The sequence below is a fragment of the Prinia subflava genome, chromosome 1 (assembly GCF_021018805.1).
Source record: "Prinia subflava isolate CZ2003 ecotype Zambia chromosome 1, Cam_Psub_1.2, whole genome shotgun sequence".
NCBI classification, from domain to species: domain Eukaryota; kingdom Metazoa; phylum Chordata; class Aves; order Passeriformes; family Cisticolidae; genus Prinia; species Prinia subflava.
The window spans coordinates 21,445,608-21,964,290 of NC_086247.1; the positions used below are offsets into that span (position 1 = coordinate 21,445,608).

The 518,683-nt window shown below is 38.0% G+C and overlaps 3 protein-coding genes across 12 annotated transcripts; 1 reads left to right on the top strand and 2 right to left on the bottom strand.

The window, feature by feature from the left end:
* Window positions 1-582: 582 nt before the first annotated feature.
* On the top strand, window positions 583-6,005 carry LOC134546920 (cytochrome c oxidase subunit 6C). Its single transcript, XM_063390249.1, has 4 exons — window positions 583-740; window positions 1,333-1,460; window positions 3,049-3,170; window positions 5,884-6,005. The coding sequence occupies exons 2-3, from the start codon at window positions 1,347-1,349 to the stop codon at window positions 3,166-3,168; spliced, it is 234 nt and encodes a 77-aa protein (XP_063246319.1). The 5' UTR covers window positions 583-740; window positions 1,333-1,346; the 3' UTR covers window positions 3,169-3,170; window positions 5,884-6,005.
* A 2,831-nt stretch (window positions 6,006-8,836) lies between these two features.
* VPS13B (vacuolar protein sorting 13 homolog B) lies at window positions 8,837-431,295 on the bottom strand. 6 transcript variants are annotated; one of them, XM_063390273.1, is made up of 62 exons: window positions 431,164-431,295; window positions 430,217-430,394; window positions 422,605-422,748; window positions 384,653-384,776; window positions 380,384-380,551; window positions 379,066-379,247; window positions 376,906-377,080; window positions 375,136-375,401; window positions 372,449-372,544; window positions 371,983-372,105; window positions 369,728-369,865; window positions 368,258-368,345; window positions 363,531-363,722; window positions 362,785-362,954; window positions 359,709-359,903; window positions 358,109-358,233; window positions 338,579-338,763; window positions 297,065-297,199; window positions 296,070-296,243; window positions 239,641-239,750; window positions 233,071-233,218; window positions 221,775-221,902; window positions 213,134-213,368; window positions 204,170-204,390; window positions 200,349-200,561; window positions 191,744-191,915; window positions 190,687-190,801; window positions 187,931-188,072; window positions 185,776-186,184; window positions 180,176-180,287; window positions 159,518-159,721; window positions 150,715-150,841; window positions 148,912-149,055; window positions 123,427-124,129; window positions 114,237-114,374; window positions 103,326-103,733; window positions 91,247-91,446; window positions 88,523-88,730; window positions 87,992-88,176; window positions 72,234-72,430; window positions 64,321-64,502; window positions 62,186-62,535; window positions 55,848-56,009; window positions 45,994-46,149; window positions 44,413-44,676; window positions 44,178-44,261; window positions 43,835-44,010; window positions 43,182-43,352; window positions 42,298-42,499; window positions 41,115-41,303; window positions 40,546-40,692; window positions 39,089-39,339; window positions 37,451-37,578; window positions 36,662-36,855; window positions 34,020-34,138; window positions 32,033-32,847; window positions 27,591-27,767; window positions 26,455-26,625; window positions 19,699-19,875; window positions 17,164-17,266; window positions 16,254-16,503; window positions 8,837-10,824 (listed from the first exon to the last, which is right to left on the bottom strand). In XM_063390273.1, exons 2-62 carry the CDS (start codon window positions 430,361-430,363, stop codon window positions 10,579-10,581), a joined length of 12,060 nt encoding a protein of 4,019 aa, XP_063246343.1. In that variant the 5' UTR covers window positions 430,364-430,394; window positions 431,164-431,295; the 3' UTR covers window positions 8,837-10,578. The 6 variants fall into 6 exon arrangements, with proteins under 6 accessions (XP_063246343.1, XP_063246351.1, XP_063246372.1 ...); XM_063390281.1 differs by having other exon boundaries at window positions 384,653-384,773; window positions 431,103-431,277; XM_063390302.1 differs by lacking the exon at window positions 187,931-188,072 and adding an exon at window positions 188,621-188,687 and having other exon boundaries at window positions 384,653-384,773; window positions 431,103-431,277.
* A 61,290-nt stretch (window positions 431,296-492,585) lies between these two features.
* OSR2 (odd-skipped related transciption factor 2) lies at window positions 492,586-502,216 on the bottom strand. Of its 5 annotated transcripts, none has more exons than XM_063390336.1 (4): window positions 501,144-502,216; window positions 494,785-495,511; window positions 494,026-494,125; window positions 492,586-493,266 (listed from the first exon to the last, which is right to left on the bottom strand). In XM_063390336.1, exons 2-4 carry the CDS (start codon window positions 495,438-495,440, stop codon window positions 493,084-493,086), a joined length of 939 nt encoding a protein of 312 aa, XP_063246406.1. In that variant the 5' UTR covers window positions 495,441-495,511; window positions 501,144-502,216; the 3' UTR covers window positions 492,586-493,083. The 5 variants fall into 5 exon arrangements, with proteins under 5 accessions (XP_063246406.1, XP_063246397.1, XP_063246388.1 ...); XM_063390327.1 differs by lacking the exon at window positions 501,144-502,216 and adding an exon at window positions 498,375-498,643; XM_063390318.1 differs by lacking the exon at window positions 501,144-502,216 and adding an exon at window positions 498,371-498,642.
* Window positions 502,217-518,683: the final 16,467 nt, after the last annotated feature.

A 518,683-nucleotide genomic window follows, 5' to 3' on the forward strand; every position in this document is an offset into this window, starting at 1 on the left:
AGTGCTGTGTCCAGTTCTGGGCCCCTCAGTTAGGGAAGGACATTCACGGGCTGGTGAAGGGTGCAGAGAAGGGCTCTGGGCTGGTAAAGGGTGCAGAGAAGGGCTCTGGGCTGGTGAAGGGTGCAGAGAAGGGCTCTGGGCTGCTGAAGGGTGCAGAGAAGGGCTCTGGGCTGGTGAAGGGTCCGCAGCACGGGCGCTGTGCGGAGCAGCTGGTGGGGCTGGGGGGGCTCAGCCTGGAGCGAAGGAGGCTCCGCTGTGCCCCCATCGCTCCCTGCAGCTACCTGAGGGGAGGCTGCGGCCAGCTGGGGGTCGGCTTCTCCCGGGTAACAAGTGACAACTCAAGAACATACCGCCTCAAGTTGTGGCAGGGGTAGTTGGGGCTGGACCTTAGGAGGAATTTCTTCACAGCAAAGATGATTAAACAAACCCTGGAATGTGCTGCCTAGGGAGGTGATGTTGTCGTCGTTCCTGGGGCTGTTTACGGAAAGACTGCACTTGGCGCTCAGTGCCAGGGTGCGTTTGACGCGGTGCTGTTCGGTGCCACGCTGCACTCGATGACCTCAGAGGCCTTTTCCAGCCTCATCGGGTCTGCAGTTCGCTCCCACACGGGCGGGGCGCTGCGCCCGGCGGGGTTTGACCCGCGCCGCCCGCCGTAGCCGCCTGCGCCCCGCGCATGCGGAGTAGCGGGGCCGCAGCGGGAGCGCGGCCGGCGGCGCAGAAGGACCTTGGTGGGAGCTGAGGTGAGGCCGCTCCGCGCTCCTGCCGCGGCTCCCGCTGTTTCCTCTTCCTCCCCTCATTCCCTCTAACTTCCCTTATCATCCCCATCCTTAGGGCCGCCAGCCGCCGCTCCCTGCTCGGCCACAGCCCCGTGACCTCTGCGCGTCCCTGAGGGTGGCGGAGCCGGGCCCAGCGGCGGCGGCTGCAGCGCGGGGCTGGGGTGCCCTGGGTGCGGGGAACGGCGCGGGCTGGTCCCAGCCTGGCCCCCGTACTGCTCACAATGTCTTCTGACGTAAACACCAGGACAGCAGGCCTGGGAGGGAAGACCCTGCGAGGAGCGCAGGATTTAGTGTGGGCAACGAAGGCCAGCCTTGATTCCACAAATACTGGGTGTAAGGAGTGTAAGAACTTAAACTAGAATTGTGTCATAGCTAGATTGTCCTTGAATTTTGTCCCTTAAATATTCTCACTGGAAGGTCAAACACACAGGACCACTGCTGCTTATATGGCGAGGACGATGATTGCACAGAACAAAAAGAATGATCCTTCCGTAGAACAGAAGATTGTTTTTGGTAGCGGTTATCCCACAGTTCTCCTACTTCGTTCTTCTTTCAGGAAACCCCGTCACCATGTCGGCTGCGCTGTTGCCAAAGCCGCAGATGCGGGGCCTCTTGGCCAGGCGGATGAAGTTTCACCTCCTGGGGGCGTTTTTGGTATCCATGGGATCCGCAGTTCTGTTCAAGGTGGGCTCTGCAGTCTTGGGTTATAAACTGGGTTCACTGGAATGGTTAAAGAACTCATAATATTTTTCTGTTGAGATTGGGTTGAGCTGTTCATCAGAAAGGTTTAGTAATGTATTTTTGTAAGCATGTTTCCAGAGCACAAATAAATCCTCCTAATCTTCATTGAGGAAAGGGTATGAATAATCTGATGTTCATTCTGTGTGTTCAAGATCACGCAATGTGTGACAATTTGACCTTGAGTCTCCTGGTCCCAGAATGCCCTTGGCCATTCACAGCTGATGCACATTCACTCTGGATAGTTTGTGCTTTGGTCTGCCGCAGGTTCGGAGACTTGGGAGAGTTGTCCAGGTCTTACTTTATCTCCTGTCTGATTTCAGGAAACTTGCTCTTAAGCAATTTGGAAAACTCATTCTTCACACTGAAGATGTCAGTGTGGGAAAACCTAAAGTGGTTTTTGTGTCCTTGCTTTTGAAATTCATGTGGAAATGGAGCATTGTGTTTCCACAAAAACACTCTTACAGGTTTGAATTCTGGTAAAGATAAGAGCAGTACTTGTTCTTGAGTACTCTTATTAAATAATTTTTGGATCTCGTACACAAAGCAAACAACACAGTGGGAATTCTTGTGGAAGAACTGGATCTTGGTTTTCCCATTGAAATTGTGCATGTACTGCATGTGCTGGCAGCATTTGAGTGCTCAGGAAGCTGTTGATAAAAGTGATGAGGAACAAAGTAATTTTCAGTTTTTTCTCAACTTCTTACAAATGTCTATTAAACAATAAGCTCACACATGTACTTGATACATCTTTTGAGAGATAGACAAGCTTATTTGTGGTCAGCCTTAGTTATAATTTTTTAATAGTCTTGTTTTTCACCCCCGTGTTAATACACTGGTAAGGTGGCAGACCAGATGCAGAACAGGTAACGTGGATCTCAGCAGCCACTTTGTTTACCAAAGTAAACCATTTGTTTTGTTCCATGTAAGATGTACAAACCCACCTCAGAAATTTTTCCACATTTTTGGGAGCTTTTTGGGTATATCCCTGTGCTTCAGGTGAATGGGTGTCCAAGGAATGAGGATTGTGTTGTTTTATGTTGGTGACCTGTAAGAGTTGCTCTGCAATCTTGTGAAATTTTACCAGATGTAGTTGACTTACAGTGCAGCTCAAATGTAGTCCTCCAGTGTATGATGCCAGTTTATCCAGAGTTCGACTTCTGCAGCTGCCCACAGGCACAAAACTTGCCATAATGACAATGTATATAACGTATATGTATATGTATATGTATAGTTATAGTGTTTTACGTATAAAACTATTAGCAGTGAGGGTGTTGGACACTCAGATATCTTGAAAGTGTGATGTAACCTTGTAACAGACTTCCTTTTTAAGGTTGTACTGCAGACATTTGTTCTCCTGACCAATGATCAGGTAGTCTGACCTGTGGGCTTTAACAGGAACAAAGGAATGTTTAATAATTTGAGCCAAAGGCCTTTTAGATGAATATCCACTGGTAGAAATTACGGAACTAACAGAAAAAAACCCTGTTCATAAAGCTTTGCAAACGTTAATTTTGTGTGTGTTACTTTTCAGATTTTAGTTGCTGAGCCCAGAAAACGAGCTTATGCAGACTTCTATAGAAACTATGATCCCAGGAAGGACTTTGCAGCCATGAAGGCAGCTGGTGTGCTCGAGAGCGCGCCGCCCAAGTGACGGTGAGCGCACTGCAGCGGGGCAGGAGGAACGGGACCTCAGTCAGATATGGGGGTCTTCCTTTTCTTTTAATGGAAAGGGGGTTCCAAAGAGAAAGGATACAAATTGCACTCGAGAGACCTCTGGGTAATAAAAATGTGAAGAAACAGGAGAACTGGGGAGTAAAGGCGGGATAGAAGCTCCTGAATGCCTTTTGGGTAATTTGTTTAGCTTGTGTGGTACAGGAGGATGCCAGGCCTTTGCCCTCCTCTCATAACCAAGGAGAGGAGACAAAGCTCTAATGTTAAACTCCAGGACTTGCCTGATTCCACAGTTATGTCGATGCTGTTGTCTCTTAACTGCTAAATTTGGGGCTGTGTGTATCTTACACATACTTGTGGTGGTACAGCGAGTGAGAAAATGGAGAGGCTCATTTTACTCTCTCATAGCATGCATCTTAATGGAAGAAACAGCTTCTGCATATCATTTTGTATTTTGAAGTTGGTGAGAAGGGGGAGATAACCAGCCATGAGGGGAAATACATCTATATACACACACACATATAGATATTAAAAAATCACAGTGGCATACAGCTCTGTGTGCTATATCACATTTTTGCCATATTGTATGAAGCTGGAATAGAACTCTGTTCACAATACTCTTTTTTTAGCACTTGACGCTGCCTTTTCTAGGAAAACCACCCTGCTTTGTTCTCCCTTGCTGGTAACACCAGGAAAAAATTACTGATTCTAACTGAGTTGTAGTTATTAATAACTGCACTCACTAAGCTGCACGAACTGATGTGACAACTCAATAAAGAGCTCCTCTCCCTTTCTTGGTGCAAATTTTTTACATTGAGTTCTCTGCTTCTCCTAAAATGACTTCAGACTAATCTAGAATGATAGTTTTTCATTCTTTTGGAATGTTTTCATTTTGTGATCATTACGTGATAATCTGTGGCTTTAATTATCATGGCCAGCTGGATTTTCTCAGCTTGTTTGCATGAAGAAGCAAGATTGAAGAAGAGATTTGTACTTAACACTGTGAATACTGAATGCTGTTCTATGACAATCTGCAATTATCTGGTTTCTGCTTAACACAATTATGTAAAGATAAAACTCAGAGCTTCATCTCTTCTAAATTTTTTAGAAAAAGGTGAAAAATCCTTGTGTCAGTACCAGCTTTTGGTAATTTTTTTTTTTTTAATTTTGTGAGGGTAGGATACTGCTGTTATTCAGCTGCAACTGCCAACAAATATAAATAATGAATTTACAAATTTACCTGGTTTAAATCTTGGTACTTCTGCCTCTGGTTCAGTCCTCTGGCTGATATATAGTCACTTTTAAACTTCTTCAGACACTGCAATTGCATTCTTTAGTCAGGTGGCCTTCATCAGTGTATTCTGAAGGGCCATCTTGTGGTAAAATCATTTGAAACAAACACTGTCAACAAGGATGCATGTTGAATATTTAATTCAAATCACCAGCAGGATTTATTTCAATACAAATAGAGCTCCCCTCTCAGCCTGTGTTCCCATTGGCAGCTTAAAAAAAATTGCACATTGTGTGCACCTGTTAAAATTAAATGTTTCCTAAACAATTTTTCCATTTCTTAATTGCACTGGCTCAAAAGAAAATGTGGAAGACAAATCATCTTTTGTGATTTTGTTTGAATTGCTAATGCTTCTTGTTCCTTAGCCTATTTATGTAAGAATAGATATTATTTCACTCCTTCATAGTAGAAAGAGGTTGTTTTTTTTTGTTGTGCCTGCATATGAATACTAAAGTAGAAGGGGAAAACAGTGCAAGTATTTCAAATGTTCTGTGAAGGCTGTAAAAAACGAACAAGTACCCAGAACAGGTGGAAGACATTTTAGTTTTCCTCAGAAGTTTAAATCTTAGCCCTTTTGAATTTTAAGCCCTTTTTGGTGTAGTTCCCTAAAAGATGCAGTGATCATACACACTCTCCATCTCCCAGTTCACTGGAGGATGTGCTGTATGTGGCATAAATGCAGTTAAGGCTTGACCTCACTGAGTGCTCTCTGTGGAGCCAGTGCTTAGCCCCAGAACTGGGGAAGGGCTCGGGTGGGCAGGAAGGAGTTCATCAGTTACTGTGGGAGTCTGTTCCTGCTGGGGCTGGGGGCACCCCGGCACCTGCTGTGGATCCACACAGGGTCACCTGCTTGGTGGTGACAGTGACACTGGAAATTCAGTGCAGGTACAAATGTGAGCAGTGTCTGGCGTCTGCTGTGTGCTCAGCAGTGGAATAAAGGGGGAAGCTCAGGGTTTGGTGCTAACCACTTTCATGACTCTTGTCATGGAGCACAGCTGGTCTTGGATTGTGTTCAGTATAATGGGGAGAAGCAATTCGAAGTTGGTTTCTTCCTTCCTTGGTAGGCTGCCTGCACCACTTGTTTCCTCTCTGGCTCCTATCTGAAAGCTGCATTCCTTTCTCCTGCAGGCCCTCAGCAAGACTGATTCAGTTACCAGTGCAGCATATAGAGTGAATCTGATGTGCTGTGCAGTGTTGTTCAGCTCTTGATTTGTTCCATGTTTCACTTCTGTTTGCCACATGAAGGGTGTGTGAAGCTTCAAGCATTAGGAAATAACGGGGAATTGCTCTAGACTGAACTACCACATAAACATTTGTCTCTGCTGCTTTGCATTCATACATACTGACATGTTTAGAGCATGAAGTTTGTCCATCATAACTTAATCAGCTTTTTTTATCTTGCAGATCCCCATTCAGTTCATGGAGATTTGATGACTGAACCTGATTTGTTCACTGAAGTGTAAAGTGCAGTGCACTTCAATGCATGCTCTAATGCAACTCAATAAATAAAATACATATGTCAGTGACATTTAGTTGTCTTCATTAATGTAGAAATACTTAAAGGCTCAGGTGCTGGGTGGAAAGAGCACTGTAAAGTCTTCAGAACTTGCCTGAGATGACTAAGGGTGTCTTTCCTCCAGGAATTACTTGCATCTCTGTTTTGGCCAAATTCCACATTTGATAGCACAGTATATCCCTGAGCAGTGACAGCTCGTTTGTCCCAGCTGCTTATGGGAATGTGCAAGAGGACAGATGTTGCAGGAAGGGAGAGGATGAGTTTCTGGAGGGGTCTGTGTTACCTCTGGCTTCACAAGGTGAGCTGACCTTGACAAGAAAGAATTTGGCTAGAAATACACCAGCCAACCTTTTTGTCATTTTCTGTCATCACTGTGTTGTCTTCCTTAGATCAGCAAACTGTTACAGCAAGGCTGACAGCCTCTGGAAATGCCCATTCTTACACATGGTACATTAGTTACTCTAATTGGAAAATGATTCCAGACTGCAGGCATGTTCCCATATAATTGATGTACAAGAGGAAAGGGGGTACAGGCAGACAAAGTAAATGTCGTAGTATGGTAATAAAAATCTTGGCATGCTGCTTTTAGATGTGTATCACCTTTTTAATACCTGGAAGCAGTCAGCTGGGCAGAGTTTGGGTCTCTGCTGTGCACCTGAGGCGCAGTGCGCTGTCTTGGCCATGGTAACCTCGGTGAGAAGAGCTTTGTCATTGCCTGCTGCTCAGGACTGCAGCTTTTGTTTGCTGAATGAGCATGCTTAGCAGAGCAGGCAAGAGCTGACTGCATGAAAGGAAGGAAGTCTTTGTATGAAGCAGCATGACAAATTAGGCCATCTGTGTTGTATTTGAAGGTCTTCAGTTCAAATCCTGTTTGGAGTGACTCTTATTATTTTACATGGATCATTAACTACTTAACACTTAATAGGTATCCTTGAACAACATTTGGACTAATGAAAGCACATAAGTAATGTATGTGATCCAGAACATTTTATAAAGCAACATGGGATTTTCTTTAAACTTCCATGCAGACAGTGCTTCCTTTAAGCAAAGAAGGAATTTGACATTAGTGATGCAGGGGAAATCATCTAGTAATCAAAATACCCCAGCTCCTATAAATGTAAACCAGAGCTTAACAATAGCAAATGATACCCATTTATCTTCCCAATATACAGTATAAACAGTGGATGCCATTAAGTACTGACTAACATTTTCTCAGGCCTGTCTGCAAGTTTAAATAGCCAGGGGTCTTCAGTCTTACTGACAACTTCAGAGGCAAAGAAACTTGCTACTGCCAGGTGTGCAGGCTGATAGACACGACTTCCCTTGTTGGTCTAGGCCCTGTATTCTTCACAGTCGTTATGAATTAATTAACTGTTAAATTTTTAGTTTCTTCTAAACTGTTGTAGCCATCAGCACTTGGTCTGCACTCCTTTGGCTAGCACCTCCTGTGATTTAAAGAAATGAGTTTTGTGACTGAAGGCAATTTTTGACATATACAGCAAGCTCAGGAATGTCTCTGGATGAATGTATTTAACATAGAAAGGTGAATTCCAACTTCTGTGGCTGTGCTTTGAGAGTCTGCAGGCTGCAATTGCTGCTTTCCGGATGCAGTCGGGTTTCACACTGGATGCAAGGCAAGTACTTCCCTTAAGCAGGCAATGCAAACCAACCCACAGCTTGCTTTCCTCTGGAGAAGAAAGGGAGTGCAAAGCTGGGTACCTAACCTGCTTTTCTGAAATCAGCACCAACCCACCAGTTTTCCTTCATCTTTTTTTCTTCCTTGTTTTTTTCCTTTGCCAGCAAGAGTTCAGCTAATTCTATCATACAAAGAACTGGAGAGGGACATAACCAGTACAAGCCCTGTGAGTTAGATCCTGATCAGATGCTTGTTACGGGGTCTGGCATTCTGTTTCCAGGAGATGCAAAGCTGAAAAACATGCTTGGCTGCTCTTGGAGACCATCCCAAGTGTCTGAAGGTTTTTTCTATATTTATGTATGAAATGATATATAAAAAGGAATTATTTGACCTGAACTGCTTTGGGAAAGGTCTTGCCTGACTATGCCTCCAAATTTTTTGACTAGCTTACTTTATTCTCGAGTGTTTGAGGAGTGATTGATTGTTCTGGAAGCAAACTGAAAAGATAGATTTGAAGTTGTGAGCTCTCCAGGTCTAAAGAGTGTTATGAGAGTAGGCATGTTTTAAGAGTACACATTGCACTGCTTTAGCAGCTAAGTACAGGCAGCTGCTCTTTGGACAACTTTGTTTTCATAGTTCACACAGCTCATATGTAGGAGAGGTTGATTTATGTGCCGTCCCCGCTCGTTTCCATACATGTGGTCAGAAGGGGGAGAAAGAACCTGCATAATGTAGTAAAGATGCAGCTCAATTCACTGAAGAAAAGTGTAATTTAAGCAAGTGTTTATTCCAGGAGAATGTAATTCAGGAAAAACACAAATGTATCTTAAAACAATGGCTGAAATCTACAAACTCTTAGAAATGAAACTGCTGTTGCTCATTTTTTACAGGTGTGTTTGCATCCCCTTGGCTTGTCTGTGTACTCCATAAATAAGGAACAGATTAGTCTAATTGAAATGGTGACTACAGTGCTGTTTTGATTCAGTTAGTCACAAAAGCATAAAACTTTTCAGCACACGTTTTTGGCAAGCTAGTCACCAGTTTTTACTTCCAAAGTATTGTCATGATCTATTGCATTTTCTGTACTACACAGTCCAGTGACCAAAACTGGGAAATAATGGGGCCCTCATGAAGCTTGTACATCAGTCTTGTCATTGTCCTACACCTTGTAGCTGAATGAATAAACAGCTCACGAGAACAAGAAATATTACAGGAATAGCTTTATTATCTTTAAACAATTTAATTATATTACAGTTTATCCATCAATATGCAAAATTAGAAGTATTAAACAACTTCCATAAAATATTCGGGAATGAAGCACATACATGTATATACATACACATTTTTAAACAGTGTTATTTAAACAATGACTAAGTCAGTAAATCATTCTATGAAATGATGACAATGGATGGGCTTATTTCACATTCAGAAAAGGACAATGCAGACCTCAGCCTCCTTTATTCTCAGTAGATGAGAGACACAGCTTTTGGAAATACCTTTTAACAAAACAGAACTCAAAAGAAAAATATCGCAGTTACTACATTCTTATTTGTGCAAGTATGCATAGAAGTTATTGACTATAAAGCATATGCTCCAAATGGTGATCAGATTTTATTCCAGTTTTTGACTCAAATTCCAGCCATGTTCAGGAATCTCCACACAAAATTAATTTTGGTAAGCATATAGAAAAGGAGAGAAAAGTTAACACGCATAGTTGGGAACCAAGTAAGCTTTTGGTTTTAAAATGAAACTGCCATAGCCAGGTTTGGTTTATAAAGTCATCTAACTGTGACCAGAGCCTGATTTCTTGTCTACTAGAAGAAATACGGGTGTTTAACATATATTCGTAAGTGTACTGTGATGGCATCATTAACTATTAATGTAATTGCTGCCTGTGGGTCTATAGTTTTCAGTCAACTTTAAAAAAATCTCACTTTGCTTAGTACATACTTGGAAGGTCACATTTCTGAATATCCCTGTTTTTATCAGTTTGAGGATGACAAGCATAAAATGAATTGGGGCTGAAGGGAGCACATACAGTGTAGTGGTGGCAGATCAGGAATAAGCGAGACCCCACAAGCTGTACTTAGCACCTGCACATCTGGGTTACACTGAGCTTGGAGATTTTAAGGAGAAAGCTCCGTTTCTTAATTTTTTTGAACTGCATGTTACTGGCTTCCAGCTAATGAACAGACAATGCACAGTCATACATACATTGAAAGTACTTCTGAAAATTTGATGGTGGATAAAATAAAGTTTCTGTATACAGAGAGTTTTAAAAATAAAGTCATGTTGTAGTTCATGTTTTGTTCTCCAAACCACACAAAGGCACTAGTTTACATTATGGACTAATGTCCTGCAAAACCTCAGTCAAATAAAGGAAGCTATTTTAAGGTTAAAGTGGTGCTAAAACCCAGCTGTCACTAGTAACTTAAACCAGCCACACTGGGTTTTTCAGATTTAGTGGGGGAAAATGTTCTGCCTCAGGACGCACATGTTGGGGGAGTGTGGCTGTGGGGGGAAAGGCTCAGCCTTGAGCAAATTTTTACAGCTGAGTTATAAACCTGCTTTATAACAGAAACTGGCAGACCCTAAAATATGATCTAGAGGTATTGATACACATTTCTGTGTGTGGTAAGAACGTCTGTACTCATGTAATTTTTCCTTATGCTCTGATTTTTGGTTATCGGAAAGAAAAAGGATTTTGATTAAGCTGTAGTCCAAGGCTGTTCCTTCTCACTTTATTCGTTTGCCAGAACACTTTCCTTCCAGCACCAGTATTTTGGCGAGGAGCAGGAATGTTGTCAAGATTAGAAAAGCTATTGGGCTTTGTTATCAATTTCTACCTCCTCAAAAATTATATGCATCTCTACTTGATGTAGGTTACTGCAGAGAAAGCACTGCCTTCAAACTGGTACGGTATCACTACATGCACCAGAAATAACTATTAATTAAATCCTTTCCTCAAGGCTTTATTTTTCACCATGGTGAATTTGCTAATGAACACTTGGGCAAAGTTTGGGTCCACGACATACTGGTATGTTTTAGTGATGGTCAGGGGCTGCTCGGAGGCCAAGGTCTGCGGGGCGGGCGCGGTGGCGGCGCCGGGAGCGAGGTGGTGAGAGGTCTTTGTGATGTACTCCACGAGGCGGCTGTACTGCTGCTCCGACAGCCTCTCCCTGCCTCCCTCCGCCTGCAATCAGGGAACATACAAGAGTTACCCAGTGACAGTCACTCAGCTGAGCAGCAACGACAGGAACTTCCACATTTCTCTGATAAAAAAATCTGCCTGCCTGCAATCTTACAATAGTTCAAAGGATTTTTAAAATCATGAACGTTCTCCCACAGTCGAGTCCTTGGTGAATTAGTCCTCTGCTGTTTTGGACTTCTGAGAAGCCCTAACTGCCACAGAAAATTCAAGTAGTATCTTTTGAGAATTGGTCAAGAGTAGAACTTTATGACAGATCAACTCCTTGTATACAGCAAAGGCATTGAAACCCCTTTTAGAAAAATGTCAGGAGCTCTTGGCAAGACTTATCATACAGAAATTCTATTTAGCTAAAATAGTTTAGTCTTTAACTTACTTAATTTAAAATGACGACTAGAAGCTACCTTCCAGGTGAATGTTCTGTGCCAGGATATATCCATCTGCTCCTGGCAACAAAACCCCCATTCACACAAGGTCATTTTTCTAAACAAAAGGCTTTTACTAAAGATGATTTGGGCATTTTGTTTCTGGAGAAGACATTAAGTAATCTGTGTTTTGCAGGCTGAAATAGGTAGAGGTTGTTTAAGGTCCTAACAAGAAGAAGGCAAGCAACCTACCCTAGTGGGAAAAAATACAGTAAACCAAACACTGTCATCTATCATATGGTTCAAACCAGATAAACTATTATCCAGAAAAACTATGGGCAACCCTGGCTTTGGAAGATCCAGCTGCTGTGCCCGTATTTTTGAAGAAGTTGAAGATGACTATGACTAGCTTGAGCAGGGAAGGCAAACAAGCAGGCATCAAGCTGGTTGCATGGTTTCAAAAAACCTGTATTTCAGAAATCTCACCATGGACACTACAGTAGTATGACAAGCTAAGCCATTCAGAAGAGAAGTTACTTCCAAAATATGACAATGAAGAAAAAGGCAGAAGCTATAATAGGGCTAGGGTAAAGACTGCTATATTCTGCCTGTTTTTCAGGGAGTTTTACAGGTCTTGCTAGATAGAATGATATTTTCAAGCACTACCATTAGATTCAATTTAACATCCACTATCAGTATCTTGTCATGTCTGGACTGCAAGACCCTTTTAAATACTCTGTTGCTTATTTGAAGAAAGAATTAATATGATTGATAGCTAGTGACAGGTGTCACAGTCACATGAAAAAAGTTCCCTCTGATTTTTTTTACTATGCCTTTGGAGATGGATTTGCTGCTCAGTGAGTAGAAACACTCCTGTTTTCAATCATCATCACAAAATTGCTAAAGGAAGCAGGCTCACGAACAAGCTCAGAAGTTTAAGGTTGAAGCCCATGCCTGGAAACAGTGGAAATGATGAACTGGGCAGAGGAAAGGGTTGTTTCCATGAACGACCTTAAGGGAGGGAAAAATCAGAAGGCAGACTGCTGCAGCAGCCTCACAGCTAGCAGTGGAGAACGGTGTGTGAGCCACGTCTTGGGTCTGGTGGCTCAGTAAAAGTACCCCAGCAGTCAGTCTGTTCCAGCAGTTGAAAGGAGAAAAACATGCTGAGGTGCCACCTATGTAAACTGGATTTTAAGGTATGGGGTAAATCTTGCATGTAGGTGGCTTCACACTTTTTCCTGACTTCTCCTAGGGAGGTAAGCCCAGGGACAGCTGGGTTCTGCCTCCACACTGACCAGAAGGTCCTGCTTACCAAAGGAGATGGAAATGGTGCTGATATCCCACTCACCTCCTTTTGTGAACCCATTCATTCAGCCCCAGGCTATTTTCCACAGATACAGCATTCAGGAGGAAATATTAACTATGGTTGAATGGTCTTCCAAAGTAACTGAGATCCTGCTTGCTTTTAGATGACTTCATCTGTAACTGAGTGTCTGCTTCTGCAGCCAGTTTCAGTTTGGCTTATATTTTCAATACAAGAAAAATTTGGAATTGGTGTTATTCTACATTTTTTCCTAAATGGGACCTAAGATTGCCACTAAGTGCCCTCACTTGCTGCTTTGAACATTTATTATGTTAGTATCCAGATCACTCAAGAATTCAAAACTTGATCAAGGCTTGCTTAATGCACCTCCTAGAGGAATATTACAGATATCATGTCCCTTTCTACTACAAGGCCATACTTTTGGGTTAAGAACTCCAGTATTTTTCTAAAATTCCTCCCATTATGGTTTATAATGAATAAACCTTCAGCAGTTCTAACTCCACAGTAGCTACAACACCTGTGCTGTGCAGTCCAGGCAGGTGTAGCACTTATCTACTCCTCTATGCACACTTACTAAGGAGATCCAGCTCTTTAGGATTTTTTTCCATTGCTTGAGAAATGCAAAGCTTGGTTTTCAGCTCCAAGGATGATAACACATAGGAATATCACCAAAAAAAAAAAAAAAAAATCTGGAATATCTGAAATTCCAGGGCCCTTCAATTTTTTGTTGTCTTCTTGCTGTTATGAGCTATACCAAGAGCAGCTGGAGGAGCAGACCTTTTGAGTTTGACATCTGTCTGGAAACATGCAGTGTCTCAATTACTTTGGAAGACAATCCAAATACAATTAATGCTTCCCTTTCAATAACAAACTTGTCAGTGCCAGAGATTTTAAGAATCCATCCAGGCTATTCCTATCCAGATGGATTAAGTTATATATTGTGAAGGCATCAGGCAAACCTATTGCTGAAGGAGTCAAAATATGCTCTATAACATCTCTGGTGATTACAGCTGTAGAATAACTCATGTTTTGTTTCTTAACTGTTCCAAGAAATTGAGGAGAGAGAGGGAATGAGAGAAACTGTTTTGGGCAGAGCTGAAACAAAACTTTTGGCAATTGTTTTTGTGAGCAGTAATGCAAAAAAGTGGACTTTTATAGCCGTGAAATGAAATGTTTCAATTTGTTATATTATTTCTAGCATCTTTGCCTAAATTAATCAGAAAAACAGAGATAGCTTACATTTGATAACATTAGCTCTGTTTTGCTAAACTCAAAATAACACTTTGGTTGACGTGACTGGGCATTTTCCAGCTAGAAATTGAGGCCATCTTTGCAAGTGTCATTATGCACAGACATGTCTGCACTTCAGCTGAAGACACCTTCAGTGCAACACAATTAATTCTGAGGACTTGTGACTATTTAAGCCTCGCGCTGTGGCTTAGAGGCTGCTCATCTGCAAGTCACAACTTGTTCCTCCTAAGGTTCCCCTTCCTAATCACGTCTGAAGACTTTGTTGAGGCTCTTGTCAGGAAGCTGAAGGGAAGCTCTGGCTCCCTCAGCACCAGTGCTGCATGTGACACCCAAACCACAGATTCAGCTGCAGAGAAAAAATCACCAAGCATGAGATCTCCCAATGCACTAAAAAAACATAGTAAATATTAACTACAAAACACTCAGTTTGGTAATTACTTAATTACTAAAACTATATATGAAGCTTTTGGAATCTTTTATTGTATAGCTGCCTTAACATAAAAAAACTCAAAATTTTTTATTCTCTGTTTCTTTTAACTGCACCTCCTCACAGCACATTTATTTAAACTTTCACAAGAATTTCAGTCTCAGTGTTTGCATTCTGAAGGAGTATTTTGCCAAGTCTGTTTTTGTACAGCATCACTCAACTTCTGCTGTCTTGCCATCCCTGACTTGGCTCCACCTGGGACAGGGGCACTTTTCCCAGCTTTTCCCATGCCCTACGTTTTCACTGCGTTCTCGAGAGCCTGTGTCAGCAAAAGGGATGCTGTATTCAGGCTAGGGGCTCAAGGCTTACAGCTCCTAGAGCTGCATGGCTGCACCACTTGAGTAGGACTTCCATATTTCCATCCAGAACTTCAGAAAAAATGACATATTCGGTCCAGTACCTCCAAAGGAGGGTGTTATGAGCGTGTGTGAGGGAATGTTGGACTCACCACACCAGTCAGGGTTGCTCTGTGCGTTCAGGGGCCCCACTTGCCCACAAATCCTTCACATTCCCAGCTGTAGCAGCTGTGGGGACTAGAATTAGGCTTCCTGCCCCTCATCTTCCCTTCTCCCAAACAGGCAGATCCTCTGCACCCTTCATCACCCACTTGCACCCACCTTTGGGCAAGCTGCCCTTCCCCCACAGCAGCAGCCCACTCCTCACCCCTTGGAAAACCAGATGCAAAGACAACACTCCAATCCAATCTAAAAAATGTCTGGGCTGGTGCTAAAATTAGGGTTAGGATAGGTTGAGTGCATCCAGTGCCTTAGTGAGAACAACTTTTTCTTCTTCTCCCCTGCAGGACAGCAGCTCTGGACTGAGCAGGACAGTCTGGACTCTGATGTGTGCCTCCCCCAACCACTCAGCACTCAGTGACAAAAAAAGCTGAGCTTTGCCCACTTGCTTCACAATTTAAGTAATCCCTCATGTAGCTTTGTGGTGAGAGAAGGCAACTTCAGTCAACAGTTCTCTGTGAGACTGAGGTTAGTAAAAGACAATAAATATAAATTAAGAATTCAGCACAAAAGAAAGCTTTCACAAAAATATTCAAGTGCTGTCACGACACAGATGAAGTCCTTGCTGAAATCAACAGCAAAACTCTTCACTGACTTCAGCAAAGTTAGGATTTGACCGAAGGTGCTCCTATGTTTTGTCACACCTCATACTTCAGGGCCTTTCTATGTTCTTCTCTTATATTTGAAATTGAAGTTTCTGGTATAGCAGTCTATAAACTACCTGGCACACTTTTATAAAAACTGGGACATGCATGTTCGTTTTTGAAATGCTCTCTCATATGATTCTACTTGAGAATTTCATACAATAAACATTGTTTCCCAAAAGAGTAAAAATATAACATTCTTCAGCCATTAAAATAAGATAATTAATCCAAAACCTCTCAGTATTCAAATGACTTAGACATCTTTAAACATGAATGGTTTGTGCTCTTACTGGCAAACACTTGGTGCATCCAATCTCAGAGGAGGACTAATCCAGTTTAAAGCTAGCATTTGCAGAAGTAGGAACATCTAAGGAAGTAAATACAGCCAAACAAGACTACTGTGCTAGAAGAGAAAGGATAAAAGCACGCTGAAAGGAGCATCAGCACCACTGAACTGTTAACAGGAGAATAAAAGGAACTGCCTTTGCTGGGACTTTGTAGCCACAGGGCGCAAAGCTGACTTGCCAAACAATGAACACCTCGTGCTTATGCAGCCATGAGAACCTAGTCAGAAAAGAGGTGGTGCTTAGCAAGAACTCAGACTTCCTCCACTTTTTCCTTCAGAAAATTGCTGTCACAGATATGGTACGATCAATAGGAGGGAGGACACACATTTCCTTCATCCAAAGGGCAACACAGCCAACTATGAGGCACAGATCTCTTGTTTGGCACTTCAGCCTCTGGCCTCCCAGCCCAAAGGTGAGTATTCCCACTGCTGAAAGCACCAGCATCAGTTACTTTAAATGAAAAAAGTACTCAAGCCTTTACCTCCAGGTCAGAAGGAACTCTCTGTTGTTTTAGCTGCACCTTCAGCAGATCTTTTTGCTGATCATCTTCCAGACAATCGATTTCAGTCACGGGGAATGCCTGCTGCTGTGTGTCTTCACTGATGCTGACGACAAAGAGCACCTCCGAGGTGAGCAGCAAGCAGCCCTCATGCTGCTGCCCTGATCCACTCACAATCATGACATCTAAGGCCATATGAACCTCTGGCCTTCCCAGAGACTGCAGCATTTTCCTGCATTAAAAAAAGACAAAGAAGACAAAAAAGAACTAGTCAGTGTAGTGCACAGGATCCTCCAGGGCTTATTTTGATTACTGTGTTTTTACTTAAGCCTGTAGCTATCACCTACAAATGTAAAATAAGCCAGGGAGTGTACACCAAAACTTCATTACTGAAAGATGTCAGACTTCAGATTTAAAGAATGAACGTGAAATTGTTACTTATCAAAACCCCTTAATCACTCACCACAAAATTGGCCAAAAATCTGTGCTAGGTTAACCTATTTCCCATCCTATTTCCTTGGTAATAGAAAAATTACCCTGAGAAGTGGCTTAGAAATTCAGTGCAGAAAATACAGCTATCTTCACTAACAGCTGTTTCTGGAGATGTGCAGTATTTTTCTTGGGCTCAGTGCAATCAATGATAAATAACTAAGAACTCACTGAATACCATTAAATAAAGATCAGCTCTGTAGTTTCAAAGCTGGATGCAGATCAGCAGCCCATCATTTGCAGATTGGGTTTCTATGCACTACCTTTGTGTTTAATGTTCCTAAACAAACTGCCATAACTCAGCTTTTCCTAGGAAAGCCTTTCCTGTTAACTTGACCAGAGGCCAGAGCCTATTAATAAACAACGTGGATGTAAAAATGAGCAATTGTCTAAATAATGTTACCAGACGTATTTGACGTGGCTGTTTGGAGCCTGCTCAACATGTTGATCATTTGGATGAGAGCGCTGCTTGGGAAGCTGAGAAAGTCCAGCTCCGTGCAAAATACCTGTGGTAAGAGAATTCAGGTTTTTTAGTAGTTGCTTTCTACAACGCAGTTACGTGTTGCAGTGATGTCATCTGTTTAAAGCAGTTCATAAAATAGTGCAGATCCAAAATGATGTCACACCTCTGGAAGCTGTAGTCAAGATAATTCATTAAATATTACAACGAAAGAGCTGTGCACTTAACCCCCATGATCTTGCTTTAGCAAGAAACAAAAAAAAGCCCCACTGTGTGTTCTATGAATCAGCTCCACACTTGCAATCAAGAGAAACATAACACTCCTGAGAGCCATCACTTCAGAGCAGCATTGGACACATCACTTAGGATTTATGTAGAAAAAATCAAGACCATTATTAACTTTCTTGCTTAATATTAAAATACTTTCACATACGTGTCACAATTGGTACAAATTACAAGTTTGCCTAGATACTGCATTTACATGTTCAGTTACTTAATCCAGCTGTTAAACACAGATCCATGTACATTTATGAGATCTCCTGGGGCATCTGGTTTATTGTGAATTCTTCCTAGTGCCAGCACAGAATGGAGACTACAAGCAGCACTTAAACAGGTTTCTAAAGAGACTCTCCAAAGCTGAAGATGATACAGTATGTATGATTTTAGATGGCCTGTAAACATTCAATGATGAGGTATGGTCACCAGAAAGAATGAGTGGGTTGCAAAAACATGCACAAATTAGGTAGTTTTAAAAATTTTTACATGACAGACATGGAGTAGGTTATGCAGCAAGCACTAGTGTTATATAGTTTGGTGCAAAGTTACTCTCTTACAAATATACTTCTTTACAAATAAATGAAGATATTTCCTTTTGTCTAAGCATCCAAAGGCATTTTTGCATAAGGGTGTCAATAACTTAGATTCCCACTTACACAATAGATAATAATTTAAACAAAACATTAGCAATGAAAAAAACCCTTTAATTTTTAGCACACATGTTGATGGTTATACTTAAAAACAGCATCCCAGTTGTAACAGTTGGCTTTCCGAGGTTCTCAGCATTATGTGAGTGAAAATGTTATTTACAGATGGAGACAGAGGGAACATGTGTTTATTTCTGTGTGGTCCTCCACCCCTTGGTCCCCCCCAAGAGGCACAGTCCCACTTCCAATCCAGTTGTGGGTAAGAGTTACTTGAACTCTTGTGTATTTTCCGCTCACACACTGTCAGCTATTACTGATACAGTTTTATGTTTTTTCCTGGCTAACTCTTTTTGTCACATGGTCATGGAAAACATGATGTCCTACATACCATATCTGCAACGAAAAGTGAGCCTCTACAACTATGAGTTTCTTGATAAAGACAGCAGCAGAATTAAATCTAGAAATAATAATGTCCTGGGTAGCAAAGCCAACAGAGACAGCCAACAACAGAAAAAACCTTCTGATTTTGCTGAAATTGGTGTTAAACCTATGGGGCGTATAATTCAGGATACAGTTATTATTTATGCTCATACAAACAAGATAAAGTTGATTTGAAAGAATTGTAAAAATTCTTTCATTATTTCTTTTACAAGATGGAATGAGCTGTGAATGTTGTGGGAAGCATCCTAAACTTAAGTTCTATGAGAACTGATCATAGTCTAGTCAACATAGCACAAGCATAAATATTGCTAGTGATTAAAGGCTTAAATATTCAAGGTTTTTCTGATATAATTAGTGACATGGAATTATTGCCACACTGTCCTTCTATCAATTTCCTGCTTCTCTTCCTTGACTCCCTCCAACCGCCATTTCTTCTTAAATATTAAAACTGAAAGTGACTTATTAATACTGGAAACAAATGAGTGTATTTTGATATTTTATCTTTTACACTTTTTGTTTGTCCAGAATTGTTCCCATCAATTTGAAAGGATTTAGTACCAGTGCCATTAGGTGCTAAGTCTAGCTGGAAACCCCACCTCTGGTTGCTCTAAGGTTGCCCAAGTAACTGGAAACACGACTGGCTTCTCGTGACGCTCCAGTTTAAAGGGGATGCTCCTGCTACATGACTCACTTCTTTCTCCCGGGAACCTAACTCACTCTTTGTGCAGAGACAGCCCAACTCCTTCCCTGCCATAACAAAGCGATCTCAAAATAACGCTCTAATTGGACATAGTGTTGCTCTAATCCTTTTATGTCAAAAACTATTTTGCAAGCACATATGTTTCTGTAACTAATTCTACTGTATTCCAAGAATTACTTCATGCTTTCTGCATTCTGTGTTTCTGTGGCTGTACATGGCTGATCAGTAACACAAGAGAGAGGCACAACACGATGGCGTTTCAGAAAAGCAGCAGAGCATTTGTCAGTATTTAGGGTGGCATTTCTAAACCTTTCTCTAAATCACACAATACTGAGCTGGACAAGTAAGACACAGCAGGTTGTATCTGAATAAATTTTAAAATTTAAATGGAGGCGTTGGAAATGTGAAACTCACCGTAACCTGTCTGGGAGACGAGCTCGGCTGCCCCTCCAATGGGCTTTGTGAAGACGCCCATGATTCCCTTCCCCACACCCGAGATGACCCCCCTGGCTTTATGCCCAGCAGAGGCTTGGGCCTCAGACACTCGCTGAAAATTCTGCATTGGCTGGTCCACAATCCCAGCAATTGCACCTGAAAAAACAAGAGTCTCCAGTAAGTAGTGAAGATAAATATTCCGGAATAAGAGGAAATCTTACTACTGGACCTGAATGTTGTTTGGATTAGAGACCGTACCCCATTCCTATACAGCTATTTAGCATGTGACCAATTAGCTAAACACTGTCTTAGCTTCAGTGAAGTTAGATCTTAACCCTTTTTTTTTTCTTAAGCATTTAGATCACCTAACCTTACAGTATGTTTTCCTCTTCCAACTACTTATGCTAAATGCTTTTGCTGAGTTAATTTAATTTGGCTCATTTTGTGTCACAATTCTGAAAATGTTGGGTTAGGAATAAAATCCTCCAGTTTCAGACAACATGAGCTGCTATGGAAATGAGATTTTCACTTAAGTGCGAGATTGACTTCATGAGAATAAAAACTGCTTGTATTCAATACATCATTTTTATATCCTCTTCCACTGCCAGAAATGTTCATAAGCTAATGCAACTTTTGATATATTACTAAGATTAGCAGAATTAGTCTTTGAGACTTTATGTTACTTTTTTTCTGAAAACCATCATATTTTACTTTAATGTGCACGGGTCAAACTTTTACAAGTGACATAGTGACCTTCCCAGCTTTTAGTATCAACAGAGAACTTCAACTTAAATCTTCCTAAATGTAAACAGGTATGTGGGGTGGTACATTTCTTTGATCTTGAGTTTATGCTAGCCACTTAACCACAGACATGTCTCTAGTTGTTGTAATTTTGATAGATAAGCTATTTGGAGATTGCTAAGGGTACAAGGATTGGACAAAGCGACACCGGCCTGCCTGACTCGAGGTGCTTTGCTCAGTGAAAAGCAGGCCTGCATGCTTCTTGGTCAGGTCTCATTGCACCTGCAGCTGCAAATATGGAGATAAAACGATTATTTAAGCAGTAGGACTGAGTGTCACCCTGGTTACTAGGCATTTTCACCGCAGCCTAGACACCTTTGAAAGGTCTGCTTTGTATGTGGAAGGAAATCCAGGCATGACTCCGCAGACTTGGACAATGGCAACCGAGGTATTTGGCGCCGTGTGTTTACCAGCGTGACGTGCACTAGGCAGTGAGCTGCCAACTGGTTTTCAGTGTTACTGTCACTGGGTAAATGAAGAAAATGCTGACTTTGAACAACAAGAACTAATACGCATTTGTGCACAGTCGCTGTCCAGAGAAAAGACGAGAATGAGAAGCAGCACACATTTCCCTAGATCCTTGTCCCTGGGATACTGTATAGAAATTTAAGAAACTTGCATGCCCCATAAATGCCTTCCTCTCCTCTTAGAAAAAATTCCTCCAAATTCCATGGGACTAGCCTTTTGACAAATGTATAGTATTTCCACAGAAAATGCTGGTCTATCTTTGAAGTGATGCTTGGTTTTAATTGAGGTCACTCACTGAAGCTGAGTGTGCAGCTGACCATTCACCTTTTGTAACATAAAGGCCACGAAGCTTTTTTCTTAATGCCATGCCATTGAAATGATACAATTTTCAATTCATTAGTACTTACCAGCTGCTCCTGCTGCTTGACTAAAGTAATATCCCAACACCACATTACACAATTGGGATTGTTTGTCCAGTCTTTTCTTTCGTGCAATTGGGATGCATTTGAAGGCATCAAACAATACTTGGTGTTCTGCTAAGTTACAATATTATACTATCCTGTGACCCCCTTCACCCTATCTATTGAGGTCATCCACAACAACTGCACTTTCAGAACAGAAGTTATTGCCTTATAAAATGTAATCCACCTAAGTCCTAGCACTAGTAAATTATTTACTGCAAATACACTTGAGCAAAGTTATAAGGTAATAATAAATAAGAGCCTATTCCAAAGGACCTGTGGTATGCTTCAGGCACTGCTCAGCTGGAATTAGGCTCCAAGGACAAGGAACAGAATGGAAACTGCTGTGACTGTGTTATATAAGAATATGTATATAATGCACCAAACCATCTATAGCTTAATTAGCCATTTCTAGTAATCCCACACTTTCTGTTACTCTGGCATTTTAGGCATGCTCTGAACTTGTTTGTGAAGACATTGCCCTTTTGTACCTCAAATCCTTTTGCAAGTCTTGTTGTTCTGCCTGCAAAAAATATAACCAATGATCTTCTCTTCCTCTGTAATTCGTTATCTTGAATTGCAACTCATTGCCATAACTCATTTCTGTGCTGTGGCCATGCCCACAAATCACAAAATAAACTATAACTTTACTTCTTTCATTGAGGAGGGGCTGGTCCTACCCCCCTTGCATGGGGAATCCACATCTGTGCAGCTCCTTTCCCGTGTGCAGCACGTGTGAGCAGAGGAAAAAGACAGGGCAAAGCCTGAGCAACCTCAAAACCCAGCAACAGTGAGAGCGTGGTGACACACACGGGAGGTCAGGGCACTCCTCACTCCAGAGACTGTGCAAAGCACATCTTCCCTGTGCCTCTGTGGCTTTTTCCATTCTAACAGAGCTCTTGGCAGGGGCACCATGACGCACGGAGTCACCACAGAAGTCTTTCTCTGTTAGGTTTCAGTAGGGTATCAGGAAAGCAGAGCATGGGACCACATGTAGAGGTTCCTCCCTTCCTACCCTCATTCTCTCTCACACGGTGACCTACTGCTGTCCCTGTCCTTTCCCTGTAATGTCCCTTAACTAGTACTTCTTTATTACATGAAACCATTCTTCATTTTTCTTTTTTCTTTTCTTACCCTAGGCATTTGATTTTATATGCATGTCCACATATGTACACACAGATTATGCATGTATAAGGAAAACCTCAATAAAATTAAACACCAAAGCAACAAAACAAAAACATATTCTTCCATTACTGGACCAAAGAGGTTCCAGCAACAACATAACATCTGCTAAACATCAGATGGGGTGCACTCTGGTTAATACATGTTGCTCAGTAACAATAAAAAAGTTACTTTGATAGCTACAAAATTCAGATAGTTCAGAGTACATCACTGGATTACTTCAAGAAGAATTTGATTACGGACAGCAACTGGTTCGTGCGCAGACTGACAAAGTTTGGTGAGCACAGCACAGCTCACAGACCTTGGCAAAGCTTGGACTGCTTGTGACAAACTCTTTCAGAGCAAGACATAATTGGAAAAAATCCCCCACTAAGAGAAACTGGCCATGCTTCGCCATGAGGCTGGAAGCTGGCCAAGCTGAAGCCATTTTGCTTCCTTTTCTCTGTCTTCAGGACTGCCACAAGTTTCACACACTGCCTGGTTTTCACACCAAAACCAGGGCTGAAGCATAATCTCATCACAGCAAACATTACATAAAAATACAGCTCAAAGAAAAGAGCACCTGTTGCCATGCATTAATGTAGTTGCACAATTAGTGTGTGGAGTAGCACACAATTTCAGGATTAGCTCTGGCTTGTGGTATCTCGTGTTATAGATCGGCAAACATAGAGTGGCCCTGATTCAGTGATAGTGTACAGCAAGAACTGCCACCACCACCTGTAATAACAAAAATCTGAGCTTCTCAAGCCCAGGCTTTGCCTTCTTTACCAGGACAGTTACACTGTCAGGCAATCTGACTCAATTCACTTCCCCAAAAGCAGGAAGGGGTAACTGAAATGTTGAGCACTGCTGCCTCTGTAAAAAATAGCTTTCTGAATAGTTGTCAGCTTTTTGGTTCTTCAGATATGCTCAGCTTTCTGAAGGCAGCCACTTCAGTATAGCATTTTTCACTAGGATCAGCAGTTGATAATACAGCCTATAGTTTCAATAATCTCTTTTACATGTTTTAAGTTATTTTAAGTTTGACTCTGTCATGCAAAATGCAAAAGATAGTTCCTCGGTGAGGAGTCAATCATCTAAATATTTTACAAATAATTTCATTTTTGCCTAAACATAAAGAAAAAAACACACCTATCATAAACTGTTGCTTCTTTTCATGCGCAAGTGTTACTAAAACGACCCAGAAATGTCCCCCAAATTAGAAAAGAAGACAACAGCTGGCCAAAGATAACAATCAAATCAAACAACACCCTGACAGTGCTTGAGTCATTTAAAATGAGACAGGACAAAGCACTTAAGAATGTACCACAGGGAACAACTTGCTCTGAGGAGGAGACGAGAGTACATGATTTTGGCCCCGATTCAGCAAAGCTCTTAAGCACATGCTTAAGTGCTCTGCTGAATCAGGGCCACCGTGAGCCAGATTTTCAGAAAAATCAAAAAGGCAACTCTGCTTTCTGGGTAGGTATCACAACGTATCAGTGAACTGAGGGCTCTTACAGGACTTCACCTGGGCACAAAATCTACATTGTGTTAGCTGCCTGCATGGGTCAGATGGCTTTTATGAACATGAGAGTACAGTGACCATCGTAGAAATCACCTTCACTTTTCCATTTTACAGATAGAAAGTCATAGAAATTATGGCTTCAAATAGTCATGCTCTCTGCATTTCTGTGCTCATCAAACTTCATCCTTGTGAAGGAAAATAAATGCAGCTTCACTTCACTTTGTTAGGCATGAAGAACCTGAAGTGTTTTTAGAGTAAGCATGGTCATGTTTATTCTGAATGCGCTGGGGAAAAAATGCAACACTGTGATGCCACTCTTTCAACTACGACTTTTTTTTTGGGAAGCCACAATACTCTTTAAACTAAATAGTCAGGACAGCAGCAGCTTTCTGACGTGTTTGTAAAAATTGAAACATAGGTCTATTAATAATTTAGGTCTTGATAGAATTTATATGAATGCTGATGCCTGGGTTACAGAGGAAACATGCCTTCTTAAAAATCAGGTTTAATTAAAAAACTGATACAAAGTAAGTGGAATTTATGATTTCTCCCTTAGTGAGAGTTCCACACTTGTCACATCCAGCTATACAGTAACTGTAGCTATTTATCTGCTTGCTTCACTGACTCTACTGCTAAGAAAAGATGTATTTAGCAGGGAGCAATCTCTAAATAATAACAGCGGGAATAAAAACAAGACCCTAGCTTGTGGAGGAGCACTGTTTAAATGCCAATATAAAGCTCTAAGTTTCTAACATGAAGTCTGATTTCTTAAGAAATCAGGGACACTGGAATTCTAGTTCTATGTTTTTGTTTTGCTTTTAAGTCGGGTGTACTGCCGCGAACCACGGAATCCTTGTGTGCAGGAGGTGCAGGAATGGTGCATTTGTGCATGTGTGTGAGGAGTTCCCAGCTTACCAGAACAGCAGAAACTTTGCCTTGTCACAGCCAAAGTGACAAAGTTTTCCTCTACTTCAGGCTGTACAGCTGATGTTTTTAGCTGGGAAGGGCTCTGGTGTGTCAGTGAAGGGGATATAGACACCATGTTACCTCGATGTTTATTAATAACTGAGCCAAAATCACCAAACCATTTCACCAGCACATACACACCAGGCTGACACAGTGCTTCTAGAAGTATAATCTTTCATCCAGCAACTCAATCTGACTGCCCTTAGCCCAATAAAACAAGAGAGAAAAATAAAACCTCCTCCAAACTGCCTTTGATTTGCAACACCAGTAACAGCTTACTATTGGGACAGTGGCTACTAATATATGGAATTTCTCCTTTATGCACATTTCTCCCAGGACACTTGCTTGCCATTTTACAGGCATTATCAAATGACAATGCTTCACATCATCTAATGTTATTGCTTAAAATAATTCCCAGCAACTTAACCCAAACTTGTAACATTTTTACCACTTCCTCTTTGGGGCTTTCAGGGTTGTGGTTGCAAATTTAGGAGTTGTGTACACTACTGAAGATTAGGAAACAGGACAAATCCTTTCAAGCTTCAGCTCTTCTAACCTTTTGCACTGGACTGCTTTTGGTCACTTTGATCTCTAAGAGATTCATACTGTTTAATTCATACTGAGGAACTCTGCCAAACAATACAGTTCTGCATTCCTTTGCTGTGTGACAAGTCGAAGTAACCTAGAAAATCCAGCCCCTGACTGCAAAACTTCTCGTAGAGGCTTCTTCCACTGTGGATTAGTTTTCAAATTTTTAGGTACTATTTTGAAATGGAGAGAGTAATAATTACTTCCAAACCACCTGGCTGCTTGATGAATAAAATTACACTGAATCAGGATGATCTGGGTCTCTTTGTAAAAGCAGAATCCCTCATCAAAGCTTACTGAACATCTGCACTAAGTTGAAGTGGTTTTCAAACAAACCCAAGAATCTCTGATATCTACAGTGCTGCAAAAACAAGCAGGTTCAGAAGGCATTCCTATAATTTGCTGGAAAGCAAACATCAGCATGATGACGTCTTCATGTTGAATTAGTTACAAGTCACGCTGCCCGATGCAGAATTATTCTTTTTTTTCCTACTCAGATCTACATCATGTACGAGTGAAAATATTATTGCATAAAGAAAGTGCAAACCCATTCTATATCTGCAATTATTTTATCAGCAAAAATCATACACAAAAGTCACTAAATCTTGATAAACAGTATCTAATATACATACTGTGAGGCTTTTTCACAAGAAGACAGCAACCCCCTCCCGAATTTGAAATTATAACTCACAGTTAGAAAAGGCTAGTGAGCAGATTAGAAAACAGTATTATCACTTAAGTTGATATTTAATAGTACATTACCTAGAAGGCTAATGCCTAAACGAGAGAGCCCCTGTCTCAGTCCTTCTCCCAGGCTCTCTGGAAGCTGCCTTCTCCATTCTTCTTGTCTGTTGTAATGCTCCTCATCCAGTGACAGCCTATCCATATTCCGAGCAAGACTTGTTGCCAGATTGGTAATTGACGTCAGTGTACCTAAATGCACGGAGATATACATTTGAGTCCGGATCAAAATGCTTTAATTTAAACCACGGAGACATTGTATGCCTCACTGCACTACCGAGCTTATGAGCAGAACAGCAAGTGAAGTGAACAGTCCCCCATGTGTAACACGCTTTACTGTTTGTCAAGCATCCCCACGCCGCTGCCACGGTCCGCGTCACGCCTTCTACATGAGCCTGCCCCAGGTTTGCCTGGTCAGTGGGAACAGAAGCTCATCTGAACATCCTTCTCCAGTTCCCTGACTTGTGTAAGGCTAATCTACGTGGAGAGGGGGGTGATGGAAAGGTAAACAAATATTTACAGAGGGAGCCGCGAGGCCGCGTCCTGCGGGAGGCTGGAGGGGAGGCTTGGAGCAGCAGCCACGGTGCCTGTGCGGCGGCTGGAGCCACGCGATGGCACTGTTTGTACAGGCTTGGAAAGAAAACCTCCTCCTGCTCCCGGGGCAGGCCAGCCCCACTGCCAAACCCCATCCACGTACTCACACAGTTACGACAACTGTATCTACTTCTTCTTCTTTTTTTTTTTAATAATAAATACAATGAGGTGACCGAGTGTAGAATTTCTGATGGCTAACAGAAGTGCAGAACACCTTTAATACTTCTGCAGTTATCACATGAAATACTTGCTGAGTGAATATCTATTTCCCACTGGGAGGTTTAAAATTCTGAAGTTTCTGAAACATTCTCATGCACTGCAGTTAAGTGGTGATCTGTTTAATACATGAGACATTGCATGTGAGCTTGTTACCCTCTTAGCTTAGTTTAACAGGCACTGTTTCGTTTTTGAGCCCTGGTACCAGGAATGTCACCTGGCACTGTCAGAGCAGTGCAAGACATGGCAGGGCCTGAAGACTGAAGGACAGACAGATTTCATCGCTTAAAACTTTAACAATGCGTGACAACAAAGCAGTAGTTGGAGTAATAAAGCAAAAGCTCTACCTTTGGAAATGTGTTTTACAAATGATGTTGTTCCTCTGGAGACTCCACTGACAAATGCTCCTGGGCCTCTGGTCAGCCCTTCATAGGGGAGCCTAAAGAAATCAGCTATGCCATTCCCTATGCTTCTCACCAGACTAGCCGGGCTTCCAAGAATTTCCAATGATCCAACAACCCAGCCTGTGTGGAGAAACCAGACACATGTTACAGCTGCAAAAACTGCAGAAGCAGCAGTTGTGAAAAGGTTATTCCTTAATTATCTTTTTCACACTAGAATTCATTGCATTATGAACTTCCTTTGAGCAAAACACAGGAAATAACTCATCCACTATGAATTCAGAAATGGCAATCTTTCATACTTCGTAAATCAAAGAAATCCTTTTGGCAAACTCACAAATAGCTTTAGAATTACTTCCTTCCAGGAGCTTCCCGTATTTCTGCTAGAAGTGTGCGAGGGAGGCGGATGCGAGAGCCTCGCAGCTACGGAGGAATGGGACTGCAAGCTCACACGGCTGGGCTCGACACTGCAAGGCAGCGCCCTGAGTTCACATCCTCATGTGATAGAATTGTGACAGGGAGTTTACACTCATACAATGTACTGCTTTACGGGAGTGTGCAGGTCAATTGCTTGATGGAGTGTTAGGAAAAGGGATGCAGATTTTTGACAAGTGCTTAAGAAGTTATTTTAAATCCACCCCAACCCTTCTAAGCTGATCATTTTCTTTCAGAGTGCAGTGAAAGCCAGACAAATGTCTTCTGCTCAGTACAGTTGTGTAAACAGCAATGACATCTACATGCTGATTAGGTTACTCATAGGGGAGTATTCCTTATGCATATCCCAGGAGAAGGATCTGCAGATCTGGTTTCCTATATAAACGCAGGGTTGCCAGCAGCTTTCTGGATGGCTGAGCACGCAGCAATCTGTTGCTGGAAAGCTATTTGCAGGTCTTGTCTTTCTCAGGCTGGTAGGCAGCAGATTTATTAGGGAAACAGTGCTGCATAACTCTTTTTTTGGCAGCCCAGAGAGAGCAATTCAGAAATGGCAATAAATGTGAAACAGGAACTGTTTGGTCTTTGAGCCCTGGTACCAGGGATTTCAGCTGGCACTGTGGAGTGGCACAAGGTGTGACAGGGCCAGGAGACTGAAGGATGGACAGACTGGCCTCCTGCTTTCCCATGAGGGCCCTTGATCTGTGCTCTGCCCTCCTCATTCCCATCTCATCACTGAAAACTCCTGCTGTCCAGATGCTTTTCTTGTTTTCTTTTAACCCCTCCCAGTCATTCCTGTGGAAGGCTGAATCATGAAACCAAACAGAAGAGAAAATGTTACTCATATGAAATGAATTAATCTCGTACTATCATTCTAAGCTCCTGGAAAATCTATTTTTCCTGTTGAATCTGTCCCACATTTCAGTTCTGGCTAGTTGAGAACTACAGTACTTGTAATATAAAAATGCAGGAACCAGAGTGGACCTAAGAGAGAGGGTGGGATGGACTACAAAAACAAGACCCAAGTGCTACTGGCAACGCAGTGAACAGAGCAGCAACACACACTGTGGCCCTGCTGTCCTGGAAGGGAGCATCCCCTGGCAGTCCTTTCCTGCCAGGACCAGGGGAAGCCAGAGCTCCAGGCTGGGCCTGCAATTCCCTTGCTGCAGGATTTTTAATAAATTATCTTTGCCACTGTGTGAAGTGCTGAAAAGCTGGAGGGGTGGGGCAGGTGTGTATACATGATGTTCTTTCTGCTTTTTTGGATCAATATTATTGCAATAATTCTTTAGAGCCTTTTTTCCCCCTAAATATTCTTGACATTCCTTGTCCTACGTGGTGGTGTGATGGAAAGTGTCTACAGGACACTGCAGCTTAGTGCCTTGGTGCCCTGCAACACCCCCAGCAGGCATCACCAGCCTGGGACATGGGGGACTCCAACTCCACTGGCCTGCTGGGCCAGCCAGCATTTCAGGAATGAAAAACAGATAAAAACCAGGAATGAAAACAGTTAAACACAAAACTGAGGGGTTGCCTGGTATACCAGGGATTGTTTGTTGTAATCTGTCCCTGCTGTCAGGTTTGGGAAGCTCTGGATGGATTGTGCTCACCCTTGGAGAGCGCATGGGAATAATGTGCAACCTGCAGCAGGGGTGACCCTCCTTGGCCAATGCTCAGAGCAAACCCAGCAGCTCCTCACTGCTAGCTTGGACCACACAATCCAAGGAGGAAGGTGTGGAAGCAAGTCAGGAATAGGGGAATGAGGAACCAGGAATAACCCCTTGATTCACCATCTCTGTGTGGCATTTTATTTTGCAAAAATACAGTATCATGTCAGCTTACCATTTCCCACTTTTGTGTATAATTATATCCACTGACATGAAATAAATATGACTGTATTAGCAGAGAGCTGATTTTCTTCACAGGCAACTATAGGGTCAGATGTGGTACCAGTGATATTTTTGAATAGAATTTTATTAACTTTTACCTAGGGGACAACTTAATCAGAAAAGAATAGGAGAATTCCATTGCAAATTTGTACATTTGTAAAATAGTATAATAGTATAATTGTACTATTTGCAGTACAATTTAGCTGATTTGAGATAAGCAACGCTAATCAGCATACTTGAACAGAGCTCTCCAGCCCCATTCATGGCTTTAATGGATTCTGACCAGTCCTTTGCAATGCACTGGGCAGCCTGATGCACCCCCTTCAGCAAGCTCTGGGGCCAGTCCTGCCCCCTCCACAGGCCAGCAGTGCTCCTGCACACAGCTAAGGGCAAAGGAGTGTCTATCCCTGAGCAGAAGGTATGGATGGCTGTGTGGGAAAGCTCTCTGTGCAGATGCCTCCAATGATTTACCCATGAGATAGTGGTGAGCACAAAGGGGTCAAACAACCCCTATTCCAGATTAATGTAGTTAAAGTGCAGGAGCATGAGGTCCTCTTCCATGAGACCCATTGTGCTAACGGTGAGAAAAATACTCAGGGTTTGTAGATCACATAAAGTTTTTTGCTTGATTTTTTCCTTCCTTTTTTACTTTGTTCACACAGTCAGGTTTTCTGACCAAAGTGTCACAAAGTCTTCAACACAAACCATTTTCTTTGCTAAAGCAAACATTAATCAGTACAATTCACCACTTTAATCATGGTGACACCTTTGAAACAATACATTTTAGTTCTAATGCTTTTAGTGGGAGTTAAGTATGTATGCATATGTATTTTCCTGAAGTTCCACCAAAGCAAACCTCAATTCTTAAATCTGCTTGATTTCAGATAAATCACTGATCCCAGAGCAAGTGATGGGGGAGAAGCATTTACACTGTGGACCATATTTGGCTACAGTTTCACTCTTAATTACCAAGCAACCAGATCTGCCCTTCTGTACTACAAGATTTAACTACAAAACAAATCCAAACAAATAACAAACAGAGAAACCTGCAAATTTTGCAAGACTAATATTGCAAGAGAAGAATGAACTGGTACACTGTTCTGGTGCACAACTGTGCATACAGTTGTCCCAATCAGCAGTGCAAGTCAGGTATGCACACAATGAAAGATAAAGTCAGCAACTATAAATAGAAGAAATACACGTGTACAGTTTTGGAAAGTGTGCACAGAAGTCAGGTTGCAGCTATGCTTCCAGTCCAAATGGATGCATTTGGATCTCAAAAAATCTGACTATTGGTATTGCAGGAAAATAAATCCCATGTTTCAGTGTGGAGTATGTTATTTGTGTGTGATCATGGAGGAGCTTCCTTTTGTCTCAGGCACAAATTCTGTGCTGCACCATGACACACCAGAGACCAGATTTCCTTATTTCTACATTAGCATTTATGGAAAACAAAATGTACCTGATAACTTAAAAAGACTAATTGTTTGCTATTGATCCTATATAGGAAAAAGTTACTGACAGCAAACTTCATGCTTCTTGGATCAAAGGACAACAAACATCTGTGTGCCAGTTCAGATCGAAGGCTGTATGAAGAAAGACAGATTCCTAATCATAAACTGCAGCCAAAAGGAGCTTTAACAACAAAACAACATTCAGGTCTATAATTTACTTCTGAATGCGGAGCAACATGCCGAATAATTTGATTTGTTTTGGAGAGTTTATGTAAGGAATGTGGGTTGATTCTGACCAGTGCTATAACATAAAATGACAAAACCTAAGCCAGCTAGAACACATTTTTATGCTGTGTTCAGGGTTTCAGGTGGCTAAAGCCTTCAGGTGGCAGGCTAACGTTTAGCATAACGTTGCAAATCTTCACTGGTGTCTGCTCAGCTGTTTTACTTCCCTTCTGCTGTATGACAGGACCTGAAAGGTGTCTGAAAGTATCAAACAGTGTCTAAGGAGAACAAAAATGGTACAACTAACATCCAGGGTACTCATCTTGAGTGACAGTCAGAGCATGCTGATCCCCAGAGAAAAGGTTGCTTGTTAAGGAGAAGTACTGACCTGCTCTGAAAAGTGCTCCAGCAGCGTAATGCATGGCCAAGGCGTGGACAAGTTGCCTGGCCGTGGTGAAGATGGGTCCTCGCTCAAACACAGAGAAGGAGAGAGGGGTGTGGTCTGAGGCTATATACAGTTTCAAGGAAGCATGAATACTGACAAGGAGATTAACGGGTTGTATTTTTAATTTTCTTAGCTTCACCGGCTTGACTAAAGCTCTTGCATGCTCTCTCACTTGTTCAGGCACTAGCAGGGCAGTATCTGAAGCACTCATGGATTTACAAGCAGCTTTGTTTTCTGGAAGATATGTATCAAACAAAGTCTTAATGTAGTAAACAAAGGTATCTTCCACATACAGCCTAGCTGGTTTGAGCTCAAAGCTGAGGTCATTCACGTGAAACATGAAATTCTCTTCTTCAGAAAAAGCAATACAGAGTTTTATAAAGCAGTTTTCCTTATAGCTTTCCAAATCTTTGTTACAAACAATGAGATTGTTCATTCTTGACCACTGCGCCGTTTCGTTTTTCTCTTCTTGGCACAGCAGGACTGCAAAATGGAAATTGGATTTGCTGTACAACTGATTGTCCAGTTGCAAGTCTTCACAATACACTTGGAGACTGTGAAACTGTGGGAGGCCTTCCACAGAGTCCTGCTGGAACTCCTGGGACAGGGAGCTGGTGGCTGGGGCCATGTGCAGGAAAACGTTGTCTGCTGTGAGACGCAGGAGCTCCGACGACACTTTGTGGTTTGTGATATCATCAAATGCAGCAAGACTTAACTGACTGATGAACATTTTCAGTGACAGGGTCTGCTCTTGACTTCTAGACAGGAGGGAAAAGAAGTTTTATTACTTCCTGTCTTCTGAGTTCACCTGGCATCTTGCTTGCTCGAAGAGCTCTCAAGAGAGACATTCTCTATAATACGTGGGAAACTCATCGTGCAAGTCCTGCTAACATTACTGGGATTTGGCAACCTTAATCACCACAGAGAGTTCCACCCAGGAGGTCTTCTGAGAAATGAGACAGTATACATCTACACCAGGGTTGTCTGTCTTTTTTAGCAGTCAACAGGATAGTTTGGGCAGGAACATCTCTATCTACATAGTAATTCCCTACTGCATTTGCTACAGAGACAGATACTAAAACACACCACAAACACAATTTTCTGATGATTCATGTACAGCCCCAGATGTTTCACTAAAGGTGACTACTACAGATAATCATTTCACATCACATGCAATGTGATGTCCAATGAAGCCACTGCAGTATTTTTATACTGATGGCATTGAGGGCCTCCCCCCTGCAACCTAAACTTCCCATTGCCAAGTTTAACCAGCAAATGGACTACTAGGTACTGCTGATTACCAGTTGCTTGGGGATTAATACTTAGTTACAATGCAAATGAAAACAGTACACCAAATTCCACTCTAACTGTAACAGGATTGCTGGGGGACAACTATTCTGCAGCTTAGAAATAAGTAGTATTATAATTGCACTTGAATGAAGCTGATGACCAGATACTGGTGTATTATGGAAGTGGGGAAATCTTCTAAAGAAGGGTGTTATAATCAAGCACGATTAATTACAAACAGTAAGGCTATTTCTACAGCTCTTGTATATTAAGTCTTTGGGAGTTTGTAAGATTACAGAGGGCAGAACCCGGCTAAATACATTTTAAATTGATGAACACACGTGAAATTAATTATTATGGAAAATGTCTCTTTTTTTAAATGAACACCTCAGGTCCTCTTTTTGTATGAGTCATCTAATGTTTACCCTAAAGTGACATGACTTTTTATGTTAGATTGTCCTTTTTGACTGTGATATATGAAGCCATATGGTCTAAACTTATGCTACAGAGTATGCAGTAGCATTGAACAAAACAAACAGTTTTACCAAAGCTTCTCAGTCAGTTAACACTTAGAAAGCTGACTGAGCTCTAATGCTTTTAATCATCTTAATGTTTTTAACCATCTTTTATGTGCTTTATGTACCTGTTGAGGTTGATACCAATGGGTCCTGCTCTTCCTTCTGGGGCCAAGGTTATGACTAATGTTCCACAGTGATGGGTGATATCCACATAAACACAGCCAAAGCCAGTTAAGAACACAATCTAGAGGAGAGGGTTAAAAACACATGGAATGTAAGTGAAATCACTATTTTATTGTCATAAATGAAATAATTGCTATCAGTGCCTTCTGGTTGAGATCTTTAACTCCAATCAGGGTACTATTCAGGAAAAAAGTCAGATTTCAATTATTCAGAAAATAACTGCTCTGATACTTTAAGTGTTTCAGTTATACAGGAAAATGAAATTTGTATCTCATCATTCAACGGCATAACTGAATACATTTTAATATGAAACTTTTCCAGAAAAAGCAAGATGTGCTGGGGAGGGTGAAATTTATATGAGAAGAATAAATAGGAAAATTTAATTTGTGATTTTGGATTAGGAAGAAAGGCATTTTCCTGGAGCTCTAAAAAAAAATCCCACTTTCTCCTCTAGAAAACAAACCCTAAACTAAGATTATGTTGCTATGCCCTAGCTCAGAGCTGGGTGGATGAATGGCTGATAGCATGATGCAAAACACATGAATTCTGAAAAGTAACATTTTGGATCCATGAAAACTTGCATTAACAACTCAAGACTGAACACATTATTAAGCCATTTAAACTGGTTTGTAAGAACACTTTCACAGGCAAGGTGTCACCACGAGGAGATGGCAAAAATATTTTGGAAAGCAAAAAAAAGCAGGATGCTTTAGAGGCTTTGGACAGCATCTAAAAAGGCAGGAAAAATGGGAATTTGACAACAGGTTTGAGTCTTGCTAACAGATGTACAAACTTTCATTCCAGATAAGTTGTGTTTAAGAATATCCTACTTAAAGAAGTGCTGAACTGCTTTTGTAGCTCAGTTCTGCAATATTCCCATGCAAGTTTTGTGTTTCCCCAGAATATAAAAGATTAAGGTTTATTAAATGTTTGGAAAATTCACAGCAGTCCTTGTCAGAGCAAGCTGGCTTCTCTTTTCCTGTAAGGTTACCATCAACACAATTGTTTACTAGACCGCAATGACAGAAACTCTAATATGAAGGAATGCAAACTCAAGAAATAACACAAAGATATTGGGCTAGCAGAGGTAATATTTGTCTTGAAGAATCTTTATTGCTCTTTAGAAGTCAACAAGCAAAAACAACTAGAAGTTTTGTAGGATCAGCACTTAAACTGATTCTTGTTAGGCTATTCATAATAACCTTGTACAGATAATTAAATTTCACTAATCAAGTATCTTATTCTTCTGACAATTACATTAAGAGAATTTCTAATTTTGACATGCCAGTTTTAATCCTTTGCTTATCTGGAAGAGATTCACAATCCTACATGGAATTGGAGAAAAAAGCACATTTACAGAATTTACAAAATGTATTATTCTAAATAAATCTCCACTGATCTTGAAGATCGCTCATTTTTAATTCCAATTTCTGATGATTCTGATGATAAACATTTCAGTATTTATCAAGGTATTAGTTTTAAGTAGTTTTAAATTTACTTTCTACTAGGAAAAGAAGTACCTATCTGTGACTACATAGAAGAAATACAAATCACCTAAGTTCCTTCAAATCTGTTATTTCACAACCTGAACTGAATTGTTTGAGACACTGTTAGTATATTCCTTATTCACTTATATTCATAGTTTTCTAAGAGACAGACAGAAATCCTGGGAAAATTTTCAACATGTACATCCTACAACTTCAATAACAGAAGGCTATACTTTTTTTGGAGAGCTGTTCAAGTAGACAATGATCCCCAAATGTTGTCTTAGCATCTAATTCCTTCTAGGAGCCAGATACTTATAAAGAACCCTGGTCTGGCATAACATTAATGACTGAAATTTGAAACCTTGCATTGCTTGAGTGGCTTGCTGAATGGAACTGAACTACTTGCTATATAACATAACACTCAATAATCAAGAGCATTTTGTGATTGGTGCCCAGGGAGAACATCTGAAACTAGTATTTCTTTCAAAGAGCCAAGCAGTTTATGTTGATTCCATGTAAACTAATGACTTCAAAGATGGAAAAAATTCCCATCAAAAAGAACGACTCCAGTCAAGGAAGCTTTCATTTACCTCAAGACCCAGAAAAAAATAACAGAAGGGAAGAAAAGGGAGGGGTTGTTTTGTTTTAGAAAGACATGAGCAGCTTCTGTAAAGACACAGAGGGAGAATGACCATGCTGATTCCTGCAAGATATAAAGATAAAAATTCTGTGATAATTAAGTCATCACATTTTCCTGCATCCTGTGGCATTCTTTTCCTTATAGAGCCCAGATATTTTCAAGACTGATTTTTCCAGGCAACACCAGGTTGATTAAAAAGTGAAAAAAATCAGTGTTATAAAGCTTCTACTTTCAATCTAGCTATTTAAAAAAGAGACAGTAAAGAAGATAGCCTGTGTTCTAAAACTTCCACAGAAGGGTATCAGTTAGGCAGGAGAGTTCCCAGGAGTTAAATAAAACCCCTTAAACCATCAGAAAGGATACACTTATTGCAGAGGAACAATGCACTGTGCAGGTCAGAAAGACAATTAGGAAATAGTTAACTAGGTTAACTAGGAAGTAGTTTATAATGATTTACTTGTGTTCCTTGGTTGTTGATGTCCACAAAATCACTCCATTCATTTACATCAGATGACAGCACTTTCAGGAGAATACTGGGCAATAAATCTCTTGTTTTGCAATCTGGATAGCTGGAGATTTGATGGTAAAGTTCATGATGAACTGAACATTCAGCTGGAATCTTTTTACAGTAAACTTCAAACTTTGGTGTATCTGGAATTTTATAAAATATACAAGATCAGAGCTTTCTAAAACCTGTATGAAATCAAAACTCATCTATGCCTGCACAAATGAGAAACATTCTGTCTGAAATATTCCTAATGAATAAAAACATTGCTTTTCTATTGGTTAGAATATTACATGTCTGGGGTTTTTCCTTTTCTCTTTCTATTTCATAAAGTTTTACAGAAATAATGTTCTACTGATCATGACATTAACTTACTGTAACCAGACTTTTGACAGTATGTTTTTGTTACATTTGCAAGTCTGAGGAAATATAAATGTTCCATGGAATGAAACTGATGTCAACAAAACTGCACTGCCTATGGATTTCCTACAGCTGAGTTACCTTGACAGCCGGAACCAGGGAGACCCCAAAGTCCAGAGACAAATATTTAAATTCACACTCCTGACCTCACACTTAACTCCAATAGCTTCCAGGGTCTCTCACTTTGACACAGACCTTCATGAGAGCATCAAATTCTTGCTATAACCAAAACACACACTGAACTCAATTTTGGACTGGAGATACAGTAAAATAAGTGATACTACAACAGTGCACTGTTTCTGATTATTGCATAGTACCTACCTTTGAAATTCTCTTTTACAAGTAATGGAATGGAGCACCTATTGTGGATAATGATACGAGGACTAGGATCTTCTGTAAGTGTTAGGTATGTCACACCAAGATGCTCTTGATAAGTCAGTGCTATAGCTCTAAAACAGAAGCAGATATATTGGATTATGCCTGCTTTGGATGAAATCCTTTCGTATTATTATCCTGAACAATTAAAAACATTCAAAACTAGCATCTGTAAGATGCTTTATGATCAAGTTCCAAGTCCATAGATATTTATCTACATTTAGGCAAGTACACATCTCCACTTCAACAAATGAACACGTGGAAATAGCCTAAAAAACATGAGAGAAGAAATTGCTTCATGGAGAGTACTCATGAGTTAAACTGAACATGTGTGTCTACAAGATAAGAGCTCTAGCCAGCAGAGATTTATATTAAATTAAAAACAGGAGATTGTAGGCCTAAATTTTCAACATCAATCTTTAAAATTTTCCAGAAGAATTTGCATGGATACTTCTCTGGTACACATGAAAGATATTTGAACAAATATGTAACTCTAACTGACTGCTCCCCTGGAATGATCCACAATGCTATTGCTCTTTTAAATGTTAATGTTATGGATCATCACTACATCAGTTCCCAAAATGAGATTAAATGAATTTACTTCTACTCATTAGCTACATAAAATATTTTCATGCATGAACATAATTTTTTTTTTCTCGTGCATAAATTTATTGGCTATTGCTAAAATCCCTTAACCTCATGGTGATTTAAAAAAATGCAAAGTCTGAAATTTTGATTAGGTACATGAGATTCTCTATGCCTGCGGCAGAATGATAAGGAATCCTTCCCTTATTGTTTCCATTAAATTTTTTTAAAATCTGTGTGAGAATCTTTAGTATCATAAATGACACCTCTTGGACTCTGCAGAGGAACTGTATGAGGGTTTGAATAATATCAAGCCCTCCAGGCAAGAGAAAGATCACATCTCTGGTAATATATACTGATGTAGCTTCTCTAATTTCAGCAGATTGTTTCTTGATCGTACCAGTATAAGCATGAGTAGATTCAGATATCAGGTTCAAGAAATGAAGCTGCTCATCTGACAAGTCACTGGACTGCTATTTTTAACTAGCTGGTTCCATAAGTTTGTAAGGAGAATGCACAACTGCACAGTTCAAGCTTTAAAACTTGAAATCCTTCCTTGCTGTAATCTCAAAAGTTTCATCCCTTTTGTCTTTTCTTCTTCATCCTCTTATTATGCTTACAAAAATGTATGTCCACCTTTTATAAACAAACCCTAAATTTTTGTATTGTATTATTACACACTGTCCTTGAACTCTTAAATTGTCGTTCACAAATTAAAAAAAAACTTAATTCCCCAATATAATATTAATTCCCCTTTTCATGCTCTTATTTGCATGCACGGAAAAAAATAGCAGGCCATACATTCTAAAATGTGGACAACTTGTACATGGTCATGTCACTAAACCATTTATAAAAGCGTCAAGACCATCAGAAGATACCAATTTTTAAACTAAAGTAAGACTTGCATATGGGGGCACGAGTTACTTTGCCTTTTGCATTATTCTCTTACGGTTTCTGGCTAGCTGAGGCTCTGCAGCTCAGGCCCAGCTCGCACAGTACCTGGTGCAGAATCCGCCCTCCGCGCGTGTCGCCGTGGGCACCGCCACGCTCTGCCTGGCCAGCTCCGCGCTCACCACGGCCGGGGGGCTCCAGAGCTGGCGGCTGCCGGTGCTGAAGCTCAGCTCCACGCGCCTGTCCCCACCAGCGGCGCCCGCCCCGCCGCCCGGCTCCCACAGCAGGTCCCAGCAGGGCACCGAGCCCGCCGCGGCTGGGCCCACGCTGAACGCCGCGCCGTCGGCCGCGTGGAGGTCCTGCAAACAAAAAAGGTGTGGTAGCACGGCACGCTGGCTCCTAAAAGAAGGTTTATTCGTGTCGATTTTGGACAGAACGCTCTCAAATAGCAATGACCACAACTACTGAAGGCTGCACTAAGTCCATTGCATTAAAGGCTGTTTGGCCAAATTCTGTCTTTGGTCATAGGTTTGCAGCGCAGCTATCTGGGGGTCCTGAGCAACCAGGTCTAGTGGAAGATGTCTCTGCCCATGCTGAGGGGTTGGGAACTAGATCTTTAAGGTCCCTTTCAACCCAAGCCCTTCTGTAATTCTGTGACTTTGTGATCTAGTCATCCCTCAGTACCACAACAGCTCTACCAAAATCAAGTTACATTCCTGTAACACAACTGCGTGAACAAAATTCACTTAGAGTTACAAAATCAAGAGTCGATTTTAGCCTCAACATTCTCCCAGTTCCCATAAGACTGCCACAAAATGTGTGATACACAACTGTAGATACTGATGTGAAGAAAACTAAAGCAAAAGAAAAACAATACAGAAACAGAAACTTTAAAAATTTCTTGATCCGCCAGCTCTTCAAGTAAGTTTGACCCTGAGAATTCTTTCCACATATTTCATGATAAATGTAATCTTCAATAAATATGTATAAATGGTTGATTAAAATATATTGACCATGCATACATTTTGGTTCCTGCAAGCTAGCCCTTAAATATTCTGTGAGGCTATTAGAAAACTGATATTCACAATTTGATGGAGTTTATGTAATACATAAACTTTGGGCATGTCTCTAGTTCTGCAGCTTTGCTCAGATAACTGGAATCTTCCCAAAAGGATAACAAAACGTTTTCAGCCTGCCAGGCCAATATACCTCTTCTACATGCAAACCCAGTAAAAATTCTGAGAACATTTTCAACAGCTACTATGGATTACACTGCCTATTTTACAGAAATGGCCATTAGTGCCTGAACAGATGGAGAACAGGCAGAACTAATTCTGCAATGTGCAAGAATTTGCTGCTTGCACAGATTTCTGAACACAGTTAATTACTGGAGTTGCATTTACCCAGGATTCAGTATTCTAAATGATATAAATTACTTTATGATTATTATGTCTAAAGATTTCTGTTCCAAGCTCTGCTATACGCAGCTTGTCTAAATACAGATACAGATGTAAACAACCATTTTCCACAGACGACAAACAAAACCACTATCTACAGTGCTTTACCTCTTCTCCCGAGTGGGGTTTGGAAAGAAAAAGTTGTGGCCTATAATAGATTTGATATGACGTATCATTGATTATTGTTGTTTTATCTTCTATCTGTAGAATTTGTATACCTTGTCGAACCATGGAAGAAATGCAGAATTCACACAACTGTAAGATAACGAAAATTGTGATGAAGTCACACAGAACCACAAAAGGTAGTGAAATGTAACTATAGCATTGCTGTTTGCTTTCTAATCAAAGAAATCCTCTCTATATTTATGCACTTTGTAAGTGGAGCCTCATCATGTACTTTTGAAGCTGCATCTGTCAATGTTATCCAAACACAACTGAGAATTCATTAATTCTTTTTCCAGGAGATATTGTATTATCTTTATGGGTTGCACAGGATGTTTTTGGCAATCTAATTCTTTAAATTATATTTCATACATTGTTTATATTCTCTTTATGTTGGACATATATTAACATAATTAGGGAGAAGCTTTCACACTGCATACATTTGATTGTTTTATCTGCTATATGACTTTGTTTTTACATGATAAAGTTACAAATCATTATAATTTTCTTCTAACCTTTTGATGACCTGGAAAAGCACCAAGTTTAATTTCAGCTTCAACAAAACCTTCTTCATCCAACGTTACTACTTCCCCATTATCGGCATCCTTCCATTTTGGGGAGGTCACATTATGAACCAGTTTAATTGCCACTGATTTGTGCACAGTATTAGTGTTTGCCCAGTATATTCCAACCTGGAAAGCTTCCTGCAAGTGAAAAAGTGACTGATTATCAGTTGTTCACAATTTGATACATTTCTACTACTGTTCTAAAGGCAATTTCCAGTAGGCAGTGAGTACAATTTCCTGCCTTTCTCCCTGTGATTTTTCGTGTGGTACAAGGATAGATGAAACCACAAGGTGGATAAGGAACTGATCCTTACAGGAGATCAAGGCCGTGATCTACACTGAGATGTGTTCCTAGGCAGACCTTTTGTTTATTAACATACATACATGAGGGGAAAAAAGATGACAGAATAAACAGGAAGTATCAGATTGCTCAATTGGAATTAACAAGATGCTGTGTCAAATCACCCTAATTATTTCAAAACTAAAGAATATCAGAGTTATAATAAAAAAGAATGTGCATGGCCAAGGTATGTGGGAAGATCCGTTACACTGAATTAGGGAAGGCAGGCATTCTAAAAAAAATCTTCCTCTATTGTAATTCATTCTGTGTCATTATCAACTTTTCTTGGTAACATTAAAAGCCATGAAATAACATAACATAAAGTGCTCTAAAACCAAACATTCCTTTCAGGCTGTCAATTTTGCTACTGTGGTCAACAATTTCCCAAGTGACACGTTGGCACAGCAGAGGCCAAAGTCTTTACTTGGCCTTCATAGCAATTTTTGTGGGCTGCTGCCTTACACCCATGTTGCAGAATCTGGCTGAACTGAGAGGAAGGGGAGAAGGCTGCTGATGGAATGAAGGCCTTCCTCCTATAGCGTCCTGCAGACAATTTTTAACTATGCATCTTTAGGATGCTGTTTTTCAAACACTGCTACCAAGTATGTTGTGCTACCCACACGGTGACCCAGTCAGTGTGGTGAATTCCTATTGTTATTGCTAGTCCTCATCAGATGACTAACAGACTCACACACAGTGACTGGAAAGTGGCAATTATCTGGGGTAATAACCATCCTTCAGAATCAGTGTGCTTAGCAGAACTGTACCTAGTAAAGTGAATGGCAAAGTTACCTCGAAGTTGGGAGGTATAATTACTTTCCCACTAGGTACTTGAAGAAGAATCTTCTCTCCTTCAAACAGCCAGAGGTCCCACTTGGACTGGTTGATAAGCAACGCCCAGGGCAGGAGTTCAATCAGCAGAGTTTTAACACAAGGTTTCCACACTGACAGCTTTACCCGCATTGGACTATCCCACTGGGAGAGCTGTTCATTGCTGCCAGAAACAAATAAGCAAAAACATAAAGTCAAAGGAATAATGAATTCAAGATTACAAATTCCAAGGTGTCATTTTCAGAAATTTGCAAGGCTTTTCTGGTTGTGAAATAGAAAAACTTCTCTTCTTACCTCATCATTCTGGAACACACTGAGGTGCTGTCAGAAAGATCTAGATAGGTGTAGGTTATAAAGGCATATCTTTAACTCCACAAGCTCAATCTAAATCTAATCTAAATTTAATCTCAATTAATAAAAGCCTCAACAGAGTTAGCACGGTCCTTCAGAGCTAAACCTGTGACTTTTGTAGTCATCAAACCACATTTCCTTTTTATTTCCCCAACAACTACTTCTACAGCAACTCCCTGTTTCTCTACTGAAACAAACAGCAGCTGAATAAACAACAGCCTCTAGAGCTGCAGTAAAGACAGTGCATTCACAAAAAATGGTTCCATTTTTAAAAAATCCATACTGATGCAATCTTCTCAGTGTAAACAAGGGCAGCCCTGAGGGTGATCTAATTTTTTTCCCCACCTGCCACATATTCTGCAGTTTACATGCAGGGATTATGTAATTGCTGAAAATATATTCAATGTTCATCACATACAGTCTTCCAGAATGTGATTTCAGTTTATTTGGAAAGGCAATGCAACAGTCATGAAGAAGGTTTAGCAAGTAATTACCTGTCTGAATCCTTTCTATTGTAAGGCCATGCAGGCTGGGCAGGACTAGCACTGCCATAGAACTCAGAGAGCACTTGGCTGACGTTGCCGTCCGGGTGGGATTTAGTTGTTATCTGTTTAATCAGAGTGGTTGAGATAGGGACTGCACACTCTGATGGATCATCTTCTTCCCTGTCATTGAAAACAGACTCAGTCACACAACAAGATCAAGATTAGCATTAACATTTTCTCTAATGAGGCTTCCCAAGTGTGCTCTGCAGCAAGAACATTCTCATGGTATTCGTGGATGAATCAAGTTACGATGTCCAACAAGTTCCTGAGAATTTACTGACATGCATGTGGATTTGTTACAACATTGTAATGACCCTAAAAACTCTTCATAATTCCCAAAAAAACATTTCAAGATAATTCAGGAATTTATTTTTTAAAGCACAACAATATGGACTGCTTAATTAAACAAATGGCAGTGTGCTTAGGATAGTTATACCAAATTTAATATTTCCTCTGGTATCATTTCAGCTACATGTGCTTGTTCTGTCGTATTCCCTCTGGGCATGGCATACTTTTGGAAAAAATGCAGAAGAAGTTGAAGTGCAAATAATTTTTTCTTTTCCATACAAATGAACCATTTTCAAGGAAAATGCGTATTTTACCTGGCTTGAAAAGTCAGGTGGTGTGTAAGATCAGGTTCTATATTTTGCAGCGCTTTCTCTTGTCCTTTCCCTGGAATCACTTGCATTTCATTCAGTCCCAGGCTTCTTTTCTCTATATGTATGATAATAGGGTCTGGAAGATGGCTCCTTACAATGAAAAGAGGGCTGAAAACAATCTACAGAAAGAAAAAAATACATCAGTTTAAAGCCAATTTTATTTCAGTATTACAGCTGTTGAAACAAACTATTGATAAATCTTTACAGTGTGTCATTCTGACCTTAATTTATTATATGACATATAAGGCATAAACATTTAGATTTCAGACACATTAAATGTACTTACTAATCGCTGCTGCACATGTGAATTGGGCTCTAAAGTCAAAACTGTGCACCACACATATGTAATTGAACTCTTTGAAGATGGTACCTGTTTGTAGAAAGATCAGCATTACACCAACATTATTTCAGGATGATAACATTCAGTATTTCATTATATCACATAGAAGGCTAAATGCAAAGTGCTCAGTTCTCTCAGATGTTTTTAACGCTCTATTCCAGATACTCATTTCTAGTCATACCTGAATGACAGTGCTGTGCTCTGTGTGTTTAGAACTTAGACATACATCTTGGGACCAGTCTTCATCTTCTGTAGATTTCACGCTCAACTCCGTGAGCTCATTGTTTTCTAGGATATATGAAGGCAATTTCTGCTTCGCTGCAAGGCAGTTGATGTGTTCTTTAACAACAGCCTGTCCCTCTTGACTAATGTAATGCTGAACCACTTTTAGTTCAATACTTTCAGAAAGGTAACTACAGACTGTCTGTCTTCCACAGATTAGGATCTAAAACACACAAAAAATACAGCTCTTATGTAAACAATTGTGAAAAAAAAAAGAAGTCAAAATTGAATTAGAGAATGAAAACCTGTAGAAGAACAATTTCCCTGCTTTGGATTTTCCCAAGCACTGCTGAAGGCAGTGACTGGTAAAACATTATTTTTATTGGCCAAATGTATGTCCAATAGAAATCTAGGCATTAAAATGCTTGAGATATTGCTAAGGCAGTATCCATGCTTGAAAGAAACACGTAAAGTATCCACTTTCCTTCCCACTGAACTCAGCACTACTGCCCATGGCTGACAGTTCTGGTTTGGTCTGTGATGGTCTCTGAATGTTGAGACATTTCTGAGCAGTCACAGGGATGTACTTCAGAAAGGTTTCTACTGATACCTCACATTCCCATCCCAAGCCAATGATCCAGACCTTTGACAGTATGTCTGCCATTTTAAAGCTTATAATTTCATTAAATGACTGTAGTATGTCTCCGTATTTATATGCACGCACCTAGCAAATAACCAAATTAGACTCGGTGTTGCTGCTGTCCGTCATGCATGAATTGTTTATTGTAGAGATGTATCTGACTTGTTCCAAGCTACAGCAGGGAACACCATCCCTGTCCAGCCTGTCCAACCATCATAATTTCTTTTTTCTTGAAGGAGGGAACACACCACAGCTACAGCCCACCACATGAAAACTCAGCAGGGCTTTCAGTGTCCCCAGGCACTGCTCCTGTCTGGACAGCTGTGCTGTTGTTGTGCAGTACAGCTCTGCCACATCCATGAGCTGAGCATGTTCTGTCCACCACATTCTCTGGCTTCTGCCAAGGCAGGCAGAAGGGCTGCAGTGTTATTACACATCTCTAACAAAAATAGTAAAGGCAAAGTTACTGCACAGCAGCTCATTTTCATATGCTAATTTGGTAATTCCTTCACTTTAAAAAACATGTAGGCCTGAATTACAACTCAGAATGTATTATGAACAGTTTCTTAAAAAAAAATTAAGAGAAAAATCTCTTTCTCAAGAGCTTAAAACATGTAAGAGATTGTGTAGCTTAGTACTGTCAGAACTTATGAACCACGCAAAGGGATGTTTACTGGAGCATATAAAATACATGTTGGTAACTGAGCTTTTAAGTGCTAAGATTGATACCAAAGCAAAGACGAAAGTTGGAAAAATTCCCCAAAATAGCCCCAAAAGACTGCTATACTTGTTTTTTGCAGATCCTAATAGGAGAGGATAAATAACAAAGTGACTAATTCATGAACAGGCAACAGTTTCAATTACTCATGTTATTTTTTCCCAACTGGATCAAATCCTTACTTGCTTCTGCACTCCACTGAGCTGCTGAACCTTGATAATGAGTGCTGCTGTCCGGCCCTTGTACTGAATGGTGCGGATGAAGGTCCCTGCATTGTCCACACTGAACGGCTCCGACCACCGCCAGTTTCCCCAGCCTTCAATGCAGATGTGCAACAGCTGGAAAGAAAGAAATTACTAGTTTAATACATAACTGGAGGGGAAAAGCGCCTTGCAGTAGGATATAAATTCCCATGACAGAGAAATATTCTTGGATTGAAATCTCAGCAATGCTAAGCACACCAGTTGTCTGAATGATCCATTCAGTCTGCAATTCTGCGATTTCAGACACAATGAGAAGAAGCAACAATACCATAAAATGGCTCTGAGTCATGCATTTCTATAAATTACCTGCTTTAACAGTATATTTAACATCCAGGCACACAACTGTTCACAAAAAAAGGGCAAGTAGACTAGAGAGCATAAAACAGGAAATAAGAGATTTTCTTCACTGCCTTTGAAATTGTTCTAGAAACCCCTTCTATTACCAGCAAGGTGATATGGAACGTAGGTCCATGCCATAGTTTTTGCTTTCAGAATAAGACTGAAAATAACAAATACCCTTCTCTTTGAAAATAAAGAAGGACTTGTATAGCTTGCAAGTATGTGTCTGTTAAATGTAGAATGTGGTATATTGCTGAGAGATGGGAAACATTTCATTTCTTACACAAATGTGGTGGTAAGTTCAAGCTTGACTGCATGAGAAGAAATTTAACTGCGTAATTATGCTCCCTATGTGATTTATTCCGGAAAAGGAGTGGCTTTTTTCCAGTTTAACTTAAATCACTTCCAGAGCAATAGAGTCTTTCATCATTTGAAGAGCCTTTCATCCATTTACCCACCATACGCACTTACCTCTGTCCCATGGAGATTCTTTAAGCCAGAGTAGTGAAAATTGGTACTGTTCCATGTAGGTCAATGAAGTTACATAAATTTACACCAGCTGAAGATCTGGCTGTTTAGCTCTGTATAGATCTTTTGTGGCTGTGCAAACTTAAGGATGTGAGTTATATATAAGGGATCAAAGCAATAAGCATTCTGGGTAAAATTTATTCTTTGCAGAGGGCCAGCACAGAGCCTAAGCATCACTTAAGTTCTTTAAAACAGTCATATGAAGGCCTTGTGGGAATTCTTTCTTAAGGGTTGAATTTCACTCTGATTTTGGACATCTGTCATTAATTAATTTAAGTAATTGAGAACAGAATCAGGCCCAAAGATTGATTATTTACACTAGCAAAAACTGAAACTTGTAAATACTGTGTTCTTCTATGATTTGTTTCCAGAAAGAGATAGCATTCACCATGGGTCTGGTCAGTTGGACTTAGTGAAGGGCTGGATGTTGGGGTTTCCTTCATTGTTCTAAGAAACAACCACAGCAATAACTTTCAAAGATATTACAACTCAGTAGCCTGTTTGCAATTTGTGGTATCCTCAGCACAAGTTACACACAGAACAATAACATCCATTCAGTGGGTGGCTTTTGAATTTGCAAGAGTGATGACTGTTGCATTCAGAGTCAAATGAGTTTTATGCTGGAAGCACAAAGGCTGATACGTGCCCCTGTGTCCAAGGACAGGCATCTGGATTTATATTCAAGGTTATGTTCAAGGAGGCTGCACACCAGGATAGTCAAACTCATAAACAAACATGTCACTTCAATTCTGAAGTATTAAAGAAAAGGAAAAAGAAAACAACAGAAAAACCAAATTGCAGTGGCTGGAATCTGTTCAGTTTCTTACAGAGGCAGCTGGGAATAAATCTCATCACATATGAAAATTAGGAGAAACAAGAAAACTGTTTACTTTGGAGAGAATGGTAGCTGGAAATGACAGCCAAATAATGAGCAAAGGTACTTAAGTGGTCAGTCTCAGCCTGTGGGCCAACAAAATACTGTAGGCTCCAAAGATAGATGTCATGTAATGCCATAATTGACGATTAGTAATTGCATGTAGCTACAACATTAGGATGTCTCCCACCCTGTATAAACAGCTTTGCTCACGAGTTGAATGTTCCCAAGGAACATGCTGTCAGCTTTCCCTGAGCAGTCATTAGCTCCCAAATGCTGCCTTAATAATTTTCTTTGTAGTGATTAGTCTGCATTTAACTTCAAGGCTCAGAAAGAAAAATAAAGCGCAATTATCATATATTGACATTTTCTTATTTTAACAAACATACAATTTGCATATTGGTAAACATGAAGGATACAGCCTTCAGAATTTACTTTAAAGATATCTAATATATTTGTATTAATGACTTAGCAGTATAAGAATTGGGTGCTGTATACATTTACTTTTCAGCATTCCATGAAAACAAAAAAAGATCTCTGGATGATTAAGTTATTTAAATGTGAGATTTCTGGAAAAGATGGCTAGAAATAATCAGCAAATGACACAGAGATATATGTGACGCAGAGATATATGGCAGAAAATTAAAACTGCAGTGATTTTAGAGAACTAAGTAATCAGACATTAGCATTATTTTAGCAGAAAGCAGATTTACAGGTTCACAGAATTTTCTAAATTGGAAGGGACTCAAGGATCAAAGTCCAGCTCTGAAGTGAATGGCTCATACAGGGATTGCACCCAGAACCTTGGTATTATTTGCACCTTGCTTTGACCAAACAGATATCAAAGTAAACTGATACTAAAGATTTGCAATAATTGCTGTTAAGTCTTTAATTTATCAAGCTTTATGCTAATTCTAAGAATTTATGAGACACTCGGTTCAAAAAGTTCAACAAATATAGCTAGGTATGGGACATATATTAGGAGAAAAGAGAATTCATTGCATTAAGTTACAAAAAAATGAACTTCAAAGCATTCTAAGACATACAATCCAGTGATAAGTGAAAATCTGTAGCTTAGAGAGAATTTAAACAGACTATCTATTGTATACATGAAGATAGGCACTCATTCATGTAAATATTTGATTTCTGCATTTTCTTTCAGGGAAATATACCAGCAGATAACCCAGAGAGTTTTGTTTTGAATAGACTTGGCTGGGGTTTGGATTTGTAATTCTTAGCCATTATGGATTTCTGTTTTGAGAGGAATAGAAATTACTTCAAGGGAGGCAGATTAGGATGAAGCTGCTCTTACTACTCTTACTCTTACTTACTTTTCTAGCAAATGGCTAGAAAAGCTATATCTTTAAAATAAAGAATATCTTTATCATGCCTCTTCACAGAATGTTTCTATGTGCTCCTCAAAATTTACTTAGGTTTTCAGCTAGATGTGTGAGTGAAGGATATGATCTGAGTAAATAAAGCTGTGTGTCATATGACAAAGCATGAAGACTAAAATGGGGGATTAAAAGTGAGACTAAGAATTAGCCTGTCCAGAAAAGCCATCAATTTCCATCTGTACAAGTAATTTAAAGCTTGAGCCCTCAAAGTGATGCAAATTTGATTTCTACTCTGCTTGTAGATTCACTAGATTTAACTTGGTTTCACCAAGGTTCTTTAGATTGTATTTGTCTTCTAAGTGAAACTAGAAAATGGTTTTTTGGGGGGAACAAGGGTAATTGCTGTGAACTCTGAGAGTTTGGGAAAAATGAAGTGAGGACCCAGTTAATTCTGTGGAAGCCTTTGTTATTTTAAAAGATAGTAAAATAAAAGCTGTGGTAATAAATAAACAAAAGCTGTGATAATGCAGCAACATGGAGGAAATGTAGTTCTGGAGATAGGAGCTGAATTCTAAGACTTGAAGCTAAAGAAATTTTTAACTGAAAAATTAAAGGAGAAGCTTGATTTGTATTTTTTACTGTTTTCACAATACAAGGTGGCTCTTGACTAGGACTAGGACTGACAACAATAAAGACAACTAGTATTTGGAAAAACAGTGAATGAAATATTTATTCTGCACATTGTCAGCTGCAATGGCCACCAGAACAGCTTGAATTTCACTTTGGCTTCATTTTCTCATGTGACCAGGGAGATCTGGCCAGTTCTATACCAGCATTGTAGGACAGAAAGCCAGTACAGAGCATGGAAAAATGCAATTTCCATCACCCTCATGGTGGCCAGTAGAAAAAAGGTCACACTTGGCAGATAAACTCTGACCCTGGGGGCTCCTGGAGATGTTGTGAACCTCAACATTGCAGGTCTGCAAAGCAGACCTGAACCTCACAGGTACAAACTCACCCCACACACTGCAGAAGAGTCTTTTGGTCAAGGAACAGTAACCACATTATGAGTGTTCATGGATAGTACTAATCCTTATCTGCCTCACCTAGGTATTATCTAGAAATTCAATTACATGTAAAACAGTATAAGCATTGATTTAAAATGCAAGACCCCCCCCCAAAAGCAGTAACACTCTTCTCACTACTTGAACAGTATAAAATAGCATACAACTTTTTTTGCCTGATGTTGTTCTCTAATGACCTGGGGAGGACTGCGTAAAGTACAAGAGATTGTTCACAGAACCAGTAACATTCCTAAACAGTAAAATGGGAAAATATCCCAATAACAACTGATATATAAGTTACAGTTTCTAAGTTGGAACCCACAGAGTACTGCATATAATTTTACACATTATATAGCCCAATATCTGAAAGAATTGCAACTTGGAAGTAAATAATTTCCAAGTAAATAACTTGTGCTCCTGCTGCAATATGAATCAAAATTTCGCTTCAGTCTTTTTTTTGGTAGGAGAATGAGGAGGAGATTCTTAAATAGCAAATTTGCTATTTGTAAAACTCCAGTAGCCTTTAAAAAGTAAGCTTACTAAATCCAGAATTTGTGTTGACAGACACACTATTTGAAATAAGAAAAATTTAAACTGTGCTTCAGTGGATGTATCAATAATGTACTAACCAGTACTATTATCTACTCAAGACTTTATAAGTGTATGATCAGAAAAGTGATAGATATATTTTTTCCTCAAATTCTATTTAAGTAGTAATAAAATGGCAGAGTTTCAGGCATATTTACTTACTTTGATAAGAAAGAAATGCATTTTATTTATAACCACATTCTCATTGAAGTCATTGCCCAGTTCAACATTGGAACTGATTTTTATCCATTATATCTGCTGTTTCAAGTTAAAGTTGATGAAAAGTGAAAACAGGTAACTTTTACTGTAACCCTGGAAGGCGACTGTAGAACAGTTTGAGAGCTGCTAATTCTAAAAGCTTCTATTATGCAACATTATGTTTTGCATAGGAAGCACACAAATGAACTTAAATCCCTCAGTCTGTGCTTCCTCAGAGGATTCTGCTTGAGTGTGGGGAAAACAACTAGTAATAATTAGCATGTTATAGACAATTTCTTCTGTCTGTTCATAAGCAAACAATCTCTGCAGAATACATTCAGGGGACTCTCATACGGATATCTGGTTTCTACATTTGCTGTGACCCCTAGTGGGACCCTCCAATTGCCTACTGTCTTGCAAGACAGAATTCCTTAACTCTGAGTAAATTACTAGGAAGATCTGATCTCTTCTAACTTCAGAGTTTCACCCTATGTATCATATGCTCCACTTCATCTAAAAAACACAGCTGTCTTGGAGACAAACATGACTTTTGATGTAACTGGGGCCCATCCCACAAAACAATGTGAAGATCAAGATAAGGACTGCAGACTGGATCCAAAAATAATGTAGGAGCCAGTGTTGTCTGTAGAACACTGGGATGATGTATCTTCTCTTCCCTTTTAATGATATCTAGCAGACCTCTAGCTTTCATTAAAATCTACAAAAGGAACTCACAAAATTTGGCAGCTTTAGATAGAATTGCTTTAAGCCTCAAATACCATCAGTTTTGGACCTACCCCAGCTCGGAAAGGGACTCTCTAGTTGGGGGTGTCTTATCCCTAAGGGGGGCCAAAACCTCATGAAATCTGAGGAAAACGTGGGGGATGAAGCGGTGAAGAAAAGTGAGCATTGGAGCTCAGACTTATTACTGAAATATTAGCCAAGCTAACGAGACTTGCAGGAATCAGAGTGAAAGTTTAAAGGGAAGGGTTAGGTTCCCTGAAATGTAAAGGATCCGGGCAGGGAAAAACGAAGGAAGCAAGGAGCTTTAAGTGAAGCCCAACAGTTGGAGGGACACCATCAAGAGATGATAAATCCACATCCTTGGTGTGCTATAGCTCTTTTTGTAACATAAAAAAATTGAATTTTTAAAAATTTTAGCCTGTAGTTGCATTAATAATAGAATTAACTCTAAATGTAAATAAAACATTATAAAACTATTGCTAAAAATATTTTATGCTTATATATATTAATTGTGTTAAATAATTTAAAAGGGCAATTACTGCATCTCTATGCTTAATTAGCAAAAGAAAAACGGAGAAATTTATTGATGTGAATGTAAAAGAAATACAATCCTTTTAAAACTATTTATTTTCATTTAACTGAACTGCCTTGCCATACTAAAAAAACATTTTGCAGAGGTTAAATAAAGTATTTCATGGCAACCGCTGCTTCTTAGTGCATGTGTAACAAGAAACATGAGCCAGCCAAAGTTGTGCAAGTTGGTTTTCTTTCCCAGTAAGAGAATGTGGTATCTAAGACCTTGTCCTAACTCATTTTATCCCCAAGAGTAAGTCAAGTAAGTCAAGTATGAACTAATGCCTGGAGGGAAGTCCCTGACTCCAGAAGTATGGATTATTTCACATTTATCTTACAATCTGCTCTCAGAGTTCTTAAAATTCACTAACTTGGCAAGTCAGGAATTATCATGAGAAATGAAATAATTTCATAACTATGAAGTCATCTAGCATTCCATGAATATGACACTCAGAGGGTTTGTCCTTGCTTGGGCATTATTCTGACCTTTGGATAACAAGCTGCTAGATAGTTTTGCATGGAAACAATTAGAAAAGTGCCACAGTATAACAGGGACAATCTGATGCCTTGACTGAGTTGTTGTTTTCATTTTAAGGATTTGTACTAATCGTTAAAAAAATGTACATGACAACATTTGTAATAATATTTAAACAAAGCTGTTCTGCATGATTTAAAATGACAAAGGATTGTACTGGTTAGATGAACTGCCAATCTGAATGCTGCATTTACAATGACTCATATTGGCAATAACCAAATGAACAGGCTTACAGGGGAATGCCGAGGTTATCTCTTCACAAGACCTTTGTAAAGAAAATTTGTTTCTATCTCAACAGTGTGTAGAAAGCCTGTGCTTCTATATAGTTTCAGTGAAATGAACTCAGTGCTGTTCTTTAGCCTCTAAATTTCCCAGTAAGGCTGTTCAAAAAATGGTAAGAGATCAAAAACTGTCTTGAAATTCTCCCAAAGGTTGGGACAAAGGAAGTATAACCTCCCTGCTAGAAGAGCCTGCTGGCCAGCAGTGTGGCTGAGTCAGGAGTCAGCTGTTAGCTTTGCCATCTCCTGGGACATGGGAATCCATCATGACACTCCTGACTTTTTATCAGCTCAACTCTTCAGTGAATGTAAATCTGATCAGAGCAAAACAGAATGGGGAAACCCTTTGACATCACCAACTGTTAGATGAAGAATGAATATCTGAAAAATGAATCCAAAACTCCTACTGTCACCTCACCCATTCCCTTATGTGTGACTTGGTTTTCTGATGGACGTTTCCACCTTTCATCCTGCACTTTGTTTTCCATTTAATAAGAAACTTACATAGCAGCCATGAAAACAGGATGTTTTGCACTGCTCAAGTCTGTGACTGTAAGCACAGTTTATGTTTTTCAGGTGTTAGATGTCTAACACCAAATATTCTGATGGTGACTTTTAGCAGTTCAGTTCCAACTGAGATAAATATCAGTAATAAGCTGTCATTTTAACTCTTCAACTTTCCACTTGTTTGAGATAATCTTTAAAACTCTTTCCAGTTTGCATCATTACTAAATAGACACCATATTCAGAACTACACCTTTAGATGTAGATCTATCTCAAATGAGATAGATCTACATCTAAAGGTATTATTCATAACTGAATAATTTTATATAAGTAACCAGAAAATGGATGTAACAAATTTTTAAGAGGAAAGCCTTACTTAACTCTGGGTTTATTTACATTGCTTTAAATATTTCCTTCTTCCATGTATTAATGAAAAGGTTTAAATGTAATTTTGGGTGGTTGCTACAAATGCACGTTATAATTAGTTATGAAATATAGGTTACACTTATCTAGCTTTCTTTCTCCCTCACACAACCAAAGGGAATTACAACAACTGTAGTCCTGTGTCACCTGATGAGTGGGGATCCTGTCCCACACCCTGACACGTGCCCAGCTGCACAGAGCACAGTCACCACTTGGTTTGCTCACCTGTGGGATGGGGCCTCACAGGCATTTTGCGTGTATGAGAAAACATGTCTTTTTTTAAAACATGGAAAGGGACACACAGTACTCCAGAGCCTCCAAGTCTCCAAAGGCCTCTCTGTCACTATTACACCAGCACACACTTTTTATAACAGCTCCTCTGTTGCTGGGCTAAGATGGTCCTTCATTAGCTTGGCTTCCTCTTGACTTACCCTTGACTGACTTCAGTGCCAGCTGCAATTGTTTACTCTGGCAGATTTTGCTCTGCACAGATTACCACATTCATATAAAATTCAGTAGTTTTGCACATCCATCAGCTGACATGTGAATGAAAACCACAGTAAATCTGCCAGCTCTGCCCCCCACTGTCACTTGAAACTTGTCAGCAATGAAAGTGGGCACAACTCCTGTTTAGAATCACCATTCAAAATTTGCCTCATTTCTCACATGTTAAGACTGGTATTTCCTAGGGCTCTAGAGGAGTTAGGAACTTCCATTCACTACATTCCTCCCAGGGTGTGTTAAAATTTTAGTAATTTTTCAGGGCAGGACTACTGCTCAGCTAATGGGGTGGCACAGGTCTGTAGTTTCCTACTCAGCAGGAGCTGGGCATATACTAAGAGAAGAAATGGGTTTGCTGTTTCATAAACACTTTTAAAATTAGATTTAAGTTCTTGTCCTGTCTTGAATTAAGATGAGAAGTCTATTTTTCACCACCACCCAAGCGTTGGTCTTCTCTCCCAAGTAACAAGTAATAGGACAAGAGGAAATGGCCTCAAGTTGTGCCAGGAAGGTTAAATTGGATCTTAGGAAAAGTTGCTTCATGGCAAGGGTTGTCAAGCACTGGAAAAGGCTGTCCAGGGAATGGCTGAGTCACCATCCCTGAAAGTCTTAAAAAGATGCATGGATGTGGCACTTAGGGACATGGTTTAGTGGTAGACTTGGCAGTACTGGGTTGGACTTGATTTTAAAGGCCTTTCCAACTTAAATGATTTTACAGTTTCATTGAAATACTTCCTGTTGATAGTTTAAAAGTATTTTATGTCAGTTTCAGTGTTTATCCTTTAAAAAAACAACAATAACCCAGAAACTGTATTATTTAAACTATATAAGTGGGGTGTTTCTGACAATTTCAAATCTTTTCTAAGGTAAGCACTAAGTTGAGAGCTTTGTCCAGTTTGACCCTGTTCTGCAAACAATTTCAGTGAACAGATCCTTCTGGTAAAAAAAAACTGGCTAAAAAAATTCTCCGAACCTCTAATGTACATCTCAGAAAACACAGATCACTCAGTTATAGAAACATGGCAAGCTTTTTTCAGAAGCTTCACACAAGTGCTTTGTTTTACAAAAAGTGCACATCCAGTTCTACCCTTGAGTAACTTTTAAAGACTTCTGGCTTTGCTCACACGTTGTTTACCTTCTCTCTGTGTTGCAGCCCCAGTGTGCGACTCCTGAAGGACCTGGAGCTTTTAGAGATAGCTGAGACCACAGAGCAAACCGAAGAGTCGGTGCATAAAGCCACCACCAGCTTCAGCAGATGCTGCCCTGGCAGGGCTGATCCTGACATACCTGCGGGGACTTGTGCGAGCGCCAGCTGTACTGGTGACTGTGCAGAGTAGCCAGCAAAATGTTCTCATCAGTGTCCACCTGGCCAAACCTCAGCGTCTCCTGGGTGTCATTACAGATCACGAAATGGCTGAAGACAAACTCCTCTGCCTCAGGGCATCGGTTCTGAAAGCAAAGGGATGTGAAAGGCAGAAGAGTCAATGTCAGTGGCAGGACATTTGGCAGCTGCCTGCCCAGTTACAACACAGAAACACAAGATTTCCTCCCTTGGCTTTGGCCTCATAGTAATCTCTGCAAAATCTAGTTCCTGGGTTGACAAAATATATCCAAATGCAAATCTTAAAGATTTAAAACTACAATAAAACTATTTTCTAATTTGGGTAAAAAACTTCAACAACATTAAATTCTGTGGGAAATGAGAGGCAAGAAGAGGTTTCTCAGTGCTTGACAACTGAGCTCTCAGGCCAACAGGTTTACAGTTCCTCTTCCCCAGCTTCTGCTTCTACTTGGAAATGTTGCTGTGGATCAGGAGAAGACTCCCTCTTTCCTGATACTACAGAACTTGAAAAGACAACTGAAGAAAAGAAAGGAGACATAAGGAGAGTATTTTCACAGCGCCATGAGGCTAGTTTGAAAATGCATCATGCCATTTAATAGGAGAAAAAAACCCCACAGGTTTTAAAAGTATTTTAGATTTTATGGTATTTTTTCTCCAGCATCCTTCCATCCCTCTCTTTCTGCCTTTCATCTGGCTGCTTGTCACTCTGTGGACACAATGGGACTATATGATAGTCATAAAAACTGCCACAGCTACAGGTCTTCTACCCCTGAAGGCATGAACTATAATCCTCTGTATGGGAGAGGTCAAAGTGCGACTGACAATTTGATTTGGAGATCATCGCTCATATATTTCTGTCCTAGTCACAAGTGGGCTGGCACCTTCCACTTCCAAGCAACTATCTAGCAACAATTACTCAAAGAAACCAACACTTGGATAGTCTTTATGCAATTTAATGGTTCTGATACAAAATATTCATCTTCTTGTGGTTTTTGTTACCTCTCATTGACCCGTCCTTCCTAGCACACTGTTATGACAATATTTTTCTGTTGATTGGTTTCTCTCTTCACAATCTAGCTCACCTACTTGTTTCTCATCCTTTCTTCCCATGATGTTTTCTCTACCTTATGGAACCTCCATGGTTTTTGAGAGCGGATTCTGCTTCCCCTCCTTGCTCTCTCAGTGGACCTTTTAAACGGATGTTACAAAGCCACCACCTTCCTTGCCTCTAATCATATGGATCCCTTGGCTCTTTGATAACAATGAGCCTGGAAGCCTGCAGAAATTCAGAGATCAAACAAGAGGGAGAGAAGTATTTCCTCACAGACCCCTATGCAGCCTTAGTTATCCTTGAAAAGGTTTGGTACATTGCCTGCAGCACATTACTGGGTGATGCACATGGAAGTTTTTCTGAGAAGTGAAGTGTGCAAGGCATGTCCAGTTTAGCATCCTTGAACGTCTGATCACTACTGGTTACTCCAGAAGAACTTAAGGTGAATCTACAGGCAGAATCACAGGACGCCTGGGGCTAGATGGGACCTCTGGAGGTCACCTAGCCCAACGCCCCTGCTAAAGCAGGTCCACCTGGAGCAAGCTGCACAGGATCCCATACAGGCAGCTTGCAAATATCTCCAAGAAAGGAGATTCCACAGCTTCTCTGGGCAATCTGTTCCAGTGACTGGTCACCCTCACAGTAAAGATGTTTTCCATGATGCTCAGATGGAACTCCCTCTGTTTCAGTTTGTGTCTGTTGCCTCTTTGTCCTTAATCAAGGCAGGTTGTAATTCTTTCTGTAACTGAATGTCAGAAGGATTTCCTGGAGTGTTTGTGCAAATACTATTCACCCTAGGAATATTTTAGCATGAGAATATTTAGATTAAAGCTTCTTCCCAAATCTCATTACTTCTTCTGCATAAGATCCAGTATCTTTTGTGAAGCAGGGGTCATGGTGAGCATAACCAGAACTGCACTTCTTCCAAGCAGCGAAACTCTTACAGAGCAGTATCTCTGTATCACATTCAGTAGCAGATCTGAGTGTGCTAAAGGCTGACATTTACAGTGGCCCTTCAGAGTGCAGAGTTTATTTTGGCATTTTCTAGTGGAGGATCTATGACTTTTTACTGTCAAACTGCCATACCCACATACCCATAAGTCTACCACAAATATATATATTTTCCTGTTACAGCTTTGCAAAATGTCCTTTTTAAAAGGGAGGATTTACTATCCATGGAGCTCAGCATGTTGTTAAAGTCAAACCTATACACAACCCCAGGGGAATTTAAGAAAAGCTTTTTCTTTTCACTCCAGTACATTTTCTTGCTGATTACGTAGAGACTGAAAGTACAATGCCATAAGATGATGAACTTCCTTCCTTTTACCTTTCTAGTTAACTTAGTTTGAAGTAAGTAAACACAGTCTGTAAGGTTTTGCATTTCCTAGAGGGAAAAGAGACTCCAGTGAGTTTTTGGCATGCATAGAACTTCTAAATTCTGCTTAGGGAGCAGTTATCCTCTCAGGAATTAATAATACACTTGCACACATTTTGGTGCTGATGAATGACTGCCATTAATCATTAGTCTTGAAAGCTAGATTTGCTACTAGAATCCAATGCTTTTAACAACAACAGTTCTCAAAGTTCAGTGAAAGAGGTATTTTAGGCTCCATTTTATAACAGTTCCAAAGTTTTAACCACAGAAACACCAAGATTTGCATAACAGAGCATTGCTCTGTGCTGCCAGGCTTAAGAGAAAGCTGCTGATGCCTCCACTCTTGATAACAACAGATGACTAAAGGAAAATCAAGGAAGCCTGAGGATGTGTTAGCTCAGTGTGCCAACCATGCACTGGACACCCATACTTTTTTGTCCTTGGGGATCTGCAGCAGCACCCTGCACCCATCACAGGGAACTGGATCCCACACTGCTGCTGAAGTCTGACAGTAGAAGCTTCTAGTGTAAGCAGAAAAGAAGAAAAAAACAGTCAGCAAAAGGATGGAGTGAAGAAATCTTGATCGATAAAAGAATGTCTAGAGAAACCAAATACAATAAAACCAAATAGAACCAGACCATTTGTGTGGCAATGATGCTGAAGGGCTGAATGATGACTCCAGGAGCTGAAAACATCTAAGTGTGGATTAGAAAAAAAATCCCTCTCTGAATTAAAACAGAAAATCAAAAGAATCAGCAAAAGATTAACAGCCTGAATCAGATACAGATTAGGCCCAGTTCCTGGGGGACAACTTCCTGCCCCTCTTTAGATCATTTTTCAGCTGTTCTTTTCTCTCAGAGAGGCCTGGAAAGTGTCTCTCCTTTACTGGTCTTTCAAATATTTTGTAAATTGTATTCAGAGAGGGAGAAAAACATCCCACATAATACTAGTCACCAGGCCTTCCCTGTCTCAGGACTTTTTGCTTGTGTCTTAGCTCACAGCTATTTCAAAGCATTTCTGGATCTGGAAAAAACCCACACCATAAAAGTCTAGGCCTCTTTATATGAACAAAGTTATTTTCTTTGTGCTTCACAAGCTACCGAAGACTTGTGCAAGCTGTTTCTCTCCCTCTCATCTACACACAGACACACACACACACTCTATCACCTAGTAACATTTTTTTTTTCGCAGGAAGTCTTCAGCAATTTATCTCCCTCAGAGCCCCTCTAAGAGAAAAGAATATTTTCCTTAGGATTCTTTAAACTTCACTCTCATAGTAATGTCCTGGCATTATCAGCTAGAAACCTTCCATATCTTTTTCCCTTTGTTCTTTGTGCTTATTGTAGAAAAATGGGGAAACTGCTGTGATCACAGATGCCATTTGGACTGATCCCAGCTCATTAAGAAAACTTACGCAACTGCCAACAGAAAGGTTAAGCACCATGCAAACCTTGAGGAAAAGAACTTCTAGCGGTCTAAAATAGGTTAAAACCAGGAGCTTTTCTAACTTCTGAGAAGTTTAGGAGAACAGTTGCAATATGAGACCACAAAGGAAAAGCTTTTTCCCAGAAATAACCATACCTGTACTATACCTGGGGAGCTGCTTTCTCAGCTGACCCTCTATCTCTAGATATCTCAAAGCACAAAGGTTGTAAAATAATTAATGAAGGCTTAAATGTCCAAATAAAGGGAAAAAAATACCACACACTCCACCACTCCACCAATGTATACTCACAGCAGACATGCATTTTCTATCTTGCTTGTCTCCATGTTATTATTAAATAATAAAATGAAATTAATAACAATATTGAAATTCCTTTCCCAGGTCTTTAATTATTACCCATTACTCTAGTTTTGTATTTAGATGTGCATTAGTCAGTTACTGCTTGCATTTGAACAGGGATTTCAGATTAGACGGTGAAATATGTCAAAAGGGGAAACTGTTTTTAGAAAGTGCTAATCCTCTCAGATTTTCAGCATGTGACTTAGAAGTATAAAGCCTGGTATTTTTTAGGCTTAATTTACTTTCAAAATGTTCACCATTACTTAATTGAAAAAACCCAACAACAACAACAACAAAACAACCAAAAAATAATAACAACAACAAAAATCCATCCAACAATAACCAGTCCATACCTAGGAAAAAAAGACACTGACAGAGGCTTCTGTTAATTCTGAACTCCTGACCTAAAGGTGCATGGCCGAATTGTTTCATGCTTCATCTGTCTGTCTGCTGACTCCAACATCACTTGTTGCAGATTTTAAACCAGTAAAAAATATGTGGAGAATTCAAATAACTCTTCCCGGTTATTAAATTCATGCTTCTAGCTGTAGCATTTGTACTGCCTTTTGTGTGAACAGCAAACATCAAACAACACTTATTACTGGGAAATGTATTCCCTTCCCATCCAGGGCATGCCAACCCCCTCAAACTGGAGGTAGAGTCACATAAAAAACATCTTGGCAACAATTAATTTCATAAGCCATTTTGAACCCACTTGCATGTTAACTGCTCCCTAATTTCAAAGCCATGCAAGTTTTTAATCTCAAATACTCTGAGCTAGATACCCACCACATCAGAACATGGTGGCAAGTACCCCTGACACGAGAGGAAACGAGAAAATTACAGCAACAATTACAGAAGTATATCCTCCTGTGGCTCATGTTAACATTGCCAAATCCATGTATAAATCAGTACCAACTATTCATAGAATGTACCTGTCAGCAATATACCATACGACATATGGCTCTACTTAATCAAATATACAATTCCATTTTTTCAACTCAAATATTCCTTCAAGGCACAGAGTAGTCAGTCAGTCATTCACACTGTGATGTGGTTTAAAACATTTAAATATTTATGCACCATATTTTATTTATATGTATAGCTAAGTCTGAGAGATCTTTTTTTCCCTATCCTAAGAGGAAGCTGACCTTTCTGAAGGCCATTTTGCAGTAGTTGCCACACATGTCTTAGATGAGGGACTAGTACTAAGTCAGAAATATTTGGGGTTTAAACAGCCTACCAAGGACTCTCTTATACTTTCTATGTTTGTTTTTTATTAAAAGCATTGTTCAAAATATGACAAAAAACAGAAATTGGAGCTACAAAGATTTTTGTTCACATTGATATTTGAGCCAGCTGTGAAGATTTAAATCACACTAGATCTTGTTTTATGAATGTCCTTTTGCAACAAGAAAACCATGGAATGCCCTTAAAAAAGAATTTTTTGATATAAAACAGATGTTTTATCCTTTTTTGGGGGCTTTGTTATTGTAGTGCCATGATAGGTAATTAATTCCCAGGCTCCACATAGGTCTTCAGGCAGATGAAGAGAATGATTTGATTTCAAGGCTATGGTGGAGTAAGGGAATTACAGGCCTTTGAGGGGTCATTGCAGAAGCAAGTTTCTTATACTGGGGCTGGCTTCAGCCATTAATGCTGCTTGCACAGAATGTAATGTGAAACTAGTGTTGAACTTCAATAAAGATGGAAGTAGTAGCTGGAAACAATATGTGCAGTTGCTCAGAGCTGAGCTGATGTATCATGTGACACTCACCTTTTCATAGATTAATGGAATATTTGCATTTCAAGACCAGGGCTTTGAATATTCTGATAAAAATACATGTAGTTTCACTAAAACTCAGGCTGTTCTGGTTACATTTACCTTTACATACTTTTTTCCTAATTTTCACTGCTATCGCAGAACTAATATTTATTAGGAAAAAACAAATTCAGTATAAGTTTTTAGGGCTTTTATGTCTTGAAATATTTTTAATGAAAGCAGCTGATATTCTAATTTGCTATTAAATTAATCACAATAGCTACATTTTTTCTCATTATTGTGTTTGCATACCTGTTGCCAAGCTTGAATTGCTGTATTTAGAGAATGAAGTGCGTATTGGCCAAAGCTGATGAAAATAGGGTCAACCATTATCGTGCAGTCGAAGAGCCTTCCTGCTGGGCTGCTGGAAACAGCAATCTGCCCCCAGATTTTGAAAGGTTTCACAACATTCTGCATGGTCACATTTCGACACTCCAGAAGTTTACAGTCAGCTCGAGTTGAAAACTGGATCTCCTGGAACACTGACTCGTCGTTCCACTGCCGAAGATATACATGAGGCTCCTCGAAGGAAACGATCATGTACTCTAGTTCAGATGGCACGTTCTTGTCAGATAAAAATGGCTGAAGAAACTTTGGTGGTGCTGAAAAGTAAAAGAACAAACAAGACTAGAACATCACCATTGCTGCATTCTTTATGTTTTTGTAAATTGTGTTTTTACTGCTTGTACGTAAGATGAAAACAAGAAAATTTATCAAAGAGTTGACATTTCTGAAATCTGAAATGAATCCTGTTCACACTGTTTGTTAGATGTAAAACAGTATCATAATTAATAGCAGCTGCAAACAAAAAGTATCTGCAAACCAAAGTCTTTTCATGGTAGATAAACCAGCCAGTGAAACTGCTTTATCTACACAGTGCTCAATGCTTCAGATGGCCACCTATTTGGAACAGGGACCATATTTCTGTGTGATTTTTTGCTACAGTAGGTGTGTATGATATTCCACACATAGCACATTACAAACACAATAAAAATTAGCAATGCAGTATTTGCTGACATGTGACTGTGCAGGCCAACAGGCTCCATGTGGGAAGTTGTCTTTGCTGCAATTACGGACAGCTCAAGACCACAAACCCACTGAAATGTGACATACTACCCCATAATACTAGAAATGAAACAAAGCAGTATCCTGAGACTAAAGCATGAGAAATGTATCACAAAAAGATTTTATCGCGTTTGCTGAAGTCCCAGTCGTGCACAGTGCTGAGCACTGAGGCAGCAGACACTGCAAGGCACGTACACCCCTGTGTAACATTAGGCATGTGAGTATTTCCATTGATGTTATTATTTATGTTGCTGGAACTGCTCACATGCTTAAAATTAGCATATGCTCTAGTGCTCTACAGATTTGGGACCAAAACACTCATCCCTACCCAGGATCAAGCCCTGTTATTCTACAAACTGTAATGGATACAACAAGTTTTGTGCTCCCTTTGTGTATAATGTATAGCACAAAGCAGCCCCAAAAGTTAAGGCCTTTAGATGCTATAACAACAGTAACAACAGCATAAACTCAGTCATTGTTGGGAAATAAAACAGCTGTGTTTGATTTTAATCTGATTTTTGCCTTTCCCGGTATATGTAATTTTAAAGACTGAGCATCTGGAATTGGACTGTAATAGTGAGGAAGATTATGTACTGATAGAGGTAGCTGACAGAGAAGAAATTATTTGCTAGTTATTGAATGTCAGTCTTGGTATGATTTGATTACGAATATATTATAATGCTTGCAGAAACATAAAAACTACACACAAAGAAAGCTGTCCCTGTCAAAATTATCCAAGAAGTTTGCCCATCTTCCACATAAAGCATTCCTGGCATTTGAAAATCAGACAATAATCTAAAGATCTCTTGGAATGTATTTGCCATTAATGCAATGACAGAGAGCATTGAACAAAACCAGATGTAGCTCCAGAAGTGACCATAACTGAAATAACTTAAATCTGCAGTTCTCAGAGCTCTTCCAAGGAATTTTTACTAAGCGGGTTGCAAAATCTTCAAGTATTTTAACAGTGCTGTTAATACAGTGGAAAATGTACAAGATCAAATTCATCCCTAAGATGGCTCAGAAGTGCAGTGGCACCTGCTGTCCCTAATCAGGCTGTGGAAAGCAGGCGGCCCCTACGGTTCCCCCGCGGGGGCAGGAAGGGGCTGCGCTCCCGGCCCCACTGCCAGCCCTGCGGGCGGGCTCGGGGGACACAGGGCATCAGTGTCACCCTGAGCCTGTGCCACCGGCGGCTGCTGGTGATGGCTTGTTTCAAGAACGACTCTTTGAATGAGGAAGTGGGGACTACACACAGCAGGAGAGTGGCTAAGCAGCGTCTGTGAGCTCTACGTTTTTATTATTCCACCTAAAGCAGTGCATACCTGTGCCAAGCTGATCAAGGTGATGGCATAGGTGGACTTCCAAACAGGTAAACTGGATCAGCACACTCAGCGATGGCACGAACCAAGGAGTGAAACAGGAGTCAACCCGGGTACAAGCTGCTAATGCTGTGGGGGTCACCAGCTGATCACACGCGCTTTGGGAGCCAGATTCACTTTCGGAGCTGCAGAAGGAAGATAACAAAGTAGTACTTCAGCACTTCCAGGATTTTGCAGCTTTACAGTAGGAATTGACGATGTTCCATGCTGATTTTCTTACACAGACAACATCATGATTTTAACTGCTCATGCCAGTGTCTGTACTTCTCCAAAGCAGACCGTAACAGACTGCAATCCATCCATGCTTTTATCAAACTACACATTCAATTTACAAATATTTGAACCACAACCCAAAGCCTATTTGCAGAATATAAAACCGAAATATGCCAGGTATCTTTCATAGTTGAAATAGCAAACCAGAATACATTATCATTATTAAAGCCATAAGAATGAGATGGAAGTTCACCCGGCCAAGAGAATGATTTGTTTTTTTGCACTTGATTTTCAGGAAATCAATCTGCAACCATCAAACTACTTCTATGTATATGAACCCCTACTCTTTGTAAGCTTGATTTCCTTTGCCCTTCTCACTCTAAAATCATAATTCAAACACAATCTCCAAGTATTATATGCTCAGTCTAGAGCCCTTTATTAGCATCTATTACAACATATTAACTATACATTTAAAGTGCTACCCCCTGATTTTTTTTTCATAGCTGTTCTCCTAACACCATGAATTTAAAACTATTATCTTTCAGTCTCTTGAGAGAAACTAACACTACACCACAGTCCTGTAAGCTGCTAAGACACCACAGAAGTGCAAATAAACTTTCTAATTTAGCCAAAACTATACTTAATGTTCCTTATTCTCACTCCCTTTGAAGTCTGGCTCTCAAGAGTTTTAGTTTAAAAGTTTAGACTTGATTCAAGAGAATTACAACCACATCCTCAGTCAAATTCTGTCTTTATTTTTAAAATAAAAATGAAAGATGGACTATGGTCAACTTAACATTTTTGTCAGAAAGTCATTAGTTTTTATAAAGCACCATAAATCCACTTTCATTAACATTTTAAAGATACTTTAAATTCAGACATAAATTCAGATTTGAACAATGGCTTTCCAAGCAACATACCTTACGCTTTTAGGACCAGATTTTTCATCATGCAATGTGTTTTACTTCAAAATTATGCACAGGTATAGTAGGTACTCAGGATGTTCAGCTGCAAATCCATGGTATTCCATGGATAGGTAAATTTATCAGTATTATTTAGTGTTGCAGTAGCTATCTAGTATAGTATTTATTTATAGAGCTTAAATCCAACCTAAGACTTGTGGACATAGAATATTTATGTAGCAGTAAAACCCAACTAAGATTAGCTAATTATCAAAGAATCATGACGATATTAAGAACAGGTCAGTAAAGTATGAAAGATAAATAACTTAATCAGAATTTTAGCTGCTTTCCCTGCTTCTTTACTGGTTTAAATTGTTTGTTTACATTCCAAAAACAGTGTTGTAGGCCTTTTGAGAACTGGCACCTTTGGAAATAGGATTATTCTTCGTGTTCACATGATAAAATCTCAATGGGACTGGATAACAGAGAAATAGGATGCTTTGCCATGGACATTTCTTAGATTGCTAGAACAAAGGAACGTAGCAAATCCAGACGGATAAAAATTCATATGCTGATTTAGACAAGGAAGTACTTTTGAATCTGGCAAAACTGGTTAGTTCTCTCAAAGTAACTATTAATATTTTAAGGTTTTTTGCTCATTGCATTTTGATTAGAAACTGAAATTAAGGAACATATGAAATGAAGATAGTTTTCTGTTGGGGTAGATGAGTGCAAACAAAGCAAAACGTTAAAAAAAACTAATTGCACTTTGATAGTCTGAATTAAGACTTAATTTCATGAACAGCTGTAACACTGATCGCAGTAAAGAGGAAGACCATTTATTTCTGATATTTGAAGTTGATTCTGAAAATATATCATTTTTCTCAGAAACCTATTTCTTGACTCATCTATCAGTGACTAAGCATTTTTATTTCTTTTGCTATATTCTGAAGATGCGTATTTTCATAGAACAAAAACCAAAAAAAACGCTTCCAATTTCTATTTGGACAAATTTTAGATATCTGCTTTTTATTCATTGATCATTTTACAATGGTGGAACTTTTGTAATTTCTCACTCATAAACACCATGATGAGAGAGCAACAGGACATGCTTGATGCAGAAGGAAATGTGGCAGGAGCTTCACACCAGGGAGATAATGTAAAGTATTTAGCCATATTTTTCTCCTTTTTTCTGCCCCACAAGCAACAGACCATACAGAGGTAATACTCAGAGATTTAAAATGGTGGGAACAAAAGATTCAAAGCTGCTTTTTGTTTCCTGATGGAGTCACCTTAGAAACAAAAAGGCCCAACACTGAAACCCTGCAAAATTCAGAGTCCAGAGAGAAACAGCAAATGAGGGTGGTTCAATGTTGCCCCATGGGACAGAACTGGCCTTGCATCCCCTCCCCTGCAAGGGAGGGACAAGTGCTGGCAGTGGAGGACTGAGAGGAGCAGGACAGTGCATCCATGGTTTAGAAGGTACAGTCTCTCCAGAGAGAAAATACCCTTCTAGGAACCATGTGGAAAGAAATGCAACAAGAATCTTTCATCACTGTTTTCCCATCTGCCCAGACTTTTTCTGAAGTGTAATTGTTTTATGCGTGAGAGTGTCCATTTGATTTTTACTCAATCAGAAACCATATTCAGAATTATAGCCCCCATGTCATTATGAAAATAAGAAGATAGTAACAGTATAAACCAGCTACAGTACAAAATATACTAAAAGCAGCAATCAAATTATTGCAGTATTTTCTTTAAAAAATCCAACTGTAATAAAAAGTCATAATATAAATGAACAGTTTTTAAAGAGGAGCTGTAGCCACTACCATGACCCTTTGATTTTAAATTGAATCTCATTTAAACTTTTTGCCTAAGTAGACTTCCATCACACCTGTAGCACTGCCACTTTCTCTTTGACTTTGCAGAGAGCACAAAACCAAAAAAACACAGCCTTTTATCACATGCTGTGCCCACAGCAAATAAAGCAGTGTTGACTGAAAATAAGGAAAAGTTCAATTAAGTCTTGATGAACGACAGTAGGAGCATTAATATCAGAAGAAAATGTGACTGTGAAATCAGAATTTGTTCATCAAGTGAATACAATATAAAAACACTCCCACATTTCTTGGCTGCCTTGGAGCTACAAAACAAAGTGTGGACTGTCCACAATTTTTCACCTGCGAAAGAAGAGGAAGAATCAATTTCTACTGCTTTGGGTTTGGCACATCAAGCTAAAGGATGAATGTGGCAAAATCAGAGGAAATTGAAAATAAAACTGACCTGATTTTATTACCAGATTTTTTCCTTTTTTTTTCCCCATTTTTTAAACTGCTGGGAACAGTTTAAATATCAGAATATTTAAAATGGAAAATACCTACATTTGAAGTCATATAAATTATGACATTTCACATAATGGAAAGTAGCTCAAGTTAAACATATGGCAACTGAGAACAATGACTTAGCAGTGACCTGCATTATTCTTGTTATTTTAAGAGAGTAATATTTAAACCAATACTGCTATTTGTGATGAAACTACAACATGGGAAAATATCCACTGGGAAGAAGAAAGAGACCACTTAACTCATTTAATTTATGGCTCAAATGCTGGTCTGAACCCAAATTGTTAGAGGTCAAAATACAGTACATCATTTACTTTGAATTAAAGCTGAAACAATTAGCAAGAAACATGATCATGATTCCTCACTTGAGTTTTTAAAAAGTAGCAATTTAAGGCTTATTTAAAAGTTTTTGTACTCGTTTCATGGTTTGTATCTTAAGGCACTTTCAATTACTATTTTACATTAGTGTGTCATTAATTATAAAAATACTGTTTAAATTACACAGAAGATGCACAAATATATAAAACATCTTGTAATGTAACCCATTTAAACAAAAAAATTATAAATCATTCCCAACCAAACCAGGAAGGGGCTTTAGTGTCTCACCAACCAAACAGAGCTTAAACAGTAATTCCAATTATGATTTGTTAGTCTTGCAACAGGCAAATACAACCTATAAAAATAATTTATTCTGTGATAATTTCCTTGTAATCCCCTGTTTTAAGGCCTTCCATAAACAATCATTTATGCCATATTTGAATTCTTTCATAAACACTGTAGTACATCCCCAAAGAGATGCTAAATTATTTCACTTAGTACTTCCAATTTGTTCATTCATTGAATAAACTTTCATAAATATTCATACAAACCTTACACATACATAGAAATAATGAATAGGATAAAAAATTCTCAAAATTAAACAATTGTATATATTATGCCCTTCACCAGATAGCTCCTTGATTTTTATACTTCCACTTAGTTCCTGATCAATCTCAGAAGAGCTTGCATACCACAGGATTTGAATTATGATGTCTTTGCATATTCCCATATTCACTACTGGTTGCTCTATTTCACCCTGCCTGCTACTGCTCATCGTATCAGCTGAATCCACATCTTCTCACAAACCTTGTTGTTTTCCTGTCACATGAGACAGCTGAATTTCATACCTTATAACCAATGCTAGGAACCAGTAATAAAGTACTAAACCGCAACGGATCAGCTCTCTGCTATTAATAATTAGCATATCACAGAGGTTACAAAAAAAAATCCCTGCAGAATTTTAAGGAAGAAAATATTATCATTGAGCAGCAGCTGCATGCATATGGCAGTGGTTAGTCTGACCCAAAATGCAACATTAAATTGAGAAGATAAACTTCAACAACACCAAGCAGTTTTATACTTTACAATTAATATTGTATTATAATTGCTAATCAATCATACAGTTGCAGCGTGTAATTAATGTCAATTCCTCATGACTGTAAAGGAAAACTGAGGTTCAATTTTTATAGAGCCTTTGTTTCTTACTCTCACAGATCCCCCAGTGTTAGAATTCCCTGGTTTAACACTCAGCACTGGCATTAAGCCTTGAGGCTCTTCCCACAAGTCTGCAAAATTCCATGTTAAATGGTTGTTTAGGAACAAGACTTTGACATTTGCCACATCATGGGCACTGTCTCTCTCTCAAAACCAAGCAAGTTTGGCATTTTTTGTTTAAGTAGAATCTAGAATCTATTTAAGAGTGTTTGGTGAGAAGAAATTATCCATACCAGCAGCAGTGTGTTTGATGAAGCCACAGTTCCAGCAAAGTTACTGCCAACGTGGATTTCCTAGAAGCCACCAGACATCTAGAAAGGTTCATCCTCTCTGCAGGTCCACTTTGTGTCACCACCTGCTACACAAGGCTTCCCTTTAACACAACATGATCCCTTAGGGCTTAACCATCACCTCCAATTTGTCCTGCAGCTGTAACCATATACATTCAGTTCTTGGGCACTGTCTCAAAACCTCCAGGTCAGTGACATGTCGCTGGCATGTTTGCTCTGTCTCCAAGAAAAAGCCACTGTGCCTCCAACACTGCAGGTCAAAGCCTCATATCTGAGGAACAGCACCTCCTGTTTTGACCCATTAAGTTTTTCTGAGAAGGATCACTCCAGACTAGTCTCCAGATCACTCCAGTCAGGACTACTTCTACTCCAGCCCTTCCTGCAGCCATCCTTAAGAAAGCTTTCAGTGCAGCTTTGTTTGAAGTTAGATCAGTTTGAATTTTTATCATAGAACCACAGATTGGTTTGGGTTGGAAGGAACCTTAAAAAGCATAGTTCCAACACCCCTGCCAAGGGCAGTGACAATTTATGCTAGACCAGGATAGTCAAAGTCCCACCCAGCTTGGCCTAGAACAGTTCCAGGGATGAGGCATCCACAGCTTCTCTGGACAACCTATTCCAGTGCCTCACCGCCCTCACAGTGAAGAATTCCTGCCCAATATCCAATCTAAACCTGCCTTCTTTCAGTTTAAATCTATCCCCCTTATCACTACATGTCCTTGCAAAAAGTCTCTCTGCAGCTTTCTTTAGGTTCTGAAAGGCTGCTCTAAAGTCTCCTCAGAGCTGCCTTTTCCTCAGACTGAAAAATTCCAAGTCTCTCAATGTGTCTTTACAGGAGAGATGCTCCAGCCCTCTGATCATCCCTGTGGCTCTTGGCTGGACTCACTCCAGCAGGTTCACATCCTTCTTAAGTTTGGAGCCCCAAGAACTGGACACAGTACTCCAGGTGTGGTTTCATGAGAGCAAACCGGTGCCTCCAAACTAAAAACACTTCTGAGGCAGGGAGTATAATTTTTTCTCTCCTCTGATTGAAATCAGAGGGTTTCCTTGGTTTCCACAGGTTTCTGGCTTCTGGAGTTCACCCTGACCTATACAAATCTTTAAATTTCCAGTCTACTGTTAGTTCATGTAGGTATAAAGCTATTATGAATTCCCCAGGCTAACAAAAGTATCCAGACTCGTGACTCTGCAGCTTCTGGACAGGTAGGTGGCAGTTCAAGGAACTTTCCTTTGACTTCCCTCTTTCTCTTCTGTTTATTTACCTTCAAATGCTTCAGTAGTGAGGTAAATGTTTTTTACTGCCTTCATTCCTCTCCTGCTATCCTTGTGCAATGACCTGCAAATGCTTCAGTTTAATTCCTGTTGTTTCTGAACAATTACAGCTCATTAGCTTATCAGAGCTCCCTGAATGAAACATTGCATATAGTGATAAAACCTATTCGAGCAGAAAACAATAAACATGACTGCAGTGCTAAATGCCTTGATGAAAAAATCTACTAAATTTCACTACATCATTTCCAGTTCCCACCGAGTTCACATTTCTGTGGTGTTAAGCTGACCAGGAAGGCAATTCTGCCAGGGTCCCACATTCAGAGGCATTAACCTTGTCTAAAACACTTAACTTCTCGATGATGAAAATGCATTCTTTCACAATTAACATCAAGAAATCATTTCCAACCTGATACTATTAATGAAAACCAGATGTTCAATTTTTTTCATTGATTTTGTTAGCTATGCTCATATTCCCTGATTTCTCTGAATTCTGTAGCTTCATTCAACACATACATGGATGCTACATACTCATTGAAGCCTGGGTTCATAAACAAGCAGCAAGAATCAGCAAATACTAATGATCCAAGAGAGTAATTTTGGGTTTTCTGCTCTAAATATAAAATGTTAAGCATGTCTTTGAAAGCAATTCCACTGCTGTTTCTGGACAGAACTTGTACTCATTTCTTTTACTCTACATATTAACCAAAATGGAATGAATGCAAACAGACTATCTGTCCCTGCACAGTGTTTCTAGCTGTAAATGTAATGAAAAATGGACCCCCAGTGTTTAAAAACACTAATTATTTTTTTCCTGTTAGCATAGCAAGCAATCTGTGTGAATAATAATGCAATACTATTGAAATAGTAACATTTTGTTCAATATCTTTAAAATAGTCATTGACTTGCATTGAGAAGAGACTAAAGGTGATGTTTAGGTAGTCCATGGAAGAAGAATGTTTACTACTACATCACAGAATGGATTGCACCTAAGCCTTCTTCTGTTAATTAGCCAGTTTTACTGCCTCATGCAGCTAAGTGGTCTCAGGACCTGTCTGTCTGCACTTTGCAGTAAACCTTGTATTCAGAAAATGGCTGGTTATGGTGCTGCCAGGCTGCCTATAACCTCTTTTCATGCACACTCCATGCCTTTGTGTGAAGGTGAGCTAAGGCTGAAGCTCGTGCAGGACGAACTACTCTTATCACATGTAAAAAAAGTATCTCAAATTCTAAGTCTCTTGGAACAGGTTTCTCAGGAGTGTAGCATTGGATGTCCTTTCCTCTCCTCCTCCAAAATCCAAGGTTACCTTTGGTCATCGGCCCCGCTCTGGCTGCTGTTGAGGACAATCCTCCACAGGTCGGAGGCTGTGAGCTCCTTCTGGTCGCTCCCCGGGCTGACGCTGGGCAGCTGCAGCTCACACACTCGGCTTTCCGACAGGCTGAACTCCCGGAACGCAACAAACGACTTCTGAAGCTCGTCCCAGTACTCCAAGCTGCAAGGAATCTGATAAGAGGGAGAAGGCATCATTACTTTATGCTTGACTGGAAATAGAATGCATTTTAATTGAAACGCTAAAAGTGTAAAACTAATTAAACTAAATAAAGTAAATGGTCATATAGACAATCTTAACTGTAACCGTTACTCAGATCTTGTGCTGTCTTGACTTAAATGAAAATGTTTTTAGAACATCATCGCAGATTAACACCTCCAGCTTTCTCTTCCTCTGTATAAATAGCTGCTTGTTCCACAAGAAACCATGAATAACAAAGACAATTAATATAAACATTATTTGTATTATGCAGCCAAAAAAATCCATCAGATGTCTACACATCATGGTATCAGAGACACTCTAGTCATCATTCATTTTTTTGAACTAATTGTTTTAGTTTTATTACACAACAGAATATAGGTTTATTAAAATAATCAATGATGTGGAGAAAAAAATTATAATAGACAACACAACATTTTGTGGTGGGCCAACACATTGCTAAACATTCTGGGTGAAATAATGAAGCATTTGTAAGCATATGATCTTTTCTTTCAAGGACTATTTAGACAAATAAAGGCAAATAAATACATAGTGGCTTCTGTTTAATTATATCCCTAAATTTAAGTCTGTAAATAATCCCCTTGTACAACTGAACTGCAGAGAAAGTTATTACAGACATTTATATAGGTAACAGAAAAATTTTGATAAAAGTATAGATCTTAAAGGGTTGCATCCTAGGTGCTTTTTTTTTTTTTTTTGTAATAGCAAGAAAGTGAATGAGAATATGGATTTGCAGCAAATGCAAACTCAGTCACCTGTGAAGATTTTAGAATTAAGATACAGAAATCCACAGGTATGGCAGTTTTACATGTTCAAGAACTACTTAAAGTCAAGCTCACATAAAGCAAATAGTAAGAAAAAAATGCATATGTATATGTTATTACCTGTTTTATCCCTATATATAGACATATATACATAAACAACCAGGAAAAAAGTAGGAAGCAAGCAAATTTAGAAAAAAGTTTTGTAAGCATTCTTCCTTGCTATTCAGTAAAGATTATAATGCAGATGGAGATGACAGTAAGCTGATTAATTAACAGGAATGAAGGTTAAGAAGGAAAACTCAGGGAGCTCAATGGTTCAAGCTAGGGAGGGCAAAGGAACATAAATAATCACCAAAGAATTCTGGAGGAATTAACATGTGGAACCAAAGAGCCTGATTTTAACTACATATGTCAAGCCACAATGATATGTGAAGACTGAAAAAAACCACCACAGTCACTAATTTTTTTTTAGTTCAAGATGTAGGACAAAGGAAAAAAAATCTGATAAGTGTCAGTAAATCCCTGATGCCAGTAATGTATTTAACACAGAGTACCACAGCAGTGTCAATCAATAGAGCTGATTTAATTTTGAAGATTAAAGTGTGAGAAAAGGGGACTGATTTAACATCAAACCCCACATGTCATATGAGTAAAGATAACAACACATTTGTTTATAAGCTGCATATTCGATTGGAAAGGGTGAAGATCCGTAAATGTCAGCTGGAAAAGTGTGAGGCAGTATGATGAAGCCTGGAAAAAGCAAATACCGTCTTGATAGACATCAGGTGAAATATTTTCAAAAGGGAGGGACAAATATTAATTGATTTGTATAAGACATCAGTGGGGACTCATCTGGAATATGTCACATTTCCAATGCTTCATCTGAAAACTGTATTAACTCCTGCTGTGGAGAGTTGAAGACTAAATGAAATTAAACAACAGGAACATAATTGTTCCATCCAGACACCTTACGAGAGAAACATTAATAGAAAGGTCTATAGAAATTTGGTGTCAAAAATGAGGTTCCCTATGAATAAAGTGTAAGGCTAGAAAAAGATGGGGACATGCAAGGACAGCCTTGGTGCTCACGGGAGCTGCTTCTAAAAGTTTGATTTGTTAATTAGATGGAGAAAATAACAAGCATTGCCCCAATGGGAGAAGGTTGGGCTTGATTGCCAGAAAACATCTTTCTTGGTTCTGTTGCTAACTGTACAATAGTGCTGTGCATAAAAACAGCAATAAGAAATACCACATTAAATTTCTGGCCATATTTCAAAGTCACACTAAAGCAATTCTTTTTGCTCTCAGTGCCACTAGACTTCTAGATTTTTTTCAGAACTTCTCAGTGTTAAATTATTTGAATGTTTAATGCGGACAAACACCCAAGACTGCTACACTACCACAGCAGTGGTGCTACCCTCCAACTATGGATAAATTGGATACATCCAAAGAACTCCCCTATGTTAACTAGGAACACATAGAGAGCACCTTCTATCATCTATAGTCTTTCACTCTACACTGTGGAGCTATTCACATTCACATACTTCTTTTTTTAAACCTTCACAATCTCCGCTGGTGATAAAACATTTGAATTTAGTTAAATATTGCAATACTTGGCATATTTCCTATAGTATGAAGCCTTGCAATTACATCATTATAAAAGGACTTTCATGGTTGCATAGATACTTTACATACAGCACTATTTATTTCTGCATACTTTTAAATCTCAGTCCCTGAAATACCTTGACATTCTTTTAGGAACCTGATTAAATCTATCTGAATACTTGGTTTGGTACTGTGCTTCCTAATGTCTATCAAAATCTGAATGATCTTTTCTTATCGATGTTATTGAGTAACATGTGCAACAAAAGTCTCACAAAACTATCACATGTAGCATATTTATTTCTCTTAGATTACATCTAGAAACAAAACTCTTTCCTTAATGAGAATCTCACAAAATTGGATTAGAATAGAAAGTAATGGGTGTTTTAAAGGAGGGTAAGCAAGGTGATGAATTCTATTCCCATTAAGCTTAATGAGCTGGAAGAACAAGTTCAAGAGTACAGTCAGATAATTTTTTTAAGTGGCACTACAATACAAAAACATAAAACTATCAACAAGGATAGAGGAGAATAATACAGAGAGATGGAAAATAAAGATTCAAAATAAGGGCAGAGCCGAACTTGAAAAAGCACCTAAACGGGATTTCCCCTACAATGTTCAAAAAAAGAAAAAAAAAAAAAAAGGTACTTCATTATTTCCAGGCACTTGGTGGTAGACCTATTGAAATTACTCTTGAGGAAAAGATGGCAAAGTAAAATGATGAAAATATTTATGCCACAAAGAAGTAATAACTTCATAACTTGCCTTCAGGCTGCGGTCTGTGATATAAACTAACAGTGGAAGTTTCATGTGAGTATGAGGAAGAACTTCTTTATTGTGTGGGTGACTCACAGAGATTGTGGAGCCCCCCAGAGATACTCAAGAACCCCCCGGATGCAATCCTGTGCCCTGTGCTCTGGGATGGCCCTTCCTGAATGGGGAGGTTGGACCAGAGGATCCAGAGTGGACCCTTCCAGCCTCAGCCATTCTGTGATTCTGTGAACTGCATGGCAACTGCTAAAGTGACCTATGGAAAATCTGGAAAGGCACAGGAATGATTGCTGAACTCAGCAGAATGAGTAGCCAGAAAAAAACATCACTCAACAGTTAATGCACATTAGTCAGCAAGTAGAAAACAGCATTCCTCTTCATTTTGTTTACAGTTTTTTCTAACTATGTTGTAATATGTCTACCAGAAGTCTACCAGAGCAAGAGATAGTATGTTTCAGTGTCATTTGCACACTAGAGATCAGAAATCAAGGTCACACATTATGAGATTGCCTATACAAAATACAGCTCATGATTTGGAACTACACAAACTGTAAGCTTTCTAGTTTGAAGCTTGCAAAAGACTTAGTTGACCTAGAAACTTTGATTTCTACATATCTAGCTTTATTTTTTCTAGGGGGTTTATTACTAATGCCTGAGCTGGATAAGTTTAAGGAAAGATGGTAGCTCTGGGCAATATCAGCTGCCAAAAATAATAGTTGTGAAAGCCTGGAAAAGGGTTATAATGCCAGAACTGAGTCATTAGCAGTGGGAATAAGTGAAATAGCTGCAAAAAAAAAATTCCCCATATGTTGAATTAAGTATGGTGCTTTTACTTTACAATATTTGAATAAAACCTAAGCTATAATTCATATAATTGATACCTCTTAGAAAGTGTGACCACTAGGGCTGCCTCTATAAAAGCAAACACAAAAAAAGCATATTTAATTTTTTTGCTGAACAACTAGCTTGGTTCTCCAGCAGACACTTCCCTGCAGCTTTCTGTCTTCTTCCATAGCTCTCAAAGACAGTTTTAATTCCAATGATTGTATTCACCTGTCACTTAAGTGTGCATAAAAGTGTTATTTAACCATGAGCTCAGATTTAACCAAGGATCTCCAAGCACTGTTTTGCTAGAAAGCCACACACTGTGGCAAACACACTTATTTAGAAGGATGATTATGGCAATAGGGAGCAAAACCACAGTCAAATGCTTTATTTTTCAGCAGCATCTCTGTTTAACAACAGAGATTAGGAGCAGAAATGAAAGCTGTGTGAAACAGCCTAAACTCAAAGCAGGGAAATGGAAGGCTGCTCCTTTTTCTCTTTACTGCTGTGAACTACAGACACTGCGGATCTGAAAATGGCACAGCAGTGTTTGGAAGAGGGAAATTGGTGTATTGGCAAAGTACATGACACAAACAACTCTTCAGAAATAGTTGCCTTGGAGCAAAAATCTTTTGAATTAGAAGATAGGAGATTCCTTTTTTCTCTGAATCTTGTTTTACCTTACTTTAAGACAAAAATTTTCATGTATATTACACTAATACATATAAAAAACCCTCTGATTTGAGCAGAGCTGAAACCTCCAATATACACATCTCTCTCAAAAAAATTAAAATTACAAACAATAAGAGACCTGAAAATCCTCTTAAAAACCCTGCATCCTTCAAGTAATTTCCTTCACGCTTGTTAACCTATCAGCAAGACAGTTTAATGTTAGTAACCAACATGAAGTACTCCCAATAAAGCACTACAACGTGATTGTTTTTTCTTATTCATCATATATTGTGTCATACATTATCAGTTCCAGAATAACCTAATTCCTGCTTGGAAACTAGGGGTGGTCAAGAAATGCTACACAGTCTGTTAATGCTGTGTTAATTATTTCAGCCTTGTGTTTTACAGATATTCCTTATTCCCACTTGTGGTTATGTGTAATATTAAGACTTGATAGAGAGATGAGTGTTGACCCATAAGTGCTTTTTAAAGAATTTCAATATCACAACATCTTCTATATTTTCCTGTGAGCTGATGTTATCCACCCAGCTTTAGACTACTGGGCTAATTTGGACTTGAAAAGTGCTGGGTGCACACCACTTATGTGTCTACAGACTCATTTCTACAGCTGGGCAGAGCCAACATCAATGGACTGCCACAACCTGCCATGTTACCATAAATGATCATACCTGTTATTCAATACACATCTTGTCCAAATGCTAACAGGTCTCAGACATGTACTAATTTCCAACTAGGAGAAAAATAATTAAAATATCTCCATTTTTTAACCAATCCCATCTTATTCATAAACATATTTTTTGTCTGTAGGAAAAAGCTACAGCCATCAGCCCACTGTTGTTGAATGAAGGCTGTATAAAAGTATTATGCCTTATTACTTAAATACTGAAAGATATGATTTTAAAGCTCAGTACAATCAAATGAACATTAAAACTATCTACACGTAGCTTTCTTAGGCTGCAAAATACGTCTTGTTAAGTTGAGTTGAGTTGAGAAAGAAAGATATTAACAGCTGGATTACAGGATGTGCCTAATGTTTCTTTCAGTGATGCTTCCTTTTAATTGATGTATTTGCTATAAAAGAAGCTTTTACAGAAGATTTATTCATAATCTCAGTCCCTCAGATCGTGGGCGCTTCCTCTTGGAAATTAAACTATTCTTGGTCCAGAAACAACTACTGCACAAAAAGAACGCACACAGAAGACAGGAAATGTGTGTGTGTTTTATCTGCTCCAGGCAGGGCCACCTCAGTGGATGAGGCAGAGCACAAAGCAGCACTCCGAGTCACACACTGACCCACACTGCGATTCCGACTGCAGCTTCCCGAGCACGAATAAACTGAGTGCTCTGTAATAAAGTTATGCTTTTATTAAGATATTTTACTGGTTAAGGGCCAACTGTCTTAAAAACACAATTCTCTCATTAGGTGAACAGAAGTTGCAGTAGCAGGAAATAAAAAGTTTTGTCCAGATTTTTATAAGGAAAAAAGTCTTGGCAATAACTACCAGGGACATTACTTTTAAATTTGATTTTGAAGTATTATTTATATAAAGCTAGGAAAAGAACTCTGCTGAAAAAATATAATATGCAGAAAATATGCCCAAAAGAAAAATAATATTAAATAGTATAGAACTTTGTAATGTGCCTGTTCACACAAGAAACACAATTCAATCTGACCAGTGGAACAGCTACATTTTGAGCAAAGGTAGGAGTATTTAACATACTTCAACATTCCCATTCCTGTGTATCTGGTGTGACTGACAGTGTGGAATCATGCTACAAACCACTTGCCTGTTAGATAACACTTTTTAACCTTCCTCTGAGCTAAGATAGTATCGTATCTGTGCAGAAAACAGACTCTCCTGGCACAGCTACAGACCACCAATATCCCCATTTCACAAAGGAAAAAAACACCAAACCACCAAAAAAAAAAAAAAAGGATGGCTTACAGTGAGTAAAAATACAGCCTTGTGTAAGTAGTTTTAGGATTAGCAGTAGTGCTAGGATTAAAATCATTTAGTTGTACAAAGTATGTGCCATCCCACTCCCCTCAGTATCCTTTGTATTTTCATCACAGTTTTCTGTCCTTTGACAGAAGTTTGAAGTGTTATATACCTGTATATTTCAGGCAGTAAAATTTATTCCACTATGGTACACTCTCATTTTCAACACTCTGGAATAATCAGACACCCCAACTGGATATGTTTTTCAAAATCATGTCATTTAATTTCTTCCCAGAATTCTTATACTTCTCTTTCAATTTTTTTAATATAAATTTGGTCCTAAAGCTAGGACATTTAAATTACAAATACTCACTCTAAAGTTTAATATGGAATATCTGCTTAATTTAATGTTTTTCTTTATCTGCAGTGAGGTCTTTGGCTGACTCATGAAAATAACTACTATTTGGCTATCTGAGTAATAACATATACCATGGCTCTTTCATATTCATTTAACATATATACTAATAATCCTATTAGTATATTTATTTCATTTTATTTAAATTTACATCTGTCCTGCAGTTTATAAAATAAACATCAAATAGAGTTGTAATAAAGAGATGTGAAAGAAATCTCTTGTCTTCTGAGAAAAGTTGTTCTTTAAAAATACATAACTTCGTTTTAGCTGACTTTGGAAGAAAGCTTCTATACATCTTCAACTAATAGAAGCTATAAAAAACCTTTTGTAATATTGGAACCAGTTGAGAAACCACAAGTATTCAAATGCAGGAAATCATGATTTTATAACATTTTAATGTGATCTACTCTTGGGAAACAAAGTTAACCAAGCCCTATTTCTGTACAGGAAATATTCCACTGTACAGTTGTAATACATTGTGGTGAGGGGTACAGCTGCAATTTTTTCACCTGTAATGCCCCACTGGTATTGTGGCTTACTGAATTGCATCAAGATTGCCTTCCTGTCCGGAAAGCCCTCTAAGTACAAACACGACTCTAAGCCCAGGTTTTATTTTCCCCTGGTATCAGAATATGGTAATTTAAGAGCCCTGAGAAATGCTTTTTAACCTTTCAGAAGAAATATGTAGCATTCTTTTATTAGGAACTATGTTCTTTGCCTTTTTAAAACAACATATGACCAGCTTATCAATTTATCAGGCTAGCAGGTTCAGAGCAAATGCAGGTGTGTGCAGTAATGTAATCTGTCACAGATACTGCCTTTTTTCACTACGGAAAAATTACTCTAAACATACTAACAGGTTTTTTTAAGAAAACACAGAATAGCACTGGGCTATAACTGAGTTTTCTGCAGAACTTAAAATATTATGGACTGGAAAATTATGCACTGCTACGCGTCAAACTTTTCTACTAATTGTCATTCACCTTGAGACTGAGTTTATGTGATGATCACTTGCCTTTTGAACAGAAATAGTAACAATATTTCTTTAATTCATTAGATCCTAATGTATTGTTTCAAGTATTGAGAAACAAAAGTGAACAGACTGGAGATTTTACATTAGGGACTCACCCACTTCTTGCACCACCCTTTATTGTCTCTCTCTGATATAGGAACTATCTTCCACATTTCATTTAAGGCTTTTCATTTTCTAGGCTTCATTGTTTATTAATAATATAAGCACTATGATGTTGAAATGTAGTCACCTCTGACCACTGAGGTTAGCAGTCTATTAATATATGAAGTACCTTATAATTTTCATTTTATGAGCTATTTTGACCACACATTCTCACCACAGTAAAGCCTGACTCCTATAAGAAGTACCACAACGTCAATGTACAGCCATAAGGACTTGGGTTTGCAAAGTTTCATAAATCAGAGTCACCAAATCTGAAGAGTACAGAACACAAGGAGAGTGTAAATCTGTCATTAAGATAATCTGATGGTTTCGTCAGTCCTCTGGCACCCGGTAGAATTTTCACTGGCTCAGTAACCCCTAAGGGTAAATTTCACTGTGATGCACAGGCAAATTATGCACAACTTCCATTAACATTCCCAACAAGTTACGCTTAACTCCCTGCAGACTGCACAGAAACTCCAGGACAAACGATACAGTCTCATCTTGATGCAGGGAACACTAAGATCACACAGCAAAATAATTAAGATTATACACACACAAACCAGTAACAAAATAGTAAAGTCAGAGATAATCCTACTCTCAGGCAAGGAAGTTCACAAATAATATTTAAAACTGGAATTCCCTAAGAGAACAGGCTCTCTTTCAACATCTGCTTAAGACTCCAACTTCTTTAGTCCCTATTTCCTTCTTTGCAAGAAAACGAAGACAATACTTATAATTAAGAGCCAGAGTCTTAACTTCAGAGAATATGTGCAAAACTCAGATCAGAGAATTTGCTTCCTTGCAGATCATCTGAAATGTAAATGGCTCAAGCTACAAGCAATCCTCAGGCCTCTTACACAGACCAGCTGCTTACGTGATGACCTGCTCCCATTTTTGTACTCATGCACAAACAGAAACGCTGCTGAGAAACAGGTTCCCTGCATTAGAATAAACGGCATTTGTTACACTTCTAGTTTATGATCAGATATGTTCAATAATAATTCTTTCTTCTTAAGCTTGTTGCAACTCTTCACAAAGTAGAAAATTAATAAAAACAGTGTACAAAATCTTTATATAGTAGTAATATGACTATTACAGTAATTCTGAATAACATCCAAAGGTAGAATTAACAAGAAATGTAAGGTTTAGAAAGCAGACAAAGCACCAAATCTGCCTTTTGAGCAATTCACAACAGCCAGACAAATTATTTCTGCATCCATCTAAAAAGTCTCATTATTTGAAGACAGTACTGAACTGGCAGTAGATTCAATAACTTGAAAACCAACAGGTTTATCAAGAAGCATGGTTGAATTTTACAGCTTTTTATCTAGTAACACCATGAACTTAATCACTAACCTGTCACACACAAATCATCTGGATTTCTAAAATAGTTGTTGCTTTGGGAATATAAGAAATAAATCAAAAATTTGTGGTTTCCCAGAAAGAACTTTTCCCAGACTCTCAAATGCCCAGCTGAATATTGTAGCCCCAACAGGGAACGAAAAGTAAAAAGGAAGCAGAGTCAGCCAAAAATGAGGTATTCTCTGGTAAAAGGAAAAATGAATGTCTTTGACATTGATCATAATTCTTTTCCTGTTGACTGTCATGTCAAATCCTTCCTGGAATAATGACTTACAGTAGGTCTAATGTCAGTCATTCTTAAGCTCATGCTTCCTTAAGCCACTGTTTAAATGGCCACAAGGTGTTAGAAAATGACTATTTACTGGCTGACAGTGTTGAAAAAGATCAGATTCTAGACCAACAAGTTTGCAAACGCTTTTTTTTTAAATACACAAATGCACGTGCATGTGAGACAATGCAACAGACAATTTTTTGAATCTCTAGCTTTTGGAGTTGGAAATATTTTATGTTCTCCTAAAAGAGGTTTCACCACCTTTGGACATGCTCTGTGTAAATTTTACCACAGTTGTTTTATTTACATAGTCTTTCCTTATTAAATCCCAGTTAAGCCCTTGCAACCTCAGACCTATACTCACTGCCCTAAAGTATTCTTCGGTAGACCTTGAGATTTGGTTAATTTAATCACCACTTTTCTAAACTGTGCTCTGTATCTTAGGACTATATAAAGAAGAAAGGCCAGAAAAGGAGACTTCAGCACACATTCATCTTTTCATCAGCTGTTATAATGCTGACTATACTTGCATGCAATAGCAATCCTGGCAGGTACACAAGGGAAACATCCTCAAATACAAAAACCTGCCAGGGTTATAGTTCAGCAGATATTTTATTTTAACTTCATACGGAGAAATGAGCAAATGCTGTAGTTTATCTTTCTTTGGTTTAACAGCTTGCATCTCCCACTGCATGACAATTCAAGAGAAAGAATTTTAAGTCTGTGTTAGTGATGCATCTTAAATAAATCAGATAACTCAGTATTTGGAACACTACACATTGCATGATTACTTTGATTAGATAAATCTGGTTTTCTCCTGCTTTTAAATCCATGCCACCTGGGTAAATGCTCTTGTGACAATACATAGCTTTTGTTTGAGATATGGAGCAGTGCCAGCAACATCCCTCATTGGAAAGATAACTCTACAATGCAATGACAATAAATGAGAATCTCTGTAAAAGGTTCACTAGATAAAACAGGTCTCCAGCTGTACTGGAGATAATTTGTGTGTCTGTTCACCTGCCTGACTGAAAAGCAGAATATTTCCCTGATGGCATATGGACTGTTTTTCTGCCTTGGTGAGCCCCTCCCAATCTTCGCTCTCTCCCCTGCCAACCTAAACCTGTCAACTTTGTTCTTGGTAAAGATAAATGATATAAAAATATAACCCAGATTACATCAGAAAAGTATAACAACATCACAGGCAAAGATAAACATAACTCTGAGATTCTTAAGACTGCAGGAAGACGCACAAAGACTTTGGGGAAACTAGACACACAGTGCAAGTACAGTTCTAAGCCCTGCAGCACAAATATTCAACAGAACTTTCTTTGAGGTTAAATATCTAAATGTAGCTAGCTATTGTATCAGCACAATGTGAAAGTCCCTACGGAATCAGTAACAGATTTTTTCCCCCTGCTTTTTTTCCTGCATTCCCTTTTGAATTTTAAAAATGTCACAGAAATGAAGATGACTTGTCCTTTCTCACATATGGACCTGACAGACCCAAGGAACTGTACAAGCACAGTTGAATTTAGCATCATACAACAGTTTCGAAATATAGCCCTTTGTGATGATGTAGAATATATTGTTCAATTATTCTTTATGTTCTGGGACAGTAGAATAATCTGCATAACAAACTATTGTCTGAAATCAGAAATTGCTCTTACTCCTTTCATCCTAATGCCATACTTTCAAGGCAATCAGAACAATCAGGATGGAGGAAATTGCCACAAATTCTCTTTCAACTGTCCTAGTAGCCAGATCAAGCCAATGTCCTCATCATTTAGGAGATGAAGAGAGACACTATGAAGCCCGTACACTGAAATTTAGATTGTCCAGCCCATTTTTGTTCCTAAAGATGCTCATGTATCTTCTACAATTCCGATATCTCTGCAGGAGATATTGCAACATATAATCTAAACCAAAATCTGCTTGAAGGCTATTACCATGCTCCAAAGTTCTTGGAGAAAGACATTTCATGGTCAGATTTCATGGGAATGAGAATCAGCATTGCCCACAGATTCCAACTTCAATTGCCACACCACAAGACCATCACACCACAGAGCAAATAGAGGCCTTTGCCCAGTAATGATGAGCTGGTTGCCTTGTAGATTATAGTTTAATGTTACACTGGGAAACTGTGGCATGCCTGAAGTCTTCACATGTGAATACTCACTGAGACAAACTTATAAACACCTGCACAGTTTTATTACAGAAATTATCTGCACACGAGAGGGACCTAAATGTAGCGGTAACTAAATTTTTGGACCAAGATCAGTAGGCTTTTTCTCTCTGGTTTTGTATACATAAACAGAAGACATATATGTCTTTCTTTAAGCACAGAATAAAATAGGCTTTTGAAGTTGCTCATCCACCTATCTTTAACTACAATTCTTCCTCTTACCAGCAGTCAACTTGAACGATTTAAGTTTCATTTGTTTTAAAGAAAAAGTCTCAGAGAGCATCCCTTTTTTGACTTATCAATATATCAATCTTCAATATTTTAAAAATAATGGAATTGCTACATCTTGCTTTTTACCTTCTGAACAAATTTTGTGAAAAATTTCCAAGTTTGGACTTTCCTCTAGTCCTGAGGTGGACATATGATTCTTACATCAATATCATTCTACACCTTTGAAAGGTGTTTTCTCAAATACTAGTTATCTGGAAAAATGGTAAATCACACAGAGCCAAAGGACATTTGCAGCATGGGAAAATGGGACAGTAAGGGCTTAAAGATTAAATAGAAAGTGTTTGCCATGTTTGTTAAACAGAAAGAATAATAAACTCAGATACTTTCAAGCTCCACAAAGAAATATTATCCTGATGCAATTTCTTGCAATCAGATCTAGGATTCTCACTTCCTTCTAACAATTAGATCTGAGTTCTATTTCAAATTGCTACAGAAATACTATGTGGTGTACCACAGCAGAGACATCAGTTATTCCTGTTCTCTCCACAGATAAAAGCAACAATGTTTGGACTGTAAAAACAAAGCTCTAGAAACTTGACCAGTGAAACTGCTTACCTTTGCAACAACACAAGGTAAAGCACAAGAAAACGGCTCTTGGGGCAATTTAGAAATAGCTGCAGGGTAATGTTCAACATAAACAATACAGTTCATTTCATATCAACTCTTACAATCTGAAGCTGCTCTCTATCCTTTGGCTGCACCAGATAACACGCACCTTCAATATTTAGAAAAAATTCTCTTTATGGTGAAGCTTTTGCAAGTTCCAGGAATTTGAAGAATAGCTATAAAAGCAGAGAGTTCTAAAACCTACCCATGATTAAAACGTTATGCTGAAAGTTTAACAAAGACAGAAAACTAGATGAAATGTCATAGCAATTTACTCAGAAAGAACGAACATGCAACTGGAAAACTTTGAATTCAAGACAAACTACAGAAGGGCACCTTTGACTGTATCTTTGTGAAGCAGAGGATTAAGGGAGACTGGTAACATAGCTGGGGACATAATGGGTCCTCCTTGCATTTGAACGTATACACAGTCCTGGGAAAGTTTTTAAAGTATATTTTAATATAGCTTGATATCATTATTGTCTTTAAATTTAGGTCCTTTTTTCCAAAGAAGCTGGAGTCTTTGGTTTGCAGATGTTTTTCTAATGTTTCCTTTCAAGAACTGAATAAAATAAATGTTGTTTTTCCTTTTTTCTCTTTATATTTAATGATTTTTCCCTATGCATTATATCCGTAGTATATTACTTAACATGTATCCATACTGGGAAGAAGTAGAGTTGATAAAAGGCCTCATTATTAACTTAAATTAGAATCTGAAATTTGACATGAGTATTTGGTAAATGCAATTTACCCAAAGAAATTAAAAATTGACTGTATTACTTATTCCACTCACATACCTCTTTTAGATTAATAAAAATATGCACGCTGTCCATGTTTGAAATGGCTGTTCATCAGGTGTATGGCCATTCCTGGAAAATGTGATAACTCACCACCTTGAGCCAGGCAACAATTACTGCCATAATTAATGGCCTACAACCAAAGCATGGATCTTCTTCGTAGGCATTTCTGCACATCATGTGTCCAAAGCAGAATTTTTGACTAGACGTCCTCTAATTTGGATGATATATTTACATCCTCTCTAGTGGCAGAAATCTGGAGAATGACATGAACACCAGCAGAAGCTGACAGAACCTGATCCCTGGTAGCTGAATGCTTCTGTCTCTCTGAGGCAATCACAGTGAACTGGACCTCCTCTTCTCCAGACTGTCGCATGGAAGCACAAAGCAGAACTTGTGTGCTACTCAAAGTCCAGCTGTGCCTGCCCACTTGAAGAAGAACCGATATTCCCCTTGGACAGGGTCACATTATTCCACAAGCACACACATACTGGCTCATGATGTCTGTTATCTATAATGGGAGTGTAACGTAATTAAACCAAAACCTTGGTGTGCCGTGCTCCAAAAACACCCGCCCGAAAGAAGGCAAAACGCCGGCTTTCATAGCAACATAATAGGGTCACCAAGACAGCCTGCAATAACACAATTCTGATCTTTGATTCAAACCTCATGCCAAGGGCAGCTGATTTTTTTCCATTTAATTTTAATTTTCATGTAACTGAAAGGAGCTGACATTTGGCTGTCTAGAGGGCAAAGGAATTGGCAGGACACTTACATGATCTCACCAACAGTATGTGCATGGTAATAACATTATACCATTTATCTGAGGAAGATTATCCTACTTATTCATAACTCAAAGCATATTGGTGAATAATTCAATTTTAGAAGCAATTTTTAACATCACAGCAATAATGAAATATAATTCAACAGTTTGGAACAAATAGGAAAAACTGGAAAATATTTCCCTTGACTCACAACATTATTCTGATTAACAAACAGACTGAAATTAAAAAAAAATAATGACAGGTTCAATTTGTAATACAAAAGGGAAACGGAGATTACCAGAAGTAAAATTGAGCTAAAATCAAAATATGTATGCAAGGAATAAGTGAACGTAAAAAGAATTACACTAGACAGAAGAAAATGTAATGACCCAATTGCATACATTAGAAAGCAAGAATTCCAGCACATTAAGGAACAGTGTAATTTTGAGGTATGGTCTCTTTTGGGGCATGGAGACTGCAGCACTCAGCCTTCCTTCAAAAAGAAGTACCATGATCTCACACAGTCAAACTGCAGCATCCACTTCAACCCTGTCAAGGTAAAATGAGAGAAGAAAGAGCCTTTCCCTCTGCCCTGCAGATCCTACTAGAAACAGCACAGCCAGCTGCCATCACAGAAACAGGAGAGAACTGGAGATTTTACATCAATGATTCCACTAGATGTTAGAAATTTCAGACCAGGTCTTTCCTCATATGTTTCAGTTTCAAACCAAATGAACTCTTTAAGTAAAGAGTGATGGGTGAAACCATAAAAAGAAAGAATAAAAACTGTATGCTCACAAATTAAAACTGATAAAATTTGCTATAGCTTATTATGCAGCATAAAAGCTTTAGAGGTAAGTGGGTAAAAGGTTTATACAAGTAGTTTTGAAACTAAAGATATGCTCAAGCTGTGCAATGTACCTCATATTGATTTTATAGACCTCCTGACATTTGTTTTGTGCTCGTTTTTAATAAATCTGAGTTTTCAAGACTTTCACTTTACACCAGTAACATTTTCATTTGTTACTGAAAGTACAAAACTCATTACCCACCTGAAGAACATCTCCAAGGTCAGCAGTACTAATATCTGGGTCTTCAGTGGTATTAAAAGGAACAGGGTTAATTCTTACAAGAGTGAGCACTCTGGGTTCCGGATATCTCCACAGCATCATTCCTGGACTATCCTCAGTTTCATTGTAAAACACAACTTCATAGGCACTGGGCAGCTTTTGTGCTTCTGTCAAATGAAAGAAAGCTATAATCTGTTATACAATTTCTAGAAAGAAACATGCTGGTTTATGAAACAAAAGTGATTAAAAAGAAATCCCTTGGGATCAAAAGGAGAGAAAATAAAAAAGCAATTTCCCCGACTTTTAAAACATTACAGCTTAAAGGAAAGAAATAAAAAAAGTCTTTTAAAGTATTTTTTTAATTCTAGCAGATGTCTTTTCAACTGCTTTTCCAAAAAATATAAAGTTATTCATTGTAAGAGGCAAATAATGTCTAATAGACTACTACTGGTTTTACTTTATAATCTAAAAAAAAGAAAGGAAAAAAGAGAGCCAAAATTATATCCTTCTTACCTGCATCTTGTATATACTGGAAGAGGCCTGTTCTCAGATCATCTGAGGTATGCTCGGTTTTGGAGGCCTGATTCCTTTCTGCAGAGAAACAAGTGGGGTGTGTACGTTCAGTCATCACTGTCTCTGCACCGCCCTTTCCAGTCAGGTACTGCCACAGGAGCTCCTGGAGAAGAACTAAACAGTTCAAATGCTCTTGACCCCAGAAAACCTTTAAAAAGGAGAAAAAAAAAGAGAGAGAGAAAATGCGAAAAAATTACATACATATATTCAGCCATTTTTGAAGGGAAAAACACCTCCCCAAAACAACAGGAACTTTATACAGCTTTGAGTCTGCTCTACTTACACCTTAATTGCTTGCAAGCATTCTTAATGTTAAAATAAAGACCAGAAGCAACAAAATATCTTTACAAAACCATTTGTCAAATTTGTTCTTTTATTAATTCCTACCATTTAACAATTCATAGTGATGCTGCTTGAAAGACCACAGACCTTAAAAGTTATATTCAAGAACTGTATGTAATGCTAGGACTGGTCACAGTTTCTCAGTTTAAGACATGACAAAAACCCCTTAAAGACACAAAAGTTTAAACTCTTCAAAGAGCTTGTTGCTCCAAAACTGGAATTCTGGATACATTCAAAACTAAGTGACACAGCAAAGAATGTGACACAGAAGACATATGAAAGATCACCTGAAGCACAAAATTGAAACATATGAATTGGTAAGTCCACCAAGAGAGGTTAAAAAGTTCAAAGTTTTCTGAAGCTTAAAACAGAAATACAGAAAAAATATCTAATAAAATTGGGCATGCAAAGTCTAGAAGATTCATGCACTTTGTCACAAAATAAAGGACAAGAAGGCATTCCTTTCTCCCAGCTTTGACAAGTGTTGCTGCTTTTTTCAAATCCAGCCCCTGTTTGAGAGAACTGTAGTAATGGGGACAAGTCCTTTAGACTTCATTGCAGAAGCAAGCCTTGAAGCAACGTGGCAGACAAGGAAGCAACTAATAAAGAAATTAGGCTTGGAACCAGTGTGGGGAATCAAAATCCCCAGACAGTAACTTCAAAGTCCATGGTACGGGTGTGAGTAAAGTAAACAAGTCAGGTGTGCACATCAAGAGCAGTGCACATTTTTCAATGGGGTAATACCAATTTTCAAATGTGAAAAAAGATCAAAAGATGCCTAAGATAGTACAGCTGCCAAGAAGGCAGGTTTTTTATTGCTCTGCATCTACAAGTCAGCCCACAGAATGAATCAAGACCCTGTTGAAACACAGCCACAGCCAGTCCTGAGTGAAACCCTCCCAGGCCAGGCAGCTCATCCCCTGAATTTAGCACATCTCCACTCTGGTTTCTAGAGCACCTCTGCTCTCAGGGTCCCACACCTAATCCAGCACCACCTCAAAGGAGCTCTCTGTCACCTTGAGCCAATCTCAGAGGCCTCAGGTCGCCACTGACAGAGGAAGGATGAACCTTCTTCTCCCTCACACTTTTATTCATTTCATTTGTAGGCAGCAGGGAACTCCAGGGCATGGAACTCCTACTACAATACTCAGAGATGAGACACTGATTTTACATAAGCTCTCAAGGTTCTGCTGCAATACAAATTAACAGTGATAGATGAGGTCATGATTAGAGCTGGTAAAATCATTAGCCATAAATGATTTTGCCATCATTCTCAAATCTGTTCTGCCATATCAAACACTTAATTATCTTCTGCAAAAGCTAATTGTCCCTAATTATACTCTAATAATAAATGAGCTTTCTGAGATTTATAGATTTTTTTTTTTTGGTACTTATCAAAATCCAAAATTCTGGAAAAAAGAATAAGCATTTTATTACCAAAGCATAGATGTAGTCAGCCAAGTACCTGTGAAAAACAAATTTAAAAAGGAGCAAAGAAACAAACTGACTTTATTCATTAAAATATATCTTTTTGGATATTTGTCTTATCTGATTAACCCTGTTTCCAGTGCTATGGTTCTAAGACCTTCTAATGCAAATTCTGGGAAAAAACCTAATGACATAATTAAATGTCAAAATTTCCTTTTTTTGTTTTATATACTTGATTTATGTATTTATTTTAAAACATTTGGTGTGTATAGATACTATAATAAAAATAATTAAGACATATCTTAAAGCCCACTTGTTTATGCCCCACAGAATCTATTATTCATTTCAAGAACTCCCATGCTTCCTGGACTGATTTCAAGTTGTGGGCACTTCCAAAAAGGAGAGGACAGCATGGAAAACTGAGTATTAATTGGTACAAACAACAGTTTGCAATTACTCCCCTGAGAAATTTGTCTAAGTTTAAAAAGAAAGGCTATGTATTTCTTAGGGCTACCCCTAGGCATTACAGGCACATGAATCATGGACAGACAGACACACACCCATCAGAACAGGACCCTAGATATTAAGTGTTAGCAATTTGATCCAGTAGTTTTAAGGAACGCACACATACAGCTAAAATATGGGGTTTAAGCAGTATTAAAATAAAAATCAAACCTAAAACACTGTACATAATTTTTCAATCAACAGTTTACATGAAAGAGTAGACACTTACTTTATAAGGTAAAATAAAAACCACTCAAATCAAACACACAAAATCCCCAACCCAGTGACCGGTTGTAGGATGCAAAGGCTTGCATGCAATTTATTTATGAAAACTCAATCATCCAAAGCCAGTCCAGCTCAACAGCACAACCATAAGCATCTTATACAGACCTGAAGCAGTCCTCCTCTCAAATCAATGTAGATTTTTGGAACAGATTGCTCTGGGCCAGGATCACCACTGTGCTTACACCACTTGGCTTCCACGTTAACAGAGCAGCAAAAAGGGCCTATCAGAGATTTGGCTCTTTCTTTGAGACTTGTTTTAAGTAAGAAGTCTTTTATGTCAAGGACTAAAGATGATCCATGGATTCCTAAAAGGAGAGAGAGAAATTTAATCCCACTGGCAGCTATTTTCCCAACATTTTTGTGCTTATTTCCTAAATTCACTTTACCATAAGCCTGGGGATCCCTGCCTGCAAGACATTACTCACGCAAGTAGTCCCACTGACTTTCCTGGAAATACTTGAGTGGACAATCACTCTCCTCTCCAAGCAAGGGCATCACAGCTGGGCAACAAGATCTGTAATTTTTTTTAAATTTCCTGTTTTTCACTTAGCTTGCTGTTCCCACACTATCAACCAGGCTTTATACCATGTTGCAGTTACAGAGCAGGTATGTCTCATCCACATTCCTTACAAAGAACCATTTGCCAAAACATGGCTTTTTGCATTCTGAGTTTTTTAAGGTTTATGAGAAGAGACATTTTTCATTAAACTAGGATTTTTTTTTCAAAAAAGTCTATTAGAACAAGAACATCTGCTTCACTTGATTATATTTCAAACTGTTAGGAAATAGCGATTTTGAACAGTTCTCTCTGCTTTTGTCCAGGTTAATTACTTTAACGTAGCACCTTGCTAGACTTAGGAGTACTTAGCAGAAGAAGGATACTGTTTGAATTCAAATAATTCAAAACAAATGCTTATCTCAAAATATATAATGCACATTTCCTGAGAAGAGAGTTTAAAGTTTTCATATCCTAACCTTTTGAACTTTACATAGCTTCATAAAACCTAAAAATGATAATGGCAGATTACATTTATGACAGAATTTACATACTCTCATTAAAGACACAAAGATTTTGAGGATAGAAACATCATCTAGAAATATCCCAGCTCTTGTGAATTTAACTTACTGCAAATCACTGTTTAATAAAATAAACCATACCTAATATCTCTATTTCTTTTGTATATTTACATGGAAAGTACTACATCTGAAGTTGGCTTAACTTTTATCTCCTTTGGTGCTAATACTTGGACTCAACACCCTGAATGTTGGATGTCACCCTACTTCATAATGCACACAGTTTATTTTTCTAATGAAACTAGACATTTACATAAGGCAAAAGTTAAAAAAAAAACAACCACCTAAGCTTACACACAGGTGTTTCAAGTTTCATTTTATATTTTTATAACTTTGGTGGTAGGAAAATCCCCCCAAAACACAACTCACTGTTTTGCATCCACACAGTAAAACTTCTCCTATGAACCTCTCCTAGCACCCAGGGAAGAAGTGTGTCTGCATCCTGGGGCATCCAGTTTCATAATACTGAGCACTATTTGTTGTAATGGAAGGAAATACATTGCATGTTTTTTTAAAAAAACAGCAAACAATAGGAAGGTGGTCCAACAGTGCCCACAGTAATAATGGTGTTGAATTGTGTCCAAACTGAGTAGGAACCACAAAGCTAAACCATCTCTACCTTAAGCAGCTGGAGTTGAGTAAAAATGATCAAGGGCTCAAACAAACCATTGTCCCATGGCAATCAACAGGACTGTTGTCACCATCTGGGAGAGGAGTTCTAACTTTGGGGTTTTTTGTTTAGGCTGGCTTCTGAAATCCTGCATCTGCTCTCACGGGTAACAGGCTTATGGGACAGATCTGTTCAAGGTGGTTTTTGACACTGGATTTTAGTGATAATCAAGGAAACTAGCACCAACACACACTGACACGCTGCTATGGTTAGTTATTTTAAGAGGCACTACAATATTGGGAAAGGTTTTTTTTTCCATATTTGATATGGAATTTTGATTTTAAGGAGAATAAATTCTTGGTAACTATTGCACAATTCTTCAATATAGATAAATGTTCTTCCTATAGTTTTATTGGAATATGTGCCAAGTTGCAGAAATAACAAAAGGGGAAAAGGAATGCCAGAATACAAGTGGTTTTATTTATGTTTTCTTTCACTGGGATTACACTTGGAAGGATTATGCTTTGCAGACTCTTTGTGTTGTCATTTCAGCTCCACAAAGTACAAAGAAAATGCAATATCCAGCAGCTTAGAAGCAGAACTGAGCATTCAGCACATAAGACTGCTGGTTGAAAATCAGCAGTGCCTTTCTCAAATGCTAAGCAAACAATGAGAAATGAAGAAACAATTAAGAATAAGGAAGTGTTGGTTAGTTTTCAATACATGAAATATTACAAGACACATCCATGGATTGTGTCCTACAAATACCAGGAAAAGCTCAGGAACTCAGTAAGAGGTTTTTTTTTTCCTTGCTGTGACCCAGATTGCTCTTGTGTAGAAAAGAATCACACCCTCATCCCTTTTAGCAGTTGCATCTACATGGCCCTTCAGGGATGAACTGATTCAATATAAAAAACCACTGTTCACTGTTAAAAAAATGCAATGCAGAGAACATTTACACAAACTTGAGTGATGTTTTGAGGAAGCCTAAAGAAAACTAATGAAGAACAAGTATGCACAAACCTTAAAATGCAATAGAGTAAGTAAAGAAATCTGTGTGTCTGAGAGAACTTTCAATAGGGTACTGTTTGTATGGAAGTCCTAAAAGTATATGTTCAGTCAGTGAAGTGCTTTCCCATGACTAAAGCATTCACCTCAGAAAAGTAAAGATGCAAAATAACTTTCCCTTGTTTGTGCCTTCTCACACACTATGTTCAGTCAGTCCTTCAATGCATCTCTCACAAACTTCGATTGTAGAAGTCTACCTTCAGTTTAAATAGATTAAATCTGAGTCTCCATTTGAGATGAACTTGTGATGGCAGCACAAAGAAGCAATATATCTTCATAAATGATTGCTGTGACATGTAGAAGTGAACTTGTGCTGTCTGGATTATGGCTCATGAACACCAATGCACTTTTCAGTACGTGCAATAATTTACTTTTAGGAACAAATAGTTTCATGACTTTTAAAATACTCCTCCTTAAGAGACTAATAAATATGAAGCACTTGCTTTGGACAGTGTTTAAAAAATGCTGCCAGCCCTCCCCTGTCAGACTCCAGCCAGAAACACAATAGCACCACAAAACACATCTACACTAAGGGAGCAAAAGAGAACTTAGAGCAGGCTTCTGTGTGCCATTGGAAGGATTACCTTTACGATGACATATGCTCAAAAGGAATATCCAGGTATTTTTATATGGTTGGAAATAATGTAGGAGGGTTTAAAAATAGCTAGCTTGTCACGTTGAAGAAATTACTTTGCTCCAAAAATAAAGGTGGAGATAATTACAACAGAACAGAGAAAAAAAAATTACCTAAAGACATTTCCTTTGCTATTCTAACATCTTTTTTTAGTCAGTACATATTTGATTTTTGCTAAGATTTACAAAGACATCTCACAGAATCTGAGTTCCCTTATAGGGTTTTACACAGTTGGATTAAGGTTTATAAATAATTACAGTAGAGTTGCATTAGCATTTGTCAATAATAGGAGGCTTCATCCTTGTTAAACTGCCATGTGTGCATAAATCCATTTGTGTGAATAGAAAAAGAAAGAGCTGGCCCATTTTAATAGATGCAGCAAATATATAAAAATAATCCTTGCCTTACAGTAATGATCCCTTAGGGTTTAAGCACTGCAGGTATTAAGAAGGAGCTCTGTTTGTTTTTCCTGGTTATCAGAGGGAAACACAATGTTTTGACATAAACTATGGACTTTCTGTTTTCAAAAACATTTCAGTGCTGATATTTGAATCAACTCCAAATGACATGAGTAGAAACACAGAAGGAGCTTTTTTTCTTCTATTATTCCCTGTGCATTTGCTCTTCCTTAGCTGCAAATGCTGTTTGGTTCACTGCACCATCACCTAATGCAACACAGAGCATGATTTTAACTGACAAACTTCAATAGGGGACAAGAGAATTAGGAAAATGAAAACACATTTATTTTGACAAAGGTAGCAAATGGCACTGAACTGGCACTTGGCTCTCTTTTGAAAAGCCAGTAGCTTTGGTACAAACAATAGCACTATGAAGAAAATTGCTTTTCTGAGTTTGGGGCAGCTCAAAAGCAGAAGTGTGTCCCAGAGCACACAGATCCAGCCATGCTGGTTCAGAGGCATGTGAGCAATGTGGTCTCACTGCCACCAGCAGCCTGTGGAGTGTATTCCCACCCAAGGGACCGTGGCACCCTCTGAAGGAAGAAGTCCAGGCTCCTCCATGGGTCCTGCACGCCTGGGTGGCAGAGATACAATCTTGCTGCTGAAGATCAATTAGCAAGTGGTTTTCCTTACTACCTTCTACTAAAGTGATAATCTGTGATATTTGGTTCTGAACACTCACTCTTCACATTTGTAACTTGAGTAGCTACTTTCAGATTGTCAGTGACATGAAGACAGTTATTAAAATGTAAACATGCCATTATATCTAATATATTGGTACGACTACCTACACAATTCTTTTCTCTTAAGAAAACTGTAGAAGCATCACAAACTGAGTAGTTATACTACAGTTACAATGCTCTGTTGACAACTATCCTTGGCAAACCATCTTCTGAGAAGAAAGAGTAACAAAGCTGTGAAAATAATTCCAGGGAAACACTGCAGTTAATTTAAGAGCCAGCCAATTTACTCAAGTCTGGAAACAGCAGTAGCAAACAAATGGTGAGGCACAGCAAAGAACAATTTTAGGAACAATTTTCCAGAAGAGATTTAGTTAACAATCCACTGACCACACTGGATTTCTCATTAGTATTGAGCTGAATCTTATGATGGTTCATTCTCCCCATGAGAACAATACCTACATGTTACCAATTAGCTATTCCTTAGTGAAAGAGTTTTCCAGCATTGCATTGGGACACATATGGGCTCTGTAAAAACATGAGATGTATAACACACGGTAAACAGAAAGTAATGATCTTAAACAGGCCAAACCCTTGAATTCATCACTAATAAATGTCCCCATGCATTCAGCGGTACTGGCTGCTGGGAGCCTGTTTTCTTCAAGTACTTCAAACACTAAAATCCAGGAACATTTATTATTTTAATCCATTACAGGCAGTGGTTGATTTAACTTTATTGGTTGTGGTGGTGGTAGTAGTTATAGTAGGGGTAAAGCTATGTTCTTTTACACATCATTTCAAAAGGGCTTAATTATATTTTATAGCTCAGGCCAGGAATCCTGCTTGTTTTGTGTCTAACAAGGTTCAAATGGAGTTCAGGTCAGTGATGAATCAGAAGAGAAGTCAAAGATGGTTATCTATTTGAAATGAGCTCATCTCCCTTAAAGAATAACTGGGCAGGTACATCATGTTAATTACACTACTGCATACTAAATAACTGAAAAATCTCAATTCACTTGGTGATTTGGTAATTTCGGATTTTGTGATGCCTGATCACAGAGGGCATATTAAAGTTTAGATCCAAAGGGATTTCAATTTTTGGCCAAGGCTGTCTTGGGAGTACAATAATTTAGAATATATTTGTAAAGCTCCATATTGCCTTATGGTATTCCAATTAGGTAGAGAAAAATACACAGTATAAACCAACAAAAATAGTGTTCATTTTGCATCTGTGAGTCCAGCTTTCAAAAGTGAGTGCTACATTGATATGAGTAGTACTTGGTTCTTTTATCATAAACATTTTATTTTTATATACCACCAGGTTTCAGAAAAGCAGCTAAACATTCTTACTTCAGCTCTACAGATGGACATGGGGATGTTCTTCAATTTAGAAAAAGATCTACACATTTCCAAATCTTAATTTTAGGTGGCTGGTTGAAAACTTTGGCTTATTTTCAGGAGATAGCTGGTACCTACAAATGTCACTGATCTTTAAAGTTATAGATACTTAGCACAAGAGAAAAATCAGACACTGAATTTGTCCTGCAAGAATTACAAAAGAAGAATTAAAAAGTAGTGGATACCACTCAAAATGTATCCCAATATAATCACCACAAAGTTGATTTAGAGTTACAGCTTTGATGTCTTGCTCCTCTGGCTCTACACTTGATTCAGTGAATTTTAACTGCTTTAGTAAACTAAACCGTCCATGAACTAGTGGGTAACTTTTCTTTATAAATAAATCATCCTGAAGACAGTGCCTGGCAGTAGCTAAGCTCTATTTGGGCCTCTATAACCCAGTCAATTATGCTTGTGGAAGTCCAAGACTTGACAAGATACACCCAGGCCACCCAAACCAAACAGGTTTCCCTGCACTCTTGGAATGTGGCTCCTGAGGATCAAGGACAGTCCAGCTCCAGGCTTATTCCAGTCGTCTCCCTTTGTATACATTCTCTGTTTTCTCATTTGTGCCAGCATGGTCATCAAAGTGTACCTGTCCAGTGAGCCAGCTGATGGAGTCAATCTTGTGGCAAAGTTTTCTTTATTATTGGGTTAGTTTTCAGAGAAATGAGCACCCTGACTCAACCCAGTGATCAGATGCCTGAGTAACTGAGCTAGCACCAGGCAGTGTGTGGAATTGTGTGGCTACAATAACCTGAATTTCCTATGAAATTGCACCTTTTGCCTGGGCAGCAAGCTGGTGATTCCACCCCATAAAAATATTCTTGACATGGAAAAAGAAGAAACATGTCAATATGTCAATAATTTAAACAGCTTAAGGAACTGGTCCCAAAGACTGGAAATAATGTCTAACCTTTGTGTTCTATACCTCACACTGAAAAGTGAAGATTGAATTAAGAACCTCTCAGAAAGCATAAAATGTATAAAGAAAACATCCAGCTTTCATTGTTGTATCTGTTTTCTCATGAATTTAAACAGTCTATTAAATTGACTTCCATGTAAATACTGTATCACCTACTGTGGCCCTGGGCTCCCACTATCAAAAGAAATTCCAGTCTCAAAAAATATGTAATTAATTTCACAATAAAAGCTGAAGAGATTAAAACCCCAAACATACTTGTTCTGAATCTAATTTCATCTGAAATACTTTTAAAGCTGAGTTACTCAGATAATAAATGCAGTTCTACAAAATTAGTGCGCACTGTCTTGAATAAACAACCTACAAGGAACTTTTTATTCATTTTTTAAGTCTCTGAAGTTAACGTGCTGGTTCATCAGTAGCAATTCTGAACCCTATTACAAAGTATCAGTAGGGAATCTGACCAGGATTAATAGTGGTACTCAGTCCCGGGATTAGATGGTGTCTTGTTTCATGGATTTTAGGCCATCTGTTCTTCCCTCCTACATTATACTCCTGCAGAACTATAAACGCACCTCCACCTCAGGGACTATAGAAAGGAATTAGAATTCTTCTGCTTTTCATTATCACAAGATTCAGTAACTCATTTCATTGTCAGGATAATCCCCTTTTACTCTTTCTTTTGCGCTTGCAGGATATGCCAAAATGACAAATAAAATCCCAGATGTTACAGACCTGATGAGGTCTCCACCTTTCCTTGAGTGTTGGGTTTAAGCTACTTGGGACACTGTGTCAAATCTGACAGGACCCCGATGCCCACACCCAATATTCATTAAGGTTTGTTAGTGATTTCTATAGCTGTCTACAAGCTGCACTTCCACCTCAGTCCTCAGTGGCCATTTAAATATTTAGTTTGTCCTCTGGCTTTTACTGACAGAGAATTAATTTCCTATTGTTCAAGTGTTGGAAAGAGTTTATATTTCTTTCTAAAAGTAACAAACGCCTTCTGGGTGTTGTAAATGGCTTGTTACTGCTGCATATTATTTTAGGTAGTCATATCTAATTTAAAGTTTTATTTCCCCATGGGCTAACTTGCATATCTGCAGCATCCAAAGGCTATGACAACGCCTTAGCAGAGTTTTCTCCAGGGAGTTAGTTAACTACAAAATGAAGTTTGGTCTTTGTGCTATACCAATTCATATCTGCATTTAATTTCTAAACGTTCTGTAAAGTATCTCAAGTATGTAATTATTTTCAGGTTTAGTAAAAATACTTGCAATTATCATAGGCTGAACTAGTGTTTATTTTTTTCCCCCCTTATTTATATGCTAAAGTAATCATCTCTACATATGGGAGAAAGGGCTGGGGAATTCTGTGTATGATCTTTGGAATATTTTATGTCCGTAACTCTCTCAGTTCAGACGCTGAGCAGCACGACTTCCCTCCCGTGCCCAGCTGGAGTAAAATAAGGCTCCACTGAGAGGCTACAGGCTTCTTGCTGTCTTTCACTTTGGGGAAAGAATGGTCCTCAGCTTCTCTTTAATTTATCTGCTCTTTTGGCAGGTAGGTAGTGCTAATTTCAACTACAAACCTAAACTAATTGAAAGCAATATGCTTAGAATTACATTCTGTTTTCTGGTATTTCTTGCTAAAACCTATTTCAATCCTAATGCCCTGTGACAGTTTAGGAGTGAGTCACACCCCTCAAGCACGGTACCAAGAATCCCAGATCTGACTGGGTACATGGCACTCGAGCTCTAAGCATTTGTAGAAGATGCCACGTACTTCAGGGGACAAAAATCACTGAACCAGGTGTAACAACAGTTCTTGCAGTTGGGCTTTTCATCAACAGTACAAATAAGCTATCAGGCTAAGTGCTTGGTATTTAAAAAATGGGTACAAGTTTTAACTTGTAATTCCAAGCCACATATAATTACTCCAAATATAATTACTAGAGATAATTGTTTTATTGAACATCAATACAACAAAGTCCTACCCTTAAAGGCATCAGGAAAACTATGATGGTAACCTCTTTTAAAGTATTTTTCAAAGGGATTTTGTTTTGTTTTATTATTTTTTCTTTTTGTGCCAGTACACTGCAACAGTCTACAACAGTATTACTTTACGAAATTCAAAATACTGAGTATTTAACCATGAATACAGAGGGGAACATAAGTATTCTAACAGAAATAGTAACCGTGTTGTTATAAGTAACTGTTGTACTAAAACCTGAAAAATGTCCAAAAAATGAAGTCCCTTGACACACTAAAGGCTTGGGGTTGTACAACAGCGCAGCAGGATATATAGAAATAGAGGTGTTTTAGTTTGATCCAATCGCAATGTCAGTGTTCAACACTTAAAATTTATTTTGTTAGAAGTGAAATCATTCAACTAATTAGCTCCTCTGTTTTTCAGAAGCTAAAACTTTTTAGTTTCGTAAGAAATTAAAAAGAAAAATGAAACCAGAATGCCTTTAAGTTTCCATAATTAAACCAGTAAAATCTAGAGGGAAAACTGATAATTAAAAAATAAAAGTTGGATAGCAAGCTTTCTTCTTAATTTCAGCTGAAAAGAAATGAAAGCAATATTCAAGGTCATGCACTTTTATTTTCCCCTATAAGGGAGGAAAAATGCCGACAATATATATTCTTCAGAGGTTTTTTTAACTCAGTAATTCCTAGCAAATAGGACTCCTTTCAAAACAACTTCATCTACTGCATTAGAACTCATCTGGAAAAGGGGTCGTTTACACTGTTTATAAAACACTGCCACATAAAACGTGTAAAAAAACCATATTTCACTAAAAATAGCTTGCGTAAGTAGGGGATTAGAGTAGTTTCTACTGCTATAATTGTTCCTTTGTAGTTTTTTCCATGATGTTTTTGAACAGTGTTTTTAACTATGTTTATTAAAGTCAGCACATCAAAAAGGATCAAAGAGTAAGCTGGTGAGAACCAAAGAAACCCCAAGCGTATTGTGTTGTCTCACTGGGGAGTTATGCAGATTCAAGTAAACAAGTGCAAATTGTTGAGGTTTTAATGAAAATTTTCTACAATTATTGTATCTGAAGTCATTCTATATAATAACATCTGTACAGCAGATGGCCATACTGTACAAAAGGCAAGCAATGCTCCTTTTTCTTCCTCTGTTTTAACAGTACATCTGAGATGACTACTTTTGTCATTGCGCTGAGCTTGGTTCAGCAAATAATTCGTAAAATGCAGCTGCTGCAGATGGTCACAATAGTTATTTGACTGTAAAATCAAAGACACAGTGAAGTATTCACATATTAGTTTCATTCTTTAAAAAAACCTCTGACATTAACCCTGTTCAGCTCAAAAGGTGTATCTATAAAACCTTTTATAAAAAGAACAGTAGTGAAGAACTGAGATATTTAAATGCTCCTTCCTCTCAAGACACAGCTACAAACTTAAAAAAATTGAGTTAGGTTGCATAATTTCTTTGTAACAATAAAACAAATCTAGTTAGCAACTGTGGTATTCTTCTAAAGGATTTTTAACAGTAGATTATAGTACCATTTCCCCCACACTGAGTATTTTATCTCCTCTCCTGAAGTTGTAATTTCCACTTTGGTTTCTATTAGCACTTTAAATTCAGATTAACAATTGTGAAAAAAAAAATCCAAGCAATTTCTTAAAAGGTTTTTTGACAATTTCGATCAGTTTTGTGGAAGTGTGTCTTTTGCTCTAATTAAAACCTAACTTACTGCACCATCACAACAGTATGCAAGACCTCAAGCAGACATACTTTTCTTTTTATAAAGTAGAGATAAAGCATTTTTACCTGGAAAAAATGGGAAAAGCGTCTGTTGATGTCTATTAATTGTCTGGTTATGGAAGTTCTTTATTTAGAATAACTAATGTCCATTTTCATTAGATGTGACATCAGTATTGCTCCACTTCACAACGCCTGCCAGACTATGACCATTCTGAAGATTCATGTATGCCTTATAACACGTAAAATAAAGATTGATGTCCTCAGACTGCCAGAAGAATTAAGAAACAGAACTTCATCGCTGAAAATGTTTCTGAGGCTTCACATGCAAGGCAAGGTACGTCCTCCTTCTGGGAGGATGGAAACCTCCAGGGTAAGTGAAATACAGCGTGGGCCTGCCAAATTGCTCCATGGAACAGTGACAGAGCAGCCTGGCTTTGATGTGTCCAAGCATGCTGTGGACACCATAACGCACCACGGGACAGATAATGCATAAATGATAGAGTGGAACGATAGAAGGGAGGAGGATTATTACACAGAAACAAAACCAAAACTATTTCAAGCACATCAGAAAGGCTTTTGCTCAGTTGCAGTGCCTTCTACGCTAGAGTTGGGATCCGAATGGAAAAGCGTGGGAACGCAGGCACTGTTCCTGCCTGCACTGCTGTTTATTAACGGATAAATCAAAAGTTTCAGGCCCTGGCACTTTCACGGGTCTTCATGTCCTATGAACCTTAAATTTTCATTTTTAACTTTGAAAATAATAAAGAAGAACTGAAACTTGCTGGCCTCAGGAAAATATTTCTGATGAAAAAGAAATCACCACCTCAATTGGCCAACAGGTCGTTCCTCTCAGCTAGAGATTGTTTTACCTCACAAGCTACTCTTCCAACTACCTACATCTGGCTCATCTCCACACCATGGAAATTTACCATCTTATTAATTTTATTGAAATACTAATAAAACAATTTACAATGACACTCAAAATATCTCCATTTTAAATGAGTCTCTGGTATCTGGTTAATTGTACCCGAGGTGTAAAGTTTCCTTGCAGTGCTTCAGTAATGAGGCCAGAGTGCCTGTTTTCCCTGTGTGACTCTCAGGTGTGCAGAGGAAACATGTAAAAATTGAAAACTTCATAAATCTGGAGGAGAATAACAGCATGACCCAATATTTACATAGCAGCACCTGTCAGGGCTCTGAACAATTATTTTTACATTTTTTTAAAGACAGAAACAAAGGTCCTAGCAAGAAAATCTAGTTACAGAGTAAAAACTGTCAAAATTTTGCCCTTTGAATTATGTGCTAAATTATCGGAATACCAGAGGAGTGGTTCTCACAACCACTCTTTCAGCCAGAATTCCATCAATAAATTAGTAATTACAAGCTAGGGGATATTAACTACAGAATTAATCATTCTTGGGTGCTCCCTCACAGAAAGGAAAACTCAGGTAATAGAGCCTATCAGGGATTTGCTATTTTCTGTTTAGGATTTATGGTGTTGGCTGGAGCAGTTCCCTGCACTGCGCCACACTTTGAAACAGCCACTAGACCACCACTTACACAAACCAGTAGCTCTTCCAACTTTAAAAAAAAGCTTCTTACCTGCAGTTTTATGTCCACTTTTAATATTCAGGCTCCCACTGAGGTTTGAGAAAGAGACTAACAAACAAGGTTTACTGGGGTGTGGGATGGTTTCCATCAAAACAACCATTTGAACGGTGTGAATGGAAATTTTCTGGAAGCAGGAAAGGGCTTGCCACAAGTTTTCTTGCATTGAAGCCTTCTGCACAGTGTTGGTGTGCACTGCAGGTGGGAAGTCCTTTGCACTGGGGTGTCTGGATATCACAGTGACATCCTCATCTGGAATAATGCCAGCTGATGAAGAAGCTTCCTTCCTGGGCACATCTTCATTTGTGGTTATGATTTTCTTCAAGAACTGGTTTATTTGGTCAAGTCTGGCAAAACTGAGATTTGCTTTCAAAGGTTTTGATATGTCCACATTTATGTCAGCTGTAGGGGAGAATTGGAGAAAAAGAAAGTGATAAGCTATGGTGCAATTATTCAAGCTGTGTGCAAATATCAGGCATTGAGTGGAAAAAACTTTTCCACCATATTCTCACCATGTTTCATTACGTGGACTGAATCAATATTAAAACATAACAAAACAATGTTTTTAGCAATAAATCTGAATTAAAATAAGGATGAAAAATAATATAAGCAAACACTATTATATAGAGTTTAAAGGAAGAAACATGGCACAATGTGGATTCTATCTAGTTTCTTCCCAGGGATCACCACAGTTATCTGAAAGACACACATTTTATTTGAGTGTGCAGGAGGGTAAATACATTAGTTCTTTTGTGTCAGAATAAAAATATACTTCCCATTCTCTTGAATTTCATGTCCAGAAGAACTATTTGACTAAACTCCAAAGCCAACAGCGAACATTTTCAACACATTTAAATGAGTTAGTAACATGTGTATTGTGTTGTTTCCTACACAGCTCATATGCAGCAGTCTTCAATGTATTTTCAAGATGAAAAGTGAAATAAAAGGCAAACACAAAAACTGAGGTATATTTAGATTTCTTCATTTTCCAGGGAGATTGGAATAATGCATTGTTTTTAAATTTTTAAAAAAATCATTATTATTTTAAAAATATTTTTGTCTCCTCACCAAAAAGGATTTTGGTATTTCTCAGAGTACTAAAAGACTCAGGATTTTTAGGAATCACAATTAATATGAACAACATTATTAATAGTGATATCTTGGTAGCTGAGATGTAGGAACTGGCAAAATTATTTCACAGATAGGAAGCAGGATTTTATGAAGGCTGAAACTTAATTTTGTGCTGCAGTACCAGTATATAACAATTCCTTACAGAAATCCAGATTTTAACTTAGCACTTAGCATTTTTCATTTCAAAATTCAGTTTTTGACCAGTAATTTGAGACAGCTATTCTGGTTAGGGGGAAAAGTGCTTTTCCCTTTGCTGTTTGACTGCCACCACCCCAACCCCATGAACCAAAAGTGATTAAAATTCTGTGCATATATCTAACCTAGATTAAATGTTCAAACAGCACTGCTTAGTTCTGAGTTTCATTATAAATATATACAGGAAACACTGTCTGTTGAGTGTTTTTCACAGACTAATGAATATTTCATCAAAACTAGTTTCAAGGTGTCCAGGATCACATCTTACTCTTAACATTGATGCAAACCAATGAGCTTGATTCTCCCGTTCTTTAGGTAAATTTTTACACCAATGGTAAGGGGCTGTAGGGGCAGAGTTTCAGAGCTGCTTTTAAGCACAGGTTTATATTGACTTCAGAGACTCACAGGCACATGACAAATTACTTTTCTGATCCCCTCCCCCCAAAAATATCTGGCATATTTTCTACAAAGATGAGAGAAATTTATTAATGTCTGTGTAAGATCTGCCATAGCTGAACTAAAAAAACCAAAAAAATCTTGGAAAAATGTCTGCACTGTTCCACAAGCTACAGCTAGCAGAAATTTAAGACTGAAAAGCTATTTTTAACTTAGAATTTCAATTACTGGTTTTCTAGAAATGCTTTCCCTTGCACTGAAAGCCTTCCACACTAAACTAGGAACTGGCAAAACACTAGCTAATATCTGGGCCTAGCAGGAAGGCAAGTACCAAAGCTAGGAAGCTGGGCATTAGAAGAAAACAGGATTGGAAAGGATTGTTAAATACTGGAATTTGCTGCCCAGGAAGGTGATGAAGTCTCCATCCCTGGAAGAGTTCAAGGAGCAACTGGACATGGCACTAAGTGCACTGACATGGTGCTGATCAAAGGTTGGTCTCAATGATCTCAGAGGTCTTTCCCAACCTCAGTAATTCTGTGAAGATTTTCAGGCATCCAAAACCACAAAAGATCAACTTGGAAGCTTTTTCAAAATCCTTACGTACTGACATTTTAATTAAAACCATGGGAAGAAAAGGTCATAACACTTTGGAAAAGCTCCCCACACTTTTGGCACTTGGAATACCCCAAAATCTGCTCACTTTTTATGCAGACATCACTGGGTCTCTTCTTCCTTTGAATAGAGAAGGGAGTTAGGAAGAAAGTAGAGACCCTGTGACATTATGACATTAATTTATTTACAACACTCACATGAAAATGAATGTTTTTAAAATGAAACGTTAAAGAAACGAACCAAACAACTGCCTTGCCAATTTAAATTTCTCCCTTAGTGATGTAGTAAAAAAGCAGTGAAATAGATGTTTATTGCTTTCTGCTAAATAATTAATTTTCTAAGTTAGTAAAGGAGGACCCTTTCTCTTTGGTGTGGCAACTTTCATATCTAATTGCTTTATCTAATACACATCTAATTGCCAGCACCTTCCTATGGTAACGTAGCCCAGAAGATGAAAAAAAACCCAACAAACCTCCCTGACACCCACAAACTACTTAGGCCTAAGTTGACTCAACAGGTGTCAAGGGCTTAACCCAAAGCTTAACACATCCAAACTGAGTGTGAAAGATGGCAAAGGAGATGAACACAGAGGCAGAAGCTCTTTTTGGGGCTTCCTTCAGCCAGGGCAGAGAAGACACAGGGCACTGGTGCAGCTCATTGGTGGAATACACTTGGCACCTGAGCCGGTGCTTTTATCATTGCTCTTGCCACTTTTCCAAGAAGGCAACAAAAAAAAGGGCCACCAGGACACCAGAGAAATGCAAATTACTTCCCTCTTTTCTGTTTGGAAACTGGGCATGTCACACAGAAAAATCTTGTCATGACTGATAACTTGACAAAGTTTTGTATGAAGTTATTATTATCCAGTAAATCAGCCCTGACAGAAATGTGGTGGAAGCCAGAAGCATAATTGCAGAAAATGTAACTTTGGAACCTTCACTGCAAGTATTTTAACTATCTCATAATGATATAGGTTATTTTTACAACTGGATAAAGATTATGTAAAGAGATTCTTTGGTATTTTAAGTAAAACATTCAAAAAGGAAAAAAAACCCACAATTGAGCAATCTTTAGTCTTTGACCTCTTTTGTACTTTATCCTTAGCAATGTAAAAGAAACTTTAACATTCCTTCTAAGGAAAATATATTTAAGTGATGGACAGAACAATGAAAACTGATGAAATATGAAGAGCTATTTATAGGAGTTGATTAAGATAGATATTCAACAGCTTTACCAGACAATGAAAACAAGTTAAAAAGAACTTTAAAATCTATGAGTCACACAGATTCAACTGGAACAGAATTTTTGGGTGCAAAACACCCAAATTTTTGGGTGTAACAGTTTTTTTAGATTCCTTTAAACACCTTGGGAAGAACAGCGGATAAAACCGTGCAGATTCTATACCCATAGGAAAACACAGTCTTCCTGTAACTCAACTAACTCTGAATTGCTCGAAATTACATCAGAATAAAGACAGAGCAAAAGGTAGCTCAAAGTCACCTTTAACTCCTCAATTATATCAGTTTCTCCTTTGCCTGCTAGTGACTGGCTACCAAAATTATAACCCAATGTATTCTTTTACGACGTATTAGCAATAAGTTATTTTGCCAGGTTTTATCTGTTTCCAGGAAAAAAAAAGTGAAGAAATTACTAGGCTTGCAAATAGATTGCATCCAGTGAGTTATTTCTGTTATGCTTAAAGCAAACTGAACTAGATGGTATCAAAGCAATTTTTGATTACAGTACAGCGTTTGAGCCAAGAATTTGAATTGCTCTTTCTTTTCATTAATTTCTTCACTACTTCTCTTTAGATTACCCAGTAAATCCATGAATTTCAATTACTAGTTTCTAATTAGCCTTCACAACTTCCTGAACAGCAACTAGGAAACAGAATGATGAAATAACTAGTGAGTTAAAAGGAGATTAGATAAATATAAATAAATTACATTTATTATATGCTCCCACCACACCAGGAGATGACTTAACAGTGGAGGAAAAAGAAACACTTTGGAATAATGAAATCAGAGAGGGAATTCAGGTCCCAGAGGCGATTCTACGGAGTTTTATGTTAATGTACACCTTGTGGGGGACCAAAAATCAACTGGAATAGTTTCCTGAAAACCGTTTCCAGCTATTTTCTCATTTTAAAAGTTCCAACTTCACTTGACCCATTAGTCATCATATTACTTACATTTATTATGTATTTTGAAATCTATTACAAAAAACCCAATGGATTCAATATGGCCTGTTTGAACTAAATCATAACAACTATAAAAGAAAACCTATGAGCAGCATTCTGAAATTTCTGTCTGAAACAATTTCTTTCTTTGTCATTTTATTACTTAGAGCTTCAGATAAAAAAATTTCAGGGTTATAAGTATTTTACCCTTGTTCTCCATAACATTCAAATTTGTACTGGGAAGATAATTTTCATCTGTGAACTTGGGATAATGATGTTACTCAAAATGACTTTTTATTCAGAGGGCTAAGGATGAATAAGTAACACAAAAACAACAAAAGCTCCTAGCATGTTGTTCCAGATAAATTCCAGCTCTTACTGGAACTGGAAGCTTCAGTGGGCTTATTCTAATATATGCCATAAGTTAATGTATACAATGTTACTACATCTATGACTTAAAAACTATCATAGTATTTTCTCAGTCTTAAATACCAGAAAGTAAATGCCATGAAAATTAGTCGTAAGTTGAACACAGACAGGCTGGATCAATGGGCCAAGTCTATGAGGTTCAGTAAGGAGAAATGTGAGTCCTGCACTTGTGTCACAACAATCCCATAGAGCACTGCAGGCTGGGAAATGTGTCTATTTGAAAAGCTGCTTCTTGGAAAAGGACCCGTGGGTGCTGGTTGACAGGAACTGAACATCAGCCAGAGCATGCCCAGGTGGCCAAGAAGGCCAGTGGCACCTGGCCTGGATCAGCCAGCAGGAGCAGGGCAGGGCACTGCTGAGGGCACACCCTGAGTGCTGTGTCCAGTTCTGGGCTCCTCACTAGACAAAGGACACTGAGGTGCTGGAGAGACTCCAGAGAAGGCCAATGGAGCTGGTGATGGATCTGGAGAGTAAATCTTATGAACAGCAGCTGAGGGAGCTGGGGTTGTTTAGCCTGGAGAAAAGGAGGCTCAGGGGGGACCTTGTTGCTCTCTACAACTTCCTGAAAGGAGACTGGAGCCAGGTGGGGAGTGGCCTCTTCTACCAGGCAACCTGCAACAGGACAAGAGGAAATGGCCTCAAACTGTGCCAGGGGAAGCCTAGTTCAGGAAGAATTTCACTGAAAGGGTGGTCAGGCTTTGGAATGGGCTGCCCAGAGAGGTGGTAGAGTCACCATCGTTTGAAGTATTCAAGAAATGACTGGACATGGCTCTTAGTGCTATGGTTTAGTTGCCATGGTAGTGCTAGGTCAAAGGATGAAATGGATGATCTTGGTCTTGGCCAACCCTAATGATTCTATCAATTCTAAGATTGGGATCTTTTCAAAGACTGAGAAATGTTGAAATGTGACACAGAAAAATATGATTCATTTTCTAAGAATTGATGCATTTTCTATAACCCTGATTCAGCAGTGGATCTTTTACTTCTCACAGCTAATACAGAAAAGGTCAGGTCTTTCTCCTTGAGGCTGGACATGGATCTTACTCTTCCCCTCCCCAAGAAGGCTGTAAAATACTAAACTTCTTCATATATACAGCACTTGTATAGAAAAACCTACTATTTATTTGAAACTCTTAAGATGATTTAATTTCCTAGTCCTAAACAGGAGAGAAGAAGATGATGGCATGAAACATTTTACCACCAGTGATATTCTTTTTCCCTCAGCCGCCCATCCTGATGTAGGGACTTTAAACAGAGGAAATATGAGGAAGGTAAAGGTAATCTTGAGCTCTGATTCTGATTTGGAGTCAGGGTGGCCCTTCAGCAAAAGCCACCCAGTGTAATGGCTGAATTGCAAAAATTAAATTTATAAAAATAGGAAAGAGACATGTAAAGAAAAGACCAGTTGTACTGTTCTCAATTGTCTGGTCAAGCATCAAAAGAGACACAAATTAAGAGAAATTGAAAAGCAAGAAGAATCCAAATGAATTGTTTTTATCCTATAATTCATCATTCCCAATTTGGATCAAGGCAAAACAAGGAAGAAACTTGAGACAAGGCTTCAGAGGCCATCTGCAGTCCATCTTGCATTCTGTCTCTGTGAGACAGATGCCAGTTAGTCCAGAAGAGCCTGGTAGTCACTGCTCAGTGTTTCTACCTGCTGCTGTCTGTGTGCTGCAGCCCCACAGAGGCAGCTCTCCCAGGCCAGCATGGCAAACCAGAGCCTTCAGGGAGCCTCAGCACCCCGAGCCGTGCTGGGTGCTCCCGCAGGAACACACCTGCTTCCGTGACCTAGTGTGTCACTGGCATTACATGGAGGTGTCACTTAGACATTAACAGCTTTGAGATCTCAGACAAGGCTCAAAGTGATGCAATTCTATTAATTTTTTAAAAGTGTCACAAGTAAACCAAGACAAATTGTTGTAGGTCAAGAAGCCTGAAGATACCATTAATAAACAATGGAGGGTTACTGCTATTCAGTAGATGCTGACTGAAATTAAGCAACTGTGCAGCTACCAAATACAGCTCAGAAGTGTGTCAAGGGCTGGGTGGTGAGGCCAAAAACTATAATGGGGGCATCGGGAGGCACTATCATGAAAGAAAAACTCTGGCTAAGGGAAACATTAACTCTCTCAACAGAGTCAGGGAAGATGAAGCACAATACAGTGAGACGAAATAAATTGTTCCAGGTCATGGAGCACATTTGTGGAAAAGAAAAGAATCCATAAATACTAACTCTCTATTTTCTGCTTAGCTGCTGAATAATACATCTCTATTAAGACACATATGGGGAAAAAAAAAGGTTTCAGAAAATGGAGCAAATGTTTGAAATAAGTGTTAAAAGAATGCCAGTACACTGAAAAGTATAAGAAAATATTTTCCAACTTATCCATGTGGCTCCAATGAGCAGTTTTCATTTTCTGTACTTAAGCATATATTAAAGTAAATTTAAAGTTAAGTGTTGTAGACACTGTTTTTAGAGAGGTACTTTGATGATTTTCCTCATTATTACACCGATATTACAGACAATAGATGTGTCAAATCCCAAGCAATACCTACAGGCTGGTACACCTGTTTGGAATATTTCTCTTTGCCCTCTTAATCAAATAAATATAATTTCATGGCTGCAGTGTCAGTGCTTTAAAAACTTGTTTGTAAAAGAGCAAAGGGGAAAAAAAAACCTACTAGAGAGCTCAAAAGTTTTGCAAATGACCCAGAGTTAATTAGAAAAGTCTGCACCCTGGCTAGTTCTCCTTCTCACGTGTCAGCTCTCATTAAATCAAAAAATTCTCCTTTCAAAGTTAACAAACACCATGGTTAACAAAACTGTTAAACTGGGATCAAGTGGGCACATTCCTCAGTTTATATATGATGTCATGCTAAGCAGCCCACAGCTGAACTTGCAAGTAGTATGAATGATTTTTCAATATATTAAGTATCTGATCTAATGCTAATTTTCTCTCTATAGGCTAACTGTGCTGGGAACAGGTGGCCCTGCTTTCAATTACGGAGGGCTAACATGCCAGTGTGAGGCCTGGATTAGTTCACCTTCTCACAGGGAATTTGCCTCGGTTGGGAATGGATTTATTATGGCTTCACACATGGAACGGGGCTCATGTCAGCTGAGGGCAGTGATACATCATATGATTCAAATTAACCTGCTGTGGACTGTTCCGCAGGGCTGGGATTGTGTATTAAAATGACGACATTTTTAAAACAGCTTGAAAGAAACCAGGATTGCTGAAGTGCAATGGTTCCAATTTGTTCCAACTAATCTATCACCTGCTGGAGATATTATTCTAGTGGGTTTCTGGTAGCTGCTATTTTCCAGGTTTCTCCAAACCACTGACCTTGGTAATGGATACAATTGTTGCCTCTGCAAACAATGGGGAAAAAGACTGGAGAGAGTGCCAGGGTGCAGCTCTGATTATTGTTTTTTATACCTAAGCCTAGATCCCCTGCTGTGCCCCTCATGGTCCCCAAATCATGTGTGGAGGGACTGGTATGGAAGAGAAACCCACCAGGTCCCTAGTTCTCACTTTATCTTGCAGTGAGACTATCTTTCTTAGTTTATTTGTATATTGTCTTCTGCAGAAATTATTTATAAAGATGAATTATCAGGACCTCCATTACTTCACATCTAACCCACTGCCTTCCCAAGAAAATACTGCAGAAAGAGGACTCCAGTATAAAGCATCCAAAATTTGTGTGTATAAGTATTTTAAGGCATTTTGTATGAAGCTGTACTTCATAAGCGTTTTTGTATCATTTGCATCCAGAAAGACTACATCAAAGACAGCTTTTATAGGTAAGAAATGTGATTTTAAAAAATCCAGAAGAAGGACTAGAAGGTAAAGATGGTAATTTTTCAAAACCTATTAAAACAAGATAGTCATATTTGTTCCTCACATTATGAATTATATTTAATGCTGAAGCAATAAATAGCTTGCTTCTATGTATTAGACAAAAATTAGATGTACAATCCAGTAATAGACTGAATAAAAAAGATAGAGGGTCATGTAAAGTGATGTAAATGGAATTTTAAAAATTTAAAATAATTAGTTTCTCTAAAAAGAGAAAGAATAGTCCTTTAATACATTTTGGGGTTAAAGCTGAGGTCTGTTCCCACAGGCCTGATGATGAATGCTTATTTCTCCTAGGATCTTATTACTTTAAATCTGGAAGAAATATAGTTTTTCTTTAGTTGCCAAAAATGTACAAAATAATCAACTCATGTGGCAAGAAATGCATTAATGTATCCTGTTATTCTCATTTAATTAGTGGTTTCCAAGTTTAGCTACTTGCTGTAGTTTTTTGATCTTCCAGCTAATACAGACTGACAACCTGGTTTCCTGTGTGGTGAAACCATAGGATTTTTCTGTGGAACACCATCTACTTATCTACTTCAGCTGACAAACTATTTGCAAGGAGTACTGGTTTTATCTAACACAGCAAACATTGGGAACCACTTGCAGATTTTTTTCTGTTAACTGCTCGATAGTATTTTGCATTATAAAATATAGGCATGCTTGGTTCTTATATTTGAAATTTAACCTCAGCACACCAACAATGTATTTTGAAAGAAAAATGGCATTACAATTAAATCACTGAACTCTGAACACTTAAAATCAACACAGAAAACTGTATAGTTATCCCAACTGCTACATATTTTTGTCTGCATAGGCACAGCTTTCAAAATGCGCTGACTTTTCATCTGTAACCAACAGGCAGCACCTACCAGTACATTCAGTGCATTTCAGCAATTTACTTACTCCAGTTATAAACCACATATACATAAATGACTATGAAAACACACACTATGTCATTAGAAAATAGGTCACTTAGTAGCAGCATTCTTCGCCAGATACTCACCAAAAAAGAATAGCCTTCAAGGCCTGCAACATAACTCTATTCCAGCAGTGCCTTTATTTATTCAATTTATTAGCTAAGCTGTCTCCCATTGGTGCCTTTATTTATTCCATTTATTAGCTAGGCTGTCTACCATCACACATACTGTTTGTTGACCTTACAAGAGCTCTTGGGAGTTTTGCTGAGGTTCTCATCCTCAAAGAACAACTGCCAGCTGAGCTAGGATCTGCTGGTGTAACACTTTCTCCAGGCCTGCTGACGGCCAAGCTACCTCACCCTGCAAGAAGCTGTGGTTAGGGGACTTCTTGTCCCGCAGGGGAGTTGGTAACTCATTTTCCAGTAGCCTGCTGAGGAGCTGTCAGGCTCTTGTAACTCTTTGCATGTGCTCTTCTGACGCAATCACACACAGAATGAGCCTTCCATTACTCATCCAATGAAACTTCCATCCCCCAAGGAAGGCTGCTTGGGAAAGGTTAGTTTATTTGAAGAGGATCTCATAGTGGTAACAGCTGAGGTTAGAAAAATCTGCAAGGAACAGTGGATCTGTTTTGTTATAGTACACTGGCAAACACTTCATTAAAATTCAGAGAAATTACTGTTGAGTCATGTGTAATGAAAGTTCCAATTAGCAGCAAAAAGATGATGAAAAAAAGAAAAAAAATCTTTGGCTAAGAATAGATCCTGGAAGAAATCTCTGAAGTTTTAAATGCTTTGCAAGAATAAATAGATTGAAGATTATGATGCATTAATTTATGGTTTTCAAGTTCCCTATTCACTATGGAGGGGAGAGATTTAACACTAATGCAAGATACAACTGAACTGGTGAGACAGAGGTGGACACTCACACTATGTGTGAATATATACTTTGCAAGCTGGTGCCAACTTCCATGTTTGCTAGTTTAGCTAGGAATCTGTCCTACTGGCAGGACAGCATCAGGGAAACTCCCTTAGGTGTATAATAAATGAAATATAGACACCTTCCACTAGATCAGGTTGCTCAGGGCCCCATCCTGTGTCTATATGTGCATTACATTACAAAAGATTACATTAGAACAGATTACATTAGAAAAGAAAGATTAAAGTGCAGCACTTACCTGGTCCATTAAGGAAGTCTTTAATTTGCACAGTGATAAGAGGAGGTGGAATACCACTTTTAGCATCTACCTCTCCTGCTACTGTCTGCAGCCAAATCTTGCAATAATCCAGAGCTTCTGGTAGAGTCTTACCAGGATCTACAGATGATAATCATCATAGTGATTAATTATATTCAAGGAATATGATATATTACAGAATGCTATATACAAAATTAACTAGACCAAAGTGAGGAGTTTTAAATGTAACATGGTAAATATTTTACCTAATATAACTGGTTTACATAGTGTTTGAACCTACAGACAGATGCATGCATAGAATAATGCATGCACTCATGGGCAAAAGTACAAGGCTTTAATTACAAAAAAATTAGAAAACACGCAAAAATGCCAAGTAAAGTATGAGTAAAATACATCAATGAAACAACATGACTGTAAATAGCACACAATTTCAGCTTTAATTAATGATTAAGTAATGACACTTAAGGACTCCATGCAAGAGCATCTGTGCTCAAAATGTGCTACTAGATTGTATTGTCATTGCTTGATAGAGAAAGTTATAATGAAAAGGTAAGTTATAATGGCAAAAAACCCAGAATGCTATAAGAGCTCAGGAAAAGAGCATGACAACAGTGCAGTTGTATCGTTCCCTTCGGAGCTTCATTTAATAGCTAATCAGGAGCTATTCTTGGGTACCACCTTGAGTGGTGTTCCTTTGATCAGTCTGTAACACTACAAAAGAACATTAAAATTAAATCCATCCAAGGGCTATTCTTGTCTTCATTTTCCATGTATCACACATAGTAGAAACAGTTGAGTAAAAAGGCTTTTTAATCTCTAGGGACTCATGACCTTGATTGTGAGCATTCTCAATTCTGGCATTATGGTCTTAAATAATCCATCATTGTTTATTATTGAGTCTATTAATTATTGAATGTCTGTCTCATCCTCAACTTAAGGAGATTTTCTTCAAGCTAGTCCCTCCTTTTCAGTCAATTAAAATCTGCTATATTGCTTTGAGTTTTACTGAACTAATTCCTTTCAGGAATAGGATTTACATACTCAGTGCTATAGTCAACATATGGTACTGTGGTATCACAGTCATATGTGGACTTGGTATATAAAGTCAGCTTTGGAATTTGTATTTCTTGACCTTCTCATGTGATTCATATAAAACTTGGCACATATGAACCCTTATGTGATTTCAAAGAACCTACTGAAACCAATTGATCATGACTTTAGATCTATATGGAAAAGATCAAAAGTTAGCACATTCTTTTGTTTTTATTTGATCAATTTTCAGGCAATGACTTTACAGCACTATTTGTACTGTATGGCATATACATTACAGCCTTTTCTCCCCTCTATTCCTGCTACACATTTATGAAGTCAGCTCTCAACAGTTATTGAAGAGCTGCCACTGCATACAACAGATTTGTATGTTTTCCATGAGAACTTCTACATTTTTATGATTCTTAACCCCTTTCTTTTAATTACAATAAATAGAGTGGTGTGGCACACTGGATGTGCTATAATAACTGTTTTAGGGAATATCTTGTGTTTGGCATTTTTCTAGTATACTGAAAATACTACTACTACCAGTACTATTACAGTTGCTCATCATCATCTTCTTGTGCACCAAAGTATACATTTTTTCCAAAACACAGATTTGTTGCTGTTCTGAGCAAGGATGTTATCTCTGACTTGGATCTATAAAATAGTATCTTATTTTGTGCGGGTAGATCATCATAAACAGCTGACATTGTAATGTTTTTCAGAATATATAGTGTAAAGCATTTCAAAAATGACTGAATGTTGCTCAGTGAACATCACTGAACTGATCAAATTCACCTCTAAATTACTGTTCCTCTCTAAGTATCAATATAAACATTTAGGTGTACCAGTATGGCACAAAACATTGTAAAATGCCACTATTTTGTCTCATTTCTGGAAGACAATCATCACATATGCTATATAGCAACCTATATCTTTCCTGAAAACCTTTTCAGAAAATCCACTACATTTAGCTGAACACTTGGTTTGTAAAATACACTCACAGGTAATCTTGTTATCCTGAGATGTGTTTATGTTACTAAATGGCTAATAATTATTTCAAAGTTGTAGCTCCTTCAAGCTGAAAATATCTCTGATGAAAAGAATTTATACAGCAGAAAATGCTCACATGACATATTTCAGTAACTACACAAACTGCCCTCAGGCCACTGGGAACTGCAGCACTTAAGCACAGAACCAAAAAATAAAGCAACCACGGGACTGCAGGAGACTTTTGCTCTGTCATGTCTCCAGGGTGTGCAGCACTGTCACCTCTTCCTCACCTGGGGCACTGCAGGACTGGGAAATGTGAATAACAAGGACTCCAAAATTTACATATTAGGAACACAACATGAAGAAACCTCAATGCACAAAATTAGCGCAAGTCTAACAAAATACATTACTTGTAACCCAGCACTGGTCTTACTGAGTTCAAGCATTGTTAAGTTCAAGGGAAACTGAGCTGATTTTGGAAGTGGGAGTATTGTACTGATGATTTTGCACCAGAGATAATAATATCAAGGGGCATGCAAAGAGCCAGCTTGAGTTCTTCCAAGCCCATGGCATAGAGTTAATTTGTAACCTGGGTAACAGACCTGACTGTCCAACCAAACACGCCAGTTTTAAGTTTTAGGTAATAATAAGAAAGTTAAAATCCAGAGGTTTCAAAATTGACTATGCTTGTGTATATCAGAAACTTCAGGGAAATTCTAAAGGAAATGTATGAGGGTAAGACAAATGTATATCTTAAGGGTCAAACAACCAAAAGATATTAAAGTATCTTCTACAGTAAATAACAGCACACGCATTTTCATAGGATCAAGAATCAGGAGAAGAATAAAGCAGTATCAGTCAATCAATCCCTATGCCAAAAGCACAGGAAACAGAGAAGCAACTTAAGGAAAAAAAAGAATTTTAGAATGAAAAGTGAGGAATTCATGATGAGAACAGCTATTAGAAAAAGGACTCTTGTCTCTCAAGGAAATGATGGAAGCATTCAAAATGTTTAAAAATACACTTGACAGAACACTATAAAATATACAATTGGGAACAATTATGCATCAGCAGGGAACTGGTTCTGAATAATGTATTATAATAGGTCATTTCCATTTCCATTTTCTATGATTCTCCCAAAAATCAACACTTAAATTTGCAGTTATTTGTATAAAGAAAATGCTGGAGAAAACCCAGGGGATGCATATATGAGTAAAAGGAGAGGCTAGAATTACTCCACAGCAAGCCAAGAGAGAGGAAAGAAAGCACTGAGAAGCGAGGAGCAGTGAAGATGGCCAGAAATTTTATCCTCTACACCATGTGAAAAATTTGTCTGTGGCAGCAAAATAAAAATAGTGAGACAACTATCACAGATTCACAAGACCTTAAATTACAAAGACTGTGATTTAAAATCTGTAAGACTGAAAAGGTGAAGCCTTCAACAGATCCACATTTACGTTCCTCCCTCCCTTCTAAAAAACAAAACAGCAAAAAAACCCCTCTAGCTATTTTTGAATTCATCCAAACATCCAAAGCCACTTTTAACCTTGCTGAGATCTAAACCTCAGTTCTAAACTTCTCTTTATGAAATACCTTCCTAAATTTGATTTGAATTTGCAAGCTTTTGATTTCACTGCTCTCCTCTTGGTCTTCTGTTAACAGCAGACAGCAAACCCCAGACTTGTGAGGAGAGCAGGGAGTAAGGGGAAAGGAAACGAGGAAGGTAGAAGAGATGTCACATTTGAAGATTTCCATTCTCCAAAACGTGTCTTTGTTCCTCTTCGTAGCTGACAGCCAGGCCAGCTAAGGGGGCAGGGAGTGTGGGAGGCTTTAATGGGGAGGGGCTCAGGGGCTCAGAGCCCCGAGAGCCCCAGGCAGGGCCAGGGCTACGGGCGCGTGTGCGGGCGGCTCGGCCTGCTCCGCTGGAACGCCACCCTGCCCAGCCAGCATGCACTGTGCTTTTACTTCAATGGATGAATCACAGTTTGGTCTGCAGTCAATTTTACAAGCCAGTATGATGCTGCAATCATCTCTGCATTTGAAACTCTGAAGTGGAACGTTTGCTCTTGTTTTCAGAACGGTTTCCACTGGAATTTAAAGAACACAAGTGGAAAAACATTTCTGCTCGCGTACTCACAAGTGCTGTGTCAGGAAGCTCAAAAATGAGCACTTAAAGTAACCTGAGGAATGCACATTCCCAGGCCAATTTGGTTTTATGGATGGGGGCTGCACTGCTCCCCCTTCAGCCATGACTGTAGATGTACTGGACAATAAATACACCCAGAGGGGAACAGGTGACACTCCAGCAGAACTCCCTCAATGCTGTGCTAGGAACAGCTTTAAATCCTCTCTCTGCCATGCAGAAAGCACAGGCTGACAGAGGCAGTGAATCAGGCTTCCCGCCAGAGCCAGCCTGTGCTGCTCTTCATGCAGCCTGGAAAAGGCTTTCCATTAGATCAGAGGTTACATGTGGTCTTAGCTACTGCATCTGCTCTTCATGGACCCCCTGCCATCAAAGGCGTGGGTGTCAAATAAAATAAAATCAAATAAAAATCAAGAATAATTCTGGATGGCCTCACAATGACTGTTTTTCGCAAATGAGTCGTTGGCGGAAGTGGAAGAAATTCCACGCATAACAGATATTTACTGAGAAATTTCTCTCCCTTGAAAGAACCAAGTACCACAACCTCCTCTTTGAAAGTAAACAAACAAACAAATAGAAAAAAGATTTTTCAAGAGTGCCCAGAGTACAATGGTCAGGAAATGAGGCAATTTTGTATCTGGATTACATTACCTGAAACAAAACAAATAAAGATTAAAAAAATATTTATAAAAGCAGCTTATGAGATTACATTTGAAACAATTGCACCCACTTTTATTCAAGTAAAAATGGCCGAGACTGTTAGCAAAAACTAACAGTCAGCAGATGCCTTTTTTGTTAAATATAGGAGGAGCATTTAATAAAAATGGGTCATTTTACAGTATCTTTCAGTCTATTTTTACACAAGTAAACTCAAGGAGCAACTAGTCTTTTTAGCACCACTTATTAAGGAGTTAAAATTTATACTATTAATTTATTTGCTTTGATTTCAAGTTCCTGTACCTTGCAGTAGCATAATTGCAACCAAGCTGCGCAATTACAAAACACAAATGAAGAGGTTTAGCACAACCATAGTAAAACTGAGCTAACATTTCAACAATCTAATAAGCCTCCTGCTTCTACAAATTGACTTGCCAGTGGACTTGGCTATAGAGAAGAGTGAGGACACACAACCACTGGCTCTTTATTTCCCAGGCAGGCAAATGCTACCACATACAGAAACTGGTCTGATGGAAATGTGCTGCTATTGACTGCTAATTAATGAAATAAGAATACAGAACTTCTAAATTGCCTATTTCCTCCAATTTAATTCTTATTTCTTTCATGTTTCAGAAATTAAGCTAAAACTGAACAACACAGCTAGTGTCGGGGGAGCCAAGTTCTTTGGATGAAATTTGGTGTTTCAGCCACTGTACAATGCTCTGTCTCACAAAGGGAGCAATAGTTTAATGTGAAAGATTGTGAATTTTATGCTCTATTCAAAACTAATAACAAAATCCTTGTCCCAAATAAAACACATATGGCTTCATAACAGTATAACATCCTCATTTCTACACAATGTTCAAAGCAGTAAACTATCAGGAAGCAGTAACCCTGAATTCTGTCACCAGTCCTAGACTAACTATTATTATCTTTGAAATTCATATTGGTACAATTTAAAGGATAATATCCCTGTTTTATACAAACGTTCATAAAATAGAATGTCATCAAATTACCTGTTAGAAGCATTTCTGAAGAACAGAAAATCTTTGTTGTCTTACAGCTAAACAACATATTCCTTAGAAGTACACTATTGGGAGGTGAGGGATGAAAAGCATAACTAGACCCAGACTATCACCAGGTTTTCTTTACCTTCAAGTTCTTTTGTGGAACTTATGTCAACCAAAAAATAAGACCTTTCTAACTTTCCAACAGACTTCTGTATTTGCTTCTGCTTTGCCAAAATTTGAGGGCTGTTTCAGGACTGTAGATTTTTTACTTTTATGAAAGCTGTAAGAAATGGCACAGCATTTCACAAGACCCGAATCTATGTATTCAAGTCTTCAGAATTTCACACCAAAAGTGATAGAAACAATTTTTCCAAATGTTTTAAAGCATTCCTAAAATACTCTTATGCAGTGTATATGCCGTAGAATGCATAGAATACATAGAATGATTTTAATGGGAGAAATGTTATTAGCATGTTTTGATTGTAATGTAAATATTTCATATATAGCTTAACTACATAAGTTTAACCATATTAGTTTAAGTAATGAGAAAACACCCACACAGGATTACCAACAAAACTTTATAACAATGTAATTTTACTTCTGCTCAGACAAGTCTCAGGTTTTAGGCTGTGATCAAAATTTGCAATGTTCTAGGCCTAAATTTCTGAGCTGCTGCTGTGCTGTTGCCTATCTCCATCATAAGATGGAAAGCACAATATTTTCATTAGGTCTATGATTTGATTGGTTCTTTTTCTGTTTTGTTTTCAAGGGGGAATATGCTCTCTCAGTTCTTATAATCCAGATAAAATATATATTTTTAAATTTAGCTTATGTTCTCTTCCCCATTCTGTGTTAGATAACAAAGTTTTTTGCATGCATATGTATACACACAAGAGCAGTCTTCTCAAGAGGCTAACTGGAAATATGGTTTAGCAACATTCACTGCAATTTAAACATAATTTATGCCTTTTTCCCACTCTCCAGTCCTTGATACACAAAGAAATGTAGGAATACAGTGCATATGTATTGTACAGAAGGAGAGAAACGAACTTGGTTCTTTCAAATAAACTTTGTATTATTCTTCATATGGATGATACATCTCGTTCAGACAAAACTGTCAGGAAATAGTCACAATATCAAGAAAAGTTGGTTGGCACAAAAAATACCAAAAAGAGCTCCCTGTTCTGTACTATAGGATATGCAATATATAGAGTGTGTGTAATATGTACACCTAAACACACACATATACATATAACACACATAGTTCATGGCTATTCTCCCTGTAATACATGTTAGAAATAAAAACCAGAAATTTCCAAAACTAATGTTATTACAGCAGTATGACAACAGTAGTCCTAAATGATGCAATTACCACCACAGCAGGTCTTCCTAAACAAGAGACAATAAAAACTTCATTCTACCTCTTTTGCTGAGTGAATTAGTGTGTAACTTGAAGTGTGCCTTAATTTTATTCACTTATTGATACATCTAGGGTGGTGTTTTTAGGTACTAGCACTTTGGCACCCATCACTCAAACTCTTTTGAAAAGAGCACGACTGCTTTGGCAGCAAGCACAGGATTCTGTGTGATACACAAGGTATTTATCCTCACACATATCCACACAGGCAGCAGGATGAGACCAGGACTTTTGCCTTCACACAATGTCTGAGTCCTACCTACAATCTTTCTCACATTTGCCTGACATGGAGACATAAAGCCACAGAAAAGGGTGGGACCCATTTAAGGCTAATCTTTGGTCTTCCAACTGAGCAACCTGTGGTGACTGAGGAACTCTCAGGCTGCATGTCCCTACTATCTTTATTATTTCGATTTCTTGCCATGCTTCTGTGCTCCCTGATGTATTTTCAATTTATAAGAAGACTTTATTACAGCTTGTGCTTTGAAGAATTGCTGCCATAGACATGAAGATGATGATAGACTTCAGGAGTTAACTGTAGAAGCAGAATGGACAGAACTTTGCCCAGTTCATGGGTGGCAGCAGCTTGTACCAAGGACATGCTTGAATGCCTCAGACATGAGAAATGAAGACGTCCTATCAGATCTTTCTAAAGCTTGTGACTAACTTGATGAAGATGTGATCTTAGACCTACTCCAAGCTTCCTTCAAGCTTTGCTTTGTGAATTTTCTTCACATTAATTGCTGCAATGACCACATTTTCTTAGTATTTAAGAAATACACATGAGAATGAAATGAGTAAATCAATTCATGACACAGAGGTGTTTCATTCAAGGCAGGATAGAATAAGAACAGCAGAGAAAGATGAAAACAGATAAAGGATTAATAAAAAGTAGCAGAAAACAAATCTCCCTGTTTTAAGTATCTTCTCTTCCACTGCCTAATCTTTCTCACTGTTTAATCCCTCTTAAAAGCTCCGCTACAATTCAGATTTTTGGGAACAGTTAAGATTGCATTTTTAGTCTTTTGTATAGGCACATTATTTTAAAGCTAATTTTCAAAAGATACAAAACAAAGATTGAGCGAAGATTTGGTAAAGCTGCACAGAAAAGTGCACTACTTTTCACAACTGCTGTGCTGGGAATATTGTCAAGGAAAAACTAGCAATACCTACAGATCTCATTCAGAAAACAATTTGAAACAGCATATCATTCTGGCTGTATGTTCACCTGGAACTCTGCATACTAATTTACACTTTTTGGGGTAGCACTCCATAATGATATATCTCATGCAATCATTATACCCTGTACTTTGTATGTATTTTGACATCTCTCATTATAAAGTTTGCATATGGAATAAAAAAAAAAGCATTTTTTAAGAGATGGGATTTGCTGCAAAAACCTATTGCTCAGCTGAGTGAAAACTTAAAACACATTACATCACTTGATGCTGTCTGAAAGATCACTTTAATTTTTTTACAGCTTATATCCAAAACACCAGGTGCTTCTACAGTATTTATCTTTACATTTTATTGGTAGGCTAGTATAGGAAAATATTGTGACATTCAGTCATAAAAAATGCTCTTTATGAAATTACCTTGGCTTACAACTTTTACTTCCTTAGAAAACTTTGAGAAGTTACAGCAATGCAACAATCTCTGTCACAATCTGATAACGAGAAAGCAATACTAAGAAACAGGAAGAAGAGGTTGCTAAAAGGCTAGATCTTAATTAATTTCAAACATTTTACACACTTAACTTGATTCAGCTGTGAGATATAATCCTAAAAATATGTATATTTAACGACTGATATTTCAAGGTGTCCTGAAGTTCTCTCAGCTGTTTTCCACCACCCTCTGTCACTTTGAAACATTCAAGCATTTTCACAGTTATAACCAAGACTGAATGTTAAATGCTCTTACCTGTACACTTGTAGTCTGAGGCGACTCCTTTAAGGCTGGCATCAAACACTGAAATTTCTACTTTTTGCTTTCTGTGGTGGCAGCTGAGGAGCACAGAGGGCTGTGACACAACCAGGTAGAGAAAGGGCTGCAGCTCAGTGTCGCCGGTTCCCCTGCGCCCGGGCTGCCGCACAATGGTTATGCCCAGGGCTTGTCGAGCGGAGGATCTTGTGGAAGCGTGCAGACTCTCCAGTGACAAAAGACCTGTTTTCCTGCCAGCAGACAGGGGAGGGTTACTGTTCAAAAGATCATCTGCTGTGACAGAAGAGATGCATGGCTGACTGGGCTTCTTGGTATCATGGCTGCTGCCTGAGACCGTTTCTGGAAGGTTCAAGGAGCTTTTACTTATCTTCTCACCATCTTTGTGATCTTGCCCTGACTTTGGTTTAGGTGAGGCGGTGCACGAGTACGTCATCAATGAGATTCGACTCGCTGTAACAAAAATGTCAAAGGGAATGAAGTTGAGATTCTTGACGATGGAGGAGTGGCGGGAAGGACGGGCAAGGCGGTGCTGGCTGGTGCCACTGTGCTGCTCGATCTGAATGATTCTGATCTTAACACTGTCGCTGCCAATTCCACTGTCCTGTGCCCCGCTGTAACGGGAGGAGGTCTCAACGGCTCCTCCATCAGCCACATCCATCTTCTTCTGTTCTTGCTTGGAAACCTGCAAAGGAAAATGTTATGTTACCTTCTGATATCCATATCCCAACTATTTCCATTTCAGTCACAGCAAAAAATCACTACATAAACATGATGTCAAAAAAGAGAATTATAAAAAAAAAAATCTGCCAAGTTAACTAACACAGTAATAACTCATAAAAACACAGCAGGTGTCTGTTCCAATGAAATGATGACTCACAATAGCTGAAGAGCCAAAAAAATATGTGAAAGAGAAAAAAAATAAAAAGCAAGCAGAAAGGATTTCTAAGCTTAGAAAACATTCTAAAAAATTTAAACTTTTCATTTAAAAAACTCCAAAGAATTTATAAGAAATTTATGGATTAATATAAATCCATATTAATATAAACTCATCTGTGAAACAATGTATTGTAAATAAAAGCCTAGTTAGAATTATTTTCCAGTTTTGAGCACTGATGTTCAAAACTTTGTCACTAAAAGTTTGTATTATGGTTAGATGAAATAGAACATAATATTAATCCACTACACAATCACAAAAAGACTAAATGAAAATTATCAACTGAAATGTATAAAAAAATTTATTGTAGAAAAAATATTTTTCTTAAGAGTCATGGAAGGCAGCTGCCTTATATAAAACACCAAAGTTAAAGGAAACATCAGAACTAACTAAGACTATCTTGGTGATGGGTATGAGTTCTTAGCTTACCACAGCCACATTGGCTGTGACATTCATAGGGTTCCACACGAGAAATCATTGCATATAGAAATATTTCAAAAAGTAAACATGCACCACTGACTAAAAGAGTGCAAGGATGACATAAAAAGTTGCAAGGCTGTGTCTAGAGACCTTATAGACTCAGCTCAAGAGACAGAGATATCCCAAGACAAAGATGAACTTCATGAAAAACCACTTTCAACACTGCTCATGAAACAAGTAGAAATCCTATCAAGACCTTGAGGACAAGGTGGTGAGCATATACCAAAATATGTGGCAAAAAACCAATCTGCAAAAGTTCAATAATAACTGATCTATGACCAGTTCCTCAGATTCATATGAAGGTTAGAGTCATACATTCACCCTGTATAGCTTCCACAGCATAACTAACACTTCCATCTGTGCTGCTGCAGTAGAGTTTCTGCTCTGCTCTGTACAGGAGCTAACATAAGAAATGCCCAACTCGGTCAGATTCATAACCCATCTAGTCCAGTACACTGTTTTCCATAGCACCAGGAGGAAACTCTGTACACTTCCTGCAATCTGCTCCTCTCCTCCTCCCCAGGCATCCACAGCTGCTGCATGTAGGATGCCAGGGGTACATGTTTGTGTGGTCCTTTTAGTAACCATTTCTGGGCTTCTTGTCCATGAATTCATCCACTTCCTTTCTGAACACACTGACAGTGTTCTTCACAGAGACTTCTTTGGAGGCAACGAGTTCCAATTAAAAAAAAAAAAAAAGCTTTAAACCATCTCTTCTTAGTGACATTGCTTTCCCCCAATCCTTTGTAGCGTACGCATTGTTCAGGTCCACATTCAGCTTTATTAGTGTTGTTACGACTTTGTAAACTATGATCACAGCCTGCCTCAGCCTTCTCCTCTTCAGACATGGAAATCCCAGCCTTTCTAGCCTCTTCTCACAAAGAAGTGCTCCAACACCTTCAATCTTTTTAGCCTCCCTTCTCTACTTCTGTAACTCAATTGTGGCCTTCTTGAGTACTCTACAAAGCACCCAAGAAGTAGAACCACTACAGCTCTCTATAAAAGTGAAATGCTGCCTTCTGTCTTGCTCTCTGTCTCCATCCAGATGTCCAGTATTTTGCTGGGTTTTTTTTGGCTGACACTGCATATCGTCTCAATGATTGAATTCCTTCATTGCAGGATCTATTTCAATAATCTCTTCTTATCTTCTCCACCCAAATGAATCTTCAAAAAGTGAAATGCAAACAGTACCTTAAACTTCCTCTTCAAAAGAGAATAATGAATTAAAAATAAATAATTAATCAGCAACTTAATATAGGAATGAATGGCAGTAAATTACTCAATTTCTTCAAATTTCTGCAGTCTTTATGCAGCATTGTATTAGATTCCACATGTACTGAAGAAACTAGGTTATGAGGGAGGTAAAGAAAAGCAGGCTTTTTAAATCTTCCTTTATATTGTGCTTTATGGAACAAAGGGAACATTCCCCTCTCCTTTTCTTTAAAGGAATGAACATACTAGAAAAAGTATTACAGAGGAAATCCTAAAACAGAACCATTAACTAGCTGAGATTTTCTTTGAAAAGGTTCTTGCCAGCTCTGGTTACAATCTTTTCAGATTCACTCATGTACATATTTTTCAAATAACCAATAAAATTCTTTGCGGCTGTTTTCTATGGCAGACTCATATCACTGACTTGTAAATGTGATATCACTTTTAATGCTGCCTCTGTAAAAATAACTAGAGACCATTTTAATGAATCACTGCATTGTAAGCCAAGAAATTCTCATTCCTCCTGATATCCTAGCAAAGTTAGGCTATTTAAACCTCTGCCTGGTAAACTATAAAGTGCTTCAGCCATATCCTGCACTGATGGCACTTTCAAAATTGGTACAGATGGTTTGAGTGCTCATGTATTGAGGACAAGTAGAAAGAAAGGATGGAGCTGTGAAAAATCTTGCCATATTATTTCATGGAAATGCTGCCTGTAGTTAAGTTGAGGGCATATGCTGCTGAACCCAGGAATTTTTAATTGCTACAGAGACATCAGTTGAGTCTGATGAAAAATGTTTTCAGAAAGCATGATTTAGTGGTGAATGACATTCTTATGGTTACTACATGAAATTCTCTTGTTCTCCTCTATGTAGCAGAAATTTCTGCAGCTGACATTTAGGTTATGCATGACTTGGCCAGAGGAAATGAAAATACAGTGAACTAAGTGAAAACCTTCCAGAGAGGAAAGCATCACATGTATATGACAAAGTAGAGGAAGAAATCACAGTACTTCTGGTTTCTGAAAGGACCCTCTTTTCTCACACCTAAACAGATTTGAGTTGAAGCCTAGTTTTTTTCCTCTGCCTCTTTTTATCATTAAGTATTTATTAAATGTTCTGGTCTATGCAAAGCACCTCTAGGAAGGTAAGAAAGTAGCTCTGCCTCCATCCCCAGTCAGACTATAGGTCCTCTGTGCAGACTGCTGCAAGGGTGCTAATTGGTCCCAACTGCTGAGTTTCCTGTTATGAGGACATTCAACTACAGAAACTTTACCGAGACCCCAAATCAATTCATGCAGGCCACTGAACAGCACTCAGAAGGCAATTTCTGCTCAGTATTAAGCAGGATGGAATATGAACCAGCGTCTTAAAGGTGAAAGACACCATATCCTATTACGGTTTTCCACGCCACCCAGTTCCACAATGAAACTTTGACTTATACATGGTCTTACCACATATATTATAAAGGTTGAAACACGTGAATAATGATTTGCAAGACAGCTGTACATAACACAATCAGGCACAAAATAAAAGTGCATAAGTATCACTAGAACTTCTTGCATCGATTTCAGGTCAGTAGAGCATCAAGCCTTGTAACAATGTTTCAAAGTTAACCTGAAGATATGCCTAGTAATAAACTTGGGCAGCATTTAAGTATTCCTCTAATGGGATAAGAAGATGAGAGGGAACAAGTCTCAGTACAACAACTCTAAAAAGATTCTTTGCTGTATTATGGAATAAATGGGCCAATACTTTAAAGAAGTCAAGAACAGCAATATCATCTTGCTGTTAGTAAATGTAATGCTAACATTTATCATTGGGCTGTATAGTATCAATTCTCTTACTCTTTACATAACCCATTTAAAATGAACAATAAAAGTTTTCTTTAATTAGCTACTGGTGTGCATTAACATGATCATGATTAAACCATAAAAACCAACCGTACATTACTCTGGTCCCCTATCGCATGTGTTTTACATTATTTTAGTTGAAAATGTACTTTGAGTCCCTTTTAAAAGTTCGACCTTCTGCTTTCAGAGAATTAAATGCATATTACTATAGTGGAGAAGATAATGTTTCAGACCTCCAGGCATATATTAAACACACTGGCAGCACATTAGACAAAATGCTTTACTTATTAGATACTTCCTATTCTAAACAGTGTCATCAAAGGCTAAAAACAAAATCCATATAAAAGCTGCACAATGCTTCCACACAGAACCTGTGCCAAAATCCCTGTACTTTCCAGCTAATGAGGAAAGGATGTGTACTCTTAACATATGAATGTAAGATTTTCCAAGCATTCACTTTAGGAAACAGGACTATTGATTCCACATGGCATATGTTAAATGAAACTGTATTGGTAAAATAACCTTTAAGATATTTGGCATGATAACTATAATTAAACAGTATTCAAAGGAATAAAACAAAAGGGAATTTGGTTCCACAATAGCTAATTAAAATAAAATGAAAAAACACAGCATGTCATCTATCAAGATAAATTGTTATTGTTTAAGAACTATTTAAATACTGTTAAAATATACTTTTAGATAAAATCTGAAAGGACTGGAAAAATATTTGTGGTTAAGAATGGATAGTTTGGTGAAGAAAAAAGTATAGGACGCTGAAATTTTAAGCTGAGATAATAGCTTTAAAGCTTTGAGCATAACCAGATGGTACTTAAATCAGAGGTACTCTACAGTTTCACTGTCAGAATAAGTTGCAATATGGAAAGGTTTTCAATAGCTAGAAAAAGCACATCAAGATGATAGTTTACTTCTTAGATCACTTCAGTGCATTTTCTTGTCCTTTCACAGTTATATATCCTATAGTTTCACAGTTATATATCCTATAGTTATATAGTCAATACCACACACCATAGAAAAGGTGTTGAAAGCTACACTGGTAGCTGGGGAACTGTGGTTAATTCTTCCTTTTCATGTGTTGCGATAGGTAACTTGACCAGCTTAACCTCTTGAGTTCACTAGGGCACATGGCCCATAAATCTATGAAGAGAAAGGGCATGGAAATGGCATGTCCTGTAGAACACACATAAGATAAGTACATCATAAAACCAAGGATCAGTAAATAGATTTGTTTTTCAACATCAGCAAGTAGTCCCATCTAAGGTCACTGCAATTTTAACCAGGTAAGTCTTATTTATCTTCCATTTCTGATCACAGTACTTAGATGGTAGTGATGTCTTCAAAGTTTTCACTCCATAAAGAGCAAGAATAAAATCATCAAGGTAAACACACAACCCAATATTTTAGACCGACAATCAACACATTTTCCAAATCAAAGAAAAGTGTTTTACAATAAGTGGCAGAATTGCCACATTGTATTTCTTAATCTCTCAAGAATTTTCAGCTATAACAATGTAAGCATCTGCAAATTTCACTATAAATATTTTTGTTTGTTTTCTGGTACTACACAGAATAATTCTTTAATTAATAGAATAACCCTAGGCAATATAATATTTGGAAGTGCAGTCACTCTAGAGGAAAAGCATCTACATCTGCATACTTTTTCCAGCTTCTCATATTAATTATGGTCATATACTGACACTATTGAAGTAAAATTTCCAGTCATTTCTTAACTCTGATCAAAACCTTTCAGCCAATCATGAGCTCATGCTTCACATTACATAAGTTATGGAAAGACTCACAAGTGTGAAACCACAAAATCAAAGTGCCAATCACATCTGCTCCATCACTGTTGTATGTGACCTAGTTTTATTCCATTGGCTAAAAAGTATTAATATTTACACGGAAATAAAAATTTTGCCTACTGGACAAAGCAAGTTACAGAAAAGGAATATACTCCATTTTTGTTTTCTGTTGTGCTTAAACTGGAATTGCAAAGATAACACTGGATAAGTTCTTCCTTTGTACTAAGTACTTCATCTACTGCAAGCAGAAGTTTCCAGCAGTTTAGAAATTGAGTTAATATATCATTGTTATCTAATGGACCTTTGTTTGCCACATTGCTCATTACTGAACACTCCAACTAAAACGATTTTATTAGGTTTTACATAAGAGTTATATGATTGAATTTCATTCTGACCATTACCAAAATTATTTTCAAATTGACATATTAATTTCACATGGAAATATAATTAGACACATATACAAACATATTTGATTTTTACATTTTATTAAATAAATACTAAATGCAAATTAACACTTCATTCCTACTATTAAATCTAGACAGACTGCTTCTACTTGTATCAATCCAACTGCAGACAGAGTCCTTTATAATATGAACCTAAACCTGTCCTCCAAAAGAGAACTGTTAAATCAGGCCAAAATGAGGCAACAAAAATAGCAGAGATGTCTGAAGTAGTTTATTTCACAAAAGTCAAATGGGTTTCTTTCCTCAAAGGAGTTTTATTTTTAAGCAGAATTTGTTGCAAAACAAAATATGCCAATTTGAAGTTTAACTGTGTATATGACCTTCTGGACCTACAGAATTACTTCAGATGGGAATTGTATTTTTCACAATACTGTACGAATTACATGCAAGTTGTGATGGCAAGGAGCAATACAAACTCAGCTCCTTTGTGCAATATTTTCCCAGCACTTCGAAAGTACAGTAAGAGCCTACATTCTGTTAAACACTGATGCAAATATTCATAAATCAAAGCTGTGTTAAATGTTCCAATTGTAACATGGATATCCAAGTGCTAAATCCTTTCTAATGCCAACAAAATTATTTTTTCCTCTTAATACAAACAATATGTTTATTTTGCTACCCTATGAAGGCCAGTAAGAAACTTGTTCAATTTTTTTTTCTTTCCAAATAAAGGCTTTCAATTTAAAAATACCAGGCTGAAATTTGGCAGAGTTCTTTCTTCCACAGCATTTTTCATTAATATTTTTTCTAAAAGCATTTGCCTTTTTGGTGTTATTTTTCAAATTTAAATTCAAAATTTAAGTTCATATCTTTACTTTTGTACCAAAAATATTGGCTTAAGCCACACATTTATTTTAGACATGGTGAGGGTTTGCTCAATTTCACACACTTTTTTCTGATTTTTTTTTTTTTTTAATTTTTGGGTTCTTTTTGGTTTTGTTTTGCTTGTTTTGGTTTTAGTTTTTGGTTTGTGTGTGAGGTTTTTTGGGGGGTGGAGGGGAAGACATTGCTTTGTTGTTTTTTTTCTGTTTAAAGTCAAGAAACAGCATTTTTCCATGAGAGTCTTCTTGCCTATTTTATCTGGACATTTTCAAAAGCAACAGTGGAAACTTCACCTTGATTTTGCACACGTACATAAGGCATGGACAGGACAACCATGGGGTCAGGCCGGGCAGCAGAGGTTTAGGACAGGGAGATCCTGCCTGACCAAGCTGATCTCCTTCTGTGACAAGTGACCTGCTAGTGATGATTGTCGGTGTAGTCTAACTGGGATTCTGCAAGAAGACATTGAGGTGCTGGAGTGTGTCCAGAGAAGGGCAACAGAGCTGGGGAAGGGTCTAGAGAGCAAATCCTACAGGGAGTGACTGAAGGAGGTGGGTTTGTATAGTCTGGGGAAGAGGGGCTCAGGGGAGACCTTATCGCTCTCTACAAATGCCTTAAAGGGATTGCACCAAGGTCAGGGTCAGCCTCTTCTCCCAAGCAAATACTGAAAGTGCAGGAAAACAGTCTCAAGATGTGCCAGAGAAGGTTTGGTTTGGACATCAGGAAGAATTTCTCCACTGAAACTGTGCTTGAGCATTGGAATGGGCTGCCCAGGGAAATGGTGAAGTCACCATCCCAAAGGTGTTCAAGAAACAACTGGACGTGGCACTGAGCACTTTGGGTTAGTTGCTGTGGTGATGCTTTGTCAAAGGTTGGACTTGATGTTGACCTTGGGGGTCTTTTCCTACCTTACTGATTCTACAATTCTATGACATTCTCTAACATTTCAGTATCAGGATTTCAGTATCAGACTAATTTTACCAGTCTCAGTTTTGGGTCACATTTCCATGCAGTTTAAATAATTTAATTATATTAAATATGAAAATATTAGAAATATTCACATTTATGACTTCCAAACATGAGAAATTTAACAAATTATTTACTCCCATTGGAGGAAATTTGAATATTCTCCCACTGACTAATATTTAACACTCTGTAAAATAAATTAAAAGATGCAGAAGGAAAATGTCAAGTACCTAGCAATGACTCAAAGTGGAATTCAACAAAGCCTCAAAAGACAAATTTAGGCATCCTTTTCTAAGGGAGGATGAATGAATGTATGAACAATAAAAAGTCATTTTTGTAATGTGGTAAAGTAACTTGGTACTTGACTTTCATAATACAGACTCTGTCTTCAGCCTTTTAAATTAGTAACTGTGCAACTGTATTATTAATATATATTAGATAATTTATCCATTTTAAGCATTTTAAAAGCAATTAAAATAACTAAATCCACAGCAGATTAGAAGATTTCATATACAGATGTTGCCTAACTAAACAAACTTCATTCTACGTTATTTCCAGTAATAGAAGTCAGATTGAGTCAGACTACATGCCACAAACAGAAAAATCCACAGTGTAGGAGTCTACTGTGAGAAATATTCAACTGCTGGCACATTACTGTTCACTGAACCATGTGCTGGGATCTTGAGTGCCTCGGGTTTTAAAGTTGCTAGATGTCTGGAAAATTATCTATCTGTACCTTACTGCATTTTTTCCCCTGAGTTACTACATCTCACCTATATCAACTTGTACCTAAACTGACCTTTGACTAAACCATGTTTCAATTTGTTCAGAATATTTTAAAGACTATCTGAGGAAGTAAAGCACATGAAATGGTATGTGAACTAAAACCTAGAAAATTAGGAATTCCAGAATATGTTCTTTTGGTAACAAGACCATGACAAAAATATCCCCATTTTTAGCAAGTTGTTTGTCTCAGCCTTGGTGTACAATTCCATGCCAGACTGCATTTGTGTCTTCTCATTTGTGCCTTATATGACAGTAAAACAGCCAGTTTGGGGTCTTGAAGCATCCAAAAAATAATCCCAGGATGAAAAAAACAACAAGCCAACCAACCAAAAAAACCAGAGAAAAAAGTCCTTGTTTTTTTGGCCTGTTCTGTTTCCTTCACTGGTTCACTGTACAATACAAAGCAGCGAAGGAAATGGACAGACCATGGCAGCTCACCTTGGATTAACGTAAGCCTCAAAACTGCATCCTAAATCATGCTTGCTGAGTTTATTTAAAACAGCTAAAAGAAAGAAAAGAATCATGGAATTGGAGCAGGAATGAAAGGTCCACAAGAAGACCTCTGCAAGCTGTCTTCAGGGCGGGTGACACATGGAGCTTCCCTGGCTGACCACGCCTGGCAGTTCTGCAGCCCCCCCAGCCCCAGTGCTGAGAGACTGCTCCAAAGCACCCAGCACTCAAATCATGCTGAGATCTGACTTTATACCTCACTGGAAAATCAATGGAGAACTACTGTGAAACACAGCCTGCAGCAGTCTGACATTTTCAAAGCTTTTATCTGCAGTGCTACCATTCCATTGGAGCCATTCAAATTGTGGGATAGTAGCAACATTGAATTCCATTAGCAGACCCAGATACAAACAGTTTACAAAGTTTACTTCTTAAAGAAAAAAACACTTCTGACCTTTACATGCTTCTGTATGGTATTACTATGATGCACTATAATAAAGATGCAAAAAGACTGCACATATCACTGAATATTGTTTACATATACTCTTTTTCCATAAAAATGTTTTTCCAGTTTTGGGCCAAGAAGTTCCTTTCGGTTCACTAACAACTGCTGCCTTGTGGGTGGTTTTTGTGGCTTTTGTTTTGTTTTTGGTTTTTTAAATTTTTTTTTAATTAAAACACTCATTGAAATACTTTCCTGAGCATTATTCTAAGTCTGATTTTTAACTGGCCATAAATTCATCTGTTGTGATGGGCTTGCTCACAGACATACCTGGGAAATAACCCAATGAACCACTCAACCAAGACCAGTCTACTCAGAATTTACAACAAATTTACAACAATTGTACAACAACGATTTAATCTAAATACAATGGGTAAAACTTCTAGATGTTCAATGTGTAATGAACACTTATCTTGTGTGGAGAAGGCACTACTGCCTTTATAATGAACTTTATAAAAAAATGTAGAACAGTTATGTGCCCATCTCCCACTGAAAAAAATAATAGTTCAGCAGGTAATTTATTTGTGATTCTGAATCTCTCCTGTTCTGTTCCTGTTTTGGAAGGCAAAGAATCAGCCAAAAAGGATGATCTGTAGAGACCAGATAGCTTATCCTAGCAGAAAAGCAAAAAAGACATACAAACTACTGCAAAGAAACAGGTGAACTAATGCAAACATACAAACCTAATTATCCCTGTTACCTCTGTGAAGAAAAAAATTCCCAGCTTTCTAAAATAATGTCTTAAATCACTGATCTTCAGACAAATATCAGTTTTATGAAACTCGTAGACAGGATCCCTACTCAGTAAAGCTAACAGATTTTCTGTTTTAGGGATTCTTTAACTCAAACAGCTCTCCAATAGTCTGAAATAATCGTCACTGCTAATTTCTGAGAATACTTTACTTTACTAAGTCATTATTCCTCCAATGTTTTGATGGAGAAAGTTAAAATTAGTGGAAACCTTTACTTAGGATGAGTCAAGAATGAAGCTTCCAGTCTTGATTCATACAATGAGTCACAGGTAATCTGGGGGGAAGGTACAGTCTCAATGAAAAGAAGATCTGGAAACATTGCCTAGGAGCACGCACTGAGGAAAAAGAGTGCTAATATGCAAGATTATTAAGCAAACCCATTAAGCACAGCAGAAACACTGAAGCTGCATACCATGTATAAACTACTGAGAACTTCAAAATGGCTCCTCTCTAAAAAAGTACTGGCAGCCAATTATCTGCAGAGATAAGTTCAGAGAAACTAGAAATAGCTGCAAATCTGAATTTGATTGAATACATTTCATTAGCATCATACGCATGACTCATATCAATCTTTTATCACAATCACAATCTATGATTTAACCATTTGATATTGCAACCAGTAACTCAATCAGAGGGAAGCTAGATGTAAAAATGGGAGCACTGACCTGCTCTTTAATCTCCTCCATAGTCATGAGAAACACTCTGCAATGTAAATCTGTGTGACAACTATCTCTTTTAGCTAAATGGGAATACCAACAGCACCAGATTGTATCATCCTTATCAAAGCCACAGACCTATGCAGATACTTTGTAGCCCTGCCACCACAGCATGACACTGCACTAAGAATTATTCACTGTAACTTTACTAGATTGGCTTTTGTGATAGGTGGCAGAATACATTGAACATATTAGAAAGAAATTAAATACAGCTAGGCTCTTTATTATCCTTCCACCCTGAACACTGTATGTCCATGAAGAAACACTACTACTTTCTCTGTGCCACTCAACCAAAATTCAGTGCAATATTCAAATGTTCAAAACAAGTAGAAAATTATTATTACTGACATAAGTGAACTTCCCTGCAGGCAAGACACAGAACAAAATGAATTGTTGGGATTCAGAGAAGCTCAGAAACCCACACAATCCCAGAAATTAATGCTGATGACCAGGGGAAGGATATTAACATTCAGACACTATTGTCTACTATGGAATCTTCAACTGAAGTGTAAAGTTTAAATTATACTCTTCCATTCAAAATATCTAATTTTAGTTTAGGTGTCTCAAAATTTTCATAGCACGACTATGGATGCAACTTGTGCAGCATTGCAAGGGCATGAATGAAACTGCAAAGCAATTCACACTGTTAAAACACACCACTTGCTTAGATATGAAGTGTAAAACTGAATAGTGCATTCCTAAAAATTCCAGGCTAACACAGAACGCAGATCTTGTCATGAGAGGTTTTCACTGTGAAACCTCTGTGCTCGTGTGTGCATCCACATACACACGTATGTCCTTTTGAGTAATCCTCACATGTTGTGCCTTCAGGTCTCCAAAATGGACCCTTCCTCAAAAGGCTTCCTACTTTAGTGTGCATTGACTTAATCCTTAAATCTTTTTTTTTAGTTGAAAAGTAAGATTTCTACTTTGAAGATTCTTAGAAAAAATACATCCTTTTTCCCAATATAAGAACAGCATCTAGGTTTCCAGTGCAATGAGAACATTTGCTCATATGAGGTATCATGAAGTACTGCACAATCCTTCAAAAAAGATACCTCACCACTGGTTTTGGCAACAAAATCAAATGATGAGACAAAGCTTCCTAAGAACGGAAACAGGGTATGGCAATGACTCAAGATACTGGCAAGGACTTTATTTTGATAGTGTCCTTGAACTAACCAAAATATCTGTTATTTTCAGGAAAACATCCGACAAGTGGCTGTGTGGGAATGCAAGTACTGGTAAAGCTACCGGGAAAATGATGCAAGTATTATTCAGCTATTCCAGCTAAGGGTTTTTATTGGCACCCTCGAAAAGTTACACTTTTGGAACTCTGACACTACTGAGTTACAAGATCATGTTTAAAACACATGAAGAGCTCAGTGGTAAATATTATCTATCAGAAGACTAATGTCATATACATTTCACAATATTTAGCCATTCTACAAATTTTAACAACTCCATAAAACAATTAAATCTAGTAAGTCTACTTACTATCTAAGTGGATTAGGTTAATCTGTGAAACAATCCTTACTAGGAAAATGAAGTTATGCATTGTGTAAATTTTCTCCATCAACTCTGTGCACATGCATATCTTAAATGTGCTAACTTTTTTTACATGCCTTAGTGTTACTGTATGTTTGAAAAAAACCACACAAATTTATTTGTACATCTTCCTTTGACATGTCAAGGTTCCAGGCCTTTAACATTAGCAGAAACACAAAATGTATGCCACCTTATTAATTAAACATTCACCATCCTACAAAGCTGCTACTATAGAACACAGATTCATAGACTTAGATGAAACTGATTTAGATGCCACTCTTTCACTAAGGTATAATGAATAAAACTACTGATTTTATACTGGTCTTTTTTGTTTAGTTTAAAAATTATAGTTATATAAATTTAGTTATAAAATTGCTAAAGTATAAAATATAGTTAATTCTGCTCAGCATACCACTGTTTGTAAATGGTATGAGGATACTGTTGCAGCTCTGACACATGCAAATTAATTTTACAGGAAACAGGAATTACCTAACTCTGTCAATAACACAGCCTGGACCCTCTGGAAAACTTTGATCCATTTGATGTTATATACATAAAAAAGCAAGACTCTTTTATGTTTAAACTCACTACTAATTAAAAGAAAATTTATTCATGCAGGTATTTTTGTCTCTTTTCAAACAGTATGGAAAACTCACAAATTTCTGACAGAACAGACAAATGAATTTGTGAAAAAATAGCCATATTTGTTTCCTGACAAAATCTCAGGCATGAATAATTGAACATATTATTTTATTAGACAGTCTCAGATGACACAACATTACCTGAATCTGAAAACAGACTATAGATGGCTGGAAAAATTAAAAAAAATAGGATGGAAGCCAATATAATCACCAGCAGTACTCAGAAAATTATGCCTCCTTGCTTAATAAACAGGATAGTACTAAAGTGGAATTCTGTCCTAAAGAAAATCAATATGAAACTAAGCAGCATATTTATCCCTAGGTGATCAGCTGGTCCATCACAAGGGACTGAACAGGGAATACTCCCTACTACTGAATAACAGCTTTCCCTCAGTGGTAATACCTGCTTTGGTTTGTCACCACACATTTTGTGGTTTTTTACAAAACAGATGAAAACATTAATTAATATTGAGACTTCTATTCTGCTTTCTAATTTTGCTGAGAACATGAAATATTACATACTGTTTGAGAAAGACTGGCATAGAGGGTGACTATATTAGCTTTATTTACTTCTAAAGATAGGTTAAAATGCATGAAAAATTAGTTTCTTGTGAGAGAATGCCAGGGGGGAAAAAGTGAGGACTCTTCTCATAAAAATAACCATGGAATTTCAAACCTAAATTGCTCACTGCCCACTGACTATACCTTCAATTAAGCCTTTACTGGCTTCTATTCTTTCCCTTTATATTTCTCAGCTTCCTCTTTAAGGAAAACAAATCTTATTTTGCTTTAAAATGAAGGAAATCACAGAATCCACGTGTTTATAATTCCTGTCAAGGATCAAGTTTTCCACCCTGCCTAGCAGGTGATGTTCCATGCAGGGAAGAACCCCTGACTGGTGCTGTCTGAAGGTGATGTTGCCACAGCATCAAACTCTTCTGTGTACAAGCACAGATGACTCAAAGGAGAAGATTAGTGGAGATCAAAGAGCGCAGGACCCTCAGTCTCACACCCTCCCCTCCCCGCCAGGGCTTTAGCAATCCCCTCTGTGACACGGCCAGTGTCCACACTGTGAGAAAGTCCCAGCACGGGCTCTCTCACACTTCTCCTCAGGGTCAGCCTGAGCCACTGTCCTCCCTTCAGGGATTTTGTCCTGCATATATGCCAACAACCAACTATACGTGCAACTTATAGAAAACTTATAGCAATTCTTACACAGTTCATGGTTTTCTAATTTTTTTTCCCAAAAATGAACCAATATGATTTCTTGCATAATCTAAATTTCTTTCTAATCCAAACAGAAATTTTAATTTTGAACCTTTTTAATGGCAGTATTTTTATTATTTCTGTAATGAACACTTCCGATTATTTTGGTCAACACATTAAATGATCAGAAATGGTGAAGTTTTAAATTAACTTTGTGTACCGTTTGGTTATGATGTTACTTGGATAAGAAAGCATAATGATATTGAAGGTAAAGATAATAAAAATAATTCACAAGTTACCTTCAAAATATTGCTGGCAGGGTATGGAATACAGAGATTGGACAGAATGTTTATGTCTTTTAGACTATTTCACTAAGTAGTATGAGACAATAAATGCAATTCATTGAGCAGACACAAGAAGGGCTGGCTCAGATAATCAAGAACTGTAGGCTAAGAAGAAAAAAGTGGACTGAACCCCCACTTGCACTTAAAACTCATGTAGAAATTATTCTATCCCATTGTGCTCTATTTTAAAACATCTGGAAAAATAGCAAAAGAGAAGACAAAAAGTCCCTAAACTTTGAGTCTTTAACAAGTATTGATGAGAACATAGAGAAAAATCAACACTTTGTTTGCTTTTTTCCTGTCTCACTGTAACATTTTATTTTGCTGTTACAATTTATTTTTCCCAGAAAATAACAACCCTTATGAGATGTTTTCCCATTAGATTTGTTCCAGCATGGGAGTCTTTAAACACTATTTACATGAAGCTTCACAGTATTCTAGCAAAAGTATTTTTCCTTTCATTAACAATAAAAAATATTCTTTTGTATTGAAGCACGGAATATTTGGAAGTATGCTGTTTACGAAGTTCTTTGTCCTCAGCTATATTTTATGTGAAATCTTGATATGCAAGAACATCTTTTCACTTTAATTTAAGTGGTCACAGAAACCACTAAGGAAAATGTCACAGAAACTGGACAAGAATCATGAAGTGCTTAAACAGCTATTGGATACAATTTTCCATATTTTTTTCTCCCATAGTTTGTGTGCTTGTGAACATCAAAAATCAGCAGGAAAAACTGGTTTCTTTCTAGCAAAAAGGAAATCTACTTTGAATCTGTAACTTTAGGTTGGGTTTTACTATACTAAGAATTCTTTACTTTGTCAGTTTAATATCTATCTTATTTAACATGTTTGTTCATCTTTCACAACAACATAAGTCCAAATGCTTATTGAAGAGACACTTCATTTGCAAGATTAGGATTTTCCTACGTATGCCAAAGAGAGACTATGAACACTTTTTTACCCTTTAATTTTGTATTTGCAGAATCTAATCTTGAAGATCTCCTCAAAGAACCATTTTCATTGCAACGATCAGTTTGAAACATTCTTTTTTTCCCTTGTAATTCTAGGAGAGAAGCTAAAGGTCACATCTTTGCAGCAAAATAGATTTTCCTTTGTCTCCTACTTCTTAATTTTCCCTTTTCACATTCTAAGCACATTACACAGATTGACATGAAATGTCAGTTCTTCTTTATCAAAAATTTGTGAGCTTGTAGGTAATGTAAGTTGTTGTCTTTTAAAAATCCATCTGGGATGTACAAGGCACACTCTCAATTTGACGCACACAGAAGTGGCCTCACTGTGCAGGAATGGAAGCATAGGATATTTCCTAACTCCAGTGACACAAATTAGAGCTACTTTGGGGATGTAGTTGCGGTATGTGCTTAGAAACTACAGCTTTCTGCAATCCTTCTCAACTGTGAAAATGCTTCTCTGGATATATTCTATTGTTCCCAAATCCATAAAACCAACACAGTGAGAATAACCAAGCCTAATTTTAAGCTAACCCTTGTCAAGTTGCTTTAGAATCTAAGTATTTCTAATCTAAATAATCCAAATTTTGTTACTTTCTCTTTACTTTGTTACTTTATTTCTGGTATGTGAAACTTTACATTTTATAACCTAGTTAGAAGTTTTGTAGCTTACTCTTTGAAATGTACTATCATTAAAAAAAGGAAGGTACAGTTACTAACTATTCATGCAAAAATGCAGTCCACAAATCCCAGGTCATGAGATTGTTGCTAACAATTTTATCAATAATATAAACATATTAATTCCAAATGCAATAAATTTGTGATTTCTCAATTATTGTGGTAAAGATCCACCAGAAAGCATCTCATAGCCTAGGACATCCAAGTTATGGTACTACATGCTGCAAGACTTGCTATTCCCTGGAATGAAAATTCAAAGCTCTAAAACATGGGCAGAACCGAGCAGGTACATTAGACCTGATCAGTAATTGTGCAAGCTACAAGAAAAACAAAATTCTCTGAGAATTATTTTACTGGTCCACATTTCAATACCTACTGATTTTGGGGCTTTACTAATACCATAGACTAAGTTTGCTCTGTTTTCACTCACCACAACAAATATCAAAGGCATAATGCAAAAAGTTTTGAAACCTTCAGGAAGTTATATTTACACAGCATTAGCTTTTTTAATGTGCCAACACATTTTAGGATATCAAGACATACCTAAATTCAACTGATTTATATAAAATACAAAAACCAAGACTGTTTTGGCTGTTTAACACTGATTACCATAGATTTCAGTAATTAAAAGACAAAAAATAAACAACTTCTTCAAAAGAAACTGGCAAATGGAATGCCAACTTCCCAATGTTTCAGCATACTAAAAATATTTCCAATTACACAAGCTTTCCATAAGAATACTATCCAGTCAGTATAACATCTGTGCAACATGTGGATCTGCCATTTCACACTTTGACTGTCTGGCTTCTTAAGTAGTATTATCTGGAACTTGTTTTACCAGTTTTCTGTTGCCTTTTTTCTAAGCAAAATACAAATGGAAAACAAATTTATGCTTGTTTTCGACAAAAAAAAATTTCCATGTTTCACATAACTAATTAATAGCCTTGACTAAAGTGTAATTAAATTGCTTATCACTCAAAACTTTGCCCTGCTAAAGTATCATCAGCAAGAAAAAATGCTATAAACTCCATTAGCTATCATTCCTTCAAATTTTATGTTGTGCAATTGTAAGAGCATTTTTACATATATCTTGCTGACCATGTTCTTTATCTTAGAGTGAAGTTACATTAACAATGGGTTGATGAGATTGCCATAAACAGAAATAAAGAATATAACAATCCTACTGAGTCAGAACAAAGATCTTCTTAGACTCCTGTTCTCTAAAAGCAGATATAATTGGAAGTTCTAAGAAAAAACCCCATAAAGAAAGCACAGAGAAATACTTCTTCAGCATACTCTTGTAGACTTCCTGAGCCAACATATTATAGGGTTTTAAAACCTATCAAAAAAGCTTTCTGAAGGCTCATCTGCAGCAATAGAGAATGACTTATACCTTCTGCAAATACTACTGCAGTACATCCAATGTGACAAATCAGTACGGTCACATTTAGCCAGGCTGGGAAGGAATCAGCTGCCATAGATGAGTTTCTTATGCCTTCTCCCTTTTGGATGCTTCTCAGCTATTAATTAGTTCACTTTAATGGTGTACTGTTTATTACTCACTCAAGCATTTGCTTGACTTGCTTGGGTTATCTGAGCAGACAGGAGCTGTATTCTCCCAGCCTTGCCCATTCTTGGGATGAACAGAAGTAACATTCTGCTCACTTTGAAATATCCAATATTTATAGTAGTTGGACTCCAAATATAATTTTTGTGGTAAAATAACAAAATGCCAAAGTTGAAACAACTTTTGCTCGGCTCTAGTAGTAATAGATTATTATTCTGGAAGATCATTATTCACTTATCCTGGAAGCTGGTGGGTTGTTGCTGCAGTTTATCAGGACACAGGGGTTTGCCCTATGGAACATGTCGCACCTGCTGGTGGGGTTTACTCAGGGATTGGCCAGGTCTAGAAGCAGAATATCATCGGCCAAGGTGACAAACCCTGCTGCAGCTACTACTTACATAGCCTAGGAAGAGTGCTCAAAGGTCAAATACATAAAAGCAGGCTTTAACAAAGCAGAAAACATTAGCCAGCATGGAATTTCTGAAAGAAAACAAAGATGTGCCCACACCAGGTTTCCCCTGTTTTGCTCAGCACTTCCCCCAGGTGAATGACAGCTTGTGCTCATTGCTTATGGGCTCTGACTGCAAATCATGCTTGACATATGTATCAGCTATGGAGAAAAATCCTAATTAGACACTTCAAGTCCCAGATCATTCTTTGTGGGACTCCTTTGCCAGCACATCTGAGTCCATATTTCATCAACTAAGTTGTTAAATGCAGTAGCTCCTGCACTTTATTAAGAAGATTTTTTTTCTTTTTTTGGGGGGGAAGAAAGTAACTTCTTAAGCATCAAATTTGTGCAGGACCTACTGTATCCTAATGGCTAGCAACATGTAAATATAATAGCAAATACGCTGAAGAACTTAGAAAGGTTGTTCACTGCTTAGGCAAAAATAAAAGAATGCCAGCCAGGGGCAAGGGAGGTGTGAGAGGGATCCAAAATAGGAACAATTTTTTCATTTCTATTTAAACTGTGAGAAAATATTTATGTATTTTCAAAAACTCATTGTTGAATGCTGCATTTTTCTCTGTAATTAAAAACTTGCAAATAAGTATGATTGAATAAAAAGATGATGAGTTTGGCTATTCTTTCAAGAAAGAGCTTATGCTGTTTTTTTTAGTATATTAGATACCAATCTGAATTTCAGGCTGTATAGGATAGCTATGGAGTTGTAGCCTATGGAAACATGCCCTTGGGCTAGCAGAAAATAAATAAGACTATATAACCTCAGAAACAGAGATGAGGCAAAGTGAGCACTGGGTGAATGGCAGGTCTCAGAGGGTTGTGATCAGTGGCACAGGGTCTAGTTGGAGGCCTTTAACTAGAGATGCCTCCCAAGGGTTGGTACTGGATCCAGTCTTGTTTATCACTTCATCAGTGACTTGGATGAAGGGGCAGACGCCTCCTCAGCGAGTTCACTGATGGCACAAAGCTGGGAGCAGCAGCCGATAGCCCAGAGGGCTGTGCAGCCCTTCAGAAGGACCTGGGCAGGCTGCAGAGATGGGCAGAGAAGAACCACCTGAAACTCCAAGGCAAGTGCAGCTCCTGCACCTGCTGAGGAACCCCAGAGACCAGCACAGGATGGGGGCTGACCTGCTGGGAAGCAGCTCTGCAGAGAAGGATCTGAGGGTCCTGGTGGACAACAAAATGGCCTTTGTTGGCCAAAAATGCCAAAGGTACCCTGTGGTGCATTGGAAAGATTATTTTGAGAAGGATGAGGGAGGCGATCCTGCTCCTCTACTCAGCTCTGGTGAGGCCTCACTTGGAGTGCTGTGTCCAGTTCTGGGCTGCTCAGTACATAGAGATGTGGAGCTCCTGGAGGGAATCCAATGGAATGCTATGAAAATGATGAAGGGGACCTCAATTATGAGGAAAGGTTGAGGAGCTGGGCCCATTTAAGAAAAACTTGAGAAGAGATGTCTGAGACGGGAGTTTGTTAACGTCTATCAGTATCTAAAGGGAAGGTTTCAAGAGGATGGAGCCAGGCCTTCCTGGCGCTGTTGCGCAATAGGACAAAAGGCAATGGGCAGAGAGATGCACAGAAAATTCCACCTGTTCATGAGGAAAACCTTCTTTACTGTGTGGGTGACTGAGCACTGGAACAGGCTGCCCAGAGAGGTGAAGTCTCCCTCACTGGAGACAGTCAAGAACTCTCTGGACACAATCCTATGCCATGTGTTCTGGAGGACCCTACTTGAGCAGGAAGGCTGTTCCAACCACAGTCCATTCTGTGACTGATTCTGTGATGGAGGGAATAAGGAGAAATATACCACGGGGAACAGAAAGTGAGTGAATGTTTCAATGGACCTCCTCTGGAAAATATTTCAGCTGTTTCAAGTTGCCTTGAATTTTAAAAGCACTCCTCTTCATCTAGAGCCATAGCCCTCACAGAGATATTGTGAAGAAAAAGTAAACATTTCTAAGTACCTTTTTTGTTTTTCAAGGAAGATACAAAGTAACTGTTCTTTGCATTCAATACCTCCAGTGAAGATAGTTATTAGACAGGAACAATTTTTAGGACAAATTTAAAGAAATTATTTTTTGCATACATCAATTCTTTTTCCAAAAGTATTTAATCTCAAGCTTATTGGAAAGTAAAAGTTGGTAATGACCTCAGTAGCCATATTTGAGGAGTGCAACATTCACTGACTTGCAGTAAGATAAGTTACTCATGCATTCCTACACTGTCAACAGCAGACCAAGATGTGCGTTGGTTTATATTTAATTTCTTTTTCAAAGAGCAGTTCTTGTGTTTTTTGCTTCTAAATGATAGCATGACAAATAAATCTTGCCAAAAATCTCCAGGTGTTAAGTGATGGACACCAGGAAATAAGATTAACCAGATGAAGAAATGAACTCCTTGAAAATTCACCTGTTTTATCACTGATCAGCAGTAAAACTAGTTATCATTTATACTGGAAATACTTTTACCAGAATATTAAAAATTCTTCCAAGAAGGAGGAAATGTGGCCCTTTTATTGATATTTCACCTATAATATTAGATGTATCACTGAACAAAATCATTATGGCATTAATGGCATTTCACTCTCATATGGGCATTTCATTTCCTAGCACTTCTGTTTCTGTTCTCCACGTGTAGGTATTATAAGTTCTTCTTCTAAGAATTTGGCATATATTAATTTTGAAAAAGTGAATAATTACAAAAAGGCAGCAACATTCTTTGCCCCTCAGGTAATCTATCAAATACCACATATGTGTCCTTACTCCAAAGCTGTCAAGTAGATCAAAGCAATATACTTTGCAATAATAGACTATACCTTATGAAGAACTCAGTACAATAGGCCCAACTGTACATCAAAGATTTATAAAACAGTATAAAGCTAGGGCTTATAATAAGTAAAAACACAGCACTGGAGACCTGGCATGAAACCTTTTACAAATATTAAAACACTTCAAGAAAAAAAAAAAGATTTACACATAAATCATCACTTTTTTTGAGGTATTTTTTTGTCTACGCTTATCTTTACAGCATTACCCTGTAAACCACCAAACACAGTCCATTTGGAAATCACACCTTTAAAGTTTAAACAAGGGGTTGCTACTTTGATGACTGTCATGCCTTACCCCAGTGTGACTGCCTCCTTGATGGGATTCTCAGGACAGAGTACCAAATAACATATGCTTTGCCATTAGCAAAGTTGCCAAGTTTAGGCAGTTTTCCACAACTGACTTTTATTCAAGCACTCAAGTGTGGACTGAATGGATGGACTATGAAGAGGGTAAAAACCACACTGGGCCACTAAAATCAGAAAGTAATGGTCAATGTTCCAAAGTATAGCTAAACTCCAGATGGACATTCCTCAAGGTTTGATCATGTTTAATGTTGTTGTTAAAGACCATGGCAATGACACAAAACATATCCAAATAAAAATTACACCAAACTGAGGGGAGCTGTTGATACACTGAGGGGTAGGGGCTGCCATTCAGAGGAACATTGCCAAAATGGAGAAATGGTTTAACAGAAACCTCATGAAGGACAAAGTCCTCATGAAGGACAGAGTCCTGGACCTGGATGTGGCACTTGCTATGGTCTAGATGACAAGGAAATGATCAGTCAAAGTTTGGACTCAATGATCCCAGGGGTCTTCTCCAATCTAAATTATGCTGTGAATCTGTGAGATGGTAAAATCTCAATCAAACACTGGCTGGAGGCCAATGCTGCAGAACAGCTTTACTGAAACAAATCCAAGAGTCCTGGTGGCCAGCAAATTGAACATGTGATAGGAGAATGTCCCTGTAGTGTGGGAGCTGGAGCATTTACTGGGAAGCTTTAGCAGCAGCTCAGCCACTGGATCAGAGGTGAGATGATGAGATACTTGTGGGTCAGCATCTGGAGTACTGTCTTTAGCTTTGAGCTCAACAGCAGAAGAAAAAGATTGACAAACCTGAATGGGCAGGGGATCATCAAGAGGATTAAAGGGTTAAAGCACATAATTTATAAGGAGAGGGTGAGAGAGCTAGGTGTTTTCAGAGAGAAGAAGAGAAGGATAAGGATGATGGAGGGTCATCTAATTACTGTTTCTATTTACTCAAAGCAGGGCTATGAAGAAGATTAAGTCATACTGTTCTTGGAAAGATATTGTGACATGTTGAGAGGCAATGATTTAAAGTTCTGAATGGATATGAAGACAAAAATATGCCAAAGCAAGGGTAATTAAGTACAGGACAACTATCCAGATGGTCATTCCTCTGAGGTAAAGAAAGATTTGACTGAACAATATCCTGAAAAATCTAATCTAGCTTGGACCTTAGTCTTCTCTTGAGCAAAGGAATGGTTTCCAGAAGTGTTTTCAACCTAAATTATGCTTTGAGACTTGCAATGAAATAATATGCAGGTGTGAAAAAGCTATGTGCAGACTCTTGATTTCATTCACTAAGGTCAAAACAGCAGCATATAATCAGTGTATGACATTTCTTTCTGCTGACTAAAGAAGAATCATAAGAATAATAACAAATGTGCATATATTAGAGGGTGAGGTGTCTTCACTTAGGCACATAGAGCTACACAATGCTGAAGAAGAGCTGGACAAAAAGTAACCAACCAATGGATTTATATTTCCAGTATAGTAAATCCAGATGTAGTTCTATGGCTTACTAAAGACAAGGCAAACACCTTGAGCCAGAAATATCCCCATTATTCATTACAGGAAGCCTCAGTGATGCAAGGCAGCAGTGATGCAAGGGAGTTATCACTGAAGAGAAAATAACTATCTCAGGATGTAGTCAACAAAAGACTTTCTAAAATTTTGTAGCAAATTCCTTTAAAGTTTTTACAGTCCAAGTAAGTCATGAAGCACTTCTATACAAAGCCAACTCAAAATTTAAATTCTTGGCACCTATTCAAATCTTCTGATTCTGTCCATTCCACTGACAATGGGAAAACAGTGCTGTGCAAATAATTTATTGAAGATATTTCTATATATAATTTACAGTATTCATCTCCAAAAGAGGCCCTGTGTCTGTGAAGTAAATTCAAAGAAAAGAAAAATACACTGCATTTCTTTGCTACATCTTTCATGTTTCCCAATGTTAATAAAACAATGTCCTTTATTTCTCTCTATCCTTGGGAAGTGATAAAAGAATGGGGGGTGATGTGATGCCTAGATTAGCACAAACAAACAACTTCTGGGGTTTTGACAGGGTGAAAAGAGAGGAATGTAAATAGTTTGGCTGCTCTAGAGCATTCCTCGCTTCCACCCAGACTCACGTGCAATGCTGAAACTGTGAGATTCAGGAAAGGAAGGAGAAAATCTTCTCCAGGTCTCCCATTAGCCAGATTCTTGGAATAGCTGACTGTGTCTTGCTCAGTAACTCTTGCCCTAACTCCTGCTCTTATTTGTGAAAGTACCTCAATAGGTCCAACAGCAATTCCAATGGAATTAGTGCTTTGTCATGTATTAACTCCTACTATCTTAAAGATGCTGTCAGCCTGACTAGATTCCAGGTTTTGAAGATAAGAAATATATTTTTTTTCCTTAGGGCAAAAGTTTTCCCTATCTTTTCTTTTTTCTTTTTTATTTTTTTTTATCAGCCCAGAAGTGTGAATTAAACTTACCAGTCTGTCACAGTGATTGGCTTTCTATGCAAACCGAGGTATTGAGTCCCAGTAATAAAGAATGACAAAATTCAAGAATTGGTTGCTGATCACTAATATTCCAGACAAAAAGGAGAGATTAACTGTTCAGATGAAGGACCCCTCATGATGTACCCATCAACATTCTTGTTAAAGAAGTATGAAAATATTCAGAGGTGAATTGAATCTTAGGGACTTGAGTTCCTAAGACAATTAATGTGAGTAGTGATTACTAGGCACAGAGAAAATGTTATAGTTTACCAGCTTTAGTGAAGGACAGTGCAGCATGTCAACTCCCAAGAAAATACCACAGATTCAATAAAAGTTCAGCACCAAATTATCTCAAAAACCTACTTCCCAAACATTTGTTTCCTTCATCATTTACATAATTCTCCTTGTACATTATGTAAGATAATTCTCCTTGTACATAAGGTGTTGCAGAACCACTATAATGAATAATAGCATTTACTGAATAATATTCTTGTTAACATTCTATTCTTAAATCAACATTAGAATGCATTTTGAAACTGATCATACAACCACAAAACTCACATATTTCCTTTACCTATACATTTTTTTCTAGATGGTACAAACACCTGCTCAGAGCTACAGTGGTTTGCAGATGGACTTTTTCGAAATCCAGGGAAAAACTCACCTCAGTGGTGCTACTGGAAGGTTCCAGTCCAACCATATTAGCTTGTACCAGATGCTGAAGAAGTTGCACTTGAGCCACATTGAGGAAGAAGTCCAAATTCGTTGTCATATTCACTTCCAAAGAATGACCACAGACCAAAATTTCCTGTGAAATTAAGGGAAAATACTAGGTAACAGATATTGGGAAAATAATTTTCAGCTTCTGTATAACTGTATTGTGGTTCCCTGCTGTAGTCAATGCTGAAGATTATATGTAACATTACATAAAGTACAAATGTGGTCTTTCTAGGAGAAACTGGTGTATCATGCTTCTTCTAAAGGATGTGGCTTATTCTTTGCATGGCTTTCAACAGCAGAACTGTTAAGGCAAACTATGCAAGAAAAGCATTTCATGCACAAGGCCTTGTTTCCATCTCTTGCTAGTATCAGTGGGCTGTCAGAGAGTCCTTGGCAATGATTCCAATTCTCCTTTCCTTCCAAGAAAAAGATGTACTTTTATTTTTTTTTTTAATTTAAACACAAACTCTGCTTGATTTATAATGAAATCATGTGTTGGAACTCACTGATAGCAAATCTAATTGATTTCTCTTTGCCTGTAAGCCATTCCTAATACCTTGGCAACACTAGCTGAATAGCCACTGTTTTATTGGTGGTGTCTAGCACAAATAAAGACCTTCACCAGTGTTGTCAAGCCATAAAGAGATGAAAAACAGAACCAGTGCAGAAGGTCTCATGTCTCATGAGAAGTTTGCACAGTGCTCAAGCTCTAATCTAAACTAGACCTCTCCCTTCATGATGGAATGTCATCCAGGGAATAGATAAAAAGAAGAATGTATGTACAGAAAACACTGAAATTCTTGAACATAAGCATTAGCAAAGCTCAAGTTTGTTTCTTTTTTTTTTTTTTTTTTTTTTAACTTGAATAACTTCTATGCATCCTAGCTATACTGGGGCTTTCTATTTCTTTTTTACATTGAATAATTTTCCATCTGCCCCTCTGATGACCCTTTACACAAAATGTGAAACTGTTGATTTCTTCTCTCTATGCCCTCTAGCTTTTACTTTCCAACAAGGTACACTCACTGCACATTGCAATACACATCTAATACCCTTTACACTCCTGTACCAATTTTGTCTTCCCAGGAGGTAGCTTTTGAGGGAAATTATCCTCATGATCTGACAAAAATTTTCTGATATCTTCCCCATAGAAAATGTTCTTGAGCTACAAACTAATACCAAAAAGTAGGCCAATACCTTTTGTGTGTAACTTGCTTCACAGACTTATCGTTAACTAGCTGAAGAAGACACCAGTAAAAGTGATTGTTAAATCTGAGTACCTGGAAGTGCCCATAGCAAAGGTAGGGAAGTGGATGCTTAGTGGCTACTTGGGATCTTGGAAATCAGGCTAAGAGAACTCAGATTAACTTTCTTATTATTGATACTAGACAGATTGCATGTTCAGGTTTCTTCATGAGAAGCTTGTGAATACAATGTTTTGTTAATGTAGCACCTCTTCTTAACACCTTTCCATCACAAAGTTTTAAAAAATATTGCTGGAAATTATTAAAGGATTCCCATTTTTGGAACTGAAAATAGGTTTATCTATCTGTAGTTGGACTGCCTTTAATATCAAATGCTACACAAAAATTCTTTCTCCAGCAGAGAAAGAACATTTCAGCTTCTGACCTTTTTCCAGCTAGCAATTTGGAAACACACCTGAACCCTTCAAATGGTGGAATGGTAAAATATTCAGATCATCCACATATTAAAAGTTGCACTATTTCTGTTGACACTTTGTACTAACCTCCGGGTGTAAATTCTCTGCAGCATCAATTTTTGTAAAAATAATTGCAGGAGCTGCAGTTATGCGAACGGTGAAATCTGTTAAAATTGGAGTTAAAATAGCTCTCCTTTCCTGATGCCGCCTTATGCTAGGAAACAAAGGGAAAGAAAAGTAAAGATTAAATTACGTTATAAATTGTAGAGAGGCAAAACCTTTCCATATAATTCTTTACATCCAGCACATAGCAAAAAATTCTTCAATACCAGTTAGGCATTTGATTGCTACCTTATGATCACTAAATATCATTATTGTAAATCATATTAATTCCAATCCTGAACACAGACTTCTATTTTCATTTCACAGGAAAAGCATTTCTAAATATTTGACTCTTCAACCCATCTCCAGGTAGACAAGTCTGACATTTGACATGGCTTCTTCTCCTGTTTAATGCACCACACACAATAATTTTCAAAAAGATGCAAACTTTACTATCAATATTTTTAAAACTTGCCTTCACTTTATAAATGGCTGTTCTGAAGCCTACATAGGACTTGAATTTGTGCATTAGAGATCTGTGTTGAAGCAATATGCACAAAACTGACACAAAAATGAAATACGTGAAAAATTAAACTAGCAAATCCCATGCAACATTACAACTCCCCCATGAAATTAGTAACTATTGTCCGAGATGTTCAGAACCATTTAAAAAACAGGGATGTCAGTCTTCCTCCACTCCTCGTATCACTGCTTGTTCTTGGTGGTTTTTCAGCTAAATATAAACATTTACTTAGCAAGAATATTTGTGTCATTAAACAGGATAATTGCATTTATTTTCCAGCCAGGTGTACAGCTTTGGGTTTTTTGTTGGTTTTTCCCCCCCCTTTAACCAAGTAGTAAGCCTAGAAGCACAATGTTATATATGGATCACTAATAGCCTCTGACAACACATTCCAAATGGCCAGAATCTTCTGGGTCAGGTCAAATAAACTATTGCCACAAAATGCCATCTGAGAGCCTCTGATGAGAGAAAAAATATGTAATGAGATCAAGATGGTGTTCAGCCTCTAAAAGAGGATACACTTCAAATTCCAGGGAGACTCCTTCCATCAAGATAGTTTTTGATATTCTTTTTACCTATTATTGTTTCTAGCAACATCAAATACCTGCATTTCACCAAGGATAATTCTAAAAATCATCATAAAGTTATAGGTCTGAAGTAAGTTTTGCTATGCTTCCCAAATAGAAAATTGTCAACTCTGAAATGATGCAAGTTTAAAAAACAAACTCCATGGCCTTAGATAAGTAAAAAGATCCATGTAGAACTCTTCACCAGCATTTTAGTTACATTGCACTGTATTACTTCTAATTTTGCCACCTCTAATTCAGACAGGTCAGGCAGGTCAGGCAGGTCAGGCATCAGCGTAAATCACCCAAGTGAGCCAGACACGAATGATGCAATAGAGATTCAGTCCCTACCATCACTGGAGTTATCCACGTGAGTGTTATTAACCAATATGCTCATATGCCTGTCTATGCAGACATTGCTTGACTGCATGAGGAATAGGTATTGAAATCTCTTGATTAAGAAGGGGCATTGAGATGCATAGTGTGGTAATGGTTCTAGAATGGATTCTGTAGAAAAGCAAACAATCTCAAATGCTGATGGTTTGTAAGCCAAGAGTTAGGCTGGATATAAATGAAATAGATATCATATCCTGAGGTGGAATTCAGTCTACTGCAAAAGATACAAAATTCATCCTGCAGAAGATACAGAATTCATTTTACTGCTTCAGCTATTTCAATTTTGATGCTTCAAATTCTACTAATAATTTTTTAAGGGTCCTCAAAACATGTGGAAAGAATGGTGATCTATAAGAGAATATAAATTATACAGGGGAGATAGGCTTTAAAGTTTTTAAATTTATTTAGGACAACAGTATACAGAAGTAAAGAGCAGATGCCACAGAGTTAGTATTGGCAGAGCACAACTCTAATAAACTTTTGCCTCAAATGACCCTCACCGCTGAGGAAGCTCCACACTACCATAAGAAGTGTGCAGTTTGCTTAAGAGCAAGACAATTAGTGAGAGGACAAAACTACCATCTTACCTTAAAATTTTAACATTTTGGTCAGCTATATCTCGATCTCTAATGATGGCTTTCAGAGCAAGGTTAGTCTCATTATATCCTCAAATTAAAAATCAGACTTGTTAGCAAGTAGTGAACATCTTCAACCTGAGAAAATGGTCTTAGATTTTGGAGTTCTAAATTGTTTCTCTCCCTGTCATCACCTTCATTTTAGATTTAAAGCAAATGATTTTCTACACTGTTCCTATTTCCCCTTCTCAATAGGATAAGAAAGAAATGCTTTTTTCTTTTTCAGGACAATGAAAGACCTAAATAGCAGAACAATTCTATGAAAGAACATGCAGCTGTACTGTCTAGCTATATTAGAAAACTTCTAATTGAAGTTCCTTGAAATGTTAGCAAGTGTAATTTTAATATATGAAACTGTAAAAGCAAGTTATTTGTTGAACCTCAAAACCCTCAACTGGCTCTCTTCAATCACTGATCAAATTATTTTTCAGCCTCTGTATACTCCCATTTCTTAATTTTCCTACTTTATACTAGTAGATACCCAGCACACTGCATCTTAAAGGACATTTTTGGTACTATCTATTGATTACTGCCTCATTTTATTTTATTTTTAAAATCATCCTTACAAGCTATCCCTGTCCGGCTCTACTTACTACTTACTGAATTTCTTGTGGGTGAATTTGAACCTCAGCCAAATCAAGTATTAGGAAAATAATTGTAAGTACAAACAGAAGGCAAACAGAGCACAGTAAATAGTGAAGGGAGAGGATATGAGAAAGAGCACAAAAGGAACAAAGAAACAAATTCCACTTTGAATTATTGAGTCTTCCACACTGCACCTAAGTGCAACGTTAACTTAACACAGGTGTACACCACATGAGCTTATGAAAAAACTTGATTGTGAAGAGCGTAATGATGGGTCTATGTCTGCAGCACATTCATTCCGTGGTTCATTTATGCATCTGTTATATATTTGTCTTGGAAAAAAGAAAAGCTAGTATTTTTAGAGATGTTAAAGCAGTTGATCATCTACACTTAAAAGTAAGTGCATTTGAAAGACCATATGCTAACACAAAGGAACAAGGCAGTTAAGCAACTGTGATAAGGTTTGGAGGTGCCTCAGCACAGAATTTGGGCTTTATCTGCACGATAACATAAACTCTGGTTATGGACCACAGATCCACATTGCAAAAACACAGAAGGAAAATGGTCTCTGTCCTCAAAGGCTTACAATTTAAGTGTAGAAAAACACACCCACAAACAAGGAAGTAAAAGGGAACCACTAACAGCAGCATAGGTAACAATATCCACACAGTGGCAACCTGTCATGGTTTTTATATTACAGTATCATAGCAATTAATTTTTTTTGACGATTTGGAATAAAACATTGCAATAACAACGTGTATGTTCACAGAAAGCACTTTTATAACACAGAGGTGTGAGCGAGGAAGTGCCTCTTTGAAACACTGAGTGTGTCAGTCTTGGTGACTGGCATGATGAGGTCTGACAAGCAGACAGTGCAGAGGTGTCAAAGCAGATGAAAGAAGACACAAAAAGGGAAATGGATAGACAGGGGCTCTGGAAGTACCACAAAAGCAAAGACATTAATGATTAATACAACAAAACATGTTCTGGGAAGAGAGAAAAAAATGTGAAAAAGAGAATTTTGCAATGGAAGCAACAACATTTGCTTACATCAAATCAAATCATCAGTATTTGATTATATCCAGTCAGGAGCACAGAGTTTATGCAGAGAGGAAGGAGTGCCAAGAGATGCTGTTGCCCTAATTAGGGAGACACAATGATGAAGACTGGATAAGCTGAGAAAATGCACATGTAAGACTAAGTCCCATTATTATGACTCTAACATAGAAAACACTTATCAAAATAAACAGAAAAAATGGCTGGTAACAGCTAAACATAACCTAGATGTGAAATTTGGAAGTGTTTACCTTATTATTAATAGTATTTTTTTCTTAATAATACCTTATTGAATCTAGACTTTGAGCCCTTATATACTTAAAAATTCATAAGTCAGGGAGAAACTTGTATACATTCAATACATGAATAACAATAAAAGCACACTTGCACCACATAATTTTACTAGCTACAGAAAGATGAGTCCTCATGGACAATTTTGTGATGTGAAAAAGTAAAAAACATATTAGCATGAAATAGGCCACATAGTCAAAGTGTTCTCCAGTACTGTTGAGGCATGCAAAATGTCAAAAGATGTTATTTAAGACAGCATGTTAACTTGAGACTTATGAAAGAATTTTCTCTTGCAGGCTTCCCATGGAGCTGTTTAAATCAGCTAATCCCTGATACACAAATGTATTAGGAATGTATTAGGATATCTAACTACTAATGACTAATTCACATCCTTTCAGCTCTCTGAGGTGTTGCAAAGACATGTCAACAAGGCAGTAAAATAACACAGCAACATTTAGTGGACCATCTAATAACCAAAATTAGAAAATGAACAAGTGTACATTACCTAGCTGTAAAGAATTACTGGTTTTGTACTGTGAGACCTCAGTAAAACTAACTTTTATCTTAGGAAGAAATGTTCTGGATTAGTGAAATGAATTTATTTTTTGCTGTGGATTAATAAAAAAATAAAATACCCCACCTTATTGAGAAAGGCTTGTATGGTATGAATACAAGCACAACTTCAGGTACCACCAAAGACAGGAATTAAAATAAATAACTGAAAGAAAGTGCATTGCATTTTATTCCAAAAGATTTGAGGGGAATGGTCCTACTTTCTTACACAAAGATGTACAAATCAATTTTTTTTCTGGTCTTTCTCATTAGAACTTGGCAAGCTGCCAAGAACTTTCCCCAAAAAGCATGAAAATGAAAACTATTCAAAGAAAAATCTGCAGGAAACCTTTCTGAGGATCCTTGCAGTGGTATTTTGTTCAGTTTTGTACAACAGATCATTGGCTCCCTGATGTACTCCACGAGAGCTGTTCCAGATGGTGGCATGCCAAGGACAAAACTGTAACACAGTATATTGCCACACTCAATTCATTACCACACGGAGAAGTAATGCTTTTAAGCTGAATTATTATTTTTTTTAAACAAAGTTTATTCAGGCTGCAGGAAGCAGAAGTTGCTGCTGAGAGCTGTAGAAGGATTGCACAGGGATGGGGGCGAGGCCTCAAGAGAGGATATATTTCTTTATTTCCTTCAGGGCTGTTGTTTTTTCCATTGAGCGGAGGGAGAGGGAGGAGGAGATCTGCAAGCTGAAAAAGCAGTTTTCAATCAAGAAAACTTCTTTCAGTTAAGTACTCCCAGCTCCCCACATGCTGTTTGGTAAAGGGAATAAATGTGGACAGGTTTCATTTGTACATAACCTTATTAGAACTGTCTGACTGTTTCCAGTATTCTTTTTATATATTACACCATTAGGGAGCTTTTTATAACATCTATGGTGAAGTATAAACATTTCATAGCGGAAAGAGTTATGATCCCTGATCCTCAGTACAGCACAGTATCCAGACAGTTTTTTCTGCAGACTGCATCCACCCTAGCAGAATTCCCCCACTCTCCCTGGGGTGACCTGCAGGGACACAGGAGGGATCACACCAGCATTTCACTATCGCCCCTCTCCACGAATCTCACACTAAACACCTGCAAGTATTCAACAGCTTCGAGGATGACAGCTTGCTTTCCAAACTGCAATGTAAAGGTTGGGGGGTGCGAATCAACCCTTTAACATATTAAGTATTAGAAGAACTGAACTCCAGAAAAAGTGGAGTGAAAATTCAAAGGATTTACTTTCAGAGTAAAGACTGCTAAAGCATTTGAATGATAAATTATGTCCAAAGCCTTCAGATACTTTTTTGTGTGATATCCATAGATCTCTTACTTACAATTGTTTGGTTTCCATGCAAATTTTTAAAACTAGGCCAATTTTCAATTGTAGATTAAATTACAATATAAATTATTTCAAAATTTTGCAATTTTATTTTGAAATAATCCAGTAATGCTTTTACAAATGAGAGTGGAAAAGGAATGGCTGGTATCTATGCTGAAGTTTTCTGTAAAGCAATTACGAAAAACCTGGATATAGGTTGGATTCTATACTGCCCCACATAGCATTAAAGTATTACAAAAATGAGGGAAAGATTTCAAAGTAGAATCTTTAAACCTAGTGATCCTAATATACCATAACACTGGGTAAGAACAAACAGAAGTACATTAAAACCAAACAAAGAAATTAACCCTAAAATAAATCAGCAAAAATCATTCATTATCTCCCAGGTTACACTTGTCTAAGAAACTTAAAGAATTCTAAAAATTAGAATCAAAAAAGATTAAAATTAGATTAAAACATAATAGGTATCAAAATAGGTATCAAAATTATATTAGAGCACAAAGTTTTTGTGATATTTGCAGTTAATATTAGGCTTAACTTAACCCTGGAAACAGTAAGCACCATGTAAAACATCCTGCAGCCACCCTCTTGGCACATGCTGGGAATAGTGCCATGGAGGGCAGAGTTCAGTGCAGGTTCTTCCAGTTCTCAGCACATCACTTCCACAGTGAAAATAAACCTAGATACAGCAAAACTGACTGCTAACTAAAAAGCAAAAATGCAAAGATCCTGGAAAAACTGCAGTAAATACCTAAAATTTAAAACCAAAAGGGTAAGAGAGCATTCATACTTGAAAACAAGCTGGAATTAAAATTCTGTAATTGCACACCAGAAAGGAAAACCTAATTTATTTAATTACAACTGTTCTAAATTAAAATTCAAGTAGAAGATTCATTCAAAAGCAATTTTAAACCAAACATACTTAATTGTATTCTAATAAAGCTTCATTTTGGAAGTCTGCTGAGGAATCATGTCCAAGCTTATAGGAGGAAAAAACAGAGAACTCAAGACTATCTGTAACAGCTGCTTCCCCTGTCCTATTAGCTTTTCAGGAATCCCACCAAATTTCCTATCTGAATGTATAACCATAAAGCTCAGACCCAGAATGTGCTGGCAGAAGGATTTCAGTCAGCAATGGCAAGGAAAAGGAAAGCCAATCTCTCAGTGGCTGGTTTTGCTATGTTAGCTTAAGTTGCAAATTGGCTGCATGTCCTTTAGAGATTAATGTAATCTTATTTTTCAAGATATTCCAGTGGATGTGGAATTCTGTGACAAAGAACCTCACGGGGAACTTGTCCAACATCAAGGCCCAACTAGAAAGTCATATACATTTTTTAAGGCTAGGAATTGAAAAAAAAACCAACTCTATGGAATTATATGAGTTAAATAAATTAATAGTTAAAACACAGGAAAGAACCATGTGATCTTATAAATGAAGACCAGAGTCTATTTCTGTGTTAAAATTTTTATCTGCACTCCTGTGACTCCTTGTCATTTTATCATTTCTTTGGTTAGAACTGCCCTCTATTTTTCAGTGATAAACTGGAATTTATTATTGATCACTGCTTTTTTCCTGCACGCTCTCCTCCAGAGTGAGTTTATCTGCCCTCTTGGCCTTGCACCAATACATCACTTACAAAGCTCAGTCTGTGTGCCATCCTCATGTAGCCTTTGCTACAACTGGCCTTACTTTCAGAAAAACATGACTCCTCATCTCCCATTCTTCTGAAAATTAAACCAAAAGTAGTTATTTCCAGATGATTCTGCCTGTTTTTCTATATCACTTTTAGGAACTCATTTCTAAATTTAGACAGGAATCATATCTTAAGAACCATAAAATTATGCACACATTTCATAAAAATTAGATTGCTTCTGCACGAATTGGATAGAAAGGACTTTTATATGAAAAGAAATAGCTAAAAGTATATGCAAAAGGGCATTTACTACCAGAAATGCTTCTAAATCAAAAAAATTACTTTTGAAAACTTGCTCTGGGCTATCAGACCTTATTCCTGACAGTTTGAAAACTGAAATCTGCTACATAGTCTGTAAGAATTTAGTTTTAAACTACTTATATGAATTTTTAAGTATAAAAAGTATATTAAAACTAAAATAAACATTTAAATTCTTCACAAATAACCAATTAACCCCCCCCCCCCCCCAGTTTTATATTTCAAAACTTCAAAATTTAAAATAGTAGTCAAGTGTATGCATGCTTTGTCTTTCAACCACGTTTAACCAGAGGGTGGGGCTTTGTGTGCACATATACAATACCCAATAAAGGAGACTTAGCTGAAATATCTCATTCTCAAAATCCATCTGGTTTTAGTTATAGAAGTGCAAAAACCAGTTCAGAATCAATAGGAAATGTTCTACTTTACCCCTCTCTAATTTAGAAACGTCTAAACTGGTTTTACTCAAGCTTTGTAAAAATACAAACAAAAGAAGTTTAGAAAAAAATGAAAAAAACACACCACCACCACCAAAAAAACACACCCTGCACAAAAAAACCCCAAAAAACCCCCAAGACAGAACCTCCCATTGCTTATAGAGACTGACAAGGTGAAGTCTTAGCCCTGGAGTTATTTTTATGGACAGGCAGTAGATCACTTGGAAAAGAGCTGATAATGGAAGCACAGGTACACAGTAACTAGACAGTAACTACAGTGTAACAAGAGTAAAACACATTTCAAATGTGTAATCCAAAGCTCCAGGGAAATGTGTTTGTAATGTAAAGCAAAATCAATATGGAATCATTTGATCCAGGTATACTGTGCATGCTCTCTGCAGTGTTTGTGCTATGTAATTGCAGAAAAGAGTAAGTTTTTTAAAAAATCCTTACCTACTGGCCATGTTCCATTCAAGTGCTGGATTTTGAGAATTTCTCTCAGTCTCCGTCAAAACTCCTCCTTTTCCATTTTCCTTCTCTGGTTTCAACTGATTCCAGTAAGCAGTACCAATGTTGATAGATTGAAGATCTATTTGATATTGTCTGTCCTCAACCTCTGATCCAGGGTCTCGAAGAATTCCTAGATTTAGTGCTCTTCTGTAATGTCAAAAAAAGGAAAAGGAATCACTAAAGGTCAAAATCAGACCAATCAGATATTCTTTAAGATCCAAATTAACAAAATGAAGGTATCAATTTTGCCATGTTTGTCTACACTAAGCATTATTTTCATTTCAAATCTTAAGAAACACCCATCTGCCTCTTTCCTATGGAATGCAATGGGAGATCTGCAAATGAATATATTTCTAAATTTAGCCAGATGTACCGAAGTTGATACGAGATCAATGGATTGACTTCACTGCACTTCCAATCAGATCCATACAAGCAGCCTTGTGGGGAAGTAGGACTGATTCATATCTACTGAATGGATAAAGGATGTCATATTTAAGTCCTCAAAAAGAACAGCTACACATCAGTACAACCAACTGTCCCACTGTTCAAATTCATCAAAGAATAAAAGTTAAAAATAACATTCCAAGATGATGGAAAAACAATTCAATCTTTTTACCACTGTATTTCAGCACAGAGCTTTTTAAATAAAGTTCTTCTAACAAGTGAGGAACAAGTATTTTCAAGTGAACTACATGTCTTGTGGATTCCTTTGAAGTCTGCTGCATTAGATTTTACAAAGTATTTCAGTCCTGAGCTGAATTTTGGAAACAGGCAGACTCAACTTTAACACAACCTTCAAGAGCCATTAAATGAGTGGGGGCTGCTGAGATAATTCAGCTTTACCTGTGACAGAGGAGTCTCCTACTGCCATTTGTCTTCTGCTCAAGAGCACTAGGAAATACTAAAAAAATTATCTTGCCCTTTTGATATTGGGAACAATACAGCCTTCTATGCACTGCTTATTTGATTTTATAATAAAAAAATCACCATTATATTGTTTTTCAAATTAAGGGAGCAAGGGGATCTGAACTTTTTTTCCCTTCAAACAATGATCACAAATTATAGTCTATTTTTATTGATTTCATACATCTGCCTTGAAGCTTCTTATTTGCATATGACATTCAATCTACTGTTCTGTTCAAGGTTGTTGTCTTAGGCCAAAATGATTTAGTATATAGCTGCTATCTTCACAGAGAAGTTAATAATTCTGCAATTTGTGTTAATTTGATGCTAATAATCGAAACATAAATAACTATTAAAGTAGCATATCCCAAACTGCAAACTCAAGAGTACAGGTATGGAAACTATAGGTATGCAATCTCTTTCAAAGTGCAACCCCAGTGCTGCCCAAATCCAAATAACAGTTGAAACTGCTAATGCTCTGCCACTGTCCCCAGTGGAGTATGTTAGCAATCAAGAAAATTAAGTAATTAATCATATGTACCCACAGAGGCATGACAGGAAATCCATTCTGATCAAGTCATTCCTGGTGAGCCAGTGTGATGGCATTGTTCAGTAGTCCCTATAACTTTCTTAAGTGCTTAGCAGAAACACTCTGAAAATCTGTTATGTCAGTAGTGGCATTTCAAAATTAAATGTGGTTTCTTAAAACTTAAGAATGTGTTTGTCAACTTTCCACACACAGAGACCTAACCACAACCACTGTGCCTTTTATTATTCTTTCTAAAGCATTATTTCATCAATATGAATGCAGTATTTGGTTTTTTTTAAACCCCACCACAGCAGATTATTGTATGACCCAATGTCTATTTTTGTACTTTGTCTAATACAAGTAAATACTAGATATCTTTTTTGTGAAATACTACTTAAAATAAAGCACCAAATTACATATTTTTGGAAATCTGCTTATGTATATAAAACAGAATAGGATACTAATTTCACATGGGTAATGGATTGCTCTCTCACTGTTCCTCACAGTGAGCATTTCTCATTTCCTCTTTTATGAGCAGCTTGATAACCTGCAATAGGCTCACCTAGATATTCCTTATACTCATTCAGCATAACCATGACCTTGTGAACCAAATTCCTTGAGCACAATGTGTCTGGATGCACTAATCTGAAACTCTCCACTGTGACAATGGTTTTCTTACCCTCACAAATTTACTTATTTAAACCTAAACCACAACAAAATCACTCTTTGGCAAAAAATTTTAGGTGCAGCAAAATTTACAAGGCTATTATTTAAACACAAGGTACTCACGTATTGTGTTGCTGGTATAACATTTGTCCACTACCATCTTTTTTTCAGTGTACTTTGGGATATTATAGCTGAATACTTCCAATATTTTCGTGCTGATATAAAAATTCACATTTGCATTCTGTTCCTCCAGCTAACAATCTCCTATATATAATACAAAACTCTTCCGATCCTTCAGATACACTTTTGAAATGCAAGCAAACTGTTTTATAGATAACTCATTTCAAGAAACACGTATTTTACACATACACGTAAAATACAAATATTAGTAATTAATGGTTTGATGTTTTGATGAAGCTCATGATGGCTTTCAGAAAGTGCATCATGCCAGTTTTATACAAGGATCAAAATGTAGCCTTTTCCCAAGTAAGTAATATATATATAAAAGCATTTACACAAACCCTCACTTCTAATTTCTCATATCAGCCATGTACATACAGGGATTTACATAAGCACTCATTTCTGGTTTTCTGTATCAACAATTTTCCTAAGTATGCCTCCAATTTTTCAGTTGTATACTTCCTAGAAGGATGAAGGTATGTTAAACCACAGCAAAGCTGGCCTGCTCTTAAGTACACATGCTTTGTATGAACCCTGAACCCTTTGAAATCCTTGCAGAAAATAAATTCAGGAAAACAGAGTAAGCCAAATTCAGGACTTCTCTATCTCCAGCATAACTGATGTTTTATGATGTAGAAGTTACAATTTTAATTGCTTCCCTCTTCTGAAAACAACTTCACTATCTCACCTGAATCCTTCAGCAGGTGGTGCAGAATACAGCAGTTGGTCAACAATACAGCAAGATCACAAGCAACCAAAGACAACCATAAGCATGTAACAGGTTTAAAGTATTTCTTTTTTTAAGTTGATTTAGTCTGGATCAGGCTTTTTGTATGTTTTTTTAAAAAGCCGTTCATGTTGAACCAGTTACTACATGCTGCTGAATAAGCATAATTCTGAGACCCACAGTAAAGAAGTTAAATTTATTCACTTATAGCTCATCTGAGACCTACAAAAAGCTAAACAAGCCAGGAAACAGCAGTTAAAGACCATACATTATGCAATAATTAAGAAATATTTGCAGACTTTACACACAACAGCTAATTTTTATTAGTACTTACTGGATCTCTGTGTGCACTGACTTCTGGTTCCAGGTATTGATATAACGAACCTATCTACCCGATTTTCAATTTTTAAAGGTTTTGCCTGGTGCTAAAACATCCTTCCTATCCTAATTTAAAAAGGAAACAGACAGCAAGCTTGGATAAATATATGTCTCTATTTCATAGGGGTAAAACCTGTGGCACATATGTAAAAGGATCCCCTCTCCTTCTGCTTAAGCTTGTGAAGTCCCAGGCTAGATGTAGTCTGAGAGCACCTCCACTGCCTTTTCCCCAATTCAGTTCCATAATGTTTCCTCCTTGACAAAGCCACTGAATCTATTGTACCGGACAGGGAAGTGCAAGCAAGTGTTTCTTAGGGACACAATGGACTCCATCTGGAATGAGGTGCTACAGATGTTAAGAAGGGCACAGAACAAAAACATGGTAAACTGAGAGAATCTCAGTTTATGACAAGAACACTGACCTTTGAGAATGCTAAGCTTCTATAATTAAAACCTCAGACAGGAATCAGCTTTTTAAAGGCAACTACTTTTTCTTTATTTTTTTTTAATTACACCAAATAGATGGTGTAATAGATGTCTTTTTGTCACAGAGAAGTTAACACTTGAGTCCTTGGGAGACAAACAACTTCCCCAACATCACACAACATATAGAGAAATGATCTTAGTACTAGAATAAAAAAAATCCTACAGCATGACTTCTCATGATGGAAGTCCTGGATGTGCCTAAATTTGGAGATATTAAAAACATTTATTTGTGAGGAAGAGGGAAAGAAGAATGTGAAGCAGAAAGATAAGGAGAGAACAACACTGGGCAAGAGGAAAAGTTATGGAATCAGGGCACTAAGGCTGAAATTAAAGAAAAGAAGCAGGTAAGAACATTCTAATGTTGCAAGAAGAGAGAAGGAGACATCCTCAGCCAAGAAGAGGACAAAGGACAAAGTTAATCTCACCTTTGCTTTCCCACCCTGCACTCTGTCCTTAGGGAGACTTCCTTGTGGTGTAACAAATAGTGTTTCATGACTGCCAGGATGTTGGAAACAATTTATTTTAGTTTGGATGAGTAGAGCAGGCTTTCAAATGCCATCAGCAGTAAACTCCAATTCTCACTGTTTCTGCCTCTTTCCCCAGGAATGATGCCACACATGACCGGCTTTATTGGCGGCTGCTCCTTCTCCCCTCGCCAGCTCAGCCTCAGAATAACACAATTACTGTCCCATCTCCACAACTGCTGGCAGCATACTCTGGATTGGGTACCAGCAATGTTTTATTCAATGAAAATATATACTGAGTACAGTAAGGCTTAATGCTTTTCTGATTACCAAGTGATACTGTTGATTACAGGAATCTGTTTAACGATGAAAACTCCATTCTGTCTGATTAGCCCCAGTGTTGTGATCTGCACAGCCCGATACATCAACATTATCTACAGAAGATAACACATGGCAGATGTCCTATAAGTCAGAGTCGTTAAGGTACCTGGGTTCATCTTCATATGTGTAGGACTCTTGCAAAAAGAAAGCATCGGTGATAGCTCTGTGAGCAAAATAAAAATGACCAACCACTTCTTAACATTTACACAGTGGCCAAATACAACACATCCTAATACAAAGAAAAAAGTTGTTAATTGCATTCTAACTTAATATGTCTTGTAGTCAACAATGCTTATAAGTTCTAACTTTATAATGATTTGTAGTGATTATCATTTTTGTACATAGCCATAAATCAGCTGAGAGGTAGATAACTTGTACATTTGTACAAATACATTACTTGTACTTGTTGGGAAAAAAAAGGCTAGTAACTAAAACATATGCAAAATTTCTTCTGATTGCACTAGACTACTTGAAACAATTGCTACAGGGATGCAAAAATACAAGTGTAACAAGTAACTTTCCTCTTTTTCAAATTAATGTTGGATAAATGTCCGACTTCTATCTCTTGGGCACTGGTCCCTTTTCTGCTCTGTATACCTACAGAGATAAGTATCACTGAGTAGAGAGGAACTGGTATAAGTGTTAAAAAAGCTAAAGCAGAGGATAAGACAACAAACAGCTATAAAGATCATTAGGTAACACAATGAATTCCATGTGGAAACTCAGTAATTTCAATTCACAAAAAAGATTATTCAGTTATGGATAAGCGTGTCCTAAACTAGAATTCAATACATGAATGCCAAAGTGCCTGGTGAGAAAAAAAAACAACTGAATGTATAGAACAAATGATCTACACTCAATATGATCTAGAACAGCTAACCACATAAAAGAGCACTAAGATTTTAGTTGCTTGTTAACATGTCTTTTAGTCTCCTCTGTGTCAGAGTCTAGAACAAGGATGTGTTAAATAAATACATGTTTAGAAAATTCAGCCTTGAAAAAGGCATTTGAATTCATGCCAAGCTTTTAGATACTTCAAGCACAGTACAGAATCTACTACTATTGTAGATGACAATTGTGGCTCCTGACAGAGAATGACATTAAGAGGAGGTACTCAGGATCCTCAACAAAGCCTTCCTACACATTTCCCTCAAATAGGTCCAAGCTAGGTATTAAATAGTCACATTTGAGACACGCAGATGGGATAGTTAGAAACACAGAGTTACCTCCTATCTGCTTTTAGATTTCTCTAGTTGTGCAGCAATAACTCTTCTACAGAAAATAATGATAGCAATACCCCAATTTTTTCTAAAATATCCAAATATACTATTTTCTTTTACTAATATTTTTCTGCACAGCTTTTTCTTGCCAAGCAGACAGGTCTTCCCTTACCATTACACTGTAGTTTTTTCTTAAAAACAGACAATACATAAAAAACCCCTCAGTTCTTAAACAAATTGCTCAGAGATGAAAAACTGTAAAATGACAATCACATTTCTCTAACTACTGTGTGTCCTCCATTTGACCAGTTTGATCAACTGTAACTACTGAGTCATACAGGTGTTTAGTGAATCCCAAATCATTTTATAAAGGGACTGACATTCATTGAGCTATCATAATGCAAGAGAAGAGAGAATTGGTTTTGAACACAAAAGAAGATATCTGGCAAATGGAAGTCAATGGTTCGTGCCTATTTTGCATGTGTGGTTGGCACCCTCTGACACTGCCTCAGTCAGAACCTGAGCTGTCAAGTCTAACTGGATGCAGGGATGTGCAGAAGAGCAGAGTCTGCCAGGTCTCCCTGTGCTGAACACAAGGAGGTTTGGGGCTAGGCACAGCCCTCTGGCTGGGCTGCCATGGGCCTGTAGGATGTGCTTCCCTCTTTGCAAGGCCAGAACATGCCAAAGGAAAATAGGAGAGGCAGGCTTCAGTCCTCTTCTCTCTGAACTTGCTTAGAATGTATCTCTAAACAACAAAATAAACCTCTTCAACAGCCTACTAATTTATACTGTGGGCATTAAGCCAAAATGATTTTGTGAATGTAACTAATTGCATAGAAAACATTTTGAGTATTCTGAGAATGCAAAGTTATAAAATATGGATAAAAATTAACGAGTCTAATTTTTTAATTGATATACTATTTATTTATTCTAATTATGTGACTACTTAAATATTTTTAATTTGAAACCCAATAAGTATCTATCTAGAGGGAAAAAACCCAACACCACCCCCTCACACTATTAAATGACAGTGGTGGTGCCAGGTGGGTGCTACCACAATTCCATTTGATACCCATTTAGGAAGGCCAGATTTTAGTGAACTGGGCTGCACCAAGGTCAGGGCTGGTAGCAGTGCACTGATCATATAAAAGCTACTAAACACATGAAAGGAATTACATACATACATACATACATACATACACACATACATACATACGCAGTAGATCACATACATCCAAAAATTTGGCCTTTTGCCTCCTTTCTTAGTCCTATGGGCAGGAAATGCTCTGCAAATCCTGTGAGATGAGCAGACATTTAAAAGTAGTCCCTTGCCACAAGGGCTGTGGTACAGTAATTGCCTGCAAAGAAGCTGAAGGACTTGTGCAGTGCACTTGTCTTGTAGAGTTGTTTCTGGAACACAAAATCCATGACCCTATGAGCACAAGGTACTGTATTAGCAAACCATGAAGTAATTTTGATCTCTCTCAAAAAAAGTGTAAAATGAAACAAAGCTGAATTTGCAGCTGTGCATTTAGATGACATCTGTTTAATTACTTCTATAATTTTATTGTTTAAATTCCTCAACAAAAATAACAGCATGAGCAAGTCTGAACTTTTAAAAATCAGTTTTTCATTTTTATACTGTTTAATGTTTAGACAGTTTGAGGAATCTCTTTATACTTTTGGAACATTCACCCAAATTCAGGGAGCACTGTATAAATATACACTTGACAGACTGTATAAATGATAAGTATGCACAATTCCAATGGAAGGTCTGTAGGATATTTTTGGATGCCAAATGTTCCTTGAAAAAAAACAAGTGGAATATAGTTCTCTAAATAGTGGAAGTTTGAGGAGGGGACTGGCAAAAAAGGCAAAATACAATATAAACCAAAGACTTTAATGCTTTTATTTTGTGGTAGAAATAATTTTATCTCAAAACTTAATGTTGTCTGGCAGTCAAAGGACTTCTCATTTCAAATTTTTAAATATTTTGTGTCTACTTGCTTTATCATATGACTAAGATAAATAATCTTGTGCTTTCCCCATTGTTTCCAGCCTGCATTTCACTTTGGTTTAATTGATTAATCTAGATAAGGGGTACAATATCGCAGTCTTTCCAGATGTTCTATAAATTCACCTGGAAATAGCAAGGTGAACACTGCCTTCATATTTGATGTGTGGAATTTCTCTAGATGGTGCAGCACAACCTGGTGTAAGGAACAGGCTGGAAGGCAAACTGCCCTCAGTGTGTTTCATAAGCTGATGTGGGATTTTTTTTTTTGCTACTGTGTCAGTATATCAAAATCATATCGTGACATCAATCAAATTGTATCTGAAGCAGAAAAGAACATTGCAAATAAGTAAATAGCAGCTTTTCCTTTATACTAAACAATGTGTATTAATGCATACTTTCAGCACGTCTATTGCAATAGATAATGGTTATAGCATGGAAAATATAAAAAATGACTCTAAAACCTGAATATTTAACTTTCCAAGGCAATTCACATTTATCTTTGCCACTGACTACATTAGTTTCTCAAGATGCTACTTCTATTTTCTTCTTCTTCTTATAGACTCATCATATTTATAATGGCAAGCTGGAACTATTTTTGAAATACTGTATATGATACTGTCAAAAATATGTCAATAACACATTATTAAAATAACCTTCCTTTATCTCTTCTTTCCTGACGTCCTGGCACTTCCTTGTCTATTTCAATATCCCTTGAAAACTCTCCTGATATAAAACCTCACTCCATAGGAATTATGAAATATATTAACTGTCGTGTTACAGCCACTTTTTTCTTCCTTAAAACCCCGTTACACTATTGTCAACTTACTATTGGCACTTCCTAAGTCAGTACGAATCTATGCCCAACAAAATATATTGAAGGGAGTTTTACTTCTAAATACACATTTGAAGGAGGGCAAAGAGAGAAACAAGAAAGATGCAAATCTACTCAAAATATCCCTGTGTACTCACAATATTGACGATGAAGACTACATATTCCAGTGTCAGGTAGCTCAGTGTCTCCATGATGCAGCACAAATATTTAAATTGTGGTGGTTATTAAAAAGCTTAAGAGTTTTATTTTTCTGCCTGGAGCTAAGAAAAACAATTGCAAGGACACTGCACAGATACAAACACACTAACAAATACATTGCCCATTTGGGAAACAGCAAATCATCATCTATAGTTTGAGTCAAGTTTAGTAAATATAATTGGATACACTCTTATGAGCTGCAATATGTGAAAAATACAACACGTAGATTTTAAAAATTAGTTTTAGAAAAAGCTTCAATAACATTTGTAGTTACGTAATATATCAGGCATTTTTTACTATGCCAAAAACGTGGAAATGTCACCCAATGAAGCTGACTGAATACAGTGGGTCAAAAAAGATACACCAGAGAATTGCATTCCTCTGTATTTTTCTTGAATACATATATGCACATATTTATACACTTCCAACCTTAAAAGGTTTCGAATTTGCTTCACAGCTGGATTTGCTCATCTACAAATTTATTGCTGTTTCTTGAAAAACTGTCACATAGAAAGATTAAATAATACTGTACAATAGTTACATAATTTTTATGTAACTTATCAGAAAGAGTTCAAACCTCTCCTGTTCCTATCCTGCAAATACAGGGACTATTTGCAGATATCCTATGTTCTATTTGTACCACCCCCACACCCAGTTATTTTTTAGTGCTCAAGAACACACAATACCAAGCCAGAAAACTGGAGTAGCTGTGATTTATGCCAATCATTTACATTGAAGTTAACAGAGATGCCTGATTCTATCTCTGTATTTTATTACTCTCAATGTGCACTTGTGTTAGCCATTAACATACCAGTGCTGGCCATTGCCTTCTCACAGAGAAAACCCGAAACCCTAGCAACAAAATTATCAGTGGGCATGAAAAAATGTTTTGAGAGGCTGAAGAATGGTACATTTATCCTTGTGTCCAACAACTAATAAAGCCCATAAGATAACAAACCAACCTTTAAAAAAAAAAGTAAGGGATTTTTTTTTTCTTAAGCAGAAACGAAAAAAAAGGAAGAATAGCTTCTGAAATGCGACACAAACCCACTGCACATGGCTTTTTTTTTTTTTTTTATTGTAGCATAATCAGGTTTAATAGCACAGTAAGACCTTAAACATAACAAACATTAAGCATGACTTTTGACCGTACTAAAGGTGGTTGAGATAAGTGAAACTATATTGGAAAAGTCAGTTAAGAGCTAGGAACCATGCTCACTTAAACAGTAAAATTTGAGTTACTCAGGATAACAGTAACATGGATTTAATTTTGCCATGGGAGCTTGGAAGAGTATCCCATAGAGAAATATACTAAAATAACATGTTACCATTCTGTATATTTCTGATAATCCTTTTTGTTAAATAATTGAAAACCAAAGTTGAAATACTTACAAGCATTAAATGAAAGACACTGGCAAACAGTTTTGCAAAAGAAAGAAAACCTCTATCCAAAATGCAGTTTAAGAACTGTGGTATGAATTTGTCATAGATAAAACCCTGTGAGGGACATCAGAGAACCCACAAATATTTATGGAATGAACCGCAATCTGTATACAGAAGTTAACAAATGTTTCCTTACAATCGGGATATGCTTTTCTCAGTAACAGAAGCACAAAACTTGCATTATAGTTACCTTGAGATCCTGCTAGAATTAAAAATGCTACAAAGAAAACAAATTTGCTTTATATAATATTGGAAAATACTTTTCACCAAAAAACATTTTTGAAACCAGATCTGATGGAAATTATATTTACTCAAAAACAGGAAGAAAACTGTATAGAAAAGCAAGTTTTGGAAGCTCTCCCCAGTTCTTTTAGAATAAATTATTTACTGCAGCCAAGACTTTAGATGTTAATTTTCAATATATAAGACAGAGAAGCAATCTTGATATATGAATTCAATAATGTATGTTAAGAATCAGCAAAGTAAAGTCTGGGAAGAAACTGTAAGAAGTTTGTGTAAAGCAAAGGAACATTACTTAAGTAATTCAGAAGAACCACTCCAGCTCTTAAGGTGGCATTAATTTCTAAGAACCAGCTGATTATTTTCTCCCATGCTAACAGAAACCCAAACACCTCCCCTCATCCCCCCCTGTATTTTAAAATAACAGGCGCAATATAAAGCTACTTGTCAGGAAAAAGAAAGATTAAAGGAATGTAACTTGAAATGTAAAACCTTCAATAATGTTGCTTTACAGCATAAAACATGAAATACAAAACACAACTCCTATAAAAAAAAAACCTCCATCTTTCAGATTACCTTTTATTTCTCACTTTTATCTGAAAAATTTTTCATTGCATATAAGTCGCTTGGTATGCAAACTGTGAAAGGTATTCTGGGATTTTTAAGTGGTATTTAATGTGTCTTTGCTTTGTCTCTGTGCCTTTTCTTGTTTACCTTTTTAAACTGTTATGGTCTATTTCATAATGTTAATGCTGAATCTGAGAACTATTTAAAAATTCTTACTACACAGCATCAAATTCTGTGCTGTTCCAAAAGCCCAGATCATCCTTGGATCAAGCTGATCCAAGCCCAGGCTGATAAAATTCACCTTTTTGCCAGGGCTAATCTTTGTGTCTCTATACAATGAATAGGCTCAGGATAATAACCTTACTGAAAACAATTGCCTGATGGCCCCAACATTTTTTTATTTCTTTCAGGTCCCTCAGCCTGTTCCTTATACACAAGTATAAACAGAAACACCATGAAGAAGTAGGTCTTAAAAGAGTTCAAATTTAGATTTACAATTTAAATAGGTACAAAACTCACTGCCTAACAACTGTGGATAAAGTAATCTTAAAAAATTAACATTACATTCAGCCCTCTGGGCTGCCCCAGGGAAGCCCATGGCCACACTTTACTCCTTTAGCTCCTTCACTGGGCATGGCTGATCTGCACATCACTTGCTTAGATGGGAGGGTGAGAGACTTCTCAAAGAACTCTCCAAATACCTGACATGTTTTCTCTCCCCTTGTGGTCTTCTGTCTCTTGTGGTAAAACAAGAATTGCTTTAGGGAGGAATTAACAGTTTGGAAAATAGTTTCAAATGGGAGAAAGGGCCATTATTATAGTTAAGGGAAGCAAATAGTTACAGACTTGATCTTGATTTCAGTGCTGATTAAAGAGAAAGAGACATGAGATTTCGGAAGGGTTCATTCAAAATGTGCCAGCCCAGAGGCACACCCCTATGCATAACAAGTATTTTGAATCTTAGGACTAGGAAATATCAAGGCAAGAAGTTCAAGAATGGGGAATTCATGTATACAGGATACAAAGAGAAGTTGAAAAGGATTAGAACTAACCAAAAAAACCAAACAATTTGTCTGATTTTATTTTGATTGGCTTCATCACAGCAGAACTGCCCATTTTTGGGAAAAAATAGAAATTTAAAAAAACCATGTTAACCAGCATTTCAGACCAGCACAAATGAAAGAAATCCTAATCTCTCCTCCACTCAGTCACCCTAAACATATTACAGATTTCAAAATTGAGGTCATACGCATTTCACATGGCAAGCTCTGCATATACCACATAGAAAATACAAATTAACTGTGTTAAAACATTATTTGAGACAGCAAGAAGTATCAGAAGACCAAGGAAACTCGGAGTTCAGGCTGCTGTGTTTCCCCAGCTTAACCTTGACTTTGCAGAAGATACGGCAGTTAAGATCACACACAGCTGAGAAATATTTTTATAGAATGAAGTATAGCTCATGAGCAGATATAGCAATGCACTTGTGGAAGTTTTACTTTAAAACTGCTGTTTACTTCTGACCTTAAGCTGTTTAATGATGGCATCACTGTAAGTCAAAGAAATGGAGTACATGCTACAATAAATCATACAAACTACATAGACTTTGTAGACTCCATTTTGAAGAGATGCATCCCTGATGTCTGGCTCTAAAGTCCACAACTAAACTGTCCAACCTGAGAAATTCCTGATCTGAACACACAATCCAGTTCAAAGGGAGTATGGAAACCCATTCCCAATTTAGTTCTAAATCATGCAGAGGTGATAGAATGGATGATACTTGAATAACGAAACAACCTTAACCACACTAAATTCAAGTGCTTGGTGCATTAACCAGGACAGTTAAGCACTAACCATGACTGGCTTGCACACACACATCTTGTTTGCCAGGGGAGACCACTGCCGTGCCCTGCACTGCTGAAGAATGGGCACCTGCACAAGGTGTCCAAGATCAGAGGTTCGCCTCACTGTGCCTCAACGCCGGAGCCCCTCCCAAACATGTGATCAAGTGTCCAACGTCTCCCAGATCAAGTCTGAACAGATTAATGAAGCTGCTCTTTGAAATCTCCATCTGCCTCTAAAACAGAGCTTTTAGCCACACACAAACACATGTCCATGAATCTCCATGCAAGTAAGTTCATTCCTCCTCCCCACCCCTCCACAGGAAGGACTGGGATGCAGCTAGAGACAAGAACCCACTTGTGCAAACACCTCAGCCAAGGCAGAAGCAGAAAGGAAGCACTTTGCAGATAAAATGCATATTAAGTCCTCAAAACAAAGCTGAAAGTAAGAATAAATCATTGAGGAAGGTCACAGTTGGTTTTTTTTTTTTTTATATTAAAATATTTATAATATATGCACTATTTAAGACTTACTAGACTTCAAAAATACCTTAATCATTTCTATCTGTTTCAATTTTGATCTGTTTAAATTAATTGGTTATTCCTTTGAATTCGTTCTTTATTGATATGTACTTGTTTTTCTTTTCCCCCTAACATATTAAATAAAGTTTCCAAAAATGCAGGCCTGATTAACAACAAATGGATGCTTAAATGACATAATGCCACTGCTCTTTGCTAGGAATGTTTCTATGAAGTATATTTCAATTTCCTTTCTATGAGGAACTGCACAAAGAAATTAAAACTTATTGTACAAATCATGTTCTGTGTTACTAAGTGAAAGAAAAAATGTAAAGTAGGTATGTGTATTGAGAACAGAATGGTTTCACTTATCAATTAAAGAGAAAAGTAATGTTGTAAAAATTATTTTCTTAAAAATGTATTTTATTTTTACTCTTACATTATAAGGAGATGCATTTCAAATATATGTATTTAGGAAAATTAGTTATGTTAAAGATTCCTGTAGAACTCACAAAGAAATTTCAAATAAAAACAAGCTTCATAGTTAAAGCTGAACATTTTTAAAGCCGAATTCCAAATATAAATTTAGCTTTGAACAGCTTTTGGTATTAGATAATTAACAAGCTACATTTCTGAAACTACATGGCCAGTTCCAGCTGTTATTTTACAATTAGTTTCCACTGAGAGCTTTAAATTAATAACTGCTGCAATAGCCTCAAACATGCCAATGCTAATTAGGAGTGGTGTTTGCATGTAATACTATCCATATATATGAATATTTTACTGGGCAAAAGGTCTTAGCAGACCTTTTTTTTTGCCTCCCTGCTAAACACAGAAGAAGAGAGAAATGTAAAGCAGGAAAAGACTTTACTTCCCAGCCCTACTCTAGAGTAGTACTTGATTCTTACAGAAGATAAAGATGATTTTCCTAGGTCTTTAGACAACTTTATGCTAAAACACGTGTTCAAGTATCACAGCAAAGAACAATACTTAGAATTTGCTATTTAGTATGAGTATTTTGATTTACACCCCAATTCAACAATGATTAATTCTAAAGATTATTAAATGCAAAACCAAACAAGATTGCATATTCAAATTATATACAGAGAGAATCCTGTTTAAAAAAAATCTTCAAAAATGAAATCATCCTGGTTTGAAATCTGAAAAAACTCAGTAAATAAATTATTAGAGCAATTTCAAAATCCTTGCTGTTACAATTTTTTTTTTCCTAACAGATAGACGAGAACTTAAAAGGATGTTAATGCAATCCCATTTCACCACTTATATGGAATAAAAGACATACTTTTTAAAATACTAAGAATTTATTTTCTTAAATTTTTTTCCTATATAACACAACCCTGCAGTTATAATAATTTTGAAATTTGTGAAAAATTGCAGTAGAGATTTTACAATAAATGAAAGCTGATACTTTTCCTAATTCCCTGTAGTACATATAGACAACTTAATAAGCAGCTCACATTTCCAAAAAATCTATGTGCATTCATTTTTTTCACTGATTATCTTTGTTGCCTTTATTCAAAGAAGAAGAAATTCTGGTCAGCATTAGCTAGTTCCTTGTTTGCCTACCAGATAAACCTCAGTGAAGTATTAAAAACTAAAATAGGTAACACAGAAAATAAGCCTTAATAGAACCTTTGTAAAATAATCAACTCTTAAAAGAAAATTATGCATATTAGGTCCATATTCTGGGAAACACTTTGTTATCTTAATGCTAATGTTATCTTTGCTTCTGTGCAAAAACAGAAAAGTTTTTAAACTGTTACTTGGTTTGAAAAGGAAAATATTAAAACCTAAACCTTTTACGCATAATAAAGTTATAGAAAATCCAGGCTTTTTGAAGAATAATTTCAAGGTATAGTTTTTCAAATATAAACATGTCAAAATATTTCTGAAGAGAAGATGCTTACAGATGTGGGTGCTGTTGAAAAGTTTTGAAAAGCATTTGATTTTCCAAACCACATTTGAAAGAAAAAACAGATTTCCACAGACTGCTGGCTATGTATGCGCTTCTTTCATAAATTCCTTGAATCATTTTTTCCTTCCTTTCACTCCAGCATTATCAGTACAGACATAGAAAAGTGTTTATTACTCCTTATTTCATTAACTGATTTTTGTTAACCAATCATGGGTGTTACATGATTATTACAGGGATGTTCTAGATGGAGTTCCTTGAAATAAAGATAAACAGCAGCTGTTCTATAAGGAAAATAGCTTTGTTTTGGTATTTGCAAATGTTAGAGAGTTAACAGTGAAAAACAGTAAACTACAAAAAGGAAAAAATTATAATTAGAAAATACTTGTATTAATAAAAAGTTGAATGAAAAAATAATAAAATTTACAGCTACCTTTTCATGAGTAAACTCTTTACATGTAATGATTTTGTGGGGAGGGGCATGTCTAAAGAATTTCCATTTACATTCACAAATTGGAAACAGTCTACGGACAGCTTTATGCTTTGATCTATGAAAGATCTACACATGAAAATGACCATAGAACACTCAGACCTGGGCTATTAAGCTTTGATATATGACATGAATGAAATCCTTGGATCTCAAAAATGATGAATCCAGAGCGTGGACAATAATTGGGTTCTTTATTGGCCAAGCTGAGGAAAGCTTGGGATTCTGCTTACCTAAACTCCCAGAACTTGATAGTTTGGCAGTATTATTCCTGACTTTAGAAGTAAGATCTTTACACAACGGCCTCCAAACAGCCTCTATTCTCTGAGCTCTTTATCAGCAATTTCATTTCTGCATTAACACTATTGCAACTCAACATTATTTTACTTTATCTCTTCATGGATACTCCCTAAAACTCCATTAATTATTGTTTCATGACAGTTTGCTAACTACAACCCTGTTGGGGATGATCAGCAGTTACTTAGATAAGAGCATTTGCAAATCCCAATAAAGTACAACTAAACATCATCTCAATTTCAGGTTCATATTGAAGCATATCCATGCATCTACTTCCTCTTATTTTTTCAGTCAGAGAACCAGAATTTCTGGGTCTTGTGATAAAGTTTTCTCAACCATTTCCCTATTGATAGTGCCCAGTTCTGCTGGTAGCTTAGCACAACTAGTGCTACTCACTGCTCATACTCACAACATACACACTTCTTAAAATTTCATCAGCAGTTAAAGCCCACAAAAATACAGTCCTCTCCTTCATTGCTTAAGCAGAAACTTCATTTACTCTGACTGACTACTTCACAGCTTCAATTGCCTGCTCTTCCCTCCCTTTAGTCAGGCTAGGCAACAGCCTTACTTGCATTCTTATCCAAATCCTCCTTTATTCTGCTGCCTGATCCCTTTCCAAGGCCTTCTGATGATCTGATAACCCTCCAATCAATAGAACTGGCAGTTTCTTGATGGCAATATACAGTCCTGGTAGTATTTGTGGAACACAAATACATCTGGAGCTGAAGTTTAAGCATAAGAGAATCATGAAAATTCATTCAAACCAACAAACCAACTCCTACAATTTAGTAGAAAAGAGATTGAAAAAAAGACGCTATTTCCTACTGTCACCAGAGAGAAATGTGTCACCATACTTCTCTCAGGAACCCTAAAATTGCTGTTATGGTGCATGTATCTTTCTTTACTACATAATATTATCAAAACTAAATTAGTCCATTTTATACTGGAGAAAATAGTCTTAATTTTTATATGGTATAGGAAAATTGAAATTACAATGTCAATACATTTCTTTCCAAGACCAATAATCACCTGAAACTGTATTTGTGCCCCAATGTTTGAGACACGTTGTTTTTCCAACGTTCCCTTTTCAGTTCAGTTCTCTCCCCACGTAAGCTCTTTTTCCTAGGACATAATGGATGGAGGCACTTCAGCCTACAGGCCAAAAGTGGTCTGGTTGATTTGGTATGACCTGAGCCCATACCAAACTTACCTTTCATGCACTGGCATTTACTAATGATACATGAGCACATTCAGCTTCTCATGTATAAATTTATGGGACAAACTCAAAAGATGTTTGGAAATACTATTCAGCCTCTAGCCATGAAAATGTTTCTCAGCCTTTTCCAAAAGAACAGCTTCTAAATGAGAAGAAAAAATCTTCTTTCTCATGAAGCACTACAAAAGTGAGACTAATTGCATGTGGTTGTAGTTCAGGCCTAAACAGAAGACTGTTTAAAGCAAAGTGACACCACAAATTAAGCCTGTATCCCCACTACAGAAACACTGTAAAGACAGTGGTTCAGACAACAGTTTATTTTCTTTTATTCTATTAAAAGCAGCAGCATCAAATTAGAGAAGAGAGGATGGAAAAAGACAGAAGATGACATGTTGGGATTAACAGAATACTGTGGATGCTAATTCTTGAGTAACCAACAAACTTGTGCAATTTAACTTTATAGAGTCTCTTACATTGGATATTGTACTACTTGTACCTCTGTTAATTTTTACTAAGAAGTCTTTCACCTAAGTACATGAGCTACACATTGTGTGGGTTTGCTCATTTTACTACTCAATTTTTAAGCATTCTGTATTAGCTCCAGGTTTTTTATCTAACACCATGCACCATGGGCATGTTAAAAAGGGCCAATACTTTGTAAGAACTCTCATATTTGGGGAAACAAATACTAACATTAGACCAAACATCATGTGTTAATAATATCCCTTTTTTCTTGTATACAGACTGTATTTCCTGCCCAATAATACAAAACTCTTTGTATTATTTTATTAAAAAACCCGTAGAAAATGGTGAAATTAATTTCACTTAGAACTCCAGCAGTCTAACAGCAGTGAATGCCATGTCAGACAATGAAGAGATATCTTCAACCACGCTTCTGTAAGTACGCTTTGTTCTAGGTCAAAGAATTTGTAATTAGAAAATGGATCCAGTTCAACCCCAAACAGGAATCTTAATATTTTAATTTAAAAAGTATTAATTTTTATTCTTTGAAAATCTTGAAACCTGCTTAAACAGATTAAGATAGTCACCTTCTTCCCAAAACCGAAAGACCACCCACTATCAACTTCAATATTGTTCTATAAAAACACTGCAAAGGAACTTCATGCTCTGCTCTGATATGTATAAGAAACAGTAAAGCTAGTAAAATTGGGTGATTAAAGAAGGAAAGAGGAGATCAAATCATTTGTCAGATGATGATAAATTAGGAGAGTGGTCATTGAAGCTGAGGAAATCACTTAAAATGTCAGAAAACTCAGAAAAAGACAGGGAAGCGTGATGATGGGAGCCTGGTCACAAAATGCCAGTAGCAGTTAAGCAGATAAGCAGCAGATAAGAAATGTCTCTGGCCCAGTGCTTATTTCTACCTTACTCATTTGGTTCTGATTTCTAAAGGAGGACTGAAGCATATTGTAACTGCTTCAAAATTATGAAAACCAAATATACACTGCACAAATCTTCTCTGGAACATTTATGTATATAAGACCCACAGGACCATACAGCATAGAACAAAACAGCATCAGAATCTTAAAGTAAAGGAATGATTTGTAAAGCACTGAATTTCAGCATTTCAGGTAAAGCCACACGGGTGAAGATAGAGACTCAAAAATGTTAACTACAATGGTTTCATTGATTTTAGATGTAAATGAGTTGCTTACTGGTTTGTAATGTGCATAGAAGGAACTTCACACAGCTCCTTGCAGTGACTGAAATGACCTTACAGAAGCTGGTAATTGCAGATTCCACTTTATGATCAGGTGTTTTTCTGGTAAAGTTTTTGTTGCTATGAGGAGAGTGGAACCTACAGTTGGGTCTCTGACTCTTAAAGCAGGTATCAGATGGGAGTACCCTCAGACAGAAAAGGTAGAAGCAGGAAGAGCCTGTACAAATGTTTGGAAGATCTCTTTCATCTGTAAGCACATGGAGAGCTGGATCAGGCACTGCCACCCAAAGGCACTGCTAGTGCCAGGCTGTAAGACCTCTTCCATGAAAGCTCCATAATACAAAAGATAAAATGCTCATTTAAAAACAAAAGAGGAAAAAAAAAGAAAGGCTAAACTACTATAACCAAACATACAAGCAAACCCATTAATTTAAATGTTTCCACATGGAAATATGAAGAAAAAGACTCTCTTACAACTTCTAAGTGATCAGAAGTGAAATTGGAGATATTTCATGGTCTCCTAAAAATCCTAGTCTTGACAAAAGTAAAACTTGCTGTCATTTTCTAGGCAGTAAATGTTTTACTGCTGGGAAAAGATTTTGATGTTTGTAATTTCTATTGAAGAGCACTATGAAGTAGTTAAAAATATTGCCACATCTGAAAAACAGACCAACGGGAAGTATAAGACACTTGTTCATCTGTATTTCTGTGACTTTTCTCACTTGGTATTATTTGCAACCCTACTTTCATGTCTGGCAACAGTGCCAACTCTACTAAGGATCATATATTACTTTTATCATGTTGATTACATATGTTCACCAGTTTTGCTGCCTATATATGATTAGTGTGGTTTGCACATACTTAGTGACATAATCCAGAGCATGACATTTTCACAGAAAATGTGTTTACTGGGAAAGAGCTCCTTAGAAGTTTGCATTCCTTTAAGCTTTGATCTACATGACATCAAGAATCCTAGAGTTTGAATATATGTTTACCATTTATATTATTAAGATCTATCTCCTTCTCACTATATGCTACTGAACACTTTGGAAGTCACAAAAAATTTCCTTTCCTCTAAGGTGAACTTAGTAGTAGCTGAATAAAAGAAAGCCTTTTAAAATGTTCTCATCTGTGAGTTTAAACTTCATAATGATTTGACATTTAAATTCTGTTATTCATCAGCACTTCACAGCAGAACTTGATTTGTCTAAATGGATTTGAAAGCCCGCAAGTGAAGAGAATCAGAAAAACCTGGTTTTGAATATCAAAAGATTGTATGTGAAAAGTATTTTTACAGGCTGCACGCACCCATTTTATTGATCAATTAACTTCTCCTAGAATGAATTTTTCTGAGACCATATATGAAAAGCCAAACCCCTCCCCTGACACTTACTGATAAATGTCTTTTCTGAGCACAGCTCTACTGAGAGGGTTGTCAGCCTGAGGAGCCATAGAGACAGATCCAATCTTGAGAACCAAAGTGTCTTCTTTAATTGATGGATTAGCTGTAGTTAGGAGAAGAGAAAATATGTGTTTGATTAAAAGTCAAATGAACATAGCAGGAACACTGAAAAGCTATTTTTTAAAAAAATGTACGTAAGAATATAAGCTAAGGATTCAATTTTGCACAGGAGCAACATAAAATCAATAGCCCTGCTGTGATATATAAAGACAAAACTATTGTAATTTCATTTCCCCAGAGTTTTATCACACCACTGAATCCGGGTCTGTGACTTCTCATTCTCTCTGACACTTTTTGGGGAGGGTTTTATTCCAACATGACTTCAGACATTTTATCACAGATTCTTTGTGATCTGTTTGTTTCTCCAATAACTATTTGCTGAAATATCAGCATGTAAACCACTCTGAATTGTGCTTTTTATTATGGGCCTATATCTTTAGATGTAAAACATTACAGGATATCACAGTATAACCATCCTGGTAGCATTTGGAATCGGCTGCAACACACATGAAAAGTTCAAACACAAAGACTGAAACAAGAGAATCTGAAATCTGACACATATACAAAGAACAAGATGTTATATTGGACAGTAAATTTCACATCAATAACAAAATTATTCCAAGGAGAAAAATCTCCGCTTTCCACTTATCTCCATAATTTTCAAATTTCAGCCACATGTAAAGTTTCTTACTTTTAACAGCAGTGGTCATATTAGACAGAAAACCAAAGTTCTGCCTAGAAATAAAACAGCACCATATTTTTTGTAGAAAGCTAACTCTGTCAGCAGGCACAGACAAAGCACTTGGATAAGGCTGTGCTCAGAAGACTCCACATTAACTAGGAAACTCTGGAGCACATGTGATGCAAGTTCAAAGAGTTCATCATCTGAAGGAAACAGTGCACTGCAACACCTGCGAGAGATGTAACAGGGGTGGAACGACACCACACCTGCTCCCACATCCAGGGAAATTCTGCAAGACTCTCACATGGGAGTTTGGAAAACAAGACTGCAGTAGAAGATAGCTTAAATATTTTACCCAAGTGTGAAATGCTTGGTGTGGGGTAAGAACCAGCAAAATCTTTAAGTTTAAAAAAATGGTTTCTTCAGACCCAGTAATGTCTCAGTGAAAAAGACACCATGCTTTGCAGCTAAATACAGATACATGTATATTTCTGAACAGATCTAGGAAATCATGGAAATTCTAAGATGATATTTTACAATTATTGTAGGGAATACCCCAGTAAATATGTGGCAAAGTGGGGACCCAAGTTCTGATACACAAGTGTATGAGCACATGAGCAATCTCTTTCAAAGAAACTCATGTACTTACAAAATAAAGACAAATCCTTTAGCCCCCCCAAAGCAAAATGAAACAATTTACAGATGGTTTGCTTGCTAGAAATGAGACACAAGAGTTAAGCTGATGAAAAACTCTATTTTTTGACTAAATCTGAACCCATATTTTTAGAAGTTAGTACGGCATTGTACTGAGCACTAGAATACTGCTACCGTATACTTAGGTCCTGGGTATTTGCTTTCCAATACTCACATAAGAAAATGGAGTGATGGTATTAAATACACATCTGATTATAACTGCAACTTAATTAGGTGGCAGATGCCTTATTCTTGGGAAGTGGTTCTTAATAAAATATCTAAGGCTAAGAATTTTGTCTGACACTTAGCATAGCAAAATAAACACAGGACTACCCATAACAGTTTCTATTGTGTAAGTATTTTAGGAGTTTTTTTCAAGGCTGGGCATGGGCCTGTAGTATACATTTTACTGTAGGACAATAAATGAGCCAATTTTAAATCAGAAAGAATCACAGACATTAATATAATCAACTGGTTTCTAAAGAGTCATATGAATTCATATGATAAATTCATATTTCCATTCATTAACCCATGCTTTTCAAAATATGGGAATAATGTAGTAAACAATCACAGTCATTGCAGATATTAAAAAAATTTGAGGGGAAAAACATCTATGCTACATTTTAAAAACACTTAGAATTTAAGTATACTTACAATATAGCACTGTACATATATACTTACATTTATTTATATACTTACATATATTTATATATTTACATATATTTATACTTACATTATAAGTACAATCTAGGAAAATATTACAGACTCAAGTGTTCACAATCTCATTTGGTTTTATCCACTCATCTCAGTCATCTTTTTTTGCTGAGCTAAATACATTATGCTCTTTTAAGCCTCCTCATCTAGCACTTAACATTTTTGTTACTTTTCAGCACACTCTCTACTTTCATCAATACCCAATTTTACAACAGAAAGCAAATTGGACATGATACTGCAGCATCTGCCCTGTGCACAAGTACATCTACATCCCTTACTTCTTTCCCCTCAGTCCTCTGTGACCCTCAAGCTGTTTCAGCCACTGTTTCCCAGGACAGTCTCTCCAGCCCTGAAGAGCCAGTCTGTGTAAACTGTTTCCTTGATTTATAACTTTAACTTTACAAGATTTACTGTATTTTCTACAAGCAGTGACATAAGTACAGTAACCCAGATGCATGGCCTCAGGAAATTCTTTGCAACATTTGCTGATGATAGCAGCAATGGTTTTATATTTACTTTCAGACTATTAAACACCAATTTCATTTATTATTCCCAATTGATGAGTTTTTATGGGTTTTTTTTTTTTTTAGATTCCTGATTAGCCATTTTAAATTCATTTAACATTTCCACAGAGACAGTATGGGGATGTATTTAAATTAAATACCATGAGACAAAATGTTAAACTCCCTAGAAGAGTCTAAGCATATCAAATCTTTGCAAATGTTTTATCAACTAAGAATCGAAACCACAACGAAGAATGGAAATCAGATGGTTTTAAAAAGTCTAATTTTCCATAAAACCATATTTATTATCATGTAACAAATATGTAATTTTTTATTAACTGAATCCTGTAATATTTTTTCCTTTATGTTCTCTGAGAGAGAACAATAAAACTACCTGTCTTAATTTTATTTGAACATTACACTTTTCATTTTACTAGATAAGCCTTCAGCTGTCTAAAATCTGTTCTTCCAAGGTGTGTTAAAAATTAGCCTCAGAAGACCAAGATCCCTGAGCACAACTTACTCAGCCTGACTGATCTGAAACTTTAATAGCAAGTGAGGAGGATGTTACAGACCATATGTTATGACAGACTTCAAAGTAGAGAGTCATGCTCATGTGACAAGAATATATCACTTCTACAAATGCAGGACATACTTTTATTCAATGTGCTGCCTTTTCTTTTTCACTATCAACAAATTTATCATGTTCTTTACAGCGATTCCTGATATTTTGCTTTTAGTATGTACAAGAAAGAGTTGCTATTGTCCTCCAATCAGCCAGATGTGGATTTTGTCTTTACAAGTTCTTACAAGTTTTTTGCAATTTAAAAGTTTTACTTATAGTCTTCTGCTCTGCAGTAATTCTTGTTCCTACTTGTCATACATTGCTTTCTTATATTTAGTTACCTTTACTACATGGCTGAGTAAGAGTGGGCTGTTGGCCAAAGCTTGAAACACCACCTGATGTATTAACGAATCAAACTCAGAAAAAGCAGCATTGCTTATTGCCAAGGACAGAATGCTGCCCTCAAACATATCACAAAAAGAAATGTTTATTGGTGCTGCTGCAAAAACCATGAAACTTAAATACTATAAAATTGTATGGGTGTAGTCATGCATGCATGTATACAAATTCCTCAGAAGAAACATGATTTTGATTATTTCAGTGTTTGTCTACCACAGTTGATTGTGGAAGTTGCAAGTAAACAACAGATTTTCTTTTAAAAATTTTTTTAACTATACATGTAAAGTCACAATTACTTGTGGGGTTTGGGAGAAGGGTAGTTTTTGTAACCATCAGTATGCACGGCAGAGAACTGACTGGAAGAGAAACTAAAATAATTTTTCTGCTTTCACTGCAGTGATCACAAATTGGAACACACAAGTCCTATTGGACTGAAAATCTCTCCTGGTCAATAAATGATGAATGAGGATCTTATGGAGGTGTATCTCTAAAAGATATAACACTCTCCTGACCTCACACAGCAGAGATGTGGGTCTTATTCAACTCTTGCTCCTTATTGTTTCTAATTTCTATTATTCTTGATGATAATAAGCAGGTGGAGAGAGAAGCAATTCATTTCATGTTCATAAACAAATGAGACTTTGGAAAAATCTGGGGTGAAAGAAGAAATGAAAGAACACTACCAATTTTCACAGTGATGCTATTTCAGAGTTTCCCAGTGGAAGAGTCTAGAAGGCTTTCTTATTCATTAGGATAATCTTTAGCATTTTGCTTTAAAAACATCCAGTTTTTCTTCCCTACATTGACTGCTTAACCATGGCAATTTTGTTCCTTGCAGGCATTCTTAAGCAAGAAACAAAAAAAAGAAGAAGCATTTTTTATTATTTCTTTTTAATGAAGTATACAGCTACAGAGCTAAAAACATACTTTTACAAAAGATTTCCTTGACAGCATGCCCTAGAACTCCCTTCCAAGTAGAATCATAATTCTTTCTTGCCAAGGCAGCCAGTCTAATTTTATCTTCCTGTGTTTTCAGCAATCCCAGTTGGAAAATTGTAGAGGATGCTGGCAAAAAAATGATCTATGTAAATTCTCACTGCATGCACTTCTTGCAGTTAGGTTATGAGAAAAATCTGAAGACTATACTCTTAGGATTATATTGTGTGTTGTACATAATGGTAAAAAAATGCTCCATACCTACAGAACTTATGTAAATGTATCACAATATTAGTAAAACATTACATTTTAATCTCTAGAAGAATTGTGATAAGTGAATGCATTCCTATTAGCTGTTACATGGTCTAATTTTAACATCAGCATCTCTATTTGCATATAAAGACCGTAATAGGGATGGAAATGTATTTTTACATACAAAGGGAAAACAGTATCTCACAGAACAAGTATTATCCATTGATCAAATAGCTATTTATGAACACTTTACACTACCCAAACCCTGTAAATATCTTTTGCACAAGAGAGCTGGAATAGCTTCAACTAAAATGCTAAACTACATAATCTGTTGAGCACCATCCTTAAGGTACATTTTAATAAAATTTTCCAAACTAAAGTACCTACTTGCTTTACTACCACATGGTTTTCCAGGTGTCAATGTCCACAAGAGCTAGGGCTCCCTGCTTACACTCCACTGCTGGAACAAGTGTCTGTGGAACACTGCACTGACACCAGTGCAATGAAAGCTGACACAGAATCACCACTGCCAAACTGGGTTAAATTCTCTTTGCACGATTTTTGATCATTCTTTATAACCACATTTTAATGCAAACTCTACAGGTACCAAAGCAAGGATCAAATAAACAGCTCAAGGAAATTTTGATCAAATGTGCAGAGAAGCACCGTGAATGTTAGATGTTTCCTAACTCTGACCTTTAAAACTGAAGCAATGGTCAGTGATTTGATTAGAAGTATCTGTCCACAATACCAAACAGCAAAAAATCTCTAACATAAAATAGTGTACCTTCTGCAATATGACGATCTTCCTCATTTTTGGGAAAGAAGACCCTTATCACGCCCGTGTTGATATAAATCAGAGGCAAGTTGCGGGAAGTCAGAGCATGAGTCCTCGTGGGTTGGCCTGGTGACTTCCTTTTCTCCTTCTGACTCCTTGGCAACCTGGCTTGAAAAATGCTGGCAATTGCATTTAGCAAGGGAAAACAAAGGACCACATCAAAGGCCTGAGCAGAGAGAAGGATCTCGTGGAGAAAATGAGGAGAACCATCAGTGTGACCTTCTGACAGCTTATGGAATGATCTTCGTTCATTTCTTGAGATCAGTTTGTGCCGGACATTTTTTGTCACAGCTTTGGTATAAGTGAGAGAAAGAAATCCATGTTGCTGGTGTGAACCATCTAAAAGTTTTGCAGTTGTCTGTTTCAAGGAAAAATAAATAAATGAACTGCTGCAAAAATCTACATGTAACATTCATCAATTACCATATTTCTGGTTATTTAGGATTCTGTATTTTTAGTAGCTTTCTACAGTCATTTCACAGGAAAAAAACCCCAAAAACACCTTTCATTTTTTTTGTATGCACAGTTTATCCACAACTTGTCTACACTTCTCTGCATCGGGTCACCTAAAACTACAAATTTCTGAACATATTCTTCTTTTCTAATTACTTACGTTTCATGAAACTCACATCTAATCAGCCAAAAAAACCCCAATTTTTTCAAGAAACTAAATTTACCAAATCTTTCTGATACTTTTAAACACAGTCATGTATTTTGATTCCGCTTTCATTTAAAACATTTGTAGCTCTCACTCCCTTTGTATTGTTCCTTCTGTATGTGCAGCCACCATAGCTGTTAAAATATCACTTGGGTGCTAAGATAGCTTCACTCCATCTCGACATGGGTGCATTAACCACCCAGAGGCACCTAAATAAGTATTGAACTGGTTTTGCCTCATCACCTCTGAGTATTTAATGAAAATAGCTGTGCCACATGCTAAAGCACATAACTTCATTACACATTGCATTGTACTTTAAAAAGAGCAGATTCCTTTACTTAGGACAGATTTGTCTTGCTAAAGATGACAATTAAATGCTTAGCTCCCACAGGATGTACAGGACAGTTTCCATATTACCTTTGAAAGCTTTTTAGTCATTGTTAATAATGGCAAAATGTAAAAACCATTATTTTAACAATGTAATAAACACATACACAGATTTCTTTAAGATTATTTGAATATTAGATTTAATCATGTAAGCACAAATGAAAGCAACTATATTTTGCAAGCAGTTACTTCTTTCACCATGTTGAATTTGACAAAAATCAATTTAATATAAACACTGTTAGCAGAAGAACATAATCTCTTTCTTAAATAAATAGGATACATAGTTTAAATAAAAAATGGTGGAAAATTGGAAGTTTTTAAAATTAAATTAATTAAAACAAACTGGTAAATTAATTGACTACAAGAACTGAAACAAACAGAATAATAGAAAGTAATCTCAATCAATTTTCATGATGAAAATAAATCAGACCATCCAGAACTTTCACTAACAAAATAATTCCATCAACCCACAGATAAAGAGGCCAATGTCATAACACAGATTTCTTGAAGGATAAAGAGGCAAGAAGAAAATGGCTTAAATAGCTCACACTGAGATATTCTGAATCAGCAAGCAATCTTCAAAGCATTTAAAAGAAAGGCTCAAAAACTGAATTATTAATTGTTGCATTATCAGAATTAGAGAAACAATTTTATAAGGCTGCATAAAGGTATACTGCAGTAATACCAAGTACTTAAATCCCTAAGCAGATATCAGCACTAAAAAATGCAGCATTTAGTACTGGCTTTTATATATTTGGCCTTCAAACGTACTGTGTGTGCTCACTTCTAATATAAATGAATCTCAGTGACTTCAGTGGTCTGTTGGTATGTACAAGGTTGTAACCATCAACCCTCATTCCCTTATCTACTAAAAATGACAACTATTACTAAAGGGTAAGATGTAAATAAAACAAGTTACATAATCAATATAAATAAGAAATATATTCAGTACAAAAAAAATTAGACGACAAGAAAATATTTTAAGGGTTGTTTTTCTTTTTTTTTGCTGGCATTTATTAGTGAAAGTTCTGCATTTAAAAATTTTTAAAAGATTCTTACAGAGGGAAAGAAGCCAGAGAAGTTACTGAAAGGATCCTGCTTGCTGCTAGGTCGAACCAACAAGGTGCGTCTGTTCAGCTTGTCAGTACAGGAAAGGAACACACCTCCATACTGCCCCAGAGACCAAGAATCTTCCCCAAGGCTTGAGGTAATGAACCAGGCATGGGAGATAGGAAGAAAAAAAAAGAAATAAAAAAGTTGCTATAAGCAAAAAAAATTTTGTTTATATTTCGCTTGCATGTTTCCATGTAACTGCAAGATAAACCTATGCCGTACCTTTTCACAGAAAGCTGAAATTCAATCAGATCAAACAAAAAATGAGATTAAAAAAAGTAACTGTGAAATTTTATGTGAAAGGACAACCTACAGCAAGAGGTCAAGACAAATGAGAATAAAAGTACAGTAAAATTTTGTGTGTAGAAAAGAGACTTACCCTGGATTTTCAGCAGATGGCTTTAGCAGAACAAGGAGGAGAATGATTACAAGAACAAAGACACTGTGAATGTAAACCTGTATCCATATGTTGAAAAATCAGTATTATTTAGAAAAATTTAGCTTTTAAGTGTTAAAATGTGCCTTGCACTACAGTTCTTGTAACCATTCTTTTTAACATATAGGAGAATCATTTGAAGTAATTTGCTTAAGAAGAGTTATTCAGGTAAGCACCTTAATTTACTACAGAAATCTCACCAAAAGTTTTTCTCTGCATTGTAGAAAAATTCCTTCAAAATGTCCTGACTGCCAATCTCCCCCTGGCCTGGAAAACAGAAAGTTCACCTTGTCTATTCTCTCCTTTTGGTTTTAGTCCACAGAGACTTACACATAGGAAAGGTACTCCAAATAGATTAGAAAAAGATGAATGAGAACAGTGACAATTTTGTCAAGTGGAGCAAGTTTTGAGTTTGTTGGGGTTTTTTAGGGTTTTTTTGTTTGCCTTTTTCCTCCAAAGTTTGGGCTACTGGCATTGCACAGAATCACAGAATATCTTGGGTTGGAAGAGACCCTCAAGGATCATTGAGTCACACTCCTGGCCCTGCTCAGCACCATTCCCAGGAGTCACACCATGTGCCCAAGAGCATTTTCCAAATGCATCCAAACTCTGCCAGGCTGATGCTGTGACACCTTCCCTGGGGAGCTGTTCCAGTGCCCAAACACCCTCTGGGTAAAGAACCTTTTTTCTGATATCCAACCTAAACCCCTCCAACAGGACTTCAGGCCATTCCCTTGGGCCCTGTCACTGGGCAGTAGAGAGAAGAGATCAGTGCCTGCCCCTCCTCCTCATGAGGAAGCTGGAGACAGCAATGAGGTCTCTTCTTATTGTCCTCTTCTCCAGGCTGAACAGACCAAGTAACCTCAGACCCTGCTCACAGCTTCCCTTCAAGACCCTTCACCCTCTTTGTTGCCCTCCTTTGGATGCTCTCCAATAGTTTAATAACTTTCTTATATTGTGGTACCCAAAACTTCACTCAGTATTCAAGGTGAGGCTGCCCCAGTGCAGAGCAGCCCAGGACAATCCTCTCCCTTGCCCAGCTGGTGATGTTGTGCCAGATGCATCCCAGGACATGCTCAGAACTCCTGCATTGTGACATGATTTTAAAAGATTTTTTTTTAAGAAGTACAAATTTTAATTAGCAAATATTATATTATATTCAAACAGTAACTGCATTTGTAACTTAGGCAAAATACAGGAATTGAAATAATTTTTAAAACAGTTCATCAGGAATAAAATCATAAAGAAATTATGGTAACATTGCTGAATTGATACGAAATCTTCCTATAGTACCATAAGCAACAATAAGCATTCAATAAGATCTTGCAGACTTTGATTCCCAAGTCAAAATGATTTGTGCTTCTAAATATTTAATTATTTTCAATGCCAACAGCTGTGCTGAAGCTTTTAATGATGTTTTCCCTCTCAAGGAGAAACACAACTCTTCTATTTTCTCTTAATCTCTTAATTCATAATGGAATTTGTTGATCTGTAATGGCAAATACTACTCTAGCTGATCAAAGAGTACATAGGCTCTCTCTCTGTCAAGACTGGTGTGTTCATGGCCAAAACTAACTAGAAGATGGCACAGAATCTGTCTACAGAACCCTGTGCCTGGGTGTTAAGTGACACAGATGTGTTGGTGCAGCAAAGAGGAAATCCAGACAAGAGGACTTGCACAGTGGGAAGGCAGACTATGCCCAGCTAGCTGCCCTGAATACACACACTATTGATGATGAACTGCTTGGGATTAATTACCAGAGTTTTACTCAGGGTCTGCACAACACTGTGCCATGTGACACAACAGAGCACCAGCTTAGCTCTCTTCATTACAATAACTGCTGCTTTGCCTCAGATGTTTCAGACCTCTCTGAAAAACTGAGTTGTTTCTCTTCAGCATGTAAGAGTAATGTAGCACAAATCATTAAATAATGGCACTTGCTAACATCATGAACCAGTATTTCGAGAATTTCGCATTCTAAGTTCAGTTAAAATGAACCGTTTTGGTCTAATGAATCAAGAGAGCAGTAGTGTAAAAAAAAAGAAAAACCACTCTCCTAAATTTGCAATGATTTCTCTGTATTTCTACAGAATTACATCTAATTCTGAGGAAACATAATTATGACTTTTATTACTTAAAATGTTAAAAAAATTAACTGAAATTGAATATCTACGTTAAACTAAGTTAAGAAACAAGAAAAACCCCAAAACACCATCTGCCTTTTATCTTTCAGCCTGAAATTAAAGCACAATTCATAGAAATTACCTGTTTCTGTAATGGTCAATATTGAAGCTTTCTATTTTACATTTGATTTTGGTATAGACATCCTGCATATCCACTGAGGCACTGAGATCCTCTAATTCACTGACAATACAGACTTCTGCAATAGTCAAAGAAAATAAAAAATATTAGCTACTAATCTGAAACTTAAAGGATTGTATACAAGAAATACATCTGAGACACTACATTTCATAAAATAGGATGATGCTACTTCTACTCAGTTTTCTTATAAAGCGCTGTTTGATTCAAGTGTCCAAACATTTTTATACAAATGTATTGAGAAATATTTTTATGGGGTTTCTAGTTTAGATATTTATAGCATAATTCCTTGGGGGAAAAAAATGAAAATAAATTTGCCAAGACATTTACACTAATTACAATAGTTTTCTTTCTCTTGTGTAATTATTTAAAATCAAAGGTTCAAATATATTTCTTGAAAATTAGCCTTAGTCACTTTATTTTTTCACATTTCTATGGGCAACAGTGTTAATAGCTAAGCAGCAGTATTTCCTAGAAAAAAAAATTGAAATCCAGCAGTTTATGGAATCTGAGTTTCTTTCAAACAATTACTGTTGGATGATAATTCAACTATATCTCATGGAGAAAAAAAGATAAGCTCTGTACAACACATATTTTTCTTTTCTTCCTTTGACTTTGGTGATTATATTAAATTCAAATTTGAAATTATCAGTATTAAACTACAATGGACATACACAACAAATCTGACTAAATAATATCAAAATGAAACATGTTCGTTTCTAAGGAAATAAGTGTTGCAGTCTACGTCAATTAACCAACATTTCCAATTTAATTTAATCATCTGTCCACAGGGAGGGTAAGTTTATGCCAGAAACAACACTGAATTCTAATTTGCATGTAGTACCCTAACTACAGTTTGTTGCTGTTGTTTAAAATACAGCTCCAACTCATTATGTCTGTGTTATAGGGTTCAGTAATGTTGATACAAGCTCTAAATAGCTGTAAAATAGGCTGTGCTGCTTGGAATTTAAACCAGTACATTGGGCAGAAAAATCCAGAATACCTGTGCCATTATTTCTAGGATCAGGAGCAAACAATTTTACAGTAATTTTTGGCAACATCCACTGCATCCAAAGGCTGACACGTCCACTTGAGACTCCGATATTACTTGTTGTTTGTTCCAACGTAATGGAGTCTGAGAATGGGGAATCATCACCACCCTGAAGAGAATCACCCTATGAAACAAAAGCAATAGCTGAGGAAAAATCTGGGTTCTTTTTCTATATCAACTGATATGGACGCACAAACTATAGAAATACAGATTCCCAAACAGTATATTTGAATTCAGCCATTTGTAACACCAGTAAAGATAAAGTATTTTTCCCTTTGCTTTGGTAGAGATTGCAGACTTTGGCAAAGACTAAATGGTAAAACTCTAAGGTTTTATGACAGGTCTCCTTGGGGTAGCACACTTGCCTTATTAACTCTACACTATGGAAACATTATCATCAATTTAAAACAAAGGCTAATAGGAATATTTGGAGATGCCATAGGAAAAGGGATATGGAGGCTTGCACATATCTGAAAGGCAAAGGAAGGAAAAGTCATCGGAAATACCAAATGAAGAGCTACTCAGCAAAGCTGTAACACCTACACTATGTACATTCTGTGTTTGGGGTTTTTCTTTTCTTCCTTGTATGTGCCTCCCTGTAATTTCTTGGAAAAAAGATTTCAGAAAATAAAAGCTTTTCGTAAGAATTGGAAATATTTTATTTGCCACTTGCTAAATATTTCTGTTGTTAAAAAAATTATTGTCACTTGTAATATTCTTAAATGTATGAAATGTTGACAAATGAGCTTGTAGAAGCTTCCGTGCCATCAATAATCTCTGTTCATTCCCTAAAATTTTAAGGCGCAACAAAGAAGACACAAAGATTAATGTTTTTAGGAGAAGATGATGACAAATGAAAGATGTGCTGAAAATTCTGTTATGTGGGCTTATTAGAGCAATGCAGGCATGTTCTGAAAATATTTACCAGCCAAAGGACGTCACCCTGCTCCTTTGCTGGATCTTCCAGATAGGGAAAGAAAGATGCAAACATATAACTGCTCATCAGCCCCCAGTGTTTACAGCCTAGTAAACTGAATGCAAGGGACACATAAGCTACTAATGTCATCCAGAAGCCCCTGAATATCCAGGAGCACCTCCACTTGCAACTCTACCATGTGTTGCAAGTTTTCTTCATTCAAGCACAAAGAAAGGAAAAAGGTTTAGTCATTTTGATCCACTAAGACCAAGTTGTTTCTAAGATTAACAAACCAATAAACACCCAAAGTCTTATCTTTCATTGAAGATTTGTGGGAATAGGCATTGTAAATTATGACGAACAAATGTTCGAGATTTATCTAAATAAAAGCCAGGATTATTTCTATGGAAGACACCCCAAAAGGCAGATCTACGCCTTAAACACGGCAATTGGACTGAAACCATTTTAACCTGTCAGGCAAGATTGAGAATGCACTCATTTCAACTTCAGATGTCCCAGGGAAGCTTGCTTTCAGTAGCAAAATTAAAATCTGACAGTACTTCCCTCATTCTGTAGTCCAAGGCTGGAAAACGCAAGTATGGAAGTTCTGTTAGCAATCTATTTTCTGGATGGGTAGGACCTAGTCCAAACCTAATGACATAACTCATATGGAAGCATTTATGTTGACAAATCACATTTTCATTCAACTCAGGCCTACAATTTAATTAGAGGTTTTCTAAACTATAAGAGGACACAGAGAGGAACAGTCAAGGTACTTCATCTGCGTGCAGCAAGCTTTACCCTTGAAAAGCTCAATGATACTTACTGCAATTAGAAAGAAACCATCTACACTGTCAATAGCTGACACAGAGAACTTAGCATTCCAGATACTCATGCATATGAGGAAGGGAAAGCTTGTCCAACTAACCAATGGGTGTTTCTCGAAAATAACACCTCAACATGAGACTATAATACCTGGACCAACTCAACAGATGTAATATGAAGTGTTGCAATGAAACAGATCCAGTTCACCTTCAATCTTCTATAGTGACAGTGGCTTTGCATTATTCAAAATTCAAGAAAGAAAACAGTACATTTCTATTTATTTTTATATTTCTTATATAAGGCATTACTGCTTACAGCTCTGAACAGATTACCTGGAGAGCCATAAGTGACCATCTTTTGAAAAACTGTTCAATTCCTGAGGTCCAAAAAGCATTTGTTCCCTATCACATTCTAAGTGAGCTAACTTGTTTACACAATCCCACCTGACATCTCTCTCCAAGTCATGGACTTAGCATGACCCTCTTGCTTTTAGTGTTTGTTTATTCTTCCTCTTCTGTTTTACTCTTACACTGCCTGCAAATCTAATTATTAAATATAGCAGGGCCTGTCTCCTGCTGTGTATCTAATAATATTTAATGCCTACCACAGCAGGACATCTCAGATAGCTCATTTCACTGTGATGCATGTAGCTCCCAAATCGGAGTGGCACATGGAACATATGCCACCCAACAAAGCAAGTTAAAAAAGAAGTGTGGTAGAACCTGCTAAATAACATATTCAGGGCAGAGGTTAACTCTTTTCTCACACACTGTAACTTTTATTTCCTATTTGCTTCTCCAGTAAAATCCTTCCTGCTTCTTGCCTTTTTTGTCCCATCCCATTCCCATCTCTTCATATTATTTGCTCACCATGTCCTTGCAAGATATTTCCTACTGTCTCTACAAAGAGCTCTACTGTCTCCAGTGCCACTTAATTATACTATAAGGCAGCACTAACTGACAGTGACATGAAAGTAAATACCTTTTCAACACTGAAAACAAAATTCAGTTTTCTTCAAGGATGCCAGCACCCATGTCCTTGGAACAGAAAAGTATGGGTAAAGCAGCCTTGGAGAGTGTCAGGCCTGCAAGCTCCCCAGCATCTGAAAGGATGTAGGCAGAGCAGTCATTTCTCCAGTGCTAACCACTGTTAGCCCTTATTGCTTCTCCTGAAATGGCAGGCTCCAGTAATAAACCAGTGCCATAACCCAACCATTTTGCTGTCCTCAACTATCCTCGCCAACCCTCTGCAAACACCAGCCTCCCTCCCCTGACCTACTCTGCTCACTTCCAAAGCAATGAAAGGTAGGAGTGAAAAATGTATCCTTCCAAAGTCACAATGCTTTGAGAATCCTATCTCCCATTTTGATGAGTCTTTATTTGCAAAGTCCTCATTCTTGGAGGACATCAGAGAAGCAGATTTTATGCCATGTGAATGGCATTAGCTCTAAACCTTTCAATTTCTGACAATAAAGTCCTATTTGTTTATTTTGTGTAACATCCACACAGCTCTTTTGACAGTCTGCCTTTCAATAACTTTGCACACCTTTATAATTTGCCTTTGAATGATTGCCCCAAAAGATGATGCTTCAGTGTTGAAGTTTCACTGTGTCTGAGATGACCCTTCTCATCACACCTCACATGCTCCAAAAAGACGGTGGAGTCAACTTTGGGCAGATCCCTTCAGAAGGGCAGATGTGAAGGAAGGAGCCACCCAAAGAGAATTTCCCTATGCTGAGATCTTCAGATAAATTTCACAAAGTGTCAAGAAATAAAAGCCAGTTAAGATAAGGAAAGAGAAAAACAATACTTACATGTTTATTTACAGTTTAGGCCAATGTTCTTGACAATGCTGATGTTCTGTGGACCCATTTGTGGGTCTCCATTCCCTTCATTCTATAAAAAGGAATTTTCTTTTCTTTTTCTTTTTTTAATCTGAAAAAATTTTCAAGTTCTGTTTGTACTATAAACAGACTTCATTTTGCCAAACCGTAACTTACAAACTGTGATGGAATGGGTGGGAATGGGAGACAGTCTCCTTCTTGTCTTCCACACACTCCCCCACTCTCCCACTGAACATGTTCCAAAATGGATTTTGAATGAAAATCAACTTTGTTCTAAAATTTTGGCAGGACTCTACATTTCTGATAGTTGAAAAAGAAGAAAACAATAGCTGATTAAACTTAAAGGGGTACACTTAACAGCAAATACATATTGCCATGGTAATTTCTGAATTTTATAATTGGGTTATTTTATTTCTGTAATTTAATGTTTTCAGCTTTTTCATGCATTTTCTTAGGATTTTTTTTCTACAGAGAGCTATTTTTCTTTAGTGGTTTGAGTACAAAGATAACTTTACTCTGAAGAAAAGTCACGCTACAATTTTCACACACTTCTTTAGGATTATTTTTATGAAGATATTAAATTATGTACAACGTCTCTCAGAGAATTAGTCAGTTGATAATTTTGGCACAAGGTTACTTGAAACAGTATTTGTGAGATTTTTGAAGAATTGCATTTACCCTAGAGTTAGAGATACCCACCCAGATGTATCATTAGAAACTGGACCTGCAATTGCCAGTGTTTGGAACTCATTCTGCCACAGAGCCTGAAAATCCTAACAAGGGCCTCAACTCACTTGGGCTCCACTTCACCCAACAATTCTGTACTTGGGCTCCTGCACTCCCACCCAGGGTTCCAGGTCATGTGCCTGTACCCCCCCTTGGACTGGCAGCAGGTCAGTGTAGCTCAAACCAGGTTTGGCTGCGGCGTTCAGCAATGATCTCTTGATGGCAGCCACGGCAGAGCTTGTCAAGAGACAGCCCCAGCTGCTCAACACCCTGTCCCTGTCAGAGGTGACACTGTGCTGCCCCTGCCTACTTCAACAGTTTAACTTCAACATACTACCAGCAATTTTTCTGTGATGAAAACGTGTAAACAGCTAAATTGGCTCATTCTCTTTGTCAGTGGCAGATGCCTCTCTGAAGACAGATTAACATGCTGTATCACGGCCCTTTGGGAGGCAAAACCCAGAAGAGATTGCATTTCTTCTTAGCCTTCTGTTCATGGTACTGTAACCACAACCAGTAGGCAGAGTCAAAGGGTCTGAAAAACTGATGGTCTGCAGTAGCTGACATTTTATATTTTTTGCCCCCAACTAAGCTCAGATTCACAGAATTTTTTTGCAGTGAAAAACTAAGAAACTGAAGTGAGAAGAAAGACTGTGCTCTTGTTTCTCATGGAGTTGCAACTTTCATTTTGGATTTTCAGCACCCAGCATGTTATTGTTAAATATGTTTATTCATTACTTTTCTGCTCTGTTTCCAGATCTACTGAAAAATCAAGCCAGAGTCAGAAACCCTGAACTATTTTCCCACAACTTCTCATGCCAAGTCTTAAAATATACAATTTGAATTCTTTTACCAATTGTTGCAAATTGACCAATATACTGAGTTTATTTTCTTACCAGAATTTATCTTTGTTCATCAGGAAGATCCAAACATACGAGGCCTTCATCCTTGGCCTGCGTAAAGCTCAGGGATGATCACAGTTTGGCCACACTAATGCTATGCCTTATCAAAATAACTTCTGCGTTCTTGCTCAATCACTGAGTTTCCCCAAGGACTAAACACTTCTACCACTGTTTGTACTTAAGTAAACAGTAACAAGTGGCCTGTTGTAGTCTGTACTACCTTACCTTTTCCAAGGCAGGGACGGTAAAAATGATTAACTGTTTCCAGCCTTCAGTATTTAAGCCTCTCACTCATCCCTCCCTGTCCTACCACCACCCAGACTAAAACTTCGTAAGCCTAGGTAGCTTTATCCACATCAGACTCACATCAAGTTGTCAGCAAGAAAAGAATTCGACACAGCTTAGAACATAAATCATTCACAAATCACATAAACAGATTACCATTTTTTTTGCTATTTGATATAAACAGTTGTGCAAATTTGCTTTCTTCTTTTATAGCAAGTCTGTTGCAGCTGAAAGAAGCTTTAAAAATAATCATGTGTCTCCCACAGAGCAAAACATAGTAACTATAAAAAACCTCTAAACTTAAAAAATCCCACAGCTATGGCAGCAAAGCTGTTTTCATTTGACAGATTTCAAGAATTCAAAGCTCAAAATTATAGAAATATATAAACAAAATGCAGAGTCTGATAAAAAAAACCTTCTGGAAAATTTCCCCAAGTCAAACCTACAGAAATATATATTATTATTTTATTACTCTAATATTGTTCCTGGTTCACTAATTCACTAAATTTCATTTAGACAATTTAGAACTTTTAGGAAAAGAAATTTTCTAGCTAGTGTATAACATTTGTTGAGAATATAAAGATAATAAATAAATTATGAAGAACATTTTGCAAAAGGGTAGAATGAACTTGGACCCATATTACCAAAATAATCTTGGTAACATATGGATTAAAACAATTATGGAATAGTTTCAATTAATGCTCCAAGTACAGCATGTACTCCAAATACTGCTGTCTATATAGATTATCCAAACCAAATTGTTATTTATAAAGCTGGTGGTTTCTGATTTAATGAGAAATTATTTTGATATGAGTAGGGAGAAAACCACTATTTTTGTGACCATATAGTTTTCTTACTATTATTGCTTACCTTCAATTTTGTATCCATGGCAATATTTTTCACAATTGAAATCATGCACACATAGATATACACCAAAACCAAGGCTATTCAAATAATCTAGAAACATTTTAGTGAAAGAACTGAAACTCAAACTCCTTTTAATGTCAGCTGCCTCTTCGGGATGTGTGTGTGTGTGTGTGATCCATATATAAAGTAGACACTAGCAATCACCACTTCATTTCCTCCAAACCTGGGAATTAATATAAACTAGACACAAACTATACTGGCTAAACCAATCCTGGCCAAATGTTGAATATGTATTGCACTCAGAATCCAAACAATTTTATATCTGCCTGTGTTCCAGAGCTGTTCTATGAGGTGTCCCTGAAGCTGATGGGGTTATCTTGAGACTGAAAGCCAGTCATTCAGGAAAGTCTCCCTACATTCTAATAGATTTATGTTAAAAACAAAGCACTGCATGCATGTGATACTGTGGTATACCTTCAACTCATCTGATGCATTTTTGACTCTCTCTTGCAGCACAAACAAGGTCAACTCACTATTCTAATTTGTAAACCTGACAGGGGTACTAAGAAAACCACAAATACTGTGTCTGTGCAGTTGCACAGCTTCCCGTGACCACCCATTCTACTCTATACCAGCTACCTGGAGACTCACGGCTAAGGACACTGTCTTGGGTTGGAAAATGTAACCAAAAATGTGTATTCTATTTTCATCTGCTGAAACCTGTTGGGATATATTGTTCTTCTCTACTCCTGCACCCATCCTCCTCAGAGGGACATCACCTGTGAATGGGCCATTTAAGGACTCTCACATGACTGATAACATCACCTCATTCCACTGTGAGATGCTCCACCCAGTGGGAGGAGCCAAAGCCTTTCCACCAGCATAAAACCTGCAATCCCAAACACTAATTCAGTTGGTTTTCCACTGAATTGTCGGAGGAAGACCGGACCCATCTCGCCAGCACTGGACCCTTTGTTCTACAGGATCATCTCTACTCCACAGAACAACATCTGTTACTCTAGGAAGACTTATTTGGTCTTTCAACCCTGACAACAGGGTGTCAGGTTGTATCTCTGACTCTGTCAGGGTTTTCTAGGACTTCTGTTTGTTTGCTGTACTACTGCATTTGTATTTTTCTTTTTTTTTAATATTCCTAGTAAACAACTGTTATTCCTATTCCCATATTTTTGCCTGAAAGCTCCTAATTGGAAAATTGTAATAATTTGGAGGGAGAGGGGTTTTTACATTCTCCATTCCAAAGGAAACTTCAGTTTTCCCTGACAGATACCTGTCTTTCCAAACCAAGACAGACACTCATGGGTGAAGTTTAACACAGCATTCATGCTGATAAAAGAATTTGCCTGCTTACCTCAGTACAGGGCAGGACTCCTCCCTCTGCCTCGAATATTTTACAGTCTCAGGCAAACACAGACATCATGATCAGGCACCAGATTGCTCCAGGCAGTTACAAAGTGTTAAAAATTAAGGAAGCAGAAATACATAAAACCGCGTGTCCAACCTTATATCTGAAGATGCACACCCAAATGCTCATGTGACAGGCTACAAGAGCACTCTGAGATATGGCCAGCTGAGACAGGGGAAAGGACTGGGCCTCAGGAGTAGTTCATAGGCGGCACAGTGGCTCAGCTGTGGCTGCATGGAGGTGGGGTGAGCACACAGCCAGGCACAGTGCCAGCCCTGGGAGCCTTCACAGCCCAGGACCCCTCCAGGCTGCCAATGCAATTTACACACAGCAGCTCCCTACTGAGCCACACATCAGTGGCTGGCTCACTACTTGGAATGGCTCACAAGCAGCACAGGTACCACAGGTATTTTCAAAACAACACTTACTATTCTACTAATTCTGGAACTTGAAAAATGGCTTATGTTTCTTGACCTGAACACACTAACCAGAGCTTTCTGACATAAGACAATATGCACTCACTTCAAAGAGAAACAATACAAACAAATAATAAATATAGGCACAATCCAATACAGCAAATGTGTTTTTTTCTCTTTTTTGTTCCACCAAAATGAGTAATAAAGTATTCTTCATTAGTTTATTGGGGCAAAGTTATTTTCCATCTGGACTCTACTACTCGTTTTGATTTTTCTGATTCTTCTTTGACTGTACACCACTATATTTTGTAGGTCAGAACTCACACAACACATTTCTTGAAGAAATAAAAATACCTCTGTAGTGGTTCCAATGTCAGCAGATGGACTGTATGTGCTGGTATCTGGTGGAATGGTACCAACACTACTTTTAACTGGAGAACTAGGAGGAGCAGGTCCTGTCATTGTTTCAGTATAGACAGAAGACACAGATTGATACTGAGCTCCTTTCCTCTGAATTTTATTCCAAACTTTACTTGTGATCTCAGCCAGTTCATACAGAAGCTGCACCTGAAGGAAAAAATAAAACTTAATTTTAGGATGAAGCATCTCTTAATGAGGTGAAGGAAAAACCAAAGTCTTCCACTGAGACTTATAATACAGCAGAACTGAACTTCTCACCATTTATAATGTTCTAGTAAGCAACTACATGGCAAATAAAATAATTAGTATCAGTTACAGCATAGTGACTTTGATAAAAATAATCTGTGCTTTTTGTAAACATCTGATACATAGCTCAAAAGCATAAGCAATAACATGGGCTTGTAAAACTTTTACTAACATAAATTTTAACAATTAAGCAAAGGTAATTTATCAAATATTTTATATGTATAGATATGGTCTTTAGGAAAAGGCAAATGTAAACTTAGTAAAATATTAACAATGCAAAATTAATCATTCAAATGGTATTAAAATAATGATCCCATGCAGCATGTGAAACTGATCTGGCTTTGGAATAATACTCATACCAAACTCAATAGTCTCCTAGCATATGTCATTCCAATATTCAGAAACACATTGTTTAACTTGCACATTGTTTGACTCAGTTCTAAGATATTTACACAAGTTTTTGTAAATAGGCATTAATCATGGAATTTGTATGACAACATATTGGAACATACTGTATAAAAAAAGGTCAGTGAAAACTGAAAATAATATATAAGCAGATTCACAGCTGGATACCATACCCAACTTGCCATTATAAAAAATTGAAATTCTCATATTTATAAGAACTTTAAGCCTCAGGACACTTCTGCTCTATGAAGCTGGCTTCTTATGTGGGCAGAACAGATGCAGAAAAACACTGCTGTCAATCTATATTTGATATAAAACAGTACTTGATTTTGTGCGTGAGAATGTGTGATGAAGTCTCAAAGTACATGGTGCAGTCCTTTCTTAAGAGGTGAAATGCTGGAATTTTATAAAAACCTTCTTAATTCATCTTGGATTTTCTTTTGAAGTTTCAAGGTTTACACAGAGCAGGTCATATAATCTTTTGACAGAATTTTCCTTAGAAGAGATAAACTTCACAGTACATATTTTTCCTTCATACACAGAGCAATCTACAGCCAAACAATTCTGGCTGTGATGAAGAGCTCTGATTTCAGTTATGCTCTAAAGTATTTGGTGTCTGTAGCACTCTGATAGACATTTTCAATTACCAAATTCAAATTTCTAAGTTTTCCATGCAATGCAGGAAGCTCAACTAATGTCCTAATGTAACTAACTAATGTAATGTCCACCCAATTGATTGATTAATATAACATTAACTGGTGTTGACACTTTGCTGGCAAAAGTATCCCTAGAAATTTAATAGGATACAGGCAGATATCCAAATCATACATGCTTGCAATTTCCCCATGTCCCAATTTTTTTTCCAAGAAAGCGAAGGACAACTTAAGCTAAATTTGTTTTAATGAAACAGGGCTTTCAGAAAATTATTTATGCTACTGTTCCTAAAGGCACAAAGTAATGCAAAAGAAGGAACTTGTGTTTACATATAAGCTCATATACAAGGTGAAGAGGTTTGTCATCAGTTAATCCAACAGTGAAAGGTTTAAATCTTACTGGGGTTGCAGTCATCATAATTATTAAAGCTAATAATTATCCTGTCAGGCAAACCTTTTAAAATTGCTCAGGCTAGAATCTTTCCAGGTACTCTGAAACAGTGGCTATTTCAGACAGCAGTAGCCATGTCTCTGAACATCACCAGCAACCAGCCAGCCAAGTAGTATGATCAAAGTACTCTGTCTCTCTCTGAAACTAGGGACAAAATAAGTTCAGCAAACAAAAAGGCACACTTTCATTAGAGAGAGATGACTTTCACAGAGTTATGTTAAAAGGCAAAAAATACCAAAACCCCTCACAATAAAGCCTCATTAAAACAAAAAAGATGGCATGTGTCTACATGTAAATAAAATTTCAAAACTTCAGATTAAGTCACATATTTGGTTATTTTTAATGCATTTTATTTCATTCCATTGCTTGTTACTGATTGAAATGGAAGGATTCCTTTTTCTCTTGTTGGCTGCATGTTTTCAAATGTGTAGTCGCAATATTTTACAAATACATTTCTGATTATATGAGAAAGGCTAGTGTAAGGCCTCCCTCCTTTCCAAGTATTTTTGAGCATATATAATAATTATTTTTAGAACAACTATTTGAGAGAAGAAAAATGATAGGACAAAAAGGATAACTGCCAGTATTTGTTAAAAAAGGCTTCTCCCTCTCACTGCTTCTACTCTCTCCTCGGCAAAACCATACATAACTCAATAAGACCCCACTGACTACTTGGCAAAATCTGTAAAGCTCAATATGTTACAGCATTTTATATTTTAAAAGTAACACATTATTACAAAATTGAAAACTACAACCAAAGACAACATCTGGCAATTTTTCACACTGGAAGTACCGATTGACTTCATGACCATCAGAACATGGTTTCTTATTAAATCATGATAGTCATATAAATATAATATTTTACCTTTGCTACCATTTAACAAATTCACCAAATTTCACCTAGTTTAAGGCTGTCATCTATAGAAAAAATACAGCCTGTCATTGTAAGAAATCAAATTTCATACTGTGAATTTATAACTATCAAATGCTGTTTATGGAACTGTATTTTCCATCTTCCATCCTTCGACATCTAGTTAAAGAAACTGATTGCCTTTTTTTCTTCCCTTAAGGACAAGTAAGGCACATGTAAAGGAGAAAAGACAGTTCAAGAACCTTTAGTAAACTCAAATAATTTGTCTGCATCCTTTCAGTCACTAGAATACTTCAGTAAATTAATAACTTCACAGTGTACAAGGACACCCTTAAAGACAATAACATTTGATCTAATATTCCACACTACAGCTTAATTTTAACACTGCACTATGCTCATAATATGATTTATATAGAGCTTGGAGCTTCAGATTTTAGTGGAAATACTTTCTTACAGTTCGCAAAATGAATTACTCAATTACACTTTAATAGAAATGCTTGAAAAATACTGTATTTTTCTATTTTCATTTTAGTTCTCAACTCACATTTAGGTAAGACTGGCACTTATAGGGATGCCATTCCACTTTAAATGTTATCAAACACCTACTGTATTTGAAACACCAGCAAACTAGGTCCAAGTCATTAAAACACAAGGTGTACTTGTGTTTTAATTAAAACACAAGGTGAACTTTCTGAAAAATCTAAGAACACCTTTTTCTTTTAATAAACACAAATGAGGTGGTAACTTTTGTTTCCATGCATTCACCTGTTTTTTCTCCCCTTTACTCTAGGATACCATTGCTTGCCTAAAAACCACTTTATGTTCAAAGAAATGTTAGTTCATGAAAATGTAGCAAAAAAAAATTACATTAAACCACTTCAGTGTAAGAATCCACAGTGACAGCAGAACAGTATCACAGCATTTAATGGCACATCTGCAATTCATTTCACTCCATCAGCCAAAAGATGCATTTATACTACAGCTATTACATTTGGAGAAGAGTTTCAATTACAGAAGTTGAGAGTCCTTCAAAGCAAATCTCAATCTAAGCACCTTGATCTTGATGACCCACTTAAAAAAAATCGAGTTATTTTTAATTTCCTTTCATAAATCAATTAAATGTACCAACCTGGGGGTTGGAGCATTTTATTTCAAGGGATTCAAGGTCGACATGGAGGCAGACGACAAATGAGTGTCTGGACTCTGGCCCTGAAGCAAGCAGCTTCTGTGAAGTCACAGCTAAAGTAGAAGTACAGCCCATTGGTTCTACCAAATTTAGTGTCATTTGTTGTCCAAGAAGAGTATATATACTGAAATGATGCAGACTAATTGTCCATGGAAAAGCGTCACCTAGTGATTAAAAAGAAGAGGAAACAGTTAAACAATTGCTTAATAAAACACAGGGTATTAATTTCACAAAATTGGCAAAGGACTTATTCTAAACCACCTTAGAAGTCAGCAAGTGCAATCAACAACCATTATCTTTATCCCAAACTGTAATAAATATAATTCAACCATCATTTCCATGCTATACTTCAAAATCTAAACAATAGTAACAAATATTTTATCACTTGTAAAAACTGAAATCCACTGGAAATTTTAACTCCAAACTGTGAAGAAACATGTACAACATAGTCTTTAAAGAAATCTTTCTGCTTCATATAGTTTTCCTCAAACTGAGGAATATCCAGAAAACACTGCCCACTTCTTTCAGCATATGGGTGCAGTTCAGAGGCAGCTCCTTCTATTATATACTTATATCTATTTACAGATTTTAATACTAAAGAACTGAATTCTTTCCTTTAAAAATCTACAGGTTGCACCTCAACACAATCCTGCTGCAGAGTGAAGCCTATTCCAATGCTCACAGTGCAGCTCCTTCCACCACCTCATTTAAACTTCCTAGGAAAACAGAATGGTAATGGATTTTCTAAAAAAAAAAAAATTATTATGGACATACATTTAGCACTTCATTTCTTATATGCAGGAGGAAGCCTACCCAGAGAGGTTCCTGGCATCCTACCAGGAAATGTTATCAGGAATAATCAGTGAGGGATTTAGCAGTGCACAGCTGAACAATAAAATGCCTACAGCTCCCATATAATCAGTTTTCTTTAGGCTGTCAATAGATGAAACATAAAAGTTTCCAAAGCAGGATCACAGAACTATTCAGGTAGTTCTTTAAAGGGCCAACAGGAACTCCTTTTGGTGAAAGAAAATTTTCAACAGTTGTACCAGCTGGAGTGGAGAGGAACTGAGCACACAGATTACAGGACTTGAAACAGAATCTCTGTGGTAGCTGACCCTGGCTGAGTGTCAGGAACCCACTGCAGCTGCTATCACTCCCCTTACTCAGCTGGATTGGGAGAGAAAATATAACAAAAGGCTGGAAGACAGGGAGAAATAATTCACCTGTTACTGTTCATGGGCAGAACAGACTCAACCTGGGAAAGTCCATCTGGAGCCGGTTGGAACCGGTTTTGTTGGACATTAGGAAAGCTGCTGGAATATTCTCACAGACATCAGCCCTGCAGTCCACCCCACCACCAAAACCTTGCCATGTAAACCATATACAATCTCACATATGATAGCCAGGTCTGGAGAAAAAAAAAATTAGGCTCCGGGAGAAACACTGAACCAAAACTCTAAGAATGCTCAAAAGAAGTGGGGAAAATAAGGCACTGGAAAGTACATGGATAATTCTAATTTTACGTGAAATGGATATGGGTTTTTGCTCTGCAGAGGTATAAGAACATAACAATATTTCAGGGGGCCTTTGGGGTTTCTTTGGTTTGGTTCTGTTTTCTTTAAAGCAAATCTTCATCCCATTTGTCAGATTTCCTACTGAGGAACTTGGACCCTTTTGTGACAACTTGGACAACACAGAGTCTGTGCCCAGCATGTGAATTTTCAATCCACCAAGAGAAACTGCCTGTTCTCAACATGAAGTAATGTCCAAGCAGCTGGAGACAGTGGCAGACCCAGACACAGCAGGTTGGTGAGCATCCACAAACCTCAGCCATGCCTGAAACATCTTCATCTTTGCAGGGAGAACAGAGAAGGAGAAAGGGAAGGAGAAAAGTTCTCCTTCCCACAGGAAAATTTGGAAAGTTATCCAGTATGAGGTTTGATTTTTCAAAAATTTGAGTCATGGATAAAAAAAATCCAAATAAATCTAATACCTCAGAAGCATGGAAGCCAGTCCTCAGAATCAGAGGAGAAAATGGTACACAAAGGTACACTGGCTGGGCCCCTTGGGGTGTCTTGGGACAATAACAAATTCAAACCAGTGTTTTTAAATAATATATGAAGAGTGTGTTTGCTGCCTGGTGTGACCTATAGTCAATACTGTCCTGCTGAGAAATCACAACACTAAAAAAGAGCACTGTTGTCAACTGTGATCATTTAAAGAAATTAGAAGGGGTTTGAAATTGAAAGAAAGCTTCATTCAAACATCTTTTTACTATATTATTTTAGTAGGACTTCTATTTTTTCTTTCACAGGTGGCTTCAGCAATAAATTTATATGGTCAAAAGTATGTATCAGAAAACAGTGTCTCATCCCAAGAACAAACTGAGAACTTCAATAGTTTATTTGGAAGCTATTACATACAGAAGAATTCAGTTCAAAATGACTTGAAAATGTTTTCAAAAGGTTTGCAGACTAAAAGCTTTGAAGCAATTATTTTGTGTTTTTTTTCCAAATTCAGTCAGCCAAGAAATATAAAAAAATAATTACACTAGATGGAAAAAATTCAAATGCAAAGTCAACTCCAATGACATGTTTCTAATTATTACATATGAACTTTGACTCCCAGAGTAAATTAACATAGTAAATTAACCACAGAAATTAACACAAATTAACATTTCATAGATTAGAAAGAAACAATATCTAAGGAAAAAATCAATAGTAGCTCTACTAGACTGGACACAATATTTACCTGAAAAGGAAAACAACGATAAAATATTATCAATTTACAGAAACCACATTACGTTGAAAAAACACTGTAGTAAAGATACAGTGAATTTACAGCTAAAAAAGTCCCCTTAATGTCATCCATTACCTCTTCTTCAGCTCCATATACACTATGTGCCTGTTCTAACACTTCACTGGACTCTGCACCTGATAAATCCTTGTTTTGTTGTTGTACCTATGTCTTATTTGTTTTCAAAAAAAAGAAGTGGCTTCATTTATTTGCAAATTTGTTTTATGAAACTATTAAAAAATTAATTCAAAGCTTCTAAACATCAAAAGCAACATTGCTTATAGGATTTTCCCATAATCTGAACAATGGTTTCTTGGTAGAAAGAAAAAGTCAGTGCCACATTTAGCAGAATTTTCTCTACATCTAACCTTCCCATCTATGTATACTATGATGTTGTCACCTAATTGATGAAATTCTGAAATATTTTAAGAAAATTGGGAAAACTGGAATTGCTTTCAGTGGAACTACAGCACATCCAACATTTATTATGGCAAGATTATAACATGCACACATGAAAGACCCCTACTCTGGTTGAAGATTCTGGTTAATTCCTGATCTACTACTATCCTAAACTCTTATTTTTAATTTCATACAGCACCATCACTGATTTGTATTTGAAAATTTATTAATTAAACTATTTCACCTGCTTTGATAACTTCTTAAATTTATAAATACCACTTTCAGGTATTTGGCAGTTGACCAATCCAAGTACTAGACAATTTTCAAAGAACTGGCATTTGTCATTTATCTGCTACTTGTGATAATTTAGAAAGACTAATTTCCTACAGAATTTTTGAATTATTTTTCCAATGCAAAAAAAAAATTTGGTATGTAGAACACCTTTCTCTGGTACGTATTGATGCACTTTGCTTCTTTGCTACATGTAATCACTAATGCTCATAGTAAGACTTCCCATATGCGTGACACTCAATATTGATAAATGTACTTAACTATTAATAATTTTTGTGTTTGCTCTCATTTTTATTAAGTGTTTATCTTTATTTTAAAAAACGGATTGCAGTTGTGGTATTTGTACACAATGTTGTGTATACGATGCTGACAGTTCTACAAAAGAGAAATTTTGTTTGTTTAAAATTAGTAATGGTAGGAGAGAGATCATGAAAGCTTTTCATGAGAGCTCATGAAAACATGAGATCATGCATGTGCTCTGGGATCTATTCCCAGGCTTACCAGTAGTATCCCTTGGAATCCTTAAAAAGCAACCTGACTATTCTGTCTTCATTTCCCTTTCTGTACCCACGCTGCAGGGTCTTTACATGGATTTCTAAAGCCCTCATTCTCATGAGACATGCAATATTTAAAAAAAGATCCTGCAGTCACTACATGTTGGGTCACTTGTACTTCCTCCCAGTCATGCAACAGGAAAGTAATTCTATGTCTGCATAATCCCAGCTTCTCAGACGTGAGAACTGATTTTACAAGCCATTCTCATAAAAGGTAAATAAAATACAGTAATTACTATCATAGATGGTGACATTGAATATAAGCTTAAATAAACCAAAATAAAGTAGATTTAGATTAGATATAAAGAAGAAATTATTCACTATGAGAGCAGCAAGACACTGGAACAGGCTGCAAAGAGAAGTTGTGGAAGCCCCATCCCTGAAAGTGCTCACAGCCAGGTTGGAATGGGCTCTGAGCAACCTGGTCTGTGAAGTGTCCCTGCCCTTGGCGGGGGATTGGAAAACGATGATCTTTAGGGTCACACACAAATCCCTCTATGAAACAGCACACTATTTTAATGTCAAATATTCATCTTAATATAATAACTGAGAAAATAATTTCTATAAATTTAAAGGTAAACACACACTTCTTTTAAATCTAACACAAGATGATAACTTGTATGAAGGCCAACATACTGCTGTTCTACTTTAAACATTTAACTGCTGGTTTCAGGTTGAAATCTATATGGCACTAATTTCCTATTTCCCTGCAAGTCACTTATTGACAGCTTATTGAGTTTCAACATATGTTACAAAATTCTGTGAAGATACATAATCTTACTTCACAAACAAAAGCCATCTTTCAAATTTAAATATATGGAAGACAGTGATTCACTGAATGTCAGTATATGGCTATCCACCTGACAATATGATTAGCAGCAATATCAACAACAATTTTAAGATATTTTGAACACTACTTTCTAAAAGTATTTTGCTGTGTCTTACCTAAAGATCTGCATCTTACTGTATCTGACATAAGCAAACATTTTCACTAAGATGAATTAATAAAATTTACTACTATGAACCCAAAGAGGAACATTATTATATTAATAATTAATTAATATTACTAAAAAAATCAGTAACTAAAATAATTGAACATGTAAATGTCTAAAAACAGGAGGATTTCATCAATACTAAAAATTTTCACTATCAGATTTTTGGAAGACCACTTAGCAGTCCCAAAGTTCTGACCATAACAACATATGTTGTCCAGCTATATTTACCACATTTTAGCCTATCCCTGTAGGTTGGACCTAGGAGATTATACAGATGAATTGTCAAATATTTGAGGTTAGATGTGAACAGAGAGTCACAACTTGCTCTAAGCACTTCTCTAAACATTTCAGTTTTGCTCAAACTGAGTTTCTAACTATTTACTTTCTTCTTAGTAACTATTTTACATAAAGGGCAGCTACAAATAGGACAGAGGTCCCCCTCCTCAGAAGGCATCAAAACAGAGAAGCCAAGGGGCAACAGGTACAAGTTGAACTGGGAGAGATTTAATATTGATGTAAGGAAGTTTTACAGCAAGAACAATCATTAACTGGAACAGCCTCCTTGGAGATGTGCAGGCTTTCAGGAGCAGAGTGTTGGATAATGTCACCTTGGGTCCCTTTGCCCAGTTTGCACCAGGGGATTACTCAAGGTCATTTCCAACCTGACCTTCCAGGCTCTAGGATTCTGTGACTCTAACATCTTCAGTAAATACTGCCTCACAGATCTCTGTCTGATTAATCTGTACTCTTAAGATAACACTTAATGCAATTTAATACTTTACAGAAGTTCAAAGGAATATTTCATTCTTTACACAGATAAATCCATTTATGGATTACTTAGTTATTTATGTTTCTGAATAAAAGTACTGTAAAAGTACTTTAAAATACTTCTTTAATGCATTTCTAGAAACTAAAATTACCTCAGAGATGCAGCTAAACTCTGTAAACAAATGGACAGACCTGATTGTGGGATAGTGTATAAGCTATTTTTACAGTATGTTGACATCTTGAGGTCAGTAAGTATCTGAGTAGGCTGAAATATTCCCAAATGACAGTAGGAATATGTTCCCTTTTTGTCCTCTTTTAGACTATCATGCAATAAGAAAAATATATCAGTGAGCACACAGCTTTCTTAAAAGTAACAACACATCCTTGTGAAAAAGCCTTTTACTTATATCTTCTTGGTAAAAGAAGGAATGATCCGAAAAACGGTAACCAGGAAAAGCACGGTTGAATAAATATAATTTCTGAGAGATGGTAACATGTCTGAAGAATGACAGACTGTCCCTGAAGTCTTGTTCAAAGACAGAAGCAAATTAAGAGACTTTCACAATACAAGTCCATAAAAATTATTTACCTCTACAGGGGAAGAAACAAAGAAGGTGTCTTTAAAGCTGTGAAAAAACTTTGAAATAATCTCTTTAAGAGAGAGTCTTGGCATGGGAGAAGGCAATGGCTCCACTATAGAATCAAAAATATTAAGATTGTGAGAACTTCTGTTTGGCATTATTCCCAGAGCAGAAAGCCACACACAAATAAATTCCTTACCACAGGCTTTATCCCAACCAGGGGGATTCTTTTCTCTCACTAGGCTCTTTCCTTCAAATCTGGGTCTGACAAAACTCAAATGACTTCTTACTTTCATAAATGGTTTAAATTACATCATCAGTTTAAAACAAACAAAAGACTTCCGTTAAATTTATCTTTTATCTGTCACTATAATCAGCAAATAATATCATTCCTACTGAAAGTTATTAGGAAAAAGACATATACCTTTCTCTCTTTCTTTCATACTTTTTTTTCTTTTCATTTGGCAGCAACTCTAACATGAATTTCAATACTAAAAACTACACCTTTATTTCCATTGCCACGAGTTGAGGTAAAATACAGAAAGGAGCAGAGTCCAATGTAAGGGGCAGATCAAGGGGAGAAGAAACAATATTATAAATCCAAACAAATTTCAGATGGCAGGAGCAGGACTAGCTCTTGAATGTGATTTTGTCTTAATTTTTCATAGCCTTTGAATTGTTTCTATTTCAGCAGTAAGTATGCAGAAAACAGAATAATTTCCTCAGAAAATGCTGCCACAAAAGCAATAGAACAATTGCTGCATCTCCCCCTCTTCATCTTAGAATGAATTCTTTCTGAATAATACAGTTTGAGAAAACAACAATGAACTAACTGTACAGCAATGCCCTGGTTTTGTCTGAAAATTTAGACTTAATTTTCTTTATAGTAGCTGGGATGATGCTGTTCTAGATTTGTGCTTAAAACTGCAGATAATATGGCTATATTCTAACTATTGCTGAACAGTGCTTAAAGTGTTTCCTGCTTCTCACACAGCTCCACCAGCAAGTAAACTGGGAATGCACAAGGAGCTGGGAAGGGAGACAGCCTGGTCAGCTGACCCCAAATCACCCATGAACTCAGCCAAACAGAAAGGCTGGAACACCTGCCTACTGACAGGAAGCAGCAAATCAAATTGTTATTTTGCTTTGTGTGCACCTGCAGCTTTCACTTTATCTTTTAAGCTGTCTTTATCTCAACCCATAAGCTTTCTCATTTTTGACCTCCCGATTCTCTTCTCCATTCCAGCAGGGTGGAGGAGTGAGAGACTGTGTGCAGCCAGAGCTGCTGGCTGGAGTTAAACCACAAATACTGGCATTTCCATGGAATGCAAAACTTGGTTGTGAGCCTAGCTCTCATGGAAGTCATTAAAATAAACCTGGAACCCAAGGCTCAAGATGGCTCAGAATATTTGCCTCACCTATTTCCAGTCCACAATTTTTCATATCTATATATATACATATGGAACAAGATTTTACATCACCATTTCTTCAGAACAGTGCTGCAAGTCCATTTACTATTTATTCTGCTCATTTCTAAGGGCTCTATTAAAAAAACCCCAAACATTATAAAAGATATTGAACATAAGCAACTTGTTTTCACTTGCTAGGTCCTTTTTCAGCTTATCTCCTCCATTCATTTCTCAATCAGTTGCAGAATGTTAAAAGCTGATTCTTCCCTAAAAAGCTGGTCTAAAATTCAAATCCATATCAAATATTAGCTTTTCAAATAAGAACTACAGTACTTTTCCTCAACCTTTGCAATTTTTTCTTCAAATCTCTACAAAATACTTGCTACAATTCCTAAGTCACAACGCAGAACACAACTGCTGCCTGTCAGGATGGCCATTAAAGTCTCATTCTTTTCTTCTGACAGTTTGCTATACTTATGAATTTCTTTTCTCATTTTATATTGAATCATAGAATATCTCAAGCTGGGAGGGATCCATAAGGATCACTGAGAGCAACTCCCTGCTCCTTGCAGGACCACCAAATGTTAAATCATATGACTCAAAGGATTGTACAGATGCACCCAGAACTCTGACAGGCTTAGTGCCATGAACACTTTCCAGTGAAGCTTGCTCCAGTGACCAATCACCCTCTCAGTGAAGAACGTTTAACTAATGTCTGGTCTGCATGTTACATCCAAGACCTTGGTGGGATGAGAAGTTTTTCCTAACCTGTCACCATTCTGTCTCAGAATTTCCAACTTACCGTCACTTTTTGTTGTGTCAAGATGATTGGTTACAAAACAACTTAAATAACAAAACCAATGAAGATAAAAAATTACTTTAGTTTCAAATATACAAGACACCACAGAACTATCTCTTTGATGATAAGTTCCACATTGATTTCCGTGGAGCCAACCTTGTTTGTAGTATTTCTAGACATCAATAATATATATCAACATTCTGCTAAAAAAACAGTACAAAATCACAAGTTTTCAAAATAAAATGAAGATGATTTTCATGACAGTTAGAAATGGAAACTAAAGAGTAAGGTTTTTTGAGTTTATCACATTACCTTCTTCCAGGATGGGTCTCAGCACAACAAACGGGATTTCTTGCAAGGGTTCCATGTGTTTGTGTCCAGCACTCATAATTTTTATCTGGGGTAAGCAGACAACAAGTGTGCCAGGCATACTGGCCTGCCCATGGTACCAGTTTCGCACAGTCCCGGGAATGTCACCTGACACAATAGTACTTGGAGAAGGCAGGCTGTCATTGGGAAGGAATACACAACAAGACTGCACTTCAAGCTGAAAAAACAAAGCGTAGAAAGAGTCTCAGAAACAGATTATTTTCCCCCTCACTAAGGAGTATTCATATTGGTACAAAATCTGAAGTTATTCATCCGTCACAGGTGATTGAAAATAATCTTAACTTTTAGTTGAATTAAGAGAAAAGATGATGCAAAATGCTGGAAAATAATATATGCTCGTAAATTATGAGCATATATTTACGCCTCCTTATGGGAGGCGAGAAAGAAGAAGGAAGTTTTTGCTGTGTAAATTCAACAGAAAGGTGCTGCCATGTAAAGTGAACCTACATATATCTACATTTCAACAGCTTTTTATAAGTGCAATTGAGTCAGAAAACGTTCTGAATGATGAAGCTCTTCACTTTCTGCCGTTCACTAGAGTTGTTAGCAATAGCTAAATATCTAGAACTAGCCAACATTTTACAAGCTTTTACTTTCTATAAAGACCTGTTTCAGGGAAAATTCTGCCTTTACTTAATAAGCAACATAATGAGCATGTAAAAGAAAAGTAATCATTAGAAAAACTACGACAAACACAAACTTCAAGAGAAAAACTGACTGACTTTTAATGAAATGGAGAGGTGTATACATAAACAAAGAGAAGGAGATAGTAATAAAGTTGACAACATTTATCCAGATTTTATCCATTTTTCAATGCAAATCAGAAGCAGCACATATGGTTTCATAAGAAATAACATTTTTTGTTCTTTATTTTCAATACTGTTACCCTGGAACATGTCTGACCATTTTGCCATCTTCTTAGGAGCTTCTAGAGAAGCTGAGCGAGCTCAAACCAAGAACTCAACTCATCACCACTTGTTAACTCAGAGGTGATGTAAGCTGTGGACGGTTAGTCTTCCTTGGCTCTTACAAATACCATTCTGGCACCTGGATATCGAAAGCACAGCCTGCACACTTGAATGCTTTGTTAAGCAAATACAAGCCATGATTCAGTTCATTTCTTTGCATTGCTTGGAAAAGCCCAGCATACAAATTGTTGGACAAGATATTATTTGTAGCTGTGAAAAAACCCATTTGTTTGCTGCAAACTTACATAACACTCTTTTGATTTGACATTGTTAAAGACAGAACAGTTTAAAAGCAATAACCAAGATTTGTACTTCATACTCTCCTCTGAAGGGTATTAGGCCTTCAAGACCACAATAGTGATTTGTAATAGAACTGGAATTCCACAGCACAGTAAGTACTTTGCCAGCCTAGTGAGTACACAGATATTCATCTTTATTTCAGCATTTTTGTATCCTTTTGCTTAGACAAACTGACAAGAATTCACTGCAGAAAAATATAAGTAGAATTTTGCAAAAATAAATACATTGGTTCATGAAGTCTGTGTTTGTTTCTGGATTTAGAACTGTTTGAGTTGTAAAATGAAGCTAATTACATCTTTGATAAGTCGTTTATTGATCCAAGGTTGCAGAGTGTACTTTATTTATACTGAATGAAAAGCTAGGGTGTATTGTTACAGATGTAACAGATTTGGATTTTTTTTAAATGGCAAATTAGTCTTTGTGTCAATTTGCAAAGATTTTTACAGTGACACATTAGATTGTTTTTCTGGTCTATTAGTAATAAGTTGCAGGTCAAGCCATTGTGGGATAATGATAAATAGATGACAAAAGAGATAATCAGTATAACTATTGTTTTATCCATGCATTTGCTGAATAAACAATTTATAAAAAATCACCCATTCTTCATACACACACACACACACATATATATATATATATACACATCTATGACGATTAACATCAAATGCTGCCTGGATATACAAACCATGTGGTAATAATAATCCAAAAATTCCACCAACTTGAAGAGAATACTATACTTCATCACATTACCAGCAGCAGGATCTATAGGACATGTTTTACAAAGCATTCTCAAGACGATATCTCAGTACTCTAGTAGAATTTTTGCACTTTATTTACAGTTCAGTACAGCTTTGTACTGAAGAAAAGTTCTACCGATTACATTTGGTTTATTTTACTTTGCTGCATCAAGAATACTGAAGTAGAATGACAACAGTTGCACCCCTTTAAATTCCTGATGGAAATTCCTTTTTTACACAAGCAGCTCTTTGTTACTCATTTTCAAACAACTGAATGGGAATGGGACCATGAATTTTGGTGGCATCAGGCCTCCATATGTGATGGATACACTCAGCCCCCTTAACCAGGCCAGCAGCAGTTCAGTACAAGCTCCAAATGAGGTAAAGGCCTGAGCTGTAACCAGGTCAAAAACTGCAGGAAACCCACAAAGAGCAGACTGACCCAACAAGCTTCAGGCCTGATCATGTGAATAACACTTGAATGTGTTTTTTCCAAGACTCAGTTATCAAGGAACAAAGAAAGCTGTGGGTACAAGGAGTCTCTTGCACAGCCTTCCCATTGTATGCAAAGTTGACAATTTGACAATTTACAAGGCAATGTCAGCCTAAGTGAAGTGCCCTTGAGCTCTCCCTGCCAGGCAGGATGGCTGCACAGCAGTGGTCTCCCCTGGAGCTGGGACACCTTTCAAGGCTGTCCCAAGAGGCAGAGGCCTTTCTACTAACAACAGGTCTCCGGGTGAGTTCAATTCAAGCTCTCCCTAAACTGCAACTACAATGCACACCAGTGCCTCTCCCCTGGAGCTGGGATGCCTCCCAGTGTTTGGAATTCCTTATTTGAGACTGTGTTTCTTCTGTAACCCAAGGCAGAGAGATCCCTTAACTGCAATAGATCCTCAGTAAGATGCTGATAGCATGCTAAACTAATATTGATGAAATTCATGTAGGTAATTCCTTTAGACAGACTGTTCTCAAAGTCTGAGACTAAGATTGGACCTAAGCTCCATCAGGAGTTTAGAAAGCAAGGGGATCTACTCTGAGCCTCACGACTCAGTGGAAGGACTTCCTTACTCTTTGTATTTCTTCTCTTAGATATAAACTGTTGTCCAGATCAGATCCAGCTGCACCTAAGCCACATCAGAGATTTGGCAAGCAAGGAGGTCCAGTCTGAATTTCACAACTCAGCGTTTGGGTTGCTTTACCATTTTCCATTTTTGGCCTCCGTGTAAGTAATGCCAGATTTATTCCAATTCTGTTTTCCCCTGTATGTTTCAATCATGTAGTAAATTATAGAGTGAACCTTGCTATCGAACTTCACCAAGCTACACCTTTATGAATTCATATTAAAATCACCTTTGCTAACGCCTTTGATGATGATTATTTAAGTTACTCTGAATCACTCATTCATGCCAAATTGGTGCAGTCAGCAAGATCCTGAATCTGGATTCGCTAAAAATTGACAATATGTAAGACTATAGAATTGCTTACAGATATGGTTGGCTTACGCGTGTTTCATTTAAAACTTTTATATGATTAACAAGCTTTACAAAACCTTACTGAAGGATTTCAATGGCCAATGAAATGAATGTACGGCAAAAGTCCACATTTTAAAGCAATGCAGAACTTATGTAATTATTATTATCACACAAGGAATTAACAACTTGAATGCAGAGGGGTCCAATAAGTGCAAAATTGAGTTGCACCTGTTGAACTTCTTGGAGGCAGATTCACAGCTATCAACCTCAATGGAATTTGTGTACATTTAACTCACAGAATATGGAAATTTGCCTACTCACAAGTTCCAGTGAAGGAATGGAAGAGTGCACCTAAAATGATGGAATTACATGCTGGATAAAAGTCAGAATGTGAGCTACAGATTGCTTCACCAATCAGAAAGTGTTTCAAAATATATGTAATCCAAATTCTTAAAATTAAACTACATCAATAGCATATATTAAAGCTATCATATAAATCTTTTTACACTTTTTAAATAACTGTTAAACTGTGTGCCTAAAATTGTGAATTTAATGTTAGATGTGACTGATTTATGTAACTGAATATAAATCTGCAGCAGTAAATCTTGCATTAATGTAAGGATCTGACAATCCAAGGGAAAGAAAATGAAGTAATCTGCCAGTAAGAAGTCCTCAAGCTGGGGGTCAGATCCTGTTCATGGAAACCATCTGGTTGGGACCCTCCAAGCCACACCAAACACAAATGATCTTTTAAAAAAATATCCTATTCATTAATGCTTCGCAGCTGCACTGAGTGTTACTTCACTTTTCCATGGCAACATCCTTTCTGTTTCAAGGATCTGATTTCAGTTTTGGTAGCAACATGTTCGTTTGCCAATACTGAACACATTCATGTGTTAAAGAGAACGAATTATTACATTCTTGAAACAGGATCACCCCCTATTTTCATTTCTATTATGTCAAGGCCTAAACATGCTAAATAATGTACACTAATGATAAACCAATGAAGCAAGCAGTATTTTCCCTTCCAAAACATTAGGTGAAGCATAACTCTACGCTCTACACTTTTACAAACGTATAAGCCTCAAAATGTCCAATGACTCTTGTATAAAAAGGAAAGTATTAAGTTACTGGAGTATTTTTAATTCTTATTTTATAAAGAGGAATGTTGTTCACTAGAGAGAAGAGTGAAATAAATACTGCCGAAAAATTAGGTCTTCCGAACCAAGGAGGGTGGGTTGGAGTGAAGAAACCAAAGCAAGTGACTCCCCAAAGTGCAATGAAGAACCACAAGTTGTTCAAGTTGTTACAGCATTTCATAACAGGGATAACATATTAAGATTCCCTTTCATAATCCACATTTTACAGCTACATAAATCAATTAGAAGCACTGAAGATTTTCTTCAAGGTGACACTTGCATACCGGTGTCTCTCCAGGGAAGTTGCCTCTCTCTGAATTAGTCATCAACCCTCATATGCTCTCAGCAGAAAGGTAATGTGTTTTTCTGGGTACAGAATATCACCTTGCAATGACTCCCCAAGCTGCAAAGAACCACTGCTTGCACATTCTCATGTGTGGGTTCTGGTGCACTCAGTATTACAAGACCATAGCCCAGCCTCCAACATCCAAATTCATTCCACCATTTAGACCATCTGCAGTTGAACCAGACATGCAGTGTTTGTTACACCTTTAAAAGGCAGAACAGAAATTCTTGTTTTGAAGGTGGACAAAAGTAAAAATGTTATAAATGGAAAGCAGAACACTTAAGTAAAAGAACTAAAGAGGGCAGGCTACCTGTACATAAAAATGACCATGATAAGAATCAGATACATTCTCTTTGATCAACTAAAACAGTGTCATTGTGCTTCGTAGTATTCGTGTTCTTTCCTAAGAAAGCTTTTAAATCTTTTTAAAAGGTTTTATTTAGTTACTGAAAACACAAATCTTTGTTAGTTTGCTGTAAGTAACCAACTTAAGAAATCTCATGATTGCCAAATAACTGCTGAGAGGTGTCACTGCTAAATTACAAGTCAAAGTCTCTTTCTGACCTCTGGATAACAACACGGTTCAAAGAACAGGAACTCTTATCAAATCTGTCCTTCCCTTTCTTGTCTTTCAATGTTTCACTTGGTCAAAAATTTTTACAAGTTATATACATTAAAAAAAAAAAATTTCAGTAGTTTCAGGAGAAGGATTTCTTTTTCAAATAAATTCAGGGATATTTAAAGGCATGTTGCATACCTACATTTTATATGTAACAATTACATTCTTATGTAGTTGGCACTTGTTGCAACCTTACTCGTTAATTAATTTACCTTTAATACAGATCCTTCATTGTCTTCAATGAAATTCAGCATTAACGGCCAATTAAAAATAATTGTGTTTATACTGCTTCAAAATTTTAGCAACTATTAGTATGAAGAACATGTGAAAAATGAGGATTACCTCCTACACAGTGTAACTGCCAAAGAGGTTTCAAGCCTGCATATAAAATCCTACAACAACTAAATAATAAACCAACCTTTTATAATTAAATATGAAAGTCTTTTCACTTAAATACTAATAGGTTACCATAACTCCAATGCATAAAACCTTCATGCAATATTCATCAGAAGCAAGCCAGGGCTAGGCCTAAGCAAGAACCAGCTTTGGATCCAAAATAAACTTTCCAGTTACTTTGGTTCCAAACACATTTACTTACTCTAACTTCCACTAAAAGAATAATCCTTTGATGATTTTAAGTTATGAAGTTCAGTTTTATCTGATGACAACTACAGACTTTTCTGTTCTACAATCATGTAACTAAAAGATCCAGGAACATGAAAACTAGCTTTAGAAAAAAAGCCACAGAGTCTAAATGCTCCAGCATTTAACCAGACAAATTATTCTAGAAATTTCTATTTTTCATGCCAAATAAAAATACAGAAAATCTGTATGAACGTATCATTTAAATATAGTTACATATATTTAATAAAAATTACATTATGTATAATAAAATAAATATAATGTACTTCAATTGCAGTACAGAGTCATGATACTCATTTTCTTACCCTCTAAACATTGCCTTGCACAAATTTCCCATTTGGGCTGCTATTGAAAGAAACAAGTTATATATATATGGCATTTGCATCTTGAAAACCATATTTAAATAAATTAGACACAGGGACTAGTAATAGTTATAAAAAGAACAGCAAACATATATATAAAACCTTTATATTTCAATAAACCTCTGGGAAGATACTGGCAAATACCTTACAAAGTACAGTTAAGCATAAGGATGAAGACAAGTGTGCAAGCTACTGTATGAATTCATTAATTTCAACATAGATAAAAGATAAAAATATCATTTGATAGTCATAATGATGAAAATAGAAAGCATGAGTACTCTACCAAAAAAACCCCAACCTGTAAAAAGTAAATAAATCTAGAACCTGAAGCACCAGAAAAAGTACCCAATACAAAAAATCCTCTGCCATTATGAGCCCTATTCTGTATGTTAGGTCAGAGCAACAAGGTATTTAGGAATTACTCTCTAAACAACCCTTGCACATCACTGTCATAAGTCTTCATGTCCACAGAAAGAAAAACTACCTGTTTTACCTGTCGAGTAACACACAAACATCATGGATGGTATTTTACTCATTCCTCAAAACAAATTCAATTTGCTGGTTGCTCACAAAAAAGCATACCATGAAAAATGTACAAGCAGAGTATCATAGTCCTGAATCAGCTTTCTTCCTTTATAAAGGATCCAGATTTCTTCATTGTCATTATTATATTATTTTTATTATGACTCCAACTGTAAGCTGCATTTATATAGGGAGTCTGGGAGTGCTAAGTACCACACAGACACATAACAAAAATGCACTGCTTCCTTCAAATAGATTACAAATTCTTTCTCTTATCTAGACATTTTAATCTACAGTGGAGAGAACATAAAGAAAGGAAAACAGCCAAATACTCATGAAACTATGATGAAAGAGAAGGCTGAAATCTAAAATAGATTTAATGGAAAGCATCTCCTCAACTCCACTACGTTCTGCAATCAGGTGCCAAGTCTCAAGTTTTTGCTCAGGCAAAGCCCAAACTTTTAAACTTTCTAAAACTGTGAATTTTAAGTACTTTTTACATGAAAGAAGAGTGACACATGAAAGAAGAGTGACACAGACACATATTCTGGGATAAGCCTGTATATTATTAAATATATTTCTTGATAGGAAGAAGAAACAAGCACTCAACAATTACTTCCTGTAACAATGACAAAAAAACTTGCCAAGAGTTGTAATTAAGATATTTTTGGCAGATTTTTGTGATTTCTTTTAAATTAAAAAAAAATGCTACTATATCCTGGTGTACCATAAAATACTGATCTCACAGAATGAATGTACGGTTCAAGGAGCACAGGTTATAATAAGTCTATATTAGAATAATTTCTCAATAAGCATTTGATAAGTACTGGGAACGACACAGTCCTAATTCTAGCACTAGAATCTAATATTTGTTCCTGCAATCTTTACACTGGACTCCTAACATGGCACCTACATTGCTACACAAAAACTCTGCCTTTAGTGGTCAGCAGCTACAATCTAGAGCAGCATAAACCAACATGCTTTAATCCCAGCAGTCGTCCACTTGACCTTCATGAAAAAGTAGGCAAGGAAGCTGCTGAGCCCTCACTGTGTAACAACAGCAACTCAGGAACATACACCTCAGGAAAATATTTATCATACACACTTCCCACAGATAGTTTTAGAAAATAAAGCATTCTGCAAATCTAACTGCAGGGTTTATAATACAGAGAAGTGAGACAAGCAACTTTTTATTAACATAATTTTTGAAGGATCTTTCCCTTTAAATACAAAACAGTATTTCAAAAGCTAATATTTAAAAACCAAAGTATTCTTCGCTTCATTTACCCAAAATCTTACTTTATTTTTTATTCTCTCAGACTTTGAAACTACTGAAATAGGACAATAAAACTTGGGAGCTCCTTTAAAACTCCTCTAATAAAAAGCACTAGGATGCCTAAAAAGTATCATAAAGTGTGGAAACACATAGGAGTTTTTCACTTCCTTTTCATCTTACCTGAAGTGTAAGGCACTTAACTGCATTCCACACTACTCCAATAAATTCTTTCATTCTTTCCTCAGGACTTCTGCAGCTTTCAGATGAGTTCAGCACGGTTTTCACAGGGAGTGACAAAGGACGAGATTCTAATGCAAACGAGAAAAGTCAGTTACAAAAAGAATATATCTAGGTAAATAATATTCTTACTGATAGCAAAGAAAAACAATGATTTACTTCACATTCTGAAAGAGTCTTTCTCTCACTGTGTATATCTCACTATGCACACAATAATGTGTGTATTAGTTTTAAACTTGCCAATACAACTGCCCCAGTTAATTCTTGTGAGAAATGCAACACAATAAAATTACATGTTCCAACTTTTTCAACCTGAACTGTTAAGAAAATATTATAAAGAATGTTCGACTTAAACAAATTAAGACAGTTTTCAAAGTGTGATAACCTATTTGACAATGCAATTGAAATCCAGGAGGTTTTCACATACATTGCTGCCAGTGTAATCTAAAGGTTTCACCTTTCTAAAATTTTAACAAATGACAGACCATGCTATATAATAGTCTTTAATTTGTTTTCTTTGAAAAAAACCCTTAAAATTTTGAGTATCCTTCCAAAAAGACATAAAATTTAATTTATTTTCTTACTTTGTCAATTTTTAAGTTAATAAAGTATGAAATATTTCAGTAAAATTCAATGTTTTCTAATAAATAGAGACATTTCCTTAAACTGTTAGTTATTTAATAACATGAAAAGATTTTAAAAATGTTAAATTAAATATAAGCACACTAGAACTTCAAGAGGACTGAGAGTGGTGCACTGTTCCTTTTGACATGTTTTACAGAATATCCTCCTTGTGTTTTGGGATACCCACAGAACTATTGTTAGCTTATTTAACATTTCTAGTTTTGGTCTACATGTTGTTGAGCTGACAAAACTGCAGGAATAAATTATGAAGACTTCACGACCTAAACTAAATTGAAATCAGTGGGTGACAATTTATGTCTACCAATTTTACAGCTAGGAGAAATCTGTGGCATGAAAATTACAGAAAAATTCTTAAGGCAAAATTATGCTATCAATTGAACTAAGAAAGCAAAAATACATGGTCCTTGATATGCATCACTGGGTCTTCAGTAATGCGAGGAAATATGAGAAGATTTAAAACTGAAACAACTAAGTGGTGAACTTCTGCCAAGAGAATGCAATGTTAATGTCACTAGATGAATTAATTTGTGACATTTTCCTCATCAAGGCTAGAGCTCAATGACATTATCAGAAAAGATTCCTCAACAATGAGTATTTTTAATAATCTTAAAGAGAAATGTTCACTTCATTAAACTGATGGAGAATCCAAAGATTCAGAAAGAGAGGCGGTCAAAAGAGTGAAAAAGGATTTTTATGGCTGCAGTATAATTAATCCTCTCAGAGATTCCTGGCTCCAATTATGGATATGTTAGAAGGATATGGAATGAAAACTAGATCGTGAGAGTGTGAAAAGCACAACATTTCAGGATTGTTTGTTGTCAGCTGTTCTGGAGAGACAAACACGTAAATTGTCCATCTGGAGAAGCAGCGTGCAATAGCTGTTTTATAACATCTCACATGGACAGCTTTATGCCATGAAGTATGTCTTCCATCCACATGACAAATGGATTAAGTTAAAACAAAGATATTAGTCTAGGAATAGCTGTTCTCCTTTAACTTATTACCCCACCTCAATTCCCACCATCTTCTGTGCAGTCTTCTGTGTTGCCAGGCCCTACACAACACATAGACTACAGGGTAAGCATCAGGAACAGCTTGAGTACCAAGAAATATTAAAATAGGAGTTATAGAAGCACAGAACTCTAGAACCCAAGTGTGGGTAAGGGTGAGAATGGCATACAGTCACTTTGAGATTCCAGGAATTTCACAGGTAGGATGCTTCAGTTCACGATGAGTAGATAAATACAATGTAAACCTACATATTCTACACGGCATTCAGCAAGGACTATCAACATCACATAACAAGTGCATCCCTCATGAGTGGGAATTAAAGCTAGGTTTTGTTCCTTATTTTATTTTATCTGTTCATATTTATTTATCCATCCATATTTTATTTGTAGTGTTTGTTACAACTTTAAAAGTTCTAATTTTTTCTCAGTTAGCAGAACAGTCAGAAACAACAATCTGTGAATTAAAAATAAAATTAGCTGACTTAAGTACCTCTTAGTTTTCTTAATTTACATCTAATTAAAATTTGCAAAATTCCAGGAATATCCACGATAAAAACCAGCTTCACTATAACCCCTCAAGTTCAACCAAGAGATCAAAAAAAAGAAAGTCTCAAAACCCAACAGACAGATAAGGAACCATTCAACCATAAACATGGAAGACAGAAAAGGAATAAAAAGTATATTGGAGTAGAAAGAAGAAACAAGCAAAGGAGAAACTCCTGAAGAGAAAGAAAGAAAGCAGATCTTTTTTTTTTCTTTTTTCTGTACTGTAAATGGCAGAATTTTGCCTGAAGAGATGCTGGGAAAGAAGTGCCTTCATTCCCTATCAGACATGGAGATCAGCAGATGACACTTGCCAAGACAGTGTCAGGTGTGGCTGCCATGTGTGCTTGGCTAGTCTTCTACAGCAGACGTGTACACTGGATCAACCTCATCTGACTCACTACGAAGGTAATTTCCTAAAATAATTATGCTACTGAGCTACTTCTGAACTGAAAACCTTGAAACATTTCCTGGCAATGTAATCAGCCTTGTGTTCAACCCAGGTGCCAGTTAGCAATAGCTAGACAGAAAATATTATTTGTGTGAAACACTTCCAAATTGATGAAGGGGAAAAAACCCAAACACCAGAGTGGGGACTGCTTCAGGTTACACCAGTTGAATTTTTTAAGAAAAACAGTGTTGAGGAACATAAAATGCTCTTTTAGTCTTTTAGTCCCTTATTGTTTAATTGATGCTTTTGCAAACATATGCACTGTATCAATCACATAAGCTGCTACATTTACCAATTTCAGAACATATTGGTAATGAACAGATTTAAAAACAAAAAAAACCGACTTATAGAAGGAGCATTTTTTGTAAGTCATTTCACAATTTCTGGTTAAAGTACAGAGGGAATTCCAAGTTCTGCAAAATTAATCATTAGAGTACTCACTTTGTAGGAGATGTCACCAAGCATGACTTACGTATAAACACCAGTTAAAGGTGTCATTCTTATATAGACAAATATCTCCTTCTTTGTGTTTTTTAACCTACTGAGAATGAAGTTTTTTTAGAACTTTGATCCAGAAAACATGTAAGTTTTGAAAATAAAAAGAATCTTGTGAAAATGACACTACTCTGTGCTATTAATATTCAGTGACTTCAGAAACAGAAGAGGGAAAAGATAACTTCTGAGGTGTGACCTGGGACAAATGGACATTTCCTCAAATAATTCAGTGCAGAAAACCCCCACACATCAGGGACATCCATTACTGGGTTGAAGAACATTGATAATCTGTCGGCACTGATGGTTTCACACTTTCCCCTCTCCTTACAGCTAGCAGTTAAACTAAAGGGAGCTACCTTATTCCTGATTTCTGTGTGGACAGACCTATCAGCTCTCAATCTCTCTGGCACAAGATGCACTCATCTTTCCTGTCCCACTGTGTGCTCAGCTCTCTCACACATTAAGAGGGCAGCAGCTTCTATCTGACTGGAAAAGGTTATCCTGATTCCACCGCTGCCCAAAAACCCAGAGCACTCCTCCTCCAGGACAGCTCCACAGCCAGGCAGCAGGACTCTCCCCATCACATCCGACCCCTCTCAGAACGTGTCTGTCCCATGACCTCAGCAGGCTGGGTAAGCTTTCCTCCCAACATCACACCATCTGTCACACAGCTTCTCACACACCAGGAGGGAGCTAAGCTGAGGAAAACACTGTTACACACTGACCACAGTTACCAGGAGGCCACGACAGCAAAACACATCGAAGGAAAAAAGCCATCAGAGGAAAGTGTGGTCCCACTACATTGCTCTTTTTCTAGGAACATTTTTTCTCTACTGAAATTGGAAGTGGTCTGCACAGAGTCAAGTACTCATTGGGATTTCTTGGACAGGTATTCTGTCTCAGCAGTTAAATATGTCTAAACCCAAAATTACTAAGGTGTTTGCAACAAATGCAACACTCGAAGGAACTAATCAAGGGGTCTAAATGATTAAAAATGAGATCAAAATGTGGAGGAGAAAAATCAAACTTTAAACAACCCCCCAAAATCAAAATGGCCTACACATGTATATACACACACATATATATATTTATCAAAGTATTAATTATTTTCTTCATATGTAAAAAATCCCCCAAATTTCCCCCCTAATTCAACCCCGAAAAGCCACCACCTTCTAAAAACCTGCAATTTTCTGTAAATCAGTAGGTTTCTGGTTTTGTGTATAATCATATATAGAAGTAAAAATTCAGTGAAACTTATTACATAAAAGCTTGTTTGTCCATAGGTTTGCCTTCCAATTTTTCTCACAAGTCTCTATATTTTTATACTTGCAACACAACAGAACTAAGCATGCGTATAAAAAGATACTTGAAGGCATTAAAAATCATCCATACTTTCATGTAAATATGTACGACAGCCCAAGAAATTCTGTTCCAAACATAATACACATCCATTAAACAATTTTATTCTGTGATTTAATGATAAAACATTTCACAAATGCAAGGAATTGCAAAAGCATAAAGGGTTTCTTTCTAAAATACTTCCTACCCTAATGCACTATTCTTCCCACCATTCAATTTCAAAGTTAATCAAAGCCGCAGCTCACTGAAACCATGCAGAGAAGCTCAAACCTGCATTTATCTTTGTTTTCTGAACCATCAGAGCAATTCAGAAGTCTTTCACTAATATTCACATTTTATTTTTGAAGTGTGGTAAGACAAGTTATTCCCCACACTCCCATTCCTGGATGAATGATACTTGAATTATTCATTTTCTAAGAATAGACTATGTTAATTACTTTTTGAAGTTTACACTCTCCATCAGAATGTTTGAGAATAAAAGCAGTACTTAAATGACCAGGAAGACCTTTTAAGCTTATAAAAATACGAGATATATTTGCCAACATACTGAATAGTCTTGGCATAAATAATTTATTTACTGGCCTTTGAGAATTTTTGCATTCTATTCTATTAGCAGTGCAGGTAATACATGACTTTTCTCAAGATAACAATTGAGCAACACAGTCCCTGACAACTCATGAGAGTGAGTTCCTTATATGCAGGGAAATGACAGCAGAGAGGTGTAATGACTAAATTTGTGTGCTCACTCAATGAGTTAACAGCAGAAAAAGTGTTAAAACACAGAGGCTTTTAACATATGTCAATAAACAAAGACAAATGTGATATTAATGTTGTGCAACAAGAAAGGATCTTTCTGTGTGAAAGTGTATGTTGGCTAGGGAATGCCTATGGTCAGCATTTTCTCCCACCAAATTCCTAATGATTGCTGCACTACTTCTGGCAAAAAAATACCTATTTAGTTCTGGGAACAAAAATAAAAGAGGACTGACGCTTTTGTACAAATCAAAACCAGCCATTCACAGACCAAACTGAGCTACTAGATTAGTAATTACAAAAATGTGATGTTTGTGTGTTCATATCTGAAGTCCATGCCTGAATTTATCTTACCATTCCAAATACAATTTATACCATGAAGTAAGAATTTCAGCTTTTGGATCTACAGTAAGTTCTGATAAATGTGGAATTCTGCCTTTTAAAAAAATACATGGAAAGTTCCTTAGTGTCATAAATATAACCTAAAAATAAACAACCATTTGTTCTCTCTCAGCACTGAATTTGTTCATACAGAAAGAATGTCAGATATACTACATTGGCTTTGAGTTTCTAGTGTTTCTGAAATCCACACAGTGAAGTGAAGAAATCATGCCACCATAACAAAAAAGTTAAACATTTTACTAGCTGACAAAACTCAGAAAAATTCATTTTTTATATAGACATGTGACTATCCAGACATTTAAAACTTTCTGTAAGTCACCTGTGCCTGGACACCTTCCTTTAAAAAAATCCAAGAACTGAAGCCCATTTATAAAAATCTTATCTTTTCAGACACCCTAGGTAAATGTGCATCAGATTTAAATTCCTGATTTTTTTATTCCTTCAAGTATTTTACTTAACCTATTTAGCATCTATTTAGATTCATTCATCTTCCCAAATTAAGTCATACAATCAGTCATACATTTCATAGTAGGCATGAATAAACGATAATCACTCAGTTCATTGAGCAGAAATAGTGACCTACTAATTCAAATACTTGAGATAATCCATTGATTTCTCACCAGCCAGGTCTCTCACATTTGCCAGGTTTTTGCATTCCAACAGCTCATTTTAGAAGGAATTTAAGTATGCATTCTAGTCAGACTTTAACAATAATTAGTAACTGCACCCAGTTTTGCTAAGTACAGGCCCTATTCTACTACACTGGAACATTTCTGTAGAAACTTTATTAACTTAAAATAAAACTTCAAATAAAAACATCAGTTTGTCTAGCATCAGCTGCTCCAAATAAAATAGAGATCTATTTATGATTTTGTGAGATTTAGTGTCTAAAGCCTTGTCCTTTCTTCCATTTTATGTAGAAGTATTTAATAGTGGTTCAGAAATGTCTCATGTACACTTTGAAGGAATTTTAAGAATTCCTTCAGTAAAGCCTTCACATTTGAATTACTAACACTTCCCATAAACCCCAAGAAATTCCAGTTATAGTAAATATCTAATTCAAGATTTATTAAATCTACACTACACTAAATGTTAAGAAGTGATTGAAAGGAAACCTGGGGATCTTCCTTTGCCTGGTTTCCTATGGAAAGAAGGTTTATACAGTCCTATATGTTCTGCATGTGCATGCAATTCATTTGCTTGTCTCCTAGCTCCTTAGGTATTTGCTGCTCAAATTCAAAAGGGTAAATATTTCCAAGATACTATGCTTCTACAAGTTCTGGGAAAATAAGTAAGCAGGGTAAACCAGCAAGAAATTGGCAAAAGAAGCTCTGTCCTTATTAGAATTCAGTTGATTTATATAGAACAGAAAACATAAAGTCTATCTACGAAAAGAGTTCTCAGTTTACTTGTTATGACACCCTTCTCCATCTACTTGAAATACACATAGTAAACTAGGGGTAACAGCATTTATAAAGCTTTCAAACTCTTTAATTATTTCTCTTTAAGAGAAATAATCCCAAACAACAAAATATCAGTGATTCAAAACACAAGAGATTTTTCCAAAATGCAATGCTTTTATATCCTTTATTTCTCTCCATATGCATATATCCTTATGCAGCACACCTACACTTCCTGCAGAGGGAAACAAGGCTGGATTCTCTTCTCAGCTTTGAACTTGAAACTAATACTGAATTTGTACTGGAATTAAAAGACTGTGAAGTGCAGACCTTGTCTAGGAAAAATGCTGCCCCAAACCCACCATTGTTTAGTTCTCTCTTGCAAATGCTCTTCCAATCAGTCCACCAGACAATAAAATGTAGGAGTCAGGTGCTAGACACAGCAATGAAAAACATCTGCCTGCTTTTGCAGGCCTGATGTACACTCATGACAGGGCTGAAATGCAGTCACCACCTGTACTATGAGCACACATCTCGTTGCTGCATAACAGGGATCAGCAAAATTTTGTTTTACAAGTGTATGTTCAGTCATGGGACAAGGCATTCAGCTTTCAGCTGCGTTCATAACATGTTATGGAGTTCACTCGAATCAGAAAGTTCATGTCTTCTTAGAAGATACATTAAATTCCATTTACCAACCTGTTCTCTGGCTATAAGAAAAGTCAACTTTCAGGATTCTGAGTGACAAAAAATTAATAACCTTTTCAGCTTCTCTTAAGTAGCTTCTTTCGTTAAAGGCCTTCTTCACACTAAGAATATGCATTCTCACTGTTACTGAAAAATTAGATGTCATAGCCACTGGATTACACCTCCTAAGATGATGTTAAATTTGTGTCTGTGATATCATGGTCATTTCCAAACTGATACATGTCGGTAGATGCAAGTGAAATTATATTTCACTCTCATGGCTAAAAAACGAGACCTCACCAGGAGGCAGTAAAAAATCCAAACCACAAAACCCCCACACCCAATTTCATCTTTGATCATGGAAAATGCTGTATTTTTCAAACACAGTGAAAATAATTATAATAATTTTATAAATATGAAAGAAAATTACAGATTATTTTGGTAATGAACAAGCACGCATCTTGAATGTGTGAAAACAGACACTTGGGCTTAAATCATTACTCAATAGTGTGCCCGAGAGCTTCCAAAGATTGCCCTTTTCATCTACTGCAGTCCACACTATCTTCCTGCATAATTATGTTACATATACTACAGAATTACATACAAATATAGCAATCATTTTGCCTCTATTCAGACATGAGAGCTCTGCCTCTGTGCACAGCTATTCCCAGGTCAGTGAATCACTAAACAAACACGGAACTGCTGAATTGCTGAGAATGGGACAAGTGAGTGGACAGAAAAACAGACGTAATTTTTTTTTAATATTCTTTATCCCGTTACTTATTCACACCCACATCATCTGAGATTTAAGCCATATACTCTATTCTCTTATTCTGGTTGTGAAGCCTCTGTGGTTAAGGAGATTTATAAATAAGAAAAATTTGAGACTTCAGAACAGAAACCCTGGATTTTCAGAGACAGATGCCATATAGATAGTAGTTTTGCTCTTTTCCTATGCTTCATTTTTGGCAAGGTGTCAGCAGGCATTAACTAATAAACTGAAACCAAGATCAATGTTTGAAATAATTTTTCAGCTATGATTACAAACTGCATTGATTTAGTAAATAAGGATGGTTCCTAGCAATTCTCAAGGGAGTAATTGCTGAGATCATGCTAGACTTGAAAAGAAAGAATTCAACTTCACCTGAACAGCATGATTTTAAGCTAAAATCTCTTTCAATGTGAAAAGACCCTGCATATGTACATACTATCAATGTAAGATCTCAGTTTTCTGACAACTTAGAACATGTATATATGTCTATATATGTGTATATATGTATATATGTCTACAGCCTTGAAGATTAATAAATATGAGGTATACAGGGCTCACTGCCTCTTTACCCATGAACGCTTTTGTGGAATTGGCAACATTAGACATCCCAGATCTATAATCAGTGTGGCATTCCTACGATAAAAATGTGACAGAAATAATGAAAGAAAACTCAGACAGAAAGTAGGTGAAATTAAAAAAGAGGAAATAAAGTGAAAGATGATGGGAGTGAGTAATCCAGAAAAATTAGAAAGAAGAATCACAGGCACTCTATTTTTAGTTTAATAAACTATGGTCACTCATTCATCATGTTCCAAAACATTATACAGCTGTAAAGTAACACATTTTCAAAGAAAGAATCCACTGAAACTTCTCTGAGAACATGATTTCACCTTTTAAACTTGCATTCATCCAATGTTTTCATACCTCTGTAACTGGTGGCTTTGTAATCAGAGATCTTTTATGTTGGTGACACAAAATATGTGTTATAGCATCTAGGCTAAACTTATTGGATAAACTGAAGGAGTAAAGTAAGTGGCAGATAACAAATGAAATCTAGAAATGAACTTTTCATTTTTGCAACAATGTGTAACTGAAAACAGATCTTGATAGTGACTATAAACTAAAAAGGTAGAAGAAGCTGAGATGCACAGAAACCCCACTTTTGCTCTTATGACTTTTTTCTTTTACTATATAATTTCATTTTATTATTTCTCACACACACCAAACCCCCCCAAAAAAGCAAAAGGGGCATAGATGACATTTCTAGATTAAGAAACAATAATGCTTTCTTTTAGTAGAATATTCTGGTGTGATCAGAAAAGACAGTACTCAAAAGTGAAGAATAACAAACACTGAAGAACTAAAAGGGCTACTATGCTGAGCAGGTACCAGACTGGGACACCACTTTTTAAAATCCAAGTAAAAAGCTATTTCTGCAAACTACATGCCTACTTTTTATAAACTGGTTACATAAATTAGAAAAAACTAATCTAGAATCTATTCATGTAAATAGCTGGATTTGAATGTCAAATACTCAAAATAACAAAAGCTTTTGTAATGAAATACTCATTTGTGCTCTGCAAGCATAGGTATAATTAACATCAAGAAGAAACAAATCATACCATTTATGATGTTGATAAAGCAGAACAAATGACAAAGAAGAATATGCTTGTCAGTCATTTCATCACAGGCAAAAATAAATCCATAAATGAATTGTAAAAATAAATGGATAAATGGTTAAAAAAAGGATATTAATGAATGAAATGGAAATCCTCAAAATTAATCTGTTGTCTTACTACCAGTGATAACATGTCAACTTACTAATATTCAGCAAACATATTTTCAGGGTTAGCCCCTTTTAATCACAAAAGAGCATTTAACTACCATTAATGAACAAGACTGAAATCTTAGTTTCACCAGACAACATCTTGAAGTTGATGATAATCATGAAATGATTAATAATGATAATTATTAATATCATGATAATCTGGAAATAAACATCAATGCAAAGGAAAAGAGAATTTGTTCAGTGAATTTCAGAAGGATCACTAAAAGTCTCAGCTGGATAGTAATTTTTTTTTTTTTTTGATGATCACCTACTTTACTCCTTGCAGACAGTACCATATGAATAAATACACTAGAAATTCCAAGAAAACCATATTATCTTGATTAGTAGTAATGAAGTTTCACTTTAGGCTCTTAAGTGGCCAGGAAATTCTCCGTAACTAAATAATTTCTTGAACTCCATAAGCAGAAATGCCAACAAAGGCACTTTCTATGGGTGAGTGATTCTGACAACAGTAAATTTTAACTGTTCATGCACAAATCTTGACTTCCACAAATGCCAGACTTTAAGCAATGTAAACAGACTGACTGAAATTAGAGATTAATCACAGTGTGAAGTCTGACAAAATTATGGACTAAATATCAAGGTCAATAGCAGATATTCTATTGAAAGCAGATCTCCTTTATATCATTTTACAAAATATGTTACATTAGACTATCAGGGCCCCAAAGACAGCACTAAACAAAAATGAGAATAAAAATAAACATCTATTTGAAAACTATACATTTGATTCTTTTTAATTTTAAAAGTTTTAGTTTCTCTAAAGCTGAAAGTTGTGCCATAGCACTTGTACATGCTGATGCTGTTCAGTTGTGGCAGCACCTTAGTGAGGCAGGTTGCAAATGCAGAATGGATAGTTTCAATTAAGTGATGTACCTGTTATTGTTTTTGTTTTGACAGGACTGCTGGCATACTCAGAGGCTTGATTTGACTGCTGCCTTGCCAAAGGTGCACTTCCAACTGATGCCTCATCCTCTTTCTTTCGAGTTACTGACACACCAAGAGGAACAGCTCCTACAGACTGCTGGAAAAAGAAGCACCTTGTGAACCACTGACACTCAAAACACAATTAACACAGAATTATGGCATTGTCATGAGAAACATGTTTTAAACTACATATTTGGAAATGTATAGAAGACAACATGAAACCCTGATTGGAGCACATGTATTTTGAACACAAATTGAAACGAAATGCTACATTCAGATTTGCACTTGTAATTCTTTATATCAGTCCTGTTAGTCAGAGGAAAAGCTCTATGAAGACAAAAAAGTGAAATAAAATTAACTTAGAGTACCATGGTTCCTAGCCAACCAAAACCCATTGGAATAAACCTGGCTGATGACCAAAGTAAAATAATTATCTAAATGTTTAATGGATATGAAGAAGTCAGATATGAAGACCCAAAGCCCTTACTAACCTTCATTAAACTTCAAAATATAGGATGTACTGATATTTCTATATGATTGTGCTTCTTCCTAACATTTTAAATATAAGATTTAACTGACTGCTATTGATTTTGAACTGTTTTGACTTTCAAGCATATCAACAAAGGAGAAACTGCTTAAAATGTGAAACTGCTGACCTATACAAAAATACAGAACTGTAGGCATTAAAAGAACGTTTGAAGGACTGCATCCTTATTTTAAGATCAAAAAAGAGTGATGTGTATTATTAATCCACATGGATTCTAGAACAAATGAATAGTCTATTGACTTTGTTGTTACTTTTTTATTAATGAAAGCAAGAAAAGACAAAATTACTAAAAACAATTCGATCCTCAATGTTGCTACACAGTTGGCTCTTCACATTTTGCTGTACCATTAGCTGCTAGGCAAATTGCAGATGCATCCCAGTTGACAAAAGCTGCATATTTCTACCACTGATTGTGCAGACGGTTATCATTTAAAGATGACAAAGTTTCTTTCTAAAGATCAGACATTAGGATTACATGCATCTTAATTTTTGTGTAATTTAATTTTGTTCGTATTGGAGTGAAAATGTAATCCATATAACTGCGTAATGAGAAACCTCACACATTGCATTAGGAATCTCTGTGGGAAACAAATTCGTGTGAGGCGGGCAATGTGCTTGTAAATTTTCTGCAATAGAAAACAGATCACTGAATCAAGCAGTGTGCAATATGTGCACACATACAAAACCCCAAAACAAACAGAAGAATCATTTAACTGAAGGAGAACAGCTTCCAAACGCCTTCACCATTTTCCACTATAAAAGTAAATTAAAATAAGACAATCAACTATTTAATTCTACTCCAGTAAAAACAATCCATTTATACATGCACTGGTATGCAAAGTTAATTAAAAAATGCTAATTTCAATGACAAACAGAACTCTCATCTTTCCCCCTCCCTCTAAATGTACAGTCATTAGCTTTGCCTCCAAAAGCACACAAAAGTTTATCTGGAATACAGTAACATGCCACCTTGGCATACCCTCTAGTTCAACAAAAATCCCCATCAGCTTTGAAAAACTAAGCTTTACACCACAGAAATACTTCCCACTTGCATACAGGGAGAGTATCTGAAGTTTTGTAAACTTTCATCAGACATTTCACATCACTTATTTTCAAAATCTTGCAATTTATCTGATGGAACTTTCCTAAGTCAGAGCCATCTGCAGCTTTCTCGTGACAACAACTGTTGAGCCATGATTTGGCAATTCTGGATGTGACATTGCAAGAACACTGACTTACCAAAGTGAAGCAAGAATTTCTGAAGAATGAATGCAGACAATACAGGACAGTACAAAAGACAATAGGATGGAAATACTGCCTGAAGAAGCTGTATCTATTTCTGAATCACTGAAGAAATGGATCAGCAAAACATAATAAGCTACACTACTAGTCAAAAAGTGAAAAACATCAAGGCTATCACAGCCAGATAAAGCTGGAAAAAATTGTGACCAAATACTGAGTGCTGATCTGGACAATGAAACAGCTGTTTTATCTTTGCTCACTGAAATCAAGCCTGATGCTGCTGCTGCTGACACCCAGTACAATCTTGTCAGGTTTTTGGCAAAAGATTTCTGGTTAAAAGAATCCAGAAGATGAAAGATCAGTGTTGAACTAGATGGAAAAGGATCATCAAGATTTGGGGTTTAGCCACAAACTGATGAGGAAATTGTGGCTTGGGAAAGAGCAGATGACAAGAGCCCCACAGCTGGAGGAGAAGATGAATCTAATGGGAAAGGAGACATTGCAGGCTAGTGTTACCATAAGCATTTCATCCCAAGAATCCAAAAAGCTAGCTACAAAATAGGATGCAGTAAAGCTTAAATACACGTACTTGAGATTAAGCTTTATGGTTACTAATCGGTTATAGAAGATAAAGAACATATAACAAAGTTCTGGAACTACAGCTGCCTTTATATGAGACTGTCTTGTTGACACAAAGTCAAAGGCAGATTCTGTTCTAGAACACTGACAGTTTTATCAGTGCAATAATGTTTTGTGGCAATTACATACAGAATACTAAAATAATAACTCACAGGATTCAAAATAAGAAAGGTTACTACTTTTCAAATGTAATTATTACAATTAGGTTTTTAAGCAGTGGCTGAAAAACTACAGAGAAGCAATCCTTTTCTAAATGTTATTTTTATTGGCACAAAAAATCTGACACATTACATACCATGTTAGGTATGTTACATACACAAAACACACACACATATATGCCATTTAAGCATGCAGATAGATCAACACATACCAATTTTTAATTTTTTTTTTTTTACTTCATGCTATGTGGTCAACATGACTTTGGAAATGATAAAGATCTAAAATCAGAGAAAGGATTGGAAAAATAATAGCTAAAAACAGCTTGCCAAAAAGACAATGGGCCAAGTATTTCCTGATTTATGTGGAGACATGGCAACTAACTAAAGCTAAAATATCTATGAGGGGGACTAATTTGCCATAGGTAAATTAATATTTTATTTTCCTTGGGATTTTTTGTAATTAAATATTTTATTTCTGAATTATATTTTCCACAAATGTGAGGCTGAAGAGACTGTAGGCAGATCTGGGAGCATGAGAAATTACTTTTACTTTACTTTTCTTGTTCAAGAAAACTTGAACAACTAAGCAGACAAGTAACTTTCATTCAAGGAATGCCTATACAGTCACCCCCCTGATAACAAACCAAAGGCAAAAGAATATTCTGATATAGGAACCTAAACATGATCACTGGCTTGTGAAATGTCAAATTCAAAAGCCTGAGCCCAGACACGAGTTGCTGTCCTTGAGATGGTACCAAACCCATGTGGATGCTGCATGTGCACAGACTGATGTTTACATGTGCAGTAAGTTGCAACCAGCAAGCAGGAATAAAAATCCCCAGTGTCTTTGGAGTGGGGACAGATGGCAGCTCTGCTCAAGACATGGTGTTTATTGAACATCTACGATCATTGTCATGCAATCACTATCTCAGAGAAGAATATTTACATTTGCTTACAAGGCTGTCTGAACTGCACCAGAATGAGCTGTGACAGCAAGGAGGATCCACCCTGTCTACCTTGCAAAAAGTTCTAATGACATGAAAATGCAATCACTGCTTGACTACTGAGTTACATTTAATTGTTTTGATTTGTATGATTACTGGTACACCTAAACTGTTTCAGAAAGTTCAAACAAAGCAAGGCATTAGGCCTAGTTCCCAATTAAAATGAAATGAATGAATAAAATTGCATTAATTAAAATTAACCCCTGGGGTGCACAAACCGTCTTCTTTCCTGGCAGGTGAACTTGCTAATTCAGATGAAATTCTATGACTGCTTCAAGTAGGCACTTCAGGTATTGGAAAAGTGTTTTGCTGAGATAAAAGACTGATAACTGAGTAGCTGTAATCAAACTTCTGTGATGGACAGATGTCAGCCAAGAAACCCCTCCTTTTCACCGACTGATGAAAGCATTGCATCAGCAGGCTCAAGGGGCCTCTGAAGGCAGAAGACATAAGGTGCAAAGAGAGCTTTGTCTAGCAATAGCCCAACAGTAACAAATGAAGAGGGGTGATCCTCACTGAGCTGCAGGTACCCTACACCCCTGCATGGCAGTCACTGTTCTGTTCCAGCTGAATAAAATATCAGTGAGGCCAAAGAGACACTGAAATGTTATGAGTTTTGTAAAAATGCAGCTTATTATGTTCCATATTTCTAACTTGTCAGGCTTTCAGTTACAAAAGATGTGGTGAAATATTTCAGCAGGTATAAAATACATGCACTCCCAAACTGGCATTATAAACCTAAACCTAAAATCCCAGAAAAATAGTTAAACGGCAAACAAAAATGAAGTTCATATGTATAGGTGTCCCATCCCTATGGGGAGCCAGACAATCCCAGTCTCATCCTGTATGTATGCTGTATGCAAGCAGAAGTTTACATGACTATGGTTGCACTGAAATAAACTAATACTTTCATTTATTTTATCAAGTGTTAATATTATGAGTTTGATATGTACACAGGATCAAATGTACTGAAAAGTTTTCTAACTCTGTGTTTTCAGATAGAAGTCACTACTGACTTATTCAAAAGGACAGAGCAAAAGCATTGTATTAAGCGGACATTAAAACCTAAAGTATCTTAATATTTAAGATCTCTGAATCATACAAAGAAATTCTAAAGAAAGTTGCTTGGGGGTTTTTTTTCTGTTGCAATTGTATAAGACAGACAGTTAGAATAGAGGAAGATAAGAGCTTGACCAATCAATAACATTTTGACCATAAGTCTTGCTTGAAAGCATTGTATCTTATGGCTGTTGAATATTAAAAAATTAGGAAGGTTTTATAAGCATTTTTGTTTGGTTATACTAGTTAGAGTATGGCAACAACCTGAATTTTTCCAAAAAGTAAGGCACAAGGCCTAACTTTGACTATGATCTTTCTTCTAGGATAATTACAGCATTACATAAAGAAAAAAGTCTGGTTAAGTATAATTTATTACAGGTATAGTTTTCAAATAAAGTTTCTTCATGACTGCTACAGACACTTTAATTTGCATTATTACATGCAGTCCATTACCACAGTCATGTAAACGATGAAAATGGTATGACATTGACAGTTGAGCTTATAAACTCATATTTAAAATAATTTCAAATTGCTAAGTCATTTTAAATGCTAATAACATTAGAGTTGTGATACAGTAATTTTAATCTCAAATAGATGATGAGAAAATTTTGAAGGCTGTATGATGTAATGACATGAGTTACAAAACAAACAAAATTTGGCTAAAAAATTTGCCACTGATGATCAAAACCAGGGACAAACAAGTTTCCTAATGCAGTCACTTAACCCATCTAGTATCAAAAAACTAGACTAACAGCACTGACTAACAGCTGATTAAATACACTGATGTTAAAGACAGACTTTTATACAAACATTTGAAATAAGCAGGATAAACAGGATTGATCACATTTTGGAAGGCTACATAACAGTAAAAAGTAGATAAATGGTTTGCTTTGAAAAAGACATACACCAGGAAATGTTGTGCTTCTCCAGTTATGATGCAGGAATGAAGAATACTAATTCAATACATTTAAAAACAGAGTAAATTCATTGAAACAATAATAAAGCCTCACTGTAACAGTGAAGTTTTTCAGATGCAGAATGAGATTATGTGACTCAAATTACTGTTGACAATTAATACCTAACAAGGTAATTTGGACACAGGAAACAAATGTTTACAAGCCAAGTTTATCCTCCCACTTCAGGGACCCAGAATGAAACTTCTCTGATGTGCACTCTTCTATGAGTAGCTATGAGACTAATATTGACAGAATTTTACATTTGTAGCATTACTTAATAACTGATCACTTATAAGTGAGACAGACCACTTATGTCACGGGTGACATAAACCAACAGTTGGATTAATTGAAGCAAATATAAGTTCTAGGAAATTCTGCCAAACAACAGTTATAAGTTTAATATAAGGCTAAACCAGTGCTCTTTCCAGGTCAGGAATACGTGGCATGAAAATTAGGGTTAAGAATATGTCAAGGAAACCATTGCACCACACAGACCCACAGCCTTAGCTGCTTCTGTCTTTTTCAAGCACATCATATGCAAATACATATTTTGACATGATATACAGAATCTACTACAGCATTCACTTCTTAATATCCAAAATGTTAAAATATTATGTACTATTCAGACTCAAGGCTTATGAGATCTCTGTAGTTGATATTGCAAAATAATGCTCCTACAAGATGATCACAAATCCACCTTCTTTGTTGTTTTAATTAAAAATGAAAAAGTTGTGAAATTAAAATTTTAATATGCCAACTTAACATTTTAAATAATTCAAAATAAGATCAACAGTACACACAACAAACTACAAGGAAGCAGTAACAAACTACAAATACTTGAAGAATTGCCCTACTGGCAATACAGAAGTGAAAGCTTTCCCTCTCCCCATCCCTTTTCCTACAAAAATACATACCTGCTGAATGTGTCTACTAACTCGTTTCTGAGGTTGGTAGATAAGCCATGTATACAGGACTGGATCAACATTAATTGCTAATCCTTGGACACTGGACAAGAGAACAGCACCTGCACACCATAGAAAAGAGAAAAAAAAGTAAGCTACCTGCTCAAGAATCTCCTTACATGTATTCAGTTTTCCTGCACACAAATCATCTTTAATGCAGACTTGTGTTTGGCTTGGACTACATATATAATAAATAATTATACTTAAAGCATAAACTTCAATAACATACTCAAAGTGAGAAACTTGCCAGCACTACCAGTGTTAGGAATATGCACACATAAAAAAATACAGCAACTTGCATTTTGATTTTGCCTGCTACAACTTTTTGCCAAGAAAAGTGCTTGTTTTCCCAAAATTCTTGTGTAACTGAATACACACAACACCTTCCCTCAAATTTTCAGCCAACCTTAACACTCTGCAAAAAATAAGTCAATAAGACCCTTGACAGAAAGGGAAGAATATAATGCATGACTCCCCACAACCTAAATTAAAAATCCCCCCATGGTCTAGGACCATGTGAGTTCTTTTAATAAAGACAGGTCTACTTTACCCTAGCTCTACCCAAAGCTCAGGACAAACATTTTTCATGTAAATATGGTCATGAATATTCTTCAGAGGATGGGTTAGGCAAAACAAGGCAAAATTTTTAACTGACAACACTGGCAGCCTCCATACTGTGAGCATTTAGGATTTTCCTAAGCTTTACAAATATCTTATTTTCTTTAAATCACTTTCTAGGACCTAGGATTACAAGATAGGGCAACTTTATTTCTTAAAAATAAACTAGTTTTCTTATGTTTGTGAAGAAAACCTTACATGGAAAACATTTAAGTCTCAAAATAGGAGAAAAAACTATGTCAGTACCCAGAAATGTTAGCATATACATCAAATCATGCACACTAAGACCCCATTTAGGAAGCACTAGCTCCATTAAACCTGCATTAAAAATCCCATCATACATTACTGAGGCTTTTTTCCTAATAGTACAGATCATTTATCTGTTGCAGCAGAACATAATTACAGAGCTGTATGATTCAGAAGCAAATGGCTTAATGGAATACAAAGGTATCAACTATACTGAAAATGTGTAGCAAATAGTAGTAGCAAGTTATATTTTCACATAAGCTTTGCAATTTTACTACAAATTAATATATGAAATGAAGAAATAAATAACAAAATAAATTTAAAACAGAAATCCTGGTTACTGGACGATCCCAGCACCAAATTCCATAGAATTACAGTAGTTCTATTATACCAAGAACCCTAGTTCCTAAAGCAATACATACTACATTTACTCTGTGGTATACAATGTAATTATGCAGCAATCTGAATTTAATAATAAATTCAAATACATTCAGAAAGCTTGACACACAATTCAATGTACTTTCCAAAAACAGTAAAAACATGTGCCTCAAAAGACACATCAGCAAAACTGCAAATGGGAAAATAATTAAAAAAATATAAGTTATGAGTTTATTGTATATAACAAAATTTTAAAGCCAGCTGAATTCCAAATGGCAGAAGACCCACCAACCTGGGGTGACACAAGCAAAGCCTGATGAGCACAATGGGAAAATGGGAGTCAAGAAATACACAAAGATAAATCATCTGCCTGTCCCAGGCTTGGAGCTGGAACACACACTGTGAGGAACTCCTATACACAGACTCGGCCATGTGAGCTGAAGGTTTTAAATGTCAGCAATAAACCTTAGAAATAAATCTGCAGTTAAAGGAAAAGCCAATGTCAAGCGTAAAGGGGTAACATGCAAGTAAGAGCAGTGAATATGCCTTGTGGCAGGATGTGCAGGAAATTAGAAAAAGGAAGCAAAAGGTAATGGAGGATTGCTAAAAAATATATTACAATCATTATCTTTTATAACATTTATAGGCCGACGTAAAAGAATCCTGCATCTTTAAGAGACACTGCCTGTTGTCAACAATACTTAATGGAAGGTTTAATATCCACGTGATATGAAAAGTGGGAGACAGACCTCCCAATGAGTGCAGCATAAAGGCAGCCTACAGGCAAAGTCAACAGAAAATCCCACATTTCTAGCAGACTCCCGGAAAGAAAAATAAGATGTTACTATAGCACATCATTCTAGTAACTTAACATAGCTTCTTGATTACTGAAAAAATGAGCTACAGCTAAGAAGTTCAGTACAATTAAGTCAAGCCTTGAATTGAAACTCTCCTGTCAAATAAGCCAATACTAGCACAATTTCATAAAATTCCACAATAAGGCAGCACCAATAGAAAATATTTTTCCAGTTGTCTCTTGATAGCTTGTGTCTGGGATATTAAAAAAAATAGAACAAAACAAGCAAACAAAAAAACCCTGGTAAAAGTACTCAGATAAGCAGTTACATTATTTGCCTTTCAATTTGACTGTCAGGTAACTTTGGCTTTGCACTAAGCCACTTCTGTCACACTAAATTATTGAAACTTACTGCTGTGTTTGCTACTTAGCCACTGTATCTAAGGGCAGTTTAATCACCTATGTAAAGTTGTTTTCTGTGCAATGGCTTTTTTCAAAATCATTATCTACTAAGTTTTTCAGATTTGCCTCCTGTTTTCATGTCACGAAATAAGAATTCTCCCCAATTTTTAAGGAAGTTCTCACTGCTTTCAGGATCAAGCTTGAAATTGGCAGCAGACTCCTCACACGCTTTAAAAAAATTTTGCTATTCTGTCTCCACCAAAATGCAATGCTCAAGTTCCCTGGATTTCATTAAGATTGTGGAGAACTTTCGTTTCTTCCCCTCCCCTTTTCTCCTTTTAATTAAATTTACATTTCAGAAAAAAAGCAGACCTTAGTCCCATAGCATACTAGGGTTTCCTTTCCAGATCTCAGTTCTGGCCAGAGTTATCTATTACATCTATCTAGTAACAGATTTGAAAAATAAGTATTGGACCCAACACCGTGTAATCTTTAATCTTTGAGAATTTCCTGAGTCATGGTGTCATTTGCCAGGCTCAGCTTGGGCAGATAACTTCCTTCCTTCCCAAATTCCCACTCTCTCCTGAAGGAACAGAAGATGGGGAGGCTGCAGTCAGGCAGAGCAGGATGGTGCACGGAAGGCAGCAGAGCACAGCAATGCTTGGCACTCTCATCCTGGGGATGACCTCCTGACAAGTGTCCTTGGATGATGACAGTGCAGCAGCAGCAATTTCTTCCCAAGGGATGGGGCCTGCAGGAGATAGCTGCAGCTCCTGCCTGGGCTGGCCTTGCTGCCACCTCCTCCCACTTGGAGCGCTGAGCACAGACAGGCTGCTGGAGAAGCAGCAAGGAGAGGGGGCACCAGCCGGGGGCTCCCTCCATAGAAACACAGGGGAAAAAAGTGGGGGAAAAGGGAACAGGGTACACTTCTGGTGAGGTGGAAGAGAACATCCACCCTGGGGACACAGCTGCAAAGAACAGGCCAGAGAGAAAGGCAGGGTGGGTGAAACATGGCAGAGTCCAGCAGCAGGGTCGTGGAGATGAGGAATGTTCAGTCACCAGGACAGGAAAGGACCTCAAATATCAAAGACACAAGAAAAAGATGAAGAAAGCAGGACAGTGAAAGAAGAACGTGGAAGTGAATGAGAACTTTGGGAAGGAGAAGGGAGGTGGCAACCCTTGGCAAAAAATCACTTTCTGAAGATGCACAGACCGTGTGAATGAGTAAACTGCATTACTCTTTCTCCCAGCAATCTGGAGGAAAAAAATTACTAAGATGAACAGAAAATCTTGTGACTTATGCACCTGAAAATCAATTTTTGCAATGGTAAAGGACCAGCCTAGCAGAATTTTTTCCAAATTCTGCTCTATGTGTGTGCAGTATACAAACACACCTTAATGTTATTTCCAGTAAAATGAAATGAAAAACCTCAACAGTAAACTGGTTTGAATTGATGTACATTTACCACAAGGGAGGGATGACAAATATGAACAAATGGAATGACTTATAATAAAACCAAATTCTGACAAGCTTTGTATATTTCCAGTAACTAACTTTAAAAATATTACACCATCTTGCTATATAAACTGCACCATGAATTATTTTAGCATTGAGCACTCAGGACTCCTAGATGTCTCAGGACACATGAATGATACATAGATACTAACGGATTGAATTAGCGTTATTAATTTAGTATTCAATTATTTTAAATGATACCTGAGAGAAGAAATTTTTTTTCTTACATTTTTTTTTTACTGTTTTGAAGGGCATTTTTACTAAGGTATACTATAAAAAACACAGATCTGCATATTACACCCAAGTGAAGAGTTCTATTTTATAAAACCATATAAAAGTATATTTGTGCTGCTGACTCAAAGCAGATGCATTGTAAATCCCTAAGTGTGGAAATACCTAAGTCTGTTTAATTTTAGCCTGGGAGTCAAATAAGAGAAAAAGACTCCTCTTTATTACTCTGCTTACTGCCAGTATGGCTTGCTTACCCACATTCCAAACAGGCTTTAGCAATTAGCTATCCTGTGGCACCAAAGCCATTTTCAGTAACATCCCAAAACGAAGAACGAGAGCTGAAGAGTTAGAAATTGCAGTTACACCACAGAAAAATTAATCATACTACTTTGGTCTACTTTGGAATATCAAGGACAAAGCCAATACGACGGTCTTGCAAAATAATCAGCTTATCTAAGAGCCATCGTCCTGCATTTCATCCTGAACTGCTGAGTCAGACAAGGGAAACAGATACTTCAAGCCACATCAAAGTTTACAGGACTGTGAAAAATTATTCTTATATTATAGCTGCCACAGTAAGTTCATAAATTTTGTCTAACTACTGAAGTATATGTCTGCATATCTCTCTATTCAAGGTTGACTTGAATGCCTACAGATGCAAACATTACCCCAATTTTATCTCAGAAAAAACCTCCAAGTCTGCTGTACTTGCATAGAGTTTTACATTCATCAAGTGCTTACAATAACTCTGAGATCGATTAGTTTAGTTGCTTAGACCAATATTAGAATATTTCAGTAAAACAGAAGTAGTGGGGTAACACTTTCCCATTAACTAAGGCACTTCAGGCTGTAATAACAAACACAGTTCCCTCATACAAGTTATTCTTTGCCCAAGAATATATACCCCACAAGATTTTAACACCACTCTTTTTTTTCTTCTTTTTTTTTTTAATTAAAAATGCTTCGGATATTCAGAAACATTCACAAAGAACATACTTTTAATGCTATCATGACCTTCCAATTCCTATTGAAGTTTATAGCAGAAAACTATTAAAAAAAAAAAAAAAAGAGGGGGGTCAACATCATTATTTTTATTTAAAAAATAGAGAAAGTGAGGCAGAGAACTGCAGTTATTAAATAACACAGCAGGACCCACAGATAGAATTCAGATGTTAAAGTTATATGCCACAGCTAAGTGGCATGTATATTAGCCTACTGTAGTTAATAGAAAAAATTCAATGTACAGTCCATCCTGTATTAATCTTAACTAAGTCAGACTAGCCAAATTTTAACTGAATGTTCTGATAAGTCACCATCATTTTTTTAAAGAAAAAATATCTTTATCAATATACATACCCAAATGCTCACAAATGCTGAATTACAGAATTATGACATAGAAGTATACTCGAAGATGTAACATAATGAGGCAAAAAGAAAACTGCTGGATACACTGTTTACACGAAGTGCTGTATCATTTTTCAATGTACAAGAAGCCACATTTCTGCAAATCTATCTGCAGCAAGCCATATCAAATCAAGGGATGGACAACAAACTTCAGCAGTTATTTCACATCATCTCTGATGTTGAGTGGAACTTAGTCCATTTAGCATTTTGTCTTTCTTACTGAGGAAAAAGAAATTGTGACATGCTGAGTTGAAAGTTTTCACAAAAACGCTAGATTATTCAAATTTACCTTGTGTACTGCACGCTTTTGAAACGAAAAAAAGAAGTTATCTTGAAAGGCTGCTTTTTTTCTAAAATCATTTGATTAAAACTTTAATTTCCCTTAGAGAATATGGTGATGTGGCTTCAGGGTAACAGTTTAATAGACAGTAAAGACCAAAAAAAAAAAGGTGTAGCATACAGAAATGTCAGCTTGATTTAAATGATTACTGAATCATCTCTATGAAAAAGTAATGGCAATATGGTAATATTCCTATGCTGAGCTGCACAACCTCTTCCTCAATTCTATGTTTTTATTGCAAGAGTATCTCATTCAAGTATCATCTCCTCCTCTTCACTTTTAGGTTGTTTATGTATCTAGCCATCATACTTACTATTTTGTAAATAAAAGGAAAATAAAGAACTCTAAATTCAACTGACAGAAAGGACTAAACAGAAAGGAAGGACAGGACTTCAAAACCATATTATCAGTGAGTAAAGAAAATTTGAATGCTTTCAAAACCAGGAAGTGTTTCGTGCTGTTTGTTTTATTCATAAAAGATTATGGAGAAATACAGCCTTTGAGTCACTCAGAGAGCTGTGTTTCCAGTCAGATAGTGCAGAGTGGCTCAAAGTGACTCAAAGCAGAGGCTGTTAATGGACTCATTGCTACCAAAGCCGGTATTCAGAAACTTAGTAACACAAACTAGTAGTTTACAAAGATTTCTACCAAAATCTGCTTCCTTTGTCTTTTCCTCCTGAAGTCCCACCAGAAAACTATTTAATAGTCACTATTATACATCTGATCATCAATCTGATTCTCAGTCCTTAGACTTGATCACTCCTGACCAGGTTTTCAAAATTCTAATGAAGGCTTGAGAATTTTTGCTTGTTTAGCTCTCTGAAAAATGAATTCAGATACGTGGTGCAACATCAAGGCTGTTTCTTTCCATTTTCTGTATGGAACCAGTAACACTTACAGTTACTCTTTATGGATCAAGAGGAGACTACATTCCATTAAAGCAAGAAGTATTTGGAGCTCTGAAGAAGCATGAGCCAATTTCCTAATTTTTTGTTTGCTCTACCTGAGACCTCCTCAGTCCCACTTTAAAGGCTGTTGTGGCTATTTTTTATGTTACAAAGATTTTTAGTGTCACTTGTAAACTACAGAAATCTCAAGGAATGGAACTACTGAAAACAAATGTTGTCAAGAAGATTAGAAACAAAATCATCATATGGATGTTTTTTATTTATCAAGAATTTTGCTAATTCTGTTATTTAATGTACTGAAATTAGAAATCAGAGGAGTGTGGCAACAAATCCTTTCTTCCATTTACTCTCTAGTATTATTTTTGGACAACATTCTGTTCTGCAAAAAATGGTGGAAAATTTAGTGTTAAAGGAAGAAATACTATGGTTATAGTACTTCTATATTGTATTTCTATTTTCTTACAGAAACCTGGTGTTCTCCTAGCGAATCAACAAGTACAAAGATTTGGTTATACAGTCTACTAGAATTCCCTACACAAATTCCACAAGTTGTTTAATCACAGGTTTTTAAAGAAACTAGGGTACCTAGAAGGGATAAGAGAGAAAATTATATAGGTATATCCCAGAATATGCTGAGCTGGAAGGTACTCACAAGGATCCTCAAATCCAACTCCCGACTTGGCACAGGACACCCCAAAATCACATCCTGTACGTGAGAATGTTATCCAGTCACTCCTGCAACTCTGTCAGGCTTGGTGGTGTGACCATTTCCCTGGGGAGCCTGTTCCATGCTCACATTTTCCTGCTATCCAACCTAAACCTCCCCTGCCTCAGCTTATTCTGTGTCCTCAAGCCCTGTCACTGGTCTGAGATAGGGCAAATTATTTAGGAGAAAAGCAACAGTCACAGGCAAAGTGGTAATTTTCACTATGGGAGAAGACAGAGCCCTGCAGGGACCTGAGCTGCCCAAGCCATTGCAGGAGATCAATGTGGTGACCAGCCCTGCTGAGTTATCCACAGTAACCACGGACAGTGCTCACCCAGGAGCTCCAAATATCCCACCTGATTCAACACAGATAAACACACTCCTCCTACTGGTATTGTTGTCTCATCTTTTAACTTCACATGTAAGTGATAACTGAGCTGACTTGCCTAAGGCCACAACACTTCTATTTATTCTAGAAAAGCATTAGGTCAATGTTCAGTAGGAAGCAGGGAACAAGCAATAAAACAAAAAATCAAGCATGCCACTGCATTGTGTACACAGAACACTGCATCCAGCTCCTGTCAGCCAAAAGGGCCAGTTTCAAGCATTCAAACCTGAAAACTTGTTTCACAACACCATCTATTCAGTATTTATCCTCCCTGATTCACCCTATGCTCAATGCCAAAAGCATTATACACTCTCCAAATCCCAGAGTGGAAAGCACAGAAATAAAAAAGTATACACATGTCCTGGTTAAACTACTTTCTTTTCATCATTTTAAAATGATTGTTTATTTACTATAGTCAGCTCCAAATAGGTTTTGAAAACCTCCAGGTCGAAACCACCTGGATGTGGACCTCAGAGAAAAGCTGCAATGTCAGAACCTCTTCTAAAGGCAATATTATTTATAGGTTTTTATCACTGCATGATTCTAGGTAAGTGTGAATGTAATTCTTCAAGTACCACCAGAAGCTGCACTTCACAGGCTGTTTACTGTTACTCATGAAGATACCAGAGTCTCCACTTATATCACAAACAAATTCTAATCACTGTAGACAATTCTGCAGAACAGTTGATTCAAAACCCTCCAAAGTTCACACAAACTTCTGCACAGAGAGCTGAAGGCCAAAAGGCCATGGAGAGGCAAGCCAGTGAGAAAACATGTCAATGGAGAAAGACCTTTTGCAAGTCAGTGAGGGGAATAATATTTTGACAGAGCAGAAGTCTCAAAGCTATCTTAAAGAGGCTGGGTTTCACAGAATTATTCATACAGAACCATTCTATATACAGAGTTTATATGTATGCAAGATGTAATAGGCAGAAAATAGCTGAGGTATGCTCCTAGGCTCTGAAATGATGGGAAATAGGTATTTGCTGAAATACTTGATATCACCCATGAGCCAGCAGGGAAGAGAGGACCATATACCATCACCTCTGTTAATGCAGAGAGTAATATCAGTCATGATCCAAATGAATTATTCCTAACTAAACTGTGAGAATGCCTAATAATCTTTCTCAAGTTTTCTACTATGAAAACCAGCAGAGCAAAGTTTACTAAATTTACAAATTATTATTTCTGTGACCTTTAGGCAGTTAACTGTGCACGACAATATATGATACCACACTGATAACAGAATTGCATCCTCCCTCTCTCTGACTGGGTTGGTAGAGTGCTACCACACCTTTTCTTCTACTGGGACACAACATTTTAAGATGATTAGGAGCTAATGATCTAGTTAGGATGAGTAATGCCTCAATATATCTCCTCCTAAGTGATTGTCAATAGAACATTCAGTTACGGATTTTTAAAATATGGATTTTAAACTAAAACAAGTAAATTCTCTGAAAACTGCCAAGAAGTTTCTTAATACAGTTCAGCTTCTGCATTTATAAACACCTCAATACAATCTGTCAAAACTGCATTTTGCAATTTCTTACTGCAGTATGCTTTTGGGAATTGCAACAGGATTCTTCCCCTATGGCAACAGGGCACCAAGGGAGCTATTTTCATTCCTTCTTTAGCAGTTGAACATTTGTAGTGTTGTGACTATGGATACCAACTGGTCTTGCACTTTAAGCTATAAAGCTGAAATCTTTTCAGCAGTAGATGCCTCCTGTACTTCCTTTTAAACGTAATTTGAATAATATATAGCTGTGGTTTCTGTTTTCTTTTTGCTTAAACATCACAGCTTCTCAGAGGCAACAGAAAATACATAGATGATTTCACATAATTTCTGAGGTGCTCAATAAAAACAATGCACCCACAGGCAGAGAGGCTGAGGAAAATGAAAGTAACTTAGAAAGGCATGCAAGACTTACAGTAGAAATTCCATAAAAGATTATGCTTTTCTGTAGCAGTAATGTAAGTAAAGGAAGAACAAAAACTGTATCTATCTTCTAAATAGGAAGTCCTAATTAATTCATCTATTCCTTTCTATTTCTTAAAACTTCATGCTCTACAGCAATGATTCAAGGCTGAAATAAATAGCATATAAATGCCAAACAATGAGCCTGAATAAAAATAGCCACAGTGTGTTGCACTGCTGAAGTCACGACACTGCAAGGTAGGTAAAGTTACACAGGCAGTTCAGCCATTAACTGCTTTTTTCCTTTTCTTTTTTTAATATGTGCATTTCAACAGAAAATTGATACACAGGGTTCAAGTTGAAAGCAAATGTCTTCTTTAAAACAGCAACTTTGAAAAATATGAAATTTGTGGTGCTTGGTTACTTGGTGGGAGAGATATGCAAGTCTTAAGTACTATGAACATAAAATGGCCAAATTTTCTAAAGGACAGTCAATCCTGGTCCTTTTTGCAGTTGCTATCTGTGTAGGCAATGCTTTCAAAAGCACTTGTGAATTACAGGAGACACACATCAAAAAGCTATTTCACCAAATGTGCACTCAGTTTACATAAATAAGGCCACTTACATTTTAGAGGTACACTTATTAATATCATATTAACTGAATTTCAATTTTGAAAGAAATACTTCAATGAAAGTTCATTAAAGATAATTTGAGATTTACAGTACCACTGTGACAGACTTACACCTGTCATGTAAAACCAAAACGCCTTAATCAACTTATGAAACTTGTATGTAAGAAAGGAGAGAGGACAGATGAGCATCTCCACATACACTGAAATGATTGTACCAAGACACAAACAGGCAAGAGCTAACATCTCAAATGTTTAAATAATTCTATTCACACCTACGACAGGGGAGTCATCAGAAAGTCTTGGGAATGTGTTGTAATTTCAGAACATTTCAGATAGAAGGTTTCAAGGTAAATACATGACATATTGGAGGTTCTTTTCAAGATATACAGGGTACTATTAACTGAAAAATGCCCACACAGCATGAACACCAAGAAAAAAATGCCCTGTTACTGCATTTTGTGAAATTCTCTAAATTCTGATTGAATTACCTATGAAAATATTCAATGCACAGAACACAATCTGGATTCCTCATCTGCAGTTTTTTCTGTTAATTCACTAATGTTCATCTGGGATGCCAGTGAATTCATCAAAACAAATAGCTTTTCTTTGTATAATCTTCTGGTAAATAAACAAAATCTAAAAACAGACAATTATTTATTAATCCCAGATTCAGTCATGTCTACATTAAATACAAGATTGTGCCTTTACTGGTATCAATTTTACCCCCTTCTAGAATACCATCGTATTTACAATGAAGAATTTATATCAGATATTCTCTAATTATTTGGTAATTTCCTAAACTGGTATTTATGTTACTAGAAATATACAGTAATTCAGACTTTATAGACAATGGTGATGGTCACTAGGAATATTGCAGGAACAGATTGAAGAAGAATCTTAGTTGGGCAGAGGAAAGCTCACCACAGCTCTTGTACAGAGAATAAGCAACTAATGTTAAAAATGTCAGAAAAGGAAGGAACCAACACAAAGCACCAATACAAGGAATACTGGATGAGACTGTTGATCATCCAGCCTTTATGACTGAGGGCTTTTTGGAGTATTTTAAAGTATTTTCATAAATTGAAATCGTCTTTCAATTTATTAAGGTTTCCAGATAAATGTAATAAAAATTCTGAATTACTGAAGTAATTTTCTCAATAATATAACAAATGTTACCATGATTACCAACAGACAAATAATAAACATCTCCTTACAGTGCATACAAAGGGCAAAAAAAATCAAGGAATTAAGCTAAAGGTGATATTTAAATCTTCACAGCACAGTACAGTATAAATTTCATTAAGTATCATTTAAAAAAAAAATCAATGAAAGACAATGTTCAGAATACCCTAAGAGGCATCCAGATTGCCAAACGAGTTTATTATAAAAAATGCCTTTCCTTTTCAAACAATGCTGTGAACCTCCAAAACAGCCATCAGAAAAAGTACCTTTTTTTTTCACATCAGAAATTAATGCACAAAACTCAAACAAAGCCAAAGTTTGTGCAGTTCACTTCTACCAGCAGTGAACAAGGAAATCGTTATTTAACATTTACTATTTAAAAAAAAAAAAATCATCATTTAGTAGACATAGAAGCTATTCTTCTCAATACCATTATATTTGTGAATTTGGAACATATAATTAAAGTCAGCTGTTAAGGTAAGTGTTAATAAAGATTCATCCTGAACTTGATGCATCCGAAAAACTGAAACACCTCGTACATTAACCTCGTTTTCCTTTAAGCTCAAATACACATTCTTACATGGTGTTGAGACTTATGAATGGTTATCTTCCCACTCATGTGGATCTAAGAGAGACTAACTAATATTTCTGAATTACAGAAAATCTGCATTTTATTAACTATGCTTAATATATATTAAAGCATTCACTGTACTATGTAAACATATCTATTTTCAAATCCCTTTTTTAGCCTCTTCCACCACTAAGCTTTTTTTAAACAACTGAAGTTAAATTTTAATTGATTACATACACTTTGATTAATAAATCCAAAATGTTGTTTAATTAAGTCAGTGGTTTAAATCCATGCATAACTGGATGGAGAAGAGGAATTTTACTTTCACTTTGGGGCTTGTGTGAATGGTTCTCTTCACTCAAAATATTAACAACATGGTCTAGATGGTTATTATTTTTAAAAAATTAGTATTGTGTCTTAAAAGTACATAAACTTCTCAATATAGGCACTGGAAACTCACAGGTAAGGAAAATCACAGAACTGCATCTCTTAACTAGTAGAAGTGTAGAAAGCTGCTGTCATACATTTAGGTCACAGTGGGAGTTTTTAAATATGTTGTCTTGAAAAAGTGATTTTTAAGTGAAACCAGCTTTCACATTTTTACAGTGTCTTCTGCAAGAGATGTTACAAATAAACAGAAACATGTAACCTTTCCTATAATTTTGGCAGTAAGCTCCACACTGCAGCTTTATGATTTTGCAAACCTCACTTAAGATTTTTTGCAAAAGAAGTGTTAAGTAAACTGTATGAAACATCTGCACTGGCATTATAAGAAAACTGAGTTTATTTACAAAGCAAATATTACTGCAGATGGCTGACAATATATCATGTTGTCTTCAGAATACTAATTTCCTAAGCAGATCTTTTGGGGATGTGCTCTTGCATCATATTTTACAGATCAGCAAAAATCATACCTGTAAAAACTATTTAGATCAAGTTTTCCTGCATTTTTTAGTGCACCAGTCATACTATTAAAACTAATAAAAAAGAAATTCCATCAGGTAAAAACAGTCAGAAAATAAGTGAAGAGAGTTCTAAGTAATGAAACATTAAAAGGAACACTTACTTATAGCCATGCTTTAGATACGCCCTGCAATTTTAAATGTTCTGCCTGACACCACACGTTGGGGACCCGTGGGGTCCCTACCATGTAACCATAGCACGGTCCAAACAAATCATCTGCTAATCCAGATATGTCAGAGCTGTGTCTCTGTGCTGGGCTGGAGAGGTGCCAGTTCTAAAACCAAGAGGTGAACACAACACCGAGCATACTATGGAGTTTCTGTACCTGCAAGAGAAAAGAAAGCTAGAGGATTCTACCTCATCTTTTCTAGTTATTAAGGGAAATAATTCTGACCAGCTGCTTCTTCCCCAGCTCATTAACCTCATAGTCCTTTATTACGATTATAACGCTGCGTGTAAAAAGCAGAATTCTGGAATAAAAGACAGATGTTTATGAAGCCCTGTGCCTGTTTACAGCTTTATATTTTGTGATACTAAGTGGATACTTGGCATTTGGATTGGGATTTGAGTGCGGGAGAATTGTGAGAACATTTAACGGCCATTTAAACAGTGACTGAAGTATATGCACTTCAAGTATGCAGTTGTCATTCAAACAAACCTCTTAGTTCACGCACTGAGTAATTTTAAAGCTTCATTAAGTCATGGGTTTAGGAGAACCTCAGTTGATAAACACTGCTAACAAAACCAGCAATATCATACCTGCTGTGTTTCAGTTGCTTCTTCCTCCTTACCACATCATGAATTTCACACAGAATAAACTTTATCTGCTTTGTTACTGTAGCTGCCTTCTTTTATGTAAATTTACACCAAATCCAAAGGCTCTTAAAAACACACAGATTTTCAGTGGATATAAGTCCATGCTCAGCTATCTCTGGAATGAGAAGCTACATGCTAAACAGTGTCTGACCGAAGAACGTGACAAGATAGCTCAGAATAACTCTGTTTACTTAGCTCTTTCCAGTCCAAGAGAAAAGCAGATGAATAGTGAATATGACAACCTTGGAAGTTTTTGATTTCATGTTCTTATTTTACAGATATATGTAAAGAAAAGAATTTTCATCTTTTCTTATGATCCAGAGAATTTGTCAAAAAATAATCACATGCCCTTGACAGCTAGGAACATCCAAGTCGTTTTTACACACTAACTAACTTGAGTACCTCCCTAATTTATGGAAAATAACTTCTATTCATTTCAGTCCTGTTGTGTTTGCAGTATGCCTTCAGAGAAACTCACAACAGCAGTCTGCTACAGTGCCAATTACGGACGCATTGGAAGCACATTATTTAGGAGAATTTGCTCTACAGTCCTGTACTGTCAGCTGGAATGCTCCTGCCTGGATTGCCAGGAGACAGGCGAAGTGCACTGAGCAAGCAAATGCCTGATGGTGCTGCTTGGTGGCCACGAGAGCAGGTTTACATTGGTGCCTGCATCTGTCAAAGCTCAGAGGACCCACAGCGTCCTCAGTTCTGTCATTAAAAGCACCTGCTCCTAACACCCTTACATATTCTAACACAGATGATTGGATGCCAAATTCTACACTAATCCTTTTCACACAATTCAGAACATCTTCCTGCACAGCACCAAATCTTTATCACAACTCGAATTATGATTTTCTGTTTTAACAATCTGTAATGTGTTTACAAACTTACAAGAAAGATTATTTAGCAGTCTAAAGGATTTGTATTTTTGAATAGTCTAGTTCTTTCCATGTGTCAATACATTCAGCTACAGAAGAGAAGGATAACAGATTTCAGTGGATGCTTATGATTAAAACAGGCTAAACCTGAATTTTATTAAAACTCCTAAACACTAACAAAAAGATGCTCCGTATCTGAAATAATTCTAAAAATTATACAAGATAAATACTGTGATAGTTGTAATTCAATCTCAGTGCTTCTGTGATTAATTAATTAATTAATTAAATACAAAAGCAGTATTTAAATGTGAATGAAACTGAGTTGTGAGAAAGCAAATAGGTCTAATTTCAAAAGATGACAATTTAAAGTAAATGTGGATGGCAAGACGTTACAACCTCACTTAAACTGTGATTTTTCTGTATCTGTCCTAGATGTGTATTCATAAGCTATATTCAAATAAAATATTTTTAAATATAAAACAGATAGTGTATTAAAGTTGCAAGTCTCCTGCCTCAGAAGTATGGTAGAAAGGTAATGCACCAGATTAAAAATAATCTGTTTTAAACATGTATTTTTTTGTCAGACCTCAATGTAATGAATACTAGTTGTGCTTAAAAATCAAGGTGAAAAAAGGCTCTCAAACATGAAAGATGAGTATTTTTAACATCAAAGAATATATTGTATACTTCTTTATTAAATATGACTTTTTCACTTAAGCAGAATAAAGTAAATTAATGAATAGATCATCTGTGGATCTAATCGGAGTTTTTGTAATTGTGCCCATATCTTACACTCTCCACCTGTAGTGGCTAGTGAAGTGGTTACAGGTACTGAAAAAAAGTATTTTAAAGCTGATGTTTTGAACAACAGGTATTTCATGTTCAGCACATTTTGTACAAAAAAATGTTCTGATTATTGTAATAACAGTATGGGGATAATCCATATCTATTTACAAAAAGATAACTATTTCCTAATAAAAATTTACAAATTATTTCAGTCTTGTATTACCCTATAGACAAACAATAGTTTCTTCCCAGTATCACAAAACCACTTAAGCATCAACTCCTCTAATATATTCTACAGACAGATTTTTAATGTAACAGATACCAGCATTGCTGTAATACCCAAAAATGTTGAGATATAGACTTATTTTTGATTTTTTTTTTCACTGAAGAGGGAACTCTATTCAAAACACTCCTCCAAAATTATAGATATATATAAATATCCCCATTCTGACAGGATATGCAAAGAACCTTAGCAAAGACTCTTGTCACAAGAGAACATCACATTCAGGAAAGGGATGACAATCCCCCATGGATGCCACCTGACGAACCAATACACTCAGCTCCCAGCACCTTCCAGCAGAACAATTCCATCCTCCTGGACTGGTCTGGCTATGCCCTCAACTCCCAGCTCCACAGGGAACGCTGGCACAGACTGTGCAGGATCCTTCCCTCTCAAGTACCAGCAGCTGTCTCATGCTGACACACACATAACTGATTGGGCCCCTGCAAAGTGCCTATGGCAGATTACCCCAAATCAGCCCTACCTCCAGAGAGCTGATTAAAGAGAAGAAACTTCATGGTACTAAAGCTTCAGTATAGCAAAGTCAAATAATAGAGTTCAAATGTAATGTCCATCAGTAAGACATCAAAGTTTATTTTCCTGTCAATACTGCCACATACAGAAACAGCCTACAGTTCTGAATGTCTTTAAAGTATTTTCCATTACTGTAAAATGTTTGTAAATGTTCTTTAAGCTGAAGACTCAAACACATGGTGGTTTTTGAAGAACCCTTCCCTCTTTATTCTGTCATTACAAAGTGAGGATATAATATAACTTGATAAACTATATTTTAAATACCAAGAGAAGCTAGTCTCCCTTTACAAATATATTACTTTTTTACAGGCATCACAGTTTTCATACTGTCCAATGGAAACATCGAGTTGATACTCAGAATTCCATGAATACTGGTTAATCAAGCAGGATTAATGTGGATACTGTGGATCCTAAGTGACAGCCCATGAGTTGTACTTTAGGTGCCTGAAGAAGGAATGCATGAGACATGCTGCCATGGTAAAATGGAAGGGAGGGGAGAAAAAACAAACTCACACCAAAACTCAGTAGATGCATCTTCTATAATTTTCCTTCTACATCTTTCATTCAGTCAAAAAGGAAAAAAGGTATTATCAGACAATAGGCTATGAAAAAATATAGCTTCCTCTATAACCATCAACTCTCTCCCAGGCATAGATGGACACTATGGGCCCCTAAAGAAACCCAGCAGTGCCCTCTGGTGATCCAGGTCAAATTTAGCGGTGCTACATGGACAGAAAAATGGACCCTATGGTGCCCTACCAAATTTCCAGGTAAAGGAGGAGGACTCTGTCACCCCTGCTGGGGAATTACAAAGGAACACATCCAATCTCCATTTATTCGTAATGTGCTGCAAAAGTTCTGCTACAACATTTACTTTGTTGGAGGGAATAAATATTTTATCTGTATTTGGGGACGAAAGGCACTAATCCACCATCGTGTCTTGAAGAAGACAGTGGTCAATACAGCAGTTTCAGAGGACAGGACAACAGAAGAGGCATGAGTTTTCTTGCTTGCTTGGGGGCCTTTTCTTTTCTTTTAAAATTTTGTAAGAGATTCCCCACAAGAATGTGGTAGAGTAGTAAGATGGAAATGATCTAAATGGAGCAGCCTGGCACTATCTTTTGGTCCTTTGGTAAGTTTGGGAGAATCAATGGAAAATTATAGCATGGGAAACTCTGGCAACACTGCTGGTCATAGAGGAAATCAAGTATTCAAAACGCGCTCAAAATATTTAACTGTATGGCAACATTTATAGGTTGGATTCCCCAAAGCTTAAAAATACATTCTTAAGGCATAACTAATTTATATTCTTTATATACTGATACAATCATTTGTGTTTCACATCTTTTCAATTCTAACCAAAGTTACTGTGAGTTTCAATCTTCCTTCCATCCATTCTGTTATCTAAAAAGTTCCTTTCATGTCTTATGTTCTTTTGTAAGAATTACATTATTACCAAAACACCAAATATCTTTATTCTCATTGACATCTTTTTTCTTCAAACATAGCCAGCCCCTCAAGAACGTGTAATATTTTCACTTTTGGCCCATCAACACACCCCATACTCTTACAGACAAGTCATCCTACACTTGCCCTTTTGGTTTTGTATCTTGACTATGCTGAGTTTTCTGAACCTGTAACACAATTAAGTTTTTGAAGGTACCATTTACTTTTACAGTGTGACAAATACTTTAGAGTAGTCTGATTTGTAACTCAATTTTGGTAACAGAACTTTTATGGCAATCATTAAATATAGGTCTCACATAGCAAATAATTATAATCTATAAAGTTCCTACTATGTCTAATGTATGTCTATTAGCATTACTTCTACTTCTATTTCTATTTTGAATTTATACAAAAATTATCAATAAAACAGATTTCATGTCTTGCATACATTTTGATGCTGTAAGCCAAATGTGAAAATAACATTTAAAATGCATTCTTCAGTTGAACAGATTTAACTAAAACATAAATGAAAAGAAATTCAGGAGCAGCAAAGGGAAATTAAACAAAACTTTAAAACAGTGTTTTGTTTTGTTTTTTAATTTCAATAAACGTTAATGTAGAACAAGAATCTTCTACATATTTTCTATTCTCACTTCAGAAATTCACTGGAATGGTGTTGCAGAACAATCAGTTAACTCAGACCATGTGGATCTTGCTTTTTGCCTTATGGAAAATAAGGCACAAGTCAAGGAGCGTGTCACTCAGCTCCACTTCAACAGCTGTTCTTCCACTCCACTCTATGTCAGCTAATTTTTCTCTGTAGTCATTTTACTACTATCTTCTGTGCATTGGCTTTTACATCTGCCCTAAAATGGCACAGAAGAGCAGCAGATGCATTACCACTGAGCACGACTTTAATTCTTATCTGGCTGCAGAGTGGGGTCAGAAGTAAACATTCTTTTAACCTAATTTCTTTCCTAAAATACTGTCGCTCCTGCTAAACCATATTACATCCTAATTATCAATAAGTTATTAGGGCATGAATACTATGCTGCTGAGCTTCTGTTTCATTTCCCATAGTTTAAAATGTTTCCATTCTTTTTCTGTTCCTCACAGTGAACAGCAGCGTACTGTGCTGTCACGCACACGACTTGTTGATCTTTGTGCCGCTTTGCAGCACTGCCTGCTTGAAAGGCAAATTGCTGAACATCGCAACACAACTCACACTCGTGTTGCTAACAGATAATCATGCAGACCTTGTTGTTTTTACAATAAGGGGACATCTGTAATTCCCTTTTTTCATTTGGTCCTTTATGTGATTTTGGGTTAGTTTAATTCCAGTATTCCAAATGAAAGCCTCAGTCTTATGATAGATCTGAAAAATGAACAAGTTACTGAAATGATAATTCAGTCGTATTTACAAAGGGCTACTGTAGATATAAAAGTTTGTAAATGCCTACATTTCCCCAATCTTTCTCCTATAGACAACGAACAAACACTGTCCAAAATAAATTCACACTTCAGAGGTATGATCATCTTTTTTCATTAGAAAAATGAGTTTTATCAGATTACACGTACAGCTGAAGAGAATGAAAGATTTTCATGATGTCAAACGGGGAAGATAACACTGTATGCAGCAAAAATTGTTGTTCAGTATGATTTTGATGGTCTCAAAATGCAGAAGAAATCAGAAAACATTTTTTCATCAAAACAGAAGAAATCAAACCATTACTGGCTATATTTTAAAGATTACAAAGTGTTGTCACTGCGCTTAACAAAGCTAATGTTGCAATTGCTAACCTGTATCAGCGTGTTTAAAACAAACTGGCTTTAAGCAAGCATATAGTGTAACTATAACACTGACTTTGTACTTGTAAACATCCTTTCCACACAGCGCCCTTTGGGACACTCAAAGAATTTACTGAATGAGCTACTTGGAATAAATAAAGAACACTCAACACTGTAACACTTTAGCTGATTAAGAAAAGTTTTAACTGTTCCCCTAGTTGCCTGGAAATGGCCATTTGAAAAAAATGCTGTTGTGGCAATAGCAAACCTTTATTAATTCCTTATTTTTGGATTTTACTATGTGGGGCTTGTTAAAAATAAACTTTCAATCCAAACAGTTCAGGACTGAGAATTTAGTACTTTACAGTGAACCATGCAAAATTATGGAAAAAAATATGAGTTCCTTCTTTTTTTGTTTTAGTATTTGCTCACAGAAACCAGTGAACTCTAGCAATAAAGTTGACTTAAATGACAGTTACATAAACTAAATGAGAACATGTATTTCTTCCAGATTACCATTCTGAGCTTTAACAAAAATCACCTTTAATTCACTTGCACCTACCAGCTACATAACTTCATTCAAAAATTGGCGGTAATACGTCAGACTTAATTTTTAAAATATTCAAATGGATTTTAAAAGTTTGGAGATACACTTAGATAAGAATTCACTTACAAATAAAGTTTAAGTGTTGATTCTCTATTTGGCAGTAAGATGAATTTCCAGAAAACCTGCTAACTACAGGTGCATTTGCAAAATTATGAGTCATCATTACTCTAAAGGCGCATTTCTTTTTAAATTATCAACTTAAATGCATCAGCACCTATCTTGCCATAAATTGCTTTGTTTGAGTACCAAGCAAGTAAAAAGCAAGTTGAACTCTAAGAGCTCAGAGCTGGCAAAAAAAAAATCAGAACTGCTTTATTATACAAAATGCCTTCCCTACCTCAACCATGTGTTCTGACTGTATCCATATGGGGGCAGTAATGTTAAAGAAAATAAACACCTTAGAGCAGTCACCTTCATTAATCTGTTCACAGACAATTCCTTAAACATTAGGTTCTCAAAATGGTACTAAAAATCTCATCCAGACCCTAAATCTACTTCCTGGTGTTTTAAATCACCCATATTATCTATAATCTGCTGCTATTTTTTCATTGTAGTTAATCCAAAGCAATTCCTACAGCACAGCATTGGCCCAAGGTAAAGCAGCAGATGGGAACCCATTTGTCCATGATGTTTGAAGACACAAAATGCTAACGCAGTTATTATGTATTCTCATCAGTGACACTTCCTGGATTAGACTTTTACCTCAATGTCAATTATTCTATTCTAGGACAGCTTCCATCCACCCCCAAGGAGCAGCTGGAATCTTGATGGGGTAACCTCTGCCTGGACATTCAGAGCAGCAGCTGCTTTGAATTGAAGTTGGCCTGAATCAGGGGCCATGTGAGACTCAGAAAAATGTCCTTTCAACCTTCATTCTGTACCCCTCAGGCAGACTTTCCTAAACTAGCTACAAAACCCCATCATCATCAGTGCCTCTGCAAAAAGCCACTTCTTTCCCAACCTTTCCACAAAACTGGATTAAATCATCACCAATTACTGAATGGCTTCCTGAATATACTGGTAATTTAAGGGAAGAATTCATTTAGTGTTAGGTGAAAGGCGGTAGGAACACAGCAAACAGCTCCATACTTTGTTAGAAGAGAGGGATCAGGATGAGCTATGGAAGCATAGATGTTTACAAATGTTCCACGGAAAATCACCCAACAAAAATCAAAACCCAGAAAATATGCCAAACATACAGTGATCATTACCATATTCCCCTCAATAAAACTTTCCATTACAGTCTCCCAAAGAGCCTTCTGATTTTCCCAACACAACAGCTTTTGATCTTCTGTGGTAAAAGGGTTGGGGGTGCACCTGTGTGAAAACAGGCCCTCTCCAATCCAGCAGACTTCATGCCACTCACAAGTTTGAAAATGCAGAAGTTAACACTGGTTGCAATGCACTGTAATGTCACAGAGCAATCAAAAGAAATAAACACAATGTTTCTTTCGTGTTGAAGATTCAACAACAACTACTTAATAAGAGGAAAAAAAAATCAGAAATTAACTTAATCCTATGAACAGACCTCCAAACCACTGTTACAGCTACTTGGAGATGGAGATTACATAACCGGGCTATAAAATGGTAACAGTGATATTTAGTTGGCTCTGAATGCCATCATCCAAGGTGGTGTAAAATTCTGAGTCTATTCAACAAGACTCATATGATTATCACAAACCCCAACATATTCCAAACACCATCATTTAAGGTGCAAAGGCTAAGGTGTTTGCATCTAATTCTGCAAAACTGATGGAAGCCTCCTTGCCTCCAACTGTGCATATACATTTCAGATTCCCATGATCCTTCAATGAAGGCAAACCTATTTCTCCCTCACTCTGAATTTCCCAAGGCCAACTTTCTCATCTCTTCACAGTCAACTCCATCCTCTCCTGCAGCTCATCCGACCAGTATTCATAAATATCTCACAAACATTTATTCACAGATTTTACTTCTGTTTATTCTCATAAAGTCAATAGAGCAGAAGGAAACAGAAAAGTAACTGTAAATAAGAGTACTGTAAAATAAAAAACAGAAGTCTGAGTTAAAGGATGATTCTGTGAAAGAAAATCACCATTATTTGTGAGTATGAATTTCATATCAGGACTCAAAATCCCAAACACCATTGAAGTACTGCTGCACTGAGAAACATGCAGATATAGTCTACAAAGTAATGCAGCAGTTGATACAAATGAAGCAGTTGCAGAAAACATTTTGGTATCAACAAGATGTGCCTGCTGAGCTCCTAGCAACTTTGAAAGTGACAGTAATTTACTTCCCTATAGAAGAATTCAGAAGCCGAAGTTTGAAACCAGATTTGAAACATTCTGATAAGGTCTGCAAAATGACATGCAGACCATGTCCATGACTTCTTAGATGTAATTCAATCTCCATAGAAAGTGAATTCACATTTGATGATAGTGGTCGCTAATATTTGCCTTCTTTTTTTTTTAAGACCTTATCAGAATGTCTGTGACTTCTGTAATAAATTAAAACGAAAATCAGCAGAAAATTGTATAGCTTGTAATCTGTACACGGAAATAACTACAACTGGCCATGTTATCCAATGACTGTAATGCATAGCCCTTTCAAAAGTTAGAAGAAATGAAAACGGCTAACAGGATGAAAGAAGGCTTTGAACATTACTGTAAGTACACTGAAGCCAGCTAGTCATTTTGGAGATTCAGTGGCCTGGTGTCACTTTTGGAGTAACTGGTCAAACATCGCTTGACTTTTGGTTTTCAAAGCAGCAGCGAAGCTTCAAAGCTCTGTTAGTTTTGAGGGAGGCAGGGGCTGTATTAGGACTAAAGAGATCCTTAGGAGAGCATGACAGCCTTGAAGTAGTTTTCTGGGGTAAGGAAAGCCTTATTATCTGTGTCTGATCATTAGCTCATGGAACAGACACTTTCCTATATAAAGGGCAGGAAAGGGTCAGAGCCACAGAGCATGTCTAGTGATTATGTTGATGGCTATCATGCCAGCTGACAGCTGGGGGAATTGTGGGGTGCATTACACATGAAGCTGACTTTATGGCTGCAAAGATATCAGCTTTCTTCATAATTTGGAAGTAACAGGGAGTTTCCTCTTAAGGCAGATGGATTTTTCTGGCCATTTGAGAAAGATCTTGGTTGTTAATGCTAAGAACTTTTACAAAGAGAGAGAATGCTAACAACTGTCTTAATGGCACTTCTGACCAGAATACCCACAGAGATCTAGACTACAGAGCTACCGTATCAGATAAAATCTTTCCCCAGACATTTGTTTGCCCTATTCAATCAGGATTTCTCAGATAAACATTTTGGATTTGACTAGCAATTGTAATTCTACTTATGAAAAGACGTGCTGAAAGGTTTTGGTTTTGAAAATGAAGCATGAAACATCCCTGGTGCACGAGTCCATTGTGAAAGAAAGAAATCTCAATAATCTTTGTGTGCATATGAGGTTTGTGGAAAAACCTCAGGGGCACAAAGCTCTCCCCCTAAATGGAGAAGATATTGTGTCCTCCTTAAGTATCAAATCAACACAGAAACAGTTTCCACACAAGAAGAGTTGTTACTCTTCTTATGTTTCTGTTAGAAGCTGTTGCCAGGACTAAGAAAGAAAAAGAAAAAAGAAAAATGGAGGAAAAAGAAAAGGTAAAAATAAAATACTTTAGCACATTTACTTTTTAACTTATTGAACCTAGTTTCCTGTCTACAAGAAAGTACACACATTATCCATTTTTCCCTACTGGGTTGAAAAACTTGTTACCTAAATGACAGCATAGTCAGAGTTTAACAACAATTGTAAGCACATAGCAGAAAATAAATCAATCTTGAACTCCACAGGCCGTAAATCAGGCTGTCATAAAATTTACAGCCTAAACAAGAGTGGAACATAGCATGATTTCTTTGTCTCTGATCCTTGTCAGACATTCCTATTTATTTCAGAAGACATTATGGGTTTCCACTCAAAGGGATAGGATCAAGCTATCTTCAATTTTGCTAATTATCCAATCAGATCACATATGCATATAAGTCAGTTTAAGACTGGTCTGACACTGACAGTGGATTAACCAACCTATGTGCTCACAACCACAAGCACCTGTAATATTCAAAGTATTGAGACCATCACCTTTTCACTGACCACAAATTAGATCAGCTAAGCTCAACAACCAACCTATGGTATTAGATACTGACCTGGCTAGTCTCTTCAAATGAAATATCCAATATGAAGTTCATATCAAAAGAAAATAGCATCTGTTTATACATACTTATATACATGCTCACATATGGGCATATATGTACTTGGTCAAACTTTTTGTCTCCTCTTCTTCAACACCCTCATTAAATCAGTTTAGTATCCACCTGGTTTTTATTACACAGTTAAACAATTACATATATCCCAAAAGACATGAAAAGATTTCACTTGCATCAAACTACCAGTTCAGATTGCATTACCTTTTATATGTAGAGCAGAGCTCTGTAGAGCAGAGCCTTTACAGGCTTCAGTTCTACAGATGAAATCCATTACTCACGTCAGACAATTATGTATCATATAATTTATTTATTTAGGCTTGATTTTCTTTCTGGGCACCCCACATTGCTTTATTTATTTAATTTTTTTCTTTTTGTGGTCAGGATGGCTATCATCTTAGATATCAAGCAGCTGTAAGACACTACTCCTGCCTCTTCAAATACCAAGAGGCTTTCCTGCGTTAGGAATAGGAACACATGCATACACTCTATATATGCATTATCTACATGTTCACACACATATACTGGCTTCTTACTATCAACATTTAATTTCTTTCAAAGATCCCAGATTCAGTAATATCAACCAAAACTTTTTCATAATTTTCATAACCACAATTACCTGGACCAAATCCATCAGTACGTAGCAGAAAACACAGGTTACTGCTGGGCTTTACTCTGAATGTGCCAGGAGTTACTTGAAAATAAATCAGAGGAGAAACCACCTGTTTGCTGACCTCTCCTCACTACACCAGCGGTAAACCTGACTGAGTGACCTTTTCCAATTCTTGCTTCTGTGATAGCTGACAGGCTCACAAAAGAAGAGTCTTTGAGGAGGAGTTTCAAGAGAGATGAGGAAATGCAATGCACTGTGACAATATAAGATGAATAAAGAGATGATTGAAAACAAAAGACACTTAGGAGATTGGCCAGTTTTTGCCACTTTAAAGAAAACTCTCTCTTTTTGCCATTTGAACATCTTGTTGGCAGCAGATAAACTAAAATACATCTTTCAAATACTATTACTGTCAAAAAATTATTCACTAGTTGCAATCTTGTGAAATACTGGTTGACTGAAAAACATGTGTAGGTTATACATACAGAGAGTTAACTGCTGGGTTTTCCATTATCACGATGAAATAACTTCCAGAGCAAGTCAGCAAAATAATAGATGGGAAGTTTAAAATCCCTCTGCAGGTATAACAGTGTTTTCCAATAATACTATTATAATGAAGAATCTGTTTTCATTGCTACTTAAGACAAAGCAGGGTGAGAGTTTATACTTCCAGCAACCAAATTAAAATTTTATAGGAAGTTATATTCAGCATCTCCATTCTTTTCCAATAAAAGCTGCGGTCAGGGAATGTGCAGCCTGCTGCATTAATGTAATCAGGTTTTGCATATTTTACTATAAATCAAATAAACAAAATAAGTAATTATAACTTGAATGTACATAAGTCTATGGAACCTGATGTGATGCATCCCAAAGTCTTGAGGGAACTGGCAGATGGAGCTGCCATGATATTCAAGAAGTCATGGCAGTAAAGTGAAGTCCCAGTTGACCAGAAAAAGGGAAACATTGTACCCATCTTTAGGAGGCGTAGAAAGGAGGACTCCCTGGGAACTACGGACCTGTCAAACTGGCCTCTGTGCCTGGGAAGATAATGGGACAGATCCTCCCAGCAGCTGTGCTAAGACACATGGAGAACAGGGAGGTGATTTGGGACACCCAGCACGGCTGCACCAAGGGCAAGTCCTGTCTGACCAACTTATTGGTCTTCTATGATGGAGTGAATACATCAATGGACATGGGAAGGGCTACAGGTGTCGTTTATCTGGACCTCTGTAAAGCCTTTGACATCCTGCTCTCTAAACTAAAGAGAGAAGGAGAGAGAAGGATTTGATGAGTGAACTGTTGGATGGGTAAGAAGGTGGATTGACAGCTGCACTGAGAGGGCAGTGGTCAATGGCTCTGAGTCCCAGTGGATGTCAGTCATAAGTGGCAGTGGGACTAGTGTTATTCAATATCTTCATTAACAATGAAGAGATTGAGTGCAGCCTCAGCAGATCTGCAGATGACACCACGCTGAGTGGTGCTGCTGCCACACCTGATGGAGGGGATGACATCCAGAGGACAAGCTTGGGAAGCTTGGGAAGTCAGTCCATGGGAATCTCATGAAGTTTAATAAGACCTAGAGCTGCACCTGGGTCAGGGCAGCCCGCAGTATCAACAGGCTGGGGATGAACAGTTTGAGCAGCCCTGCCAAGTGGGGGTGCTGGTGGGTGAAAGGATTGACATGACCCAGCAACACGCACTTGCAGCCCAGAAAGCCAAACATGTCCTGGGCTGCACCAAGAGCAGTGTGGGCAGCAGGGTGAGGGAGGGGATTCTGCTCCTCTGCTCTGCTGAGACCCTGCCTGCAGTGCTGCCTCCAGCTCTGGGGTCCCCAGCACAGGAAGGACATGGGCCTGTTGGAACAAGCCCAGAGGAGGGACACCAAGTTGATTAGAGGGATGGAGCACCTCTCATATGAGGAAATGCTGGGAGAATTGGGTTTGTTCAGCCTGGAGAAGACAAGGCTTTGAGATGACCTAATTGTAGTCTTCCAGTTCCTTCCAGAAAGAAGCCTACAAGAACAATGTAGTAGTGCTTTTCAGAAGAGCACGTAACGATAGGATAAGGGGGAATGGATTGAAATTTCAAAAGTAGGTTCAGATTAGGGATAAGAAAGGAACTCTTTGCTCTGAGTGTGGTGAGGCACTGGAACAGGTTGCCCAGAGAAGTTGTGGATGGCTCATCCCTGGAAGCATTCAAGGGATGCATCCAGCCAGGCTAGATGGAGATCTGAGCAACTTGGTCTAGTGGAAGGTGTCTCTGCCCATGGCAGGGAGGTTGGAATGAGATGATCTCTAAGGTCTCTTCCAAATCAAACCATTCTATGATTGTCATTTTCCAGTACTGCAAAAACACTGAAAGGACCCTGCCCTACAGTCTGCATTTCTAGTAAACACAGTAATTTCACCAGTGGATTCCCAACTAGCTAACTACAACATCCTTTTTCTCCCCTTTTCAAAAACAAGAGTATTCCAATTACATAAAACATTTCTCCTTATGACAGTAAGACTGTTCCTAGAGAACTTCATTTATTTTTAGACCATTCTCTTTTCACTCCCTATCTTCTGTACCACATGTACTTAGGATCCTCTCCATCACAGTCCTGGAAGAACACAAGCAGCCTGAAGTAACAAACTCTTCAAATTAACCAACTAAACTCCTGAGGAGACCTCTCAAGACAATGATGTCTAATGTTGAGCTCAGGAGGATGTGATCACTCTAATTTTGGCAGAGTATTACCAACTTCTCACTCTGTCCATAACTCGCTCTTCTGTCACCAGTTTAAAGCACTGCCCCAACCCTGCTATTGCTATCACTGCAGCTACTGATTGCACTCCTCCACACTGCAACAAAAAGCCAAGTACCTTCTCCTTGCCAGACCTCACAGGAGAAGAAACAAATAAATAAGCAGCAGAGAAAGCCAAGCTTATAAGAAAGGTGTTAACAAAGGACATAGCTGTCAAGGAGCTGTGCCACAGAGGAATCAATAAATTAGCAGCATACCCAACGAGACTGTAGTGACAGTTCTAAAGCCCTAAGGCCTGTTCTTTATCAGGTGAAGACAGATACAAGCCTTTGACATTTTAAGGAAGTAGAATTAGTCTGATTTGGGTTATCAAATGAAGAAGCCAGAAAGAGCAAACCAACCAGCAGCTAGCTGACCTTTTCAGCAGCAGACACATAGTATTAAGAGTGATAAGAGCTTCACAGAACCCAAGTATTTCTACTTAATTAATACTTGAATTATGGGTTGTGGTAGAGAAGTACTCTCTATCTTAAGAAACATTTAGGATTTTTCCAATAAATAAATGGGAAAATGAACCTACAAATCAGTGCAGTAGGTCTAAGCTTTAACTTAAATTCTCTGTCAAACATGAAATATGTAAGAAGAGTCCCTGAATTCTAACAATCTAAAAAAGAATTGTTGCAGTTCTAGTTTCCTGCATCTTTTCCTTTCCAGTTAACTAAAAATAAAACAAGCAAAAATAAACCAAAAATTTGAAAGATATTTCATGGAATCCCCACTTTATTAAAGGATAAAGAAAAGCAGATTAAAAAGATTAAATATTTATGGAAGAATGATAATTTTGCTCCTATGATATCACAGTCATAGTTCATGTGATTAAACAATAAACGCCTTCCACTCATGCTTTTTAAACAAAACATTGGAGCAGATCTGTATAAATAATCTAAATACATTAAGTTCTTCAAATGTCAGTCACAACATGAAATACTTGTCACAACTTTATTCTAACTCCCCAAATTAGAATAAAGAATATTCAGATGATTAATTTTCAGTGTTTGCTTCCTGCATTTCAGAGCTAATATAATTCGACAATTTCTGCAAGTTTCTTGCTAGCCCAAATTCTTTCTAAGACCTTCTAATGCATTTATTTTCTTTTTAAAAGGTATATGTGATACCCATCAGGTAAAAATATCATGGTCACTGGGCTTAAAGGAGCAGAAGAGGAAAACACCGTAGGAAAAGGTAAAATAGTGAAAACATGCCTTTTATGAGGTTTTTGGCATCACATGCAGAAAAATCTGGCTTTTGTTGGGCTAACCATCCAACTCTTACTATTGTTAGATTTCTATGCCCTGCTCTAACCCCAAATCCTACTGGGCTCATGACCTTTTCAACAAACAAATATAAGTTTTATTAGTATTGGCATAAATTACCACGTTGAAAAGTTTAAAAATATTAAAGAAAGGCTCTTGCTATGAACAGTTGAAGAGCCAATGTTTAGTTTCTAGGAAAATAATTAATTCCTGAGTCTTGGAGTGCATATGTAGGGGTTCTCTGGGTCTTCTCCAATCCTAGTGCTCAGGAGAGTGTATGAGCTCTAAGACTTCTAAAAGCTTCCCACAACTTTGTTGAGGGTCAAATACATATGCTAATGTCAATGAGACTGTGAATCAGGAACCCTAAACTCGAAAGAGTGGAGGCACTGTAACACTGCTTAACAATCAAGTTATATGGGGGTTTTTGGTTCTTGTTTTTTTTCCAAATGGAACAGACTTATAAACTGCTCTTTTCACAAATTATACAAATCACCTATTAAATTTCATGTGAGTGAAACTTCTACCTCAAATCACTGAAGATTTACCGAAGTGTATTTATTAGTGAATACCATACTTAGAACTGAATTAAATGTGACTATTAGCCATTAATAAACTTTTGGCTGACTTTTGCTTCCAGGCTTCTATTCTCATGAGAAATTTTACCATGCAGTTTTAAACCAGACTACACAACTTTCAATCCCAGACAGACATTAAAAAGTCATATTAGTTGAAGGTTTGTATGTTTTACGAGTCAAAAGCAACTTCTTCATTCCAGTAATGTAGAAGTCAATATGTAAAGTAAATATTGTCTTCTTATACTCTATGATTTTGTTTTGAAAAACTGAAATATCATTGACCCTCTGATACAAGATTTATGTTAGGCAATTTATATTTTTCTTATGTTTTGGCATAATTCAAACAATAAACAAACCTTCCTAAAAAATGTGAAGCACAACCTCTCAAAAGTTTCACCATAATCATTATTCTTTGGTTTTTTTCAAGCAGTGCATGGGATAATTCTTCAAAAGAGATGGCAAAATGCACGATACGTATCTACTTACTCCATGCTTAATTGTCAATAAAAGTAACAAAAGTTTTACTTAAAATTACATTAAAAGATGATTATACAGATAAATTATCATTAGTAATAAAAATATTCTAATTAAGAAATCTTGTAAACTAAGACCTTCAACAGACACTTGATGCATAACTATATTGGAAGTGAAAAAGAAGTTTTCTCGCATTTTACAATCACAAAGTAAAAGTGAACTTGATTAAAGACTCATTCCACATTTCAAGACTGAGAATTCGTTTACATTTAAAATACACAAGTATGAAACTTCCTTTTTAACCAAAGCAAAACTGAATAACAATAAGAATACTGTGATTTTTAGCTTGTGATTCTAAGACCTGGCAGTACAATACTTGGAGTTGCCACTAAACACTCTTAATTTCCAAAACTATAATGCTCTTACATAACTGTCAGTAAAAAGTTGTCCTGTTGAACCGGCTTTCCCTTTTTTTGGCAGAGGAAATAACAAAAAACTAAACTACTTTGGCCTAATGAGCACCTAGTCAATAAATTTCTGTGCTCCAAGAAGCAATATTGGTTGCATTCCATCAAAGAGTAACACAACCTCAGAGAGTTCCTCCAAGCTGTTTCTCTCAAACCGCTGCCACCAATTGATCTTGTGTGGCTTTCAGCCAACTTCTCATCCAAATTCTGCATTTCCATTAGGCACTGACAAAGGCATTTATCAAAGGAGACACATGCAGCTAGGTGCAATCACTGCAATGCATCACTGTTCCGCAAACCAATACAGAACATATTTGACAGATGGTTAAAATTCAAATATTTCAAGCCTCTATTTAAAAAAATCTCTTCTAACTTTTACTACCAAACAGGAGAAAAAAGCCCCTTCCTTTTGAAGTAACCTGTGCATCCCACTGAGAGCACAACTGAATGCCCACAAGAGCTGGGCCAGTTGCAATTTCAGTCTTCACTAGATATCTTGCTGTATTTAATATGTCAAACTATGTCCAAGACAATCATGGGCATTAAGTTCCATATTACTCTTTTAAAGTCTTTTCTTCACAGCAAGTAGTACAGAACTCTACAGATCAAGAAGTTAGCAAAAAACTGAGTACCAGCAGTAATGGCTCAGTATTTGCTAACTTACCAGACAGGATTTCTACCATAGAAGTCTTTTAGTACTAAGTGAGACACAGCAATGAGTCAAGATCCATCCACTTAATTAATTAATTCTACTGAAAAGCAGGTGGCAAAACTTCCCTGAATTAGACTTCAAACATGGCTGTACTTGAACATAACTTCTGAAAAGGTCCCCATTTGGTTTTATCATTTCACAATATTGGAGAATACGTTGATCACCCTTCATAAATTGTTCTGATAATTACAATACACATCTCTTCAGTTGAATTGTTCTATAATTACTGCTCAATCTCATTTGATTCTGAAAAGCTTCAAATGCCTGTTCCCTTATGAATATACGCAGATTATAAAGCTATCTCTTAACTACCTTTTTAAGAATCAGTTAAGACACTTCATTTTTCAGAAGAGGTAAATTACACAAGCCTATATAAATCAGTACAACATGATATTTATTGTGCTACCTGTTATTCTAACAACATTTGACTGATAGAGGTAAGCATCTCACATTCCACTTTCTCTCATGACCATTTTTACTGTATTCCATACACATATTCCATAATTTATCTATAACTGGTATCAGGCAATAATGCTTCTACTACCAAGACTATACCATTTCTCTTTCAACCCTTCTTTTTATTTAGCCCCTAGCCCCAGAAAAACCCAACACTTGTATTTTTTCTGGTGCTACAAAAATTTTTTTTCAAAACTTGGTAAAAATTGAAAGTAATAATCCAGCTTGATCCACCCCCATTCATTCATTTAGCTTAGATGCAAATGAGTGAATGCAAATGCCAGCAAATTGGCAAATTTGAGTTTGACCAGGTCTTGTCTGCTATCAAACAGCTAAGATTACCTACTTTTAAAATTACCTAGTAATTTAAGCGGTTTTCACAGTGCTTAGTTTATCATACCCCCAACTTTTAATGTTTAGCAAACATTTCTATTCCTTCAAATAGTAGTAGTAGTAGTTTTCCCCAAAACAAGCTGCATCCATTCTCTGCAGCATCACTATTTGTTATTCCGTATTGTGAAATCTTATGCAGCTAGCCTGTTTATATTTAAATAAGACATACAAAAATTGTCTCGTGGAAAAACAAGTACCCACGCCCTCTCAAAAAAAAAGGATGATCTGTTTCAAGGCACAGTTACACATCTCTTCTTGCTGTTATGTTTCTAAAATAATTAACAGGAAAAAGTTAAAGCCCTTCAGGTTACCATTCTGATGCAGTAGAACTGGCACACGGAGCAGTGAAAAGATGAAGTGACCAAGTTATCAAGGAGAGGTGATCTGAACAACATCCTCAGACTGACAGTTTTGGGTGGGCTGTACTGTAACAGAAATAAATACACCTGCCTCACCAGACCTGATCTGGGTCCTCAACCAACAAACTTCACTCACACAGAGCAGGAGACAGATCATCCATAGATGTATCCATTCCCTGGACAACAAGATCAGGTCATGCCTGAACAATGGAACTAATTAGCATTGCACTTGCATAAAAATTTCAACTGCTTGATTCCTCAGGAACTACAAAGTATTGAATGCATTTTCCCCAGAAAAGTGATTACAAATTCCAGGAACTGAAATTAGCTCAGTTGCATGTTTCTCAAAGTATACTTTTGAAAAGAAAGCAATGGTATGGCACAAGCAACCTCCTTTTAAGAAAAAAATTCTTGATGCAGAACTAAAAGGTACATAATTTATAGGAATAATTTTTACAACTGTGTTAAAACCACAGGGATGACCCTCAACTTTGTTTCTTTCACCAAGACCAAATTAAAGGAAATTTATGTAGTTTAACTTCTAATTCCTTTCTTACGTTCTTACTTCAAAGCCAGATTTCCAGCAGAGATCCAACTGTTGGCTTAAAACAAACAAACAAAAGAATTTCAATGCTTTTATCTTTGCTACTGTCTGCAAGGATCTCCTCCAAACCCTCAACTTTATGCATGTTTGAATCTTATATCCCATCCTGCATTCATTACCTCACCCCATTAACATTCCATGCAGAGAGCCCTTTGCTAGTTTTATGAGGCGAAACCACAGAACATCAGGTTAACAAAGCCCTGCCGAGAACATTCCCCTCAGTAAAGCTGCTCATCGGGAGTCTGTTCACATGGATTTGCAATGACTTATTAGCATCAGAGAACTGAAGGAAAATTAGAAAGGCTGGTAATAAGGATACAAGACTTATCTCTATACCTATAAATAATACTGACCACTTTCGTCATCATTATTTCATCATATTGTTTATTAAATGAATTTTAGAACAATTAATATACATTTTATCTCAGCACTTGTTTGTTTCACTCAGGTGGCAAAAGGAAAAGGCTTTATGGCTTGTAGGACATATGAACTTGAACTGATGTTTTGTCAACTGTTTTAACTTAAAATTATTACTACCTTGGCACCTGTAATTCATTTCATGATGTGGATGGCTCAAGTCCATCCATATCCTCATACTGCACATCAATGAAGGGGCAGACTGGATGGGGCTTTGAACAAACTGCTCTAGTGGAAGGTGGAACTTGATGATCTCCAATGTCCCATCCAACCCAAACCATTCTATGAAACTACAATGTAGTAGTTGTGAAACTTATTTATGAATAATATTAATTTGATAATCAAACTATTATTAATGCACAGATTAAAAGTAGTGTAAACACATATAAACACCCACAATAACACAGAAGTACAACACTTAGACCTGTCTACAGGGCTTTAATTGAACTTCTCTTTATTCAAAAGTTTCTTCCTATCTTGCAAAGATGCAGGAATTCTTTGTGTCTTTCACCTGGGTAATAACAATGTTTTTATTCATTTTAGATTGAAAAAAATGTGACAAACGTACATGGATTTATGACTATAAAAACATTTCACTCCTCTAATAGAAGTTAAATTAATTAGCCAGTGCTTCACCAAGCTTGCAAAAAGTGAAATGATTAGATGCAGTGTTTATTTGGTTTTAAGAAAGGACGAAAAAAAATCATAAAACTAGATTTAAATAAAACTTAGAATGGAAAAGAATACTAAAGAAATAAAGAAATAAAGGAGAAACTTAGGAGAAAGTTTGCACAAGATACAGCTGTTTACTTTTAAGTCTTTGTCTACTAAAACAAGATTATAGGAATATAAGATTTTATTGATACATGACAGAGGGATTTTTAATTCACATAACAGTTAATTACATCTCAGCAAACCCTCCTTGTATCCTTTCTATCTTTAAGTTACCATCACTAGAATAAAAAAGTTACTGCAAAAGCATGTACATAAAAAGGTTGATTTGGGGTGGTTAAGTTAGATGACTTACAGTTTATCTAACTAATTTTAAAAAGAAAGAAAAAAGACTGGGAAACCATCTTGAAATTAAGACTGTCACAGGAAATTTCAATTCAATTTTTTTTTTTAATTTTATTAGAAAATATTTACACACTATAGACATAATTTTACTGTGGATTTAAGGACAAAAACTGCCACTTGGAATAACTTCCAGCTAAGATTTTCTACATTTTCCAAAGGCCATTTAAGCTTAGGAACACAGCAATTCTAACGCTGAATTAGCTGGTTTCACATTTTACCATTTCTCATGAATAGAAGCATAGTGAAGGTGGTTCAAGTATGAATTATTTACATGAGTGCTCCCAATTTAATTCTCACAGCAAACTCTACCAGTGATACCAAATATTCCCCCATTCAAAAGTCTTTTTTATACATGACACTACACAACTATAATAACTCAAAGTCTCTGCTTTGTAGCAACACATTGCTAAGATGCTAATTTTACTTTTGCCCTAAAAAGACAAAAAAAAAATTGTTAATGTCAGAAGTAAATAAAAAATGCCATTTTTATAGGGACATTACTGATACAGTAGGAACTTAAGGACCATCTCCAGTAGGCAGCCAACTGCATCAAGAAATCACTACCAAATATACCCAAGGTCTGCAACACAACTTGCTCGACCCCCAGTAAAAGGACACCTCGTTCAGGCAATTGCTCGTTGTTGGTCCCTTGGGTGGTCCAAGACCTGGGTGGTCCAGTGAGTTCAGCTTGGACAGCTTATTTCAGATTTTACTATATTTAACTGTCTCACATCACATTTTTTTCTTCTGGAGAAAGAATTCAAACTTCACTAAAACAAGAAAGAGTCTCTTATTTAAATCTTGCTTCCTGAACATTAATATGAGTCTTATGGGAAAACTGTATCACAAAACCAAACCAAACAAACAACAAGCTTTTACACTACATCATTCCAAAATGAGATGAAGGACCCTAAGGACCCAAAACAATCCTGAACACAACATCTGCACAGTAGTTTGAAATCTTTAAACATTAAGGCTACTATTCATGCTCTCACACCACAATTCCCAGCATATCCACCTCACGGAAATGTTGTGAGAATCATTTTTTTCTTGTAAGTGTGGGATGTAAGAAGGGAGAGAGCGAGTCAGTGCAGGTGAGGTTGATCCTTCCACAGTTGGCTACATTGCTTCTGGCAGCTGGCGGAGCTGTGCTTGTCCCCCTGCACTTGACAGGCTATCTGCTCCAGGGTGAACTTGTTTGAACAACGATGGCACCACAAAGCATTTCTGTTAAAACTGGTTCTTAAGACTGCTGCTATCCAGAAAACAGAAGTGGACCAGGTACCAAAGCCTCCCGTTTATCCCACAAACAGACAATGATGGCACTGCAGCTGGATGCAGCTCCCAACAACACTGGTGCTTTTCAGTACGTCCCAATTGAGAATTGTTGTCCCATTGCTTTTGCTTGGCCCTATTGCAAATTCAGTTTAATCCTTCATTTTTCCTATCACACCAGTGGTTACTTTTTTCCCCCCTTTCCATGTCATTCATTATTTATATTTGACATGAAGAAATAAAGATAATTATCTGTATTATCAAAATTCATAAAAATTTTCAGTAGACATTTCAATTGTTTCACACAATGATGTAGGAATCAGTGCAGTCTAAGCAGATTAAAATTCAAAGAATATTCCAGTAACAATAACTTTGCAGACTGAAGGCAGACACTGAAAAACACTAGAAACACTAGATGCTACCTGTAACTGGAAATAATGAACAAAAAGTAACCAAAACAAAATGAAAATAAGTCAAAAAACAGATGCTCATTTTAAAAAAAAGACCCTCAAATAATTTTGATCAAATCAGAAATTTCAATTTGAATGGGAGAACAGTAAGCAGCATTGCTACATTTTTTTCTACAATCAAAAATATGTTCTGAATTTTCAAATGTACTTCCCCCTTTTTTTTAAACAGAGGTGATTATATCAAAACAATTCTTACATGGTGCAGAAAACTTATTATTAATGAAGGTCAAAAAGTTATGAAAGATTTAAGAAACACACCAGAAAAGGCTTGAGCTACTATTATTATCTTCCAAGCTGCCTTCAGGAGGATTTAGCAATAATGCTGCTGAACAAGTTTTTCATCAGTTTCAAACTGTGTCAAATTAACACCACTTATTATAAAAACCTACTTCATGCTTTTTATTTATTCTTATCTTATTATTAATGTGTTAGGTGTTACACCTTGCCTCAACTCATTACATTCTCTGAGAAGCTATTATTGGTCACTAGATGATTCTAGTACTGGATTATGCATTTAAAAATAACCACTGTCCCATGTTCCATTGAATGCAATTCTCTGCCTTTCACAGAAAAAAAAAAATCTAAGTTCACAGATATGAAATTTATACAACAGACTTGCTTCATCAGAACTATCCAATATTTTAAATATAATTTTAATATTAAATGCTTAAAATTAATAAATATGCTTATTTAATAAATTAATTCCTTCAAATCAGTATTAACACTGGTAAATTATGCAGTTCCCAGAAGTTACCACATCAGCCCAGCAAAGACAATGGGCAAGTCCAAGGCAGACATTGACCTGGGAGATTCTGTCTTTTCCTGTCTCAGGATCAGCCTGTGACATCTGGGGAAAACCAGCCGTAGAAAAAAAATCCTGTATTTGTTTCATTTAAATATATTTAAATACTTTTAGCAGGCAAAAGTAATCTGTATTCTGAAAAGGAAAGAAGCACCAAACAGCCAAAAATCCTCTCTTGACCCAAGGACAAGCTCCAAATACCTCCTACGAGATCTTGCTGTGAGACAGAAACAGGATCTGAAGCAGCAAGGAAAAAAAACACCAGCTTTAAATATACCTGTGTCTTAAGCAATAAACATGTTTAAAAACCTTCAGCTGTAGAATTCTGCTGTGCTATTGACTTTCATATGGAAAATGTATGAGCAGCATATGTAAACCTGCTCAAATCATTTTGCAGTTAAACAAACAAGCACATGCCTAGAGGGGACAGAAGAAAGTAACTGGTCTCCTGATGATGAATAGCATTAACTTGCTCTGGCTTGCCAAGTCAGTGAGCGGTGTGAATTTAATGGCAATTAGCCCAGATCAAAGTTGAAGTACCATGAACAAAGTAGGTAAAACTGACAGTATCAAAGAAGGGAAGCATATCAGGAGTGAGTGAAAAAAATATTACTTAGATTTATTTATAATGTTTGCAGCTGTTAATGAAAAAGGACAGATCTTTACAAAATGTTTGTTTTCAAAACAGTATTACTGATTAAGCAGATTTCCAGGAGACTGCTTTCATGGGTAAATTGGCTAAAAAACATGATAGCGAAGAAAAATATTCTGTAATCACCTCTACTGTGGACATACTGCACAGAATGGTATTTTCCCAAGAAATTAAACTGTGGGTCACAGTCAAGCATTCTCCCTCCTACCTGGCAAACAATTTATCAGCCATCAAAAGCAACAGAAAAAGTTCACAGGTGTCAGAAAGAGGCAGAAAAGGAGAGAATTCATGTGTTTTATGGGCAGTAGGCTTTAGGGATTATTAGTAATAGGAAAAATATTCCTGTCATTAAATCTACATGTCTTAATTAAGAGTGAAATTAAAAAAGCTATAAATGTAAAATGAGCATGAATGATCTGGAAAGAACAGCTTTGGATTTAAATTTTTTTTTCCTCTTTTTTTTTTCCTTTTTTTTTTTTTTTTTTTTTAGTTTAGTTTAGGAGACCTCCACTTCCACGTAATATTACTGGTAATTAAATTCCTATTTCAAATACTAGATGTTTACAAGACCTCCAGCATGCTCACTAATACCTAACTATTATCACTACAAAATTCCAGTATTCATGTGATACCTTCTGACTAAAAGTCTGAAAATATTCTTACGGCATTTCCCATAGCATTTCACATGGATGTTAAACACGTATTTTTGCAGATGAAATTATACACAGAGAAGATTAAATAAATAAATAAATAAATGACCAGAAGCAGCAAGTTAATAGAAGAAATTAGAATAAACAGAAGATCCCTTCTTTCTGTAATTGCTCTCCTACTCTTTTAATAGAGGTAAAATAATAAGCAACAAAATCAAGCTGCAATCTGTTTGAATTAAGTGTACTGAAGCTAGGCACAGAAAAATGGTCCAGTATACTAAACAGCAATATATTTCTGACCATAAGCTGAAGGGTAAAGATCCAGCAGTACTTTAGCAATTAGTCAGTGATGTTTATGAGAGATTTCCTTGAGCAAGGACTAAGTTTCTCAGAAGATCAAAGATAATTGGTATTACATTCTGCCCTAACCAGACCCAGATTCACACTTTCCATTACTTATTTACATTGATCTTACGACTATTTTTATAGATCCATCAGAATAAGTGTGCTTTTACTCTTTTACTAATATTTGTTTAATTAAGTTAATTAATTACAGGTTAACTGAAATGTCATACAAAAGACCTCACGCAGCTTTCAAAGTGTACTGGGAATCCTAATCCTTTTTTTTTCTTTTAACTAGCAGTAAGGATGAAGTCAATAAATTGTCAATTAATAACATACTTGCTTTGATGGCTCTTCAGTAATTTACTTTCATACCACTTCATAAATTTCTTAGGAAAACTTCTGGGATCACTGATACAGTACCCCTGCCATGGGAAAATTTTGTTTAAATCTGCTCTACTGCCAATAAACCAATAAGACTAACTGGCTGATAATCCTCCCACACTACACTGTTTAGGTATATGCACTCAAGCAGCAAAAGTTTAATTTGTTCCACTAATGGCACAGAAAACTACTCAAACTTATTCACCATATAAATTTGAACTTCAGTCTTCTACTTTTTGTTATTCCTTGGGTAGAAAATTCAAGCCATTGGATGCTTTGTAATTCAGACTATTTTATCTTTTCCTTGATCCAAAGCATAACAATAATAATGGACACTATCAGCAACTAAATATTAAACTGCACTTCACAAAAGAAACATAGTAGAAAATCTGAATATTATTTATATTGGCACACTAACATGCAAGGCACATTCTGCTGTTCTAAGCAGGTGTAATGTAATTCTGAAACTACTAAAAGCAGCAATGCTAGCTGCCTTGGACATATTTCAAGTTGCCATACAATAGCTTTTGTTTAGAATTTCTAGTGGGATAACATGTACTTTATTAGGTACAGCCTATTTGTTTGGAAGAAAATTTAATTTATAAAAGCACAGGAAGAATTTAGTAAAGAAGTCACATAAACACTAAAAAAACTGATTTTCTCTCAAGTTGTAGTGATAGTACCGATCCTGGTTAATATAAACTAAAAGATCTATTATGTAAAAGATAATTTGGTATGCAAAGCACATTTAAAAGTGCTGCACATGTCAAATAGTCATGACAAGACAAGGCCAGGTAGAGTTCCTTAAAAGAAGTAAGAAAAAGCTTTTAAGATATTTTATTACTATCCTATCTTATGTAGAAAAATTACTGGAAAGTAACAGGGAAAATCCACTAAACATATATACTAAAATATGTATACATATTTACATGTATACACACATACAGATATATAGATATTTATACACATATACACTATATTTTCTATCCCACATATATGAAGCAGAGTTTGTATGCATTTCCCTAAAAAAATGTTGCACATTGCCCTGGTACTGAGAGCAAATAGGCAGAATTTGTCAAAAACCAAGTGTTTGGCTAGCTTCTTCCTGGGATATGAAGAACCAACTGGAGATTTTCCAGAGGGACTGATTTATGGATAAAGGAATTAAAGAAATTGTCCTCCTGTTCCACTAGTAATCCTCTGAGAAACAAGAACATCTAGAGCTAAAAAGATATATATTTTCTCTTAATTTGCAGCTCTACAATACATTTATAAGGCTACGTCATACAATGCACCATGGACTACACCATTTTTCCAAGCTTTCCTCCCAAATCTCAACAATACTCAGATTACCTTATTCATAGATACAATACAAACAGATATTTTGTTCTCTCCTTATATACATGTATAGCTAAACATGAAAACATTTAGGAAAATTATACCAGCTGTCTGGGAAGTGTATAGTCCCACTTTTCCCAACACTAAATAAGAAATTGACCTCAGCCCTTTCAAATTGTTATTGTGGCATTCCAGTTTAGGAAATGAAGAGTAAGAATTGGGCTTTGTCTCTTAAGAAAACAAATAAAATTCCCTTAAAAATGGAAACAAGTAGGATTGCAAGCTGGGTTTCATGTTTTTACTAATTTTTTTTAAATAATTATTATTATTATTATTATTATTATTATTATTATTAACTACACTGTTTCTATTTCTCTGAAGCAGCAATCTTAGAAAGGCTTCTAATGTTCCCATGGTGGTGACAGTCACAGCCCTGTTAGGTGTGAAGCCAAATCAGCTACCCACAGAGACTGGGTCTAAGGCTCAGGAACACAAACAGCAGTTCTCCATGCTGGCTGCTGTGTAGGAGCCAACAACCACCCCTAGCACAGAATTAAGGAAAAAGAACATGCAGAAGTACCTCTACTACACAGAAGTAGAAGAACTTTGCTTGCCCCATGTTGGTAAGCATGGCTGGAACTCAGATATTGCTTTATTTCCTCAAAGTCAGGTCCAAAATGCTGCTGTAACTAAGTCTGAGCTGTACTGGCTCCAATACAGCAGTATTCATTTGCAAGTATTTCACTATGGGGGGACCTCACAGAAAATGAATGAAAAACATCTTGTTCCCTTAGCATTACCTCATGCTACTTTTGTACAACTATGCTTCTTAATTACGAGTTTTTTTGCTCTTAAGAACAAGTGTTCTGGAGTAACTTATTAATTCACATCTCAAAACAGAAAAACCTTATACTTGAGCTAGCTGAGCACCTCCTATTTGAGAAGGGGTGAAAAACTGTGAGAGCTAAATCCAAATAGAGCCAAGCCACAGTAAAGGCTTGGTTGGTGCATTCTGACTGCAAGCATCCCTCCATCATACTCTTGCAGCAGTCCAATAGAGAATCTGAGTAGAAAACACCAATGCAAACCCATCCAAAATGCTCCACTTTTACACCATGTAAGAAAAAATACTGTCCTCACTGGTTATATAGAATCAGAGAATTGTTTAGGTTGGAAAAGGTTTTTAAGGTCGAAGTCCAGCCATCAACCTGGACTGCCAAGTGCACCACTTATCATATCCCTAAATACCATGTCTAGATGTCTCTTAAAGGCTGTCAAGGGACAGTAACACAACCACTTCCCTGGGCAGCCTATTCCAACACCTTTCCAGTGAATAAGTTTTTCCTAATAACCAACTGAAATGTCCTCTAGCACAACTTGAAGCTGTTTCCTCTTGTCCTGTTGCTTGTTAATTGTGAGAAGAGACCAGCCCCCACCCAGCTACAAACTCTTTTCAGGCAGTTGTCAAGAAAATTAAGGTCTCCCCTGAGTCTCCTCTTCTCAAGGCTTAACAACTCCAGCTGCTTCATCCACTCCTACTATGACTTACCCTCTAGACATTTCACAAGCTCCATTGGTGTTCTCTGGACTTGCTGCAGCACCTCAAAGGGGCCCAGAACTGGACATAGCACTGGCCATGGGCATGGCCTCACCAGTGCCCAGTATGAGGGGACAATCACTGCCCTGGTCCTGCTGGCCACACTGTTCCTAACACAGGTCAAGATGCCACTGGCCTTCTTGGCAACCTGGGCATGCACTGGCTCACATCCAGCCACCGTTGAACAGCACCCCCAGGTCCTTTCCCACAGGGCTGCTTTCCAGCCACTCTGCCCAAGTCTGTAGCACTGCATGGTGGTGTTGTGACACAAGTGCAAGACTCATCATTTTGCCTTGTCTAACCTCATACTGTTGTTGGCTTCAGCCCATCAATCCAGCCTGTCCAGAGGCCTCTGCAGATCTTCCCACCATCCAGTAGATCAACACTTCCACCTGACTTGATGTCCTCTGCAAACTGACTGAAGGTGTACTCAATCCCCTTGTCCAGATAAAGATATGAAGCAGAACTGGCCCCAACACTAAACCCTGGGGAACCCCATTAGTGATTGGTTACCAAATGGATTTAGTTTTATTCACCACCACTGTCAGGGCCTGGCCAATCAGCCAGTTTCCTGTCTAGTAAGAATACACCTATCCACACCATGAAAAACCAGTGTCTCCAAAAGTGTTCTCTGAAATGGTATCAAAGGCTTTACTTTGATACAGGTAGACAACATTCACAGCCATTCTCTCATCCATTAGGCAGGTCACTCTGTCACTGAAGGAAATCAAGTTGGACAACCAGGACCTGCCTCTCCTAATCTCACACTGGCTGGACCGATCCCTCTAGTTGTCCTGCCTGTGCCACATAAATGACACTCAGGGTGATCTGCAGGCTAACATTGCCCAGCACCAATGTCAGACTGACAGGCCTGTGGTTCCCCAAATCCTCCTTCTGGCCTTTCTTATAGATGGGGGTCACTACTGCCAATTTCCAGTCACTTAGGACTTCTCCAGTTAGCCAGAACCACTGGTAAATGATTGAAATGCCTCAGTGAGCTCTTCTGCCAGCTCCCCCAAAACCCTTGGATGGACCCCATCTAGCTCCACAGACTTGTGTATGTCTAAACTGTATGGGAGGTCATTGACCATTTCCCATGGATTACAGGACCTTCATTCTGCTCCCAACCCTGTCTTCCAGGTCAGGGTTCCAAAGAACAAGTGGTCTGGTCATTAAAGACTGAGGCATTAAGACATTAAGTATCTCAGCTTTTTCTTCATCTTTTGCCACTGTGCTTTCCCCTGCATCCAATCATGGATTTTGTTGCTTATGTATTTACAGAAACATTTTCGTTGTCTTTCAAGGGAGTAGCCAGATTAAGTTCTAATTGGGCTTTGGCCCTTCTAATTTTCTCCATTCATCACCTCACAGCATCCTTGCAGTCCCTGTGAGTTTTCCAACCCTTCTTCCAAAGGTCATGAGCTCCTCCTTTTTTCCTGTTTTCTAACCAAGGCTTACTGTTCAGCCATGTCAGACTTCTCCATCAGCTCATCTTTCTCAGCATATGGGTACAGCCTTCTATACCTTTAAGATTTCCTTTTTAAATTATGTTCAGCCTTCCTGAACTCCTTTGTGCCTCAGGACTGCTTCCCAAGGAACTCTTTCTATCAGTCTCCCAAGCAGGCCAAAGTAAGCTCTTGGAAGTCCAATAGCAGATTTGCTGCTCCCTTGCCCCCACCCCCTTACCTCTTCAAGAACCAAAAATTCTGTAGTTTTGTGCTTACTGGGCCAAGAGGCCTTCAACCACCACATCGCCTACCAGCCCATCCCTGCTCACAAACAACAGACTCCCACCAAAGCCTTGCTGTCCTTCTCTCTGACTCTTAAAATAAACACTTACCCTACTGTCACCATCATTAAGCTCTAGACAATCAAAACACTCCCCAACATCCAGAGCTACTCCAACATTTCTCCTTCCTTGCCTATCCTTTGTGAAGGGTTTACGGCAATCCACTGCAGCACTCCAGTTGTGCAAGCCACTCCACCACGTTTCCATGAAGGCAAGTAGGTCATCGTTTCCCTGCTGCTCAATGGCTTCCAGCTCCTCCTGCTTGATGCCCGTGCTGAATGCATTGGTGTAAATGCACTTCAGTTGCACTATTCATTTCTGCCTTTTGGGGACTACAAGCCCTAATTCCTATGTAACCATTCTCAGGTGCTTCCATGGTTTGTAAAAATTCAATAATCCTTGTGTCTTTGCTGCGACATGGATTTCCATCCCCAACCCCCACTGAGGAGGCAGCCCAAAGGACCTTGCTACCACAGCATCCCTCAGACAGTGGCATACTGCCCCCAGTACTTTATCTGTAGTAAGCCTGGTTTTATTCCTCTCCTTCAAATCTAGTTTAAAGCTCTTTCATAAGACCTATACCAAATAACTAGGGCTGCCTTGGAAAAAATATGAGTGAAGACTTTTAACCATCCTATTTCTACCTTTAAGGTGGATTATTCTCACCTCTCCATTTTCCCAGTACCAGGAAGGACAGCATGATCTCTTAGTAGGGGGCCTAATTTGCTGTAATTGTGTAGAAAACAGATTCTCCTTCCACCATGATTTTGAGATAGTGATTTTTCCAGGAAACAGACAAAGCACAAGTCATCTCAATTCTACTTGTAACAGAAAGAGGGAAAAAAAATACTTGACCAATTCCTGCATGATCCTTAATTAAGCACCCTTGCAGTCCCACCAGCTGCTGTGAGATGATTATGAATATCTCTGGATAAATACAACATGGACTTTATTTTTGTCTCCAAAGTGCAACACAAAGTCCACACTCCCTTACAGATGTTCCAACACGCAAAACTGGATGTTCATGCTCTCACTCACTTCTTGTCATAGGAACTTGTACAATTCCTGCAGTAAAAAGAAGAGTGTTTACTTCTGTACTGATGACTTGGGAAGTGTGAGGATACTAGAGAAACATCTGGCACTTCTAATGAAAAATCTCTGTTTCAAGTATAATGGTATGCATACCCTTTGGAATTGTGCAAGAATTTGAAGAAAAATTAAAGTTGTACAGTTAATTTCCTACATGTCTGTCTTTTCAAAGAAAACATGAAATCAAGCTGTGAAGACAAGGAACCTGGCAATGCCATCATCTGCAAAAGACTGTGGAAACAGTGACATCCCAACAGTGCAGTGAGACAGAAATCCCCTTAACACACAGCTTTTACCAGCTATTATACTCTTCTGTCCTTACTGAGCACACAGGTAGCATTTTTGGAATTGCTACCCACATATGTACTTTATTTTGATATTTTACACATCTTTTCGATTATTATTTCCTCATTACAAGCACAATAAAAGTTGGAGAAAAATGTATGTATTTTACCAAAGCAAATAAGATCTTCAAAAAAAGTTGGAATAATGTGCAATAGAAGTGTGCAAAAAAAAGACAAATATTCTGATTCTTCAGTTCCAATGGCTCTAGAAAATAAAAAGTTTTGAAGTGAGGATGTAATGACTACAGAAATATGAAACTTGGTTAGCAATTAAATGATCACACCTCCCTTCAAACTAAAAATGTAGACAACAGCTAGTAGCTGACATCTCACTGCAACATTTTACAGCTGCTTTAACTTCTCTAGACATTTGGATGCATGCATCTTATTTTCCCAGGATTTCAAAGTCCACATCCAGGCTGTTGCTCAGCCATTATAAATGAGTAATTCAAGTAGGGCATGACTGCTTCTTGTATTAACTTGATAAAGATGTTACAGTCAAAGTACATCAACAGTTGTGTTAAGTCATCCTTTTCACAGGCTTATACTTCGCTTATGTTACCAGTCAAGAAAAAAAGAACTATTATTGGCTCAAATTATTATAAAAGTCATTACATTAAACGTAATTAGTATTATGATTATTATATTACTCCTATTTTGAAAAATATAAATATGCCTTAATTATTTCATTTTGTAATTAAAAAGAATTTAATCAGTTGACTCCAACTTGCATTAAAGTTACATTTTATTAGTTTAAACATGCAACTGCTTAAAGGACTGAAACGTGCCCTTAAAAATGAACATCTGTTTTCAGAAAATTACATTCTATCTATAAGATTTTCTAAAAGTTGGTTTAAAACACACTTTTAACATAATAGCTTTATTTTAAGTTTATCATTGAATAGTGAAATTATTATGAAACATGTATGAAAGAAGTGTTTTGCAATAATTTTACTGTCTGAAAAACATTAATCCAGGACTTGGGCTAATACATCTCTCAAGTACTATAAAGATAGTTTGAACCCATTTCATTTTTCTGTATAAATCTTCATGTCACAACCTAAAAGAAGATTTGCTCAATAGTAAATTCTTTTTCTCTTATGACAGCAGAGACATAAGAGAACTCAAAAGTACAGAAGAGAATTCATATCCTCATTTCATTAATTTATTTCTATTGAATACATACCAAACATGAATACAGTTACACTAAAAATAAGAAATATGCTGTAAATATAATTCATGCAAAGCCCAAAGCACAAAAGATGTGCTTTATCAACTTTTACATAAACTGGACATCTGTCTGATTACCTATATGCCATGGAAATAAAGAAGAGAAAAGAATACTGTCTAAAAGCGATGGCCCATCATCATATGTGCTCCATAACCCTGCTCACTAATGCAGAGCCAGATACTGTATTTCATAATTCTTATATTCAATTATATCTTCTCTTATTTTTCAAAGTATTATTTCTATTTACAAAATTTCCATTCTTTTCCCCACTTTAAGGGGAAAAAAATCTATGATAGCTAAGTCAGTTCTAATATTATACTTTATATTGTATTTACACTATATTTGTTTAGGATTTAATTATTTTTATTCCAAAAGTTAATTAAACAAGCATAGGTACTTTTGAGGGCAGCAGGAGAGGAGAAGAGGCAGTCAGCCACTTGTTTATTCAGATTATTAATTTGAAGATTAATGTTAAATATCTGAATGAAGTTTATTTTCATTTATTGCTTGCATCATATTATTAAAGCATGGTCTTTTTTCCACCAGCATGACAGTTATAAACACTGAAATTCAAAAAGACATGGCTCAAACTCTGGTCAGTCTGACTCCTTTCACATCCACCCTCCCAAAAGCAGTGGTCGATTTTTCCAAGACTCGTGGACATGAGGCAGCATAGCCAAAGATATTCTTCAGCTTGGTACAAACCCCAGACAAGCAGCCCCAGAAGCTCTACAGTGACAGATGGTGAACCCAGGCTAAATGTGGAAGAGTTGGTAGATGCAGGCAAACTTCCTGCAAGAGTTGAAATGTTTGGAACTCCCCGTCGCCCTTCCATTGACATTGTCAGAGTACCCATTCATTACATAACCATGAAAAGTTCTCATCAGTTCAGAAAGTAGAACCCAAGTATTATTTGCTTTTCTACAAAACCACAGTTTTCTAAATCTCCTGGGGGGAAATAATTTTTTTTCCCAGATCTGTCTCCTTTACCTTGAAAATACATCAGAAATTAGGAAAACACTTAGGAAAGCTAGAGTATGCACCAGCAGACTGTCTGCAAGTAGTATCAACAATTTGCAGCACAAATGTATTTGGATGGAAACTCAGAAGTCTGGTTGGCAAATTACTTTGCTCTGGCATGTTTGTCTTAACTGGCTGCAAGACCAGGGCAACACCTCCAATCTTCTCTTTCAGACATGACTTCTGAAAATCTTTTTTTTTTCCTTTTCCAAATGGCTTTTTCTCTACTGAAGATTGTAAATCAGATTAAAATTAAGAATTAAAAATATTTAGCTATTTAATTAAACTAGATATCCACTCTAATCCTATCACTGCATTTCTCAAATAGATTTGGCATTCCATGCAATACTGAGAATGTCAGGATAACTTCAAATACACCCCATTTGTGTTTGAATTTTCTGAACTTAAAGCCTGTTATATAGACATACTCAACATTAATGGCTCACATAATACAGGTAAGCTAATTTTAGCTGTTAACTAGAACTGAAAAGTTACACAGTGCACTGTTGTCCTGATATGAATTTTAAGTACTTCTGCTACCTTACACAAGTACATATTATGTATCTCGAACATATTAGTTCTATTTGAGTGCACAGGTAAAATGAAATCAGCTCACAGAACACAGGAGTGATCAAATGGTCTAAAGGTTACAAATGAATAAGAGTTCCTGCAGTACTAATTTTTATACAGTTTGCAGATTTCGGGTAACAATAGAGACTGACCTTGAGAAGCTTCACAGCACATGAACAACTAATTTAAATGTTTCCAAAGTCATACACCTTAAAGATCATCTGTCTGTTCAAAATTACTTCAGTTTGGTCAGCTACAGGAGTCTGTCCTAGATTGGGAGTCATCACAAAGGTTATCTAGTTGAATTTAAAAAAATAAAATACCATTAAAATTCTAACCTGCTCTGCTTATCCTGACTGTGAACTGTTGCTTTCTACATACAATCAGCTCTTCAGTCACTTGGTAATGGCCCAACTTTAATTGCTGACCACAACTGGCTATTCACAACATCATAGGAATGAATTCCTGTGGGAACTTCTGAACAGTAATGTTTGGGTAGAAAGGGACAATGTGGTTGAACATTCACTCTGACTGCATCCTAAATCAGAAAAATGAGTCTATCAGTACATCTGTGTTATAACCAGAACACTGGAAGTTTGGGAATGACCTGTAGGATTTTTTTTTAATTGCTACAGAGCTAAATGAAAATTTAGATTAAAAACATATATATATATAATAGTTTCTGCATTAAAAATAAGATACTTCATTTAGTGTTGTTTTTATCAAATGTGCTATGATGTTATTTAATTACTCATTACTAAAATTTAAAAAAAAACTGAAATTGACCTCATCAAAATGCATTTACAATTTACCACCAAGAGTCTACTGATTTTCAGTCGTATCTATTTAGCACTTCATTACAAAAATGTAGCTATCTCATATGAATCATTTACATCACCAAAGAGACAGTGAGAGCAATATAATTCAATTACAAAACCTGGAAATAGTTAAAACACTATTTGAAAATAAACAGTTACAGTCCCTTATGCCCATGTCTGGGAAGTGTCCAAATGGAAGTTAAAGATCCCATGGTGTTTTTTCAAAATGGGAGGGAACTATCCCAATATGCTGGCCAACATATATTTTCTCAATTAAAAACAGATTTCAGTGTCCAAAGCTATGTGTCAGCAATTGCTGAGAGCCTATACCTGTCTCGTTTTGAAAACACTCCAAACCAACAATAAGTATCTAGTCACCTTGCTGAGCAGTGCTTTTCCAGATGCCATAAGTGGGAAAGGTAAATGCATTTTCATGAAGAAAGGAAGCACAGATACATCAGCCTCTACCATTATGAAAATAGAAATTATCATTTGAGGCCACATGTAGATTTTTTTTTTCAATAACAGAAGTGTTAGGTATCACTTTGGTGGCCATATGGAACACTTTGATACTGCCAGATTTTAAAGTGAACAGAAATCCAATGGAACACACATGCACACACGCACAAAATAAAGGTAGCAGAAATAATCTCATATGCCATTCCCTAACTTCTAAACATTTAATGAGTTAAAAGTTTAAAAAAGAAAAGGCTTTTCAACAACCCTTTTTAAGTTACTTTTTCAGAATTTTCTAGGTTATGAGCAGTTTAAAGAGAGGGTGGATAGATTTCCTTTATGTACTTTAAAGCCTGCATACTCTTACTACCCACCATTCAAGAGCTCAAATCTTTAACTGCCAATACTGGAGCTCAAAGTCCTATTCCAAGAACTACAAGATCAACTCCATTATCTACAGGCAGAACACTGTTATCCTGAGTTAAAAGACAGGAAGGAGTCGGACAATGAGTTTCCACATAAAAATTATAAATCCAGATGAGATGCAGGCTTTCCAGTTCCCTCAGTCTCACATTGTCCAGTGCAACGTCAAAGGCTCCTGCCATTTGGAGTTGCATGCCCATCTTCACAGTGCTTTCTTCTTATTTTGCCCAAACTATTAATCTTAAGTGATTTAATTAAGAAAAAATAAATTGGAAAAAAGGCAGAAGTGCTTATTTGTCTAAAGAAATTACCCAGCTTCCACAGTGCAGTTGAATATTTCATCTCAAGGTCAGTCAGGATTCAAAGAGTTCAGGGAACTCAACGACAGAGGCTAATTTTCTAACAACGTGTACGACAGTGTAGGTTTTTTCCTTTTTTTTTTTTTTAAAAAATCGATTTTTAAAGATTTTATAAAACTCACAATCCTATTTAATCACAATCTCAGAATTCTAGAACACACATGTATTGCTGCAGGATTTATGGCATACTGAGGGGAACTGACCACAACATAAGCAGAGAGATGAAAACACCTCTTCTCCAAGAGGATTTGCAGAATTACTTGGGGGAAAGTTGAACAAGCTGTCTTAGTCCTGCATTGTGCAATTACCTTTCTGTAACCAGAACTTACTGCCAGTTGCCAGATTGATGCAACTCACTGGAAGCAGTCTCTTACTCTAGTTAGCATAGGATAGTACGTCCCTCCCTGCTGCTATGGACATGACCTCTACAACTGCAGCCAGCAGAGGAACAGACTGCACTTGAGGACAAGTTTACTTCTCTCTTAGAGAAAGTACTAAGTGCTGGATCTTTGTAAGACACTAGATGCAGTGGTGATTCAAGCCTGGAAAAATATTTGATATTTAACATGGCTGTAGTGCGCAACATAGTGAGGTTGTGAGCATAATGGCAGAGGATGGAGCACACACCAACTGGTGAATGTTAACAGAGGCTTTTACTTCCTCCTCCTTGGTATTAACTTGGTATTTCCCACTGTTACCCATCTGCTCCTCCCCACACCATTCTCCCTTCCTGAATTGCTCAGCAGTACCAAAATCCGCTGCCCTTGCCTGAATTTCAGCTAAACTGAAGATGTCGTTTTGTTTGCTACAATCAACTAATTGAAAAATCACCAGAGAGAAAGGGAGGGAGAAATGGCATTACCAAAAAATACGTTTGCCCACAAATTCTGTCAGAAAGAAAACTTCCAAATATAGCCTTTCAGTTCAGGCAGCTGAACTGCTACTTTAAATCAAATTTTGAAAACTACAGGACACTGCCAGAAATTTTTTTCTAAACATGTATATTACCCAGTTTAAATCCACCCTCCAAAATAAGCCTACATGAATAGTGTGTTTTCAGTAACTCATACTGTTAACATTCATTTTTTTCCAAGGAAAAAATATAAGAATAAACCAGATTTTTAAAGCAATTAAGAAGATATAAATGCTGTGCACTGCCTGAGCATAGTTCTCAAAAGACCAGAGTCCTGGCAACTATCATAATCCTTTTGAAATTGTGCATATTAAGATTAAAGATCACTTTGTTCCTCTATTCCCACAACTAGTTGGTATGGTAAAAAGATCAGCCTCCTAGTTTTATATGTAACATCTTTAACATTTGCTCTCCTTTCTGTGGATGTGATTAAATGTAACATTTTGAAATCCCAAAGTTCTGAGAAAAACATAAATCCTTGTCCACAGCTGCTGTTTGACTCTGGAAACACATGCATTTTCTTTTCAAGCATCTACCATCAAAAAATCCCAAAGGACTTGAACTGGAGAACACCTGCATCTCTTCATTTAGCTCCAATAACAGAGTCTAAACTTCAAAATTACAAAAATAGATGCTATGTTCAGCTGCAGTTACATTCTCCCCCTAATTCCCGTGAACAAAAATGCTAAGAGCATGAAATCATTCAGGCAAGCTCTGTCATCGATAGGATAAGATTTTTTGCACCAGAAGCCCAGTGGGAACTTGATAGAAAACTGGCAACAATTACAGATAAAGTACATAGTGAAATCCTCAGGGAGAGAAAAGGAAATGTAATAAGATAGATGGGTATAATTTTTACACATTTATGTCCAAACCACAAATGTGAATTGTCTTTAATTACTCCAATATACTAACCATTTTTATTCATTCATTGTGTTAAATCTTCCCAAAATACTTCAAATTAGACTACGAATTCTCTTTTACTAGGATTTTTTTTACTTATTTACTTACTAGCACAAGGACTCCGTTAACTTAGAAGTTAAAAAAAGTCATTGTTCAAACTTTAAAATTCAGACTACTATCCCTAATGCAAGCAGTCAAAATTAATTAAAAAAATATGTCAATGACATGCTTTTTTAACTGCAAAAAGAGGAAGTTGGGGGGCATATGTAGGTGTATATGTATAAAACCAAACATATCTCTAATCTCTCACCTCCTTTCTATGAAGTTCTAACAGATAAAAATTGGATAGTTTACAATAATAAAAAGTTTATGTTCCTGCTGGTATAACTTCTATGACAATTTTTTCATACTTGCAGATATTATTTCTTCAGTTATTTTTCCTTTGGCGTGGGAAGGGGGTGAATGGAGTGATCCCGTCTAAATCAAAATACTGATAGAGGAAAAAAATCTGAAGTTTTTCGAAGTTTGAGAAATATATCACTTAAACAAGAAATACCAACTTTTAGAAGGTTGAATGTTTGCTCTTCATCATGCAGCTTTGACAAATTAGAGGAGCTTTCCCACTCTTGCTTTGGTCCACTGAGTATATAAATTTAACACACATGAACATGATATTAATACAAGTACTTTTGTTTGCTCCCTTATTTCACTGCTGCATTATTGACTATTTAAGCTGATCTCATAGAAAACTTTATTAATTGTATTTTTTATTTTTGCTCCTCTTGATTTATTTGTAATCAAGCTGTCCGTACACTGGCTGTGCACGCACCCCCAATTATTCAGTACGGCAAAGCAAGCAGAGCGCAATCAGCTCGCCTCATCTACTCAGCAGCTGCTCATAATTAAGCACTAACACCAGCACTCATTTTGAAATCTCCCTCTTCTCTCAAAGGCCAGGTGGAACAAACAAGGTCTGCAGCTTGCTCCCAGGGTTAATAAAGCCAGCCTTATTTCAGAGAAAGAGTAAGAAGACCTTCCCAAGCCCTGGGGTAATGGAATAATCTCTTCTCTTGTACTTATTCTATATGCTGCAGTTTAAAGACCGAGGAGCATATTCACTGATTTTTACTACTATGCATAGAGATACCTGGGGCAGTTTTTCCTACAACTGATCGAAATTAAAATCACAGCATTCAGACGTTTATTTAAGGACTAAAAATCATATTTACACTCTTTGTCCCTAAATACTTCCTTTTCCATAGGTGGATCAGTTTTCCATGTGATAACGACACTTCATGCATCGAACATTACATCACTCCTGACAGGTAATCCTAAGTATTTGCACTTGTTTTATACTTTGTTATACAAAGTATACTTTGTTATACATTGTTCATGCTACAAATCATATGCTCTAAAGGCTGCCTTCTTTGAAAGTACAGTTCAGAGCTCTTTCCTTTGATGGTTGCACTCAATGCAGTATGGTACTGGTAGAACCATATTCTTTTTCCTCTTCCCCTCAACAGCACAAGTGAAATAGCAAAAAGGGAGATACTAGAGTCAAATGCTCTATCCCTCAGATTGTAAATACATCCTCTTTGCAGGGCCACGTACAGACAAGCAGTAAAATAAGTTGAACAGCCATCCTGCTCACCTTGGATGATATGATTCAAGTGATAGAAGACAGTGGGCAGTTGCTGATGCAACAAGGAGAGGAGGAGGAGAAATGGTCCTCTCCCGGTTTTCTGGGTAAATATGCCCTGATTTATTCAAGAATCTCATGCCATTTGTACAACCTCCTCCTTAGCATTTTATATCCCAACACCTGCTTTGATTTTTGATCAAGTTGTTTTTCATGCAATTTAATGAATTAATTAGTCCAATTTCCTGCTACAGAATGTTATATGCAACATTATTAGGAAAAACTTCACAAACAGCACAACTTCAGTACTGCACAATCACCTCCAGTAGTACAGCTTTAAAAAACCCTTTTACTCCCAAGGGATGAGTTTTTTCTGTGAAATTATCCAGTATAGCTTTTTAAACTCCCAGAAGTGACTGCAACTGAGAGCAAATGCATTTTTATGCTCTCAAAGCACTTCATGTTTTCCCTACATGTAATTTTCACAGTCATAATGAAAATGATAGCCATATCTCCTGTATTAAATTGCCCCAGTTTCTTCAGCAAGTATTTTAAAGCAAGGGCTTTTGCTTTGCTGATCCTTTGCATAGAACCCGAGACAACTGAAACATTCATTACTCCTGGTTTAATTTATGTTAAAAAATTAAAATCATTTGCGATATGCCATTCTTCCTGTTGATTGAGACCAAATCCTTAGCAAATCACTCAGCTTTTTCCTCTCGTTTGTCATTCCTCGCAGGTGCCACCTTACAGTTCTAGAGGAGCAGAGCTAGAGCCTGAGCATGCAGGTTAGAGAGTGAACCACTACAACCTTCCTGCATCACCAAGGGGGTAAGTGAAGTGTCCAGTACATTTTCACTCCAAAATCTTAACATTTTTAGTGTATGTCCATTCATCTACAAAACAGGTACCACAGACAATTGTCTACTACAAAATTTTGTATCACAAAATCCCTGAATGCGAGTCTGGTCAGCACTCCATTTGTCAGTGTCTTAATTCTCATAAGCACCTCTTGTCACAACCCATCAAGGACTCCAACCATCTAACTGACCATCTATAATACTGATGAGCAAAACTGTATGTGACCCCTATGACCCGTAACAAAAGCAGTAAATGTACAGTATATTGATCCACAGAGTTTTTAAAATATAATTAATAGACTAAGACTAAAATCAGAAAATTAAACCAAAAAATCCTCCAAAAAGGCAAGAACTGCAACAATTAGTCATAGTAATAAACGTTGTTATGAACATTTAAAACGTTATTTAAGTGAATCAACAGGTGCAACAGATTTTAGCTTCTGTTTTAAAATGGATCTGAGTAATTCAGATATTATTGAATCATGTACTGCTTTTTGGCAATGCTTTAGGAGCAGGAACTGAAGATAATTGTTATAAAAACACTGCTGTAAACATTTTCAACATGATGCTCTCCAAGAAACATAGAAGTACAATTACTGAAAAAATAACCTAACAACTGCTGAGTGCACAGTGCTTACAAATATTTACTCTGCATAAGAATCAAATGTTGCTTACATATGCACATAAAAATTGCAATGACAGTAATAAATTCACTGTTACTTTCCAGACTAACGACATTCAAGAATCATTACACAAGAAAGAAATAGAGAAAAAACGCACACTTGAAGTGCTCAAGTTACTTCTGTGTTTCCTAATATTGGCATCAGGTAATTCTTTTGTTTTCCTTAACCTAGATACTTTTTGGACTGGTTTTTTTCCCACATTTCATTCCATGCCTAGCATGGCAATAGAAGAAGCTTTGAAAAAGATGGAAGTATGTTTTAAGAAGTGCCACACTGACAGCAAAACTTAGCTCCAGGTGTATTTCACAAACTATATGAGTTATTTTAAACTAGACATATTTCAAAATCATCAGTGTTGCTTAAAACAGACCAACGTTTTATTTAAAGACCACAGAAACCATAAGAATGTCAGGTAAAAGTATTTATGCCCACAAGGTCAACAACAGCCTTAAATTTAGCCAAACAACTCTCACAAATTATTAACTTCTCATTTAAGGCCACCACAACACCAAATTTGATGAGGTTGGATGTGTGCCCTGCAGTATTTTTTAAATTATTTTTTATTGTTAACAAATTTTATGATAAAAAAATTCTAGTGATAAATTATGCTGCAAATTTATATGAACAATTTAGAATTCAGTATGTCAACTACTGTAGAAGAAGGCTGACCCAGTACCATGAAGAGAGAATAGAACAAATATTTTCAATGTGGATCCTGCCTCTTTCCCCTTCCCCTGTCTAAAGTTTACCAAAGTTTCATATAATTATTTTAAAAGGCAACCAAAGTCAATGAAGCACTCCCTATTGAAGACATACATCAAAATGCAGCTTTTAGCTCTTTTGTTTCACAGTGAGCTAAAGTTATAATGTGAGCAGTGTGTGTAGAAGATACTTTGACATTTGGCACATTTTGTATGAAGCCTCTCTTTTGAAAACTACATTGGATAGGAGAAATGTAACGTGATACCAACTTAACAAGAGTTTTGTACTTACCAGAATTATGGCAGTAGTCCATATACTGTGGAATTTGGATTGTAAAGGCTACCAAATCTGGAGCTAAGAGAGATTCTGGCTTTCTACTCTCGTTGAGCCATTTACTGCTGTGTAAGTCTCTGGTATCAGAAGGGCCTTGAATTAAAGGAATCAGTTTCTCTTTTCCACCATCACCTAAGATAAAAATTAGATTCCTTACTGCTTTTAGTGTAAAAGATAAATTTTCAATACAAACATTCGCTAATCCAAAGAGAACATCTATTAATAAACATAGTGAACACAGAATTAAAAGAGCAAATAGAAAGAGCAGCATCATATAAACTATTGAACAACCTGCTTAATGTTTATCCTGCAAAGGCCTTGACATACAGGAGGATTTCAAATAAAGTAGTTGATTATCTTTAAAAGTGATTTCCTTTCCAATTTTATAAAATAATCTATTTAAATATCACCATGACTCAATTTAAAGACATCCAATTTTTAATGTTCTTGACCTTAGCTGCTTTTATCCATAAAGACATCATAGACATTGATAAGTTCCCACATGCTCCTCAGGAAAAATTCTATTAAAGTTAAAAAAAAAAAATCAGAGTCCTCAAAAACTTTACAAGCAAAATACATACCTGTAGTATTAATGGAAAATGAGGCATTAAACAATCAAAAGATTACATCAAAATCATGCTAAGGATAAAGTCAGGTGAAAGTATTCTTTATTTGTCCTATATCTGGAATGCTTCTAGATTGATATTTGTTTCAGCAGAAAAATAAATCTTTTTTTCTTCTAATTCAGTGTAATATTTGACTATACTGAGGCAAGACTGGATCATCACTACATACCTACTAATAACAAAAATACCCCAAAACAGAATACAAAAACCCCTCTCTGATTCATAGGAACAATGAGTAAATTCTTGTTTCAGTAACTCCCCTTGTAAAAAGCAAGGCCAATTCTCCTATACAGGCAATAAAGTTTTACATGGTCCAGCTGCACATACCTGGGGCTTTGGCACAAATTTTTATTGATCCCACGGTCCCAGAGGCACATTTGACCAATGATGTGCCGCAGTACTTCAATTCAACATTCTGGATTGAGCCCTCAAGAGTTGGCAGGGGATTCTTAGATTTCACACCTAATAAAAGAAAACTGCAAATGTACTAGCCTGTTGAATTTAAATATTTTTATATTCCTTCACCAAGGCATTTAAACTTAATTATATTTTAATTATCTACCTTAGATGTTCTTACAGCATTTTTGTTGTGATTCACAGGTTTAAATGGAAGAGAAAGAATGCTGCATGTTTTTTTTAATGCAAACAGTTATGCATGAAATATATATAGATACTGTGAGGAAAACACACAAGAACACTTAGAAATTGAAAAACAAATATGCACATATACACATAGATATACTTTTGTTTTCACTTCATAAGTGCCACGTCAACTATTCTCCTTCATGGTTTTTTTACAAGCATTTAATTTCAGGATCTTAAAATGACTAAGTGTTTTCAGCTTTTATTTAGACAACAACATTTTACTCAGTAGCTACGTAAAGCATTAAATCCATGCAGCTGAGCAGTACAGAAGGCCAACTGTGCGCTTGCCATTCTTCAGCGGAAACTGGAGTTCAAACCTCGCCTTGGGTCACAAGTGGAAATAAGTTTTGGTGGTCTTTCCTCAGCCCCCATTTGTGAGCACCAGAAAAGTCCTGCACCACTTGGAAGAAGCCGGTGCTATTGGCAGTCACTTGTGAAGAGCTGCCCAGAACTGCGGCAGGAGCAGAGGGGATTGCACACGCCAGGGCTGAGATGTGCTGGCAGAGCTCGAGGGCAGCCCCCCCGCACAGCCCCGGAGCAGAGGCGGAGGAAGCCAGGCCTCCAAATCTGTACAGCACTGCCCACCAGAAAAAAAACACATAAATTCACTTGCAAATTAGAAATAAATAGTTTCAACACCTGTAAGGAGTATGAAAGGAAAAACTAACAGAAGTTGCCTTTTTTATGGGGGTTTTTTTCCCCTCATGCAGAAGCGACTTGGAATTTGTCTGTTAAAACTGGCAAGCAGCTTGTTAATTATGCAAACATTAGTATAATTATGGAACCATTTCCTCATGTAGGTAACATAGAATTTGTTCCAAAATCCATAATTATGCAAGGAAAGTATTGTGGAATATCAGGTAAAAAAGCATTTTTATACATATTTCAAGGTCATTAAACACATTAAAGAAATGTAATCTTCTACAGAATTAATTAGGTTTTTTGCAAAATCTCTCAAAGACCTAACCCAAAGAACAACCTTTAAAATATATTAACTAGTAAGGAAAAATATCCTAAAAAATTATAGGGAACAGAAAATTTCAGATTAAACTTGGTAATTATGCTTAGTTCACTGTACCTATTCCAGTTCCTAAAGATTGAAGAGTATTTCATGGTTCAAATAAAACCATTTAGTAAGCAGTCTTCTTAACATATTCAAGTTTTTCTTCTGGTAAGACATTAAAATAATTTTGAATACAAAGTACTTTCCAGGATAGAAAGCAAGAAGAAACATATGAAGGGACACACAGCACGTGGTTAAGCAGACTGAATCTGAAAGTAGGTTCCACACTCCAGGGATACTTCCTTATCAAACTTTAACTGGTCTCCTGTTCTTGAGTTATGTCCAGACTTTTCTTGATTTGTGACTCAGGAAGGCTTCAGGCTCAAAGAATACTCACTGAAACTAATCTGTGTGCCTTCCATTACAACACCCCATCAGTTCTCAGTCTGAAAGACCAACTACCAGTTTGTCTTGTGAACAGATCCTTATTCCTGTTTTTGTACCAGGGTAAGCCTCTTTCAAAGCTGAAAACCCCCTTTGATCTAAGACATGGTATCTGATACAATGCATGAATTAGTCAAAAGAAACGAGGATATCTGTAGGCATTTCTGCCTTCTCATAATTCCTACAAATTTGTGCAAAATAGAGGCCATTGCTTTCAAATTTAAAAAAAAAAGAAAAAGAAAAAATAGTTTTCTCCATCTTCTTCCACTTCCAAACCAAAGATTATTAAACTGCTAGTAGCAGCCAATATTACAGTTAAAGCAAATCAAACTGAGATCACAATTTGACTCCTGTCTTTTAAGCCTTCCTAAAACTGGCAGTTTCTTGCTGTTTTCATTTTTCAGCAATTCTTCTAAAAATCAAAATAAAAGGTGCCCAATACATTTCTCTCACTTCACAATGGAAGACTAAGTAGTTTTACAAGTACATAATTTTCATAATGGAGTTCTCTTATAGATGCATTATCCTGGACAATTTCTTTGCATTGAGACTAAACCTGTTCATGTTACTGACGTGCATAACTTACATTTTAGTTTAGGCTATTTGAAAAAAGGAATCAAGCTTAGTGTGATCATGTGATGATCATCACTATTTGTTTCTGCTTACTCCTAGTTCCTCACCAAGTAACTTCTGGGCTTACTGAATTTCAGTAAGATGACAGCATTATCCAAGACATTTATTTTCTACAACCTTCATGAAAACATGAGTGTATTTTCCCTCTTTACCTGACAAGTCATCATATTCATGACAGTCAGCAAAGCATTGCTCAAAGACCAATGAACTGTTCTTCACCTAGCCAGCAGTTAAGCACCATGATAGGAAGCCAGGAAAGGGTAATGGCTTGGCCTTAAAGAAACCCACAAACCCTTAATACATGGCCATAAATAATTAAAAATAATATTTTAATGCATATGAAGAAGTAACTGGTAGCAGTAATAAGCTATTTTTTTGTATTACAGGGTTAGGGTAAACACTTCATCCATTGTTTTCAACTATTTAAACAGAAAATAGAAAGAAAAACATTGGGAAAACATAGCATTCTCTTGTCCTTCCTTTTCTGTGTTGCTTTGATGTCAAACAGCTACCTGCTTTCAGCTTCAACACCTGATAACTACAGCACACCACAGGAGAAGTTGCCAGAAAAAAATTCCACTCAGGTTTCACAGCTGAGAACCGATGGATACTCTAAAAATCTACTTATTAATTAGTGAAATCCTATGCAGAGAACCCAGTAAGAAACTTAGAATCTCTAACTAGACTTTCATCATAAAGACAAAAAAATCACCTAAACTTAAGGTGATTGCCCTTGCTAAGTTACAGATCTTTTTCAAGGCACAGAAAGTTTAGAGACTTTTAGTGAACTATTTCTAATGAACTGATTTAAAATAGGAGACCATTTTCTTCAGCCTCTGAAAATTTTTGGAAATTATGAGAAGAAAGAAACTTTGTTCTTTTCATATGCCTCTATCTGTAGGTTCCATCTTTGTAACTTTAGTTCATCCCAAATAGTGTCCTTTATTTCTTTCATTGTGATACCATTATAAAATCAAAGTCTCAACAGTTGTTCACATAACTAAAATATTCCTTAAATACCTATTTCAGCAAACAAATGTTTAAGCATGCAAACACTAGAGCTTCCTTCCCTCCCCTCAATGTTTATGATTTTTTTTTAGTACTGTTTTAAGGGATTGACTGAGCATGAAGATGTCCAAATTCCTAGATAAGAACTGCTCTGTGCCTCGGTGTACTAACTGAAATTTTATATGGAGATAAACAGACCACAACATTTTAATTAAGATATTGAGCATGAATTTGAACAGACGCTAGGAAAACCAAATCTATCATTGCTAGCAGCAAACATTAGGCAAATTCAACATCCTGCAAATGAAGTATGAGAAAGGCTTATTTCCAAGGTGCAAGACAAAGAGAGTAGAACTTTTCTTGTACTCATTATTCTGGAATCTCACTTGCAAAAGCACAAATCAGATTTACTTGACTTTGTTACTCAGTGGAATCAAATTAGGGCAACACTTTTCTTTCAGTACAAATCAAATTTTCTTCAGGTAATTTATTATTTTCACCAGGGATAGGGGAATTAAAGACTTTATGAAGAAAGAGATACATATATGCCTATCACCATCAAATGTAACTTCTGGCTCCTTCCAGATAAATTTTCTAGATGCCTGGGGTTTTTTTCCTGGAAACATCTTGCCCTCTTTAGAACGATTTGCAGTGAAAATCCAGTGCTTCCTTCCCAATACATAGCCACGTGTACACTTGGTGATCAAGAATAGCCTGATTCAGGCTAATCACATCACCAAAGACTTAAAATCTGTTCTCTCCATATGTTAGAACGCAAAAATAGGCAGAAAAGTTCTCTAACTTAAAATCTGCTACACCTTGGCAATTTACACCTTGCACACACTAACTCGCTTTAATTATAACTCCAAGCCTGAAGACCAATGTGTTCCAGGTACATATACAGAAATACTGTGTTGTCAATAAATTTTTTGCCACACTTTGAAACAAAATTCACATCTCCCTCCAACTTTCCAGATGTAGCTTTGGTCTGTTCCATGCACATAATCCAACCACACAGCTTGCCCCAAGTTGCTGCATTCATTGTCATTCCATGAGCAAGCAGGGTCAAAACAAATAGCTAAAAGCAGGTCACAACTATGTCTCTGTAGATCTGCTCAGGATTTCTTCTAACAAGCCTAGAAATATAAGCACTCGTTTATTTAATTTAAGGCCTGTTTAAAAACATTAGCTACCTAATTAGTGATTTCACCAGTGAACAGCTTTTACCAATCCATTTGTGATAAGGTGAATTTGCAATGATTACTGGCAAGCCAAGAAACAAAATCTAAACAGATCCGTAACAAGCACAGAAAACCAGAAAATAGGTATGTTACTGATTTTGGGTACAACAGTTAGGACTGTGTGCCACCAAATCCCTGAAATACAATAATTCTTTAGAAAGATCATAAAAGAACTGCAAAATATGAAACAGGAAATGGGTAAGGCATGACAAACTTTTAGAAGCAACTCCACATGAATTGTCCCCATATTTAGTCTGTGGCCTCAGAAGAAAAAATGTCAATATTTAAAGCATTAAGCACCAATAAACTATGGTTTGGCAACATGATATAGTAAAAGACTGTCACACACTTGTCAAAAATTATTTCAAACAGTAAAAAGATCAATTCATGAATAAAAGTAAGGCACTATTAACTAAATGAAAAAACATTGAAGCATAAGTCTTACTGGAATCATGACAAAAAATGTCAAATTATTTTCACAGAAACATATATTTAGGTTTTACATGACTAACACAGAAAAGCTAGTAAACAAATTGAAGCATAAGAGAAACCTCATTTCTTTCCTGAGAGATACTCATCTGTGTTCAGTCTCTGCCTAGGGAGTGCTCAGTGAGAACTTCTGGAAGAGAGATGGCGCTTCTGAGGAACTCCAAGCTAAAACCAAACTTAATTCCTTCCTCCTTTCAGAAAGAACATAACAGAAGCCACAAAGACCAGCTCTAACTGGCACCAGTCCTACTTCTCACGTTCAAAGCACTGGGAGAGCATAAAGCTTTCACATTCTTATTTGCAATAAAACAGCAGCAACAGAGGAACTTCAACATCTCTTTCAATCATTCTGTCTCCTCACACACATCACCTGAAAACACTGGGGTATTGTGTCTGAGGTTCCTTCTCCCACCCTCTACACTCCTGCCCTTCCTGTTTTTAACTGGAAAAACAGAGAAAAAGAGAGGTTTTCCTAAAATGTAGAAGCTGGGGTATAAGTATTTTCTGTGGTTTTCCACAGTAAAATCAAATCTTTGCAATGAAGTACCTCAAGCATCTTCACTGTGTTCACAATTGCATGTTTTCAATCTGTCAACATAGTCTACAGGCCATATTTTGCAACCCTTTTGTACATACTCACAGGCTACTACTTTCTTTTTCAAAGCAGTAATTCAGGCAGCTTATTTTAAGCAACTGTCAAGGTAAAATTGTTTGGGTGTTTTGTCTAACTCAACTTCATTTAACATCATAGTTTCTATTCTGATTATCACAGTTATTTATTTTCATAAATACTGTGTCAACCAGTTTTTAGTCTACATATCACTATTCTAAGAAATTATTGTTTCATCCCCACCAGCTCCCAAGACTTAACAGGGCCCTAACAATAGGATTATGGTGGACTCATCTTGTCTTTAACATTTTGTGAACTGGACAGACTACTGACTTGAGCTTTTGTGCCAGAGCTCCCCACATAAGAGACTCCTGTCCCAAAAAATAGCTCTGATTTTTTTCTCTCTTCAACCATGGTATTGAAGAAAAGTAAACACATGAAAGGGTAAAATATAGTAACAGACTGAAATACTCCCTAAAGAAGGTCAAGCTTATAATTGGCTTTGCTCTTGGGCAACAATGATAAAATATTTGTTAATGTAGGTATGCATCATTCTCTTCATCAGAACATTAACTGCAAAAAGCACATGTAAAAATCTCTCTAACTGATCGCTTAAATCCTTAAACTGCCTGTAAACTAACTAAGGTTTCTCCAGTGCCTAAATACTAAATAAGATGCAGGATCATCATAACAGAGATTTACATATTGCAAAATATTTCCCACCTTGCTAAATAGTAGCAGCATTTCACCTACAGGAAGAGTCATTTAAAAAAAGACAAAATGCTGTTGCTACATTCCTGTTTCAAGATTCCCCATACTATGGCCTCCATACAGGTCCCCATTTGCCCTAACCCAAAAGCCTCATGATTTTTCTAAAATCCTGCTTCAAATGGAGAGGTAAATAAGAAACCTGTGGTTCAAAAACTGAAAACCAATATGGAAGAAAACATAAAACATTTGGAATATTATGCTTAAGGCATTCTAGGTAAGAAGAAACTTTAAATATTCCTTATTGATGATCTGTTTTAAGTGATTATCCAGTAAGGTAAAATGTGATTTTACTGTGGAATGCTCATACAAGAACTAAACAGCTACCATTGAAATGCACAGAATCACTGAATTATTTACATTGGAAAAGACCTTTAACACCATCCAGTCCAAATGGAAACTCAACACTGCCAAGTTCACCAAAAGAAATAATTGCATGACACAACACCCTCCTCCAGATGCTTTTTACAGTGCAGCTGGAGGTGATGTTAGTGAAGATAATGGTGAAAATTTTAACCATGCCTCCCTTCTAGTAATAGAAACATTCCCTTCTGGACCTACCGTAGCTCCCAGTGTGCTGTTTCACCTGCAATGGCGCCTAACACTGACTGGGGCACAGCTGGACAACAATTTTCAAGTGTTGCACATTGACTGCTAAGCTTCACCTGTGATTAGTAATATTTATTTAAACTACTGCTATGTAGTATTTGCTAAGATTTTTCAGGATAGAAAACATGGGGGGGAAGATGTGAATTCACTAGTAGCAATCCCTCTTTGAGAGAAATCTGCCTCAAAAACTGCATCGGAGCTGGCAGAGGCACAAAGCTGGGCCTGAGTACTGTGAGAGCAGGGGAAGAAGAAGGGAACAGCTCCACCTCAGCAGCTGTAGGGAAAAACCAGGGCAGTTCAGACAATGGGTTGTAGGCCTCCAAGGCAAGGTGGGGCTATGGAGTGGCAAGCAGCTGTCCCCTGGCATGTCACATGTCAGAGGAGGCCAGGCATGGGTAACACAGACAATCACAAACCCCTCAGCTGTGAGAAACCTTGACCTCAGCCCACACCACCAGATTTCTCCTGCTCCCTCTTGGACTGCGGATCTTATTGATCTAAACAGCCAGCCCTTACAAAAGAGATAATATTTTCCATCTTTAAACACAGATAGCATTGAATAGCTCTAGAACTTTGCTGTGAAAAGTGTAGTTTGGGGTTTTTTATTATTATTAACCTCATTATTGCTAACATTCTGGTGGTTTAGGCATCACCAATGATAAGCACACCTAATTGAAGCCAGTGTTTTGGATTTGGCAATATGACACTGGTCAAGACACAGGATTAAAGTAGCTTTAGTGCTACTCTTCCTGTTGCTGTAAACAGATGTTCAAAAATAAAAGGCCTGTTTTTCCTTTCTGCCCAATTCAACAGCTGCATTTCAGATATTCTGTAGCATTTAAGACAAATGGTAGAAGCCAAAGTTCATGCTTTAAAACAACTTTTATCTTCCAAGAAAATGCAAAAAAAATCTATCAAAATATGGATTGTAACTCTGGAAAAGCATGTCCTATCAATCGTCATACCTATGTGTTGTCATTAGACAAATGCTAAATGTGACATTGTTACAAATGCTTCCAGGATACAGATAAATAAGAACTTGAGAAACCTGCACAGTAAAGTATTTGAGGCAAGATGCTGAAAAAGATGAAGACAGACAGATAGACGGAAATGGAGCTCTTCAGTAGAAAGACCTCACAATTCCTATCCTCAATAAGACACTCTTTGGTTGGAAGCCATGCACTTGCAATTGGTTGCTTCCATCTCAGTTGTACAACCTTCTATCCATTTCAAATACAATAGCTTTGCTGTATCTGAGGCTAGTGATAGCTCATGCCAAATGTCAACATGTAAAATATATGAAAACACTTTCACTCATTAATAAATGCAAATAGGATCTCAAAAAACCTGAAATATATTTTCTATCTAGTCTATTTCAAGTTCAATCCAGTACTAGCTCAAAGGGCTTATCTTCAAATACATTAAGCAAAAAAGTGCAATTTATTTTAGACTCTGGATTAAAGTCTACATTTTACAACTCTTAGTAAAAAGCTAGGTAGAAACTAAAGAGCGACTTTCTAGTACAGCAAACTGTGGGAAGAAAGAACAAATTCTCAGACAAATCGGAGCTCATCTCAGACCTTACCACCTTCTGTTGCACCTGTGGAGCTCCCTTCTCTAAGGCACATGTACTCAAATAAACTATTTGGCAACTACAAAACTAATAAACATTCCCTATGAGTTTGTACTGCCTCTAAAAAGCCTCCTCCATCAGAACAGATTCGAACCTTACAGTGCTATGTAATACACCTACTATGTAAAGACAAGTGCCAGGTGTCACCTGGACCTACACGTGACTGAGCTTCCCTGTAACACACGTGACACTCGGTCACCTGTTTGCTGTCAAACAATATCCAATGGCTGAAATCTCTCACAGGCTCAGTTGAAGCTTATTGAACATAGGACAACCCAGTTATGGACCATGAAAAATGTAAATGAGATAAGAATTCTAGAGGATGGACACAGTAATTCTTTAAGCAGTAAAGAAATTGCAAAGGTTCATGAAAATTCAAAAGAAGGTCAGATGTGTTCAGTAATGGCATTATCAAAAATAAAGAACATCTAAAGTGTAATCATTAACAGTTAATTTCCTGAGTTGCTAGGCATGGGGGAGAAGCAAAAGAGAATGTTACCATCCCTCAGTTGGGAAGTGGAGAAAGCCCAGAGTCACATGATTAAAAGATGGACTACAGAGATTGCTGCTACAATCACTGACTGTAAAGGACTAGGAAATGGCAGGAAAACAGTGATTCAGACAGGGTGGTTAAGTAAAATATGAAAGAAATTAAAATGAAAGATTAAAATACAATATATCACTATTATCATGAACAACTTTCCCATGATTCTCCTTCTCAGAGAGTATATGCTGCTTTAAATAAAAGGTCTGAGTTTACCCCATTACATGTGGTTTTCCATGCACATAGATGACAAAATTTCAATTTCATTACAGATGAGGTTTTTTTCTAACTGGAGTATCATTCTCATTCAAAATTTTCTATATCACTGCATTTCTTTATAGCACTGTCCTCTTCCAACAATTTAATATAGATTGTGTAGGATATCAACTTAAAAAAACAATGCTCTAATTTTAACAAACGTGTTTGTATTTTCTTTTAAATGGCCTATACAACTCCTGAGGACTTCAAAAAAACAATACATTTAGTGTCTGGAATGGCAGTTTCTTACACTAGAATGACATTAACCTTTAATCCTTGAAATCATTAAAGAAATATTTGTAGAAATATTTTCAGCCTCTTTATCTGGTCAAAGCACTGGAAGTTAAGTCGTGTCTGTACAAACCAATCATTTCACCAGCAGTTTTATATTTCTTTAAAGCCTCATATAAAAAGCACCTGCTTAAAGTGAGTAATGGAGTTTTATATTCATTGCACTTAGGAACAGCGTATGTAACCTATTCCGTTTTCCTCCCTTGTGGAATATATTTCAGCTTATATTGCACAGCACATTACGGATGTGTATAAAGGCTCTCTGATCAGCAATTTGGACTGCAGACAGCAACCTGCATGCATACACTTTTTTCCCCTTCCTTAAATACAGTATCCACTTGATTCACCAACACAAATTAAAACCATCCTTTAAAGATGATGATCTCACCTTTACAGTGAATCCACGAAGCCCATGCATGGAACACCAAAGCAATGTCAGGCTGCAACCTGCAGCACACACACTGCACAATCAACGAGCAAAACACGTGCTGTCACTATTACAAAGATAGAACCTAGTATATAATCTTTCCTGGCCAAAGAATAGAAAATCTCCATTAGTGGGATTAGTTTTTGAAATGTCAAAAACCTTGTGGTCTATTAAGATACAAAAAACAGAAGAAAATCCAAATGCAAGGAGTCCTGTAACACAGCACACACTAAAGACACAGTTTTATACTGGAATTTGCATTTTTTCAGAAAACACGAAAAATAGTACTTCCATACTGTAGCTTATAGCACATGCTTGTGATATCTTCACAGCTGAGAAATTTAATGAATTTTTCAATTCAGCATCAGGTTTCCCTGCAGAATTTAGTGCTCCATTTCAATACTACTATGAACTTGAAATAGCCATACAACAGTAATCTTCAATTATGACAATACTGATGCTGGATTCAAGCATTTTAATATAGACATGATTGCAACAAAAAAAAAATTTTAATTTTTTCATTAAGAAAACAGTGGCTTTTGATGGGACAAAAACAAGTTTTGTACACACTTTTGCATGATTATCCATTGTATTCATGAATCATCATAACATATATCACTGTATTACACACAAAGTACATTGATTTCCATGTATTTCAAAACAGAATGATTTATATCTCCTATGCACAGAATCATATCCTCACAAAAGCAGATGCTGCTTTAGAGCAGACAGTTACTTTTTGCATCTTCTTCCACCCACAATCTCTCTCTGCTGGTAATTTTTAAGTAACATGGAAAATAAATTTGCCAGAACTTAAACTAGGCATAGAATTACCCATCAGTGTTATTGCATGTAAGTACTTACTCACTGAACTAAACAGGAAGAAGGGCTATATTACATTAGCTTGATTAGTACCTCATGGAAGGCTGCAGAAGTTTTGAGGTCAAGGCAAGTTTACTGAGGCCATGAGAAGCGGAAGGAATAGATATTCTGTAGTCACATATCTGAGGTAATATCTGTGATTGCGCAATTGCCTGTTTTCTAATTTGTTGTAATTAGTTTAGCACCACAGTATGCTTGTTTGCCACAAATTTCTCACTCTGATGTACTTGGTACAGTAAATCTTGATAAATCTACCCAATATTAAAATATCCAAGACAGAGACTTCAAAGTTAAAATTAAGTCCTGCTAAATCTTCACATTGTCTTTGAATGCTAACTAAAGGAGATTCTGAAAAGAAAAAAAAGTCAAATTTTTAAGACAGAGGAACAATACTATGAACTTGCTGTTTTTACAATGTTTTTCTTTTCCCAATTAGACTTCCTTAGCATGACTAAAAACCTGTATTAAATGTGCTTATAGGTATTATAACTCAGCTTAGTTTAGAAAAAGGAGTGCTATATGAATACCAGTCGTATGCTTTTCAACAGAAGGATGTAAACTTATTTAGTGATCTGTTTTTCTCTTTCATCTTATCTCTAGTTTCTGTGTAGATTTATAATGCTCATTGTTTCCAATTTTAACAAATCACCTAATGGCAGAAAGGAAAATATGTTAACCTTGGAATTATTTGCAGTTGTAGAAATCCCTTTTGTCTGGCTCATGCAAGGCCTGCAATCTGTTTTAAACACAGATTGTCTGTCTTTTGTCTGACAGCCACCGAGCTGCACAAATTACTTTCTGCCCATTCACCTGTTTGCAGCTGTGTCTGTAAGCTAAGGATTCTGTAGTTTGACTTGAGCAACCACTCCAGGATTGATGACATGTGCTGCTGATAAACTGAGCAATTTGAAGAAATTACTGGCTAAACTTATTGAAAGACATCTGTGCACGGGCTGAGAACTAGAAGCCTTCAGTTGTGTGTTTGCAACCTGCAGTGGCGGCAGTCTGTTTGAAGTGATACCCCTCTATAACAGAGCTGGTCCTGCCACAAAATAACTGAACCATCTTTGCAACATATTTCTTCACCCAACAAGAGAATTCTGCTCTTTTGGTCTTTAATATACCTCTTAAATAGAGGATATAACAACAATTAAGACTTCCTATAGTCATCTAGCAGAAGTAACTTCTTTTGAAGTGTTTCCACTTTTCAGTGAGATCTGGCATTGTGTTGTTTCCCAGCCCTCTCTGCTCACAGACTAGTTCTCAGCAGTCAATGCTCGTTTGAGCATCTCACAGGCACCCTTATTATATTAGGCAGGAGGACATGCCTTGGCAGTATTACAGGGGTTCAGCTCAACTCTTCAGCTTAGTAATGCCTGAGGTTTCTGCTCTAAAAATCAGTCATCAAAAAACTCTACTTCTAAACCATGTGAACCTGGATAATGTTTGAGCTTCTTGGGGATACTTGCAGATGTTCATTTTAAGCACAAGAAGCCCAAGACTGTGCTCTCAGGGTGAGCATGTGCATGCATATGTACATATGTATGAAATTCTTTTGCTTTAAAAAAACTCCACCAGCCTGGTGAGCCGTGTGTGATGGCTAGCCAGTTCTAAGCTGTGCACTACATTTAGCAAAATAAATTCCTAAGTCCTTTGGGACACATTCTATAGTGATATAATTCAACGTTGCTCCCATTTCCTTTGTTCTTACACATGTAGCATAAATGCATTTCAAGTACACATCGTGATGGAGTAAGACAAAGCAGAATTCTGCACATCTTCAAATGTTTTAGTAGCCCAGAATAAACAACAAATTAAAAATGTTACTAAAACTGCTTTACACAGTAATGGAAAAAAAAATTAATTGAAGGAAAAGTGTGTTAAGCCTAAAAAAGTAGCTAAGTGCTTAGAGAACTTCCAGTGAGTAGTCAAAAGCACAAAAGTTGTCCATTTTAACATCTGCACATTAACCCTCTCTCCCCCCCTAAGCCTTCATTTTAGGCATTTAAAAAGGATTAAGCATGCAGTACTTAAATACCCAAAACAAACTATTAATTTCACTTTGTTGTCTTTACAACCACTTCATACCAAAAGCCACGCTACTGACTAAAATCATCAAACTATCAGAACTCAGATCTGTGCTATTTGTTAGCTTGAGCAAACGAAATTAGTGCTTCCATTTTATTTCTTTAGTATTTGGGAGCAAGTATTACCTTTCAAAGTATCTTCACAAACAAGGTTTACTAACAATGATAACAATTTTCAAAACACATACTACATTTGATGAAAAATTATCACTGTGCTCAAGAACATTTGAAAATAGGAAAGCAAAGCTTTCAAGTTAAGTAGCTATATAAATTGGGCTTTCACATTTCAGAACCCATAAACTGGATTCACCACAGAGCTGAAGTGACTTCCTGGAAAAAAGAATATATAGCATAGTGTATATGCATACAATAAATCAAGTCCTGATTATGTGCAGCTAAAAACTATACATCAGCAACAATAAAACCTTTAAAACACCATGCTACAGCAGATATCTAAGTAAATACAGCATATTTTTATCTTTAGCATCTATGCATATTGTGCGTTCGAGCATTTTTAATGTCAGCTTTTATTTTAAAAGAGCTAAGTCGTGAGAACATTCTTATGTACCACTTCATAACTCTGACACCAAGTATGTATAAAAAGATTAGCCTTTATTTGGTATAAAATCAGTTGGCAGTTTTACATCTGTGCAATGCAACATAAATACCCCAGCTGGCATCTCAAGCTCACACACATATGGACTTCAAAACAGAAACTTCCTTATTTGCAGCACTGCCAGGGTAATTTTGTATACTCTGCATACTACAGCTATTTGTCAGGCCCCTGCAGGTGTGCACTGCACATAAACACACAGCTGTAGTCTAGCAAGCCAAGTGTTCCATCAAACACATAAAGGGAGACCTCAGCAGCTGGATTAGTCATCCCTGCAACAGGTCCAGAGAGAACAATATGGGTTAGTATTTTTGGAAAAGCATGGATGGTGAATTTATGATTATGCTGGCCTTACCAAATAACTGCTGGATTGTGTCATTTTTATGCAATGTCTACTTATTAAAGTTTTTGTTAGAATGGCTGGAACAGACCGAATATTTTTTAGTTTTTAATATAAACAATAAGGTAGTTTATGTATAAAATAGTTTATTAAGTGCAAAATGTTAAAAGGTTTTCATGCTAGTGGTTGGTTTTTGACAGATGTTACAATTATTTGCATTGGCTTTAACAGACAAATCGCTGGAATCAATTATAGTTAGTATATCAAAGTTTCTTACTAGTTATATATTATGCTATGTCAAATTTACTATAGCCACATAGGATTCCTCTATTTCTTTTTTGCTGTAAATGCTTAGATCACAGGTGAATTCCTGAAAACACTTGATAAAGAGAAGTGCAGAATGAACACTACTGTGATTAACTTGCTTATTTAAACTGATTTTAACAAATTTTAAAACTCAACTAATATTACTTTCTCTCAGTACCGTTTCGAAGTCATCAGCATCCGGAGAATTTCATGGTGGTCATACAGATGTTAAAAATATTTTAATCAACCAGAAAAGGCAGTAAACTTAATTTTATGCAAGTTTCCTTTTAGAAACTTCATATGGCAAAATCAAGACTCAAAAGAATCAGTAAGAAAATGAATAAAATTTTTAAAATCATTTGCCATCTAGCTAGTCAGAATGGTCAATGTATGGTATGTATTTCAGCATTTTAAATTGCCTCAGAAAGGATGAGAAAATATAAATGCTATCAGAACTAATCCTAGATTAATTTTATCCATTAAACTTTGAGTTCAAATATGCAGGCACCTGTGCTTACTTCTCTATGGTGTTTGTTTGGAAATACAAAAATTTTCCACACCTTGCATATTGCTCTCGTTTATGAAGGTGACATGTTTACACAGTCACAACAGCTCTTTCAAATGCCATGTGCTGAGGGGAAGATGTCAATTCGACACCTTGGTACAGCAGACACTGCCCAGCACTGAGAACACAACCACACTCTTCCTAACATAGACCAAGACTTCGGCAGCACCTGGGAACACTGTGAGCAGGAATCCCTGTGAGCAGGAATCCATTCCCAACTGCCCCCACTTCATTAAGTTAATTGCATCATTTCAAGAAAGAAGAGAAGGGGCTTCCTAAAGGTCACTTTCCTAAACATGACCTAATGACATTTCAAGACCAGGTATGTGTCATCCACCACAAATATGACTACTGGGGGCTCAGAAATGTTCATGGAGGCTATGTTAATATTATGGTAACATAAGATCTAATCATTATAATTACTGATAGGTAACTAATAACAACATAGTCATTTCCTCATGTGTATGAAGGTAGCTGATTTTTTAAGCCAAACAGGTTGTAGTAAATGCTGAAAAGGCACCAGACTCAGATGAACAGTACTCAGCCATATTCAGTACAAAAGCCACTAAAGCATGTTGTAATAAAATCAGAAAGAAATGCTTCAAAACAAAAAATGTTTCTTTAGAATACAAGGAGTATGAATCAATACATGCAGGTAACCAGGGCAACCACCAAACCACAGCTGAAATGCAAAGAGTAGATTTCATTCCCTCACTAACAATGCTGGGTGGCAGAGACACTCTAAGACACGGGCTCTGTTAGGCTCAGCTCAGCCCAGCAGACAGAGACACACAGGGACACGGGCTCTGTTAGGCTCAGCTCAGCCCAGCAGACAGAGACACACAGGGACACGGGCTCTGTTAGGCTCAGCTCAGCCCAGCAGACAGAGACACACAGGGACACGGGCTCTGTTAGGCTCAGCTCAGCCCAGCAGACAGAGACACACAGGGACACGGGCTCTGTTAGGCTCAGCTCAGCCCAGCAGACAGAGACACACAGGGACACGGGCTCTGTTAGGCTCAGCTCAGCCCAGCAGACAGAGACACACAGAGACACAGGCTCTGTTAGGCTCAGCTCTTCCTAGAAGACAGCAGGAGGGACCACCTTCTGCCCCAAAATACCAAAGGGCTTCATGCATGTGTAGTTTATCGTAAGGCTGAGCTTTTATGATCTCTGAGCTTTTGTTCTCTCACTTTGTCCCAGCAGGAGGCTTGGGCATGTCTGTTAGAGTGTGTTATCTCTACATGGACTTCTACTTCTCAAAACAGGCAGAGGATGAACAGCACTAGGCAAAAGAAATGGAGTTTTCCCACCCTGGTATTCTGAGTGTTTCCAGCAGCCAGGTCACTTGAGCAAATTTACTATCCTCCTCGCCATTCTTCCACTTTTAACCCTTTTCTTCCAACATAGGGTAAATGTAAAAGGCAAAGTTAATTATTCCTTTCATTGAAACAACTATCTTTCCAAATCAAAACAGAAAATCTATAACACCAGGGATACATATTTTGCACCCATCTTGAATCTACAGCCTACAAAATACACAAACAAAGCTTTAACAATGGAATTACTAGTCTAATAAACTGAAGGCAGGGTCCATATCAAAGGTGTAGTAACAAATGGAATATGGCAGACACTGAAGGTTTGAAGGCAAAGTTTTCAAGATTTAATGGCATACTACACCAGTGATGAAAAAACTACATTCAGAAGAACAATAATTGCTTTATTAAAATGACCTATAACCTTAGTAAGTGTTTACAAGAAATAAATTTGCTCTGCTTCAGATAAAAATTTAAACTATCTGTCTTGAAAAACAGCCTAATATTACAGAGCAAAATATTGTGATGCCTATAAAGCAAAACTGTGCCTTCTCAGGACATCTTTAAGAAAGCATTTTTGAGAATGTTACAATAAAAATTTAAAAGAGGAATCAACAGTTTTAAGTAATAATATTATGCAGTGAATTATAAGAGAATATGAATTTAAGAGGGAAAAAGAGCAAGGAGAAGGACAAGAGGATTGGTGAGAGGTAGGATGTCCTAGTAAGAGACAGAAGACAAGGAAGGAGAGCCCTGGACAGTCTCACAGTAGTAGGGCTCTGCAAAGGAGGAAGTCCATGAAAACCAGCAGAGCACCAGGACCTGCTTTCCTGAGCAGACTGAACGTAGAACTTGGCTTAGTCTTGTTGTACGTATGGATTTGAATGTAGCCTGAGCCTTCCCAGATAACCCCTTCCAATTTAAAAAATTCAACTTAAAGATCTAAGCACATCATGAGGCAACCTTCCCTTAGACTGCTCCCAAAGAACTGCATTCTAATACAACTGAATCAAGCCACAGACCCTCTTCTTTGTCTAGAGACCTCAGGTAAGCGGAGTACTTTCAACAAGAGCTCTTTTCCAGGAAGAAAAATGAATTTATTTGAACTAATGGATAGGGAAACACAGTTGTTATGATGAAGGATGTGTCTGTACAGCCACATGGCAGGGACGAATATATTATTTTTGCTTGCACAAGTCAAACCATATTTAGACCTTCTTCACAATCAAGTCATCTATACTTTTGTTTTCTTTTAATTTAAAACTCATATTCAAAAACTTGCCTGCCTTTGATGGCTGTCATTTTAGGTACAGTTGTATTACACATCTTAATCAGATCCTGTATCAAACCCTTTAGAAACAAACAAAAACCAAAAATCTAAGGAAATAGTCGTTTTTGAAATTCATTTTTTGCTGCAGATAGTATGCCATTTCAAAAATTAAATTAATAAAAATGAAAGTATAGAAGAGTCCCGCTTGGGAAGCATTCAAGAATATTCAACAGCACTACCTAGTAAGAGCATTTCATGTCTCCAAAATTTTAATGCATTTATTATGCAAAATATTCCTGTGCAATGTTAAGCCAGCAGACCTCGATAATTCCATGAAGTAGATACACCTTGCCTACTGCAGGAAAACAACAAACTATTACTGAAACAATGCAATGGTTTCCTAAATTAAAGTTTGAGACTCAGCAGTGCCAAATTTTAGAACACACCATCACTAACATATTTAGTGTTCCGTAAGAAACAAAGAAAGTATTTTCCCTGTTTTTGAAGCCTATCAAGTGAAAAAGATGGATTGTTCAGAGATAAATTCCATTTACACAAATAGATCCAAATGCAAAACTGGTAAAAACGACTTTGTATTACACAGAAACACAGGAAAGGAGTGCAAAGGTTCTACAATTATGGTCATTATTTTAGTTAAATTTGATCCTGGTAAACATTAGAATTGAAAAGCCACCCTGCATATTAAAACTCTTGAGAAATGCATGTTGACTGTATCTCCAAAACCTTTTAAAAACCTAATAACTGATAAAGAACTTCCTATGTTGAGAACTACACTACTGTTGCCCAAACAGCTGAAGCAACATTACCCAACTGTAACCAATTCCAGACCCCTCTGGGCATCACACAGACCATTCTTGCTTTTCTCTCCATTCCTACCTTCCCTTTCCACCCACCCCCCATTTTTCTTAAAATACAAGCTATTTTATAGGGTGACTGTAATATGATACTATGATCATTGCTGATTGCAGTTAGGAACAGACCCTTCTAATCCAGCTGCTCTCCACTTCAACAAATGCCATTTAAAAGCTACTTCATAAAAACATTATTGCTTCATACTTAAAAGACATTAAGTCAAGATTTTGGAAATTCCATTCACTTGATTATATCAGCAAGTGTACTATATGCTAGATTTATCATTAAAGCAGAATCCACGAGAACTGTTTTCCAGACTTCAGCTAATGCTCTTATGACACATTTGGCCAATGAAAGGGATGAAAACCAGTAGTGCTTTGAAGCAATAGCCAGTAAATGCCGCTGTGGTTTACCAAGAGTGGGATGCACAACATATTAGACCACAGTTAATGAAATTAAAGCATTTCTTATGTTTTTTAAATGTGTCCTGTATTACTTGCTTGGAAACTACACAACTGCTTCATCTTTGAGATTTTACTCTTTTTTTGGTAGTAAATTGTATCTCTTACATCTACTGTTAATTGAATCAGTAAGTGACAACCACTGCTTTGTACTTTACAATACTATTTAAGGCAAAAAAACCTTGATAAATAAACTACATGTTCTTTTTTTTTTCCCCACATTAAAATGAAGTTCTAACCTCATGTTCCTTACTCAAAGATCCAGGGAAAAGATTTCTGTGAGGAAAAGAGTATAAAGTATTTGCATACTACCTACTTGTATCAGATGTGCATTGATAAATAGTTTCCTTACACAATACGCCTTTACATAAAATGTGCATTTCATTTAATGCTTTCTTTAGAGAAAAAGAAATTCTCCTGGCAAATATTTTGGTAAAATACATTTTGAAAGCTTTAACTCCAGTCAAGTACAATTTTTTCAACAAACAAATGAAGAGGATTATTTACCAAAATAAATTAGTGTTTGTCCTCTATTATCCTGAAGTCTTGAAAAACCAAACAGATAATTAATCTTAAAAATCCATTTACTTCTCTAGCACTGCTAACTATTTACATATTAATTATAAATCTATGGTTAAAGCCCAGCTAAGTTAAATCCTTAAAGCCAACTACATTTCTCCATTATTTAGCAACACATTGTATACTCTCTTATTTGCATCAATAAAGCTTTGAAAACTAGTGTATTTCCCTTGGACTTTAAGACAGACAGCTGACAGGAGAAAATTAATTTCTTTCTAGCAGACCAACCAGCTAAGAACTCAATTCTCCTAAACCCTTCAAACTGTTCAAATGCAGCCTTCACTCACTGCATTTTAGCAAGTTAATTTATGACTGAGCAATGTTAACTAATAAACCTTTCCAATTAGCATAATTCGTTAACAGTAAACTGAGGGATGGTCAACAGTCCAGGTCATTTTTATATTGCCTCACCATAAGGAGCCACTACTGCTCTTCCAAAGGGATATCATGCCACAGTTTTGCTAGTCATAGTCATCAGCAGAGTGAGAAGATCTATACGTGAGAGATTAGTAATGAAATAGCATCAAAACAAATTTGTAAGATAAAAGACAAATGGCAACAGCCCTTCTAGTCCAAATCAGAAGAGCTACTGTGTTCTGTTTGCTACTTAGAAACACTTTACTATATACTTGGAAAAACACTATTATAAAAATTAAAACTCTGATACTGGGACATGGGGTGGTGGAATGAGGAAATAAATATGGGGCCTTCCAATAATGGAACTTTTTTTCAGACAAATCACTTTTCCCACATAAAACCATTAAAATGTTATCAATGAAATTCTCAATTCAACTTCCAATACTGAAAACACCATTTCCGTATCTGTTAAAAAAGAAGTATCCTAAAGACAAATCAAATGGGGTTATTGTGCTTAACAAAGAACTGCCCTTATTAGCAGAAGTGTTGAATACCATTGGCCTTTAACACAAGTTACACTGCACACCCAAGTGGCAGTGAAGTTCAGATCACATACCCTCATTTCCATAATCATTTTCACATGCCTATAATGCATTAAATACAATACCATCTTAAAAATGAAAAGCAGACATTCCTTTGGAAATTAATTCAATATTTAGCACATCATAGACAGAAAATATCTCCTCTTTTTACAATGCAGAAAAACTAGAACATAATAAATACTACAAGGATACTTGTTATTTCATTTGCCTTAATTTTGTCCTATAGGCAGAAGCATACCCCACTACAATTGTGGAAAGATTACATTCATGTCTAAAACACTGTATTCTAACACGGAATCTTCTTCACCATGCATTTTCACAGACCTCACATTAACTATTCCTGCTCAATAGTCTCCAGCCACTTCCCAGAAAGAAACACACACCACATAATATTTCCCCTTACAAGATTCTTTCCTCACAAACAAAAATGTAAGCCTACATTTAAAGGATCTACATATCTGCAATTCATAAATGCTACCACTGCAGAAGGTAGAGGTAGGGGGTCCATGCAAGGGCATCAACTGACTTTGGAGAGGATAAAATTCTTCCTTGGTCTCCTTTCTAATCTGGGTTATCTACGTACAAGTCAATTCTGCTCTGAGGATGATTGCTTATGGGACAAAAATAAAATTACTGCATTTTTAACTGTGGTACTCTTGCTCATTTTTAAGTATTACATGCAGAGGCAAGCCTGTGGTTCTTCTCAGGATGGCAAATTGAGCTCAATTAATAAATCCTTCACTGTGAAGAACTCTATCATTTCTTCTAGATCAACAGGATATCTTATGAGAAGTCACCAAAGAATTAATGGTAAGTCAAGCTAAGTGACATTCAACCCAACAATCAAACAAGACACATTAAATTAAGCTTTAACTTACATCTTCTTTCAGGACTCTCCATGATGCTACTGCAGCACACAAGAACAGAAATTACCTTCACAGTGCTAAGATTTGGCAAACACATAACAAACCTCAGTAATGCAAGTTCAAAGGACATGCATATAAGCAAGGAAGCAAGGGAAAAAATCCTCTTTAAATTCAATTTTATCACAGAATAAATAAAAACTTCTAATGTGTAGCTTCTCCATTTACACCACAGTACATTAGCTACTACTTGGAGTGATTACATAACATTTTATAGTGTAGATCCCAGGACTTAGACAATGTCAATAAATACAGGAAATAAATATTTTCAACACACCAACCAGAATGCATAATTATTAATCAGACATATGGTTCAAATTAATTCCTAGAGGAAATAGTAACTAATAAACTTTTCAGGGAGAATACAGAAGCGATGTGTAGATCAGCTAGATGAAATGGCAACTGATGTTAAACACAAACTTTCAATAGGCTCCATTCTGTCACAGGAAACTACACAGCTGCAATTACACTCACAGGTGGAAAGATTTGGGTCATCTTGCCAATGCAAAATAATGCATTGCAACAGGAGAAAATACACAAAAGACATAAAATATTTACAACAGGACATCAAGGAAAGAGAAGTTAACATGATTCATGAAAGACATTTTACCTCAAACAGCGATTCAAATAAAAAGAAATTTAAATGTTTTTAACAAATTAAAGCTACCCTAATAGTGCACATCCTACCCCAACACTTCTTTAAAAGGATTTTGAATCCTAATATGTCCATACTGATATGAATACAAATAAATGCAATGCATTAAAACAAAAAAGACAAGAGATTTTTTAAAATGCATTCCTTATATAACAAATTATTTCTTCTGCTAAGCACATCATCAATGTAGGGTAAGACCAAAAAAAGATTAAGAATAATCTTGCTGATGATCAAATTTTGTTTCTCCAGAAGACAGCTGTTAATGTTAAAAATGGAGTCTGCTGGCAGTTTTAGAAGCCTACTAATTTAGAATTACTCCAACTTTTATACAGATAATGTTTGGGGTTTTCTTTGGGGTTTTTTTAAACCACTTTTTTTTAAAAAAACCCCACACCATTAAGGTGTTTTCCAGCTGCACATAAGCTAACATTTCTGTTACAATTCCTAAAGATTTGCAGGTCTACACATTCCTGCTGCAATGCTGCAACTGAGAAATAAGAAAGCAAACAAAATGCAAGTAATGATAAGGATCTTAGAACAATGCCTAAACAATCTCAGCAGCATTGCTGATCAGTTACTTTGCTCATAAATATATTACATATTCACGAGAAATAGAAAGAAACAAAGACAAAAACAAAGATATTTTAATTGCACCCAGAGATGACAAAATACGCACATCATTTACTTATTCAAGCAACTGAAATGTCAATCTTCTTTAGGAAATAAAAACCCCAGAGCAAATGAAAGTGGAAATGAAACCAAGGGAAAAAAGTGTTTGGCTCTACACACTAAGACTTGCCTACAGCAGCATGTTACAGAGAGGGCCCTGGAGTTGGCTGAGCTTAAATAAGGATTGGGTCATCAATGGCATAGCTGGACAATTAAGAGATGAGGTAATATATTTGCTTATTTTTGTAAGAAACTGTACAAAATACAGCCATATAGCCTGATGGACAGAAGGTTTTTGGACACTGAAATCAATTCATTAGAAGGAAATAAATGACTGAGAGAATTGAAGGAGATGCATCTTGCCTATTTGCACAAAGAGAAAACCAAACTAACCCCACCATCATCCTCCAAAAAGTAAATACAAGAAATCTGTATTTGTTCCAGTAATACCATACAGGAAGGACTGTTCCTGTTAACCAAAAATCATCTTGTTAGCCAAATTGCCAGGGATGGCATGTCTTACTAAAAATATTTAAACTGTTTTTATGCTGGGGACAATATTAATGCTTAGAATAGTTTTGGATATGAATAGCAGGGTTTTTTGCATTGCATACCCCTGCAGCTGTACAGGCATGCTTCACAACTCCTCACAACTGCAGGACCTCTTTGCAAACACAATCTCCACATGTACCTCCATGCAATCAAAACTGTTTTTCTTCACTCACATTTCCAATTTCTCCTCTTACATTTCCAAAGCAGATTACAACCTTTCAGTGTTGATATTCTTCCCTCTCTTTAAGGGCAAAAAAAAAAAAAAATCAGATGAAATTTTTACACCAGTATATGTGCAGAATTTCACCATACAAGAGTGGCTAAGAAGTGATGTCTTCTGAAATGACCACCAAATAGTTACAGTATAGAAAACTGCACTAGGAAGAGTTAGTCTTTCAAAATCAAGCCACTAAATCCCACCTACACACTGACTGCAGATCTCTGCTTTTTGAATTTTCAACATAGGAATATTAATAAGAAAAAATTCAGCTGTTTTACCTCTCAAAGTAACACATGAAGTATTTTTGGCACACTGCTACATTACAGCACAGCAGAATGTAAAATTTCATCAACCTTGACATCCTTTTCATTGAGGCAATATGGATTTCAGCATTAATATATGAAGTACAAATAATTCTGTGCCATCTACTCAAGTCCAGTGCAAACAATAAGAAGCTAGTATTAATAATTATATTAAACACACGAAGAATGTAAATGTTCTTAACCTGCAAAACTGTACATCTTTCAGAAAGTAAAAGAACCTGATGCATTAAAATGTGAGCTTGAGACTGCTGCAGAGAGCGATACTTAGACCAGCTTATAAATTCATTCACCTTTGAGGCATTCTTCACTGGGGCAATGCCATCATCCCCTCTGCCTTCAGTTGCCTCTTAGGCTCATGTGGGCACATTACAAGTCATAAAAACAGCTAAAATGACTGAAAAATAGCCCACAGAAGGAACAACTTCCAGCTGGCTCTACAAGCTGAACAAACTGCTCAGATATCTGTTTGACTATATGTGTGGGAAAGCTGCTGTCAGGAGTGCACTGCACAGTGGCCCTATACACAGTAGTATGGTCCTACATCCTAAAAATAAAAAGTAATCACATCCTTTATAAGAGAGGACAGATGAGGTTTTAAAATCCCCCCATACCTTATAAACATGCCTACAAATCAAAATCTGGCACCAAAACACTTCAAGAGGGTGTACAAGAATAAAAGGTGCCAGAAGTTTCAAAAAGACTATCTGTGACTTTGTAAGACCTAGATACAAGTGTTACGTGTTTGTTTCTTGAACCCTAATGCCTTCCATTAGGGATACAGTCAGGCTGAAAAAACAGTTTAAAAAAATATCTGGCTCAAACCCACAGCAATCATTGGTCTGATGGGGCAGAAAGCACAACTCTTGATCCATTATAGATGAGATATCACAACGGCAAAGAAAATATAAACCAATGCATAGCAATGGACTTAATACCCTTCTTTTCTAGGTAATTCTTTTTTACCCTACTCAAGCATCTGGGCCCTGTTCTGCTAAATTAGTAATTCTGAAGAGCAGCTATGAATGCCATCATTAAATTAATTTAATACATTTTAGTGTTAAAAACTATACCATTATAGATTTGACATCACAGTAGAAAAAAAATCATTTCATAATATCTTAGATGCTATAGATATTGCTAAAGGATGTTTCAAATTTAAAGCACAGCCTAATCAGGGAAATAAGGTGGCAAATATGTGGGCAGAACTGAAAAACCTATTATTTGCAATTTCCACCTCACATCCCTGCAAATAAATGTAAAATTTACCAATTAGTGTATAAAAAAATTGTCTTTTATTTTTTCCCATAAAATGACAAAAATCAATAACATGTATGTTTTCCACACAGTTCTGGTATGTAATTACAGACCACAGAAGCTCAGATGCTTTGGATACTCAATTCTCCCATTGACACAGCAGAACATAGAAAACCCTTGTTGAGATGTGGGCTGCTATGGCTCCTGCACATTTTCACCACTCATACTTCTGAGTAGTGAGATCCTCTTTTATAAATTTGATGTGTATTTCTTGTTCAAATTTAAATAATTCTGGATTTTATACCAGTGGATCCTAATAACCATTAAATTCAAATCCTCCTGTGCAACAGCTCTATTACTATTGGTTTATATTCTTCCTAAAGTGTGTTGAAATACATAATGGTGAGGCTTTTTCCAGCAGTTCTGAGAAAAGGATTATTTCACCTTTGAAATTATGAAAAGCTCTAGGATAATAGAGAAGTATATTTAGTGGGTTTTAAATAAAATAATCACACCACAGTACAAATGTCATTAAACTCAACTGATGCATAAGCAGTCTTGATTCAGGTAAATGACACATTAGCATGAAGAATCATAAAAAATGCATAAGGAGTAAGAAGCCTTCTTAATGAAAAAACATAGAAATGTTTCCATATGTTTATGAAGTATTCTTTACCCTTTAAATGAGCACATTCAGTTTTAGTCGCTGGCTTTGTTTCAGAGAAACCCCATCTGTACTCTACATCGCTTACAGGCACATCTCAGTCATGCAATAGCTATGTCACAGCTCATATATCAAATAAAAATCACATTCAAGGCCACACAACCTTATGTACTCAAAGTCTTCCACTCTATTTTAAGTAATCCTAAGAGAGCTCTTATTGCACCTCACTGCTGATGTCACATGACTTTTGTTGGGAAACAGAGTCCTACAACTGAAATATCAAAAAGTTCTTAACACAGATGAGAATGATATAAAGGAGGATTCTATTGTACCTATATATTCTGGAAGCTTTTTTTTCAACAAAGAAACAGGTGTGGAACTAAAAACCTAAGAAGAGTAGCACAACATTATGTGGTATTGGGAAAGGCAGGATAAAACATGCGGAACTCACAGTAGGCTTAAGGAATTCATCTGACATAGATTCCAAGGCTAATAAAGCTGATGGTCCACATCAAGGACAGAAAGGAAAGAAGCTACCTAACCTTCCTGGCATCAAAGGTTTCAGTACCAGAAAACTGCATTTCAAATCCAACAGCAAAGATAGTTGAGCAATCAAAAGGCTTCTATCCACATTATACGGCAGCCAAAAGCCATCAATTTTTGTAGCAAGGTAACAGTATGACCAGCTGTGTTAGAAATAATGCAGTCATCCAAACCCAAGCCATCTCCTCCAAAGAAAACTTTGACTAAGCAGAATGCTGCTGAAACATTTCAATATTTAGGGGGTTTTCCCCTTATTATAAGGAAGATTCCGTTGCCAGAGAGAATTTGTGAAAAACAACAAAATATCTGAGGTAGTCAGCTAAGTATAAATGCCTTACAATGAAAACCATTTATCTTCAATTAAAGAGAGTTTTGTTCTTGCCAATGTCGAAAATCACAACGTATCTGAATTACTGGCAATATATATAAAGATGATTATTCAATAGCAGCTTCTTGGTAAGTTCCTGAGAAAGTTATGTTTCCACTAGCCCATGAAATAGGTGGGTCACTATAAAAGAATGTTTGCACTTTTTGTTTGGTTTTTTGTTTGGTTTTGGGTGTTTGTTTTGGTGGGGTTTTTTTGTTTTGTTTTAAAGATTACACTGATGAATGCCATGACAATCATCAGAAAATTATTTTATTTTTCTTTAATCTCCAATCAGTTTCCTGGTGGTTAGACTAACAAGATTTAATATCTTGCACTTAAAAGAGCTAGTAATGGGAAAAAAACCCACAACAGCAAAATATACTTCAGCTAGCACCCAGAAAGGATCGACTGCACTAAAGAGATGCAGCCTGAACAAGAGAATAGTTCAGGAATCAGCTGGCCTCAATTAGAAAACTGAGGGAACCAACATTTCAAACAGAGAATTTGTGAACCATCAAGTAACACAAAATGAACAGGAAACGAAGGAAGCCTTGTGATCATCCAGCCTTGATTCTTTTAAAATACAGGCTGGAGGATTTTCCTCCTGTACTTAAACACCAGCATGAATCTTTTAAAGAACTCCTGCAGTCTCACAAAGTTGTTACAGTCATGAACTATTGTCAACATAAAAAACATCTTTTTAACTGGAATTTGTTTGGGATAATGGAACTTTTTGTACCTCATTGTGCTAGATGGAAAAGTTACTTTTTGAATAGATAACACAGTTGACTGAAATACAAGTAGATTTGCCTCTCACAAAGAAACTTTTTAAGGTTTGCATGCAATTTCTGTTATGAGTCTCATCTCTCACTCCAAAGTCCACATAAACCTTCAGATGATCAGTGGCCTTTCAAAAGAATGACTTGAGCAGCATTTGGAAGTCAAGTTGATCTTTGAAACTTCTGGGAAGACAAGACAACATTGAGCATTAATCTGAAGTAGAACCACCATGGAGTCGCTTCTCAGCTTGATGCTCTGTTTGTTCATATGCTTAAAATTGGGGGAAGCTAAGAAAAAATGGCAACAAACAAAATACATTCAACATTTGAACAGAAAGACTTGGCTGAGCGGTTATATTTGTATTTAACATAGGTGAAAGAAAAAGCGAGTAGTAGATATTATGGCTTACAAACAGAAGAAAGGATCCTGACACTATGGCCAGCAGTTTCCTGAGCTCCACCTGATATGCAGTATCAAACAGGGAAGCACCCATAATGATCCTTCAGCTCTGAACTGTGATTTCAGGTACAACTGCACTAAGTACCTTTCTAATTGCTAGAACAAGAAAGCTCTGTACTACCTCAATGAAACAGAGCATGACTATTAGGTATAGCAGAAAACTGAAGCAGATTTTATTTGCACACATACTTCAAGGTATTCTGTTTAAAAGTCTGCAGCTTCTTTTGCTGCAGCTCAATTTTCTCATCAAGTGCTATCATAGCAAATGCAGTATCTGACTGAATGCCTGACAGACTGCATGCTTAATAGACAAATATTGAAAAAAATGTTTTCCGTGAACGCTCTGTGCCATATTTCTTTATTTCATCTCATAACCATGCATGTGGACCTTTTAGCGCTCACTGCAATGCTGTAAAAATCACCAGCTCTTTTCTGTTGACCATTTTCCCTTTCAGTTTTTAAATTAGAACAGCTTTCTACTGATATTGTTAGAAAGAAACTTGCCTAAAGGCTTACATTCAAACTCAGCAAATCATTCAAACGAAGGCAGCAAAGGAAGTGGGAGGGCATGAGATGTGAAGGCTGAGGTCATGACAATAGTTTGGTCCAGTACTATTCCCTTTTCCAGAGAGTTTTTCCCTTGCATTTAGGAAATACCTGTGAATACCTGTACCTGTGAAGAAAATTTTTCAAGACTTTGTGCACATTTAAAGATGGAAAATTTTATGAATTAAAGAAGTAATTGATCTTATTGCTGAATATGGTAGAGGTACTACCTTGGTGATAAGCTCAAAATCTGCTGGCAAGCTGTGTTTCATTGATAACATATGGGATACTGCAACATACGAATAGACAGCCGCATAAAAGCGATCCCACTGGGAAAGCAGGCTGGACACGAAGTACACATCAAAGCAAGTTTTATAAAAAGCTCTCTTGAAAGACAGAAGATCAAGTGCTTAGCACTTTGCTGATCACAACCACCTCGTCTAAGCCCAGTGAACGGAATACAGAGTGAACTGATGAAACCAGGAGCTATGAGAGCTATAGCAAGACACAAGCACACGAGCTTTCAACAAAACTGCAAATGCTGTTATGTCAGTGCCTCAAAGCTTTGCTTTAAAGCTCATGCTCAGTCTAAAATGAGTGGACATAAATATCTACAGATTCCTAATGTCTCTGAAGTGATCTGGTTTGTTGGCACAAAAAGTATATTTTTAGATACAATTTCCTAAGACCGTGCCCAGAATAGTGCAGCTCACCCCTCTGAACTGTACATTATCTTTGTTATAACAAATTCCACAGCATCTGAAAAGCTCTTGAATACACACAGAAACTATGTTCTTTAAAAGCAAGAGTGACTAAAAGAATCTGCAAAAAGATTAAGTACAAGAGATATCTAAGAGGTGTTCTACACTGTATACTCTACAATTGTAAACCTGCCAGTCGGACGTTTACTGACAGAGCATACCAAGGACAGTCATAATTACTTACACCAGCAATATTCATTGTCGAGCACTCAAAAAACTACATTTAAAACCTGGGAAGCATGAACAATAGTACAACCAGTTTAGAAAATAAATACATAAATACATAAATAAAAGAAATCATCATCCCTCTTCCCAATTCCTTTCCTTGTAGCAGATTATAACAGAAAGAATTGTTTTGCTTTTGCACATTTTTCATGCAAGAGAAGTGCCCTTTTGGAAGGCAAGGCTGCCACTCCTCTCTGTTCTACATGATAAAAATAGATTCACATCTGATCACAAATTGCAACAGGTTCTTGTGATATCCAAAGTTCCTCTCAGAAAACTTCCATCTTATTTTCTAACTCTAGTCATCTTTGGGAAGTGCAGAAGTTTGAAAATTTCCCTTTTATCAAGCAAACAATTAAACCAAGTTCTTATTTACCTTCTCTTACTGAACTCAGTGTAGATGGATGACTAATTTATTCTTCACAAATCTGAAGGTACTGAAGAAAGAGTAATTCTGCATCTCAAAATTTAATTGAGGTCTGAGTTTCTGAGATGACACGATCATTCAAGGAGAGGAATAGAATTTAGTGTAGTCCATCAAAAGCCAAAATATCAGACAACACAAAATAAGAAAGCCGAATGGACCCATCCATCAAACAACAGGCACAACCACATCTGGAGAATGTATTTTTTGCTATCCACACCAAAACCAAAAGACACCAGATAGCTTCTGATTACAAGCCACTGAGTTCACACTGAATAGGCTGATACTGAGACAGCAAAAAAGGGATTTTTCCTGAAAGATTTTCTTTGAAAAGACAACAAAAAGGAAAATATTCTGGGAGACAGCTGAAAATGGAAATCTTATAGACTCTTTGACTTTCTAAAATAGTTAGGAAAGCTATCAGTCAGTTTGAAAACTCTTCTTGGCCATCTTGGCTTGTAGCAAAGCAAGTGATTAGTTTAGAAGTATTTTTAATCATTATTAATTTGAAAACTTTCTCCAGTAATTCCACCAACTAAAATACCTGGTATTCAGCCACACTGCAAATCTGAGCTTACATATAGAATGAAAAATGATAACTAATGCAAAAATAAAGCAGTTGACATAACAGAAGTGCTATATCCAATTGAGGTATGTCACACAAGCCAGGTAAAACCCAAGCAATCATATAAAGGGAACCCCAAGTCCCATCAGAGGTGTCAAGATGGCTGGCTTCTATAATGTTGGAATTCTTGCATTTGGCTCTAAATCATCCAGTATTCACTTAGCTCAGAAAACAGAGACAGTCTACAATATGATTCCACTGTGGGAACAATTCATTTGAAAAACTAGATGTAGCTTCTCAACATGATCACACCCCTTAGAGCAATTAAGCTTTTCTTCTTCCAGCAGCAGGTTGAGGAAAAAAGAGTCCATGTCTTCCAATTGGAAAATTTTAATAATTACTGGAATTACAATAGGAACACCCTTTCTGAAAGTCAAGATTTATAACGTTCCTATAACAGTTGCTGAGACTTGCATTTCTTCTTCATTTCTGTATTTTCTAGTCACTCCCCTGCCCTGCAACAACCGATGGGGGGAGGGGAAAATGGTTACCATAAATCCCAGTTCAGAGAAAGTATTTTTAATGAGAGAAACATTTGAAACTACCATGCAAGAGACAATTCTATCCATACCTCACTGTTCATGTCCCCACTTGTGTAATAAAGAAGAAAAAAGAGGCAAATCAAAAGGAGAATGGATAAAGACTGGAACCAAGAAGTTCAATGAAGAAAAGAGCTGACTATCACAGGATTTGAGAAAAATACAGTAAGAGTCGGAAAAGAGCATGAGCAAGATGCAGCAACAAAGCCACAGCATCAAACTGGGAGAAATCCATGTAAGACAGTGTAATATCTAGATTTATTTAATCTAGACAGTGTAATATTTAGATTTAGCATGCTACAGTCAAAACAAAGGAAAAAAAAAAGCAAAACACATTTGGTTTGAACTTGATATAGTCATAAAAGAAAGAAACTAAGCTCAGACTAGGGACTTTGCTTATTTAGATGATCTCCAACTAAAACAAAGGTGTTTCTGGAAATAGTTCTGACTACTTTCTTTGAATAGCCAGTAGTTCTGTTACAAAGCATGTTTTGGAGAATGTTTCACAAGTACAAGAGCTCTTATTTCACGTAATACAAAGATCCCAGAATCCAGGAGCTGTGGTTACACAGAGACCTCTGACATCTCCTTAGAATGCAACATTTTGATTAGTGTTTCACATAGTGTGATACATACCTTTATAATAATACAGTTTGCCTACAGCAGTACAACACTTCACAGCAAAATCAAAGCAGCTACATCTGCCTGTGGCATTTTTAATTTTCCTGTTATGCTTCACACAAACAGAAGGGACATTCACTTTCTATATTAGCTCCTTAATAAGTACCTTCCAACAGCAAAATCAAAACTGTAAAACGTTAATTTAAGAGTTTTCTTGCTTACTATAGTTTTCTGAGAACCTGATATTTGACTGACTTTGTTTCCCTTATCATTACTACCTTTTTATGTTACTGTGTATTTCTACTTTTGGTAGAATATTCCTCCAAAAGAACTGCCTGCCTTCAGAGATACAATTCTAAGTGAAAAATTAATAGGCAAAAGAGTTGCTATAATTGAAGCTCAGTATTTTCCAGTAAAAATATACTTTCTGTCCTTACCATTAACACATTACATATACCTTGTATTAATTATACTCTATGACTATGAGGCGGACTAGACACATAGGAAAAACATTATTCTTGACTGCAAAAATACAATAATTACTCCTCATACAGTCTGCATTTTTAACAGCTTAACAACTCTCCCGTGTGATATATTCCTGGAGAAGAATGTATTTTTCCTGAATATCCATGCAATTAAAAAATGGGATTTGGATCTATAATCACTAGATTTAAAATAATTACAAGATATGTATCTTTTTAAAAAGCCTGATTTACTGTAATAAGAAATCACATGGGACATCAGACTAAAAATTGCTATTGCAGTACGTAATGATTTGGTATCTCTGTGGCAAGAATACCATTGGTATTTATCATCTTACTTTGCCACAAGAACCAAAATACTCTCACAAATGGAAAGTAGTTTCCTACACCATCCACTGGAGTTTATTCCATAAACGAAACTTTAAAGAATACTAATATTTTTTAACTCTTAGTATTGTAGACACTAAAAAGTTTTAAACAGCAGTCCAACACTTGGGATCCATCCCATGACTTCAACTCAGTACAACTTTTATTTGATCAAGACTACATATATTACATAAACTTGCTATTCAAGGTCAGCAGCCAATATTACATATTTGCAAACAGAAAACATGCTGCTACCATGTTTTATAGTTGCTTATTCTTAAACCAATCTACTTTTGATTATGCCTTGGCAGTTTCCTTCCTAAAAACTACTACTATAATAAATGCATTTTTACTATGATAAGTTCCTCACAGGAATATTTCAATGTTATCTTTACTATTTTCTCATATCATTCACATTCCTTAATAATCTACTCCACTAAAAAATTCCTTGCTATTTCTTGCTTCATCAAGATCAAAACCTCTAATTAGTCTGTTCCTTTCCAAACTGAAATGTTTCATTCTGAATAAAAAGGAGGAAGATATGCACTATAAGGCATTCCAAATTCTTTTAAAGTGATTCAAGTTGTTTCAATAAATAAAAAGAAATAAGTAAACATAATAAAAATGTCTAATGAAACCATAAACAGGAAACATTGTACTATAATGACCATAAACTACAATCATTTCTTTATACTGTACCACCTGTATGCATTTCCATTTCCTTTCAGATTATCTCACTACACAAACTAGTGTCCCACAAAACAGGATTCTTTATTCAGAAGGGCAAAAAGAGACATACTGACTTTGGGAATTTCCTAAAATATCAAACCAGCAGAGAGTGATATTTTAAGCTGGAATTAATTCATATCATACATCAGTATATTTACTAATCAAAAAATAGGATGATTTATTTTGTATGTACTGATGCATCGACTCTCTGGTTAAATCTAGTTGGCAGGAGAATTAGAACAGGAAAAGTATTTCAGAGTCACTATTGCAGAGTGTTAAAACTAGTCAGGATTTCTCAGCTGTAGTTTTGGTTTAGTAAGACCAAAACCAGCAGTAACACACCTGACATATTAGCAGCATTCCTGTATGTATGAGAAAGTTGTGATGAAGGCTCTAAGCAGAAGTGAACAGCAGTAGGATGAAAGACAATTGTCATAGATTGAAATATGAAAGGTTCTGCCCGGAATGGTGGAAAACCTTTCTCAGCATGAGAAGAGTCAAGCAGTGGCACAGACTGCACAGAGGATAGGTGTTCTTACCCTTGGAGGTTTTCAGTTCTGACAGGGTACAGCCCTAAAGAACTCAGTCTGATCCCATAATTGACTGATTTTAGCAGAAGATTGAACTGCAGAGACTTCCTGTAGATCTTTCCAACTTGAATTTTCTGACAACCCTATTATTTTTTCCCAGGTACAAAGAAATAGCTTTCTTCTGCTCCTCTGAAGAGCAGTGTTCAGGAAAAGGCAGTGACTGGTATCAGTATTTCTACTGCAACACCTCTGCACGAACCTTTTTCTTAAAAAACACAGATGTCAAAAAACCACTATGGCCACCTCATTCATGATTTATTCTTATATCATCAACCACCGATGGTTTCTGGGTTCACTCTAAATTTGACAAGTTCTCTGGGCCTTCACACAAAAAACCCGCCCTTTCCTTCTGTTATCTCTGAAGTTTTCTTTTGTGTGTGCTCTGAGCGCTTCTCAGAAAATTCCCAGTTCCTATTATGCAGCAGATTCAAGATTAATGTTCTTCCTAGCGTTCTTGTCGCAACACTGAATTTCAGTAGTTTAGAATCAACATGCTCTACTGCTCTCTTAGAAGTCACCATCTCAACCTCCCTGTAGAGTTTTTCACCTGATGCAGTACCTGGCAGCTAGAACAAGGCAAAAAGGCAGCCTACCTCATTGCTATCCAAGCACAAGAACAAGCAATAGCATCAAACTAGCAGCTGAACAAACAAAACAGGTGCTCTCAGTCACAGCTTCCATTGCTATTTGTGCAAATAAACTACAGACTCTGGAGTAAGAGCACTATTTATAGCTGCCTCTAGCTGAGGTGTCTTGGTTTTTTGGTAGCCCACCAACATACTCAAGAGTTTGCTATTAATTTCAACACACACACACTGAACTGAACTCTCCTGCAATTCTGAAACAATTCCGCTTAAGAAACTTGTATGCATTTATGCACAGCTATGGATTTCATGCATGCATGTATTCCTTTCACAACCTACTGATTTATCTTTTCTTTTTCTCCTTCACTGTTCTGTTGACAGTATGTATACATTCACTTTCAACACAAAAGACATTTTAAAAGTCTCATGTGGATTTTAAAGTACATTAGATTCTTTAGCACATTACATATCAAAGTTAAGCTCATATGAATACCTTAAGTACGCCTACCACCATTTTTTCATCAGAATACTGTGTGTTTCAATTTTAAAGCTTATTAGTGTATGTTAATTAGACCAGGAAAAAAAAAAAAAAAAGGCAATCATAATTACTGGTTTCAGTGCATAGTTCACATGACAGTTCCTCATTTCAGGCCACAACAGAGCCATTGCTTCTGGCAGAGGATTTATTCAGATACTCAGCAAGATAAATCTCACTGATTACGTACTGAAATGATAAAATGTCCCACCCATCTCCTTTCATGGCAAGTCAGTACATGACTTAAGAATATCACTGAAAATGTTTACTACAAAAGGAAATAAAACCTTATACACAACTAAATTAAGCTTAAAAAATTAAGCTCAAGAAGAAATAGTTCTTAGGGTGCTTATTCATGCTGGTTTTCCATCTGAAATTAGAGTTGATAATCTACCAGTTTCACAGAAATGCACAACATATAAAAATAATACTATTAGCACACTCATTCTGGGCCTACATGAAGGATGAGGACACATGTGGTAATCACCTCCACAAGACAGTAAACTGTTTATACTGTGCAAGTTTCTGTGTCCTGCCACTCCCAAGCAATTAAGAGAATACATGCTTACACTTTGATTTTAGACAGACATTTCAATTCAGACCCCTCCCAATTAATGCAAAATTGTCCTTTTATATGGAACAGAGACTAAATGCCAGTATGTTGCAAGGAAGTTAGAGCTCAACAACCATCATTACCTCTAAACTTCGAAATGTTGGGGTTTTGCTGGCTTTTGTGTTTTGGAGTTTGGTCACAAGAGAGCAGGCAAGAGGAAAAAAGTAGTTTTAAAAACAGGGGTATTAGAAAGGCAAGTCACTTATTTTGGTCTTTTTCCTAAGTGGTTAAAGAACTATGCAGCAGCTCTACAACCCTTTTTTATATGTACACCTGGGAAGAATACTGAATCCTGTTACTTTCCTCACTGTTACCCTGATGTGGTTTAGACCAGATGTTTAAATGTTACAGTATGTACATTTTCTTCTCTTCTTCCAAGGCAAAAGCAAAATAAGAGGAATATTTGACTTCACTCCACAAGAGACCTATTTAATAGTTTGGCGGTTATGTAAGTAAAGGTAGCTTGGCTAAGTCAATGTTGACGACATACAGAACGACATGATCCTAATGAGTTGGAAAATATTGGCTCTCATGAGATTCAACCAGATGCTACTGCGCTGAGAAAGCTACTGTATTATTGAATTTCATTTTTATGAGGTAAAATTTATTATTCAACCATTAAGGTATCCCACATGAAATCTTGCATAAAATAGTTTTACAGTTACTTTCTGGAAAATAGATTTTATTTTAACTTTAAGACATCATTTACATGAGGGATTCAATGCCCATTTGATCACCTTCAGCAGAGAAATGTAAGGTCTGCAAGCAATTTTCTCAAAAATACCAGATTAATGGAACCGAACTGTCAACAAAATAATGAACTACCTGAACAGGACAAGGAAAAAGTGGTAGCAAGTTCCAGTTTTCCAGAGTAAACTAAAGCCATGTGTGACTGTGTATGTATTTTCTTGGCAGGCTGAAACAGTTAGAAACAGAGTGCTTCAGGTACTTACTAACAAATAATGGAAAAAATACACACTAAAATTACTCTATAGGATTAATCATGCTCAACCTTCGAAAGATCTTAACTAATGCCATTTTCGTAATCTTTTGGTATTTTGTACACTTACTTTTATTTTTCAAATTGTACAATAATACTAATTGCAATAATCTTAACATCTATACATGAAATTATGTATAAAATATGATGTATTTCAAATTCATATCTGTTTCCACATTTATAGGGATTGAAATGCAGAATCAGGATGTTTCACAAGAACTCACATTATTTCACTGACATATAACATGCTGCTGTGCTTGTATACCAAAAGGATTATAAAATTAAGCCAAAACATAAATTTCCAAAGAGTTATATGTGGATTGAAGACTGCTTTTGTGCTATTTTTTTATTTTTCATGTAATGCATTAAGAAGTTAGTAATGCTTTTTCTTGACCCATGACAAAGAGCAAAAAGCTGTTTGCAGCTGTTTTATTTTCTGTTCCTTATGCTGTATTTTGTCACTTGTATTCCCATCCATTTTAAATTTTCTACTCTTTTTGTTCTTGCACAACTGTTTCAGGCAGTATGTATCAATCTTGTACTTAAATGATAATGCCTACTCATTCAAGTAGTAAGTTTTACTGTTTATATTATCTCTCCTTTTTAATCTGTCTTGACTTTTAAGAACCCTAGAAAGAACTTTTCCCAACGAGACATTTAAATATATGGATTACAAAAGGAATACTTGCAATGAAGAGAGTTAAGTGCTTTCAGAAGTTTTACTAAATTCCATATAATTTATAATTAAAAACCTGCTCTTAGCAGAATTAAATCATCTCAAGATAAGACAGACATCATACTTAAACATGTGTATAAAAAAAATTCTGGAGTAAAAATCATACATTTTCTTGACATACTCATTTTCAGTGTTCTGAGTTCAATCAATCACAGTACTGTAAGCATCTTTTACTGGAAGTTTCAAGAGAAGAGACCATACCAATATATATGACAAATACAGATTTTAGGTGGTACAGGCACTTCATTTTTAAATTCTGTCAGAAACAAAACATACACACCTTGCTTTTGAGACTTCAATATTTTTTTTTCAGACAGCTTGCCTTTGGGCAAGTTAATTCTAAAAAAAACTCTTAGATGATCTAATGAAGACAGCAATCTAATAACAAACTAGTGAACATTTGAGTAAAGTGTCTTTCTCCTAGTAGGAAAAGGTTTCTGAAGAACAATGGGGGGAAAGTATATAGGGGACAGAAGAGTGTTAATCTTCAAGCAATCTTCCCCTTCTGGTATTCCACTAGTCTATTATCGAAAGGAATTTGTAGAGGATAGAGTTCAGAGAGATTGTTTTGAATCCCTTGACCACCTTCAGCCTCAATTACCTTTGAAAGAAGTTTTGGAGCAGGATAACATTTCTGCTCCAGGTGAAAATTTAGGACAGAAGCCCAGATACCAGCAATAAACTCTGTTCCTATGTTTCTGGAAACACAGGGTGCAGAGCTCCCTTTTCAAACTAGAACCATAGAAGGTCTTTCAGCCATTACCTGGCAAACAGGTTCCCAAAGGGGCCTTTGTACCTCGTGAGCCTCTCCACAGCAGGTGAAAGGGCCAATGGTCATGTGAACCTCTCTGAGGTTCCCCCCTCCTGCAATTCATGTATCTGTACTTGTCTCCCTATTAATGTTTGGTTTTCTTAACTTCTATTGCTTTTCTACATTAATTCTTTTTACCTGCTTCTTGTTTCTTATTCCTCTGCCACTCTCTTCCCTTTTTATTAGGTGATCCTCTTTCTCCTGTTTTCCTTCCTTTCCATTTTTTATTTCTATTTTCCCCTAATTTATCTCTCTCTCTCCTATAGAACATCTTAGCCTGTATTGTAAGCCCATACTATAAGTTTCAGTGATAAATTTCTAAAACTGGAAGAGAGGGCTGTGTTGGAAAAAGCATGTAACTGTGCTTTTAGCACAATGGCTGCTAAAAAAGATCTTGGCTGAGACGTTACAAATGTTTGTGGAATCAATTTTGAATTCAAGTAATACTGAACCGATGTGTTAAGGAAGCCCAACACTCAACAGCACCTGGCACAAAGCCCCAACAAAGACATCCAGAGCTCAGCAACAACTGTTTCAGTCAATAGTCTTCAATTACACACAAAAAGTTAATACAGACTTAAGGAGTTGAAAAAGTTGTGGGCTATGTAAACAAATGGCAACCACATTGGAGACTAGCTATATATGAGGAGCTACCTAGAGAAGAAAAATTTCAAGTCACAGCATACTTCAAAATTGGTAGAACCAATCTGGGTGGGTAGCTAATAACTGGACCAGTTCCACAGGAGGACACATTTCATTCACCAGTTAAAAAACAAGCATGATGTTACACTGAGTATCAAGAATGTATAAAATCCTGTGATCTGCCTATAGCAGTCAGATTTGCTGGAAACCTAGGGATAACAGTAGACCATTACAAATAGAAGACAAAATACATAAGCCCTTTCTTTCTTTCAAGAAATGTCATGTATATGGAGGGCTTTTTTATTTACTTTTAAAAGGGGAAAAATCTGGAGAGAGACATATCTGTTTGTCCTACTATATTTCTGATTAGTTACAAAGATGGCTTTTAGAAGATTGAAAATGTAAACTTAGAAGAAAATTTGGGCTGCTGTATTCATGAAATATATAGTTTACAGTTTTTGAAACAGCAGAAAGTAAGCAATTAATTTCAAGAAAAAGATTCCTTGAAAAATAGGATAAAGTGAAGGAAAAGGAATCTTTTGAGTATATTGTTGCTTTTTCCTGCAAGAACACTGCAATTTAATATAAACATAATCAGAAAAAGAAAAGGAAGGACAGTAAATAGCCATTTAGAAACAAGTATTTATACTTTATTTGTAGGAAATTAATCAAAAGATATTAATGCACAACACCATGGGGATGGAATGCTCTTTTCTTGAAGTATTACTTCTGTGCATAGCCAAAAAAAATTTGCGCTCAGACGGAAAACACAATGCCACGGGAAAAAGGCAATTTTTTCCTTGAGAGTTTAGGTTACACAAGAAAAGCTCATCTGTTCACCCACAAAGATTCTCAGAGACACAGTGGCCGGAGTGGGAGCCCAAATACTTTGCCAGGCTCAACACATGAGCCACGTAAGGCCACTCTGTACAAGCCTAAAGGAGCACTGGGGCATGCAGTGGCAGGCAGGAACCCAAAACAAGGACTCCCAAGAAACATTCAACAGCTTTTGTTTTATGTTGGAGAAACTGAATTTAATGTAAGTAAAAGTGTTTAACAGATGTGCCTTGTTTACTGACAAGTTCCTCACTGACTGACGGACAGAAGGACGGAAGGATGGAAGGACAGAAGGAAAAGAAAACTTTAAATTTCAACTTCCCTGTGCAAGTCAAGTATTTTTTTAGAGGTTTACACACATACATATTACTATTAAAGTATGTAGAAGCTGACCCTAATTACAAGGATGACTTTCAACAAGGCATGATATTAAATTTTACACAACAGTATTCAAACAAAAGGTACTAGGCTTACAGAATCAACCAAGCCAAAAATTTGGACAAAAGGATTGACAGCAATCATTCATTAGCCTTGAACACAAAGCTGCCTTCAGATTAGCTAATGCCAAGCACAACTACAGAACTGTAAAATTTACCAGGTGAAGCGTTAAGCCATGAACAAGAGAAGATCAAAATAAGTGCATTACATTGTTCATTTACTTTATTTGAAGTACTTGAAATGTGTGCTCCAGATTTCTATTCTGCAAAGATACTGTTAGCAGAGTTGTTTCACAGTTCATTGAATTGATGGACTGAAACATGCTAAATAATAGAACAGGTTAGTTTGAAATTGTGTAAACCCTAAGAGCATCTGAAATGATCAAACAACTCTATTTTCAGATTTCTCTGTGGTGTGGATTGTAAACCTGCTACCTTCACAAGTACCAGAACTTGAAAATAAAATGTCACAATACCATTCTCAGGTGACCCACACAGAATGAATAAAGACAAAAGTGTCTTTCATGAAAGAAGAAAAACCTAAGCACTTTAAGCAGTTATCCCAAGGGTTGCACAAAAATACAGCAGTTCTTTTGCAACATTAGATCAACAAAGATTTAACTTCAATAAACAGGAGTGAAAAAGAAGAATGGAAAGGATCAAGAGAAACAGGGCTGAAAGACTTCCAGTGGTTTAATCCACTCTGCTTCAAATCACAATTTTCTGCACCTTAATCATTCTCCTAACACATTCTCCAAGACTGGAAATGTTATATTCCAAAATAACTGTTATTCTTGTTATGGGTTTATTCACAACAAATAAACAAAAACAGCTCTAAATTATTCTAGTCTGCATAGAAATCTAAGAAAAAAAAATCATTTTCTGGATGACCTTCATGTACTTGAAAACTCTGGTTTCCTCTGTAAATTGGTAAAAATCCTTAATTTATTCCCAGAATCTATGGGTGTTTAGCAAAAGGATGACAGATAACAAGTTTCATTATTTATGTAATCATCACCAACACTTGCATATCTTCAGCAGTTTCACAACAGTTAAGTAACATTTATTTACAAAATAATGAGAAACATCTGCAGCCGTTCTAAAGAATTCAATGTATGTCATTGATTAATAAAGCCCTTAATAATCCAGTTTCACCTCTGAATGATCCTGAAGTAGTAACATTGTACCATATAAGGTAGCAAAAGTGGATGTTTCAAATGAGGGAAGCATGGAAAAATTATCCTGTATGGGAAAATTAAATGCATCCAGAAATGGTGCCAAGGAGTGAAGCTGAGTGGCTTAACTTACATCCTGGATGTTAAATATACGCTATAAATACCCATATACACACAAAACCCATTCTGTCTGTTAGCTACTACAAGTAAAAACCTGGATTTAAAGGATATAATTGTATGCACAGTCACTAGCACTGCTCTACAACAACAAATACTTCACCAAAAGCATCACATATTTACCTGAAGTTTGGAAAACTTCATTCAGTAAAGCTTCATTTACCACCACCGAACTGACATTTCCAACAGGATGACACCAGCTCTGATAAATAGTTTGAAGCAGAAGGGTTTGAGCTCTAGTTGCTTGTACTGTCAAATTAGGGAGCTCAAAAATGCATTCCGTTAGTGGGACATGAGCTCGCTTGGTCCTGTTTAAAATAAAAGAAAAAAAAAGGAAAATCATTACTTCAGCACATAAAAATAAAAATTTTAAAACTTAGTCACAGAATATTGGAGTACAAGCAGTTAGTCTGTAAGGTAGGAACTGTGTGCCTATTAGATTTCTTTTTCTAAGAGCTGATTCTACATTGAAATGGACCTTGTTACATAATATAACTTTCTATCTCCCTCCAGAATGTGACAGTAAAAAGTCGTATCTTTTTATCTAATTATCTCTTGATTTTAAAATATTTGATAAAAGCAATTCCATGTGCTCCCACCAAAATAAGAGCTACTCAAAATTGTGCAGATATTAAGAACACAGAAAACATCTGTTCAGAAATGGAATGTTACAATTTTTTTCATTTACAATGCTTACAGTGCATCACTAAATTACATACGGCAAGTGACCCAAAAAATACATAGACAATATTCATACATCAAAACACAAACAAGCCCACATTCTGTGTTTTGCTAACAGAGCTCATTAAATGATTCTGCTGTTTTTCAATGCCTTTTAATTGGGGAGGAGCAACAGGAACAGACAGGCATTCAATAGGGCAAAGTAAAGGACATTGGTTTGGGAAATAAATTCCTCTGTGACAATATAATCCACCATCAACAAGAATGTTTTACAAAAACTATAGCAACGTCAGTAACTTCCTTTTTCTTCCTAATTTACACACTATTACCTGAAATAAAGCAACAGATTGATTTGCTACATTCAACAAAAAACTATAAAGGTTCTTCAGTCCTTTTAGTTTGGAGCCCTTTACTGTATCATGTTTTTAACATTATCATTCTTGCCCTAATCACCTTCCACTCCATCACTGAAATGTGACATGTTCACATGGACATCTCAGGGACATGTTCAAAGCCCCTTAAAAATAAATAGTAGGGTAATGTTCCACTGGGAATCAGAACCTCAAATGAGGCAAAGCTACTGAAGATGTACACAAAATCCATGGGCCCTGAAAAAAACATGCTTTACCAAAATGCTCACGGACTGAAAATGTAAAGACATGCATGCATTCAATGACTCCTCAGATCAAAAAATCAAAATCTTCCTCAAGGAACTCTCAGAAACAGCCATAATACACCATGTCTCCTATCTGGCCCCACCAAAAAATGCTAGCAGCTGTATGACCTAACATATGTGAGCTACTGGCTGCAGAGACTCTGCAGAACAGAAGCAGGCCATTTGTGATGGTCAGATTCTAAAACCTTTAGCAGCATGAACTGACACAACAGTCTGGTACTAAGGAGTAGATTTCTTGAACATTCTGCACCTGACTGGGAGAGTGGGCCTTCACCAAGACAACTGTGAAGAGAAAAACACTTTATCATTTCTCACACCCAGGATCACCATGCTCTAGGTGAAGCAGCAGAGTTAATAAAATATTCTGCTGCTAACACTTTTGGCCCATAAGCTGCAAACTTATGAAGCTGTGACTTTTGAAACATGGTTTGGAAATAAGTATTCTGAACATCTGAAGGTATCTCTCAACCACTATGTTGACACAGTGATACAGCTAAAGACAATGTCATCACTTTGAATTTAGACTTGGGCATAGAAGCATTCACCTCAAGCTCCAAACAGAGCTCCTCCCTTAATTCCTTGTCAATACCAGCAAACAGTTGGTAAGTGAAAACCATTTTCTCTGGATCAAGATGAATTAAGCTCAGTGTTAGATACCTACCATATAAACAAATGTCCACACCTAAGACTACGGCCTAGAACCTTACAAGGTAAATCGAAAGAAAACAGCACTTGTAGACATAACAGAGACCCAGTCATTCAAGATCTGAGGATTATGAATTTATTGTCTCTGCAGGTCACTGTTTCTGCCCACTGCTTAAAAAGGGACATTACAATACTTTTCAGCTGTGATGTCTGCACCACAGATCAAAGTGTCAGCTAAAGCCCATCCACAACAGCCATTATTTCTCACTAAAAATAAAAATATGAAAATAAAACACAAACTGATTCTTTCAAAAGAAGGTACTCATCAAAGATTCTCAGAAACTGATGCAAATACAGATGAAGGACAAAGAACAAACAAAAACAGATGTTGTAACCTTCTGTAATAGTAATCAGTATTCTTCAGAATGAGGTTTTCCAACCTCATAAAGTTTGGAGTCAGGATTACCTGTCTCAAAAATGCTGAGAAGGGGGAGGAAACCAGCAACAAGACTGCCTCTGATTTGCAACTCATTTGAAGCTAATGACACAATTATGCTGCCAGCTTCAAATACCATTTGCAGAAAAAAAACATGGATGAAGGAAAAACATTCCATGTTTATATGGGAGAACTCAGCCTTGTGTCTGGTAGTAGAAATTTCTTTCATATGAACATACAGCATGCTCCACAACACCCCCACAAAAAGAGTGGTCTCCTGTTTGAATAGATCTATCCATCTTTGAAGTCTGACTCTGCCTACAGGTATAGCCTTTATTGCTAGAAAAATCAAAACTCAGAGGCCTTCGAAGAAGAGATCTTGTATTAAGGCTAATTTGGTTGGTGTTTTTTGATTTTGTTTGTTTTAATAGGAGTCATAAACACCAAATAGTGAGCCAGAACAAAGAAGTTAGGTATGACATGTTTGGGGGAACTCAGCATCTCCCACCTGCCTCACCTGCTGACAGCCAGGTACATACACATCTTTCTGGAGCACGACCAGACCCCATCCCAGGCTCAGTTCTATCAACTGCAGCACAGTAGGTCACCAAAACTGTAAGAAATATATCTAAAAAACTCCTGAAGCTCTTCCTGTTTCAGTCTGAGGTTTAAACACACTGCACTGCAAAGCTTTCCTGAAAATGCTCTTCTCACAAAAAGGACAACTTATAGAAAAGAATGTACCCAATCACATTTGAATTTAGCTGGTGCAAAAAATCCATGGAAAAAAACCATTTTTCTAAACATCAGAAAATTACCTAATCTGAAAATTGGAACTGCTTTAAGGAGAGATAAAAATAATATCAGTATTAAGTCAGGCAAATAAAGACAGATGCTGCCTGGTTTAAAAAAAAACAAGACCAAAAAAAAAAAACAAAACAAAACAAAACAAAAAAAAAAAAACAAAACACCACTAAAGAAAACCACTTTGACTCAAGACACCCAAAAGGAATAAAGAGCCTGGAACATATTCTGACCATTTCTACCACACAAATGCACAAGAGGACACATGATCACAGTGGAAGCAATTACAGAAAACCATGTGTCCTATTTCAGCTCCTGAGATACACAAGAAATGCTCTGTGCAAATGTACACATATGTGTCCAGCCACTCAAAGAGAAGCTCTGGGGACCATGAAAAGCACAGGTGGAGATTACAGTTCTGGGACCTTTTCTGATGTTCATCTCGAGTTAGAATTTGAACTTGTTTTCCTAAAATTTAGAATTTCCTAGAGTTTAAATCCAAACTCAGTAAACTATCAATTTACGGAAAATAGGGATGCATGAGTAAAGGAGTATAAAAGGACGTTCTGTACTTAGGAAAATCCATTCCTGTGAAACAAAATGGTATACATAATAATTAATTTATTTTAAAACTTAATATTAGACAGATCATATAACCCATTTCTTTTACACAGAACTGAAGCTGGAAAACTAGCTATGCACATTAGCAAAGCTTTTGCAGGCATTACCTGGAAAGAAATGTAATGCATAGTGACATCACATTGTTTCCTGGTATTCCTTTTTTTTTAATGCCATGTACTGTAATCCTTTATTATTTATCTCAGCATGACTGTGCACTGTTACATTTTTCCTTTCTGGTACTTCTTCCTTTTTTTATCCTTTCACACAACATTCTCAGTATTTTTCCCCTTATTTCTGAATAATATTTTGCAGGATTAAAACTTAAGTATTTCAGAACAAAGTGTTTAAATATTTCAAAAGATAGGTTTCCTAATGTAAAATTCAGAAAGAACAAAGAAGGTAGAAAACATTTTTCAGCAAACTTCAGAATGAACATGACTCTGCTCTAAGTCCATCTAAACACATTTTTTTTAACAAATTGATGTATTTCAGAGGGACTCTGAAGAGTTGTGACAATCACAGCATACAATACAGCAGTGCAAAAGATTTTGTTTTAAAAGTCTGACTATTCGACTAATACATATTACAGCTACTGTAATGACCTATGCTACATTCAAAACTTAAAAGTTTCACATGAAGTTGTCCCTCAGGAGTAGTAACAGCATATGATTTTTTTTAACAATATGCAAATTCTACACTTACTGTATTTTAACAATCCCATAGGAATAAAGTCTTCTGGTCCTTTTCAGATAAGTTTGAAGGAATGGGAAGTTGAAAATAAATCCTTTTTTATAGATAAAAAAATCAAGGCAGGGGAAGCATTGTACCATGTGTGCAGCAAATGTTGCTTAAAGGAAATTTTAACTAGACCCGGCTAGTGATGAAAGTACAATTATAATTCAGGATTTATTATAATAGTTTTAAAACACAAATAATGTATTTAAAAGATCTTAAAATGTAAGTTTGCCACCAACCTGCACCTGTTAATATGGAAAATACATCATTAATAAGGTATTGAGCTATATTTAACCAGGTTTTATGACCCAAGAGATATATTCAAGCAATAAGTGAAAATACAAGTAAAAATAATTTTTTCAGTAAACCAAATCATATCTGTGGTTCTATACTGTATCATTAAATTTGCATTAAGCAACTTCATATCAAAACTCTTCACCTTATTAAAAAAGTCACGGCACATAGTTTGGGTCTAAAAACACTACTTAAGCTACATTTTAGAACTGCAACAACAATAGAAACAATTATTTCTCAAGTCTTTACACTCAAGAGTTAAGATGCAGTTCTGAACATATGTTCATTTAACTGAACAGGTTAAAAAACTACCAATTCAAACTCTCTTCTCTAGGGGAAAATAAATCCTAACTAGCAGGATAGGCTACTCATTAAAGCTGAACTTGGACAAGTTCCAGAATAAATTTAAGGAAATATGAACAAGCAAGTCTTGCTGTGTAGTGGCATGGAGTGAAAATGAATCTGTCCTAATTAAATGATTTTTAAATACACTTTGGTTGTACCCAGTTTGCTGACAAACTGTAATACAGACTTGCTGAAATATTTGAATAAATCTGGCATACCATTAAAGAAAATAGTTTTCTTTGCTGTTTTTGAACAAAAACATGAATTGGTCCTTATTTTACAGCATGCATAGGCACCAATATAACCAATCCATGTAAGTTCACAGGCCTGCTATGAAATATTTTCAGTTTGTAGACTTTAGGAACAGCAACTCATTCTTGTAAAATCAACACCTCAGAGTGATTGAAAGAATATAGTGGTGAACAGCTGGGTCCAGAGGTTTATACAGAGTCCCCAACTGCAAAGCTGGAACCTGCAAAATGTTCAAAAAAATTTGATTTTTGTTATTACTCATATCCTGTACAGTAAAATACGATTAGTTCATTTTTTCCAAAATAACAGAATGGGTAACCTGCTACTAGAAACTAGCAATTGTGCCTTAGAAAAACCTGAATGTAATTTAAATGCCCAAATTATTTCAGTCACCATTTGCACACCTTTCCTCTTTGGCAACCAGAAAGCGTTCGCTGGTTTTATAAAACATGAGCAAAGGCTTCATCTACATACCTACAATAAATCTGTATTTCTACTTAATCTGATGTTTCACATCAAATTTAAAAAAATGAAAGTTTTGATCCTTTTTCTTAACATTTAAGTAACTATTAATATTGTAAGGGAAACCATGTCTGGCTCCTTAATGTCAAATATCAAACCTATGAAGGAAACATAGGAAAGGAAATAGAAGTATTATTGTTTGAAATGCCAGAATGAAGTCACTGCTATACACAAAAAACCTCAAACATATCACATGTCCACATATACTAATAGGATTTTCAGTCTTCAGAGAGTAACATACAATTATTCATGCTAGAAGACAAAATCAGTTACTATTAAAAAAAAACCCAAACAATTAAACTTGGTTTAGAACACTTCATTCCAGAAACACCTCCAAATCTGATGTATTCAACTTCTGCTCTTCTATACTCTTCACTAAAGGCTGCCTGGTATCTTACATTATCTCTGACAAGAGCTGCATCTCTTTTCAGGAGCTGCACCTGCCGTGGCCTCTTATTTGAAGGAAACACTGTTAATTATACAATTTATTACAAGGGAGAAAACAATGAACTTAAAGGTTTACCAATTTTTTCTTCTTTTCAGTAAATCAAAATATTAACTAGATATTTCTGAAAATTTTAGATACGGGATTAGAAGAGAAAAATGCTATCACTTTAAAACAGACTTCTGTATAGATTTTTTAACATCAGTTCTGAAATATAAGTTGTCAGTGATGAAAACACTTTTGCAAAGTGTTCAGTTCCATGCAGACTTCAAAAAAATCCCCCTAGATTTCCTTGAAACAATTGTGAAAACAATTGTTCAAGGCAGAGTACAAACTTTAATATGGCTTAGAAAATGAAGAGGCTATCCATTATCAATTCTCAGTACAGTGTGTGTTTTAATGGAACAATAAAATTCAGCTTTATACAGCATACCAAAAATGAATGCATACTACAACAACAAAAATCATGAAATCAAAAATATCTAAAAGGAAGAAACCCTGAAGAAAAAAAAAAACCCTTTAAAGCAAAGAATGGTCAAGTCTGCATGTGTTAGAAGCTCTAAACTTGGGTTGTTTTTAAAATAATTTTATTCACTTTGTCCCATCTGGACATTAAACTTATGACCCTTAGATTAAAAATTCTGATTGCTATATGCAAGTAATAATACTGGTTTGTGAATCAGCACAAAGTGAGAAACAGTGACCTGTGCTGAGAGACAGCATGAGAAGAAAGTGTGCAAGAAAAAACAAACACCTGGAATGTGAAGGTAGGAAACTTCTGATTTCCCCCAACATGATTTGAGCCTTACAAAGCATCTGATCAGTCATTTTACCTGCAGATTAAATGTTCCAGAAAGCAGGAAAGCAGCCTATGATCACTTCTAGCTTGCTCATTGCCTATGTGCCTCAAAATGCAACAGATCTGAACTAAAAATTTGTTGATACCAACAACAAATTGGGGTGTCTTATTTTTGGACACATGATAAACTAAGGTGACTGCTGAAATTGCAATACAAGAACATCTTAAACCTGCAGCTGCATTAGAGAAACATATTTAGGATGTTTAGATCAAATTCAGGTTACTGACTCATCAATGGGACAGATCCTAGAGATCTGAACTGCCACCAAACTGCAAGTGGACATCAGTGACTAATTGCTATTTCTTTCTTTGCAAAAAACTCTTTTTCTAAGCACTATTTAATACTTGTCTCCAGAAATAATCATCAAAGTGATATTTTAATATATAAAGTAATAAAACTGCAAGTTCCCTGCTCTGAGGAGATAGCAAGCAGATCTCAGTCTTCTTTATGTATTTAAGTTTTTGATGTGTGTAAACCATATTTATTAAGCATACAGTTATATCTTTAAAGAATTGCATCTTCAGAACTCCCCCAGGTGTGGTGTTGAGATCTGAAACAAAAGGAGTAAGAAATTTTCCTCATGGAATGCCCTCAATGTGAATTCAGGACTTTTTTAATTAGTTACATATTTAAACATCCAGTCTTTCTTTACTTCTGTGAGAAGGTCTAACTTTTTACTTGGACCTAGGAATCGTCCTGTTGTTGATAGTGAGTGTTAGTGAGAACAAGGGAAGGGATATGACAGCTGCATTATGTTCCACAAGATCCAAATATAAAGACCATGAGAAAAATCAGTATTCATTACAGCAGCCAAAAATCAAAATGTATTACAAACTAAAAAAAAGTCATAAGCAAATCTGGAAAGAAGCAGGGATATTCAATAAGGAATCATTGGCTTAATGAGGGTAGTGCAAAGAGAATCAACCATGTGAAAAGCAGAGAATTTTTACACCTACATTTTAATTGTGCCTTTTATCTTTTCCTGAGAAAGAGATCCTACATAAAAAAGCAACAATGCCAAACTAATGCCAGCCATTATTATCATTATCATCATCATCATATTATCATTATTATCATTTATCTAGGTAGGTAAATATTAGTTGTGGGTGGGGGACAAGAAGAAATCAGCTGAAACTTGCTGATGGTGTAACTAAACAGCTACAAATGACCAAAACCATGAGAGGTGACCACAGGAAAATTGCCAGTGGCCATAAACGTCCAAACCACAAAGATCTGTGTTTATTAAATAAAGCAAGCATTGCTCTTTCTTACAGCTTTTATACATCCAGTACCATTCATTGTTTTGGATACTACAGTGTATCCCCTCTCAGGAGCCACCGGGGTGGTTCAGGGCTTGGGGAACTGGCTTCCCACAGTGCAGCCTGCTTTACTGTCTAGGGAAGTAACCCCATCCTCTCCCTTTCCCTCTCCTCTCCCCCTTCACACAGTCCCAGCAGCAGCAGAAACAGCCATTAAATCAATCCTCTAAATCTGCCACACAGAACCATTTGGTTGCCATTAGCAGGTAAAACAGGGAGCCAGAAGGGCTCAAACATGCTGGTGCTCAGTGAAGAAAACTGCACTGACAAACCCAGTTCAAAGGTCTTCTTGGGAACTAACACAGTTTCAAATTCCTTGCTAAAGATTTAAGAGCTGAACACAACCCCAACTTCAAGTAAGCACAACTGATCTCAGTAAAAAAATTGTCCAAAAAGGTAAGTGGATTATGACTTGGGGGCTTCTGTGAACTTCTACTAAAAACTTTCACATGCTGTTTATTTTCTTTCATAAGTAGATAAAATATTTTGGTGGAAAAAAGGACACATTTACACTGAGAGAAAAAAGGTTACTTGAAATTCTGGCAAAATTTTTCTAGCTAGTCAGAGCAGTAAGAAGGTGCTTGTCTGCATTAGCAAAACAAAATCAGTATTTGAACAAAATTGTTGCTCTAAATGGAAACATCACAAACAAAATACACAGGACTAAAAAACCAAAGGTGTATTTCTGTATCTGAACTCCCAGAAAGGTAAATCATAATGGCTGGGGTTGGAAGAGCGATCCTTTAAATCAAACCTTGCTGCTAAATAAAAGGACTTAACTCTGTGCCCTACAGTACTTCAAAAGCCAATTCCACTATCCCTTAAGAGAGAAGTTACAGCATTAAAAAGAAATTGCTGGAAACAGGGAAGCATGTTTTGTTTTTCTGATTACCAGAAAGCCTTTAATACAGCAAAGGATGGATCAAGGGTGTCTTCAACAGCAAGGACATGAATGGACAAGGTGTGCTAATGGTTCACATGCACACACTGCATAACTGCAGAAAGAGTACAAAGACTTTAAAATTATTATTTTGTGGCCTCATTAAGTATCAACCTCAAAAGAATTTTAAAGGCTATCAAAAGGTATTTAAAGCAAAACATTAAATCTCAGTAAATGCGTAATACTTTATACTTCAAAGACTAAAATTATTGTTAAACCTAAATTTACCATCTTTAGGCATTGACTCTGGCATTACTTTACACCATTCATTCCTCAAAAATAATACAAGCTTTGAAGCAGACTCTAGGGCTATAGTTGTCCTGTGTTCAGTTCTATTCACTGTGTCTCATAACATCTATTTAATTAATTAAAAACTCCAAAAGCCCTAGTGAGTTTTCAAGACCATCAAAATTGTCACATACACACATAATGAAGATATTGTCAGTAAAACACATCAAATTATATTTTCTTGTATTATATATATGCACAGCCAAACCCAACATGTATGCAAAATCAAAGATATACAAGTACTTTTGGAGCAACAGGCTAAGTCAGTGATACTATAAAAGTCCCATTTCCATTTGTTCATTTAAAATATGAAAGTCAGGTTCTTAATTCTCTCATTCTCCCTGCATATTTCTTCATTATCAAATAAATAGTCTAATCATGTTTACCAAATATTTCCTTCTATTCAATTGTTCATTTTGGAATCAGCCATTAAACTCAAAGAAAAAACTAATTAAACATCAGCAAAGAAAATAATCATATTGGCTTTTGTTTAAAAAACACACATGAGAAAAAAAATCTGATCAATTGAAAATTTAATTCACAATTTTTTGTACTGGTGTCTGAATTAACATAATCCTTTCCATTTCTTGCATTGATGTCAGAAGTATCTACAACAGTATCTATAACATTATCTACAACAGGTATAATCCAATAAATGGGTTTTATTCTCATAGTTACCATTTAAGAGCTCCATATCCCACCTAAGCTCGCCTTTACTTGTTCTCTTTTTTGTTGTTTGTTCAAACGGCCCTCTAACATTCCCATCTAAAAAAACAACATGCTAAAAAAAAAATCAAGTTCAGAAACTGGAAGCTGGTGCCCTTTAGAAGATTAAAACATAACAAAAAACAGGCAACGTTTACCAAACACACAGGCCCAAATGGAGATCCAAATGTTTACATGCATTCAACACTATCTCATTCAATGCCGTTCCTCAGTATGTACACCTGACAGGTCACTTTAACTTCCTTTAAAAGGCATTGCTAAAGAAATAGTAATAAAGAATACAAACCTCTAAACAATTAGGATAGAAGTGATTGAGGGAAAATCCTGAAAATGCATATTGTTTGTGTGTAAGGAAACCAACACTCAGCTTAGAACCAAAGAGACCCTGGTCTATGAGAAGGACTATTCCTGTTAAAAAGAAAAATCACCTCTGGGTGACAGAGAGAACAAGCATGAGGAGAATACAGCAAAATGAATGAAATGATACTGGACACGGGACAGGTATGTTTCTTCCACCTAGAGATGAACACAGATACCGTAAAGATACTATTGTATTATGGACAGCTGAACATCCACATGAGCAGGATTATTTGATTATTGATTATTGGATTATTGATTATTGGATTATTGATTATTGGATTATTGATTATTGGATTGTTGGATTGTTGGATTGTTGGATTGTTGGATTATTTGAATCAAGACAAATACTTTGATTTTTATTAAAATGTTTGCAGTCATCATTTATCATGGTTATCAACTTCAACTGAGAGTCACATTAATGAGCTTGTAAGAGCAGGTGCTTCATTTAGCTCTGGTTTCTGGTACCTCACTTCAGGTGGAAGTGATTCCTACCACTTGAGAGTGAAGCTCTGTAGAGTCAAAAAAAGATATGCCACAGCTTGGCCAGCAGCATGACAACGTTCCATGACCATAATTATAAACATAAAAAGATAAACAAAGTCAGCAATTCTATATAACTTAATTGATAAGCATACAGCTTATTCAAGAAGTAAATACACAGCTTAGGTGAAGGTGGATTGCCGCTGTGAGCCTCACCAGAAAGATACATGGAGCCCAGAGTTTGGGGAGATCAGAGAGCAGGAGGGAGAATCTCCTGCTTTGTTTATTCCTTCCTATTATATACTTCTAGCAAGGTGACCATGGATTGGAGAGTGGCATTCCCACCTCTCACCCACATTGGTCAAGGAGGCTGTCATTCAATCCCCCTTCTCTTGGAGAAGGAACTCAAAACAATGACAATATTTACAAAACACGATCTCCTGTTTACATGAACAAGCGTGAGAAGGTGCACACTTCTACTTTAGTATGAACGCTCAGAAAACTAGGAAAATCTCATGGTGACATCAGATTATTTGGTACAGGTGAAGGGGAATGATCCAATATATTTCTGTGTAGAATTATTTTAAGTCCTAATGAATGAAAGGCCTTTTTTTTTTCCCACATTATTGTATTTAATTACTACAAATTCTTAAAACAGTGCTTTGAATCCCATCAACTCCTGTGGCATTACCCTAAAAAGAAGATGCAAAGAAAAAGGTGAAAGGCAAGAAACCAACTGCAACACTAAAGTACAGTTCTTCAGAATTCTGTGTAATAACCAACATGTGATTGGGGCTGGCTGGAAGAATGACACCAAAATCAGTTTCAGGGTGCAAGTTTCAAGCATCCCTGTTTGCCAGCTATGGAGGCTGAGTGCTGGCTCCAGTAATGGTCTGTGCTGTGCATACTGTTGACCTGTTGCCTTGCTCTCTGCCAGCCTCAGGCCAGGGCAGCTAGCACTTTCTCAAACAATGCAGAAGGGACCGAGCACGTCAGAAGCTGTCCTCAGTCTGAAGCCTCAATATATGTCCTTCTCAGAACTAATTGTATTTTTTCCTGCATTCTGGGAGTGGAAAGGAGAGCTACCAGTAGATATGTGTATATGTACTGAGACATGGGGAAACATTGAACCTTGGGGTCACACATGGCAATGTGTTATTTAGCAGCAGAGATGCCAGCACAGAGACTGTATTTCTTTTCATGATTCACAGATTCACTAAGAGGCAGAAGAAAAAGGCATCAAACTGTAGATAAACTTCTAGAGAAGTAAAGGACAAACTTTGTGCCAAGAACTGCCACCGGTGCATTTTCCTAGCCAGATCCTACATGGGTAATGCCTCATAGCAGAGAGTATCACTGAAAATCCTAACAGGCCCTTTGATACCGATAGTGTTACCACTAAGAGAAACAGAATTCCTAAATACATGCAGTGCAAAACAAATACATATCAGGGATTCAGTTTTTCTTTGGGATCTATGCTATATAACAGCAATTCAGCTTTAAGACTGGTTTTTTAATAGCTTTCACCAGTCTCTAATCAAAATGCAGCTTCAACCCTGAAAATCCTTCCCATTTTGAAATACCATTTTCTTGTTTCTAGTAAAAATGCCAGCAAATCCTGATGGCAAATTACTTAGAAAAATTGGGATTAACTATTCACCATGTGCAATCACTTTCCCTGGACAGATATTAGTTAATAAGCTTAATTTACTTTCACTGAAGAGACGTGACAATTAATTAGTCTAAATAACTACACTGGAAATACTCCTCATGGTTATCCTTTAGTGTCAACTCTGCTGGATTTCCTCCTCATGGACAATACTAAACAATACAACTGCTTCCAATTTACATTGATTAAAATTGCACTTTCAACAGATTTGCTGAATGCTGCCTGCCACATCTGCTGAGAAACAGTAACATTTGATCTGGACTTGATTTTTAAAAAAAATTAAACTTGAGGTTTGCAACTGAAGTTAATTTGTTGTTACACTAATCAAGCTGCAAGTCATGTACTCAGAATGCAAAACCCCTCCTGTTCCAAGTGCTTTTCTTAGTAACCAACAACAGCTCCTTCCAGAATAGTGTAGTTGAAAACTGCCCCAAAATGTTCTTGTTGAAACTTAAAATGTTCATATCACTGCAGACTAGAGAAGTTCCATAGAAGTTCCTTAAGCATCCTCATCCTTACACAAAAGCATGATCCCCTTGAACTTTTTTAAAGCAAGATATGTTACATCAATGAAAAGCACTTCTGCTCAAGCTGTTATATCACCTTACATTACTGTTCACAATATGCTATACCATATTGACATATCTACTGCTCAAACCCTAAGATGCACAGTAAAACAAATTTCTGAAGTGTCAGTCTCTGCTCACCTGATGTCCTACCAAAACCAGCTTCCAAGAAATTAATTTTAAAAAATGTGATTTTTTATTATGTTCTTTGATGCATTTTCTAGGCAATAGCAGAAGGGGACAATGCAGAAGCAATTCAGCACACTCCTTGTTCTGACTGTTCCCATGTGAGGCAGCACTACACAACCACCTTTGCAGAACCCAGGAGAATGAGTGCTGTGTTCTGCTTTTGCACAGCCCCCCTCACTGGCATATCTCAATAGCTCAAACAGGTTTTAACATGTGCCAGGTCTAACTGGAACAATGCTGAGGTGGCTGAAACACCCTTTTCCCATACACTGAATGCATCTGTTCAGGAATTCAACCCCAGATCTTTTCTGTTTTGAAGAATACCCCAAATTTTCATCTGGCAGTTAAATTCAATTACTGACATAACTAATAGTCACAACTGACTGCTACAAAATGAGTTTCATGTGTTTTCAACCTGTTTCTGCTCCTGACCCAAGAAATGAGCATGCCCCTCAACCGTCCATGTGAAATACAATCCACACCCAATCTAAATTGACATGACTCTTGATCTACTGTGACTAGCCAATAAAACAGGCTGCCAAAATCAAGACCTAAGTGTCAATTTATGGGAAAACTTCCTAGATTTATGATCTAATGCTCACAGTTTGTGGACAGTTGGCTCTGTGTCACCTGCCAGTAGGATCTGCTTGACTCTTACTAGCACAACTGCACTGAATGTCATGACAGCTAATTCTACTATGATTCTAGTCCTAAACAGATTACTCCACTGGACATGGCCTGCAAAGATGTCTTCATCACAAAACTAGCAAAACCAGATAACTCACCTGATCCTCCATTTTACACGTTTAATCCTCTCTTTGGTAAGCAGCAAATCCTAAAATCTCCTACTGTCATCACAGTAGCACCTTGTTGGTAAAGGCCATGTCAGCAGAACCTAATTTCCTTGCTAAATAACATCTTACTGTGTAAGAAGCCAGATCTTCATCTATCACTCTGCTTGCAGATCAACATGAATTGCTCCCACCCTTGTCAATTCATGGGGATACCATTAAATGTACATGGTATTTACAAGACGACCCCTGAAGCAGACATGAGCAGGTGCACATCCTGGCTAGGACCTATAATAATCTTACTCAATTGTGTAATGAGTCTAAGAATTAATTCTATAAATAAGAATACAACTGTATGGCATACCAGGTACACAGGTTTGATTAAGAGATGATGTTAAGAGGGATTTTGCCTTGTAAGGGGACACATAATGGAAGAAAATGGAAGTCAAACTGTATAAAAATACAAATACCTTTACAATAACAAAAGTTTGAGCAAAAACTATACAGTAGTAGATGGAGTTAAACTTCTCAGGTTTTCTAATGTTAGTATTAAAGCTGGAAAATAAAAGAGAAACTAAATTGTGTGTATGAAGCAACTATTTCACAACTACACCATGACAAAATCAAAATAAAAGCAAGGAAGTCAGGTAAGAAAATAAAATGCTGATGTTCAGGTTGGTGGCAAAGTATATTTCTCAAAATCTTTGCATAATAGTTAGCCAAAAGGCAGTTATAACCTTATGTGCCAATCTATTCTAAATGTTACAGGTTCTGAGGACACAGTAAATGTTTACCTTTACAGTTAAATCTGTGTTGAAACATTAAGCACAGCTATGCTATATAAATGTTCTTCAGAGTTCATAAAAAGAGCCTAGAGAAAATACATGTATTCATTCCATGCAAAGAGCACTGCATCTACATTTCCTTAAGTGATCTTTCAGAACTATAAGTGCACATTTTAATAAAATAACTATGTAGGTCTGTAATTCACAGCTTTCACCAGTGCCACAAGTGACAGATCTCTGGAAAGCTGAGGTGCCCAGCACATGATACATGTGACTGCCTTCAACAGCAAAGCAAGTTTTAAACTTCTGTGAGCTTTTGTCAATAATGATTAGCACTTCAATAAAAACACTGAAGAAATGAAACTACAGTGCCAACACAAATCAAATCTCCTGTTACCAAAAATCCCTCTTCATCAGCAAGATGAATCTTGACGGAGATTAGCACACTGCATGTACTTAAGCTGAAAATTATTTCTTAAGACAGTCTGCAAAGAACAGCTCAAAAGAAAGAATCTTTGCAAAAACTGCATCTATTAAAAATCTCAAAGACTGTGTTCTTTGTGTACTAATAATTATTGAGATCTAATTGCAAGTTTCTATTCAAGATTTTCTTTCTGACAGAGTAAAAAATCAGGAACAATCAATTAAATGTTCTGTACTCTCTAATAATTCAAGTGCAGACCATGAAGTCCTAGATAATAATTTACCCAGCAAGTTCTCAACCTCTCAATAAAAGGTTAATTCACACACTCAAACTCAACCTGACTAGCTATTAGTCAACTCTGTACTGGTGCTTCCTTGAAAGCAGTAAGTAAAAAACTTCCTACAGACATGATAAAAAAAACCACAAGTCTGGAACACTTGTTTAGAGAAGACAGGTTTAGAAAAGCAATAAAATAACACACATAACTAGACTGATACCTAACTCAAAATATAGAGAGGACACTTCACTATAAATCAGATACAAGAAAAATAAAAGGAAGGTTATTACAAATCCATCTGTACTGGTAATTTAGCATTCTTCAGAAGTACAATCAAGTGGTATCTTAGAAGTGATAGAAGGTTATAGCACTGAAGTGTCTCACACCAGATTACTTCATCTGTTACCACAGACACTGAAGCCAAAAGAATAAAAGAAAATCAGCTAATTCTTCTCAAGATTTCTGTTTGGCAATAAACATTCTTGTCATTCACTCTAGGCTTTTAACTATATTCTGCTAATTCTCAGTTGGTTTTAGACATCCTCCTGAAAGCTCTGAAAGCTGCTTTACAATCTGGCATGCAACACTACATAAAGCAGTTGTAAAATATTGACATTAACATTGTATTTTGCATCTTGTTACACTTGACAAAAACAAAAGACCAGATGGTTTGTACTTTCCAATAAAAACAGATTAGCTATGCAATTTAAAAGATGTCCAAGACTTAGTTAACTAGTGAGTTTGAGCAAATTTCTTTTATACAAGGAAGTGTACTAACTGAAATTAAAAGCGACATCAATCTAACTGGTAAACAGCACTTTATGGCTATTTATGGTTATTTTTTGGAATTTACTGGGCTGACGTTGCTGAAATTTTATCTGTTAAAACATCCTGCCAATGTTTATCAACTAGTTTTAAAAAATTAATATTACTACAGCATTTTATACACTATATATAAAAGTAATTTTGAGATTATTGTATTGCAACTAGAAAAGAAACCTATTCTACTGATTTATGTTAGAAATAAAGTTGAGATTTTCACTGCTAACTCAAAACATACTACCTAAGGGATTCCATAACAGTTCATAAAATGTCTTTTGTTTTTAAAAGGTATGGTCTGTGGTATGTATTTTCAACTAAGAAATAGAAGAACACATGTAGCATCAGATGTGTGTACTTTAAGAAACTCTGGAATGTGAAATCCACAAATCCAAATAAAGCAGGTGGTATAATTTGGGAGGGAGGACTGAATTTAAGTTTAATGACATTACCAGGTTATCCTACCAGACTAATTCTCACTCACTGCATGACTTCAATGGAGCTCGCAGTTCTCATGCTGACTTCGATTTAGTTGAAGTGCTATTTGATGCGTTTCATCTGGAGTTTTATTCACTTCAAACTACACTTCATTTAACCAGGCTGCTGCTGTACTCATTTGTTTTTCTACTTTATTACTCACAAATTGGTGTTGCTTAGTTTAGATAAATTGTTGGACTAAGTTCATTTTACAAAGTTTTTTATTTCATTAATAAATAAATAAGCCACAGAAAGAGATCATATCACAGGGAAAAAGTGAGAAAACCATCAAAACACACTAGACCACAGTACTACACTAAGTGTTGGTCTAACAGTATCTTCTAACAAATGGCAATAGATGGTTTGCTGTTTTAAGGCAGGATCATTCCCCTCCCTCCACTTCCCAAAACCACAGCTCTTTCCAGCTGGGCTTGCATGGTAATGCAATGCATTTTTAAAAGAGACAGACAAAGAATGTGAGAGAGGCAGATTACACGAGAGAATCCAAGAATGCATGAGAGAGAGGATGTAAGGGCAAGCCCAGGAACACGAGACACAGTGAGGGCAAGTGTGAAATGGTGCACAAGGAAAAGCACAAGAAACCAAGTGCCAGCAAGCAAGAGATGGAGCACAGCAAGCACAAGCACACACAAAAGAGCACAAGCACTCTCATGAGGAAGCAGCAAGACTTGAAAACCATGGACTTGTCAGATGACAGGTTTATTTTAAAAATTATCCCTAATTTTTTTTTTTTTTGCACAACTAAACTTGGGGTTTACAATTTTGTAAAGAAATTTAATTTTGCCATTCAACACTGATTTATTCATGCACTTTGCTAACCAGGATTACTAACCACAGCTGAGTGATAGATGTCAGATAACGTAAAGAAAGGTTGTCAGCTGTAAAGTCTTGAAGTATTCTGATTAGTGCTGATTATAGGGTATCCTGGAAACTTTTTTTGTTTGGTTGGTTGTTTTTTTGTTTTAGCAAAATGGTACAACACAACGGCAACTAATTAGAAGCCATGAATACTTTTGTAAACTATTGATAGAAAATATGACAAAGTCAGTTAGGCTGCTACCACCTGGTGGTACACTGATAATGCTAAAACCCATTTATATTTAACATGGTATGGCGGCTTGTGAGAGTAAAATTAGTGTATTCTTTACGTGATGCTAAGAACAATCATAGAAGTAGATTTTTTCTGTATAATCCATTAAGGTTTCACAAGCAAATGTATCTTACAAATTAGGTATTCAACACAATATTTGAAGCCGAAGTTTTTAACCATTAACATGTGTTTTCATTATCTTACCACTTCATGTAAAATTTTTTTGTATGGCTTTAATCATAAAGTAGTATCAGAGACAGCTACTGCTCAGAATGAAGGATAAAGAAAACTAATACCTTTTCCAAAATACTGTCAACACAGATTTACCTGAAGATAGTTTTTGTAAATGCAGCCTAGCAATATAAGCTATTATACACTTATGATCACAAGATCTGAACTGTAGAGATAAATTTAAATACTGGATTTCCATTGCATTTAAGCTAAAAAAAATTATATAGCACATATCATAATAAAGCACAGAATGGTTTTCAAAATAATTATATTTTTATTTATCATCTGAACTACTACAAACATTTTAAATATCTCATCACTGTGTTGAAATACTTCCAACTGTAATGAGAAAAAAATAAAAGTGTAGTTGAAACACTATGGGTTTGGGATGCTTGGGGGTTTTACCCTCCAATTTATTGCTTTTTATTTGGTTGAGTTTAACAAAGAAAAAGCTGACCTATTCAGTTAAAACATCTAGCTTGCCATCAGTATGTAACTTCATGCTTTCGTATCAAATCAAGAATGGCAACTGGTTCCAGAAGCCTGCAAGGTCTAGAAGAAAGCCATTCACCACAGAACATGCAGAGCTGGAAGGCACCCACAAGGATCACGGATCTCAAGTGACTGGCCCATACAGGGACTGGACCTTGGTGTCATTAGCAGCACGCCCCAGTTCTCTCAGCCAAACAAGGCCCTACAATGCTCATTGACAGCTATCCTTACAAAGAAACCTAGGAACAACAACAGATGTAACAGCAGGATAGCATGGAGGAGACAGAGAAGTTTACGGATATAGACAAGGCTTGGCATTTTTAAATCCCTCATCAAAAATGCAAAAGTAATTGTGCACATGACTTAAACACATTGTACAAGCTTGATGCTCACCAGTATTTGGGGTACTTGATCAGCTTGCCATAAACAGCAGTACTGAATGAGGGGATTACTGGAACGGGGATGCAGTATAATCCCTTACTGTCCAAAGAAGTCAGTGCTGCTTGAAAACCAAATACCTGGAACAAATTCAGTAGGTCAAATGGTATATTATCACATGATTAGATTATTTTCAAGGTATTTTGTAACATTATATAGTTATAAATACATTCAGCAAATATCAAATAAATTGTGTAAATTTTTAGATCATTCCTTTTCCCCAAACATAAATATAGCTACAAAAATCTACCTCAAATAATGCCCTAGAAATACATGTAAAAATATTGTCTTCACTCAAAAAGTGTAAACTAAGGTCTGCTGAATTTAAAAGAATGCTGAATTACGATTTTTCAGTTCAAATACTTTAGTCTATATCCTTGAAATTTGCAGATTACATGCTACCTTTCATACAAAGTAAAATCACTTTGAGTAATTATAACAACACTGGGTATAAAAGAGTGGTATTTAAGGAAAATAGAAGCTTCCCTTCAAAGTTTTTTTCCTTAATAAGAGCCTGGCTAAAAAAAGATTCATCATTCAATATGGCAAACAAACTGTTGTAATTGTCTTTTAACATGCTGTACCACTATTCACAGGAACAGAACAATTCAGCCACTATCAAAGCTAGCGAATAAACCCTTTAAAACCCAAAGCTGATGTCCAAATTTTGCTACTAAAATGTTTTCTGAAGAAAAGAAAAATCCTCTCAAACTGAAAAACATCCAGATGACTTGCAGTACTGCAATTCCAATCACTTCAAATGTGGCAGAGGGCAAACACGTCACCCAGAAAACTGAAAGTTTGCCATGCAATTCTGAAACACAGTTTCTTGTATGCAGATAACTAAGTTTTAAATAATTGAATTCTTACTAAAATAAGAGTATCATGGAAGTGAATATATAACTAAGAAATTTACTAAAATCAACAGTAGTAGTATTAAATATTTATATTTTAGTAGAACCCAAAAGGTTGCAAACATCCTAAACACATCCTAAAAGGCTGGAAAGGCCTGCTTTAAAGTTTTCCATATCTTAACCTTCCCCCAACCTCACAATAAGAGCTCCTGTCACATAATGCATCTTTAATTGAGAACCTTCAGAGATCTGTCCTCTTACACGGAAAACCAAATTGTTAACAGTTTTTGTCTGCATAACAAATGTGATGGTTTTGCTCTATCAATACTAATAGAAGTGACAGTTTTTCCTCTTAACTTTCCATCAAGTTTGTAAGCATATTCTGCAGCAATCTACAAATCATAGGAGCATTATCTCAGATGAGGAAAAAGGTTTCTTCTGAATAATTTTAACTCGATCTTGTCACAAGGACCTTGGGGTTTCAGTTTGCAGTTTCCTCATATGAAGTGCTCAGTGCATATTACAAAACACTTGGCTCAAGTCAGAAGCAGCAATCCCAAACAACAACGTTCTGTGAAAAGTGTTTACTCTCTGGCCTTTCAGATTAGCTGAAAACATTCTGACAGGAAACCTGCTAACACTTAGAACTAACTAAACATACATGATCTTTTTCTGAGCACACATCTCAAGGCCTCATTTACCTTCAGGTAGCAGTGTGAGTAGCAGTAATGAAGCAGGTTGTCAGAAGGCTGGCTGAGGCTGCTGACCACGTGCACCAGCTGCTCAGCAAACATCGGCACTGAGTGCTCCAGGTTCACCTTATCCACCAGAATTCGGATGGAAGGTAAAGGCCGCAGGGGCTGGAAACTTGCAGCATTTAACAGTCCACTCAAGTTCTAGGGCAAGGAGGAAAAAAATTATGTGATAATTATATCGCAGATGTATTATTTATCATATCTGCATGTTCTTACCTAAACACACAAGAAAATCTACATGAAATAAAATATTTATAGATACCATGACATTATTATTATACTATAAATCCTCAAATCTTTCCGAAATATTTTCTTTGAAGTTTAAAATAATCAACTTTTTATCTGGAACTGTCTTGCAGGTGTCCAGGTGCTGGTGGTGCAGGGGCAGCCTCTGTGAGGAGACACCAGGGGCTGTCCTGGGGCAGGTTCAGCCTGCTGCAGCCAGTGCTACAACAGCCCCACTCCAGGGCACAGCTGAGCTCCTCAGCCAAGCTGGGGGCACCTCTGTGCAAACTGATTTAAGATTGGGCATAAACACCACTCAGGCTGCAAGGACGCGGAGATTAAGTGAGAAACAGCAACATGGAAAGCAAGGTCAGAGAAGGAGGGGGAGGCAGTGGTGCCCCAGACACCAGAGCACAGATTCTCTTGCAGGCCATGAGAGAGACAAAGCAGACATCCACACTGCACCCCATGGAGGTCCCCATGCTGGAGCAGGTGGATATGCCCCAAAGGGCACTGCAGCCTTGAGGAGAGCCCATGCTGGAGCAGATTTTCCCTCAAGGACTGCAGCCTGCCAGAATGACTTGTACTGAGGTAGAACAGTGGGAGAATGAGGCAGAGATCAGCTGTTACAGACCAACCCCCATCTTCCATTCTCCATCCCCCTCTGTTAAGGGGTGGGAGGTAGAAGAGTCAGGGAATGAAGGAGTGAGATTGAGTCTGAGGGGAAAAGGGTGGTAGGGGATATATATTGTTTGGATTCTCAGCAATAAGTGAAATTAATTGCCCCAAGTCAAGTTTGTTTTGCTCATACTGGTAATTGGTAAGTGATCTTCCCCTCTACCCTGACCCGTCCCATTCTCACCCCCACTGCTCTGTTGAAGAGGGGGAGTGAGAACAGCTGGGTAAGCATCTGGCAGCTGGCCGAGGTCAAGCCAGTATAAGAATATGCAAAATCAAAATATTTTGTCCTATGAAATCTTTGTTTACCTTTTTATCACTCCAAAGCACTATCACCATACTAATCTCATGCTGATCTAGCCTTTACACCATCATCTTTTATGAATTCACAGTCATGCCAGGTATCTCAGCTAAAGAAGATGTCATTCCATAGAAAATAAATACCACAAGTATAGACATCCAAGTCTATTTTTCATAACATCCATTGATACAGAGTACTGCACCCACCACAGGTTGGACATGGGCACACCAAAACAAGTTCCCTGGAAACAAAGTGGTTATGGGGTTGAAGGACATGAGTTCTGTTTTAGGAGGAACAGAGACAACTGAAGTCTGGAGAAGGCCAAGGAAGAACCCTGCTGGTGTCTACTGCAAACTGCTGGGAGGGTACAGAGAAGAGCAAGACAGAAGAGGTGCTAACTCAGCACCTGACAGAACAACCCCCGTGAGCAACCCGTTCTTGCTTCAACCAGGATGTTGAACTCCTGGAGAACACCTCCAAACATCTCTTCCAACCCAAATTACAATACACATCTAAAAATTTTATTAAATATGCCTCAGAATAGGACAATAAGTTGACGTACATATGATTTTTCAATCTAAAATTCAACATCATTGTTTTAAATACTCTTGGCTTTATTCAAGAAACGTAAATTGAGACTCCAAGTAATGACAACATCAACCAAAAAAGTTGCTGGAATTTAACTTCTTTACCTCAAACCAAAGACAAACATGGGACTAGTTTCCCATTATAAAAATAGCATCTGCCCATGCCCACAAGGTGAAAAGCACCACAACCCACTGTACTACTCAATGCAATGTATTAAAAAGTGCTAAAAAGGAAAAAACCTCTCTGAGCAACCTGTTACGTTGCTTCACCACCCTCTGAATAAAGAATTTCTTCTTAACATCTAAACTAAATCTGATCTCTCTTAGTTTAAAACCATTGCCTCTTGTCCTTGTCTTGTCATTATCTTCCTGTACAAAACCCTCTCCCTCCTTTTTAGAGCCCCTTCAGGTACTGAAAGGCCACAATGAGGTCTCCTCAAAGCATTTTCTTCTTCAGGATGAGCCACCACAGCTCTCTCGGCCTATCAGATGAAGTATTGGACAAAAATTCCTAGAAATTTAACTCAAGAATTGATAAGGTTTGTTCTTCTTCCCACTCCTTCCCTTATCCATAAAACACTTTCCAGCCTCTGGCACAAGAGATAAATCTACTGCAAGTCTTTACTACAAGCCACAGACTTATCCCTACGGTACCTCAACTTTGTACATTGAGAAGGAGACCTATAAAAATAAAACCAGTATAAGGTTCTTTAGCTGGCATTACACCACACATATCCAAAAAAAGATAAAAATAATTCAGGTTATTAGGAAATTTCTGTCCCTGAGCTAGTCATTCAGCAGTTAAATGCCCAAGTTCTGCTGACATCCTGTCTGGAACTAGCACACACATACAGCTGGCTATTAAAAGCCATGTCATCTCTCCTGAGCCTGTGTTTTAAAAGATTTCATACTTTACCAAGGTTATGAAGACCTGCAGAATGGGTACTCTTCTGATCAAAAGATCGGAGCTACGGCTTTTTCATTTGCTTTATGCTTTAAAACCTTTTTTATTCAAAGGTATTTTGCTATCCATACATGACACCTTCAGTTTCTAAGTCTAACTAGTCAGACATTGCTCATTTTGAGTATCTAAAGTTAAGGCACACAGGCACCAAAGTAATCCAGAACTCAGTGATACATCCAGCACACGGAATAATAGTCCAGTAAGAAAATTTACATCAAACAGCACATGCTAACACAAAGAATTGAATCATTATCTGTGCATACATACCTTCTCACCCATGATTATGGGCAGCAAGTGGTCTAGTAAATTGAATTCTGCCACGGGGATTATAATTGTACACTTTAGAACAGTGAATGTTGTAAGTCTAGTGGGAATGTATTCCTCCAGTGATGCTACTTCTTCTGAGCTTGGCATAGTTCTACTTCCATCCATAATATCTACAACAAATCAAGATTACACTTTTCACTAAAATATATAAAACATGCCCTACAGCTGATGTTTCAGAAATGACTAGGGACTAGAAAAAATGCAAAACTCCTCCCCTGCCCCTTCATAGTTAACAATATCATTCCACACTTTTTCTACCTAAGGCTAAATGCAATACTAACTGGATTTTCCTTACTTGAAATCTGTACTGGTCTCAGAAACTCATCTTAACAGTCTACCATAACTTGTTTCCCTGCTTTTTCATCCTGCATGACTATTATTTTGAACAAATAAATATCATTAGAAATACTTTCTTCTCTAAGACTCCAAAATTAAGCTAGAGTACACAATGAAGTAAGCTGTTCTTACTTAACACGAGGCTTGTGATTAAAACAAATGGCTTTCAAAGTGTTTGAAATTATCTCAGAAGTACATCCAACACTGATGGGGACGATGTGATTAATTTACCTTTATTTTACATTTTGCTCTTTGGACTCATAAAATCTATTTGAAAACTGCACCTTTGAAAGCACTAAATGTGGTCTGGTTTAATTCTGTGTATTTGTGTATATGCAATAGGATCAAACCTGGCTTAGTTTTGCTGTATGGTTCATACTCATGCTCCAGAGCACAAACGATCATTTTCAGGATCCGGTGCACTGCGCTGCTATCCAGTCGAAGATTGAGTGGACCCACAATGAGGCTTTTTGTAGACATCTCCTGAACATTTCCAAACTCTTCACTCTTTCCTGAAGAAAGGTCTTGCTGATTCCCAGAAACTACAACAATTTTATAAAAAGTTACACAAAACAATTGGACATATTTTATCAGCTACTTCTGTTTCAAATCCTGTGATCAAAGACTTAAAAAATATGCAGAAAAATATAACAATGCAAATATCCATCCTCAATAATCAAGGAAAAGATGTGCTGCAAAGACATGACAGATTGGGCCCCTGATAGGTTAGCTGCCACAACAAGGCTGGAAGAAGCAGACTGACAATAACTAAGATAAACCCTTCCTTGCATTCACATTTACCACCACTCACTGATGTATGGGCAGCAAGAAAGAAAATTTGTTTAATCATTATGTCTCGGACTGTTTGTTTAAGAGCCAACAGAGATAAAAGAGTAGTTTAGTAAAGTAGAGTAATAATGTAGACCAAAATCACACATTCAATGTATACAGGCTGCTCATCAGCTATCAAACAGCATGACTATTTCTCTAAACATACTTCATGGAAATTCTTCAGTTAAATCATACAGATTTTAGAAGCTCATGTTTTCCATTCACATATGACTTGTAAAAATACAGTCCTATGCCTCTAACATATTTAGCTTGCAAAACTTCACTCTGATTTTTTTTCCTAAGATCATCACTTTGACAGCGTCCTCACTGCTTTGACACAAGCACTAAACATTAAATATCTTGCTGACCATTACATAAATGAACAATCTAAGCATCAAGATTAAATGGATTCTGAGACTACAGAAGGGCAATGGAGCTGGTGAAGGGCCTGGAGGACAATACTTCTGAGGAACAACTGAGAGTGCTGGGGTTGTTTAGCCTGGAGAAAAGGAGCTGAGGAAAGACCTTATGGCTCACTACGTCTAGCAAAGGTAAATCTCTTCTCGTAAGAAGCTACAGGATGAGAGGCCTCAAGTTGTACCAGGGGAGGTTTAGATTGGATATTGGGAAAAATTTCTTCACTGGAATTGGCTACAGGCACTGGCACAACCTGTCAAGGGAAGCATTGTAACCACAGTCCCTGGAAGTGTTCAAAAAATGTATGAATATGGATCTTGGGGACACAGCTTAGTGGTGAGCATGGCAGTGCTGGGCTTACAGTTGGACTCAATGACCCAAAGAGTTCTCCAACCTTAAGAATTCAATGATTTCTGGTTGCCTAAGATGAACCCAGTCATTCACCCTTTTGTCTCCCTCCTTTACTGTACTCTTTAACTGCACCCATTCAAAACAGTCTTTATATAGTGAGAAGTTGAGCTTGGTGGAAAAGGAAGCAAGGATAGGTGTTTCCTCCTTTATGTTTAAATCATACTCCATAAAACACTGAAAAAGGTCCTCAAATAAACTGAGACTGCTGAATTTGATGCACAGCTGGCCTAATGCTCTGCAGGCCTTTACAAGCTTATACACTCAGCTGAAGAATTAACTTTATCCTTAAAAGCCTAACAGAAGTTGATGGTGAGAGCATTCATAGCCTCTGCTTCCCTTGGTTTGTTGTTTTTCTGAGAAGAAAAAGAACAATAAAAGAAAGATAAAAGGACAGAAGGATACTACCTTATAAAACCTACTCAAATCTTCAGCTGCAATTGAGTTACAATCTTTTGAATGAATCCTGAAAGAGATTTTTTAAAACCCACCATACTGACTTCTGCATTTATTTTATAAGCAGTTAACATATATACTTTTATCCTTCCAATTCTACACAGTATTCAGTTCAGATGAACACTACCAAAAAGAGTAAAAAACCATACCATCACATAAAAAATAATAAGGCCAAAAATAATAAGGCCAGAAGTAGTAACAGCCTGCCTTTTCAAAGAGGAAAAATCAGACTTGCTTGTATATATTGTATGTATATAAATAATATATCTAAGTGACAGAATTTATACAAACCACTTTCTGGAACAGTTCCAGTTAATTTCATCTAAGTGCAAAGAGAACGGGGTAGAAAACCTATTGGTTCTACAGACATAGGTGATCACAGGTGACTTCAAACTTCACAGATGCATAAACAAAACCAATTTTCAACCACTGAGTTTTCAAGCTATCTTTAAATCGTATGTCCAAATTCTAACCAATCAAAAATATCAAAATGAGTGCTGCATAATAAACTCGCCAGCAAAGCAGAGAGGTACACAAATAAAAGGTAACCTCAACAGCACACCCTGATAGGTCTGTAGTTCATGCAAATCTGTGATCAGGGAACTGACAGGCTACATAATGTTTCACACAAATCGTTCTGCACTGGAATACAAAGCAAAAAACCAGAAAAATAAAGAAAGGAGAAGACAGACAAAATGCCAAAATAAGACTACTGTGCATGACTATCTTGCTTTCATTCAAAATACTGAAATTGATTAATGCACTTCTGCAAGTGACAGATGAAACTCCTGAGGGTTAATGTTATCCAGGAGGCACTTGTGGTTTAATCAGTAATCCTATGCTTCAGGAAAGGTTAAAGGTGCAAAGAATGTGTCAAACCAAAATTGCCTTGATAGATAAAAATCTTAGAATCACAGTAACTGCCTCCTATAACTTAAGCTGGGTTCATTTTTAATGGTATGTGGTGTGCAGTAATTGTAACTAAAAACAGTTATACCAAAATAAGAATTAGTAAAATGCACACTTCCATATAAACAATACATTAAAAATGCAGCAGATTTATACTGTTTTCAAAATCTTAAGGTGTTTATACCTTCATCTTAAGTATTTTACACCTAGTTGTTTACATTCTATTTAAGCACTATGCATTTAACCTACAATATGGAAAAATTAACTAGAAACTAACTAGCAGAGAGCACCACATTTGCTTGTCTGAGGAACTAAAACCATTTGAATTTTTAAGCTCTTGGCTCTAGAGAAACAACAACCATTTAAACAATTTAAAAATTAATTATTCCATTATTTTATGTAGCCAGGTTGCTGAAATTAAAGGAGTAATACTGAAATAAAAGCACACAGTAAGCCAAGCTACATTTTGTGAGATGTTTTCCTAGTGATTGATGAAGCAAATAGAAGCCAGGGCTTTGAGAAAGCATCTTGGGGAAAAAAAAAAGGGAGAAGCTAAGAAGGGAAAAACATAGTCAGAAAATACTACAGCCTGGCACTGAGGAAAAGAAAAGCGTTTCTGAGTTCAGTCATTTCTGAAAAAGGTTAGTTCAAAGTCAGGAAGAGATATGATTATAACACTCCTTATGCATTCAGAGAAACAAGACTAAATACTCCACAAAATCAATTTCTCTTCATAATGCACATGGTCTGTGCATATTTAAATTTCTATACTAAGATTCAAAAAGGAGATAAGGCTTACTAAAGGTTTTCAACTTCTCTACATAGGAGTTCAATGTGCAATTAAACATTTATATCGTTATTAAAACTAGAAGTAGTCTGCAGTAGAAGTTTTACTTAATTGCACATTTTCAGAGCTTCACACCACACTCATGGTAGAATCAGGAAAGAACTGTTAAATTTCCTGGTGTACGCCTCTACTGCTGAGGGCAATAGTATCATTTTACTTATTTTTGTAAATGTTTCATGGACCATCTCTAAAGAAACTGAAAGTTTCTTTTCTACTCATTTTAGACTTAATGTCCAGAAAACAAAGGCAAACATTAGGAGTTGTGATTTCTCTTACATAGAAATAGAAAATAACAAACCCAGATGAGTTGGACTATGTAGCAAGGACAGATAAATGTTCAGTCACAAAATTGCAAGAAGTTCCCAACAGATATCCAGAGAAGCAGTATTCACAGTAATAAATACACAGATGGGGACCAAAGTAATATTAATTTGACAATAAACTGCAGAACAGCAGCTGTAGATGACAGTGTTCTAAGGAGTGAGGGGGAAATTATACCACCATTAGTGATAAGAATATCTGAGTAAAAATATAAACATATTACTTGCTGATAGATTAACTCCTTTGTCCCAACTTTTGTGACACTTACAAAATTAGATATACTTGACTTCATCAAATCCACTTCTCAGACTTCGAAAAGAATTGATAGAAATCACAAAATGTAGAATTAGCCAATATTTATGTCCACATGGTCTAGGCCAATATTTGCTCATCAAATTGTTTAGATACATATATTTAAAGAAAATTCTTCACACAATCTTGCATCCTTGCATTTTTCTTCATAGAAGAAAAACAGTCCTTTTCATCTTCTGTGCAAAGTAAATGATCAATCTCATTCTTCACCAGGGTTTCTTGAGATTTTTTTTTTATACGCAAAGCCAATAATAACAACTTAAAAAAAAAGACATCGTACTTTATGAACTCCACCACTGCCACAAGATAATTACTTTCAGTTTAGCAACTGGATATAAAAATATCATAAGGATTACCTATGCAGGAAAAGAAAAATAAAAAAGGAAGAATACCAAGAATCAACAGCTAACCAAAACAGCTAACCTCTGAAAGACATCAATGAAGATGAAAGCATTTTAATGATGATCTTGATGGTAAATCTAAGGTAAGTTAGAGGACAGTTGGTCAAGGACCATCTGGGCATGAAAAGTCTTTGTTTCTATTATTTATCAGGGTAAACAAAGGGAAAAAAAGTACCTTTGCCACTGGTGCTTTCCATTGTGTACAAGTAATCCATGTAGAAAGCCCCAAACCTCTGCATTCCAGCTATCTCTGTGTACGTCTCCTACCAACAAAGCAAAGCAAACAAAGAAAATGTTGTATAAGGAAAGAATCTCGAGATTACCAACTGATAGACTGGTATTGGAGAGATATATTCATGTTTGGATTTGCGCATCAACACAGGGAAAGGCTTATCAAAGCAAAGGACAGAGGTTATCACTAAGAAATTCACCTTTCTGATAGGTAATGTAACTTCCATTTGAGGCCACACAAATGCACATCCATAATTCCTGTGGACATGCTAACCAGTTCATCAATAACATCTAGTCAATTAGTACTTTTAATGAAGTAAATATTCTTCAGTTGACCTCTTGCATGCAACACATCAACCTAATTAAATACGCTGAAAACTTTGGCTCATTCAATTTGGCTTTGCTATTCAGGGAATATTGTGGTTTTATCTTTCAACAGTAGGAAACTTATCAAGACTTTATGCCAGCACTGGGATTTATACATAATATAATACACTACACAGCAAATTTGCTTCCTCTCTTGCCAAAAAAAAATGGGCAAATTGTAAAAGCATCGAAGACAGACCAAGGGCAGAGTAAAGCTTAAAACACACTATGGGAAAAGTTTGAATACAGATATTTGTGATTCTACTGATTTCATTTTTTGACATGATTCTTCAGGGTTACACCTCATCAGCAGTACTAAAAAGGTGAAAATAGTAAAATTTAAATTAAAAGGAAATTAGATACATTCCAAAATTGTGAATGGATTACCTGTACAACAAACAACACAGACCTCCACCTACGAACACACCTGGAAAGGACCACCTTGGTCATTGCAACCGATCTCTCATAATGGCAGATAACCAAGGAACAAAGTGTTACTGCACAGTTTACAACAACAGAGACCAGAGGTGACTGAAAATTTGTCTCCACAAAAGGCAGAACTGGCAAAATTTTCTCTAAGTAGACAAATATAGAATGCAAACAATAAAATTAATACTGTCCAAATCTGACAGCATTTCTTAGTTGGGTGACCACAGACTACTGACTGGGTTTAAAATCCATGCTGGTAAAGCTTGACTTCTGCTAGTATTCTCTCATCTGTCTCTTTTCCTCTTAAAATGTTCTGTGGTTACTGCTTTTGGAAACCATGACATTAATTCAGTTTTTGGGGCAGGAGGGGAGCTTGAGGTTTCTTTTGGACATGTTTTTTCAGTTTAGCTCTTTTTTTGGCTCGGTTTTTGTGGGTGTCTTTTTTTTTTAACACAAACAGATTTACCCTTTTTTTTGGCCAGCTGCAAAGTAAGATTCAGTTAAATGTGTAAAAGTAAAGAGAATTCAGTCCTCTAACAGTACACAGATCTAAATAATTATAAGAAATACATTAGAGAGCACTGGAAATTTTTTAATAGGAAAAATATAATTTTCTGACCTTATGATGAGCTGCATCCAATATAAATTCTGCACGAATACTATTATTTTCTGGACTTCTGTAATCAAATAGTGAATTGGTAAGGTATGTCATTCCTTTGATGCTCAAATTTTCTCCACAGCTAAAGAAGCATGCCTCCTTCATGAGGCAGTAGAAAGTGAGGCAGGGGAAGGAAAAAAACATTCAGTCAAGTTAACAGAGCAGTTTCAATTCTGTCATAACACAAATATGACACACAGAATAGTAACCCTCAAGAGCATATTTCATCATGAATGCAGATGAAATGAAATTAATATCATTTGTATAACACAAGTTCCTGTCCACTCCTTCCCCACTTTCAAATCAACAAAAATCGTAAAAAATCAATGATTATACAACTCATGATACAGAACATATTAGTTGCATTTTAATAGCAAATAACCTCAGATCATCATCACTCCAAATCTTGCCCCAATCCCCTTCAGTACACAAACTTCTCACTGCACACTCCATTTCTGGGTGCCCAATCCTTCCAGTTGCTATCTCCATCCTCTTCAAGGCAATCAGTTATTTCCATGCATGACCTCATTGCTACATTATCATTCTTGATTCACCTAGATTTTAACACGCCTTCTCCCAAACTTCTACCCTTCTGAAATCAATACAACTTTCCTAACAAGAGTTATTAATTCAAAAATGTTATTTAGGAGATTTATTTTTTCCAGCCACCTGTTCTCAATCACAGTCAGAGGCAGAACCTTTATGGAAAGACCAATCCCACAACCACAGCAGCACACAGACTACAGGCAAGTAATGTCATCACCACTGTCATAAAGCAGATACCTTCCTAAATTCCTGGACTAGAGAGTGGCAGGAAAATGAGTAAGAATAAAACCCCAAATGTCCCAACTAATCTAAAGGAAATTATCTCAGTTGGACAGAGCATGGTGCTAATAATGCCACAGCTGTGGGTTCAATCCCTCTATGGACTATTCACTTAAGAGCTGGACTTGATGTTCTTTCTGGGTCCATTCCAACACCGACTATTTTATGATTCTGTGAAATTCTCTTGCTCACCCACCCATTTCAGTCAAAAAAAAAAACCCAAAAACAATTCTCTCAAGATTTTATGCCTGACAATCTCAGTTACCACAGACAAGGTGGCTGTCTATCTTCACATCCCCAACCATACCTCCCTTGTTCTTAACAAGTAACAAGGCCAGCATAGCATTTTTACAATTGGCTCATCATTGCCTGTCCTGCCTCTCCTTCTGGAAAAGCCTGTGTGTATCCATTGCAGCACATCAATCACCCAGTGTGTCCCACTGCATCCCTAAAATCCCAACAATGCCATACTCAGCAGCTGTGTGAGGATATTTTCTTCTTTTCTGCTCTGCACACACAAACACCTGAGATGGATGCCAAGCCATGATGCTCTCACAGGGGAAAGGTAAGAAGCTGCCCCATCATATCTATCATAATATAGTATTCAATTTCCCAGATTAGGAGCTATTTGACATAAACACAGGCACTTGGTATGTTCTTTCATATTCTTAATTTTTCTCTTTAAAATAACACTTTCCAAGACTTCACAGAGCACTAACATCAAGTTAACAGGTCGCTTCTTGACTGCATTATTTGTTTTTTATATAAACACAGATAATAGTTGCTGTTCTCCAATACTTTAGGGCACTACTCTATCTACACTTCAACTAAAAATCATAATTATTGAATTTAGAATTTCATGCAATACTTCATTAAATATTTTTAAAGTAGCTTATAATGATACTTGATTTTGTCTTAAGCAACAGAAGATTTGCATTTAATTAAAATACCAAAATTAATAGTGTCTAACTCCTTCACTACATACTGCTCTCAATCTTACTGAAAAGGGAGGTAAGTCACTCATTCAGTATTTGCACTACATTTGCATTATCTTCAGCACACAGTGTTCCCATTTTTTCCCTTCCAATCTTTGGCTGATTTAAGTACTTTCAGAGATTTTCAAATGTATTCATTATACAAAATCAAAGTATGCCAACAAAGGCAAAAACAAGTTATTGTCTAAAAAGATAAAAGTCTCATGTTCTGTCTTTTCTCAATCTGAGATATTTGTCTTTTCAACTCTAAGGAATGGACACTGAGTTCTATATCACAGTACCATCCAAAAATCACAACTGGCAACAGCATCTTTTCAATTTTTGCAATCAGGTATTTTAATAAAGGATAACAGAACTGCTTATTCAGCAAATCAACTGATATTTCAACATACTCACTTCATCACTCCTATTCATATTCTCTTCAAAATCTTTAATTCCCATAATTCCTTTAAGGCACATAGCTTGGCAACCAACAAAACCAATTTGGCAATCAAAAAAAAGTTCACCTTTCATAAGGACCTAATGAGGAAAAAGAAAAAAAAGGATAACTTTTGAAGCTTTCTACTCAACAAGAAACAGAGAAGATAGACAAAAACTAAGCAAAATACACTTTGTTTATATATTTAGAGTTTTAATAAACAGCAATCATACGGGGTACTTGAAAGAAAGGGATTACTCTAGTGTTCAACTACTGCAGCACAGAAGTTTAGATAGTTAATATCTACATGATTACTACAATATACACATCTAATATGACAGAATATGAAAGACCAGCAATTAAATAATTAAAAAATATTTTACTGGCAACTATTTGGTATGTTACTTAAAATGTATCAAAAAAGCTCTGTCAATGTAAAAGTACCTCAATTGTTGTTCCTTCTTGTTCCCAGCATATAACTTCCTTGGATTTTACTTTCTGAGGGCTGTAATAACTACTTTCAGCTTGCATTTCAGTGAGCTACAGAACAATAGGATAAATACCTTTTAAAAGTCAGTATTAGTGTTAAACAACACTATGGTCATTACTACACAGAACTGATAAAGACAAAGTAAACTATGGGCAAAAAATACTCTAACTGTCAGGAAACAGGTGCAATTAAACAGCTGTAGCACATTATCCATATCCAATGTCTCATATTCAACTTTTGCTTGAAATACACTATAACAGAATGTTTAAAATCAACAACAGTATTTTTAGTTTGCTTATCTAAAGAGAAACTCCGTGAAAAGATGAAACAGATACACAGCTGCATTATTAATATCAAATGAGCTTACAAACTCCTTTAAAAATCCATTAATACTTTATTTATTCTTCCCAGAAAATAATTCAACAGCATGATAATATTACACACACATTTTGGTTACAACTATACACATTCTTGTTTCATGTCATGGCAATCAAGAGCAACGTGCCTTTATATTTCTTACAGGATTTTGATATTAAAATTCAAAATGGGAAAACATGCACAAGTTAAAAAGCACATAACCTATAGCTAAGAAAAACAAGAAAAGAGGCATACTATATTGAATATATTACATTTAGGATGAAAAAATGCAAATTAGTTTATGGTGAACAGCTTAAATACTTCAAATTCTAATTTTTATAAAGTAACATCTACACACTCTGTTTTCAAGACTGGATACTCATGGAAGCTGTTTCAGTTTAAAATTTTGTAATCCGTACGTCCAAGAAAATTGGATGAAAAAAATCACTGATCACCCTTCACCTGTGTGCAATTATTGCAGAGGAAAAGTAATTAATTGATTAAAAGAACTCAGAAATTACGAGAATAGTTTTCACCATTACTAGAAAATGGTACATTTAATTTGGCATGATTTTTAGCTCGAATGATATCAACTGTTCAAAATGTTAATGCAGAAACTTGACCTTATTTTTTAACCAAAATATGAACCACAAATTAATTCCATACACTCTTGGCATGCAAGCAGAACAATGAATTCTGTTTTGTTCCTGTCACCATATTAGCACCATACATCACTTCACATTTAAAATTTCTAGAATGAAAAATGTTACATTTTGAGTAGTTTTTAATCACTTCCTAATATAAAAGGCGTGAACTTGCAAATGAAGCATTAGGAAAACCCTCTCTAGCAAAACACTTGTTCAAAAAAGAAGTTCGTATTATTTTTAATGAGTTTTCTTGCATGAGGAACAAAAGCACAAAATTACTACTGTATGACACAGTGTAGAAAAAGATGCTGAGCCATGATAAATTAGAAATTTGAGCTTTGGTGGCTTGTTCATGTTTCAAGTGGTATCCCAGGGATATAATTAATGGAGGGAAAAAAAATCATATTATTTATTTTTAGCCTCTTTTAATGAGGGCTGAAGCAAATTGACACAAAAGAACATGACTAAACACTCAAATGCTGTTGATATCCTCAAATTTTGCAACCAAATTTTACAGGGGGCTGAAGGCTTAAAACATCAACATCCCCACAGAACATCTACTGCTTCCAAAGTCACTTGTCTCGCCCTTTCTGACAGTTGCTGAGCAGCTAAATGCCTTTCTACACCACCAAACAAAAATAGCTAAATTAGGCTTAAAGCCCCATAAAACTCTCTTGTGCACAGATGTCAAGCCAAACAGGCAAGAAAGGGACAGGGAGCTCAGGCACATAATTTTTGTATGAGAGTTACAAAAGTCTTGCAGTTCATCTGAAAGGCTCAAAGTCATAAAAATCGCCCTAAATTACTCTGTGGCAAAGTTCTGACATTGATTTAATACACACTTAATTGTAAAGCCAAGAGCCACTTTGTGTACCTATGCACATAGAACCATTTGCAAATAGTCTGAGATATTAAAAGTATTCTGCTAATTCCATATCTTAATTTCTAACTTCTGTTAATACATCTCAATATCTTAGTCAAACTCTCCATGTTCCCTTCTGCAAGCTTACAAAATATTAGAGAGAAAACCTGCAACAATTTTCAGCTTTGCTTAGAGGTGATACTTAAATCTTTCTCTACATACACAGTTTATAGCTCAGCCTATAAGTACTATTTATCCTTTTTTCCTTCAATACAATTTCAACCTATGGAAAATTAATTCAACATTATCAAGTTAAATTCATATTTTCACAAACAACAGTCCAAAAAAGAAGTAGTCTCTGAAATTTCCTCTAATCCTAGCTCTAAACGAAAGGGGTTTTTATAAAGAAGTAGGTATTTGAATAAACATTAGATGGGTAGAATACTGCAGTGAACATTCACAGAAAGCCTTCAGGCTTTTCTTCCTATCAAAAAATATTAATTTAAGTAAATTAAGTCATTTTCTTTGAACGTTCTAAAATTCACACTCAAATTCTAGATCAAATAACAAAACCGACTCACATTGCCATTATCAGTCCAGTATGATGGAAGAGGAATTTTCAGCATCCAATTTCTTGTTATTCATTAACTTAATACTCCCCTCATAATAGCAACAATATTTGCCTTGAATCAAACAGTATACGAATGCTCAGAAAATCTTTATGCACTTCCTCAACAAGTCAAATGAATCCTTTATGACACAGAGAAATATTTACCTTAAAAGTCACTGTTGCCTTTGTACAGTAAAACCCAATGGAAATAATAGGATCCTTGAGGGACTGAGACTTGTGCTGTTCTGCTGTTCCATCATCAATCCCACCAGAATCATTCTCTTCATCATCATAACTCACAATAGCAGGAAAAAAAGACCAAGCCCAAGAAACCCATCCTTGTTGCTGGTCATCATCTTGATGCAAATAAGGATCTTGACTCATGTACTGTGTAGGATATTGCATTACTGAATTCGCATCATCTTCTGAGCCTTTCAAAACAAAAACCAAGTTAAATTTCAGATAAACCATACTTAAAATTTTATTTATTTATTAAACTTAAATTTATCGTATGTGAAATTGATCTTGGACAGCATTCCACACAGCATTCAGTGACACTTGGCTTATAACCCCAGAAAGTCAGTACAAATTTTAAATTACTTAATATAAGTTTTCAAACACTTCTTCGATTCATTAACATTTTCCTCCAAAAACATTAAGGGTCTTGGCCACAGTTTTAGTATCACACATCTGCAGTGAGACCAGAATCTGTCATCTATACCACAAGCTTTCAAGACTGCTTCCATTAAGGATCTTCCAAAGCTGTAAAATAAAACCTTACTAAATAATGATATTATGATCTTATAGTTTCCAATTTTACAAATAAATTTAAAAGTACTGCAGTTGCAACAGTCTAACACAAAAAGTGTAAATACAGTACAGATGCAAAACTTAAGGTTGCAAACCTACTTTGTTTAAAACTAAGCTTTTCAAATATTCAAAGATAGAAGTTTATTATTATTAATTCATTTAATAGTTTACACATAGCTTTAAACTGCTGTATTATAAACTTAAGCCTAGCTTAAGAGAGCTATGTCACCACCAAATGAAATTCCAAGAATTTTCTAGACATTATCACGCTCTTGGCCAGTGAGGTAAATCTCTCTCCCTATTCCCCTAGATCCAAATCCAAAATGCCCATCTTGAGGAGATTAAAATTAAAATACAACTGTGTAAATAAATTCACAGAAATGCAGAATATGCTGAGTTGGAAGTGACCCACAAGGATCACTGAGTCCAACTCCAGGCCTGCACAATCACCCCAAGAGTCACCCCATGTGCCTCGGGAGCAGGATGGGAAGCAATCACACAGAGGTATTGAAAATTCACCAGTCATCAGTGCAATGCTCCTGAAAAGATCCTGTTCCAGCAAGTTACCACAAAAGAGCATACAGAAGGAGGAAGACATGTTCATGAAAATAAAAAGCAGTTGAGAGCAGAAAAGGTAAAAGGACAGAACTATGGGAAACAGTGCAAAGTAATACTTTCTTGCTTAGAACAAGTTCTGATACATCTATTCTCAATGACCATTTTCAAATAAATTAAGAAGCTTTGGCTTTTTTTTAGTTCAAATGTGGCTGCTGCCAGTTTCAAACTTGCTTATGGAAAGGTGCCTTGTTGCATGATATAATGACAGATAAATCCAAAGTACCCTATGATGCCACAACTCCCAAAATGGTCATCTTAGATCATATTTAACCTCAGTTTAGTTAAGACCCTCAGAATTCCTTATAGAACATTAAACATTCCTTATAGAATATGTAACATTAAACATGTTGAAGCACTGCATCCTTACCCAGAACAATGAACTGCCTCTAGCAAACTGCAGACTGACAAGACACCTGGCAAGAACTAGACTTGGATATTTACATTTGCAAAAAGCAAAGAAATTCATGGTTTTAGCTTTTTTTCTTACAAATTAAAAGCTGAACTTACCTGTGATACTTCCTAACATATCTTTAGTGTGGCAAATCAAATCTTCACTTTCCCCATCTTTGAAGTTGCCTATTTCTCCATAATACAGAGCAATCCCAAGCTGCATTATACGTATAAACATAGGAAGCTGCTGATCAGAGATTGAAAGTTTCAAACTTTCAACTAATGTGTGAATCTATAACATGAAAAGAGAACAAAAACAAATAATAACAAAGCTCTGGCATCAGTGAAGCCCACTTTTAAACCATACAACTCTATATTCATTTGGTATTGGCATTTTATTTCCAAAAAGGAGATCTGCAATACAAAAGAAGGCAAAGGGCTGCAAACATTGACCACCAAAAACATTCACTTGGGTTGTCACACAAGAGATCTTCAGTTGAAAAGTCAAGTAACATGTTTTACACACACAGAAACATTTAAGTATTTGTTTTTTCAAGTTATTGCTGAAGAACTTCCTCAAATACAAGTGAAGTAAGAGCATCTAATTCAACTTTTATTTTCAATATAGAGTTTCTTTAAAATCTCTGCATGCTCTAGATAATCTAAATATCTAGATAATATATCTAGATAAACTCTAGATACACTGGTTTTAAAATACAAGGTCCTTCATTTTGATTCATTCCCACTCCAAACATTGTTCCAAGTGGCCAAGTAATGGGGGGGGAAGAATTAATTACGAAGATAATTATACAGTAGCTTCACTGAAATTACATTTCACTCCAGGACTTCTTGGACTATACTATCCTCCCATCATGAACCTGTTCTTATCCTGTCAGTGGAACTCATCTGCCCCGCAGAAGATTGACTCATCTCCCTAAAACTGGAGGAAAACTATTATCTTCTTGTTGAGTTAGCTTCCAATATAGTGTCAGCATAGCGAGTGGATTCAGATGATCGACAGGTCAGAGAAATGTCAGTGTTGCTCCAAATAGGTGGAGGCAGGACTCACATCCCCAGTCCAGATCAGCTCATCTGCCTCAAGCTTGCCTCATCCCATGATGAATCTTACAAGAACAGCAACAAAAAGCTCACAACTCATTTTACATGTGTTTTGTCAGTCCACCCACTGACAAAAAAACTAAAAGTAGGAGCTTAGTGGTCCCTCTTCAAAAACATACTAAAACATATCCAAGTGCTTAAGAACCATCCTCCTTTGAGAAGTTTTAATTCCATCAAAACTCACTAAGATTAGTTTAGCCAAAACTTAGCAATGAACACAGTAATCAAAATTACAAAGGTAATTAAAGTGTTCTAGCCCTTACAAAGAAACCAAAAGGACACATGTCCTGGAAACTTTCTCTCAAGACTTAAAATCAGACAAGCTTTAGTAAGTTAATAACACACAGTATTAAAGTTCACATTAGCAAGAACTTCAGAGATTTGTTAAGAAAGCTGGAATATTGCTGGCTTTTGTCTTGAGCCAGAGAACCACTGTCCTTCAGTTACCAACCCCTTCAGAGTGCTGAAGCTACAGTAATACCATTTGCAGCAGAGACTTCTAAAAAGTTTTTCACATCCTCAAATTAAATTTAATTCCATTAACGAAATTGATGTGTTTACTTATAACAGTTCTTTTTGCTTAAACCCTATGAAAAAACAGCTACTTCCAATCATTAGCTAAATATTTTAGGCAGTCTCTAAAAAACTGTATCCTGATGACCCACAGAGCACAATAATTGTAATAAAATTGCACCCCTGCTCCCTAGGAGCTGAGTTTGGCTTGCTAATCCATCTCATGCAGTTCACTGCAGTGTTAATACACTGATGCTTCTTGTTATTCATGAGAGTTGGAGCTACATTTGAAACAACAGTTTAAGGCAAACCCCCCCCTTTCCATCTTACTGCAGACATCCTAAACTACACTACTGGGGTTTTTTTAACAGATTATCTGCAGACTTTCTTTCCTTCATTACAATTACGGGGTTTTTTTTAAACTCCAGGAAAAAATGAAAATATTAGAGAGCATAACTTCCTTACTTATGTGCTGTTTCTGTACATAAACTAACTGCATCATATGAACAAGACACCATTTAAAAATTCCTTTTGCAAAACGCAACAGTATAAGCTTTACATTTTACTTAAAATTTTCAAGTATATTTTGAAAAGCCTCAAAATTTCACAAGTGAGTAGCAAAAAAAAATTATTTTGGATACCTACTTTAATAATTGATGGCATTTTGGAGTTGAGGTTATCATAAGTAAAATGCAGACGAGTCCTGAAGGAACATTTGTACAGCAGAGGTTCCTGGTAAAATTCAATTTTACCACTAGCATTTCTCTTATCAAGACACACTGTGCAGTCAGAAAAGTTGATCATCTTCCTCAGTATCAGATCAGTGGCTTTTAAAAGAAGTGTATAGGTTAAAAAAATATATTGCATGCAAAAAGTAAGCTGTGCATACAGGTTCTTAACTAGAAGAAAGCAATATCAGACAGTTTTTTAGCCATTATTTAAATCAGCAGCAAAGTATTTGCTTATGTGACTGAAGAGAATCATTTCCTGGGTCACTCTTTTTCTGCTCAATGCATGGAATGTGAGGACAAATTAGCTACACCCAATTAAAATTTTCACCATCTGCTGTACCTTAGTTCTTTCTATAAGAGTATTGTTTCATGTGGAAGCATACAATAACTATCATTCTCGTTATTCTCACAGAATAGTTTTGCATATTATCTCCCAAAGTTTTCTTTTGAATCTTCCAAAAGAAACAAGAGCAATTATAGTGATCTTAACATGAAATATATTTTATGATTTTGTCATATTAGTTTGTAATTACTTTTAGCCAGAATAAAAAAACAGGTTCAGGAAAACATTAATTTAATTCCCCACTCTACCTGAAATCTTCTGTGTGATCTTAGCACAGTTACTGTGCCCCAGTTCCACCTCTAGCCAATGTCACTAAAAGCACCTAGATTTACAGGTGAACATTGGCAATTCGAGGACTGAAACATTCAAATACTGAAGACCAAGACAGAGTCAGAAGCTGGGGGTTCTTTTCCCCTGCAAATGTGAAGTGAAATGAATCACGTCTCGCTACTGTTATGTTGTGCTCACCACTGTGTGCACATTTTACTGCCTCTCTTGTCAGCCTGCTCAGAGTTTAAGATCATCACAAACAAGTGCAATGGAATGCCCTAATGTGGTACTGCTCACTCACAAAACTTGCCTAAGCACACGGCCAGCAGCAAGCACAATTCAAATACCATCACAGGATGGCAAGTGTGAGTAGAGGACAACACATCTTGTATGATTATCTGTGATCACACAAGGATGCAGTAACAATCAATCTATATTATCACAATTAGCTCATCAGAATTAAGATAACGACAAGAGAAAAAACTGATTGGAAATCAAAATAGGCAAAAATTGTCTTACTTCTGATAAAAAAGAGACATTTTTATGAGACTTACAAATTTCTGTATGAATTTAGGAGTGCCTCCACAGTGACATATAAAACAAAAAAATATCTGCTTACCAGAGATGTCCATAAATGCTCGATCCCAAAACTCATCCACTGTATAGCACTCTGCAGAAGTGATATTGACTGAGAGAACAATATCATCCTCCACATACTTTAATATGAGATTGTTGATCACAATGTTGACATTGTTTACAACACGCCTAATCAAACTCTGAACATAACCTACAAAATAAAACAAATTCTTGGGAATGATAAAGACAACATGATAAATTCATTTACTCAGTAAAAAAAAAAATCATTATTTCAATATATTCATTATTTTCAACTTGCACTCCTTTTTAAAAGAAATCAAAATTTAAACAAACTATGTATCACTGTACTTTCTGTACCCCAAAAATAACATGACTTAACATTCTTTAACATTCTGTGCAGTTGTAAGTCAATCAGCATCCTAGAAATGCAAGATACGAAAAAAAGTTTTTAAAAACTATGAATACAATAATTAAATTTCAAACTAATTAAGAAAACAACACTATGGACTACTGTAGATAGAGAATTTTAACAATTACTCTTTTACATGAGAGATATTTAGAAGTAGGTTTGGAAAAGTGATTACCAGCTGCAAGGTTACTTTTCAAGAGTGCATATATTATGCCTAGGTGCTCCCTCCATTTTTTTATAAGTTAACTAAGCATTAACACACCTGGTGCTTTCACATTCTAAAACCTAATATATCCACATCTTGTTCAGTAGGACTCCTGTGACGTGTATCCAAACCAATTTCTGTCAACAACCCAAATAGTAAGCACCTGCACTAAGCCTGCTGGGAACAAATCCATTTATGTGTTTTTTAGATGTAACGTTATTGGAAAAATCATCTCATCTGGGAATTCACAGTATGCGGCAAACATTCATATTTTTAACAATATCGTAAAGAAATTCAATACTACCCATATTCATGTCTTTCATGTATACTGAACCCAACTATGGACCAGACTCCTTTGTGCTGGGAAAAAGCAAGCCTTAAATTTTCTGTTTTCAAATTTATGACATTACACACATCTAAAAATACATTTCATAGACATTATCAAGTTCTAGTTTTGTGACTGCAGAAAAAAAGCCAGCTAATGATACAAGCTAAAATCCACAGTCTTCAAGAGCAGTTTTCCGAAACTTGCATTAAATAAAACTCCTTTATATTAACAATTTTAATTGAAATTAAAAATTAAAATGAACATCACACCATTGTCAGATAACTAGGAAAACACTTAAGTTGCTACTTCCATTCTGTTCTGCTTTTTCTAAGTATTCATCTTTTACACACTCATAGATAACTTTTCACTTTAGAGTATTTGGAAAGTTTTACCATTACATAAGTGATTTGCCCAGCTGACACACAACATTTTCCCTTTTTTCAGGATTTAAAGTCCTCAAAGACCAGAAAGAGGAAATCCAGAAATACAATCAAGTTCAATGTTTTCAGAGCGTACTACTGTCAGATTTCTAACATACTCTGAATTGGCTTTTTTTTTGCATATCAATCTAAAACTACTGAAAGATATGTGGAATAATTGGTTTTTAAGGATTTTCTCACTGACTCCTTCAAACAGCAACATTTTTATTTTATATGAACTCAGAAAACCAGATGTATTATTTCAATTAAGGGACATAAGAGACCCATTTCCATCACTAGAGTGATGTAAACCAACCTGTACATAAATGGAACGAAGCACAAGGCATTTAGCTCCTTTTCCTAATTTCAGCATTGAAATTTTTTTGCAGACTACTTAACTAGCAACTATAAAATTATAATCAGTTATTTAATTATGATTTTAAAGCAAGCTACTAATTTCATTGAAAAAAGTAAAGCTGTCTCTCCACAGGTCCAAAGTTTTTTCAGTGTTTTGCTCTCAAAGGTCTTTCAAAGTCAATCTAATACACATTTTCCTGCTGTGAATGACAAAAGCATTACATCATAGAAGGAAACAAAGGCAAGATGCACTGATAGCTTCCAGAGGTTTTCAGGAAAAGAGCAACACCATTTTCATCTGTATGTCTTTTTGGCTGAGGGCATAAAGAGAGGAAGCAGAGTCCTATCTTCCAAATAAAACAGGGGTCACGGATTTGCTAAAAACCTCCTATGAAGATATTTCCAAGCTAGTGGTACAGTATATTGTTGGAAGTATCATACAAAAACCAGCTTCCTGATTAAGTTTAGCTTCAAATATACGAGAAACAGATTTTCACATGTGAGGAACAGTCTTTTAAGAAATTTCTTTAAGTAATTTCTACTATTCAAAACAAAATAATAAAAGCATCAGCAATTCATGTATAATAAAGAGTTGGTTGTATTTTTCTTGTTTGGTTTTTTTTTAAGGGATTTTGTTTTAAATATAAGTGGGGAAAAAGCAGGTAAAAGTTACTTATACTCCTGTGATTTTTAAGAATAAAACTATGAGCACCTTTGCCACTGAAATAAAGGTTTTCTATGGTAAGTGAATAAAACCTAATAAATAAATAAATAAACCCTACAGAAACCTAATAAATAAATAAAATCCTACAGAAAATCTGTAGGGCTAAATTCTCTCCTGAAGTGCAACTCGAAGTCCACAAGTATGATTTCTTCAAATTGTCTAGAACCCAGGAAGTCACACTGTGCATTAAGTGCTAGAAATGCAATTTCAAATCCAACACTCCAAAAATTTTGTATCTCAATAGTCACAGAATCGACACCATCAGACTAGACACATCAGACTAGACACATCTAAACAACTTAAGTCTAGCAGGAGTCTGTTGTTGTCAAAGCTACATTTTTAGCTAAACTTTGCCTCTGGACATCCAAGGACACCAAAACAAAAGGACAAAGAAATCTTTTTAAAAATAAAGCACAAATATGACACACGCATCCTCCAAGGACTTAAAAAAAAAAAAACAAACCACGAACAAACCAAAAAAACTCCACTAAGCAGATGACTCCATATCTTACTAAAATTCAGGATGTACAAATTAAATCTTAGGACATTTTACCACATAGGACCTCTATACTAAACAGTTCTATTTGTCCACTCAAAAACAAAACCAAAGCCACCTGTATTTACAATTTCATCATTTACAACTATTAATACAATTTCACCACAAGGAGATAACTTACAAAAATGCTACAAATGTCACTGAAGGAAATATATTCCTACATTTTTTGGGTAGCCTTTGACTTTTGTTGTTTGCAGATGTGACCCAAAGAATCGAATTCCACAGAGCTGCCACGGCTGAAGCGCTGTCCATGGTAGAAATGGTTTCCCACAATTCCAAGCCCCTGGAGTTTATTGGATTGCTAAACTCTAAGAGACACTCCATCCCTGGCTCCTCAAGTAATCATTTCAAAGCAAGATAATACCATGTAGCACATCATATCACACACACTAAATATCAATGTTGTCTTTTGATTCATGTATAAAGTTTTTCTGAACAAAAGACAGCAAGAAAGCTTCACACAAAACTATCATATTTTTAACATATCTAAAATTACATGAGCCAAGAAGGGAAACTGCAATTCATTCCAGCACTTCCCAATTTTACTTTTCTGCATGAAACACCTCATATCTAAAATCAGAGGCAATAGTAATCAGACACATAGTTCCTTAGGCATTTTAATATCGCAAAATAAATTTCACATTCATATTCCATATCTGGGAAAAAAAATTTGTGCAAATCTCCACCAGTAGATACAGGGCTCAATAAAAAACATCAATAAAACATGAGAGCATTTGAGTTTTTCAGACTGAGAAAGAAAAAGCATTCCAGTACCTAAAGAGAGTCTACAAGAAAGCTGGAGAGGGACTTTTCACAAGGGCACATACAGATAGGACAAGGGATTATGGTTTTAAACTGAAAGAGGGCAGGTTTAGATCAGATAATAAAAATAACTTCTTTATTTTGAGGCATTAGAACAGGTTGCCCAGTTTTGTTCAAGGTCAGACTGGACAGGACTTTGAGCTTCCTGGTTGGCTGAAAACCTCCCCATAGCTGGGGGTTGGAACCAGATGGTTTTTAATCTAAGTTATTCTATGATCCTATGATGCTACCTTGAACTATGAGTTATGTGAACTTAAGAATTAGATGCAATGGAAAGAAAGGTTATCAGCATTAAACTATATTTTGTTATGATTTGGTTCTATTTTCTAACATACAAGTATTTCACAAACCTTTGTGATTTGTAGGTAGACAAAAACATTATAATCTAACTTAAACACTGTGGCCATCTGAAAAACTTCTATATTTGAGTTAGCAAAAAATACCTTATTAGTTTCTGAAATTATGGCTTACCTGGAGGTAAATCAGGGTCAGGAGAAGCAGACTGCTGAACTCGTCGTGCTTTTACTGCTGATTTCATGCTTTCTGTGGTACTGCGGTTTGTTGAACTGGAACCACAACTTTCGTGGTCTTCCTGCTAGAGGAAAAGAAAGCAATGAAGTCAACCAAACAGAAAGAAAATAAATGTGGGGAGAACTTGGTAAAGGTTCTGTTACTGGTTTTCCATCAATTCCATCCTGTACTACGGCAGTTGACACAAAACTAGCTGAACAACATAAAATTAGTACTTCCACTAACTTTAGTTTAGAAAAGAAACCTGTCATTTAAATATTTATTTCAACTGAACATATTTCTTCTAGCTCCATTTCTGCTGAAACATTCCTTCAGACAGAGCCCTGCAGATCACCAAAACAAGTATGAGAAACTATCTAATTGTATGAGCTTATATGCCTGCTCATGAAACCACCTCAGATGGTTCCAAGATGTCAGACACATCCTTCCTAATACTGCTAATTGAAGCTGATTCATAAAGCAAATATTTTTGCAGACTTCTATAACAGTAAAATACGACCCTAGAAAAGATAAATGAACTGAGGGCACCTGCTCCTCTTGAGCTTCCATACAGTTCATTCAACACAAGGAATTCAGAAGTAGAAACATGGTTCATAATTTCAGAATGTGATATAAGCCTTTCAAGATGAGATTTGCAGACGCAAGAAAACCTTAATTAGCTGAATCCAGGATTTTAAATAAACCAGTAGTATTCCCATTACATTCCAGAATGACAGTTTAACTACAAGGCTCAAGTATAAGAAAGCCAAGAGAAGTTATGCAAATACTCTTGTAAATGTATTAAAAGAACAGGTTAAAGAGGATGCAAACACAGCTTTTGACCTAAGCCAAATTAGTTGGATAGACACAGTCTCCTGCAGAAAACGTGAAAAACGCTTTCTGGGTCATGCCACTGATCATATCACACAATTTGTTCACAAAAAGAAGCTTTGGGGAACAAATGTCAAGTAACACAGTACACAGTATGAATCATAATATTCTTAAGTCCTCTTAACACCAAAAGCAAGCAGCTTAAACTGTGCTGTGTTTTTGTACAGGACAGATCATGTGTTTCCCCATGTGCTGCCTGGTATTTCTAATAATCTCAGAGAAATTGCAAAAGGGAATCTTCACATTACTTGCTTTTTGAGGTGGATTTTTTTTCCATTAAAAAAAATTAATACATGCAATAACACATTTCAAATACAAGATTACAACTTCAAAAGTAACTGAAGAAATTTTTTTCCTTTCACTCTGTACTTAGAATAACAAAACAGGGAAATTCTCTGAGAAAATAAAACTACCATTTCACTAAAAAATAAAAACAGCAGAGCAATATAATCTTAGGAAAAAATAAGATTAAGATAGAAGCTTTAACTCATTTGGGGCAACTGAATAAGACAGATGTATTCATATATTAGAAGACTAGATAATAGCTTCTGAAAGAAGGATGAGCTACCATAAAGAATTTGAGATTTTCCAGTTACCAATATAGTATTGAAAAACAAACTATTGGATGTTTTTGAATTTATGGTTATTTGGCCATTTTAGTCATACAGGGAAGCCTCATTCCAGCACATAAAAACCTCATAATGGGTGTTGAGTATCAGCTCTGCTTAGAGGGCATTTGTTTGTTTTCTCACCTCTGACAAATTTCTGATAGTTTTCATCAAAGAATGCAAGTTTCCTGGAAATGCTCTCTGAACTTGTAACTATGGAGTCATTTCATTAGAAAATCACCTCTCTCTCTAAGGCATACCTGACACAGACAAAGCAAGAGCTTCAAGCTTTCATTAAGCCCAGCATGATGGAAGCCTCTTCATCAACATATAATTTGTCATCAGCAGAGCTCAACTCTCCTTCCTCTCCAGTCTACTGAGAAAACTTAGGTCATACACTCTTAATCTAACATTTTTGAATGAAGTTCTAGCTATACCCTTTCTTGGAAATTAGTTCACATGTAGCATAGAAATATTTTTTCAAATAAGTCACTACACAACTATTTCTGTTTTGAACTTGCAGGAAAGCCCAATCTCAATTAGCACATTTCCTTCTTCCCCATGGTCACTCATGGATTGCACAGGATGCTGTGCTGCAACTGTTTAATGACTTGGTTTAAGATTTATGTCAGCTACAAAATAAAGAGAAGGGGGAAGAAGAGAATGGGGAAATTCCTTTTCTGATATGTTAACTCTATCAAGCCTGATTGCATTCAGGTCTAACTTTTCTATCTACATACTGCCACAATTATGTTCAATACATGTTCTCAAAACTTCACAAAATCTATGCAATATTTTTGAATGTTATGAGCAAAGATTAAGTAAGAATGGTTTAAGCTTTTATCACTTTCAGAGACCTAGGACCAGCACTTTGGCTCCTGACCAGAGACTGGTTTTTTAAATGACAGGGAAGGAGAATCCTTAATTTTGAAACAAAGTCTCAAATCTCAACCTATAAACACATTATATACAATAAGCTTTTCTTATCTCCCTGAGCAAGTCTGTTGTGATAGAAAATTGCTGTAAATCATTTACAGCAAGCAGGAACTAAACACAAGCAAAAATGTACATGTTCCAAAATGGTGCCAAAACAAATTTATCCCAGAAATACACCTGTATGACTTAATCCATATGAAGAAACAGAGTACACCTACACTTAAGAAGAATTCAACCTGACTGACATTTGAAAAAAGGGTGGGGTTTTGTTGGGGGTTTTTGTGTTGGTTGTTGTTGTTCTTTAAATTTGGGATAACATCCATTCATTTCCTTATGATATGCAATTACCAAAAATATTTTTGGGAGCTGCAGGGGTTGATTTTGGGTTTTTTGAGCATGAACACACACACCACTTTTCACAATAGTTACTGATATTTTATAAGCCAAATGCATTCTTCAATTAATGGAACATGATAAGAGTGGCCATGAACTTAAAAAAAAACCTACACTCCTAAGTACACATATATCCAGAACATTTCCATATCTGCACATTTCTGCTCAGTGTTAACTTTAAGAGCACACTATTAATTTCTCAAACATGTGGTTGTCTCATAAGCCCAGAAGTAAAACATGTTCATTAAAGACATGGGGAAAGTTCCAAGGAAACTGCCAAAACTAGCATAATTATGAAACTATTTAAAACTGGAACCAACTAGAGTCACACACTGTGTCTAGATCACAGTGATGTCATCAGAAACACCCAGCCAAAAAGCACTAAAATTACTGTGCGCCCATAAATCCACCTCACACCAGATGACAAACATTTAAAAGCTGAAGTCAAAATCGTAATGGTGGTGGAAAGGGAGTTAACATTCTCAAAGTGCTAACAACTATAGTTATGGTATGAGATTTGATAAACATCCATTCATTTTATCACTTAAGACAGTGATTCCAAACAATATCCCCAGAAGTGGAGAACTAAAAATACTCATGATATATCCTGAGAGATGATTTCTTAATAATGATAACTCATTTACAAAAATAGCTTTTCCCACTAGCTTGTATTGTAAGTAAAGCCCAGAAAACTTAAATTTGAACAAGAGGTCCTATTTTAGGGTGTTGTTCTGCAAATACGACAAATACAATTTTGCACAACCAGGTTCCTTCTTCACTTTTGACAGATGTGTCAGATTCAGTAGTCAGCTGAAATGTTTTTATGAAGCATTATGGTTAGTTCTAGAACTCTGCAAGTGATAAGTAACACGCTACACACCTAGGCTAGTAAAGTTATATTCGAGTTCCTCAGTCGATTTTCCACTGCAAATTAAAACCGTTATTGCAAGGTTTAGAGCAAATTACAATTGACAATACCTGAACACATAACAGATGAAGTTTAATCTTTCCTAATAAGTGGAATTTATAATCTTTGTTCATTATTCTTTCTTTTGTTCATTATGCTTTCCAAATTCAAAATAGTTTTCTCCTTAAAAAAGACACTCTCTATTTAAAACACACAAATCCTGTTCAGTGTGCAAGATCTCCAAAATGCCTCATAAGCACACTTTACAGTAAAATAATGTTCTTTTGGAGATCACTTGGCTGTTTATGCAAATACTGTCTCTCTGCTTTCATAAAACCAAGTTAGACAATGAAAATCGGGTTCTATAGAAAAAAAAAAACCAAGAAACTGTTTTAAACCAATGAATATTAGGAATTAAATTTTTAAAACCCAAACTGATTCAAATTACTTACTACACAAACTTGCAGAGAGCTCTCCATCCCCATTTTTTTCCCTTTTCCTCTATAAAATTTGTTTTTTTCTCATCCTTTATCATTTCTAAAACAATAAGCTTAATATCCTTTACAAATTACTAGAAGATAACTATTCGTATTTCTGTAAAATGCATTTTAAATGGCAAGATGCAAGAACTGAGAGAGTGGAACTTATTTCCCACCAGTGGACAATGCTCATATGGCTGAGCAGTTGGGTGCCTGTGGCAAGACTAGAAAGATTCAGGATGAGTTCATTTTAGCAAGGCCTTTGACAACTTCTCCTCACATGGGCAGTGCCCTCATTCACAGACTGGTGAGATACCAACCGGACAGGGGGAGTTCAGTGAAGAAGTGGCTGGACACTGAGCTCAAAGGGTTGTGATCAGGGTAGAAAGCCCAGCTGATGACTGCTTACTTGTGGCATTCTTCAGAGATCAGTACGAGTCAGTGGTGTTTCAACACGCACACTCAAGACCTGAAGATGGATAGAGTGCACTCTCATCAGAACTGTGGATCATACCAACCCAGGGAGAGGAACAGATTCACTGGTGGGAAGGGCTGCTATCGATAGGATCCTTGACGGGGTGAAGAAGCAGGCTGTCAGGAACTCAGTGAAATCCAGATGTAAATGCTGAGCACTGCAGCACCCAGGATAAAGATACTCTGGAACTGCAGACTAACAGCCAAACCACTCCAGAGCAGCTTTTCAGAAGCCAATCCAGGGGTCCCAGGGGGCAGCAAGCTGCCCATGAGTCAGCAGCGTGTCCTTGCTGCAAAGGCCAAGTGTGTGCTGGGCTGTATTAGCAAGGGTGGAGCCTGGGGCACAATTATTCTCCTGCCTTAGCTCCCTGTGAGACACTGTATGGAACAGTGCACCCAGCTGAGGGCTCTCCAAGGCACTCCAGAAGCAGATCTACAGAGGAACACCACGGGGATTGGACACAGGAGCAACTTCCTGGGCTCTCTCTTAGGGGAGACTGGGATAAATCAGGGCTGTCCAGCCTGGAGAAGGAAGATCCCACTGCTGCCTACAGATACGTACTGGGAGGGTACAGAGAACTGGGAGCCAGGCTGTGTCTGTTGCCACTCATCTTCTCATGGCACAAATCTGAACTGTACAATTCCAAGCAGGGCATGCTCTTTTTCATCATTTGGAGGGTGATCAAGTATTGAACTGGCCGCCCACAGAGGTAGTAGAGTCTCAGTCCTTGGAGCTGTTCAGCACTTGGCTGGCCATTTCCTGCAGCAATCCATTCTAATTGGACTTGCTTTGAGCATGAATTTGGACTAGATCATCACCAGAAACCATTCCAAATTGCACTATGATTCCTTTGCATATGAAAATAGAACAAAAGGTAATACACATTTTTAACAATATTATCTTTAAAGTACACAAGTTTCACTAAAATAATAAGCACCATCAAGATCTTGCTTTCAAAAGTATATCTGGTTCTTTTCCACTGCTGTACAATTGCTAATATGCATTACATATTAACAGACTTGTATTACACTTCTAACCTCACAACACTTCTGCTGGCTAACATAGGTTAAGTATTGCTTAGAAATTATTACAGAAAATTAATTTTGTTATTTTTTAAATGAACAGCAAACTAGAAGCATAACACTGAAACAGAGAAAACCCAGTAACCCACATATGACATTTGTACATCCTTTGCAAGGTGTGATTTAACAGTCTAATGCACATTTACTTTAAGATTATATAAATATAGATGTATTTCAAAACCATGACAGTGGAAAATATTGAAGTCAATTCAGCCAAATCAGGCTATGTTCCAATTTTGCAGAATAATTAAGGAATTCTGTATTACATATAGAAATTATAGGTTCCATATATATACTTCTAGTACTTTCAAAAGACTCTTTGAGACTGCCCATTTTCTTTTTCACTGTAGCAAAACTCAATTTTGCATCTTTTCAAATCACATACTCAGAGTGAGTACTCAGACACTGGTCTCTGTTCTTCTCTATGGTATACAAGAACATGCTGGAAAGTCTTTTTTTCTATCAGTTTTTTTCAGTACTATTTCATGTAGAAATACATCAAAAATAAAATCTGAATATTATGTCCCAGACTACGAAGGAGAAATACCAAGGAATTTGACGGAGAGAGTGAAGCAAATAAACAAGGTTTAAGTCTGATTAAGCAGAACAGACAAACTGGAGCAATCAAAAAACAATTTAAACAAGGTGCCCCTCTATGTATCTCTTGTTGCATATGATCTTGGCTGATGTTAAATTAACAGAAACAACCAGCAGTGATGACCTACAAGGCACATTTAAGGTACCTGCATTAGATGAGGGTGTTACATCCACCTCCTAATCTTAGCATAAGCCTTGTTGTGTTAATTCTACATTAGCACAGCACAGTGTGCTCCAAAACAGAGGTACAAATTAAAAACCCACACAAATGCTGTGGACAGACTAAAAAGCTACCACAGCAGCCCCAAAGGTAAGCCAGGAGGCTTTGTAAGGAATCTGTTGCACTGATAGCAAAAAAAATGTGCCATCTTCCTATTGATTTCTGGATAACAACATCTGCCTGTGATGTTGCTACTGTTTTGATTAGCTGATTATTGAGGGTATTTGAAAGGAACATTCCTTTGTTTACATGAAAAGGAGCTGTCAAGCGCCTGAAAGCCTATGGTGATACGGTCATACAGCCAAAGATAAATAGAACAGGCTGTTCTCACTAAGTGTTTCTCAGAAATATACCCCAGTTTCTCAACACTCAAGACAGAGTAACAAATAAAATGACTTTGCAAGTTATTTTTGAGGGAGTTGTACAAATATCTTCTTTGTATTGTGTAAAGAAAGTTATATTATAAACTGTTAACTGATCATCTAGTAAAGTTTCTGATACATTTACTGTAGCTTTAAAAAATTATGAGGCCACCTACCATGATGTAAGTGCTTTTTAATAGAAATAAACATTTCAAAATTACTTTTCTGCAATTTCTCCTAGGATAAGCTTTTTCAAGATTTCATTCTCGTGTTACAAGAAGTTTGCGCAATGCTTTGCTGGGGGAATATGGGTGGGGTGGTGCTAATTCTGTAACATTATTCTGTGTTTAATATCAAACAAAGTGAAGCCTGATCCACAACTAGAGCTCTTAAAGCTACAAAAAAAACAAAACCAAAACAAAACAAAAATAAAGGAAAAAAAAAAACCAACCCAGAATAAAAAATACTACAGTAGCAACTGGCAGCTATACTCAAGATTTGGCATCACTATAGAAGCAAAGATGTAAGAGATTAAAAAAGTCAATTCTGAAATGTTTGTTCCACAAACGCCACAGTGCATAGAACTCTAACTCAGTAAATCTCACACCAGGTTGACTGAAAGGAAAAGTCAAGAAGAAAGACATGGCAGAAAGGTGAGCTCCTTCAGAAGAACTGGTAATGTGGGCTGAAATGGGTCATTTCTGGCCCATATATTCTCTGTGACTGAAAATGAGAAAGAAGAGTGACTGAGACAGTTTAACCCTGAGGGACTGGGAGAAAAGAGTGACACAAAATACGCTTAGGAGAACAGACTGAAACCTAAGAGAAGAGAGAAGCAGCCTGCATTTCTGTTCTCTTTTCCAACCTATGTTCAGAAACAAGCACATATAATAAAATTAAGAGTGATAAAAGAACAGACACCTATTTCAAGAATCTCTTGAAAATTAAGTCAGAACAAAATAGGATATATATTTCAAGTTTAAACAATTTCTCTCCATACATGCAAACTCCAGACCAGTCTGACTGTTCCACTGTCATCCAGCCTAAAACACAATTTGAGCCCTGTTAGAGGAGCATCTTACTCTCTTCCAGGTCCAGCCACTGAACTGGTCAGCTCTACAACAAACATACATTTTTCTTACACCACCTGCTTACATTTTTGTGTGTGCTATTTTGGAAGACACTGTACCAAAGACTGGACATACTCTCATCCTTGTTGCAGGTACTTTGAAATATTTGGAAGAGTTGAGAACTACTTCTCCAGCATTTATCAAGTTTGTTCCTGCAGTGTTCACCACGACACCAAAATACCACTGTAAGCATGGCTCAGATACTTCACTGATTCACTAAACAACACCTGGGAACCATTAGCAAAAGCCTGATCCTTCAGGTCTCTCTCTCATACTCTCTTGCACCTGCCAGAGGGCTAACACTGCTCTCCAGCACTATTTCAACTTACTCCAAACTTCACCAAGACATCACTTTCCTTTGTGGTGGTACAGGACTGACAGTATTTGTTTCCCTGCACAGTTCTGGTGGGTGTAGTTCAGCTCTGTTTCACACTTTCTTCAGAGGGTGAAGGTTTCCCCTCACACATTTCCTACTGGATTTTATTAGAGAGCCAGTCCCCATGTGCAAGAATTCTCTCCACCACGCACCTGCCAAGGATGTAGTAATAATTTTTATTACAACATAACCTCGCCACCCAGAGAAAGGTAGAATACTGTCCAGACCAAATTTTCTCCTAATCCCAAACACTACTGAACAGCAGACCTACAGCAGGGTCCCAGCAAATTGAGTAATCCTCAACTCTCAAATTTCCATCATCACAATAAACCTCTGATATATAACAGTGAAAGGCCTGAGGCACAAAGCTTTGCCTGGAGAACTTGCTATCCAAGCAAGCTCTTCGCAGTGCTGAGTATCATTTGGCTAGTGCTTGGCTTTTGGTGGGTGCTGGGGATGGAAAGAGAGCCAAGAGGTAATGAAATGGCAATGAATAATGCCAATTCTTCTGACATGCCAATGTCAGAAGAAGAGTATACCCACTAGGGTCCCTCCAGCTGCTACTGGTTTTCACAAATGTTTAGGTTATGCTTACAGCAAGTAATTCTCCATTAAAATCGTTTAAAATTAGTCAGTAGGTTCAAAATTTCATGGGGCAGTGCAAAAAAGCAGCAGAGGAGACTGAATGACAAAGCCATGCACATCTGGTTTCCTTAAGATTTCAATCTTAAAACCCAATGCAACTGAAAAGCATTTGGGTCAGAGATTTCAGCCTAGCAGTCCCTTCTTCCTCAGTTACTATACAAGACAGGTCAAAGACAAATTTGTGCTTGCGGCCATTCTTCACAGAACCCAGAACAGGGACTTTTCCCAAGGCAGTACTCCTCAGAACATTTTTGCCAGTTCAGGAAGGTTGAAGTAGAAAGATTTCTCTTTCAGGAAGACTGAAACAAAGCTGCAGCTCTCACTGCATTCTGCAAATTCAGAAGTATGGGCATTTCACTAAAGAAAAGGTGAGATGCCAGCATACAATACAATCTACAGAAGGAAACCGGAACACCAACGTGACAGTAATTAAAAATTCTTCTCTTTTTAAAAAACTAATCACCATCTTTACATAATTGATGACTTTTTTGGTGCCATGTTTAGACAAAGCTTCATTTTCTAACTTATTTCCAATAGTTCTTCCCACATATGCTTTTCATACATTCTATAAACATACATGTAACACTATGTAATTGTATTATTGCTTTGTATGGATAGTCAAACAGCTTTAAGAAAATAAAATCTACTGAGTATAACTGTACATCAAATTTTAGATGCTTCCATACATCTGTCTGAAACATAGTTTCTTTTAACTTGCATCATTTTCTTACCTCCCAGCTGACCAAATTCCAAACACAGAAGCCTAGTTGAGAGCTTCACTAGTTGTCTCAAGCAAAACTTCCACATAACTTCCCAAAATGCTTGTCTTTAAACTTTCAAGTACACATTAATAGCTCTGCTGTATTTCTAACAACTCACTTGCAAATGTGTACTTAATTTTTATTCTTTCTTTTTAAGCTAGACTTCAGACATCATGATGGAGAAGGACAGATTTTTACCAAGTCTAATCTATCAATTACATCTTATTTAAATAACATTATTTAAAACTAGTGGACTAAATTACAAAGCTGGCTGAATGGCTGCAAAAACTTCCTAGTTAATCAATGTTAAAAAGTACACATAAGAGCAACTTACTCAAAACATGTAGTTACAGATTTTCTACTTATAATTAGTCTTTTTCTTTATAGTTGTCAGTCTCTAAAGTGTAGAGCATTTCAGAGAACTTATTGCTATTTATAATGCTCTGCTTTAGGTAAGAGAAGCTTTTGAAACATTAACTTAAAACTAAATAAACAGTAATTTATCTTCTCAAACAGCCAGCAGTCTATCACATCAAACCAGCAGAATGCTATATATTAAGTCAAGTGCAGCTGTCAGCACTACACTGTTAATGTTGCAAAGTTTTACAAAAGATGTAATTTTTTATCACAGTGTTTAATTTAAAATACAGTGTGCCTCCTCTGAGCCAGCATGGACTCTATACCAGGATTCAACATTTGTTATTCTTTCCAGTGAACACCACGCTCATGTCACTTCCTTACACAAATTTAAACATTCAGAATTCAAATATACCTTTCTTAATAATAACTAAAGGGATGACTCTAAACATAAAATTTAAAAATCCACCCCTTCTTCCAAATCTCTGCCAATCATTTTGACTGGAAAGTAATTTTTATCCTTGGTCAAAGTTGCAATGAAAGAGTAAGGACAGCTTTAAAGCGAGGTAGGAAAGTGAGTGTCAGAAAGAAATGAAGCTGAGTGCCCAAGGGAACAAAACAAACATTCTGAAAGGAGTTCGGGAGACAGGACTGTTACTGTTTATGCTCAACTGCGACTCCAGCCACGTGCAACAGGAAGAAATTAAAAACTGGACAACAGGATGGAGAAATAAGACTGAAAACAACTCTGGGGAAAAAATATGTATGTGGGAAAGTAAAAAAAGCTTGGAAACATCCTCTAATCTCACATAATGCCGAGAAGGAAATCTCAGGGAGCATTTAGTGAGGAAGGAGAAAATATTGTATCTTGTTTCAAATCAAAACATGGAACAACATCTGTAACTCAACTACCGAATAACACCAGCCAAGAAATAAAAAATTAAAAAAGAAATTAAACTCACAGAAATATTCTCTTAGATCATTAATTCTTCATGATTTTATCTATTAGTTTACATTGTGAGACCTGTTTTATAAATTTAGGTTTGACAACAGTAATCACAAGTAATATACCATTAAGTAATCAACTCAATAAGGTTTCACTAACACCTATTTTACATGGTATATACTGGTTACTTTGGTGGATAGTTGTAGCACCTTCAAAAACCAACTGAAGGTTAGTTAGGCAGCTTCAAAATACTAGGAATTCATGGAAGTGCAGTTGCATTCATGTCAAACAAAAAGAGAGCTTTTCTTGACTGATGCTTTTTATCTGCAGTCCTGGAGCAGCAGATAATTTCATTAGTCAGAAGACAAATCCCTCACTTTATAAGTCTGTCTGTACACTTTAGATGATACCAATAATTTAAGGACGAGGACAATCGAGGATCATCCACCCATGGCAATTACCCAGGGATCCCGTTCATGTTTTAGCACCCTCCAGTGGCACAGCCCATGATCCTTTCACTCCTGAATCCACCAGACACAGACAGACAACCCCCACTGATTCCATCCAGGCAGGTCTCCTCACTATTCTGCTCTTTCTCCTTCCCCCTCAAACAGCCTGCGGACCAAATCTTTACCCCGTTTCTCACACAGTAAACTGAACAAAGTTGGAAACTGCAACTATCACTTCTAAACCTGCCTTACATACCATTAAGATAAATATACAAATAGCCTATTAAAAACTATCCTTGTTCAACAAAAGTATTGACACATACAGATTTCTATAGTGCTCTGGAAACGCAAGGCTCCAAAACAGATCACTTTAAGCCATGCTTTATTCTGAAATCTTGCCATATTAGCACGGTCAGTTCTCAAGAGTTACAGGAGGAACACAAGTTCGCGATTCACTGAACAAAGAGATTAAGTATTTGTTCTATACTTTACAAGGAAAGAATTCATCTAGCTTTCATAGAGTTAACAGGCCTGCACATTTTTATTTCCAAATTTCCTGGCAAAGAACACAGGATGCAAAGAACCACACACCTCCACTTCATACTGAACAAATACTGAAGCACTGAATGCCTAAATAGTCCTTTTTGTGTGTGTGAGTCTCAAAATCAGATTGTAAGCAGTAATAAATAAAAGGTTCAAAGAAACAATATACTGCATACAAAGGAAGTTACCACAGGACATGATTGTGGCAGTGCATCTCACTAATATGAGTCTTAACACAGTCACACAAGGATTTCTAAATGTTTTTAAATATACTGACTGTGATCCCTACATTGTGACTTTCTGTGTTTCTGGAAACACCACGTGGCAGTCTGAATTTTCATCCTAATCCTGCTTCCTCTGTGAAAGCACACAGGCACAATTACATGTGGGTAAATATTTGTATCAAATGATGAAAAGCAGGGGGTTTTATCCACAGGTATTCTATTTAAGCTATCCCATATTCTAAGAAGCATTAGAATGAAAAAATATAGTTTAAGTAGAAAAAATACATAAAAATTAAGTTAAAATAAAATTAAAGAGTTGCAATTTCAACATGGCTAAAAAAATAAGAGACGCAATACTGGAGACAGACAATCTGTGGGGTCCAGTAGTTCTCTGAAAAATAAATTAGTAACAACATAGATGATGAAAAAAGAGTGATTATATTATGAAGCCAAAGGTTCATGCCAAATCATGATACAGGGTATTCTAAAGTTATCAAATATATGTATAATTTTACAATTTTCATAAAAACTCTAGATGACAAAAAAAACCACTAGTCACAGTACTATCATTTAACTCCTTATAAATCTTTACACCATAAATGTCAAAGCCAAACTTATCTACAAATTTAAGTTATGAGTACTTCATACAGATATACAGATGCAGATATCAAAGTGTCTTTTCCAACTAAAACTTAATATGTCACATAAAACCCAAGGATACTTCCACTTCTACTCTTCTTTTGTGGCTGAATTATAATCACATTCTGTGCACGCTTGCTATCAATAACCCTCTGCTGCCATGTGCAAATGTACTATATTACAGTCCTTAATTACTTCCAAAACAAAAGATTATTTCATTAAGGTATTTTGGCAATGATCATCAGTGTAGTATATAAATAAGAGATTAATAAACACACAGTACATGTAGATATGCTTATAGCTAAACCAACATACAGTTACATATGAGTTTCTGCATGTATATTTACATAATTATAAACTTTTGCTTAAAGTGTCAGATATCTAATATCATTATCTATTAAGACATTGTTTTACAATTTCTTCCATGAACAAATGTCCCATAACTATCTCCATGGACAAAATTCATATTACAGTTTTTCCCCTAGATCCAGTATGCAAAATATATTTAAGAGAAGAAACCCAGAGATCCCCAATACAGCACATTTTTCACAATTAATCAGTGTTCCTGTAATCAACTTTGCAAAACACTGTATGAATGTTTTTCGTAAGAAGTTTTAAATAAATTATATTTTTCCATGGTATTCACAGTGCTCTCCTCAGCTAGAGAAAAAGCTTTGTATTTAACCAAAAACTTTGCATGTTTTATGTTTTAGGTCAGAGAGAAAAGTTTTGTCTGGTTACTGCTGCAACCAACATCCACAACTTTTCAAAATTAACCCAGTAAATTAAAGATCTTTACGTGGGTTGTTTTTTCCCCCCATTCAAACTTACACTACAACATGAAACATTTTCCTGCCTGATTGGGTTTTTAAACTATATAGACATTATAGAGGGTTTTTTTGTCTAGTAAACAAGTGCTAAAAGCATACAGTTAAAACCACATCTATTAAGTAAGAATTGCTTGATTTAGAAAACCAAGTAGAACTGAGATTTTTCTTTTACAATGCAAGCCATCTTCACCACCACATCATTTTAGGTCAATCAGAAGAGAAAAGTAGTTGGATTTTTTAGTAATACATTCTTCTTGTATCAGACTGAAGACTTCTTATGCTCCAAGAACAAAATCTCTCCAAACCTAACAGGCATGATGTGACACAGCAGAAGACTAAACACATTTCTTAGTTCCTCCATGATAGGCCATGTGGGTTTTTTTCTAGAATAAAAGTTTTTCACTACAATTAGACGTTAAAGATTAATATAGACAGTAACTATTCACTTTTAGAGAGTTTTGATCCATGTAGATCACTGATAACATCACATTAGTTACTTCTGATTGGTATGTTGGAATAAGGTGCACAGCACTGCTTGTCAAGGGGTCACATCAAGACATTTACAGACAGCAACCATTTCCATTATTTGCACATTCCTAAAATCAGAAAAGATCTTGAAGGCTAAAGCAGACACATAGAAAAGGCTGGGAATCACCAAGTTTCAAGGTACTGCACCTTATCACTCTTTGCTTATCAATTCTGACTTACAGCTGCAGAAAGCAACCGCAGAGAGTAAATGCTGGCAGTAGCTCGGGGTTCTCTCCCAAAGGGAAAGTGGCCTATGATGAGGGGAACATTTCTCTTACACAGAACACCTGCATGTTTTAAGTTTTCTGAACAAGAATAAATCCTCATAAAAATATTTTAACCACCTCTAAACCCAGCTTCAAAAGTCCCAAAAATTGAGGGAATTTTTGCTGACTGCTGCGTCGGCAGCATGGAGGACAAAACTGCAGGAAAGAAAGATAGAGCACTGAAAAGGAGTGGGGTTTTTCAGTTGATTAAAACAAAAACTCCAAAAGCTGCTGTTTTTTAAGTCTAAAAATTGGGCACGTTCTAAACAGTGCTGAGGAAACAAATATGCAGAAATAGATGGTGCTCATCACATCCCAGAGGACTTGGGCAGCACCACCACACTTATAATTTCTTTTCTAGTCTCCACCCCCTTTATTCTGTCCCTCACTGCCCCTATGCAAATATTACACTTGGTCTAATACACTCCATTATGCTAAGTCCACCCAGCCACCTGTATTCATACAACCAAAGTATATATAACTCATCTTACCTAATATCCCAAAGTATACACCAGCTACAGACCACTATTCGAGTTCTTTCCTAGCTTTATTACTGTGAAAATTGTCGAATTAAGGTGCTCCAACCTCTGTGCTAAGTTCAGAACACAAAATGTTCCTCCCTTCCCTAATGTCAGGAGGGAAAAGTGAGAAGTACACTATTTTTGCCTTCCACATAATAGTCTCATGTTGCTCCCCTGCTACAAGTGCCATTAGCCCAGAGCACCAGCCCTGGGGCAGTATATATAAATCAAAGAGAATCATAAAGTCAACATGAGCAAGTTTTCTCTTATACTTCCCAATATGCAAGGAGATGTTCAGCTTCCTAGGGCTGCTTAGCCCACAAACATCCTGAACAAGTATTAAAAAATGCTTTATAAGTCTACCCAAGAAATACTTTTAGGCACCAGACTAATTTTTTGAGTGCCATGTTTTAGCCCACAGAAGAAATGTGACTTAGGTAACCCTAAAGATCAGGGAAAATTAGTTCAATTTATAGACACCTTCTTGCAAGAAAATCGGATGAGATGATAAAAAAGTTCCTGTTGGCATTAAAATCCTGTTAATCCAGGATGGTAGGAAGCTTTTTCAATAATTATTTATTCCGATATTGACTACTGAATAGTGCCAAAAAAAAAAAAAAAATAGTGCCAAAACTAGCAGATGATCAGAAATGTAAGTGAGATACCATTAGGATGACAAAATACCAAGGGAAATTATAGCAAAATGGTAGAAACAAAAAGCAAACTACTTTTTAAAAACAGCATCTTTAATACAGAAAAAAATATATATAGCCTTCAAAGGGTAAAAGCCATGGCACGGCCAATCTCTTGGCTTAATCTAAGAAAGAAAAAAAAGCAGTAGACATTGCCCATATTCTCTGATGTATCTCTTTTGCTACGTAAAGCTCAAATGTGTGGTTGTCTCTACAAGGTTTTAAAGGGATCAGAATTTACCAAGTGGCTTATGATACATATGATATGTAAGTTTACTGAAAAAGTTTGGAAGAAGTTATGAAAACTGGTCTCTGAACAACAGCCAAACCAAGGAGAATGAGAAAATTCCCATTAACATCTTGCAGCAATACTTCAATCAGCTACAAAATACTGAGTGGAACTGTACTAAGTGGTAGATCTTAGTTCCAGCATTATTAAATGGAAAAAAAACCTCAGTCACATTTGACAGTAAATTTTAATTTGGCATCTGAATGTAAAAGTACGTCCAGTAATATATTTTGATCATATAAAGACAATTACATACACAGCTATTACTGGATATATATTAAATACTGCAAGACCCATAAAATTTATTTGAAACAGGTTTTTCTCCACACTAATGTACAATAATTTAGATGACTACCTTTTAAACCATCTTTATATCCCACAGCACAATGTTCAGAAACCAGGTGCTGGTGTGCACCTCAGATACATCAGGGACAACTGCATGTAACAGAACCACATGAGACAATATAAGCACAATGAAGAAGCTATGTTAGAGTAGTTCAGATAAGCAGTAAAGATATCTTTGTTACCTCTACATACAGAGCAAGGTTTGGGTTTTCCTTTTCTCCCTTCCACCCTTTATTTCTGGAGCAAGGAGCTTTGCTTCTCAGTATGACCTCTCAAGCAGAGTTTGGGACATTCTCCAACTCAGGGTGGCAGGTTGGGGGAAAATAGTGGGGGAAAACTAAATTCAATAAGCCTTTTGCAGAAATCCATACAGGTGGATTATTGTAGCAGTATTATGAAATACCACCAGAAGTGTGTAACAGCAGCTTGTTATGAGATATTCAGTAAAACATTTTATTGAATAAGAGTACAACAAAACCAGCTACAGTAAACCATACCCCCACAGAATCATGAAACTACCTGCTACCCACGTGGTATTCTGTGTAAATGCCACTAAGTACAGAATTAAAATGGTTAAGTACTTTCAAATTAATCTCTGGCCAAGCAAACTACTGGTTTCAGAATTTCATTAGCAGCAATACATCTCACAGCAACGAAACACACTGGGTAAAGATACTGAACTAGTTCTGACACCTGGAGAAGCAGCTGGGCCACAGCCAAGATAAGGGAAGAGCCACAGACAGCAGGGGAGAGATGGCCAGCCTTGGGACACAAGGACATGGCAGGCTTCTCAGCAGCTCCAGGAAGGGCAGTGAAGCAGCAGCCCTGCTGTCCCCAGGCTGATCTCCAGCAGTGACAAGCAGCAGCACTGCTGTCCCCAGGCTGATCTCCAGCAGTGACAAGCAGCCTTCTGCATACCCCACAAAACAGTGCCTGGCCCCAGAGAGAATGAAAGTGAGGTGTCCACGCAGCAAACACCGACAGGCAGCCAGGTTCAACAGTCTCTAAGCCCCAGAGCACTGTCTCTGAATTTCTATATGCACTAGAGACTCATTTTGAATTTTGCTAAGCTTTTCAGTTTTATTAGGGACTTCTTCCAGCAACTTACCTGTAGCTAGAAGATTGTCTCAGCTGCTGTTAGACAGGAGTAAAAGAACTGATTTACTGAAAATGTAACTCAGGGGGTGAGGACATAATATCTGCAGCCTCACACACACAAATAAACAAACAAACCACCCAAAACCACACTGTGAACCCTCTTTTCAACCAAATTTCAAGGTACGTTACTACTAATAAGCTTTTTTTCTCCAAGTCTTAGACTATAGCAAAAAAAAAAAAAAAAGGTGGAGAAAAATGCTTGCATTTTACATTTCTTATGGTCATTTAAATTTCTATTTTAATTCATATTACAAATTACCATTCTCTATGTTAAATGGAGTATATAGCCTTGTTCTCAAGAAAGGGGCAATTTTAATAAACAGACATGGAAAAGCAATGGCTTAATAAAATGGATCATAAATGGCATGACATTCCAGCGATGTATTGACCTCAGTCTTAAATATTTAACATTCTAGTGAGAGTGTAAAGCGATTTTATAGATATACATGAGAAGCTTTGAATAAAACATCAAATATTTAAACAGTACATTAAATAACATTTTTAGAAATTGAAGCTCCCAAAAGAATAAACAAAAAAACATGACAAAAGTAGCATTCCCAAGAGGGTAAAGAAAAGGCAATTTTTCCTAAAATAAGCTGGTATTCATTAAAAACATCTTAATGTAAGAGTTAATGAACAATTTTATTTATAAACAGAAGTATGATAAAGACTATTATTTACATTTTACTGCAAAAAAATACCAACATCAAAAAACTCCATGCACACTATCTCTGCTACCAAACCAAATGAAAGTACTTTGAAACTCACACAGGAAAGTGTGCAAGTGTTCAATTTTTTTAAAATTATGAGATTCATCCAAATACTAACCACATCTGAATTTTTATCACATAAAATTAAATTCAATGAGACTATATATAACTTACTTTTTCAGATAAATACTTCTCAATCCTTGAATATTATTGAAGAAATAACATTTCCAACTACTGTAAGAATTGGGAAAAGTTACCTTTGTCTTCTAATCAGCTACTATGCTAATTTTCAGCCTAGTTTAGATCAGTATTTTGAATAGAGCAAATATTTATAGAAACTGGTTCAGGACTGAAGTTTCTAAGGGCTGGCTTTCAGATAGGGAGCATGCTTATGCTACTCATATCTAACACTCCCTTTATTAAAATAAAATCGATTATGCAATAGCTCCGACAAATCTATATTAACATTCAAAAAGAAGTAACAATTGAAGCACTGTAGGTTTGTTAAACAAAAGAGGTGGCTGAAGCAGGGAAGGGAGGTTTGAAAAAGCAAAGAATAAGCTCAGGCAGCAGAACAACACCTTACAAAGCAATAAGTATGACAGCAAGTGGTGATGTGAAGTACATGGTGAAGAAACAGCTGGAAATAGGTTTAGCTGCCTGAGAGATCTCCTGAGAATAATTTTGATAATGTTGTAGCCTACCAAACTGCTACATACATGAGCTGACCTGCATGTCAATAAGCATTCCTGTTCTACTCCCTTCCACATCCTCCTGCCTGCTCTCCCACCACTGCTAAAACAAGATCTGAAACAGCAGCGCAAGAACAAATTAAAAAAATATATATCTCCACACCATGCAAGACTTTTCTGTTGCTCATTTAGAATTTTTACTGAATAATGAGTATATAGTCAAAACCAAGCAGCAGCACACTTCAGTAACACAGTGCCTTTCAGTAGCAGAACAGATTAAGTCCCTGTTCTTTTGAACAGGCTGCACATTGCAGTGAACCAAAACCAGAGCAAAGGCAAATTATGTGTTTGGGAATACACTTGTGTTTCTTAAATTGCAGGAAAAAAGAGGATAACCTTGCATGAATAAAACCATTTCTTACTCTGTAACAGCAGTAAAACTGACATGAATTTCTATTAAAGAACAGAAATAAATATCAAGTGCAAGAAGTTACATCAGGTCAGCACAAATTACAGGATCATACCACACTTGAATTCATTCATTACAAGACTGTTCAATGATGAAAAAATTAATGTACAAAGGAAGCTTTAACACTATTATGACCTGAATGTGTTTACAAGGCTACTTTATAAATCACTTAAACCATTACATGTCTCCTTAGAGACAGGAATGAAAACTGCAAAGAGCAGAACACTCACTTAAGTATGTCCTCGCTTTCTGCCTATATAAAATTGTTATACACGACACTTTTGCACAATTTCAAGAATTTTTTTTTCCAAAAGAAAAAGCAAAACTATAAAATAATAAGACTATGACATGTTAAAGACAGAAGTATCACTGTCAGAAGTTTTAACTGGGTAAAGATACCCAAAAATATTACAGTCATAAAATCTAAAATGTCATACACCAGACCTTTTGGATGGGCATAGCTTTAGCTGGGTCAGGCATCAAAAACACTAGGACAGAAAATAAAAGAACCAGTAAGATCATTTTAAGATGAGGAAAAGGAAGAGGCAAGAATGAACAGGTATGTGTGTGGCACTGTTTTGAAGGAGAGCAGGACAGGATAAATTTGAAAGGAGGACACCACCACTTGAAAAGCTCAATCCCACCACAACATGCTTCCTTAATGCTTCTGCTAGAGTGCAATCTCACAGGCAGAGGATCTCTTTGTAACTGCTAGCTGCAATTCCCTCAGCTTTCCCTCTCCTTGCAGCCATCATGTACATCGGAACTAGCAAACCATCTACAGGCTGTTTCCAACAAAAGATGAGAAAGGAGCATTTTAGATGTTCTCTGCTCAGGAGAACTCAGAAGCCCATTAAATCTGAAATAATGAAATATCAGTGTCAGAAGATCATAAAAAATACTTCAAGAGCCAGAATTCATTAACTCTATTAACAAGCAACACCCAGAGAACTCATATCAGTCCCATTAGTGTAATCATCAGATTGGTTTAATAATGTGTAAAGACATTTAGTGTTAGTTTCTAATTAGCTGCAGTTTACCTTCAAACAGAGTCAGCATCTTATAACTGCATCCTAAAGTAAGAATCCGTGGGCCAGAATCATCAACCTCTAGCCAGGTCCAGCACAGGCAAAGGGAAGATTGCCAGCTCTGAGGCAAGTCTAACATACAGATCAATTCACTGAGTCCCGCTCTTGAGGTCTCATAACCTTGATACTTGTTTTTAGTATAAGATCAAGATGAAAAGTGGTGGAAAAAGAAACATTTAGTTAAAAACATCAAACTTCACTTTCAGATTTCTGAAAATTGTATTTTTTTATTTCTGTTTCAAATGAAGTTTTCCAGCATTCCTGAAAGCAGCACAACTTTATTTTGTCTGATGAAAGTACTCTGCTGTTTCACACACAAGAAAGCATCCACCTGGGAAAAAATGTGGCCACAAGACACTCAAGCTCTGAGTATAGCCAGTTCTCTGCCCCTAAAGAAAATCTCCCTGGCTGTACCCTCGAACCAGAGGATTCATGTCACTTATTTGGCACTTCAGAGAAAACAACAGCAGTGCTGCTGAGGAAACACAGCCAGGAAACCAGTTCAGAGTAGAGAACCAGGCATCCAAGTTACACTTCACACACAACAGAGGAGCAGTTCAATTAGATACAGTTCAATACTGAATAAAACAAAAAATGAGAGGGCCCTTCTTTGACAAGCAGAAAAATACTGCCCTGTGATGTTCCAAGTGCAGTATCTTGTTTGGGGTTTTTTCCCCATGACAAAAGAGGTGCTAAAAACACCATTTTGCAGAAATTGTGTTTGCATCAAAAATGCCAGAAGTAAAATGACTTGAGCACCTACAGCATATTCTTTTTTGAAGTTGATAAGCTATACAGACACCAGTAGAAGGGAATCCCTGACTTTCCTACAACTACATGCACAGTTCACTTGGTTTTATTTGACTGAGAACAGAAGTGCTTAAACAATTGGTATATGGGTAATAAACTACAGTTTTATAAGCCACATTTATGAGAGGAATACTCTTTGATATGCAATAAATTATGAATAGATTACAGTATCTTGACCTTTTGATTACAGTCCTGAGAAGGGAAAGTTAACTGCAGAAGATTTAGCATCATCAACAACTAGAGGATTTCAGATGAAAAGAACTGGTGCATACTCATAAGTAGATAAAAGATATGTCCACCACTAACTCCATGCCACACAATTGCTTTCAACTTTTATATGGATACAACAACCATACTTCATTTTTGTACAAGTCAAGCAAAGTAGAACATCCTTAACAGAGCAGGAAATGAAGTTTTAGTCATTGCACAAAATAAATCAACAAAAATGTAATGTCTGTTGATGACAATGAAACCACTAGCATATGCATTCAGGACTCTGATCTATTCTGTCCACCAGATGCTCCCTCTTTGTGAAAGGCTGGTAAAAAGAATTAGAGAGTTCATTGTGGCTTAAGCAGATTTCTTTCATGCTGTTAAGTATTTTTCTAAAGTTTTACTGCAAAATCTTAATGTTCTTAAGGATCATAAGCAAATATCTCCAATGAACAACTTATAAGCCACAGGCCATATGCAGCGTGGCAGGACAATTCATCTAGCTTGTTCCTTTGGCCGCCTCTCCTAAGAACCTCAGCTGCACACCAGATGACTGCAGTCAAGCAGGCAGTCTGCTCCCCACAAGCATTTTATCTAGGGGGCTTGTAGCCTCTCCCCCATCATACAATAAATAAGCCCATCCTTAAATGCATGCTGGGAAAAGGGTTGATGAGCTTCCAGGAAAGATGTCCACTTCTCACTGCCAGCACAATGCATTTATCTCACAACATCATCAGTGTCCACATCTGAGGAACATATGGGAAGATTATCATCAAGAACAGGCTGAAGGAGTTGTATGGAATCAGCAGCACACTCCTGTCTGCATTCTTTCTCAGGTCTTCACCAGGCACTGCTGGGTAAAAACTGCAGGGTAGAAAGCTTAAACACCTGGAATCCAGTAGAGATACAGGAAGGCAGAGATTTTCAGAAAGCAGAAGAACTACACACACATTTACAACACAATCCAGATGATACTCACCTACAGAAAGTGTTCCAGAAGCTGTGAAATATGACACTCTCCTGTCTCTGGGAATAAAAAACAAACCTGAGAGCAGCCCACCCACCCAAGGACTGGAAAACTGCTGTTGCCTGTGCTCCCCATAGCTGACAGCAGAGCAACACTGATTGCATTGATCAGGAGGCCTCTCACCTCCTAAAGCTGCATGGAAAACCACTGCAGGTCTTTGAAAAGTAGTCCCACATTACCAACACCCTTCTGAAGTACCAGGACCAATGATCTTCAGGTTGTATTTTAAGTAAACACATATTACTGCTGCTACAGCAGCTCTTAACTAATTTCCTGAAATCCTAAATTAATTAGAAATATCAAATAATGCTGAGAGGTTAAGAGGCCTAACAGGCTTTGATATCTAATGAGACTAAAAGACGTTTTCAGCTTTAACTGAAAATACTTGCAAATTAAATAACTCAAATCAACAGAACCCTTTATGTGACAAAATCTTTCAGAAGAATGACTCACGCATATAAAATAAAAAAGAAAACGCAGCTTTGCATTTTTCATCCTCCAGTTAGGTGCAATACATAACAACTTTAATTGAAAATTAAGGATAACCTCATAGCATGCTGAGCACTGCAGACCTTTGCACATGTAAAGGAAGGCAAGAGGATCTCTTGAAGCCAAGGTGAGGGCCTCAGGACATGGTTTCTTAGCAAGTCAGTGGCAGAACCACTAAACAAACATGCCAGAGGAGAGGGAAGGAAAAAAAAATCATATTCCTCAACAGAGGAATCAAGTTTGTTCAATTTTCTCCAGAGGCAAAGAAATAAATATTTACATCTGAAATTACATTTACATTCATGCTTTTATAACAGTTGGATGGTCCAGAGTACTGCCAGTAACACAGTACAATTTCTCAGGTTCTATGGCCAGTAAAGAGGGAAAACAACGACTTCCTTAGAAAAGAAAGCACACATTTAAACCTGAGCATTTACCCATTCTTTTGGAAGAAGTGAAGCTCACAGGGATTGAATTTATTTTTTATCCATACATGTTCAAAATAAAACAAAATCTACATCAGTCGTGCATCAAAATTGTTTAGCAGGGACCACTCTTCAAGTGCAGGTATTGCAAGGTAAGTCACAAGCAACAGGTGAGAAAAGGGAATTCTTTTGCTTAAGTTGTATCTAAGAACTTACAATTCAATGATACACTTTTAGAGAAAATACTATTCCTTCCAAAAAGAACAGGCTATAATTCCCAAGTATGCTTTGTACTGAAAGTATTAAGACTATTTTGTCTTTTGGAATTTTAAGATCCTTTTACCAAAGGTGAATAAATTGCAGGATTTTTCCACTACAAAATCTGTAATCATGCCCATTCTCAAATAGTAGGCTCTCCTGTAATGAGGAGAGCAAAAAAACATTCCAACAAATTTGTCTATGCTTTAATCTATCAACAAATGAGGAAAACCTACTTCCTCTCCAAGGAAATATTTTTAAATGCATTACCTCACCTCATTCTCCATTAAACCACACAAATCCAAACTCTTCACCCAACTACATGAAACAAAGCTGGATTGTAGGGTCCTGATTTGATGTCAGCTGGATTGGGACAAATCTGGAATTACTCCAAAGTAAATCGACTGAAGCAGTCCAGACCTACACCGGGAAAGCTGAATCAGAATATGACCCTAAACTTCTAGGAATAATGCCAAAGATGATATATAAACCCTTTCTCCCTGTACCTGGGAACAAAGACACTGACTATTGGCATTACATTTCCTTGCTGTAAGTAGGTCAGGGAAAAAGTTGAGTAAAGATCAGTAAATGGACAGGGATTACTTTTAATCCTTCTACTTGATACAACTGTATCTACACATCAGAACAGGTCCTCTGTACTTTATAAAGACAAATACACCATTCACATGTTAGTAATTTCATTTGTCCTAGTAAGCCTATTTTCTGGAACATACATCAGCAATGCCGTGGTATCTGAGTTTCAACTCTTACATTGCAGAAATCACTGTCAGTCTCTGTTCTTGTGTAAATGTGTTCCTTTCCAAAATTCAGGAGTACGTGCTATGAGATCACTCCCAAATACTAATTTACCAAATTAACCACAGCAAAAAAGAAACCAAACAATCCTTTCTACCAGGTGCACCACCATGAAAAGAGGAGACATCCTGTGGCAACCTTGTTCTAAAAGCAGCTGGTATAGGTTTAAACCCTGAGCTGCCTGACAGCAAATGCAAATTTAGTCTCATCAATGGTATGCCAGCTTCTGCTCTCCAAAAGCTTAGTGCACACCAAAGGGAAGTAAAGGAACTGTGGCAGGGAGGAACAGATCTGCTGGCTGGCATAGACCAACGCAGTTGATTTCCTGTCCAGGACAATCCTGCAGTACAGGGCCTCAAACAGATGAACCCTTCTATCACCCTCCTCTCTATCTCCATGTATAGTCTCACAACACAAACTTACAAATAGAACACTTGTAATTATTTTTGTAAGTGTTGGCATTTAAGTTAGTCACATATTTCAAAAATCATTATGTATTAACAAGGTTCTGGGAAGACGATGTGCTATTTTCCCTGCTAATTTTGATGTGATAATAAAAGCAAGCCAGAGAATTATCTTCAAGGGGGACTTGTGTCAGGAATGAACGTCCAGAAGACCTCAACAGCCAACAGCCCTTTTGGAGGTACCAAAAGGTGATAGTTTGACAGTTTTCTTGAACATGGTCACTCAAAGTAGATTTTAGAAAATTCATGTACCTAGACAGACAAACTCTCTTTGTACTCATACATATCCCAGAGGCAATAAATACCTTAACACAGGTAAACTCATCTGAAATATATAAGCATATGCAATTCATCAGCAATAGTTACATTAGTGGTACCAGTAGATTTTTTTTACCTACTAACCTGTTGACTATTTGGGATTTTTTTTCCCAGAAATATAGCATATTAAGCCACACCAAAAGCAATTCTTTTGCATTCACATTCAAATCCATGACTTTGAGACCCACAACATACTCCACAGTTCTAAAATACTAGTAAAATCAGTCAATTAGCTCTAACATTTAAATTATGCCATCCATTTCCTTGCTATAATGTTGGTTTGCTCTGTGCAATTCCTTCCATTCCCCAGCAGCACAGCACAGCCACTGCACCAAAAAATTACTGGATACTATCATAGCTGGTACAGAACAAAACTATTATTTACATTTCAACAATGCACTTTCTAACTGGTGCTTTGCCAGGAGTTCAACCTGACATTCAGCTTCCAAGTTCATTTTGCAGGTTAGAAAGCTCTTACATCTCATGTCCTCTCTCCACACAGCATACTCAGGTGATTTGCTTTATAAACAACCTTAACATTCACACTCTTGAACTTGCCAGAATACAGCTGTACTATGTAGTGTAAAATAGTCTGGGGTCTGCAGTTTTCTAGTGATCACAGAACCTGTGAAGATGGGTCGATTAAAGAACTCCAGAAATAAAAAAAAGTTTTTGTTTGAAGGAAGCAAGTTAAATAAACATTGACTACCATTCAGCTGGCTATGTGTGACAGTGCCTGCCCACAAAGCCATCAGAACATGGCTCTTGCCTGCTCTCACTGCCTTACTAACTGGATTAATGTGAAGTATATTATAGCCAATGCAAAGCAACTGTTTACTATGTACTGAGTGCAATCCATATTTCCTGTCCTAACTATTCCTTCGTACCATCAAGCAATAATGAAATAAAAAAGTCAGATGGAAAGTTATCTTTAATAGGCATAAATACACACACACATATATACACCCACACACAGGCGTCTCAAGAACAAGATCCTACAGCAGTGCAGTACAACAGGTGAGTGGGGTTGCTGCTTCCTCACTTGTTAAGGAACATCACAATCCCTCCAGAAAGGAATCTTGAACTACAAAGTAGAAAATAAGGAACTACAGCTTTAAACGAGTAAAAGGAGGAACATGGGCTTCCCCTCCACATGGGGAACACTACTCAATTGTCACCATTTGAAGTACTTCACAAGGAAAGTGGGATATGCACAGATTTTAGGTGTCAAAAGGTGTAAGAGGCAACTCACTGGAGTGAAATTTTACTACAGGCCAGAACTCATACAGAGATGAGCACAGAAACAAGATACCTCGTGCTGAGGAGAGAAGCACCTGCTTTTGGTTAAAACAAATAATACTGATTTTGTTAACACAGGCATTTGGCATAGGTTTATTAGTTTTCATGTGCATGAATAAAGAGAAGTGTGCATATCTGTGGGTCAAACAGCTCTTGACTTACATAATTTGATTTCCAATTTTTCTTTTCTTTTTTTAATGGAACATGACTTACCACTGGCAAGTTACAGTCAAACTCTAGAATTAGTTTTAGAGAATACTATGGAAGCAAAAATAAAGGGGATAGGGGGGAGACAGAGAGAGATAAATGGGTTGACTGCTACCTGTGCCCTATTTGATAACAATATGTTCAACAATATACAAGTTTCCACAACTAAGACATGGGGAAATGCTTCAGTCAGAACACGCTCCCAAGCACAGCTTGCACCTTCTGTGCCAACAAATCTCCAATTCTAATATAGTCCATTTCCAGGAAAAGTCTCACAGGTTGCTATCTAGCTCTTGTTTTCAGAAGCAGTAGCCCATGTGCAAAAAGCTCTTAAACACTTAAACTTTCAGCAAATGAAAATAAATATTTTCCATCAACAAAGATAGTATGGCGGGGGAGGAAAGAACATGTTTATAATAATTTGTTGATTTAAAACTAAATTTTGAGATTCTGAATTCTCAACACGCTATTTTCCAAACAACTCAGTTTTGAAAATGAACCCAATCTGCTGCCTCACTTTCTATGTTGAGTTGTCAATGTTGAAATTGCCAAGTGCATTGACATGGCATTGCAATAGAGATATCGGGTCTTGGACACACTCTAGTCCCAAAACACAACACGGGGAAAAAAAAAAATAAAGTATTGGCTGTAGTTCAGAAAGATCAGTTCAGCAGGTCAGCTGATAGCTACTCAATATATAATTTAGTGGAATGAGGCTGATCAGACAAGGATACGCTCAGATAACACGTGGATGAGTGAAGAGATTCCAGAAAGAAAAGAAATCAACTTCTACAGCCAAGAGGTAAAGGACAATTATAGATAGAAACTACATTATAAACTGGAATTCTAAGTAGAAAGGAGGAATCTAGCTAGGAAGTCAGTGCCCACAGTTTAAGTATTTTAAATAAACCCAACAAACATAAAAGAACGGGATAAGAAAAAATAGGGGAATTAAAAAAAAAATAAAGTAGTGAGAACCACAGATTAATTTAAGAGTGTCTGCCCAAAAGAACGAGGCTTTTAAAAAGTACAAATCCAAAACACATGTCACATAAATAACTGATTTCTGTTGAAATACAAGTTGATCCAGAAAACAGCAAGCCCCATATCCATATCTATTTTAGAACAAACCCATGCAATAACTGTGTTTTAGTAATCTGGTCTGAAAATATTTTCTTCAAAGTATAGGAAAAAATAATAATATATTAAACTACTAGGTCTGAAATGTTATGACAGATTCAATAAATTCAGCCCCTATGCAAGATTCCCAAAAATATATACATACATGGAAAACTACTCTAACACATTTAAAATTAGGATTACTTTTTTCCAAAATATGGAACCCTAAAAATGTTCCACCAAAATAAGTGAGATATTTCTCAGCTAGTCAGGTGTTCCAAGGCAAACAAGTAGAATTCTTCATGTAAGCGTGCTACCCTCACCTGATTAAACAATCTATCTAGAATTACCTGTTAATATATGAAAGCTTAAAGGATCACCAGCACTACACCCAAAAAAACCTACCCTTCCTGTCTTGGGGTGACTTCACAGCCATCATTTTTCTTTAATCTTTTCTCACCTAACCCATTTGTCCATGTAGGTGCCTCAGTATTCCTTCCTATACTACACCTATCCCCATTATCCCTTCCTCTTGCTACTTGAGAACGACAGAATTCCAACTGAGGTTCCACAGAAGACCAACAAACTTCAAAAGTCACGCTCCAAACAAGTGTCTTGTACTAACCTAACAACACCATAAATCTGATACAAATTATTTAGTGCCTACTTTTGTAAATATACTCGGGACACTATAGCAAATCAGAGTGGACTCCAGAAGAGCTCTCTTGATTGCAGGATATGCACATTTCAATCTGGCTGCCTCAAACTTCACCAGCTGAAGGAAGAAAATAGAAGCTGCAATCTCTGCAGCTGCAAGGCTTCTCAACAGCCTACAGAAAGATCATAAATTGAGGTACAGTACCAGCACCACAAAAGCATTTAAAAAAAGACGTCAGACCCCAAACCTGGGACACTGATTTGGCAGTTAAAAGAAGATTCATGTACACTGTGTATGAAGAATTGAGACAGTAATGTATACAATCCACATTTACACATAAGTAAGTATATTTCTGTCCTTGAATTTAAAGGACAATTAAACTGGTTTTTTGGAGGGCAATAAGTTGTTTAAAACTTGAAAAATGTTATTTCATTTTTGGCAAGGGTATGTTTCCCAACACACAACTGACAAAAAGGCAAAGAGCCAGCCTAAGCCAATATACCCAAATAGTAATAAAAAATCCCAAACCATTCCTAATTTTAAATACCTAAATTATAGAAAAGCAAAAAGGGAACTTGGGATAGATGACAAGATGCTTAGTCCATATGTCTAAGACAAACCAACCATAAGAGTATACTAAAAGATTGAAGTACTATGAATTATGACAAGGCAGCTAGGGAACCCGAGGCCTTGAACCTCCATCAAACCCCAACAGCTGGCAGGCATTACTAATGCTGAAAAAGAGTTGTTTTCAAACAGCAATTCTCCACTGAGATAGCAGCTCTAAGATCATGCAGCCATGTCAAGTTAGCTGTTCAGCTACCAGCTGCATCTTTCAATAATTTTTTGCAAACCAAAGAAAACCATCATTTTAGAAAGAGATAGTTCAGGCAAAAGAAAGAATACATCAGGAATTTGAGCTTTACTTCCAAAATATGAAAAGCAGAAACTTCTTGCTGTCTACCAGTACTGCAATTGATTCTGCAGTACATGGGAGCACAAAATAAACCCCAGCAAAAGTATGAGTTGTCTGTGTGTGATAATGAGACTACAACCTTGAGGTGTGCTAGCATGAAGGACAAAAGGACTTCACTGGCTCCTGCCTGGACTGAGTTTGCAGGGCACAGGTTTGGTAGCAGGGATCTACAAGGGGTGCCTTTGTGAGAAGCTGCTAGAAGCTTCCCTTATGTCTGATGGAGGCAGTGCCAGCTCCAAGACAAACCTGGCACTGACCAGGGCCATCAGTGATAAATACCAGATAACAGATCTGAGATGGAAAGAAACCCAAAAAACTATTGGACAGCAGCAATTACAGCCAGAGCAGAGAGAAATAAGGACATGGGAACTGAAGAACCCTGAAGACACCAAGGCCAGTGAAAGAATGGAAGAGGTGCTCCAGGCATGGAGCAGAGATCCCCTTGCAGCTCGTGGTGAAGGAGCTATGCTCCTGCAGCCCGTGGTGGAGCAGAGATTCACCTGCAGCCTGTGAAGGACCCTGCACCAGAGCAGGTGGATGCCTGAAGGAAGCTGTGATGCTGTGAGAAGCCCACACTGGAGAAGGCTCCTGGCACCACCTGTGGATTCACGGGGAGAGCAGCCCACAATGGAGCAGGTTTGCTGGCAGGACTTGTGATCCCTTGGGCTGTTCCTGAAGGACTGCACGCCATGGCAGAGACCCACACTGGAGCAGTTCATGAAGAACTGCAGGCCATGGGAAGGACTCACATTGGAGAGGTTTGTGGGGGACTGTCCCTCGTGGGAGGGACCCCACTTTGGAGCAGGGGGAGAAGTCCTTCCACTAAGGAGCAAGCAGCAGCAGTGTGATAAACTAACCAAAACCCCATCCACTGTCCTGTGTGCCACTGGCAAGAGGAGGTAGAGAATCAGAAATAAAGCCAGGGCAGATGGGAGTGGTGGGGAAGGTATTTTTAAGATTTGGGCTTACCTTTCATTATCCTACTCTGATATGATTGGTAAAAAATTTAATTAATTTCCCCAAATCAAGTCTGTTTTGCCCTTGATAGTAACTGGTGAGTGATCTGCCCCTATCTTTAGCTCAACCCATGAGGCTTTCATTATATTTTCTCTCTTGTTTAGCTGAGAAGGGAGTGATAGAGCTCTCTGATGAGCACCTGACAGCCATCTAAGGTCAACCCACCACAATGCCTAGAGAAAGAAATTTCATTGACAATCTGAAGTACAGCTGCACTGCTTGGTTGTGCCAGTGTCCCTCACCCTCTTTATTAAGGTATCACTGCATCCTCATATGCCTAAAATTCTTCCAATTTACACTGAAGTCTTCTTGACAAATAATCTCACACCAGAATGTTCTACTGCTGATACAGAATTAAAAACCACTGCTGGAAATAGAACATGGGTGAGTATTAATTTGCTGTCTCCTCTCAATGCAGAACACATAGATATCAAGCATTGGTCTTTGCCTGTAATATGGGACCTGCTTGACTATCACAGACAGTTTTCCTTATTCTTCTAGTCTGAGTGGGATTACATTCTGAGAAAGCAACTCCAGAGGGTTTGTAGAAGGCTTGCTACTTAAATCATTATAAAAATTAATAGACGGACAGAAATCCATTATTTTGGAAGCTCAGATCCCACTTTCTTAACATACAAACCCTTTTCTGAACCCTTGGATAAAAAGAACATGCAATTTTCCACAGCTTCAGAGGGCACTAGAGGGATGTGCTTTCACAATAGAGAAGAGGAGGGGAAAAAGTAGTGCTTGCATATTTCCATAATTAGATGTTTTGTGAGATGTCTACTGTCACAGACACACTAACTATGAGAAGCAAACAAGCAGGCATTAAATGTAGGTGAGATACAGACTTTCTGAACCTAGACTACCAAAACAGCTTCTGGGAGAAAAAAAAACCCTAATTTCACAGGATTCCCTCCCAGTGTGAGACACACCATGCCTGGTGATCACAGAATATTGATTCTATTACGAGCTCACACAAGACAGCTCTTCACATTTCAATTAACAGCCGCAGCACCTTTTCCTTTTAACGTTCTGTAGGAGAATGGTAGTTTGACCAAAAAGGTATCCAGCCCATTAGCTGTGAGACAACCCTGTAACAGAGGTCAAAGCACAGTAAGCTTGAACAGCCAGGAGATTTCAAGATCACAAACTTGGTCTGAACACCACAACAGAAGTACAAAGATATCTCGTTCAGAAAACATGATGAGAAAAGGCAACATTTGCTCTCTAGATACTATTGCTCCCACTGCTACAGGAACTGAAGGGAAAACTCCAACTACACACAGCTCCTGGCAGCTTCCTTAACTTGCAACACTTATACCAACACAGGGCCATATCCTTACCTTGCTCTCTCTTCACAACATGAAAAGAGCATTCATTTGAACCAAAAAGGTATTGAAAATCATTGATGTTATATAGTCTTAATATCTGTTGTAATAATGACCAACCTGATTTTAGAATTATAGAATCATTTATGTTGGAAAAGGCTTTTTAAAATCATCAAGACTGTTAACTGTTTTGACAACATCAAAAGATTTTCTTGACAAAAAACTGCATTCAAAAACCTGAGCTCCTTGCAAGAATACAATCCCAACTATAATTACAACTGCTTTTTCTGTCCTTGAACCTGCTACCACAGTAAATATGCCTGTCACTGAGCACTGTAGCTGAGCACTCATACAACGCCCCTCTTGCTTGCTCATCCACTGTTCAGCTGCTCAGAAAAGCATCCTCCCAGTCAGCTCCTTCTCACATCAAGTAACCTGTGTTCTCATGATACTGGGCCAGTTACTATGCCTTGTCCCTGTGGGTGCTCTCAGGAGTTAGGCACAGCACAGCTGTTGAAGATGTCACCCAGGACTGCACAGGCCAGAAAGCAGCAGTACCTACTATGCAAGTCTTGTTCTTTACCAGAAACATCTAAAAGCAAGGCTCACACCTAAAAGCAAGGTTCATTCCCCCAGAGTATGCACTAAGATTAGGTCAGAAGCGCCACACTATCTTTGCCTGTAGGTAACATACCAACACTGAAAGACGTCCTAGGAGTCCAGGAATAAGCACAGAAGGAAACAAGCAGGATGTCTCATACCTTTCACAGCAATCAGTTTCAGACCCGGAAAGGATTCAAACAGAACTATACTGGCAAATTCACATGAAAACTGTCCAAAATTAGGAACACATCAACAGGCATTCAGGTAAACAAGACAGGTATTCAGAGAGAGACAACACAAGGGCAGTGGCAGGACACCTACAGCTAGAGCATTAAGAAATACACCTGCAGGAGTCTTTCAACAAATTCACAAAGGTAATTTCTTCTTTCATAAGTAGAATTACTGCAAGCCAAAGCATCAGATACTTTGCTTTTAAAGTCTATTAAAGTGGTTAGTAGGAACAAAAATAGGTAAATTACACGGTCACTCTTGCGTGCCCCGCTAGTACAAGTGAGTATTTATCCAACTTTAAGCAAAGCTGCTCATCTCCTCCTCAGCCTCTCATTTGAAATCACTGGGTAAAAACAATAAAGTGTCTGAACCAAATGCTGCAAAGACTTTTCTAGCACCTGTTACAGCCTCCCTTTACTACTTCCTCTATTGAAAGATTAAGTTTATTTAATGTTTTTGCAAGACATTTGTGGGGCATGACATTTATCCCTTAAAAGGATAATGTCCTTGAAAGAGAACCTCCTACCTAGGATACTTTTGTTCACATAAAGCAACTCGCAGAAAACATAACTCTTCAGACAGGAGTTCTTGACAGAAAATGGCACAAAACACAAGAAAAGACTCTGCCAAACCTTCCTGAACCTCCAGAAAACATTAAATCACAGTCTGATTTGTATGAAGCCATTTGTTTTAATTCAAAATAATATGGAAATTTTTTCTTGTTACTCATATATGCACTAATTTGTATGCATGCACACACAGAAACATAAAATTCTCTTTTTTCTTGTATTAGTCTACTAAAAGACAAATAAGAGAATTATGAACTGGCTGCTTAGTAAGAATTTCATATTAACCCTTAATTTGATATGATTCAACACTAGCTGGTAACATAGTTTGCTTCCTATAGAGCAAGTCTCAATATAAGCTTCACCTTAAATTTTGCTAAAACTCAGTATCAGATTTACTGAACTAAATAGACTATCTATGAAAGTAAGTACCAAATGAAATTTACGTAAAAAATAAAGACCTTGAGCTTCCACATGAGCAAATAAAAAGCATAAAGTGAGCTACTAAATGCTGTTAATTAAGTCTTCTGACTTCAAGTCTTACCATATTTGTTCTGTCACAGAACAATACACTCAGAGACAAATAAAAAACCAGCACTGCTTGTCCATACAGCCACATTCAACTGAACTACTACAACCCAAGTGAGGAAAAAAAACCACTAAACCACTGCCTCAGATCTGGAGCTAGCTTTACCACCTAAGCAAAGATTTTATATAACTGTACTCTCATTAAACACAAGCCTTCTGTCTTCACCTCCAAAGTCCTTCATAATCTGTCAACACACCTTATCTCCCACCTCAATCATTTCCTGGTCAGGACCAATTCCTGCTCCCAGCGTTCTTTGGCAGCAGTCTCTGCCAGTTGTCAGGTAAGAATGTGTCTGGCATTCTGATAGTCACACTTGTGGGCTGTTCTCTGCTGCCTCCACAAAGTCATTATATTCCTTCACATCTTTCTTTGTAATGTCTCATGAAAGGATCTCAGTGGTCTGTATGCTGATCCAGACTGCTTGGTTTCCCTGTGCCCCTCCAAGTGCTTCAGCCTAACAGTCTTCCCAGTTCCATAATTAATTATCCTTGGAGTACAGAGAGCCTTCATACACATCAGCATATTTCTGATGCACTGTGTTCTGCTTAAAGGCAAGGACTTAAATCTGAAGCAGTAATACAAATAACACATTTCTCCTTGACCTCCTCATTTGCATCAATTCCAAGATAAAAAAAACCCACTGAATTTAAGGTTAAACATGAAGAAGAGTCTTGTGGTTAGTTATAGGGGCAGAAAGGTGAAGAAAACAGACACAGGCTTACAGACTTGTCCTTCACAATCTGCACTACCTGAATTTAAAGTTTCTCGTTTTGGCATGGAGATACCTTGGCACTGGGAGGGGAAGAGAAAGGAGCAAAGAATTTCAACTATATTAAAAAAAAGGATTTGTGTAGAAAAGAGTCAAGAACAGTCCAACAGGACAAAGGAAGAAAACCTCTCAGAGGAAAAACAGCAATCAACACAGATTTTAAAAAGTGTTTTCAATTCTACATGAAGCCCAGAGATTTAATATATAGAGATAGGTAATGAGAATAATATAAAATACTGGAACTTTAATGACTTTCTAAAACAAAATATAGTACTCATGGAGCACAGTGTCAGGACAGTCAATTCTGATAACTTAAACACAAGTCAAGCAAAGTTCAGAATCACATTAAAGTGTTAAAGAACAGATTTAAAAATCATACCAACATATTTGAGAACATTACAAATGCTCATACTTAAAACTCAGTGCTGCAGAAGATTAGTTCAAGAGCAAAAGAAAAAAAAAGCCAGGCACAATTGCATTAGGCTGATAGATATGAAAAAGCATTGTGAAACATCTCACAGCCAAATTCCATTTCAATTACTGACACTAACCAAACTCATAACCAAAAGTGCACATACACAGCATGGTCAATAGAACACCCTTTTATTCACTGCAAAGTTGGTGAACTTCAGTTTCATTTTCTTGTAAAGTATCTACATTAAACATCTGGCGTTTAGAAGTAGTAGTATCAGATGTGGATAAGGAGAAAAAGGAAGAAAAGCACAGAAGAAAAAGGGGAAAATCAAAGACCTTCAAAATGTGAATATCACTAATTCTACAGAATTCTGGATTTTGGACATCATTAAGTGAACTTACTATTTATACAACAGTTCTGCTTAGAAAAAGAATTTTTGCATAAAACTAGAAGTTGAGCCATTGCTGTCTAATCCAAACTTAGCTGAAGAGATGCTGCAATAAGCACAAAAAAGAAAAAAACCTAACTAAACTAACACTGAAGCTGAACTAACATTGACACAGCACCACAGTAAAATACATATATACAAAAGCACCCCAGGGAATTGATACTCTTCAAAAATGTGAGCAAAACCCTCTCTCCCATTTTACAAAATCTGTAGGGTCCACTGGACAATAGCTTCAAACAATGCCATGTATTTTCATCTTCATATATCTTCAACAGAAGCACTGTTTGAAATAGCACCTTTCCAAAGAAAACACATCTCACTAAGCTGAGGTCTAGAACTTTATTTTTTGCTCAGGTGAAATTATGCCTGTGCTCATTAGAGGTCTCACCTGAGGAAGGAAATACAGGGTCGACCCAATCAATTTGAGAATTAACTAAGCTTTCTTGCCAATTATGCTCTTCACTGACACAAAGTGCTTGGCAGAACAGTTCCACCTGGAGCTAAACTCGCTGAAAGTTCATTTTACTACCATTTTCCACAGAAATATTTCATTTCATTAATATTTTTTATTCACTGATCACAAAAATTTTTATGACAATTTGTTTTAGCCAAGTACACTGCCATACTTTGAACACTTTCAAACAGTAATTCAAAAAAATGAAATTCAACCTGTCAACTTTTTAAACCATATCCTCAGAAAACAGCATAAAAGTGTTTTCATCTACATTCTTGTTAGTCAAAGATAATCCTTCTATGGCACAGACCCAAATTTTACCCTCCTGAGCGTACATACCAATGAATAATTTGTTCAAATGTCAGTTGCAATTTTCAAAACTCTTTTCCTGCCTCTGAATTTTAAACATCTGTAACAAATACTTGTTTTGAGAGTGCTTTACATTCATGACACTTGACCTTTTGATGTATGCACCACAAAATTTAAGTTTCAAATACCACGCAAGCAGGAAATCTGATCATTTCAGCAGTAGCCATCTGCAAGGTCCAATATCAAATATTAGTTCTGGGTTGCACAAAGTCATGGGCTACAAATCCTTTTCTGCAACTCATAATTAGTTGCAATTTGCTGCTTCCAAAAACACACTTCTCATGGAACATCTGGTCTCAAAAGCTTACCTTAACATTGGGAAAGTAACATTTGGCTGGTGGAGTGTATATATGCACATCCACATCTGCATACAGATTAAGTGTAACTACAGAATGCAAGCATGTCCTCTGTGGGTGGCTAGGACTAGAGATTTCTACTCCAGCACAAAAGCCTCTTAGCTCTGTAACTGTAAAAGAATATATCAAGAAATACCAAGCAATAGCAAAGTGTTTTCCAATGTTCTTGCTGCCTAGTATCTAGTTATTGATGTTAAATGTTAACAGCTCATCAAGCACCCTACCAAACACTTGAGTTTTTCAAGAACTGGAATTTTTGTTTGCATGATTCTTAATACAAGTGAAGCATTGTTGAAATCAAAATGTGAACAAGGCTTTATAAAAAAACAAGCAAAACAAACTTGTAAGCCTCTCTAGAATTAAAGCATCATGCTGATCAAAAAAAGATCCAGAAGTTCAACGTTAACATAACCAAGTATTTTTGGTTAACTAAGTTAGACATATGACAAAAATTGAGGTACTGTATATTTCAGCTTCTCTATGTCAGAAGGAAACTTTACCTATGCCTGTGAAAACAGCCTAATGCACAAATTATTCTGAGCAACTAAAAGAAAAAAAAAATCCCCAAAGACCCTTACACACAAGAAGTCTTCCAAGAACACTCAAGCAAGCAGTATAATTTCTAAAGGTAAAAATTACTTAGACTCCAGGATCTTCAAAGCATTCCTTTAATAATAGTAACTCGGGTTTTGAAAAATGCCCAGTGCTGAGTTGTGCCACATACACGTGACACAAGCAACCAGCACTGCTTCTTGGGAGACAGAAGCTGGAAGTACACAGGATGCTATATTGGTTTTGAAATCCATTTCTTTTCAAGTCATAGGAAAAAATCTGACAGAGCACTATTTAACTTGCTATCACATCTGCAAGAACACAGTTACAGCTAGTAGAGTTTAAAAATAAGCATAAGGGAAGACATTAGCCAGGACAAGAAGAAAAATATTAGCTTCTCAGAAAACAAAAGGGATCCCAGCTTCACATGCCAGATTCTTCAGAAGACTTTCAAGAAAGTGACCTATTGAAGCTCTTATTCTCATGAATCTCCCAACGTTGGAACAACATTCATCACATTTCTTACCTGAGCCCCATCCTTTAACTTCAAGATGCATTCCATTGTATTGATAGTGATGACAACTGGTTCTGATCCCAATTTTGTCCATGGCACATGAATCCGAAGTTCATGAATATGCCCACTTAAAAAAGTAAATGGCAGTTTCAGCTCCTAACAACAACAAAGAATGCAGAATTAACTACTTAAACAGATCAAAATTCCAGACACATTATCACAGAAGAAGTCCAAAGTTTTTCTCTCTCCCCTATTCAGCAGTGTTCCACAGGACTTAGCATTTGCCTTTATAATCACTCGCACGATTATGTCACAATTAGTCTGTTCAAAGGCAACATTTGGATTTGGATTACCATGTCCTTGACAACAAATGATAGTTTAAAACCACCTCTCTCTCACATGAAGCTACTGCAAAATGTTTTGCCATTCAAGGTACAAGTAGAAACAAACAAGGTGAAGGTAAATACTTAAACTGATACGCAACCAGTATTATTGGGAAGAGCACAAACTTGGAATGAAACATTGACAATGCCACAGCAAGGCATTCGAATTTCTTTCGAAATATTTCAATGCTTAAGAGTTTTAAGATCTCAGTTCTCTTAAGACTGGCCCACTGTTGCCTCTTTCACATCAAACTGCTTAGTAAACACAAAGTCATTAAATTTTTCATTGGCAAACCAGACTCCTGCACAGCAAGGTCTAATGCAGATATGTCACTGGTTTAAAAACTTGTGCAAGCCAGTCCAGAGCTTCTAACAAATGTCTGGGCACTCCACGCAGCATAGATCACAACTCTGCACGACAGCTTCAGGGAACCACCTGCTGCTTGCAGCAATTCCAAAGGAAATAAGGTGCCAAAGTTTAGATTAAACGTACCCAACTAAGTAAACTGGTATACATACAATACAAAGTGTTGCAATTTCCCAGTAATTTCAGGGGTTCTGAAAAAAATAAGACCCTTAACCAACAGAAGGGTCAGGCTAGAGAGCTGGTCTCAGGACAAGTAATCAAGATTTGGAATAATGAAAACAATTGTTACTATAAAATAAAGAAGTAATATTTCATATGTTAGAATTTTAAGTCAGTATACTCAATACTAAGTATTCTAATGCTCAGGTTTCAGAGATGCTTCATCTCTTCACCTTTCTAATCTCATATTCTGATATTTTTTACTATCAGGTTTTAATGGAGAAAAAAACAACACATCTTCACTTCAAGCTGCTTATAGCCTGGTGCTTTCATCATCTTAGATGCTGGGAACTACATGTGTAGTATGTTCTCAGGTTGAGAAATAAGTGAATCTAAGTCTCCTAGATGCAGGGAAGCAGTTTTGGCCAGCCTACAATGACCATATAGACCAACTGCCTGAGCAAGTCAGGGCTGACTAGAAGTCAAAATATGTTATAAGGGCATTCTCCAAATGCCTTTTATACACTGAGAGGCTTGGGACATAGACCTCTTGTAAGAATTCTGTTCCAGTGTTTGACCCCCCTTTCAGTAAAGAAATGCTTCCTAATGTCCAGTCTAAGCCTCCTGTGAACAGCTCTGAACCATTCCCACACGTTCTATCCCTGAATAGCAGGGGGAAGAGCTCAGCACCTCCCTCTCCATGTGCCCTCCTCAGGAAGCTGCAGAGAGCTGTGAGGTCACCCCTCAGCCTCCTTTTCTCCAAATGAAACAAGCCCAAAGTCCTCAGTCCCTCAAAGAGGACACTGCCTCCAGCCCTTTCATCACCTTTGTTGCCCTCCTCTGGACACAGTCTCATCCTTTGCCCTCATTCTTCAGCTGTGGGGCCCAGAGCAGCACACAGAGCTCAGGGCTGTCCACCAGGGCTGTACAGTGGGACAGGCACCTCTGTGACCGGCTGGGGATGCTGAGTTTGATGCACCCCAGGAAGGGGTTTGTCCTCTGGGCTGCCAGGGTGCACTGCTGACTGCCCCTGAGCCTGCTGCTGACCAGCACACAGAGGTTCTTGACCATATTTTGATACACTCAAGAACACAAAGTCCCTTTGCTCAGGACTCTGGAATTATCCTGGCAAGCCACGGCTTAAGCAGCTTTGCCCCTTGGTTCAGTTTAGGTACACACATCTCCTTCAACTCAGAATTCCTATGAATGAATAGCTGTTACACAGAGAAGGTCCACAAAACTTAGAAACCAAGCAGGCAAGCTGCTAGGGAATTTCAGACAAGCATCTACCAGTGGATCCAGAAAGCCTCTTTTCCTGCACTGCTTGAGCCTAGATCTATCCCTCCTGTAAAGAACTCTGATATGAATAAAATTTGGGGACAAGGGCATTTTGCATTTACTATTTGATATGTATTATAAAGTCTTAAAGTATGCCTATACAGTATTTCTGTGAAGCTAGCTAATGTATTTTTTTTGCCTAAATATATTGAATAAATACATTTATCAGTGATAAATTCATGAATAATTAATATATAATCAAATCTTTGTGATATGTTTGAAACCTCCTAAAAAGTTTTATTTTCTTAAGTAGTTACCATCTCCTAAGCTCAAAGTTGAAACAACCACCATTTACATTTGTGGCAGGTTTGCATCTTGAGAGAGTCTTGAGGATGACTAGAGGCAAGTCAACTATTCTTCTCAGTACCCACACCATCACAGCAACAACAGCTGCTAAGAGGAGCAGCTTTAGGGAACACTTTCCCCTGTTCAACAACTGACACCTCCTAAACCTTTTACTGGCACTATGAAAAAGTTTACCTGTATCCAGGAGCTAAGAGCATTGTATATTCACTGCTGACAAAATCTTCAGAGGAGGAAACCACACAAAATTATAGCTCTCTTTTTTGCCAAGTACAGCTTTCAGTTTGTAAATTATTTTTTGGGCCTTAATGACTATTGATTAATGAAGTTTTAAAAACCACACCCATCTCATACTAAAAAAAACCCTCTTGACTCCTTCTTCAGCCATGCTTACAAAAAGTCACATCTAATTTGAAGTCCCCATTTAAAGAGATGACAGTTTCAGACTTTCTCATTAAAAGTTCAAAGAAAAATTTTAATTTGTTTTAACAAAGCTTTTTTTCTTCATCTTATTCACTACTACACTTCAGGACTTTAGCCAAAAGTCTCTCCTAAAAATTCAGCCCTAGGCTCACAAGCAACACTAAATTTTCATCCAGACAGTTTTAGTTAACATACCAAAGAGCAAATGTTGAGCTGTTTAGCTACAGATCTTGCTAGATGATTAATCATACAATAAATTGAGCAGTGTCTTTTGTCCCAGAGCTTTTTTGGGGGGCAAGGATTGGGGAGACACATGAAGTGTGGCACAGAAATAAATTATAAAAAACATGCAATCTAAAAATACATTACAACATAAGAGGCAATGGTTTCAGAGATCAGCAAACTACCACAGTTAACAATAACAGAAATAAATTCCTATTCTCCACTTTTAGATGCGTGAGTTTTTGTCACTCATTAATACCACGGTGTCTATTTAGATCCTGACTTGTCTTTACTTCAATAGGCATTCTAGAATAGCTGTTTTTCCACTGTTCACTGGATGGATTTAACACATTCCCTCTTTTGTCTAGTTAACTGCAAGATATTGAAAGAAACAAAGCAGGAATTATTTCAAAATAAAGGTGATAAAAGCAAATGCACAGCATATTGAAAAGGAAATTTAGATACGAATGTTATCTGACATTAAGGAAACCCATTGTACTGGTAACGGCTAGGGCAATTAGAATAAAACAATGTAGAGAACTCTTTGTTGTACTGTTCAGTAGACAATACAAATGGGTACCAAATTAAGTAACCTGCTCATAACATGACATAACAAAGAACACTTCTATTCCTCCGTTTCCTATGCAATCTTTCTCCTTTCATTATGTACTGCTTGAAATTCTTAATATTTCTTCCAAACCCATGACTGATTAGACTTCACACTTTACATTTTCCATTTAATCATATAAATCCTCCACAAAAATTTATATGACTAAAACCAAACTTCTGGGATTGACCCGTAACTAACTAATAATTGACCCATGTAAGATTGCAGACTAGATGATCACAATTCCCCTTGGCCTAAAATCTCCCCTTGCTCTAAAACACAAGACAATTCTCAAAGTTGGAGTGATAGGCAAGTACTTGTCCTCCACATTAGTGTTAACTCAAATACCTTTTCTTCACAGTCAAGGTTGCATTGCACAAGTAACCAGTGTCACACAACAGAGGCCCAAAATAAGGTTATTTCATGCTTCCATTTCCTTAAAATTATAATCAGTGCATTAGAATTTTTCACATTTCTTTCTATACAAATTCTTCTGGATATACAAGATCCACACAATAATAAAATTCAATAATCTTTAAACCAAAATATCTTCTGTCTTTCAAAGACTACTTAATCTTTCCCTTCTGCATTTGCAAAACTGCTAAAAACTAATTATGGGAATATACACAAGCAGCAAGAAGAGATCACAATGTATGTTATCTTTTTGGCACCACTGTGTCAACAGATACACTACACACAAACAAGTTACCAAATTCAGAAATGGTTCTGTTGCCTCTGGTACTATGGGGACTTCACACAGAACTTGACAAAAGTGTTTAAAATGCTTTTCCAAAAAACAATATTTAATGTATGAGTTTCAAAATTGTATTACTAATTACTTCCTTGAAGTAGTTTTTGTATTATCTGCATATTATGTACAGATGGAAAATTTCTTGGAATGTTTAGTCTTGTAGTAATTGAATCATTCCAGACAGGAAAGAATATCAAAATTTTATTAGATTTAATCTTCAACTAAAGATAATTATTATAAAATCAACTGGCTACTCAGAGAATGACACCACTATATACAAAAGCTACACTGTACCTAGAAGATTCAAGCCAAGTACAAACTAGTACTTGACTTCCACTACAGAACTGGTTTGTACAAAAAAAGGGGGACAGAGAGAAGGACAGACCCTAAAAGTTATTACAATGGCATTCAGCTTAGTTTAACAAGAGTATAAAACTTACATAAATATATGTAAAAAAAATGCAAAGTATTTTCAGGCACTGGAACATTCTCATTTGGTAAATTTTCTATGTCAACAACTTTTCATCTGATTTCAAGAGGTATTGGTTCCAACTTGGTCACAAAAATAAATGAAAACCTTCTATAAAACAAACAGCAGTTTATGCTTTGTTCTCATCTGTCCTTTGGGATTGTGTTTGGTGGCTCATACCAGCACACCATGACATGGAAACACTCACATCAGCTAAAGTGCATGGAGCAGGAAGCACACACGTGTTCCCAAATCTCTTATAAACTGCTTCATCCAGGTAGTTTGGCACCCATGCTAACATTCCCAAAAAGCTATGTATAACTCCACAGAAGATGGAACTCTCTGAAAATGTTTAAGGCTCTAGACAAATACATCCAGGATAGGTGGATTTGTATCCAAGAACCCGAAGCATCAAATTAAAGTTGTGTTGATGTCAGATAAGAAGCAGGGCACCAGGCTGGGGATCACGACCCAGGACAGAACAGTGTCACAAGAGCAGAGCAGTTAAGGGGACTAACCTTGAGTATCATGAATCCATCCAGGGAGAGAACCCAGCTACAGTGATATACACTGTTAATGTTTAGAGACCAGAGACCAGCTATTCGAGGGAGCTCCTGCCAGTCGCAAGGGCTTCGTAACTTTGTATTACCACATACTGCTTACTCAAAGAGTTCTGCTGAGCAGAAATCAACAGCATCCCCTCCAAACAAAAAAAGGCAGATACTCTAAATACAGTCTATGGGTCCAGACAAGCTTGGAAGAATAATAAGAGCCAAATGAAGATAACTACCTTTCACAAACACTCAGCTAAATCATGTAAAAACAATGAATCTGAGCTAAATTTTGCATCCATTGCATATTCACATTCCCACTCAAAGTGTTTAAGTCATGAGCACAGGTACATATGGCAATACTTGCCACTATAAGAGCAATGACATCATCAGGTTGAGCTGGATATTTAGGCAGTTCAGAGGCAAAGATGAAGCAAGGGGTCACCTACCAGCAAACTGCAACTACTGGAAAGGGAACACCACCAATGAGAGCAGCAAAATTCTTCTAGTGCCAGGCAACACAGCAAGCTTGATATAACCATCCCAAGTCATCATTTGTTATTAGGACAAACTTCCTCTCTGCACAGCAGAACACTGAAACAGCTTACCCAGAGAGGAGCTTCTCACAAGACAGGAGATTTCAAGACTCAGCTGAAGAAAAACACAAGTTGGTCTGACATAATGCTGGCAAAAGCCGTGCTCAGAACAGGAGGTTAGACTAGATGACCTCCAGAACTCCTTTTTGATCAATCCTTCCTTGTCCTATACACTTTAATGTATGTTTTACACTTTAATGACCTATACACTTTAAAAGGCTGTTGGGGGAACACATCCTACAGAACATCAGCTGTATGGACAAGATGTACCAATTAAGAGACTTGGGAGAAAATACAAAGACTCTGAAACACTTGAAGGAAGACAAGTAAGGTCCTTTAAAAAGTGCAGAAAACAGGACAAGATCTCTTGTAGGATTGTTTCCTCTTCCAGAACAGGATTGTAGATTCCTGATTAACCATATGTACTTCTTTCACATTTTAAAAGGTGTTCCCAATAGGGACACCCAGTCATCCCAGCCTATTCCAATGCCTAATAATCCAACACCTAAATGAGGTTTCCATTTATGTTTAACCTAAGTCTTCTAACATGCAATTTATTCAATTGCTTCTTGTCTGTTCCAAATAATTCTTGCCCTATCTTGTCTCACCTTATTTTAGTCAATATTAAAAATTCATGCCCTGAATATTTTATTCTTCTTTCAAGGGATGTATTGTCTAAATTTCCCATTATTGGCTGCATTTCTCTCAGCTCCTTTACTTCGTTGTACTGTATCTGGCCACAGGACTCCAGCTAAGCCCTGCTACTCCATGCACAACAGAAAGCAGTTTTATCAGTCTCACACACCCAAATTGTCAACTCAGATATACATAAAAGGAAACCACCCCTGTGCTAAGGCTTTACCAGTTCATATTGACAGCAGGCTCCAAATGCTGCATCTAGTGTTTTACTTGGTGAAGCTTGTTGTTTTAAAGCTAAGTTTTACTGAGTCTTTGCTTTAATCCACAGAAACCAGATGATCCATTCTATTCCTCAATTACTTTTAAGTTTAGGTACCACTGGAACAATGAAATCTGGAGTCAGAAAACAATACCAAGAACACAAATGGGTTTAGTACAGATAATTAAAGAGAGATCTCACTTTACTTTGTGTCCTTTCAACTTAGTTACTATATGTAATTAGTAAATACGACTGGAAAAGCAATTCAATTAATGTTCATACCATAAAACAATAGTTACTAAAAGAAGAAACGTCCACAAAAAAGCCTCTCCTCACACCCCATAACTTACAGAATGTGTAAAGAATTACTATTCATTGCTAAACAAATGGCACAAAATTAAAGCAAGAATAACTAAATGCAGGGGGGGAAATATTTGCATAAGAAGAAAACCAGCAAGCACTAAGTTATTATTTAGCTGTGCAGACCAATCTAAAATAATTCAGCCAACTTCTTGTAAATCAAGTACACAGACTGTAACTGCTAAAATATAACATACCTGTTCAAGTACATCCAACTTTAACTCAAGTTTACTAAGCACAACATCTCCTCCCCAGAGTGACAACTGCAGATCTGAAGGCTTCAAGTTCTTTATGTAGCGATTCACATAACTCATCAAAATAGGAGTTACATAGGACTCCAGCATTCTGGAAGATCTCTGTACTAAAGGTCAAGCACTAGGAAAAGAAGACACGAAATTATTAGTTGTATATCTCCAGTCTAATTTTCAATAATGCAACACTCCCATTGTTTGAATGTATGAAAATAATTCTAAATATCATTTATAGTCAGGGGTTCACATACTTCCACATGAAGATAAAATGTACAGAAAGATGCAAGCACATCTATTTACATTTATGAATTTCCAGGTTATATATATATATGTATGCATACTCACACACACATATCTCTGTGTGTGTATACATATATATATATATATATATATATATATACGAATTAGTAATTAGCGTGTTCAAAAGCAAACGAAGAAACAGAAAAGGTGATGGAGCAGTCCACCATGCTTTCATGTAGCATTTAAGTGACAGGAAGCTCCTTTCTGGAGTCATCAAGAGGATTAACCCTGATAACATCAAAAACAAGTAACTCCTAACTGGAAAGAGTCCACACTAAAACATCACTTTAGATGCACCTCACCGGTCTCAGCACCGTGTACAAGGCAACCCCGCCAGTTTCGTGCCAGCCTGAACTCCAAGAAACCAACATCCTTCATGAACCGAGCTGGTTACGTTAAGGTCTGTCATCACTCCCACCCCTCCCCACATGCTTTCCCAACCCTCAAAGGCCTGATGAGACCCTTCTCCGTCCCGCCACCGCCGCGGCTTTACCCGGACACCTTCACAAACCCGACAACCCCGCGCCCGTACCTTCGGGACACATCTTCGCACGCACCTCCCGCGGCCCCACGCCCCCTCAGGGCCCCTTTACCTGGCCCTGCAGGGCGCCCCGAGGCTCCGTGCCCACCCCGGGCCGGTCGGGCCGCGGGAGCGCCGCGCTCGCAGCGCCTCCGGCAACGCCTCCCGCCCCGGCTCCACCGCTCGGGCGCTTCCGGGTTCCCAGGCGCATGCGCGAGTGCTTGGCGCGCGCGCGCGGGGCGGGGCCAGGCCGCGCGTCTGAGGGCGGAGAGGTCACGTGGCCCGCGGGGCGGGGCTTCCCCGGCGTCCGCGCGAGGCGGGGGCAGCGCGGACCAGTGACAGTGACAGAGTCCGGAGGAGTGGGGCTGTGGAGGCCGCCCGGGTCATGGAGTGAGGAACCTGTGTTCGTCACTGTGCCCGAACAGCACCATGTCAACTATACCATGGCATGCACCCCCAGGGACGATGACTCCACCAGCTCCCTGGGAAGTCCATTCCAGTGCCTGATCACCCTTTATGTGAAAAAATTCCTCCTGACGTCCAACCGGAACATTTCTGTCACAGCTTGAGTCTGTATCCTCATGTTCTCTCCATTTTTTTCTGGGAGGCGGTGCCAATTCCCGTCTGGCTACAGCCTCCTTTCAGACAGTTGTAGGGAGCGACAAGGTCATCCCCGAGCCTCCTTTTCTCCAGGCTGAACACCCCCGGCTCCCTGAGCTGCTCCTCACAGGACTTGTCCTCCAGACCCTTCCCCAGCTCCATTGCCTTTCTCTGGACTTTCTCCAGCACGTCAATGTGTTTCCTGAACTGAGGGGGCCGGAACTGCTCACGGCACTGGGCACAGGCTCCTGCCAGGGCCACCCCCAGGTGTGTGTGAGCCCCGCCATGGGGAGCTGGGGCACGGCGGGCTCCGGCCTGGAGCGCTGTGAGCCCTGAGATGTGCCACCGCCTCAGGCAGCCCCAGCCCCAAGGTTTGCTTCTTGTTGTTATAATTGACAAATGGCCGTATGGGGCAAACCCCAGTGGTGGCAAACACTTGTTCCCAGTCTGCTAAATATGTTAGCAGTATGTTCCCAGTGCATTTTCTGGCTTGGTTTAGAGCAAGGTTCTGTTTAGGTTCTCAATTTCACTATTGCAGATGTGAGAGGAGCCCCTGACACCTAGGAATGCCCTTGATGTTCTGCATGCCCAGAGAGCAGAGTGCTGTCCCTTCTGTAGATCATAGAGAAAAGCCATCTCCAGCAGCTCTGAGTCCTTTTGGGGTTGCTTGTGGCACCCAGAAAATGCCCTGGATAGGTGAGTTAATAGAATCCTTGCAGGCTGACAAGTTGGCATATGGGTAATGTGGAAAGAAGCTGAGCTCATTTTTGTCAGGGAAAAGTGCAGTAAGCAGTGCCTGTGGGCACAGCTTTGATGTAGATAATGAATAACCTTTTACAAAGGCCTCTGATCTGAGTTTTAAAGGAAAGCCTGGGATATGCCTCTTGAGTTACATATTCCTCCTGGAAATTTGAAATCCCATGAATTTAATCTGCAGTGTAGTTACGTGGCTGAAAAGAGAAAAGACAACACTACAGCATGTGAGAGAGCACATGTAAAGCCCAAACAGCAAGTGCTCAGGTAGTAGCCTAGCCCTGTAGCAGTACGTGTATTGAAATCTGGCTGAGCTAATCAAGGTCTGGAGGCTCCAAATCCTGCTGGATCACCTGTCTGTTCTGCCTCTGGTATACACATGCTGAGTTAACCATGAATCAAACCTCATTTTGCATACACCATTGCCTCACTGGCTGTGCCATCTTCATTCATGAATCACAGCTCATAAGACGGTATTTCACCTCACAAAGAGTCAAAGCAGCTTGGACTGCTTTTCTTCTTACGGTGGTCACCACTCCCACAGCTCGTACTTGAGTGTATGTTCCACCATTCTTCAACACCTGGGGCATGTTAACCTGTGGCAAAGAGGAGGTAGTAGGCAGGTGAGGGGCAGGAAAATTGAAACAGCAGCAGTGATCTTTAATTAAAGTTGTCCTTCTGACTAAATTTCTCTAGGACTAACATTCTTGAAGAATTCCTTTGAAGAACTGCTACACCTTTCTTTCCCTCTGCTAGGGTGGTGGGAGTGGTGAATTTCACTGGTGACACTTTTCAGGAGTGTGCATTGCAAGCTAGCTCAGAGAAATAATCAGTGCTAATGGAAACAATCTCATTTATAGCACAGCCTCCCTGTGGAGTTGCATTGACACAACTGAGGGATGTGGTAACTGAGAAGTGTAAATATTGAAGCACACCCTAAGCCTGCATCAAAAGCCCTTATTTCAACAGAAAAGCATTCCTCTGTTTCTTTGTCCATTATGTTATTACTTTTGAATGACATATCCAATCGGTGCTGGCATGTTTTCTGAAAGTTCAGAATTGAAGGACAACACCCTATTTTGGTGAAAAATCACTAAACAAGAAGAGTAGGGGAAAAACACAGTGCTCCTGGCAGCTGCCTGGCAGACCTAGTGGCTGAGAACAACTCTGTAATTTTCCTGGCAGTTATTAGCATTTCATTATAACTACTTCCATCTCAGTTCTAGTTCAAGTATGTTGACACCCTGAATAATTTATTTCCTGCAGTAGGAAAAAAAATTGGAAAAAAAATGGAAGGGATCACACAGGAATGAATCTTTGAAGGAAAGGAGATAAATGATACAAGAGTAGCTGGAAAGGGTTGTAAAGGTCCCTGATGTACAGAGGGATGCAAGCTGAGTGCATGGGGAATTTGCAGGTAGTAGACAGGTGATATGCAGTAATGAACCTGGGCATACTACAGCATCAAGGGCGTGTCTGCTGGAAAATGTCAGCTCCTTGAGCTAGTCCAATTTATTCAGTATTTCAACACTTCAGTGAAACATGCAGGATAGGTATAATTAAAATTGCAGATCTAGTGGTATTTGAATCTTGTTCAAGCATATAACTTGAGCAATTGTGAATCCCTGCAAAGCTAACAAAAGTAAATACAATTTACCTGGAGATTGAAAAAGTGTATACAAAATGGTGTAACTTTTGGCCAGACATGAAAAAATAGCACTTCAAGGAGGTCCCCAGGAAACATGTCTACCTGCAGAGTGCTTTTGTTCCCTTGATAAAAGAGTCTATCAATGTGTTTCTGGCTTCAGTGTTGATATTACTATAGGCTATTTCCTGTTTTCTGCAACAGAGGTGGGATCAATGAAATACAAAATGAAGGGGGGAAAGTAAGTTCATTTAAAAATGAGAAGAATCTAGAAAAGGTAGAGGATGATTAAGTGGCTGTTACAGAATTACTCGATCACAGAATGATTGGGGTTGGAAGGCACCTCTGGAGATCACCCAGTCCAACCCTCCTGCTAGAGCAGGTTCACCTAGAGCAGGCTGCACAGGATTGCATCAAGGACATTTATATCTCCAGAGAAAGACTCCACGACCTCTCCAGTGCAGTCTGTTCTTCCTCATGTTCTGTTGGAACTTCCTGTGCATCATTTTCTGCCTCATCCTAATGTTGCTCTCATCCTGCTGCTTGGCACCACTGGGAAGTGCCTGGCTCCATCCTCTTGACACCCTTCCTTCAGATACTGATAGACATTAATAAGATCCCTTCTCAGTCTTTCCTTCTCCAGCCTAAACAGCCCCAGCTCTCTCAGCCTTTCCTCATCACTGAGTTGCTCCAGACCCCTAATCAAATTCATACCTCTCCACTGGACCCTCTCCAGCACTTCATTGTCTTTCCTCAGCTGGAAACCTCAGAACTGAACACAGCACTCCAGGCATGGCATTAACCAGGACAAACTACCTGAGGCTGCAGTCAAGGGGGAAAACAAGGAAAACAGACATCTATATAGATTTTTAAATGCTTGGCCTGGGCATTTTGCAGGACATAAGACAATCTGAGGTTATTGACCAAAAGGGTTAAGAGACAACCTGTCAGGGTCTTTTTTTTTGCCTGGAAAAAGGTTTTTAGTCCCCCAACTACCTTCACTATGTCCCTCAGCTAACACTGGACACTTTAACCAGGTTACTGAGCAAACTGTTGTCCATGTCTGTTCTGCTCCAGTGCCTCCAAGCACAGCAGCATGGATATGGGCAACTGGTCCCATCAGCCTTCAGTTTATTCCTGTGGCAGAAAACTGCTGGTTTATGATTCTTTAGAGCCTACTGAGGTGTCCTGTAGACAGCATGAGACTGACAGTGTGAAGGAGTTCATAATCATAAATTATCAATACTAACAGAGATATATCAGAGATACCTGTGAGGAAAATAAAAATTACTTAGCCTTCTTTCTCCCCTCCTGTTCTAGGTGCTAAAACATGGGCTAGTTGATTTGTAACATTTCTTGTTGGTTCCTTTTTCTCGTCTTACTACAAATGATACTTGTAGTAAATGATGTAGTATATTATAGATAGATGTAAAATATGTGTATAAATGTCTTTCTATCATAATATATAAGAATAAACATATTAAGATTTGCCCTCTCTGTCTTACTGGGAATTTCCTGAGCTCAAACAAAACTGACTAAATATATATATCTTCTAATGTTTTTCAAACATTAAAAAACTACATCAACAAAAATCAATGAATGTAAATCAATCTGTTTTACTATTAGAATTAAATAGGTTATTAGTGATGTCATGTTACCTAATTATTAAATCATATATAGAAATCAGAAACTGGGAAACAAAAAATGCCATGCCACTTTCATTACTATAATAGTCCCCATGTTACCATGGGATTATTTTCAAGTTCACCAAAATGCACATAGATTTGAAATTTGGAAACATTAAAAGCATTTTGTTTTAAATTGCAAATATGCTTTCACTGTAATCTGGTATATTTGGTATATTCTAGATTTTAAGGTGCAAATAATTGTCTATCATGAGTTTTATGTGTTCTTCTATTCCCTAAATTGTGCCTGAAAATCACAGCGAAAGAGTTTTCAGCTGTAGTCTTGAAGCAGTATTTTTTTTAAGTGTTAAGAAAAATAGATGTAATTGTGGCATATTTAAAATGAAAAATTAGTATTCAAAAAAGATCAAAATAAATTTATTGTTTGTAACTATGATTATGAGCAGGAGTCTGTTGAAAGAGTCATATTCACTCTAAGTAAAACAGAGAAGTATTAATTTAGTGATCAAAGGTGATGAAGTTCTAGAAGCTTTTGATCTATGATCCCAGCTCATTGCTGCCTCATCTGGCTTTTTAGGAAAATGTTTTCCCCAACTGCTAATTCCTGCAGCAGTCTGGGGACAGAATGCCCAGGGCAGTGGAGAGCAGGGCGCATTTATGCAGATTCGGATGCTAACCCAGCTCAAGCTTCCCCAGTCTCGCCTGATGTCTCCTCTGTGGGTGAGTGTTCACTCTGAGTTAACGGGGTGAATGTCTGTCCCATCCCCTCCTCTCCAGGGTGAGCTATGGGCTAACAGCCAGCTTGCTTTGGTCCAGACAGTGGTGGGGCACTCAAATGCAAGGATTTAGCTACAGTAACTGGTGTTTTAAAATGTAGCCTGCATGCATAAATTCTTTGTATATACATTAGGTTGCTGTGGGAATTATTAAACCTCAGATAGAGGCAGTATTACATCTCCAGAATGCATTGTCCTGAATTTTATTCACACGCCAGAATGAATGAAAGGCAAGATAAGAAACCTGAATGAAACAGGCTGGAAATGTACAGTTTAGTCTTCTAGGAGTACAATTTTCAGGTACATCATGAGAGGTAAGCATGGCTGTCTCACCAGGAAAGTTAAAACTGGAAACTGTTTTCCAAGTTTTTGTTGAATTGGTAACAAAGGAAAACAGTTACCCACCTTGCAATAGTGTAATTTTAGGGTATATAGTGATATTTTACCTGTTCTGATATGCTTGAAGGGTTTATGTGTCCTTTGGGTAGAAAGTGGTATCTTTGACTTCTACACCTAATTATGAAATACATCCCAAAAAGTCAGCCAAAAAGATGTTATTTCTGGTTCCAGTACATGAAATACATGTTTGACAATTTTAAACTGTATCTGTAGAGAAACATGTAACTTTTTACCGCCTCTGGGTATGAGGAGATTTATGCATTAGAAGTTTCACACAGGTTTTGCTAGACTGTTGCTATACTGTTTCATGCAAAATGTGTATTTCTGATGACAACTTCTAGCATGCAGTCTTTTAAAAAACCTCCTGCTTTTCAGGAGTTAAATAATCACTTTTCTCTGGTATTTGCATATTAAAATTTAGAGCAAATTGCAAGTCTATTATTTTGTATGTATACTTGTACCTATAAATGATTTTCAGTAAATATGAAACACAGAAATCTGTTGTCAATATCTTTCAAATAAATATTTATACATATACTATATCATAATTTTTCCTCAGTAAAGAAGTTTATACGTTATCAAAAGATTAAAAGTAACCAGCAGCTTCTTTCTGTGTCATTTGTTGGTTCTTTAGGAGATGGAGACAAAAATGGCAAAGCTCAGGAACCTTTTTGCTGGAACTATGCTAAAATCCACCTCCATTTATTAACAAAGTGAGTTTTTCAGTGAAACTGTAACACTCTTTGATGCCCTTTCTTTGGGCTGTCCTGCAGCAGTACCAGGAACACTTTTACAGAAGCTGAAGTCTGTACTAAAATTTCTCATCATGTGAACAAAAATTATTTGATTTACATATTGTAGAGCTGATATTAATGAATATCAGGCATGTTGGATAGCAACAAGAACTGCAAAGCCAAGAAAAAGTGTCAGCTCCACAAAGTCCCCCTTGGAACCTGAATGGTAGACACAGCTCCATGGCAATAAATCTTTAATATTTCAGGACCGATCTCGTGGGTCTCTTGGACTTTATAGATAAGTAAAACATGTGTCCTAATATTGAAATCAGTCTGTGTAAATTGAAATCAGACTGTGAAAGGTACAAAGGACTGAAGACAAAATATGGAAAGCAGATAATTGAGGTACATGGATCTTTTATATGAGGGTGACCTTTTATCATTTCCAGAATTTTTAGTAAATTTTTAGCTCTCTGTCCTAGCTTATAACTTCCTTTACATAGTCTAATTTTTTTTTTCCTCTGAGAACTTATACATGTTAGCATTAATTTTCTGCATTTTAGCATGATTTTCTGTATTTTGTCAGGAAATTAGTAGCTGTTTCACACCTCTCCAAAAATCAATAGCTATAAAAGCAAGGATTCCCCTTCTGATAGAATGACTGCTCAGAATTGCCTCTGCCTTTGAAAAACAAGGTGTAGAGTCTATTCATCACACAGCAATCTTGAGATATTTTTGGTTTGCTTGCAGATTTTGAGACTCTCTGGATTTATTTTTGCTTTTAAGCAAGTGTTTCTTGCTGTTTCAGCAGCCATTATCAATTGCTTGCTTTCTATTCTTTTTTTCTTTTCATTCACATAATTTCCTGCCCACATTTTAGACTCAGTGTTGCTAACAGTAACCTAAATATGAATTGGAAGTTGCAGAAAGTCTCCCTTCGATCTTAAATTCACTAAGTAGGCAGGATTGCATATCTTGCATTTCATTCCAAGGACATGCTTTTTTTTTTTTTTGTCAGTCCATTTATTCTGAAACACACAATCACTTAGTATTGATTTCTGGTGTGCTGTATCCCACATGCATTGAGGTGACGCAAAGAATTTCTTGCTATACTCCTTGTTATGTATTTTATATCATCCCGTCATAATGCACAGAACAGTTCTTTTCAGATTAATATCATTCATTTGTCCAAAATGGTGGATGTGGTGGTCATGATGCCATTTCAATTGCATGATATACACCTTTTATTTTTCCATATAATCTAAAACCTGGAAGGATGGGGAGGAGTGTTGACTTACCACAGGTTGTTAATGGTAACCAAAATTTGAGAGACTGTTTTATAAAATGTGCAAATGTTTATAGCATGATTTCAGTGAGAGATGATTGCAATATTGTATAAGATACTGCAAAAAATTTTATTACTGATGGCTTTCACTCTCTTCTGAATCTTGCTTGATATTGAAAAATTTTTAAGGTCTATGTAAGAAATGAGGTAAATACAACAAACACAGTCTATCAGTAGTGTACATTTGTTACACAGGCTGCAAGAATAAAGCTTGCTTACATCTGGACACTGCATTTCTGATAGTTTATTCAAGATTTCCATAGAGATCTCATGCCTAAGAACAAATATCAGCAAGTCTATATGATGGAAGTACCTCCCAAAATTAATTTTTAGATTTTATTTGAGAAGCTGACACTACATGAATCACCTGCTTTGCAGAAATGGGTATTGTTTTTCATCCTGATGTTTTGTCATAACCTTTACTGTATTTTGAAACAAACATGTGGCATTTCTAGAAAAGCAAATTAGGCCTAACAATTTCATGTTCTAAGGTATTCTCTTAGCAACAGAACACAGCTGCTGATTTTAATTCTGGTCACAAATTATGTGGAAAAACTGAGTCATATCAGGCTATTCTCACACCTCTGCTTTCTCCCACATTTCACACAGTTGCTTATTCAACAAGAAACAAATCTGTGTGAAAAGGGAGAAATAGTGGTGTTCCATAGGAGAGTGTAGTTGCTTTTTTCAGACACACAAATTTGATACTGAGAAATGAATACTTCTTTTAGGGAAGCTGGAAAAAATTCTCAAGGTGACCTAAACTTTCCTAAATGGCAAACTTCTGAAAGTGGGACAGCTGCTATTAATTGGCAAGACAGAGTTCGTGTTCTCATCAGCTCATGTCTTGAGGTACAACAGCATCCTTTGTAAAGCACTTGACAATTGCAAATCCATACCATTTCTCTACAAAGTACCAACCTCCCCTTTGCATCCCTCCATTAAATTGTTTGAGTTTATCACAATAGAGATGAAGGATTTAATTTTTATGGCTTTGCACTTCTTTCAAGCACATTACCATTACTTTCCCTCTATTTTTGCAGATACATAGGTCCTTCTGCTCTGGCAGAGATGCAAATAATCATCTGAACACTAAGTTTTTTACCCTGTGCATATTATCACCTAAGCAGTCATCCATACATGGAGACAACATGTCTTAAACATCTCTGAAAACCCTCACTATACTTTGTCATCTTCTTTCTATAGAATTCACTGTCACCAGGATGTGTCTATCAATATGACAACAGCTAGGAGCAAGGGAACTGATACCCTCCCTGTGTGATGGATCACTGTCATGATTATTTCCTTGGGCTCCCTATCCATCAGTCATATCTCCATGTTGTTACCTTAGGATGTAATTAGTTGCAACCATTTTTCATGTAGCAAAGCTGATGTACAAACACATGCCAACTCCAACACGTGGGGAAAGCATAAAGCCAAGTGACACCTTGATGTTGCATATTTTTCAGGCAAGGATTATCATTCTGTTCTGGGTTTGCATAGTGTCTTGTAAAACATTACTTTGATTCCTGACTGCAGCTTTTAGTTTTGCTGCACTGCAAGAAATGTTGGTAGCAAAATCCTTTCAATGAGATCCAATTCACTGGACTGGAGTAATGTAAATCCAGTTTGCATTACTTGAATGGCCTCTAAAACTATTTAAGATAAAAGCAATGGGCATTAGCTTATGGAGAATTGCATGCCTTCCAATCTTAACCAGCTCAAAGGCTTTTCAGCAGCAAATAATGTGAGCTGGAAAGATGACTAAAAACTTTCCCGTTCACTGCAGTTCTCAGAATTGTACACTACATAAAGAGAGGGATTTAGTGACCACAGAGAAATACAGCCAAAAGAAATGTGGTGGGTAAATATGACTGGGAAAGTAGGTGAACCCAAGCCTGAATAGAGCATGAGTTTAACCCAAAACATCCTGGTATCTTCAGAGCACTGGAAGCACCTCCAGGAGGTCTGTCTTTGTCCAAATGCAGTAAGAAATGAAGCACTTCTTTCCAGACACTGAGACAAAATAAAAAATGGACAGCAGATGAGTCATGTTTTTCCCCAGCTTTGTGATGGACTGTTTCACTCTCACATTACAAAGATGAAAGAAGAGAGCAGTACAATCCTCTTCGTGGGGTTGTAACAGCCACACAGACCCTCATCATCTCACTCTCTGGGGGCATGCTACCTTCTGTGCTCTGTCATAGATGGTTAGCACTAAAACCACTAAAACATTGCCATCTCCAATTCAGTGAGAAGCTAGGGCCATATCACAGTAGTTTTTTGCTTCTGAATCAGTGGTCAATCCATTCCAGGAAGACAAAAATACAGAATAAATATTGTTGTTATTCCACATATCCTGGTACTATTGTTTCAATCTGTACAGTCTGTGAGACAGTGCACTGGTTAACATTGTAAAGGCTCCTTTTAAAACCTGGGAAGTTAAAACAGATATTATTTTAATGAAAGCATAGATGTTGAGGCTGCAACAAAATCCACAGGAAGATTCTAAATCCTCCAACACTTTGGATTTTCCATCAACCTGGATTTAGATTGACCCTAATAATGTGTATACTTAGTGCTTACAATCACATGTATAAGGTCCATAAAAAATACAATTTACCAGCTGTGCAAGTATTTTTCTAATGACTCAGACTCTCTACTTTTTTGTTATTGTATAAAAAAGTGATGCCTTTAAACTGAGCAGCATAAATTACATTGTTGCTTCTCTGCTGCAGTATAATATAACCTTTCCCCATGGTTATACATTTTAAAAGGGAGGTATAGAAAGTTCTGTGTATCCAGGGCACCTCCTGGAGTTTAGCTTTCAGGCCCTTTTTTCTGATCATTTACTTCCTAATTCTCAAAGATATAAAATCCTCCTGTTAGCTGTTTGCACCATGGGAGGCATGGGACACCCTTGCTTTCAGGTATCTTTCTCTGGTTGAAGGGATATCTTCAATTCTTAAGCACTTCATTACTATGGCAAAAAAAGTGTTGCTGTCACAGAACATACCTTTACCTTTTGCAGACTGTTGCCATAAAATATGTTTCCTTCCATGGCAATGTACATGAGTCTCCTGTGAGACCAAACCTGGTCAAAAATACCTGTGTCTGTGTTTCTCTACAGGAAAGAATAAAGATTAATGAAAAATTTACTTCAAGCATGGAAGGTAGCAATTTTTTTTTCTCACCATCAAGAGTGTCACTGAGATAAATAGGATTAGGACGTGACTGAGCCCTGCATGTACTAATTCTAGGCAGAACTAAGTCAAGAGTCTTGCATTACAAAATCATTAACCATTAGCTTTCTTCATGTTTTGGCACAAAGATTGCACCATGCCATCAATCATTAAAAAGTATGTGTAAAATATAGCAAAGTTCTTGGTTAAAAGCAAAGTAAAAGGTTCCTTTGCATGACATGTTCTTTATGAGGGCAAAATTAACATGATAGCACAATAAATCAAAACATTGAACCGGAAGATGTATGATGTGGCTTTCTGTGTAGGACACATATGTCCCATGACTCTCTGAGCGTTCCAGTCATGGAAAACTGCCAATTTAGGGTGACTTTGGTTTGAGTGAATCAGTTTGCAGAAGGGCTGTAGGACCTTATTTTAGGCTCACTTAAATGTATGACTTAAACATCATCAGGAGATTTGAGTGTGGTTTAACAGATATCCAATACCTAGAGCACAGTCCTAAGGGCTAATTACTGCCAATATAATGTGTGTCTCAAGAGGCAGTTTAATGTAAATTTGTGTTTGTAATGTGCCACATATATATATAACAGCCCATCCTCCTGTATGATTCAGCTTTTCCTAAGATTCAGTTTGTTGTGTACGTGTCCCTCTTTCAGGAGGTTAGAAAAAACTAACAAAATTGCAGCAGTTTGAAGTGAAATATGAAAAAGTGAATGTAGCTTCTTATATTAACAAAACAAATGTATATTTTGATTTTCAATGAAGTATTACAAAAATATTAATAAGTGATGCAAAAATGTAAGTATATAAATATAAATTTGAAACTAAGAACAAACAAAAAAAACCCCTAGACACATTTATCCTCTGTTCATTTATTTTTATAAGATTTTCCTTTTTTCTATAAAATTATATTTGCAAAAGATTCTTTCCTTAGATATAGCAATGCAAAGGCATTTATATTTTTTTTAATTGCTTGCACTTTTATTAACTTAAGTACCATGAACATGCTTGGAAACCCAGCTTTCAATAGCAACAAAGTATGTACATAATTAGTAGTAGGGCCTTCAATCATTCCCCCTCTCATGTTCCACTGTTTTCCCATATTCCAGCACAGTTATGTGCCCTTTAAGCTATTTTTATCAAGTGTGACAACTTTGAACTTGTTCCAAGACCATATTGCCTTAGATGTGACCTTCTGGTGTGGAAGTTAAATGTTCTCCGAAAATCTTGCATATAACATGTACTTCTCTATATTTACTCTAAATGTAATATCTTCAAAGAATACCAAAAAGTCAGTGAAACATGAACTTTTTCTATAACAGCCTTAGAGCCTGATCCTTTATACATGACTTCAGTAGGATTTACACATGTGTAAGGGCTGTGGACCATGTGTGCAAATATGGACACATGTTGTATCATATTAAGGTTCAATAATAAGGCTGGCCAGGAAACAAGGATTCTGTTTCGTGAAAGATTCTGAGGTTTTGGCATTTGGTTTCATTCTGATGCAGGGTGAAATCAAGACTTTTCAGTGTGTTTTGAAAGCAAGAGAGTCTACAAAAGAGACAGATAGCAAATGTGTAACTGGGACTGAGTACATACCTGTCATAGTGAAACCCCCTTTCAGACACTGCTTCAAGTCTGAGAGTGGTGATTTAAACTTGGATGTGGCCTGGCAAGATGAATTTCCTTGTTACCACATTATTTGTTGTCCATAAACAAGTGAAGCCCCTCCTCCTCATTTTGAGTGGAATTCCATTCTGAGGCTGAGGCAGGCAGCCCTGGTCCTCTCACAGCAGGACAGGCAGCACCACTGGCCAAGAGTTCCACTTGTGGGACCATCACCTAACTGTGATGGCACTGTTTGCCAGGGGACCCCTAAGGTGTGTTTGGTCACAAGGCAGGTGACAGGCCATGCTGCTCTACTCTGCTGCCTCTCAGGACTCTCCAGACCTGTGCCCAGTGGTGTTCCCTGAGAGGCCACAATCTACTCAGCAAGCATTCACAGAGCTGAGTTTGGGGACCAATGATATAAGCAAAAGGGGAGGGTGTGCTGGTTTTATAGCTCAGGTTTTTATAATGTGATACAAGAATTCCTGTCACTGGCGTTGTTTGTGTGTTATAGCTATGAAATACTTACCTAAGATGTACGTTTCTGAAATATCAGCTTTTCTTTGGGTTTACGACGGAGTAAATATTCAGTTAGATGAATGGGTTTTGGTCAGACAAGAAATGCTGAATGAGTATGAACCTCATCAGCTCTGGTTTATTTCATTGCTATCAAATGAAAGCAAGAATTATTCGATTTGTTTCTTTGAAAAAAGACAGTGTTGCTAAGAAGACTTTGAGATACATATGCATTTGAGCTATATCTGTATCACATAATCAACAAATGGTTTTATGTACCTTGAGCCTTTTTTGTCCCACAAATATTGTCTTAGCAATGTGCTTTGCTGTGCAGTAATGTGGTAGACAATGACAGAAAAGCAAATCTCACACAAATTACATTTCCATTTGGATTACACCATAAAAATTAACTTTTCCAGATTTGATGTAAGCTCTGGCAAGCATTAGATGATAACTTAACTGAATATATATTTGAATATTGATTTCATACAATAAAAACCCAAAAGAAATCCCCAAAAGCTTGAGTGAAATTCTTATGGACAAATGGAATACAGCTTTGCCTGTGGGTTGAAAAAGATATGGAAGTATTACTGGGTGCCTCTTTTGTTCAGCTGCTTTGCTGTTTGCAGGCCCTGAACTATGAAAACAGTAGGAAACAGTTAAAAACCAGACAAACTTCTGCAAGAGGAAACAGAAATTGACAGATTATTTCAAATTTGAATATTTAGAAAATTGATGAACATGAAAAAAATCTAAATTTTCTCTATTTCCAAGACAATTGTCCAAATTTAGTCTCTCTATTTGAAAAACTCAAAGACTATATTTAAAATAAATAAAAAAACTGTTTGCTTTCTTCATCATTTGTTGTTGGCATGACCCTAGACAAGTTTCTGCTACATTTTGCCTAAGGGCCAAAGTAATACTTCCACTCCGAATGTTAAATACTATCTAGCAATCTGTCCTAGATCTTGACATAAGCACTGGCCAAGCAGACATTTATTCTTTTCTTTTTTATTAAAACAATATTTCAAAGAGTTACTTAAAAAAAAAAAAAAGGCAGGGAATTGGAGCTGCCCTTTCTGAAGACCAGATGATGGTTAAGTTTTAACATTTATGTGGTAGCACCAAAGAGGCATGACCTGGTCCCCAGTCAAGCAGAGGCAGTTTAACAGATGATATGAGGTGTAAATGCTGAAGATCTGCTTCAGTTTGCCTGGTAAATATTATAAGCAAGGATTATTCCTTCTCTGTAGATGTGGAAGCCAATTAGAAAGATCGTAACTGCTTTTGACCAGGAGTCGGTGTTAGAGACAAGATTAGAATTCAACAGTTGATTGCTGTCAAGTTTAGTTCAATAGCCAATGTGGAGCCAGCCCTGACAACCCCATTCTGCAGGCAGCAGGTTTGGCCCTCTGAACTGAGCCACTCCACCACCAGCTGTAGCTGCTTGCTCATGTGGTTGTGCCACAACAGGCCAAGTCAAAGTAAGGAGCAAATTGTTGGCAGAAATTCTCAGATTGAACTCTTTCACCAAGGATATATTTTAGCATTGTGTTTTCCCACCATTGGTGTATTCAGATGAAGTGGACCAGCAAGACTTCCTGCAATAGTGCCCCTCTAATCATGTATCAGATCCCCCCAAAGGAAACTTTGGTTGTATTCAAGAGCTCAGCTGGGAATGGCTGTGTGAGGGAGTATGAGTGACTGTCCTTGTGGGGAAGAAAACAGTGGCACTAATGCATGCTCATATCAGTAAAACAGTAGAAATACTATTTTAACAAACAAATCCATGAATGAACTTTCTGGATGACAAAATCATTTGTCTGAAAGGCACAAGTGCATCAGTGTTCATGTCCTTTTGGTCCAATAGGACAGTGAGCAGCAGAGATCTCACAGTCGTATCAAAATAGAGTGTTTAAAGGCTCTTTCTTTTTAAGAAGCCAGAGGACCCAAATTTGTCTTTACTTTGACCTCAGTTTGTAGAGGCAAATGCCAACCAGAAGAGGGAGTACATGTCAGCTGGAAGTCTGTCCCCAGAGCTCTACGGACTCAACTAATTACTATGCTGACAAATACAGCCATGTTGGCAAAATAAATGAAGATAAATCCGGGCTTGGCTTCTGGAAGAGGTCAAAGCTGATCACAAATGAACTGATGTGTATATACGCCATTGGACTGCCCTAGCAGAAGTATTTCCACATTTAAGAGTGGCTGGATTTGAGACAGAAATGTGTCACTCTTGTGCTTTCACATAGATTAGCTCATGAGATCAACAGAAGGATCCTTGCTGTGCCTCTCCCACTTACAGTTCTCATAGGGATCACTTATGTATGTAGTACGAGTCATTTCTTGCTGTGAAGAGGCCATGACCACTAATTGCTTTCCTCTTTTACTCTCATCCTCCTTTTGCACTCTTTTGGTTTTCCTTTTCCTTGTTTCTCCTGCTGCTGTGTCCTCCAGATATCGTTCTGCCTCTGCTTTACAAGCCAGTTCCCTGGGCACTGGCTTGCAAAGCAGAGGGAAGCTGTGGGGCTCTGGCTGCCTGTGGCCCCCCTGTGGCTCTTGGGTCGCCCACCCTGTGTACAGAGCAAGTCTGGAGCCACCCCAGCCATAGCCAGCTGCAGCTGGGTGTGTTGGCAGGAGCGCTTGGCCTGGGGAGAAGTCAGGCTTCCCTGCCACAGGGCTTTTACTGCCCTCTTTTCTGCTCCCTCTGACACCGACCACAGCTCTAGGTAGTTGTCTTGGCATCAAGGCTGTGCAGCCAGGAACGTGGGGTGACTCAGAGGGGTTGCATGTGGGTAATTGGGAAGCACTGATTCATCCAAGAGGGACTTGCCATTCTTCCTTAAGTTTAGCACTCATGTGAGATTCTTTTCCTCCCTTTACAGATGTTTCACCTTATGCTTATTTTTTGTAGTTCCCTCTCTCCCCTCCCGTTGGCTTCTTATGCTCTTTCTCTGTCCCCACTGACTCTTGTTTTCAGTCTTCTCTATCACATTCTTTACCCTCCACTCCCTATTTTCTATTGTTCTTTTTATTTGTGTTGTCCCCCCTTTTTCCTTCTTCCTTGTTCTTGTCTCTGTGTCTTCATTCCTAATCCCATCTCCAAAGAGACATCTCACATCTTCATCCTACCAGAAACTAGTCTTGTTTGCAGGCTTACATCTATTTTTGTTTCTTCTGCTGGATATGCCACTTAAAACATCTTTGCTTCCTTGAAAGGCTCTGATTAAGATTGCAAATATTTTTCTTTAAATGGTTAGAATGAAACAAAGATTTGAGGAATATTGACTCAACAAATTATTTTCTCTTTAATATATTTGCTTATCCTTAAATAATCATTGAAGTATGTTATAGAATAATAAAGTCTTATCAACAATCAATTAACAATAGATAATAAATTTAGAATAGTTGAAATTAAATTGCAAAGCTTATTTGAAATTACAGCTTTCCTGATCATATATGTAAGTCACATGGCTGTGCATAGAAACTAAGATACTAGGTATATGTGTTCGTTATTGTATTTTTTTAAATCTGCCCCATAGTGTGACTTTTTGCAAATTATTAAAAATAGATAATTTTGCAAAGTATTGTTTTTGGTTCATTACTGTACCAAAACTAGAAAGCTGTTCTCCTTTCTATATTATTAAGGCCAAAAGAAGAGGTATAAGTCACAGTTTTATTTGCTTACTATAATGAGACAAGAGATCATTAGGCTTTACATAGTATGGAGTAACTAATATTATTCTTTCCAGCCTTTTCTTTCTTTCTGAGACACTTGATCTTTTGAGCGCTTGATCTTTTTAAGCAATGCTAGGTCAAGTCAGTTATCTGAGGAATAGTTTGCTAGAGAAAACAAAAAAGCAGTGGTGTCTGACAGTCTTCAAATGCACTTTGTACCTTGTTGTTTTAGTGTCAGCTATTGACAGATCTAGTTGGGGAAATTTCTGGTCCTATCAGCAACAACAATTCAATCTTCCATAGCACTTTTCACATCAGAGCACATTACAAATAGCATTATCATCCCTCTGTTGATAGCACAGGAGGTTGGAGTAGGGATAACTGGCAGGTTATAGGTAAAGGAAAGGTTTGAGTGGAAGAAATAAATTTCCAGCAGGAAACAAAGTAAAGTCTTTCAATAACATTTCTCTACCACCAAAACATCTGACATCATGAAAATTTCAAATCTTGCTGAAATTCCCCATTGTATGATCTGACTTTAAATATAGTTGCAAAAACAGTGAAATCAGGATAACTTTTACTGACATTGTTTTGGCTTAGTCAGGTCTTTTCTTTCTTTTATTTTTCTTTTTTTTTCTTTTTTTTTTTCTTTTTTTTTTTTTTTTTTTTTTTTTTTTTTTTTTTTTTTTTTCTTTTGGTTGGTTGGTTTTTCTTTTCTAAAGTACAAGTTCAGTCTCTGAGGAAACATTCCTTCTCTACCACACAAGTGGTAAATAAAATCTACAAATAAATTCTATTTCCCCAAATGTATAGGATACAAAAAAATGTATTCATTAGTGTGAGATATAAAAATGTAGACTCACACTTCTGAAATCTATGGCTGTTCTTTTCACACTTGTGCCAAAGGCAAACAAACATAATTCTCCCTGGCAGCTGGACGACATTCCAAACAGCCACCACATTAATTCACTCACCTCCATCAGCCTCCGCCTGCAACCTGCACAGCTTGCTGCCAGGAAGCCTGGCAATAAATTCCAACTCTAAATACCAAACAAAGTAGAAAATACCATACAATGCACTATTCCAAAGAACAAAATGGGCTTGCTTGATAGGGATAACTGAGCAAGGGGCTCTTCCACTGCCTTTTGGAGTTCTCCTTATTGCCCTGGTGGAGATTGGCAGCTGCCACAGAAAATATAGGTTTGCACTGAGAGTTGAATTCTGGATTTTTTACTCAAAAATTGAGTCATTTTGTTATAACAATCAATAGCTAGATGTTGGATTAAAACCAAAATTTGGTATGTTGATGATGTGCAAACTAATGTCAACACCTGATGAGATAATGAGGGATCAAGCCTGGAATTGCTGTGTATTCAACTGCTTCTGGAGAAGGTTGTTGTGGACACTGTGCTGCAGCTCTGCAACATCTCTTAGGGAAGCTTTTTATTTTCTCTCCAACAAACTATATACAAAAATGCAGGTAAGTACCAAATTATAACACCATCTATGGGTATAGAATATATTTATTTACTTTATCTATCTATCTATCTATATCTATATAATCTTAGTTTTGGTTTGGGTTTTTTGTACCATGTATGTACACAAAACATTTTGACTTTTCTCTTGATCTTTAAGTTGTTTGTCTTTTAATTTCAAAAAAACCCCACAAGAACTAAAAGTAATTCTGTTCTTGGAGGAAACAAAGTGCACCTTTCACACCTAGCAGCGACTGGAAAAAAATGGCCACTCTCTCAGGAAACAGATACTTCTCATCAAGTTAAAGGTAGAAATGTAATAAAGGCATCACAAATTCGAATGTGTTCAAATGTGGGCTAGTTCTGTAATTTTCTTTCTGTTCACCTTTTTCAGAAAAAGTGTATATTCTGAAATGAAATTAACACCGTATGTTAATTTTGTTTTCCCTGAAAAAAATTTTCAGTTCAGCCTGAAAGAACAGCCAGCAATCTAAGTTTCCCAACTTCTTGGGTTCTTACGAGTATGAAGATCTGGGAGGGAAAACTCAACGGAGCAGCTGTCAAAAAAGGTTATTGCTAGTTTGGCTTAAGATTGCACTCGGCACACGAGTTAGCCATTCTGCACATTCTAGCCAAAAGTAAGTGGAGCAAATGGGATAGTAAAGGAATAAAATATTTCTCAGAAATGTAACAGGCATTTGAACTCTCAGAAAAATTTTACTCTGTGTTTTGAGCAGAGTTGATGACAATAATTTCATGCAAACTATTTCCACACATTAGTTTTACTAACTGTGTTAGTTCACTGCATGTAGGAATGGTTAAAAGCTCCCTCTGTTTGATTAGTCTTCTATCTTCACTTTATCTTTTTAGAGTTTTGCAAAGCTGATAAAAATAGAAAAGTTCACACGGAACAATTTATTTGGATTTCAGCCAAAACTTTGATAAAATGGGCTTCTGTATCAGCAAAAGTAGCTCATTTTTGAACAACAAGATTAGTTATTGAAAAGGTATTTTACACCTTGGAGAAGCATTAGTTAAGAAGACCTTATACTTTGTAGACCTATGCATTTTTCATTATTTCTTTGAGCGAGCACTTACTGTGACGTATTTTCAGTGCTTCTTTTTGCAGGGGTGGAGAGGTCATTCAGATGATCTCAACTTTTCTTGTTGTTTTTGAAGTTGCACTAGGATCTCTACCTGTAGGCTGTTTACTATGTTGAATGGCTGTCATTTCTGTACAATTAGAGCTACAATGAGCTTTCTAATACAAATTGAAATTAATACAAATTGAATTCAACCCTGTTTTCTCTTCCTGCCCAATTGTATTTGCACTATATTTCCTGCCACAGGATCCTTGCCTGGGATGGAGTTTTGTTCTTTAGGTTAGAAACCATGCAACTGTCTCCTTTTTTTTTTTTTTACAGCGTAGTTGAATTATTTTCCTGCATAAGTTTGATTTAGTCCACTCTCCACTAGGACTGATGCTTTCCAGTTACATGCTTTTCTTCTTTATGATTTTATTCATCTCAGAATAATTTAAACTTCCTAAAATACCAGCGTAGAGTAAGGAACTATAGGGTCAACAGGTCTTGCTATAATGGCTACCTAGATAAGGAGGAAGTGCTTCAGCCCTTTCACATTTAAAACTACTGTTGACATCGACAAAGCAGAAGGAGATAGTTGGATTTAACTGTCTTCACCTCAAAAAGGACATGCACTGAGCAAAGAGACATGGAGACAAAATTGGCTAGGAGAAGTAGACCTTAATTTGCATTGCAAGTCTTCCAGTGCTTCAGGTTTTTTCATTCCAGCTGCTGAGCTTTAAGTGGCTTTGCTTTCAGGGTTTTTTTGAGTTAATTTTTCTTTACAGAAATGACACCATTGTGCTGTATTTTTGCTCTACCTTCTTAGTGAAGATTTACAATCCAAATTCCAGAACAAGAACTGCTTTGGACTGAGGGGGATGGTGGTGCTCTGTTTTGAAAAGTCTCAAGATTTTATCTTGAGTTTCAATATTTGCTTCTTCCTTTATAACTGCCATTCTTGGACATGAATGAACTCATGACCGTTTTAAGCTGCTTTTTCTTTGTGTACATTTTTACCCCTCACATTTGTAACATCTGAAAATATAAATTCAATAAAAGATTAGAAGCTTAAAAATTACATCTTATTTTTTCTGGAATTTAAGGGTTTTAAGCCAATCTCATTTTTGATACCTCTAAGATGCCAGTTGTAGGGTTAACAAAATTATATGCTTCAACATGATTTGAAATCAAGGGACTTAACAGAGCCTTAAAGAACATCTGACAAAAAAAGAAACAAAAGGGAAAAAAAAGGAAACATCATACACACAAAACTAAAAAAGACACTTTTTAAAAATATGTTTATAATTCAGTCTTTAATTAATCTTTAACAGGGACAAAATGAAGAAGCTTATTTTTCGTTCGCAATTACTTTCCTACCATATTTGCTAAATTTACAGGTCAGAATTTTTTTTCCCCAGCTGGCAACCTGCAGCTTCCACATGCGATTTGAAAGTAAAAAATATTCATTCTGCCCCATAGGTCACTGCTGGTAATAAAGATTCCACAATAGGAAATTAGCTGACAATTTGGTTGATGATGTACAAAACAGAATAGAAGCCAGCTCGCCCTCCCAGAGCTCCTTGGCTCTACAGTGCTTACAATAGGAAAAACAGGCTTTTAGTCAGAAAAGTAAGCAGCTCTAATTCCAGGGTATGCAGGGAGCTGCTCTGTTGAGTAAGAGTGTGTTCTTTAACTGTGCTTTGAGCTGCTGGTGCTCGGTGCTGGGGCAGCTCCAGCTGTGTTGTGCTCCAGAGGCAGGCAGCTGCACTGCCAGCCACCAGGGCAGGGAGAGGAGAATAGAGATACCAGGTTTGGGGTGGTAAGGTCCTTCAAACTGAAATGCCAGCAGAGACAAGATGTGCTCTGTTCAGCTGGAATTAGTCACTGGAGCAAACAGGACTCAGCTCTCCTGAGCGGCTGCGTGACAGCTGGGATTATCTCCTTCATGAACAAGAGCTGGTGTTTTTCTTCCTTCCTGTAGCTAATAAAGAAATTGCAGTCACTTTAAGAAAGAAATGTTCTTTAACCCAGAATTTTTTTTTTTCTTATATGGTCTTTACATAGAATTTCATCTGTATCAAAGAATCTTCAGAGATATTAAAATGGTTGTGGCTCTGTCTTTTATTCCTCCCCAGAGATGAAGGAGAACAAGGCATAAAGCAGGACTACAAGTTTAAGTTTGTTCACAGTCTGTTCCTTGGGAAGAGCAACTACGTGCATGAGCAGCTTATAACCCCTTAGAAGGTTAAAATCTTGCCTGTGGCAAGGATTACTTTAGTGAAAATGCATTAATAACATGGGTTTGTCTGCAATGATATAGTCATGTGTCTGACTCAATATTATTACCAAGAATAATTAACTCGGCAACGGGCAAAACACACATGTACACAAATGAGGTGCTGATGTTCATGAGATAATTTTCATTTATCATGAACTGTCTCACCTGCCTTCTGTTCTGCATACCACCTAGGCCTCTGAGACTAATGTGAAACAGCTTCAAACACATTGAGAACCAAACAACCAAAAATGCATTATTTCCAATAAAGGTTTCCTTTCCTCTTCAGAGGTGGATGAAGGATAGGTCTTGGATAAAATGGTATTTCATGTTGCATCTGGGATAGATTCAATGGAGGGGAACAGCAAAAGAGAGAGAGAGCTCTAGAGATAGCAGTCTGCAAAATTTTGGCATTATGAAACATGGAGCAGCTATTTTCAGGTTACTTTAGAGGATTCGTGTAGCACAAAGAATTTTCTATTAAGTTGTCTAATTCAACTCATGCAATATCAGAAGCCTGATTTAGTGAAAATACATTCAGAATAAAATAATATTTAACATTCAGACCCTGGGCTTCAGTACTATATCGCTACCCCCAGCCTTTTGGAACACATTTCATTTGTAAACTCAGTAAAAATTCACAGATGTCTGTCATTGGAAGAAATTAACTTTATCCAGTTTGTTTCTTCCTACAAAAGTAGACAACCATATCATTCCTTTTGGGCATTTGCCAAATCCTTTGGGATAATCTGATAGAGATGCCGTGGAGTTGTGAACAGTTGTAGTTCTGCTGTTGACCTGTTCAGCTCTGATTTTTTGTTGGTTTTGGTTTTTTTTTTGGTGTGAACCTTCCTTGAGGAATGCCGGCTCTGTGGATTTTATCTTCTCCTTTCTGGTAGGATTCTGGCCACCGTTCCATGCTGTGTTGTCTTGCAGTGCAATGGAGCTGTCTGAAGTGACATTACTGGCTGGAGGAGGATCCCTGGAGAGACTGACACACGGATTGCCCTCAAATATCTGCTGGAGCAGCAGGAGACATGCTTGTTACAACAGGCAAGAAGAGACAGTGGGGTGGTGCAGCACTTTTTATCAAACAAGCTGGGAAAGAGGAATCCCACTCTGCTTTCAACAGAGGAAAGGGAAACCTTGTATCCCTTCTGAAAATACTTCTAGAAGCAAATAAAAAAGTCAGCTCTAGTAACATCAGCTTTTACAGAGCTACAGCCCTGAGTCAGGTAAGACTCCTTTGATGACAAACGACAATATTGGGAATTTTCCTCCAGTAAGGCTACAGAATTTGGCCTATTTAAAATGACTAGATTATTCTTCAATTTGAAATCAGCTTTTCCAAGACAAATTGGTCTTTTACATTTATTCAAATGTAGAGAGAAAATGAGATTAATATTAATTCATTAATCTCTAGATTGCACTGCTGTAAAAAGTTGGTTTTCTAAATTCCATGACTCAGCTATTAGAGCCTTGCTTTTTTATCATTTAAGCAAACTTTCAGAATCCCAGGAAAGTTCATCACCTGGCAGGTTTTTTTTTCCTAAAGGAGCTTAATACCTCTGTAAAGGAATCAAAAACCACTTAAGAAATTTTACTTGAGACTACAAATTTTGTGGAGGCACAGTTTTGCCAAGTGATTAGCTGGAGGCCAAATTCTGCAAATCCTAAATTCACGTGTGTATTCTTTTCACTTGAAAAGGATGCACAGTTTGAAGGTCCTCACATGCAAATAGGGATCTGCAGGGTTTGGCCTTTTGTGGCAGGGCTGATATCATGGCTTTGCTGTATGTAGTTAAGCTGAGGGGTTTTTTAAGGGTTCATCAGGAAAGTGGAAACAGATTTTCCTAAACTAAATGCTTACGGTTGAATTTAAAAATGCTGCCCTTGTCAGAGGTTAAACTGTTCCCTGCCTCTCTCTTATAAGCATTCTAACAATCTACATGAAATACTGTGAATAATAAGTACAAGGAATAAAGGCACACTAAGTACAAGAAAGTGTAAAACAAAAGGGCAGTTTCATGGTCTCTGTTAAAACACATTTAAAATTCCTCCAGCTGCTAGTGTTTAACCAACAAAAAGTATGGTTTCACACCAAAAGAACAATCTGTTCTGTGAATTAAAGCGTTTAGAAGGCCTTAATAACAAAGGTAAGTACTTACACACAAGTCAATGGCTCTATAAGCCATTATCAGTGCAGATAATGCTTCAAAACTGGAGAAAAAGGTGTATAGGATAACTGGACATGGGTCTAATTAGAAATTGATCCAAGAAAAGCCCAAATACCTGAACCATTGAGGTAAAATAAATAGAAGTGTGTACACATAGAAGTGGAGTTCAAGAAACTAAGCCAAATTTCTAATTCCATAGCATCTCTTTCCATCCTGTTGGACAGGAATAAAAATCTGGCAGCTTAGACCTATCTCTATTGCTTGCTTTCTCAAAGGTCATGACTTGTATTCTGCATGGAGAGAGTTGAAACTTTTTCTCATGAGGGTGTAGCTAGAAATGTTTATATACACACACCACTGAACCTGTTGTGCCTCATGTCCACTCTTTTTCAATGTCAATATACTCCTCCAGTAATGCAGCAGCCTGATTAGCTGCAGAGATCTAACTATGTCATGGAAGGCCTAAGGAAAACAAAAATATGTCTTCTGGCAGGGGTGCCTGTTTCCAAGATTTGTTTCCAACCTCCCAGGTGTTTCATAAGTATATAGTGCATCTCTTCCCTAAGAACAACTATAAATAAAAGGATGCTGACCTATATTTACTTTTTTAAAAAATTACTCACTGGCTTATTTTTCTGCTTTTCTTCTACTTTTTTTCTTTCTACTTTTCTCTAGTTTGCCCTAGAGTTTCCTTTTGTTTCTTCCCACTGTTCTAGATTTCTTGCTCAAATTTTGTTACATTTTCATTTCCTTACTAATTTTCTCCTTTTCAATTCTATTTTTGCTCTATTTGCAGTTTACATGACACTTTATTTCCTGTACCTATCAAATTTTTATTCTATATACTCCTTTACTTTTGTTCCACATTTTGTAGACTTTCTCCTGACTGCCCTTGCTTTCATTTTTAATTCATCTGCACATCTTTCTTCTGCCTAGACCTTTATTTCTCTTTTCTAGCTCATGCTCCCCTTCATTGCACTTGTATGCTTACATCTCACCTGTACATGGAAATCCTGACAGAATAGTATGGACATAGCTCAGTCAAGACTAGGAGGAAAGATATTCACACCTTATTCTTATCTTTCCCTGCAAATTATGTGAAGAGAATTAACTGCTCAAGGAATAGCTGGGAATTTCCCTGAATGTGGCAAAATCTGTGAAACGTTTTTGGATTCTTTTTGGAAAGTAAATGGGACAGTTTGGATGATAGCCAGTAACAGGGATGCACAGGTACAGCTAGAAGGAGTTGCTTTTAGAGGGAGCTTGTCAAGGAAATGAAAAAAAAAAAAGTCCAAACTAAAAAAACCCCAGCATCCACCCACACACCCACCCACCCAATCATCCAACCAACCAACCCACCCAATATTGCCCCCCCAAACCAAAAACCCAAACCAAACAAAAAAAACCCCAACCAACCAAGCAAGCATTTAACCAATTAAAAAAAATGAAACCACCAAAAAACTCCAAACCAAAATCATGAGAGGTAGGAAGCAGCCAGTATTGACTGTAGACACTTTTCTGTTTCTATAGTGCATTTTATACCAAAAGAGCAATAACTCCCAAACAAAAAGTCTTCACCCTAGAAAGCTCCCAACTTAATGATAAAAAAATGTAAAATTTGCTTTAGGTACCTTGTATTTCTTCAGTGGCTTCACATTATTTCTTCCCATTGAAGTTTCCTATCTTCTTCTATTTTGAGGTGTTTTCCCTTACACTGGGCAATGGTTGGTGCCCTGCTTTTCTCCTCTGCCTTTCGTGTGCAGCCCTCCCTGTCTCCCTGGACCACTCCTATCGATGCTTTGCCTTCCTGTGTTCATGACTCTGACTCTCCATGTGCTCTCTTTGTATTAATCTTTTAACCCAGATATTTCATCATACTTTCAACATCACAAAGATCTTCTCTGCGAGCGTCTTCCCACACTACAAATTATATAGTCATGCCCTGCTGGCATAGCCACAGAGACTCTCTCCTGCTTTCACTTGCACATGCTCTTGTTCTCTCCTGTGCACACACATTACACTAGCACTTCAAAACTAAACCAAATATGTGGATATATGAAGATTTTCCCTGTATGTGTTTGTCATGTAGGCTCAAACTCTGCTTTACAGCGTCTTGCCAGACACAATATACATGAGAATTGTAATATAACCTCCTACTGAAATATGTTTAATTTTTCTTCCCCACTTTCTTCTAGATCATTTTTCAACATGTGCAGACAGCCTCCTTCTCATGTCTTTTCTCCTTTTATGATCATCAGACGAGTTTTAAATGAAGATGTTCATATTTTGAGTGATATGGAATCAGCTAGACTGAAAGTAGTTGAGTGAGTGTTGGGGGGGACAGATTTGCTCCTCTAGTTCAGAAAAACTCTCCAGATTTTCTCAGGAGAGAGCTTTAAAAATTTTATCCCTGAAAGAAACAAAGGAGCATAATTATTTTGAAAAGTAAGATTTTGGTAGCATCTTGCTGAACAATTGGGCTGAAAGAGTATCCTTACTTGATCTTAGGAGGAAGCTCATTTGACTTTTCAGAGGACAATACTTATAGCATGCTCTTATCCCATTTGATTTTAGGCTTCTTTTGCATGACTTCAGGCATGTCAGAGAAGAAATTTAAAATTAAGGGAAGAGCAGTTTCATGACAGAAGTGAGGTTCCTCAAAGCAGTGCAAGAAAGGACAACCCTAACTACTGATTCTATGTGACTTATGACTGAGTTGCAGAGAATACAAGGCTAGCAACTCTTCTTCAGGACTAGGTGAGTGGCACAGAAACGCTGACACACACAGAGAATCTGATTTTTTCAGGACTTGGGGAAAATTATTTTACGTTTTCTCCAAGTAATATGCCCTGCTCTTGCCCACCCAGAGACATGACTTCCACCTTTGTGCTGAAACCTTTTTCTGCAGCCTGCCTGATGTGCTGCTGGTCAGCAGAGCTCTCTCAGTGTGGCAGCTACAGTGAGGGAAGGCAAGGACTTGCAGAGGTCACGGTTCAGCCTGGCTGGGCCCTGTACCTGTGTGAGCTCAAGGCACACACCAGCCACCCAGTGAAGATGGAGCAGAAGTGTTTCAAGGTGTACTTTGCCAACAGCCCTTCAGAATTGTAGCTCTTGGCCTCTGCAATGCTCCCCTCAGCAAGGCCCTCTCAGCTCCCATGAGACTTCCATTTGTTGATCACTGAGGTGCTTAAAAACTGATTTTTGACTACTGTTTATCAGACCTGTCCATTGTCCTCTCTAGTCAAGGCCTGCAGTGCACAGCTAAGCCCTGTGATCCAACCTATCCTGCTCTCAGCCCTCAAGCTGTTCTCAGACTCCTCACTCAACCTAATATCAATCATTCTTACTCCTCATCCTCACTGGGAAATTTTTACAAGGAGAAAGGAACTATTCTGCTCTTCAGACTGCAGTTAGACATGGTGGTGGGTATATGTGTGCTCAGTGTGTCCCAGGGGTTTCCATTCCTCAGATCAAAAATGAGCATCTGGTTAAAATACAAGGCAGCTTTCTTCTGGACAGGATGCTGAAATTTCTTCCTAGTAATAGAGAATAGAGAAAACAATGGAACTGAGGAGGAAAGTCATATGTACTGAAAACACAATTTAATATGGGGCTCCTATGCAGATCTGTTGCTTTCTTAGTTTCAGAATCTCCATAGTGTTTCCAGGTCATTATGCCAGCCAGGGAAGTTCTCCATGCCCATCAGCAGGCAATGCTGAAAGACCTGCACCTTACTTATGCCTCAGGAAAGTTGGTGTTTTCAGTCTTACAAATAAAACATCAGTAGAAGTCAGATTGTCTTGGACAGCAACTCTGAGAGCATGTGCTTTTCTTCCAGCCATCTTTGGCCAGTCTTTGGTAGCAATTGAACCAAACTAACAATTAAGTGTTTGTATCATTTCATGATGAAATGCCAGTCATATTCTAAGCATCAAGTTATTTGCGTAAAATGATGTCACATTGTTTTTTTACAGTCATCTAATTTCTCTTATGGTAAGCAGTTTCCAGGCTGATTCACCTGTATGCCAGTTATGCCACAGGACACACTCCTGTCCAGTGGTCTTTGTTTTGGGCTTGATACTACTTTGTTTAAAATCTTCATAGTAGTGTTTTCCTCCTGTATTATGTGTGTGAGAAAGCAGGTGTGCAGTGTCACTGATGTCTGACCTCACAAAAGCCCCTCAAGGTCACTGTTCAGTCTCATGCATTAAATAATGTCCAGGAGCCTAGGACATGTCTACAATGCTGATGAAGAAACTCCTGCCTGAGCTGGCATGGCTGATAAGTGGCAGAGATGTGCCTGAACAAACGAGTTCTGCCTTACGCCCTGCTCTGCCAGCCCCTGTCTAGCTCATTTGCACAGCAGGGATGTGTGCCATGCCAGATGCTGACGTGGCTCCCTGCGAGCTGAGGGCTGGATCACTGCTGGGCTCCGTGTGGAGACAATGCTAACGAGAGCTGACTCCCAGGCAGCCGTGGTGGCCAGGGGGAGGACGTGCAGAGGAGAGAAAAAGGCTGACTGCTGTCTCCTTTTTTCCATTACATTCTCATTTTATATTCTTATCATCTAATTTACATATATTTTAATTACTTATATACTTTTCATTACTATTTTCTCTCATTTCTCTTATTAGATTATAAAAATATCTATTGATATTTCTTCCAAGAATCTTGAATGTGTGGGAAACCCTTCATGCATCTACTGAAGAAAGATGCTATAGAAAGAAACTTTCACCATAATGCTGCCATCACATCCATCAGGAAATATATCTCACACCTTTAAATGCAATAACTAGAATCAATAGGCAAGTAAATAATATGGTGCAATTGAAACAGAATTGGGGCATTGCACTGAAGACAGAAATATTCCATAGCTTTATGGTCAAGGACACTCTTACCAAAAGAACTAAAACATGCACTAGGAAGAGTGTCTGGCCATAGAGTTGTGTATGTAAGTTTAGGTGTAGACAGTCATAGACAACTTTTAACAAAAGCTTCTGACTCTGCAAAGCAATTCTACTTTTATATAACAAGAATTTATTTTCAGCCATAGAAGCCACTGCATGAAAGCCGTGAAAATGAGCAAGAAGTACTCTGACAGATAGAAAATCCAGTAATATACCATTTTTAACCAGGGATTTTTAAAAAGTGAGCTTCTGCCCAATATATGTGTGAAGTGGATTTTTTTCTTTTTTCTTTCTTTTTTTTCTTTTCTTTTTTTTTTTTTTTTTTTTAATTCTTATACAGATGGTCTCAAGGCAGGGATTTGGAAAATATCTGAAAGCAAACTTCACAAGACAAAGATTTACAAGTGTTTGTGTCTAGATTTCAGATAGGGTAGCCAGACATCAGGGAAAATTTTGCTTACTTCTCAGAAATATTGCAGCTATCAAGGTGAATTGGGCACAGAAGGTGGTGTATGTAAGGGCAGTTGGATGACTGAAAATAGAAACTCTTAAGAATAACACAGAGCCATTTTGGAAGAGAATTCTGTATCTGGAGAGCCAGAGGCAGAGCAGACTGGCCAAACTGTATCAAGGGTATCCAGGAACCTGGTAAGCAGATGTGAGGCATGTGGGGAAATGTGGTCCAAACAGCAAAAGACACTAGGAAATACTGCAGCATCCCTAGCAGGCCTTGGAGTGTAGTAGGAATGGACTTTTGGACCTTCTGAGAAAATGCATCCAGAAGTTACAATTTTGAACTAAAAGATAGTAAGTATTTGTGCATCTCTTGTAAACGTGAAAGCAGTGTCACAGCCGAGTGTAAATTTAGCACATATTACTTTATTTTTGAGCTGCATGTTGTGAATTGAACTGTTTCCCAACTGAGAGATGGTAACTTAACCCAGGAGTGTGTTAGCTTGAGTGGCTGCTATGACCACAACAAAGTGTGAGACCCTATCTCTGCAAAAGGCAAAGAAAAAATACAGCCAGCCCTTCCTGAATAAAGAAATACATGTATCAAGAGCCTGAACAACATCCTGATGCTGCACACAATATTGTCTGTATATTTCTACATTCACAGCTCCAGCACTGCTGTCACTAGTGGTGGTGAGAGGACGAGGAAGAGCAGTGCATGTGAAAAGATGAGAATTCACCACAACCAAAATCCTGACTGCCTTCTAAGCAGGAGACTTTGTTGTAACTGGGGATCTCCCCAGGACAAACTGTGGTATTGAAAAAAAATCAGGGCATTCATTGAAGAAGGAAATTCTTTTTGATGTAATGCAGCAGTGGGCAAGCATGTGTTTCTCTGAGACATTATTACAACACTGGGTCATTGACATTGCTATGAAGGAGGGTAAGATCCACCTTCATGAGATATGATCAGCACTGCATTGAGAAACTGCAGCCACCGGAAGGATTGACTGCGAGACAGCCTCTTGGCACTGTCAGAAGATAAACACTCATTAAACTCCTACAGGGTATATCCAAGACCCTGTGCTGCAGCACAGTGTGGAGCAACACCTCTCTAAGCCCCGAGGAAAATATCTTAGATCCTACACACAGTTAAGAAAAGAGAAAGAGACAGATGAGTGTGTTAAAATATGTATGATGTTAATGAATTTCAGACTTCAAGGGTGTGTAACAGAATGCTAAGCACATAAATTGTCTGTGGTAGTTGCAATTAATTTTGGTATCTTAAATAAATGCAGCAAATGGAACATTACTATAAGTATAGTTCCTCTGGAGACATTGTCACAGATTAATTTATTGTATAAAACATGTCCATTTTTACCCTGTACTGTTGGCTGATATCAGTAGTATTCATAAACTGAAAGCCCACCTATTCTGCCACAATAAAGGCAAAGGAAGCATCAGCAACAATACCTGCGTGAGATTTTATGTATTTCATGTAACAACAGAGACTATACCCAGGAAGGAGGTTTAGCATGAGCTTCACCAATCTCCTGGGGGTGAATGGCTGCTTTACGTACGTAGCTGTGCAAGTTACACAAACTACTGAAGATATTGCCTAAAGTGGTGTGAGGATGCTTACTCATTCTCCAAGATGAAGTGTAACATTACTTTGAGGAAGCTGGTTAGAGAAAACAGCATGCGAGGCTGAAGGAATACTGCCAGGCTATTGAATGGTCTTGACTGTCTTGCTTTAAAAACTGAATGGACCCAGGCTTTCACTGTCAAGTAGATTTTGGGAAATCACCTCCAGGCACCTCTTTGCTTCTCCATGTCCTCCTTCCTTACAGTCTTCTGGGACTGGTGATGTTCAGGAAGGGAATGCCAGAGGACCTCCCTCCCCCTGGCCTGCCTCCACAGCACTATGGGGAGAAAGTTCTGCTGTGGGTGAGGCCACCCAGCCCTTCCTCTCCTTGCTTCCCTTCACCAGTTGATGTGCTCTGGAGTGCAGCACCTGAAGCTCAACCCTGTTGCTTCTCTGACCACGAAAGCTGTTGCACACAATCACATACATAGACATATAAGAGAGGCAGGCAGTGAGGGGAATTTTTTCTTGCACCCATGTCCAGCTGTGTTCAGCTTGGATATAATTTTTTTTTTTTTTTTTTTTTTTTTTTTTTTTTTTTTTTTTTTTTTTTTTTTTTTTTAACTTCTAAGTTACTCAGTACCTGTCTAACTTTGACTTAACCTCTAAATATTGATGGTCAGTATCTTCCTGAATATAATCTCCCAATGAGCACTGCAGCCAAAAGGAATCCAAGGGATCCAAGAGCATGCATGGAGAGCAAGGCAGATGGTGTCAGATGATGTCACTGCTACACCTAGCACTGGTAGGACTTATGTTGGGCTACAGTCCATTCCTCATGTTTTCAATCCACAGAGAATGCTGAGGGATTACACAGACTATGAAGAAGAGCTATGGGACTGATTAAACCACTAGAAAAATTTTTATAGCATACTCTAAGAGTTGTTTTAGAAAAGAAGAAGCTGAGAGTTGAGATGATCACAGACAATAAGTATCTCTGGAAGTAATACAATTTTGATTAATAAGGGTTAGTCTAGCAGACAAAGGCATAATAAGATTTAATTTCTGGAAGCTGAATGAAGGGAAATTCAAATTAAAAATAAGGCTCAAAAATAGTAAGGGCAAAGATAGTTTTTCCTTGAAAAACTTCACTAAAGGTTGCTGTGGGCTCTTCATCACTGGAAATATTTTAATTGAGATTGGCTGCTTCTCTAAACTTTTGCTGCAGTTCAAACAGGAATTAATTCAGGGAAGTCCCAGGCCTTGTATTATAAAAGACGCCAAGCCAGATGATCACAGTTTTGACTTTTTCATTTATGAGCTCTGATATACTCAGGCCCTAGCACAATATAGCCATAGGCAAAACCACTTCCTATTCATCACAGATTATTATAAGAAATGTAACATCTTCTCATTATAAATCAGGCAGCACAGTTTATGGCTGTATTAAGCTGGTAAAACGTAACCCTAGTTTCATGTGTCCTTCACTCATTACCTTAAAAAACCTCAAAACATTTACCCAGCTCATCCCAACTATTCAGCGTAAAAAGTGTTTAAATGCTGAGAACAATGAGTTCAAGCTCCAATACTGCTGAGCTGTCTTTCAGTAAGAACACACAAAATGTATCCTAATGAATGAGCAACCCTAAAGTAAACCCTGCATCACTATCACCTGGATGTAACTACACCTAATGTCCCCTTGATCTTTGCACAGAACTCTCATTGCGTACACAGCAAGAGCAGTAAATGGCTCTAAGGGGGTAGATACTGTTTCACAAAAAGGTTTAAGACAAACACAGGCATCAGAGTAGTGCTGATTTAGTAACAGAATATTTTACAGTAAAGAAGGTCACAAATTGGCAGTATTAAAGGTTTTATTTTGGTTAGTTGACAAGTGCGAATAAATGCTGTACAGAACAGGTAGTCAAGTGCCAGCAATATTTTTCTTTTGAAAATGTTATCTTCACTTCAATCTTCAGTAGAATATCATCAGTCAATCATAAAGCTGGCTGTTCCAGGCAAATACTTTTACCATTACACAATCCTGGGCGAATATTGGGTTCACACAGTGGAGACATAATCCTGCAAATGCTGAAGAAGACAGTATTTTCTAATCCAAGAAGAGCCCATTTCACCTTTAGAGATAGGAAAATAATCTTTTCAGAAAGTGGCTTTTAAAATGAGCTAAATTCCTATTCCAGATAGACTGCCTTAACTTTATTTACAGAGCTGAACCTTTTGTAATTAGATAGAAAGACAGACAAACAGTATCTCCAGCATATTTTTCATTAACAGTCCAGGCAGTATCTTGTGACCAGATTCACAGAACAAATCATTTAAAGTAATGTACAGCTTTTAGAAACTAGGTAGTTAAAAACAAATAATGGATTTCATGGCGACTTTAAGCAGAAAACAGAAAAAGTTTGGTGGAATACCATAAATCCAGCTGTTTCAAGTTAGCCACTGATTCACACCAGCTAAATTTACCCAAATTGTCCCAATAAGACTCTTTGTTGCTTCTTTTTTTAAAGTTAATCAGGAATTAACATATTTTAAAATTATATTTCTATTATTTGTAGTCATAACAAAAGAAATTTCAAAAGAGCTGTGTAGTCTCATTAATCACCTTTTCGTCAGGGTTAGATCATTTTTTCAATGATGGGAAGTAGTTGTCACAAAATATTGCCACAAAATATTGCCACAAAATATTTACATGCTTATCATCAGCAAGTGGATTGACTTAATGAGCCAACAAGCAGCAACTTGTAGATGAAGTTTAAGTATGCTGCAGAATTACCAGCAGAGCTCAAAACAAATAACATCTTCTTTGTTGTTGTTTTTTTTTTGTTTGTTTGTTTGGTTGGTTTTTTGGTTTTTGGTGTTTTTTGTTGGTTTTTTAAAATGATCCTGACTGCATCTCTACATTAACACACTCCAAATCTCATCCCACTTCTAGCTGCCTATGAAATTTCCCATTGGCCTCTCCTCCAGACATCCCCCTTCTATTCCTGATATTGTCTCTTCTGTGTTATGTCTTTTTCTTTAGACTGAATTACTTTTTCCTCTCACTTGAACACTTACCTAATGCTACTTGAATTCAGCTTAAAACAATGGAAAGCAAAGTCAACATTTTTTCCTCTTCCTCATAGCACACAAATGTCATGGTTTGAGTTGTACCTTCACACCTTTCATCCCCAAACTGGTACTTAGGCAAACAAAATTTACAGAAAATATATTCCTGACAGATGTAATGTAAGATTACAGGTTTTGATATGAGCATTGCCTTTTGGTATAGGAGTTGACTTTGTGATATAGTTTTTGATTGCCAAAGATGATGGGTGGACTTGCACACACCAATAACTTACAATCACATGGTTGTGCACTATCAGGAGGAAAAAAGTCTATTGGCTGAGAAAAGAAATTAAAGACGATGTATTTCAATCCTAATGAAGAAGTAGCAAAGCAACCTAAATAAAGGAAAAACTCCTAAAAAGAGCATCTATCAGAAGATGAAAGGGGAATGTCAGTGATATTTTATGATTTATAGTAGTTCTGCAGTTGCAGGCAGACTGTGATGTGTTTTCTCAATAGGAAAAATAAGTGCTCCAAGTTGATCCTTAAATAAATGTATAAAGTGCTGAAAAGCATGAGCACAAAGTATGGCTTGAGAAGTGTAAATACAGATATAAAATGACTGCTCTTGAGTGCAAGAGGCTGGGTTATAGAACAATGAGAATGAAAGTATATAGTGCTCCTTAAAGAGTTTACTGTTTAGTGAGGAAAGAAATGGCCATACTGTCTTCAGTCCTACACTCCCTCTTGCTTTCTGCCTTTTATCACATTGCCAAAATTGTTTGCATTTGAAAAATAATTACAATTTAAAAAAAATAACAGCTCTCCTTATACTTAATACGTTACTTAATTTCTTCAAAGGGCTCAGCAAACATTGCTAAGCCTTCCTAACAACATGGCTCTAAAATATTACAACAAGACTGGAAAATGGAATCCTGGAGATTAAATAACTCAACTGTGGTCTCATATTTAAAGCTTTTAAGTGACACTGTTGTACAAATAATGATTGCATTTATAAACAATGCCATTAAATGGCTGATAATGAAATCATAGGTAGGACACAGGATATGCTGCTTTTTCTAATGTTGTGGGCCACCAATCCTGCTGTAGAAATTGATCTAATAAAGTTCTTCTTTGGCGTGTTCTTACTTTGCTGTATGAGCCTCTTATCAGTGAGTAATCAATTCCTGAACTATCAGTTGAAAACGTTTTACATTATGTCTCACTTGCACTTTTATCAAATGGGATCTATGGTCTAGTCTAAGTATCTTAGAATAATTGCTTGTTGTATGTTGAAAATCTAGTGTCATCTAAAGAGGTTCAAATACTGTTGGGTGTTCCATGAGTCCAGCAAAAGAACATGATGGTCTCCTCAGCTTTCTGACTAGGAAAATGTCCTTATATCTGAAAACTGGTGCTACAACTGTCAAGTCAAACTGAAAGAGTGAAGACTGCTGGTTCACTCAGAGAATGTTTCTTATTTGTATCAAGGTTCCTCTCATAATCAAGCTGAAGTGAACTTAAGAGACAATGTGAGTCCAATTTGCTGTAACTACAAAATGTACATTCTTTACTTTCTATTTAAAGAAACTTTTAAACCTGGGAGAAACTTGCAAGAAAAGGAAGTTTACAACACCCTCACTCTCACCTTTTCAAACAGCTGAGGTACAGGTTTGCCTCAGAAAAGGTTTGCCTCAGAAAAGCAGTAATAGGCAAAAATATAGTTTGTAAGAATACATCAGAATGTGACAAATCCCATAGAATACAATAGAATGCATAGAACTATGTATTCCACAGTGTGGGTAGTAATGTTTTCTGAAATTATGCTCTTCAACTGGGTCCTCCTCATACAGACAATCTCTTCTACAATTGTGTTTTGAAGATCTCAGAAAGCTTTTCAAAAAAAAAAAAAAAAAAATTGTAATATGTCTTGCAGAAATATTATTGTGTGTGACTACTCTGCATCTTTGATGACTTTATCAAAACCTTAGACACTGCTGGGCATATAGTTAATGGGAAGTCATATTTTTCTGCTAACTCACAGAAATACCAAATTCAGCATTCTGGTTTTGGAACACTTCCTTGAGGATGTTGTGACCATAAAGTAACAAATGGATTACATTCGTTTCCATGCTTTTCCCCATCTCTGACAGATAATTCAGTGTTCCACACTAAAGTAAAATACAGTGGTCAAAATGCAGCTTCTTTTATGCCCTACAATTCACTAAGAAGCTTTGGGATAGATGCCAAGACTTCCAAAATCTTGAATCAAATGCAGAGGCTGAAACACAGAGGTTTAAGTAAGGACACTGAAATTTTTAAAGTATCTTGATGGGGACAACACTGTCACAGAGCAGGAATACTCATAGCCCAGCTGCAAATGGGTAAAAATTGCACTGAAAGCAATCATCTTGGGTGTATGAGGCAAGAACTCCCACAGTTTTCTTTCTTCCTCCACAGGCTAGTAATAAAAATCCCACAGAACAGAAAAAGTTTCTTTGAGTTTGAATTTTAGATGTTAAAAAATATCTATGTCACTTTCATAGAGCACCTGATGAATTAGGTCTCAAATAACATGAAAAGTCTTATATAACCCAGTAATCAGTGGACTCAATTGTTTATAATATGCCAACAGTAAATGCAGGAGGAATTCATAATCATATTTTCATGGGGAGTAAGCCAAAACCCTTTCTGCAACTCAAACAAACTGCTTCACTTTTTAATTTTGCTCAGGTTTAAAATGCAAAGAGAAATGACAACATGTCAGATAAATTTATCTTGTGGCATTTTCCCCGTAAGGGTGACGCAAAGAAAAGTCAGAAGATTAGCTTGCCATGCCCAGCATATTTACAGTTACTGTACAGGTGGATGGTTACAATAGGCTGAAAACAAATTCTCTACAGAAAGAAAAGGAGAAGAAAAACAAACAAAAAAAATCCCCCAAATTGCTTCACTACCTACATTTTATATTCTTCCTGTCAATTCTCCGCTATTTTGCACTCTTCTCAAAATGCTCTTTTCTTTCTCAACATATCTCTCCAGTATACTTTGGTTTTTTCTTATTTTCCTGCCTATTTTAGACTCCCTCAACAATGGAAATTAAGTGGGGTTGACTGAATTGGTTCAAACACAATAGAAATACAGTTCCAGAGTCTGGAACTCAAAGACAGATTTCCCCTGACTGATGTCTACTAGTCCTCACTGTTTTGAGACAGTATTTTAAAATTGTTTCTCAGATGTGCCTTCTTCAAGTGAAATGGTCCAATTTGCAGCAGGGAAAGACACAATGCCTTCTTTATTTCCTTGCTGTTCCTCAGCTGCTTTTTCTCCTTGGCTTCCTCCTTCCATCTTCAATTCATTCCCATTTCCGGCCTGAAACTTTTCTTAAATGAGGCTCCAGTTAGGAATGTGCTTTAGTGCCCCAAAAACCAACCCATGACCTGCTAAATGTCCCAGAACCAGCAGGGCAGCGCTCCTGCACTGGCCTGTCGACACTGGGATTGGTGACATGGTAGCATGGCAATAACCCTTCTCTCATCTTCCAGGTTCAGACAGAAGCTGCTCTGGTAGGGGTGAGGAGAGGAAAGCAGCTCTCCCTGGAGCCCTTTGCCAGGGAGCAGGGCAGGAGCAGGGGCCATGTCCTCGAGCACACGCTTCCTGCCCGATGCAGTGAGGTAGGGGAGCGCGAGCACTGATGACAGGAAAGGCTTTTTCTCAAGGTGCAGATGTCTAGCTAAGGAAAAGAAGTGGTAAACCAGATATTTGCAGCCTACTGAGCAGTTTTTGGAGTCCTCTTCTCAGTGTGGTCACCCAATGCCTTCCTGATCTACATGTGAGCCTTCAAATCTCACACTCCTGCCTGGTTTTGGTTTTGCTCATCACAGGGTTTTTGTTTTGGTTAGTCCTTTCTCCTCTGGGGAGATCTTGACACTGTGGTCAGCCTATTAGTGCCCCAGACAGCCCTGAGTCAAAACTAACAAAAGTTTCCCTCCTCTCCCATTGATTTCTGCTCATAAGAAGGGACAAAGGGTTAAGACCCCAGGGATGGAGTGGTTGAAAACCATTCACTCCAACGCACAGCTATAATTTTAATCTATGTATGTGGGTTGCAGTGGAGAAAATCAAGATGCTGTTTTTCCCAAGCCCTGCAGATGGGCCAGTCTAGGGACATACTGGAGAAAGTTCTCTTCACAAGGAAACATTTCACAGATTCCTACAGACACTGATTCCTCTTCCACAGTCCAAATCCTGCTTTGGTTCAACACCTATGTTTATGCCACAGCTTTAAAGGCCAAGATCTTGACTCAAAGTGGTGCAAAATCTGCCAGTTTTTTTCCTTGAATTCAAGGCAGAGACGCTTTCTGCACTTGGGCAAAGGCACTCGTGTTCAGTGATGAGGCTAAGAGATTTGTGCTTGAAACATTCTTGGTAATACAACTTCAAGATGCTTGGCACGGCTGAACTCCCGTGAAAAAATCTGATGCAAGAAAACAGATGAAAGCTGCAACGTGGTTGAAGGGGATTGCAGAGATTGGATTGAAGACAGGATTTGGCCTCCACCACTGAACATTCGTGAGGCCAAACATGATATGGAAACTGTTTCAGTAAAATGTACTGCACAGAATCAACATGCCAGGGAGCCTGAACAGCTTCATTTATCACTGTTCCACTGCTGGTGCTTGTCTTTACACAGGGTTATAACTTTTTCCATTAAATCCTGTGTATGACTCCGAGCCTTTATTTATTTCTAAGGATGCAGAAAGAAAATGTTTATAACCAAATCTGTGTATAATGCTATTTTAAAAAGAGAGCTGTATGTTTAAAACCCTTCTGACCAAGAACATATGAGTTTGAATATTGTTCTGAAGCCATTGAGAGTAATCACAAAATTGATTGCTAGATAGATGTGGAAAAGAGGAATACTAAATGTTAAAAATACTGTCTTTATTATAGAAGAGAGTCTGAGGCAGTAGCCCAGCTTTACAAATATGGAGACAAATATGGAAAACTTCAGACTCTGTGCTATCACAGAACAAAGTTAGTCAAGGATGTAGCTGCTTTTTCAGTCTCCATCTCCATGTGATTCATTTATCCTTTGTGTGTTCCTTTAAAGTAGCCCAAGTGCCTCTGCTGAGAAGGGTTTTCCATGGTATTTTTCCCATACATTTGTTGAAGGTTGTTCAAAAAAAGATCTCACACATTATATTTATTTTCATATGGAAATCTTCAACTCATGAAATGAGTTCTTTGCTTTCATATTCAGTGTTTGTTCTAGTTACACATTTTAAAAATGATGATAATGATTTGCGCCACTAAACAAAGAGCATGTTAGTATTACAAGCAGTCATTTTCCATCCAGCTAAGCTTTCTTTGGAATGTAGCTGTCAATTTTTCCCTTTTTCAAACCCTGAAGGAAGTATCCAAATTTATTCAAATAAAAGATCCAAAATCTTGGACTCCTTAGAGCAAAATAAGCCAGAAGGTGGAGTTGCAACTGTAATTATGATCCCTTCAGCGCCTGAGGACAAGGTCTTTAGCTAACTAGATGCATTCCACTGCTACCAATGCAGTCTGTTCATGTTTAAAAATGTTTATTTTGCCCTATCAAGTCATAGCTCTCAGTGTTATTGACAGATATAAGCAATGTGTGCATCCAATAAACATATGAAAAGAATCATTGAAAACATCCCTTTCTTATTGGTCCAACATCAGGTTCAAAGGATCTGTTTCATAAACTACTAGCTATTCTCTTATTTGATGTAAATGTGATAAATTTAATGCTTATCCCACCCTAGCAATAGTTTTTAAGTTGTTTTAGAACTGTACATGTACTTAAAATTAATTAGATCAATTTTACATACAAAAATTCACAGATTACGGAGATCAGGGAATTGTTGAGATCAGAGAAAAAGGGAACCTTTGTGCAATTCAGGTTATAAGCAGTTTGTTCCGTGAAGAAAGGATGGAAATACTACAAAGCCACAGTGCCATGAGAACATTTCCTTCTATCAGCTTTCCACTTTTTGTGCAATGGGTTCAGCTTCACTCGCACTTACAACTATTCCAATGTTCTTTGCTACAAGTAAATACTACTAAAGATGGAAAAAAGCTTTAAGACTGTGAGCTGAGAAATACAGCACAGTGTTACTCTGCCTGCCCATCGTCTCCACCTTTTTAGTTTGAAATGACTGGGGAATTTTTTTCATGGAATGAAAAATCTTTGACATTATACATTGCACCCTCCTATCAAAATGTGATCAGCAGAGCTCAAGAGTGACTGGCTCAATACCATAAAAATTAGCACTTGTTTGAAATGTGAGAACATTGTCTTGTGGTGGGCATGCAAAAATGTCAAGATTTTTCGCTGTCATTTACCTATTTCCCTTTGACAAAATTAATGCCACAGATCTGAGATAAGCTGTTTGGTTGTGAAACTAGTGTGAAACCGGGCCTACAACAAAGGAATCAAAAATTCTAAATTATTTAGACAACTATGAAACAATCTTATAATTCTGTTGTGCTACATGTTACTCAGCTCCTCCAAAGGGTTGTAGGTTCTGCATGTGTGCATGCAGGAGGCTGCATGTGTGTGCACGGGCACATGTGGAGTTTTTTAATAAAAAATACCCCATACTTCTGAATTTCACATGCCTCATACCTCTGAAATGTCACATACCTCATACCTCTGAATTTCATATACCTCTGAAAAGCTATTGCACATGTCTGTCCCTCAAGTTCCATGACGAGAGCATTCCAGCCCCTTCAGGAGCAGGAGGCTGGAGGCGAGAGAAGAGGCGACCTGGATGGCGACGGAGCTCGGCCGGGAGCAGGCTGAGCTCGGCCAGGATGCCCCATGGCATGAGGGGGTGAGGAAGGCGGCTGGCTGGATGTGGGAGCAGGGGGCTGGCTGGATGTGGGAGCAGGCGGCTGGCTGGATGTGGGAGCAGGGGGCTGCCTGGATGTGGGAGCAGGGGGCTGGCTGGATGTGGGAGCAGGCGGCTGGCTGGATGTGGGAGCAGGGGCTGGGCTGTGTGTGCTGTCTCTCCTCCGTGCCCTGCAGGAGCAGCAGGCAGGGAGGCAGAGCCCGCCGGGGGCCCGGCCGGAGCAGCACGGCTCCACGGAACACAGGCCGCACTGCAGACTCCAGCTTGGAAACTCTGAGTAAGAAAAGTGCCTGTTGTTTGTTTCTGCTGCATTCAGAGAAACAAGATTCTGAGTACATGCTTTGTAAATAAACCAAAGACATTCCTGACTCCTATCATCAATTTCTCCACCTAATGAAAAAAATCCAGCAAGTTTCCACTCTGTGAATAGGGGCAATATTATAAGCATGAGCACAGGGCCAAGTCAAGTGTTGTCCTCATTTATATTGGTACACCCCAGCTCACATCAGTGCAGGGAAATTGGTTCCTCTACAGAAGAGTCAGAGAGATACTTTGTCTCATGTTTGAATTTCCAAACTCAAAAAACGATATGTGGAGGGATCAGCCGTGCTCATTCCTTTGGCTGGAAACAGAGTTGTGCTTCCAACAAAGTGAGTAGAATTTGATTTCTCCGAAAAGTTTTAATTTATGGACCAGCATTTTTCTAGACCTGAATGTATGGAGTTAGTTTGCTCAAATCCCTTCTCCTTCAGCCTTCGCAAATGAAAAGCAGTTCTCACATCACCGTGCCAGGCTGCCTCATGAGGAGGTGTAAGACCTGATTTTTTCACACTGAAATGCTATGAAGTCTTTCGGGTAACATGTAGTGGGCACTCAGTTTCTGATAGCCAAAAGTAGTTTTCCATAAGTGCAGGTCTTTGGAAAATACAATTACATATATTTATATTAAATATATACTATAATATCAATTTTTATTATAAATACTATAACTGGAGGGAAAGAGAAAACAATTCTCCCATGTGGCAAGCTTGAGTCATGCTTGGTTCATGAATAGTAAGATTTTAAAAAAGACCTTGGAATAAGTGTAACTGCTGGCCACATACATGCTTTAGGATTGGAGTTTATTACCTTTTGACAATGCATCCACAATATCAATGCCATATTACAGTTAAACACTAGCAGAAGTCTTGATAGCTCCTACCATCTGTTAAAAAGTCACCTTTGAAAAATCATCTTCGTTCCTCGGCCACCCTGATCACATCTTGCAGGAAGACAGGGAGGAGAGCATAGAGGAGACATTTAGGGCTGGATCAAAAGATTGTCCACAAAGACTTTCACTAACCCTTGTACAGCTCCCGCATCAGTAGGGGTCCTGACCACTGCACTAACACAGGTAAAACAATTACCTGTGATTGCCAGTGATAACTAGACTGTGAACTGGAAGATAGTCTGGTCAGTCTTATTTCGTTTTCAAGAACCTGACTCTTAACCCAATTTCTTGCTTGGGGTATCTTGCAGAAATAGAGCAGCACCAAGAAAGCACAGTAGCCCAAGAGGTGTTAAGGAATAGCCAGAGGGAAATTTGTTGGTTGCTGCCTCTACAAATCTACAGAAGTTAGAAAGACACAAAAGATATCACCATGTACTGGAGAGGAAAAGAAATAACATCTCGAAGAAAGACAAATCCTTACAAGGCATTTGATCTGTAGTTATACAAGAGGAGGGAACAACAATCGAAATTTTAAAAATCATGATTCTGAAGGAAGTTGACTTCCAAGTCTAGATAAAAAAATCAGAAAAAAGGAGAGATTGTCCTTCTGGTCTCATTACTTCTGTGTTCCTGAATGTGTGGTGGCCCAGATGTAAGAAATGGGAAAGGATGGATTTTTTAAAAAAAGTAGACAATAAAGTGAAAGCAGGAGGACGTGGCAGGAGATGCATGGTAGGTCTATGACTCACTATGACAACAATGAGTTCTCTTTCTGGTAGGAGGTTGTCCAGAGATGAAGAGTAGAGAAACCAAGGAAGGAGATTGAAGTCAAAACCTGAAAGAACCCTTCAAAAATCAGTAGGGGAACATAAGAAGGAGTTTCCAGAGGACTTGTTAAAAGAGTGATTACAGAGTTGAGAGAATAACAGAAGACAGAGAAGACAAGAAATAAGATTACAGGGTTGTAAGAAGGTGCTTCAGTTGCTGAGAAGAGAGAGAAAGCATGAAGTTGGGAAGAACAATCTAAAAGGAGTAGGACTTAGACAAAGGAGATGGGCATGGGGATTTACAAGGTCTGAAAATACTTCAGAGATACAGACCTCACTTACCCACAGGGTGTTTGTGCAATTGATGAAGTGCAAGTCCAGTTACACCCCTGCCTCAACACCTCCCAGCCAGCCAAGGATTTCTCCACTCAGCTGCACTGACAACCACTTCCCAGCAAGGAAACCCCACTGCCTGCTGGGTGCCCCAGTCCCTCTTTCTCCCACCCCAGGTACTCCTGTGTGCAGGCTCTGGTGCTTACCCAGCCCTGCATTAAGCCCGAGTAGAACTAACCCAACAAAGCAAATAGTTTTCCACCAGCTTAGTGTACTATTAAGCAATACTTTAAATAGCAAAGAAAATACATGGGATGACATATGGAGACACTTTCCCACAGAGGCATTAAAGGAAGTTTAGCACAGTGCTTAGTTTCAAGACGTACGAGTATCTTTGAAGTCTGTAGCCCCACCTTTACTACTGCTTGCAGTCTCAGAATTCCAGATGGAGAGCAGGATGGATATATAGAGGCCAGTGTTTACTCCGAACAACAAAATAAAAAGGCTGCAATTCTTAAAAGATTGGAGATGCACAGAAGCATATTAATTCTGCATACACTAAAACCTATGCAGATTGAAATAACAAGTTCTCATCACACTGTTAAAGCCCTTATGCATTTAACTGAAACTGCAAATACATCAACCAGGTATTTGGTCACAGCCACAACATAACAGATCATAACTGTGGAAACAAAAGCTGTATCACAGAAGACAGCAGCACAAGGCAACATCCAGTTGTGATAGGGCTGCCTGGCAGTCACTGCAACATCCAGGTTCTGTGGGATCAACATTGGGCTTTGGACTGCATGCTGCTGTAAAAAAAAAAAAAACAACCCTATAAAATCTTAGAAAATGCTTCATCCTAGCATTTTGCTAGCAGCAAAAAAAATGCTGTTTGGTCATACATACATAGATTTAGATTGGGAGTTGTAGAGTTATTTATTCTAACTATGAAATTGTCTTTGGATTTTATGGGAGTATAATAGAATGTTAACAGTGCAAACTCCTGGTAGTATTAACATGTAATGTAGTTATTCTCCACAGAAGGATGAAATTAATGCAGAGATGAAAGTATATGCGTGGAGGCAGCTAGACACTGCAACAGTACATTCACATACAGACAACAGTCAAGACATACAGGGCCTTCATTTTTATTCCTTACTCCATTTGTGGCAGAAGGAATAAAAGTGCAGAGTTTCGCTCTCTTGGCTCTGTGTTTCATCACAGAGCAATCACTGATTTTAGCCATATCCAATTCACTTTTCAGCCTCACCTTGGTGCTTACTGTCAGCATTTGCATTTTCAAGACTTTGCAATGTTGCCTGTTCATCAGGAGCACGGTAGTATGCACACTTGAGCTCAAAAGGCCACGGCACATGCGTATGTAGCAGAAGAAACTATTTATTTGGACAATTGGGTGACACTTGTCACTCAGCTTTCTGACCAGAGTTTGGGAAGGGCAGGCAGCCAGGGTACACATGCCAAGGGCAGCTCTGTCATACCTGTGCCTGGGTTGGGAGGGCATGGCCATAATGTGCTGCTGACCCAGTTTGTTCAGGTTCACAGCATTTTTGTGGAGGAGGGAGACTCATGGAAGCTCTGATCATATTGCACAGCCCATGCACCTGGGGTGTGTGGGTGCCCAGGCCTCCCTGGTGCAGACAACATGAAGTGTACAGGCAACAGAGAGAAAGATCCTCAAAGTTTGTGGTGAAACTACAGCCAGGGTGCAGCTGAGCCACTCTTGGTGGCAGAGCCAGGGAGGAAAGAAGAGAGCAGAGCTTCCTTTCAGCAGAAAACTCTCTGGAAGTGCTGGCCAGTGATTCCAGGCAAAGTTGTTGCATGTGGCTGCTGGTCCCTCACAGGGTGTAGGAAGGCAGACTTTATTCTTTGTAAATAAGCAGGATTGCACCAGAGAATTACCATCGATCTCATATCCACAGGAAACACTCAAAAAGGCCTTAGATGCTGTCTCACATCTAAGCCTACAGGAGTGGAGCTGGTCCAGTTTCTAACATTTTGGAACACAGAGCTGGACACTGACCCACCCTGCTGGCATGGGGAAGGGACTGTCCTGTCTGCAGTAGCCTGGCTTGGCTCCAGGATCCCACATGTGGGGTTAAATCCCCTGGGAAGTATTTGGGATCTGAAGGTTCAAGGCAGGAACTTCAGGGTAGGTCTGGTTGAACTACTCATTCCTTGTACAAAAACTGTATCATCTGTGTCAGATAGATTTAGTATTGCTGATATTTGGACACAGAGGTGACAAGTACAATAAAACTCTTTGGAACAGCTTTACCTGAGAGAGAGGCCAGGCCCACCCTGCAGGTACCTCACACAAGCAGTCTTTAACTACTTCTCTGGGGGTCGGGGTTTGTCTTTTATTGAGGTGAGCAGAATCTCACCAACAATAACCTCACCTTTCTGTTAAGCAAGGCAAGGTAATGAAGTTCACAGCTCTCCTGGCCTGGCCAAAGGTAAGGTACTTCAATGCAAGTGGTACTTGAAAGCAGCTTAGGGCAGGAAAGGCAGAAGTCCCATCTCGGATCCAAATCTCAGATGGAAAGTGCGTGGGCAAAATACAATCACTTGTGCTGATCCACTCTCATTGGCATGCAAACTCTTTGGAAAAATTATGTGGGATCTTTGTCATGAATGACAACGGCTGATTTCACATCTTATCCCAAAAGACTCCACTAAAGATCCTGAGGAATTTCTTAAGTAACCACATATGTTGAACTGTTACTTATCTTAATGAAAAAAAGACAGTCACTTAACAGAAAGATATCCAGAGATGAGTTCATGCTATGGATTATACAATATGGATACACACACCCCCATCTCAAAAAAAAAAAAAAAAAAAGACAATTCTAATTTATACAAGCACAAAATTTCCATCTGAAAATGCTAAACGTAATTGTTTCCCATCATTTGAAGGAAGTCCTGGCTCCACTGAAGTCATGGCAAAACTCCTATTTACTTAAAATGAATCAGGACTTAAACCTTTGCCTTTAAGAACATGTCAAATTATTTTTAAATTTTCTTTAAAAAATTTGAAAGAAAAATCTGCTTGTATTTAAAAGTTTCAATGCCAAGTTTTTTCCCAGAGTGAATTACTTCAGCCTTGATATAAATCTATCAAAATAGGTTTAAAATATGTAAAGATGAACACGCCCTTACAGAATAGCCCTGCTCTCTTCAGCTCAGGTCCATGCAATAGAACAATAAAGTGAATAAAGGAGAAAAGATAAAATAACAGACCAAATAATATCCAATCTTATGAATATAACCTGAAATAGAAATATTCAACATACTGTTGTCCTAAGTATTTCATAGAAAAAACATTTCTTTCCCCAGCTTCAATTTTATTTAGTTTCCCAATGTTCAAGAAGTAGAATTAATCTATCACCTCATGTAAAATTAATTAATCACAAACACTTAATCTGAGTAAAAAAGGCACCTTTTCCATTTCATTTAATGTCTTGCATAATACAAGAAAGTTGACAGACAAAAGGTCAACCTGTCCCTGTATCCTAGTTTTGGCAATTTTAGACAAAGACAAATTATAAAGCCAGGATGAACATGGAAGTATCAGGTCAACATCTTCTAAAATGCAGTAGATGAAGAAAGAGCATTTAAAGATTTTATTCCTTCCACAAATTCAATTGAGATTTTCTAAGTCTGTTCTGTATTTGACAACATTGTCCTGTGGAGATCAATGAACTAGCTGTGGTTTGGTGTTAGCATAGATCATGTTGAAAATTCTACTTAAAATAAGTATTTGCATCCTTTCCATTGTAATCTTGATTCATTTGAAGTAATGCTAATCAAGAAAAAAAATCTTCTGTACTTTCACATTTAAGTAGAGAAACAGCTAGTGTCTTTTGACTCTATCTGAAAATTAACCGAGTTCCTAAACTCAAAATAATGTCCAAACAAGTTATGCAGTTTCCCCAGATGCATTTACACAGCTCACTGATCATTGCAATAATAGTAGGACATGATGGCAATACAATTTCGCTGTATTAGTTACAGGGATACTAAAGGAAAAAAAAAAGGCTCGGTGCTGCAGAATGCTGTAGAAACGATTTCTCTACTTTCTGATTATGATTAAATCTTGGTGTGCTTTGAAATCCCTAATGTGTAATGCAAACCAGGATTTGGGGTGTTAGGAATGCGTCCCCACCCTTCTTCCAAAACGCTCTGTAAATTATCATCTGCAGACCCCAAATCCTTGAGTGGAGGGGGGAAGGAAGGAGAGGAAGGCAGGCAGTGGAAGAGGGAGAGGAGGGGGAGAGAGAGAGAGGAGAGAGATTAGAAGCACTTTTCACCTCTTGGTCCCGTCAGTGTGCTCAACGCCGAGAACCGTGCTTCAAATCCGGTGTTATCGTTAGGCCTGATTCAAAGGAAGTGAAATAGTCTACTGAGAAAACAGTGGAAAAAGTAAAGGTCCTGAAGAAGTAAGTGCTGCATGTTGAAACGTATGCATGTCACACCCCATTTGTCTTTCATATTGAAGAATAAAGCAGCCTGTCCCGCAGCAGTTATTATACACCATATTCTTTATTTTAAAAATGCAAGAAATTTGGCACAAAGAACAAAAAAATCAACTGATGAAAAGCATTTATGTCATGGTTTAAATTAAGACCTTTGTAATGCAAGAATTACATCAGCAGTGGGCTTAGCTTAATGAAAATAAGACACTGTTTTTAAAGACCAGGAACGAACAAATCCCCTCTGCTTTCTGAAAGAGACAAAATGCAGATATAGACAAATAGATAATTTAAGCTGAAATCAGAGCAAATCACACTTTGATACCTTTAGGAATTACTGAAGCTTCTATTCCACTGACAATTCCGGATCAACAAAGTCAAGCGAGAAGTTATTTTATATTCACATGTGGATTTGAGATACTGTCAGGGGATATTAGGTATTACAAAGTCTCTTCGATATTGTCATTGCTTGAACTTCTGGTTAAGATTAATTGAAATTTTAGATTCTTTTCTCCTTTGATGTATTTTTGTTTTGGGGTCCACCTAACAAGAATTAAAAGGGCAAATGTTCTACATTATCAACTATTTAAAATGTTTACTAGCATACTATTTTGATATAATGATATTTAAGGATTTAATAAAAAGATAATTCTGAATGGGAAGAAGTGAATTAATATGAGCCATTTGGGGCTACTAGCAATGGTGTAGTAATGATTTGATTAATGTGAAAATCTACGGGTGGAGGTAACAAAAAGGAAGTGAAGTCTCTCCTCTTTGATGTGTATTGTTTGATATAAACTTCTGTCCTCTGTTCTTTGTGCACATTTTTATCAGTCTGCTGAACGGCTCATGCAAATATAAGCAGCAATTTTTCTAATGCAAAAGGAGCATTGTAAAGCAAGATAAAATAGTGATTTCTAGTAGAGATGAGAATACAGTTAAAAATCTAGACAGAAAACTTTTGACTGTAATATGGTGAGTATAATTATATATTATTTTTATATTTCTACACTGCATTAATGTGACAGGAAACTGCAAAGCAATTGGATCAGGTCCATGTTTTGCTGTCATTGACAACAAATTCAACTGGTTCAGCCACAAAACATAATATATGTTTTGGGTGTCTGTGTTAATATGTGTGTCTCCAAATATATATATATGTATGTGTTATCTACCTTCTATAAAAATACCATAGGCAACTGAAAAAAGTTGATTTAATTACCTCATTCTTCGGGGGGAAAGAAAGGGCCATATTTTAATACTCTGTTACTTTTTGTGTATGAACTATGAACTAACCATCCACATGTTGCAAAATGAAGCTATATTAAATATTTGGGGATAAAAAGAAATGAGATGAGCATGCACAGCACAGAATGAACACCAATATTTGTATTTTATAAGCATGTTTTGTTCATGTATTATTTCTGAACAATGTGATCAAGCCACTGGCGGTACTCAAGATGATTATGATGAATATTAACACATTGCTAGTCAATCTGGTTTAAAGATTTTCTGAAATAGTTAGGAAGAATAAATTATTTCACGTCTGGGCAAAACTAGCTACCCAGATCTTGAAAGATCCTTCAACCTAACAACATTTCTCTATGTGTCTGTTGGGGTTTCCAGAAGACAGTCAGTTCTGTGATAAAACAAGCCTTGTTCTCTGTGCACCCTCAGTAATGAAACAATGAGCGGCAGAGGGTTTCTAAAAAAAGTTATGGTGGTATTTTAGAAACTAATTGTCATCTTTTGCTTCCAGAGAACTTCTGATAGCTGTTTAATTTTGAGAAAGTGCAGTTAACAATTCACTTTCATTTTCCACTTCCTTCGGGCTGTGGGAATGAAAGGGTAAAGGGAGGGATGAGGAAAGACGGCCTGAATCTGTAGGCAGAGCAGGTCAGCAGCCAGGGCTGGTGTCGGTGAGCTCTGCTTGAAAGCAGCAGCTGCAGGACTGGAGCTGATGCTAAAGGTGATCTGGCAGGCAAGAAGGAAGGGAGATAAGAGGGTTGGATTTGCTGCTCCTTTTATTTGTGCACACACACATACATGTTTCTTATTGATCAAATAACCCTTCCTCTCACAATTGGTGTCTCTCAGGGAGGACTCAGAAGGGTGTTAAGAGTCTGCCCACTCCTTGAAAAACGGCATACAATACACAGTGTTTACCAAGAAATCCCTCCCTCTTGCTAAGTGTTTTTTTCAAGAAATTTAGGTAGGAGGTAATGAATCAAGATGTCTAAATTGAAAAAAAAAAAAAGGGATTCTTCCAAGAATTCTTTTCCCTTTGGTTTCTGTAATGTCATGCCAGATATCTTGTGCTTGCATCATCTCTAATATCCACAATCACCAGGAAATAAACGGGGTCAGTACCTGCCTTCCTTGCAGCAAAAAGGAGAAAAATATGCCAGTCTTCCTTTATTCAAGAGAAACCCAGGCAACAGATGAAAAGACTCTAATATCTAAACCATGGATCACCTTGAGCAAAAGCTGATGCCAACATTGGTGTTCCCTGATGGGATGGCAGCTGTGAGCTGAGGGGGGCAGAGGCTGCGGTGGGAGGCAGAGGAGGTTGGTTCCCATCCAGGATTTTCTCCTCTTTTGTGCAGAGCCGTGTCTGCATGCTGCCCTATTGCTGTAACACTGCAGTCCTTGGACATGCAACAAGTAAGAGCAGCCTTTCTCATTGGGAAATCAGCTACTTCTGCTCTGCCAAAGGACTTGACATATGCTGTATATGAAAAGATAATGTCTTTTCACCCAGTCACTGCTAGGTGGGTTTTATGCTAGGTGGCATTAAGCTGCTCTCCTGCCCTGCTGCAGTTTCTGAGCTTCCAAAGCACTTTCCCAGACAGAATGGGTACCAACATGAAAAACATTTGTACCAAGGAACCCTTTCTTGTGGGCAAGGTTCTGACAGCTGAGTATGCCAGGCGGGATCCTGAGTGTGGTGTTTCACGCTGTTGTTTACGAAGCAGATACTGCTCCTGATGCGCTAAATCAAACCAGCAGCTCTTAAAATGTGGTCAACAAAACATGATTTCTGAAGAGCTGGCTACTCACCTGGTAGTAAATTCCTTCCTTCTGCTAACTGCAAAATTGTATTAGACACAGACAAAAACCTATTAAAGATTTTCCTTACATTAATTTTCTTAATATTAATTTTCCATGTCGGCAAGGGTTCTCATTACCGCAAATATGTTCTGCAACTGCGTGGCCAGATCTGCACCGCAACTGCTCTCTATTAAGGTATAAGCCACATCATGAAAATATTAAAGGATGTCTGCATTAAAAAATTACTATCTCCTGTTTAAAGCAGATTTATATTAATAGGAACACTCAGCCTACAGTGTTTTGGGAAAACAAGCAATCCCTAAGAAGCTTGGTGTGGAGCTGAAGATCGCAGGGCCCGATCTTTGGAAATGTGTGTGCTCAGAATCAGTTTTAGGGGAGGCAGAAGCCGTGTGGAGCTCCAGGCTGGCTCGTGGGAGGACAGCAATCTGTGTCTGCGAAATGGCCGCGCAGGCAGCCCCGGGAGGGCGAAGGCTGCACCTTGGTACGAGCCAGGGGGAGAATCTCCCCACAGAACCTTATCTGAACACGTTCACTTTTTTTCCTAGAATACAGAAAAAGGTGCTACAGCTTTACACTTCAAAGTCTTAAAAATTATTTGTGGTTAATCCACCTCTGTTACAAGCTCTAACAAGACCTCTGCCCATGCTGTAAAAAGCCTCTAATAAGACTATCTTGACTCTAGAGCCCGGCAGACGCCCTCTTTGATGAACAATCAGCACCACCTTCCCCAGCTGCATGGTCAAATTACAATAAATGATAATTAGCAAATTAAAGCTTTAACAGCCTTCCTGCCTGCTTGAAGGGGAAAAATTGGTTACAAATGTACTGAAGTATTGCTAAACTAAATTTTATTGCATCATAGATGTGTGAATTTTTTCGTAGAAAAAGAAAAGTCAAACTTTATCCTTCTCAACATCTAAAGTTTGGTTTCATACACAGATGCATACTTACACACAGGCAAATTTTTGCCCTTCCATCTCCAGTGATTTCAATCTTTTAATTTGTAATTGTCCTGACACATTCCTGCTTCCATTTATTTTAATTGTCTCGGATTGTGACTCCTATTTGGAAACTGGAGCACTTGAACTAATTCAAAAGTACTTTCTGAAAGAAATATCCTTCTGTGCAGCATTTTGTAACACTACTGTTGTAACATATTACAAATTGGTATTGTCAGACCACCATAACAGCGACCGTCACTTCCCTGCTCTGTCCTTCTGAAATGTTTACTTTACCCTAAAAAAAAAATCTAATTAAGCCTCATGATCAACCTCATTGCATAAATAAGTGTGAGTTGCCTTGGGTTTCTAACAAGACTATTGAAGCACAGATGGGTTAAATGAGTTGTTAAAAGCCACACAGTAGCTGCATTTTTATTGTAAGGGCTAGCTTGAAGAGTAGCTTCACTGATTTAAAATGTGAACAAAAGAAAAGAGAATCCATATGAAAAACAAATGAAAAAAATTCCCCCTCTGTGGACAAATTTCTGCTGAAAAGGATATGCACAGTGATCAAAGCAAATTTTAAAGAATGAACGTCTGGAAAAAAAACTTTAAAAGATGTTTTAGTTATAATAATGCAGTTATCCAAATGTCAGTGAATTTGATCAAAGCTGATCTGCAGAGCTCAGGTTTAGCATTAGGTGAGTCATTTTCTTTTATTAGTGATGCTTTTTCATTCAAATGGGTAAAAAGGTGAGAGTTTGAATATGTTGAAGGTTTCATTGGCTTACAGTAGGGACAGACAAATGAGGCCCACCTAGTTTTACAATCTGGCCCACAGCTACTTTGTTTTTAATAAAATGCAGCATATTGAAAGGGCATGTCTCAACATGTCTTGACCCATCCAAACTGGATCAAGATGGAGAGCCCCATATTGAAACCAGTCCCCTCCCAGGACGGGGCCTATTGTCCTCAGGGAGTGGGAAGAGTCACTACCTAGCCGTGGGGCACCAGCCAGCCCTGCTCCTGTCAGCCATGAACCCACCCCTCTCCTGGCTGCTTTGGGAGGAATATGTTTTTAGGTTTCAGTGCTGCAGGGAGTCCTGGTAGTTTATTTGACCGTCCTGACCAGCTTTTATACTACCACAGACTGTCTACATTACCAGTGAGGGCAATGTGGAAACCAGAGTGGTGTTAAGTCCTCGGAGGCAGTTTGCAAAGCCCATCCAGTCTTGAGGCAGGGATTTTCTCCTGCCTAGCACTCCAAGCACCTTTATGAGAATAGTCCCTGGGGCTCTCCAAGGAAAAAGAATAAGGCACTGGACAAAATCCTAGTTTCTTCTTTCATGAACCCTGAGAGGAGAATTTCAGGGTGCCTGTTCTGCTTCCTGGCAGAGAAAACACCTCAAAACTAGGTTTTAAAAGAGTCACCTTCCTAACCATCTGTATTTTGGCTGGGACACTTTAAGGTGCTTGAGAGTTTGTTGGGACATTTAGACAGCAAACTGTGTGAAGACAAGATGTGGGTTTCTTTAGCATCATTGGGAGGATATTTACTACAATAAGACCCTCATGCTCCATTAATCTCAATCAATAGCTATTAGAAAAATGGGATTAATAGCAGTGCTGAAGTTGAGGGCTTGGAGAGCTGCTACTTTTCACAGCTTGCGACTGAAACTGTGCAAATGCATTTTACAGAGCGTTCTCTCATCTGCAATTTCCTGTTGCTGAAACCTGAAGAATTTTAGTCCAACCAAGTTCTGCCTGCAAGTGGCTGTGAGGCAAAGGCCAATTGAGCACAGAAGCTCCCATGCCATTCCCTCACCTGAATCAGGATTTTACAGTAGGGCTTTTAGGGAAATTAATCTGTTGTGCCCCAGAGTTTAGAGAGACAACCAACTGCAGGACAAGGTGTCACCAACCCACAGTTTGGTTGCTCTGTGGTGGCAAGTGTCCAACGGCATCGTCTTACATACAGTACCTTGTAGCAAAAGCCAAGTATCTCATTCCCTGTGGGAAAGGAAAATTGAATTTGCATTTTTGACAGGGTTAAAGGATACATTGGAGCTGTTTCTGGGCAGTAGATGAGGGGCTGAACTTCCACATCCCCTGTTTTGCCTGCAGTATCTTGTTCATTTGCCCAAATCCTCACTTCTCAGTTGGAAAACCCTGTTGAAGTAGATATGCAAGTGCTACATGATACACCTAAGCAAAGGCAGCAAGATCCCCACCTATAGCCCTCCCTCCTGTGTCATAATCCCAGCTCATTTGAACTCACTGGGTGATTTTAAGGAACTAAACCTGTTGTGCACCCCAGAAAAGGACAGGACCACATGACTGCATTGCAGACTAATTTTTCATTTAAAACCTTGGTGTGTCTAGAATTTGTTTTAACTTGGAAAATGAGACCCAGAAAAATGTGAAGTGCCCACAACTGAACTGAAAATCTGTTTTTAACCTTTTTAATGGGAGTTTGAAAATACGAATCATGACAAGGCTATGGTCGTAGCTTGGCAGGAACATTACGTGTGATATTGTGAGCTGCCACATACCTCTTAATGCAGCATTAATTTCAAGACCCAGTTTTCATGAAATAAAAATAGAGGATAATAGGTGCATGACAAAAGAAGTTGGTGAGGATCTGACCAAATCACCCAGATTTTTTCAGTTGTATACATAACTGAAACCCCTTTGAATGCTTCCTTGTTGTCCTAGCGTTTTTCTGTTGCGGCTTCTGCCCAGGATCAGGCCGTCATTTCCTCTGTGGGGTGGGAAAAGGAGACCACAAGATGGAAATGAAAGGCACAGTCATGGGGTGCTTGTGTGTTTAAATGATTCATCCCAGTAGAACCAGCTCCTGGACTAAATCAGCACTGGGTTTTACATTGTACCCCAGCCAGGCGTCCTTTAAAGGGCTCTGGAGGTCACGGCACCCTGCGGGTGGGTGCACTGCGTTTGCATTGCCCTCGCAGGCAGCCTGAGCACGCCCGGGGCTGGAGCTGCCCATGAATCCCATCTGCCATCACAGCTGGGCCTCAGGGCCTTCTGCAAGGGCCCCTGAGGGTTTTCCTTCCCGCCACCCTCCTTCCCATGCCAGCGTGCGGCAGACGGGGCAGTGCGCAGCCAACGCCGCGCGGAGCCACCGGGCTGCTGCAGGTATTAATCAGGGCTGTCCCCAGGGCTGGCTGCGGGGACGCTCCGGCAGGCAGCCTGTGACCAGGGCTAGTGTCCCCCAGGGCTGGTGTCCCCAGGGCTGGCTGCGGGGATGTTCCAGCAGGCAGCCTGTGACCAGGGCTAGTGTCCCCCAGGGCTGGTGTCCCCCAGGGCTGGCTGCAGGGACGCTCTGGCAGGCAGCCTGTGACCAGGGCTGGTGTCCCCCAGGGCTGGCTGCGGGGACACTCCGGCAGGCAGCCTGTCACCAGGGCTAGTGTCCCCCAGGGCTGGTGTCCCCAGGGCTGGCTGCGGGGACACTCCAGCAGGCAGCCTGTGACCAGGGCTGGTGTTGGGCTGCTCCCCGCAGACACTTTGGTCCTTTCCCTGGTGGCACACTGAGCGCTGCTGCCCAGCAGCTGCGGGGTCCCACGGGAGCCGGGCAGGAGAGGGTGCCTCTGCAGCCTGGGAGCACTCACTGTGCTTGCTGACTGCAGGCCCCAAGATTAAGATAATCCAGCTGTCTGCCTATGTTTATCAAGCAAAAGAATTTACAATGTTTAAATAAAGGGACTGTGATACAGCAATGAAAATACCTAAAGCGTGTAACTTGTGTGGAAGTTACTAAGTCTGAAGCAGCCATGCCCATTTCACACGGAGACCCCAGCGCGAGCTCTCGGTTCGTGCTCAGCATGGCACATGGAGGCCAGGCTGCTTTGAAGGCAGGCAAACTTGCATTAACACGATGGGAAGGAGTAGCTACATTCTAGCGCACCAGTGATCCATGCAAATCGGGTCACCGGGAGATTTAGAAACTGTACCTTTCAATTCCAGCCAAAGAGATACATCAAGGCGCATTGACGTGAAGCACGACTGACACACCTTGAGGCATCTTCAGTGCACTGAGCGCTAGTGACGCCAAAGGATGTCAGCTGGCAGTAGTAGAGATAATGCCTTATAAATAATCTCTGAGGGAAAAAAGAAATGAAGGTTTTGCTTCCTCTTACACTTGAAAAAAAGAAAAGCAAGCAATCAGTCAATCTACTTCCCCCAGATGAACAAATGGGTCTCCAAAATGCCCCGGCATGTAGGAGAGCCCTGAGAAGTGCACAGCGAGGGAGCCTCAGGTCAAGGCACTGCCTGAGGGAGTGGGAGTCTGGCAGCACTGCCTACGGCACGGCAGCACCGGCACCACCGCCCTGCCAGCAGGCTCCTTCCTGATCCCATCCCTGATCTGCAGGCGAGGTGAAGTTAGCTGGTTTCAGAGCCAGAAATCTGGGGGATTTCTGCAGAGAGGGAAAGTTAAAAGACCTCGGGTTTGTAATCTTCTCCCAGCTGCAGCCCTCAGCCGTGTGAGGCGATGGAGCCACTCTCTGGATCCTACAAGAATTTCAGGAAAGCAAAAGTCCTGCTGCTCCCCTTCTCTTACTGAGAGGAAGCTGATTTCAAATGGAGCCTGAAGGCCTGGATATTCACTTGGCCAGTCCCAATTGTCCCAGAGACTGCCCAGCACCCTCTTCATCCCCCTTTCACTGCGGTCCCGATGGAGGACAGCTTGTAGGAGTGCCCCTCATCTCCCCAAATCCAAGCCAGCCCTGTGATGGCTGCAGGGCCTGGCTGCTGGGGCCGGTGGTAGCCTGCAGCCAGGACAGATGCCACCTTCAGCCATCACTGCCAGGCCTGAGAAGAGACCTCTGACCACTCCCTGGGGCCACTGCACCTCCCAGCACAGCATGCAGTCTCCACTGGAGTCATGTCCACCTGCCTGCCTGTCCCCTGCCTCTGGCCCCTGCTGTCCCCTGCCTCTGTCCCCTGCTGCGTGTCCCCTGCTCTCCCCTGCTGCCTGTGCCCCTGCCTGCCTGTGGGCTGGGGACACAGCCAGTGTGCTCTCTCCAATGATACAGCCATGCCAACAGGGCCCTGCTGCATACAGCACTCACTTCAGGTGGAGCTCGGTATTTTCTGTATCTGTAAACTTTAGATTAACCTTTTTTGGTCAATCTGTACTGCAGAGTTCTGCCCTAGTGCTGACAGGAAGAAACCCTCCCAGGGAAAGGTGACCATGCACCACTCCAGCTTGACTGTGTAGGGACGAAGGTGCAAGGCCACTGCTTTTGGGTCCCACCCAACACTTTTGGGTCCTGCTCCACTCATCGTGAAGCCCCAAGTAATGTTTGGAAGTTGCACCTGGGAGAGGCTGTTCAGGCTTGCAAGGGGGTCTCCGAGAAGGGGAAGCAGCTTACACTTCCATTGCCCGAATTCTGCAGATCTAGGAAAGACGCTTACTGATTTTAGTGTAGATATTTTTGCATCTCATTTGATAAACTAGGAGCTTCTAGTAAAAAGTTTCATAAACATCTGCACCTGGATTTTTGAAAATAGATATTAAAATCAATGTCTTATACAGACATAATGGCTTTATTTTGAGTGTAAATAAGTATTTTTAATCATTTCAATAAAAATAACATTTTGGCTGGTAGCTACCCTATTTTTGTCATAACTGCACTGTTCCAAGTTGGAAAAAGAACCAATACAAGTTTACATAAGTAGGAAGGAAGAAATGTGCCATGAGGAGAGATATATAAGCTGGAAACACAATACGATTTTAAAATAAAGGAACATTTGCCTAAACCCTTGTGTAATGCAGTTTAGTAAATCCAGTCACTCTTCTATGCTTTCTGTATAGAAGACTATCTGCAGTTACAGTGTTAGGAGCATGGAATGATTAGAGGCTCTGAGCCACCAGTGCAGCTTAGCTGACTAATTGCAGACTTGGTCTTGACACCCTGGGGCCAGAACCCTGCACCTGAAATCACTGGTTGCTCTTCATCTTCATGAGGGCCACACAGTTTGGGGGCTGCAGTGCTGCTGACAACAGTGCTTCCACCCTGGGCTGCCCAGGCTGCCACCAGCTGCGTGTGCCACCAGCCCTGCTCCTCCTGGGACCATGCTGCTGGCTTTGTGTCAGAGCCAGCATGCTTCAAATGGTCCAAGTACATCTATGGCACCTGTTCTGATGTCTTCTGAGTGCCACGTGGCCATTGCATCAATTACTGGGATCAGCAAGGAAGGACCAGCAGCGTGTGACAGGTACCACCCAGGGGACACGAGCTCTGGGTCACAGGAGAGAGAGGAGCTCATATGGGCTGAAGGACAGAATGAGAAACAAGTGGAAGCTGGAGTGGTTCAAAAGAGAGAACCAAAAAGTCTAAGTGTAGGAAATTGCTCAGGAAAAGAGATTGAAGTGTGGGATGGGACATAGGAAAGCAAAAAAGAAACAGGAGGGGAAAAGTAGGGAAAGGGATGGAGGTGAGACTAGGCAGGAGGCAGGGTGTAGTACAGGATGTCTGGGGTAAGAGAAGCAACTCCTGAAGCAAACACCCAAAGTAGGGCAGTGAGAAGGAAGAAGGAAGAGGAAAAAGAAAGGGGAGAGCAGGCAGAGAGGAAGAAGTTCAATAAATAGTGATTTTTCACATGTTATACTCAAAGGGACCCTGGGCACCAGCCCCTAGACCCAGGCAGACGTGGCCATGCTGCATTCCTGGGTTGCTGCTGGCTGTTTGACACTTAGATCTGGGCTATGCATGTTCCTGAGGTGTACTGGCATAAAGCTGGCCTTTGCCAGCAAATTTGCACTGACATCAGATATAGTCTGTGCTGGCCTGGAATAGCATGACATGCCATTGCTAACTAAGATTTACCACATTGAAAAGCTTTATGCACAATTAGCTGGGCTGAGCTGCTCTGCCATCAGCTGTGAACAGCATCTGTTTCAGCAACTGATGTGCAAAGAGCTCAGTTTTCAAATGCAACTTAAAGGGCAATAATTTGCCCCTAAATATTGCAGATTATTGTGAAATTTTATTTTCTGTTCTTCTTTTCTTCCTGGTATGTAGCACAGCTAGTTCTTTTCCCTGCTACAGCACTGCAGCTGCTGCCTCTAACACTGGCAGAGCCATGCCAGCGCAGGTGAAAAAAAAAGCAGTGCCAAAAAATAAGTGGCAATGGGAGAGAGGAACACAGAGCAGCAGGAGGCAGGTGGTTTGGGAAGCTCTGGGAAACTGCAGAAGCATGGAGCTGTGTGCTGTGTTCTATGACTGAGCAGAGAACTTCCAGAGGGGAGGAGGGTACTTCACAGAGGCACAAACAGCAGTCACAGGGATATTGCTGTATTTACTGTTTGCATTGTGAAAGTCAGGATGGAACTTTATGGCTATAAAACCTCTAGCCCTGCCCAAAAGGTAGATTTACAGAGCTTGTTTCTGTTCCCAACAGGTCTAAAACCAACAAACCATATGTGTATTTTAACATGTTCTTTATAGCTGCCTCTGAAATTTTCCAGGGAGGGATGAATTTTTAAAAATGGGGCATGGCAGTGCTATAGGCAAGTGTATTGATAGTAAAGAGAAATACTAGATCATTCTCTGACATTTGAAGATGATAGCTACTGGTTTAAATATAAAATAACAGTCCATGGACCAACTGTTAGAGATGCTTGTCACTGACCCCCTTCAGTAATTTGGCTTTTTTTCTGGCTGCTGAACTCTAGAAATCCTCAGAAGATAAATTTACAGTCTGTGTCTGCTCAGGGGGAAGATTATTAAACAAGCAACCTCAAACTATTAAATAAAACCTTAGCTATATACAATCACTTTAATTTTGTCCTTTGATATTGTTCATCTGATTAAGTTCTTTCCAAACAAACTTCACACAGAACTTGGCCTGCGAGGAGTGGACTAAGCCCATATGTATGCTGACAGGAGTGTTTACTCAAACAGAGTTATCCCAGCCTTGCTGCGCGCACTTGGGGACGTAAAACGGCCTGGGGACAGGAACTCCAAGAACAACAAGGACAGAGGGACTTAGAGGAAATAACCTACTGGGGGAACAGGAATGCACTGGGAGTAGAAGAATCAGTCATAGGGGAAGACATCAGATATTGAGAAGATGCCCATGAAGAGGGAGCAAAGGATGCCCATGAGCAGAAGTTTGGAGAGGAGCAGTGTGGAGAGAGAAGCATTTTGGAGAGGGAGAACAAGAGCTGCCAACACAGCACAGTGGGGTATGACTAAAGATATTTCTAGGGGTGCAGCACCCCAGCAAAGAAGGGATGCAAGTTCACAGGCAGTGAAGAGGAAGAGACCAGATGGCACTGACATAAACTTTGACTAGGGAGGCTGCTCTTCAGAGTATTTCTGGCTGCAGAAACATTCTTTCCTTTCCCATCTTCCTGGACAGGAGCAGATGGACAGACAGGCCTTGACCACGTAAGAAATTCTGAGTTTGGCACTGTCAGATCTGCTGTACCAGCGGAAATTCACCTGGCTGCCTGGTCTGGGGCAGAGCAGGGCTGGCTCACAGTCCCTGCCCCATGGTGTTCTCCTGTGGAGGCAGTGCAGGCAGCGCTGCAGAGCTTTCTGCACCCACGGCCTGACTGCAGCCCAGGCACTGCTGGGTTTGACCTGCTACTCATTAACAGTGCTCAGGCAGTGTGGTTCCTTGCCAAGGGACCAGCGAGGATCAGGGAGGGGACAGTGTGGCCGCACAAGCTCTGTCAGCACCTGCTGCTTTTGGGCATCCTAGGATCTGTGATCCTTCCCATGGATAGGCCAGCCTGGAGCTCTGGTACCCTGCCAGATGGAGCCCAGGAGCGAGGCCCTCTCTGCTGAGCTGGGTGCAAGGGGATTGCTTTCTCCTTGGACAGGGCTCCCTGGGCCTGGGGAAAGGATTTCTCCCTGCCATTCTAACCTGGTCCTTAATTTGGCAGAGGAGTAGGGCAGGATGGTTGCCCCCAGCCTGAGACAGAGCAATTTTTGGGGCCCAAACTACTCAAGAGGAGTGGAGAGGGTGCCAGAAGTGACAAGAGCAGTGGGATGGTAATGAGGGGGTGCACATCCAAGTCACCCTGCAATGTATCAGGGAAAATGTCTCAGTGTTGGCACCACACCTTTCCGGAAGAGTCCACAGGCGCTGCTGAGGGGCTTGCAGGGATGGCAGGGGAGGAGAGCCCATCGTGCAGTGCCACCATCCTGCGGCTGCAGACGCGGTGCAGGCACTGAGCGTGCGGCCCGCGGGGTGGACACGCCGAGCCGAAAGCCACCCCGGCGGGGAGTGCCCGGGGGCCCCCACGGTGGGGTGGGGTCTCCCGAGGGGGAACAATCCCTCTCCAGCGCCCCTCCGTCCAGCCCCTGGGCGTGCCTTGCGCTCGGCAGCGCGGAGGGCGCGGGGGGACGGGGTGAGGGGATCGCTGCTCCCCGCGCCGCGGCTCTGCCGGGATCGGCGCCTCGCTCTTCGCTTCGTTCTCTGCAGAGTCGTCTTCTGCAGGATAAAGTCCCTGTCTAGGCGGGTGAATTGCCCGTGTCCAAAGTCTACAAGGCAGGAGGCTGCCTGCTGCAATCCCCGCGAGAGGGATAACGTTTACAATATACGGCCTGATTGCAAATAAGTTACTAATAAGCCGCTTTGGCGTAAGAACGGCTCTATGCATTATTTCCTAAGATCTGTTTATTTGCAAATATTTTTGTTTTTCTTCTTTTGAAAAAAAAATCGTTCGGGAAAATAAAATAAAAAGAAGTACAGAAGTTAATATTTAGACATTCGTACTACTAAGTAATAGAGCTATAAACTCTCAAATAAGGCACTTTCATTTTACTTAACAATAGATAACACAACAGCGACAGTGGAACAAACAAAAGCGATCACCAAAATTGTTGTGACAGTACAATTATCCGGCTAGGAAATTTATTCAATATGCTTTACCATTGCATTGACACAGCAGGAAAAAAAAAGCCCAAATGGTCACAGAATAATACAAGAAGGCGGGAGGTATTTGGAAAAAAGAAAAGGATTTATTTTGAAATACATTTTTAAAGAGATACTTTGCCTCCATGATTTGGTATCCATGTGCATCTGACACGATACAAAACAAACAAACGAAGAAAAAACCACGTTCTGTACAGAGCTCTAAAATGAGCCGCGATTATCTACAAGATGAGCTTTACGCTTGGGTGTGGGTTGGAGAGGGGCCCGATCCTGCAGTCCGCACTCTCTAAACGAGTTTCGCAGACATGTGGTAGGAAAGCTTGGCCCCGAGTCTGCGTGCGTGTCTCCGTGTGTGTGTGCGCGCCTGTGAGTTCCTACAATACACTCCTTGAGCAAAGTGGGCAAGCTGGAGCTGCCGGAGCGGGCGCGGGTCCCTGGCTGCTCTAGAAGTCCTGCCGCGGGGTGTGAGTTAGACTGTGCCGCCGTAGATCACAGTTTCGCCTGAACACTTTGCCGCACTGCTCACAGTTGTAGGGCTTGATGTCTGTATGGGTAAGAAGGTGAGTTTTCAGGTTACTTCTTTGATTAAAGGTTCTTCCACATGTGGGGCATTTGTGTGGAGATTCCTGTTCAGATTTGAAGCAAGCAAAGGATTAATCCTTCACAAACCACCTGGTTCAACGTATTACTGCACTTTTTCTCATCGCAACGCACAACTGGAGATATCGGGGGAGGACACGAACGAGAGGACCCCCGTGCGGCCGGGCGGCCGCCCACCTCTCCCTATCCTGCCCCAAGAGCCTTATTTCATAATTCTCGAGTGGCGATGTTCCGAGCCCCTGGGGCACACGGAAAACAGCCTCCTGTGTTTTCCTGGAGGAAAACAGCCTCCCGTGTTTCCCGAGAGGAAAACACCCTCCCGCTCCGGGACGCCCGCTGCCCGCCCGGCCGCCCCTCTGCCCCGCTCCGCACTGCATCCCTCGGCCGGGCCGCCCCGCGCCGCCCGGGCAGGGCCGCGGCCGCAGCCGCAGCGAAAATCGCCTCGGCGCAGCGGCGCGGACAAACCCGAACCCGGGGCTCCCTCCCCGCCGCCCACCGCGTCCCCGCTGGCCTTAAGCCGGTCTCCCAAGGGCGCCGTTTCTCCGCGGGTCTCCCGCGGCCGCGGAGGTGCCCACGGGCCGCTGTCCCCCCGCGGACCAACGGGGCCGTCCAGTGCCCGACCCCCCTCGCTCCCCTCCGCAGCAGAGCCGTGCTCCCCTGGTGGCCACCGCCCCTGCCCCGCGGCGGGCCGAGCCGAGCCGAGCCGAGCCGGGCCGAGCCGGGCCGGGCCGGGCCGGAACAGCCCCGGCGGCACACGCGTTGAGAGGCCGGGAAGGCGGGCTCACCTGCATGTGTAGGGTTTTGTGGACCGCCAGGGTCCTGGACTGGCAGAAGCCCTTCCCGCACTCCTGGCACTTGAAGGGTTTCTCTTTGGAATGGATGTACCTGGAAGGCAACCCGCGGGGTGAGCAGCGCTGCCGGAGGAGCGTGGGCCACACGACCCCAGACCCTGCTTCCCCAAACTCGACCCCTCCCCCCCCCGACACCCTCCCCCTCCTCTTTCTTCCTTTCCCCATTATTATTCTGTGTATGCTTAAACTTCTTGACCGGTTCAAAACATCTCCAATAATTCGTGTCGAAGCGTGACAGCATTCTCCGGTGCCAGACCGGGACAGCATCTGAGCTGCCGGCCGGCCCCGAGCCCGCTCTTCTCCGAAGGCGGAGAGGATTCCCAGCTCTGCGGCCGCGGGCGCCTCCCGGCACCGGCCGCAGTGTGCGGAGATGGGTGGGGGATCAGCAGAAAAGCTCCCACCTGCGACCCGTCCTGTTCCCTGCACCCCCCGGGGTCATGACTCAGAGGCACAAAAGCCCCGGGATCTTCATCTCCGGCTGTGAACCCCTCTGGCTCTCCCTCAGGCGGGTGCCCTTCCCACACAAAGCGCAGGTTTCGGCTGCCCTGGTCCCTCCGCGGCCACTGAATCTGAGCCGGGGGCTTTTCCTGTGCTGTCTCCGTGGCTCCTGGAGCCGCTGAGCCTCATCCCCCTCGAGCGGCTCGCCCCACCCCGGCTGCCCACGGCCCGACCGCGGTGGTGGTGGTCCCTCACCGGTGGTCCCGCAGGTGGTCCTGCCTCCGGAAAGCCTTGTGGCAGATGTCGCAGGTGTAGGGCCGCTCGTCCGTGTGGGTCCGCTCGTGGATGAGGAGGTTATAGGACTTGGTGAAGTGCCTGCCGCAGAACTTGCAGATGAACTCCTTTTTCGTCTTGGAGGGCAGGCGGCCGCGGGAAGGCTTCCTGTCCGGGGACAGCTTGCTGATGCCCGTCAGGGGCGAGGCCAGTCCGGGACTCAGCTTGGCGAGCTCCCCCACCTTGGGGGGGTCCTCCTGCGTGGCGGCCACGGCCAGGTTGGCAAAGTCAAAGCGGGGCCTGTCCTTGTGCAATGCCGGGAGGACGTGGGCGATGGCCCCTTGCTTGGGGTGGAAGAGGTGCGTGGCGAAGGGGAGCGCGGGGAAAGGGAAGCGGGAGTCCACCAAGCCCTGCGCGGCCGCCATCTCCGTGATGGTAGAGCGGGTGATTTCGTGCACATTGGGGTAGCCCAATGTCCAGTGGTTCATGTGCATGGTTTGCACGGCGCTGAGTCCGTACAGACCTTGCAACTGGTCCACAGCTGCGGGGAAGGTGTTCACAGCCTGGAGGAAGGAGTAGTTAGTGAGTTGCAGGGACGGGTGCAGCGGGATGGGGGCTGGCAAAGCCTTGCTTCCCATGTTCCCGAGGTGGGTGCGAGCCGGCGGAGCAGCTGGTGCCTCTGACGGGCTTCCGAGACGGGGAGAAAATCCTGGGAAGAAAGAGGGAGAAAGGAGGGGAGAGAGACTTTTACTGAGAGCGGTATGGTACTCCTTAGCCGAGGCGAGCGCAGCAGCGGAGCCACGGAGGGCCAGGCACGGCTCCTGTGCGCTGCCCTGCCGCGGCCCCAGCACCCCGCCGCAGCCCAGGCTCCCGTCCTCCGCCGCGACCGGCGCCCGACACCGACCCACGGCGCGATCGCTTCCACAGGAGACGCTAAAGCGTAGGAAATAAATAAATAAAAATAGCGTTCCCAAAACACCCACCCCAAATTAAAATAAAAAGGAGAAGACCCAGCACCGAGCCAACGGAAGGCGCCGCAAATCCAAATTAAACGAATCGTGTAAAAATACAGGCGGAGAGGAGACGCGGCCGGGGACGAAGCCTCTCCGCTTTCCGTCGCCCTGCCACCTTCCCCCGCAGCGCGCACCGCGGGGACCCCGGAGCCGCCTCCCTCCTGCCCCCCGCGCCGACCTGGCCCCCGGCGTCGCTTCCACCCTCCGCCCGGCCTCCTGCGGGCGCGGAGGCCCCGACCCCGACCCCTCCTGGCTGGGGCCTCCCCGGAATAGAGCAGGGTGTTCACGAAGAGCCGAGTCAGGCCCGAGGGGCGGAGCGGGGGGAAATAAACCCCGCGTTGGTCCTAGCTCCGTTGCTTATTTTTCTTCCTTCAACAACAACTCATTTATCAAGATAACCGAAGGAGAGAAAAGGAGCCCTTGCCCCGCACGCACACCTCCTACCCAGCCCCCCGCGCAGCAGCCATCCCACCGGCGGCGACAAGAGCCCCGGCCCGGAGGCCTCCCCGGCCCGCCGAGGCCGCCCCGCACGGCGCTGCCCCGCACTCGGCTCCCCCGAGTCGCAGGGCCCAGCAGGGCGAGCGCAGCCCCGGCGGGACGGAGCCGTGCGGGAGAGACCCCCGGACCCCCTCGGGCGTCCCCCGGCCGGGAGCCCCGCCGGAGCGGCGGGGCCGTGAGCTAATGAGCTGTGTGTGACTGTCAGAGGGTTTTACTCAGCCCATTCAACCAAAACCGCCGCGCCCGCTGCTCCCGTCGCAAGGGGCTCCCCTCGGCGGACCCGGGGCCACGCTCGCCTCCCGCGGGGCAGGGGCACATGGGCGCGGGGGGAAAGCCCCTGTCGTTTCCATTTTTTTGATTTCGTTGAGGGTTCACTTCCAGCAGCCAAGAGGCTGCCGCGACCCAGGAAAGCGGCCAAAGCTAACGCTGGGGTCTCTCTGGGCCTGTAAACAAGAGGTAGGGCCGAGGGTGACCCAGCACCCCAAGGGATTTGTGTGGAGGGTCTGGTAACGCGCAGTTTCCAAAACAAACAAGAGAACCTCCCCCCGCAAAAATCCTAAACTACCCCCTCCAAACAACAACAAAAAGTACGGAAGCTCCCCGAGCGCGGAGCCCGCGCTCCCTGAGCAGTGTCCCTGCCCGGGCCGCTGCCGCCCGGCTCCTGGCGTTCCGCTGGCACCGCGTGCACTCCGGCTGGAAAGAGACTTTTCGATTCTTTTCCTAAAATACCTTCCCTCCACGTTTGTGGCACCGCACAATTGGCCGACTGGGGCAAAAGAAATGTGGCAAGGAGGCTGTGAAGAGCAGTGCTACCTACTCCTGTTTTCGTTTGCTGCGAGTCGTGGATCTCCGGAGCTTCCTCCACTGCTGCCCAGTTTTCCTCGTTTGTGATTGTATCGGGGGACATATATACTATTATATATGGCGACCCTCTCTTTTTATTGGGGGGGGAGTGGTTATATATAGAGACTTATTTTTAAAGATGTCGTAGTGTGAGTTCCTATTCACCTTCCGCGAGGAACCGAAACAGAAGCAATTAAATCACTTTTCGCTGGCTGCTCCGGCGGCTCCTGCCTCCATCCCGGTTGTTTGAGGCTGGGTTTCGGAGCCAGCGGCAGGGAGCTACGACCAAGGGTGATGCAGTGTTTCTGTAGGGCAGAGGTCCCTCTGCTACAGCCGCGTTTGGTGGCTCTGTGTGGGGGTATCATTGCACCACGCTCGTTTTGGTGTCCAAGAACCAACTCTGAGAAAACTATTCTGAGCACGAAATCCTCATTTTAAGCTAGAAACTTTTTAAACTACCCTTCTGTCTGAATGGCGGTACATCTGCTACTATTTGTATTTGGAGGTAACTTTAGTAAAACGTGTCAAAAAAGACCAGAAAGCGCCTTCGTAAGTGATTTTAAGGCCGTTCATATTAAGGTGTGTTGGGGGCGGGGGGGTGGGGGGGAAGATGTGTGAAAGTCAACCAAAAACGGATGTTACTTAAACCTTGGCACTTCCTTTTCCCCTTTCCATTCATAGAGCTTAATTAAATTAAGCCCGGTGCCAGGCCAGCCCTCTCTACCTGCTTGCCGCCGACCTGCTGGTCCGGCCCGGGATCCCCGTTCTCCGGCGGCGGGGCCGGGACCCTGTCCCGAAGTTGCTGCCGCCCTACCCAGGGAGCGGGTGGGCACCGGGTCGCCTCCACTCCCCGGCGGCCTCACCCGAAGCCGCGGCCGCCGCTGCCCGCGCAGCCAGGTGTTTCCCGAGCGAGGTTTCTCCACCGCGACCCGCGGCTTAGCTCGCGATCCATGCACACCCGGCTTCTCCCTGCTAGGGAGTTTCGCGTGAAGGACACCGAGAGCGCATCCCGGGAGGCTGCCGCCGCCCGGCCTCGCACCGACGCGCCCGCGGCGTGGAGGGGGGACACCCGCACCCCAAGCCGCAGCGGAGCTGCGAACTGAAAGTAAACCCGGCGGGCCCGCGCTCCCGGCTGAGCGCAGGTTCCGCTCCCGAGGCGGCCGCCCCGCTCTCGCCGACGGCAGCGGGCAGGGCGGGCCGGCGGAGCCACTCACCTACCGCAGCCTGCTGCTCCTCCCGGGGCAAAGCTAAGGCGGCGGCCGCGGCACCTTCACGAAGACATTAGATCCACAGCGGGGGCGCTCAGCGGGGCCGGGGCCCGGCGGGGACCGGCATGTTGCGCAGGGCTGGGCGGCGGCAGGGAGCTCTGGCCGCGGCGGTCCCGGGGCCCCGGCATAGACAGCCGCCTCCCGCCCGCAGCCTCCCGCCTTCGACCCCGGCGAGGCTCGGCGCGAGTCTGAGCCGCCCCCTGCCCGGTCCATCACATTTCAGCGGTGACTGGCGTGGAGCGCTGTCCCCGCCCGCCGCCGCCGCCGCCGGCCCACCCCGCGGCGCGCTCAGCCCCGCGCTCGGGGCCGCGCCGCTCCGCCCCGACGGGACGGGACGGGACCGCCCCCGGCCGCGGCCCCCGCCCCGCCGCGCCGGCCCCACTGTTTACTTGTGTTTGGGTAGCAACTGGGCTTTAAAGTGGCAGGACGCCCCCCGCTCCCCCCGCGTCACCTAAGGTGACTTTTCCCTCCGAAAACAGCTCTGCGCCCCCCGTACCACTGCTGGCCGCGGGTATGTGCGCGTTCCTTGCGTCTCGCCGCCCATCTCGGCTGCCCGTAATGTCCTAGCTGGGGTGACATAAGCGGCTCGACTGCCTTAAGTATCTAAAATAACACCCCCAAACTTAGAGCGTGAGTTTTTGTGGGTTCCCATGCCGCCGAGAGTGAGTGCAGTGCTCACGTCCGAATGGGCTCGTGGCCGTCATGCCGGGTCGCCCTATGGACCTTCCGCGATTCGGCGCTGCCCTTTCACTGCGACCGAGTCGCCCAAGGGCAGACTGGGGAAGAGAAGCTCTGCGGAGGCATCCCCATGCGCGGTGACTAAGCACACAATCCCTACCTGGAACAGACACATAGTTTCGAAAGCAGTTTCGATTTATTACCAGGGAATTTACTGCTAAATGGGGCCTCCCTAACCCTCTTCGAATGTCTCGATTAGGGAGCTCTATGCACGTTCGTCGATAGCTGCAATGAGGCTGGTTGCACATGTCGGCTTTGGGTTACACTTTTTATCTGTAATATTATCTCGTTACGTGCGTTATTTCAATCACATGTATGGGGAATTTATCGTATAATCTGGACTGGAAATTGGAACTAGAATTGGAAAAAGACAGAAGGATATGAGGAAAATGGCACTTAAAGGATAGCTTTGAAAAATTATCAAAGGTCTATGTTGGTAATTCAAGCCCGAGGTAGAAAAGAGGACATAGATTACGGCTCTATGGGGATTTTTTTTCTTGTTTTAGTGTACAGTAAGAAAAAATTAGTCAGAGGGGAATGAGGGTCGGCAGAGGAAATTTTGGCCGTGTCCCCTCACAGGGCAGCGCAGCCGAGGATGCCTCACGTTGCAGCCCGCAGCTGCCGCCGGCCGCCGGGGCTTTTTTTCGTTTCTTTTCATAAATCTCTGCTTTGAAAAAGCTCTGTTTTAAATCCCAGACACCCTAAATAAATAGCATTTCTTCTCCCGGGCAGTGAGGATAGGGAAGTTCACAATCCCGGGAGAAGGAGCGATATCCTCGGTCCGGGTATGAGGTGGGTGCGGGCCCCTCGGGGAGCCTGCACAGGGCAAGGACTCGTCGGCCGCGTCTGGGCTGGGGGACTCCGGCAGGACGCGGGGGCAGGACCCGCATCTCCTCGTTTTGCTTTCTCGGAAGAGGCCGATTGCTTCAAGAACGAAGTGAAAAGGGGACTTTAAAGTCGCAATTTCTTCCTCGCACTGCTGGATTCTGGACACCAAGAACACGACCGGACTCGAGGATCAAAGGGAAATTGTTTCGGGAGAGCCATCATTTCTTGCCCTTTACAGCAAGTAGAAATAAGCCGCACTTGTGGAGAAGGAAAAAAAAAAAAAAAAAAAAAGGAAAGAAAAAAACCCCACCAAAACAAAAAAACCCCAACCAGCCCCAAATCAAAACCAGAATCTAAAAAATCCCCAAACAACAACGACCTCCTCAAATCACAAGCCGATCAGGCAACGAAAAAGCCTCAAAGCGGAGGGAACTCGGGAGGGGGACAGTGCGGTGCGACGTCGCTGCTCGGGCTGTTCGCTCCCGGGCCGCTCGTGGAACCTTCAGACTACGCCGCGCTCTCGCACCAGCAGCGGCCGCCGCTCCCGCCTGCGCTGGCCGGGAGCAGCCGGTGACCCCGGCGCGACTCCGCCCGGCCCGGCCGGCAGGTGTGCGGCGAGAGCGGCCGCCAGGCCCACCGGGAATGCCGCCTCCGCTCCGCACCAGCAGGAGCCCGGGGTCGCTCGGACGCCGGGCGGCTCCACGGCAGCGGCACCCGTCGAGCAGGGGTGACGCTAGCCGGGGCACGGGCAGCCGGGTCCCGCAGGAGCCCAGCACTCCCATGTCACCTTTCCGCGACCACCTGGGGCGAGCCCCTCCCGCACCCAAGGCACTGCCCCCTCGGGCGGGGCGGCCGCCCGCTGTACCGGGCCGGGCCGGGCTGGGCACGGCCGGGCGGTGCGGGGACAGCGCCGTGCCCGGCGACACCAGCCCGCGGTGCTGCAGCGCCGCCTGGAGGTCGGCGCGGCGCCCTGCGCGCTCCGCCCGCCCCGGCCCGGCCCCGCCGTGGGTGTCCCGGCGGACACAGCACACCGGGATGGGGGTCCCGGCGGACCCAGAGCGGGGATCTCCCCGCACCGCCCGAGACACGGCGGCCGCTGGGCCCCGAGAAGCGCGGAGGCAGCACCGCTATCCGCGGGCGTCCGAGCGCTCACCTCGCACCTCCTCCTCCCATCCGCGCGTCCCGCCGGTGCAGACATCGCCGCGGCTATCTCAGCCTCCCCCTGCTCTCTCTTCCCACACCCCTCCAAAAATTCATCCGGAGAGCTGGATTCCGTCCAGGGGAACAAGGAGACAGGCAGTGTTTGTTCTTGCTGCGAGGGAGAGATTAAAGCAGTTCCTCCGCGGCCGTGAATTTTGGGGCAAACCTTGACCATTCCCCCCTTTCTGAGCACAGAAATGCGCCCGGGAGACCGCAGCGAGGCCCCGCAGCGGCGCTTGTCGGGCGCTCCCGCGGGGCCCCGTGCGCGGCTCCGGTGCGGGATGCGCGCACGGAGCGCTGGCGGCAGTGGGGCCGCGGCCGCTGGGAACTCATCCCCCTGAAAATGAACGGGGCAGATCTTCAAAGGGGGTCAGGGGTGCACCCGCAGCCAGCGCCAGAAGGAGTTAGCTGGTACTCGGGCCGGCTCTGGCTCATGACAGGGGCTACGCCAAGGGAAGGAGACGGGAGCGCAATCCCCGGTGCAGGGCAGCGCTGCACCCTGCTTTGGGAAGCGACTCGAGGGCCCCTGACGGCCTCTGGCTCAGGGAGCGCTGCCGGGGCGCGCAGGGCAGAGCGGTCGCCGGGCAGCGGGGGCAACCGCGAACTGAGCCCAGCCCTGGGCTAATGCCGGCCGACAGACAGGCCGATGCGGGAACGACTCGGCTACACAGAGAGGACTTGAGTTTTAAATTTTTTAAAATGTATTTTATTTTTTTTAAGGAAAACAGTGACCGCCCGTCTATCTGGCATCTGATTCCGCTGGTGTTTCTTGGTGACTAAATCATCACCGGCTTCGCTCCGATTTATTGGGTGGGATATTCTGTTTTGTTTTCAATGAACTAGTCAGGAAACGCCAAGATTTGACAAACAGGCGTAGGCGGCCGGGGACGCGGCGCTTGGCAGGCTCCGGGGGACACCGCCGCTGCAACTCCCGCTCAGAGTCCCCCTTTTTCCCTTCTCGGACTCAGATCCCCCTAGAATATCGCCGCGATTAATTTCCATGGAAGAAGAGTGTAATTAAGCTCGCAACGAGCTCAGCGGGCCGGATACCGCCCGCGTCTCCCCGGACGCGCAAGCCCCGCCACCGCCTCGCCCCGGGCCCCTGCCCGCGGTCCCGGCCGCGGGGCTGCCCCTGGGCAGCACGGAGCGGGCCCAGCCGCCTCCCCGGGCTGCCCGCCCCGCTGCCTCCCCGACGTGCGTCAGCACCGCAGCCAGGCCGACGGGTGCCTCCTCCTGCTCGTCTTCCCCTCTCCAGGGAACGCAGAGCCTCGGGGGGCTTCTGTTCTCCGGCCGCTGCCGAGCCCGGCTCCCCGCGCCCGAGGCTGGGCTCCAAGTCGGGCGCCGCGGGGCTCACGGCGCAGGGGCAGAAGCTCAAAGCGCTTGGGCCGAGGCCGTGCTTGCCGTGCGCACAGCGGCACACGGGCCGCTCACGGGGCCGCTCACCCCGCGGAACCTGCGCGCTGTGCCGCAGCGATGGCCTCGCCACAAGGAGGGTCACGGATGGTGCGGGCGCGTCCGCCGGCGCCGCGGGGACCGCGGAGAGGACAGGGCCAGCTGCGCTGCTGCCGCCTTGCCCCGACGGCGGGCCCCGAGCCCTCGACAGGAGGACTTTCCTAGCCTAAAACGTTCAATGCTATCAGCATTGAGAGGTTTTTGTGGTGTCTGAAGTGAGCAGATGTCAAGACATAAATAAATACAACATGCCGTACCTTGCTATAGTTTGGTTTCAGCAACCTTTTGGCTAAAGCCCTTCCTGCCGTCAGCACAGAAACACTGAGCAGGGCTGTGCTGTGGAGCCATAGCCACTGCACAGGAGTGGGCCCCTTTCCCACTGCTCCATACCTCACTGCCGACACCCCCAAGCTGAGCCTCGGGACTGGAGAGGGTCCCCAGGCTGACAGCTCTGCTTACTCTGTGGTGGTGCCATTTCACCCCTCTTGGCAGACGTGTCAAAGGACACCTGCAAGGTGAAGGTCAGCAGGCTTCAGGGCTGCCTGAGTGCTGCACAGCCATGGGTTTGTAGGCTACACTCCTGAGTTAAAGCAGAGGGTTCAGGCTCTCATGAAGTTCTGCAACTGCCTTAGGCCAAAAGGATAATGAAGTTTGCAATCTCTGAGCCAACTGCCAGGGGGTAAATCTAAAAGAAATATTGTATAAAAGCGATAAATTGGCTTAAGAAATGCAGTTGTACATTTGGTCGCATGCCTCGTAACTCACCTAGGACATGAGAACTCCAAGGCAGCAGAGAACAGACCTATACATCTTCTCCTGTGGCATATATTAAGTAACTCCATTTCCTTTTAAGAACTTGCAATATCCCAGTGAATAACTTGGTTTCACAAATAAAATTAATATTATAGGGTGTAAGTCAACAAACAATAGAAAAGCTCAGAGAGTTTTTTTCCAGTTGTAAACATGCAGAATCCATCTGGTCGTTAGATACATCTGTGGGTTAAGCACTGATTTGTTTATGCAAGCCTGATACTCTTAAACTGGGACTATTCTGTCGAATGCATGTATACTATAATCCTCTTTTACCTACCCTCCATATGTGGGTTTCCTGTTTTCAGCATGCATTCTCAATGTGTAAACTGTGGTGAAGGATATGTTATAAACCAGGATACTACAGAGCATTTCAGATATTTTCAAAGCATTACAAGCACGGTGCAAGCATATGCAAATCATCACTTGCAGATGTGCACAATGTCTGTAGTAATCTCTGTGTGGTTTTTTTTTCAGTTGTTTGTGGCATCTAATTCAAAGAAAAGGACAATAATGGATATTACAAAAAACTAACAATTATTCCCAGTCAAATTTGCTTCTACAATGTCCAGACAAACCTTACTGATGAAACCCTGCACTTTTTAATAAAATCAGAGTTTTTGAAGGTTAAGTTATTGAAGATTGCTGAAAGACAAGGAAATTGAGGGAAAGCTTACCAGAGCAAGGCATTAGGAAGCACTTAAAGACACTGCCAAGGCTGAACATAACTCTGTATCTCTACTCAGTATGATCCAAAAAGTATTTAAACGAATGTTTAAGATCATTCTATGCAGGGCAGTATCGAAGCAGGTGCTTCAATGTTGTTATATGCTAGTCATCTGCTGAATGTGTGGTTTACTGCTGGTTTTAAATATTTACTTCATCAGAGATATTATTTTCAGACTGCCTCATAAAAATAAACAAATGAACAAAAAGTTTATAAAAAACCCAAGAGCAGTTACTGTTCCAGGCAAGAATTTTCCTCATGCCTGCTTTCATGTCCTTTTCCATGAGTTAAGTTGTTGGCACTGATATCTGTATGACTACCTTGTTTTTGCCTTAAGTGCTGGTGTTCTCAGCTTCTGCTGCCACCGCATAGCACCACCGTGTGCATCATCCTGTAGGGTGAAGGGACAGTGGCACCAACACAGAGTCTGAGATGCAATGCTGATTGATACACCGTAGAGATTTTGTGGTGGAGGGCAGTTTGAATTCAGCTTATGGCATGGGGAAGAGTCCTTTTTCTTCATGAACTCTTCATAGCCACTGTGGAGAAAGCTCAGGGCAAGATCCCTCTGGAGTACAGTGAAACTAACAGCTGGGAAAAGGAAAAAGTCGGCTTAAGAATAGAACTGAAATGGGCATGGACCAGTCAGAAGACTTGCTGGTGAAGAATACTCATCTACCTCATTCTCCTTCCCTTCCTGTCGAGCTGAGCCAGTGTGTCATGGCAGTCTCTGGTGTGTGGGTATCATGAGTCAGCAACAAACTGAAACCATGTGAAACCAGGACAAATAAGTGAAGACTCAGCAGTGGATTTCCACCTTCTTTGCTCATGGACTTTCATTTGCTGTTCCCACAATGGTACAGGTCACTGCTCACATGACTGGCATTTTACCTGCTCTCCTTAGTTGCCTTTCACAGGAGTATTTGAGGGACTTGGATGGGATGATGAAGGGTAGGATGAAACTTGCAAATGGCCTTTTTCCCTCTTTAGAGTACATGGCACGGTCTGTCTCATAAACAGTATCAATGACTATTGCAGGATTTATGTTTGCGTTAACTCTTTCATTTATTTGGCTTGCTCACCCATGCTAGGCTGGTGAAAATTATTAGTTGTTAAATTGTTTTTTCAAATTTTCCCCTTGGAAATTGTCTCCAAGAAAAACATAAATCCCCTTCATTTCAGCACCAAAACTCATTTTAGCACCAGAAGAGAGCTGAGAGCCAAGGACATGACACTGAAGTAGAAACAGAGCTGACTCAAGGCCTCTTATTTTCAGCTCCAGAGAAGAGTGGAAAAAGATACTGTCAGCCACACTGCAAACTTTCCAGTGGAAATATATACTGGAATCCAGTGGAATATATATTCTCCTTTTCCAGTCGGTTGTCCTGATGACTATCGGTTGCTCAGATGCAACCAGGAGCTTTTGAATCTCAGTGTTGCCGTGAGGCTGCATGTTTCTGAGCTGCTGGGTGAGCCCTGCCTGTGCAGGTACAGCACCCTGCTCTTTTGGGAGCCTGTGGGTGTGTGGAGGGGAGCAGAAGATACCCTGGGGCAAGGAGTACTTTGGAATGACAGCCTTCCTGGCTGTGATGGGAGCAAGGATCAATGGCATCTGCAAGGCTAGGGGCTTTCAGGGCGCCTAGAGAGAATGCCTATGGAGAAATGTGAGGAAATCATCATTAGCAGAAATGCTCAGGACAGAGAAATGAAAGCTGAATATAGAATCTGAAAAAATATTTTTCAAATCCAGGAATGGTCCCAGAAGAAGACTCCTGAAGCTAGCTGAAAGGATTTTTTAATAAAATGTATCTTGTACTTAAATTCTTAAAATCTTAAATCTGAAAACAGAGAAGTCTCAGTGACTTTTACCAGAAGGCTTTGACCAATATAGTGAGTTAAAATTTTCTGTTGGGGAGAAGCATAAAGTAAGTATAACAGTGTGTTTATTTCAGTGGGACCTGGTGTGGAAGTCGGTCAGTGGCCACATTATTGCTGACACTCCTGAGTCTAAAAAAGGGACCACCAATGTAAGTCATTAGTTAAGGTTAAGCAGGGTTAACCCTGACCTTTCTCCAGTCTCCAAACAGGCATCTCTTAAGCAAATAAAAACCACAGTTATTAAAGGACTCTTAAACAACTATAATAACAAAACAGAGTGAAGTGGAGTCAAAACTGCAGATCTGTTTTATTCAAAGCATAATATTTATATATGATAGATACTGAAAGGCAGGAGAAATAGTTTTAAGGACCATCTCGTGAATTTCAGTTTTCCAAAAAAAGTACTTTAATTCTTAGAGCTCAGAAATTCCTAACGGCTTAATAAAGAACAATATTAGAAATACTCAAAGTTCTGTTAGAATTACAGGTGGAGCCTGAAATCTTTAAAGGCTGTTCAAAGCATCACTTAAGTCTGATCTAGTTCTGCATTAGTCTCACATTACCTTTCTCACTCTCAATGGTTTCAAGATCTATAAAACCAGACTTGAGCTGATGTTTACTTTTACAGCTAATGGTTCCTCAAATCTAAAAGAACTTCTAAGGAGTAGATAAAAGCAGCTGCAAAAGTGATCTAGAAATAAACATCCAGAAGAAAGCATAACTGCAATCAACGTTCCAGCTGTTCTCATCTCAATTTTTATCAGTATTCTTTTTAATCAGGCATATTTTGAAGCCAGTGGCTTATTTCCAACAGCTTTTGTCCATATATATATATATATATATATACACACACACATACATACATATATGTATGTAAGCTCCTTGAAATATTACAGAAGTTCTGTTTCACATCAAAATACTGTACATTGTCACCGAAACTATTAATTTTCTTTTCCTCATCTCCCATGTTCTCTCTGGGCCCCTCTTTTGCATCTGGCATGTGTACTGATACTCAAGATGACAAATACTGATAACTGTGAAGCTGCAATGCTGCATACCTCCATAAGGCAAAGCTTAGCCAAAGTTAGTCATTGATTTATGTCCCATATTCTGTTCAGCAGCATAAGGGGTTTCTTTTCTAATCCCATACCTTTAATCCTTGCCACCTCCAACCTAGTGTGTGTCAAATTTCTCTCTTATTGTTGCAGCTGTGGTTTCTTAAAGTGAAAGTATGCTTCTTGAATGCAGTGACACATTCTTCAGTTTATCACACATTTATATTCTCAGTTGTTCAAAAATGCCTGAACTCATCAAAGTATCATGGTATGAGATTTTTTTTTCTGTATTATATAGTTGATACAGAGGTTTTAAAAAACAAATTATGGATTTGGGATGACTATTTTTATTTGCTCCAAATCTGTAGAAAGAATAGTAACTTAGGCAGAGACAGTAAGTCTAGGGTTCTCTTTATCAAAGAGATTACTTACAAAATACACGAGGTAGAAAAAGCTCTCCCACACATAAAAAGCCTTAGCAGGTGTAGAGATGAAAGGAAACAAACTGTGCTCTGTCTAGGTACAGTATTACTTAGGGTAACTTTGTAACACCACAGTAGGAGACAGCCCGCAAAGCAGATCCGTTTCAGGAGAATCTGTATTATTTCAAAACAGAGCTGCAAAAGTTTGGTATTTTTTTTCATGATCTTCACTGTTTTAGGAGAATACTCAGCTTTCCAGTGCTCTCCCATGAAAAAAGGACCAGAGGCAAGATGGTGTAAATATTCCTCCAGAAGCTTGCAAGCAAGTCCTCTGCATTACCTTCCCAATGCTTTTGACAGCCCTCTGTGGAGCACTACTCTTCCTGCAGGTGAGCTGGTGAAAAGGACCATACCTTTGCTTCAAGTCACTTCAGTTCAAAATCTGGTGGAGTAATTCAAACCCACTTTTATCATCTTTAAAAACTAAGAGGTTAGTGTTTTCCACCAGAGCAGCTGACACACATCCAATTCCAGGAAAAAGCCAAGAAAATAGCTAAAAGCAGAAACAACTGAAAAACTGCTGCTAGAAATCTGCCAGAGGACATCTGTCAAAGTCCAAAGAGTTCCAGTTATGTATGATTTCATTTGATCCCAGAGGCTAAATAATGTACAGGAAAGATTTAATAATGTTATGCAGATTATGTGCGGAAATGTAAGAGGAACTGAATACAATGCCAGTTTGAAAAATCTTCATGTGCTCATAGCACTATTATTGCTGCACAGTCAGAAAACACAGCTTGAGCAACAGACTATGATAATAAAATTAAAAATTGGAATTGCTAGAATATTTACTCAGGTGAGGCTCTTTGATTAAAAAGAGATGACTTAATATTTTCTCCTTGCCAGGAAATTACCAGTGGAGAGAGCCCCATTCCTGTTTCCACCACATCAAGTTCCATAGCCATGTGAAAGCCTGATAGTGAAAATGTGGTAACCAAGGATCACTGCTCACAATGTTTCCAAATGCCAGTGCAAAGGAGACTTCAGCTACTAAATGTGGAACAAAAATGAATGGCCCTCAGCTATCTCTGCTTGCAAGTTTGAATTACAGCATCTGGCTGAACAAGAAGTGCTGAAGTACAGGTATGATCCTTTTGCCAAGCCACTTCCAGAAGCAGTAATTTCTGGCAGAGAGAGGGAAGAGGCAGCTGTAAGGGTGATGTGAATGGCCACCACAGGATCTGCCAAATGATATCTGTCAAATCTTCTGTGAGTGTAATGCTCTGATGCCATTTAACACACTTTAAATATTGGCAGAGTAGGGATTGTTAAACAGGGATCTTAGCCAGCAGAGCAATGAGCTTCACCATTAAAAATAAAACCCAAAACAAACACCCCCCCCCCCCACCTGAACACAGAAGTAAACGTATCCTATCTGGCAATATCTAAAAACTTTTGTCTAGACTCTCACACAGGAAGCTAGTGCAATGTTTCCTAGATTTCCTTAAGCTGGCACTTGTGGTAGTATTTCTTCAGCCAGTGTTCTTGTCTCCCTTGGGGTAGAGGTTATACTTCTACCAGCTGAAAATTTATGCTTAATGGTTTTTCTTACAGTGGAAGGATCTAAGACTTTTCCTTCCAATGCTAAGACTTTATTTTCACGGAGTTTCAGTAGGTTTCTTGGGTTTCTCATTTCCTCTTGCTATTCCTGCTCTCATCTGTTTTGCAAATGGCCATCATAATGTTAAGCTTATCTAATGGCCAGGCCTCCAGCTGGAAGAATGCCAGCAACATTCTGAAAATCAGTCATCTGAAAGCATTCAGAGGACATGGCCATCACCTTCTCCCTGAACCTCAAACATAAAACTTCCCTGACAAGCACACAGTCCAACGCCATGAAAAGCAAGAGGTTAATCTTAAATTTAGATTTCACGTTAAGCAGCTTCCCTCCGTGACACTCAGACACTTTGTTGAATTAATCTCACTCTATGAATAATAATTATTTTTTTCCAGTGTTTGGGATACTGATTGTACATATACACAGTAAAGAGTGAGCATCTCCCAAATGGTTTCACTGCAAATACAGGTTTCACTACATTGTTGTTTCTCCTTATTTTGTTAATTAGAATACTTTTTCCCCCTCACTGGCAGGGTATGGTCCATCTACTCCTGGTTTTTGAATTCAGGCATGGCCATGGCAGTTCCTACCATCAGTGTGACTTTGGGCTTTTGTCACAAGTCCTGTTGAGAAAATTAGCAGGGGCAGAACAAATTTCTTTCCCTTGGTAAAGGGAAGTTGGCAAAAATGCAAGATTTGTTGCAGAGTTTATGTATAGACATAGAGATCAAAATTCTCATGAATTTTGCTATTAACCTTGCTGAATTCTGAATGTTATTCAAAAGGAGGAGTACTGGGTCTTCAATTCAGATATTTGAGAAAAAGTCCAAAAACAGCCCAAGGTCTGCATGCGACACTATGAAGACAAATCTGGCAATAAATATTGAAGAAGGAGCTAAGAAGCTTAACTGCAAAAATATAGATAAAATTTTGTCATAACATTTATTTAGTTAAGATGTGAGAAAGAAGAGCTGAAAGCAAATCCTATACATCCTATAGGAGAATAAACACTGTAGGAATGGGATGTGCGTGGAAAAATTAACTCCCGTTTGGACTTTGCTGCCTCAAAGGGAAGGAATTCTGAACTTGTAGGAGACAGAAAAAAAACAGGCCCAAAGGAGGAAAGTGCAGTATGGAGACATCTATCCAAGAAGAGACTGCCCTCTGCAGTAACCTTATTTTGAAAAGAGAGCTGACAAGAGGAAGAGAAGACCTGCTGTCTGCTGCAGTATCTGTCTGAAGGGCTGTTCAGTCAGTACTGACAGACAGACACCCTGAGAGCCTGTTGGGAAAGGTCTTTCCCAGCTTCCAGGGATCCCCGTGCCTCAGTGCTGTGGGATGTCCTACTGCCCCTGGCGTGAAGGCTGCTGGACATCAGTCAGTGTCCACCCTGATAAACCAGAGGACACAGAAAGCACAGAGGTGGGAATGCATGACGGAGTAGAGGAGGTGTCAGTGCATAAGGCAAATGTCTTCCTGGAAAAGGAAAAAAGTCATATAGTTAATACTGTTTTCTTAGAGAACATAGTATAACTTAGCTTATTTATTTAGACTAAATGGGAACATACTTAGGAGGAGGCTACATTTAAGTGAATTTAGTAAAAGATTAAACTTAAAACTACAGTTACACAAGTTTAAACAGGCACAGCTCTGGGGGTGTCAGCTGGTGACTTATATGGACTGCAGGTCTGCCTGCAACAATCATTTATTGATTAAACAAACTTTCTTGAGGCCAAGGAATCTGAAAAACAGCAATGAGGCTTCCTCCAGCTCCTAACGAGCACCATAAGGTCCTGTACTGGCTTTCCTGTCTTAGGACTGAGCCAAACAAACAAAAACAGAATTTCTGGAATCCATTGCATTTCTGAAGGGCATTATTTAAAAATTACACCACAAAAGATTATTATCACAGGCATACCACTTTAGAACAGCTTTCCTAGAAGCAAAGCAACTTTGGGGAAAACCTCTTAAACAATCCCTCTTACTGTAGGACACCTGTTCTCCTTAGAGCACTTTTTTTAGTGGAAGTCACCCCAGCTGAATTAAATTTGTTTCCCTTGGGCCTGCATTTTCTTTAGCCAACACAACAGCTGCACCATGTGGAGATGAGCCACAAGAAGTGTAATAACACATGTTTGTGATTGCAGTATCAGCTTTGGCAGATTGCAGTGCAGAGGTCTTTAACTGCCTTCTATTAGAGAGCCAGCTTTGCAAAATATACAACATTTTGCAAAATAGTAGCAATAATATAGATACAGTTCTGTGTATTTCTTATACATGCTGGTACAGTAAAACCAGAAAGGAACTGAGTATTACTTACAGCTATAAATATTGTATTAAGTACAACCTTTTTCTTTTGCATGTAAAACTAGGATGTAAAAGTAGGAATAGAACAGAGGGATGGGTTAGCTACAATAAAATCCCCTGAGGGTCCTGTACTAGCTGTTATCCAGTGCTGTAACCGTTCAGAATGTGTACTAACTCTGTTATTTTAAAGCTGTAGTAAACTTAATTTCTCCAAGAAATTGCTGAATTCCCAAAAAATAATGCATAATCTTGTTTCAATGTGCCTTTTTCCCCCTTCATTTCAACAACAGGTGCCAAAAACTGGTCTTGTGTAGCCTAATGCAACCTACTTTAGAACACAGCTTTGAAGACTGCTTTTGAGGCATTTAATTTAGAGCTTTTGAGTATCTCACACCCATCAAAATGAGGTACTTGTTTTTGAAAGACCATTTTGAAAGGTCAAGAAAAATGCCAATAACATTTGAGTCAAGTGGTTATAATTTGTTGTTCCTGTTACTTTATGCAAAATTAGTGCTGTATATATTTGTGGATATACTAACACAGTTGTGTGGTTTTAATCTTCCTACACCTTTTTTCACCTGAAATTGCTATACCATTGCAATGCAAATTATACATAAATATTGTAATGCATAATACATTAGCAGGTAATGCATGTTATACAACATTGCATAAGTGTCCCTGTGGCTAGGAACCACAGATTTTCCCACTGTCTAAAATTTCAGATTCTTAGCATCTATTCCACAAAAAGGGGACCACTTCTACACTGTTTATCTTCTCTGACTGCATAAGTTCTGATCTAATGAACCAATGACACATTATTAAGAGGTTATTTCAAATAAATGGTAGTGTCTAATATGATCTGTCTCCCATCCTGAGTTTTCCTCCATCCTCCTGGGAGATGAAATGGGCCAAGTATGGAAACACTAGTCAAGCAAAAATCTACCTTTATATTCACACTCCCATGAGAAATTGGACAGGATTCTCCTTTAAGGACTGATCCCCAAAGCAGTATATTTGAAAGAAAGAAACTGCTATGTCAGCAGATTTTAGATCTGGTCCTAGAGACATTCTGCCTAGTTTGAACTGCATAGAGAAGTGATTTGCTATCTATTAACCTTACTGAAGGAGAGACACAGCATATATGAAAATACATAGTTTTAATTTTTTACTTGGTTTCATCTTTTCCTTGTTGAATCTAGTATTGAAATTAGCACATCTCTTTTAAAATTAGCTTTAAGAAATTTATATTGCATGTTGTTAATCTGGTAAGAGCAGCTTAATACCACCAGTATAACAAATTAGATCATGGAACTACAGAAGAGCTCAAGGATGAAGCAATAAAAGTTGTGTGCCAGCCTGTTCAAGGTTGCACAAAAACATGAAGCTCTCGCTTGTTTAGAAGACATTGAAACGTGATATATGAACACAAGAAAGTGAAAGAAGCAATGCCTCTAAATCTTAAAATGATTAACAGTTTTATTCTGTAGGGATCTATGGGAGGAGATGGACTCCACCCTGAGGAAGATAAAAGACCTTAGTTTTCTCAACTGGAAGGAGTGATTCATCTTAGGTGGAAGTGGTATGCATGTGATATTCCTTATGTGGTAAATTTACTGTTTCTATTAAGAAAGCTCCTAGCACATGGAATTCCTCTATTTTTCCAGCTCTGAAAGAAAATTATGCCACCAAAACTTTTCTTCTTTTGGCTATCTCCAAAACTACTAATTTGGGCAAAAATGGGCTATATTAATGGCTGTTGATAAATTTTCTCATGGTTTTAACGAAATCTACTAATCATCCACAAAAAATATATTTTTAAGGAAGGGATAATGGAAAAAGCTTAGTTTTCAAATTTAATGGGGTTAATTAGTTCTCTAGATAGTAACTTGCTCTATGTTCTGCTGTGGTTTTATAGCATTACCTACGTACACTTCAATCACTTCGAAGTCTTGTTTTCAGCAGAAAATTCCCCTGCTCAGCAGTGACAGCAGTTTAAGGACTCATCCTGGGCAGTGGTGAGGATGCCATAAAACTCTCCCCAGTTGAACCAAACCTGCACAGAGGAGACTCAAATGAGTGCATCGTACAAAGCCAGTTCTGTGGAAATTCATTGTTTGCTGCTTTGCTGTTTCTTTAGCAAACAGGCTGCTGTGGGCAAGGCTTCCCATTGCTTTTAAGTGCAAAATGGGAATGTAAGTGCAAATCTGAACATTTTTCTTGTTTAGATTTTAGCCCCACTTTACATGGGACCTTATCTTGTAATCAGACACATTACTTCACAGTCAGTCATGAAATGGCCATTATGTCCCTGAACTTTTTTTGGGGGGGTGAAGTTTTAAGACTAGAATTGTATTTAGGTTTTGGATATATTTTTTTTAAGTGTGACTTATACATGTTATACAAGTAGCTTATTTGGACTTGAATGATGATCTTCTGGCCTGTTTTGGTTGGAAAAGGTGGAAAAAAGTAAGAATCTGAAATGTGGTTTCTGGATTGTAAAGCATTTAGATGAGTGATTCCTCTGTATAAAAACACTTGCTTTTTAATATTTATGAAACACACTGAAAATGCACTTCAGAAATAAATAGGAAAGGTTTTACTAAAAACCCCCAAAATTCTGTAACTTAATAAATGGAAAGACTTCATGGCATTGCTTTTGTAGTGCTCAGTATTCACAACGTGTTTTCAGGTTCTATTGAGTTCTCCTTATTTTTTATTCTGTCATTTGGTGTCACACATATTTATACTTTTCTTCCAGCACTTATGTGAAAAGTGCACAAGGACAAGAAAACTTCCCTCATTTGAATCTGAAAGAATGGGTCTTGCTAGCCTCTTGAAAGCTTTATCTCTACACATTGAAAAAAAAAAATCTGTATCTTCCCTAGATATTTCTGTCATGTATTATTAAAATTCTCAGCTCAGGAGCTAAAGGAAGATAGAAGAAAACTCAGCCACCATGGTGGTGGAAGCCTTGGGCCTAAGGCTGTGTGTACTCATGCAGCTGAAGTTGGTTTCATGAAGTAGTTGCTTCATCAAGTAATGATGATTCAATCTTTCTTTTGTTATTGTACTGGTTTCCACCCCTAGTGCAGGCATCAAGGCTTGCTAGTTAAACATTATTTATTTATTCTCCAGGGTGTGAGCACACTTCTTTGCACACTGGACAGCAGATGGTTGCTCTCAGAAAGAGGAGGAATATTTTTGTGCAGAATATGATCCAGAGTAACCCACAGTATTACCACAACAACAGTAATTGTTTTACAAACCAAAATGAGGGGTGTTTTTTTGCATTAATGCCAATCTGTAGATCCCATGAGCACAATCAATGCAGCTGTAGTACAGACCGGAATATCTTCTGTGGTCAACTGTAAATAGCAACTCTGTATCCATGGTTTATTTTTACCATAGTGTGCTATAATAGGAAAAATAGCAAATGGTAAGTCTATATATAGCCTGTTACCAAGACTGTGAGCTAAATGGTTAGTCAACAGTAAAATCCTATCCTAATCAACAAATGGCTTTAGGTCCAGTAATAATATTTTGGATATCAAAATAAGGTATACTAGGTAGTGAGGGGAATTGCAGCAGTGCAGCTAATATTTTATGGGTTTTTTATGGCTTTTTTTAATGTTAAGTAGGAATTTTGTGAATCATGCTGATTTTAACAGACTGGATATGGACAGCAGAATCTATATTGCTGTACTTATATCGCCTGACTTTTTATTTTCTGCCTTTTTCTTTTGTTGGACCAGCAAAAATGAATTTTCATTTTAGTGACAATAATTAACCATTAAATTGGGAATAGTTCAGGCAAGGAGACCCCCCTCTCTGCCTTGTTCTTTATTCCTAAACTTACTTAAAAACTCACTATACAAAAGTACAAATTTTATTCTAGACTTGAAAGTATGCTGTTCCTTTATATTTTATTTATAACTATTTTATGACTGACAAGGTTAGGAAAGTATATAACAAATTCTTAGATAGTCTTCAAGGTTACTTCACATTAGACATGATAGGTAGGAAGAAAATACAGGCAGAAGTCAGTTTTCCTTATCTCTTGTATAAACAAGCTGGTATTTCATTCAAGGCCCTTTCCTTAACTTTCAGCCTGCCAGATTACTATCAGGCAGTCACAGGGAGAGACATGCAAACATATTTTTGTTGACTATTTATCTACTGAATTTATGAATTGGATTCAAAGGAAAGCAGGCTCCTGCATTCATTCCATCTTTGTGCTTGCCTGCCATCCCCTGCCTTTCTCCCCTTCACAATAATTTGTGACTTATCTTACCAGTCTTAAACATTTTTCATGAAAATTTGGAGGTCTGTCTTTACAGTAAGTTCCTATTTCTTACAGAACTCAAGGGTAGAGGAGAGATTGCCTGCTTGTGGGGTTGTCTACCCCAGGGCAAAGGAAAAGTAAGGGAAACTCTGTTCTTACCTGGGTTGTGGACTGGCCTGCAGCCTTCTCCTGTGAGCCAAACACCTTCTGCAAGCTAATCTGCAGGTGTGATGGAGACACAGCATCCCTGGAACTCTGTGGGGTAATGCCAGAGTGGGCCAAGACATGGGGAGACATCAGTGATGTAGAGGGTTTTAAGAAGGACAGAGCTGGGAGCGGGCTTGGGGATCTATATGGATTTAGTCAGTTTTGGAGTGCCAAGCAGGTGAATGGAACTGCTGTGGGATAATAATTCCACATCAAGGGAGAGAGCACTGAGGACCGTGTCTCTGTGACAGAAATGGGAGGTACCATGGTGAAAGGTTAGAAAGCACGTGGGAAAAAGAGCTGGCCTTTGAAAAGCCCCACAGACATGAAGAAGTACTAGGGGTACTTCCTTTGGGAAGTGTTCATGACAAGTATTTCTTGGAAAACATGCACTATTTATTAATCTGCTGTTTTACAGTAGCATCATGTATTCATTACAATGAACTTTGTTTAAATGAGCCTGATCAAATACCTTCTGAAGTAAATGCTGCTTTTATTTCCTATCAAAGGAACAAGATAAGGTCCCTGCTATAACATTGGTAATTTATTTACATGATGTTTATGAATGACTTTGAAGTATATATTTGTAATTTAAATCTTAACATCAGTAATACCTGTTAGAAATGCAGCCATGAGCTTCTCAAGTAATTTTTAAACTTCTTAGTTTTATTAGAAACTATATACAACTGAGGATTGATATCTTAGGACTTTTTAATTCATATTTTTAGGGGCTTGAGGACTTCCTTTGTGTGTGTTTATACAGCACCTAATAGTGGTCCATGCCATCATGATTCCTGCTTTCACTGCAATATAAGTAATTATAATATAAATAATTTTATCTGTTTACAAAACTATTATAAAATAATTATAGTACTAAAAAACTAAGTATAGTCTTCATCCATTCTTTGGTCTAAGGAACTGTATTTGATGTTGATGCCAGTTCTGCAGAGAAGGGAGTCCTAATTCAGGCAGATAAATTTGTAAAGTGGATAAAATACTTCAGAAGAAAAGGAGTAATTCAGTTAGTTTTCTCCTACACTTTTAGGATTGGGCTACATTAAGCCTTTTCTTCTCAGCTGCTGCCTTAGTCGTGTTAGTCCTGCTGTTGGAAGAATTCATGGGAATACTCATGTAGAGTGTCTGCAACTTCCTCATCTCCATCTTGTCTAGACACCAGCAATCTCATAATATATTCATGCCTCCAGAACATCTAGACTTCTCTTAACTGCAAACTCTGAATGGGGTAGGAGAACAGAGGGAATCTGTTTTCCCTTTCAAAGTTCCTTCTTCGCCATTGGCTAGGTACAGTATTGTAATGAATACCAAACCAGTGTCATATTTCACAGCACGGTTCTCAAATTCAGGTCACAGAGGAAAGGTGAGATAGTGTTATTTATTCCAACTAAAAATACTGCTTGAAATTATAAGAGATGAATAAGGTGATATTGAAAAATACCATGATATATATGTTATCCTACTGATGTTTTCTTGTCAGCTCAAATGTACTTAGAAAGCTTTCCGGCAATTGCATAAGATACAACTTAAATTTCTGTGAGAGAGGCATGGAATTAGTCCATACTTTTTTTTGGGCACTGTCTGCTCCACTATGTAATAAAGCCAGGCTACCTAACCTCTCCTGTTTCAGACATCTTGAGTTTTTTACACCCTTTTCTTTCTTCAGTGGCATAAATAGAGGACAGTCCTGCTCCATCTTCCTCAGTTACTGAGGAGTTGGGGTATTTGACGTGGGGATTGTGGTATTAAAAAGTTTCAAATGAACAGAGAAAATATCTAAATATGCTGGTTTTTGCTTGGAATTTTTTTCTTTTGTTCTTGTCAACTGTTGTTTAAGGGAGAGGTAAGAGTGGCAGATTAGACTGTTTACTCCAAGTTTTTCCAGAAAATGAAATATATGTGTGAATGGGGAGAGGGAGCATTTCTTGGCTCTGTTTCTTTGTATTGCTGTTACAACTATAATATAGTACCTGTATTTTATTTCTAAGAATCCTTTTCCTTGCTTTAATGTATAGTCTGTGGCAGCTTTGGCTTGAGATGTGGGAGCAAAACCTCCCTCCTCTGAAATAACCCAGACAAAATACTGCCTTAAATATTTGTGTTAAAGGATGTGAAGACAACCTCTGCATTCCAGGAGTATTAAAGCCAAACAGGGATATTAGACTTCCCTTCATTAGGTGAAATTGGTGAACTGTAAATAATAATTGTTCAGTGGGTAGAGCCAAATACCTGTAGAACAAAGCTGTACACTAGTCACATGGCATTTGCTATCTGCCTGACCTCACCTGTTCTTGAACTGGAAAATGGGACATCTTGTGGGACTCCTTACCACTTTCTGAAGCACTCATACCATACTCCATCTCAGGCATCTGCTGGCTCCTTTGCTGGGTGGTTTTTTTTTTTTTTTTTTTTTTTTTTTTTTTTTTTTTTTTTTTTTTTTTTGGCACATCTTACAAACTGCTGTTTATGCTATGGACACATCTGGCAGAACTGCCGGTGAGCCACTGTGGCTTGCGGGATGATGCTTGGAGGAGCTCTGCATTAATCTGTTGTGCAAAGGAAGAGGTTCCATTGCAGTTTTTCCATGACTCAGAAAAACAAAGAAACCTAAAAGGTCATATGGTGGTGTGTGATTTGTTTTGTGGGTTCATTCAATATTGCCATTGTGCATTTGGCCCGACCACAGTGAGTCAACTGGGTTGGATTGACTCAGACGAAGT

Excerpts from the sequence above, each read along its gene's own strand:
- LOC134546920 (XM_063390249.1), top strand. The coding sequence starts at position 1,347 with ATGTCGGCTGCGCTGTTGCCAAAGCCGCAGATGCGGGGCCTCTTGGCC. Across the intron at positions 1,461-3,048 it reads GATCCGCAGTTCTGTTCAAG|ATTTTAGTTGCTGAGCCCAG; the intron begins GTGGGCTCTGCA and ends GTTACTTTTCAG.
- VPS13B (XM_063390273.1), bottom strand. The coding sequence starts at position 430,363 with ATGCTGGAGTCCTATGTAACTCCTATTTTGATGAGTTATGTGAATCGC. Across the intron at positions 91,447-103,325 it reads AAGTGGACATAAAACTGCAG|GAATCCATGGATCATCTTTA; the intron begins GTAAGAAGCTTT and ends CTCTCCTTTTAG. Across the intron at positions 88,177-88,522 it reads CCAGTATATACAAGATGCAG|AAGCACAAAAGCTGCCCAGT; the intron begins GTAAGAAGGATA and ends TTCATTTGACAG.
- OSR2 (XM_063390336.1), bottom strand. The coding sequence starts at position 495,440 with ATGGGAAGCAAGGCTTTGCCAGCCCCCATCCCGCTGCACCCGTCCCTG. Across the intron at positions 494,126-494,784 it reads GACCACCTGCGGGACCACCG|GTACATCCATTCCAAAGAGA; the intron begins GTGAGGGACCAC and ends GTTGCCTTCCAG. Across the intron at positions 493,267-494,025 it reads ACAAAACCCTACACATGCAG|GAATCTCCACACAAATGCCC; the intron begins GTGAGCCCGCCT and ends AAATCTGAACAG.